The following is a 433,315-nucleotide window of genomic DNA, read 5'->3' on the forward strand; positions in this document are numbered from 1 at the left end:
AAATTAAACTTCTGCAAAGTTTCAATTCAAAATGTTATTTGGTTTTTGACCTATGTTAAATACGCGAAATTTATAAAATCGCGCGTAAGTCACGTTGCGCAACTCTGACGTCATTCAAAAATAGGAGGTGCACAACTTCACATAAATGCCCACATGTTGTCAAAGTTATGAAATGTTACGTTTACACATGTTAGAGAAACGCTCTACACAAAAATGGAAGGAAAGAAATAAGAACTAGACATGAAACTCGTCACTTTGACGAGTTAGTTATCCGCACGACAAACGCCACGTGCACGTCATACGTTGGAATATTGCACACCGAAAAAGATTATGTCATTATGACCTGAACTGAAGAATATGATGTGTTGTTAGTACTGAATGCTGTATATTTTCTGTCATATAGTATACACAGTATAATCTGTATACATGTCACAAACAGTGTAAAATAGGTGAAATTTTGGGACCCGTATTTTATTTTAATTTTCAAAAGGAAACGCGAAGGTACTGTAGTAATTTCGGAAGAAAATTATGTCAGCAACAACATATTAACGTTTAGAAGAAATTTGAATACGTGAAATATTAATGCGCGCTTTTTTAAATGTAATGAACTATGACGCAAAAGATGAAAATATGACTTTGTTTATTTAACTGGCCATATGATGACGTCACAACATCTGATTGGCGAAAAGTTTACATGATTTCGTATCTACAATCCCATAGCTTCCTGAAAACGTTTTAATCGTGATTATCACATTTTATTCTTACGAGCTATAACAGATTAAAATTTACTGTAAAGATGAAATTAATGACGCTGTTAATTAAAATTTTTAGGCATGGTGACGTCATAAAAATTAAAATATTTTTAACTCATGCGTAAGATAGTTGATTGACCTAGACAATATTAAAATCTCAGAGAAAAAGGAATACAGATAGGCGTGATGCGCTCCATTTAATATGATGAGCAATAACGAAAGAGACAAAAATCCTATATTTTACATTCGTGTGGCCATACGATGACGTCACAATGTCCGGTTAGCCATATTGATTCATGATCCGATTTCTACAACTCATCAACTTCCAAAATATGTAATTAAAAAAAAGTTCACCTCGTTGTTTAGAATCTATGACTGTTTAAAAAAAGGCATACTTTTGACAAATTTTTGAACTTTTTCATCAAAAACGCACGTAAAGTATCCAATTCAACGTGCCCGTATGACGTAATTGTAAGTCGAAATTGTTTTAAAATTGGTAAAATTACTATAAAAGGCTGGAAAAACATAATTCAATAAAAAAAAAATACTTTTAGCGCTACGTGCGCACCACGAGCATAAAATTGTTCGCGCGCGTGAGAAATTTTGACATGATCAAAATGTCATGATCAGCGTAGAAAGTTGATTAAAAATTAATTTTGCGCATTTTGAATTTTAAATGCGCGTGCGCGCGTAACTTTGTGTAAAACACGCAATTTTTTTTCCACAGAAAGTTAGCGCATGATATAAATTAAACTTTTGCTAAGTTTCAATTTAAATTGTTATATGGTTTTAAATCTATGTTAAATACGCGAAATTCATAAAATCGTGCGTAAGTCACGTTGCGCATTTCTGACGTCATTCACAATAGGAGGTGCACAACTTCACGTGAATGCCCATATGTTGACAAAGTTATGAAATGTTATGTTTACACGTTTTTGAGATACGCGAGATACAAAAATAGAGGAGAAATGCGCGTGCGCGCGTAACGTCTTGTAAAACATGGCATTTTTAATCCACAAAAAGTTTGCCCTTGATATGACTTAAATTTTCACAAAGTGTCAAAACAAATTTATGCTTGGTTTTTAGTCTATGATCAATCATAAAAAATCATAAAATCGCACGTAAGTCACGTTGCGCAACTCTGACGTCATTCAAAAATAGGAGGTGCACAACTTCACGTAAATGCCCATATGTTGACAAAGTTATGAAATGTTATGTTTACAAGTTTTTGAGATACGTGAGGCACAAAAATGGAGGAGAAAGAAATAAGAAAAAAAAAAAAAAAAAAAAGTAACAGGACGATTACAAGAAGTTATCCGCTACTAAGCGGATAACTAATAATACAGAAAAAAAAAAAAAAAATGATGATCCCATACAATCACAAGGAGTTATCCGCCAAGTGCGGATAACTAATTATAAAAATATAGTAATACAATTATCTATATAAAAATATTTATTGCATACTATATACAAATATTAAGCATACTATTATACAAATAATGAATGTTTATGAGTGCAATGGTACAAATAATGGCACGAGGTGAATGATGAAAGGTTATATCAACGAGGCAAAGCCGAGTTGATATAACCTTTCATCATTCACCAAGTGCCATTATTTGTACCATTACACGAATACAAAACATTCATTATTTGTTTTATATAACATCTAAATAAAAAAAAAAAATAAAAAAAAAAGTACTATTTAACGATCGTTAAATAGTGCGTACTATTGCACGCCATGTGACCCACATTCGTCCAATCAAATGACAGGAATTTATTTAGGTGTTATATAAATACAAATATTTAAGCATACTTGTGTGCTATTGTGTATGTATAGAGAATGTTACTGTTCCATTGTACAATATTATGGATGAATGAAAGTAGATACTTGAACATACCATAATAACCCCAAATTTTGAAAACCTCAAATAGTCTTTAGCTGTAAAGCATTTGCAAGTCCAAGTTGGAGTTTCGGTTGTTGCAACATTACACTTTTTAAAGATCTTTACCATCTACTTTCACCATATTGTTTGGCATTTGCCTTTAAAATATTCTCATATACATATATAATTTTCAGTAAAAGCGGAACTAACATTAGCATAATCATTTTGATATAGTTTGCAATTAATATTGCTTTGACTAATATAAATGGAATGATTCTGGCTTATTTTTATGTTCCACATCAAAGCTTATAGTTCATTAAAAAGCTAATTATGAAATGACAAAATATCTCATTAGAAGCAACATAGGAATTAAACAACTGTCAATGTTTAATAGCTGTTTGTTGCTATGAACATTGTATATTGTTGGTATTGACCTGGGTTTTTATTGCTATGGAAATTTATACTGTTGCTAAGGAAAGTAGTTGAACTGCATTTATCGCTATGGAGATTTAAAGTTGCTAAGTAGATGACCTGGGTTTATAGCTTTGGACCCGAATTGATAGTTTTGGTGTTTTGACCTGGGTTATTGCTATGGAGATGAATAATTTTGACCTCAATTTTTAAATTGAGATTGTTGCCAAGTAGTTGACCTGGGTTTATTGCTAAGAAATTGACCTGCTATGGAGACCTATGTGGTTGCTAAGTAATAACAATTCAAATTGTGGGACAATTTCCATATACAGTCAATTTTTTGGATTAGAAAATGAACTCTAAAAAAAGCTCATACTGTACATGTTTTGACAACTATTATTTTTGTTTCATATTTTTTAAAGACATTACAACACATTATTTGTGAGTCATACAAATGAATTATTGCATTACGTAAAGTAATATGTCTATCAAATGCTCATTAAACGAGAACTTGGAGCTTTCCCATAAAACCCTGAGGGAATAGATTACTGTGACTGGGATATAATCTCTTCATTCTAGGCCCTGAACTGTTCCCAACTAACCTTGTTGTAATTTTAAATGTCATTTGTGAATTAAGATTTGAGAAATCCAATTAAATAATTTGATAAAACCCCTGATAAGCAAACCAGGATAACCCATCACACAGCTGTATATGGTGTAGAACTGTATTTGGTCCCAACTACCTCACTTGATTTTAGTAGTTTATTTTTACTTCACTTATTAAAATATAGTAGTTAGTACAGTTAATAAAGAGGTATAATACTGTACATTGGATATAATTAATATTATTTTATGAAACTGAATTAAATGTTTTCAATTGTTGTATTTATATTCAGATGGACCTTTAAATCTTTCTGATAAGTAACATATTTTGTATTTTGTATTCATAGAAAAATAAGAAAAAAGATAGTAAATACCCAAAGAAAATAAATTAGAAATATCAAATTTACAAAATAAAAATCTCTACAAAGCATTAATTGTTGACTATAACACATCAACAAAGCTCTTTGTTGTACAATTTAATTAGATTAGTTTTCTTAATTTTATTCACTACTAGCTTTTAACTCAATTAATATAAATTGACCTAATTTCATTGAAAGTGACCCCATTCAATTTGTATAGCCTGGGAATAGGTTTCATTAAGTAAATGATTAATACTATAACTACTTTTGTTATGATCAAAATAATCTAACTAAATAATTCCTTTAAAACTGCATACATACATTCTCAACATAAAACATGGTAAATTAAAAACGTTAAAAAGGATTTAAGAAGAGGGCATGTCAATTGAATCCACATGCATGGGGTTTAGTGCTTTTTCACTTGTTGGGTGTGAAAAAAGTTGATATCCAATCAAATTTTAACATAACATGAAATCACAGTGGTCTAATGGCTAATGTCAGCATATCAAGCAGAAAGGTTCAAGTTCGAGACTTTTGACATATTTTCTTATATGCTTTCCTGTTCACACATTTAATATTTATATGGTAAGTGGTTTAAAATTATTTCTGTTTAAAAGTTACATACAAATATAATAATAAACCATTATTTAATATCCAATAGGAACACTTCGTTATAAGGTCATAACAAAGTTTGGCTGGAAACTGGATACTCTATATAATATTTGTCTTCCTCTGTTGCTTCCTATTAGTTTTACTGATTACAAATGAAGAACAGGTTTTATTGTTTAAGATTGGCAATGAAGAACATCTTTTTTACAATGCCAAGTTCATCAATAGTGTACTTCATATGTTACAAATACCCAAGAGGTTTCTTTTCTGTTCCTAATTCAAGAAGTTAAACTCTTTACCCCCTAAGATAGTGGATTGTTATGAATAAGTACCTGGCAAAAACGACCACCTAAGTTGTTGGAAATGTATTAATAGTACCCTGGATTTTCTGGAACTTTGCTAAGGAACACAAACTTTACTGCTGTTTTTTTACAACCATTCAGGAAGTTATTTTAAACAAACTATGAAACTCAATTTAATTACACTTTATTTTACACAATATACTATAATATTATGGTGATATCCCAGTTGTGAAAGAAAGTATTTTCTTTAAAAAATATTTTGTAGTAAAAACCTAAAAAAAGTACCATAACATTTTGGTTCACTCAAAATATTTTCAATCAATATCAAATTGGAACCATAACATGAAAGCCCAGTGGTCTAATGATAGGATATCTGCATACCAAGCAGAAGATTCTGGGGTCGAATCTTAGTTTGGGACGGTTTTTTCTCAGTCTTACATATTTTCTTCCTAATCATTGTTTTTTAACTGATTTGAATCACTTTTCAGTATATCACTAGGAGTCTATGTCTATGTGCTTGAAAAATTTATATTAAAAATATTTGAATTTGTTGGTTATTTTAACTGTACTTTATGTTTCAATACACTAATTTGTTAGCATTACAAAATATACAATTTGTGGAAAAACTACCCTGGAAATAAAAAGAAACATGATGATGAATGTACACAAAGATCTAAAAATAGAACAAGTTGAAATCACATGCGTGATCATCATTCTTCAATCCCATAATGCCTTTGGGATGTCTTTGAAGTGAAAGTAATGATTACTTTACAATGGCCTTACAAATTAGTCTATGTCATTTACCCATAATGCCTTTAATCACAAGATAACACTGATAATGTTATAGTCAGGTTCATAGCAATAATAGCAGTAACTGTCATTCGAGGCCGTGGCAGGTAAAAACCATGTGCATCAAACATTTTTTTTGCGGTATTTCTTTATACTATACATCTGCTTATCTATGTTCACAGAGTGTCGGCAAAGATCTTAACAAGATTTTGATTGGATAAATCAATTGATCACTTTGTTTCAATCATTCATTTAATCGCAATCTAATCAAAATTTTTCTCAATACCGTAATTTGATAATGCTGTCATTCAAATTGTGTAGTCCTGGGTTTGAATCTTGCTTCATGCAATGATCATAATTATGGGACTTAGTTTATAGGTAGCTAAAGTTGTATAATCAATTGTGGGAAATGAATTATGAATATAAATGTTATAAGATTTGATTTCTAAAGTTTATAAAAAAAAAGTGTATGAAATAATGTTGTGGGTTCTGCGATTGTTTTCATTTTGATGAGTTAGGCCAGGTGTGCACCATTCATGCATCATGTCCCATCATCCACCTGTTGTAAGCCGGGGACAATATAAGTCATTAATCAGCAGTGCAATAAACAGGGTACTTGGGGAAAGCCTAAAAATAGTCATTTCTAGTTTTATAATGCCAATATTTCTCCCTTTTTGGGTAGATTCATCGGTTAAATTTAAGCAGAATTTGAATATATTAATATGAATAATAAACTCAATGAAAATTATAAAATATGCAATCAATACTATGGGCATTCAACCTGATTGAGCCATTCTAATAAACAATAAAAATACTATATATTTATGAATCTTATTGAGATTAATAAATAAGAATATAACAAATTTCTTATTAAATTTCTTAAACGGAAATCATAATAGGACTACAATTTAAGAATTGATTATATAAATATTCCAATATTATTTGTATTGTAGCTGGATGAAATTTTTCTTCTTATCATTCTTTAATATTGTTAGGCCTACAAGGTACTAAAATATCTAACTACAGACCTGGATGGTTCCCTATAATTATTACCTCAAATAAAGCAATAAAGAATTAACTTACAACCTTGAGTATGATTATGCCAACAGCTTGGACTGATTATTAAAAAAATAAAATCATAGACAAAATAAATTTAGATTAACAAAAAAAAACTGTTGAATAGAATACAGTAGTTTTATTGACTTTAGTTAAGATTTCAGTTTTTATGTATAAAAAATCAATAACCTTGAAACGATAAGGATGAGACAACAAAAATTAACCAAGACAAACTTAGGTTCAGTTTGATATAGGGAGCATAAAATTAAAACGACCTACGACCTGGAACTAGTTACATCATGTTAATTGATGCATGCAGGTACATTGGGATGTGCTTCCTCAATCAATTTTTAATTAACAGGTTTGTTGGTCTTTAGGTCCAGTGGGCGACAAACCACACAATATGAATACGTTCTAGGTAATAAATTTACGAAAAAAATTCCTATATTCAGAAACCCCTGAGTCTAAATGGATATAAACTCTTTTCAGCCTTCAACATTGTATTTTGAAACAACAAATCTACAACTAATTTTTGGCATATTAATGTTCATATATCCACCTGTCTAAAGTTATGTTTAAAAGTATTTAGAAGTCTTGGAGTTTTAAATGTTCTTTTGTCGTTTTTTTTTTGGTGAGTATGTCCCGAGTTTGTCGTATCAGGTAATACCTTTTGATCAATCAACTGGATTGATTGGACTTCAGTTGCTCCAGCAGTCACTCATCTGCGCTTTAACTTCATCGGCAATCATTTCTAATCATCAAGCGAGCTATCTGGCAGTGAATCACCAATAAGGCTACGCAGATGACAGCTGTTACTATGGCAACAATCAACACATGTGTTGACATACATTATAAGACTTAAACTTCAATGTCATTTAAAGAAAGTTATGATGATAACTAAAATACTTTTTTTTTTGCATTTTTAATCTTATTATTTTACTCAAAAGCATGATGTAGTATGAGAAAACATGCTGTGATTGAGTTGATACAAAAGGTTACTGATGGAATATAGCCAAACGAACATGTTTAAAAAACATTTAACAGCAAGCTTTCATTTGGGACGGTAGACAGAGTTTATAAAAAAAGACTACTCTACGAATTTGTATAAGCCCACCGTTCAGTTCATTGTCAGGTCTGTAGGCCTGTGACTAGCATACCCCCAACACATAATCTTGCTATTATTATAATGGAATTTGCAGCTTTTTTGTTACCCTGCATTGCTTGCCTATCTATCCCAAGGGTCTATGTTCATATCCTAACTCTGGGTCATGGGTTTTGTCCTTGCTAGAAACAAGACAATACCAAAGTTTGATTATGACACATTACATCTGTATGTACTACCATTGTGGTTAACATGCTTGCTTACTAATCTCAGGATCTTGGGTACAAATCTTCACTCTAGCATACACTCATGTGAATAACAAACAGTGCCACTACCAAACTTCATTTCAAGCCTAAGCACACAAGTATCTCATCTTATAATTAGCAATTAACTTACTTACAGTTGGAAATGTACTGAAGTTAAAAAAAGTTGTGTCACTGATATAATATGAACATTTTGGTAGGTAAATAAACCCCATGGGGAGTTATACATCCAAAATCTAGGCAGATATTTCACCATATTTATTTAAAGAGTTTTCCTTGACCTGAGTATGAATAATAAAAGAAAAAAAAACACTGATTGCAATGCAACATAATTGTCTAAAGGATAAGATTAAATATTGTTGAGTGATGCTTGACAAATCTTAGCAAAAATATAGTTTGCAATTGTGTGTTTTAGATTATGGCATGTGATGATAAATGTGAGAAATAATAGAGAAATTGTCATTTATTTCATTTCTTGAATGTAACTATGATGAGATAATATGTCTGTCAGTCACCTTTGATTAAATGAAAAAAAAACTTAGTTGGACAAGGTTCAAAGCAATTGTCTTTCAGCTAAAGTTAAATAATAGTGACTTTGCAAGACCGTTTTACTAAAGTGGCCCTTTCAACATGAGCACTAGAGACTAGCAATGGAAGAGGAAGTGCGGCACAGTGTACTAAACATTGGACTACTGATTGTGGGTTCGAATCCAGGTTCAGGTTTTTTGGATAGGTTGTCCCAGGGCCTAACAACTGTAAAATGAAGTGTTGAACTTGACCGAATATCCTATTCTTTGCATTGTAATTCTCTAAATCGAGAGAGGGGAGGTCAGAGGGAGGGGGGGGGGGGATATTGGCTGGGTATATAAATCCACCTATGTTATTTTAGATCTCGGGGTTATTTTTTATGCTCATACAGTATAACATTTTTTTTTCGTTTAAAATATTATGTAAGTCAACATTTCTTTACTCCCTATAAATTATTTAAGTAGGCCTCCGGTCTGTATCACTGTTCGTGATAATACTAAACAAATACAAAGCCTTCTTTTCCCGACTGTATCTGTAAAGATACAAAACAGTTGAAGTACCTTTGCGACCTAGGCTTGACGAGGCAGGAAATAAAACTAAGCAAATGATTACGTGATTTTCAGTAACTTATATTTGAAGTTAAACAAGAAGACTACGATCGTTTAAGTTAGTATTTTTCTCAACATGTAGCTATTTTTAGTGCGTCTGTGTGTTTGGCAATTCATTGTGGAAAACTTATAAAATAATAAAATTGAGTTAAGTTCTTAAGTTGTGAGTCTGCAAATGATAGGCTCTCATGTCAAGTGATTGGCTATTGAAAATATATTGAAGAAAATATTAAGTATATTTATTTCCTCTATTAGATATTATATAACACCTATATAAATTCCTGTCATTTGATTGGACGAATGTGGGTCACATGGCGTGCAATAGTACGCACTATTCAACGATCGTTAAATAGTACTTTTATTCAAATAACTAGAATTTATTTAGATGTTATATAAAACAAATAATGAATGTTTTGTATTCGTGTAATGGTACAAATAATGGCACTTGGTGAATGATGAAAGGTTATATCAACTCGGCTTTGCCTCGTTGATATAACCTTTCATCATTCACCTCGTGCCATTATTTGTACCATTGCACTCATAAACATTCATTATTTGTATAATATTGTTCATATTGTAAAGTTGCCACAATGGGCCACAACATGAACATTTCTCTTGCCTAAGTTTAAGCTCTCCAAATGAGAACCATGTTGTTTTTATTATGTCTTTGATCTAATGTTTTTTATCAAACTATTAAACCCTGCCAAGAAGGGGGAGCGGTTGGTTTGAATACCAAATGTATTTTTCCTGTGGGTTAAAACAAATCTATGGTATGATACTCCACCTGTAAGAGAGTTGTCATATGTGTATTTATATATTGTCATATTAGTTGTTTAAAAAGGCAAGTAGAATCATAATTATAATTTTTATCTCCCTTACAAATGACATCAATTCAAAGCTACAGATTTATTTCAACAGACCCTTATTATTAAAGTTATGAAAATTCAAGTAATAATTATTATATTGCAAAATGTGAATTTCAATCACTTGATAATATCTGAAATAATAATGGGTCATATTTAATTACAATGCTTTTAATATCAGAATATTATGAAATATTAATATGAAAAGTGCATTTGATGGCGATTTATAATTCAACATTTACTTTGATATGGAAATGTCTAATTTAATCAAGTAGATAGAAATAAAATATAAATAATTATTATTGATTTTGAATATATTAATTGAATGGTTTTTGCAGGAGCAGTCAGTAGTGCCACAGGAGGTACTATTGTCAACTTAACCGGATACCTTTGGGCTACCTTAATATGTCTGGTTTTCTGGTAAGTATGATATTTGCTGAATATGCATTTAATGGTAATAAAAGATGTTGGGACTTCTTGGACATCCAGAAAAGTCTTGTTTTGGGAGAATTTTTCATTTTTAGATTAACTGTATATTAACCCAAATTTTTGGATGGATGATAAATGTGTTTGATTGAAGTTTCCTAATTTTTTTACCAAGCTTTAACTTTAGGTTGAACTTTCTTAATTTCTTTAAATTATAGCATTGAAATAAGTTCTTAAATGATGAAAAATTATTAGAAAATATTTTCATTAATACAGTAATTAAAATGACTAAGAGTTGCTACCCAATGAAGCATACGATGGAAGCTGTAGCGGTCCAATGGTAGAGTAACAGTAACTTTAATTAGACTGTACCATATTTGTTTTTCAAATATTAAATTATTAATTCATTATGGTATTAAAAACACGTCTACGGTTTTATTACCGTAATTAAGTAAGATTAGACGTGTACGAATTAGCAATTAATTGAGCCAGAAACTATAATTTTATCATTTTTTGTAATTATTTTTTCATTAACAACTAATTCTATCATTATCCACAATATTTTCTAGAATTTACAAAAACAAATAATGAAAAGTTATTAAAGTTAAAACTAAAGCTGCTCTGTCTACACTATCAAACTTTATGTGACAAAAAATGTAACATGGACGCGATGATATCATATCACTACCATATTTGGGCACAACACACCTTTTTTGTCAAAGTAGTTTGATAGTGCAGACAGAACTTTAGACTTGAGTTGAGTTTACCATTAAAACATGTTCTGAATACCGTAATTTCTGGATAATCAGACATATTACTAGACCAGCAGGAGGATGTCTCATTTTGGGATAGTTTGTAGATCTAAAGCTAGTGACATCATACTGTCATTCAAAATCATAGTATATAGAAAACAATAAGTACAGCATCATCAGAAAAATCATCATATGGTAAATACCCACGATATTGGAAACAGTTAACAGATATCTAATATTTCTATTATAAGATAATTAAAAATATTAACATTTTAATGAATTCATTTGGAGGAATTAAAAAATAATCAATAGTATAATTTAACTATTTCTATTAGGATTAATTGAAAAGATAAACTTATGGACAATAGAAACTTAAATTATTATGAATATATAACATATAAAAATACCTCATATTTATTCATAACTACATGTTATTTCTCACAAATAAAATATAATTTCAAGATAATAATATTTATATACAGTAGGAACAATAGTTCTATGGTAAGAGATACTACAATAACATAGGCCTAATCAATGTTGGAAAATTGTATTTCCTTTTTAGAACATATGGTATATATATAACAAACCTGACTTTAAGTTTGTTACCATAAAAAAAACCATTTATATAAAAATAAAAATATGGATATTACTCATTCAGAATGCATCTACAGTACACCCTAAACCCCTTCCCTTCTCCCATAGTTTTTTGTTGTTATTGAAAAATTAAAATTTCAAATAGAGTTAAAATATCAAAATTAATATAATCTTCATTACCCATAAAAGGTTAAAAATATAATTCAATTTTTATAAAAATATTGTGAGATGTATATTTAAACATCATTTTTATAGTTGGGTTTATATAACCTACAAATAATATTCATTTTCTTGCTATCTTAATATTTTAAGAAATTATGTATTTTTTTAATATTGTTACAAACTGGTTTATTAACCCTAATGATACTATACAGAAGGAGTTAAGTTTCGTTATCGGAATTTTAACCTAGAGAAAAAAAACATGCTATACATGTGGTTAATTAAAAGATGTTTGTTTTCATAACAACAACTAACTTGAACAAACAAGGATGATCTGAGCGAAGATGCTTTATTATTTTTGCTAATAATCAAGCAATTTCTTTTAATATGTGTAATACGATCATTGTAGCGCAAATTATCTATTTTGGATTCAAAATTGTGGACAAATTGAAAAATTGAAATGGAAATGATGTTGAAAAATGTGATATCAACCAAGTTTTTATTTCTGCTAAGTCAATGTAAAAAGTAATGTAAGATGCTACAAAGAAAATCCAATTAAAAGAAACAGTAGTTGTAAAGATGATGAAAGAAAATAATGAAGGTAAAAATGGAATAGAGAATAATAAGAAGGCAATACAAAGAAAAAGGCAAGGCAGAAGGAGAGTAAGAAGGCAAGGCAGAAGGAGAGTAAGAAGAAGGAAGCAAAAGCAGAAGGAGAGTAAGAAGGCAAGGCAGAAGAAGAGTAAGAAGAAGGCAAGGCAGAAGAAGAATAAGAAGAAGGCAAGGCAGAAGAAGAATAAGAAGAATGCAATGCAGAAGGAGAATAAGAAGAAGAAGAAGGCAAGGCAGAAGAAGAGTAAGAAGAAGGAAGCAAAAGCAGAAGGAGAGTAAGAAGGCAAGACAGAAGAAGAGTAAGAAGAAGGCAAGGCAGAAGAAGAATAAGAAGAAGGCAAGGCAGAAGAAGAATAAGAAGAATGCAATGCAGAAGGAGAATAAGAAGAAGAAGAAGGCAAGGCAGAAGGAGAATAAGAAGAAAAGGGCAAGGCAGAAGAAGAGTAAAAAGAAGGAAGCAAAAGCAGAAGGAGTAAGAAGAAGGCAAGACAGAAGGAGAGTAAGAAGAAGGAAGCAAAAACAGAAGAAGAGTAAGAAGGCAAGGCAGAAGAAGAGTAAGAAGAAGGAAGCAGGCAGAAGGAGAGTAAGAGGGCAAGGCAGAAGGAGAGTAAAGCCTGGTTTCCATAAAATCACTACACGACATTGGTAGCGATTCTATGGAAACGCTAGAATTTATCGGGGATCCAGTACGCGAGCGCTAAATATTCTTTGGTACGCATATACGATTCATCGCCGTCACAATCGGCAAAGTCGAACATGGTTGAACTTTGCCGATTTGACTGCGATGAATCGGGGAGCCTTCCCGATTGCGTCAGCGACATCTGCGCATGTAGCGATTTTAATGGAAACGCTGTAGCGATTTTAATGGAAACCAGGCTTAAGAAGAAGGAAGCAAGGCAGAAGGAGAGTAAGAAGGCAAGGCAAAAGCAGAGTAAGAAGAAGGAAGCAAGGCAGAAGGAGAGTAAGAAGAAGGAAGCAAGGCAGAAGGAGAGTGAGAAGAAGGCAAGGCAGAAGGAGAGTAAGAAGAGGAAGCAAGGCAGAAGGAGAATAAGAAGAAGGCATGGCAGAATGAGAGTAAGAAGAAGGCAAGGCAGAAAGAGAATAAGAAGAAGGCAAGGCAGAAGGAGAGTAAGAAGAAGGCAAGGCAGAAGTAGAGTAAGAAGAGGGCAAGGCAGAAGGAGAGTACGAAGAAGGCAATTCAGAAGGAGAGTAAGAAGAAGAAGGAAAGGCAGAAGGAGAATAAGAGAGCAAGGCAGAAGGAGAATAAGAGAGCAAGGCAAAAGGAGAATAAGAAGAAGGAAAGGGAAAAGAAGAATAAGAAGGCAAGGCAGAATGAGAGTAAGAAGAAGAAGGAAGCAAGGCAGAGGGAGAGTAAGAAGAAGAAGGCAAGGCAGAAAGAGAATAAGAAGGCAAGGCAGGACAATAAGAAGAAACAAATGGAAAATGCAGGACAATAAGAAAGGGAAAAGAAAAAGAAAGAGGACTGGGAATAAATGAGAAGGGGAAGTAAAAAGAATAAGAGAAAGGCAAGGAGGAAACCTAAAAGGAAGGAAATAAGAAGAATAAAGGAAAAATAGAAATGAGAATTCAAAAGGAGGAAAGACAAAGAGAATGAAAAAAGGAAAGAAGTAGACTGATGGATCTCAAACACAAGCTGCATTCGACCTATTAGAAAACTGTAGTTAGTTTTGCTTCTAAAGATCTTTCTATAACTGTGTAACTATTAGCTTACTTTGCTCTTTTAAAATCTTTTTTGATCAAATTATTTTTAATAACTTTGTTCATTTTCACTAGACGGCACTTTAAGAAGAAACACAATTAGAATCACAAGATAGGGATGTAATGATTTCAACAGCCTGGAGGAGGAAATTACCTACATTCAAAATAACTAAACTTAGATACTAAGATGTTACAGCAAATGAGGATATTATTGAACAAGTTGATAGAGACTTCTTGTTGGATTAATTCTAATCAAACGTATTAAATGCCGCTGGTGTCGCATCGGCAAATAAGGATAAAAAGCTAACTTCTACTGTCTAATACAATATGTAAATTGAGGACAAAATTGCATAATTTGGAAATCCATTGCAATAGATATTTTTTCCGCTTGTCTTACCTGTTCTTGTTTTGTTTAATCCAGCGAGTTTTTTTGATCTAAAAGTAACATAATGTAATTAATCGAGACAGGAAAAAGATTTACAACAGATTTTTGCATAAGACTGCAGGGGTAGAGAATTATACTGCTTAAAATTAAACATTTCGAAGCATCCGTATTAAGCTGTAAATTATTTCCATTTTATAGGGAAAAAATTATAGTTAAGAAGAATTTATATCTGCAGGACTTAAATTACAAAATATCCATAAAATTCAAGTTAATAAAAAATATATACTTTAATTATATATCATATAGTTTATCATCTATAAGACATACGTACATTTGAAAGTCATATATTGTAATTAGAAATTTAACTACAACATATTTTGTTCAACAAATCCTACAAAATGTATGTTTGGTTCAATTGTCAACCAGGCAAAATGTAATCACTCAGCTACCTAGGTAGTATAAAACACATGACCAGAATAAACAAAATTTTAAATTGGTATAGAGGAACTAAGATAAAAGATAATGTATAAACTGCCATTTTAAACCAATGCCAATAAATATAATATATATATATAATATAAATTTAAATATGCACACATATTTTAACAGAGCATTATAGTATGACAATGATATAACCAACCAATTAACTAGGAGGCAATGAGTTTGTAGATTATTTCATTTCTCATTAAGGACAAGGCCTTTAGGGTGTGGGGTAATCACCATCAATGGGTTAATAATTATGACATTAATGTTATGATTTTGATGTGGCTTTATGATTTACTTGTATTAAGGTTTATGATTAAAAGTAAATCAACTTGATCAATCAATACTTCATATCAATAAATCAATCACAATGACAACAAGTTGAAAAATTTAGGTAAATCAATTGAGGGGGCCAACTTATCTAAATATTTTCAAGTAAAGTAACTTAAATAAACTTTGATTTTAAATAACTAGTAGAATATTACTTTTAAATATACAGTCTAACCCCACTTTAGACACCCTCATTCAGGGGACACCCCTATCAAGGGGACACTATTCCATGAAACAATTAAGGAGAAATATGTTTTACTACTTTGTTTGGTCCTGAAGGCCTTAATCAGGGTTCTAATTTATATGTTTTTTATTGTTTTTTCAATTGATTGCTAATGTTTGGAAAATCTTTTATTTTTCAGAAGAAATCAGATAATACAGGTTCTAGCAGAAAAACCAGGAGAGAACTCCCAATAAAACTCCTTTATTGTGGGAAATCCAGAAGCCCTGTTTCAGTTTCTTACAAGAACAACATAGGGCAGGTATCAAGTATTAAGCCTGCTTTAATCTTACATACAACTAGTTGAATCATTAACAACATCAACAATTAAAAGCAATCAATGTCGAATTACCACCAGGGCAGTGTCTCATAGTCTCCAGGGTAGTCAAAGTGGATGTCCACAGCAGATTTCCCATTGGCTGATCTGGATTCTTGTCCAGACAAAAATGTAATTAGTTCATAAGGAAATAGAAAAGGAAATCAGATGATAAGTTATCTAAAAGTTGTATAATGTTCTGCCACGTGAACTTAGACAGCTATAATTAACAGTCTGCTATGATAGTCTAAAAAATATGATAAGTGAAACATAGAAACCAGCAAGATTTCTACTCTAGGGCCTGTTTCTATAATAATACAAACAAATTTATACACACAAATAAACACAAATAAGAATATGTCAGCATTGCAAGTATAATATAAATAATCGGTTATTCGGAAATGACATTTTATGTTATTTAGGTGTTTGCAACAAGTACGGCTACATAAATCACTGTTGTCTGCCCCAGACATAACAGCAGTCTGACCCACACATCACAGCCGTCTGCTTCACACATCACAGTTGTCTGACCTACACATCACAGTCGTCTGACCTACACATCACAGTCGTCTGACCTACACATCACAGTTGTCTGATCTACACAACATCAAGTTCACACACATTTCCATAATATATGCCTCACAATCACTGTCGTCTGCTCCACACATCAGTCGTCTGCCCTACACATCACAGTTGTTTGACCTACACATCACAATTGTCTGACCTACACATCAGTCGTCTGACCTACACATCACAGTCGTCTGACCTACACATCACAGTCGTCTGACCTACACATCACAGTCGTCTGACCTACACATCACAGCTGCCTGACCTACACATCACAGCTTTCTGACCCACACATCACAGCCATCTTACCCACACATCACCATGTTCACACACTTTCCTAATATATGCCTCATAATCACATCATCAGCTACACACATCCCTGTCGTCTGCTCCACACATCACAGTCGTCTGATTTACACATCTTATAGAAAATAACATTTCTAAGACAAGTATGACTACTGTACTATAGAAACTACACACACATAACAGTCAAGTATAATCACATGCTGACACTTTAATGCTTTTAAGTTAATCAGACTGGGCAAAGTGCATCGGAAAGTTAAAAAGAACCATGACAAATATAGAACTATCTTCTCAACTCAAATATCTCTCCCCTTGAGCATTTCACTACAGTCAAATATAAAGTGCACATTTATTAATGTACAAACTTCTTCTTCTAATGACTAAATTTCTTTAAAAAACATTCGCTAATTGTTCGTTTACCAAACAATTCATACAGGGAAAAAATAAGAGGAAGTTTTTGAAACGATTAACAATATCAAATTAGGTAATGTAGACCAATGATGATGGTTCAATATTTTAGAGGAGGTGTTTTCGTAAACCGTATACACCTACGCTAATATTTGGATAGAAGAATCACTAATACTAGCAAACTGGTAATTAGAATTCTCTACAAACGACTTGAAAGTGATATGTTGAACTTCAGTGGTGTTACCAAAGGCCAATCTATTACGTAAATATATTCAAGTTTGTAAGATTCAGTAGATAATTTATAGTCCAAACAAAATAAATTACCAAGAATAAATGTAATAGAGTGATATAATATAACATTAGCATTAGCCGAGTAGCTCAGTATATAAAGATGTAAACCAAAATCTTAAATTATTAAAGTAAATGAAATCTATTTCGTCGTGAGGTGGTTTCCAGATTAATCGTACGATCAAAACGGTACAAGATCGCCTAAACATTTTTAAGTTTTTAACTTTACAATACTTAGTGTTGCATATTCTGGTACAGCCGCTCCATAATCTCTTTGCTTTTCTTCCTTATATCTTTACTCTTATTAAAAGTTTTACTAACGAATTTTATTTATATTTTTGCTTTATGTACACGTTAACTTACAATCAAATAACAGTTTTCTCATCGCAACTTGTACAATGTAATTTAGAAAACTACAACCTTTTTTCAATAAACATAGGCCTACACATCATACAACGTACATTTCTAGCCTAACAATCTATTATTTAAAAGTCGAAGATAGCCAGGTCTCGGGTTCATTCTATTGTTGCCACAGATTGATATCTTCATCAGTACTTCTATGAATGGATGATTAGGTGGGAACACGAACGCTAGTTGATCATACCCAGTACCGTTTGATCATACGATTAAACGGGAAACTACCTCACGGTCTATAGTTATTAAATAAATGTACTGCGACTATAGTCCAAGTAAATATATTGTCTTGATAAAAAAGGTATAATCACACCTCTTCTTGTCTATAAAAAAAAACCAATTTTCTTAAAATCAGTCTACACTATCATTGTATCAAACTAGTTTGACGACAAAAAAAGTGTGATGTGCCCAAATAAGGTAGTAATATGCCCAACTATGGTAGTGATATGACATCATCATGTCCATATATGGGCACATAAAATGTTGTTGTCACATAAACTTTGATAGTGTAGACAGAACTTTAAAATAAGTGCTAAAGGGACAAACAATTAAGATTAAAAAGAAAATGTAAATTGAAAGCAAACAAACAACATTCTTATTATGCTAATAATACAGGAAAATGGGGGGGGGGGGGGTTCAGGTTATGGCAGGGGATAGAATTAGTAGTCAAAGTCAAACAGGATTGTTTTAATTGTTATATATTCAACATTAGTCATACAACACAAAATAAGGTCATTGCATAAAACACTAACGAAGCAGGTATGATGTTAATTAATACCTTGATTGGTCTGACCTACCTTTCACTAACGACTCGCAAAACAATTATGCTAATTAGAAAATGTCTATGACAGACTTATTAATTTATAATTCATGAATTATCACATTACAGAAAGAATATTTTGAAAATTTTAATGAGTGTATATTTTTAGTATTATATATGTCACATTAGGAAAATATGTATTTTGAAGTCTTACAAATGTACTCAATGTCTCTCATCTGTAAAACAAAATATGAACTAATAATATTGTAATTATAGATAATATTTGTTTTAATCTAATTTGCTGAATGAGCTGCAAAAAGACAACATATATTCTAAACATTTTTTTAAATGGTATTGGTAAAGGTATATTAAGAGATTGGTCGTAATATTAAAACATTGCCCCTCATTCTTGTTTTCAGAAATGTGTTTCTAATTAATAGGGGGTGTTCCCTAAATCAGGGTGTTCTACTGTATGCTTAGTTAAAATGTATGTAAACAATCAAAAGATTGTTTAAAAGTACAAAAACAAGCAAGTAATAAGGTTTATATCAACACTTTTTTCTTACGGACTAAATCAACAAAAACAGTTAGAAAACTGTATGCCTAATGTGCATATATCCAGGTCAATACATGACCTATATTTATCCTTGTATTACTAGTTCAGTCTGATAGCACCCATCTTTATGGCATTAATTTAAAACACATTGTAGAAGGAAATCAATATTATCTCAATATTCAATCAGATATATGTGATATTTCTCGATAAATTATCATCGTATTTGTGACTACTTCTTCCTGCGTTATAACTTTACCAACTTCAAAATAATCTCATGGATTTTACAAAATCTTTCGGAGAAATACTCTTTATATCTGTGGCTAAAAGTTAAATGTTCATTTATAGTTTATAAGCAAGATATAGTAAGTAGTGAAGTAATTTGAAACAGGCCTATATTGCCGTAGTAGTTATTTTTCTTTGATACTGTTTTGAACTTGGAGGATACATGTGTAATTAGGAGTGTAATTAATATTAATGAGTTATGAAGGCTATTTGTATGTTTTATATTATATCATAATTTCAGATTCTCAAAATCTTTGTTTATCAAGTTGTTTCTATGCCTTAACATCAAAGCCTCTAAACCATTAGAAGTATTAAAATGAAGGATTAAAACAAACTTTTCTTTAAAAATACAGAACCTGTAAAGAAACCGGTTATCGGTAAAACTGTATTAACCTCTAGAAATTCCTGTTGATGAGCTATGTTTTCTTATTATCTTCTTGGAGACTAATAATACAATTTTCACAAAAATCCATTTGTGAATATGCACAATATATTATACTATAGGCCTACTTTTTATTGACTAAATACCATCTCAATGAAAGAGCAGGTGCTACAGAGTTTTTATCCTAATAACTTATGAACAATTTACATACAAAGCAAATTACTTGAACACATACCTCACCTCATCAAGTACCATAAAATAATCTATACATCTACTACTGCTTTTGCAGTAAGCTAATCCTATAGCCCAATTGGCTTAAAGTTGTGACATGTGATATACAGGTCAACAGCTGATTGGCTAATTCTAACTGATGATAATTCCTTGCTGAATCTACTAGCTGTAACCTGAGAAATAAAATACAACATATACGGTTCCTACTTAAAGCATCTATATGGCTTCATTTGTATTTTGAAATTATGTTTCTTAATATCTAGAATTATCTAAAATTATTGTTTGTTTTAAAATACCCAGGGAATAAAAACTAAATCAAAAAAATATAAATATAAAGTACTACAGTTTAAATATGCTAACTGTATACAATTGTTTTCAATGTATAATTCATTTCATTACTACTATATTAGTGACATGAATTTCTAAAAATATGAAAAATGCACATTATTTAAAACACTTTTTCTACCATAGTATGAGTAGATTAATTAAATTGTAAAATATATTTAATAAGTAGGCCCCTATAAGATAAACAAACATCTTGGTTTCCGGTATATAAGTTTACTACATAACAAAGCCTTTTTTACATGTTGTTATTAAAGGGAGGTGACAAGACTTTATTTAATATCTTTACAATGAAATTTGTTTACTAATTAATACTAAATTAATTAAATCAATTTGGACTAAAATGACATACATTTATATAAAAATTCATGTGTTTTAGAAGAATTTGTTTTTAAAGGAACAAGACAAGTTTATTTCTAGGTTGGTCCTCATGTTATGCTTTGTATTATTTATATGGCATTTGATGAAATAACTGTTTGTTGTAGTGAATGTCATTGAATTGAAATTAATCACAAAACAAGTTTGTAAAATGAAGAGGTATGTTAAACATGAATGATAGTTATTGCACCTTTGATGAAAGAAGGAAACATTAAAGTTGGTATCCTATTGGCCGGCCATACATTCAAGTCACTTAACAAAAATATTGTATGCCTTGAGCGCATCATTTGACCGATTCGTGGCAAGAGGCATCCTCATCATCATTCTCACCCCTTCACTTTTCATTATCTCATCTCTAAATTATAAAGCAATAAACGTACTTATTTCTACCGTTCATTTCCTGTTAATCCTAAACCACGGCTTAAAATTTCTTAATTGATCGTGGAGAATGATGACGTGGTCAAGTACAAGAACTCTGCATGACTTACGCGAAGAACATTAATTTCTACATCTTGAATTACGAATGCCGAAGAACTAAAAGAATATTATTTCCTTTAATTTTGAATCTGCGTAAACAGACTCGAGAATAATTTCAATTAAGGCATAATGGATTTAATAGATTTTGTTACCAGATTCAAATCCTAAATACAGACGGCCGAGAAGCCAAAAACGTACAAGAAGAGAGGAGAATCAATAATTTATGATTAAGAACATTCAAATAGTCATTTTCGCCTTAATTAATTATTATTCAAAACAACCTGACTGCCTTGCGCTTGCTAGATTAACGTATCATATCACTGTATTATGTTGTATTATTTAAGAGCTAACGTGCGTCTACAATTAGAATTTAAAGATTTTCTCTTGGAATTTGATGCTTTGAGATTGTTTTCTTTCGTTATTCGGTTGTTGTTCTGATGCCTACTCATCAATAATTTTCTATGATATCTACAGTAGTTCTCATTTTGATTAAAAAGGATAAATCTTTTTTATAAATATCTTTTAAATGCACAGAGAGATACTTTATTAACAGCCTAGCAATAATACTGACCAAAAAAAAGAAGCTTAGAAGACATGCGAATGGAAAAAGTTCTGCTTGTTGTGTTGTGCCCTATCACTAGACCAATGGGAATTTCATTGTATGTTTAAGTATAACTTTAGATAGCAATCTCAATATGGCACAGTGGAAAAGTGCTCATTCTTGAATTATACACACTAACTTAAGATGAGTACGAATCTATCGTGGATGTTTAAACCTTTGGCAGACTTTCTCGCCTATTTCAATTCAGTTTTTAAAAAAGATAAAAATTTACATTATATGCATCTAGTGACGTCTAACAAAGAAAAATATATCTCCACTCCAATGCAATAACCAAATCAGAACTCATTTAATATGCAATTATAAACAAATTTAATTAACTCTTCTAAAACATTAAAAAGACTTTCTTTTGTCCTTTGTACCTCAAATAAGTGTCATTTCTTTTATAATCTCCACAGACCAATAAATAATAAATGTTAAAGTAAAAGAATGAACAAAAATCATGCCACAGAGTGGGAGTATGTGTAGAAATTAAATTTGAAATCACACATTAACCTATTCCATATTCAGCTTCATTTAAGCCTCATCAAATGTGTGATAACAATGCCTTGTATAATTTCCATCTACCGGTCTACGATAATGAACACTTGCCCTACATTATTGATCGTGTGTATTATACTTTCGCTAATGCTTTCTAGGCGTTCAGCTTTTTTTTTTCTTCAAGGTTTTTCTCAATAATGTCTGTTCTACGCTAACATTTCACTCAAGAAAAATTGATAATAATGTAATTATAGATAAGTAATTAAATTTGAATAAAAAAAAACATTTAAAAAAAAAGGAAAAATTGCGTAATAAAATAAAATTGAAAACATGATCCATTTTTATCATTATATCATTATAGTATTACTATGCATATGGATTCTTAAATTGCCTATAAAAATGTAACTTTCTTTATAATTATATTATTATTTTTGTTTTGAATTTCTGCTGTTTAAATATAAACAATTCAATTACTGTATTATTTATCAAATTGGTATATATTTTATTTTACTTGATTTATTTTTATACAATACAAGAAGATGCAATAATTTGCATGGAACCAGCGATAGCCTTCCGTCTACCAGCAGAGCATACATCCCAAAGTGTCCCTTATACATAAAAAAGACAGGACATATTGAAGATTCAAACCAGAGATGTTAGGTTGGTAGGCAGCATCATAACCACCAAGTCACAGCTGCATTCCAAATTAAATTTGTTTTAATTTAAAATAATTGTTAAAACTACAATATTACTAAGTTTAGATTATTAATTTCTATTATCAATTAAATGACATTATATTTATAAAATGAATACATAATTAACGACAATCAGAAAAAAAAACCAAGCCAATTATAAGACATATTGAATATGAAAAAAGCGTATACATCATACGTAACATATGGCCAAAATTAGAATTCTGATAATATCCTAATAAATGAAATATCGCTGGATTAAAAAGCTCTTGGAATGATGCAAGTGTAATGTTGAAGCTGAAAGACCATTAAGGTAATAGCTTGCCTTCGCAAAAACTCATTAAGTCACATGCACTACAGTAGGATAACGACCAAATTTCGTCAGCCACTTAAAGTAGCCACAGAGCAACTTAAGATAAATTTTTGCTTAGGAAGTAGAATCGCACAGTTGTACATCTAATGTTGAAATTTAACTCATTAATCAACTATAACTATGTCATTTTTTTAATCACAATTTTCTATATTTGTAAAAATGTTTGTATAATAATTAACAATTTATATTATATAAATTATTAGATTTGGAGGAAAATGTGAATTACGTGTCAGGTTGCTTGCTGCTAAACATGAGCAAATATTAATTCTGTTTGTCAAATTATAAAATATGACAGTCCAGTAATAATAATAATAATAATCTTTTACTTTTTGATTTATTTAAATTTATTAATTTTTAATTTATTATTTTTTAATTCTGAAGCATATGCTTATTTGATTTTGTATACAAATCATTGAATAACTTTTTAGTTTAATAATGTAATATGTGCATTTTTACTTGTGACATCATCATCTATCATCTATTTTTGCTATCATGATCATGATCATCATCATTTCTCTATATATAATAATCATAAATCTCTCTAATCTAAGCACCATAACCATAATCATCTTTCTAAAATATCATAATCATTATATCAAATTAATCTTAATACTACATAAGGCAATCTGATATTGATTTTAAAATAGTCACTTATTATGTGGCTAAATTTCCTGCAATTTTTTAAGTCAAGTGTGTTACTGTTAACATTGTTTCCAACACATTGTACTGATTTAAGTTCACAAGTTCAAGTTCCTACATAAAAACCAATATAGATAACCATGTAGTGGACGATCCAAAAAATATAGGGAGGGTGAAGGGGGTGGGGGTCAATTTAGTCCTACTGTAATCCATATTATATAACACCTATATAAATTCCTGTCATTTGATTGGACGAATGTGGGTCACATGGCGTGCAATAGTACGCACTATTCAACGATCGTTAAATAGTACTTTTTGAAACATTTTTGTGTACGAAAAAAAAACGTCTAGATGTTATATAAAAAAAATAATGAATGTTTTGTATTCGTGTAATGGTACAAATAATGGCACTTGGTGAATGATGAAAGGTTATATCAACTCGGCTTTGCCTCGTTGATATAACCTTTCATCATTCACCTCGTGCCATTATTTGTACCATTGCACTCATAAACATTCATTATTTGTATAATATATTACAAATCTTGGATATTCAGTAAGTTCTGAAATAAGGTAATCTCATTTCATTTCATAATAATATATTAAAGATGTGAAAATCTGAAATATTAAAAACAAAATTCTTTCGAATGAAATTTAACTGTAGATTTAAATTTAGTAACACATAACCTTTTAGATCGACTGAAAAAATAAAGAATTTCTATAAACTGAAATGATTACTTAATAGGTCATCATCATCAATAAAATAATAATAATAATAATAATAATAGTGTCTCTTGATGTTAAAACAATACATCTCTAACTTGAATAGCATGATTTCTGAACATTTTTTTTTATTTAAAGCCATATAAGAACATAACAAAATTGTCAATCAACAATACTAATTAAGACATCATCACGTTTGAGTACATTCACAAGAATCTAGTTTAGGCCATGTTTAATAAACAGCAACCAATTTTAATATACTACTACTACTCGGATACGAAAGATGAAGAAATTTTAGCATAAAGCGATCCAATTAAACGAAATGAAAAGAGCGGGTAATTAGTGTTTCGTACGATACATTTAGATTGAGTAAGTTCAGACAATGACGATAACAAGTATCAGAATAAGCAGCTGTTTAATAATACAATGCTATGAAGTCATTGTTGAAATAATAGTAAATATAAGAAGGATGTTTTGTTTTCATCTTTTGTTTACAATGTATAGTAGCAAGTTATCACTTTTATTATACAATAAATTCATCTATAGTTTGTTAATATGCACACACTTAGGTAATAGTGCTTGGTTCAAATCAAACCAGTATCAGAAATCAGAATTAAGAAATGTGTCTCTCACCTGTTCTATTTTTATAATCATGTTTTGACGAAGTAGAAGTTATTATAGAGTAATTAACTCTAATAATTCGGAACCTATGTTTTCCATACTTCCTCCTTTTTTTTTATAAACTTATTTAGCCATTTTTACTTATTTATTTAATTATTTATATTTATTTATTTATTATTTTTCTTATTTATTTATTAAATTATTTAATTAATTTATTTATTATTTTTTTAATTTATTTAATTATTTTTATTTATTTATTTATTATTTTTCTTATTTATTTATTAAATTATTTTATTTATTTATTTATTATTTTTTTAATTTATTTAATTATTTTTATTTATTTATTATTTTTCTTATTTATTTATTAAATTATTTTATTTATTTATTTATTATTTTTTTAATTTATTTAATTATTTTTATTTATTTATTTATTATTTTTCTTATTTATTTTTTAAATTATTTAATTATTTTTATTGATTTATTAATTATTTTTCTTATTTATTTATTAAGGCTCGCCCACTTCATGATGTTTATCTTCATCTTTCTAGGCATCTGCCTTCATTCTCTGACCTATTATTATATTATTTGCATTGTATTTTTCCTTACCTTTTTTGTCAGAGTTTGTAAATAAATGTTATGAATGAATGTTATGAATGATTTAAAATTAAGAAATACTCTTTATATACATTATACATATATGAAAAAATGGTTCTTTAAAACCAGTATTAAAGGTAGAGCATTACAAAATATTTATATAAAAAGTACAACTAATAAGTTAATACAGTAAACGTTTCTTAAACTTAATTATTTGGAAAAAAAAGTGTACCTTTTTCTGTTAAGGAAAACTGACCAATCTTACCTTGTTAAAGTTACTGAACTTTACATTCCATAATGCTACTGGCAGAGCTAACCAATCAGAAGGCTCACAGTTCACAAACTATCAACCAATCAGTATTTAGGACTGAGACTTGCTTTTAAAGTAAACAAAGTAGTGGCAATACTCAAGGTGAGAGTTATTGATGACTCTGAAAAAATGTAAATAGGTGTTCTAAATTGTAATTTTTATTTTAATTACATATCTTAGTTTTAATCTGTATCAATATGGATGAATCTAACAAATATATCTGATGAAAAAACCTAACATGATAAAAACGAACATTAGTATATTGAAAAAGAGATATTTTTTCATAGCATAAATAACAATATTTAATATGCATGTAAACATTATTATAAAAGGTATATTATTATATATAAAGGAATATTTTTCAAAATTCAAAAAATTTCTTAAAAATATTATATACAATAATTAAACATGTTAAGATTTGTACAAACCAAAAGCATCGAGACAAAGTCTAGTTGGAATAGTTTGCATTGTATTAATGGCCTATAGAAGATATATAATTTTATTAGCAACGAAAGACATATGGCTTTTATTGTTTATATTACCATCATATATTTGTAAGATTACTACAGTCGTTGAATCACATGAGCGTGTTATTAATTAAACATCCAAGGATAGATTGAAATTTCAACAAAGATTAAAACTGACAACGGTTGACATTCAGATTGTTATATTATTATGCATGGTTCTCAAAAACCGCATTATGGATTAAAATGATACTTTACACAGGTGTAGAGATTCTGTAGAGGAATTATAATATGATTATTAAATTTTATTCAAAATCTTAAATATATGCTTTGCTCCCCATGTCATGTTGACCATTCTAAACATGGGAAATCAACACAAAATAGATGAATATAGGTTTAGGTTTATGACAGATAAAAGAATAAACATAGACAGTTAACAACATCTAGGATTTGATTGCGCTTCCTGTTATTTGAATGTTTTGTTTGATTTCATTCCGCACTAATGATTTTAAAAAAAGTATTTTATAATTAAAATCTTAATATGATTTTGTTGTATTAACTACTACAAGGCTGTGTATTCATAACATGCAATCTTGCATATTCTTTTAATCTGTATATAAACTTAAAATATTTCAATGGAAGAACAGACAATGGATTCCACGTTGCAGTTAATGCAGTTGGCGTGGTTCACAATACGCCCTCGTGTGTGTCAATTGATCAATTGTCTAATCTCAGAACACGTTAATTAGTATGACCTGGAGAGGGCATGACTCTAATTAGCGAGTGTATTTTGAGACAATACACGGTACTTCATTAGTAACTCGGTTTAAAAGGTCATATACTCGAGGAAAGCTTTTGATTATCTTACAACATTGACTCAAATCACACAACAGCATTTTATAATTAAAGTGTACTACAGAATTTGTAATTTGTAGCACTGTTTGTTGTGGTAGCAGCTAAACTATTAATATTTCAGTAGTGTAGTACTAGTAGTTACAAAAGATCAATATCATTCCACCACCACCACCACCACCAAGGAGATTCGAAAAGGTAAACAAAAAAATGGTAAAACAATGTTTCTAGAGTTTTTCACAGTGTAAAGTTGTAATTTTATGGATTTGCGGAGAAAAGTGGGGACCATCCTCCTTAAAAAAATGCCCTCCATCCTCTAAAAATCTGCTCCAGTGTTTAAATTGTATGCTAACCTTCTTGAATTAACATCATGTAGACGGTCAAAGCATAGGCCTATTGGTAGAATACATTATGGTGTAATACTGGGTTTACATTATCCTGCCTTTAATACTCTTTGTCCAGCTTAAGCTTGGTTCCCACTAGAACATGGACGTAAGCCGCAACACAAGCGAATTGACCAATCCTAACCGGCAGTTCGAATAATCCATTGCTTTTGATTGGTCAATTTTCTTGCGTTGTGGCTTACATCTTTGCATTTTGCATCAGTCCTAGTGGGAACCAAGCTTTAGTGTGTGAATAGCTTCATAACATTACCAATAAAGAAATACATTATTTCTTTATAGTTTATCATAGAATATGTCAGGCCAACAGACAGAATATCTCACAATCGCCCCTAGGCAAGGTCAACTCAATCTTGTTTGCTCTTAATAAATAATATTATATTACAATATTCCAAGTTTGAGAAAACAATATTAACTGATTGACAGATCACTGGATGGATGAACTAACAACGATTGGTTGATTGACACTTAAAAGAAGAATTGTATGAATTGAATAAATGTACCAAGAAAAATGATGTGGAAAATGAGGATCCAAACCTGGCTGGAGTAATATTTATGCATCGTTTAGTGTGCAGGGGTGGATCCTGGGATAGCATGTGCTTCCTCCATTGACATCTAAAATAAAGTTATGAACTACTTTTTGATGTATATTTTTTGACAGACTATTTAATAATGTGAGCAGTCTTCCAGGGTTGGGTAGGGGGACTGCATTCGAGCCAGTATAGTAATTATAGGAGTATTGTATACTCTTAGATCCAGCCAGTCTTTTGTATCATTGTTTTTTTTTCCAGATTTATTTTCAGAATATTCCTTTGAATTTCAATCAAGTAACCAATTAGGTTAAAATAGAAACATTATATTAAAATAAATTAAAGGAAATATTAATAGTTATAAATCAAAATTAAAGAAAATATACTGTTTTTGTTTGAATATATCTTGACTGACTGCTTTTCAAAATTTAATTGCTGAAATTTTAATAATTAAATTAATTTTCTTCTGCAAGTCATAAATCAAATGAACGTCATAAAACAGCAACTGCCACGATCAACAAAATATACTCCTTTACAAATTAAATATAAATGCGAATTAAAAAAAAATAATGAAAGAAATCAATCAATCGCTGCTAATTAAAATGCATACATTTTGTCTTATTACAATGAAAGAATAATGAATGCCTGGGTGGATAAAATGTATTGTATCACATCATCTGCTGTTTTAATTTCATACATGTCCCCAACAGGTTCAAGGTTATTTGTGATTGACTTTTCAGATGTTTACAATAATACTCATAAACACATTTCAAATAATGAAGAGAAGAACATGATTTTACGAGTTATATAAGGTATTTAATATATATTCATGTACAGGTACTAATCACCATTCATTGGTGTCCCATCACTGGTCATCCATCCGTAATAAATTATCCCGTACATCGTAAATTGCTACAAGGTTCTTTCAGTCTTAGGTAGAATTTCTAAAACAGGTAATCAAACTTTATTGAAGTTTTTGTATAACAAAATATGAGGGGTGAGGCAAACTTTTCATATAGTTCTGCGGTGAACTTCTCTTAGTCTTAATTAACACTGGGTATCTAGTAGTTTCCCTGTGCATGCAAAGCTCATTCCATGGAAATGTGAACTATATGAACACATAAAATATAAGAGACTCTATTTATTTTTGATTGAGCAACATTCCACAATAACTTCAACCACTAGGGATGCCACAGAATCAAAAGAATAATTTTTTTTTAAGAAAAAAAAGAATATGATAGTTTGTATACAGAAGGTCTTATGGCATCAATGCCGTCAGAGAAGTTTATCAGGCACTGAAAAGTTGATAATTAAAGTTGAAGCAAAGAAGAATCATCGGCATGGTTTGGGAGTCTTTACCAATACCACACACTTGATAAAAACATGTGGTTGGAAAAATAAGTGAAGCCCAAACTTGAAATTAAACATTTAAGCCATACGTAGCTTATTATTACCCTCATTTCCTATAATCATTGAAAGTTACCCTAATTGGAGAAAATCAATAAACATACATACCCATGTATCCGATTGAGAATAAAAATAATGTAAAATTGTAAACAAAGGGTATAGTACCTATTATTTCCCTGGGGTTCCGCTTGAAAAATATTGAAATCTTTATACAAACTGTTAATTTTGTGTGGAGGAGACTCATTGAAATATAGCATCATCTGTTAAAGGCATATAATTACCTGAAAGAGAGCAATAAATATCATAGAATAATATAATATGGTTTTCAAAAATGTATTTACTTTTCAATAAACATGACGATGTGAAAACCAAATCACTTCAACAGCTTTGATAATAAGTAGCGGATCCAGAATGACAGCCTAAAAAAGATGAAATTATGTTTTGAACCTAACTAGTGACCTATCTTTTGCATTATAATTTGCAAATTTAGGAAAGATAGGGCTAGGGACAAAGGTGAAGGGAGTAAGCCGAGGCCGGCTATGTAGCTTTGCTTTCCCCTTGCAGTGGGCTGGGATGATGAATTTTTAAATTATTGTTTTGAATGTGACATTGTGAGATGTTTTATGTAGCATTTTTAGTTGGGATCCTATTTCTTCAAATTCTCCTTCAAACTGTTTCCTCAACTTCTCTCATCCATTGATATTACTATCAGCTTAGTATTAACTATGACATTGACATTAATTTTATTGAGTATAAAATTGCATAATATTCTTTAGGGTTTTATTGTTGTCTTTTACCTTTTATAATGGCGTAAAAGGAAATTGGAGATGCATGTCCTTGTAGACACGTACTTGCTTAAGGCCTACAAAATAAGAAATCACAACTAATGTATCTGTCACTTTGATTTAGTATTTATTCTTTGTAAAATTAACAAGATTAACTTTACCCCCTTATGAGTTCCGTTTCTCCCTCCTTACAAAATGCTTTACAGACTTAATGTAGGTTGTGAAAAGAAAAATCTTATTTCGTTAAAAAAAAATCATTATATAATGCGAGAATCTGCTAAAGCTCAATTTAGTATTTGAAAATTATTAAAGGTTTTCTACACATAATTAGATTATTAGATGATACCCCTAAACAAACGATGAAGAAAACTAAAAGTATTGTAAATGAAGAAGAGAGGAAGACCAACAAATAACTTTTAAGAAGAATTTATTTGGAAATCATCTTTACTAAAATAAAAGTATGTGAAAGTTAAAACCACAGCAGTAAAAAAATGATGCACTGAAAATAATGTCTCACAAACTTTGTCAGTTTACTATTGTATATTATTTACTGTTTTTATTTACTCATTACCCCTTCTATGAGTTTTTTACATGCTTTTTTACCTATTTTTAGAATAAATAGCTCTGGGATTACAAATATGTTTACAGCATTACACTCTATTCCCTAATGGTCATCCAGGTAAATGAGTAATAGACTAACTGCTATTTGTTTTTAGTTGTTTATTTCACATCAAACATTAAAATTACTTCAAAATGGAGAGATAACAGTATGTAAGCCGCAACAAGCCGCTTATAAGGACGATCGGGGCAATGGCCTAATGATTACGGTAGGACCTAATCCATCGGCTGTGTTTCAAATCATGAAAATAGGAATCTTTGCATTAAATATTTAAAGCGGCTTTCGTTGACATAATTCCTTGCATGGTGCATACCAATATGATCGAATGTGATAGATCTCTACCAATGTGTTATATCTTAACCATAGGATCAGGAATTGAAATTGATGGTGGGTTAAGGGTTATTTATGGCTGCAAGATCACTAGAGAGAGCATCATTTATCCTACAGGATTCAACTCAGGTGTGAAATTGACACCTCAGTCATGTTAGCTGTGTATATATAAAATAAATAATAGTAAGTCCCTAATATAAGATTTCCTTCAAATCAGAAAAATAATTCTAGGAATTATAGTCAATCTTGGGACTTGGGGAATGAAACATTTTGAAGGTGTTATTGCGTTTGAGTACATTATTAGAAAACACGGTCTTTGGGTGAATTATGATGAATAAACTGGCAAGGAAATATTAGAATGGCAACATATGGATAGAGGGAGGAAGGTAACAAAAAGATGGAGATAAGATCTGAACGAAACTATGTTTCTTACAATACTTAGTGGTAATTTTATATGATGTACTGTGCAACAAGTATACACGTTTTTAAAGGAAAATATTAGTAATATTACATAATATTTTATTATGGTATGTGTTCCTGAACATCAGCCTGACCCTCTTTTTCCACTCCTTCATCCACACTCTACAAAGTCTCAAAATCTGGGATGCTCCACTGATGGCAAGCAATCAATCACCATATTCATATTGTTATAAGGTATTATTGAGACAAGCAGATAACACACAAAACATTTATAGGTTAGTACATTTGATAAAAAAATACATTTTAACTGAAAGAGTATAGCTTTAAGAAACATCCTAAAACCAGTACGATAATAAGTATGCAATGCTTTAGTAAGCTGGTTTAATACAATCCTAATTACAAAAGTACATTAAAAATGACAGACAGAAGTTAATACGTGGTCATAATTGTAATGGAGAAAATTTGATATTCAATAAGTGATATCACATTTTTTTTAAATAATAAAAATGTGATATGATTCCGTGCGTCGCTATAATGTTACCATACTATGCTGGATAAATTAATCATATATATAAAAAGTCCTACTGATTCAAATTATCAAAGTTATGATTAATGATTTCATTTGAGATTAAAATTGTTTGATATAATTCACGGAGGCATAGAGGTATTGGACAGTTGGATTAACTGCCTAATAACGAAAACATTTTCTAGCTCTTCCATCATTATGAGTTATAGTTTTTTAACGAAATGGAAAATGCAGATGTGCTCGGGAGAAATTAACAAATTAGAAATATAATGCCACATTTGAGTATACTTATTGTCTCAACATAATGTTGGATTTTTACCATTAGCTAATGATTATTATAATAATAATACCTAGAGTATATAGGCCTAATAATGTTAATGATGAACATGGATACATATATAATGTGTATTCCCTGTTTTTAATAAGTTTGATCACTCAAGTTATTGACGCACATTTATGAACACTTGCTAGTATATTTCAAAACTCATTTACCTGTGTGTATTTAGTGCTACCAGTGCTCGCAAGTACAATTTTTGTTATGGGAGTGGATGACATACAGTGACTCATACCAAATGGTCTGCTGGTGATTTTTATGTTTTTAATACAACTTTTTAAATATTTTATCAATTATACATCAATAATAATAATAATAATAATAAACAGTATTTATATAGCGCCTAATGGATCACTGACCCCTCTAGGTGCTTTACATAGGACCTTAACTAATGGTAATAAACTATCCCCCGCCGGACACCATTCCGGTATTTCTTAGTCGAGGTTTCGGGGATGGAGACAATCAATAATGTGAAAAAAAAAAATGTAACAAAGCTTAACTATGCTTAACTAAGGTAAAACTATCCCCCGCCGGACACCATCCCAGTTTTACTACTGCCAGTTGTGATTATTTTTTTAAAAATAAACTTGGAATAAATTTGGAATAGAGTGACTTTTACTAATTTAATTCTACCAATACAGTTTCCCATGACTATGAACACCTAGGAGAAGAGAGGAGAGAGCAATTCAACCTAACAACTACTTCAATCAACCAATTAAAAGACTGCATAAATGTGGATCCAAGAAGAGGGTTAGAGAAATTCAATGGAAAAAATAGAACTTAAGTTTGGCACTAAATTTTTAAATTTTTAGCCTCTCACACCTCCTAATTCAAAATACTTGAACTGTAAATTACATACCAAAACATATCAACAGTATGTTTGTCCACCTTTTTGTCCATCTTAACCATTCCATAATGTATTTATTCATCTCTCAACTATCGCAATAATTTCATAAATAAAATGAATTGAATGAATTCTTCATCATCACTCATCTATGCCAACAAGATTCATTTATTTACTACTATCGATAAACCTTTCATCCATTGTCTACAATATACAACTTAAGACAATACAACATAACCATCGTTAAAAACTTTAACACCATGCGAATCTCCTCATTTACACATGCACTCATTTACACGTCTATTAATTAGATCAGTCACACATTTTTTTCTTTAATGTTCTCCATTAACTTTCATTTGATTGGAAATTTCTCACTTGGATGTACCAAGTTAACCATGCATACATCAACACGTTCGTTTATGTTTTTAATGAATGCCTTTATTACAGAATCCACTATATTGCAAATTGGTTGTAAATGAGTTCAGACGAGCCTACATTTTAAAAATTTACTCAGCCATGTTTCCATGCAATAATTATTATGTATTCATAATATCATACATTAATTTTCCATATTTTTAAGATACATTATTTTTATTAATTTGTTTATCTTTTAAAAGATCACTTTCCAATCAGAGTTTACTGGCTTTCTTATCAAATTTGATCTGTTTTAGAAAACTGTAGTATTACTAGTTTTAGCAGGATGGCCAAGCCACCTACACAGCAGTTGTCAAGCAAAAAATCATTCTACAAAGTTGATTGGCACATCATGAAAATAAAAGCTCCCTAATGTCCAAACTTAATGCAAAATTTTGAAGATTTCTGACCAAGCTTATTGGACCTAAGACTCAACATCTTTCCCTCCCCCTCCGCCCCCCCCCCCCCCCTGAAGAAAAGTATGAACCTTAAAATAAATATAGGTCAACAACCTATTTGCGCATGGTTATATAAAGCGTAGGTTGTCTTTCATTATCAATACGGTACTATCTAATATATTGTTGGTATTAAAAAGTTATTAACAAAGGATTTAATCCAATTAGTGTTAATACGATTGCTTTATCATTAACTTTTAATGGGTGATGGAGAACTGCCAAAGGGGTTAAAGCTTGTTAGTATGGTGATGTTGATAATGTACAAACGTTGGTCAATTAGACAGTTGGATTACAGGGGACAAAATAAATTTTGTAATGATGGTAATTTAAAGATGATAACAATGATAAAAACTATAATACTGATGACACTGATGACATTGATAGATATTATGATGATGATGATGACGATGTTGATGATGTTGATGATGATAATGATGGTGATGATGATGATGATGATAATGATAATAATGACGATGTTGATGATGATTTAGTTTTGTAATTTAGATTTCATACCAGTCAGACATAAATAAAAACATGACAATGATGGCTAATCATGGTCAACATTAATGATTATTGGTTTGGGTTTTATATTGATAAGATAATTAAAAATTAAAAAAATGATAATTGTCAATGATAGTAATAATAACCCACAGTAATAATAATGATTGCTAAAAGTGATGATGATGATGATGATGATGATTAATAATGAAGATTCAATGATAACTGACAATGATATTTAGTGATGATGATGATGAGAGAGGCATGCATTTTGGCAATCGAGGTTAAGAGATTTTGCCTCTCTAATCGTCAGTGTTCATGTTTTATATCTCATGGAAATAAATAAAATTAATATTCAGAAAGCATGACAACTTTAATGATGATAATAATAATGATCATTGGAATGATATCAAACCACGAAAATAGTTTTCACTAAGGAATTAAATAACTATTATGATGAAAATATTTACACGGTTACAATGAAAATATTATGAAAATATTAAACTTAAAGTTTTGAAGGATTTCTTGAGATGATTGATGCTAATGATGATAAAGATGTAGGTTGCTGTAGTACTGATGTTAACGATGACAAATGTACTAAAGATGATGCCAGATTTCTTTCAAGTATCTAATATTTCTTTCAACACTTTCAATATCCCAAAGTCAATAAGCTTCTCAAAAACTGACATTCAATACGGATCTAATAATGTGGATATTACATATAGATTCAAAATTCATTTTGCTATCCCGCTGCCAGCGTATCATAATCATCGTATCTACTAGACCACGTAACAGGGTTCCCAGAGGAAATGCAATCCGCAACGAGAGATGTCATGCTTTCAAGGGCACGGGATAATACTTTTTGTAAACTTCCTTACCGATTCACCTGGAAATAAGAAATACAACTTAGCAGGAAGTTGTGTATTGCCTTAATGTTGTTTGTGGTTGATATCAGTTCCAAGTCTATCTATTTCTTAATTTATATATGCAATTATTTCAGGGTTATCCATAATTTTACATACGTTCCAGCTACTAATAGACCCAAAATTTGAGCATATTAAAAAAAAAAATAAATAATGTTTCTGCATTATATATGAATACTGATCTTCCTATTAAGGACCGACTTTTGGGACCAAGTTTTGTAGGTCTCTAGAATCTCTCCTCAAAGATGTACTGTATTGTTCCCCATTTAACATTAAAAATGAAAATTAATCAAATCAGACTTTGAATAGATCATTTTGTAGTTTTAATCAAGTTTTCGTCAGAGTGAATAACTATTGTGACATTCAAATGGCATATTCAACAAAGAAACAAAAAATGTTAAAAAATATTTAAAAAAATCAGTAAGACTATAACTATTTTTTTATGGGAAAGTGGTCTCTAATTGAAAGAAATAGTTTAGTAATGAATATAAATAATCAATTTAGTAATGATTAAATCCTTCTCATAGTCCTATAAGCAAGAATTAACAAGTTTAACAACACCGATGCTAAAAGATGATAAGATTTGAACCCAAGACTCAAAAGCTCTGTCTACACTAAACTAGTTTGACGACAAAAAAGTGTAATGTGCCAAAATATGGTAATGATGATATGGTAGTGATATGACATCATCATGTCCATATGGGCACACTATATCACTATAAAGTTTGATAGTGTAGTCAGAGCCTATCAAGAGCATTGTGTGTGTGTGTGTGTGTATGTTTATGAATGGACCACATACTAGAGCGACAATGAATAAATAAACAAAAAATAGTGTTGGTAGTCTATGAGTGCTGCTTAGCTGGAAAATCCCACTATTGCCATATAAATTAATAAATTTATGATTAATTAAATGATATAACACAAAAAAATATTAAAACATACTTTAGAACAATACAAGGTTTAAAGACAGTAGCTTCTCTTCTCAATTATTAACATTTACCATTTATCTCATCGTTCATTAATAATTCGGTATAATATGCTTTTTTTGCAAAATTTAAGGAATTACAAATATTAAAACATTAGACATTAGAACAATACAAAGTAGTTTAGAGACAGTAGCAATACTTCCTAGCTATAAAGATTGTAGTACATTAAGATAACTATATTTTATCCAGAGTAACTTTAATGACAATAATCCTATGAGGTTCTGGATTAAATCAAATCCCTTTCATTGGTGGCAATGACTCGTTAAATGAAAGCTAAATTATTTCAAAGAGGTCAGAACGGAGTGTATTATCAATAAAAACCTTTTGAATGAACTTGCAGTTAAAAGTTCAAAGAAATAGTTGGAATGTTATATTATTAGGATTTTATTTTTTCTATTGAATAGACAAGACTACACATTTTTGTGAAGGCAAGGTACCAATATGTTTAGCAAATGTTCAATAGATTGTGGGTGTCAATATTATTGGAAAAAAAGAAAGACACTTGCTTATTCCTCTTCTCTTCTCAATTTAAACATTCATCATTTATCTCATCATTCATTCATTTTGCAAAATTCAAAGATGTATTGTCCCCCCAAAAACAAGATTAATAAAATCTTTAAATTTTGCAGTTTTAATAAAGTTATTCACTTCTGTAAAAAAAAACAATAAGAAAAAATTATTTCACTTACCGTATAAAAAGAAACGTTTAATATTAACCAAGTACCATTGTCTGACAGACAATTTAAATATTTTTAGCTTTAAATTTTCAGGTAAATAATTTTTTTTTTAATTCAGTTTTTGGTCAAACTGAATAACGATTATGTGACATTAAAATGGCATATTAAAAAAAAAATGAAAAAAAAATGACAATATATCTTTAAGGAATTATAAAAATTAAATTATTTAACATCTTTTAATAGACTGATCAAGTCAAGTATCTTTTGGCATATAAAATATGTTTTTCAGAATGCAGAAGTTAAAAATCATTGGTCAGAAAGAGCAAAAAGAGAAGTCCATCTCCGGTTTGATGCAGGGAATGCCATGTCTGCTATGTTTATTCAGAAATATTAATAATTTCTTAAATTACTGCATTCAGTTACAACACTATCAGCTTCCAAGGTTGAGGTAGTGTTTCCTATTTTAATAATACATTTTTATAAGAATGTTTACAATATCAGATGCCATTTATATTAATAATTGTATTGGAAATTTAGATCTGTTAGTTTGGGAGGAAAAAAGTATCAAGTCCATTTTCTCATGTGGCAAGGTAAACTTTGTAGTCAAAGTCTCTAACTTATGGCTCTGATTCAAGAACTTTCTCTGGCTAAAGACAATGCCATGATGGAAGCTTAAAGACACTAGGGAGCTTTTGATTTGCGAACAACCAACGACCAAACTATGTCATGTTAATTCATTATGAGCATGAAGGAATATTAGGTCATCACCTCGATGCAGGTTTGATGGTCGCTATTGGCATAAAGCACAAAAGGTTCCGAGTTCGAATCTCGGAGCGACTTTTTCGCATTCCGGGTGGTTTCAAGTTTCTATATACCTTCAAATTTGAACATACATGAAATTCCACTCAGATAAAATGTTTGATTCAAAAGGTAATTATCAAGTTTAGTGTTGAGTACTGCTACACTTGTCAAAATGTATGTTTCTTATAAATCAAATGAAGGTACCATATGATTTGGGATTAACAACAAAGTATGCAAGGTTCATAAAACTAACAAGATACAATAAAATATACATCAATATAATCTGCCAACTGTTTCTTTAAACATGGATAAAGCAAACAAAAAAGAATGATGTTTTATGTTAAATTGTATTACAGTTACAGTATATAATTGGATTTCTTGTGTTCAGCCATTAGAAATATACCATACTAATAACTCATGGGTTGTTAGTATAGAAGCAAGAAAATTATAGACGTATTGACAGTTAAATTAACTTTCCATTTAACAAGTTTTAATTTCTTCTTTTAATTTCAAACTATTATAGTAGTAATAAATTTATACTGAACTATAAATTGTTTAAAGAACCTAAAATAGGCTTTCTATGTTTAATACTTATTCTGCATAGAATCTCTGTTTAAGATACTTATAGTGGACGATATAGATATATAAAATAACAGAATAAAATGATTGAAGTCTTAGGCTAAGGAATTAACATTGTTTTTATACAATATGATATATCCTCCAATTTTTAAATTATGCAACTCAAAACTTAAGTATAGCAAAGTTAAAAAAGAAAAAAGAAAATCATCCACGTAAGAAATCATATTCCACTGTGATTAAAATCTTTATGTTCATTTTATGCATTATTTTTTTAATAATGATTAGTATGTTTAATAGTATACAAATAATGAATGTTTATGAGTGCAATGGTACAAATAATGGCACGAGGTGAATGATGAAAGGTTATATCAACGAGGCAAAGCCGAGTTGATATAACCTTTCATCATTCACCAAGTGCCATTATTTGTACCATTACACGAATACAAAACATTCATTATTTGTTTTATATAACATCTAGACGTTTTTTTTTCGTACACAAAAATGTTTCAAAAAGTACTATTTAACGATCGTTGAATAGTGCATACTATTGCACGCCATGTGACCCACATTCGTCCAATCAAATGACAGGAATTTATATAGGTGTTATATAATAGAAGATATTCTGTATAGTAGAATGATTAAAGTAACGAATGAAACATACAATCTCAAATACGAATACCATAATATTGTCAGATTTTTTAATATATACATTTGTTAAAGACTTCTCTATTTTTCAAACTTAAACAGATAATGATCAATAAATAAAAACTGTGAAAACGCTACCATCAATTTAAAAAAAATATTAACTGGTACATATAGTATAAAGAGGTAACCAGTGAAAAAAAAGAAAAAAATAAGAAAGCAAATTGATACCAACAACAAATAAAAAACATAAGCAGCTTGTTAAGTCTAGACCTACTAAAGGCCAATCAAGTAGACAGACTAAAGTTGTCATTCATATGTGTGTAAAACACAATTTTATTGACTTTCAATTCCAAAGGGACAGGTTATAATTGGACATGGTCAATGGCCATTAGGTTGTTGACCTTTACATGCACTTGGTCATTAGTTGTATAGTCTGGACTAAAAGCTTTGGTCCATGTAGCATATTATAATAGTTAGTGTAGTACTAGAGAAACTTGAACATGTGTAGAAAAGGTAGCTGCCTAGTCTACTGCTGATAACAAACACTTTAATTCAATCCAATTCAATTCAATTCAAATAAACATCCATGCATGTCTTTCCAAATCCATGTGTATAAATGGGTACTACCAGTTTAACGAGGGAAGAACAAGATTACCCAAAACTAAGAGTAATTTTACTCTTCCTTGGTTTAACCCTTTAAGTGCAAGGAACTTTTATATTTTTATTAGCAAAACTACTTTCCAAAGAATATTATAAAAAATTACAATAGAAGATATAAATCTTCTGTCAATAAAATGTAGTATAATAATAAACTATAATGACAATGATTTTCTATATCATAAAGATTTTGTTATTGTTTACCAAAAATAGGGCTCCAGTTTGTGAGTTCTCCTTTTATTTGTTTTGGTTGAAAATTTTGATTTAAGTATGTGCAATGAACCATGAAGACCAAGATTATGGTCCCTGGATATCTAGGCCCTGTTTATTTTCTTTTTTTAGGAGAAAAGTTAAAAGTTGTGTAATTTAAAAGTTGTTTAAGTTGTTTAAAGTTTTCAACCAAAACAAATAAAGGAGAACACACAAACTGGGGCCCTAAAAATGAATAAAATAATTATTTAATTAAGGACACAGTTGGTAACAACCAAAGCAAATTAATATTGTATTGGAATAACATAAATATGAGTGTATGCTGATACATATTTTAACAACAAAAATGCCCTGAATAAATAAATATCTAAATTTTGAGTATGTCTGTTAAATTGCTTTCATTAAGAATACCCGGGGGTTTGTTTGCAACCCTTCTAGCTATTGTATTTCATCATTTTTTTTCAAAATATAATTAGATAGAGTAATTATTGGTAGCCAATAACTTAATTAAGAAAAAAACTTAATCCAATACACCCCAAGAAAAAATAGACTTAATTAAGAAGAAAAATAATAAGAAAAATATCGTAATATAATTTTGTAATATTATTATTAAAGATACAAATGGAACTGTAAGGTAATTGTGAGAAAAAAAGTCATCAGCCTAGAAAATACATTTAAATTTTGTTTTACTTTTAGATACAAATGAATTAAAACAGCATGTAATTAAGGAAAATAGTCTCAACTCAATAAAGCCTTTACTTTTTTTATACAATTAAAACTGTATACTAACGACGACAAAAGTAATACTAATTAAGACTACAGAAGACTAAAAGCTCTGGCCAAAAAGAGCAAATTACGTTTCTCTTAAGGTAAATAACCTATCTCCCCCTCTTCAATTCCATTACTCTATCACACAACTCATTTCCTTTTATCAAAAAGACAATGCACATGTTTTCTTTCAAAATGAGATTAATTCCGACATTTAATTTAACTTTTGTATCTTCATGAAGAAGAGAAAAATGTTTTGTTATGCAAATTCGGCTAATGTCCAAAGCATCGAACAGGCAATATATAATTGACTGTGGATTTGCCCTGAGGCCGTATCACAACTATCAGCATGCGATCAAACAATTGATTCACGTTTTCTCTGGGGTAAATGTATTTTTATTGATCCTTTTTATAGATAATGAGTATTAAGTAATTCACGATAAAAACCAATTATAACAGCCTTCTTAAAACACAATAAGATGTGCGTAATTATACAGAAACAAACACGTACACAAAAGAAAGACATTTTAGTGCCAAAAACTGAACTGTTGTTCGTTAGTTATCATGCAATTTAATTTTTCAGCAGAACTTTAGTTGGTAATGGAACCTATTTATTATAATGAATGAATATTGAAAACTTAAATAGAATGTTCACAACAAAAATTGGCATACTGGTAGTTGCATACAGAAATTCATGTAGATTAAAAACCACAACATTCCTTGTGAACAATAGTGTACAAGATTATTTTTAAATCTGTGTCACACCTATATTATTTTGAGATAGAAATAGATTCTGAATGGTATATAATAATAATATCCTGGATTTATAGAGCGCCTAATGTTGTGAAGCCAAGCGCTGAACATTATTACCCCAGACATTTTTTCCTGATCAAACACATATGGAAACATACTCCCACAATGCAGCTACTAATCAGCGCAAAGTTGTGTCTTGATCTAACCTGGGTTCCCATTTATACACCTGGGTGGAGAGAGGCAAATGTATATAATTATTATTTAATAGAGATCATGATATTGAAGGAAGTCTCAGGTAATGGAGAGAGCTTTTGCTTTGCGACGAAAATTGGGAACCAGTTATTACATGTTATTTCATAAATTGGAACGTGCTTCCTCACTAGATTGCTCAGATACACAATTTGGGCAAATTCCAAGTCCAAGCGATGACCAACCACAATATATGCATAGGTCATCACTAATTACAAGCTCACTTAGGCAATATGTGAGTAGCCATTTGGAACTAAAAATCAATCTATATAACTTTTATCTTATAATTTGATGATTATGATTACAAAATTATCTTTATATTTTATTCATGACAACTGTATCAGTATATATAAATCCAAAGGCAAATTACTGAAAAAATGTATATTGTATTAACAGCTTTTATCAAGGAAAATAAGGTGTAATATCTGCTAATTATAATAATGTTTTAATTATTATTATTATAACCATTATAGTACATTCAGACTAATCAAAATGCCTTGATATATACAACATCTGTAGAAAGACTGCTCACTGACTATGAATCAGCTAGTCCAAAATGACAGAGGGCGCTTGTTAAATTTACTCTTTACACATTTTATAAACATAATACATTTATTATATTAAATGGTATAGGCCTATCTTTGTATATCCAATTTTCTTTTCGTTTTATCATTAAATATCATTTATAAAATTATTGTATTTAATTGATTAGTTATATCAATTGAAAATAGCATAAATCTACTAATTGGTGCATTTACAACCATTCAATAAAATATTATATAAACAAAAAGTAATAAAAAAAAAACAATAACAACCGAAGAATCAATTTACCAAACTACCAAGTAATTAAGGACAATATATAATCAACCAACAACCGCAACCAACAAAACCAATCAAAGAACCAACTTACCATGCATAAACAACCAATGAATCTCCAACTGATCAATCTACTCAACACCACAACTTTAGCAAGAACCAATGAATCTACAATTAAACCAATCTAACAAACACTAACTTTACAAAACCAAAGAACCAACCAAGAAAGCAAACCAAACAACATACCAAAGTACCAACAACCAACAGACACATTCATAAATAAAAAATCATTTTTATTCCCTTTCTATACATGGTTATGACAAGAACGAAAGGGACACATGTTCAATGTTGGTATCAACTCTCATGGGTAAATACATTACTGTCTTTAATCCACGTTTTATAGGATACAACATTATGGGAAATTATATTTTTCGAGCCAAAATTACAAGCTGTGTTATTATACGTATCGAGTAATTACAGTCTTCTTTCTCACGTAGCGTTTCTACTTTACTCGTATTATCATCTCTTCTTAACGTATTTCCCGGTTGCAATCAAAATGGGATGTGCGGTATTTTATTTTTTTTTAATGATTGTTCTATGATTTGAATTAATCAACATCAAATTGAAGAATACAAAATAAGGGATCATTTCAAAATTATTTTACTGCAGTTACTGCTGTAGGTACATATCTTTTCGCCACACTATGATTTTAGTTTCTTTCAATGTCGAAGTTTACAAAGCAATCACTGCAATAAACAGTGGGTATAGTTATCCCTTGTAAAGAGTGAGCAAAATGTAGTTACTGTAGTAATTGCAGTAGATAATGGTAACATGGTCCCTAAACAATATTGATGAAGATTCAAAAAGAATTTTAAAAATGCTATTTCGAAATAAATGACAACGAACAGATTCAATAGAACATACCAATATACTGGCATATATGGCATAATGGCATATTTAAAAAAATTATACAAAAATATTTTTTCAGGGGGACAATATATCTTTTACGGTTGAATGTAACATCTAATACATCTAATATTCTTCATAATGAATACAACAAATAACTTTATATAGTGACTAATTAAAAATATTTTAAATATTTTAAGATGGTTGAATAGAACAGGAATATATTTTGTTCATTATGCATAAACATATTACTTTATTAGCTGATTTAATAAGCTAAAAGTATGTCTGCTGGAAAGCACACAGTACGTAGGTATTAAATTTTATTATCAAGAACAATGGGAGATACAACGCTAGAAAGCAGTCGTGAATCTTAGTTTGTTGTTTGAGATGAATTAATAAAATCTTTATTATTCATCAGATGAATTATATTGCTTTTCATGGTCTGGGTTAATTTATATATTGTATACTACATTTTTATTTTATGTGCGGCAATATTTTACTTGCAATAGACTTACATAATATGTAATATTGGTGTGGATTAATTCAATTTATTTTATTTTCATATATTGTAATGTTATCATTTTATAGATGCAAATAGTAAAAAAATGTAAAAAGAAAAAATATCTGCAGTTAGAAGAATCAAAGAGATGAATAGAATTACTGTAGTAGACAAATAGTGACTCAATTAATTTTGTAAAGAAATACTGCAGTAGAGGGGTTTTTGATGGAAATACTGCAGTAGAGGGGTTTTTGATGGAAATACTGCAGAAGAGTCAACTAAGATATTGTAATACACAACATTTAGATAGAATTTCTGATGATTAAATAAGTTTTGCAAGAATTAATGTAATTAGAAAACTGTTGGAATTAGAATAGATGAATACAATTATTACTGAAGTAGACTGAATTAATTTTGACAGAATACTGCAAAAGAGTGAGGGCTTATATTACTACAATGAAACTTATAAACTTTTGAAACAAAATTATTGATGAATAGATAAGTTTTTTAAGAATTACTGCAGTAAACAATTCTAGTTGTAGGTTAGTAATATCAAGGATAAATAATGATTAATATATGGAAATAGTTGTCCTTGTAAAGGTGCTATAGCCTGCTGTAGTGGTCTATTCTCACCTCAAGTGAAAATACTAATACAGTTTTCCATTATGGGTATCAGATAATTTACATATAACACCTAAGAAACGTGTTTAAGAGGTACAATTAATAAAAACGTACGTAATGAATCTTTGAAATACAATTCCCTGGTTAATACACTCACAGTAAATCAGTAAATACAATCAAATTATATTATATTATATAAGAAAATGACTTCTCCATGCGATCATATCAATAAACTTAACAGTTAAATATATACGAAATTAATTGAATAAAAATTTGGATTATTTGCATAGAAATTAAGTGTCTATAAAATTGTCAGAATACAGATTGATTATTCGCGCAGCGACGGCTAAATCTGATTAAACATCCATCATCAACGTAAAAATTTAAATCGTTAAGAACTCTCTTAATTCGTCTCAGTTTTCGATTTAAAGAACTTAAGTACAGAATGTATACTCACTAGAAAAGTCTACAATTTTAACCCAATCTAGGTTGTAAAGAAAATCTCTTGTAACTAGTAGAGTTTGATGACAGCTTTATGAGATGTTCCGGTTTTAATTTGAATTGTCCAACATATCATAGAATTTCCTTAGTATATAGAGATGTCAATGCATTATATTACAGAGATACACTAATCTTCTTCTTCTTCTTAACGTTTTTCGTCTTCCGAAATTACGCTTTCCACAATTTGTTTCCATTTTTGTCTGTTTATGGCAGGATATATGTTTATATGGATACACTAATAAGCATTGATAAAAGTATCAGGAATAGAATAGAATCAAAAATATTATTTGTTTATATAGAATATTTGTAAATATAGAATAATACTGTTTAAAGATTTTCTTTTCAGACAAAAGGAGAAACTTTGCTGAAGAAACATTGGTAAACTTGAAAAGAAGTCAGGAAGGATAAAACTTAGAGAATAGATGTTGGAGAAGGAAAAGAAAGGGTAAAGTGAAGAGATGTTAAAGAAAAGAAACAAAGGGAGAACATAATTGAAAAGAAAACAGAGCAATGGAGCATGTGAAGAAAAAAATTAAAACATGATTAGTCAAAAAGAGAGATATAAAAGGGGAAAAAGAACAAATCAAGATAAGAAACATACTTGACAAAATGCAAGTTTTAGGTAACAAGTTAAAAAAGTTAACAAATAGTTATAACCTCAAGGTTTGAAAGGAAATTTGACATTTCTTCAGTTAGTTGAAAAGAACGTTAAAAAAAGCAATTAATTGAAAGAAAATGGTGTGAAATTGCATTTAAATCAGACAGCCAAGTAAAAGAAGATGAATTTCTGTTAAAATAACAATGGAAAGTTTAGATTGTGATGGATGTAATCAGTAATTAATAGAAAATAGCCGGACAGACAAAGCAAAAACAGATCAATGGGTGAAATTAATAGAAATATAAATGGAAGAATGAATGAATGTTGGAATGATGATGAGTTGAGGTCTATTAGACTGATGAGTGATTCAAATTAAATGATGCAACATCAAATGAGTATCATTTCTAGCGGGATGTTAAAAGCCCGAGGAAACAGAAACCCAGAGGATGAGTCAAGGTTAGGGCACCATCATTATCTCCTCTTCTTTCCATCATCATCAACATCATCATCAATATTATACACACATTAGTTTGCTAATCCTAAAGCATCATCTTGTTAATCTATACATCTGACCTTCTTCATTGATGAAGTTCTAAAAGGAAGATGACCATTACAAATTGACCAACATGTCGTCACGATTTACGCACGACTGATCATGTCATCACGACCAATAGTGTGTTCCCGGTCGTTCGACATCAGTGAAACAACTTGTGACATTAAGAAATTTTAAAGGACAAATAAGATTTTTATTTTACTTATATTTGAATTATTGTTAATTAATAATAATGCTAAAACTCTTCCTTTAAAGGCAGTTAGATCATTTAGATTAATGGAAAATATTTTGATTCCCACAGTGACTATAAAGCTGAAACAACAAATAATATCAATTTCGCACAAAATCATATCTATTATACAGATAGCTGTGTCATTTTCAATTAAAGAGAATAGTTGATCTCGGAGGAAAAAGAATTCTCTAAAGAAATATCATTTTCTTCCAATTCTTTTTAAAAAATGTAATTCTTAATTTTTCCAAAAAATCATTCATTTTTTTGCCATTGCAGATAATTTGTTTGGCTGTAACTCATTATAACACTCATCACCGTAATTTTAAATTAACGACATGATGATGCGACGAAAGCATAATCAGTTGAATAACGATAAAACCGTAACATCATTAGACTATGGCAATATTGCGCTACGCAATCCAACGCACAGTTTTGATTAGAGATTAAAACTTGATAACTTTCAACAACAATATAACAGGGAAAAAAAAGAGGAGGATATGTACCACTCTGGATCATTTGAAGGAATAATTTCAAACTTTTACAAAAATAACATTCTCAAACCAACAGGTAAAAAAATCTTGTATAATAATATCAGAAATGTATCACCACAAAGATAAAAATTCATCATGTCCATAAAGATTGCTAATGTAAGAATAATCTTTCTGACCAGATTTGACAAAATTTTAAATATATATAAAAAAGAAAATTATATAACAAATTGTGACTCATGTTGATGAATGTATATTACAGTTTTTTTTTATGAAAATGAGTCACTTTCACAAATGAAATTGTCTTGTTATGATTAATAGTATTTTCGGTCATAGAAATCTGCATTTTTGATTGTAAAGATAGTAAAGAGATTACTATAACCAATTTGAAAAGAGAAAAATATAGCATAAGGAGTAGTGTAACATTTTTGCTAGTTTAGATAAATTACCAAAACTGGCAACTTAACATTTTCATGTGAATCACCACAGGTTGCTAATAGCCAACTTAATTACCAACTAAACTTTTTTTAAATATTGTTTATCCTTCTTTTGAAAACCCCCTTTCCTCCCTGTGCCATTATCTACAAAACAGCTTTGTCAAAATTAAACTTTATTACATTTCTTGTGTAATACTGGTTAAGATTAAATGACTGACTATTAATAATCATACAGAGGTAGAAGTGCTGCATTTTTTCTACACAACTAAAGAATGTCTGTTGTATTAAATCATGTAACAGTAATCATGCATGTATCAAATAATGACATTATTTCTGCAAAGTTCGTAACAAAATTCCCCAAGGCAGGAACTGTTTAAATGTACATACCATTATTATTATTATACTGTTACTAAACAGCAAATTGACCTATTCCCAATGTTAACGGGCCGAAACGGTAAGGGTAACCGTACCTACCATTAGCGGCCTTTTATTTTCATGATGCGCCACTAGATTACGCGCATTGAGTCATTCTATGTACGTCCAGAAACATATGCATTATTATACACAGAATTACTTTTCGGCTTCATAACCAAGTACGGTAGTAGTCGCATAGTCTTGCATGACCATGGTTTGCAACGGAAAGGAACATAAATATACATATGTAAGCCTACAACACAATTTGCATGTTTATTTTTAAAAATACAGTACATCTTAAAGGGTTTAATGTTGATTATAAATAAAATGTGCTATAAACTGGACAAGAACACCATGTTTCTATTTCTTGTGAATACATTCTCCATTTTCAAATGTTATAAATAGAATGTTGCATTTGCGATGACTAAATATTGACTTTTAATTGGTTTAAATTAATCAGATGATTTTATTGATTCTTGGCACGTTCGAGGTGCCTACACAGTTTAGGAGCTGACAGTTTTTTTGGATTAATCAATTCATGAATAATTAATTTTTCTCTCTTTCCATTGATTTTTGACATGGTAACTAAATGAAGTTTATGAGAGAAATTGTGTCAAACATATACGGGCAATTCAGAAAATGCTAATTATTATGAAAATGACTGCTTCAATTCATTCTTATTCAACAACTACTTTAAGTGACTTTTTATGCAAAAAATTCATCGATCACGCTGAAAAATTCAATGTGTTTAAATAAGATTAGAATGGTGTAGAAGATGATGATATTTATGTATTAGGCCTATAACATAATAATAATTATTAAAATAATGATGATTATGAGTATGATGATTATGATAAAACCATAAAGATGATGATGATATGATGAATGAAGATGAAGGTGGAGATGATTATGATAATGATAATGATGATAATGATGAACATGATGGTGATGATGATTATGTCGTTGATTAATATCACAATTATGATAAAAGATTTTTATGATGATTATGATTATGGTAATTATAGAACCATAAAGATGATATGATTAATAAAGAAGAAGATGAAGGTGGAGATGATTATGATAATGATAATGATAATGATAATGATAATGATGAACATGATGGTGATGATGATTATGTTGATGATTATGTTGTTGATTAATATCACAATTATGATAAAAGATTTTTATGATGATTATGATTATGGTAATCATAGAACCATAAAGATGATGATATGATTAATAAAGAAGAAGATGAAGGTGAAGATGATGATGATAATGATGATGATGATAATGATAATGATGAACATGATGGTGATGATTATGATGATGATAATGATGAACATGATGGTGATGATTATGATGATGATAATGATGAACATGATGGTGATGATTATGATGATGATAATGATGAACATGAAGGTGATGAGTATAATGATGATGATGATGATAAGAATTATAATGATGATGATTATGTCGATGATTAAGATCTATTAATTATCTATCAATATCTGTCCTAGGAGAATACATTTTAATAAAATTAATGCCAAACAATTCACAAAACATCCTTAAATCTTATATAAAATAACAAACTTTAAGAACCTGAAGAGTGTTCTCTTTATTGTTAAATATGTTTTTCATTTTTCATTTCTTGTACTTTTCACAATTTATTATTTGTTTATTTTTGTATTATAAGTATTAGTTTATTTGTTCAATAATCAATTGACATTATTTTGACAATAAAACACTAAAGGAATGTTAAAATACGCCGATATAATATAGTATACACATCGCCGCTGATTACCCAGTCAGCATAGTCCGCGTCGTAATAATCACTATAACTCCATCTTGTCAATAAGTGCTTCACCCAGAGGGCGACAGGAAGAGGTTTTTACGATGGAAACAATAATCGCAAGCTGAAGATTTTAAATCTAGGTTAGATAGAAGAGAATTCAAGGAAGATATAGCCAGAAGCGTAAAAGCAAAACTGATTAAAATCAGCAATGATAAATGAAGTGGGTACGCGAAAGAAAAAAAAATCTCAGAATTACCTTGCAAATAGGGGAAAAATATGCATGTAATGGATATGTGACTGCTGACAATAAAGTAAGCTAAAAAAATATTACATCATTAAGAAAAGTATTAATGCACAGATTACAATTTGTTAGAAGAATGTTTTTACAACTGTAAGGAAATATAATTGACAAAATGTTTATCTAAAAAAATTAAAATTGGTAGAAAAATACTTTATGTATAAAATTATTGATTTGTTTTAATAATAATACATTGGTTTTCATAAAATTAGGAATCTGTTTACATTCAATTAAAACAAAAACATTTCTTTTATTGATCTTGTATTAGATTACTAGTGTACTAATGCAGATTAAATTTCTTTTTATATTTAGACATTATATTTTAGAAAACTAATTATTTGGCAACTATCGTATAAAATACATCTTTCAAAACAATTTTGTTAAAAAAATAATCGTAAACAAATTGACAATTAAAAAAAATTTATTAAAAATGAAATATTAATAACAATTGGACAGACAAGAGAACTGTCATGCCTGACAACAATATTAATGTTGACAATAATGATAATGGCATCTCTCAAAACGATCACAACACAGACACAAGAGAATGTCAGTCATAAGTTAACAATGATGCCCACAGAACTGGCAGATGAATTCTCTGCTACATCACGTAAAATATTATAGTACTTTATCGTTTAATATTCCTGACCGTATTAAACACACAAAAAAATATCAGTGTTATTTGAGAAAATCCTTATTATCCTAGGATACAATATTTATTACAAATGTTGGGCTTTGGTTACAATGCAATTAAATCTAGACTTAACATATGCTGTGTAAATTTTCTTGTAATTTAACTGGGTTTTATGTACCCTCGTTTTTATAAGAAATCTGAAAAGGAAAATACTAGACAGTGAAAATTGGTTTTACACAGCCTTGTTTTAAAGAAATATGAAATAGAAAATACTACAATATACTATTTCGTTGTGTGTAAATGTCCCAATTGTTATGTTCAAATTGAAAAGTTGACTGCAGTGAGCAAACAAATGTTTTGTAATAAACAATAACAGACTTAATTTGGAAAGGTTACAAAAAGTAAACCATAGCCACAACCCCCAGCCGAAATATGTCATCAGTGGCATACACATTAAACTAAACAATTTATTACATGCATCTATATGCCTCTTCAAAAATGGCATATCTGGGGCATACAGAACATGTGTTCATCTTTCTTTTCTCACCCCTCTTAAATAAAAGGTGAAAAGTTTTCCCAGTATAATCACAAAATATCTTGACAGAAACCTTGTTTTTAATTGGAGATATTGGAGATCTAGTACCATTTGATATCAGCAGCAGCCTATTTTATAGCTGTAATAATTTAAATACTTTTATTTCTAGGATGAGTATTCATTGGGGGCCCGTAGCATTCTGTAATCGCTCCCATTAAAAATTAGCTTAATTATTCGTAGATGCGTAAACAACAGCCTTGCATCACAGGAGGGTTATAACGGGTTTCTGTTGAACATCTAACAGATAAAGTTTTATTTTATAAGAAGAGGGGAACTTACTCAACGTGCATGTTATCCCTCAGAGATTTATTGCAGACTTCACAATGATGCAAAAACCTTGCCTAATTGCTTTAAATTAGGGAAAGTGTTTTCTTTTTGCGACCTATAATTAAATTGTATCTCTACACCCGTCCTAGAAAAAAAACATGCAAAACATGTTGTTTTTTAAAAAGTTTAAAAATTAAACTATAACAGGTGTGTTGTTTGTTTACATTGTTGTCGGTAAACTTTTATAATTTTTAGCCTTCTTCTTTTTTACTTTAGCCAGGCCTGCTTTATCTATGTTAAATAATGGGAGAATTAATTAAATTTTGATGACAAAAAAAAAAAGGGCCAATAAAAAACAACAGTTGAGTATAGTAATATGTTCTGCTAAAATAAAATGTTTGTTGGCGTTATTTAATCAATAGAATTGCACTATGGGGGTCAAGCAAGTTTAACTACTGTACCAACTATGTTTATGCCATTGAACCTATAAGCAATCTAAAACATGCAATAATAAACAAGTGTATTTGTTTTCGGTTAAAAAAGCACCGATTAATAAGTCTCGTAATGATAGCAGAGGAATGACAGATTATAAGTTGATAACTCGCATGGAGCACGCATGAGACTATGTTGCTGCAAGGTCATAAATTTTCCACAAAGTCCGACTGTTCAGTTTCAAAATCTTTAAAATGTCAGCGTCTTCATAATTACACATCAGCCAGTCATGTTGCATCTATCTACTCTGTAGCTAAGCCCGTTAATTAATTAACAAGACCCTAAAATTTGCGTGAATGGGCCATTTCCATTAACTACATATCGTCGGAGTTCTACAAGTTACCATTAAACAAAGCAATAGATGATAAAAAACAGAGTGCCTCCCATGACTTATATTCGCTTAGTCAAACAACGTATTATATGTATGGCTAATGAAAATTGTCCTCGTATTATAAGCATATGACATTAGCACAAAAAATTCGGAAGTTAAGTAATTGACGGTCATCTTGAAGACCAACGGTTGCATAATGCGCGCACAATTAGTGGTAATACTTAAGTCTAGTTGCCGGCTTAAACTTAAGCTTGAAATTATTCTCATAACCGTACTAAAGATTTAGTATTCAGCTTACAGTTGCAATGTGGTATCTAAGATGACAAATTGTCTTGTTTTGCATAGAAACAAAATTAAATAATTTGCAGTCCTTTTTAATTTAAAAAAATGTCATTGGTTGAAAGTGCTGCTTTTTTATTGTTAAAAAACTTTACAATTTATCACATTGTATCATTTTTTCTCTGTTTAAAATTGGTTTATGTCTTTATAATACATAATTTCTATTGGTTAAAAGTTCTATGCTACAATTATAAATATTAACAATAAGTACAGAAAATCAAAAACTGTAACTTGCAATGATTTTCAAACTTGTACTTCGAGTCTAGGTAGCAGCATTGTTTTCGACGATCAGAAAATTCTGGACAAGAGTTAGGAATTGAACCCTGTACTCTTGTGATTAGTAGTAAGTAGTCTTACAGAACCACCAAGCTATAGGGCAAATACTTGTACTGTATGTATGGCCTTCACAGCTACAAAGAAAAAAAAACCATCGCAGGAGACAAGTATTTATTAAGTATAAATAAAGTGCATTATTATTAGCTGAAATTGTCTAAAAATGATACGTAATATTTTGTTTACGATGAGTAATTTGAAACTTTCAAGGCTATTCATTTATGAATTCATCAAAATTGAAAATGAAATAAAAACTGATTAATACAGAAGGTATTAGCTGAGTATAAAAGAAGTTGAAAGAAAAAAAACCCTGAAGAAAGTAGAACTTTAAGATGTGGAAAAAGGAGTTTATAGATTGCTTTGTGAGATGTTCTCTAAAGCTCTCTCTACACTATCAAACTAGTGTGCTGTACCCAAATATAATAGTGATATGACATCATCATGTCCATATATGGGCACATCACATTTGTCACATAAAGTTTGATAGTGTAGACAGGGCTTAAGGATCCTAGGTTCCTGAATGAGGAGATCTAATGAGTGCTATTATCTTTGACGGATCCAAGAGGAGGGAGGAGTAGCCAGCCAATGCACAACCCACCCACCTATTTAAAAATCATGGATCTGCCACCGAAAATGTTCTTCAGTCTGATAATAATTATGAACAAGTTTAAGTAAATGCAAGGATATGCAAACCTAAACAATTAAAGATGTATTGTACTTATTTTAAGATACTTTTTTTGTTTCAGTGAACTAATTTAATATTAAGATATATTAGTGCACAGTTTGGAGTTTAAAATTAAAAACTAAAAATAGATTCAAATAAAGGTACATGAAAACAATATAATTCAAAAGTAAATGGGTTTCATTACTGTTTAAGAACTGAATGTCAATTAGACCATATTTCAATAAGAGCTTTATCTAGGATACTAACAAAAATATCAAGAAAAATGGAGCATTCTTCATACTAAGAGGAGAAAAAATTCTGTTAATGCTAAAAGGTAAATAAAATCGGAGAATATAATGGTGCTCAGATTCCAATCCAAGGGCTCTGGGTTCAAATCCTATTACCAGAGAATACACATCCATTCACAATTATCTAATTAAAAATAATTTTAAATAAAGTTTAAAATTGGATCAAATACAAATTACATACAATTAAAGTAAAAAATATCAAAAAAAGAAAAAATACAAGATATTTGATGTATTATTATTTGTAGGTTTGGAGGGTGAAAAATGTGTGTTAACATTTTATGATAACAACATGTATGTTAGTATAATCAAAGCACATGAGAAAATCTTGATTGAAACACATCAACCTTCTTCTAGACAGAAAGATAATGTTTCATATTAATTAGTGTTTTAAGGATTGTAGGGCGATTGGACAAAGTATAGCCATTAAGGATAAGAGAAGAATAACCACTGTACATAACAGAACCAATGAAGTTGATTAATTGCCAGAAACATAGCTCACATTATGGCTATAACATTAATTAACATTTACTTAATGGGTGCTTAAAAAATCTGGTGAACCTGGCCAGCTTGGAAGGTCAATGTTAACACTGCTGTAATGAAACAGTTCTTAGATAATAATACAGAAAATGGTTATTAACGTTAGAGACCTCACGGCCGATCCAACCCATACTCGCATATGTAAGCAAAACGTTAATAAATCGCAAACAGATAGATTAACAAGCTCTCAATAACGCGAATTACGGCTCAATTTTTTTCAAGCACATGTTCTCGTAATTAATTTGTTAAATAATTTTCGCTACAACAAACTTGAAAGTTAATTCCCAAGACGAATAATAAATGGCAGAAAAACAAACACATTTAAAATACAACTGTATTCTGTTTTAAATGTTTGCATGAAATGGAATATTTAAAATAAATTTATTACATAATTTAAGAATGATTTAGAAAACAGAGTTGATTTTAAACAGAGTTGGAATTTAAATTTGTTAAGTGGCCACAGAGCCAAATAGAACTCAATAAAATAAATTGTACGGTTAATCAAATGGGTTTACGCTTTATACGCCATTTACTAACTTTTTTACATTCAACAAATGAAATTAAGTTTAGATTTATACATCTCCAGAATGTATGGACATTTTGGCTCCTAAATTAACAAAACCTGTAGAGGATTGTTAGCATTAAGTCTAACTTATGAGAATACGTCAAGTCAAAAACTATTCTTCTAATATGACGTTTTATGATGCATTACTTGGGATGCCCAGCTACATTGTGGAAACATCGTAATTCCTGTTGATAACGTCAATCACAGACGCGGACAAGACAGCGTTTCTTCGTATTGGCATTCCGAAATCACACTCATTATAAGATCAGCAAAAGTTTAAACAAAATCCGTATCAAAAATGAGAAAAATACTAAAAAAAGCTAAATTCATCTAAATGTTAAAATCTTTAGCCAGAATCACTATTATAATCCATGTAGAACTTATTCCTTTCATTTGTAATAATCATAATTAATCACAAACTAAGACAAGCAAGTTTAAGTGGGCACAATAAAACTACTAATGGGAACTTGGCTGGCTCTAGAGAATTCAGATATAACTTGTAATGCGTTCAGAATCTTTGCTTACACAAGTCTGGTAATTAACGGCTTATAGGAAGCATCCAGAAATCTTGTTGCTAGAGAAGAAAAAAAAAATATCGAAGCGCAAACTAAATGATGCCACAAAGTTGAACGGAAGAGATAACGAGACTTCGCCAATTCTGGCAAACAACACCTCTTTGTCTTAAGTCTTAATCAATTTACGGCAAAAAAAATTCCCGACCTAGTTTTCAACCGAAGAGCTTTATATCTGTCAGAATGGCAATTTTAATGTTTATTTATCTTCCAAACTGTTGATAATTGTACATTTTGAAGAAATATTAAATGTTTTTAGATCGCTCTGCATCTTTGGGATTTTAATTCATAAATAGAGCAGTAAAATCAGTCATTAAATAGTATTTTATTGATATAGAAATTGAAAAGCAAAGCTAGAAAATGATAAATGTTTAATAAACACTAAGAAAATCGTGAAAAAAACTGTTAAAATTAAATAAATATTTATCGATTTAATTTAAATGAAAGATGTTTTATTTCTTTGGCTACTAAAAGTACAAAACTTTTAAAGGAAATTTATCAAAATGGAAATAAATACAACCGGAATACAATTAATATAATATTTTAAAAAACTATAATTAAAAATATGGATATCAAATTCTACAGCTGTAAAATATTAAACTATTATATTGTGAAATGAGAATCGGAAATTATTTTATTGATTGTAAAGATTTCAAGCATTTATATTGTTTTAAGAAAATTTGTTTACTCCAGTGGCACTGCGTCTTGGTTGTTGACATGCTTTACCAATCCCATGGTCCTGGGTTCAAATCCTGTCCCAATTTTTCTAACAGCCAATACAGTGCCACAACTAAGACAGTTTAAGCATAGGTTCTAAGGTATCAATAGGTGAAAGGCAGCAAAGATTGCGTTGCAGCTCAATTTTTACTCCAATAAAACCAGTTCCGTCCATGACGTCATTATATACCACAATGCAGTTCGTTAGGCGGAAGCACGATTGGATCAAGGTCATGTTTACTTTTTTTCGCATAGCCCAATCCCCAAGATCCGTATTTTCTGCTCAATAGAAACAGGCCCTACGGTTGACCTACCAAAGATAGATATGATAAAAAGTTTATAAAAAAAAAACTTGGCATTGGTTACATATCACATAAAATTAATTCAATTTGTCAAAAATAACATGATACCTATTTTCAATATTAGAAGTCTTGCTTTACTTAATCAAAACAATGTTCTTAAATGGCATTTAACATTTGTTTTTAGGGCAATTGTCTACTGTATGTACAAAATTACCATTACATGAAAATTAAAAAGCTTACCCTTATTAGTTTTTGTTGAACTTAACTTGGTAAATTGTTATGTGAATATGGGCTTAGGTCATATCAGTTCATAAAACAAACTTAGCACGAACTAAGGGATCAATTATGGATTATCGTGGGATGTGTAGATTAGGATAATCCTGTTTATATATTAAGGCTGTTTACTAATAGTTAATTTTTTTCTTTATGATTTTGTGGCAACAATTTAATTTCAATTTCTTTTCCCTTCTTTTATTATTACAATCAATATATGATGTATTTTTCATACTTTTTTAGTTTAAGTTGATATTTGTGTTGGAAAGTCTGTTACTAATCCAGTAAATCGCAGTGTAGATTAACAGATTAGGACAATCCTGGGGGGATATTTAGATTAATGATATGAAAATTATGGCTGTTTATTAAATGTTTGAATTTTTAGTAATGTTATAATTTTCCATAACTAGCTTTAGATTCACATGAAAGTCACAGTAGTATAATGCCAATGTCTGAATATCAAGCAGAAGATTCTGGGTTTGAATCTCAGTTGGCTGCAGCTTTTTCTCATTCTCATAGATTTCCTCTTCACAACCACTTAAAAATTAATTAATTATAAAATGTTCAGTAATCATGGGTGGTTTAGCATTTCATTAAGCCTATAAATTTGCTTAACTAATTGTTATATAAACAAATTGCTACATCACTACCAAAAGAATTAAACATAATTTACAGATTATGGTCTCAAGTTCATCGAGAAAGGACATCAATAATCAAGTTATACTTAACAAAGATTAAGAGATAATACGGATTATCCTAGGATGTGCAGATTACAATAATCATGTCATTTAGTCTTTTTTAAAAACATAACTACTTATTTATTTAAATTTACTAAGACTACTACACTGAACAAAGCCTATTGATCAAAAACCAATGGAAACATACTCCCATCATGCAGCCTTATAGCTCAATTTTGTTTTGACCTTACCAGGTACCCATTTGTACACCTGGGGGAGAGAGGCAAATTTAAGTGTCTTAACTAAGCGTTTGGACTTGAACTTACGATCATTAGTCCAACGTCCAACACACTGTGCCACACGCATAGCATTATTACAATTTAGTATAGGGCCATTATGTAAAACTCTGTCTACACCATCAAACTTTATGTGACAAAAAAATATGATTTTTTTGTCATATCACCATCATAATTGGGCATATCACTACCATATTTAGGCACATCACACTTTTGTTGTCAAACTAGTTTGATAGTATAGGACAGAGCTTGAGAAAGGCAATATTTCAAACTTTGAGAGTTTATAGAATTTTCTTGCCAACTGCTCTGAACTATTTTACAACTTGATTTAATTGTGTTTTTATTTTATGTGTACATTTTAATGGTCAAGTAAATATAAATACTATACTGAAAGTTATATTATCAAAACATCTGTTCAAACAGTAAATTCAAAAAGAAATGATCGCAATACAAGTTTAGTTCTAATCTTGCAATTGGCCAAACTGGCAATTGGCGGATTCAAAATAATTGTCTTCCAAATCTGTTTATAACTCCCCAAATTGTAGAAAATCATAGAAATCTGCATTTGCTTTAAACCATCGGTCAGTAGTCACTTAAACCCTGGTCACTTACAGTAATTAAATTCATTATGTAGTAAAAAAAATATTCATTAGCTTCTCATCAATTTCCATGATAATCTACATTGTAAAATTCCAGGTACATCAACAAGTAATTAAGTTGATTAAAAAATATGGAAAAAAAATATTGAAAAACTAATTACATTAAAGAAAACAACATATTTTTTGATTATTGGTTATTAGAAAATTGATAGACCAATTAATAACAACTGATTAAAATTGTGTGACTGTAATTGATTGAGTAACATTGCAGCATTTTAATGTTGCAGAGTGTCAACTTTTTAATTTATTTTCGTATCAGAATTAATGTTAGTAACTTTAGGTTGTAAGTTGAGTATAATGCTATTTTCAATCTATCTAAAACTCTTAAATATTTCCATACGGGGAGGTGGCGCATTTTTGGGTATATTTTCGAGGGCCTGGTAGCACAAGTGTGGGAAAATATGGAGAGTTGGTAGCACAAGTGTGGGAAATGACAGGGTGAAATTAGTAGTTTAAGTCCCTGGCCCGCCCACCCGTGTCAAAATGTCACGATTTATCGCCAAATTTTGCAGGTATTTTAGCATACTGGATGCTATAAGCCCGGCTATATAAGCCCATCGCGGGGCCCATCGCTAAATACTTTTGAATAGGACTAGAGTTTTTGCATCAGCAGAAGAACACGAAAAACATAGCCGGCCGGCGCCACCAGCCTAGGACAAAATCATTCAACTGTGACTCGTTCGTGATTTTGCCATGAACAGTCTCTTTGGCCATGCGCAGATCATGCCGGGAACCAGTACAAATATTGCGCCCTCTCTGGCGTCTTTTTAGAGAACACTGGATTTTGGTAAATGGTAGTTCAAGTCCGTGGAGATTAGAGGGGATATTATACTCATCATATACAGTTTTTTATTACAAGATTGTTTAAGATTTAATAATATGCATTGTTAGACATTTAATCGATTGTTAAAAATCAGTAATGTGGGATTGGTCTACGTTCTTGCAGACAAACAGAAAACTTTTAACAGGTAGATCACATTATAAATCATTAATGTCTGTGTTCTATTTTCTGCATTGAAAAAACTTGTAAGAAAATGTGGGAAAGAATGAGAAAAGAAAAAGAACATTAACCTTACATTTATTAACACTAAATTATATTAGATAATTATCAGTTACAGTATTAACAAATTCAGTACTGGGTTTTTGCTCACAAAGTATAGAAAACTCAACAGGTATTGAATTTTGTATCATTTATTAATATCAATGATCTATTTTCTGTATCACAAAAAAAAAAACAACTTGGGACAGACTGAGCAAAAGGAAAAGAACATCCCTTACATTCATTAACGATGGCTATGGCTACAATTAGCAAATGAAGCACTTTGACATAGTCACATATCACCACAGGCCATAGTCACAAAGCATACAATCAGCTTTAAAATGGCGGGAATTTACATAATCTACTGAAATACGTGTGAAATAATTAATTTGCGGTGCATCAAAAATAAATTTGTACTCTTATGAAACATTTTTTTAGTGAATTGTACTTTTATATTGAATTTATAAATTGTACTTTTCTTTAAGTTGATAAACTGAAAATTAATTTCATATCTTTGAGTTAAGTTATTGAATTTAATCCATTAAATAAATTTAAGGGTTAGATAATCAAAAATAGGTTTTCAATTAGATCAAAAATGCAAAGCAAATGCTGATGTTGTTCTTGCCGTCTATTCAAAGTGGTGAAGTACACGCAGAAAATACCGCTAGATGGCGCTATTCGTTTATACAAAAGAGGAATTTTGGCACCATCTCATTACCGAACAATATATTTTTTAAACTTCTGTATTTTTTATCCATATACTGTAATCCAATGAGATTATTTTTCTAATGTAATTTATTTATATTGTATAAAAAAAATTATTTAGATGAAAAAAACGGTAGCAGTGAAGTTTTTTAAGCATAAACAATAAATATATAAATTCAAAGGCAAATTATTACTGAAAAAATGACAATGTTGTGGGTATCAGTGGCTGGATCTCAATGGAGATAACAAAAATAAGCACTGAAAAAATGACAATGCTGTGGGTATCAGTTGTTGGATCTCAATGGAGATTTTAAAAAAAGCACTGAAAAAATGACAATGCTGTGTGTATCAGTGGCTGGATTTCAATGGAGATAACAAAAAAAAAGCACTGAAAAAATGACAATGCTGTGGGTGGATCTCAAGGGAGATTGATTGATTGATTGTTTTTTAAATGGACAATAAAGTATATATGACTATGACTATAAGACTATGAAGATAAGGCCCACATAAAAGTTTTGTGTTCCAACTTATTAAAAGATAATTCATAAAATGTTTGTGTTCCAACTTATACAAGATAGTCATAGGTCTGTTCAAATGCATTACAAGATAGTCATAAGGTTAGTGTTTGAACTTAATATTACAAATTAAGTGTCCAAATATACAAATACATTAGCAAATAAAAAGATTACATAATATATTGTCGAAAAAAAAAAGAACTGAAAAAAATGAAAATGTTTTGTGTATCACTATCAGTGACTGAATCTCAATGGAAAAACAACTAACTTTTTAATTTAAAAGAAAACAATTTTGTAGGCGTAAACAATACAACTCATTTTCAATTGTAAATACTGCTATGAATTAGTGACATGCATAGTGTATTCTTGCACAAACGGAAAGCATTATTAACACTGACATGTGTCTGATCACATTACTGTGTGCATGTGTATGTTACAATCATGAGGAAAGTGATGTTGCGTGTTGTAGACACATGTGGATGGTTCTGTCTACTACATATGTACGCACATTACCAACAATATGTCAAGTAACATTAAGAGCAAATATATTGTTGTGCTCACATGTGTTCTATGTTCATAGCACACATGTTCTTTTTCCCCCATTGTCTATCGATAAGATTGGTGAGTGAAAACTCTGTGTGTATTAGTGGAACATAAAATAATATTTGCACACTTACCTTATGTGCACACAATATGTTTTAGATAAGGAACAGTAATAGTTCTAGATAGATACAGAGGAGTTACATTTTTTTGAAGTCATGATATTCAGTAGGAGTGGGGAAGTTTACTATTCTCTTGAAGTTACCTTCTTCACTGGTTTAAACTAAAAGAAAAACATTAATGAAGTTGTTCATTTGGTTCCCTTATGAACATTTATTTAACTTTACAGATAGAAAATCAGAATATGTTTTTACATTCAGTATGTTCTTAAATCTCATAAAAAATACCTTTTTCTTAATTTACTATTTTTTAAAACCAGTTGGCACAGTGTATGTTCTCTTGAATACAGCAATATAAACAAAATGAAAATAATAATTAATTTTAATTATTACTATAATATTATATATTGATTATTAATATTATTGATCAAATATTGATCTTTGAAATGGAAATAATATTTTCATCTTTTGAGCTATCCTATAATTTAATTCTATAGCTTTTGTAATTTCTAATATTTTGATACTAAAAATTGGTCAAAGATTTGATATGAGATTGGAGATGAAAAGCTTAACTGTCCCCTTTGATTCTCAACTGGTAATTTCAGTACATTTTCTATATTTATTTGTGCTAACTGTCCATTACAACACCAGTCGGCTATCGTTACCTGAACGTGAAGTTCATGCTATTTATAACTTCAAAGTCTCATTATCGTCTAAAGATTGCCGGCATTATGTGTCAGAATTATCATTATGTAAGTATCTAAAGATTCCGATAATTTTCTTTCTATACATACCAATCAAAAGATAAAATACAAGGACTTTAACATAATATTTCGGGACCCAATGCTAAAACAAGGAGGGGATCATGCAAAAAAGGAATGACAGTTAAATTAATTCAAGTAATTTAATGGAATAATTGGTATGTTAAACTTTCTTAAAGATAATTTTTCTAGTTTTGTTATTTTCTTGTTTCATTATATAATTAGCCGATGCTTGGTACTTTATCTCTATTATTTAAACGTTAAGGTTTAAACCTATTTTACAGGCATCACATGTGATACATATGCAACACTGTAACATATAATTTTTCTATGACACTGGCCAAATTATAATACGGAGATACAGTACATAGAATTACAGAATTTTTTACTATGAATATAATATGGACCAAAGCATTTATGTGTCAAAATTCTTTTTATCAAACCAATTTGATAAATTATGAGATTAGATTCATTCGTACCATTGGTTTGATAAATAGAATTGTTTACACATTGTTAATTACAAACCAGATGAACATTTACAATAAAAAACATTTTTTTTATATTTTTTTTAAAAAGATGTATAATACATGTTGGTTACAAGCTTTTATTTAAATTGGGATGATGATGATGAAGGAATCACTAGCATGATTCGTGAGAAAATTGATTGTTTTATTCAGTACATGTTGTAAAGGTTATTATTGTTTGTTTGTATGAGCATTCCTTACTCCAGACAAGTTGTAATTATCGTTTATCTCTGTCAGGCTACCATTCCACGTGGCCTTGGAATAATTAGTAATTACTTCACGACAGTTGATGATAAGTAAGGTTTTAAAAAAAAATGTTTATAAAAAATAAAATAAAATAAATTTGCTTTGTTTTCTTTATTATTTAGGCAAATTGCCAAGGATAACCATTATAATTATTCACGATTTTTCTTAAAAGTGGCAATCCTGTCACAGGACAAACATATTTATAAGATGCTTAAGCTATATCTACACTATCAAACTAGTTTGACAAAAGTGTAATATGCCCAAATATGATAGTGATATGCCCAATTGTGGTAGTGATATGGTGTCATCTTGTTCATGGGCACATCAGAATTTGTTGTCACATAAAGTTTGATAGTGTAGACAGAGCTTAAGTAGAGTTAGCTTTTTTTTGTAATGAGAAAAATCTTTAACATCTGACAGGATTTGAACCCAAGGCACCGTGATTGGTAGGTGAGCATCTCAACCACCAAAAGTAATCTAAACCTTAAATCAGGCTACAATATTTTTATACTTTTCAACACATTGGTAATAATCTCTGGCTATGACATGAATAAATATATGTATATATTTTCTATAAAAAGAATAAAAGTTTTACCTACACTCCGGTCATTATGATCAGCCTAGTTTGCAAGCCTTAATCATAAGCATACTCAATGTATTATCTATATTAAGCTGAGAAAATATATATGACAATTGAAGATCGAGAGAAAAAATTCAAGACGAATCGGAATTAATCCAAGTATTTTTATCGTACATTTTATGCTATCGCTTCTGTCTGTATAATTTGAATCTTAAGATTGATAACAAAATAAAATCCTAATTCAGTAATAGAAAGTAGTAACTGATTCCAACTCACTATTAATATATTTCTATATAGTTTTTTTTAATATATATATATATTTTTTATTGTAATCTCAATACTTAGAATTGGCAGGTTTCTTGCTGTATGTCATTCAGTTGTAAATAAATATAAATTGGAAATATTAAAATATCAAAATTAGTGAAATATATTTTTTTTCTAAAGTCAAATAAATTTTCTATATTAAACTACTTTTTTCTTTTTGAATAAACTTAATGAACTGCTTAGAAATATGTTTAAATTCTAAGAATCATTATAGTTACTATAGGTTAAGTGTAAACAGTGTTGAAAAATAATGTGAAGATAATATTTATAATAGAAATAATATTTTGAAAATGTAATTTAAAAAATTTGGATTTAGATGAGCAAAAGGATTACTTTAGGATGTTTAACAGGTAATTCACCCATAAGGTAATATGTATAATTTCTAGTTTTGTTTTCTACGAACGATTAAATACACGGTTTAAGATGGCGTCTGTTCTTAATTGATTAAAAATGTTGATTCATAATTTAAGTGATTTTGACCTTGACGGAATCCATGTCGCATCCCAGAACAAATGAAAACATTTGCTAAAGATAATTCTTTTCATGATGCTACTATCATTTAACTCGTTGCTATGACTACGGCCGCTCATAATGAGAAGAAGAAGTTGAATTGGAGCGCACTGAATGTGAATTTGTTAATTTGTTTTCATTACCAAAGGATCAAATTGAGATTAAAGTAGCAGATTTTAGCTTTAAATAAGTTGCCTAATGGACAGTAAAAGAAAAACCCATCTCCTTATCAACAAATGTACTTAATTGAAAGAAAAAGAAAATATACATTTTAAATCAATTATAAAAATAATTATCTTCAACAAAAACAATTTAAAAAGATGCTTTTGTTTCTAATTCAATTTCAAATTATTTGCACAAACATACATCTAGTAACATATGTGAAATATAATAAAACAAAGTATCCGGATGTATACACAGACTAAAAGTTTTTTGTCTTTTTATTGCATGGGAGGGACGAAGGGGGGAAGAGGACCGGGTTTCTGTGTGTGCTTTTTAAAGTCATAAAGTCAGAAGACTTTAGGAAATAGTTATACATTGTCATTATTCGTTAAATATTTTATATGAAAAAACAAATAAAAAATGCATGGCAATAATAATATAGATATACTATTGTACGTGATTCAATGAACTTGGACTGTAGAGGGCGCACATTTATTTTTGAACTGAGACAGGTTTATTTCTTTCTAAAACAAATAAAATGATTATATAATATTTAAATCTAAATACATATATTTTCAAATATAATATAGTGATGAAATTTGATATAAATTTTACTAATACCAGAAGTTAATGAATAAAAGAGTTTTGAAAAATGATAAATAGTACAATATAATAGAAAATGTAATTAAATATACAATTAGAAACTGAAATCACTAAACCCAAAATGTGGTTCGGTCTGTTTTACATTAGAAATCAGTGCACAGTTTAGTTTGGATTTAATAATTATATATATAGGGCCAATGTGTAACTCTACCCAAGTAAACGATACAAACTGAACATACCAAATATCATGTCAGTTACCTACACAGTGTAAGCTGTAATATTATTATAATCACAAAACGAGATTAGAAACGGTCTCTAGCGAACGAAATTGAACCAGTGATTGCTCATTTGGCCCGCATTCCGCACTGTTTTCCTTTCATCAAACTAATGAAGTGTCCATATAAATAAGCACGGTGAGCCGATTGACGAGCAACTTGCTAATTGTTATGTTGTTATTCCAGAGTAGAGGATCTCGGTTGGATACCAGACGGTGAATCGGTTGATGATCTATAAACAAAGTTTGGAATGTTTGGGACATGGTAACGGTAGTGATTAAAACCAAAGCTTAGTTCACCCCTGTTTTCAAAGCTGTCAGTTGGAATTCATCAGTGTAGATTAACGCAAACAAACCTACCTGGGGTAACTTTTAAATGATGTATCGCGCTTCATTTCACGATGAATTAATCCTGTATCATTTCAATTTCACACCTGTATGGAGTCAGGTGACAAGATCAGATACCAAGCATTTAACACCTATATGCAAATGAGGGGTGTTCTAACAACTACAGGTCTAAGAACATGAACAAATGAAGAAGGTGTCTGGATTAACTGAAAGGAGTAATAATAAAATTAACTGTATTATCATCAGGAAGCTTTTGACCTAGGAGTCGGGACCCACTCATATTGTTCTTGGACCTAGAACCCGCAAAAAACTATATTGACGTACACTGAATAAACATGACGTAACTAGTTCCCTGGTCCTAAGTCATCACAAATGGAAAGCTCCTTATTAAGAATTTGAAAAAAAAAAAGTAAAGTAAAATTATGCATGATTGGGTTTGGTTAAGAAACTTTATGGGCGTTAAAATGATTCTGCTATGTCTCTGCTGTAATTCTGGTTCAGTTACTGCAGTAGAAACATTTTAACAAAGTCCATAAAGTTTAATTACAGACGCAAGATCATAAGAACCGCGGATTTATATGAATCTGATATGACGAGATGTTAAAGCCAGTGGTAGTTAAAATGCAACGAGAGATATAGACTACTGCCTGTTGTGCCGAGACCGTAACAACCGGCGTAATCCGTGTTCTAATGTGCGTATCATGTGGGATAACACTGTAATGATTATACGAAAGTAATATCATGTTGTAGGGGTCACACTGAGAGCATGTCATTGACCTTATCATAGTTTACATTATGTTAAAAAAACAAATTTAATTTTCTGTTTACTTTAAAACTTTAAATCTTTTAAGAAGTATTGCTTAATAAAAATAAATCTAAATTTAAAAAAAATAATAATTAAGTTTAAATAACTACTTTCCTATAATAATAGATTTAATTAAATATATTGATCAATTGATCAACAAATCTTATATGTCACATCACATAAGAAACTATAAATAAATATAAATGATACGTAAATATTATGATAAAATCATAATAATGGCGATTATTTTGATAATAATGATGACGATAATGCTTATGATAACTATATTGATAACAAAAATGAGAAATCAATTCTTATCACAATGAAGATCATGATAACTATATGTTGATATTATGATAATGAAAAATGAAATTGATCAATTGATTAATGTACAATAAGGATAATGATAAAAATGATTATTATTATTATTGGATAACTATGATAACAATAATTATAATGATATAATACGATAAAATCTTGATACTGTAAGATTCTCCATTAAAAATAATTAATTATTAGAAAATCCTCATAAGACAAAAAAAAAGACATAATGATTTCAACCTTCGATAAAATAAATAAATTTATCATTAATTATTTAATATACTTTACTACTTACCCCTCCAAGGCCGAATGATAATTAATTGTTGTCGGTAGAACACTAGAGGGAGTATACACAATGAACAGTTTCAAGGTCAACTCCCACAATAGTAATCTTCTATATTATTATATATAACATTTTATAAATTGATAATTTTTTTTTCATGACAAGGAGAACATCTCCAAGGATAATGATATCACTTTAAAAATAAGAAAATGTATTCACAAAAAATTATTAATGACCTTGAAGAGAAGCAACGGAATTAGAACAACACATAATAACGATGATTATTTAACGCGCTCTGCGAGTCGTGTGTCGACATGTGCTGAAGTATGCCAGTGTTATACCTATATCATTTTTTTACGACGATAAACATCAAAGAGGAGCGACAGAGTTTGCAATCAAAGTAAGGGCAATATGTTGTTAAATGTTCGCATAAGGATTGCCAAGGGAGCCAACGACATGGTGCTGGAGTCTTGTTTTTCTTTTGTGTACAAATTAGTTTTGATTTCAATGTGTTAAATAAATGATTATAAAGTTTCTTATTAGCAATACTCTTAGTTATTAAGGAAATCATATAAAATGATATAAAATTTCCTTTCCCTAAATGTTTCATTGAAAATAACATTCATCTTATTCTTACTACAGTAAGAGGATTAGAAGTATATTTTTTTTAATGCAGATAATAATGCTTAGGTTGGAATAAGGATAGTAATATAAGGCTAATGGCAAGAATAATGTAATAATAATTATGAAAGTGATGATAATGATTATGAAGATGGTAAATGATCACATGATAATGATGACAATGATATAATAATGATTAAAAAGTGTGCAAGTATAGATGATTAAGACGATGATGTAATAATCAATTATATAAATGTGATAATGATTAGTGAAGGTGATGATTTTAAGTAATGATAATACAATGATTATGATAAAGATGAAAATGATTATAAAAGTAATGATAAGCATGACTATGAGGTTAAAACCTAGCCTAGGCGTTAATTACGAGAATAGAAGAATAATTTTGTTACACTTCTATTTGATAAATTTACAATACAATACTGCACAATTTCCCTCAATAGCACATTATTATAAAACCACTATTTCAGCTAATTATCCACACAATTATGTATACATTAATATTCATTATCCTCTGTAAAGGTGTTGTGTATTAGAGGTAGGGCATTATATGGATATCACAGTATCGTTAGAGCAATTAACCTATTTTTTATTTTTTTGTTATCATGGCAAGTTTGCCCTAGGCTATGCTAACACCTGTTTGCATTATCAAATCAGGGCTGACAACATTTATTATTACCTTCATGAACATAACTTAAAATTCCGCATTCTTCATAATGAGAGCTTTAGAGAAGAATAGTTTGGTCAGAGATGAATTTTAAATAAAATGGGAAGGTAATGAGTGGCAATGATAATGCTTTTGAGCTTATTACCAGTATTCTTTGATTACAATAAAACATACATCTACTAGGAGTTTGGTTTAAGTAGATCTCAAGAGTGCAGGTCTCAGATTTGGTAGAAACTTGTTGGTATTTGTTTTATCATAATATTTATCCTCAACTGAGGACAAATCGAATTAGGTCCTTCATGAACACATGGCAGCGCCTGTGAACAACAGTACACTGGGGTAGCCTGTGAACAACAGTACACTGGGGTAACCCCCACCCTGTTTTCCTGTAAAATCATTGAACATTGTTAACTCAATACAACTTGCCGCAACTTAACGTCGTCTGGAAAATCTGGGGAGCATGAAATACAATAATATCTCTATGGTATAATAAAGAATTTACAAGCTATTTTTTTTATTCCATTTATTGAACCCCCTCCCCCATGTATGTAAAACTATGGGAACATTTATATCTCTCCTACTCCCTTTCTTTTCCCTTTACTTATCCCTGGCAATGAATCAATGAGCACATCATGTTTACATTTGTTTATGAGTTAAAAACATAATCCATGTAGTTATACCTCATACATCAATACATGTTTGTTTTGGAGTTTAGTTAAATCCATCTGTTTACGTCACATACATTATTAATCATTCGTTAAGAAAACGAATCACTTGAAGAATAAGCACCCCTACTTATGACATCACAGCCCTCTCAAAGATGTGGAATTAAGTCCTTCAGTGTACCTCTCTGCTCTTGGCATTTTTAATTTGTTTTTCTTTTGTGTATGATGACATGGTCGTCATAGTTTATGATTAACTGAGTTGCATATGGAATGGAGCTATGTTCAAGTAATTAAGTGAGATGTTTCAACTCTCTAGGCACCAAGAGTTCTGGGCGATGCACATAAATCTGACAAAAATGAGGAAAAACCGAATGAATAGTGTAGTAGCCAACGAAACTGTCAAAACCTAGCCAGACCGTTGCTGATGGCCTGGGAATTTCTGTTAGGAACAATTCACGATTAAACCCTTAGCTTATAATTTGCATTTTTATAACAGTTGAGGAATTTTGTAGGTACAATAATAATAATTAAATAATGTCCTGAAAGAATGCTGCATCATCAATCATAATAATAGTCACAAGTTTGTTTGCAAAATAATAATTAGAAGCTGTTCAGCCATTATATCAAATTTTAGCTCCCAGACATAAAGCCTAGTAATTCCGGTAAACTATTCATTCACTATTAGTATAGTGTGAATAATAAATGTGTTTATACAGATATTAATATTTCTTAATTAAATCATTAAATGTATTTTCTGAATTTACAGGTCACTAGCCAATTGTGGAAATAGATTGTAGAATATCAAAAGTGGTACTTCTTCAAAAGCGATACTTATTTGACAGATACATTCACCAGTTACCTATATGACAGAGATACTTCTTTTAGCATTGTTACTTATTTGAGAGGGGTTACTTAAATTCAGTAGTGTTACTTATTTGACAAGTGTTACTAGTAGCTTTGTTACTTATTTGACACAAGTAGATTATACCAGTATTACTTATTCAACAACGATACTTATTCAACAGCAGTACTTATTCACAGTGATACAGTACTTATTAAGCAGTGTTAGTTATTCAATAGTGTTTATACTTATTCAACAGTGTAACTTATTCAACTATATTTATACTTAATATTTAGCAGTGTTACTTATTTAACAGTGGTACTAATTCAGCAAAGTTACTTATTCAACAGTGTTATCTATTTAACAGTGTTATGTACGTATTAAACCATGTTTATACTTAATATTTAACAGTGATACTTATTTAACAGTGGTACTTATTCAGCAATGTTACTTTATTTAACAGTGTTTATAGTTATTCAACAATGGTACGTATTCAACAGTGTTTATACTTAATATTCAACAGTGGTACTTATTTAACAGTGGTACTTATTCAGCAATGTTACTTCTTTGATAATCCATAGAGATATTACTATAATATCTCTATGGATAATCATACTTATTTTTCTAAAAATGCAATGCCATGGCTCAAGACATGTCAGAACCCAAAGATTACAACATAATCCTTTGACTGCACTTTCAGTGGAATAAATTGTTTATTTCAAATCAAGACTTAATTGATTTATTGTGCTGAATCCAACCAGGATGATGTACGATAAGATTTATGTAATTAATGGAAACATTGGAATGTGATAAAATGATTAAGATATGGGTAATAGGCAGTGATATGGTATTTGTTTTCAACTGATATATGGAAGCAAGTCACTGATGGCTGACAGGAGGTTAGAAATAATATTTACTGCTGAAAGACAAATATTAAGACAAGTGAAAATTAAAGCAGGAAAAATTACCTATCAATTTACTACAGATTATGATTGGAGGAAGATGATGCAAACAAAGGTAGCATCACAATGTCTTGGTGATGATGCCTAGATGGTGAGTGGGAATGACAGTGGTGGAAAAGGGTGTTAATGTTTATAAACTTACACCCCTCCCCAAAATAATGTTCTAGTGACTTTTTTAAGCTGGTGGTCAACATTTTTATCAATATTAAGATGATTAGGAGTAGTAGTTTTCATCTTGTAAACAATTGTACAACATCCTAGTTTGACAAAGAGGGAGCACTTGATAAAAGAAATAACATCACAAACACTTTGAAATACATTGGTTCCCACCTGACCATGTTTTAGCATGCTGGTGCTACTCCTTGCCACCACTGAGGCTGAGTATATATGGGCCTGATCCTGCATAAGTAAGAACCTGATCTCGTATTTGTAGAGGCCTGATCCTGTGTATGAAAGAGCTTGATCTTGGGTAAAAGGGCCTGATCCCACATCTTTAGGGGCTGTAGGTCTATATGGGCCTGATTCCGCATCTGAATGCAAGGGCTTGATTCTGAGCATTTAATTAATATGCCATCTAATTGTTAAGGGTAGAATTATAAATATGCATATATCAACTAAACCTATTCAAGAGGTTATGTCCAGTTAAACCAATTTAATATTTCTATATTTTTATCTACAAATTTTTGAAATGTTGAACAATCTGTAGATTGGCATATACCAGTAAATATTATAGGAGTCAGTACACTTTTTTCCCAGCTTATCTTAACAAACATAATAGTGAATACGCCAATGAAAGAGTCTGTATTTTTGTAAAATTTTAATTTAGTTATCAATATATGGATCAGCATTATCTTGAAATACATTAAAATTCTACTGGGATACATACGCGAATGTCACATATATTTTTCATTCAAAATGATTATCTTTGACGGTTAAAATTATGTCCTCATAATCATTGTCAATGTTATAATCAAATAAAGTACATTGCCAATATTCCAGTGGGAATGATTAAGCCTGGGAAAGTACGACAAATGGAAAAACACAAGATCCAATCACCTGTTGTATAAATTCTGCAAAAGAAACTAAATTTAGTTTCACAGTGAGCAATCCCAGAAGTCATTGTGACTCACACTTAATTAACATAACTCACCTGTATGATAATTTAATTTTAGAAAGTTACTTGGCTGGTTAGGTGGGTTGAATTGTAAAGCAAAGTGTGTTGTAAATTAATATGACAGTCCTCATTTGTCGACAAATGTTGAAAATTAGATTTTTGGTAGAACTGAATCCAGGTATCAGAAAAAACAACATGAACTTGCATGCAAAATACACAATCCAGGTCCCAGCCTATTGTCTTTTAACTCCCCTTTACTTGTAGGCCTACACAATGCTGGATCTGCCTTTGGTTAGTTCCCCCAAATTTAGACAGCCTTGTTATGTAAAGCTCTGTAGGCACTTATACTCATTTATTTTTTATATATTATATAATATGTATGTAGGTTCTCAGAATACTATACAGCACATCCAGAAAACTTTTTTTTTCTGAAAATAAATGTTGTGGGCTTCCTTTATACAAATATTATTTTAATTAATATCAAACAACGATTCAAAATATTAGTATGAAATTTAAGAATAACAATAGAGTAACAATGATAATAAAGTAACAACAACAATTTACTTGGTAAAACTTTATTTTATCAACATTTTATGTAAACTAAAAAACAGCACAGCAAGTATATAACATTGAATATGTCACAGTGTTTTGTATGAGTTTAAATTAAAAAAATATATATTTATGATTTGAAAACACTTTATGTTGAATACAAACTAAATGGAAGATGGAATGATTATTAGCAATTTAATTAATCATAATATTTAACACCCGATTCACAAATGCAACAAATTACAGGTAAATTTCCTGAGATAATCTTACTGACATACAATGCTTTCACATGCTAGTATGATCATGGTGTAATACGTAATATAATCGTTAAAGCTTCAACACACAATTTTTCCCCGAGTTTGGGGCACTTTTGTGATTTTTTATATATTTTTATCATTACATTTTGGCATGTGTGAATCGAGTAATAGTCTAATTTGACAGAATTTTGAATTTTTGGCTAGTTTTCCCAATATTTAGGTTTAATAGCAATCTGTTTCTTTTCAAGTAAAAAATTTAATTTCCTAAATTGCATTTAAAATCGAGAAGACTTTAAGCACTAAATGTATATAACAAAAACTTTTTTTAAAGACAATATTTGGAAAAACCCGGAAAAATGTACTCTTTACATATAATAATAACAATAAGTTTATATAAATAATTAAAAGAAAAATAATGCTGTCTTTCCTCCTTGTTAGCATTATTTTTCTTATAATTATTTAAGTACACCAAAATAATTAGTAATAATTTTAACAAGTGAAACAGTATATTAAATTAATAATTGTCAACAAATATTTTATGTAAATAATTAAATACAATTCTTTAGGATAAACATCTATAAAACATGTATGAATAGGAAATAAACAAAAACACAGTGCAAAAACAAATTATTAGTATTTTTATAACAATGATTTTAGTAAAAATACTGCAACATTTTGCTATTTCAGTGTTTTTTTTATGCACTGCTAAAACTAAACAGTTTAAACACTGACATAGGCCTACAGTGAAAGAACTGGTAATCAGATAAACAGACAAATTTAGTTGAACTTGATTAACATTCATTGAAAGTTTGAAAAAATAATCAGCTAACTTTAGTCAGCAATTGTTATCAACAAAAGAAATCAAAATAAATTATAATAGTAGTAAACAAAAAGTGTGTGAGATTATCAAAATAATTTAATTATTATTTAATGATGCACTTGATAGATTCTTAACCTTTTTTTTTATCTTTACTAAAAATAAATCATGCTTAGTTTTAAAATCTTTGAAATCACATGAAATGTTATTCCCATTCTGTTTGTGTGAAATCAACAGAGAGAAAAAATAAAACCTTGCGTTTTCGACACGACATTAGACAACATTAAAGAAATTAAGTATTTCCAAAAATGGTAGAATTTTTAGTTTCAGTATTAATAATTGCAGCTGTTTCTATCAATTATTTAATTTGACATCATTTAGGCAGGTTGAACTTCAAACTGTCATCTCCAATTGCTTAAAATTTACAAAAGATTTGAACGTGTTGCCATGGATACATCACTTTTAAAACATTTCATGTTGTATCTAGGTGATACAGGACAGTGTAAACTAACACATTTGCCTGAGGCGGTTATGAAACTACATACATGCATATTCAATTTACAGGAAAAGTTCACTTTGATCTTTGCCAATCGTCATAGGGTCATTAATTAACAAATAAACTTCCCCAAAGGATAACTGGTTAAGAAAGTTTTATAGAAAACTAATTGAAATTTCATTTAAAAAAAAGTTCATTCATGTTTTCTAGGCATACAGGTTCGTTTGTTTTGGAGGTGTTTCAAGTTCACTTGTAACGGGTACAGATAGTCTGGAAAACAAACAGCTGTAGCACTCCATAGGGGCTTAGCATAAGGGTTTCCCATAACATAGGCTCGTTATGAAATTATGCATACAAATCACCACCTTCGGATAATTAATTATCTGAAAGTATTTAAAAGGGCAAAGTACACAAAGAGCGTGAGAAAGGTCAAATTGGTTTATCTATGTTAAAAAATGCTAACTATATATTTAAACGCATAAAAAAAACAAATTATTAATTATTAATTCCCATAAGAGTGGGAGTGGCCATGGTTAAGTGGGAAGACTACAGGGTACAGCAGCACTAAGACTTGCTGCATATATGTACACTCTTCTGTGACAATTGTTAAAACTATTCAAAAATCCCTTATGCCATAAATGGAAGCACCTTATTAGGTCGTGGATTACTAGTAGTATTGAAAAAAAGAAAACATCAAATCATCTATTTATTTATTGTTCCACTCATTTCTATTATATGTATTGGCTTTGGCTCACTGTTTTATAAAATGAGTGAGGGCGCTAGAGTAAAATAATGAAAACAGAACTGGATAACCAATCAAAGAAAACATGGTCCGAAATTGTCAGTATATTGCGAATATTTTAGAATAAAACTTCAATCGAAATATATTTAATTTAAGTTATATTTATTATTTCACTACAAAAAGTGGGAATTATAAATATTACATTTTCAATTACAAAAATTATGGGAACCAAAAAATAAATTGAAAATTATAAAAACATCACAATATTTCTAGAATACAAATGTAATTAGCATTTAGGAAATCAAAGATGGTTATTGTATTTTATACATGTGAAATCTAGTAGTGTCAATTTGTGAAAGAGTGTTAAATTGTAGATAATTTAGGATAGATACAAATCTCATTAAAGTAATATATGTAAAATCAACCAACGTTTCTTAGAAATTAACATTTGTTGTTGATAATCACAGTTATATTGTGATTCTGAGTTTTCAGTTTTAAACATTTAAAGTATTTTTAAAAAATAGGTAATTTTGCAATTATGCAAAAACTTTGGTAATAACTACTGTACCTTCAAAAGTGGACTCTAAAAACAAGAAATTATCTCAAAACTTGAATTATATTATGTTCCAAGAGGTCACAAATTCTTTCTAACTATTGTTTTTCTAAGCCTTAGTGTTAATAAAATGTTAACGGCATTCAGTTTCTGTTTCATAGAAAATGTTTTTAACTTAAAATTTATGCAGGTATATAAAATATAAAATAAACTGATGATTGTAATGTTGTGGGTAACTTTGGTTTAATGTGAAAACATGGATCTTTTGGCTAATAAAAAGTTACAAAATTATATAAACAAAGACAACTATTTATATCTTATAAACCACTTTATATAACAATACCATAATCTTCTGTTGAGTGACATACCAGATGGATGAATATAAATATATGGTGTCAGTCACCACATAAAAATTAATTTCATAAAAGTCTTACAAGCATATGTACATACGGGCAGAAATATTTAGTGGGCATCATACTAAATATGAACTTTGTTCGTTCGCTTCAGGGTATGTTAGTTACATAAGTTTTGGTTGTGGACAGACAAATGAGCACAGTTTGGAGATGAACATTTTTGTCTGTGATTATTGAGGACTTTTGAAAAAAAAAAGGTTTATTATCATTACCGTAAATGTATTTATATAGTGTCAGAAATAACAATAAATTTAACTAATTTTTTTGGTATTTAAGTAAATTAAGAGAATATTTATAATTACAGCCTGTCCAAAATCTTGTAATAATAATAATCAACACAGAACAGATCATAGAGGATAATACTGTCAAGCTATCATAGACATTCTAGTACTGTATCATCAAGACAGTATAAAAATAGTTCCAAAAAAAGGCACCCCCACAATAAGCACACTTTAATTGCGGGGTCCTACACCAGTTAATTTGGCCAGTTGACCACCACATGCCTGTAGGTGTTTATTGCACAATTTACAGTCAAATTTAGTAAAGATCACTGTGTATTATTAGTAGGAAGTTGAAAGCTTAAAATAACCCTGGGAATCCAGGCCAGCTCTAATGAAATGGGTCAAGAAAAAAAATTAATTACATCTGCTAACAAGGACCAACCAATCAACAAAGTTCATAAAGTGTTAATTTAAATACTTCTTCCATTAAACGACTCTTTTTTATGTTCATTTTGGGACTGTAATTGATAGGCATAGCCAACGGGAAATTACTGCTGGTATTAACCTTGTTAGATTGGTTGATATATTTTAATAGAGCTTTGTGTGTGGGAGAAGGGGAGGGATGTGGGTACTGTAATTAAAAGAAAAATAATTCTATGCCAGAAAACAAAATAATGCCTCTTAGTCGTGTTCTTAGTACTATCTTGTTTACGAGAAGTTATATAGAACTATATAATAATTTAAAACCTTAAGTTGAAAAGTGACAGAAAATCAGCTGAATACAAAAAAGACAATTTATGTAAAGCTTGGTTCCCACTAGAAATGCAGGAACCAATGACAAGTGATGGTTTAAATAATTTATTGCTTGTGATAGGTCAAATCTTACGCTACGTCCTTGCTTTGCATCTCTATTGGGAACTAAGCATAAGAGATACTGACATTCTGCCAGAGAGATGGACACTGGTGTGCCAAAGGAACATCTTCCCAATATACAGTCCGAGTAAGATATCTCTAACTATTGTACTGCCAATTACCTAAAGCTCTGTCTGCACTATCTAACTTTGTGACAAAAAATGTGATGTTTCCATATATGGACATCATCATCATCACTACCATATCTGGGCACATCAAACTAGTTTGATAGTGTAGACAGTAAAGACAATCCATAGTGAAACCTTAAAATTTAATTTTTTCAACAACAGAAACTGAATGTCAGAGAAGTTAGACGTTGAGTTGCAACTATGTAGATGAGAGGAACAACTTGTTAACGCTTCATACAAACAATTGAAAGAATCCGCAGACTTAAGACAAAGAACGATAAAAACAATGTAAGTACAAACTGTAAATCCCTTAAAGGTAATTAATATAACGATTTAAATTTATTCGTTACTTAAAAAGTTTCTCTTTGCGACAAAGATGATTTTTGAATTGATTCAATATCAAACACAATGATACAATACGAAGTAGGTGAACTAGAGTTTAATCGTAAATCACTTAGTCTTAGTTAGATGTAAATGAGCGGTTAAGTTGTCTTTTATCAAAGTGAGATGCCGGGGTTGGATTAAGGAACATTTAATTCCAGCAATGAATGTTCCATTCAAGCTAAAAATAAGAAGCGTTATTTACTTTTATTGCTTTTACTATTTGAATAATTAATTTTTGGAGCTTACATGTATAATGTCATGTTGTTGGCTTTATACCTCAAGACTAGATGGAGGACATTCTGGATATTAACCAGAAGTATAGGGAAAGATAATGAAGATGATACATAGCTTTAATAAAGATTGCGATAAATCTTAATACCAGATATACCTATAACAAACTATAGTAGTGTACTATAAACATGAAACAAGTAGGCTACATCTGCAAGATGGAAAATAATTACACAACCCCAAATTCTTCTGTTTTGTACAGAACAGGTTGGATAAATTTTAATAACAGGAGAATATGAACTTATCATTACCACCAAGAAGGAAAATTTTGTTTCATCTCTGTTTGTTTTTCTGTCCATATGCAAGATATCCTAAAAGTGTCAATCACTAATTAGTTATTAATTTTGGATGATTAATACAGTAAAGACAACTAACATGTGTAGTCCTATTGGATTAAGTCTTTCATTGGTGAAGGTCTTTAAAGAGGGAGACCTTTGAAATAAACAAACCTAACTTTACGTAGAAGAATTAATAACAGATAAGCATGGGAAAAGCTCTCTGAAAACAATACCACCATGCCAATATGAATCTTATGAGTTTATTGTCAAAATCTATTAATATTCATCATAATTTATACATAGTGTTTAGAATCAACAGGTTGGAAGTTCACAAAGGTTATGACAGAAATGTGGTTATCATGGTGAAGTAAAAATAAACACAATTTTATTGATTGTAAACATGTTTTGTTTATACCTATAGCAAAGGAGAGAACATCTAAAAGTAACCTTTTTGTATCTGTATTATGTAACTATTTAGTAAAAATGTTGTTGTAAATTTATTTTTGGTAAAGCTCTTTGTCTGGTAAACTTTTTGTTGCTAAACTTATTGTTTGATAAATTTGTTGTTTGGTAAACTAATTTTTGGTAAATTATTTTTGGTAAACTTTTGGTTTGGTAAACTTTTGGTTTGGTTACCGTACCTGTTTTAGAGGAGAAAAATGGTTATTATAGACACTTATATTAATACAGCTGGAAAGACTTTGGTTTATATTACAAGGCATGATTGGTAAAAACAGAAAACAAATTGCAAAAATAATATAAAAATGTACATTAAAAATACACATGCCAACATTCCACAAACAATACATTAATGTATATATCTGATATAGCCATACTAACAATATACATGGATATTTTTAAATTTATACAAGGGGAATGGGGTTGAAGTAGACAAAGGGGACAAATAGACAGATATGGTAACGCAAAAAACCCCTGGGCTATATTTCAATTTTTGGTATAGACTTGACAAATAATTCCACTAATGAACATTAAAACAAAATTACGTTTTTTTACTAGGGGTGAATATTTCTAGGTCATAGTTTTATTAGACAGGTATGTTGAAGTCATCAGAGAAAATTACTTTCAAGGTCATTTACTGGGGACATTATTTTAATTTGTTATAAAATGTCACATGATGGTAAAATTATATCATGTATACTGTACAGGCCTTTGTTGTTGAAACGCCAGACGATGGGCTTTATACTGGTTTCGTCGGTAACGTCAAAGTAATAGTGAGGTAATTTTCACCTGGTATTAACCACACTTGATTGATGTCACCCTACTTCTCGGCAATCAGTCAGTTTTCCGAGCCAATAAGAACAGCTGAAATATACTTGAAAAAGCACCACCATGACAAAAATATACTTCACATAGAATGAAACAATAAATGAGTAGAAAAAAGGTGAAATAGCACATGAAAAAATATCAGCTTTTGGGATAATTAAAAAACAGGATGCTGAATAGATTAAGAGGAAATGAATGATGCGCACACCAATTATGCCGTGGATACTAAATTTCCAAATGAACGCGATCTCATTTATCTTTCATCAATCATGGAGAAAAACGTAAATGGATAAGATTAGATTAATGCCACGTTGAAAGGTATTAGCAGCTGTCTGTATGTGGCTTATTGATCAGCGTATGTTCAACATTCGGCAGGGTACACAGCGCAACAAATGAACATGATCGTAGAAAATATCTACATCAAATCCTAGACCTGGTCAATATTAAAGAAATGTCTGGCTTGTAAGTCGCGTCTTTAAAGTAAGATATAAAATGTACTATTTTCTTTTAAAGTACGCACACACACAGAGATTATCCTGGCAGAATGAGATTAAGAAAAATCCATTTTAAATCAGCGAGTTGGTCAATGTTTCTTTAAATAATGCTGAGTGGATTTAGGTTTATATGCTTCGTTCGCTGAGCTTGCGTCACCTCTGCTACCATGCGACCAGATGCTGGTCGTAGACCCAGTTGAACCTTTAAGACTTGGCAGAGATTTTGTACCTTTTCTGCCTTGTTTTAACTTTAAATTTTCTTCTTTAATTAAACTTAATTCACGTTTTAGTAGTACAAATTCTTTAAAGGTAACTTCCTCTTTTGAGGCAGAGTTTGATGATTGAATTTTTAATTTCTTTTTCAATTTTTCTAATTCATCTTCAACTTCGCGAAGTAAAACAGACAAGTTTGCATTAGCATTTCGTAAATCAAGCAGTGTGTTTGTTTTATCTAAAAGTTGCTCCTTGTATGAAACAGCATTCTCTCTGTGAACTAACATTTCGTTTTCAGCACCCTCAACCTGTTTCGTCAACCTAACAACCTCTTTCTTCAACTTAACTAACTCTGCATGGTCTTCGTAATTATAAGGCTCTGGAGGACAAGACAGTATACTTTCTTTATTTTTTAGTTGTAGGCTCAATTCACGTACCTTCTGCTTGGCTTCCTGTAGGTCCAGTGAGAGTTCTGAAGCCTGCTTCTCCAGTGGTCTAAGATTTTCAAGGTCAGCCTCCAGGATTTGACATTTGTTAGTATTTGCTGTATTATTTTCTTGCAATCGGATATTATCTTTTTTAAACTTCACAACTTCTTCAATTGCTTTTTCCATCTGCTGATTAAGTACCTATGGAGATATAAATTACACATTCAAATTATAACTGCTGTTTATAGGCTTGAACAAACTTTCTAATCGGCTAAAATTAAAATATTTTATTTATACTGGGCGAACTCTCTAGTTATGATCAGTGGCTGTGATGTACTAGTACACCTGGGTAACCTCCTACTCGTCTTGAAAGTTGTACTAGGTTCTTTAAAGTGCACATGAGCTAGATGTGTACACTGGACCTATAGTCCTTATCCGAGGAGACTTGTTCTACTACCAGAACCATGGAGTGAGTGAGGCTCAAACCCTTGCCGATGTTAATTTTGGAAATGTATTACGGTTTCACTGTCTTAACTGCTCGGCCACTTACAAGCTATAATAAGTGGCCTAGGGTATGATTTCTGAATTGTGATTTGAAGATCCTTGGTTTGAGTCCAACCTGTAAACTTATACGGAATCATAGCAAGTATTCAATATACAGTATCTACATCATATCAGAATCGGTTAGTTATGGTGTCCCCTGAATGGGGGTTGGGATGTTCCCCTTCTGTTTTCTTTCACATTAACATTTAAAACTGTTAAAACAATTTAAAAGTTTAATTCAAAGAAAGTTAATTCTACTGCATTTTAGTCATGCATAGTGACACGAAATTGTCTACTTACTTGAGTCTGAGTACAATTTATCTAAGTTCTATATCTAGAATCATGAGAATGCCAAGCGGCTAAATCAAAGAGTCACAAACAACAATAAATTAACTAACAAATATTATATAAATTTTAATAAGTTCACATACCGAAAGTACTAATCACGTACATACGTGACTTTGTTGTCACATGACCTTCCTTTTTATTCAGCACTTTGGGAATTCAGTTATTTCCAGCATTTATGTAATTTTAATTTTCAAACAAAAATGTACAGTATTAATCATTTTCTTTAACTAAACAGCTTAGATTATGGGATAATATTCACAATCTCACACAAAATAACAAATAAATAAAAAGCAAAAAGTATAAAAAATAAACAAAATTCTAAAACATATCTGTTGACATGCCAAATAATAAAAAAATAATAAAATATAAATACAAACATTTTATTTAGAATACTTATTAGGACAAAAACTATCTTAATATTACAAAAAATGTTGTCGATGGTTTAAATGAGAAAAATTTTGAAATATTTTAAAATGAAATAATTCTTTACAAAATATAATTTGTTGTGATGCCATAAACTATAACCGTATTACATTCTTGTTATGTAATCATAGAAAGTGATAATATGAAAAGAAAAAAAAAACTGAAAGCATTAAAAAATTAACACTACTACATTTTGCAAACACATCATTTCAGAAGTTGTAATCTGTCGCCTGTCAGGAAAACAGCCACATAGAGTTCATGTTAGTCCTTGGAGTTTAGAAATACTGAGTGTCACATTTGACAACAAAACCGAGGCTTATTACTTAATGTTACATCTACCACCTCAACACATTAAACACGCATCAAGACAAGATTCACGACAGACGACACAGCCGGAACAGGTAAAATGATATGCATATTAGCTTCCTCAATAATTACTATTTTACAGAATGTTCTGTATGTACGAATCGCTAGATGCTTATATTACAAATTATATTTTCTTTAATAAATGAAAATATTATATTTCACATTTATTTCACAGTTGTCATAATTATTTAGATATATATTTGTTAAAATGTTTACATTTGTATATCTCTTATAAATTATTGACAATTAACTTTAGACCTTAAAGTTTCAAGATATTGTAATAAAATACTTTATTACATACAAATGAATACTCTAAAGTCATATAATATTCATTTATACTTTACATTAACAATAGAAGAAACCCTTCTTTCAAACATCCTTATTAAGGGGATACTTCCCTGTGTGTGAGACAAACAAGAAGAACTATGTTATAACACTTTGGCCAACCCTTAAGGAGACACTTTCTTAGGTCCCAAAGAAGAACTCCAAAATTGAAACGGCCACATGATTGGAACTATTGAATTAGGTTTGCTGATGGTAAAGTTGCTCGATAAAATTCACAATCAACCATTTTAATTATTTATTGCTCGTTTCATATAATTTGACATATAAAACCTATTAATGAATTTACCATACCAGGAAACAAAAAAAACCCATTTTAATGTCATTAACATTGTGGTCTGCAAAATTCACTATGTTCCAGTCCTACTGTAGTTTATTTACTGTTTTCAAACCTGACTTGGCAAACAATTAACAAAAAATTACAATGTAATCTTATTCTAAATAAAATTATGTCCCCGTTTCTAGGAAAGTCTTGATACTATAAAACTACGATAATTGCTTAATAATGTTCAAACAAACAAAACTTGAACACTTTCCAAAAAGAAATTTTAAGAAAAAATGTTCTTAGAATCTAGAGAGATTTTGTCAAGTGTAAGACATGTATAAGCAATTAGAAATGGTCCCGTAGGCCCATCCAAATCAAAGACACGCTTCTCAACCACAGAACCGAGATTTTCTCATGAACTTATATGAAAATAACAGCCTGAAAGTTGTTATTATCTATTATGAATATGACTCATATTGATTATGAACCTATAAAAAAATAATTCAATAAAGAACACTAAAGTAAGAAGGTAACATTATTTCAAACAAAAGTACTAATATGAATTATTACTGTTGAGTTGATTTCTTAGGACGAAAGGTAACTATGCAAAGGTAACTATGCCTTTATGGTTTCCAAGAGATTTTTTTTTCCTGGAGTGACACAAAAATGCGCTTACTCAAGAAGCTTATGACAATTGGAAAATAAAGTTTTTTTGATATAAAAAAATACATAAAATTACATTATAAAAAAAAGAATTTTTCATTCTATTTTTGTTATTGTACAGTTTATTTTGTACCTACTTCTAAAAAACTATGTTATAATGATAAACAAAACAACTGTTAAGAAAGACCTTGGTATAATCCAGACCTTGATTTAAAAGGAGCGCCATGGCGCTGACGCTCCTTGGCGCTCCTGAAAACGATCAAAGGAGCGCCTAAAATAGCGCTCCCCAACCTGTTACAGTGCGTCATAAAAATATATAAGAATATTAACCCCGAATACAACACACAGTCTATATATAGTCGCGCAAACGATCTTTGTTATGGCTACCCCCGATAGGCTAGGCGCGCCTACGATCTTTGATGTTGCGAGAAAAATATCGTAAACAATTCATTCTAAATATAGTATCAGAACGTTTAATCGGTCGCTCAAAAAGACTGCCGACAGAAGACCGTAATTATACAGACCTAGTTTTTTTGGTCACATGGCATGAAACGCGATACTTTCTGCTTTTAACCGCAACATCTCACATGTTTTTTTTTTTTAACTCAGTACGAGAGGGTGGCTGGCCGACGATAAACAGTAATTAAGATCGTGTACCTGGATTTTGTGTCACATGACATGAAACATAATACTCTCTGATCTGATCTTAACTGCTCACATGTTTTCCCCTCCAAATTCTGGTCGGGCCTTTTCTTAAGCCTTAATTAATATGGAATATATATTTATTTTGCATATATTTTGTTGGTGTCCTAGCCTACATAGGCTAGGTGTGATTGTTTTTATAATTCGCTAACCCAAGGTAGGATTAAATAATTTATAGTGTAGGCCGCCGAAACTAGACTAGGCCTAGATAGCCTCGACTCTCTCTCTGCGTGAGCTGAGGTCCACGGACCCGATGTCGTCTCGTCGGCGGATTTCCAAATTAGGATAACCTATGCGTAGGCCTAGCTAGGGTGGCTACAAAAATTGTCAACTATCTTTAGATAGGATTTTAATTAGCAAACAATACATTGTTTGTTTTCATTGTCCATGCTTCTAAAGGCGATGACAATACAATGGTGTTTACTAACCCTACGAACCACCCTACGATCGACGCGTATTTAGATAATTATCATAACAATACATCGTAGACTAAGTTCAGAGAACAATGACCTACGATGAATTTTACGTGCGAGAGTACCATTTCCGGCCATCTAGAGGTGTCATTTATCAAAATTCGGCTCGCCGCAGGCCCAACCATGGTGGGCCTGTGCCTCGGATACTTAATCAAAATAATGGCTCTCCTCAACATATTGAGGAGAGCCATTAGGAGCTCTCCTCTTATATTTATAAATCAAGGTCTGATAATCATTAAAAAACATAATCCACAAATAGATGCGTGGTCGGTGTTAATGTTAAATAAACTAATACCGTAGTAATTTGCTATTTATATACTTATATCCATAAAAGATATTAAACAACATTAAATCGCAATGTAATGGCAATTTAAGGCCAATTAGGATCATCCTACGAGTAGCACGTAAGCCTTGACTCTAGTCACCTGAATTTAAATTTTCAAATGCAGCATTCAGGTGTTAATTGTGTTTTTGTCCAGTTTATTGCTAAGTACCTCATTATCTGTATTTGTTTACCTTTCCATTTAGTGACACTATGAATATTATGACATTATGACAATATGAATAGCTAAAAACAACATGAAGCAGACGACAGAAGAAAATGAAGCAGACGGAAGAAGAAGAATGAAGCAGATGACAGAGAACAAAATGAAGCAGACGAATGAGAACAAAATGAAGCAGACGACAGAGAACAAAATGAAGCAGACGACTGAGAACAAAATGAAGCAGACGACAGAGAACAAAATGAAGCAGACAAAATGAATCAGATGACAGAGAACAAAATGAAGCAGACGACAGAGAACAAATGAAGCAGACGATCGAGAACAAAATGAAGCAGACGGCAGAAGAAAAATGAATTAGACAACAGAGAAAAAATTTAGCAGAAGCAGACGAAAGAGAAAAAAATGTAGCAGACGTCAGTGAACAAAATGAATTTAACAACACAGAACAAAATGAAGCAGAAAACACAAATAAATTGAAGATGAGAGAGAAAAAATGAAGCAGATGACAGAGAAAAAATGTAGCAGACGCCGGAGAAAAAAATGCTGATGGAGGAGAAGAGAAAAAATGCATGATGAAGAATAAGATGAAGCAAACTACAGTAATTTATAACTGTTACGTTTATACATTGTCACTTTTCAGACAATAATGATGTTTAATGTCACATTAAGTTTTGTCTAGTCACCTTTCAATAGTTGTTAATGCAATAGTCTAGGTTGTTTTAAACCTAATTTGTCAATTCATAAGCAAAACTAACATATTCAACTTGAGAAATAACTATTGAAGTGACTAATTTGATTTTAATCTTTTTTTCACCTTTTGAAAATAGGTTTGAGGCCCAGTGTCAGAAGGTTGTAAACAGTGTTGCACCAAACTTCAACAAATATCAAGCAATGGTAATGTTTTAAAAAACATTAAGTGTACCCTTGATTATCCGATTGGTTTATTTTGTAATGCCATTCGATATTAGTTCTACTGCAAAGTAAAAGGTCAATTTATCGGTTCTATTACATGGTTCTATTGCATTTTCAATCAAAATTTGTGCCATGTTGTACTCTGTGACCAGCTAAATTGTGAGGGCTGCCATTTTTGGCTTGTCTCATCTATGTAAACTCCAACATTCATTTAAGATGGAAGCAATGGCTTTTTAATTGAATAAAAGTTTACTTTAGAACAGAAGATGTCTTACAAAAGGTCTATAAGAGTTAAAAAAATTTTTCTCACTATTCAACTTATAAAAATGTATTATTATTTGTATGAATGGTCCACAGATTACTTAATGGAAGCTGACAACAAATAACCTACGTAATATGAAGTTTTTTTTATCAGAAAATGTAACTTTTATGTAATTATTATTAAGCTGTCAAAAATGTAAGGGGTAAAAACAGTCAAGATCAGGGGACACAAATCAAATTCTCTTCATCATAATACTTGTCATTATAAAGATTTGACAACTTGGTAGTGCTATTGGGGACATGTCACCCTTTACAACCCCTTGCGTTATCAACAACCCACGAAAACATACCATACACAGATATTGTGGATTTCTTTCTAATCAAAATTACCTTCCATCGAATATCAGATTGATCTCCGACATATTATGATTGTAAATGTGAATGTTAAAATTAGCGTTGATACCTGTTTGAAGACAGTTGTGTACTCATTAAGATTCCCAGGGGCCTCTTATATAGCACTCCACTTTCCTTCAAACCAATATCAACGTATAATTTTGAATTGGACTGTGGCATTAACTAATAAAGCTATTATTATAGATACAGTCCAACTAAATTAAAGTTTTAAGAAAAAAAAAAACCAAAATAAATCAAACATGACATATGTTTTGATTTTTGACCCATTTATTTTGTATTTAAGTATGGGTGTGTCTCCAATAAAAGACCGCTTTTGAAACAAATGTTCTATTATAGTGGTCTTAATGGTTTTTATCAAACTTACCTCAAATCTGGTATCATTTTGGTCAAGTAATTTTAATTTTTCAATCAATTTTGCATTTACTGTTTCCAATTGGCAGATACGATTTTCAAACTGTAAAAAAAAAAGGAAATACATTTTTTGTTTATTAAAAAAGACTTTTTGTTATATTTTATTTCATTTTATTGCTGCAAGTTCTATACTTCAAAAAGTAACTTAATATCAAACATGGTTATATATGTTGTTTTAGGGGAAGCCACTTTTATCGATATTGCATTTCCCCACGGAAAATAAATAGTGTGTACATAGATCCACACAGACTAAAGTAGTCCCCACGGATTTGAGGTGGTCGTGCATGATTGAACACAGTCAAATGACCAGGAAATCACAGTAAATAAAATGATGAAAAGTGCCGCTTTGTGCGACCGATACTGTCGTAATAAAATACACAAAAAAAACACGTTTTGTTATAGTTAATAAGGGGAAATGAGACACGAAAACAACAGAGGGTGCTATACAAGCATTCTTATCAGTAAAAAACATTTGTTTGAAATTTAAATTCATAAATTTTTATATATATTATTAATGTATTTAAGTTTAAGTTTATAATGATTAAAAATATACATTTAAAATCATGATAATCTATTAAAATAACTTAATTTTAACATTAAAAAACCAAGGATACTACACATGTAGTTTCTAAAAATCATAAATTCATGTCAGAGATTTACTATCAATTTCTGGTTGCCAACTATAAATATGAAAGAATTTTTAATGGGGGCATATGTTGTTGACAGTTATATGATATCATTATGATGGAAATTCAATCAGAATCAATTAGAAGGTATTTGTGTGAAATGACATAACATCATCTGGGGGTAAAAATGTTTTTTTATACGTTTGTCGTGGTTCATTTGGATGACATCGTATTAAGATCTTTGATGCATTTTGACAAGATCTGGGTAAAATCACTTTACAAAATCGTTAAAACACATCAATCAAAAAAGCAATCAATCACGTTGTATTGTGTGCCACATATTCATAAAGTTCTCAACATCATAATTGTACGAAAAATGACTTTATATACTGTTTATATCAATGGTTTATCAATGGATTTAAAACGAAATTTAACCAGACAAAAACAGAATGAAAAGTAGCCAATGCTTTCTAAAGCTAGTTCCGACAAAAAAAGTGTGATAATATGCCCATGGTAGTAAAATGACATCATCATGTCCATATATGGACACATCACATTTTTTTGTCACATAAGGTTTGATAGTGTAGACAGAACTTTAACAAAAGTTCATTATGAGGTTGTGGTACTGTTTTTGACAAGAGTTTAGATTATTTTCTAGTTGGAAAAGAATCAAGTTTGTCTGATATTACTTTTCAATTACTAATTTTGCATTTAAATATAGATAAACAGAATGTGACTCATAAGCCATTAGATAGAATGTTGATAATAATCACTTATTTCAACACAATTACTCATTATAGCACAAAAGAATATAAGAACAATCAACTACAGTCCGCCTTTATGCATTAATATACTTCACACATAAATACAAACTTTGTCTCACTACCTGATATATCAAGCAAAAAGATTAATGAAAAGGATTTAAATTTACGAGGCAACAACCAATGACCGACTAAATTACAAATTGTTAATTAATTGTGTGCGACTATGTGCACTCCAACAACACAGTGGGTCGTGTTAAATCTTTCATTGAATTTACGGTAAAAAAGAAAATTAAGTTGGTTAATAGAATTACCGTTAACAACTTAAATGCTCAGTTGTACATGGAAAATTAATATAAAGAATAATTTAATTTAAAATTTTATTATGATAGGCAAAAGTAATTAAATTTAAAATAGTAAAGATGTACAAGGAGATGAAATTGGTTCAAACAAACACCAGTCCCTCTTAAGGACTTGAAGTGACACAGACCATATTTGTACCTCTGTAACATCTCAAAACCACCAATAAGAAGCAGAACACTAGACTAACCCGATCAATTATCAGTTTAAAAATTGATTCACAATTGAAAAGATCGCTTTATAAATTAATACGCAAACTATGGAAGTTTAATGTATTGTACTGCGCTATTAAATTTCCTAACTTGGTCAACGAAGCTTATGAATAGCGGCTTAATATGATTGGATTTCAATCGAGCTAAGGGTGAGTCTGCCGGTATTATCGCTTATAAACAACTTCCTCCCGGGTAAGTAGACCAGAAGGTCATGTGACAGTCAGGTGACGGCTTTATCATGATAGATTCATTTAGACTCAGTGTGTTTTTTTTTTTCGTTTTTTTTCCTTCAGTTGTTCCTGTATATCAATCAACGGGCAGGTAAGGACGTGAGTAATTGTGGGATACAACTGTTTATTAAAGGTAAAAATGTCTCTTGATGGTATATTTAACGCGACTTCCCTAGTGGCTATTGTTAATAGTCTATTATGGTCAGTCTCATAGGGTATTGTTCCGGTCTGGCAGAAGTGTTACATTGGTGGACAAATGTTTCAGTTTTATATTAGGACAATTTTGTTGGACTGTCTCTAGGTGTCCAAGTATCTTTTAAACAAATGTCAGATGGCTGTTTTAAGGAAGTCTACCGTAATATGGGTATTTTCATTAATCTTTAGTCTTCTCCAAAATGTTCTGATATTGTTGAAGTCTACTGCAACATGGTGATTGAGACAAATGACCACTGCTTTACCCACTTTTATTGGTTGCATTGAATTCAAAGTTAGCCAATGGTAGTTACTCTAATAACTCCAATGCAATATTTTCCACCACCACCTTTCGAAAATCTTTAAAATTCTGTTTTCATCATTGTAACAAAATTATGTCTAACTAATTTCTGATATGGGTTATGTCTTGTCCCGATATCCAGGTGTTTAAAGACCTTCGATGACATCAGATGTCTATCCTTAATTAGCATAATTCGTTGTTATTCATCAGTAGACAAAAACCCACCTGCGAGGGATAAAATTAATAAGTATGGGGTCAAATTTGCTGGTTCTGGTCCAGTACTCAAAGTTAAATGAGATGAGAGACAAGGTCATGCATGCCAGTGATATACCTAGTCATTAAAAAAAAACAGTAGTGATTTTTAACTTGCGCTTTTCATTTAGTGGGTCACAAATGACTACGAACAGTCTTACTCTATCTCAAGCACTGTCTACAATAGATATCCATATTTGGGCATATCAGTACCATATTTGGGCATATCACATTTTTGTTCACATAAAGTTTGATAGTGTAGACAGAGCTTTAGGTCTGTCTTGCCTAATAAATGTAACTTATTATTATAAATAGGAATACTTTCTGATAAATTTAAATGGCTGACAAAATGACCAACAATCAAATCTACTAACTACTTTTTATCTCGTACACTAGTATGGGAAAACATACAGACCGGCTGTCACATACAACACATATGACTTTTTAGGAACCAACACATTCATTCAACAAATATATTTCTCTATGTTAATTTATTCTGTCTAATTCTCCCACCGGAAGATGACAAAACATAAGCCAAATTGAATAGTGAATACTTCTTTATCTTAAATCTCATCTGGTTAGGATTTTCTCTCGAAAGCCCGTCACAATTTGTATAAAAAAACAGGAAGCGTACGCGAACAAGCATAGATCAAAGAGACAGATAACAAACAACCACCTGTCCGAGAACATCAAGAAATTAAACCAATTGGGATGATTAAGATTCTACTACTTCATAAAAAAATTAAAGCTTTAAACTTCAACACGGTTAATAATAATATAAGGTATTTATGTAACACACATTGATGAGGCCATACTGTATAGCGAACGCACGTGTATGCGAGGAGATAAATGTCCATGTGTGATTTAGTGACTACGTGAGATTAAATCAAATTAAAAAAGTGGAAATTTTGTGTCACGTTCAAATAAAAATTTATTGGGAAATGTGTAAAGGGCGCATTGTAAAATAAAATCCCATCAAATTATCGTGACAAACGACGATGCCAAAACAATGGCTGCAAAAACCATACAAGATAGAAAAAAAATAGATATTATTGTAATTAAACAAACTGCCAATTTATTGAATATTTATGGTTTAAAAATCGCATTGCAATGCATATGAATACGTTGGTATATTTTTAATCTACGACATGGGAGTAAAGAGTAAACCAAGCAAAGCAAGCTTTTGTTTTTGATGTTAGACGAAGAAGGACAATAGTTTAATGGACCGTGCTGTTTGGAACATGAATTCCGTCATTGTTGAACAACCATCACGGCCTGTTAAAACCTCCGCCTTCATCTAACATCCCAAAACGAAAACTCGCTATTAGCTAACATCAGTACAGTATGTATTGTAGATTATTTAAGAATATATAACATAACAGTTGTATAGTAAAATACGAGAAGACAAATGTAGGACCGATAAATCGTACGTGTGCGATTTAATTACTCTACTGGAGATGGGCCAGAGTGGGCTTAAAAATCACCATGGGCTTAGACCATGTCATAGTTGAAGGGGCCTGTTTAAGTGTGTCTCAAGCCATCTCCTTTTATTGGTGAAATCATGAATGACTAAACAGTGTCATATGTTTGATGAACATTAACAAATGTTAATCATACATTTCAACATAATGTATTTTGTGAAGACAACTAAATCAAAACATATTTAATCATTAAAACCTTATCAAATATTTTGACATTCTCAACAGAAAAATGTCATCTCTCAATTCTATAAAAAAAATTACATGACTTGGTTTATACAATTAAAATTAAACCCATACTGACATTGAACGTATTTTTTATTGTACTTTAACGAATTAGCAGACATATATATTTATCTCTGTTTAATTTATTATTCTAAAGATACATTTAAAATTAGGGCGCACGTTCCTGCCTCACGTTTCTACTTGCTTCGCTATATTAAGTTTCCTTATACTTCTCAACCCAAGAGATTGTCCTATTTTTCTGCAAGCGTCTTAAAACACCTAATGTGAACCGTACTTGTAGGCTGCTGCGACTTAATTATCTTCGTGATTCATGCTTTTAGAAAAGCATGTGTCCATCAAACATGGATGGATTGATTGAGCAGGCATTAACTAGAATCTCAGTTTTAACCGAGAACTTGACATTTAAAGATGTGTTTTTTTTGTTTTCTTTAATCAATTTTGGATTTTTAAAAAGCATTTAGAACGATGAAAATGTTAGAAATGTTTATGGAGAAAGGAACAGGCTTTAGTGGTTTAGTATAACAGGCAACTGAAACAGGTTTAAATATGCCAATGTACAATTGGGTATCTTTAATTTACATTATATTATTACAGTATACACTATTGTATAGTAAAGATCTTGAATCAAAGATAAATAAACTCAAACTTTGAATTGACGAAAGTTATTCATGTTTGCAAAAAACAATTCACAAAAAAATAGGTACAGTTGTGTATTTTGTATTATGGTTTTATCAGGCATATATACTTTTGTCTAATTTTTGGTAGAAAATAATGATAAATTAAACATTAAAATGGCTTAAATCAACAAAATTTTATTTTTCCAGGGGACCTACAGTAGGACATGTGACATGACGCACCTAATAAGGAATCAGTCGATAACAGATGACTATGTGACAATAAACTCAATCACCATTGGATAATTAGGACAAGTCAGCTGGTCCGAAATTTTGGACAGGTTCTGTAATGTTACACAGGAACAGAGTTTAAAAATTGCAAAATCATCTTCATATTAAGTTTTTAGATTTAAATTTCATAATAGTTTAGAATTAATGGGCTGCCTAGGGATAAATATGTTGAATGAGGGGACGTCAAAATGCAGTCAGTTATTATTGAATGTAATCATTCTTGATAAGAAAAAGTATGATTAGTGTAACATTTTAATACTATTATAAAAATTATAACTGAAGAGGAATCTATAAAAATAGATATTTTTGGTATGTCCTATTAGATACAATAGTAAAACAATTCACATGGTCTGTTTTTTTATTTTTTATTTTGTGACTCATTCTGATAACGGCATAATTTTATAATTTTACCAAAGGTTTTGGTATAATGAAAAAATGTAGTTTTAAAAAGGCTATTCACAGTGTACAGTAGTTGGTTGGTGGTTGTTCCTGAAATTACTTGTTCATTAATAATTCTGCACGATGCAAACCTTCAAACAATATTCAATTAGAGGAATTTGACAGAATTTTAAATTGTATTATAATTGTACATCATTTTCATTTAACGTACGCAAGAGACTGCTGTAAAATAATTCACTGTTTATCGGGGATGCGAGAAGTGGAAAACATGTCTAATTCAATCGCATATATACCCAAGATATGTGCACAGAAAATGGTACACTGATGTCATCCAAGTAAAGTAATTAAACAATTAGTGACATGGCTGACAGGAAAATGGCAGAAATACGTGTCTTTGCTCACCTCCGCGACAGCTGTTCGTAGGCACCTGTGGAAGATTGGGTATAGTCCAAATCATAACATGAAAAACAATTTGTAATGTTTGTCGTTAAATGTTATGTGATGGCAGATGAATGTAAACTTGACTTGTCACCGCTTATTCGTAGATACCAGAGTCAATTTCAAGAGAGAGGGGAGAGTGGGTATTGCTGATAAGAATAAAAACTTCTCTGTAACCCTCAAACTATTCCTAAACGGGACAAATTTAGACAATTTGGACCAAGGTATTTGATTCCTATGATACCATAATTAATCTTAAACTGAAAATCTACAGTATGATTTATCAGAACTTGAGAGGATTTAGAAATTCAATTCTTCATTTATGGAGTAAACTACACTATATAAAACTATACATCTTTTTCAATCTCATTACTAAAACTCTAAGAAGTTACAACAAGCTTTATTTGGTAAAAGAATGCAAAAACAAAATTTTGTCCAAACAGCGAAGAGAGTAGTGACAATGTCCACACAACGAAAGTGTCTGGGATGTGCTTTAACGAACATCTGTACTTAAATTCACATGGGACAAATACCACCTTTAAAATTAAAAAATACGATAAACCTATTCATCGCTCAGTGAGGATATCCATGTGACCGAAGGGCTTACAAGGGTAGTCTGGGACATTTACGTATGAACACCTGTACTTTACTTGACGTGGGATTTGTATTCAACCAGATCGTACATGACAAACTTGTGGAAATTGGCACATTTGGTTTGTTCTCATACCTAGTCTTCTTCCTTCTCACTCTTCACCAATAATAAACTCATGACCTGAAATTAACGACATCCTCATGTTGCGACATTACTATTTTAGGGGTACGTTGTTTTCATAGTCTAAATTTATGTACACGGCTGTGAGATGTATTTCCATAACAAACATGAAAGCAAACCATTAGTAGTAAATGGTTGGGTAACAAAATGTTAAAAAGTCTGTTCCATAAAGTTTTTTTTTTTTGTTCCTTCAATTTGTTTTTCAGTTGTAAATGTAAATTTAAAATCAGTATTGAAAGACCAGGCAAAATAAGCAGAAAATTAGTAGACGGAAAATAAAGAGGATAAAATAATAGTAGATCTCTGGCAACATTATTTTAAGATTTGTTTGTTTTGTTATTGAGTGCGAATGTATACTAGGGATGATTAACACTCAAGCAAAGGAATAGCATGAAAAAAAAGCAGTAATCAACGGCAGTAATTAGTAAGTGATTGAATAAATCAAGGTAGAAATTTATCAGAAACAGAACAATTACTGAGATTATGTTTACAAAAGATTCACAACCTTCAGAAGACTAATAACGATTTTAACACTACACTAGCCTAGAGAATTAAGTTTTAAAATCCCTGACGTAGAAAAACAATAGAGGAAAAACAATAGACAGTGGAGTGAAGGAGATATTTTAGTAAAATGCATCTACTTTAACAGCGTAAATTAAAACTCAATAAGAAAAACAAAGCGGGATTACAGCATGAAGGACAATAATAACATGAGATCTTTAATAGTGAATTAATCCTTAAATCGTATGGTTAGAAAAACAAAGCATGGAATATAATAGCTGGTAGAGAGGGAAGCTCCACTAATGCATAGATTAATCAACAATTAACAAAATAATAGTAAACACAACGAGTAGTGTTGATTGTCTTGGTAAAGCTTGGTTCCCACTTAAGACATACCACAAAATTTGACCAATCACAACGCAATGGATCATCCTAACTGTCGTTTGTGATTGGTCAACTCACTTGCGTTGTGCATACAAAGGAGTGTCTTTAAAATTTCCAGAAGTATTTTGTAATAAGAATGAAGAACTTGGTCCATAAAAACAGGTCCAATCAGTCAAAAGGGTGGCTGAAAAAGGTGGGACCCAAAACACAAGTTACTAGGCAGTGGCTTTTAAAATGTTAGGATCATTGGCTTAATGTCCTTTCTGAAGGACATAGCAATGACCGTATGTTACCGTGTAGAACTATGGGCGCGTTTATACAACACGCTATTACACGCATATTCTACACGCCTACGAGAAGTGTGTTGTATAACAACAAAGAGATTCCGTGTAATGAGATTTTAATTGCAAAAAAGGCTACTTGGCTGAATCCTAAAATTTGGTGGATTCCGTTACCGTGTTGGAAGTGTCCTCAGGGTATATTTTGACCTCTCGTTAAAACAGGTCGTAATATCAATCTTGTCATGCGACGTTGCTAACAAGATTGGGCCCATTTATTGCTGCTTCGCTGCCAGCAATCCTCCTACCACGTCTTAAGCGTGGTTCCCACTAGCGACGCAACACAAGTACGTAACGCAAACGCAAGTGAATTGACCAATCACAATCGATGGCTTATTTGCTTGTGATTGTCTATAACTTCGCTTGTCATTGGTTAAAACGCTTGCGTTGCGTTTACGTCCTTGTGTTACGTTCTATTGGGAACCAAGCTTTATGCCTAGCCTAGTGGGGCCAACTCGTAGTGGTAGTAGGCCTCTATCGTTTCCCACTCCAAACAGAATAAAAAATAACATCGCAAAAATGGCATCTTCTTCCATAGTGTATAGATGAAACAATGAAACCCTTAAAATAACTTTTATTAATTTAAATGAACCGAGAACAAAATAAACAACAATGCAAACGTGAACGAATACAATAATGAAAATGGTAAAAACCGCGCGAATACATCGGACAGCGAGGAGGCGACGATGATTGTTGACAACCCAGCCAATTCAAGCGATCAACGATTTGACCTTTTATCCTAGCATGCACTGCGTGCTGATGAAACTTCCGATACAACACAGTATCATGATTTCTAGTATAACAGCAAACGTTAATGTGGGTTGACCTCGGTCCGAACAACACGCTAAAAATTAAAGCCGTGTTCAAATTTAGGGTGTTGTATAAACACGACTTAAGACAGCACTGTTTGCTGTATTACATGTACTATACAATATAAGTTATGTACATTCAAATTAACTATATTCAATTACCTGATGTTTTTCCTCTAGCCATGTATTCTCACCTTCTAGTTTCTCAGAAACAACTCTCATAATCTGAAAAATTAATTAAAGGAACTGATTGTGAATTCAAAGCAATCATTCAGATGAACTGGAATTCAATTGAAGTAAAGTTATTTTTTTCGGTACAATGATTTAGGATCCAGAGATGTAGCAAGCATCGGTGCCACAAGGTACAGGAGGAGATATAGTTGTTTCATTGCGTTTGTATACAAACTTATGATGGTTATCTATAAGGCAAAAGTTAACTTTGCCGATAACTGAAATAAATATGAAACACGTATCAATCAATCAATATCAATAACATGTTATTGTTTAGGTACTGTAGGTGTTTATTTGTGGGGAGGAAGAATGGGGGGAGAGATTGGGAGGGGGGGGGGGGCTGAGAGATTGGGGGGGGGGAGAGATTGGGGGGAGAGGAAATACAACTACAGTGGTAATAAATTCAAACTCTGGTCAACTTGCATGACAAATTTTTAACTCAGTGGTATATACCAGAAAATAAACACCCAAAATACGCTTTAATTTTAATATTGTTCATCAAATATTGGTAGATTCTTTGTCCGTAGTATAAACTGTATAATGTACTGATAGCATATCCAGTATTTAAACAAACAAAACTTAACAAGGAATTATTTCCTAAAAACGATAAGGATGTTTCCCCTATTGCAATGTAAGAAGTTTGCATTCATATCAAATCACCTACAGTATTAAAGTCAGAAACTTACAAAGGGATCATCTAAAAAACTCATCAGTGCACTTAAAACAGCCAGGGATTACTCATATCTTGAAATCAAATGAAAAACTGATTTAAGACTTTTAAATTGTTTTGATATCAGTATCGAATACTAAATTTTCTTTTACATTTTCTAAATTAAATATTTTGAAACATTATTGGTTGAAAAATATTGCTATTAAAAAAAAAATTAAACTCAACCTTAAGTAAATTAACATATTTCTAAATTTTTGAGTTATATGTATAGTTAAAGGTAAAGGTATTATATATTTGTCCTCAAGCTTAACTGGAAACTGAGGAAATTCGGATTAGGCCCTCCACGGACCCACGGCATCCAGCAGTGCAGCGCCTACCAGATCAGCACACCGGGATACGATCCCCTACTCTTTTCGAATAGTGTACCGAAGTTCTTTAACATGCACTGTTAAGGCTTTACATCCCATCTCGAGGCAATGAGAGTAAAGCATCTTGCCAAAGGATGCAATTAGTATGGTACAGATAACCTCGAACCCATGCCTATCACATGCTAGTCCAATATTACCATTACACCATCACTCTCCAGTATATACAGCACCCGCCGCAATTTCTAGACGGTCTCCCATCCAGAACGCAACCGGGCCAAACGTTGCTTAACTTCGGTGATCTGATGAGAACTGGTGTTTCAACGCAGTATGGCGGTATTGTACTACTATTTACCTCCGCCAAGGAGGTATATGTAATCGGTAGCGTGTGTTTGTTACTTGGCAAAAAAGAATTTTGCCAAGTATAGTATTCACTTTGTTTCTATGTATGTTTGTATGTTTGTTTGTTTGTTTGTTTGTTTGTTAGCACGATAGCGCCTACCGTTTTCAAGTTATCGTTCTGAATTTTTGGGTGTAGATAGGTATATATTGTCAGACCATGCCTATTGAAAATCAACAAAATTGGTTTATTAATAACTTCACAAATAACAAAAATGATATTATTTTCAGACCGGCTAGTGTTAAAAGATAGGAGACAATTTTCAAAAGCCGGCGAGCAGTCTTAAAGTAACAAGTGTACTGAAATTGCATTTTCTCGAGAACTACTTGTCCAAAAAACATCATTTTTGTACAAGAGGCAAGAGTTATAAATTGTGATTTTTAATTTTAAAACAAAAGTTGATTCAGTGTACCAGCTTTTTTATACGAGTAGTTTTAAAAAACCTATTTCTTTTCAAATTCACCCGTTTGTTTTTGGCGTTGCTGTTCTATTGTTATTCAAATTAAACTATTGTAAGTTGATAATTAGTTTTGTTAGCACCAGCGTGTGTCCTTCCTTATTTCATCAGGTATATACTTACAGAACATGCCTATTGATTTTCAGGTAAATTGATATATTACTACATGGGTTAAGGCAGAGGCGCCGCAAATCGGTACAGCTTCAAGACACTCCTCGATCATTATTCTGGTCAATCTTGATTTTAGAAAGGTCATTGTTGCAATGCCGGAGATGTTTGTATCAAAAAATTATTTAAACAAATTATTAACCCCAGCAGGATTTTAACAATGTAAAGCTAATACCTAAAGCAAAAAAAATGTATCTTTCAACATGCTCCGAGTCAGTGGATATATTTTGCCAAGTATTTCACTCAGTTTCTGAGTGCTTTCATTTGTTTGTTTGTTTGTTAGCAGGATTACTCAAAAAGTAATTACAAGATCTTTACCAAAATGAATATACAGATAGATATGTGGTCAAGGACCATTCCATTAAATTTTGGAACCATTGTCCCAATTCTGGACCACTTTTTAGTATACTTTTCAGACCTGCTAGTGTTAAAAGATAGGACAGAATTTTTCAAAAGCCGGCGAGCAGTCTTAAAGTAACAAGTATACTGAAATTGCATTTTCTCGAGAACTACTTGTCCAAAAAACTTCATTTATGTACAAGAGTTATAATTTGTGATTTAAAAAAATAATTTGATTTAATGTGCACGTATTTTGATGCCAGTAGTTTAAAAAACCTATTTTCTTTTCAAATTCACTCGTTTGATTTTCGCGTTGCTGTTCTATTGTTAGTCAACTGAAGCTATTGTTAATTGAAAGGCTTGTTGCATAACCATTACACCAAACTCGCATACACATGCTTGTAGTGAAATTAGCCAATTCACAAACAGCATTAAGACACACACAAATATATATATATATTTTTTTTTTACCGGAGAAATAGAATTTTACAGTAGGCGGAGGTATGCACTCTCGGAGTGGCTTTCTAGTATTTAATATATTATTTATATTATATACTAATCTGTCATTGTTAATTATAGTAAGTTATATAAAATAATGTTTTTGTAAAACTTTCTGTGTTATGCTTATTCAACAAGCAAGCAATCTTTAAAATAATATGATGAAACCAAAAAGATAACAGCTATCTAATTTAAATACTATTACAATTTAGAAGAAAAAAGGAAAGGTGGGCGAGGGGGGCATAAAGGAGGGGAAAACAAAATCTAGATATAGAAAGGATATCCCAGAATCCCTCGGGATATGTCATTGGTAAATACATGACATCCTTAATTTCCACTTCAGGTTCCCGAGTGTTTCTATGGAAGGAAGTTACCGGTGAATTACAAGGTGCGCTTTCGTGAATAGTGCCATCTGTAATTCATAACAATCAGAAAAACAAACGCATCAATCCAAGTACTTTCCAAATCAGACTTCAGACAGAATAAAATCAAGTTAAGTAAAAAGGAAACAGACAGATTTGGATGACATATTTTTTTAAAAGGATGAGCATTTCTTTTATAAAAAAACAAATTAAAAATGTTTAAAAGCTTCCAAAAATACATTTAACCAAACAAGTATTTTTTTTTTTTAAAGAAAATTATGAAAATATGGTCAACAAAATTAAATTTAAATTCTTTCAACTGTACTTTTTAATAAAATTGGTTTTCCATAAAAATCAATCTCAATTGTTGAACTTCAACTGAAAAATATTATATTTTTTGTTTTAAACAAACATGAAAAATCAATATCATCAATATAGATAGATACATAGTAAAGCATACGTTATATAAGGTTGTCATTAACATTAGGTTGAGACTTGAATATTTAAGACTGAACTTATTTCATCAAACATGTGTAGGATGATAGACCTACACTATTACCCTGTCGTAATCCCAAAATGGAATAAACGAACATAGGATTAAGCCCATCTATGGTACAAACCCATGCTAAAATTTGGAGTAATTTCATGAAAATGGCATGTAATTGTGGGTACAAGAGTATAACCCCTTCTTCCTCTTAAACTTGACACAATGGGGTAGGTGGGGAGGGACGAAGGTCATTTGTTATAATTATATACAAGTAAGCAATGGTATTTCTTAATACTAAAGCAAAGAAACTAAATTTGAAACAACTCGTCCTTTAATTAGTTAATGTAATGTTATCACTTAAGGAAGAGCCTGGTTTATCAAAAGTCAGAAGTTGTAAAGTGAATATGATTGAGGTTGTTCAAGACCCTTTAACCCTTGACCTCAACATTACCACAATACATCAACTTGTAAATTAGATTAGTTACCCACAGCCGGAAAAGGCTAGGAAAAGAGCCGCTAGCTATCTTAGAAGATGATATTTACGTACATTATTTCTGTCAAAGTGACTAGCTGTCATATGATGAAAGTTGGTTAATAAGGTGAACTAATTAAAATCAAAGTGAACATTAATTTATAGGGCATCAAATTAAAGTACATTAACATCTCCTAATTATCAACTTCCTAATTACAAATTTTATTTTACAAACCTAATTTACGGTGATGATTTCATTACTAAAAAAAGCTTGTTTTAAATGTATTTGTAACTTTCGAGCCAATTCAAAACTTAAGAATACAGTTTTGTATACAAATTGAAATAAGTTTTTTGTGACTGTTATAATAGTATTGTATCTTTTGAGCTAATTTATTAAACTACTTACATACCATTAGAATAGAGTTTTGTAAGAATCTTAACTTATATTATATTTATCTAAATGACTTTTGTAACAAATTCAACAATAGATCTGGAAAATATTTGACCTGATGATGATAATATTTTACCATTACTAAAGACAAAGTAATTTTGTTTTGAGTGATGTCTGCAAAAAAAGTCTACACATTCTAATATTTTATAACTAAAATAAAGAACAATTATCTATTTAGACCTTTCTCTTAAATGTTTACCACTTTTCATGCATTCATATGACGAAGATTGATGGTACCATCAAACAAAAAATGAGGTACAGTAAGGCACGTGGTATACATAAAATACTATATAATTTAACTATTTAATAATATTGTTTAAATATTTACTTTATTTATCATTGAATAGTATATTTAACAACCCATAGCTGTAGTAGATTGACAGTTTTTACATTACATAATATTGTAATTACCCGTTATATAAGCATAACCACTTTCTTTAAAAAAAAATATACTGATGTAATCTGTATTGTTTCATTGGTGGGGACAGGTTGGGATATGTACAACACAACTGGGATTAAAGATTGGTTCCCACTAAGACGCAACACAAGGATGTAAGCAATGCAAGTGATCTGACCAATCACAAGCAATGGATTATTCAAACTGGCGTGTGTCATTGGTCAACTCGATTAATATGTATAACCTCATATTTAGTATTAAAAGTTTGTGTTAGTGTTACTAATTATTTAATAAAAAAGAAATAGTGACATTTTCTCCAATTATATTTTGAGTAGTTTGATAGTTTTTGTACAATTAAAATTTTTGGAATTGGGTGGTAATAAGTGACCTACACTATTTTTATTACTTGATTGATTCACTTTTTTTTCAACAATTTTTTTTAACGAGATGATAAAAAAAAATATTGGGCTAACAAAAATTGTAGATATAAATCAGTCAATATTGACAAATTAAAAATCTATGATCACAGAAATTCTGTATCCGAACTTGAAAGGCAGGGCAGGGCATGTCTATTATCTTAAAAGTATTTTCCTCCAGCAGGTTGGGAGTTTCAGAATCAATTTAAAAAATAGGAATTAGGGTCTAAACTGTACAGTAATGATAATAATCATAATCATTATTCATAATCAGAAAATTTCATTGGATAGTTTCCGTAAGTCCTTTTAGATTTGTATTTATATATAACCACTTGCTTAATGTCTAAATCTAGAGGACGAGTTATTCACAAATACTGACCTATCTTTGAAAGAAAGGTTCATTAGAGAAACAGGAAGGCAAACACGTGAAAAACAAAGAATACTTCACGAACAGTGCCTGCCTGCCAGTATAATTACAGAATTTAACAATCAACATGAAAATAAAGCCAAAACTAATATAACTGATGCCTGATTATAAAAGACATCGTTACCTAAATTTTAATTACTCCTTTAATGTTAGTCTGCTGAGATGTTTATGAGAATTACTATTCAAAGTAAATAAAAATGTGATAAAAAATGCTGTTTATTAGGTTAGTTTGTTTGTAAGCTTAGCATTGGTTTACTATTTTATCTAACTTAACCTGAACACCCCTGCCTCCTATAACACACAACCAGACAGTATAAAATACAAACATATGTTGCTCGTAAATTGTTCCGTACATTATATTTGATTGCACTCTAGTATAGGGTTCATAGAAAAGTAATGCAACTCTTATCATAAGTACTTTAAACTTTCGTAAATAATATTTCAAAATTTGATACATACTCTATTGAATTTTTAATTGCTGTCAAACCGAAATTCTTGTTAGTTTTAATAATTCAGAAAGTTACAAGTAAGCTCTGTCTACACTATCAAACTATTTTGACAAATGTGATGAGCTCAAATATGATAGTGATATGCACAAATATAGTACCATAGTGACATCATCAAGTCCATATATGGGCACATTACATTTGTTTAATAGTGTAGACAGAGCTTTACAAGTAAATAAAGTTGTACAGGATAAAAAAAAAGAAAAATATTGAATGTATTTGTTATCTCTATATTCTTCTATACAGTTTTCAGTATTCTGCGATATAAGCCTATTCCCAAACTTAAAATCCATGAGGGAGTAAATGCGTACAAATGAAACGCAAATTACTTATTTGGGGAAAAAATATTGTGAAAAATATAAGCAAATGATTTTAAGAAGGTTTGGCAGTGTTTCATAATAGTTCAATTTAATTCTTTTTAAATAATTTATTATAAACTGCAATTTGTTGTGAGCCATACTTTGCTTAATAACGATTTCATAAATGATTTTTTTTTATTGTTATGACAAGCCTGTTTTTACTTTCTAATGGCCTGTTTTTCCTCTGAGAAATGAAAAATTATGTTATTTTTACAATAGATGACAGCAAGCATTGTCATCTTTAACTAATTAAACACAACTTTTTTGTCAGTGTTACATTACTATGACAACCAGTTTAATTGTTAGTCAAGTGTATTGACAGCGGAGTGAGGCATGATGGGATGTTCACCTAGGGATGTTATAACTATCATGTTTAGTTAAAGGCATTTCAGATATATTTACAATTTTACATCATAATAGTGGTGGGAACTAGACACAGTTACGGGGAAAATGGCTGTGGTCATGTTACAAAGTGAGTTGTCAAACTTAACCATGTACACCTACCAGAAAGTAGGAAGATTTTGCCATTTTTTTTCCTGATTAAAAAGTAAAAATTAAAAAGTTTCCCACACAATTATTGAACCACCATTTAAAATGTAAATTTAGTCCAAAAAAAGTGTAGCAGCTTTATAGTTTTATATCTTGTCTTTTTAAAAAGGGTCCCAGGATATCAGATGGCCTGCCTCGGTCTAAGTTTTTTTTTTTTTTACAAATTTAAATATGCTGTACCTACCTAGCTGAGCTTCTTCATAACCCTATTGGATCTCACTTTTTGGCCTATATTTTTGATAGCATTTTTGACAAATAATGTCTCTCCCCTTTATAAAACAAATTGTATTTATATGTTGTATATCATTGAGTAACAAAAATAATAATTTAGAGCAGCTCTAACATTGTTTAGAACTTATTAACCAGAGAGGGCAGCAAACACGATATTTTAATATTCTAAAACCGTGGCTCAGAACATTGGCTGCACTTTTGCAGGAAAATCTATCCAATATTTTGTAGTTTTAGTTTCCATTCAATTTCAAGACAAAATTTATGAATAAAATTGGATAATTATGGGATTAATACAATCATATTAAATGATTTATATGTGTTGATTGTGTGCGTATATCAACATCTTGGTTATGTGAACAAAATAAATTATGCTCCAACATACATACTGTAGCTGCAAAAAGATTATGTACCTCGTGTTGATGTTTTTCTGTTAAAGTTTTGTTGTTGTGATCCAAACGCCTGTTACAGTCTTCTTGAACTCTTTTTATTCTGGCTTTTGCGTCATTTGCTATTGTATGCAATTCACCACATTTCAATAACTCCTCCTAATTTAGGAAAACAAAAACAGACAATTATAACCTTCTTTTTCACGTGGTTTCCAATGAAACTTGACATATTTGTGAGTGAGTTTTAAAGTAGGTAACAATTTAACTTTCCTAATAAAATTTCAAAGAATAAGAAAACCAATTAAATTTTCTGATTTGGGAGAGTTGATTGGACCGCAATCGAAGTGAAATCTCCTTTTGAGTGTCATGAAAAAACTTCTGCAACGTAAAGGTTTTTCATTTGTTCATAATTCAGTTATTCACCTTAAGTTCTTTAACCTCTGTAACCAATTTATCTTTTTCTTTAGACATATCGGACAGAACCTTTAGTGTCTCAATGTGTTTGGTGCTCAGTCGTTGATGTTGTTCTTTTATCTCCTCCACATTTCCCCGGCGATTATAACAGTTTGCCGACATGATTTCACATCTAGGTTACAACTTTGAGAATTATTATATACTTTACTGCAAATTCCCTCTTCACTGAAAACAAAAAAGAGGTATTGATCTGGTTAGGAGTAAAAGTTGGAGGTTAAAACTATGAAAAATGTGTAAATTCTGATATGTCAATGAATTTTATTTTTATTTGGAAAACTTAGCATGTTTATTCTTAATTAAAAAAATTGTTCTCTCTGCGAGAGAATGGGGACCTCCCTTCCTTCCTACCTATCTCTTACTATATCTAGTCCTCTAGCCCTAGTGTAGTGAAAATCCCCTTATATAATAATGGGACGACCCAAGGTGTGACCTGAGGTCACGTGCGTTAAGCCAGTGAATTCCAGGACCCAGGTGACTCTTCAGGCTGAACAGTCTAATATGAGGGGTACTGCCAGCACCTCGTAGGCGTATACTTGTCTGTACACCCCCGTCACTCACAAGCCCCAGTACCATAACAGAGGGGGAGTTCTTACAGGCATCGCAGCCAATTACTTCTTTAACCTCACTCATATGAACCGAGATTTATCTTTCGCACATTATAGGAGCTTTGAACGAGCACTTCAAGGCTGAGGAATTACCTAAAGTCTTGCAACTGAAGTTGGAGGCGGCCATTCAACAGGAAGGTGAAGCCATCACCTAGAGCACCACCATCGCCGGGTAGACAGTATTCAACCTCACCCCGAGAGTGTGTTATGAATGTCGAGAACCAGGTCATTTCAGGAAGGACTGTCCAAAATTAGACCCACAAGGTCGACAAATTAAGTCGGAAGGTGAGCAGTCGTCAAACTAGACCAGGTTGGAAGCACAGCTCAGCTTCCCAACCTCTCACCCTGTCCGGCCTTAGAGTCAGGTAGTGTGAAGGGTAACAATAGTAATGACAATAACAGTGCTGCGGGGTAGACTCGGTGGACGAAACTGAAAAAAACAATCGTTATCAACAGAGTACGATCCAACCGAGCCTTAAACACTAGGTCTATGTAAACCAGACTGAAGTGACAGCTGCTGTGGACATGGCTGCGGACGAATAACGTATATTCCGTCTAGTTCCTAAACCACATTATTGTGGCCAAGCTCAACTTTACCCTTGCAGGTAGAGGTACATTGATGCCTGGTTACAAGGTGGGACCTATTCATTTTAGGCTAGGATCAGATTACTACACTTTCTGGTAAAAATTGGGCCATGGTAGACTTCGGAAAACTGTAGGCACAAGCACAGTCTCTGTGCGGAGAAATCGATAACCGGAACCGCCGAGAACTACTCGTTTTCTTGTCACCAAGCGTAGAGTGACCTCTCACTCACTCTGTAGTGCAAGGCCAATGTCAACTTTCACCTAACCATTTATCTTTACCAGACTCTTTTATAGATCCAGAGATCAATGCTTTTGTGGTGATTCCACACATCGGAGATTGCGCACTCCGCACCGGTATGTGGTCAACACCTCTGACATGTACGTCACCTTGAAGCAGGGAAGGGACATTGGTACAGCCACAGAAGTCGACCAGGTGGAGGAGAGTGAAGTCAACGCCGCAGAGATATTAAACAAGCGTGCAATGTATTAGCACAAATACATCACATTTTGGTGATGAGGATAAAGAAGTCAACTGTGAAGTGTGTAACTGCAATAAGAAAACCGGTCATAAAGCCAGTACCCTAAATCAACTTTTATGCAGGTCCCATGGAACAGGTACATATCGATTTCATTGGAAACCAACATGGGCAATGTATACATTCTCATGATGGTAGATCAATTCACCAAATGGGTTGAAGCCAGCCCACTCCCTTGTCAGACAGCGAAGGTAACGGCTCGAGTCGTGGTAGGGAATTTCTTCTCCTGGTTCGGTATGCATTTGCAACTCCACTCTGATCAGGGGAGTTATTTCGAAAGTTAATTATTTAGTTCTTTATGTAAAGTTTGGACGAGAGATCAATCTCCCAGCCGATCTCATGTTTACAGCTGCACGAACACCCAACAGCTACGTGGCCGCTCACACGCTACTCTGGGAGAGACGCAGCGATGAATAAAGAGAGACTACAACCTCTGTGTCCTCGCCTGCCCCTACAACCAGGGGATAAGGTATATGTGATAGATAATAGCCAGCCAAAGTGTAAATGCAAAAAGCTGTGTCCTCCCTAGAAAGAAGGGACGTTTGGTACCACGGTGCCTGTGTGAATGTCACCTTTAGACACCCTAAATATCGATCGCTACAAATGCGCTAACTGTAGCGACTGAGAGATCCAAGCTGAATCGCTGCCTAACTATATTTATGTACTTGGGTCTCTATAAGCTGATTTTACCGCAAACGATATCTGGTTGACGTAGCAACAGGTAGATGGAAGGTAGTGCCCCTTGTCCGTAGAGGAGCAGGAGGAAACCCAGGGGTGATTGCTCAACACTTCACCTACTCCACCACCAACAGCGGAGGTCAGTGAAACGTTACCGGAGTGGAGACTGCCCTTGCATTGGTGCCAGAACCACCATCAATCACGCCAACAGAAGATGCATGACCCCGGCGGAAAAACCTGTGTGTTCCCGGGACGCTTGTACATGCGGTATACAACACGAGGAGGCATGTGTAGTCTCACCATCTTCCCGCATGCTTCAAGCTGCCGGCCACCCCACAGAAGACGCGAACCAAGCTGTGCCTGCGGTGGAAGTACGGCGCTGAGATTATGGGGAGACCGGAGTCCACCTTAGACGACCTGGTCACCCAACTAAACAATGAAAAGGCCATCGGTCCACATGTAGGCGGCATCAACCAGAAGACCCGGGACCTGATTTTCGACCTACAAGTGGCAATAGGAGGTGAGCCGCCGGAGGGTTTACCCTCGTGCCACTCAATCACCTGGTGGCCCTAATCCACTGGCGCTACTGTATATGGGCGCGAAGCCCAGCAAATGGATCTTGCAAGGATAATCCAGCCACCCGGCCTAAGAATGGCGCACAAACCTCGCCCACCAAAGGAGGCACAGATCACCACCTCCAGGCGGAAGACGAAGAAGGCAGTACACACTACACCAGGAGAGTTCAATTCCCCTTTCCATCCTATTTGAGACTGTCTTCTCAAGCGACGCTGACGGAGACTTTACTAGCTGAGCCAGCTGGATCTCAGACTAAGCCGGTACGACCTGTCGGGGGTGTAGCTATTTTTTGCGACTCTCCCTTCTACCTGTCAGCGGAGGAGATCCATCGCCTTCAGCAAGATGGGTATGAGGTCGGGGTCGGGGTGGACCCGAAGGATATATCTCCCAATCAACTCTCCCAGCAATACCTGGGTTGGTGCTCGGGGAGGTTGGCCTGAACCACTGTTCCAGTAGCCAATTGGTTCCGACAGGAGATGTTGTGCTGCCTTCTCGCACAGGGTTTTTTCACCACGACATCACCTAGCAATCAGCCTGCACCTAAGAGACAGTCACAACGATCCAACGGCAGAGACGTGCTACCAGAACGACTTGAACATCTTGCAGCTAGCACGGATTCCAAAAAGTGTTCGCATCCTGCTCCACAACTTCTCCTCGACAGTGTTGATGGTCGATAGGTTAAGGAGTGTTTCCCCACTAACCTAACGGTAGGTGGAGCATTTCAACGCCGAACAGAGGGACACGTGGAGAAATATCTTCCACACTGATGACCGCCGCCTGTTATTGGAGTCTGGAGTGGGTGCACCACATCTGCTATACCCAACTGCAGAGGTAGTTGGAAGAATCTTAATTAAGGAGGCAAGCCCAGTTCAAAAGGCAAGCACAGTTCAAAAGGCAAGCCCAGTTTTGAGTCTTGTTTGTACTCTCGGCCGTTTTACAAAATAAAAGATAGCCCTGGCCTAGCTAGCCCCTTATAAATATAAGGCTATAAATATGGCATGTAGGCCTACCTAGTTTAGATGACAGATGTACTGTATGTACTGTAGCCTACTGACTAGGTAGGCTCTAGGCCTAAAAGTAGGCCTAGGTCTAGTAGTAGGGAAAATTTAGTTAGGGCCTAGGCCTAGGCCTGGCCTAGCTAGATCAAATTACATTCAAATAGTAGACCTAGATGACAAAAATATGAGCGACAATTCCATTATAATAAGCGAATAATTAATAGTTAATACAATTTATTAGGCCTAGGCCTATGCCCTAGCTTTACATTTTCCTCTGAGCTGCCGGTTTGTTATGTTATGTTTGTTTATCGTTGTCGTCTGCTGCTGCTGCATGCTGCTCCTGCTGCTGCGAGGTAGGTAGATTCAGCAGAGCGTACTCACTGGAGTATTCTCTACTTCTCTACGGAGCGCCATTTATGCCTTTATTAACTTCAATAATAGAAATAGTACTACGGTAACTAAACTGCTCAAGTGGACCCAATTTAGCACCAGGGTAGCGCAGTGATATAAATAGAAATAAAAGTCACTACTTTTAATATCGTTTCGTTTATACAAATATCACAAACTGACAAACAGAAACATCTTGGCATTCACATTGATTCAAATTTATCTTTTTCTTTTCATTTAAATAAACTCCGTTCCAAACTGGGCTTGTCCATCTCCATCTTATCGCGTGCTCGGTCATTTCATTAATAAACACACATCCATACTCATCTACAACACTATAATCCCACACATGATGTAGTGTTTGGGAATCAGATCGAATATTGACCGAATACAGACCATTCAAAGTAGAACTTCGCATTATCCTTAAAGCTCATCCTCTCACACCACGAACTAACATTTACAACACCTTAAATCTTCATACAGTCCAAGATCGCATGCATCTACAACTGGGCTGCCTTGCCTACTGGTCTGCAAATGGTTTTGCTCCGGAATACCTTGCCCTGCGTCTTGCCCTGCGTCTTGCCCATCCCAAAAGAAAAAACTCAACGTTTTGTATATTAGTATTGTAGGCTATATTTTTGTATTTAAGTACATATATATTATATATTTTTATATTTTTTAACATAGTTCATCCGTTTTTTCATATATGTTTTTGAATGTCTGCATATGCTGTTTAGGGTCACCCTCACAAAATAAGGTTTAATAAAAAAATAAAATAGAAATAAAGTCACTAAATTTTAATATCTTTTCGTATGTTAATACAATGTGCTCAAGTGGACCCAATTTGGCCCCAGTGGAGCACAGTGATATAAAATAGAAATAAAGTCACTAAATTTTAATATCTTTTCGTATAAAACACTGTGCTCAAGTGGACATAATTTGGTACCAGGGGAGCAGTGATATAAAATAGAAATAAAGTCACTCAAGTTTCAATCTTTTCGTATGTTAATACACTGTGCTCAAGTGGAACCAATTTGGCGCCTGTGGATTTTTTTTTAATGGAAAATAATGAATATTGTTTTTCTTTTATTTTGAAAGAGAGATATTTTGAGGATTGTAATTGTCAAGTGGAACTTTTTTTAAATCAGAAACAAAGTTGCATGGCATTATTTTCCATTAAATAATCTGCCATAAAACCTCGAAAAGAAGCCCATGTGCTCCTTCATTTTTAGTACTCTTGGGTGGGCTTCTTTTCCACATGGAGTTCTTTTCGAGATTACTTTTGCAAACTAAACCAGGGGAACTGCTAACTTCCCGCCCGGAAAATATTGTATTTACATGATTTGAAAAGTATTCTAATGTCAATAATTAACAGCATCAAAATTTAACAGTGTGACGTGTTGACCGCGAATGACTAACATACCATCTTTACCATAATACACCTGTACAGACTCATTTGCATAACAATGCATACACATACCAAACTGTTTAAAACAGAGCTACAAGGTACCCGAAAATGACATCTATTATGTTTTCAAACGATGCATAAGAATCTTCAGTACCCCACCATGCTTGGGGCTGAGCAAAGACAATTTTGAAAAAAAGAGCTGTATACAGTAGGTTCCCGCCCGAAAAAAATGGCGTTACATGATTTGAATGAAACAAACTATATAAGACTCACCAGGAAAGTGCACCTAAAATATTATATTAGGTCTCCAGTACTAGCCCATCCATGGTTGAGGCAGAGCAATGAAAATAGAGCCCAGAAATGCACTTACTTATACTTATTACTATACATAGTCACCTATGATATTTATGATAATGTTAAAATTTCAACTATCCAGATGCGACTTCAACATTTTAGGTGGGGTTTTCTACTTTAAAAACTCGACTTCGTATATGCCTATGGCCTAGCCCGGCGCCGGAATTAGTCTAAGCTTCGAAATTGGTCTGGAAATCGGCTTCTTTGCAAATGTTCTATATTTGATCTTATTTCACTCTCCATTAACCCCATACAAAAACCATCGGAGACTATCTGTTTAAAACATGTTTATTCTGGGATGGTGCGGCCATACACACTAACTACTATGCAGAATCGGACATTTCGCTACCAATGTTGCAACATTGATTATCAAAATTAAAAATTTAACAGTGGGGCGCGTTGAACGCGAATGACTAACAATACCAACTTTCCCACTACACCTGCACAAACACATTTGTATAACAACGAACGGCATACCAAACTATGATGACAGATACATTCTCTTCTCAACACGTAACGCGTAACGAAGATAATTAATTCCCTTTTTACATTAAAATTGAGGCCGCTAAACATAAAATTTACTAGATCAAATACATGTAGCGAAAGCCAACAAAAAAAGAGAGTAAAAATTGTGCTCTCTTTGCCTCAGCACTAAGGCCATGCAGCAGCCTTGGGTTCGTTTCCAACACATCATTACCAGATGCATTGCTAGTGCTTTCTCAAGATGTGTGGTGGAAAGGGGGACGTACAATTCTATGAACCCCAAACACAGTGGTCGCATACCTTTAACTCTATTCCACCGACCAGCGTGGGATTCGAAACCACGACATACGTGTTGTCAACACGGCGCTCAGGCGACTGAGCTAACTGATCATTTTGGTTTTATCAAGGTGAATAGGATATTTATGATGTAATGATGAATTACGTAATACACGTATAAATAGACAATTATCAGCTGTTCAGTCATGTTTCAGTTTGTGGTGTAACGGGTAATGCTCAGTTTTGAATGGTATCAGCTGGGGTTCGAACCTCTACGGATATTTTTTTTTATGAATATTGTTTTTTTTTTAAAGAGAGATATTTGGAGGGTTGAAAATGTCAGGCCTAGGCGCGGCAAGTGGACCTTAAATCATAAACAAAAGTGTATGCCATTCATTTTTCCATTAAATAGACACCATAACACCCCGAATGTTCCTCATTTTTACTCGGGGTACCCGAGTCTAGTACTTACTCATTTTCTCCTCCACCATCTGGACACTATTGAGTAAAAAGTGCAATTTTTAAAGTACTACTCCTCCCTTATTAGTTGTAGTATTGAGCTGGGATTTAGCATGAATATACTACAGGGACATTTCCTCAAATCTATAGAGCCGGATTTTTAGATTTCAAACCGGATGCAGCCATATAACGTCTCGAAAATGGTACCATATAGCCGTATTTGGTAGGTTATTGATGTGTATGTGACGTCACATCCCGTCTTATGACGTCATTACAGCTTCATTTGCTGTACCCCGAGTATCGCACATTCGTGCTTTTTACTCGGGGTACCCGAGTCTAGTTTGTTAATTAATTTGTTTAATTAAGAAGCCACAATGTGTGACACACCACACAGCGTAAGGTAGTTATATACGGCTTCTTGGCGTAGTGGTTATCACGTTTGCTTAACACGCAGAAGGTACCTGGTTCGAACCCGGGCGAAACCTTTTTTGTTTTATTTTATGGTGAAAAGTACTGTATACGCAATATGATAATTATACACAGTATATCTTATTTTCATTATTTTTTTAAATAACTATTTTGTGTAATCGGTAATTATCACTTTTATACATGTTTATTTTGCTTTGTGCTTATTACCATATTTATTTGTAATTTAAATGGATTAAAAAACTTTGTGTAACCCACATTTTTAGTGTAAGAGGTTTTGTAGTGTAGTGGTTGTCAAGTCTGCTTAACAACACGCAGAAGGTCCCGGTTGTTCGAGCCCTGGCGAAACCTATTTTTCTTTAACTTTATGGTGAAATATACTGTATACGTAATATGATATAGAGTATATCTCGTTTTATTACTCGGGGTACCTGAGTCTAGGACTCTCATCTTTTCCTCTTCTTCTCTACCATCCAGACACTATTGAGCAAAAAGTGCGATTTATAAAGTACTACTCCCCCCTTATTCGTTGTAGTATTGAGCTCGGATTTAGCATGAATATACTACAGGGACATGTCCTCAAAGCTATAGAGCCGGATTTTTTAATTTCAAACCGGATGCAGCCATATCACGTCTCGAAGATGGTACCGTATAGCCGTATTCGGTAGCGCGGTTAGTGATGTGTATGTGACGTTACATCCGGTCTTATGACGTCATTACAGCTTCTTTCGCTGTACCCCGAGTATTGCACATTCGTGCTTGTTTTTAGTACTCTTGGGTACTGTGGTTTATTTTCAACGGATAAGCTTCTTTTCCACATGGGGTTCTTTTCAAGATTACTTTTGTAAACTAAAGGAGGGGAGTTTCTAGATTCCCGCCCGGAAAATTGTATCTTTACATGATTTGAATTTCTAATAAAGATTAACAAAATCAAAATTTAACTTTTAAATTTAATTTTGTGGCGTGTTCACCGCGTATGACTAACAATACCATCTTCCCCATTACACCTGCACACACTCATTTGCATAACAACGCAGGGCTTGCCAAACTGTTTAAAATAGCTACAAGGTACCCAGAAATGACACCTATAGTATTTTGAAACATGATATATAAGAGTCTTCACTTCCCCACCATGATTGGGGCTAGCAAAGACAATTTTGAACAAAAATATTAATTGAAACAAGAAATAAATATCAAGTCTTCAGTTAAGCTCACCATGGTTGGGGCAGAGCTAAGAATGAAAGCTAAATCCCCGGAAATTATGAAACGAAATATAAAAGCCTTCAGGAGGACCAGCCATACAATGGTGATTGTTCCAGTGTGAGACATGCAATGCACGCGGCCGACGGTAATTCAACAAAACAAAATTATGAAATACAAACAGAGCTAGCACACAAAAGCCTACTTACTAATTCTAATATTTCTATAATTTAGAAAACAATTAGATTTATCATATCACCTTTGATAATTATAATGTTAAATTTCTATCCAGATACGAATTTTAGGTTGGGTTTTAAAAAACTCGACTTCATAATTATGCTTCAATTTCGAAGATCTGCTTAAAACATATTTATTTATTTATTCTACCATAAACTTTTATTCACAACATATTAGTAGACCTACAATACAATATCTTGCATGAAACGGATATTTAAAAGTACACTATAATGTGTAACGGTAGAATTACAATTCTAATGTAAAAGATTAACAAAATTAAAATTGAACAGTGTTGTGTGTTGATCACGAATGACTAACAATACCATCTTTCCCACAGCACATGTGCACACTCATTTGCATAACAAACGCACGGCATACCAAACTACACGATGAGATAAAATTAATTCTCTTCTAAACACGTAACGAAGAGAATTAATTTCTCTTTTTTTTCATTAAATGAATTGAGGGCGCTAAACATAAAATTTAAACCACCAAAGCAGTTTGCCAGAGCCAAAAAAAAAAGATGGTAAATGTGCTCTCCCTGCCTCAGCACTAAGGCCCTGCCACAGCCTTTTGGGGTCGTTTCCACCACATCACCAGATGCATTGATGTTGTCGCCTCATGATGTGTGGTGGAAAGGGGGACGTATGATCTGTGAACCCCAAACACAGTGGCTCGCATAGCCTTAACTCTATTCCACCGACCAGCGTGGGAATCGAACCCACGACATACGTGTTGTTAACACGACGCTCAGACGACTGAGCTAACTGATCATTTTGGTGTTAGCAAGGTTAATAAGATATTTATGACGTAATGATGAATTACGTAATACACGTATAAATAGACTATTATCGGCTGTTCATTCATGTTTCAGTTTGTGGTGCAACGGGCAATCCTCAGTTTTGAGTGCTATCAGCTGGGGTTCGAACCTCGACGGATATTTTTTTTCTGAATAATTATTGTTTTTTTTGGGGTTTTTTTTGTATGGCATTCACTTTTCCATTAAAAAGACACCATAAAACCTCCAAAAGATCCCATGTGTTCCTCATTTTGTAGTACTTTTGGGTACGGTGGCTTATTTTCAACGGATAAGCTTCTTTTCCAAGTGGAGTTCTTTTCAAGATTACTTTTGTAAACTAAAGGAGGGGAGTTTCTAGATTCCCGCCCGGAAAATTGTATCTTTACATGATTTGAATTTCTAATAAAGATTAACAAAATCAAAATTTAACTTTTAAATTTAATTTTGTTGGCGTGTTCACCGCGTAGGACTAACAATACCATCTTCCCCATTACACCTGCACACACTCATTTGCATAACAACGCAGGGCTTGCCAAACTGTTTAAAATAGCTACAAGGTCCCCAGAAATGACACCTGTAGTATTTTGAAACATTAAGAGTCTTCACTTCCCCACCATGATTGGGGCTGAGCAAAGACACTTTTGAACAAAAATATTAATTGAAACATGAAATTACATATCAAGTCTTCAGTTAAGCTCACCATGGTTGGGGCAGAGCTAAGAATGAAATGGTGCAACGTGTAATGCTCAGTTTTGACTGCTATCGGCTGGGGTTCGAACCTTGACGAATATTTTTTTTTTTAATATTGTTTTTTTTAAAATAGAGATATGTGACACAGTATTGTCGAACATGTATGGTACCATACCGGTAGGTATTCAATGCTTAATACGAAAAGATATTAAAATTCAGTGACTTATTTCTATTTTATATCACTGTGCTCCACTGGCTCCAAGTTGGGTCCACTTGAGCACAGTGTATTAACATACGAAAAGATATTAAAATTCTGTAAATTATTTCTATTTTATATCACTGTGGTCGCCTGTTGCCAAATTGAGTACACTTGAGTACATTGTATTAAAATACGAAAAGATATTAACATTCAGTGACTTATTTCTATATTTTATATCATTTATGTGACTATATAAATAAATGCAATTACTTTTAAAATTGAGGGCGGCAAACTTATTTACGAGATCGAATACATGTTGAAAAAAAAATGAAATAAAAAAAAAAAGATGTTAAATGTGCTTTCCCTCCCCCTAAGGCCCTGCCACAGCCTTTTGGGGTCATTTCCAGCACATCACCAGATGCATTGATGTTGTCGCCTCATGATGTGTGGTGGAAAGGGGGAAGTATCATTCTGTGAACCCCAAACACCGTTGGTCGCATACCTTTAACTCTATTTCACCGACCAGCGTGGGAATCGAACCCACGGCATACGTGTTGTCAACACGACCTTCAGGGGACTGAGCTAACTGGTCTCGGTTTTAACAAGGTTTATATGATATTTATAATATAATGATGAATTACGTAATACACGTATAAATAGACTATTATCAGCTGTTCAGTCATGTACTACTGGCGTAACGGGTAATGCTCAGATTTGAGTGCTCTCAGCTCTAGAGTAGATTGGGTTCAAACCTCTACGGATATTTTTGTTATGGAAAATAACGAATATTGTTTTTTATTTTATTTTGAAAGAGAGATATTTTGAGGGTGTAAATGTCAGACCTAAAGTGGACCTTTTTTTTGAAATTAGAAACAAAATTGCATGGCATTATTTTCCATCAAATAGACAGCCATAAAACCAAAAGAGGCCCAGGTGTTCCTTCATTTTTAGTACTCATGGGTGGGCTTCTTTTCCACATGGAATTCTTTTCGAGATTACTTTTTCAAACTAAAAGAGGGGGCTGCTAGGTTCCCGTCCGGAAAATGTTTTATTTACATAATTTGAACAATCTTCTTCTTCTTAATGTAAAGATTAACAACATCAAAATGTTAAACATTGCTCCCCTGGTGGCAAATTGGGTTCAATTGAGCACAGTGTATTAACATACAAAATATATGAAAATTCAAAGACTTATTTCTATTTCATATCACTGTGCTCCACTGGTGCCAAATTAGGTCTACTCGAGCACAATGTATTAACATATGGAAAAATATTAAAATGCAGTGACTTATTTTTATATTATATCCTTGTGCTCTACTAGCACCAAATTGGGTTCACTTAAGCACAGTGTATTAACATAGAAAAAAATATTAAAATGCAGTATATATCACTGTGCTCCACCGGTGCCAAATTTGATCCACTGGACCAGTTACCGTAGTACTATTTCTATTTCTGAAGTAAATAAAGACATAAATGGCGCTCCATAGAGAAGTAGAGAATGCTCTACCGCCCTCTCTCCCCTGATAAGGTTGATCGACTGTTTTAACTATGTAAAACGTTTCCAAAAGCTAACATATTTTATTTATTAATTTTTAAAATACTCATCTAAAAATTCAGAAAATTAAAAAATATTTTAAAGTAGATATTATTAGATAATACCAATAGTAATGTTTTATATTTGATGTATTTTAACATTTTTATTTGATTTCACTTGAATCACTTTTCATACAATTTACTAGCGACTGGGCTATTTTTGTACAAAAAACATGAGTTTGCGAGATTGGTGGACCGTGGTGTGGAATTGGACTGGCTTTAATACACGTTCGTTTTACTTTTTGTATGTAAAATTAAGGTTGTTGTGAAAGTTTTAGGAACATGGCGACCCCAAAGACAGAAGAAGTAATAATTAAACAAAACAAAATTAGCAAGGTTATTGTTCATCCATTAGTTCTCTTGAGTGTGGTGGATCATTTTAACCGAATGGGGAAAGTGGGAAATCAGAGGAGGGTTGTTGGTGCATTGCTGGGGTCGAATAGAGGTGGTGTCCTGAACGTTGCAAATAGTTTTGCAGGTAAGCAAGGAAGGAGAGGGGCCTAGCTTTTGGACATTTATGTTAAATACCTATACTAAATATGTTAATCGTTTTTAATCTGTTTATTTTGCATTACCTTATAAAGTTATATCTGCTTTTATAAATAAAGAATGATTCCCTTATTTTATGCATATTAATTATGTTTAATGTTGTATTTTTAATTAAGAAAATTATGTTTTAAATTAACAAATAATAAATGTTCTCTTCTATGTTTAGTGCCATTTGATGAGGATGACAAAGAATCGTCAGTTTGGTTTATTGATCATGACTATCTAGAATCTATGTATGGAATGTTTAAGAAGGTTAATGGTTAGTATTATTGGCAATGCTTTCACCTTAAATAAATGTTCTATTGAATTTCAAGCAACCCTGCACACACATAAAATACTATAACTTTATATGTAAAGAAAATTTTTGATATTAATAATCTTTTTTTTTTTTTCAGCTCGTGAAAAGATTGTTGGTTGGTACCATACAGGACCAAAGCTGCATCAAAATGATATTGCAATCAACGAAGTAATACGTAAATACTGTCCTAACTCAGTTCTTGTAATCATTGATGCACGACCGAAGGACATTGGTCTTCCAACAGAAGCATATTTCTCAGTTGAAGAAGTGCATGATGTGAGTTAAAGCTGTTAAGTTCTGTCTACACTATCAAAAACGTGTGATGTGCCCAAATATGGTAGTGATATGACATCATCATGTCTACATAGGCACATCACATTTTGTTGTCAAATAAAGTTTGATAGTGTAGACAGAGCTTAAGCGCCAACATTGGTAATAATACATCATATTTTTGTATACCCTTGGTTAAGAATGACCTTCTTAAATAAAACATGCTTTTTTTTTTTAGGATGGTACACCAACTAACAAAACGTTTGAGCATCTACCCAGCGAGATAGGAGCGGAGGAAGCAGAGGAGGTTGGTGTAGAACATTTGCTAAGGTACTATCTTTGGGTCATATCTGTCTTTTTAAGTATCCAACTCAATTTATCATTAAAAACACTAATACCCCTTTCACATAACATATTCAAATAACCACCATACTGTACAAAATTCCGGAGTTTATGCCCCAGTGTGTGTTAGCTCCACCTTTTTTTTTTCAATGTGAAAGAGGTATAACACTAAATAATACAATTAAATTGATGAAATTAATTGTTTTTGTATCATTGATAGTAACCCCATCTTTATTGTTTGATTGTTTTACAGAGATATTAAATATACAAGAGTTGGAACATTATCCCAGAGGATTACTGGACAAATGTTGGGATTAAAGGGATTAAATTCGCAAATCCAGGGTATTGAGTCATACCTAGATAAAGTTACAACTGGCAAGTTGCCAATAAATCATCAGATAATCTACCAATTGCAGGATATTTTTAATCTTCTACCGGACACTAATTTGGCGGAGTTTGTTAAATCTTTTCTCGTTAAAACAAATGACCAAATGCTTGTTGTTTACTTAGCGTCGCTAATCCGATGCGTAATTGCATTGCATAATCTTATAAACAACAAAGTTCAGAATCGAGATGCTGAAAAACAGGAAGGCAAGAAGGATAAAAAGAAAGATGGTGAGAAAAAAGATGGGGAGAAAGATAAAGGAAAGGATGGAGATAAAAAGAAGGAAGGAGACAGTAAAACCACAGAGAGCAGCAAATCATCAAAAGACAAAAAAGAGTCAAAGAAGTGAAGAATTTATAATAATAATTATTAAGGTTATATGCATTATGCATATAAACAATTACAACACAATATGTTATTTAACAAGTGTAGAGGACTTAATGTATAACAAAAAACAACCTAACTTTGTAAAGAAGCCCTCAACTCCACTCAATGTGATATTAGGGTCCTATGCCAATTTGTATATATAGTACTTAAATAAGTGCTATTGCAGTTAAATTAAGAAAAGTTGTATTTTGCATTCTTAGGCACTATTTAAGTTGTCATTAGTGGATAGGGTACAATAACTAAATACAGTGCACTAACTTCTAAAGTAAAACTGTGAATAAAAAGATGAGAAACAGATAATTTACAATCAATGTTGTTGAATGGAGTTAAATGGACCTGTATTAATTTAAATTTTCTGATTACTTAAATGCCTGTACTAATATAATTTTAATGATTACATCTGTACTAATATAATTTGAATGATTACATAAAGCTGCGAGGCTTAGCAACAACAAAATAAACAACTTTGTACCCTATTTAGTTACATCCACTAAAAAATACACTGTATACTGGATTTTGTTGCATTTGAAATGTATTGAGAATAAAAACAAATTAAGCGAGCAACATTTTGATATCGGTGTTTAAATTATTTTTATTAATTTATATTTTTCTTGGAATAAAGTACTGTACCACCTACAGGATAGGGAATTTCCCTTTTGACGATCTAGCGCAGCGCCACCAAGTTACTTTGATTTTTTAAAAGGCTTATGCAAAAAGTAAACAAAGTCGCAAATGAATCCGTAAAAATTACAAAATAAAATTACACCAACATTGTGTATTGTAAATCGCTTTAATTGTTACTGTGAGTAATTTCAGATGCAGCAGTGCATCAACAATGATCTCCTTGTAACTTAATATAAAACTATTCTATGCTGGGCTAGCCCACATATTTAAAAGTTGTCGTTCACAAATGTTGAGGTTTCCCCGGTGGAAATGTATTCTGAAGGCCAGTTTTATTTTGGTAGGACTCTGCCTAGCCTTTCTAGTTTACACTGGACGGCTAACGCAATTTACACTGACATGTACGCACGAAAAATCAAGAGAAACTATAAAGAAATTGGTAAGATTACCATACAATTTGTTATTTCGGTTTATTGATTTTAGAACAGTGATTTAATTAGCTAATTATTGAAGTCAGCACAGTGACTGATTGAAAAAAAGTGCCACTCCTCTCTGAGTTTACTTACTCCATGGAGGTAGAGGTATTGTGTACAGTATTTAAATTTTTAATAATGTTTACCACAATCATTTCCTATTTTTTCTACTAACAGAATGTCGTCATTTTAATTTGAATGATTTTTTTTTCAGTGTGATCTATACAAATCAAAAATTATAAATGGCAGTTTGTGCAATGAATTATGTTCAGGAAAAATTGAATACATCAATTGTCTTCACCAATCTCGAGGGAAAGTAGTATTCTTAGCCAAATGGAATAACCAGAAAATTATATTAAAAACAAAGTATGCCTCGATAGATTCGTATGCTGCTGTGTATACGGTGATGGAAAATCTTGAAGGCGTTTCCGATAAATTATACCCAGAAGATGCAATTTTTAAGTCGATGATTGAGAGCCAGGCTCAGGCGGTTCTTGGGACGGTGATAAAAGATGGAGAGGATGTAGTAAATAAGTTCTGGTTTGGGAATTGGCCTAAAGACCGTTTGAACATGAATTCATTTCACACGGCAATGAACAGTCTTTGGACGCTCATTCTACAAGATGAATACGTCTTTCTTAAATATCATAACACCCACCCTAATCTACCACAAGTGTATGGTTCATGCGGATACTTCTACGCTGTTGAGTATACCCCACCAGGAATAGTGTTTGATCCAGGTTTATTAAATATTGAACAGCAGTTGCAGGCAGCGCCGTGGCCCGGTAGAGCTTATATCGCCCTCGGCCTTTTAAATCTAATAAAATCTTTTGATACATCTTTCTCGGAAAAGCTATACCATTGCGACATTAAGGAAGGAAACTTTGGGATGGATCCTGTGAGTAAACTTATGAAAGAAGTTGTAATAAAAGCAATAGATGTTGATATGGTATTTTATGATAACAAAGTCGCTGAGATAATGGGCCAAGGTGATTGTGTTAAAGACTCGGACTGTAATTTCATTCATTGCAGGGGGCGGTGCAATCAAGTCACTAAAATATGCAGGCCTGAAGTAATTAGTTCAAATTTACAGGTACAAATAGTAATAATAATGTATTATTTGTTAATTTACAAATTAATTCGAATTGAGGCATCCTAAAAGGGTCTACTGTGTTTTTAGTAAAATTAATAAATATATACTTTCCATTTCTTAATCTACAGGTGTTTTGCGATAACGTATTTCTACCTCGGAATGGTAAACCTGGGCTGCTACGATTTCCACCATCAGTGATTTCTAAGGAGTTAGCAAATGTGTTAGATGAGTGTTCAAACGTGGGAACATCAACTAAACAAGATGAAATTCACGAAAAGCTTAGAAAACTACTAGTTCAGAGCCTAAGGTAGACTAACAAGGTTGCCTAGTAACCATAAACAACGTGAAAGGGGTTTTTTGATATCCAATGTGTTCTACTTTCTTAAAGGTACATTCACATGACATAATTTTTTTCAATTTTTTTCCAACATTCCAAAAATTATGAGTAAGGAATCGCAAAAGTTTATTATGATGAAATAATATGCTGAAGTTGGTCTTTCAAAGATTAATTTACTAATGAGTAGAAAACGAAATTTAGTAATAAGAATAAAACGAATATTTAATTAAAAAACATGGTCTTTCTTCATAAGCAATAATTTACAGTTTAGCTAAGCGAGTAACAGAGTATTAAGATATTATGATTCACTTGCTCTTTATTTTAATTTGTATTGTTTTAATAATAGTAGATTATATGAAATGTAAAGATTGTGATTATAAAGAGTTATATAATAATATTACATATTTAATTAGCTCTATATTGTTATAATGTTAAAAATTGTATACACATTACACAAAAAAACTGCATTCAGTACATATTATACAAATAATGAATGTTTATGAGTGCAATGGTACAAATAATGGCACGAGGTGAATGATGAAAGGTTATATCAACGAGGCAAAGCCGAGTTGATATAACCTTTCATCATTCACCAAGTGCCATTATTTGTACCATTACACGAATACAAAACATTCATTATTTGTTTTATATAACATCTAGACGTTTTTTTTTCGTACACAAAAATGTTTCAAAAAGTACTATTTAACGATCGTTGAATAGTGCGTACTATTGCACGCCATGTGACCCACATTCGTCCAATCAAATGACAGGAATTTATATAGGTGTTATATAAAGTACAATAATTCACAGTTAAGTAGTGTCGTAAAATGAAATGTAATTAGGTTAGAGACAATATTTTAAAGTTTTAAACTATTAAATGAACTTACAGTAGATTGTTATTGGTGCTACATTTTTAAACAAATAATGTAAATTCAGTACAATTTTAATTATTATCATCCCAGTTATTGGTGCTACATTTTTAACCAAAATAATGTAAATTCAGTACAATTTTAACTATTATTTTTGGATATTTGTAATGTTTTTAATTCATTGTATTTCAGTGCTATCCAGAAACTTTTCATTTAAAGATTTTAGACTGTTGTTACTTTATTCAGAGGCGGATCCAGCATTATAGATTAGTGGGAGCTAAATATATCATAAATTATAAAAACGATCCGTCGGGTTGCAGAAAAGCCTGTTTAACCCCCACCTCGCCTGTTATTGAAGCCATTTACTTATTGAATACTGTTTTTTCAACAATTTCAATCAATGATGTTTAAATAGTTGAAGTATGAATAGTGTATTTTATATTGAATAGAGTTAGTATTATATTGTTACAGTATATACTAAATGCTAAATACATGTTTAGTGTATTTATGGTGAACATTTTAATTGTTTTATTTACTTAAATGTTTATAAATATGTGATTAAATTATTGATGAAATCAAATGTATTGTTGATCTAGTTGTGTATTCCTAAATAATTATGAATAAATAAAATACCAATGATCCTATGTATGTTGTATCTTATTGTGGTTAACTCTCACAAAATATGTACACACCCTTTTTCCCGGCAAAGTTTGAGTTTAGCAAAGTTTAGGAGAGTCTCCATTATACTACTCTAGTTAATTAAGCCTACATTATGGTACACCTACTCTTGCTACACATGGACAAAAGAAGTTAAATCATCTCAAAACTTGATGTCAATACACAAACCAGTTTATGCAAGACATGTCTTAAGCTCTGTCTACACTATCAAACTTTATGTGACAAAAAATGTGATGTGCCCATATACGGACACGATGTTGTCATATCACTACCATATTTGGACACTTTTTTGTCAAACTAGTTTGATTGTGTAGACAGAGCTTTACTTTACAGAGTATTACCACGTGCAGTAGTACAAAGAAAGGACTCCATCCCACTCTAGGCCATGTACAGTACAAGAAGGACATAACATAACAGGCCACCCAGCTTACATTCATTGAATTATAGAAAAAACAGTATAAATAGAAGCCCTTACTTACATATATCCTTTACAGAAAACCTGACCCAGAGAGGTATAAAACTCCCTGCTGATCCTATCTTCTTAGACTAGTATGTAAGCACATGTTCAGGCAAAGATCTACCTAAATACATAAAGCTACCTCTGAGCTATAAAATGAACTGTAAACTCATTATCATACCAAGCAAATAAAGGTAATTTACATAAAAATCTACACACAGCACCACAGGTGTTATTTGATACTTAACCATGTACACATCAAGCCATACTTAGTTACAATGTACTAAAACTTATTTATTATATTACTTACCAGGCAACGTCTAATTTACATTAAAAAAATCTACACACAGTATTACAGGTGTACACAAGCTAAAATGAACTCATTAGCATACTATGCATAAATCAAGGTAATTTACATATAATCTACATGTAAGTGCAGGTGCTAGTTTCTGCTTGATAAACAACTGATTAAATACAACAAAACACTTTGAATTTATTGCACATCATTAGTTTTATTTCAAACACTCATTTTATCACAAAATAGTACTTTAGTAATCAAAATATTTATAAAAATTAATTTGTTCATTTAAGATCATAACATTGATTGGAATGAGTTGTTACAGTAAATTGTATGCAATATCTACAACAATTAATTTAATATAATATAACACAATGATGCATTGTGGGAAGGGATATTCTTACCCACAATGGTAGCAGCATGAAGGCAAACACACCACAAAAGCAGCAAATCAAACTTGACACTTAATAACCAAAATTATAATATTACAAATAATACTTATTACATAGTAACCTAATAATAAACTTAATGATAACTGTACAGTGTAGATGGGCCATGATATGGACAAATCTATATACAGTATAAGATATATCATCCCTCTGAAAAAAACAATTTTTCAAAATGTTTTTGTTGAATATGCCATTTTAATATCACATAATAGTAAATTCACTTTGACCAAAAATTAGATTAAAAAAAACTTATTAAAAAATGTAATTTTACACAAAAATAGTCAAATTTACTGGAAGTCAATGGGTTTTTGGTTGAATTTAACCATTTATTAGTGAAAAAATCATTTGTATAAGGATTTTGTTTTTTCTATGGAAGTGATTAACTTTAAAAAAAATGTGAAATGGCCTATTCAAATTCCTTTTTTTTGTTTATTAATCTTCATTCTTCATGTTGTTTGGGGACAATACCATCTTTAACTACTGTCAACAAATAATATATACATAGAGTTTTTAACATCTCTTTCCCAAGTTTATGATAATCTAAATCAATCTATGCCCCTCTTATATTTCTACCCAACCGCTCCCCATAAAACATAAATGATCATAAAACTGAAAAATAATTATATAATCTTATCACACTTTTCTGATAAGAACTAAACATTTCTTTTTCTTGTAAATTCAGTTCTTTTCTTTCTGATTTAAATCGTCCAAATAAATTCAACCTAACCTTTTTGGACTATCAGGTATGAGAGAAGGAGGTGGGGGTTGGGAGTGAAAGCAGCAACAGAGTACAAAACACGGTACATACAGTATATGAAATATCACCTATACTTTTTTTGCACCATATCAAATCCCAACATAATTTATTTGCAGCTAAACATTGCATCAAAACATGACAGATTGCAGAACAGAGGTACACAATATAATACAGTACAACCATTTTCTATATATGTACAACTTTTTGATAACTTGTTGAATTTACAAACCAATCACTATTATGTCTAATAAAGCACCATATTCCCAGCACAACTTTGGCAAACTGTCCATGCCTTTAATCATCATTCACAAAAAAGGCAAGATATAATTTTTATATTAATTAATCATCACATACTAAATTACCAGTCATTATTACAAAGGCACTACTCTGAATCAGTAATTCTTATATACACATTCAACATTCTTAAACTAAACTGTTAACATGAGAGATATTTACATTATGGTGGATTGTTTCTACAATATTTGATTGTATTAAAAATAATTTATTAAAATTTTATAACATTCGTTATAAACATATTATTGTTTTTCAAAGTGGTTTTCTATACCATTTATAAATCACCATAAAAAGACCTAATACAGTAATTGAAATAAAAATAATTAATAAATTAATATTTAATTAATATATAATATTATTGATAACAATTATTAATAATTGATAACCTTAATATGCTATTAATTATTATTTTTATTAGTTGAATAAAGAACTATAATAATATAAATATAATAATAATTAATAATTTAATAAAAGTTTTATTAAAAATGTTTTATTAAAATAATAATTTTTATAATTAATAATAATAAATGAATAAAAGCATTATAATATTACTATCATAACTATTTTTACAGAAATCAAGATATAAGTTTATTTTCCACGAATCTCCTGAGAATTATATCCTACTAATGTCTATACTAAAAGTTCCATATGAACATTAACAAGAAAATTTCACTTTCTTTCGCGTGACAATTACAACAACAGCAGTTGATTACAATTGCGTGAAAGTCAAATACAAGTAAAATTCTTTTGTTTCACATGTTACTAACTACGGAATGAAATATTTATTTGATAGTACTATATGCTATGGAATCAATCAACAAGTAGGCGTTCTTTGGTTTAACTATAAAATATAATTAGGTACACATTTTATTTTTGAATAAGTTCAGACCAGATTGAGTAAATTGCACACACTCTGTGTCAACGTATTACTATACAATATTATACATCAATTACAGATTCTCAATTCATTAATCATGATAAAAAAAAAATCTATGAATATGCACTAAAGGAAAAATTCTTCAAACCGTATACTGTATACGCTTAGTAGAAAAGTACTCCAAATTCGAGGACGGCCTCATACACAGAGTGTGTCATATATCCAAGGTTGGGTTTTACCCCAGGGTGGGCTTATACCCGAATCAGTACGTGACTTAAACACTAACAAATATAAATCTCACACAATCTCTTGTTTAGGTAGATGTATAGGTACAGGCACTTGCGTGGCGTGTTGATGTACTTTGTAGCCATCTGGTGGTTGAGAGTGGATGGAGGTTGGTGGGGCTGGACTGATTGTTGGTGGTGTCCCTGGATGACTTGTGTGACCATTGGTGATGGTTTCTAGATGCTCGTGTCCTTGACTGGCCGCATTTGCTGTTGGTGTCTGTTGTTGTGGGTCTGTGTGGGCCCCTGAGACAAAAATAAATTTGGTCATTATATTTTTTTTCAACAGAAAAAAAAATCCATTTATTCCTCAATGTTCACATTACAATACATTGTTATTTTGAGTATTGTACAATATAATCTTGGACCTATAATTTAATTCATTGGTTGTTATTTTAATTTATTAACTTAAAAACAAAATATGTAATTGATTACATTATTATTATAATTATTTGGATTTGTTAAAAACTACATACAAAAATTGTTTATATAATTCTAACCTCCAAGCAGCATCTCTTGCAATAAATTATCAATCTTGGCAACCCCAAACAACTTCACAAACTGGATCTGTTCTATCATTTGCCACGTTATGCTTTGAAGAGTCGGCAGTAAGAGGAGTATCTCACCAAAGCGCCCTCTAGAGTCATACTGTCTGTCGTTGATGTAATCTTCCAGGTTTATCTGTACTTGGTAGCGCATGGCCTTAATTTTCATTTGTTCGCTGAGACCCTTTGCGTCTATTAAAATGAAACAATTTATAATGATTTCGGCACATATCAAGTACCGTGCTAAATGTGATTAACTGATAAAGAACTTAAGTAGTAGGTATAATCAATTTTTGTAATTGCTATTCCTATGTCAATGGCTAAAATTGAAAAGGAAAGCCCCTTCACAGGAAATAAGTGCAATAAAAACTATCTTAAAATCAACATTAGTGTAAAGTAATATACTTTCTATAATAGCACTAGTAAAAAAAAATTGTGAAATGAAACCAGACTATTAACTTAATTGTTTAACATGATCCCTTACAATTGTTTCTTTTTAAAGTGAATTTTTTGATATAAAAATAAATTTAGACTTACTACCTGGGTCAAAGAATACTATTGCCTTGAGACATGCAAATTCCTGATCGTCTATAAGAACATCTCTCATTGGTCGAACAAGCTCATCCAGAATTCTTCCAGCCACTCGGCTAACTTCTAACTCGGGACAGTGTCTTGGTATTATTAAATCGTTTCCAAGCAGTAGATAGTCTTTGAGGTTTGTTGATCGTCTAGCAACACCCATCAGTAGGTGTTCCCCGGCATGTGCCCTCAATAGAGCAACCTAAATTGAAACACATAAATATATTTGCATACACTTTGATATTCCTTTCAATATATCATTTTCATCATATCCCTTTTGCTAGAACATGCCTGCTGGCGCAAATCTCCTGCCACATGTCCCTGCCCCCACCCCCCCATTTCGTTTTGCAGGGGATGCACCTCCCCACCTTTCATAGGCAAATCCATTTTTCATGTGAAAACCAACAAAAATGTGATATGCTCAAATATAGTAATGATGATGTCACCACTACTATATTATAAACATATCACTACTATATTTGGACACATCACACTTTTTGTCTCACAAAGTTTGATAGTGTAGATAGCTTTAATTTTTTTTGCTTCCTGAATCTCCTGAGGGAGCAGCACCCTTAGACATAATTTTTTGTCTTAGAGATAGCATGTTTTTCTCATACTCATGTACATATTTGGCCTACATCTCCAAGGTATTGTAGTTTAATCATGCTCTTTTACTGCTCATTCTCCCCTCCCTCCTCTTTCTTCTCCATTCTGAGATAACTAACCTGATCATCTAATGGCAAGTCTCCAAAACAAGGTATATATTTGGCCCATTCCACTAAGATAAGTAGCTGCTGTTTCATACTCTCACAGATGTCATTCAACGTCGCTATCTTCTTTGACGCCACCACATTCTCTGGCAGAGGTCCTGGTGCTGATGCTTGCTATAATAATAATAATAAATTTTAAATCAAACTTATTTGGATTTAGGCCCTACAAAAGAATATTTTTGTGAGAAAGAAACAACTCAGTGATATAATAATTATGTAAAGATGACCAAATATTTGAGAGTGAAAACATTTGGCCCAACAAAGATTTAAACTCGGACTTTTCTGCTCAATTGGCAAGTTGCCCTACAATTACTATGACTACTAAAATCATTCACGGTATGTTGAAATCTGAATATCAAACAACAATATTTATTTTATTATGATTAATAATAGAATAAAAATTTAGATACAAATACATATCAATTATTAATAAAAGTAAACAAACTAATTATCATATGAGTATAATAAGCTAATGATAAAGTTTATTTCCTTTAAAATTCCAAATTAAGGTAATAATGAATTTCATATTGGTTTACGGTAAACATGTTTGTTATAATCTGTCTACACTATCAAACTTTATGTCTACACTATCAAACAAAATGTGATGTGCTGATATATGGACATGATGATGTCATATCACTACCATATTTAGGCATGTTACCACCATATTTGGGCACATCACACTTATTTTGTAAAATTAGTTTGATAGTGTAAACAAATATTTACAGTATATTGTTTTAAATATTCATACTGCACGCAAAGTGGCGTGTGCAAGGGGCGTGTGCAAGTGGTGTGTGCAAGTGGCGTGTGCAAGGGGGAAACGCCCAATTGTTGGCTGAGTCTATCAATGCTTAGAAAACCTCATTAAGTATGTAATAGTTAAAGATTTTTTAAAGCTTAAACATTACACAATCTGTCTGTACATAAGCATCCTGTTAAAGTATTTACACTATGAAAGTAGGCAAACATCTTGGCCACATCCTGTGTGTGTATACTGCTTCAGCCATGCTCTAACATAGCATGTAAATTTTACAAGTACAGTTCTATACTTGCCAACATATATGCGTGAGTCTCACACTAGAGAGCCGATTTTTATGCCTCACGCTTACGTAGCTATTTCTCATGCATCCATAAAAAATATTTATATATTATTTACTCAACATAGTTTGAAAGCTCCATAATATGGTACTGATCCACCAAACTCAGGTGAAAGGGATAACGTAATAACACATTCTTATTGGTTAGTGAATGCAGTATTTGATATTATGCAGAAATAAGATGTAGGCTACCTGTCGTGACAGCATCTCAGCGTTTAGTAACGTGTTTACACCCATCAGACCACCACCTTGTATGCTTTCTTCATAACTTGTTCTCCGTGTACTGATTCTATCCCGCTCATTCTGTACAGCTAAATGGAAGAAAATTTTAAAATTTTGACAAGGAAGATTTAAGCTCCAAAGAAACAAATTTTTGTTGTTAAAATACTTATCTTGTTGTTAAAAGACTCTGTAGCTCACTATGTTGGTCGGTCGGTAAACACTAACTCTAATTTGAGCACGCGACTGCAGCCATGCATATGGCCTTGTTTCATTGGACCATTGTTTGTTGGTTCCACTTGTAGAAGACAGAATTAAATGTTTACTGTATACTAACATTCTATGTCCATTATCAATCACAGTACGTTAATAAATATTTCAAGTTATAAACCAGTTCAAATACCTTCTTTCTTCATTCCAGCTCTGAAACATTTCTTTAACCTACAATATCGGCATTGATTTCGTTTATCTTTATCAACCACGCACATTCTACAGAACCGACACGTATACTGGTGGTTCTTGCGTACACTACGTCTGAAGAATCCTTTACACCCATCGCAGCTTGCCGCGCCGTAATGCTTCCCCGTTGCTCTGTCACCGCAAATAGCGCACTGACTGACTGATTGATTACAGTGGGCATCTTCCACTGTAAGAAAAATATTAGAGTTACGGGTAATTTATTTTTACATTTTAGATAAGACTAATAAACCAACAGCCTTGTTTTTTTTTCCATTTTCAAATAGTCCAATTTACAAGATGCAATGTAAAGCTCTGTCTACCCTATCAAACTAGTTAGACAAAAAAAAGTGTAATAAATATGTTAGTGATATATGCCCAATATGGTAGTGATATGAAATCATGTCCATATATAAGCACATCAAATATTGTTTGTCAGATCAAGTTTGATAGTGTTGACAGAGCTTAATACATTTTATCATCTAATAATAACACATTATATTATATTTATAAAAAAAACCATTATATTATCTGATGCAAATATGTTGGTTTGTTTTATAAAGATCCACAAAATAGTCAGTAAACGATATCAAAGTGTTCGCAGATAGGTACAAGTATTATCATGTGTATTGTATATACATGATTTTTAAAACCGTTCAACTTCAAGACTTTTAATGTATAAACTTAAACTTCCTATAACCAAAGAACTTATAACACAAGAATCTCCTGTTCTTCAATTTGCATTCAAAACACAGTATCGGAAGTACAGGGTTAAAAGGTCAAACTGGGCGACGCTATTTCACAGCATGGAGCAGCGCCCCCTCCAAACTAGGAAGTCAATTACTCTACCCCCTAGAGTAAATAGCAGAACCCCTCTATGATTTTGACTTTCTAATTTGATGCGGGCGCCCTACTCCTCAGTCAATTACTCTATCCCCCCTAGAGCATTAGCAGATCCCCTCTATGATTTTGACTTTCTAATTTGATGCGGGCGCCCTACTCCATGGCTCACAATGGCTCCACCCATAGCTTTATTCTATATCCCACAATGCCTTTCGAAATTGTTACGCGCTTCGGATGAACAGGAGATTCTTGTGTTATAAGTTCTTTGCTATAACCTATTACCAAATCTGAGGTGACATATACATTTGTCGTTGGTAGATAAACAAGGGTGTAACATGTATTGTACATTAATAACATCCGACGTGAGGAATGTATCACTTGTAAATATGAAGTGCAAATGAATTCAACTAGTGGGATAACAGGCTAGAGATATGGTTAGAATTATCCTACAGAATTTTCCTGTAATATTTTAAGTTTGATCTTTTACCTAGAAATATTGCAACAAAGACATTTTAATGGGATACTTGAACTCTTTAACTCTAATTAATTAAAACTTATATGACAGTCATTCAACTGTGTATTTTGTATAGGAAAACCACAATAAAAATAGTTTGGTTTTTAAACAAGAAAACAGTGATGTAATTTATAATTAACTTAATCTATTTTAAATTTCGTAGGCCAATAAACTTAAAAACGACAATTGTGTTAAACAATAAAAACTACTTCAGGAAGCAATTTTTAAGCAAGGGTAAGGTAAAAAGTAAAGCTGTGTTTTCTTTGTTAAAGAAATGGGAAATACATACTTAAACAATACAGTACAGTATACTGTATATGCCCCTGTTTCTCAGGGGCCAGGCTAAAAAATTTGGCAAAAATCTTAGGGTGAGATTTTACTCAGATTTTTATATCTTTATAGCAGTTTTTTATAATTGAATTTTTATGATATGTATTCTGTACTGTTTGTATTTTATTGCTGAGGGACCTAATGGTCAGCTTTGCATGGTTCAATAAAAAAATAAAAATTCTGTCCTTTTCAAATTAAGAGAAGGGTGGGATCATCCACCAAACTAGGAGCAACATATGTTTCAACACTACAGCTATCCCCTATTCAAGGAACATCTTATTAAGGGGATACTTTTTAGGGTCCTAAATATGTCACCTCCTTTCATGACTTATGGTTAGATATTTTTAGAGGGCAACCAGAATTGATAAGAACATTTACTATACAACCTTAATCTATTTCACAAGTAAACAAACTTACTGATTACATATAATCAATAGAAAATATATTTACTTACTAGGTCATTTATAAATTCATAATCAGCTTCATCAGGAATATAATATACAGCATGACATGCACTATTGTGTGGGCCTAATGGACTGATTGTTGGGCCTACACAATTATGGCTATACTTTGAGTACTGGTGTTTCTAAATGTGGGGAAGGGGGATACATTTTGAAAATTACATTGATAGGACATTTTATTTTATAGAGCATCAGGTTTAAGTTCAGCACAGAGACCAGGCCGGTTATACAGAATGCAAAATAATTACAAACTTTACTAACAACTGATTAATATTAATAATCAGGCAACAGAAAAACCAACTACTGTATGTGTCTTTTATTCAGGAGGGATGTTCCATTATCTTAATTGATTTATTTAACTAACTAACAATGGCATACATTTGTTTATCCATGGAGGTATTTTTTATACCTCCATGGTTTATCCAGGTAAAGGATTTGAAATAGACTGGTTGTGTTGTGTGCAATAAGAAAGAAAAACTAAATCAGACAATACATTGTAAAATAAAAGGTGACTTTTACAATGTTTACAATCGACCTCATAAAATAAAATAAATTCAAAATAGTAACATAATACTTCAGATTTTTTTTTTCTTATTTATATACAGGTATACGTTTTACAATTGCCAAGTGAGTATGTTTTCCATCTTGTTGGTCAAACATGATAGAAGTACACAAACCTTTTGAAAGTGTCAAAAAAATTGAAATAAAGATTGGACTTGATTAATTATAATGTTGAAAATACAACATTTATCAATATTTCACATCATATTATATATTGTTAACGTTGATTTAAAATCTAAAAATAATTGTTTAAAGCGGTCATTGCTACTTTGGTGTCATTTTGGCAATGTATGTACTTGATTACCTCTATGGTAGGCCAACAACACCCTAAACCTTATTTACAAGTTGATAGCAAAACCATTGTTTGTAACCTAAAGGAAAAGATGGGGAAATCTTGGTGATAGCCTAAAAACCTCTTTGGTATAAGTAGCTGATAAAAGTTGCAGCAATGATAACAACCACCAATCGGATGGTTTATGGCCGAGCATTTTGTTTGCCAACATTTTCTAGTTGTTGACTTGGTCGTGTTTGCATAAGCTGTGTGAGAGAGAGAGCTTGATCGGCTAAAATCATTCATATATCTCTAGTGTTGATATATTAAGGGTTCCTTTTAGTATTGCAACACTTTCTTCATACATATTAATAATGAAACAATTTTGATATTCATTACTAAGTACTACTTAACTCTTAAAATAGATATATCTTTTGATTATAAAATATATGGACATAGAATATGGATATCAATTAATCAATTATTTTTCAAAATGTCACTGATTGATTTAGTTAGATTTTAGTTAATCTTATTTTTCCTATTGAAACATAAGGTCACTGTTGTGGTGATTGAACTGGTCAGTTGTTAGCATGACGCAGTGATTAATAACAGCAACTGAAATGGACCAGAATACGAGGCAACCGGCCTACAAGTTTTGACTGGGTTAATCTAGCACCAAAACAATGACCAAGTAGTGCCTTGTGGTGATATTGTGGCTGTGCTGTGGCACTTTGTCTTAATCACTCGGCCATTTTGACTCCAAATTTTACTTATAAATTTTGAGTAAATGTTGCCTGTAAACAGAGCAACATACTGTACCATACAGAGACTGAGTCCTTGGTGGTGGGTAGGAATAATTAAGATTATAAAATGTTTAAAAAAAATACATACATCATAATTTTTGTATTATACAATTTTATTTTAAGCCTATAGTACATTTGTTAACTACGTAATTCCTTAATAGTAGAAATCTAAGTAAAAAAATATCAGTGCCTACATACCTTATAGTGACACCAAAGTTTGATTAATATGATCAGTATTAAAAGATATAATACTATACTATTTCAAGATATCAATATCCTTTCGAAAACCTCGAGAAAATGCAAAACTCAACATAATACAAACAGAAACCTTTGCTATAGCAGACTTTACACATACTAAACACCAAACTGACAAAGTATCATAAATAAAACATACTCCAAGCACGATCCTTGTACCGTGGACAAAGGTCCAACTGGTCAACCAAGCCGCTAGACTTTATCCTCATAGTTTTTGGACTTTTTGAAAGTCCAAAGTAGAAGTGTTGGATTATAGTCATGTAATTAGAACAACAATAAATAATTATCTTGATTATATTGTTTTGATATGTAGGTCATAGTCTATATTTCAGTCAGTAATTATTAGGACTTTGTACAACTTTTGACAGTAAATAGTTAATAGTACAGAAACTTGAATAGTTATATAATTTATTGACTAAATTGAGTGTATATTTTGTACAGCATAGAGTCTTCAGGAAGTATTTAGAACATTGGTAGAGGACAAAAATCTGTACCCAAAAAAGACTGTATCTAAATTTAAATGGATGAGAACAAAATGCGGTACTGTATTTATTTTGAGGGGATGCTTTATTTAATTAGAATTTAGAAAAATAGGAGATATGATTAATAGTTGTTTTAATTAATAATTAAATGAATGAATGGCTAATCAAAATTTTTTTTAAATAATTGTGTTAAAATGTTCAAAATTGACATTTTAAATTGGACCTAGATTAGGTATCCATCAACAGTTACCTATTAAGGGAGCCACAACAAATTGTTCCATTAAGGGGGTGTCCTCTGATAGGGATGTACAATATAAAGCTTGGTTCCCACTAGAACGTAACGCAAGGACGTAAACGCAATGCAAGCGTTTTAACCAATGACAAGCGAAGTTATAGACAGTTAGTAATCACAAGCGAATAAGCCATCGCTTGTGATTGGTCAATTCACTTGCGTTGCGTTACGTCCTTGTGTTGCGTCGCTAGTGGGAACCACACTTAAGCAGGTTCTACTAATTAATTCTTGTATTCTATATACAATCTGTTTTAATACATTTTCTGATATGGATTGAAATGCCCAACAATATTAATAAAAGAACGAATGAATATATTTAGATTATTGTGTAAACTCTTTTCTCTAATCTTCCTCAATGAAGATACTTTTGAATTGCTTGAACTACAGTAAAATGCTTAATCAACAAACGATATTATTAAATTGCATCCCAAATATTAATTTCATTTCTAAAATCTTTCATTATCTATATCTTCAAACTCTTTGAACAACAATTTGTAATTATTTTAATATTGGTTAAGCTTTTTTGGTCTGTTATATCAACGTTACTTATTAACCATAGAATCAACTAAGATGAAACACACTTCAGGTTTGAAAACGCGAGGATCAGGTTATCAGATGGTCAGTAAAGGACTGTCTACACAAGTTTCCCAAAAAAAAGTGTGATATGGCCAAATATGGTAGTGATATGCCTAAATATGGTAGTGATGTGCCTAAATATGGTAGTGATATGACATTATCATATATGGGCACATCACAATTTGTTGTCACATATAGTTTGATAGTATAGAAAAAGCTTAAGCTCATCAGAAAAAATTGCACAACGGTATTCTCAATCAAGTATCAATTTCATTTTTGTGTGTTGTGTTCTTTTTGTTTCTTTTAATACAAATTTCTTGGTTAGATCTTTGCAAATGTTGTGTTTTTACTGAATTAAATGTTGAACTGAATTTAAATCCTAATATACTAACTAACTTGAAATATAAAGCCAGCAACAACGCTATTAGCAAATAGTAATGGCCGATTTTGCATGATCAAACTGCACGTTCGCCCTGTGCAAGTCGGCAGCTTCACAATTATTAATAAAGTTAACAGCTAACTAGTAAATATATCAGGCAAACATAGCGATATTACTGATGACACAATTTGATAAATTTCAGTTTGTAACATCATTTAGCATTTTATCATCATGCTACATAGATTATTTGTATGAAAAATCATATAATTATAATGAACATTTTTTGTGAAGTTGTGAAAATAAGAAAGTCTGCATGCGTGAAAAAAAGATGCCCAATCAATGGTTTGAACTATGGTTTTCTGTTTTATACACAGGCACCTTTCTATTAGACCATAATACTTTAGGAATGAAATAACTACTCAATTTTTGCTTTTCTTCATGGAAAATATATTCCCTATTCCGTTTATTATTATTGTCCAATAAATAAAATAAAATTAATATACTTAATCAATATCTATATTCAATAAATACCTATAATTATTCAACACCTGTAATAGTCAATACCTATTATCAATAAATTCCTTCAGGCCTAATCAATACCTAGGCCTATATCTCCTTGATCTTCTTCCCTCCTACACCCCTCTTGCAATTGTCTTCGTTCGGCTGATCAAAACCTACTACTTGTTCCTAGAATTAACACCAAATCTTATGGACAAAGGTCTTTTATGTTCTCTGCTGCTTCTCTTTGGAATTCTCTCCCTTGTCATTTTACTAAATCAACTTCTATTGCTATTTTTAAAAAAGAACTTAAAACGCATCTTTTTAACATCCAATATAAGCGCCTTTGATTTTTACTTCGGTTTAGTTGATTCTGGCGCTATTACAAATTATTATACAGGTATAACCAATCAATATAATTATTCAATACTTGTAACTAATCAATAAATAGGCCTAATCAATACCTATAATTATTCAACACTTGTAACTTATCAATACATATAATCAATCAATCAATCAATTATTGTAATACAAATTGCTTACCTGGACTTGGAGCATTATTGTTGCTTCCACCAATAAACTTTCCATTCCATCCGATCACTGGTTTCTGATCCATCTCTTGGGAAACGCCAATATACGTGAACGTCTCATTCATTTCTGTAGGGAATGGTTGCATATGGTTTAAAACGTTCTTTGTTGGATACTCAGAAACAAACGACATCTCATAAAAACGTCACTTGAAAATGAGTAAACACCGCCCAATATGTAGCTGGACTTACTAATAAAAATACAATCGTTATCGAGGTAAACTACCATCAAGAAGTACTACATAATATATATACTCAAGTTAATATAATAATTTTCTTATGATGATCTGCTATAGTATCTATTTTTTTTCAGATAGCCCACTCTTTACTCTAGCCAAGCCGGAAATAGCGTAGTGTCAGAACGATTGTGTAACTTTAAATGGTACCTCCTCACTCATGACTAATTGAGATCAAATAGATAAGCAAAAATATGTCTATTTACAAAAAGTTTGTCAGTTTTGTTAGTGGTTTCCTTGTAATCAAAATTAAATTTGTCTTTCTTTGTTACTGGACAAAATGAAACTAAATGGTAAAACTCTTTTTGTTTTGTAACACACACTAATTCCTTAAACAAAGTTTTTTTATGTATTTTTAGGTGATTACTTAGCTGGATTTCAACTATTAATCCTAGATTGTTTGCTTTAAGTATATTTTGATACATTATTTTGTTTTTTTTAACAACACTAGTGATTTTAGAAAAGTGAATTCTTTGATTGGGGAGGAGCCAAGTGTGTATTTAAGTTCTAGATTATCTTACTACAAATTTACAATAAAACTGTGTCTACTGTTTTTTCTACCATCAATAGGGAAATCCTTACAGGTCAAAGTTGACAACATATTAACTTTACAAGTAATATTTGTATCTATATATTTTTGTATTTAATTCTTCTTTATACTGGGTTCAGATAAGAAACTCTCCCATGGCCTGCATGGGACAGCAATAAAATACTGGAAAAAAACATACTTCACAAGTAATATTTTTTAAATATATATATTTTTTTTTATACTGGAGATTGCGTCTTTAGTACAGAGAATTTCCAGGAGGTCATTAAATAAACCCCAAAAACTATAAAAACACATAACTCCATCAAACCTATATATTGTAAGTAGGCCTATTCTTTGCATTTTACTTATATACATTTAAATATTTTGATTTGTTTTACATTAAAAAACTTCACAAAAAAAAAATCACCACATTATAGGAAGAGAATTAAATAATAACTAAAATATTAATTTAAGCTTTCTTTTACAGGAAGTTAATTATTTTTTATTGAATTGTTAATTAGCTATATAAATTACAGTATGAATAATTAACATTTTATTAGTGTAGCTTGGGTGGGAGTGTCCTATCCATCTTTCAACTAAAATTACAATATAATATTATTTTCTAAATGTTATCAAGTCAGAGGACATTTAAACCACTGTGTGGTGAAACAAAAAACCATATTACAACCAACAAACTGTTTAGTAAACAAACAAAATCTAAAGACATCGTGGCCTAGCACTCAGTATCTACTCATCTCGGCATATTTTATGTGGTTATATGCTAAGAAACACCAAATCATGTTAATGAATAGGGATTATGGAAATCACACAATGCACGCCACCCTAAGTTGTTTACTCAACTTTCTTTTTAAAGTGGTCTGACAAATTGTGTACAAAAGTTCAAGATGAATAAGTACACTTGAAAAACACCCAATGTCGGTGACTTAAAAAGATTCAATTTCTTAAAGTTGCCTTTATTCCAAATAAATATATTTCTATGTCAAGGGTCAAAATGGAGAGAGTAAAGAGAACACAACATTTTAGAAAGAAATTAGGAAACTCTGGTGTATAAATGTGACTAACACAATGTGTGACTTAGGCCTATATTCAAATGAGGTTATGCACAGTATAAGCAGCTGATGATAATGATGATGATAATGAAGATGTTAATGATGATGATAATGATAATGATGATAATAATAATAATGATGATGTATGATTTAATATAACAATAATAGAAAATACAATGAAAATATATCAGCCAATAAAAGTATATAGACAAAATACAAGAGCAATGAATATTTTATCTCCTAAATTCTGTTACACGCCAGACAGATGATATTAATAAAACACAAGGACACACAAAATCGATAAAAAGATGATAACAAATTGACAAAGAAAATTACAGTACAAACAGTTTATATCAGAGGGTAGATAGGAAATCTAACAGACCCCTATAGAGTAAACACATTTGTTTGTTTTAAATAAGTGTATAGAGTATTTTTTTTATAAATGCAAAGCGTTGTTAGATGTAATGCTGATTAGTTACACGAACAGAGATTTCTGGGATATAGGAACTGATTGTGCTTATCTTTAGCTACCAAAAGAAAAACTACTAATTAGACAAAATAATATTATTTATTTATTCGAATAATTTTTCTTTTGAATACTATACACAGATCCAGATGAACCTTTTTACTAATTATTTATTTATATGAATTTTATTTTCTTTTATTAGGATACTTACTACTATTATATTTAACAAAAAAGCTATTTCACTTATGCTTATGGGATTTTCCACATTTTATTTGCATATTTGTGGGTGAGATTTGGAGGCATATGATAGCATCTGCAATCTGTATGATGTTCCATATTTTTCATAAGGATGATTTAAATACTAAAGCTGCTAACAAGGTAGGCTGCAAAAACATTACAAGGCTGTAGCGAGAGGTTAAAAACAGAAGATGCAAAGATGCTTTAAATATATTTATTAATACAAAATATGACCATCTCTGGGAATTGGGGTGGGTAGTAAAAATTAAAAATTTCAGACGAGGTGGGTGCCTAATTTGCCTCATGTTGGCTACCTACGGCCCTCCATTATTTAGTTTAAACAAACCCAACAACAAGTTAGGCCTATATCTTCATGAATAGATTTATGTATTAGGCCTATTTAGGCCTCCTGCTACCATAGTAGGCTGTTAAGCAGACCTACGGATAGGTTAGGCCTGCAATTCTGAGATAGTCTCATCACGGTCCTTCTCAACAACCAAAAGTTCCACCACTGAGTCTCTGAAGTGACAAATTCTCGTCTGCTTTGCTGGAAATTACAACAATCAAAAGGACTCACCTCCCAGCCTTGGCTTCTGTTCTGTTGTATCCGTCATTGTTGTCTGTTATTACAGGGAAACCCCAAATAACTCATAGGTCATTCCCAAGATCTTTGGACTTTTAATTTCTACCGCTAAAATTAAACTGTAACCTGAGAAGTACTAAGTGTTAAATGGTACGGTGGGCGTGCAGCCAGCAAGCACGAAAAGTAAATAAGTTTGCACTTACTTGCACAATCACATGATCATAGAGGGCGCAATTCATTTTAACAATTTCTCCAAAGTTTTGAATAATTTCCATATTTACAAAAATTGACCACGTGTTCGAAAAGATAAATCTGGACGGTGACACAGAGACATATTAACCTGTTTATTTATTTTTTTGATTGAGAAGAACACAATACAATAATGACCATCATGTTTACAATGAAAAAACAACTGACGACCCACGTAGGCCATGTGTAGGGCCTATTTTGTTTTCACTGTTTATAGCCCTGTTTAGCCTAACAATAGGCTATTGAGCCTAACTCGCCAGGCGGATGTCTGGTAATTTTCGTTTTGCGCTCTTGTAATACAACTGTTTGTTTTTGACTCAAGCTATATGACATTATGATAATATAGACCTATCATATGGCTACTTAAATTTTTTTCTGAGTTTTTTAATTTATGGGCCTGTTATCTTATTTCTTCCACGAATGAAATTAAACGCACTGGTGGAAAAACTTAAACCTTGTATTCTACAAGTTTATTAAAGTATAATCGTTGAGATGATTACGCAACAAGGCCAACAGCAATAAGTCGCGTGCTCTCAGAAAAAAAATGAACTTTCAAAAAGTAATGTAGGCCTACTTTAAAACTTTTCTGTACATCAAAACAGTTCAAAAAGTACAGAAAAGCGATAAAACGCATAGTGATACCGGACCGACAGACAGACCGACAGACCGACAGACCGACAGACCGACAGACCGACATAGTGAACTACTATAGAGTCGCGTCCACGCGACTAAAAATATACTATAAAAATGTATTTCTTATTTTATTTAAAAAATCATGAGTCTCCTCTCCTTAATTGCAAACACAAAAAACGATCTGAGCATGTGCAAATGTATATAAAAGCACTCAGATAATGTACAGAGGGCAGTATAATGATATAAGCAGTGAGTTAGGCAGATCATAAGTCAGCTCTCCTTAATTGCCTAAGTCACACAGCTGACTTAGGCAGAAACACAAACAATATAGTGTATTGATATAAGCAGTGAGTTAGGCAGAAAAACAAAACAAAAATTATGACTTAGACACTTTTGTTATGAGGCTGTCGATATTATCTATATACAAAAAATTCTACCTTTAAGTAACAAAATTTAATAGCATCAGCTCTTCAGATTAAAATTAACACTGATGATTTTAGAAAAGGAAAGTAGGAATAATAGAGAAAGAATTTGCAACAAATGAGTTAAAAAATATACTATAAAAATGTATTTCTTATTTTATTTAAAAAATCATGAGTCTCCTCTCCTTAATTACCTAAGTCACACAGCTGACTTAGGCAGAAAAAAAAACCGATCTGAGCATGTGCAAATGTATATAAAAGCACTCAGATAATGTACAGAGGGCAGTATAAAGATATAAGCAGTGAGTTAGGAAGATCATAAGTCATTTCTCCTTAATTGCCTAAGTCACACAGCTGACTAAGGCAGAAACACAAAAAATATAGTATATTGATATAAGCAGTGAGTTAGGCAGAAAAACAAAACAAAAAATTATGCCTTAGACACTTTTGTTATGAGGCTGTCGATATCATCTATATACAAAACAATGCTACCTTTAAATAGCATCAGCTCTTCAGATTAAAATTAACACTGATGGTTTTAGAAAAGGAAAGTAGCAATAAAAGAGAAAGAATTTGTAAAAAATGGGTTAAAAAATATACTATAAAAATGTATTTCTTATTTTATTTTAAAAATCATCAGTCTCCTCTCCTTAATTGACTAAGTCACACAGCTGACTTAGGCAAAAACACAAAAAACGATCTGAGCATGTGCAAATGTATATAAAAGCACTCAGATATTATACAGAGGGCAGTATAATGATATAAGCAGTGAGTTAGGCAGATCATAAGTCAGCTCTCCTTAATTGCCTAAGTCACACAGCTGACTTAGGCAGAAACACAAGAAATATAGTATATTGATATAAGCAGTGAGTTAGGCAGAAAAACAAAAAACTAATTATGACTTAGACATTTTTGTTATGTGGCTGTCGAAATCATCTATATACAAAAAATGCTACCTTTAAGTAACAAAATTTAATAGCATTAGCTCTTCAGATTAAAATTAACACTGATGATTTCAGAAAAGGAAAGTAGCAATAAAAGAGAAAGAATTTTTAACAAATGGGTTAAAAAATATACTATAAAATTTATGACTTAGACACTTTTGTTATGAGGCTGTCGATATCATCTATATACAAAAAATGCTACCTTTAAGTAACAAAATGTAATAGCATCAGCTCTTCAGATTAAAATTAACACTGATGATTTCAGAAAAGGAAAGTAGCAATAAAAAAGAAAGAATTTGTAACAAATTGGTAAAAAAATATGCTATAAAAATGTATTTCTTATTTTATTTAAAAAATCATGAGTCTCCTCTCCTTAATTGCCTAAGTCACACAGCTGACTTAGGCAGAAACACCAAAAAAACGATCTGAGCATGTGCAAATGTATATAAAAGAACTCAGATAATGTACAGAGGGCAGTATAAAGATATAAGCGGTGAGTTAGGCAGATCATAAGTCAGCTCTCCTTAATTGCCTAAGTCACACAGCTGACTAATGGGCAGAAACACAAAAAATATAGTATATTAATATAAGCAGTGAGTTAGGCAGATCATAAGTCAGCTCTCCTTAATTGCCTAAGTCACACAGCTGACTTGGGCAGAAACACAACAAATATAGTATATTGATATAAGCAGTGAGTTAGGCAGAAAAACAAAACAAAAATTATGACTTAGACACTTTTGTTATGAGGCTGTCGATATCATCTATATACAAAAAATGCTACCTTTAAGTAATAAAATTTAATAGCATTAGCTCTTCAGATTAAAATTAACACTGATGATTTTAGAAAAGGAAAGTAGCAATAAAAGAGAAAGAATTTGTAAAAAATGGGTTAAAAAATATACTATAAAAATGTATTTCTTATTTTATTTAAAAAATCATGAGTCTCCTCTCCTTAATTGCCTAAGTCAAACAGCTGACTTGGGCAGAAACACAAAAAATATAGTATATTGATATAAGCAGTGAGTTAGGCAGATCATAAGTCAGCTCTCCTTAATTGCCTAAGTCAAACAGCTGACTTGGGCAGAAACACAAAAAATGTAGTATATTGATATAAGCAGTGAGTTAGGAAGAAAAACAAAACAAAAATTATGACTTAGACACTTTTGTTATGAGGCTGTCAATATCATCTATATACCAAAAATGCTACCTTTAAGTAACAAAATTTAATAGCATTAGCTCTTCAGATTAAAATTAACACTGATGATTTCAGAAAAGGAAAGTAGCAATAAAAGAGAGAGAATTTGTAACAAATGGGTTAAAAAAAATACTATAAAAATGTATTTCTTATTTTATTTAAAAAATCATAAGTCTCCTCTCCTTAATTGCCTAAGTCACACAGCTGACTTGGGCAGAAACAAAAAAAAAACGATCTGAGCATGTGCAAATGTATATAAAAGAACTCAGATAATGTACAGAGGGCAGTATAAAGATATAAGCGGTGAGTTAGGCAGATCATAAGTCAGCTCTCCTTAATTGCCTAAGTCACACAGCTGACTTAGGCAGAAACACAAAAAATGTAGTATATTGATATAAGCAGTGAGTTAGGCAGAAAAACAAAACACAAATTATGACTTAAACACTTTTGTTATGAGGCTGTCGATATCATCTATATACAAAAAATGCTACCTGTAAGTAACAAAATTTAATAGCATCAGCTCTTCAGATAAAAAATTAACACTGATGAATTTAGAAAAAGAAAGTAGCAATAAAAGAGAAAGAATTTGGAACAAATGGGTTAAAAAATATACTTTAAAAATGTATTTCTTATTTTATTAAAAAAATCATGAGTCTCCTTTCCTTAATTGCCTAAGTCACACAGCTGACTTTGGCAGAAACACAAAAAACGATCTGAGCATGTGCAAATGTATATAAAAGAACTCAGATAATGTACAGAGGGCAGTATAATTATATAAGCAGTGAGTTAGGCAGATCATAAGTCAGCTCTCCTTAATTGCCTAAGTCACACAGCTGACTTAGGCAGAAACACAAAAAATATAGTATATTGATATAAGCAGTGAGTTAGGCAGATCATAAGTCAGCTCTTCCTAATTGCCTAAGTCACACAGCTGACTTGGGCAGAAACACAACAAATATAGTATATTGATATAAGCAGTGAGTTAGGCAGAAAAAAAAAATTATGTCTTATACACTTTTGTTATGAGGCTGTCGATATCATCTATATACAAAAAAAAATGCTACCTTTAAGTAACAAAATTTAATAGCATCAGCTCTACAGATTAAAATTAACACTGATGAATTTAGAAAAGGAAAGTAGCAATAAAAGAGAAAGAATTTGTAACAAATGGGTTAAAAAATATACTTTAGAAATATATTTCTTATTTTATTAAAAAAATCATGAGTCTCCTCTCCTTAATTGCCTAAGTCACACAGCTGACTTAGGCAGAAACACAAAAAAACGATCTGAGCATGTGCAAATGTATATAAAAGAACTCCGATAATGTACAGAGGGCAGTATAAAGATATAAGCGGTGAGTTAGGCAGATCATAAGTCAGCTCTCCTTAATTGCCTAAGTCACACAGCTGACACTTGGGCAGAAACACAAAAAATATAGTATATTGATATAAGCAGTGAGTTAGGCAGATCATAAGTCAGCTCTCCTTAATTGCCTAAGTCACACAGCTGACTTGGGCAGAAACACAACAAATATAGTATATTGATATAAGCAGTGAGTTAGGCAGAAAAACAAAACAAAAATTATGACTTAGACACTTTTGTTATGAGGCTGTCGATATCATCTATATACAAAAAATGCTACCTTTAAGTAACACAATTTAATAGCATTAGCTCTTCAGATTAAAATTAACACTGATGATTTCAGAAAAGGAAAGTAGCAATAAAAGAGAAAGAATTTGTAACAAATGGGTTAAAAAATATACTATAAAAATGTATTTCTTATTTTATTTAAAAAATCATGAGTCTCCTCTCCTTAATTGCCTAAGTCAAACAGCTGACTTGGGCAGAAACACAAAAAATGTAGTATATTGATATAAGCAGTGAGTTAGGCAGAAAAACAAAACAAAAATTATGACTTAAACACTTTTGTTATGAGGCTGTCGATATCATCTATATACAAAAAATGCTACCTTTAAGTAACAAAATTTAAAAGCATCAGCTCTTCAGATTAAAATTAACACTGATGTTTTTAGAAAAGGAAAGTAGCAATAAAAGAGAAAGAATTTGTAACAAATGGGTTAAAAAATATACTATAAAAATGTATTTCTTTTTTTATTTCAAAAATCATGAGTCTCCTCTCCTTAATTGCCTAAGTCACACAGCTGACTTAGGCAGAAACACAAAAAACAATCTGAGCATGTGCAAATGTATATAAAAGCACTCAGATAATGTACAGAGAGCAGTATAATGATATAAGCAGTGAGTTAGGCAGATCATAAGTCAGCTCTCCTTAATTGCCTAAGTCACACAGCTGACTTAGGCAGAAACACAAAAAATATAGTATGTTGATATAAGCAGTGAGTTAGGCAGATCATAAGTCAGCTCTCCTTAATTGCCTAAGTCACACAGCTGACTTGGGCAGAAACACATCAAATATAGTATATTGATATAAATAGTGAGTTAGGCAGAAAAAAAAAATTATGTCTTAGACACTTTTGTTATGAGGCTGTCGATATCATCTATATACAAAAAAATGCTACCTTTAAGTAAAAAAATTTAATAGCATCAGCTCTTCAGATTAAAATTAACACTGATGAATTTAGAAAAGGAAAGTAGCAATAAAAGAGAAAGAATTTGGAACAAATGGGTTAAAAAATATACTTTAAAAATGTATTTCTTATTTTATTAAAAAAATCATGAGTCTCCTCTCCTTAATTGCCTAAGTCACACAGCTGACTTAGGCAGAAACACAAAAAACGATCTGAGCATGTGCAAATGTATATAAAAGAACTCAGATAATGTACAGAGGGCAGTATAATTATATAAGCAGTGAGTTAGGCAGATCATAAGTCAGCTCTCCTTAATTGCCTAAGTCACACAGCTGACTTAGGCAGAAACACAAAAAATGTAGTATATTGATATAAGCAGTGAGTTAGGCAGAAAAACAAAACAAAAATTATGACTTAAACACTTTTGTTATGAGGTTGTCGATATCATCTATATACAAAAAATGTTACCTTTAAATAACAAAATTTAATAGCATTAGCTCTTCAGATTAAAATTTACACTCATGATTTTAGAAAAGGAAAGTAGCAATAAAAGAGAAAGAATTTGTAACAAATGGGTTAAAAAATATACTATAAAAATGTATTTCTTTTTTTATTTAAAAAATCATGAGTCTCCTTTCCTTTATTGCCTAAGTCACACAGCTGACTTAGGCAGAAACACAAAAAACGATCTGAGCATGTGCAAATGTATATAAAAGCACTCAGATAATGTACAGAGGGCAGTATAATTATATAAGCAGTGAGTTAGGCAGATCATAAGTCAGCTCTCCTTAATTGCCAAGTCACACAGCTGACTTAGGCAGAAACACAAAAAATGTAGTATATTGATATAAGCAGTGAGTTAGGCAGAAAAACAAAACAAAAATTATGACTTAAACACTTTTGTTATGAGGCTGTCGATATCATCTATATACAAAAAATGCTACCTTTAAGTAACAAAATTTAATAGCATTAGCTCTTCAGATTAAAATTAACACTGATGATTTTAGAAAAGGAAAGTAGCAATAAAAGAGAAAGAATTTGTAACAAATGGGTTAAAAAATATACTATAAAAATGTATTTCTTTTTTTATTTAAAAAATCATGAGTCTCCTCTTCTTAATTGCCTAAGTCAAACAGCTGACTTAGGCAGAAACACAAAAAATATAGTATATTGATATAAGCAGTGAGTTAGGCAGATCATAAGTCAGCTCTCCTTAATTGCCTAAGTCACACAGCTGACTTGGGCAGAAACACAACAAATATAGTATATTGATATAAGCAGTGAGTTAGGCAGAAAAACAAAACAAACATTATGACTTAGACACTTTTGTTATGAGGCTGTCGATATCATCTATATACAAAAAATGCTACCTTTAAGTAACAAAATTTAATAGCATTAGCTCTTCAGATTAAAATTAACACTGATGATTTCAGAAAAGGAAAGTAGCAATAAAAGAGAAAGAATTTGTAACAAATGGGTTAAAAAATATACTATAAAAATGTATTTCTTATTTTATTAAAAAAATCATGAGTCTCCTCTCCTTAATTGCCTAAGTCACACAGCTGACTTAGGCAGAAACACAAAAAACGATCTGAGCATGTGCAAATGTATATAAAAGAACTCAGATAATGTACAGAGGGCAGTATAATTATTTAAGCAGTGAGTTAGGCAGATCATAAGTCAGATCTCCTTAATTGCCTAAGTCACACAGCTGACTTAGGCAGAAACACAAAAAATGTAGTATATTGATATAAGCAGTGAGTTAAGCAGAAAAACAAAACAAAAATTATGACTTAAACACTTTTGTTATGAGGCTGTCGATATCATCTATATACAAAAAATGCTACCTTTAAGTAACAAAATTTAATAGCATTAGCTCTTCAGATTAAAATTAACACTGATGTTTTTAGAAAAGGAAAGTACCAATAAAAGAGAAAGAATTTGTAACAAATGGGTTAAAAAATATACTATAAAAATGTATTTCTTTTTTTATTTAAAAAATCATGAGTCTCCTCTCCTTAATTGCCTAAGTCACACAGCTGACTTAGGCAGAAACACAAAAAAATATCTGAGCATGTGCAAATGTATATAAAAGCACTCAGTTAATGTACAGAGAGCAGTATAATGATATAAGCAGTGACTTAGGCAGATCATAAGTCAGCTCTCCTTAATTGCCTAAGTCACACAGCTGACTTAGGCAGAAACACAAAAAATATAGTATATTGATATAAGCAGTGAGTTAGGCAGATCATAAGTCAGCTCTCCTTAATTGCCTAAGTCACACAGCTGCTTCTCCTTAATTGCCTAAGTCACACAGCTGACTTAGGCAGAAACACAAAAAATATAGTCTATTGATATAAGCAGTGAGTTAGGCAGATCATAAGTCAGCTCTCTTTAATTGCCTAAGTCACACTGCTGACTTAGGCAGAAACACAAAAAAAATGTAGTATATTGATATAAGCAGTGAGTTAGGCAGAAAAACAAAACAAAAATTATGACTTAAACACAAAATAATAGCAACAAAATAATAGTAACAAAATTTAATAGCATTAGCTCTTCAGATTAAAATTAACAGCTGACTTAGGCAGAAACACAAAAAACGATCTGAGCATGTGCAAATGTATATAAAAGAACTCAGATAATGTACAGAGGGCAGTATAATTATATAAGCAATGAGTTAGGCAGATCATAAGTCAGCTCTCCTTAATTGCCTAAGTCACACAGCTGACTTAGGCAGAAACACAAAAAACAATCTGAGCATGTGCAAATGTATATAAAAGCACTCAGATAATGTACAGAGAGCAGTATAATGATATAAGCAGTGAGTTAGGCAGATCATAAGTCAGCTCTCCTTAATTGCCTAAGTCACACAGCTGACTTAGGCAGAAACACAAAAAATATAGTATATTGATATAAGCAGTGAGTTAGGCAGATCATAAGTCAGCTCTCCTTAATTGCCTAAGTCACACAGCTGACTTGGGCAGAAACACAACAAATATAGTATATTGATATAAATAGTGAGTTAGGCAGAAAAAAAAAATTATGTCTTAGACACTTTTGTTATGAGGCTGTCGATATCATCTATATACAAAAAAATGCTACCTTTAAGTAACAAAATTTAATAGCATCAGCTCTTCAGATTAAAATTAACACTGATGAATTGAGAAAAGGAAAGTAGCAATAAAAGAGAAAGAATTTGGAACAAATGGGTTAAAAAATTTACTTTAAAAATGTATTTCTTATTTTATTAAAAAAATCATGAGTCTCCTCTCCTTAATTGCCTAAGTCACACAGCTGACTTAGGCAGAAACACAAAAAACGATCTGAGCATGTGCAAATGTATATAAAAGAACTCAGATAATGTACAGAGGGCAGTATAATTATATAAGCAGTGAGTTAGGCAGATCATAAGTCAGCTCTCCTTAATTGCCTAAGTCACACAGCTGACTTAGGCAGAAACACAAAAAATATAGTATATTGATATAAGCAGTGAGTTAGGCAGATCATAAGTCAGCTCTTCCTAATTGCCTAAGTCACACAGCTGACTTGGGCAGAAACACAACAAATATAGTATATTGATATAAGCAGTGAGTTAGGCAGAAAAAAAAAATTATGTCTTATACACTTTTGTTATGAGGCTGTCGATATCATCTATATACAAAAAAAAATGCTACCTTTAAGTAACAAAATTTAATAGCATCAGCTCTACAGATTAAAATTAACACTGATGAATTTAGAAAAGGAAAGTAGCAATAAAAGAGAAAGAATTTGTAACAAATGGGTTAAAAAATATACTTTAGAAATATATTTCTTATTTTATTAAAAAAATCATGAGTCTCCTCTCCTTAATTGCCTAAGTCACACAGCTGACTTAGGCAGAAACACAAAAAAACGATCTGAGCATGTGCAAATGTATATAAAAGAACTCCGATAATGTACGGAGGGCAGTATAAAGATATAAGCGGTGAGTTAGGCAGATCATAAGTCAGCTCTCCTTAATTGCCTAAGTCACACAGCTGACACTTGGGCAGAAACACAAAAAATATAGTATATTGATATAAGCAGTGAGTTACGCAGATCATAAGTCAGCTCTCCTTAATTGCCTAAGTCACACAGCTGACTTGGGCAGAAACACAACAAATATAGTATATTGATATAAGCAGTGAGTTAGGCAGAAAAACAAAACAAAAATTATGACTTAGACACTTTTGTTATGAGGCTGTCGATATCATCTATATACAAAAAATGCTACCTTTAAGTAACACAATTTAATAGCATTAGCTCTTCAGATTAAAATTAACACTGATGATTTCAGAAAAGGAAAGTAGCAATAAAAGAGAAAGAATTTGTAACAAATGGGTTAAAAAATATACTATAAAAATGTATTTCTTATTTTATTTAAAAAATCATGAGTCTCCTCTCCTTAATTGCCTAAGTCAAACAGCTGACTTGGGCAGAAACACAAAAAATGTAGTATATTGATATAAGCAGTGAGTTAGGCAGAAAAACAAAACAAAAATTATGACTTAAACACTTTTGTTATGAGGCTGTCGATATCATCTATATACAAAAAATGCTACCTTTAAGTAACAAAATTTAAAAGCATCAGCTCTTCAGATTAAAATTAACACTGATGTTTTTAGAAAAGGAAAGTAGCAATAAAAGAGAAAGAATTTGTAACAAATGGGTTAAAAAATATACTATAAAAATGTATTTCTTTTTTTATTTCAAAAATCATGAGTCTCCTCTCCTTAATTGCCTAAGTCACACAGCTGACTTAGGCAGAAACACAAAAAACAATCTGAGCATGTGCAAATGTATATAAAAGCACTCAGATAATGTACAGAGAGCAGTATAATGATATAAGCAGTGAGTTAGGCAGATCATAAGTCAGCTCTCCTTAATTGCCTAAGTCACACAGCTGACTTAGGCAGAAACACAAAAAATATAGTATGTTGATATAAGCAGTGAGTTAGGCAGATCATAAGTCAGCTCTCCTTAATTGCCTAAGTCACACAGCTGACTTGGGCAGAAACACATCAAATATAGTATATTGATATAAATAGTGAGTTAGGCAGAAAAAAAAAATTATGTCTTAGACACTTTTGTTATGAGGCTGTCGATATCATCTATATACAAAAAAATGCTACCTTTAAGTAAAAAAATTTAATAGCATCAGCTCTTCAGATTAAAATTAACACTGATGAATTTAGAAAAGGAAAGTAGCAATAAAAGAGAAAGAATTTGGAACAAATGGGTTAAAAAATATACTTTAAAAATGTATTTCTTATTTTATTAAAAAAATCATGAGTCTCCTCTCCTTAATTGCCTAAGTCACACAGCTGACTTAGGCAGAAACACAAAAAACGATCTGAGCATGTGCAAATGTATATAAAAGAACTCAGATAATGTACAGAGGGCAGTATAATTATATAAGCAGTGAGTTAGGCAGATCATAAGTCAGCTCTCCTTAATTGCCTAAGTCACACAGCTGACTTAGGCAGAAACACAAAAAATGTAGTATATTGATATAAGCAGTGAGTTAGGCAGAAAAACAAAACAAAAATTATGACTTAAACACTTTTGTTATGAGGTTGTCGATATCATCTATATACAAAAAATGTTACCTTTAAATAACAAAATTTAATAGCATTAGCTCTTCAGATTAAAATTTACACTCATGATTTTAGAAAAGGAAAGTAGCAATAAAAGAGAAAGAATTTGTAACAAATGGGTTAAAAAATATACTATAAAAATGTATTTCTTTTTTTATTTAAAAAATCATGAGTCTCCTTTCCTTTATTGCCTAAGTCACACAGCTGACTTAGGCAGAAACACAAAAAACGATCTGAGCATGTGCAAATGTATATAAAAGCACTCAGATAATGTACAGAGGGCAGTATAATTATATAAGCAGTGAGTTAGGCAGATCATAAGTCAGCTCTCCTTAATTGCCAAGTCACACAGCTGACTTAGGCAGAAACACAAAAAATGTAGTATATTGATATAAGCAGTGAGTTAGGCAGAAAAACAAAACAAAAATTATGACTTAAACACTTTTGTTATGAGGCTGTCGATATCATCTATATACAAAAAATGCTACCTTTAAGTAACAAAATTTAATAGCATTAGCTCTTCAGATTAAAATTAACACTGATGATTTTAGAAAAGGAAAGTAGCAATAAAAGAGAAAGAATTTGTAACAAATGGGTTAAAAAATATACTATAAAAATGTATTTCTTTTTTTATTTAAAAAATCATGAGTCTCCTCTTCTTAATTGCCTAAGTCAAACAGCTGACTTAGGCAGAAACACAAAAAATATAGTATATTGATATAAGCAGTGAGTTAGGCAGATCATAAGTCAGCTCTCCTTAATTGCCTAAGTCACACAGCTGACTTGGGCAGAAACACAACAAATATAGTATATTGATATAAGCAGTGAGTTAGGCAGAAAAACAAAACAAACATTATGACTTAGACACTTTTGTTATGAGGCTGTCGATATCATCTATATACAAAAAATGCTACCTTTAAGTAACAAAATTTAATAGCATTAGCTCTTCAGATTAAAATTAACACTGATGATTTCAGAAAAGGAAAGTAGCAATAAAAGAGAAAGAATTTGTAACAAATGGGTTAAAAAATATACTATAAAAATGTATTTCTTATTTTATTAAAAAAATCATGAGTCTCCTCTCCTTAATTGCCTAAGTCACACAGCTGACTTAGGCAGAAACACAAAAAACGATCTGAGCATGTGCAAATGTATATAAAAGAACTCAGATAATGTACAGAGGGCAGTATAATTATTTAAGCAGTGAGTTAGGCAGATCATAAGTCAGATCTCCTTAATTGCCTAAGTCACACAGCTGACTTAGGCAGAAACACAAAAAATGTAGTATATTGATATAAGCAGTGAGTTAGGCAGAAAAACAAAACAAAAATTATGACTTAAACACTTTTGTTATGAGGTTGTCGATATCATCTATATACAAAAAATGCTACCTTTAAGTAACACAATTTAATAGCATTAGCTCTTCAGATTAAAATTAACACTGATGATTTCAGAAAAGGAAAGTAGCAATAAAAGAGAAAGAATTTGTAACAAATGGGTTAAAAAATATACTATAAAAATGTATTTCTTATTTTATTTAAAAAATCATGAGTCTCCTCTCCTTAATTGCCTAAGTCAAACAGCTGACTTGGGCAGAAACACAAAAAATGTAGTATATTGATATAAGCAGTGAGTTAGGCAGAAAAACAAAACAAAAATTATGACTTAAACACTTTTGTTATGAGGCTGTCGATATCATCTATATACAAAAAATGCTACCTTTAAGTAACAAAATTTAAAAGCATCAGCTCTTCAGATTAAAATTAACACTGATGTTTTTAGAAAAGGAAAGTAGCAATAAAAGAGAAAGAATTTGTAACAAATGGGTTAAAAAATATACTATAAAAATGTATTTCTTTTTTTATTTCAAAAATCATGAGTCTCCTCTCCTTAATTGCCTAAGTCACACAGCTGACTTAGGCAGAAACACAAAAAACAATCTGAGCATGTGCAAATGTATATAAAAGCACTCAGATAATGTACAGAGAGCAGTATAATGATATAAGCAGTGAGTTAGGCAGATCATAAGTCAGCTCTCCTTAATTGCCTAAGTCACACAGCTGACTTAGGCAGAAACACAAAAAATATAGTATGTTGATATAAGCAGTGAGTTAGGCAGATCATAAGTCAGCTCTCCTTAATTGCCTAAGTCACACAGCTGACTTGGGCAGAAACACATCAAATATAGTATATTGATATAAATAGTGAGTTAGGCAGAAAAAAAAAATTATGTCTTAGACACTTTTGTTATGAGGCTGTCGATATCATCTATATACAAAAAAATGCTACCTTTAAGTAAAAAAATTTAATAGCATCAGCTCTTCAGATTAAAATTAACACTGATGAATTTAGAAAAGGAAAGTAGCAATAAAAGAGAAAGAATTTGGAACAAATGGGTTAAAAAATATACTTTAAAAATGTATTTCTTATTTTATTAAAAAAATCATGAGTCTCCTCTCCTTAATTGCCTAAGTCACACAGCTGACTTAGGCAGAAACACAAAAAACGATCTGAGCATGTGCAAATGTATATAAAAGAACTCAGATAATGTACAGAGGGCAGTATAATTATATAAGCAGTGAGTTAGGCAGATCATAAGTCAGCTCTCCTTAATTGCCTAAGTCACACAGCTGACTTAGGCAGAAACACAAAAAATGTAGTATATTGATATAAGCAGTGAGTTAGGCAGAAAAACAAAACAAAAATTATGACTTAAACACTTTTGTTATGAGGTTGTCGATATCATCTATATACAAAAAATGTTACCTTTAAATAACAAAATTTAATAGCATTAGCTCTTCAGATTAAAATTTACACTCATGATTTTAGAAAAGGAAAGTAGCAATAAAAGAGAAAGAATTTGTAACAAATGGGTTAAAAAATATACTATAAAAATGTATTTCTTTTTTTATTTAAAAAATCATGAGTCTCCTTTCCTTTATTGCCTAAGTCACACAGCTGACTTAGGCAGAAACACAAAAAACGATCTGAGCATGTGCAAATGTATATAAAAGCACTCAGATAATGTACAGAGGGCAGTATAATTATATAAGCAGTGAGTTAGGCAGATCATAAGTCAGCTCTCCTTAATTGCCAAGTCACACAGCTGACTTAGGCAGAAACACAAAAAATGTAGTATATTGATATAAGCAGTGAGTTAGGCAGAAAAACAAAACAAAAATTATGACTTAAACACTTTTGTTATGAGGCTGTCGATATCATCTATATACAAAAAATGCTACCTTTAAGTAACAAAATTTAATAGCATTAGCTCTTCAGATTAAAATTAACACTGATGATTTTAGAAAAGGAAAGTAGCAATAAAAGAGAAAGAATTTGTAACAAATGGGTTAAAAAATATACTATAAAAATGTATTTCTTTTTTTATTTAAAAAATCATGAGTCTCCTCTTCTTAATTGCCTAAGTCAAACAGCTGACTTAGGCAGAAACACAAAAAATATAGTATATTGATATAAGCAGTGAGTTAGGCAGATCATAAGTCAGCTCTCCTTAATTGCCTAAGTCACACAGCTGACTTGGGCAGAAACACAACAAATATAGTATATTGATATAAGCAGTGAGTTAGGCAGAAAAACAAAACAAACATTATGACTTAGACACTTTTGTTATGAGGCTGTCGATATCATCTATATACAAAAAATGCTACCTTTAAGTAACAAAATTTAATAGCATTAGCTCTTCAGATTAAAATTAACACTGATGATTTCAGAAAAGGAAAGTAGCAATAAAAGAGAAAGAATTTGTAACAAATGGGTTAAAAAATATACTATAAAAATGTATTTCTTATTTTATTAAAAAAATCATGAGTCTCCTCTCCTTAATTGCCTAAGTCACACAGCTGACTTAGGCAGAAACACAAAAAACGATCTGAGCATGTGCAAATGTATATAAAAGAACTCAGATAATGTACAGAGGGCAGTATAATTATTTAAGCAGTGAGTTAGGCAGATCATAAGTCAGATCTCCTTAATTGCCTAAGTCACACAGCTGACTTAGGCAGAAACACAAAAAATGTAGTATATTGATATAAGCAGTGAGTTAAGCAGAAAAACAAAACAAAAATTATGACTTAAACACTTTTGTTATGAGGCTGTCGATATCATCTATATACAAAAAATGCTACCTTTAAGTAACAAAATTTAATAGCATTAGCTCTTCAGATTAAAATTAACACTGATGTTTTTAGAAAAGGAAAGTACCAATAAAAGAGAAAGAATTTGTAACAAATGGGTTAAAAAATATACTATAAAAATGTATTTCTTTTTTTATTTAAAAAATCATGAGTCTCCTCTCCTTAATTGCCTAAGTCACACAGCTGACTTAGGCAGAAACACAAAAAAATATCTGAGCATGTGCAAATGTATATAAAAGCACTCAGTTAATGTACAGAGAGCAGTATAATGATATAAGCAGTGACTTAGGCAGATCATAAGTCAGCTCTCCTTAATTGCCTAAGTCACACAGCTGACTTAGGCAGAAACACAAAAAATATAGTATATTGATATAAGCAGTGAGTTAGGCAGATCATAAGTCAGCTCTCCTTAATTGCCTAAGTCACACAGCTGCTTCTCCTTAATTGCCTAAGTCACACAGCTGACTTAGGCAGAAACACAAAAAATATAGTCTATTGATATAAGCAGTGAGTTAGGCAGATCATAAGTCAGCTCTCTTTAATTGCCTAAGTCACACTGCTGACTTAGGCAGAAACACAAAAAAAATGTAGTATATTGATATAAGCAGTGAGTTAGGCAGAAAAACAAAACAAAAATTATGACTTAAACACAAAATAATAGCAACAAAATAATAGTAACAAAATTTAATAGCATTAGCTCTTCAGATTAAAATTAACAGCTGACTTAGGCAGAAACACAAAAAACGATCTGAGCATGTGCAAATGTATATAAAAGAACTCAGATAATATACAGAGGGCAGTATAATTATATAAGCAGTGAGTTAGGCAGATCATAAGTCAGCTCTCCTTAATTGCCTAAGTCACACAGCTGACTTAGGCAGAAACACAAAAAACAATCTGAGCATGTGCAAATGTATATAAAAGCACTCAGATAATGTACAGAGAGCAGTATAATGATATAAGCAGTGAGTTAGGCAGATCATAAGTCAGCTCTCCTTAATTGCCTAAGTCACACAGCTGACTTAGGCAGAAACACAAAAAATATAGTATATTGATATAAGCAGTGAGTTAGGCAGATCATAAGTCAGCTCTCCTTAATTGCCTAAGTCACACAGCTGACTTGGGCAGAAACACAACAAATATAGTATATTGATATAAATAGTGAGTTAGGCAGAAAAAAAAAATTATGTCTTAGACACTTTTGTTATGAGGCTGTCGATATCATCTATATACAAAAAAATGCTACCTTTAAGTAACAAAATTTAATAGCATCAGCTCTTCAGATTAAAATTAACACTGATGAATTGAGAAAAGGAAAGTAGCAATAAAAGAGAAAGAATTTGGAACCAATGGGTTAAAAAATTTACTTTAAAAATGTATTTCTTATTTTATTAAAAAAATCATGAGTCTCCTCTCCTTAATTGCCTAAGTCACACAGCTGACTTAGGCAGAAACACAAAAAACGATCTGAGCATGTGCAAATGTATATAAAAGAACTCAGATAATGTACAGAGGGCAGTATAATTATATAAGCAGTGAGTTAGGCAGATCATAAGTCAGCTCTCCTTAATTGCCTAAGTCACACAGCTGACTTAGGCAGAAACACAAAAAACAATCAGAGCATGTGCAAATGTATATAAAAGCACTCAGATAATGTACAGAGAGCAGTATAATGATATAAGCAGTGAGTTAGGCAGATCATAAGTCAGCTCTCCTTAATTGCCTAAGTCACACAGCTGACTTAGACAGAAACACAAAAAATATAGTATATTGATATAAGCAGTGAGTTAGGCAGAAAAACAAAACAAAAATTATGACTTAAACACTTTTGTTATGAGGCTGTCGATATCATCTATATACCAAAAATGCTACCTTTAAGTAACAAAATTTAATAGCATTAGCTCTTCAGATTAAAATTAACACTGATGATTTTAGAAAAGGAAAGTAGCAATAAAAGAGAAAGAATTTGTAACAAATGGGTTAAAAAATATACTATAAAAATGTATTTCTTTTTTTATTTAAAAAATCATGAGTCTCCTCTCCTTAATTGCCTAAGTCACACAGCTGACTTAGGCAGAAACACAAAAAACGATCTGAGCATGTGCAAATGTATATAAAAGCACTCAGATAATGTACAGAGAGCAGTATAATGATATAAGCAGTGAGTTAGGCAGATCATAAGTCAGCTCTCCTTAATTGCCTAAGTCACACAGCTGACTTAGGCAGAAACACAAAAAATATAGTATATTGATTTAAGCAGTGAGTTAGGCAGATCATAAGTCAGCTCTCCTTAATTGCCTAAGTCACACAGCTGCTTCTCCTTAATTGCCTAAGTCACACAGCTGACTTAGGCAGAAACACAAAAAACGATCTGAGCATGTGCAAATGTATATAAAAGAACTCAGATAATGTACAGAGGGCAGTATAATTATATTTTATTTTTTTTTAATTTTATTTATTCATTTCCCAACCAACAGTGAGCTCATGGTTCACCACTTACAGGAGGGAACACAGACAAACACGAACATATACAATAACAAACATTAAACTAAACTACTAACAATGTTACGAAACTTACGGAAATTATTACTAAAGATATCTAACTCAGGGTTTCTTAAAGTAAAAGAATTATAAGTTTGACTTAATCTACTAATAAAACCATTTTTTAAAACATTTACTCTACTAAAAGGAATATGAAAAGTAGTATTTCTTCTAAGACGACGACTAGGGACTCTAAGATAAAAATTACTAACTAAATTACAGTCAAATAAAGAATTAATACATTTATACAAAAAAACAAGATAAAAAAAGGTTCTACGAGACTCAGGAGATCGGACATGGAAATGAAAGTCAGGATTCTGGTTGTGGCTGATGTAGCGTAAAAAACGGTTATGCAGACGCTGAATGCGCGTAGACTGAGTTTTCAAAATAGAATTAAAAATAACAGAACTGAAGTTGAGAATGGGATGGATAATTGAATAATAAAGGTGGATTTTGGTTTGCCTGTCAAAATGTTTACAATTACGCCACATCAGCCCAAGCAGTCTATTGCACTTGCCAACAAGATAATCAAAATGAAAAGAAAAACAAAGGGAACTATCAATAAAAACACCAAGATCTTTTTGCGATTGCACCCTATTAATGGGATTGTCATTAATTAAATAATTATAAAATAAAATTTTCTTTTTCAAAGTAATAGTTAAAATATTGCACTTTACTGGATTGAGGGACATACCCCATAAAGCTGCCCAAGAACATAGCTTGTCCAAGTCCACCTGAAGCCTGTCAGCATCCTCAACACTACCAATAATTTTGTATAGCTTAACATCATCAGCAAACATAAGACATCTGGAGTGGGTGAAGAGTTTTGGGATATCATTGACAAAAAGATTGAAAAGCAGTGAGTTAGCCAGATCATAAGTCAGCTCTCCTTAATTGCCTAAGTCACACAGCTGACTTAGGCAGAAACACAAAAAATGTAGTATATTGATATAAGCAGTGAGTTAGGCAGAAAAACAAAACAAAAATTATGACTTAAACACTTTTGTTATGAGGCTGTCGATATCATCTATATACAAAAAATGCTACCTTTAAGTAACAAAATTTAATAGCATTAGCTCTTCAGATTAAAATTTACACTCATGATTTTAGAAAAGGAAAGTAGCAATAAAAGAGAAAGAATTTGTAACAAATGGGTTAAAAAATATACTATAAAAATGTATTTCTTTTTTTATTTAAAAAATCATGAGTCTCCTTTCCTTTATTGCCTAAGTCACACAGCTGACTTAGGCAGAAACACAAAAAACAATCTGAGCATGTGCAAATGTATATAAAAGCACTCAGATAATGTACAGAGAGCAGTATAATGATATAAGCAGTGATTTAGGCAGATCATAAGTCAGCTCTCCTTAGTTGCCTAAGTCACACAGCTGACTTAGGCAGAAACACAAAAAATATAGTATATTGATAAAAGCAGTGAGTTAGGCAGAAAAATAAAACAAAAATTATGACTTAGACACTTTTGTTATGAGGCTGTCGATATCATCTATATACCAAAAATGCTACCTTTAAGTAACAAAATTTAATAGCATTAGCTCTTCAGATTAAAATTAACACTGATGATTTTAGAAAAAAAAAGTAGCAATAAAAGAGAAAGAATTTGTAACAAATGGGTTAAAAAATATACTATAAAAATGTATTTCTTTTTTTTATTTAAAAAATCATGAGTCTCCTCTCCTTAATTGCCTAAGTCACACAGCTGACTTAGGCAGAAACACAAAAAACGATCTGAGCATGTGCAAATGTATATAAAGCACTCAGATAATGTACAGAGAGCAGTATAATGATATAAGCAGTGAGTTAGGCAGATCATAAGTCAGCTTTCCTTAATTGCCTAAGTCACACAGCTGACTTAGGCAGAAACACAAAAAATGTAGTATATTGATATAAGCAGTGGGTTAGGCAGAAAAACAAAACAAAAATTATGACTTAAACAATTTTGTTATGAGGCTGTCAATATCATCTATATACAAACAAGGCCAACAGCCATTAAGTCGCGTGCTACAATGCATAGTGATACCGGACCGACAGACAAAGAGACCGACAGACAGACAGACCGACAGACAGACGGTCCGACCGACATAGTGAACTATACTGACCGAAATTACTGAACATGTTTAAAAATGTTGAAATGTTTAAAAACATTTATATTTTTTTAATTTACACGTGCGTAGCCTGTCACTTTTGACGTGCTCGTATAACGTAATTTCGAGTTGAAAAGTAAGTCAAGAAAACAGAAATCGGGCAAAAAGAGTGCGCAATAACATTTAACGCGCAGTGCGCGCGCAAAAATCTGCGCACTCATGGCAATTTTGTAAACGCTTAAAATTGCCTGAAACGTACTCTTATTTCATCGAAAATAAAATTTTAAAATTTTAAGCGCGCGTACGCATGCGTTACATGCGCTACGCACGTAATTGTATTGCCATATGATGATTTATGCCCTGAAATTTATGAGTACCAAATTTTATTTAATTGTGATTCATGGTTGTTAAGATAATGATTACAAACGTGATTTCGTTAAATCGTGCGTAGACCGCGTAATTTTTTATTGCGCACCGTGAAAACATAACCACATCGATTCCTGGCCATAAGGAATATTCTGTGAAAAATTGACTTAGCTAGAGTAAACTGATATCAAGATAAGGTCATAAAGTGATAAAACGCATAGTGATACCGGACTGACAGACAGACAGACCGACAGACAGACCGACAGACAGACCGACAGACAGACCGACCGACCGACATAGTGAACTATAGAGTCGCTTCCACGCGACTAAAAATGCTACCTTTAAGTAACAAAATTTAATAGCATTAGCTCTTCAGATTAAAATTAACACTGATGATTTTAGAAAAGGAAAGTAGCAATAAAAGAGAAAGAATTTGTAACAAATGGGTTAAAAAATATACTATAAAAATGTATTTCTTTTTTTATTTAAAAAATCATGAGTCTCCTCTCCTTAATTGCCTAAGTCACACAGCTGACTTAGGCAGAAACACAAAAAACGATCTGAGCATGTGCAAATGTATATAAAAGCACTCAGATAATGTACAGAGAGCAGTATAATGATATAAGCAGTGAGTTAGGCAGATCATAAGTCAGCTCTCCTTAATTGCCTTAGTCACACAGCTGACTTAGGCAGAAACACAAAAAAATATAGTATATTGATATAAGCAGTGAGTTAGGCAGATCATAAGTCAGCTCTCCTTAATTGCCTAAGTCACACAGCTGCTTCTCCTTAATTGCCTAAGTCACACAGCTGACTTAGGCGGAAACACAAAAAACAATCTGAGCATGTCCAAATGTATATAAAAGAACTCAGATAATGTACAGAGGGCAGTATAATTATATAAGCAGTGAGTTAGGCAGATCATAAGTCAGCTCTCCTTAATTGCCTAAGTCACACAGCTGACTTAGGCAGAAACACAAAAAATGTAGTATATTGATATAAGCAGTGAGTTAGGCAGAAAAACAAAACAAAAATTATGACTTAAACACTTTTGTTATGAGGCTGTCGATATCATCTATATACAAAAAAATGCTACCTTTAAGTAACAAAATTTAATAGCATTAGCTCTTCAGATTAAAATTAACACTGATTATTTTAGAAAAGGAAAGTAGCAATAAAAGAGAAAGAATTTGTAACAAATGGGTTAAAAAATATACTATAAAAATGTATTTCTTTTTTTATTTAAAAAATCATGAGTCTCCTTTCCTTTATTGCCTAAGTCACACAGCTGACTTAGGCAGAAACACAAAAAACGATCTGAGCATGTGCAAATGTATATAAAAGCGCTCAGATAATGTACAGAGAGCAGTATAATGATATAAGCAGTGAGTTAGGCAGATCATAAGTCAGCTTTCCTTAATTGCCTAAGTCACACAGCTGACTTAGGCAGAAACACAAAAAATATATTATATTGATATAAGCAGTGAGTTAGGCAGATCATAAGTCAGCTCTCCTTAATTGCCTAAGTCACACAGCTGACTTGGGGAGAAACACAACAAATATAGTATATTGATATAAATAGTGAGTTAGGTAGAAAAAAAATTATGTCTTAGACACTTTTGTTATGAGGCTGTCGATATCATCTATATACAAAAAAATGCTACCTTTAAGTAACATAATTTAATAGCACCAGCTCTTCAGATTAAAATTAACACTGATGAATTTAGAAAAGGAAAGTAGCAATAAAAGAGAAAGAATTTGGAACAAATGGGTTAAAAAATATACTTTAAAAATGTATTTCTTATTTTATTTAAAAAATCATGAGTCTCCTCTCCTTAATTGCCTAAGTCACACAGCTGACTTAGGCAGAAACACAAAAAACGATCTGAGCATGTGCAAATGTATATAAAAGAACTCAGATAATGTACAGAGGGCAGTATAATTATATAAGCAGTGAGTTAGGCAGATCATAAGTCAGCTCTCCTTAATTGCCTAAGTCACACAGCTGACTTAGGCAGAAACACAAAAAATGTAGTATATTGATATAAGCTTTGAGTTAGGCAGAAAAACAAAACAAAAATTATGACTTAAACACTTTTGTTATGAGGCTGTCGATAACATCTATATACAAAAAAATGCTGCCTTTAAGTAACAAAATTTAATAGCATTAGCTCTTCAGATTAAAATTAACAGTGATGATTTTAGAAAAGGAAAGTAGCAATAAAAGAGAAAGAATTTGTAACAAATGGGTTAAAAAATATACTATAAAAATGTATTTCTTTTTTTATTTAAAAAATCATGAGTCTCCTCTCCTTAATTGCCTAAGTCACACAGCTGACTTAGGCAGAAACACTAAAAAATATAGTATATTGGTATAAGCAGTGAGTTAGGCAGATCATAAGTCAGCTCTCTTAATTGCCTAAGTCACACAGCTGCTTCTCCTTAATTGCCTAAGTCACACAGCTGACTTAGGCAGAAACACAAAAAACGATCTGAGCATGTGCAAATGTATATAAAAGAACTCAGATAATGTACAGAGGGCAGTATAATTATATAAGCAGTGAGTTAGGCAGATCATAACTCAGCTCTCCTTAATTGCCTAAGTCACACAGCTGACTTAGGCAGAAACACAAAAAACAATCTGAGCATGTGCAAATGTTTATAAAAGCACTCAGATAATGTACAGAGAGCAGTATAATGATATAAGCAGTGAGTTAGGCAGATCATAAGTCAGCTCTCCTAATTGCCTAAGTCACACAGCTGACTTAGGCAGAAACACAAAAAATATAGTATATTGATAAAAGCAGTGAGTTAGGCAGATCATAAGTCAGCTCTCCTTAATTGCCTAAGTCACACAGCTGACTTGGGCAGAAACACAACAAATATAGTATATTGATATAAATAGTGAGTTAGGCAGAAGAAAAAAATTATGTCTTAGAAACTTTTGTTATGAGGCTGTCGATATCATCTATATACAAAAAAATGCTACCTTTAAGTAACATAATTTAATAGCACCAGCTCTTCAGATTAAAATTAACACTGATGAATTTAGAAAAGGAAAGTAGCAATAAAAGAGAAAGAATTTGGAACAAATGGGTTAAAAAATATACTTTAAAAATGTATTTCTTATTTTATTAAAAAAATCATGAGTCTCCTCTCCTTAATTGCCTAAGTCACACAGCTGACTTAGGCAGAAACACAAAAAACGATCTGAGCATGTGCAAATGTATATAAAAGAACTCAGATAATGTACAGAGGGCAGTATAATTATATAAGCAGTGAGTTAGGCAGATCATAAGTCAGCTCTCCTTAATTGCCTAAGTCACACAGCTGACTTAGGCAGAAACACAAAAAATGTAGTATATTGATATAAGCAGTGAGTTAGGCAGAAAAACAAAATAAAAATTATTACTTAAACTCTTTTGTTATGAGGCTGTCGATATCATCTATATACAAAAAAATGCTACCTTTAAGTAACAAAATTTAATAGCATTAGCTCTTCAGATTAAAATTAACAGTGATGATTTTAGAAAAGGAAAGTAGCAATAAAAGAGAAAGAATTTGTAACAAATGGGTTAAGAAATATACTATAAAAATGTATTTCTTTTTTTATTTAAAAAATCATGAGTCTCCTCTCCTTAATTGCCTAAGTCACACAGCTGACTTAGGCAGAAACACAAAAAACGACCTGAGCATGTGCAAATGTATATAAAAGCACTCAGATAATGTACAGAGAGCAGTATAATGATATAAGCAGTGAGTTAGGCAGATCATAAGTCAGCTCTCCTTAATTGCCTAAGTCACACAGGTGTCTTAGGCAGAAACACAAAAAATATAGTATATTGATATAAGCAGTGAGTTAGGCAGATCATAAGTCAGCTCTCCTTAATTGCCTAAGTTACACAGCTGACTTGGGCAGAAACACAACAAATATAGTATATTGATATAAATAGTGAGTCAGGCAGAAAAACAAAACAAAAATTATGACTTAAACACTTTTGTTATGAGGCTGTCGATATCATCTATATACAAAAAATGCTACCTTTAAGTAACAAAATTTAATAGCATTAGCTCTTCAGATTAAAATTAACACTGATGATTTTAGAAAAGGAAAGTAGCAATAAAAGAGAAAGAATTTGTAACAAATGGGTTAAAAAATATACTATAAAAATGTATTTCTTTTTTTATTTAAAAAATCATGAGTCTCCTCTCCTTAATTGCCTAAGTCACACAGCTGACTTAGGCAGAAACACAAAAAACGATCTGAGCATGTGCAAATGTATATAAAAGCACTCAGACAATGTGCAGAGAGCAGTATAATGATATAAGCAGTGAGTTAGGCAGATCATCAATCAGCTCTCCTTAATTGCCTAAGTCACACAGCTGACTTAGGCAGAAACACAAAAAATATAGTATATTGATATAAGCAGTGAGTTAGGCAGATCATAAGTCAGCTCTCCTTAATTGCCTAAGTCACACTGCTGACTTGGGCAGAAACACAACAAATATAGTATATTGATATAAATAGTGAGTCAGGCAGAAAAACAAAACAAAAATTATGACTTAAACACTTTTGTTATGAGGCTGTCGATATCATCTATATACAAAAAATGCTACCTTTAAGTAACAAAATTTAATAGCATTAGCTCTTCAGATTAAAATTAACACTGATGATTTTAGAAAAGGAAAGTAGCAATAAAAGAGAAAGAATTTGTAACAAATGGGTTAAAAAATATACTATAAAAATGTATTTCTTTTTTTATTTAAAAAATCATGAGTCTCCTCTCCTTAATTGCCTAAGTCACACAGCTGACTTAGGCAGAAAAACAAAACAAAAATTATGACTTAGACACTTTTGTTATGAGGCTGTCGATATCATCTATATACAAAAAAATGCTACCTTTAAGTAACATCATTTAATAGCACCAGCTCTTCAGATTAAAATTAACACTGATGAATTTAGAAAAGGAAAGTAGCAATAAAAGAGAAAGAATTTGGAGCAAATGGGTTAAAAAATATACTTTAAAAATGTATTTCTTATTTTATTAAAAAAATCATGAGTCTCCTCTCCTTAATTGCCTAAGTCACACAGCTGACTTAGGCAGAAACACAAAAAACGATCTGAGCATGTGCAAATGTATATAAAAGAACTCAGATAATGTACAGAGGGCAGTATAATTATAAAAGCAGTGAGTTAGGCAGATCATAAGTCAGCTCTCTTTAATTGCCTAAGTCACACAGCTGACTTAGGCAGAAACACAAAAAATGTAGTATATTGATATAAGCAGTGAGTTAGGCAGAAAAACAAAACAAAAATTATGACTTAAACACTTTTGTTATGAGACTGTCGATATCATCTATATACAAAAAAATGCTACCTTTAAGTAACAAAATTTAATAGCATTAGCTCTTCAGATTAAAATTAACAGTGATGATTTTAGAAAAGGAAAGTAGCAATAAAAGAGAAAGAATTTGTAACAAATGGGTTAAAAAATATACTATAAAAATGTATTTCTTTTTTTATTTAAAAAATCATGAGTCTCCTCTCCTTCATTGCCTAAGTCACACAGCTGACTTAGGCAGAAACACAAAAAACGACCTGAGCATGTGCAAATGTATATAAAAGCACTCAGATAATGTACAGAGAGCAGTATAATGATATAAGCAGTGAGTTAGGCAGATCATAAATCAGCTCTCCTTAATTGCCTAAGTCACACAGCTGACTTAGGCAGAAACACAAAAAATATAGTATACTGATATAAGCAGTGAGTTAGGCAGATCATAAGTCAGCTCACCTTAATTGCCTAAGTCACACTGCTGACTTAGGCAGAAACACAAAAAAAATGTAGTTTATTGATATAAGCAGTGAGTTAGGCAGAAAAACAAAACAAAAATTATGACTTAAACACAAAATAATAGCAACAAAATAATAGTAACAAAATTTAATAGCATTAGCTCTTCAGATTAAATTAACAGCTGACTTAGGCAGAAACACAAAAAACGATCTGAGCATGAGCAAATGTATATAAAAGAACTCAGATAATGTACAGAGGGCAGTATAATTATATAAGCAGTGAGTTAGGCAGATCATAAGTCAGCTCTCCTTAATTGCCTAAGTCACACAGCTGACTTAGGCAGAAACACAAAAAACAATCTGAGCATGTGCAAATGTATATAAAAGCACTCAGATAATGTACAGAGAGCAGTATAATGATATAAGCAGTGAGTTAGGCAGATCATAAGTCAGCTCTCCTTAATTGCCTAAGTCACACAGCTGACTTAGGCAGAAACACAACAAATATAGTATATTGATATAAGCAGTGAGTTAGGCAGATCATAAGTCAGCTCTCCTTAATTGCCTAAATCACATAGCTGACTTGGGCAGAAACACAACAAATATAGTATATTGATATAAATAGTGAGTTAGGCAGAAAAAAAAAAAAAATTATGTCTTAGACACTTTTGTTATGAGGCTGTCGATATCATCTATATACAAAAAAATGCTAACTTTAAGTAACAAAATTTAATAGCATCAGCTCTTCAGATTAAAATTAACACTGATGAATTTAGAAAAGGAAAGTAGCAATAAAAGAGAAAGAATTTGGAACAAATGGGTTAAAAAATATACTTTAAAAATGTATTTCTTATTTTATTAAAAAAATCATGAGTCTCCTCTCCTTAATTGCCTAAGTCACACAGCTGACTTAGGCAGAAACACAAAAAACGATCTGAGCATGTGCAAATGTATATAAAAGAACTCAGATAATGTACAGAGGGCAGTATAATTATATAAGCAGTGAGTTAGGCAGATCATAAGTCAGCTCTCCTTAATTGCCTAAGTCACATTGCTGACTTAGGCAGAAAAACAAAAAATGTAGTATATTGATATAAGCAGTGAGTTAGGCAGAAAAACAAAACAAAAATTATGACTTAAACACAAAATAATAGCAACAAAATAATAGTAACACAATTTAATAGCATTAGCTCTTCAGATTAAAATTAACAGCTGACTTAGGCAGAAACACAAAAAACGATCTGAGCATGTGCAAATGTATATAAAAGAACTCAGATAATGTACAGAGGGCAGTATAATTATTTAAGCAGTGAGTTAGGCAGATCATAAGTCAGCTCTCCTTAATTGCCTAAGTCACACAGCTGACTTAGGCAGAAACACAAAAAATGTAGTATATTGATATAAGCAGTGAGTTAGGCAGAAAAACAAAACAAAAATTATGACTTAAACACTTTTGTTATGAGGCTGTCGATATCATCTATATACAAAAAATGCTACCTTTAAGTAACAAAATTTAAAAGCATCAGCTCTTCAGATTAAAATTAACACTGATGTTTTTAGAAAAGGAAAGTAGCAATAAAAGAGAAAGAATTTGTAACAAATGGGTTAAAAAATATACTATAAAAATGTATTTCTTTTTTTATTTCAAAAATCATGAGTCTCCTCTCCTTAATTGCCTAAGTCACACAGCTGACTTAGGCAGAAACACAAAAAACAATCTGAGCATGTGCAAATGTATATAAAAGCACTCAGATAATGTACAGAGAGCAGTATAATGATATAAGCAGTGAGTTAGGCAGATCATAAGTCAGCTCTCTTTAATTGCCTAAGTCACACAGCTGACTTAGGCAGAAACACAAAAAATATAGTATGTTGATATAAGCAGTGAGTTAGGCAGATCATAAGTCAGCTCTCCTTAATTGCCTAAGTCACACAGCTGACTTGGGCAGAAACACATCAAATATAGTATATTGATATAAATAGTGAGTTAGGCAGAAAAAAAAAATTATGTCTTAGACACTTTTGTTATGAGGCTGTCGATATCATCTATATACAAAAAAATTTTAAGTAAAAAAATTTAATAGCATCAGCTCTTCAGATTAAAATTAACACTGATGAATTTAGAAAAGGAAAGTAGCAATAAAAGAGAAAGAATTTGGAACAAATGGGTTAAAAAATATACTTTAAAAATGTATTTCTTATTTTATTAAAAAAATCATGAGTCTCCTCTCCTTAATTGCCTAAGTCACACAGCTGACTTAGGCAGAAACACAAAAAACGATCTGAGCATGTGCAAATGTATATAAAAGAACTCAGATAATGTACAGAGGGCAGTATAATTATATAAGCAGTGAGTTAGGCAGATCATAAGTCAGCTCTCTTTAATTGCCTAAGTCACACAGCTGACTTAGGCAGAAACACAAAAAATGTAGTATATTGATATAAGCAGTGAGTTAGGCAGAAAAACAAAACAAAAATTATGACTTAAACACTTTTGTTATGAGGTTGTCGATATCATCTATATACAAAAAATGTTACCTTTAAATAACAAAATTTAATAGCATTAGCTCTTCAGATTAAAATTTACACTCATGATTTTAGAAAAGGAAAGTAGCAATAAAAGAGAAAGAATTTGTAACAAATGGGTTAAAAAATATACTATAAAAATGTATTTCTTTTTTTATTTAAAAAATCATGAGTCTCCTTTCCTTTATTGCCTAAGTCACACAGCTGACTTAGGCAGAAACACAAAAAACGATCTGAGCATGTGCAAATGTATATAAAAGCACTCAGATAATGTACAGAGGGCAGTATAATTATATAAGCAGTGAGTTAGGCAGATCATAAGTCAGCTCTCCTTAATTGCCAAGTCACACAGCTGACTTAGGCAGAAACACAAAAAATGTAGTATATTGATATAAGCAGTGAGTTAGGCAGAAAAACAAAACAAAAATTATGACTTAAACACTTTTGTTATGAGGCTGTCGATATCATCTATATACAAAAAATGTTACCTTTAAATAACAAAATTTAATAGCATTAGCTCTTCAGATTAAAATTAACACTGATGTTTTTAGAAAAGGAAAGTACCAATAAAAGAGAAAGAATTTGTAACAAATGGGTTAAAAAATATACTATAAAAATGTATTTCTTTTTTTATTTAAAAAATCATGAGTCTCCTCTCCTTAATTGCCTAAGTCACACAGCTGACTTAGGCAGAAACACAAAAAAATATCTGAGCATGTGCAAATGTATATAAAAGCACTCAGTTAATGTACAGAGAGCAGTATAATGATATAAGCAGTGACTTAGGCAGATCATAAGTCAGCTCTCCTTAATTGCCTAAGTCACACAGCTGACTTAGGCAGAAACACAAAAAATATAGTATATTGATATAAGCAGTGAGTTAGGCAGATCATAAGTCAGCTCTCCTTAATTGCCTAAGTCACACAGCTGCTTCTCCTTAATTGCCTAAGTCACACAGCTGACTTAGGCAGAAACACAAAAAATATAGTCTATTGATATAAGCAGTGAGTTAGGCAGATCATAAGTCAGCTCTCTTTAATTGCCTAAGTCACACTGCTGACTTAGGCAGAAACACAAAAAAAATGTAGTATATTGATATAAGCAGTGAGTTAGGCAGAAAAACAAAACAAAAATTATGACTTAAACACAAAATAATAGCAACAAAATAATAGTAACAAAATTTAATAGCATTAGCTCTTCAGATTAAAATTAACAGCTGACTTAGGCAGAAACACAAAAAACGATCTGAGCATGTGCAAATGTATATAAAAGAACTCAGATAATGTACAGAGGGCAGTATAATTATATAAGCAGTGAGTTAGGCAGATCATAAGTCAGCTCTCCTTAATTGCCTAAGTCACACAGCTGACTTAGGCAGAAACACAAAAAACAATCTGAGCATGTGCAAATGTATATAAAAGCACTCAGATAATGTACAGAGAGCAGTATAATGATATAAGCAGTGAGTTAGGCAGATCATAAGTCAGCTCTCCTTAATTGCCTAAGTCACACAGCTGACTTAGGCAGAAACACAAAAAATATAGTATATTGATATAAGCAGTGAGTTAGGCAGATCATAAGTCAGCTCTCCTTAATTGCCTAAGTCAAACAGCTGACTTGGGCAGAAACACAACAAATATAGTATATTGATATAAATAGTGAGTTAGGCAGAAAAAAAAAATTATGTCTTAGACACTTTTGTTATGAGGCTGTCGATATCATCTATATACAAAAAAATGCTACCTTTAAGTAACAAAATTTAATAGCATCAGCTCTTCAGATTAAAATTAACACTGATGAATTGAGAAAAGGAAAGTAGCAATAAAAGAGAAAGAATTTGGAACAAATGGGTTAAAAAATTTACTTTAAAAATGTATTTCTTATTTTATTAAAAAAATCATGAGTCTCCTCTCCTTAATTGCCTAAGTCACACAGCTGACTTAGGCAGAAACACAAAAAACGATCTGAGCATGTGCAAATGTATATAAAAGAACTCAGATAATGTACAGAGGGCAGTATAATTATATAAGCAGTGAGTTAGGCAGATCATAAGTCAGCTCTCCTTAATTGCCTAAGTCACACAGCTGACTTAGGCAGAAACACAAAAAACAATCAGAGCATGTGCAAATGTATATAAAAGCACTCAGATAATGTACAGAGAGCAGTATAATGATATAAGCAGTGAGTTAGGCAGATCATAAGTCAGCTCTCCTTAATTGCCTAAGTCACACAGCTGACTTAGACAGAAACACAAAAAATATAGTATATTGATATAAGCAGTGAGTTAGGCAGAAAAACAAAACAAAAATTATGACTTAAACACTTTTGTTATGAGGCTGTCGATATCATCTATATACCAAAAATGCTACCTTTAAGTAACAAAATTTAATAGCATTAGCTCTTCAGATTAAAATTAACACTGATGATTTTAGAAAAGGAAAGTAGCAATAAAAGAGAAAGAATTTGTAACAAATGGGTTAAAAAATATACTATAAAAATGTATTTCTTTTTTTATTTAAAAAATCATGAGTCTCCTCTCCTTAATTGCCTAAGTCACACAGCTGACTTAGGCAGAAACACAAAAAACGATCTGAGCATGTGCAAATGTATATAAAAGCACTCAGATAATGTACAGAGAGCAGTATAATGATATAAGCAGTGAGTTAGGCAGATCATAAGTCAGCTCTCCTTAATTGCCTAAGTCACACAGCTGACTTAGGCAGAAACACAAAAAATATAGTATATTGATTTAAGCAGTGAGTTAGGCAGATCATAAGTCAGCTCTCCTTAATTGCCTAAGTCACACAGCTGCTTCTCCTTAATTGCCTAAGTCACACAGCTGACTTAGGCAGAAACACAAAAAACGATCTGAGCATGTGCAAATGTATATAAAAGAACTCAGATAATGTACAGAGGGCAGTATAATTATATTTTATTTTTTTTTATTTTATTTATTCATTTCCCAACCAACAGTGAGCTCATGGTTCACCACTTACAGGAGGGAACACAGACAAACACGAACATATACAATAACAAACATTAAACTAAACTACTAACAATGTTACGAAACTTACGGAAATTATTACTAAAGATATCTAACTCAGGGTTTCTTAAAGTAAAAGAATTATAAGTTTGACTTAATCTACTAATAAAACCATTTTTTAAAACATTTACTCTACTAAAAGGAATATGAAAAGTAGTATTTCTTCTAAGACGACGACTAGGGACTCTAAGATAAAAATTACTAACTAAATTACAGTCAAATAAAGAATTAATACATTTATACAAAAAAACAAGATAAAAAAAGGTTCTACGAGACTCAGGAGATCGGACATGGAAATGAAAGTCAGGATTCTGGTTGTGGCTGATGTAGCGTAAAAAACGGTTATGCAGACGCTGAATGCGCGTAGACTGAGTTTTCAAAATAGAATTAAAAATAACAGAACTGAAGTTGAGAATGGGATGGATAATTGAATAATAAAGGTGGATTTTGGTTTGCCTGTCAAAATGTTTACAATTACGCCACATCAGCCCAAGCAGTCTATTGCACTTGCCAACAAGATAATCAAAATGAAAAGAAAAACAAAGGGAACTATCAATAAAAACAACAAGATCTTTTTGCGATTGCACCCTATTAATGGGATTGTCATTAATTAAATAATTATAAAATAAAATGTTCTTTTTCAAAGTAATAGTTAAAATATTGCACTTTACTGGATTGAGGGACATACCCCATAAAGCTGCCCAAGAACATAGCTTGTCCAAGTCCACCTGAAGCCTGTCAGCATCCTCAACACTACCAATAATTTTGTATAGCTTAACATCATCAGCAAACATAAGACATCTGGAGTGGGTGAAGAGTTTTGGGATATCATTGACAAAAAGATTGAAAAGCAGTGAGTTAGCCAGATCATAAGTCAGCTCTCCTTAATTGCCTAAGTCACACAGCTGACTTAGGCAGAAACACAAAAAATGTAGTATATTGATATAAGCAGTGAGTTAGGCAGAAAAACAAAACAAAAATTATGACTTAAACACTTTTGTTATGAGGCTGTCGATATCATCTATATACAAAAAATGCTACCTTTAAGTAACAAAATTTAATAGCATTAGCTCTTCAGATTAAAATTTACACTCATGATTTTAGAAAAGGAAAGTAGCAATAAAAGAGAAAGAATTTGTAACAAATGGGTTAAAAAATATACTATAAAAATGTATTTCTTTTTTTATTTAAAAAATCATGAGTCTCCTTTCCTTTATTGCCTAAGTCACACAGCTGACTTAGGCAGAAACACAAAAAACGATCTGAGCATGTGCAAATGTATATAAAAGCACTCAGATAATGTACAGAGAGCAGTATAATGATATAAGCAGTGATTTAGGCAGATCATAAGTCAGCTCTCCTTAGTTGCCTAAGTCACACAGCTGACTTAGGCAGAAACACAAAAAATATAGTATATTGATAAAAGCAGTGAGTTAGGCAGAAAAATAAAACAAAAATTATGACTTAGACACTTTTGTTATGAGGCTGTCGATATCATCTATATACCAAAAATGCTACCTTTAAGTAACAAAATTTAATAGCATTAGCTCTTCAGATTAAAATTAACACTGATGATTTTAGAAAAAAAAAGTAGCAATAAAAGAGAAAGAATTTGTAACAAATGGGTTAAAAAATATACTATAAAAATGTATTTCTTTTTTTTATTTAAAAAATCATGAGTCTCCTCTCCTTAATTGCCTAAGTCACACAGCTGACTTAGGCAGAAACACAAAAAACGATCTGAGCATGTGCAAATGTATATAAAGCACTCAGATAATGTACAGAGAGCAGTATAATGATATAAGCAGTGAGTTAGGCAGATCATAAGTCAGCTTTCCTTAATTGCCTAAGTCACACAGCTGACTTAGGCAGAAACACAAAAAATGTAGTATATTGATATAAGCAGTGGGTTAGGCAGAAAAACAAAACAAAAATTATGACTTAAACACTTTTGTTATGAGGCTGTCAATATCATCTATATACAAACAAGGCCAACAGCCATTAAGTCGCGTGCTACAATGCATAGTGATACCGGACCGACAGACAAAGAGACCGACAGACAGACAGACCGACAGACAGACGGACCGACCGACATAGTGAACTATACTGACCGAAATTACTGAACATGTTTAAAAATGTTGAAATGTTTAAAAACATTTATATTTTTTTAATTTACACGTGCGTAGCCTGTCACTTTTGACGTGCTCGTATAACGTAATTTCGAGTTGAAAAGTAAGTCAAGAAAACAGAAATCGGGCAAAAAGAGTGCGCAATAACATTTAACGCGCAGTGCGCGCGCAAAAATCTGCGCACTCATGGCAATTTTGTAAACGCTTAAAATTGCCTTAAACGTACTCTTATTTCATCGAAAATAAAATTTTAAAATTTTAAGCGCGCGTACGCATGCGTTACATGCGCTACGCACGTAATTGTATTGCCATATGATGATTTATGCCCTGAAATTTATGAGTACCAAATTTTATTTAATTGTGATTCATGGTTGTTAAGATAATGATTACAAACGTGATTTCGTTAAATCGTGCGTAGACCGCGTAATTTTTTATTGCGCACCGTGAAAACATAACCACATCGATTCCTGGCCATAAGGAATATTCTGTGAAAAATTGACTTAGCTAGAGTAAACTGATATCAAGATAAGGTCATAAAGTGATAAAACGCATAGTGATACCGGACTGACAGACAGACAGACCGACAGACAGACCGACAGACAGACCGACAGACAGACCGACCGACCGACATAGTGAACTATAGAGTCGCTTCCACGCGACTAAAAATGCTACCTTTAAGTAACAAAATTTAATAGCATTAGCTCTTCAGATTAAAATTAACACTGATGATTTTAGAAAAGGAAAGTAGCAATAAAAGAGAAAGAATTTGTAACAAATGGGTTAAAAAATATACTATAAAAATGTATTTCTTTTTTTATTTAAAAAATCATGAGTCTCCTCTCCTTAATTGCCTAAGTCACACAGCTGACTTAGGCAGAAACACAAAAAACGATCTGAGCATGTGCAAATGTATATAAAAGCACTCAGATAATGTACAGAGAGCAGTATAATGATATAAGCAGTGAGTTAGGCAGATCATAAGTCAGCTCTCCTTAATTGCCTTAGTCACACAGCTGACTTAGGCAGAAACACAAAAAAATATAGTTTATTGATATAAGCAGTGAGTTAGGCAGATCATAAGTCAGCTCTCCTTAATTGCCTAAGTCACACAGCTGCTTCTCCTTAATTGCCTAAGTCACACAGCTGACTTAGGCGGAAACACAAAAAACAATCTGAGCATGTCCAAATGTATATAAAAGAACTCAGATAATGTACAGAGGGCAGTATAATTATATAAGCAGTGAGTTAGGCAGATCATAAGTCAGCTCTCCTTAATTACCTAAGTCACACAGCTGACTTAGGCAGAAACACAAAAAATGTAGTATATTGATATAAGCAGTGAGTTAGGCAGAAAAACAAAACAAAAATTATGACTTAAACACTTTTGTTATGAGGCTGTCGATATCATCTATATACAAAAAAATGCTACTTTTAAGTAACAAAATTTAATAGCATTAGCTCTTCAGATTAAAATTAACACTGATTATTTTAGAAAAGGAAAGTAGCAATAAAAGAGAAAGAATTTGTAACAAATGGGTTAAAAAATATACTATAAAAATGTATTTCTTTTTTTATTTAAAAAATCATGAGTCTCCTCTCCTTAATTGCCTAAGTCACACAGCTGACTTAGGCAGAAACACAAAAAAATATAGTATATTGGTATAAGCAGTGAGTTAGGCAGATCATAAGTCAGCTCTCCTTAATTGCCTAAGTCACACAGCTGCTTCTCCTTAATTGCCTAAGTCACACAGCTGACTTAGGCAGAAACACAAAAAACGATCTGAGCATGTGCAAATGTATATAAAAGAACTCAGATAATGTACAGAGGGCAGTATAATTATATAAGCAGTGAGTTAGGCAGATCATAAGTCAGCTCTCCTTAATTGCCTAAGTCACACAGCTGACTTAGGCAGAAACACAAAAAACAATCTGAGCATGTGCAAATGTTTATAAAAGCACTCAGATAATGTACAGAGAGCAGTATAATGATATAAGCAGTGAGTTAGGCAGATCATAAGTCAGCTCTCCTAATTGCCTAAGTCACACAGCTGACTTAGGCAGAAACACAAAAAATATAGTATATTGATATAAGCAGTGAGTTAGGCAGATCATAAGTCAGCTCTCCTTAATTGCCTAAGTCACACAGCTGACTTGGGCAGAAACACAACAAATATAGTATATTGATATAAATAGTGAGTTAGGCAGAAGAAAAAAATTATGTCTTAGAAACTTTTGTTATGAGGCTGTCGATATCATCTATATACAAAAAAATGCTACCTTTAAGTAACATAATTTAATAGCACCAGCTCTTCAGATTAAAATTAACACTGATGAATTTAGAAAAGGAAAGTAGCAATAAAAGAGAAAGAATTTGGAACAAATGGGTTAAAAAATATACTTTAAAAATGTATTTCTTATTTTATTAAAAAAATCATGAGTCTCCTCTCCTTAATTGCCTAAGTCACACAGCTGACTTAGGCAGAAACACAAAAAACGATCTGAGCATGTGCAAATGTATATAAAAGAACTCAGATAATGTACAGAGGGCAGTATAATTATATAAGCAGTGAGTTAGGCAGATCATAAGTCAGCTCTCCTTAATTGCCTAAGTCACACAGCTGACTTAGGCAGAAACACAAAAAATGTAGTATATTGATATAAGCAGTGAGTTAGGCAGAAAAACAAAACAAAAATTATTACTTAAACTCTTTTGTTATGAGGCTGTCGATATCATCTATATACAAAAAAATGCTACCTTTAAGTAACAAAATTTAATAGCATTAGCTCTTCAGATTAAAATTAACAGTGATGATTTTAGAAAAGGAAAGTAGCAATAAAAGAGAACGAATTTGTAACAAATGGGTTAAAAAATATACTATAAAAATGTATTTCTTTTTTTATTTAAAAAATCATGAGTCTCCTCTCCTTAATTGCCTAAGTCACACAGCTGACTTAGGCAGAAACACAAAAAACGACCTGAGCATGTGCAAATGTATATAAAAGCACTCAGATAATGTACAGAGAGCAGTATAATGATATAAGCAGTGAGTTAGGCAGATCATAAGTCAGCTCTCCTTAATTGCCTAAGTCACACAGGTGTCTTAGGCAGAAACACAAAAAATATAGTATATTGATATAAGCAGTGAGTTAGGCAGATCATAAGTCAGCTCTCCTTAATTGCCTAAGTTACACAGCTGACTTGGGCAGAAACACAACAAATATAGTATATTGATATAAATAGTGAGTCAGGCAGAAAAACAAAACAAAAATTATGACTTAAACACTTTTGTTATGAGGCTGTCGATATCATCTATATACAAAAAATGCTACCTTTAAGTAACAAAATTTAATAGCATTAGCTCTTCAGATTAAAATTAACACTGATGATTTTAGAAAAGGAAAGTAGCAATAAAAGAGAAAGAATTTGTAACAAATGGGTTAAAAAATATACTATAAAAATGTATTTCTTTTTTTATTTAAAAAATCATGAGTCTCCTCTCCTTAATTGCCTAAGTCACACAGCTGACTTAGGCAGAAAAACAAAACAAAAATTATGACTTAGACACTTTTGTTATGAGGCTGTCGATATCATCTATATACAAAAAAATGCTACCTTTAAGTAACATAATTTAATAGCACCAGCTCTTCAGATTAAAATTAACACTGATGAATTTAGAAAAGGAAAGTAGCAATAAAAGAGAAAGAATTTGGAACAAATGGGTTAAAAAATATACTTTAAAAATGTATTTCTTATTTTATTAAAAAAATCATGAGTCTCCTCTCCTTAATTGCCTAAGTCACACAGCTGACTTAGGCAGAAACACAAAAAACGATCTGAGCATGTGCAAATGTATATAAAAGAACTCAGATAATGTACAGAGGGCAGTATAATTATATAAGCAGTGAGTTAGGCAGATCATAAGTCAGCTCTCTTTAATTGCCTAAGTCACACAGCTGACTTAGGCAGAAACACAAAAAATGTAGTATATTGATATAAGCAGTGAGTTAGGCAGAAAAACAAAACAAAAATTATGACTTAAACACTTTTGTTATGAGACTGTCGATATCATCTATATACAAAAAAATGCTACCTTTAAGTAACAAAATTTAATAGCATTAGCTCTTCAGATTAAAATTAACAGTGATGATTTTAGAAAAGGAAAGTAGCAATAAAAGAGAAAGAATTTGTAACAAATGGGTTAAAAAATATACTATAAAAATGTATTTCTTTTTTTATTTAAAAAATCATGAGTCTCCTCTCCTTCATTGCCTAAGTCACACAGCTGACTTAGGCAGAAACACAAAAAACGACCTGAGCATGTGCAAATGTATATAAAAGCACTCAGATAATGTACAGAGAGCAGTATAATGATATAAGCAGTGAGTTAGGCAGATCATAAGTCAGCTCTCCTTAATTGCCTAAGTCACACAGGTGTCTTAGGCAGAAACACAAAAAATATAGTATATTGATATAAGCAGTGAGTTAGGCAGATCATAAGTCAGCTCTCCTTAATTGCCTAAGTTACACAGCTGACTTGGGCAGAAACACAACAAATATAGTATATTGATATAAATAGTGAGTCAGGCAGAAAAACAAAACAAAAATTATGACTTAAACACTTTTGTTATGAGGCTGTCGATATCATCTATATACAAAAAATGCTACCTTTAAGTAACAAAATTTAATAGCATTAGCTCTTCAGATTAAAATTAACACTGATGATTTTAGAAAAGGAAAGTAGCAATAAAAGAGAAAGAATTTGTAACAAATGGGTTAAAAAATATACTATAAAAATGTATTTCTTTTTTTATTTAAAAAATCATGAGTCTCCTCTCCTTAATTGCCTAAGTCACACAGCTGACTTAGGCAGAAACACAAAAAACGATCTGAGCATGTGCAAATGTATATAAAAGCACTCAGACAATGTGCAGAGAGCAGTATAATGATATAAGCAGTGAGTTAGGCAGATCATCAATCAGCTCTCCTTAATTGCCTAAGTCACACAGCTGACTTAGGCAGAAACACAAAAAATATAGTATATTGATATAAGCAGTGAGTTAGGCAGATCATAAGTCAGCTCTCCTTAATTGCCTAAGTCACACTGCTGACTTGGGCAGAAACACAACAAATATAGTATATTGATATAAATAGTGAGTCAGGCAGAAAAACAAAACAAAAATTATGACTTAAACACTTTTGTTATGAGGCTGTCGATATCATCTATATACAAAAAATGCTACCTTTAAGTAACAAAATTTAATAGCATTAGCTCTTCAGATTAAAATTAACACTGATGATTTTAGAAAAGGAAAGTAGCAATAAAAGAGAAAGAATTTGTAACAAATGGGTTAAAAAATATACTATAAAAATGTATTTCTTTTTTTATTTAAAAAATCATGAGTCTCCTCTCCTTAATTGCCTAAGTCACACAGCTGACTTAGGCAGAAAAACAAAACAAAAATTATGACTTAGACACTTTTTTTATGAGGCTGTCGATATCATCTATATACAAAAAAATGCTACCTTTAAGTAACATAATTTAATAGCACCAGCTCTTCAGATTAAAATTAACACTGATGAATTTAGAAAAGGAAAGTAGCAATAAAAGAGAAAGAATTTGGAGCAAATGGGTTAAAAAATATACTTTAAAAATGTATTTCTTATTTTATTAAAAAAATCATGAGTCTCCTCTCCTTAATTGCCTAAGTCACACAGCTGACTTAGGCAGAAACACAAAAAACGATCTGAGCATGTGCAAATGTATATAAAAGAACTCAGATAATGTACAGAGGGCAGTATAATTATAAAAGCAGTGAGTTAGGCAGATCATAAGTCAGCTCTCTTTAATTGCCTAAGTCACACAGCTGACTTAGGCAGAAACACAAAAAATGTAGTATATTGATATAAGCAGTGAGTTAGGCAGAAAAACAAAACAAAAATTATGACTTAAACACTTTTGTTATGAGACTGTCGATATCATCTATATACAAAAAAATGCTACCTTTAAGTAACAAAATTTAATAGCATTAGCTCTTCAGATTAAAATTAACAGTGATGATTTTAGAAAAGGAAAGTAGCAATAAAAGAGAAAGAATTTGTAACAAATGGGTTAAAAAATATACTATAAAAATGTATTTCTTTTTTTATTTAAAAAATCATGAGTCTCCTCTCCTTAATTGTCTAAGTCACACAGCTGACTTAGGCAGAAACACAAAAAACGATCTGAGCATGTGCAAATGTATATAAAAGAACTCAGATAATGTACAGAGGGCAGTATAATTATATAAGCAGTGAGTTAGGCAGATCATAAGTCAGCTTTCATTAATTGCCTAAGTCACACAGCTGACTTAGGCAGAAACACAAAAAATATAGTATATTGATATAAGCAGTGAGTTAGGCAGATCATAAGTCAGCTCCCCTTAATTGCCTAAGTTACACAGCTGACTTAGGCAGAAACACAAAAAATATAGTATATTGATATAAGCAGTGAGTTAGGCAGATCATAAGTCAGCTCTCCTTAATTGCCTAAGTCACACAGCTGACTTCGGCAGAAACACAACAAATATAGTTTATTGATAGAAGCAGTGAGTTAAGCAGAAAAAAAAAATGTCTTAGACACTTTTGTTATGAGGCTGTTGATATCATCTATATACAAAAAAATGCTACCTTTAAGTTACAAAATTTAATAGCATCATCTCTTCAGATTAAAATTAACACTGATGATTTTAGAAAAGGAAAGTAGCAATAAAAGAGAAAGAATTTGTTACAAATGGGTTAAAAAATATACTTTAAAAATGTATTTCTTATTTTATTTTTAAAAAATCATGAGTCTCCTCTCCTTAATTGCCTAAGTCACACAGCTGACTTAGGCAGAAACACAAAAAACGATCTGAGCATGTGCAAATGTTTATAAAAGCACTCAGATAATGTACAGAGGGCAGTATAATTATATAAGCAGTGAGTTAAGCAGAAAAAAAAATGTCTTAGACACTTTTGTTATGAGGCTGTCGATATCATCTATATACAAAAAATGCTACCTTTAAGTAACAAAATTTAATAGCATCAGCTCTTCAGATTAAAATTAACACTGATGGTTTTAGATAACAAATGGGTTAAAAAATATACTATAAAAATGTATTTCTTATTTTATTTTAAAAATCATCAGTCTCCTCTCCTTAATAGCCTAAGTCACACGGCTGACTTAGGCAGAAACACAGAAAACGATCTGAGCATGTGCAAATGTATATAAAAGCACTCAGATAATGTACAGAGGGCAGTATAATGATATAAGCAGTGAGTTAGGCAGATCATAAGTCAGCTCTTCTTAATTGCCTAAGTCACACAGCTGACTTAGGCAGAAACACAACAAATATAGTATATTGATATAAGCAGTGAGTTAGGCAGAAAAACAAAAAACAAATTATGACTTAGACACTTTTGTTATGAGGCTGTCGATATCATCTATATACAAAAAATGCTCCCTTTAAGTAACAAAATTACTTACAACTACTTAGGATAAATTACCATTCCCTAACATAATACAGTAACATCTACATGAACATTCTAGAATGAAAATGATAGGATGATATCTTGTTTACAAGGGGAAGAGTATGTTCTCTCTCGGTTTAGGTGAACTAAATGCTTAAAAACATTGACGCGCGCTGTCAATAGGCGTCCAAGTAATGATTATTGTTTAAACGTTTGTATTATAGCATGCCTAACAATGATTCGCGCTGTTATATCCTTGGATTGAATGAATATGGTATTTGAAAATAAATAATATGTGCAGTTTAAATATGTATTTTTTTTATTTCTCTGTCTTGCATTTTGTATGATCCCGGTATTTTGAACACGCATTGTGATTGTAAGACGACGCTGTTCTCTCTTTGGTTGTAAACTGAAAACATTGAGGCACGCTGTCATTAGGCGTCGAAGTAAAGATTTTGGGTTTATTTTCTAAAGAATCATCGAACGAATGCTAGATGACCATGTTGAATGATTTTACAATAAGACACGCACTGTCCTTGGTGCGGGGGTCTTGAAGAATAGTTTTGTCATAAAAAGTTTACGGTCATTTCATACATCGAACGAATGCAATTGTCTTAAACGGCAAGTTAGGTATTATACCGCGCCTATATGCGCGCCTTTGCCAGCTGTATCGGTATTGAAGATGTTTGACATCGTCAACGTTTGCCATCGTATGGACCTTGGTATCAAGTCTAAATCAATACGAATGCTATTGTGCAAGTTAGATATTATACCGCGCCTATATGCGCGCCTTTGCCACTCGGTATTGAAGATGTTTGACATCGTCATAAATTACCATTTCCTAACATAATATACAGTAACATCTACATGAACATTCTAGAATGTGTTTAGATTTTAAGAAACCATGTATAATTATTATAAGAACAATCAGAAACATTCCAAAAGTATGCTTAGAAATTGTAATACCAATAGTCTGAGTAAGAAGTATCATCTAGAAGATTACGAACATATCGTATACAAGAAGAGGGAACGAGTAGTGTTCTCTCTCGGTTTAGGTGAACTGAATGCTTAAAAACATTGACGCGCGCTGCCATTAGGCGTCGAAGTAATGAAATGGTTTAAACGTTTTGTATTATAGCATGCCTAACAATGATTCGCGCTGGATTCAACGATTAGTACAGGGATTTTGTCGAAAAATGGCCAATTTTCGACCTTTTTATTTTTCGACATAATTGGGTTCTGTGGTACTATAAGATGATCATAAAGCAATTATGATCACATACAGCAATAAAAACGCATAATAATTGAATTTTAAAAACTTGCAATTTTTGCCTTTTTCTAAAAAATCCCTGTACTATAGTACAGAGATTTTTTTGAAAAATGACCAATTTTCGACATAACTGGGTTCTATGGTACTATAAGATGATAATAAAGCAATATATGATCATATACAGCAATAAAAACGCATAATAATTGAATTTTAAAAACTTGAAATTTTGGCCATATTTTGAAAAAATCCCTGTAGGCTACAGGGATTTTGACGAAAAATGGCCAATTTTCGACCTTTTTATTTTTCGACATAATTGGGTTCTATGGTACTATAGGATGATCATAAAGCAATATATGATCATATACAGCAATAAAAACGCATAATAATTGAATTTTAAAAACTTGAAATTTTGGCCATTTTTTGAAAAAAATCCCTGTACATATAGTACAGGGAGTTTTTCGACGTACGCACGTAATTGTATTGCCATATGATGATTTATGCCCTGAAATTTATGAGTACCAAATTTTATTTAATTGTGATTCATGGTTGTGAAGATATGATTACAAACGTGATTTCGTTAAATCGTGCGTAGACCGCGTAATTTTTTATTGCGCACCGTGAAAACATAACCACATCGATTCCTGGCCATAAGGAATATACTGTGAAAAATTGACTTAGCTAGATTAAACTGATATCAAGATAAGGTCAGAAAGCGATAAATCGCATAGTGATACCGGACCGACAGACAGACCGACAGACGGACCGACAGACAGACCAACCGACCGACATAGTGAACTATAGAGTAGCGTCCACGCGACTAAAAACACGAGATTGTTTATAATAGAAACGATGATCAAGGCAAGGGAATAATCCCACCTACTTATAGGCCTAGCTTACCAACAAAAAAGACAAAGATAGAAAAACGGTTTTATGAACAGAAAAAACAGGCAAAAAAAAACACAATCACCATTGATTTGTAAATAAGGCAAGTTGGCCACCAAGAACCATATTTTAATATCCATAATAATATTTAGGTTTATAATAGACACACTGGTTATCATTACGATAAGTACATTTACATTATGTATATTCCAAATCTGACCATACGAATTCATAAATAATAAGACTCATGTATCTCTCCAAATCGTCTGCGTCAAAACACCCGATTTTGCAGTTGTAACTAGGTACATCTTAACCGACTATCGCAGGTCAGTTAGATACAACTGTAGAACACTGTTTTAACTTATTCGGCGCACGCAATACAGACGTATATTTAAGAATAATATGCTTGTGTTTTACTAGAATAATTACATCTCAAATTTATGATAGAAGGCAAACACGCCGAAAGAAACATTGCTATTACAAACATGGAATGTAAACACATGGAATCAACAAAAAAACAATGTAAAATTGATGAACAATCTAAATCGTCGGCAAGAAACATGCGTCCAAAAGCTGATAACGGCTTTTGCACACGCGCGTCATATTTGCACACACGCGTCATATTTGCATTTTATATGGATCACATTGTTGAAATAATACATAACACATCCATTAACAAAAATATATACACACATGCAGATGAATAGAAATAAATATAAAGTCTCACAAAATAGATGAATATTAAAATCGAATGACATAATGAAGAACAAAATTATATTTCTTTAAACTTTGTTGTACTGGTCACAACAATGTCTTGCAAGAAGCAGACGAATATTACAGTAAACAAAATAATTACACATAACAAGAATTTTGATTTCCAATAGAACAAAACAAACAAATAATAAATCTATCTAACTTAATCTTAGATTTGTTTTTTAGTACTTAGCATTGGCTATTAATCTGCTTAAGGTTACAAGTCATTCGAATTGAAAGAAATATCAATAATGAAACATGAAAGAGATAAACTATGAAAAAATTAAATAATGTACACCTTTAGTATTAAAGAAACATAAATAATTCCCCTCCAATTAGTGACTGCATATTCTGTTATGAAAACAACATACAACCAGTCCTGTAGTAAATGTTATTTCCCTTACAAAACTATACCACAGCAAAAGAATTACTGCAGTAGCTAAAATTACTGCACTAACCAAAATAGAATTTTGATACGTAACATCTTGAAAGACAACATACATACTGATGAGACTTTTTTTGTGGGACCTTTTTGGTAAAGAGTGCCTCATTAATATTCACATTATTATAATTAGTTTAATGCATTTAAACAATCATCTTCCTAATCAGAACCGTTAATTATATTCATGGAAATATTAATATTGGTTAATTAAGCGTGGTTCCCACTAGCGACGCAACGCAAGGTCGTAACGCAACGCAAGTGAAGTGACCAATCACAAGCGATGGCTTATTCGCTTGTGATTGCTAACTGTCTATAACTTCGCTTGTCATTGGTTAAAACGCTTGCGTTGGCTTTACGTCCTTGCGTTGCGTCGCTAGTGGGAACCACGCTTAAATGGTTATATTGCTTATTATAGGAAAGTATATTCATCAAAAATGTAGTAGAACCAGAAAAAAAAACAGCTAAATTTGTTTATTATGTAATAAAAAGAATAAATTGCACTTAATAAAAGTCTAATGTATGGCTATAAAAAATGTTTTTCAAATTCATATAAATCATATCCAACAATTTAAAAACATATTTAAAATTTTTTAACTACGAAAATTTAACATTTATAAATAGGTGGGCAATGATTTTATAAAAACTTTTGTGCAACAAACTTATTTTTAATATTACAGTAAATAATTTTACTGTAAACTTTTGCATATAAATAATGATAAAGAATTTAATAACAGTAGACCCATGAACCATGAACCTTGATTGATATGTCCATGGTAGAACACTTTTAAGGAGACACCTCACGGACTTATATAGTGTGTCCCCTTAATAGAGGTTTCTCCTTAATAGGAGTGTCCCCTGAATAGAAGTCCTACACAAATGAACAGTTTTACTAGAAGGTTTAAATGTATATCATGCTAAAATCAATTTTACAATTTGTTAATTGATATTCAGAATTTTTATTAAGAATTAAGGACACTGAAGGAGGGAGGTATAAAACAATTATTTTTATACCACTCTGACTAAAGCATGTGTGCAATTTAGGCAACTTAACAAATTCATAGAATATTTGTAAACATGTACAAATAATGCTTTTCTTTGTACCTCTAAAAAGTTGTAACCGTGATTTAATATGTACAAATTCAAGATTTAACCTAAATAATAACAGCTACATATTGGAAGCCAACCATATGGAAAACATGATATGAGATTAGCATGTACTTATAGATACCACTTACATAAAAACAGTTTGACAAACTTTTCATAATTATCATCTAACTTGCCATATTATTGGTCTGCAACCTGTATATAATAGTGTTTAATACAAATTATTAACTTGATTTTGTCCAAACATAGTGTAGAATATAGATATATATTTTTGTAAGGTTTTGTCTACAATATTTATATGTTTTTTAAACTCTGTCCACATGAAAATTTCATTTAAAATCTATTAACATGGAATGTTTCTTAAGCTCTGTCCTCATCGGATATTTCCTTTAAACTCTGTAAACTCTCTCTGTCTGATTTTATTTAAAATGTATTCATGGAACCTTTCTGTTTTTTTTATCATCATATATTTTCTAAACTCTGTTCACATGGAATATCTTCAATAAGTTGTGTCCAATTGAAATTTCATTTAAAATCTGTCCACATGAAATACTTAGGCTTTGTCCACACATGTTCTTCAATATTTAGCGCCGCAAATAGCTGGGCCAATTACTTGTTTTATTCACACACCCTGTAATAAATACTATCTAATAATTGTCATATAAATATAAATTCAGCTACCATAAAGCTTGTGGTTTGTCGCCAAGAACCGTTGCGTCAACTGATTTTCCTTTTTTCCCGCTTTTCTTATCCTTCTCTTTCTTTTTTCCCGTTCCGGTTTTACTTATAACTGGTGGCGGAACTTTCGGAGCTTTCTTATTCTTTCTGTCGAGTGTCGATTCTGGAATGCTTCCGTTCTTCGATTGTAAGAATCCTTTTTTATTTTTCCTATCAATTGTTGTTGAGTTCTCGTTTGTTGTTTCTCCATTTACGGGAGATGTTCCGTTAAGACGGCGTTGGTCTTGCGGATGAATAAACGAGTCTTCTAATGCTGTGACGATACTCATTGTTAGTTTTCCTGGGCTACTTAATATATGTTTCACAACTTGGTCATGTTTTGCCCATTTTACATCATTATCTTCAACACGAACTATAAAATCTCCTTCATTTACTCCAGCCCTCTGGAATGTAAAATTAATGATTTGTTGAAATAATTGTACATTAAGTTTACTTTGCTGTCATATCAACATTGGTTATAGCTCTATGTACCTATTTATAACTATTGGGGGAATCAAAAGGGTTAAATTCAAGACAAAATCAACATTACAGAGTATTTTGCAAAAAAAATATCTTCCTATAGCTAGAAAAGGTGTCATCCCTTACAAAAAGTTAATCTATAATCTTATTATCTTCCTAATATTTTGGTCTACCAATCATACCGAGTTTGCTTGTAACAGACAAATTGTGCTCAAACAAATCATAATAATTATTATAATAATGACAATATTAACTATAGTTATGACAACAACAATTTTAAATGTAAATATGTATATGTTTTTATGATGTAATGTTTAAGCGGATATTAGCCCTTGATGGCATTTGCAGAAATAAAGAAATTGAATTGAATTGACAAAAGTCATGGCTAACAGCCATTGACACATACCAATGCTGGTCCATTGGCATCAACACTTGCAATGATAACTGGAGAGTCTCCTCTCACAGTAAATCCAAAGCCTTCAGATCCTCTTGTAATGACAACCTCTCTAGGAGCTGACCAGCTATTTCTAGCATTAAAAATTGCCAATGGTCCCTGTAGGAAATAAACATTATATGACTTCTGATTTCTTGACTGTAAGTTTAGCATTAAAATTGTGTATGAAGCAAGCAGATGTCAACTAGTTAAAGTAATAGTTTTTTGTCTTCAGAAGACTGTGTCCTGAAACCTCATCTGGAAAAACGTTTCAATATCATCACTGTAAAATTTTACCTACACTATCAAACTAGTTTGACAAATAAAGTGTGATGTGCCCACATAAGGTAGTAATATACTCAAATATGGTAGTGATATGACATAATCATGTCCACATGTGGGCACATCACATTTTGTTGTGACATAAAGTTTGATAGTGTAGACAGAGCTTTATATTAACAACAAGAGGGACTTTGGTGGGAGAGGGGTTGTTTCAATAAATTTTAAGGTTAATCTTACCAATGAATGGAATATATCCTTCACTTTAACTTTGGCAAAGTCTGGCAGTATCATGGAAGGCTGGTAACACGTTTTACCTTTGAAAATAAAATTCAATAACATAATTATTGGTAATTACTAGTACATCAAATACACACACATGTTGTATGTGCTTTAAAGCCTCAAGCTCCTGTGACTACTGTTCCGACGAACTCTCATATGGGAGCTTCAAAGTGCTGGAGTGAAAAAGTTTCCTCTGCTTATCTTAGGATATTTTATGGATCATCTTTGTGTGTATACATTGTATATCCCTTTGCAAAAAAGCCGTATACGATCCGTATACGCTGAAAACGTATACGACGTATACGGATCGTATACGATTTCACTGTTTACATTATTTCCACTCTGTTGCTCCACAAAGAGTTGGCGTCGTATACGTTTAGCATACGTAACGTATACGTTGTTTATTCATGATAAGAATATCGTATACGGGACGTATACGAATCATATACGAACAAACTAGGCCATTTTATAAATTATAATAGCAGTAATGAGTAGAATAGAGCTAAATAAAACATTTAAATTGTCATTACAACAAATACGTACGTAGGCTCTGGCCTAGGGCTAGGCCTCTAGCTAGCACCAGCCATTAGATAGGCCTAGTCTAGTAGTATTAATTATTAATAAGTAGTAGGAGCTAGAACATAAGATCATATTTATTTCTATATTTATTAGATAGCCTAGGCTACCGATAAAATTCAAACAACGTTTTTCGCAAGTAAATAAAGTACGCTAAACAGGTATACTACTAGGCCTAGGTAGGCCTAGAAAAAACAAGGGGCCATTTTCACAAATCGACGTTGTTGTTTGCAGTTTTCCTTTATAAAATATGACAGAGGTCAGTAAGTGCAGCCGCCGACGACGACCGAGCGTCGCTCGGTTGCCTACAGTTCCAACTCGTGGTCGACTCGGCTCCCTGGTGGCCAATCATGCATATCATCGGGTGAATCATCGGGTTCGTCGTTCTCAATTCGTCACGCCACGTGCGAGCTTTGGGTGGTCAAATTACATCGTTAAGTTAAGCGATATTATTCCGCGACGTGTGTTGTAGCAATGGAGATGGAGTAACAATAATTCGGCAATGCCGAAGAGGAAAACCATGACCCAAAACAGAAGTAAGGTCATTATAATAATTATTATTTAACGATGAATACATTCGGATTTTGAATATATATAAATTGTATGAATTATGAATTATATATGAATAAAAAAAAACCACAATTAGTGGTGATAGTAAATACAATTATATCGAATCTCAATTTATTCCCGGTAGCGAACAGATTGAATTGCTTTCATTATTTCTGCTTGGTGATTAAGAAATCATAAAACATATCTTTCTTTATTTTCATGGTATTCCAATAATTGTTTAAAAAATAACTACCCTCAACTTTAAATAACAAATTAAATAAGTCTACTAAACATTGTTGATTTCCCATGGACCCAACAATACCCCAACTATTTCATTAATAATTGTTTATTTGTAACAGTTTATTTGAAATCCTTGTCCTTTGTTAATTCAATTGTGTGACAATTAAATTAGATTGTACATGCTTATGCTGTATATTATGTAAAAAGATGATTCATGGTATATATCAGATTCTTAAAAAAGATCAACATTTTGAATTCTTAAAATGTGTTCTATATCTTTATTTGGAGTTAGACTCGTACTACATTCATTAAAATGATAAACAAATAGCCGGCAGGCGTGTGTACAGAGGGGGGATTATCAATGATGGAGGCATAAAAATGGGGGCGTAGGGTACCATTTTACCAGAGAGATGTAAAATAATTATTTAACAAACATTTAACTGGTTGGTTTTACTGCGTTCGCGTACAATTTATCATTTGGATTTTTTAAGTTATATGTAGGTTATGTTAAATTGTATTTATCAGTGACAACTCTAGGAAATTTACAGCAATTAGTTCTGTATGCCTAAAATAGTAAAATGCTCTAAATAAAAACGTCGGAGCTTCTTTTTTGTATTTCTGGCTGTTGAATGTTTTGTTGGCACCCCCTAACTCTGCAACGATGATATCCATAATGCATCGTATTTCCATTTCACCGTTGTTGATATACTACTAGCTAGAGTAGGTTATTAAAATAATACAATATAACCAAATCTAATATATGGGGGAAAGCTAGCTAGCTTATTTTCACAATGAGTGTACCACAGACTCTTTTCCTTGGCGTATTTTCCCCAGGCCTAGTTAACTCTTAGTTTACTAGAGCTGCTGCAGTAGCTATATACTGCATATTCGATATATACAATTACAATATGCCTATAGCTAGAAGTCATCGAATTTACTATCTACCTGGGCCTACTGTAACTAGGCCTACATCCCATTTTTTATTTTTTTTTTATGGTGAGTCAACAAAACCCGTAGCCAAAAAAATCAACAATGATGATTGAAAATGAATGAAATCTGATCCATCCATGTGATGCATGCATGCAGCGCACATAACACAGGCACGTTTTGGGCGAATTTATTTGGATCATTCCATATATATAATAGGGAGCCACATGTATTCTACATTTTTATTAAATCGTAATTTATGGATTTTACTTACTCGTTTTAAATTTAATATACTGCGGGCCCAATTTAATATTTACTTATTTATTTCCAAGTACATTAATATTATTTAAAGCACTTTCAAATTAATAACAGCACATTTTGTGTGATTCACTTATTAATGGAACATACAAAAGGTAAAGAAATAGCAGAGGGGATAAACAAGGCAGAACAGCCTGGGTGGGTTTTTAAATTTTATGCTTGCTAGAAAAACAACGTCTAGTAAAATACAGCACCAAATTTTCATTCGCGAAAACTATGAACTAAATCATCATAGGGAATTTAATGTACATATATACCGACTGAAAAAAAACCAAATTGTACACTAATTATTGAAGTCAATATGCTCCTGCGATCGTAAACGTATGCTATCGTCGTCTTGTAAAAAGAGGGACAGTCCCTTTTCGCTTGGTAATACGATGTAGTTTGTATACACGCGTCGTCGTATACGGATCATATACGGATCGTATACGGAGCGTATAATTAGGAAATTGTTTATAAATGATCGTATACGGTTCGTATATGTTTATTATGCGGGCAGGAACTTCCGAATTGACGTATACGTTTCGTATACGAAGTGGACTTCCTATACGAAACATATACGAAACGTATGTAAATCGTATACGTTCGTATACGGGTTTTTTGCAAAGGGATAAGACTCCCATTATTATTATTATACGATGGCTTTAACAAAGTAATTTACGATCACAAACCTTTAATCGCCGGCACTTCCATGATGTCAAAGAAGTCATCTTCCTCATCTAGCTTTGAAAAAAACTCTATTGAGCGTGTGTGGGCGTGTTTTAGAACCTCTTGTAACGTGTCGATTTTGCGTAATGTCTTTGACAGATTGTGTACTCGTAAAGCCTCTTCGTGTAACATAACAGCTTGTTTCACATGTGCTTTACCTACATGAGATTAAGAAATATAATAATACCAAGACTAATATTAAAGCTTCATTTTAACTTTGTATGTTATGTTGTCTATAGATATTAAGTCCGAAGAAAAGTGACATGAAAAAACAGACCTATGGACAATATAATTGTTGATAACATTTATAACCTCCTGTGCTTGGTTTATCTGTTTTGTGTTGTGCACACAATGTGAACTTGTATTTTATTTTGAATGTAACATGATGATAACATGAAGTGAATCTATCATACCTAATCTTTTTCTTGATTCGTGATCTTCTGGTAATTTCTCTTTCTCAGCATCTAAATGAATTTCTGAGAATAGTTCCCTTAACTTCTCTATATCATAGTCAGTACCAGCTAAAAAAATACATAGAAACATATAATCGTAAGAATTTGGATTTTATAATGAATAGTTGAGTACATTTTCATAAAATTATAATCAACATGCTCATAATGTTTCTTTAACATGTTTACTTTACTCAAAGTAAATAGAGAACTTGTTTATTCATTTCTGTTTACGTGTAAACTCTTTGTTTACAAGGTAAACAAATAGAATCATATAGTTCCAGAAGTCAAGGAACCGTAACATTGGGAATTTAACACATTATATAATACCGCTGCGTTCTTTTCCATCTAAGCAAGATGGAGGGGTATTTGTTTAGATTTGGTAGAAAAAGATAATATAGATAGATATAGATATAACTTTACTGGCTGTTTTATTTTATCGATTTGATTAAGTTTTTCGCTTTTTTTTGTATCTCCAATGAGATCTAGCCATTGATACCCACAGCACGGTCAATTTTTCAGTAATTTTCCTGTGGATTCATATACATATACACCAAAAACAATAATTTGTTGCTTTCAATTAAACTCATCAATAAAAAAATATAGATATATAGTGAAGACAAAATATTAATTCTACCACCTAAGTTTCTCCAGATTTCGTATTAAGGCCCCCAGGTACTATACCCCCTCATATACAGTAATACAACTAAAGTACAACATCAAACAAATAGATATCTTCATGTTTACATTTCTTACCTTTTTGTCCAATCAGTGCTACAGCAATGTAATAATGTGAGAGAGCCTTGAAGTGTTGTGACTTCACCAGCACCATTGAGATCCATGCATATGGTATATAATCTTTAACTTGTGTATGCATCATAGCCTTGTGAACATTACTGTATGATGTTGAAACCTGTAAAAGGCAATGTGCAAGATTTTGAATGATACAAACGTTATAGTTGAAAGGTTTTTCCTGAATTTGTTTTTGCTTTTCATGTTGTTATTTATGTATAACAATCTTTCTAATTCCATTCAAGATTCACCTTTTATCAAGGTTTTCAAAACCCTTTCAAAAACACATCTTTTTAGTTCTTTGTAATTAAGCGCTTTGGGACAATCTGTTGATTGTTATAAGCGCTGTATAAATTTTACAACATTAACATTATAAAGGTTGCTATTAATAATATGTAAAGCTCTGTCTACACTATCAAACTTCATGTGACAAAAAATGTGACGTCAAACTAGTCTGATAGTTGTAGACAGAGCTTAAGTATTTGAATATGAATCTTGTCAATGATATGACCTGTGAAAATAAACCCTGTTTAATCGTACCTTAGCTGCCTCTTTTGCAACTTCTATACAAGTCTGGACCTCACAGTCAACTCCACCAAGCACTCTTCTCTCAAATACAGCTTCCTGAACTTGACCCTATCAATAAAAGAACACAGATGTCACATTTCAAAAATAATAATAAAAATATATGTATGTCTTTATTTTGCTTGCCAGCTTAACAAACATGAAGTATTGTACTGAAACTCTCACTCATTCTAAATTATTGTCAGATTTCTAGAAGAGGTCAGAGGGCAGAAGGACAGTGGCGTAACGGCTATAAGCACTCACTAGCTAAACCCAGGGCCACAAAGCTTAAAATTCCCAAGCATGAGAAGTCCCATTGAAACTACCTAGCATGGGAGTGCCCTTTAGAAGTACTAAACCAGGGGCGTTTGCCCCTTCCGTTATGCGACTACAGAAGGAAGAAAGAAAAGGCCACTATGAAGAGCTTGCAGTTTACGCCTAACTGACGTTTTCCGGTCGTCCTTTGGATGTAGAAGCCACCAAGACTTTGTCAGGGAATACAGTGAGAAAGCACTTCCCAATTGAATTTACAAAACATAACTTGTTCCTAGTTCGTCGCAAATAAAAAGCTCCCTATTTTTTTCTAACAAGCAATGCGTTTGACTTACCAGCATAAGATTAACAAACATGTCGAGTACAGGAGCGCTCATGTCCATACTGGGCGCATGACTGAAGTTCTCTGACAGGTATCGAAAGGCTCCTGCTGCCTTCTCAAAGTACACTACCACTTTATTAATACCTTCAATTTGACTTCGATCCTGAATTCAAGAAAAAACAAAACATAATATTAAAATGCTAAATAGATTTATTTGGTTACAGATGTTTTTTTGATTGTTTTTTACTTTGATCTCGAACTCAAGAAAAAGTTAATATTAAAATGCTAAATAAAATTATTTGGTTACAGACGTTATTTTTTTTTTTGCTTTGATCTCAAACTAAAAAAAAATTAACATAATATTAAAATACTAAATTATACTGTAAAACATTTTTGTTTGCAACATGTGTATTTTTTTTGTTTTGTTTATACAGATGAGTAAACAAATCTAATAATAATATATACCATGAATATTATTTTCTAAGAAACACTGGTATAAAATTAAACTCTTTCGAATTTAGAAATTTACAATTATTGACACAAAACACAACAAAATAACAAGTCAATATTAGTATGAATATTGTTACCATATGGTTATTATTCTATAAATAAAGTTATTAATATTCTAAAAATTTCATTGTACTTTGCAATCATATAAATATAGTATCAAGTACTTAACGTTTCAAAGTAGAAATTTACGTTGTTTACACAAAGGCGATTTTGATTTCATTTCAACTCTTATCAATAATTGTATGTTTATTAATAACAGCATTGAAAGAAACCATTTGGGAAATCACAAATTGTCAACACTAAATGAAACGTTGAGCCTTGCCGATTAGTTTTAAACAGCATAGTCAACGGAAATTAGTTCAATGTAATAAAAACATCAACACATCAATGTGTTACATAAATCACTTAAATACCTATTATTATTATTCACTATAAACAAAAATGTTGTTTTCATTGAAAGGTGCTAACATTGAGAATTTACTGATGTGTATTGCATCATTCAAAGTTATTTAGCAGATGTCAAACAAATGTTTGAAATTTAGAGGCACGCAGTAATTGGTTCAAATCGTAAATATGTCAGTATATATACATTCTATTATCAAATGGCTCAAAATGGGAACATTCAAATGTATGATAGTGCACACAATTTAAATCATTCAATAGATTTCAAGTTAGAGAAAGAATTAGAGTAGAACTTCTATTTACATTATATATTTTTGCTTAATTTAACATCAGTTATTTTCTATATTCCAAATTTCTTATTTAGATTTTTATTCTCATGTAATTTATTTTATTTGGTGGTTTTTGTTTTTCTTTAACTTTTCTGTTTTCGTTTTATTTTGTGTATTGTATCTGTTCTGAGGGTCCCAAATGATCAGCAACTGCTGGATGGATCACGCTCATTAAATATCGTTGAAATAAAAAAAAAAATAGTATGGGGACATCCCAAGTATCCAATAAACTGTTTCCCCACCCTTCACTTTTCCTGTCAGGATGTCTGGTTTGAAAATAAATTATTGGAAAGCTTTTGAGTGACGATAGAATCATCTATATAAATGTTACAACATACAGTAGTCTTTCTTATACCTGTTTTGAGCCTAGTTGTGTGTACAGAGCACCAACGTTGAATAAAACACTTCCTTTCTCAAATGCTACTGATCGCTGTACAGAAGGTACGCCAGTCAAGGCATCATACCTGTAACAAACAAATATTATTATTCAATTATACTTTATAGTTTTGAATAATGGATGAGATATAATACAAGATAATATAGGAGATGAATACAAATTCAATTAAAATATAATCAATATTTGTAATAAAAATATAAAATTAATATCAACAAGGTTTAGGAATCTTATAATTACTAACAGTAATATTATAACAATAAATAGTAGCCATTCAGTCATAGAGATATTACAGTGAACTAATACTATAATGGTCAGGTTGATTACCTGTATTGAAGCTTTTATAAATAATATTAAATACTCTATAGAAAATAGAGATAGATATGTACAGATATAGATTTTATTCATTTAAATCAATGTACAGGTATGAAAGGCAGAATATTTTATAGTGGTATAACCATAGAAACTATACTGTTCAGTAATTTACTGAAAATTACAGATTAATTGGAGAATCGCAGAAGCCATGTTCTTTACGACTAATGGCTCCTAATTTGATATTAATTACTATAAAATAGTTGAATTGACTGGTAAAACTGTATGACATTGAAATATACCAATCAATGTTCGTTCTCAACAATTACAGTATAACTGTCCACTTTTGTGTACATATTATTACTGTAGTAAGACAAGTATTTTTATTTCTTCGAATATCAAACATTTTGATTTTACAGAGAGGTTGCAAAAAAATATGAGTTTAGTACTGAACATAGGTCATAGTTCAAGTCTAACAGGTGTAATTGAAATGATAAACCAACCACGTGGCACCAACATGTTGTCATCCCCAAAGGAATGAAAAGGTGACTTGTGTTACATTGGCTGTAAATATATTGTTTTTATCTGTTTTTAAATGAATGTGACAAAAGTAGACAGTAGAGATGGTAGGATCTACTGTATAGAATACTGTATTGACAAAGCCTACATTTAAATATTGTCACTTGTACAGTACAACATGATATACTGTACATCCGTACCGCTAGTATCATGTTTCAGTCCGTCGTAAAGCTTAAAAGCCTTGGTAAACAAACTTTCTGAGAACTATACATTATCTATAGCAATTAATAGTAATTAATAAACAAAGAAGATTTAATAAAAATTTATGAGCTATACCAGGATATTTTTTGTTTTGTACTACAAAATAAAATTAGGTCAGTAAAATATACACATTATCAAAAGATTTGAATTTTCTCAACAGTAATTGTTTTATATAAATAGATTTGTTTTGTTTTGCATAGCAATGATTGTCGAAAACAGTTGCCATGGCGATGTAAACGCTTCACCAGTATTGGAGTGTCGCTCTAACCTTGGCCACACCGAGCAGATGTTTTTAGAATTTAATTCAGTTGACTTAAAGGATATATATATACATGTAACTGAATATTTTAAGACCTTACATTTATAGCTGATAATGTATGATAAAAAACTAGTTCAGGTTTTATAGCTTTATGCGATAAAATAGAACGTTTGTCATCCGTAGAATTATTCTATAGAATCGTTTGAGGAAGAAGTTCTACAATTCTATTCTTTAGAATTTTCAGTAGCATACATAAGATCAGAGATAATTTTTTATACTTGTACCAAGGGTCTGGTTCTGCTGCATAACGCAAAATTAACAGTTAATTTTTTAATACTGTACTGCAGATTAAAAATAACAAGACCACATTTCTACTCAATTTGTGCTCCGAAATAACCAGTTAAATCAGTGGGTCGTCGACAAAAGTCGTTAAAATTATCCAAAATGCAATTGTCCCTGGTGGTTAATTCAAACGTTCCTGTAGTGTAGTTTACTCTGGGTCAGCGGCTGTCAATCAAATAACCGTTATTTTGTGTTGCAGCTAAAAGTTGCCCAGCGATAACGGGTTAAATGGCGTTCTAACATTGAATTGAATGTGTGTTTTTAACCGGTTACTACAGTTTTTCCTGTTTCTGCTCCCAATAAAAAATGGAGTTTATTCACACCGATTTTAATCAGTTATTTTTATGCAGCAGAAACAGGCCCCATAACATTTTTTTTTCTTGTTTTGTCCTGTACAGTAATTCTGTAATTTGGTTCTGATTCAAAGATTACATGTAAATGTACCTCTCTACTTAGTAGTACTGAGTAGGCTATACTGTACATGCAACTGGAAATTCTTTTAAATATCCAATGATCTTTCAAAAATGAAACAAGCCTCAAGCAAAATATTATCTCACAACAGAGATAAGCGTACAATTACACAATTCTTTCTCTCTTATGTTTTCATTGCGTCCACACATCAACCCTGACTTGGAAGCTTTTTAATTGAAAACACAATGCTTGAATACATCCATCCACACACGCATTCCATTCTTATTGTATGAAAAGAAAGAAGAACTGTATCTTCAACTATTTGAATTATTGTTTGATTTTAATAACCTGGATCAGATACAATCGTTTATGCCAGACCTACCGTGTACTGTACTCTATTGTATTATGTTAAACTGGTTAGAGACACCGAAACGAAAAGATTATTGTTAATAACCAACAGCTTCACGGTTTGGTTATTTAGGACGTCTCCATGTTTACAATACAATGTAATAAAAATAACTATTTTATATTCCTCTTTCAAATATAAGTAATTGTTAGGGTTTTTATGTTGGATATTACTGCAAGATGATGGCCTTTTATACACAAAAGTTATTTTTAAAGATGTATATTGTCCTTAACAAACATGAAAAATGAAGATAATAAAATCAGTCTACAGTTGAAAATACTGTAAATGGTAAAATTGGCTGGCAGTCAATTTGACTATTTTTTGCTTAAAATTAAATTTTTTCAGGTAAATAATTTGTTTTTCCATCCAATTTTTGGTCAAAGTGGATAACTATTTATGTGACATCAAAATGGCTAATTTAATACAAAGAATTATTTTTTCATGGAAATAATTCTTTTTATTGAATATGCTAAACTGTATAGTTTGATTATATCCACATCAAACTGGAGAATCCAATGAGAGGCTGTGCTGTATTGCTATAAAAAACACTTTAATCTCTAGATAGATAATTTATTCAATAAAACGGAAATTTTAAATCAATAATCTCACAAAAATTAAATTATTAAATTCTATATCTGAGTCATGGCAAAGTACAGTACAACCACACCTACTGTACGGTTTTACATGGAATTGATTAACAGTACTGTAGCAACTGATAAATGGTATTAATTAAAAGTACTTTATTATTTGATTAACTGGTAGGTTTTCAATTTCGATTTAAAAAAATATTTGTCAAAAAAAAACTGGTATGAATTTGACTAAGATTTTTTTACTCTATCTTTATTTTGATTATTAATATAGCTGGCACTGTTTTTATTGGATAATATCCTTTTATTGATCAAGGCTAATTAGCATATGAACACCTGGATATATGCCAATGGATACTATAAATGAACCGCACACAGGATATTGTCAATAGTTATGTTTTTTGCCATATCGAGTGTTTATCTTTGCAATCATTTTAATATTTCTATTTTTAAGATTAAATATTGAGAAAACTAATTAGCATAAATTGCTGCTGCCAACTGAATGCCTCAGGTTGGGTGTGGCCAAGTAAACTCAATTAAGCGAGCCTGTATAATTATATTCCATACGGATAAATCTTATAACTGGTGACTAATTCATACTGAAAACAATTAATTATCAGTTTGTAATGAACTAGTAGCAATGTATTAAAGGCGTTTACTGTTTAGAGAAAGTTAGTCACTATCTGTGGTAACCTTGATTGCAAGGAATTCACCTACAACAATATTCCATGTCTAATTAATTCCTAAATATAATTATGCAAGAGTCATGTCAGGATCGTTATGTGATTGAGATCTTAAGTCCTGTAGATGTACAGTATGATGGAAATAAAAAAACAAATCACTCCTCAGCAGGATCTGAATCTATTTTTAAAATTGATATTATTGTTAATAGGCTCCCAGTCCATTATTCAATGTACAATAACCTATTATTCATTTGGTCATCAATTAACTCTTTTTTTCTAATTAGTGATTTATGGAATTTGACCTACTGCAGTCCCATAGGCCCTGCTACTGTACGCTGCAAATTGGCGGAGTGGGATTATACTTGAATTGAATTGCATTGAATTGAATTGAATTGAATAGAATTATACTTGAATTGCATTAACACTAGATATATTACTGTAGTATACTCTATGAAATCTTTTCTAAAATTATGATCTAACTTCAGTCAAAATTTGGAAAAAATAAATGAATGATTGAAAATAAAAGTTTGAATTGGGAGCGTCGCTTGATAACCTACTAATGAGATATTAGTGATGCCTAAACAATGCAAGTAGTGACAATGATTGATAATGTGATGATGATACAGGTGTGGCAACAATGACATACAAATGATGAATAAGAAAGGTAGCAATGGCCACATCTAATGATCGATGACAACGGTGTCAATATGATTCACAGTAAATAGTAGCAAACATTTGTAACATTTTAAAGGTGAAAACTAAATGTTTAAACTCAATAAATTAGGACAATATCAAGTGACGATGTTACAAAGAAAAAGAATGTTCAGTTTTTATTCCAAAAACATAGATCATTGTATTGTTCATTATAAGTTGATTCTGAAATTTGCATTTTGAGAGCAAAAAAACTGATAAAAGATTATTTTAAAAACAAGCCAACTCACCAATGAAAGTATATTCCTAAGTGCCTATTTGGTGGGAAAAATCGATGTTCAATGAAATAGAGTTGATTATAATATTCCAATAAAAGTTCAACGCCAGCATCATTACGAGACGGCGTCTTGATGGCCTGTACATTAAGAAGAAGTTTAATTGGGTGTCACAAATGTTGCATGAACTCAGATACACAATGTACTTTTATTTTATTCATATATAACATTTAGGATGAACTGTTTGTGGACGGTGCTATTATCCGATAGGTGTGCCCAAAGGTTTTTCTTATTTTCGTAATTGTATCCTCTCTTTTGGGAGAGAGGGCTATTGTCGGTTTATCGAGTTAAGCAGGTACAACATGGGGCCTGTTTCTGCTGCAACTGCTCAAAATACGGTATAAAAATACGGTATAAAATACGGTATTTTTTATACCGTATTTTTTAGTACCCCGTTTCTGCTAACAATACTTCTTGGGTGGTCGTGTTAAATTTCATCTTTTTTACCCAAATTGCCATTCATTTATTTGGTCGATAATTAAAAGTCGCAATAAAGGAAGTTTTACGTCTCACTTTCAACAGCCTAGCCCTAGTGATAGAGATGTTGTGAGAGCACAGAAAACATCGTAATGGGGACAATTAATTCGTTCCCTCCCCGAGTTATTGTATTTTGCAATGTTGTATTGCTTTCGCAGGCTCTTCAGCTTTGAGTTTACTTGCTTTGGAGACAAGTCTATTCCATACTCCTGCTTTATTTTTTTAGAAATGTCTTTATAAATGTGGTTGTCCCTTTTATTAGTTGGCCAGACATTTTAGCTTCCCCACACACATTTATTTAGTAAAACTGTGACGTCTTCGCTCCACATTTTCGCCGAATATATCTATACACGTGTGTAAAGCATCTGACAGCGACAGAAAATAAAAATACGAATGTTGACCTTTTGTCATGTAAAAAAAAAATACGGTATTTTTTATTGGCAGCAGAAACGGGTACAAAAAATACGGTATAAATTTGTAAATACCGTATTTTATCCACAAATTTTGTGGGGAAAATACGGTATACAAAATACGGTATATTTTTTATGAGCGCAGTTTCTGCTGCCAAAAATATACCGTATATATACGGTATTCAAAAAATACCGTATAATATACGGTATTTAGTTGGCAGCAGAAACAGGGCCATAGACTGTTCAACAAAACATGAGTTCATAAAAGGTCAAGAATATAATGCTAAACTACAGTAATTAGATACAAAATTACATATTGCATTTTGGAAAAATTAAGAGTAAATGCTAATTTGCTTTATAATACAATTTTAAATTTGAGTTTAATATCTTAAGTTCATTTTGAGGAAATGTGTAAATTATGTGTTATACAAATTATACACTAAAGATGATTTGTCATCTGGCAGATTTATACCCGACAACTGTTACAGTAAAAGCTAGAAGATGAAAGCTCGCGTGCATTGTTAATCCAAATAGGTCTATTATCTTTTATGCCATGCATTTTCAAATGAATAAAATAAGACCAATTAGTCATTTGTAGCTATAAAATGGTTTGCTACTTGCATCATATGTTTTATGCAGTAACCACTTTTATACCGATCTATCAAGAGATGTAATAAATGATGTGAATAGGGTAATGTCTTGAAAAAGACATTGATACAGTATAACCTCTATGAAGGGGACACCTTTGGGAACTAACTTAGTAAAGGTGTCTCTGAATACTATTCAATAGGGGTTGGTGATAATGTTATTAAACATACAGTATTTCCCCTTTTTTGTTTTACAGGAAATTGTCCCCTTGGAGATGGTTTATATTATTAAAACGTTTATTGTCCTTCGTTTGTTTCACATACATACCTGACGTAGCTGTAAAAAATCACTAATTTCTTTTGAAAATCTCTCATCCTCTTCACTATAATGTTCTAATATGTAATCCTACAAATAATAAATGCATGGATTAAATTAACATTTCCGAGTTAAAAATTTGGTATAAAAGTTCTTGTTAAATCCCAGATATCGATCGAAATGATCTTTACAATATATTCTGAATCTATTATGTTGTAAGATATGAGCTTATTCCACGGTGAGGGTGATATTTAAATGGACTACAACCAATTTAATCATTCTATACATTTCACCATTGCTATTTTTAATGAGTACTATTACAGTATCATTGCACTTTTGATTAAATAACATGTACTGTATGTTCACACCTTCAATATAAAATACGACATAAGAACAGGAGTAATATATTATCATTGAACAATTTGATTACCTTAAAAGCCTGTTTTACATCAACGTCGTTTGTCTCCTTGAACCCCAAAGGAATCATGGGTACACTTTGCATAAAGCTATCAGTCTGATATGGTATAACATCGCTGTTGATTTCAGCAAGTTCTTCTTTCAGAAGTTGTAGGTTCGAGTTGACAAAACTCAATTCTAAGGCTACTTGTTCTTTTAACTTCTTGTTAGATGCAGCTCTGATAAAAGAAACGAAAACGGATATATTCATAATTATTTATTTTCACTTTAAAAAAAGGGAATGCATTTACCGGTAATTGATTGTACTGCATACAGCATGTAGTATGTGAAATATTATTACTATATTATAAATCATATTGTATATATTACATAGCCTATGTAAATACGCGAACGTGATTGGTTGAAACTGCATCACATGACTACCGCTGCGAGGATCGTAAATCGTATATATCCTCGAGAACGATGATATTGACTGAGTAATTTTCGCGTAATTATCGTGTCCCCTGTCATTAAACATATACATTCTCGAGTTCGATGATATTGACTGTGTAATTTTCGTGTGGCAACACTCGCGTTTGCCAATAAATAAACAAAAGTCATCTACTCGATCTTGAACTCGGGTGGAATTGTCACTCCATCGCAAGACAACGCTTCAACCGCTGCGCCACGGAAGTTGCTTGAAGAAATTAATCATCTAAACTATTTAAACTATGCATACATAGCGCCCTCATTTGTTATTAGTCCTCCCTAAATGTGATGAAACACCGTTTGTGATTGGTCAATACTCACGGTAGTAACCTAGTAACTAGTACGCGCTGAACATCCGGTGATTCGGCTCCTCGAAGAGAAGAAGACGAATTGTTTATTCGGCCTACCTGATTATAATATTATTATTAATAGGCTTATTGATGGAAATTCTCCTGTTAATTTAAACGACCTAGGCCTAAGTGAATATTTTATTGCCAAGGAATCATTAATTAGTAATTATCTGTATATTATTCTTCGCAAGGTAAGGTGTCTAGGCAGGCTTGTTTAAATACAATACAAATACTATAATAGCCTAGAGGCCTAGCCTAGCTTCACCCAACCCAGCAGACTTGTTCTTGGCTATATAATATAACAGATATTGCCTTTTATATCGGTTAAATATAAGATTTGACATCCCCGAGGGAATGATATTAAGTTCGAGGGAATGTATATATTTCCCGAAGCGCCAAACCTCTAAGCAGTCAATATCTGTATAATATTGTATTGTGTATTGTATTATATTATAATTATATTATAAATACATTTATAAATATTGATTCAATTGCTGACTACATAAAATTAAATGTAAAATTTGAATTGCATATTGCAAAAACTGAACAGTTATTTACAACATATACAATTTTGTAAAAGAAATTTTAATTGCGTAATTGCAAAAAACAAAACAGATATTAAACATATATACAATTGTTTAAATGTTTACATTCAATAATAAATTGGGTTAGAGAAAAAGGACGGGGAGAATAGATTTCCACAAATATTTTGGGAAGTATCCAAAAAACATACCAAAAAGCTTACTGTAATTTAGTCATGTATAAAATATTATATTGTGGCACTCCCATTAGTCATGCAGCAATGTAAACACAACGCTGCCCACAACAATGCAAAATCCACTAATTGTACACAATACAATAAATCTATAGCTAGTCTACAGTAATATGTGGAAACGCAACAATACACACAGTATAGAGAATATAATACTGTAGAATATATAATTTTGTATTCACTCTGAAATAGGGGAACGTATCATTTGATACTAAGTCTCGGCATTATGTGGTAGAGTGGACAGTTCCTTTAATGCCGCTTTTTCTCCCTAGTATTTTCAACCAGGTAGGCCTACTCATTTACAGAATGGACTGGGAATAAGGAATTGATCAGAGTATTTCTACAGTTTACAGTTTTAATGATAGTAAAATGTCGTAAACACTTGTTTGTCATTGAAATTTATAGCCAAGATGTATACTGTAAAAGAGAACAGAGGGTTCATAACAAGCTAATTAACTTTAAGATACTGTATTAATATAGAATGCTTAACGATGCTGATAACTTTCATATTTATTGCAAATGTCAAATTGTTCCTGATAACATTTGAGAAAAACATCAACTAATTAGCTTTTCAAATAATAACCTATTAAAACTCTTTGGAGAGTAGAAATTGACATTTTAAAAATGTCATTTTTATGGTTCATAATGTTAAATATGAATTCCACAGTGTATAGTACTTATATTGATTACAAAAACAGCATATTTTCAAAATGCATGATTGAGCCAAAACTGGCATTTCAACAGAAATAAAGTAAATGTCAAGAAAAAAGTTTTTTTTTAATGTTTTAATGCAGCACTTTAAAAAAAATTGAAAAAATTCAACAATCAAACAATGTGCAGCGCTTATATTGTATCCAAGTTCAGGTAAAAATGTACAGTAGCTAGTATAATAATAATAATAATAACTGAAGCTTATATTGCTCATTATGCCAAGCCACAATTTGCTTAACAAAAGAAAAAATAGCGGAAAGAGAAAAAATAGTTAAAAAGGCGAGTTTTCAGAGCATAATTAAAATAAGTTGTTGAAGTACTGTAGCCTGACAGATAGGGATAGGTAAACGGTTCCAAGGGCCGACAGAGGCCCAAGAAAAGAAACCCCTAATACTTTGTTGATGGATGGACGGTAGTAAATTTGTTTTGTGTTAAAAATAAACATTTTTCATTATTTGTTTCACAGGAAAATATCCCAAAAGAAGGATTAATTCTACTATATTTAACATAAAAATACTAAATACAGTAGTATTATAGGCTGCAGTATTCCTTCGGGTTTTACACCTTAATTATTAATCTTCTAGTTCGATAGGTGATAAAAAACAACTAAAATGTGTGTTTTCAAGTGTTATAATTCACTGTTTACCTATAAAATACAATTTCACATGGGAATCGAGGCTTTTTAATTGTAGTTGATTACACATGGATTATTTTCATTAGCATGGTCAAAGATTTGGAAAATGTCAAAAAAATAATCGTCATTGATACTACAGTATAACATTATGCCTACAGTATACAAGTTTATATTCTTTCACATAATACTATGACTGTAGAATTATTTTATTTAATACTGTTCTGTTATGAATTATTAGTTAATATAATAGTTGGGGCTAAAATGTTGTCTTATTTTATTGATTTGATTCAGCACAAATTTTCAATTGTAATTTATCCAAGATTCGTAGAAGATGGTTTTCTAAAAAACTTTATATTCTTTCACACAATAGGACTGTAATATTTTATGTAATATTGTTCAGTTATGAAATATTAATATTAGTTGGGGCTAAATAAAATATTGTTTTATATTTGATTCAGCACAAGTTTTCAATTGTAATTTTTCTTTAATTTATCCATGGAGGAACTACGGTAGTATATAAATTTCCTCCATGATTCGTAGAAGATGGTTTTCTAAACAACAAAATAAATTGTGCAACAACACCAGGTAAGTAATCAGCAAAGCACCTGGGAGGTGATTAACTCAGGTGTTTGATCACCTCTGTCAGAAGGTGTCACTACCCAGGTCTGTTGGAATGTGCTAAGTATTTTCAAATGGTCAGCAAGTAAGGCCCTGTTCAGACCCATGGCGTTAGACCGTTTTAGCGTACAACGTTACTATCAAGGTCACGTTACAAACCGCAGAGAAAAAAACGAGGTGTTCAGACCCATAGCGTACGATTATCGTTACAACGGAAGTACGTCATCCAGGTTGTTTCTAGTTGCATATTCATGTGCTCTTACCCACGTGTTTTCATCATTATTTCCACTGTATATAGGCCTAGATCTCAGCCCTACAATTATGACAAAATGTGCCGTAAATAAAACATACCTCAGCATTTATTTAAGAAAAATATAGTAAAGCCAAATTTCTGTTTCTATTGTTTTTATTTTGTTTGTAGTAAAAAACATTTTCCCCAGGCTCTTGTGTTACGAAAATAAAGCAGGCCTCGTAATGCTAATGATGAAGAAAAAAATGATTGTGATTAGTCTATCCAGTCCAGTCAAAGATATATATTCTTTGGTCCAGTCGGTTGAAAATAACCCTTAACTTGCTAATAAAAGGGACACAGCTCCTCTTGTTTGTTTACTGATTTTTTTAGGAGTTAGGGGGTTTTCAGCATTAAACTTGTCCAGTCTAGTCTGCCTTGTATGAATGAGTGACTTGATGTCCCACGCTAGTTTTTAGCTTGAATGAAATGCGTGAATGGCTCTAGGCCTAGCTAGGCCTAAAAGCGGATGGGATCGTAGTCCCTATGTTTAAATACAAGGTGCATGTATTTATGTCATTTGTTAGAAAATATAATGGTAATCAGTTGATAGTAGTTTGTAGCCTTTGTAACAGTTGTATTTGTAGTGTAGTTAGGCCTTATTTATTCTGGCCTTTTTGTTATTGAAATCATGATCCATCTCACACATTGACGATACAAGATGTCAGCCTAGGTCAAACCTTGTTTCGCGTCATAACAGGAAACGTTCTGATTGGATACAACGTTGACTTACAGTAGCGTCGTACGCTAAAACGGTACTATCAACCGTTTTCCACTACAACGCTACAACCGTTGTACGACGCGTTGTACGCTAATCCCCAACTGTTCAGACACACATTCTTTTAGCGTCGTACGCTAAAACGGTCTAACGCCATGGGTCTGAACAGGGCCTAATACTGTACCTGTATCATGGTATGTTTTGTATGATTAAAAGATAGGAGAGTAAGAAATAGTACAGTAGGCCTACAATACAATATTGTACTAACTGTATACAAAATATTGAATACGTTTGATATTTAATTATATGGATATCAACACACATATGCACTATACAACAATACAGAGCTTCTTTCTACTGAACCAATCTTGCGGATACCTGGTAAGCCTTGCCTCTGGCACTTAGCCTAATAAATTGTTCAACTTCAAAATTTATAGTCAAACAATCAGTATTATGTAAACATTGTAAAATACTGCAAAGTACTAAATTTTAGTTTGCAACCAAATAACTGTGTGACCTGGCCCTGTTTCTGGTGTGAGGAACTGATATTGATAAAAATAGTGTCTATACAAATTACACACCTCCTGTACTATACTTCTGTTTTCCAATTATACATATTGTTTTTAAGAAAAATTGCTTTCTTTAACACGTCTCACTCAATTGCATGTTGGAACATGTGTTGGAAGACTTTTAGCTGCAGTGAAAATAATGGTTACTTGTACCAGGGAGTTGTACAATAAAATATATTACAACTCCCTGCTTGTACAACTGAAGAAATAGGTTTTGGATTCACTTCTGAACAATATCTGCATTACCAACCTGTATGCAATAATGTATACAGTAGTATGCTAATAATAAGTTCAAGCTTCTTTTCTCACCAGGAATGGGACAAATTTTAACAATTTAAACATTGCAATGCATACATTTATTTGTACAGGTGATATATCTTTATTTATCATACGCTCAGCTATGATATCTTCTATAAGCTTAATCCACTTGACCAATCTTTTAGCTCTTTCATTAAGTGAAAAATATATACGTAATATACAGTTTGAGGTCATACACCGCATCACAATTCTATCAAGTATATACTTAAGCAAGCGCCGGAGTATGCACACTCTACGCATGATTTACTAAGCTTTTATACCGTATCCTACTTTTAAAAACTTCTTGAATAAAGTACCTACCACTAATCTTCTAAAAGGACAGTATTGAAAACAAATTCATGCATGACTTAAGGAAATAATAAATTTATTGAAAAGAAAAAACAGAACACTTAACTTGTGAATAGATTCGAGTGTTATGGACTGAAAATAATGTATAATGTTGACGACAGGTATGCTGTGATCAATTAGATTACTAGACTTACATTGCAGGTTTTAACCATCAAGGAGTTTTAACTTATTACTTATGTTATTAAGTTTTTATTATACAACAATTCCACAATTATAATTGCATACTGTACTCTACCTGTATGTACTGAAAAAGGTACTCTCAGGATGTTTATAAGTTTTTATGTACACACCAAGAAATACCATGTACTTGTACACTTCTGAATTTTTCTTGGTGTGAGCAGAGTTTTTCTTGGTGTGTGCAGAGTTTTTCTTAGTGTGTACAGTGTTTTTCTTAGTGTGTGCAGTGTTTTTCTTAGTGTGTGCATAGTTTTTCTTAGTGTGTGCGGTGTTTTTCTTAGTGTGTGCAGTGTTTTTCTTAGTGTGTGCGGTGTTTTTCTTAGTGTGTGCAGTGTTTTTCTTAGTGTGTGCAGTGTTTTTCTTAGTGTGTGCAATGTTTTTCTTAGTGTGTGCAGTGTTTTTCTTAGTGTGTGCAGTGTTTTTCTTAATGTGTGCAGTGTTTTTCTTAGGGTTTGCAGTGTTTTTCTTAGTGTGTTCAGTGTTTTTCTTAGTGTTTTTCTTGGTGTGTGCAGAGTTTTTCTTAGTGTATGCAGAGTTTTTCTTGGTGTGTGCAGAGTTTTTCTTGGTGTGTGCAGAGGTTTTTCTTGGTGTGTGCAGTGTTTTTCTTAGTGTGTGCAGTGTTTTTCTTGGTGTGTGAATTATTTTTCTTGGTGTTTGATAGGCATTTGTAGTGTATAAAATGGGCTTTGGTTGATACTGTACCTCATAAAGTACTAACATAGTATCTGTAGTATGTTGACGTTTTTTTATTTTGAATTAATAATTAATCCTATACAAACTAGTTCACAATGACTTTGTTGATTTCTTATCTTTGATAAACATTAGTTGTGTTGTTTGTGTTTTTGTTGATAAGCTTTCCTATCTGTATTAGTTGGTATGTGTATGATTGGGTGTTTCCTTTTAATGATAAACTTTGCTCAAATTAAAAACATATTTTTAAAATTATGAATAATAAAAATATCAGTGGATTTGTGGGGGTTTCCCTGTCAGTTAATGCTTGTTTCTTGGTACAGAGTGTAAAAGACAATTTTTAGATGTTCTCTACAATTTATAAGTACATGTACATGAGACTACAGTACTATATGTAACTATCAGACTAATGAATTTTAAAATAAGAACTAACTTGTACAGATTCTCAGCTCCTGCTCTCATGCGCATCTCTTTATTAATTTTCTGGTTGAGTTTTTGTCGTCGGTTTTGCATTCGCCCTCGTACAGATTGTAGCGTTGGGTCAGTACCCTGTAAAACAAAGTTCACTCTATTGAATATCCTCTAAGAGAACAAATATTTTCTCTTCAAATTTTAGTCATTATTTGGTTTGTTTAACTTGATTCACATAATCATTAAATACTGTAACAAAACTATAATCATCTTTAATTAATTTCATTTCTGATATAAATTAATAGACATTTTTCCAATAACAATATGAGCTTTACTTCATTTGCCTAATAGGCCATATTAATTACATCATAAAAATGTATTAATTCTATGGAACTGGAAGAAGATTCGGAATGCTTTAATTAATAGAAAAAATCGGTAATTGTAATTAAATTGGTTTTGAATAAATTGGATGCTCTGTTATCCAAAATTGACATTGGTAAATGTATTAGTACTAATAGTACTGTATAGTACTACACAGTGCAACAGGCACACACTAATTTGTTAATCAATCATTCAAGCCATTAATTATTTCTGATCAGTCAAGTTAGTTTAGAAAACACTAGAAAAATATATAAATTAGAATAAAAAACAGTGTATAAAATAGCGTAGTAGGCTACATTTACCATTTATAGGCCTACACAATATCGATCATCAACAACAACAAAACAGTCTAAATATCAACTCCACGGGGACTGAGCAACAGACGACAGGTGAGCAGCTACCGTACAACGGAAACAATTCGGCCGAGGGTAGCTTAGTAGGCCTGACACTTGTCAATGTCAAAAGTGTTTATAAAAATGATCTCTAATAAACTTACCTTGCGAAGTGTATCTTGTCCTTCCCCGTGCATGTTTATCTTCTTTTAAATAATTCAAATAATATAAAACCAAGTGAAAGTAGATGCTTACTTACAGCATCACTTCGCGGTTACGTTTTCCCACAACGAATGATAAGTACAGTATGTTTTTGAATGCGATCGCGACAACACACACGACATACGTCTCTGACCTTATCGTTGACACATGCGCAGTAGTTTACTGTGCTCAGTTATGACGTATAGCCCACTTAGTACGTTTCACATTGGTATTACTATTAGTAGTTTCTTTATTTTTATATAATAATAATGTATAAATATTACATTTCAAACAATTAATTGTGAGTTTTTTTAATGTTTTTACATTTATTTTACGCACAACTATAGGCCTAGTATATCATGGGTGTTTCAAAAGGCATTCCATAAAGACTTAGTCACGTAAGAGAGCCGTATTGATAGTAAGGGAGTTTCTATTGTCATTTTAATGACTCACAATTCAAGCAGATAATAGGTTCTTAAAATGATTAAAATTGTATTATTTTGAATATGGCACATTTGTTTTGTTATTCACTTCCGGCGATATTGTAATAATCTAACCCCGGGTTCGATTATAAAATTGGTAAAAACAACGGGGAAAACCACAACAAAAAATTCTTAAATAACTAGATATCAGAGTCATAAATATTAAAGATATATTGTCCCCCTGAAAAAAAAAATTCTTTAAACAATTTTTGTTGAATATGCCATTTTAATGTTACTTTGACCAAAAATTAGAATAAAAAAAAATTATGTATTTACCTGAAAAAAAAATAATTAAAGCAGAAAATAGTCACATTGGCTGCCAGCCAATGGGTTTTTGGTTAATTAATTACATTTTCGGTTTTTTCTACGGAAGTGATTTACTGTACCTTTATATAACTACAAAATAACCTTATTCAAAGTCTGATTTAATTAATTTTCATTTTTCATGTTTTTGGGGAACAATACATCTTTAAATATCGGATGTGTTTAGAATTTTAAAATTAAGTTGTCAAACAAAGCGAAGGACTAATTGGCACCGCGGGAAGGAGATTTTCCGTTTCGTTGCGTTGTTTCTTTACGATGGGATGTTACGTCCACGCTGTTTGTTATGACTACTTTTCACCAGGGAAATCCCCTCCCGCCCAAACAGAATGGATAGACGAAATTTGGTCAGCAAGGTACAGACAAGGCTATCGCCTTCTGACAATTGTTGTCTTTTATTAATTTATTAGGATATAATTGAATATCCTCGATGAATCATGGATGAATCCTCCATCCTCAAGGTATTTCACAGAGGCGGGTTAATGCAATTAGTAGGCCTACTGTACTTGAATCCGCTGTCGCATTGGTGGTGTACACTATTTATACTTTTATTGAAATTTCTCAAAAAAAAAAAAGTGGTATCCTGTTTACAAAAGAGATATGTCTATAATACTACAAACTAGTTACCTGTGTATTATTATTGGTATTACGTCATAGTGTAAAGTACAAATCTTAGTATTCACGGTGTATGTTATCAAAGAATATGTTATAAGGCCGATAGAGGGGGTAATTACAAAACTTTTAAGTTAAGACACTCGACGAAAACACCCGTCATTATCGTCGCTTATCGCCTCTTCTTCGATATTGACTGTTTTAAAGTACAGTATTAATAATTAGAATGTCAATATGAACGTTGAAGATAAAGTAGCATTAATTACGGGTGCAGCTGAAGGGCTAGGTAAAGCTTTCGCCGAGGAACTTTTAAAGAAAAATGCTAGGGTAAGTATGCACTAACTTAAGGCCAGGGTGGGAGCGTTTGTGCACGGTCTTGTAGGCTTGTGCCAAAAACAAAGTGTAATGTGTTTGTTCCTAGTAAGAGAGACTGTAATATACAGTATTAACATGCCAATTGGCAATGGTACATTTTTTCATCCACAATATAATTCAAATTGTTAGCTTTACATTTCACCGTAATTTGCTATATTTGTCATTGTGGATTAGTTTATAATATAAAAGATATAAAAATATAATGCCTAATTTTCATAAACGAACCATTCCGGGGAACCATTAAATGATATGATGTATTTATTTATTTCATAAACTCTTACTGATATGACCTGGTTGTTTGGCCATGAAGATGATAACAATTCCAAGGGTCAAATTGGGTGTGTGTGATTTAAATTACAATATTATTTTACCCATCTCCTGGATCTCTAGAATATTAAAATGTATTTTATCTAATATAATAATGATTATTAGGTTTTACCAACAGCAAGGATATATCTGTTTTAAAAATGTGTCTTTTACATTTACTGTTCTCGCCTACAGTATCTTGATATAAATTATATAATGTGGAATACTCAAGGTCCCCACTTTTTTAGGGCATTGCAATTGTTGACGTGCAGCGCAGCAAAGGGGAGGCGACAGCCAAGAAATTTCAAGAGACATACGGAAAAGACAAGGCTGTGTATATATACTGTGATGTTACAGATGCAGAAAAATTAAAAAGTAGAGAGTTACTTTAAGTAATTTGTATAACTTTGCCAGGGTGGATTTAGGCTCCTAAATTGTAACTACCGGTATTTAAAAAATAGATAAAATACTGACTACGCATTGAATGCCAATCACAATAAAACTATCACCGTCTGTGTGAAAAATGATCGATGGTTCCCATACAAAGAACATACATATATATATATATATATATATGCAGACAAATGTTATGTCACTGTGTTTACCGGCCAGATAAAGTATGATAGTTTTGCTAATTGCTGCATGCGAGACATGTGTCATTTCCGGGCCAACTAGACTAGTGAGAGGTACCATTTTATCGAACCGACCTGTGGTTCAAATACTTAGTGTCTGAGGCCCCACCCCCCTATATTAAAATCCTGGATCCTCCCCTTCTAATGAATGGTTTATCATCAATTCAAAACAAGACCATATACCAATGTGCAGGTGATGCTGACTCACTTTTTCTATGTATAGTTCAACCTTGAATTATAAACCAGTTTTGCATCATGTAAACATCAATATTAAACATTTGTAGGTGCTTTTATATTAACTAAGTTGACGTATGACCGCATTGATATTGTTGTCAACAATGCCGGTGTTGGGGACGAGAAGAAGTGGGAGATGATGCTAAAAATTAATTTGGTAACTGGTTTCCTTATCTATTTATTTCAATACTAATATGCTTCATCTGGATTAACAAAAAAAGAGAAATAATTTGAGGTCTTTTTTCATGGCATCAAATTTACACTGCTGGCAGAGCAAAATGATCAGATAGTGATGTAGCACCAATTTCTGCAAGAAAAGAGAAAAATCTCTGTTCAAGCGACTGGACTGTCAAAGGCCTCTGTGAGAAAGTGGTCAGGTTGAAACCTTACCAACCATACTGGTGGCTACGACCCTTCTTATCTAGGGAAGGGAGGAGATGTAGTTCTTGAGTGCACTTCTGAATTTGAGAAGGTTGATTCAACCAAGTTTCACAAACCATTAGATATAATATTTGTATACAAATAAATTAAAGCAGGAGTGACTCCATATAAAGTGACACTGAACACAGTTAATTAAAATGATTCTTCTTATAATTAGACTGCTGTCATCCAGGGTACATTTCTTGCCCAAGAACACATGTCACACGTCAATGGAGGTCAAGGAGGGGTCATTATTAATGTAGCATCTATGGCAGGTAAATTAGAGACTAGATTTATAAATCTAAAGCTCTTTCTACACTATGATGTGCCAAATATGGTAGTGACATAACATTATTGTGTCCAATATATGGACACATCACATTTTGTCACATACAGATTTATATTGAATGAGCTTATCAGTTTGGCATAAACACATTATTAATACAATTATTAATAGGCTCTCTAGAAATATATATATGGTCTATTACGTGCTTTACTTACCTAATACTGGACAATATCCCCCCCATCCTGCTGAGAAGAGACTAGAAATGTTTTATGTAGATGATATTTTTTATAGGGTTATTACATGCACCATATGCTCCAGTGTATACTGCAACCAAATACGGAGTGGTTGGCCTTACCAGATGCCTGGGGGTAAATATAATTTTAATTTGTGATAGATGATAAAAGGAATATTTTATTTTGTTTTAAAAGATACCCATTGTAACTAATGCTGATGCTTGGTATTTGTATTTTTTAAATAGCGCCCTCTTTCTGACCTTTTTATAGCACCCTCTATATTTTTATTTTTTTTAATAGTATGTACTATCTGACATATTAATAGCACCCTCTTGTTTGTCCATGTTTTCTTAAAAACTTATTTTATTTTTTCCAATCTTGTCTAGTTGTATGATGATGAATTGGTAAGTAATAGAATCAGAATAAATGCACTGTGTCCAGCATTCACAGACACAGCTATAATCAACAAATCAACAATGAATGCATCTAAGGCTAGAGTTCAAGAAATACGGAATCATCTTGATTTATTACCGTAAGTTAAAAATTAAAGCATTTTTCAAACTTTCGACCCTTTTTCGTTTTTGTTTCTACTCACTGACTTTTAAAATCTCCATATTCACTTTAAGTTCTTCAGATTTCACTTAAGTGGTATTAAAACTAGGATATGCTTAAATTTTAAATACCTGTCCCTTAGCCTTAGTATGATTGGTGAATATGGCCACAGGACATTCTCTGTATTTTCAATCTATTTTCAATCTATTTTTAAATATATATAACTGGTACAACTGTAGTTCAATTCAATCTAATTATAAATTAATTTGTAGAGTTGCACTTGTGGCGAAGGCATTTATGAGACTGGTTGAAGAGAACTTACATGGACAAATAATGCGTGTAACATTAGAGAAGGGCATAGATTTCCAATACTACAAACCCATACCCAAGCTCTAAAACAAATATGATGATGTTGTAATTTTAATTATAATTAATGATTTACAAGTATCTGTTTTGTTGAATAAAATGCTCTTTGTAATTAAGGATAATCAGGACACAATTAACCAAAGAATGTTTTCCTAATGGTAATAACCATTACAGTCATTCAATCCATCTCAACTTACCTTCCATGCCCATTTTTAGGGATGGACCCAGGCTGTTAGCATGCATTGCCAGGGGACATCCTATTGTTAAAATCACTTACAGTACAGCATTTTCTAAATATGTGTTACTCTACCCGTTAATTATTATTATTATTAGGTGATACACAATGACGAGATCATCTATTGTGATTGTAAGTGATCTTTAATGTTTAAAGTATGAGATTTTACTATGTGTAATATATATATATCTCAGGAATAGATTTTTGTAGGTAAATTTTATATACCTAAAAAATATACCATGACTAAGAGTACAATATCTCTTTTTGGAGGTTAGATTAATTCTGAAGATGAGGGTAAAATGATTTGAACCCTGGTATTTGTATGTTCTGTTGTAGTGCTGTTCTATTGAACCATGTGCAAAGTTAAATAACAGCAGAAAAATACTATAATTTAATTGTTTCTATACAGTACTATGCACGTAACTTTAGTAATGTAATAAAATGACGTAAAATCTCTGTCCATGTCACTTTTCACTGAACCGAAGAATGTTAATTAATGGGTGTGGTATATTGAATTGAAAATAGTAGTAGGCTATTTCAGTTGCAGGTTCTACCACAGGACCCAATACGTTCTTGTAGTTTTTCACATACAGTACTGTACAATACTGGTATGGTTTGTTTCACAACTTGTTTCATATGCTTCAGACATCGTAAGAAAGACACAGGCAAGAACAACTTATTATCTACCTCCCTCTTTAAATCTGAAACCCACAGCTTTGCCACTCCGGAGCTGGTTCCTGTTATGTTACAGTGTGGTAGATAATGAAATCTGCGTGAGTATTGATATAGCTCTACCTCATAGAATATCAATAGAGACCAGTTGGTTTACATTCTTCTACATTTGGCATCAACGTAGGCCATCATTAAATCGTTCAACATAGGCCTAATGTTGGCTTGTGGTCATTGGTACCACTTAAAAGGAAAACGTAAATAAATCGGTAACTAAAGAATACAAAATATTATAAATATACTAAAATGTATGCAGTACTATATGGCTCTTTGGCCATACCAAAAAAACAGAAACAATAAGAAGAAGACTGGCATTTGCTGGACACTGTCTTCGCAGTGAAGAGGAAATGATTTCAGATGTTCTGCTGTTGCAGCCAAAACATGGATTTGCAAAACAAGGAAAGCCAGCTCTCGTACATTGATGTACTGGAGACGGACACTGGTATACAGAGAGAGGAACAGGCTGTCACAATGGCAGATAGGAAATTATGGAGGAATCTAGTCATTCGGGTATGTCCCGGACTAAGTAAGTAAGTAAGTAAATTATATGCAATTGAGAAATATTGGAAGTTACCTTGTGTAGTTCTTGATCCACTACTTTTAGAGTGACCCTACAAATGAAAAAATATATTTTTGATAATTTGTTTTTATTTTAATCTTGATTTTAATTTTAATACTTTGTGTTACAATGTTATAGTGGCCTCGTGTAAGAACACCTTTCTGGTGAATGATTTTTTCCATTGAAAAATAAAGATTTTATTATTATAAGCACATTTAAGGTAATTTTTACAACAAACTATTTGATGTTAAAATGACGTCAATGCAATTCTATGAATTTATATAAGGTTCTCTTTAGATCTGACTGTATTACAGTGTTATTAAAACACATGAAATAAAATGTGATAGGTCTACATTATATTATATAATCAGTACTTTTTGAAGATCTCTGGATTTCGCTCCAAATTTAAATAAAATCAAACCTTACTAGAAAAGTATTGTCGACCTTCTTGCAACGACTACAAAAAATGTTTTTAATTTCGCCGTTGAAACAGCAATGAAATAAGAAGATGAAGAATCCCTAGAATGATAGTATAATAAAATGACAAAACTTAAAAAAATAGAGTTGTATTATAATGGTCGTAATACAATAAGGCGCTATTAGTATTACCGTATACTTTAACTGAAATGATACAATTTTGAAATGTGTTACATTATTACTAAAAACGAGAAATTCAATTTAGATTTATTCAAAATAGGGCTATAAATTGCATTCATCACAGTCAACATATTGTACTATATTATAGTACGTAATATAACATAACGGTACGCGTTACATAACTATATACGGAGCGAATTTGGACGTTGTTTTAGGAGACCAGTGGCCGTATTCACCAATCACACTAAAGTGAGATATTTTCCTTAAAGATTAAGTATTTCACTTACCTCAATATATTTTTCCCTTAAATTGTATCCAGTAGTTACATAGGAGATTTGTTTTTAATTTTAAGGGTAGGCCTAAGTCTGGTGAATTAATACGGCCACAGGTTCTCATATCATATTATACTACTGAAGTTTTTAAACATAAAACTCAGATATACGAGGCTTACCTGAAGTGAATTGAATATAGCAAATAAGTATTGAAAGAACAACGTGTCTTTGTTAAACGTGATCAAACCGAATACCCATGTTAGTCCGAATATAGGCAGTAAAACTACGGCTGCGCGTAACGTACGTCTGTGTAGATACAAATACATGGAAAACGGTAAACATTTACAAAGGTAGATAAAATGCTCATTTTATCTGAAAAAAAGTATTCTCATAAACATTTTGACTTTTGTCTCCACTTTACCAGTGGACAGAGTGTGAATTGGTCAGTCTTGACGTAAAAGTCCGTCCAGATTTCGTATGATATAAACGCGAAGTAACGAACCAAATGTTTGTCTGGTCCAAAGTAAAAGGTTTTAAACACGCCCCCATATCTTGCTCTCTCTACTTTATTTCAAATAAATCAAACTTTTACCGTATTTGTTCTCTTTTTGGCTTCGACTTGATTGACTTCACATTAGTGAATGTCTTTAGGACAATTGCAATAAACATTGTATTTAACTGAAAGAAAAACACAATGTAACTGTCATGTTAACAGGTTATTATAACATGCAATAAAACGCTCAAAATATAATAAGTATAGTACATTCTTGTAGGCGTATAAAAACATTTTACGGTTAATTATTTAAATGTTCGAAAGTTAAAGAAAATTGTCCCGGAATTCTGTTGGCAATTTATCCTACTCATAGTCAATGTGTATATTTAATGCGAAGCATTAGTTACAACGTCACTCAACTATTGACCAATCAGAGGTCAAATCCATACATACCGATATAATGGCTATAACTGGGGCAATAAAGGCCCAGACTGTGCCCTTATCAATGGCCAGCCAACATGCAGTATCCGTACCGTAGCCCTCAAGTCTTACAGCCATGGTTATAATCACTATGATTGCAGGAACTCCTATCAAATAGATACTGGATATCAGAAAATAAAATATATGTACACAAAATGTCCTATTACTTAGTACCTATTATAAAAGGACACATTTGAGACCCAGCAAATTTTCGATTAAATAGGAGTTTCCCTTGAATTGGAATGTCCCAGAGGAGAGGTTCTACTTCTAGATAAAAACATAAAGCGGCTAAAACAACCGTTTAAATGCAATGTTATCGCTATACTTTTGCAAGATAAAAAAATGCTTACCCCATCCTATTGGGTAGTAAACATTGAAATGTCTCTTCGATCGTTGATTCAAATTGCGTACTTTACTGTACATATGCATCGCTTCCACCGCCATCCACATGAACACCACAAGGAAGAAATAATGCATGAAAATGGCGATACCAGTGCACACATTCTGAACGGGAAAAAGTGTAAAGGAAATTTTAATTACTTTAATATACATTTGCGGAACTATGGTATCATCCCAAAAATATGTTATATACTGGGATTATTTTAATTAACTTAATTGTCATCTATTATACATATTTATTTGATATGCGCTTACTTTATCATCGGTTTGCTCGATTCCAAATAGAAACAATGAATCTGCTATTATCAAGGCGATCACGAGGTTGATGTGAATCGACGTGCATTCATAATTCAATCGTCTGAAACGACAATATCATTATCAGCAATAATAATATTGATGATGATAAATGATGACGATGATGTTGATACCATGGAGGAAAGTTATACCTGATTGTGGTATTATCAAGTTACATGTTCCTTAATTAAAGTTACAATTTCAATAGACAATTTCCAAGGACATTATGGAAATTACTAAATTTAGACAATATTTACCTAATACTTGGGGAAAACGATCAAATTTATATCACACGTTACCTACACATTATCTAAATTGGATTGTTGTCTTTAGGTCCACCATGTAATTAAGCTAATAGATTTTAAGTGTCTTCAATATTAGTATCTATAGCAACTTAATAGTTTGAACATTGGAAGTATCATTTTACAATTTTATTTTTCAATGAGCTAATTCATCGGGGTTTAGTAAAAGAGTTCATTTTCTTTATTATTTGCATTAGTTCTGCTAAAGCTTGGTTTCCACTAGGACGCAATGCAAGGACGTAAGCGTAAAGTAGAAGAATTGTCGCTTGTGATTGGTCAACTCACTTTCGTTGCTATTCATACTAATATCAATATGCCACTTACTTGAAGTAAACTATCATTATAATAAGAGTTATAATTAAAGCGAATAAAGACAGTGAAAGTCCAACGTATGTTATTATACTCAATGCGGCCTCATTCACATCACCAATCTAAAATAAATGAAATCACATATATATCTTAATATACAACTATTTTGTACATGATTTATGGCGTGTCTCGGACTGGTTTGCGTATCTACGCAAACGATAGGCGTTTTTTGCATAATACGCAATATAATCACCAATTGATTCGAACTAGGTCCTATAGGAAAATAGGCCTAAGCGCTTTACCGGATAGGAATACCACTATTATTAAATACAAATATATATTATAACTTAAAATAAAAGATTAAAAAAAATATGACAGGTAAGTTAGGCCTACTCTACCTGTACATCAGTGGCTTGTAGAAGAATAGAAAAGCTGGTTAAGTGGTAACAGTGACACGTGGTATGGGTTCGATTCACTTTACTGACATTGCATCCATCTGATGACCACACCCCTTCTGCTGAGTACCTGAATGTTATTGATAATATTGGGTACGCTTGTTAAATCAATACAAAAGTTCATAATGAGACAATATGATTCTGTTCTCTTATATCCTGCAACCATCTTTTAGTTTAGATTAACAAGAAATGTCAATTCATAAAGAGATCTTGTCATTTTCTTTTATATTTAAAAGGTGAAAACACAACTTTGTACAAAAGCAAAATATCAAGATTAAACACGAACGAAAATAGCAAGATACTTCTATAACGTGTTACAAAATAAATAAACACATACAGTTAAAATACATGTTTATGAGTTATCTTACGTTTCGTTGTATTTCCAATAAACACAATGAGTTCCTGATTCTGTTGCATCCTACGTAAAAATGATTTTAAAAATCTCGATTAAACTTGTTATTAATATAAGAAATGAATACAATGTTGTATTAAATCAGCCAACAACAATCTTCTTGATACAAAGCAACAAAAAGACGACGCGCGCGTACAAATCGCATTGTTATCCGTATTTGTACACGCTGGTATTGTCTCTGATGATAGTATGGTAAATGTATAATATTGTATTTAATATCCGGGCCAATATGGAAATAAAAGATGATTGTAATTTAATATTATACTTAATGATAATCATAATAGTATTTTTTGTTAGTAGGTTTGAAAGAATATTGCATCGAATATAAATTATTCTTTACCTGATCCAAGTTTTCGAACACAATTTCTATAGGTTCGTCAAAAATCAATGGTTCTTCATTATCCAACTGAACAGTGATAGATATCATCCGTCCGTTTACAGTGTACGTTTCATTCCTACAAATTGTACAATTTTAATAAAGGTTTGAATGGGTAAATATCATCATTAATCATCTTGTTTGTCTACTGTGCATAAATATAGCAAATGGTAGAGCATAGGTTATTAAACTCTGTTCATTCTATTCATTTTCACCAATATTGAGATGGATTTCTGTTTTATTTGATAACTGCTATTATCATCATTTTATAATTTGGCATAGTTCATCCTATCTATCCTAACTGTATGATCAGAGAGATGTGCTGGTATGATAAAACTAAATGGTAACGTAATGTAAGAATGTTTTTGTTTAACATAGCTAATCAGTATGCCATCAAAAATATAAAGTGTATGGTATGACTCACTCTTCTCCTGTTTCCAGTAACGCATTAAGATTATGACCAAACTCTGAATATATGACGTGAGATATCGCAATATCATCTTTAAAACAAGTGAAAATTAAAAATAAAATTCATAAAAAAATATCAACGTAATAAAACCAGAACAAGATTATTTGAACGTAAAACTTAAATTCTTTAAACGATGCCTAGATGGAAACCATGTATATAACAGTAACCTGTAAAGTTGTCTGCAACAGCCGTTTTGGGAATGTCAACGCGCACTTGATTTGCTTGATGAACCGAGCCTTCGTACACCAACCCATTATCTACCGATATTATCACATCTAAAAGTTGAAAAATTTGATATAATTAAAACAACGATTTTGTAAAGATACTTAACAAATGAAACATTCAGTGCAGTGAGTGTGTTCGTCTAAAACTGAAAGAACAACAATTCAGCATCAACAATAATATTCAGCAACAACAAGTTAGCAACAATACTATTCAGCAACAACAGCAATTCAGCAACAACAAGTTAGCAACAATAATACTCAGCAATAACAACAATTCACCAACAACAGCAATTCACCAACAACAGCAATTCACCAACAACAGCAATTCACCAACTAAACAACAAATTAGCAACAATAATACTCAACAATAACAACAATTCACCAACAATAATTCACCAACAACAGCAATTCACCAGCAACAATTCAACAACAAAAAGAATTCAGCAACAACAATTTTCAGTAAACAAAAACAATTCAGCAACAACTCGAGATGTGGACATACTTACCAAATCCAACACACGACGCAGTGATTGTGATGGTCTCATTCGAAGCGTCTTTGATACTATTTGCCAAAAGTGATACCGTATCCTCAATTTCGTATATCAAAGTACTTAAATCATCAGAGGAACTCTTAGAGAAAACAAACAATACTTCTCTTTATATTTATATACTTTTTTTGACTGTCTGCCAAATATCTGTTTTATTGTTTCTCTGTTCATTTCCGTTTAATCGTAATGGCAATTCGATTTTTACTTGTCGTTAACTTACTCGTTACTTATTTGAATTTCGTTTTTTTCCATTCTAGATGATAATTTAAAACACGATTTTATATAATAATAAGAAAATAAGAAATATAAAGAAAGAAACATTACCGTATCTGTTTCATTTACTATTGAATCGAAGTCATCAACAACATCCTGGAAAGCCAAAAAATGCCTTTTATTGTATCGTATTCTTTTAGAAAGACTAACTTGATATTAACAAAATAATGTCGCCACTTACTTCAAGCATAAATTGTGTTCATTCTTTATATTACACAGTTTTCAATGTTTATTGATTGATAACAGAAAGACCAGACAATATCTAAAGTGTAGTTTGAAGTCAATGATTTTTTTCAAATAAAGTTTTCATGAACATCAATGCAGTAAGAATTAATGCAGTAAGAGATAAAAAAAAGAAATATTGAAATATCGAATACGAAACCACTTCTAATACCAACTTCTTCCCAATTAAGTGTAATATTAACTTCCAATTTTTTTCAACTATTATAAAAGAAATATATCACAACTGAACCTCAACAAACTCAGTCTTCTCATGTTTGCTTCTAAGCTCAGAAGGTGGTTTATCCGCAATCTTGTTCTTCACCTCCATAGTTGATTCTTTTATCTTTTCATGCTCGTTCATTTTACTATCATCTGGTCTGGTGCCATTATTACCAGGAGGGGCTGAAAAAATTAATATGACCACGACAGTCACATTATTTTAATGATTTCATGCACAGCCTCATACCTGCTATGCATTATACAACAACAACATACGGTACCCCGCACAAAACAAACTTACGTGTTACACTTCCACTAATATTATCAGTATGCAACGGTGGGTCTCGTGAGCTTGGTGGTGGTGGTGGTGGTGGGGATTGGTAATTGGTCGGTGGTTGGTGGCTGGCATGTGGTTGGTGGTAGTTTGTGATGGCTGTTAATCTTTTCTCTGTAGTAGTTTCGTCTTCTTGATCACCCGCAATAATTGTACCAAACGTCATGCCAACAGACGAGTATACGCCAACGTTCTTGTACGATCCTGCAATAAATTTGTCAATGATATTCGCAAATTCGAGAAGAACTTGCGTGGAACTAAAAGAATATTAGAAGGATGCAAGAAATATGGATTACTCTATAGTCTAAATAATAATAGACCGCTTCCGGTGTCATTCAGCCGATTTTCAGTACTTGATCTATAATTTGAACAATTATCATGGGCAAATGCTGTGATACAGTGTCACATATGACGCCTACCATCGGCAATAAGCCCTAACGATAACATACCATAATACAGCCCCGCATGTGATATTTTCATATGGACATAATATAATACAGATAATGGATTGATTGTCATTTAATTAATTAAATTTGTTTATTATACTAGTAGTGTGTTAGGTAAAAATGTCATTCATTTTCATCAAAATTAAAGAATATAATTAATCATTCATGTATTAAGTGACTAACCTGTAAAATTGGTATGAATAATACCATCTTCACCCGTATCATTCCCTATGCCGCCCGATACATCAGTTTGCAGATGAAGATCGTCCACTTGTAAATCCAAATAAAACAATCTAATAACACCACCTGCACCGCCTCCACCACAGTAAAAACTTTTATTTTGATGTTCGTAAGAACTAGAACCACCAGATGCATTTAGATATCCACTCTTTCCAAGTATAATCTAAACAAAATCAATAATGAATGAAATTAATAAATTATGAACTCATAGATACCGCATTTTAAAAATGTATGTAAGATTTTAAAATGTTAACAGTAATTGGTTTGTATTTGAACTTTTGGTACATGTTACTTTGCAATATTTTGTTCCTATTTTCAGAATGTTTACTAAGAGACCAGGCCTAAATAGCCTATACAGTAACCGATGGCACGGAACTATATTTTTTATGTCCAATATATAGGAAAATTCTGTGACGTGACACAGGAACATTTATTTACAATAGCTTTTGGCAGGAAACAAATTATTTAAATATAAAAGATTTTATTTTTACAGAAAAGACACACACACACACACATCGATCTTACTGTGTCTGCTATTAGTTGTATCATACCGCCGCTACCGCCACCTTTACAATTAACATAATCTTCAATTTGGCCATTCTCGCCGTTAGCACTCAATGAAGAATCTTTATTAAATATAAATAAACAAAATATAATTGTTTAGGCCTATTCATAATATAAAGTAATTTATTAACTAATTTATCTTTAATCAATCCGTTACTTGAATTCCACTAAAAAGAGAGGAAAAGGAGAGTGAAATAGAAACAGGCTAAGAGAGTGGGAAGAGAGATAGAAAGAAAAGGGAAGGAAAGACAAACATATTACATTTACAAACTTACCGATGAAAATGGAATTGCTGGCTGTTATTTGCATAGCTCCGCCACCACGTAATCTATTATGTGTATATAGACCTTCGCTTGAACCTTCGCCTGCTGTTGATGTACCTTGCTCGGACCATTCTCCTCCTTTAAAACAAAGTTTGCATAATTTGTTGTACTTTTTAGCTTTCATTGCAGTAGTTAATCCATTAATAGTTGATTTTAACTATACATATACTATAAACTCACCAGCGCTTCCTCCAATTAACGTTTGAGTATAAGCGTATTCAGCACCATATACGTACGATACACTACCGTCAATATACGAGAAACTGGCGCCACCGGTTCCACCAAAGCCTCCCCCAGACGGAATGTTAGCCAGAAACAACGGGTCACCGGAAGCACCGCCTTCACCTGGACCACCATATTCACCTTTTAAGCGATAAAATATTATATGATAAATTGTTAAACTTATTTTTTGTTTTGGACCAACAAAAAAATGGTGCTGGTAGGCTCGGCTGAACTACAGTTTGCGTCGTTTTCCATACAGCTGTATTAAAATAAAAGTTCATTTTATATTTTGCTTTCTTTTGTTCTATAAATCACATTTTAATCACAGTGATGAAAGTTAATTTAAATACATTCTACCAGACTGAGTGAACAGCAATACTTGGTATTAACACGATAAAACATTATTATTTCACAATGTCTTTAACAATTACTAGTTTAATAGCAAATCAAGGTGTATTTTGTCGACTTGGAATAAAGATATTTTTGGAAAAAAGATAATTTCTAATCATACCTCCATAACCGCCAGCATAGTTATCGTCATTGTCGCCATTTTCTCCATTTATATTTATAGTAACACTGATAGAAATGTTACCATTCACGTCAAACATGAACGCGTTAGGTCCTATAACTTGTATGTCCAAATCGTCACTAAACTTTACTGATTCTGTCATGTAAAAAACCGCAATCAGGTTTTGCCATTCGCGAGAATATTCGTCAACGAAAACAGTGTTTTCGAAAAACCCATTACATTTTGAGATGATTCGTACAGCATAGCCACCTTCAACGTACATTTCTTCAATGTATGTTTGGTTTAGAATACATCCGGTGGTGACATTAACAGCACATGGTAAAAATGATGAATTGTTGGTATCATATATTAGTGATTCATTTGATAGTGATGATTCATTTGATATGTCCAAATACCAAATGACGGGGCAATCTGTGTCCACAACAAGAACACCATTCGTTATTTCATGGAAATCTAAAAATAAAATAAGACCAATGTTGTATTGAGAAACGGCAAAATAGAATTCAATGAAGATGAAAAGACATTCAATAAGAGTAAAAGTTTATATCACGAGCAACGTTTCTTAAAACAGGGCATAAACAAACATTTATTTTATTTCAATTGCATCCAATAGCGTGGAGCCAATTATAAATAATAATATATAAAAAACAAATATAACAAGATTAAAATGGAAACATTCACATTATTTTAACATTGGCCTATAGCGTTTGTGCAATTTGATGTATTTTTCTTGTTGTTTTCTTTTATTGGCTGAATTATTTCAATTTTAAGTGGACCAATACACTTTTTGGAATCTTGAATCTTGGATTAAACATTGGAGCAAAATACACAGACTAAATGACCGACCGAAATATTTGCTTATTAAATTATCGTAGGCCTATTTTAATAACGATGATTAATTCGTTGTTATTCTGAATACGCCTGTTCTTGTTTAAACACGGTAATTTGGTTATTTTATATTATATTATACTGAATGCTTGCCTTAATTGCGGTTAATAGCTTACAAATCATATTTTTAAATTAAACATTTTTTATTACGTCGTAATATCAAATTTTAACTACAAGGAAAAATATAACTTCCTTAATTAATTTACCCTATATTGTACGTATTTTGCATTCGATTTTTATTAACAACATTCCTGGAGTGGATTGCCTAGATACAATGAATTAATTCGCGATGATTGGTTTGATGAATTAAATAGCTTAATATTTTCCGATTCTGTAATAACATAAAAAGACCATATTAGTTAAAAGTCATCATCGAATAGAAATTTACCGCCTTTCATAGAACGTTTTCTAAAATTGAACCTAATTACTTGTATTAAGACAATCACTCAAATTTGATGTGGAATTTAAAGGCGCGTTCACACCGAATCTAAAATATTTCAAGCCACATCGGTTGCGGCGTATGTCACCGTTGAGGCAAATATGAGACAATGTATTTGTAGGCAAAAGTAAGCAAAACGCCTGCGAAGCACAAAAAAACCCCACTTGTTTGAAGCTTTGCTCTTTAGTCTGAACGATAAAAACACATGTAAATCACATTGTAATAATTAATTTACATATTATAAATTTAGGTGTCTGAACGTAGCTTATATGAACACATGAAAACTGAATATAGCTGCGAAAAAACGCACTCCATTATAGAAGAAGTAAACTAAAAAAAGTAACATAGTATGCGCCATTTAAGCCGGTTTTCGACTAGACAAATTTATTCGCGCGCAAATAAAAAATGTTCATTAATGCGCATGCGTATTAATATTTTTGTGACGTTGAAAAATGAGCGACCAATCATAACTAATGTTAATAGAATAGAAAATAGAATTCAATGAAGATGAAAAGACATTCAATAAGAGTAAAAGTTTATATCACGAGCAACGTTTCTTAAAACAGGGCATAAACAAACATTTATTTTATTTCAATTGCATCCAATAGCGTGGAGCCAATTATAAATAATAATATATAAAAAACAAATATAACAAGATTAAAATGGAAACATTCACATTATTTTAACATTGGCCTATAGCGTTTGTGCAATTTGATGTATTTTTCTTGTTGTTTTCTTTTATTGGCTGAATTATTTCAATTTTAAGTGGAGCAATACACTTTTTGGAATCTTGAATCTTGGATTAAACATTGGAGCAAAATACACAGACTAAATGACCGACCGAAATATTTGCTTATTAAATTATCGTAGGCCTATTTTAATAACGATGATTAATTCGTTGTTATTCTGAATACGCCTGTTCTTGTTTAAACACGGTAATTTGGTTATTTTATATTATATTATACTGAATGCTTGGCTTAATTGCGGTTAATAATTTACAAATCATATTTTTAAATTAAACATTTTTTATTACGTCGTAATATCAAATTTTAACTACAAGGAAAAATATAACTTCCTTAATTAATTTACCCTATATTGTACGTATTTTGCATTCGATTTTTATTAACAACATTCCTGGAGTGGATTGCCTAGATACAATGAATTAATTCGCGATGATTGGTTTGATGAAATAAATAGCTTAATATTTTCCGATTCTGTAATAACATAAAAAGACCATATTAGTTAAAAGTCATCATCGAATAGAAATTTACCGCCTTTCATAGAACGTTTTCTAAAATTGAACCTAATTACTTGTATTAAGACAATCACTCAAATTTGATGTGGAATTTAAAGGCGCGTTCACACCGAATCTAAAATATTTCAAGCCACATCGGTTGCGGCGTATGTCACCGTTGAGGCAAATATGAGACAATGTATTTGTAGGCAAAAGTAAGCAAAACGCCTGCGAAGCACAAAAAAAACCCCACTTGTTTGAAGCTTTGCTCTTTAGTCTGAACGATAAAAACACATGTAAATCACATTGTAATAATTAATTTACATATTATAAATTTAGGTGTCTGAACGTAGCTTATATGAACACATGAAAACTGAATATAGCTGCGAAAAAACGCACTCCATTATAGAAGAAGTAAACTAAAAAAAGTAACATAGTATGCGCCATTTAAGCCGGTTTTCGACTAGACAAATTTATTCGCGCGCAAATAAAAAATGTTCATTAATGCGCATGCGTATTAATATTTTTGTGACGTTGAAAAATGAGCGACCAATCATAACTAATGTTCAATTCGCGCGAATAAATTCGGTAACGGAAAACAGGCTTTACGTGTATCTGACGCACGCACCCATACACAAAAGTCATTTATCAAAAGTCTGGACTTGGCATTGGATTAGATGAATTAAGTGAATCGATCTTATTCAGATTAGACATTATCGTTGAAATAATTCGCCCTTGAATAGCAGGAATATTACAATAGAAAGAAATTATAAATTAGAAACTAATGTGTTCTTTAATAGTCATAAACCGGAGTGCTTTCATGTGTTCAATACATAATTTTGATCAAGTAATTAACCTTTTTTAAGTTAATATCACCAAGTAATTAGGCATATCTGTTCGATATGATCAACTCTATCCAAGAGCGCGAAAAACATTTGGGTTGCCAAGATAGTAGTAATAATGATACAACTTAATCAATGTTAATAATAATAATAATGCCGCAATTGCAGAAACGTTTCAAACTATTAGGCCTAAAGACATTAATTTCTTATTTCAAGATATTACAACTTTTCTTTGTTGCGTTTGTGCTGATAACCAAACTCGTCTTATTGGAGACGAGTTAAGATCTAGTTTTGTTGATAATTGTTAAAACGAATTTATGATAGCAAATACTAACAGAGGTAGATAATAATGATAATTCATTTTTATCATTGTAGGCAAGTTATTGTTTAATTGAGCACGTGTGTAAAGAGTGAAGTAAAAAAAAAGATATACATGTATTTGTGAGAGAACGAAAACGATTTTTTACGCTTATCGATTTTAGAATCTACTTTTTAGCTTAAGTTTTTATTATTATTGCAGGTAAATGAATTGTATAATAAAGTGGAACATAATGTTTCTTAGAGCTCTTTCTTACACTATCAAACTTTATGTAAAAACAAATGTGATGTGCCCATATATGGACATGATGATGCCATATCACTACCATATTTGGGCACATCAGTAAAGATATAATGGTTTACTCACCATCTGACGGTTCATCAAAATAACTTCGGACGATTAAAATCTAGAAATATAGGAATAAAGAATAAACTTAAAACTTGATGTTGAACTCTTAAAAAATATTGTTATGATCATGTTGAATTTTAATATCTTTTCATTTTGTGTTTGATCAAATAAAAATGAATTGAAACTTACTAAAAACCTTAAAAATAAAAGAAATTAATTTCAGGTTATATAGTTTTTATGTGTATTTTTGCACCGTGCCTTTTAGGCGAGGTGGAAGTAGTCTGCCTGGTGGTTATAAAGATATTAGTTTAAACTTACATTTGAAACAAGGCACATGCCTACTACCATATGAAATATTGTTGCAATCCTCATCATAATACTGTATCTAAAATAAAAGTTTCAAATAATTAAACCTAGACTTGTAAACGTTTGATTGCTTTTATTACTTAGCCCGTAACAAAATGATATAAATATATACGTGTACTTAAAATTCACGTATAAAGACAAAATGTACAATACCTTATGCTACAATCGATATCATACGAACCATGGTATTTTAATTTAGATTTGTTCGTTAAATTACCTTATTGATTGAACTGTAACGATAATAAGCTCATACATAATCGAATATTAAAGAATATTATTGTATACAAACTCTTACAGTATTATCATACCTCATAGAATTACATTCGTATGCATGCATTAAGTATAAAACTATTTTCATTTCATTTCATTTATTTATTTCACTTTACAAATATAAATATAAAGTGGAGGAGCCTAAAAGAAAGCAAAGCTTGTGGTGAATAGGCTCCTCAAAACAAAAACAAAAAATAAGATATAAATAAAATAACACAATTAGAAACTCCAAAAAAAACAAAAAACAATTTAACTAATATCTTTTCTATAACACATAAGTTTAACATGTTTAAAACTAAAATAACAAGAAAAAAAAAAGATTATATAAATTATTTAAGAAATATCCAAATATATCAATAATAAAAGAATCAATAATAAAAGAATTTACCAAGAACCTTCAACCAATAATAGTTAATTGACGTTTAAATAAAGCACAGTTATGAGATTTTTTAAGAAATAAAGGAAGAGAATTCCAGAGTTTAGGTCCAGTGTATACAAGGGTATTCATTTTTTCTATAATAGTCCATGCGTTAAGTATACAGATATTGCTACATATAAACGGAGATGCATAACATATTACTGTTACATATCGATCTTAAATATCGATAAATATCGATTTGTTGATTTATATACAGATGTTTTATACGATTATTATATATAACTATTATTATACTTCAAATCTCGAAAACAAATTTTTACTTACTTTATCAACAAATATACATCCACATGAACATATTTCTAGTTGTACTTTGCCTTTTGATGGAAAATTAAATGCGTTATTGATATAATGCAATAATCAAAATTAAAAGAGTCAAAAGAGGGAGATTATTATGTTATTGATTGATAAAAATGATCAAATTACTGTAGAAGAAGAATAAGATGTGATATCATTCGATATTGTAAAATATTTGAAAATGATTTTATTTTAAATAAAAAACTTACCGTACTGATAATTATGCGTCTTATTATTCAAATAATTGCAAATATCTGTCGCCAGAATTAAATAATGTCCATAAAAGAAAATCCTTGATTCGCAAAAGCAAACGTAAAATGTCCGTGAACAGATTCAGACGTTATAAGCACAGGTACGTATGCCAGTTTTATCGATAACAGATTTGATACATACATATATATTCAACCAACCAGAAACCAGAACCACTATTAACGCGCGCGTGCGCACTTTGATATAACCAAACGCGCATGTCATCAAGTTAATGGTTTTATTGAAATGTGGATGTCACTGTTAATTGGCTCATGCATGGAGCTAATAGCTCCATGTCTCATGTAAGCAACAAAACGTAAATGAAGTCTCACTTCCGATAGCTTTGGCTGAATATTACCTCGTTGAATATTTTAGCTCGTAAACTGATCGATATTAGTAAATTAAATGTTATTATATTCATTCAGGTTATGTCCAGATATAAAAAAAATACGTATGCGCTTGTATAATTAAAATTGAAATTAGATACAGGATTGATATATTATCACTGACAAATCAAATAAGATTTAATTTAGTTTCAAATAAACCTGATATCTCGTATCACATGTTTTCAATCTATTCTATAGTTTTGGTTAAATGTATGTGGAAAACACATCAAAACACACTTCAGATACACTATTTCATTTTTCATACAATACATATGGATCATCGTTGATGATGTCATAACTTTAATGACATTATGGTTCCAAATTAAGCACTGTACATTATACAATTGTGCTATTATACACACAGTGCTAAAGCAATAATCTATAATTGAATAGAATACATTAACGTCATGTCTACAGTATGAAGGTGCCACTGTTTATCTCCATAACTCAATAATGTTAATAATGACTGTTTAAACATTACTTTGTACAGTTATTAGGAATACCAGTCTATTTGAATGGCTACGTCACAACACCGAGTGTGCTATTATTATATCTAAAAATTGCTATAGATGATTCCAGAATGACGTGACGGTTGTACACTACTGTATATGTTCGGTCCTTCCCCCCCCCCCCTCCTCCTCCTCCAGAATGACGTCACGGTTGTACACTACTGTATTATGTTCGGTCCTCTTCCCCCTCCTCCAGAATGACGTCACAGTTGTACACTATGTTCGGTTCTCTTCCTCAAGAATGATGTCATAGTTGTACACTATGTTCGGTCTTCTACCTCCCCCTCTTTTGCCATCAATACAACGGTGCATAATATAAAGAAGAAGCCTATAGACCACCTTCAAATTGATTTTCAGTACACATACTACTGTTCGGTAGTCGCAGGAGCAACTTTAAAATATATAAGATATTAAATGTTAATAAATAATGGATAATAAATATAAATTACAATTATGGAAAATTAAATTTACTATAAAAATGTTACTCCGAATAAAGTGGGGCAAGCCATTGTCATTCACTATGACTTGTCTTACTTTATTCGGAGGGCTTTTTTTTTATTATCATATTAAAATAATAATTGTTATACATGTAAATACAAAATACATTGTGATGCAAATTAGGTCGAGGCTACCTTTTGTGCTTCTTGTAGTATCAGTCGGTTCGCTCTACAAATAAAATCAAGAGAAGGTAAGTAAGTTTATATGAGATTCAATACTACTTAAGCTGCTCAGTTTCACTTTGACGTGTCGCGACGCACGGACGTACTTAAAACTGTATTTGGTTCCCACAGAGACGCAACGCAAGGACGTAAACGCAACACAAGCGAATTGACCAATCACATGCGACTGTTCGATTAATCCATCGCTTGTGATTGAGCCAATCACTGTACGTTGCGTTGCGTCGTAGTAGTAGGAACAAAGCTTGAGTGCAACTCAAGTAATTTGACAAATCACGACGCGATGGGTTGCCGAACTATCAGTTGTGATTAGTCAACTCGCCTGCGAGCCTTGCGCCTACGTCGTTGCGTCGCGTCCAAGTGGACACCAACGTGCATGTCTCATTATGAATTCTTTGTGTTACACAATTTTATATCTTAACTCTATAAACCGCACATGATGATTTTTAGATTTAATATTTAAGCAACCTGCTCTCCTACGACCTGTGAATGTGATCACATCAATTAGGTTTCTTAAACCGCATTAGTTTTTGTTTCCATATTGCACACTTGCACAGACATTAAATAATTAGTTGTCGCTTCCATTGTAATTACATATAATCTTACCGATGAAGTATTGTCGACCTTCATGCAACGACGAAAAAGAATGTTCTTAATTTGGCCATTAAGACAGCAATGAAATAAGAAGATAAAGAAACCCTAGAATGAAAGAATAATTAAATTCTCGAGTAAAGATAGATATATATATATATATATATATATATATATATATATAGTAAGCTTCTTCTTCTACCAGAAAGTCTATATAGGGCCTTGGCCTATCAGGTAAATCAGGTACCTCCCGGCTATATTAACAAACATCGTATCCAACATTAAAAAAGGATCTAATGATATTGACAAAGAAACATTATAAGTAAGTCTGATTTATGTGTACATTGTGCGCATGCAAGATGCGATTATTTTACTAAATATGTTAAATAAGTTACTTAGCCTATGCCATACACGAACAAAATTTCATTTTATAATTAGACGGATTTTTAAAAAGGCATTAGGCATAATTAAGTATATGACTACAATGTTTTATAGGCACGTGTTACATTATATCACTGTTAGAATTTTCACAACGTTTTACGTTAAAAACAAATAAATATTAAATTTGAATTAACAATACATGACACACTAGGTAATACAAGAGGCTCACCTGCAGTGAATTACATATAGCAAACAGGTACTGAAGGAATAACGTCTGTTGGCTAAGAGCAAGTAAACCGAACACCCAAGTTAATCCGAATACAGGCAGTAAAACTGCGGCTGCGCGTAAAGTACGGCTGTATGGATATATAGAAAAAAAAGTTAAATTACGACGGCGGGTCAAAAATTATGATCCTGATCCTCACTCGATTATCGGTACTGTATCTCTCCTAGTATCATCGATAATTCTACAATATAGCATCACATGTGTTCCACATGTATCGCCTATCATTGTGATACTAGAAAAATATTGTCGTACGTGGAGATACAGCAATGAAAATCGAGTAATGAAGTCGCATTAAAGTTGTCCTATTCTTATGTTGTTTTAATATCATGATTACCGTGTTTGTTCTCTTAGTGGTTTCGACTTGACTGACTTCACACTGGTAAATGTCTTTAGGACAATTACCATAATTGTTGTATTTAGCTGCAAAATAAATATACTGTCATTGAAAAATAAATCGTTTCAATGCGCACTAAAAATGGAAAAGTTTATATATTCATAACATAACATAACTATTGACCAATCAAAGGCCAACTACTTTGCAGTTTAAACGGGACAATACCGCCCTCAATAATACTACTGAGATACAAGCGATATATTGTACATAGGTAGGCCTGTACATACCATAATAATTGTTATCACTGGGCCAATAAACGCCCAAATAGTGCCTTTGTCGGCGGCCAGCCAGCATGCAGTATCCGTACCATAGCCTTCGAGTCTTACAGCCATGGTTACAATCACTATGATGGCAGGAATTCCTGTAAAATAGGTACAGTACTAAATTATGAAAAAATATTATTTGCAAATGTCATTATTTTATGTTATTTCAGTAAGATGGATTTTAGAAAAAACGGAAGGCTAATTCTAGGAGCTGAGGCACATTGTAATGTATTTAAAAAGTCATACAATCACCCCGCTATGTCAGCAGAGTAAACTGTTTTGTTATTATTTTCACAAGCTACTCTACACAGGTAAGGTAAATTTCGATAGACAGCTTACCCCATCCTATCGGGTAGTAAACATGGAACTTTCTCCTAGATCGGCCATGAGTCAAGTTGCGTACTTTACTGTACATATGCATCGCTTCCACCGCCATCCACATGAACACCACAAGGAAGAAATAATGCATGAAAATGGCGATACCAGTGCACACATTCTGAACGGGAAAAAGTATATATCTAAATGTAAACATCCCCATAACAGGTGGTGGTAACAATCTAGGCCTACACAGGGACATTCCTTATTTCATAATTCATTCAATAAAAATACTATATAAGCTTACTTTATTTTTAGTTAGCTCGATTCCAAATAGAAACAATGAATCTGCTATTATCAAGGCGATCACGAGGTTGATGTGAATCGACGTGCATTCATAATTCAATCGTCTGAAACGACAATAATAATATTGATGATAATGATGATGATGATGATACTGATGGTACTGATGATAATGATAATAAGGAGGAGGAAAAATTATACGAATGTGTTGTGGTTAATCTTCATATCAATTTACATAGACATTAGTTGAAGTTAAAATTTCAATAGACAATAATTAATGACAATTACAAAATTTAGACAATATTTACCTAATACTTAAGAAATAGATTAGTCTTTCATTACACAATAATTAACACGTTACCCTATATCGAAATTAAATTATTGCCCTTAGGTCAACAATGCACTAAAAGCCTACAGCCTATTAGATGCAAAGTGATCATTTTACCATTAAACCCGTTTTCCACTTGTCAAATCTATCCGAAAGCGTTGACCAATGAAAATGCGTATTTATATACTTTTTGTGACGCGATAAATTGCGCAACCAATCAGAACTCATGAATGCTCGATTCGCACGAATATAATTATATACGTAGTCGAGCCCTATTAAACAAACTTACTTGAAGTAAACTATCATTACAATAAGAGTTGTAATCAAGGAGAATAAAGACAGTGAAAGTCCAACGTATGTTATTATACTCAATGCGGCCTCATTCACATCACCAATCTAAAAAACAATACATACAAAATATACTTTCAATTTAAAAACTTAAAGATGTATTGTCCCTTTAAACACAAAAAAATGAAGGTCAAAATATTCTAAATATAAATTGGCCATATCAAAGTAATATTAAAGTTATTCAGTTTAAGTTGAAAGTTCGAGCCAAAAGCAAGAAATCATCGCGAGCGAAAGTAAACAAAGATTTCAAACCACGAGTATGCATTATGCATATGCTAATTAAGATTGTTTACAACTCGTCATGGTTGAGGTGTTTTCACACAGATCGCGAGGAAGTTTTAGGATTATGCATACAGAGTAGCCAAACAAGCGCGTTGCATTATAAGATATGTTTTGATCGAAAACTTTGACTGGAAGTCAAAATTATTTTTTAAACAAAAAAACGTCTGTATTTCAATTAAATGATTTTTTTTTCGACAAATTTTTGGTGAAAGTTAATAACTATTATGATACTTCAAAATGACCCACTTTTTGTCGAAATATTTTATTTTTCATTTTTTTGGAATTCGACAAAGGGACAATACATCTTTATAATTATGTAGGCCTAACTTCTGTTGGTGTTATTTTTAGCCTATCTGTGCATGTAACGCTAGTTTGTGGCGTGATGTAGGCTTAATTGCTAATGAGTCGAAATAGGCGGCCTATAAAATACCGACAAAAAAAGACAGAATATACCTCTACATCATCAGCGGCTTGTAGAAGAATAGAGAAGCTGGTTAGGTGGTAACAGTGACACGTGGTATAGGTTCGATTCACTTCACTGACATTGCATCCGTCTGATGACCACACCCCTCCTGCTGAGTACCTAACAATTGTATTAATAGTACGCTTATAAGTCAATAATTGCAGGTGATGATTGTACATTGCATAGTCCGTTCCATAGTTCTTATCCAATGAGAAGCATTCTAATATAGACACCGGTTTGTGTCTTTAGGAGGGCCCGCGTCACTATAGTAAACGTTATGCTAAGCATTTAGATCTGCTGTGCACTTTCTAATTATATAATAGACCTAAGTCAGAAATGTAGTTAAACTACTTGACGTGTTTATGGATTTTCTTACGTTTCGTTGAATTTCCAGTAGACACAGTGCGTCCTTGATGTAGTTGCATTCTACGTAAAAAATATTTTAAATAGTTTTCAAACCATTGTGTATAAAAGAGCATAAGACTAGAGTTTGTATATTTTTGGCTAAAAAAATATGAGTACCCATCAAAACGATCGCAGTTAAACTGGGAAAGTTTGACTTAACCAATTTAAATTAATGATAATTTAAATAGTAATATATAAAAAAACATTATTCTTTACCTGATTAAGGTTTTCAAACACAATTTCTATAGGTTCGTCAAAAATCAGTGGTTGATCCTTATACACCTTAACAGTGATAGATATTATCCGTCCGTTTACACTATAAATCTCATCCCTAAAATATATATACAGAAGCAAATTCTGAGAAATGGAGATTACAAATCTAGACTTTTATGTTATTTGGTTTTAACAACTGAAGCCTGTTTTCCACTTGACGAAGTCATTCACGCGAATGTAAACTTTTGGCAAATACGCATGCGTATTTATACTACAGCCAATCACAGATCAGGAAACTTTCGACTACCGTGAATAGTATTCGCCAGTGAAAAACAGGCTTAAATCTTTAACTTTTATCCTTCTTTTAAAGCTATAGCTACTTACATTTTTCTCAGGATTTAAGTTATTGTTATTAAGTTATTGTTATTCTCTAAGAAGTAATATTGAAATAACTGTCTTGACTTACTCTTTTCCTGTTTCCAGGGATGCGTTTAGAATAGCATCAAATTCAGAATATATGACATAAGAAATCGCAATATGACCTTTCGTAGGAAAATGAAGTAGAATTGTTAACGTTTTCAATTTTTTATTTTTTAAAATTTTTGTGGTTAACTAACCACCTTTATTTATTCAATGTTACATAAACAACAATTACAGAATCTCACATATATTTACATTATTTTCTGCATATTTTTTGTTATGTTATCTATTACAAAATATATTGCATGTTTAATAAAAAAGTTGTTTAGTTATGAAACGTTTGTTAACTTATTTATCATCATCGTTTTCAATTTTCAATTAATTTAATTCAAAATAACATTTATTTACTTCCTTTTAAGATTTAAACAATAGGCCCTATTGGAATAAATAGAAATTAACATGGACAAATAACAAAAAACCTAAGGAAAAGGGGGATCCTAGAAAGATAGCGGATCTTAAGTTGGGTCTGCCTCGGACACAAAACCAATGGACAAACAAGGGGAACAAATCAAACAGAAAACAACCAGGACATCAAACACTATGGATTCCGACTAAGTAACCAATAAGAAAGAAGGGATGGGAAATGCAAAAGTGAATTAATATTAATAGCAAAGTGTTTTTTAGCTTATTAGAAAACGAATATTTGTTGACAGCGCTAATTATATTTGGAGGTACAAAATTACCAAAATTGGACCAGTAAATCTCTTATGTTGAAAATAGTTAGTTTTATGAGGGGGTATAAAATTATCAAATCTATTTCGTGTGCGGTGATTCTTTAACAATATATAGTGCGTGACGAAACGAAATAGCATATATAAGCTCGCGTCACTAAGGGCACAACCTCTGATCCATGACATAAATCTTACTAATAAATGAAAAATAAAGCTTATACTTTACAAAAGTATTCATAACATACGAAATCTATTTGCTATAATCGCCTTGGGAACGTTGACTGCAACTTGGTTGGAATTAACAGTTGAGCCATCATACGTATATCTACTATCTATCTGTATTATCACATCTGAAATTAAGGTAAAAAGTAATATTCTTTCTCTTCCCAAAAACAACGGAAATATCACACGCAGGTTAGGCCTATACTAATACAGAACAGAAATACGGTAGTAAAGTACAGGTAAGTCAGACCTACAACGTGTACGTATCATTGGAATTGAGCAGAGCTCTATTAAATCTGTTTTTGAAAAGCGATTGATTATAAGAAAACACATTCTATATTTCAAGATTCTAATCATCCCATGCATAATGTATTTGAGGTGTTACGTAGCGGTAAACGTTACCGGCCCATCATTTTTCGTACAAATAGGTTTCGTGACAGCTTTTATCCAGTTGCCGTTCTAGCAGTGATGTTACACTTTGAATTGTAATTGTTTTTTTATTTTTTTATTTGTATATTTTTTTCAGAGCAAACATAATTTCTATGTATAATTTATATGCAAATGACCAATAAATGGAACTACTTTTACACTGATGAACTGTCATTCCCAGTCTAAGGCTTCTCTGATGTATTTTGCCAAGTAGGCCTAAGTATAATAATAAGTGATACGAAGGCAAGGAACTTACCAAATAAAACACTTGATGCATTGAGTAAGATCCTATCGTTATCATATTTAGAAAAAGCTTTCCGCACCCTTACTGCTAAAAGTGATGAAATGTTATCAACATCGTTAATCAAAGTACTCAATTCCCAAGAACTCTAAAAGAAATAGTGAACAAAAACAATTAGGTTTCATTGTAACAAATAATGTTTGTATTTATTGTATCAAAAAGATTGAAGACTGTAGACGTCGTTGATATAATAAAACCTCTATTAAGGCTGGGGCACCTTCATGGCCCATCAATATCCCCCCTAAATGAAGGATGTCCCATAAATACCGGATTGGCGTATTAATATTCCGCTCATCGTTTCATAAAAAATTGTCCTCGATAATAGGGATGTCCCAAAAGGAGGTGTTTAACTGAATGCAAGAATGACGAACCCGTAAAATTAATTAAATGTTAACCTCAACAAGAAAATATGAAGAAAGAAAATATTACCATATCTGTCTGATTTATTATAATTGGATTGAAGTCATCAACAACGTCCTAAAAAAAAAAAATTTACAATGATTTATATATATAATGATTTATATTATCACATTAGGCAATTGAACATTAATTCGAAACCGCCCGGTGATATACTGAAATTTAATTAATTAATTTGAAATGATTTATATTATTATATATATAATTGTAAAAGCGTTGTTTCCGTTACAATTTAAAAGAAAGTACAAATAATAAACACTTTTCGATTAGAGGACACAACAACGACTGAAATTATTCATTATGTAGGCCTTGTGAACTAAAAACATAATTATGAAATAAAGTTAAAACTTTTTAACGAACCGTAACAAATATTTCTATCTCATTATCTTCTTTAAGTTGAGAAAGCAGTTTCGTTGAAATCTTTTCCTTTATTTCTTCTATACTTGTCAGTTCATCTGAAATAAACATTATACTGTCATGCGTAAAGCCTGTTTTCCGCTACGTGAATATATTCGCGTGTGTGCGAATAAATCGTTGACTAATGCAAATGGATGCGTATTCACATTTTCATCTACTTTTTGTGACGTGAATAAACAATACGCAACCGGCCAATCAGAACACAAGAATGTTTGAGAACATATTTCCTAATGGAAAATAGGATTTAAGTCACTTAAAACAGTCTCTAATGCTACTCTTTCTTTAACCTACTACCTTTGTGAAGTCTAACTAGAGCTCACCTTCGGTTATATTTTGGCTGGTAAATTCACCACTCCGACCAAAAGAACCCCCTGCGCCGCCTCTGACGTCAGCGTGTAAATTGATATCTTTAACTTGTAAATCCCAGGAAAGCAATCTGATAACTCCACCTGCCCCGCCCCCACCACAGTAGCTAGTCAGATTTGGCACGAACGAGCTAACACCACCAACTGCGGTTAGATAAGCACTCCTTCCTAATATAATCTAAATTTAAGAAATACATTATGCAATCTGTTAAATAGGAACAAATGATGATTGATTTTTTCACAAATTGATAATTTTTATTAGCAAAATCATATGCCCGTTTTTCTACTGAGCAAGATGTTTTTATTAATTAATTTTAAATTAAAGAGAACAGTATTTTCTTGCCAACAGAAACAGGTCTACATGAACAAAATTATATTTTGATTCCAGTGTTGATCGTCTAATAAACGGAATCTGGGAAGCAATTTTTAGCTAACAAAAACGCGATATTTTTTTTTATGAAACAGTTCTTCAGAAATAGAAACTGTTCCTTACTGTATTTGCGATAACTTGTATCATTCCGCCACTACCACCACCCATAGTGTCCGCTCTTGATTCTATAATGAGTCCGCCCTGACCATCAGCAGTCATTGAAGAATCTTTAAATAAAGCATGCTAATAGCTATAGAGTACTAAGGATCTGATTAACGTTATACACATTAGGCCTACAGCATGGAAAATAAAAATGACCTGATTTTTTTTTTTTTATTTCATATTTATATTAATACAAACAAACACAAATTTAAAAGAAAAGACCTTAAAAAATAACCTATATGAATCAAAAAGACGCTATGACAACACAAACAATCAAAAAGAGCTTAATAAAATAAAAAAATGACCAGAATGGTCTGGGGAGAATTCAAACTACATTTGAAAAATATCCGTGTTCCATCCTGAGGGGAGTACCATTGGCAGTCATTTATAAACGCAGCGCAAGCGATGGATGAACTGTCATTGGTCAACTTCATCTCTTTTACAAAATTTGTATTTTTAGGCCCAACATATAACACGAATTTGTTCACAGATAACATTATGAAAGGAGCAAAGATACAACATAGGCCTACTTACTGATAAAAATAAAATTACTACTGGATCTGAATTCCATAGCCCCGCCTCCACGTCCTTTATATATGCGCGGGTTATCGCTCCATTCTCCACCTAAAAACAATAACACAAACATGTGTACATCATGGCACATGTGTACATCATGGCACATGTGTACATGGCACATCATGACACTGGCACGTCATGTAGGTCTACTTTATGGCACGTCATGTGTACATCATCATGTGTACATAATGGCACAACATGCATCATGGCACGACATGTGTACATCATCATGGCACATCAAATCACGCGTGTACATCCTGGCACAACATGTGTACATCATTGCACGTAATGAACTTCATGGTACGACATGTGCACATCATGGTACAACATGTGTACATCATGGCACAACATATGACATGTACATCATGGCACGTAATGTACTTCATGGCACGTCATGTGTACATCATGGCACGTTATGTGTACATCATGTGACATCATGTGTACATCATGGAACAACATGTGTACATAATGGCACAACATGTGTACATCATGGCACAACATGTGTACAGCATAGCACAACATGTATACATCATGGCACATCATGTACTTCATGGCACCTTATGTGTACATCATGTGACATCATGTGTACATCATGGCACAACATGTGTACATAATGGCACGTCATGTGTACATCATGGCACAACATGTATACATCATTGCACAACATGTGTTCATCATGGCACATCAATATATATTATATTTCTGTTTATTCTTTTTTTTTAAAATTGTGATGATGCAGCAGATATTTCGTGTTGTTATTGTTGGCTAATACTTGCTGTTTTGATGTATGCTATATAAAAGTGTTTTTGTTCTGTTTAAAAATAATTAATACGCAGTGATTCGTGTATTTGTTTCACCTTCCTCCGTCACATTACTTAATAATTAAATAATTCGAGCTTGCTTCTTAGTTTTATGTAAATTATCATGTAAAAGCATTGTTAATTAATACTGATACACAATAAATGAGGGCTTATTATTTTGTTGTGTTTGTGTATACAACCGTGTATCGATAGTTATAGTGCCGTTCCACCCAACTGTTTGCCTGCTGAACATGTCTTTGTCATGTCATGTCATTAATTATTATGGTAACTCACCAGCGCTTCCACCAATTAAGGTTTTAGTGTAAGAGTATATTCCGCCATACATAACACCTGTACTGAAACTCCTGAAATTCCTTCCTCCAAACGAACCAAACCCCCCACCACCTGGATCGAGACGGGTGTTCCTTCTATAATGACCACCTGCTCCGGGACCACCAAATTTAGCTTTAATAAGAGACCAATAAAAGATTGATTTAAAATCAAGTAGATTTAGCTTGTATTTATCGGTGCTGTATCTCCACGTATGACAATGTTTGTCCAGTATCATAGGAACATTTCGTAATACAGCAACTCATGTGAATCACATAAAGGTTTTGATCTATATGACATTAGCGATATTTGTGAAGAAACATATAGGCCTATATATAATATAATAACAATAAATATATAATGCTATATCAGGATATTTTCCTATATTTTTGTGGAGGATTTGTTTTTTTAAAATATAATAAAAATAAATATAGATAATACTGACTCTTTTGTCGATTAAGATTTTTTAAAGATAGCTTCTAAAATACCTCCATAACCGCCAGCATAGTTCTTGTCGTTTCTGCCGCCATTTTCTCCATTTATATTTATAGGAACACTGATTGAAATGTTACCACTCACGTCAAACCTGAACGAGTTTTGTCCTATAACGTGTATTTCCAAATCTCCATATAATTTCACGGATACATTAAAGAAAAACACAGCAACAGAGTTTTCCCATTCCCTATCATATTCATCGAGGAAAACTGTGTATTCGAAGGAACCATTGCATTTTGAGATCATCCGTCCATCTGATATATTTCCAATATATGTTTGGTTAAATGATGGTGAATATGTGGTGTTTTCAGTGACCATCTCAACGCATGAACATGGCAAACAGGTTGAGGCATTAATGTGGCTCGATGCGTTTGAGTTTTGCAAATACCAAATAGCAGGGTAATCTGTATCCACTATAAGAATACCACTCGCTGTCTCGTAAAAATCTGAAAAAGTACACGTGAAAGAATGTAATATAATAATAAAAACCCCAATTTAGAAGATACCATCGGGACCCAGCAAAGTGTTCCCTAATGGGCATGTCTCCTGAATAGAGTGTTTCAAAGGAAGTGGGTTGATAACCATAAGTAAATTAGAAACACGAAGCGAACTATGTACTTGAAACCCCCCCCCCCCCCAAAAAAAAACAAACAATGGAGGTGAAAGGAAACATCATCAGGAAATATGATTGTATAATAGAGAAATTACGCAATTCGGTTTCTTAAATGAGATTTGATGAAAAAGCAAAATGGGTTACTCACCATCTGGTGGTTCATCAAAATAACTTTGAACGATTACAATCTAGAAATCGAAATAAAGTATAAAATTAGTTATTGGGACAAAATAAATTGGCGAAGTGATGACAGAAACAAGATAAAAAGTGTTGAACAATTACCTGTTTTAGGCGAATTTGTTCGTGCGAAACGCAATCGTTGACTATTTACTATTTATATTTTCATCTATTTTCGTGACGTAAACAAAATGCGCAACCAATCATAACTCAGGAATGTTCGATTCGCGCCAATATATTCGCTATAGCAAACAGGCGTTGTATTGCTTCGTAGAAATTGAATGTTGAAAATACATTAGTATGCTAATTAGCAAACAGGTGTAAGGATACGTAATCATGTAAATAATTAGTCGACTAATTTAAATTGCATTTTCACCTAATGATTTCCTGTTTTGTAACATTATGACTATAATATGACGAATGTGAAATAAACTTACGTTAGAAATCATACAAAGGCCTACTATTATAAGATAAAATACGGTAATCTTCATCATATTAATGTCTGAAAGAAGAAGTACGTTCTATTGTTATTTCCGACAGTAATATTATTACTGTTATATTGACTGTTCAATTTTTAAAACGACAATACAAAATCAATAGCGATGGGTACTAATAAAATGATTAGGATAATGATGATGAAAGCCTTCAAAGTAACGTCAGCATGCCAACAAAGTGCAGTGATAATGTCAGATGATTATTAATTAATAACGATAAATTGTTGGCGGTGGTAATAATACGAAAAGAGAAATTTTGTATCAAATGTTGTATAAGCCTAATTATTGATGGTAATTTTTAATAATGACAATTTCACTTAATTAATTAATGGATGGCGGTAAAATGAATAAGATGAAAATGAGGGTTGATGATAATGATGTTGATAATTACGATGTCATGAGAAGGAAGGTTTTTTTGGTTATCGATTAATTAGTATTAATTTACGCCTCTAAAGCAAGACACATGGATTATCCAGGATAACTAACCTCCGTAGGTAATATTTTTTTAACGGGGTCCAACAGATCTCTGAGGTCCCTTAAAAGTTAAGGAGAAAATAGAAAAAGTTAAGGATTTCATTTAACCTTAAAACCTTTGTTAAAACCCTAAATATTTTCTTAGGATTTCAGGAAAATATCTCTAAAGTGAATACGCCCACTGGTAGACAAAGATTATCAATGTTAAAACGATTTAGAGTACAGTTATAATAAATTAAACAAGAAATATTTCTTACAAAAAACGCTGCTCGCTTATTGAAAAATATTTTTTATTTCAAATATTTTTGAATGTGTCATTTTATTGTCACATAATAGTTATTTTACCTGAAAAAATGTAATTTAAAGCAAGAAATACTTAAATTGTCTGTCAGACAATGGTTTTTGGGTTTCTTTTCTTTTTTTATATGTGAATAAATATTATGTTTTTGTTAAAGAAGTGAATACTCAATTTCTGTCAATTTAGTTAATTTTATTGCTAAGGTCAAGTCTGGGGGTCACTTCATCACCCTAGATATTTCAAGTGTGAAGTATCCTATTACAAACACAAACTTTAATGGACTGTTTCGATAATAATTCAATGAATATCTGACAGTGAATATACCAGAAATGCTTTGGGATCTGTAATTTTAGCATGACATGTCCTAATAGACTCTTTTCCCAGACGTTTTTTGGGTCTACTGTTCCAGCTGGAATCAATAAATTATAGTGGAGTTTCTATTTTCGCAAAACTGTCGTCCTTAGAACTATAACTGCTGCTTGCTTTAGCTTCTGATTGAGTAGTCCTAATGGGACGTAGCGGGCTAGAGCAGCAGCGTGAAAAAATAACTATAAATATTATTATTATTTTAACTACATCTGTACATAATAATAATAATGGTGATAATATGTGTTTAAACAAATTGGAATCTTGTGTGTACATGAAAATTTACAACAATTCTTGAAACACTGCGATAACAGCTCTGGGCGACTCAATTATCAACAAAAAAAGAAAATAAAGAATTAGTTACGATAATGTGGCGATGATGAAAACTATATAATATTTAAACTGGAATGTTGACTATTGAAAGTTATGGTAATAATATTGATGACTTGACGATGAAAATGATGATGACAATGTTTTACAATGACAATGATTTATATATTTCTTTATCGACCCTTTTCAGGGTATGAAAGAACTTTCTGTCAACCTTATACAAAGAAATTACTAAAAATGTGATGTCATTGATAACTATGATAATAGCGTGTGTGATATTGATGATAATGACAATGATTTTGATGATATAGATGATTATGTTACAACAAAATTAAAATAATTCAACTCTAATAATATACATATAAATAAGTCTTTACAATAAGTAATTAACCCTGAATAAAGGCGTCCCTTGGATATATAGGGACTGACCTTAGTGTTTATAACAATACATAGTTTGTATACAGACTATATCTTATTATTTATGGATCATACTCCACTTGTATTAAGGTGACTAAACTTAATAATTATGATACGATTTAAGAAAATTATAATATAGATATATAATACCATTATAATAATATAAAAAAAACATGGCAACTTAAGTATTCCAAAATATAAACAAATGGAACGAAATATAAAATAAACTTACGGATACTTAATCTTCGTGCGTCTTACTTTATGCTGAACATTACAAGTAACATTATGCCTAACGTTCTTGACTGCTTTTCGTCAGCAAAATTCCACTTTATGTAAAGAGAGGAGTTTCATCAATAACCGATTAGCTACCATTTCCTTTAGCCGGCCACTCAGAAAGGTCGGAATTGGGCGCGTGCGTACTTGAAATGAAAATACGCGCATGATATTAATTATACTTTCGATGTTGATCGATGACGTTACTGAAATGAAATCTCCGATGCTATAGCAATTAAAATGTATTGTAGGCCTACCTATTCGCGTTTGCAATGTAACATTTACCACCGGTGAGCGGAAGCGGCTGCTGGGAGTGCCTGTAAATAAAATTAATTATTTACCTTCTTTTAGGCCTTGCCTTGGGCTTGGCCTAAGTCTAGTCTCTGTATTAGTCCTAGTATTCATTGGGCATTATCCTAAACAATCTAGTACTTAGTGGAATCATCGATCATCAAAGGCCATTTTGTTTAATCAGTGCTAAGCAATTTAGGTATAAAACCTATAGACCTAAGCCTAGGTAGGCCTACAACGTGACTTTCGGTCTCTCATCACTGGGTATAAGCCTGCCGTCGAGCGCGTACAGTCAGTGAGTGCCGTACTTAGTGGGCCTGGGATCATCAGGACACCGATACTGAATCCAATATCACTTCATTTGGAATCTACTAATGCCAAGTTAGCACTAGAATAAAATAACACCGTGTCCTGCTTGTCTCTACCTGCATGTTTTATTCAAAATCACATTTTTATCCTTCTTTCAAAAACGAATTTAAACCGACTTAAATGAAATTTTGAAAGTGTCGGTTAGAATTTAAACGGGCTTCTGATTGGTTAAAAGTGATCGTCTTACTTAAGCAGTACGCATGCGTAATGATAATTCAGTGTAGTCGTTAGAGGGGGCTAAACAGAAATCTAATAATGATTAGATATTAAATGACTTGATTTTTTATCCATTCTTGTATTACAATTAAAATATTACATCGGTGACTGAATCGATGTAAATTGTCATGCAATCTGTAAAACGTTATATTTAAAAAAAAAAAAAAATCCTTATTTGTGATATCTAAAAAACGACACACTAAATTGATTGCTTAATTTTTGTGCTGATTTTATTTAATACATTTAAAAAAAACCGGTTTTAAACAAATGATTACATTTAATAAAATACAAAACTAAAACTACTTAATGCTGAACATATTTGCACCTATAAAAATATTTTCAAAGTAAAATAATTATTTCAATATTTGGTGTTAATAATGGGATACATATGCAATTTGAGTATACTTTAGTTTGTGGCTGTTGTGGCTGTTGATTGTTTGGTGTAAACTCCGAAGTTTTGCTAGCCAATGCAAAATGGGTACTATTGAGATAATGAGATTAGGCTATATACAGCATTAACAACAATGTTACAATATATATGTACAATTTACAAGTACTGACTCCAGACATTTGATAATTATTGTACTGTGATTCTGTTTAAAAGAGAAACAAAAAATAAAGATTTAACAAGAAATTATTACATGTGATAATGAACAAGATTATTAAATGATATTATTTGGGCATTACTTTGATTTTAAGAAAGGCCCATTTCAAACAGCATTTATCATTATACCATGATTATACTCTTATACATTTTACGTAATATTTCTAAAACCAAATCAAGGTGTTTTTCTTTACATTATCAAACAAAACATTTACATTTTTTTAAAGCTTATATAACTATGATACTACAGATGCCATCTGTATTCTTTTACCATACTGCCTCATGTATAGTCCCACCTCAAACTATACTACAATTACAAAATACCACACAGGCTCAGTTACAACCTTACCCTAAAACTCAATATGTGGGGTTATACCGGAGTTATGTGGAGTTATACCAGCGATGTGTGGGGTTATACCAGAGATGTGTGGAGTTACACCAGAGATGTGTGGGGTTATACCAGAGATGTGTGGGGTTATACCAGAGATATGTGGAGTTATACCAGAGATAAGTGGAGTTATACCAGAGATGTGGGGTTACACCAGAGATATGTGGGGTTATACCAGAGATGTGTGGGGTTATACCAGAGATGTGTGGAGTTACACCAGAGATGTGTGGGGTTATACCAGAGATGTGTGGGGTTACACCAGAGATGTGTGGGGTTATACCAGAGATGTGTGGAGTTACACCAGAGATGTGTGGGGTTATACCAGAGATGTGTGGGGTTACACCAGAGATGTCTGGGGTTATACCAGAGATGTGGGGTTACACCAGAGATGTGTGGGGTTATACCAGAGATGTGTGGGGTTACACCAGAGATGTGTGGGGTTATACCAGAGATGTGGGGTTACACCAGAGATGTGTGGGGTTATACCAGAGATGTGTGGGGTAATATTAGAGCCAGTACAGTTTAATTATAATTTAACTCTTTGCTTAAAAATTCATTCATTAACAATAATTATATTAAAAATAATATAATTATATTTATAATACAATATAATGAAAAATATATCATAATACCATTAATATAGTAATTCATAGAATAAAAACAAATTATATATATTATTAAATTATGTAATATTCATATATATATATCTATATATTAAATTTGTAAAAACCATTTATAAAACACTTGGGTGATAAAATTGAGTTTAAAATTGATTCTATGGTGATTGCACATACTCAGTTTTTCAATGTTATAATAAAAACAATTAATTTTAATATAAATTCATTATTTCAACAAACAGGTAATTAATGATACATTTCCGACTCATTCAAGCATATCGATGAATGCATTTTTTTTAAGGTGATGGTGAGAGCTTGGGAATTAATACGATATCGAGATAAGTTTTATCTTACCCATCATTAATCACCAAGCATTAAATAAAAAGTTTATCAAGATTTTTTAATATAAGTTCATTTAAATGTAAAAGGCCTAACAAAATTTATTAGGCATTTTACATTTAAATGAATTTAATATAAATTTAATATTAATAAAATATCACAAACTAAGATGTAATTAGTATACCTGTTTGGATGAAAAAAGATTGAGATAGGTAGGCGATTGGGCTGGTTAATTATTGGTACTAGATCAAACAATTTAAAAAATGCTATACTTATATGAATTTTTGCCTAAATTTTGGTAGATAATTTTGTCACAAAACAATTGGAAAAAAAACCACAACATATACCTATTCTAATAATTGTGTTTTTAAAGTACAAAATGGGTCATTTTCACTTTTCACTTTGGTGGTGCCTACAAATGACCAACTTTTTTAAAGCACCAGGTATTCACAACTTTGAAACAGCTGTATTTAAACATTCATAATTCCATTTTTTTTTCACCCTTCACACCTGTGTTGAACTATCTTGTTTTTTCTTTACACTGAGGAATTACTTACAAATAATGTTCAAAGAGGATAATATTAATATATGTAAAAATGGAAAGAGAAAGTGTAGTTGAGATTAATTAGTATAATTAAGAATCAAAACACAGGATGCAATGCTACATCCCAGCTGATATCTAGCCAATATTTTCACATACTTCTAAACCACATCCTCAAAATATATCTGCCAACTAAAAAGTTACATATGTAATGAATTTTTAATTGAAATATTAAATATTGTACTTTTGATTATCATAATAATGAATCATTAAAAACTGAACATAAAAATGTATGTTTTACATGTCACATACTACAAAAAAGCTTATGGTGGGTAAATAACATGATATAAGCAAATCTCTGTAATGTATCTCCACATATGTCAAGTATCGTATGCCCATTCTGTAATACAGTGTCACACATGGATCACATGTAGCAACTATATTACAGGTTAGCCTATGATACAGGTATCGAAGTCAGTGTACTGTCAGAAGAAATTGGTTGTTTTACGAGCAAGATGATATGCGACATCCTTTGAATGAAAATCTTTCATTTGAACTTCAATTGCACTTTCACATTACGAATACAACCTTTCTTAAATATACAACCTACAATCTGTCCACACTATACAATTACACCCACAACTTCACCGTACCCTTTATTGTGAACTTACCAATATGAATTTTACATTGAATTTTAAATTGAGATTGGAGGCTTATATGTCAACCAATAATTTCTGGTTCAAAAAATGATCTCTTTCAGTTGAAGCAAATCATTAATGTTCATGGTTAATTTCAAATCTAAAAACCTTCCTTTTTGTTGTTGTTTATTATTTGTGAATGATACCCCTTTTACACCAAAATTCCGGAGTAATCTCCAGAGACACCCCAGGGTTTACGACCATTCAAAATATCGAGAAACTCCGGAGATACCCCTTTTCCATTTCCTTATGCAGAACATCATTTGAATAAGTCACACATCTACACATAACCAAACATCGTATACTCTATCTCTAACAATTTTTTTCAATCTTCTATCGACTAAAGCCGAAGTATAGTTGTTATCTCGGGACCGTTCTATGGCCACCACCAGGTAGGCTTACTTCATTAATCGGGAAATTACCTCACTGAGTTTTGCTTTTGGTGTGAAAGGGGTATTAGGCAAGATGGGGTTTTAAATGCTGATAGCTAACAGCAGGTAATGGGACGGCTTTCATGTTACCAAGCACAGAACATTTTTATCAACAGTGGCATAGGTAAAAGGTTTGAAAGCTGCAAACTGCCATGCCAAATTTAGCCAACGATTATATATAAAAATACACTGTTTCTTAATATGAGATGTTGCATTCTGGGAGATGATAACTCAGTCAAGAATGGGCGACATCATCAGCACCAAATTTCTAGTGGCCCTAATTAGAGGCTAAACCACCCTGTTTTCTGTAATGAACTACAGTGTATAGTAAAATGGCCAAACCATCAGGTTTCATTTCGATATATAAAATTTGTGCTCCAATTATTTTGTTATTACTATTTATACACTATAGTATTCATTCTATATGCTTAATACTACTACAAAACATGAGGAACATAAACACGGTATATGGTATAAAAATCTGTTGATATCTACAGCACTAAATGTGGGATAAACTTTGTACAACTAAGTCTTCAAGTGTGGGCATTTTTACAGGACCAATTTCATCATCTATATATTTTGATAACGTGTCTTCAAGATTGCGCTTTTCTGCACCTCTGCGCCACCTCATACCAATAACAGTTTGTAGTAACGATATAAAAAATGGGTTTGATTCGTCTTCTCCTATACACTGGAGGGCACACTCGGCAAATGCGGAGGCATGCGAATCCCCGTCTTCTAAAGAGGAATACGCAACAACCAATGCACATAATGTTCTAATAGTGTCCTGATGCTTTTCTCCAAGCATTTTTTCTTGCAGATGTAAAGCGTTTTGTAAAAATGGTATTGCTTCTTGGAAGTCGTTCGCGCTTATGTACTTAAAAGCCGTTTTGAGGTCTTTGTTGTAGAAGAAATCTTGAAATTCTGGACAATTTCTAATCTCTTCGAAAGTGTAGATGTGGGTTAAGAACTGTTCGAACGCCCGACTTCGCTCTGCAATGAAGTGGTGACGGTAATTGCCAGTGATGGCTTTCTTTGGGAAGGCAACATGTTCCATAATATGAGGGTACTTGCGTTTTAATACTTTATTAAGAAGGTAAAATTCAGTATATCTTCTGTCAATCAGCGCTTGAGATGTGTCCTTTCCAATTGAACGTTTAACAGCTATTGTATACAACTAAAAATAAAAATACATAAAATTAATTGAAAAAAACATGATTTTTTTTTTATAAACAGTGGTGTTCATAGTCTCTGACTGTAGCTTACCTAAATAAAGTAAACATTTTTAGCTTATTATCCATGTCTCAAAATAGCGTGGTATTTGATGGCATGAATCATGGACTACACCATTTGGAGAAGTGTGAATTTTGTACTTTTAGAGTCCTCTTTAAGGAGAATAGGCATTATAGGTTTATCCAGCTAAGCTATGCAAGAAATATGCGTTTCAATTAATGTTTTAAACAAACACAATATAACACAGCTCCTGTACATTTAAAACTACCTTGTTCATTTTGCAAGCCTCATTTTAAATATTTAAAACCTAAAATGTCAAAAACTGCAGACTAATTAATCTAAACCACTCGATCTTGAGAAAATTAAAAAACGGAGAACTAATTGAAATGATTTTATAATCAAAAGGACATATAGTTTTTAAAAAGTTAAAAATAAAGCAATGTGATTTGCAAAATCTGTTTCCTCGTTGGAAATCTGTGAATTTGTTTCGGAAATCATGTAGCGAAGGTCCTTCTGATTAATTAATAGCTTTACAGATCTTTATACTTATATACATTTAATAACAAAATGGTTTATATTGGTCGGAATTAATTGAACAGGAAAACCATCATGAAATAGACAATAAAACCAGCTGAGAATGAATTAATTTACAGATTTAGGGAAAAAAAAGTGATATTTTATATAAAAACAATAGGTATAGAACAATTTTTAACATAACCCTTGTTTCATAGCACTCAACAAGATTCAGTTATCAACACATTTTCAATGTCATTTTTTTTAAAGTAGAAGATAATGTCATTTGTATTAAACAGATTAAAAAATAGACATTGCCTATACCACTGTTTTGGAGGGGCATTTTTAGCTCAAGTTTTTAAAAAAATTGTGTTCTTAGTTTATCCAGGTAAACTAGGCATCTATCAATATTGTATCAATCACTGCTAGAATGTTAAGAATAAAAAGTAAAGATATATAAACTACACGATTTGTTCGTTTGATAGTTCATCGTGTCCATCATAAAGACTTCCTTCTAATTGATATTATCTAGACAGTAGGAAATGCAGACTTTGCCACTCAAGGCGCTTAGTTTATTGTCTTCCGTTGTTGAGATGGTTTTAGAACAGATAGTTTCTAATTTTGGTCGATATAAACAGTTGCATCCTCTTTAATTAAAACAAGGCTTCGATAAGCTTCAGTTAAATTCAGATTTATTATGCATACAGTACATGCATATATATTAGTATTAGAAATACAGCAGAACTAGCTGCCAGGTAGAACCCCTTTTAAGGGGCCACCTTCACATAAACCCAACAGAGTGTCGCCTCAAGAGGGGTTACCCCTGAATAGGGTTGGCTGTATGTTTACTATTGATCCTCATTGGTTTCACAAAAGAGTCCTCTTAATTACACAAACCAAAAGTGGTGTTGTTGTCTATGAGTGCTAGCTTAACTGGATAAACCGACATTGGCCTATTTTCTCCCGAGAAGAGAGCTACGGATTCTGATTAAGAGTGTCCCATAAGAGGGTTTTTTCCTCTGATTAAACTTAGAGTTTAGGAGATGGGCTTATCACACAATTGGTGGGCTTAAACCGAAGAACTAAAATACTGGGGTTTGACCTTTATATCCACACAAAGGAAACACATGAAAATCACTCGTACTAAAGTCACTATGGTAATAAAATGAATTTATCTGATTTTTAATAGCCCTACAGTAATATATGCGACTTACATCACAAGTATACACTAATCCAAATTGCTTAGTTTACAATGTGCTTATCAGATGTAAATAAGATAATGATTTTTTTTTTCAAGCTTTGATTGGCTTCTGACAATCGGTCATTTCAATTAACAAATAGGCCTTCAGATTATTGTGATTATCCCATATGGATTTGTTAATTAGTATGCGGAAAAGCTAATGTGAATGATTTGCAGAAATATCTGGTACGGTTGATATCTTATATCTATCTTATCTTTGATGTTAATATATTAAATCTAAGGGCCTGTTTCTGCTGCATAAAAATAACCGATTAAAAAACGGTGTGAATAAATTAACTCAATTTTCTTGGGAGCAAAAACAGGACAATTTTGTGGTAACCGGTTCCAAGCAAAAATAACCGGTTAAAAACACCCATTCAATTCACCATTTAACCGGTTATCGCTGAGCCATTTTAGCCGCAACAAGATATAACGGTTATTTGATTGATAGCTGCTGACCTTGAGTGAACTACACTACAGTAACGTTTGAATTAACCGCCAGGACCAATTGTATTTTGGTTAATTTTAACGATTTTTGTCAACGACCACCCACTGATTTAAACGGTTATTATTATTTTGGGGTAAAAATTTTGCAGAAATGAAGTCAATATAAAAATTACATGTTTTAAATAATCGGTTTATTCGGCGCTATGCAGCAGAAACAGAGCCTAAAGAAACGATTGGAGTAAAATTAATGTTTAAAATTAATTGATAAACTAATAATAGTAAATAAATGAAAGAACGAATAAATATATAATAGATGGAAATTAAAATATATAGATGAATGAATGAAAGGATGCATAAATGAACGTGTAAGTTAATAAAAATAAGTATTATAAATGAGAATAAAAGATATGCAAAAATAAAGAATGAAAAAATAAACATATGTTGTAATATACAGTATTATTATTATTAAAATAAATAATATAAATTCATACTATCAATTAAAATAATGCATATCTAAAAACATACACTATTCATTATTAAAGAAGAAAAAAAAAAAGAAAAAAAAAACTACAATACAATTGCGTTTTGATTGTGGTATTATTTAATCATGCAGTTTAAAGCCATGTGCTCTGTTAGATCAATTCGATATGAGTACCGAAAGGTCAATTTGGTGCTGCGAAGGGGTGCAGTTTGAAACTTAGCAGTGTTCCGTTGAAAGTCAGAGGTGTAAGAAATGACAAGTGATACGAGAGGGTTCATGTTGTACCGGCTTCCTGGTAGATACCAGATTGCCCCGTTGCACCAATTTCACTTTGTAACATATGCAGTGTGCCTTTTTAGTTGGAATTTTTTGACCTGGTTTAAAACAAGGTTGTGATCTCTAACCATGTTATACTAATCCAGTCAGGAAACTGTTTAGTAGCCGATAACTATACCAAAGTGCTACTGTTTTTTAGGTTAAAACTGTGAACTTTTATTTTATTTATTGGTAAATATTCAGCAGAATGACCAACATGAGTGTCATATTGGCTTCATAAATATAAATGAGTACACATTGTCTAACTTTCTATTTATCTCATAGATTTTTTCTACATATTTACAGTTTTGATTCTTTATTAAGTTTAATAATGATAATTAAAATATCTATTGAAAAAAAAACATACCACAAAGCGTTTATGGCCATCTCGCATAGTCTTGGCTGATGCAACTTCAAAACTTGTTCGTCCTTGCTGAAATTTTGCAATTTTACCAAGATCATATTCTTTTGGCGGATGGTTTCGTATTCCACCTAAGCAATCAACTTCTGCAAAACATTAAAAGAAAACAAAATATAGAAGATTTATTGAATCAATTTGTTGCAAACAGACTTTGAAAAAAAATGATGTCAAACCTATTAAAATATAAAAATAGTTTTCTACGTTACCAAAAGTAAGGCTATGAAGTCATTCAACCTAATGGGGATGCCTTCCACAACAACCTCAAATTCAAATCCAAACACAGACAAGGTTGTGTAATATTAGCAATAATAATATATGCATAGGTGACATTTCTGTCATTTTTTTATTTGATCGCGTCGATCTTCATCATCATGACACATAAAGAAATTGCAAAGTCTCTATTGGTGATGGAACCAAAAGAGCAACATGCAACATTGGTATGGTTAAACATGTTTCTCCCCGTCTATTATCTTTGGTTCAAGTGCTGATCTAGGCTTACAAAGAGAAAACTTAGACAAGACATCATATTTTCATAAGACATTATTTTTGAAGGCTAGAAATGTGGTTTTTAGGGCATGAGTCAAAAAGAAAATTATGAACATATCTTGATGTCTTCAAGAAATCAGATAATTCAATATTACTTCTTAGATCCTAAAGATAAGAAGCTAAGGTCTGACAAGTCCTTCCTGTGTCACTTGACAATTATGCAAATGATGTGCCTATTTTAAGAAAGATTCATACTTATCATGCAAGCTGTGGTTTGTAACACAGTTTGAAAATGCAAAAATCGTGAGTCAATGAGAATGATGGTAACTAAAACTCGCGCTCGCAACAGAACATGTCTACGGCACCTGTTAATTGTGAACCACACTATATTTCGGCTAATGAGGTTGTTATGTATATATGTCAGGCTAGACTGTCAACTGTATAAGTAATTCCGGCTTGTCCTCGCATGACCCGGTTTGATTTCTCAAGAGGGAAGTTCGGGTCACGGAGTAAAGCTGGGGGTGCGCCTCTTGGGAGTTTCTTATACCCTTCCAGAAGACCAGTTGCTGCGATACGGTTCTCCACGCATTACTAATGACAGATTTACATGGGTACATGACAGCACTCGTCAAGTCTGCATCAATGGCTAATATCAATTTAATGATCTATAGTCGTAATAAATATATGATGGAGCGAGAAATCGGCAAAGAAAGCTGGGAAATATCACGATAACATTCTCCAGTATATCATGTACTTTATGACTTAATTCTAAATATCTTGTACATCTATGATTATTGTCAATTCAATTACATTAAGTTTTATGAATGTGGTAGAGTAACACATTACAATGATTATCATCATTACTCACACATAGGAGGGGTACTTTATTAATCCTTGGAGTTTCTATGCGTATCTTAAAAAAAGTAGCAATATAAATTTTTTTTTATTATTGTTGTAATTAGAATGATGAAGTAAAATTATATATATAGTATTTTTCATAAACAAATCCGATCAGTTTATTAATTCCAAAAAAATTAAAATCATCTGTATTTATGTACAGACATTGAAAATCTATGATATTGACATAGATTAAAATCATAAGATAAGATTTATCTATAAAAAGTGATATTAGAAAAGGACATGCAAAATTTGTTTTTACTTGGTTACATTTATTCCTCATAAAACTCTTAAGAAATTCTTAAAATGAGAATTTAATGATGAAACTATGTAATGATTGAAACAATTAAATACACCCACTATTATATGATAAAACATGAATCACTAGGAAAACCCCTTTTACGTAAAAAAAAAAAAAATTTAAACTGGACAATGACTGTTGGGTCAAAAACCTTATGACCGCCGCCCTTTAAATCCCTGGCGACCATTACACACATACTGACCATAGTGCGTGAACGAATCTTTACACTTGTATACCCTAATTGAACGACACATAATATTTCTTAATTAACAAGTGTTACTAATCAGTTAAACATGTGTATGACACGATGTTAATTAGTCAACGACATAAAATCAGGTACGATCTCACTGTGCATTGATTATCATTAGATCAATCTTGTGGCATATAATTTTAAATATTGAACACTACAAATGTATTAAAACATTTGAAAGCAAGGAATTAGAAAGTTATAGACTGTCCGAAATTTTATATTTACAATACACTAATAAAATTCAATATCTTATATATCTTTAATTATTCATTAAAACTCATTTAATTGAATATGCCTAAAAAAGTGAACTTTGTACCTAACTCCTCCATACTCTATTAATTACAATGTCTGAATCCCTTTCTAGATATGTTAATAATTAAACATTTCTGTTTGACCTGCAATCAGTAATAAGTTTCCATCCTCCGGAAATAATGTTGATAGTATTTCATTCAAATTGGGAAAATTTTTGTTAATTTTTAATATCCTATCATTAACACTAAAAGATATAGTTGTAGGGGTCATAAGATAAGCAGGCAAATTAGGGCAGAGTGGGATTTTTGGATTTGTTTAACTGGTACTTGCTGTTTCGTGTTTCATTAGTAAAATATCAAGATTTTTCAACATCTGCTTATCAACAATGGTGAATAGGTTTTCTTTAAAAAGGAAAATGTAACTGGGTTGCAGATTTTAGTTATGATGCTTCTCTTCCAAACCTAGTGGGTACGGTTTAAATCCTGTTTGAATCAAATAGAATATTTCAAGAACATTTCATAAATCACATGTTAAAAGTATTCATGCTTATTTTTTTTTTTATCCCATTTCCATTTTTGTATTGTATTATTATTTTGTTGTTTTTTTGTTGATCTGTCATGTCAATAAATGGAAATCTGTTGGTAAGATGTTTTCTCTAAATCATAGAAATAATTTTTCAAATTCAATATTTTCACTACAGATATGCAATTAAACACGTCTTAGGTGTTTTTTAGATAAAAATATTTTTCTTCAAGAAGTTAGCACAAGATTTAAAAGCGCTACTTGAATTAAACGAAAAATTATGCTTATTAACTTCACCTCTAATCAAATCGAACAGACCTACAAAACAACAATTAAAAATTATACCTAATTACTGTAACAATGTCAGGTAACCACTTTTAAATAAAAGCACCAAATTGGCGTGATCGTAGCGGAAAATCAAATTGATTAGTTACAAGATGTTCCAATTGTTTTGATCCTATAGGAAGACAAAGCTGTTTTCTTTTGGCACTTTTGGTCGAATGTAATCAGTTATATTTCCTGTTGTACCTATGTCTAAATGTAGTCTAATCAAGCGCTAATGTTTCTCTAACTAGCTTTAATGCATTATCTTTTTCTGGAAACCAAACCCAAAAACGAAAATAATAAATTATGAAATTATCGTTTATCATTAAGGTAATTTACAAGTGTGGTTTTTAAAATTGTTAATTTAAACATCTGAATGAATTGCTCTTTTTTTTTTAAAGACAAAGACATGAGTCCATCTGTCAAAAACAGAAAACTCAACAAACTTTTAGCAGAATCTAACTCAGCATAAAGTTTAATTTCAAATGAAATTGTGGAAACATTCAAAACATGCACTGATTTCTTAATGTCTTTTAATCCTTTGAAATGAGAAATTAAATGTTTAAAAACTGATAATTTCTTATCGTACAGTGCAATTTAAAGTTGTGAAATATTGTATTAAAAATTAATAATTCATGGTCAATTCAATAAAAATATAAAATCATTGCAAATGTTATTTCAGATTTCATGGCTATTTAGAATGTTTCATTATGTGCCTCCAGCATTTTTTATTTTTAGTTCTAAATTTAGTTCGGTTCATCTATTAAACAAAAAATTAATTAGTCAAAAGATATTTGACATTAAGAGTTTTAATATAACTTATGAAAAATAAAAATATTTTAAATGTATATATTTATGTCATAAAATTTCATATTGTAATAACAATAAAACTCTTTTTAATAGCAAAATATAAATCTAACAGTTTACATAGTTATGATACATCGTTATGTCTGTTAATTACTAATTTTAAATACATTATTGAAAGCAACGTCTAAGGCCCTACTATATAAGACCCACTATCATCAAGAACATGTGAGTGTACTAAGGGGGACAAATTGGGCAGCTTCCAAAAGTTTTCGATGTTTGCCAAGTTGTGGTTATAAATAATTATGAAACTTAAATTTACACCGCACCCACACATCAAACCACATGTTGGACTTGTACAGCAAAAAAGCCAGATGCATGTTTTTCTTGTGTTAGGAAGATACAGTCTATGTGTATGTTGAGCTACAAGTCTATAAAAGTTTAATACCAATCTTTGTTTTTGGTTAACTGCTAATATATCTTTGCTGCAATGCTATTTCTTAAACTAAAGCCATGAACCTATAGTTAACATAGGAGTACAAAGATACTCAATCCCAAGAAGATACCCCCACCCACGTCTCAATCACCTTCCACTCTGGGACGGTTTGTAAATGTAGTTTAAACAACCTTCCCAGTACAATTCGATCATTTTGATATACATGTCTATGGATGAAAATAAGTAACAAGTAAACAACGATGCATAGCGATTACTTTCACTTTTAATATTATAAAGATACTACTTACTTGAGAAGCCGCAGAGAAAAAGATTCTTAAAGAACAACCGGATACGATACATTGCTGTTGATGATGTAGCGCACCAAGACTAACCAAAATATAACGCTCCTCGCTTCCACGTTAAAAAGCTGCCAGAGACACCGATAAATTGTCAACCACTTGATAAATGATAAAACTACCTTTTGTCTTTGAATTTTCTAACTTTTTTAAATTTATGTTTTCCAACTGCTGCAATTTCTCCCAAAATTATCTTCTTCTGCTAAAGTTCTCTTACAGTTTCTTCACATTCAATATTCCATAGAACTAACAGCCATCTAAGCTTGACAGTAAGGATTCTTTAGTAAACTTCTTATTACTGGTAATGCCCGCTTTGAAGATTTATACTGGTTTTCAAGACTAGCACTTCCTATCGTAGTATGGGAACAAGATACTACACCAAGTATTTATCTCATTAGTATACACAACAGAGATTTTCACCCTGGCTGTCCTGTTCCCACGATTAAATTCATGTCGTACTGTATCAAAAAACGTTTATATACACTCGCTGCCAAGTTCTTGACTCGAGTTTGTTGATCAGGGGAGTTTCCTCTCATTTGGTGATGTCATCAGACATGCAAATTAGCTGGCAGGAAGGACTCGATCAGAAGTCACTGGAACATTTGCAATATTGGTTAGCAACAGAAATGATGTGAGTAACGAATAGAATAACATGCCCACACAACAGACTTTGATTAGATATTATATGGTGAAAATTCTATGGGTTATGTGTTCAAATCCTATGATTACTGTATGTGTTCAAATCATATGGTTGTAGTAAATTATGTTTGTGTTCAAATCATATGCTTATGTGTTCAAATCCTATGGATAGGTGTTCAAATAATATGGATATGTGTTTAAATCCTATGGCTGTGTCCAAATCCTATATCTGTGTTCAAATCCTATGGATATGTTTTTAAATCCTATGGCTGTGTCCAAATCCTATATCTACTGTATGTGTTCAAATCCTATATCTATGTGTTCAAATCCTATATCTATGTGTTCAAATCCTATATCTATGTGTCCAAATCCTATATCTATGTGTCCAAATCTTATATCTATGTGTTCAAATCCTATATCTATGTGTCCAAATCCTATATCTATGTATTCAAATCCTATATCGATGTGTTCAAATCCTATATCTATGTGTTCAAATCCTATATCTATGTGTTCAAATCCTATATCTATGTGTTCAAATCCTATATCTATGTGTCCAAATCCTATATCTATGTGTTCAAATCCGGTGGCTTTGTGTTTAAATCCTATGGCTGTGTGTTCAAATCCGATATCTATGTGTCCAAATCCTATATCCATGTGTTCAAATCCTATATCTATGTGTTCAAATCCTATATCTATGTGTTCAAATCCTATATATATGTGTTCAAATCCTATATCTATGTGTTCAAATTCTATTGTTCTGTTTAACTATGTTTATGTGGTTACATTCTATGTTTATGTGTTCAAATGTCTCTTTCTGATCAAGTATTATCAAGTTGTTGTCATTGCCAACACAATGGTATTACCTAAACAATGATTATACCTAAATCTGACAAAGAGTTTTTATTTCTATTCCTTAATGTTTAGTTTGACAAAGAAAAGTGTGATGTACCCAAATAATGGTATGGATATTTCCAAATATAGTAGTGATATGACATATTATATTTTGTCACATAAAGTTTGATAGTGCAAACAGAGCTTAAATATTACTATAATTAGATATTGACAGTTTGGACAGGAAAGGGGTTTGGGGGTGTAAAGGTAAAGGTAATTATCTTAGTCCTCAAGCTTAACTGGAAACTGAGGAGATTCGGATTAGGCCCTCTACGGACCCACGGCAGCCAGCCTACCAGATCAGCACACCGGGAGACGATCCCCATCTCTTTTCGAATATTGTACCAAGTTCTTTAACGTGCACTGTTAAGTACACAGGACCAATGGCTTTACATCCCATCCGAAGGACGAGGCAATGAGAGTAAATGTTTAGTATGCATTTCTTATGATAACATTGTTTAATAAATTAATTTTGATATACTAACTGTAGTATTAAAGCACAAAATAAATACAAACATTCATGTAAATGTTGTCTAGTTGTTTTCATTATAATTAACGGTCTGTAATATACAGAAAGGCATTCTTGAATAAAAATTGGTATTAATGTAAACATTTTGATAGTAAAAAAAAATGTTTATGTTTCAACGTAAAAGACCTTGTAATGAGCTAATTTTGACCTAAAAATACATCGCCTTGAATTATGTCAACAACCTTGAGATAACTTTACAGTTTTAATACAGATATTGTGATTTTAATATCTGATTTGAAATGTAATATTTGAGATACACTATCAGTCATATAATCTATAGTTTCATCACAATATATCAGATATAATAATCTTTTAAATTAAAGTATTAATTTATTATTTTATAATCAGATTTCATACAATAGGCCCTTGACAAATTAGTTGTGTATCCTTTAGTTAACATCCTCCATATCAGCTTCAAGGCATTAAATAATGTATAAAAAATCTCATTTTGTATACACTTCCTTTTACACTAATAATAGACAATAATACTGTTACTATATAAAATTTTACAAAAAAACAATATTTTTGTGTGGGCAGAATATTGTTTATTGTTTCATTATATTTTCTTCCCTTTTTAATATTACAACAATGGTACATTATTTATAAATCATTTCTAATTTGAATTAAAACATTTTTAACTATTTAAAAGCCTATTTACATTTACCTTGGAAACAGTAGGGCAAGGGTATTCACATTTATAAAATTATTCTATTTAATTTCTAAATTAAAATATTTCGCAAAATGACTAAAAGTAGGAAACAATTTTACATGCTTTGTTTAAAATCATTAATTAAAAATAATCAAATTAATAAAAATGTTTTCTGTCATAAAAATTAAAAGTAATGGAGGTGGGGAGTCTTTGAAAAATAAGAAAAAAGGTATACAACCCATGGAGGAAGGAATGGTCTATAACAATACCCGTGGCAGTATTCACCAATCAAACTTAAGTGAGATATTTCCTTTAAATATTAAGTATTTCACTTAACTTAATAATATATAATATTACTTAAATTGTATTCACTTAGATAGGAGACTTTTTTTAATTTTAAGGGTGTTTCCTTTAGCCTAATGGTGAATACAGCCACTGGTCCTTTTGGATACAGTTTTAAAACACTCATTTGGGACACCTCTTTTCAAAGGAAACTCTTAACAAATGGACACTTTCTCATAAACAAACAGGCAATATGTGTCTCAACATTACATTGAAACAACCCCTACCCAATTTTGTTGTGTCTCTAATAAGCGATTTCCTTAATAATAGGGGTTCTGATATACTTGAAATGTACAGCGAAACATATACTGTATGCAAAAGTGCTAAATATAACTACCAATATATTTAATATGATCAGATTAAGAGGGGTTGATATCTATCATTATCACTATCAGATTGTTAATTATTTCTATTGTCGAGTCGTCCTTTTGGCATTCTAAAACCCGTTGGCGCGTGTCACTTTACATTGCCTATGGGCAAATCTAAATATAGTTCACATTTTCTCAGTTATCATAGTGTACTGTATTTGTCGTTCATGCTTATAATATGCAATAACTTGACGCCTACACACAGGTATGGTACCTTGAAATAAGACAGGGTTTATCTTTAACGCAACACCACAGCTGTGAAAATCGCATGAAAACAACTTGGCTTATCAAATAATCAAATTATTTCGATTAGATTTAAATACTAGGTGTGGTCTTACTGGCGTTTCCTACCGCACATCCGTAGACATGCGCTTGTTAGAATGATCAGTTTCATTGTAACATACAATTTAATGAGGCCTGACCCACCCACTTGCTGTACATGTGATGCATAGATAGTTTGTCCTTATAGTGAACTTTTGGCTATTACGGCAAATAGGTTAATTATTGGTAACATTACAATCAGCATGTTCACAAAGTCACCTGTTTAGAATTAGATAATTATAGTGTCATTGGTTAATTGGTAGGATTCGTCATTGTTTTCACTAGCCTGTTGGGCAAGTTACCTGTAGATTTTACTAGCCCTAATGGCATGTGAACTTCTTGCAGTACATCAAAAGTTCAGAATGTCTACATATTTAACTAAGTGTCAATTAATGGTAAATTGTAAAGGGTGGGTGGGCATGTTTAAATCATTTATGTTAAAAACAACAAAAATGTATTGGTTGTCTAAATGTCTCACTTGAGGGCGTCCTGGTGCCGGACTGATCCATTATCCGACGGGGGTGCGGAAAAATTAATGTTATGAATGTTCTTCTTTTCGTAATGTTTACCTCTCGTCGGAGAGAGAGGCTTATGTTGGTTTATCCAGGTAAGCAAGGCACGATATAGACTGTACATTTCTAACATTTTTAAAATAACTACTATCACTATTTCTATAATTGTTCTATTTTCCAAATAATTTTTAATTATATATATAAAAAAAAAGAAAGTTAATTACACAATAAAATTTATGGACATTTTCTGTTTAGTCACTCAATATAATCAGCAACGATTCATTTGCCATACGTTGACTGGGGGAAAGACTAATTATACACACGCAAACGGGATACTGATTGTTGTACATCAATGCGTTACATTACACACCTTCATTCACCTTTGTCATATTCTCTAAGGTATTTTAATTAGTATTTTATGTCATATTGTCATTCCATTTAATTGTGATACGTCATGGAACAAGGTGTCAGCCCCTTTAGGGTGATGTATAGGTTGATAATTCTTGTAATTGTATAATCACAAAATTGGAGAAATAACAGCAAAAAGGGTTTGGACGCTATAATAACACCTAAAGCTCTGTCTACCACTAAATTTATGTGAAAAATGTGATGCGCCCATGGACATGATGATGTCATATCACTACCGTATTTGGGAATATCACTACCATATTTGGGTACATCACACTTTATTTTGTCATACTAGTTTGATAGTGTAGATAGAGCTTTATATTACTAATAACTGAATGAACTTTAAAATTATTATTATTATGATTTTAGAATAAAGTACAGTATCACTTTATGATAATATATTTCTATTATATTTAATTCTATGAATGTATACCAACAACACAATAATAAATACAAATAATAAATTATTTTGGAATTAAAAATGAAAATATTGGTTTAACAGTTCTCTTTTAAAATTATTTAAATATATATTTATATATTAATAATTTTATTTCTTTCATCTTTATCCAATATTGTTTTATCTTATGAAAAATATTTTATGAAGAATAAATTATATTTGAATTGAATAACATAATTTACCAGGTTAAATTTCAAATAATGTGTGTAATTTCTTTTTGTAAATCAATATATATCAAATTGTAATCTTTACCCTGTGAAAATTGTATTCATAAATCAATAGAAGGTAACAGTGCACGAATTAATAACATGATTTAGTTCCGTTTCGATCAAAGATCTGCAACAGAAATACCGTAAATCTTCTAAGTTTAACCCTGGGTTATTATTCTTTGATTTTTTTTAGGGTGTGTTACTATTAGAAGGTGGGTTACTATTATTAATCTTAAATTAGGCACCTGAAAATAGTAACCCACCCCAACTTTTCCAGTCAGCAAATCACAGCAAAACAGTTTGAATAAATAATTTGTTTGAACTCTAACTTTATTTTATAAACTTAAAAACACTCCCCTCCCCACTCCCGAGATCAACATGCATTATCTCCTTGTTTTCAAAATACGGCTGCATCATAAATGACCAGTCTTCCTCAATGTCATTTTGTCAACAGTTTTTGTGACTCTAATATTAACCCCCATGGGTTACTATTAGAAGGGGGTTACTATTAGAGTGTGGGTTACTAATATTAGAAGATTTACGGTACATAAGTTATCTAAAGCTTCACACACAAAAAAATGTAATGTGCCCATATATGAAGTTGATAATGTCATATACTAATACCATATTTGGGCACATCACATTTTTTTTTGTCAAACTAGTTTGATAGTGTAGACAGAGCTTAAGGATGGAGAGTTTGCTAACAAAAGTTAAAAACTATTTGATTGGGCACTTTTCTTTGTCTTGCGTTTGTGATTTCTTTCACTGGAATATCATTTAAATCAGCAGAATGAAATTTTTAGGTTATCAATTACAGCCAGAGTTGTTTTAATACAACCAACAATAAAGTAACCTGGGATTTTTATGTAAAGTCATGTTATTGATGTTGCTTCTGGCGCCAGGTGTGTAGCAAATTGATTGGTGGATAAACATTTATCTCAACCCACCAGTCAGCCAAATAAAGTATGATGTCATACAAGAATGGCAATGTGAAGTCTCCTGCAAGAATTTTTGAACGGTGTGGTGGTATACAGAGTAAAATAAAAATTGACATTGCACATATTGTTTGTACCAGGGGTATTTCACAGTGTATATCAGCAGTCATTCATTTTTAGCATTTTAGGCATTCATAAATGAGACACTGCTAAGTATGCTTACTTAATTGCAAAATAAAATATGAACAGGTCTATAAACAAATTGGATGTTTTATCACTCATATCAGCATAAAGCCACCACACCGTCTTTTGTAATGTGTAGATGATCATAAAACCCTGTTGCTTCCCACCCACCTAATACTAATAGAATTTTAGGTTGAAACAAAATAAATGAGTGGTATAAAATAATTATATAGAGACATATTTTATTTTCATTTAATAATAATAAATCAGTTTTTGCACATTGGATATTATTTAATATTTTTTACCTTTTTTATTAGACTGCTGAGTAGCACCTAGGGCTGTTTGAAACCCCAAAACGGCTGTTTCACTGTTCGATCGTTCTCTTCCTTGTATAGAATCCTTTGATTTGTTTCTAGCCCAAAAAATGTCATCGTCCGCACTAGCAACCGACGGCGAAAACGACGAAGAGAATGAGGGTTCATGCTCCCCGTGATGTAACGTCAGGCGTCCAGTGAACTCTAACAGGAAATCTTCATCTTCAAGTTCACTCTCAGATGCTGAGCTAACGGGATCATCAATTTTGATATCGCATGCAACTTTCTTTCTGGATGCCATAGTCAAGATGTGATTAAGAATATAGGCATTTTTTTAAATCATACACTAACGTAAATTTAGTTTAAACATTTTGAAACCACCCAAAAAAAGCTAGTTAATTTAAGCACGGCAGCTTAGACGACGATCCCATTTATTATTTTGGTAGCATATATCGCATCCTGTCTAAGTCTATTATATTAAAAATGAATTGAGTGTGACAAACGGATCCGATAATTTATCGAGGGCGGTATTTTCATTAAGTTGTTTACAGTTGCCTGGTCACAGTTTTTGACAGTTTCTTCCTTTATTATTATACAATTTCTAGGGGCCTAGCAATTATGATACAGGTTGAAATTGACCCATTAGCCTTAGAAGTTACAAATGAGTTAAATGAAGAGCAACGATGTAAAACTGGTACCTGGGAGCATGAAGATTTAGCTCAGGTGTGTGCAGCCTGAATGTCATACAATCACACACTTAATATTCTACACAGACAGTGCACTGACTGTGTCTTGATGACCAACAAAGAAGGCCTACTAGCACGAGCCTATTTTCTATAGTATTATGTAGATAACCAGACCTAGCCTATTACTATCTATATTCTAGGATGAGGCACTGTAAACCGTGCTATCTGCATGGTAGGCCTATTGGAGGGTATTGCCCAAATTGACAATGAATAAAATAAATTTATTGTTTTCTATTGGCACAGGGAGCCGTCTGGAAAAATTAAATTCCCTACCACTATCTACTACTAACTAGCTCTAAAAGTATATCTATTATACTATTGAGAAATGAATTTATATTTATTTAGAATATAGTTTGGTCATCTTGCTTTTACTCTTAACTTAGAGAAACAAACATTTTTTCAAAGAAAATTATAATTTTTTATTTTGTTTTGTTTCAGTTGCGCTACAAAGTCTTACGTGGACACCGAGAGGGAATCAATTCCGCAAATTTTTGCAAGAATGATGCCTGTCTAGTGACGGCATCAAATGACAAAACATGTGCATTATGGGTAACTTCATGGCTGTGTACCGTATATTTCGGTGTATAAGTCGCACTTTTGACACGCAAATTTGACCTCTAAATTAAGGGTGCGTCTTATACACCGAACATAAATGCCTCACCACACAGAGTGTACATATCGTCACCTCGTTGGCTAGGCTAGGCCTAGCTACAGTGTACTAATGTAACGGCAACCTGCTTCTGCCTAGTTTTCAAGGCATTTTAGCGTGATGTTATACTAAATATGATGAAAAGATTTGTTTATTATGGAGCTGTTTTAGGCGCTCCGATAAAATTTCATTTGTAAACGTTTACGATTGGAATAGTATTTATTTATAGTTATACGCACGATCGCCGACCGCCGTACCCCCAGCGCAAGCCCTTCTTGGCGGCCACATGTTGTACAGTATTCGACTAGTATATTCTCCAGGTGATTATAGCATGGACCTAGCGTACACACTTCTCGGATACATAGATACTAATCGAATACGATTGTCCGTGAAAACGTGCGCCCTCTTGAAATGATCGAGCAAGGCTAGCCCACACACGTGCGTGTTACACACACGGTCATGCACTCGATGTTGCGGGTGCGAAACTCATGAATAACAAGTTAGAAACAACTTGTTGAGGCTGGCCGCGGCCGAGCCTAGGTAAGAAAAAACCTAAATAAAGGACGCCGTTGTAGATATAACAAAATATATTATTACAATAAGATTGATTACAATATATAAAAAAACATTGTTTTGATGAAATATAAGGTGCGTCTTATACATCGACGATATAAAAAATACCGATATTTTACTCTCAGTTAGGGGGTGCGTCTTATACACAGGTGCGACTTATACACCGAAATATACGGTATTTTCCTTCCCCAATTCAAAAATAATGAAAAGATATATAAAATATTTGGCAAAACAATTTTAATCCTTGAATCAATAAAAAATCTATTATACAGTTTAATATTAATATTATTTCACTTTCATTGTTTTTTTGTCAGAAAACTTCAACAGGTGATAAACTACACGCCTATACAGGTGCAAGTATGCAAATTACCCAATGTCACATGTCTCCAGATGATCGACTATTAGCAGGTGCATGCTGGGATAAGAATTTGTATGTTTGGGATTCAGAAACTGGCCAAATATTGGTAAGGTAACAATGATCTGTTTGAATTTCAACTTTATATAAATTTAAGAAGTATATATGTATCAAGGAACACCAACCTAACCATAATCTGGTATAAACCTATCCTGAAAAATCATGGTCCCAGTCCCAAATTGGCCTATCCCCTTCCCACTTTTAAATTTAGAAAAAATACAGTGCAAAAGATAGAAGATCACTTCTATTTCAGAATAATAAAAAATGGCCAAACTAATACAGTATAGTATTTTTTTTATACAGTTTTGCATTACTTTTTAGAATTCCACTCTAATTCAATGACAACGCTAATTTCCTTTTGTTTCCCAGTGGAAAGGCTCACATGCAGGCATCGTGATTTGTTGCAATTTCTCGCATAACAGCAACTTAATCGCCTCAGCGTCAGATTTAGATTTTCAACTTCACATTTGGGACATCAGAGAAAAATCTTCAGTTCAAAATGTTAAAGGTACATTTTTTTTATTTACAATTTTAAATCTAATCTGATCTGATCAACCATCATAAAAAATATCTATATCATAATAACATTCAAAGTGCAGTACATGAGGACACCTTCGAGACCCAACAAAGTGTCCTCTGAATAGAGGTTGGCCTTAGTGTTAAAACATTACTGGCCGTTTATTTCATAGGAAAGTGTCCCTATAATAAAAGTGTCCCCTGAATAGAGGTTGGCCTTAGTGTTAAAACATTACTGGCCTTTTATTTCATAGGAAAGTAACCCTATAATAAAAGTGTCCCCTGAATAGAGGTTGGCCTTAGTGTTAAAACATTACTGGCCTTTTATTTCATAGGAAAGTAACCCTATAATAAAAGTGTCCCCTGAATAGAGGTTGGCCTTAGTGTTAAAACATTACTGGCCTTTTATTTCATAGGAAAGTAACCCTATAATAAAAGTGTCCCCTGAATAGAGGTTGGCCTTAGTGTTAAAACATTACTGGCCTTTTATTTCATAGGAAAGTAACCCTATAATAAAAGTGTCCCCTGAATAGAGGTTGGCCTTAGTGTTAAAACATTACTGGCCTTTTATTTCATAGGAAAGTAACCCTATAATAAAAGTGTCCCCTGAATAGAGGTTGGCCTTAGTGTTAAAACATTACTGGCCTTTTATTTCATAGGAAAGTAACCCTATAATAAAAGTGTCCCCTGAATAGAGGTTGGCCTTAGTGTTAAAACATTACTGGCCTTTTATTTCATAGGAAAGTAACCCTATAATAAAAGTGTCCCCTGAATAGAGGTTGGCCTTAGTGTTAAAACATTACTGGCCGTTTATTTCATAGGAAAGTGTCCCTATAATAAAAGTGTCCCCTGTACTCAAATTAACACCTAGTCTATCTTAACATAAGGTTTACTAGTCTAAAAGGTACATGAGCGAGTACAGCCAGGAATGTTAAATTGCATGTTTAGTTGTGGTGCAGTATCACATCTCAATTTGAAGGCTAACATTTTTTTAATGTTTTTGTCATACATTTATTTTGATTACACATTACACGCCATGTTGTTTGTTCTGATTATTATTTTTGAGAACATGTTATACTAACCTGCTATCCCTGTGAATTATGACCAATTAGAATCTTCTTCCTGTCTCTAATCGTATGCAGCAGGCCTCAATCTTAATTAACCCTAGCTCAGCACCTTTTAGATTAGGAACTCTTTCCTTTCAGGTAGTAACATTATTGGTGATAAATTTCTGCAATGATTTCTTCAGGTTTTGTAATGGGTCAAAGTGCCAGCAGGAGTTTCTTATTTAATTTTCAAATTGATGGCCCAAAATTATATTTTACTTTCTTAAGTTTATATCGTGCCTATAGCTTACCTGTATAAACCGACAATAGCCCATGCTCTCCAGATGACGGTGACGGTACGTTCCCACATGAGGGCGTGGTTGCGGACGGGTCCATTATAATGCAGGGGTGTTCTAGGAACTTTTCACTTTCGTATCTAAGCCCTCCCTCTGGAGAGCACAGGCTATTGTCGGTTTATACAGGTAAGCTAGCACTCATAGACTACTAACACCACTACTGGTTTGTGTAATTGTAGACAGATAAATTTATAGCCCCTTTAATTCTGATACCATTTTACTTTCTTTCCAAAGGCCAAGATTTTCAGGGCCTCTTGCCTTACCCTTAACTAACACCTACATCCCCCGTTCATTTTTGGTTGAAGTTAAGTTTTTTATCTACCCTTCAACCTCTCTTTAAAAGTACATTTGGCTTTTCTTTATCTATGAAAATATATATTGTATTATTTTATATAGTGAAAACAATTTCTTCTGGTTTCGATTAGTGAGAGATATAGTTCTTTCATTATTATATATTATATTATCTATGTCTTTGGCATTAAGAAGAAAGTACAATGATACATCAATTTGTTGTATTGTCCATGACCGCTTGTTGCCCGGTTCTCATTAATATATTCCCTGGTCAACTAGTTACTAGGTCAGAGTTCTTCGTAATGAATAATTGTAATATTTTTATTATCATAATTATATTAGTTTGTTAATTAAATAGTAGGTTAAATGAAGTTCAGGGTGCATTTGAGGATAAAGCCTGTGTACAGTAGTTTATATCCAACGTAATCTGTCTTTTGTGAAGATCAGGGTGTAATAACATAAGTGGTCTTTAACCTATGATTATCCTCTATCAATCCTCATGATAAAACTTGTTATAAAAGTCTATCTAGAGCATCATGAATTAATTGTTTGTTTTTTTTTGGTTTTTTTTTTTTTTTTAAATTTTATTCGGTATATAAAAATATATTACAAAACGACAGTCAAGGACTGAAATGAATTGTATTAAAAATTAGTTAAAATTGCTATAAAAATAGAAACACCATATTAAAATTAGATATCGTACCATAAAATTAAGAAACAAACATGAATAAAAAACCTTAAAACATTCACTTATTACATATCTAAAAAAGAGCTAGTGGTGCCTATTAATTATATCCACCATGGTGGGAACTGGAGACGACCTAAGTCTGCTGGTTTTACAATGAGGTACTTCAAGAAAGCGGTTGAATCTGAGAGACCGAGCTGGCTTATGAAGAGGGGGAAGTATTTCTCTAAACAGCTCGGATTTTAATAAGCCTTCCCCGAAAGACAACACCAGTTTGTTTCTTCTCTCAACAAGAGTAGGTAAACCAGTAACAGACAATGCATGATCATAGAACAAATAGTTGTTACCTAGCATGATTCGCAATGCTCTCTTTTGTACCTTTTTAATAGACTTGGACATATCCTTAGTGATAGCGCCATGCCAAACAGGGGCAGCATATTCTAAAATAGGTCTTATATACGCCATATAAACAGTCAACAGATCATTAATTAAGATTCCAGCTTTCTTCAAAATGCACAAGGAAAATAAACGTCTAGAAGCTCTAGAATATGTTGATATTTTTTTTGACACTTTGTCCAAATTTAAGTCTAAAGTTCTTTAATCGATTTAATTAAGCCATTTTGTATGTTTATGTGCTTTTTATTCTATATTTATATCTTACGAGTTTTAAGGAATCCTGTAATTGGCGATTTTTCGCTGTTGGATGTGGTTGAAATAAAAATTAAAAAATAAAAATAAAAATATCATTCATTGTCATATTCTCGATTTAATTTACATTAAATTTTATTAAATTGGATAAACAGTTTTTGCACTTTTTTCACAGAAAATGTAGGTTCAGGTCATTCGTTCTTTTTTGTTTTCCAGTTAGTGAATTTTAATTTTACTGCGAAATATTAACTAATTGATGAAATAGGAAACATAAAATTGAAACATTAAGGCTAAAAAGTACAAAGTCTGAGAAGAAAGAATATCTTTAGGCTAAAGACAAATTAACATGGAGACAACAGAAAATTAAGAATATAAATTTAATGTTAGTAGAAAAGTACTTAAGTTAATAATGAGCATGATAGGAAAAGAATGTTTGGTTGGAAAATTAGTCGGAACTAAAAGACAGCCCAGTACTTTCTGGTTTAGACACTGTATCCTATAATTCTGGCCCAAATCCAATATTTTGTTCCCGTGTCTAAAGCGCTTTAATATCTTATCTTATCTTGTATTCCTTACTCAAAATGTAGGCATAGCAGTGATGTAACCACAAGAAATAGAGTGGTGAAGTTTTTGCAAGAAAAGGGAACAATCTCTATTCAAGCCACAGGGTTCAATTCAATTCAATTCAATTTTATTCGAGCACATAATTAACAATACAATAATGGACGGTTGTAATATAAACTTAAAAGTAAAAAAACAAAAAGCTCAGGATGACCCAATAAAACCTTACGGTTTATTTCCGTTGGGGTCCTATAACAAAAAATTACCGGTACACTCCATAACATTTAAAATACATTAAGACATGATGTATTAAAATAAACTACCTTAAATAAATACATGAATACTTTTAAAATTTAGTTAAATACACTATTACTATAAAGCTAGAAATAGGCCTTAGGTGTATATCAAAGGCCTCAGTAAAAAAGTCAGAAACCTTACCAACGGACTGGTGGCTACGGCCATGCAGAGAAGTGTTATGTTTGTTAGCAATGTGGCAGTCCTTCATCACTTTATCAATATATTAGACGGACTTGGTAGTTGGAGGGTTGGGAGGTGTGTGTGTGTGTGTTCTTACCACAATTGATGTATTTATTATCCTCGAAAAATTTCATCTGGCTTTAAATGAATATTTTATAAATAAATTTTAACTTTTTGGTAAACCAATTATTATAAAAAAAAAAATTATTTATAAAAAAAAGTCTTTATTATAAACATTTTTGAAGTTGAGTATCTTGTGTATATTATGATGTATTCGTATATTTGAATGAACTCACTTATTATAGATATCATTGGCAATTTGCCTGAAATGAGCATAAGAAATTAATATAATATTTGTTGAAATAGTTTTGTTTTATACAGAAGTTTGTTTTTCATACACCTATTTTGCTGCTCAATTGTTGACCTTTTGTCACCTATTTCTTATGTATTAATCTTTTACATTTTTTTAACGAACATCAATCAGCTGTATGACATGATATGAAAAAGATTATTCATGATTTCAACAGTTTTATGAATCAAATTAGGAAGGATACTTCAGAGGACCTTGCCAATTTTTTGTATCCATCATTAAACATACTTTTAGCTTCAATAGGTTCATATTAATACCATGATAAAGGAAGTCAACTACAAATTGTATCCAACTTATTGGCTTCTTGTCGGTATGTCTTTTTTGATTGATTGATTATTTCATAGATTCCTTAATTTTGGTGGTTAGTTGATTGATGGATTTGTTTTTGGTTAGTTGGTCAGTTTGTCCCGTTAGTTGATATGTGAGTTATCAGTTAGGTGGGGTGGGGGGACTGATAAAATCAGCTCTGTGGTCATGCTACGTTGTTGTTGTCAAAACAGTATAGACTACCTGATAACCACATAAAACTCCTAGAAAGTAGGAAGCCTTTTGCCATTCTTCCCCTGACTGTTATTAGGTTGATAGTGGTGTAGGATTGAGCTTGTGGGTTGGTAGTTTGATAATATCAATACATTTAGTAATACCACTTTCACACTGATTAGCAATAGGAAACCTCCAAAGAGTTAACATACTCAGGCATCAACACCAGCATTTTGTATGGTGTGCACCCCTTGTGTGTGTACAGTAAACTCCTGAGTTTTGGTAGGCGGTGTATAAGCTCTGTATACGCTATCAAACTAGTTTTAAAAAAAGGGTGATGTGCCCAAATATGGTAGTGATATGCCCAAATATGGTAGCGATATGACATTATCATGTCCATATATGGGCACATCACATCTTGTTGTCACATAAAGTTTGATTGTGTAGACAGAGCTTTAAGCTGGTATCATTTTGTTTTTGATATTCCACCTTTTTTTAATTTAATAATGAGCCCTAAAGCTTGGTTCCCACTAGCACACATTGCAACTAAAGGGCGTAGCAAAATGCCAGTAATTTAACCAATCATGACGTAATGGATGATCATAAATAAATCTTTTCATTGTATGTAGTGATCAGATCTTGCCATTTCAAAATGGTTCATCAATAATGTTCTGAGTGTTACACTCTGGCGTTCTTAATGACCCACTTGTCAGTGAGTTGATCTAAGCCATGCGTACTCTGTTTGCGGAGGAGGACCTGCCAATTAGTTGCTGAATTACCTAGAAATTAATAAGAAAAATGGCAACTCATTCTAATTAGGAATGATGAAGATCGGCAGATTGGGGGAAGTGCCTTAGGCTAAAGCCCACTGTTTCACAGGTCCTAAAGTTCTGTGTACACTATCTAGTTTGACAAAAAAAAATATGATGTGCCCAAAAATGGTAGTGATGTGCCCAAATATGGTAGTGATGTGGCCAAATATGGTAGTGATATGACATCATCGTGTTTATATATGGTCACATCACATTTTTTTTAAACATAAAGTTTGATACTAGTCCAGACAGCTTAAAAGCTAAATTGCATCCAACTGCACTTCCATACACAAATAATTGCTACGGTGATGGATCCTACATCATGTATTGAAAGTACAGTGATCCGATAAAACAAAACAAAAACACATAAATAACCCCAAAAAACAGTTAATTACAGTAGTCTATGTGACTATAACTGATTTTTAGAGACAATTTATAGCAATATACGCCCATGGAAAAGGAGGTTGATTCAACAAGTAGGGGATGATTTTTTGTGGTGTTGAACGAGGGTTGTTCATTTCTAAGCCGGTTTTTAAGACGTATTTACTACCACTCTCGTTGATTGATGATGTACAGTGTTGGCTAGGTAGGAACTCACACTTAGGCCAATAACCCTTTTTAATGACTGTAGTGATTATCTTAGTTGGTTCCGAGCTTTCTCAGGCGTATATATATATATAACTCCACGCGACGTACACTGTCACTGAATGATAACTCATACAAAAAGTATATTTAACTCAACTAGAACTTTTATTCCTTGTAATTCGATTAATACATCTTTCTACCACTACCAGTCAAGCCTTAATATTTTCTTTATCATCTTTCCGTTTATCTACTCTGATCTTATTCTCTCTTCTTCTTAATATCTATTACATTCCACTTTTATACTGGACATGCAAATTTTAGGCTTCAGAGGAGAATAACATTTTCCCTCCTAAAATTATACGATTTTGATTGGCTAATAATATAAGGCGGACCTGGTCTAAAGCATCCTTATCTAAACACAGAGAATCACAACATAAATAATATGACAATGACGATATCTTCCTTACAATTATAAATTGAAGTGATAACAATAACATACAACTTTGTTTATTAATAATATAATTCTCTTATTATGCTATTATATTAAATAGTATTTGTGTTTAAAAAAATGATGTTCTTTATATTTAAAGAAAGGAATAATTATTAAATGGATGAATAACTAATGTATGGATTGATATAATCAGTTAATAAATACATTAATGAACGAATAAACAAGAAAATGACCTTTGGAAGGAAAGGGAGAGATGAATGAAACAATGAATAGATAGGAATAATGGATAGATGATTGAATAACAAATTATAGAATTAGTAACAGGCCAAATCGTGAAATGTTGGTGAAGTGTAGAGGCCAAAAACGAAAAGACAAAAATTACTAAGAAAAAAAAGAGAAAGTTAATTTTTATTATAGGCAAACAGATAACATATTTGACTTATAAACCATGGTGTTAACTTTTATAGTTGTACCAACCTATTTGGTGGCAGTTTAAAATGTTTTGTCCCCACTTTCTCATTGTTTGCTTTATTTGTAAAATGTATCTGAATAAATGGTAATAATAAATATGAATAATATGATATAACTGATAAATACTTTGATGAATGGTCGGTTACAAAATTGAAGCATAAAAAGAAACAGACAAAAGGAAATAAACAGTTCATGATAAAAAGAGGTCTCCATATTTAGGTATCACAGTGTGGGCTTTATACAAGGATAAATTAGATTCAAATTTCATGACTATAATGAACATTACGCTCTGTTGCATGTAGTGAAACATTTACTCCCACTCCAATCACGTTCACCAATTTATGATTGACTGTTTGCCCGGCTTAATAATATCAAGTGAGAGGTGTGAAGGGCGTTTAATACATGGGAAGGCTGAGACCAATACATTTTTAAATTCATCGTTTGTTATTTTTCCTAGATTACGAGCAACTTCCCAATAAAATTAAACAATGTGCTACAATTTCAGACTTTAAAGCCTAACTCATCAAGCATTTGATCTTAAAATATTAAGTTGTAATTGTTTATATTATTTATATTGTTTATTAAATGCAGCTTATTCTTAATTGGTGTATTTCATTATAACTTTGTTTTGTTTTTAATTATTTTGTACTACTTAGTTTTGTTTTTTTGTATTGTATAATAATGATGGAGTAAGAGCAGTTTTCTGTTTGGGCTCATGCCTACTACTTGCTCCTGGCAAGATGAAATGTAAAATATAGTTTTAAGAACTTTTGCCGAATAAATATTATTATTAATATTATTCTCCGTTACAACAGTTGATCTTAGTGTATGTGAGAACAATATCTTTATTCACTATATCTAAACACTATTTATATCATCAAAGACCATGAGGCATAATAATATAGTTTGTAAAGGATGTCGGCTAACAGCAGCACGCCATTGGTTAACTGGAGACACCAGCGTAAAGATGGTACGGTAGCCCACTACCCTAATTATACGCAGGAAATATCTCATTAAAGGATTTATATTGCATCCAAGTTGGTACCGTCAAAGCAAGGTTATATGCCTTACTGTGCATCAACGAACCAATTAGAAACATTTTTTTTATATAATATAGATACATGTCAATAGTATTACGGTAGTATAGAAGGATTAAACAATTTTTTTAATAACTCATCAGTCAACGAATGATTTATTTTTGTGGTTAGGAAAATACGTTTCGTGAGAACCAAAAAAGTCAAGGGAATTTTATTGGATTATTATTCAAAATATACCAATTATGTATGTAGTAAAAATAATACACACTTTGTGCTAAGTATATTAATATTAAATCATAAATAATATTTTAATTATTATATATTTATGATCATGATGAGTTTAAAAAAATATCAGAATCACAAAATACAGAGAACTTACTATAGGAATCGCACAGGCGCTTGAGTAAACCTCTGTAAGTTCAGTAATACAACCAAAAAGAGGATTAAAAGTCTTGCTTATAAGGCCTCAAATCTGTGTAGTAAAAGACCTAATCATAATGACATTGTTATTTTTCTTTGCTTATTCTTTTAATCATACTCATTGCATCATTCAATAACATTATTTTATTTGTGAACCATCTATCAAAAAATAAATTTAAGGAAGGAAGATGTCGTCTTATAAAAACGCAACTTAATTATTTCCTTCTAGGTCATCATGCAAGTACGATAACCAGCTGTAAGTTCTCTCCAAACGATGACAGAGTAGCAACAACGTCCATGGACAAATCAACTAAAATATGGGACAGAATCAACAACCAAACAACTATAACAATAGGGTTAGTGGTAGTTCTGTTTCAAACCAAATGGTGTAAGGGTCACACCTACAACAATTGTTTACACCCTGCCCACCCTATTTAATCTATCCACTAATTTTTCACTTGCGTGATGCACCACAAACTGAAAGTATTTGATAATTGGCAACTTTCGGACTTGTGTCCCCTTAATAGAGGTGTCCCAAAGGAGGGATACGCTGTACATTAGAACCCTATTAAAGAGACACCTTCGGGACTTACTAGTCTGTCTGTGTCTCCTAAGTAAGGGCGTCCCAAAGGAGGAGGTTCTACTGTATGTGAAAGTGATCATACGTTTTGCTATATCATTGCTAGGTTCCGATAGGTTAAGCATTGCTATCAAGGCTTTTACAGTTTCTGGCCGTTGAAAACCTCCATTCCAATATCACCTTCAACATAACCGTTATGTTATCTGCTTTCATTCTTTCTATTAGGAATCATACAAACATTGTATCTTGTTGTTGCTTTACAAACAATGAACGACGGATATGCACTGGATCGTGGGATAAACAGCTCCATGTGTGGGATATATCAACCGGAATATTCCGTAGCAAAGGACCAACAACTTTCACCAATGGACATGAGGGATCCATTAGCTCTTGCTGTTTCAGTAAAGATGGTTAGTTTCATATCATTTTAAAATACATGCAATTTTGTAGTACAACAATTTTTTGTTGTTTTTTATTTGGAGGTTTGTATTTTTCATGGTTTTCACAAGCGCCTTGTGCAGTTTGTGGAAATGCGTGCTTCCTTAATCATTATTATCTTTATCTTATCATTATATAATCAGTGTATTTTACAATAATAGTGTTAAATGTTGTGCTGAAAATTTTGGTGAGTTGGAGGCCTAGCACTATTGAATACAGTTACAATTGTTGAGCGTGTATACCTGTAGGTGTTTAATTCCTAGTATCAGTGAGGACATTGTTTTCATATTTCAGGTACAATACTCGTTTCTGGTTCCTACGATCAGACTGTAGTGGTTTGGGATGCTGATAACTGTGGACAAAAAATAACCCTAAAAGTAAGAGTTGAATTGAATTGAAAAACGTTATACTGGGCGACCTCTTCAGTCAAAGACTGGTCTCACAGAGGGCCCAGCTATTATCAGTGGCTGTGATGTACTAGTACATTGGGGTAACCCCCTACTCGTCTCGAAAGATGTACTAGGTTCTTTAAAGTGCACATGAGCTAGATGTGTACACTGGACCTATGGTTTATAGTCCTTATCCAAGAACACTTGTTCTACCACCAGAACCATAGAGCAAGTGAGTGATCCACAAACCCTTGCCGATATTATGCCTAATTAATTGCTGTCTTAACCGCTAGGCCACTCACTCACCAAGTGAATGTTTCTTTATGAGAACTGAGTGGTTAAGGCATGAAAAAATGTAAAATTACAAATATACAATAGTAATGTGACTTAAAAGATACTAAGTTGCTAGTGTTCGATAGGGACTATGAAGAATATTTCATTGGGCACAGTTAAAAAAATGTAGAACAGCTTTCAAAGAATAATTTCTCTTTCTATTCCCTGTTATATTGACTTAATCTGATTTCAAGAGAAAGAAAGTTATAAACATGTTATATGCTATAATGATTATTTACCATTATATTTATCTAAAAACCAAACTCTTTATGAGATCATTTTTGATATAATTTATGAATATGATAATAGGGTTATTTATTTATCACCCAGGTTTTAATAACATATAAAAGTAGAGGAATTTTAGGAACAAGTTTGTAGACAATTTTGAGCTTATGTTGTTTGGTGCCTCCTATTGTCAACACTTATTTCAATAAAAGTTTTTTATCAATAGAGGGCAGAAGTCAAAAATCATTTCTATGTAATTACTGTACTTGTTACCATATATAATTTTTAAATTTTTATTCTGATACCAGGTATATATAGTCACAATTTTGAGTAATTTTTTTTCAATTTAGGGTCATACAGATTGGGTAACTGATGTTGATTTTAGTCAAGACCAGAACTGGATTCTGTCTTGTTCCAGAGACAAGACAATCAGACTGTGGAATATCTCCAATAGTGATAACATTCCTGTGGTGCTGGAAAAAAAACGAAGTATGGGATTGCAAATAATAAAGGTAGATACAATAAATTTGCCTCTGTAATACTTTACTCATAAATAAAAAAAAAACCACACACATACAGTAATGCTGTTTTGTTTTGTTCATGAAAGCCCCAGTAGTCCAAAGCTCTATCTACACTATCAAAGTTTGTGTGACAAAAAAAATGTGATGTGCCCGTTATATGGGCACACTGTTTTGTGTATTTTAAGGGGGGATGTGGATAGAGATGCTTGTCACCTGTTCATCCCGTTCTCTTTGCTGCCTTTTTGTTATAATGTTATGTGCAGTTTAATAAATAAAATGATGATGTCATGTCACTACCATATTTGGGCATATCACTACCATTATTTGGGTACATAACACTTTTTTGTCAACGTAGTTTGACAGTGTAGACAGGGCTTACCGGAAGGATTGTCTGCATTTTGGTTGAACCTTCTTTTTCTCATCAAATAAAAAATGTATTTACAGCTTATTTTGTCATTAACAAATGACATTTTTTGTATGACAAAAATGCATGTTACATGATTTGAACCATGTGACTTTCCACTGTCATCACTCACCATGTTATTCATTTCAGTGCCAGCTTTGTGGAAAGCCTTTCTCCATTTCACAACTTGATACCGTCGGCCAAGTCGACACGTGTGTGTTCTGTCGCATGCAAGCTGGGCGTAAAATAATCGCAATAGAAAATGAAATGTGGACTGAACCTGAAGGTGAATAAAGCAAAAGACACAGAGGGGGAAATATAGAAAAACAGATTAAGTGGAGAAAATAAACAGGATCTTCCGTATATTCTAATTCTGTCATTGTTACTGTGATCATCCGTCAATGAATGAAATATTAAATGTAACTGTATCTTTTTTTATATTGTAAATAATAAAATTGTAAATTATAAAAGTTTTAGTAATCTTCTTGAAACATTTGGTAGTCAATGACTTGCTTTTGACTTGAATTTTTTCTCTTTGATGGGTTTGTCCCACTTTTATTTTTATGCATATTTTATTTTTATGCATAAAATGTATCAATAAAATAGGGTTAGTACTCTACCAGTGTCTACTAATATTGTTATATTCTCAGTATCTTCATTTTCTCATTTAGAATTTTTAATTCTTGCAAACCTACTTAAAAATTGATGTTGATTTCAGTTTTATTCTTTGTTTTAAAAATCTTTCTATACACTTTCGTGCTGTTGACATTAGTAAAAGAAAAGTTTTTGAAAAATCTGTAAAATACTAAGAAAATTGTTATTTATTTGAGCACATTTTTCATCAGTTTCAGTTGTGGTGATGACAATAAAGACATGTCATTTATGGCGATAGTATTTATGATCTGATAATGATGTCATGATTATATTGAATATTACTACCAACATATAAAACATAAATTCTGTTTTCAGGATAATAATAATAATAATAATAATTTATTTGGAGATTACACTTTTACAACAGTGGCACTCGACCAAATGAAGGTGCATCCAAGAGAAATATACAATAAAAAAAAAACATGATATAGAAAATAACAATTACAATAAAAAGTCGACGTATATGTTTTATAAAAGGAAGAAGGTTAGGAGTGATTTTGGGACCTAATAATAAGAGCATTTATAATGCGCCATATATCCAATCAATGATTGCTGATATAGGCGCAGTACATACATGTATAAAAACATTATAAGAATTTAAACAACTTCAGAAAGAAAGTAAAAATACCATAAAGGTCTACGACAATTATCTAATGATACTAAATTAATTAAAACTGTTAAAAAAATAATGATTGTACTGTAATATGTAGTGCAGTCTTAATTCACCAGGAAAAATGCTTATTCATTTCTGAAGAGGAGTTTTGATAAAACGAATTGCCAACAAATGTTAAGCTCTGTCTACACTATCAAACTAGTTAGATGTGATGTGCCCAGATATGGTAGTGATATGGTCAAATATGATATGACATCATCATGTCCATATATGGGAACATCACATTTTCACATAAGGTTTTTTTAGTGTAGACAAGGCTTTATAAATTATATATCCTAGAAATCTACTATAACTTTCTTTACATATATTTGTTGGTTAGTTATATATTAATTATTAATTCTATTTTATTTCCACAATATAATAACATACATACAGGATAAAAAATACAATGAAGTAATCATGTGGGGGAGGGTCATAAAAGTCAGAAAGACTTTAAATTTGACCCACCCCAAGATAGAACATTAAATACGAATTCGAAAAAGAAAAATATATACATAAACTAATAATAAATAAAAGGAAACAAAGCTACAATTTCTTTTTAAACCATATTATATATATGGCACACATCATTTTCGAAATGTGATTGACAGTTTCTCGATTGGTATTATATTAAATAATCTTTGGTGACCAAGGCAGTAGTATGATTTATGAATGAATAGACTTACATAACAATTACACGTTGTGATAAATTGTTGTATTGTTCAAATAGCCCTTGTTTTATTCAATCTTTTTATTAACACTAGTAGCTTGCTACAAACTATATTCTAAGGGCCCGTCTCCCGTTGAGCCGGATGAATTCTATTATTCGATGTGATACATACTCGCCATGACATTTTGATTGAAAGGTGGGTTTAGTTATCCGTGCTTACTCCCTCCTTAAAAAATATTCCTTTAAAACAATACTGGAATTATTTATTAACAGTTATAACATTTCCATAAAAGTAGTAGGTTTGGAGTAGGCTTATAATAATTATTAAATATATATTATTTAAGTATGCAGTAATAATGATTATTATACAGTAATATACCTTATCGTGTATTCAGAAGAGTGAGTTAATCCCAGTAGCAGAGGGGTGGTGATAATTACATGTAACAGCCGTCATGTCCAATTATCCATTCTTTATTATGGTAAATGAAGCGCTAAATGACCAGGCAATCAGACTATTATCATCAGTGGTCACATTACATTGATCAAACAGGTTGTATACGAACACTCACAAACATCATGGAATTTTATATATTATTTTATATCTCTGTATGTTTTCTTTACGAAGTTTATGGATACAATATAAGTAAGTATATTCAATATTTTCTGTTTTATATCATAATGTGCTTTATTGTGTGTTAATAGTATTCATGATGTATTAATACGCTTAATAGTTTTAACGTTACGAACGCAAAATGCGAAGAATGAGGATTTTAAGTTTTAGAAATATTGGAATTGCTACAGAGTGTATACCATAGATAAATACCCGTACTCTTTCTTGAAAATCTATATTGTTCACAGTTTTAAATTTGTGACTTGAATGTGTGTTTTTATCATCAATCTTACATATTATAAGTACTGTAATTTTTGTAAATCGGATGTGCATACCTCTTAACTCCTGAACTGAGCAAAAATTAGCAACATTTTTACAAACTTTCAATAAGATCACCACAGTAAAAACTTATTCCTGATCGTCGTAAGTGCCTACAGTATAACGACTGTTTGGTTGCCTGTGCATTTAATGAGTTTGATAACTGTAACGATATTTAAAAAAAACACATATTATAGGTTGTTATTGTAGAGAATTCAAAGTTTTATTAGAAAAAGTCAAATAACTAAACACCGGTTGAATCTCAAGACAATTAACCAAATGCGTAGAAAAAAAGTAAATACGCAAAAGAGATATGAAGTGAACTTGGAGGGGAAGACTACATTAGTTTCCGGTATCCACCTAGGCATTTGTCATGTTAATTTCTTTTTGAAGATGACCAAATCAGTCAATCGGAAGAGTCAGTTCACACCTTGTTGTATGAGATTGATTGACATTGTCAGATCACTTGTTCGTTATAATAGACGCCTGTCAATCACAAAGGGCTTTAAGTGTGGACAGTCATTGTTGCAACTGACATTTAAGCATTTTCACGGGGTTCCATACTGATCAACCATTGTTCCACCATGGCTCAACAAGATAAACAGAACACACTTATATTGTAAACCTATCTATTATGCTCACTACCTTTCTTAAACACAAGGTTTGTAAATTAATATAAAAGTCAAGCACGTCTGGTGTTGAGAAGACATATCAATGGAGGCCATACTATAACAAAACCTACTTACTGGCATATACTAATTGCTAGGAATCGGCCTATAATTGGAATTGGAAACAAAAATTTGGTAATTATCATCTCCACCAGTCACCGTGGATACCATTATTTACCAAAATAAATAAAAATTTAAATTGAATTGAATAATATGACATTGATTATATAAAACGAGCAATAATATTGAAAATAAATATATAAAAGTAGTCTTCAAACCTTTTATTTAAAAATTCAAAAGGTGCAGTTACAGATAAAATGCATAGTATAATATTTAGTATGAATAAGAAAATGTCTCTATTTTAAGTGAGTAGGCCTATTTAATTACTAATATCAATATTTAAACCATGGGTAAATTAGTACAGTTAATTAAACTAAAGATAGATAAGTGAAGAACACGAATATGAGGTTACTATTACATAAGATGACAATTAGGCCTACGTAAGATTATAATTACATACGATTTCAATTACATAATAAGCCATTAATTAATCCCAATAGACTAGATGAGCAAAATGTTTCTGATACGGCTTTAATAATGGCAATATATGCCTAGGTTATAACCATGGACCTTTAATTTATTATCAATATTATATAACTAATAATGACTGAATTAATACAGTGTTTAGGGCACATACTTATTATTGTTTTGAATTCACTTGATCTTGAAAATGGTTCTATGATGGTACCGAAACGTCGATCTCTCTTTTTGTCATTAAATTTATATTGAAAGCTTAATTTAATGTCGATTAATATCATTGCAATTGTATTTTGGTATGTACCATTTCAAATAATTATAAATGTAAAATTTATAAGAGTTTTATATCATAGTTGATTTTTGTGGGTGATGATTTTGTAAATTGTAAGCTGTATAGGCCTAATAATAAACTGCAAAAAGACAATAGGTGTGACAAGACCGTATCATACAATGGGTCTGGAATTCAATCATTATCTATAAAATTATAAACTGTCTTTTTAATTCCATTCATTTGAATAATGACGTACATTTGAATAGGTGTTTCTTAATGTTTTATTGTTCTGCACTCTGTCGTTACGTTGTAGTAGCCTGATTCGTTCTTGTCCATTATTTGTTTTCATAATGGAATGGTTCGAATCTCTATTGTTCGTTATATAAATATTGAAACAGTAACCTGTATATGTGTGGTTGTGTGATTATACAATGATTTTAGTATACGGAATAACGTAATACAGTAGTTACGGATATGGATTTTGTCATTCATCCAGGCAGTAGGTCTATTCAGTTTAACAAAGAGATAAATCTAATCAACTCATGATTAGATTTATCGCTTTCTTTCTAAACGTAATAATACAGTAGTTATAACAGTCGTGAATGATAAGAATGCACTGTATATAATTTCACTAAATTAGGTCGAATGAAAAACAACATTACAGATTGATATGGGGCAATGTGCAGAAAAACATCAATTATGCATATTTGTTTTAATGATTTATTTTTGCCTAACTAAACATACATTTTATTACAGCATATGTTCAACAAGACACGGATAGCGAATGCTGGCAAAGAGTTTCACACAATGGCGGTATCATCTTCTCACACCCAGGCCACCATAGTTACGCAGAAAACACCGATTGTAAGGTAACATTAGTGGCAAAGCCAGGCCTGAAAATAGCAATACGGTTCGACAGTTTTGACATCACTGACTCTCACAATTGTTACCAGGACGAACTCTTAGTTTATGATGGCCCAGCTCTTTCAAGTTTGAGGTTAACAGGCACTATGAAAGGTCTTTGTGGACGCACCATGCCAGAGGCGTTTAAGTACCTCGTCAGTACGGGAAATGAGATGACAATACGTTTTATTACTGGTGATGTTTTGTCGAAGAGTATTGGTTTTACTGTTATTTACTCTACTGTGTATCCAGATGACCAATCTGAAGGTAAATTTTCATAATAAAATATAATAATACCAAAATGAGCTTTTCTAATTTTGAAAATCTTCTCTTTTGAGAATTAGACCATCATCCAAGGTTTACTCCTCTTCTCCATTTTAACCTTAAGCACTGTTTAAACTATCAAACTTTATGTGACAACAAAATGTGATGTGCCCATATATGGACATGATGAAGAAATATCACTACCATATTTGGGCATATCAATACCGTATCATATTTGGGCACACCACGCTTTTTTGTCAAACTAGACAGAGCTTAAAGCATTATTTTCTCTGCAAAACTTCGTTTGCGCGCCAATAATATCGTTCGATGCCATTGGTAATTCGCCTGTGCTAGCCGCTGTAGGCCTATTAAACGATTTATATTTATGATATGACATTTCGTAAATTTTAAAATTATTTTATTTCTTTAGATTGTTTCCCGTGCAGTGAAGGTGATATGTGCATTCATAAGGACCTGAAATGCGACGGTCTTCCTAATTGTAAAGATGGAAGTGATGAATTAAGACAGTCATGCTATCGTAAGTTACATATTAATACGTTTATTATTACGTAAAAATAATTTTAATACGTTTATTGATTAGAATTAGAATTCTCACCTACAATATGTAACCCTACCAGTAATACTACTAAAACTATATACTGTAGGGCTACACTTTATTTATTTATAATATCATTACTACTAATGCGTGTGTGCGTTCACAACAGATTTACAACCATTCAAATATTGCAACTTGATTTCCCGTAAACAGTTTGTCTTTTATTTTATTTATGTTTAGCCCCTACAACTAAAGAAACTACAATAATTGACAATGGTTGGAATTCGTGGATGGGCACAGCATTCGGTGTTGCAGTAGCATTCGGCATATTCTTCGTCGTCATCATCATTTTAATCGTCTGTATTTCTTGCGGCTGTAGCGAACCTGAAAATCGTGCAGAAGTTAGCGACACACACAGCTACGAGTCTGCCATCGAACCGATGATCATATCGGCCAAACCTCGTAATTTATCTCCTGGGTGTAGGCTTAGTGCCTACAGTATGCACCAACCATTAACTTCACAGTTGCCTACGTTAGGTCTAGCAGACAGACATGTTGAATTATCAAATGTATTATTACCACCAATTCGGCAACAAATGCTTTATTTACCAGAAAGCACAATAGGATTACTTCATCAACATTGTGTTGCGCTTCCACCAGAACACGCATAAACTTCTTATTATAATAAATGATATAAGATTAAGAACTATTTATATTATAATATATGTTATTAAGGTCAAGACTTGATCACTAATATATTAAATATATAGTTATATAAAATATATTTTAATAAAAATAATACAATATCCACTTTGCAATATACGGTATTATATTATGTAGTGTAGCGTAGAGTCACAGTTTTATTGTAAATGTATAATTATTTTTGATTTACTGTAAAGATAAAATAGTAATATGAGGGTGATAATATGGCTATGGAAACGATAACCAAAATAACGATACAGAGTGTCCGTTAAGCTTGGTTCCCACTAGCGACGCAAGGACGTAACGCAACGTAAGTGATTTGACCAATAATGGATTATTTGAACAGTGGCTTGTCATTGGTCAACCCGCTTGCGTTTCGCGTACGTTCTTGCGTTGTGTCTCTTAAGCTTGGTTCCCACTAGAACGTAACGCAAGGACGTAAACGCAACGCAAGCGTGTTAACCAATGAAAAGCGAAGTTATAGACAGTTAGCAATCACAAGCGAATAAGCCATCGCTTGTGATTGGTCAATTCACTTGCGTTGCGTTACGTCCTTGCGTTGCGTCGCTAGTGGGAACCACGCTTAATGGGAACCACGCTTAATTACTGCCGTCATTGATTTCATAATTGTTTGAATCGTAATTAGGCCTAATAAATGAAATCACTGCAATAATGTTCCTAGTGATACATAATGATACAACAATTACCAGACAATTAATGATTTGCTTAATTAGTTATTGCCTACTTGATGGTTAGGCCTAGGAAACGAAATTAATGTTTGGATACGGTGATTACGCAAGTATGCGTCCTTCAAATAATTATTCAAGTTTACGTAAAGAGTACCGCATATTAGGTAAAGAGAAAAACAACTGTAAATATATTATTAATGGAAAGTATGTTTCTTTTATTCACACAATAAAGAAGGTGAAATACGAAACTGGTTGTTCAGTTAGTTTTATTCTATTTAAAATGTTAAAACATCAATACCACATTCATACGTCTATGAATTAAATAAAAACCGATTACTGGTCTGGGATAACATTGATTATAATGACAAGGACACATGTCCAATATAGAAAACATTAAACCAGGGAGATGTAAAATAATTTATTTTACATCTCCCTGATTAAACGCTGTCTGATTTCTACCATCTTTAAAGCTCTGTCTACACTATCAAACTTTATGTGACAAAAAAATATGATGTGCCCATATGGATATGACATCATATCACTACCATATTTGGATATATTACTACCATATTTGGGCACACTTTTTTTTGTCAAACCAGATTGATAGCGTAGAAAGAGCTTTACATAACAAAAGGTACATTTAAATATCGGATTCAAACTCCGTCACCGTGTTTTTAATCTAGGATGCGCCGACTGGATTCTGACTCTACGACGCATTGGTAAATTGTCGTTTGAAAATCCACTGGCCGCAGAGTGTGGCCGCCGCGCTTTTAATCTTTCTAGTTCCAATTCCTGTTTTTTCTTCAACCAATGCTGAAAAACCTCTGTTCTATTTACATCATGTGTTGTAGGCATATTTGCCTCTTGTTTTCGAATGGTTGATTTTAGTTTAGTGTTTTTTTCTTTAACCCAGTCTTCAAACGTTTTTCCCTGTCTGTTAATTTGACAATGTTTGTACTCCTTTGCTCGTTGGTTTTCTTGTTGACGTTTCATTATTTCAGCCTTTTTCTTTTTCTTCAACCAACTCTCGAACGCCTTTTCATTTACTGACAGACATGATTCTTCTTTTGGTGATTCCTTCGTTTCTTCAACTTTGACCTCGGTAACTTGATTTAACATTTTTCTAACTTTTCTTATTAATTGTTCATCTTTCGCATCTTGTTGCTTCAGAGATAACCACTGTTGGAATGCTTGCTCATTCTCTTCGTCCGTCGCTCGTTTCTTTCCATATTTCATTTGAAATAGATCTTTTTCAGAAATAAACTTCGGTTGTACGGCTTTACGTATTCGACTTTGCTCTTTTTCTTGCTCTACCAAACTTAGATCACCCGTAATTCGATAGGTGGTCTTTGACAATTCACTGTCACTAAGGTCCGTTGTACTAAGTTCAGTTGAAGTCTCTTTAGCACAACTCCAGGCTTGAAAAGTTACCACTCCGCAGTCAATCCTTAAACAGGAGAAAAAAAACATACATTTTTAATAATAATCATTTTGTTTGGGTTAGAAACAAGCATAAAGAGTGGATGATGACGTTGATGATACTGACATGGTGACGTCGACTATAATGACGATATTATGAAGAAAGTAATTACAGTATATATGTATTATCTACATCTTACTATCTTACTTTTCTAAACCAGTAAGGTTTTCAGATGGTGCCTTTTCAGTCAAACTTTGTATTTCTGTGGGTGCCGATTTAGGTATGTGCTTTACTTTAGTAATTGAATTATGTCTGACAGTATCTCCATTACCGTGCTTTATAAGGTTTCTTCCGTGTAGGCCTATGCCTACGTTTACTGTAGGGCTACATCGAGGATTGAGAAGTACCTTTGGAGACGCCTTCACAAACGCCGAACGCGGCCGTTGTCCGGGCAGTGGGTACATGGAAATCTCTTCAGGGCCTGGACTAATACATAATCTCTGAAGCTCTATCACAGGGGTAACACTCTGTGCTAGTTTAGATCTTGGAAAATTCTTAGCAAGCGGCCAAGGTAATTGTCTCGTCACCGTTTTACTGTCCCATTTATTCTTAATATGACGAAATTGGATTAGTTTGGCTTCTACCTCCGTCTGTCCAGATCTGTCGGCTAATTCTTGGGGTGTGAATCCGTATAAATCGCGGATATCGACCGAAGCATGGTGTTGTAGAAGTAGGCGGACGCAATTCATCATACCCGTGACACTGGCGATGTGCAAAGCCGTACGTCCAGTTTTAGTCTGCGTATTAGGGTTTACGCCGTCTGATAACATTCTACAACAATAGGAAAAATATACCTTACAATAAAATATAGTTTCAGTTAAAAACCAACAAATCATTGCACCAATAAAACTAGACTATAACAACAATTATTTTATAACACATCGGAGTGTATTGCCATGATTGGTATCAGGTGCCGTTCTGCATTGATTCTATTGCACGGTTCTATTGAATGGTTATATTACACGGTAAATATTCCATAAAAAATGATACTATTGAAGAAATACAAACCTCTCAACTAAAAAGCCAAATCCTTTTTGCGAACTAATAAACAAAGCAATGAATCTTCTACGTGCGATGATCGATTTATCGAAGTGGTGGTAGATATCATTGATTACCGATTTCGTATCCCCGGACAATGACGCTTCTATCAACTCTTCCCAGCCGTACGGATAGGCAACTGTAATATTCATACCAGGAATGATAATACACATACGTAGTGTCTCATCGTCGTTGCACAGTAGATGTTGTCTATACCATAATTTCTGCATTTCTAAAGGAACTCCGAACGTGAACTCTATCATTGACTTTAATTCGAAGATCGTCATGTCGTATCGGACAGTCACAGGGGACGTCATTCCAGTCGGTAGACGGACAAACACGTCGAATTGTTTCTGAGGACGTCCTAGCTTTTCAGTCGCCATATCAGTTGATACCATGATGTTATAGGCTTACTTCCTCATTAATATAGCGTCATATACGTCATATAATAGCGTTATTTTGCATTAGTAACCAAGAGAAGCTTTTCAAATCCAGTCATTTGATATCACCAGTCGTCTGAAATCTATAATAAATATATAATTGAAGACGTTCTGTAAATTTACTTAGTTATCTCTGAATAAACACTCATCGATAGTTAAACAAATATATCGTGTCGTTTGGATATAGGCCTATAAAAGAAGGTCGTAAAATTAGCAGTGAGGAGGATATACATAGACAAATTAATGTATGAATGTGATCTTTTAGGTTGATAGCAATAATACTTTTGTTGCCTTGATGCAATATGATTACAATCATAATTATTAAATCTCTGATCTAAATTCTCATGATGTCCTAATGTTACTTTCGACAAATATTGTTTTTATCGTATGCTAAATGCTGGTTTAATTATGAAAATAAAGAAAATTGAAAGTAAGTTTCACCGTATTGAATTTAAATTAAAAAAATAAGAAAATTAGTATAGGCCTAATGCATTGTTATAGCCTATAACCATGGAGTAACTCCATGCTATAATTTATAGCTAAATTGTCATGATTAACTAGGCATGTCACTTAATTATGTAATACCAATTGTAAAAGAAACATTTAATGGTACCAATGAGTACATATACATACTTACAGTAGTGTAAGTCTGTAATGCAGTATTTTATACCAATGATATACCAATGTAAGCCACTGATATGCATACATGCACCAGGACAGGACGCTGTCTTGTCCCGTATTAAGTAAGCACATAGCCTACATTCGGTACTTAGTATGTGCCTAGCAGCAATGACAAAATGTGGCCTATCTACAGGACATATACAAACGTATGTAGGTAGGCCGAAAACAAAACAAACTTACAGTGTGAGCGTCACATTGCCATGGTGATAACACGTAGTTGTTATAACGAAAACCTTCCATATTTCTACTGTATATTCAACTTAAACATGTTCGTGTCAATTTATGGGTATACTGTAATTTGAATGGGTTCCCACGTAACGACCTTCTATTGTTCCGAGAAGCCTACTTTATCGATCTTATTGTGTCAGTATTGCATGTTCTTTCAATGATATTACACTGTAGTCCTATTATTATCATAAGAGACTACAGGTGTAGTGAATATTGAATAATAGAACTGCTGATTAAATGAAATTCGTTCTATAAAACGATGTAGTAATGTTCTGATTGACGATGATACCGATTTGTGACGTCATAATATTAAAAGATGACGATATTAGGATGATATAGACGATGAAGATAAAAAATTAGAAAGAAATGTGATATTGATGACAATAGAGAAATTAATATCTGTATGTGATGACAGATAATGAATGACTTATTTTACATAAAGAATAACAAATATTTTCTATAATTCAAGTTGTTTTAATTTGTGAAATTTCATCATCACATCAAAAGCAAATTGCACTTTTTCCCAAGAAAAGTAACATAAACTTCTAACTAAAATGTTGACACACGCAAATTCTAACCAGTGAACATATGAGTCGGTCTGCAGTCTCAATTTGTGAGCCGGACATATGTACTGGGAACTAACATGATGTTATACACATTATGTGGTAAGACGAAGTCTCACAGAACTCATAGCATACGTAAACTGGTAAATGTCACATTGTTTATGCTGCATTAAAGACCCCTTCCCTGCAATTTTGGACGTTTTTTGGAAAATAATACATATATATTACTTTAAAAACATTAAACCATGTCATTCCTTGTCTTAAATGTACGTTTTATGGTAAATTATGATAAAAAGTGAGAAACAATGCACTACCTAAGTAGCTCGCGGCGATCGACCTCTCGTGGACGGTCTCAGGCCTAGCCTAGCTAGGCTTAGTTTTGTAGGCCTAGCTGGTAAACATCGGTAACGTACGAACATCGTACGCTAGCTATATACCTAGCCTGACGTTGTATAGTTGCTGCATTAATTGTCTTTCTATTTTTGCCAGACTCCGTTGATACAAATTGGGGGAAAACCCGGTATTTTCGCTGAAAAGTTAGGAGTCTTCCATTTGTTTTGGCTTCACGATCGATCGAAAAGTGGGCGAATTACAGGTGAAAAACAACAATATCAATCCGCGCGCAATGCATTTTGGGATTTATAGCGGGCCGCTATAATTATTAAAATCGATTTATTTTTCACATTTTTAACCGTTTAAAGACGAAATAAGTTATCGCAATAGGACCATATAGTATTATTTTTACATTAAATATAGTTTGTGATCTTAAATTAGATCTAAAAAACGTAGGGAATGGGGCTTTAACATTCTTACTAATTTCTCATAACTCATCATAACCGATTTCAACCAACACTGATCTACTCGCGGAACATGAGTAAACCCGAATGAAATATAATGTTTACTGAATACATTTCATTCATGGGATAAATACACAAAACACTCCCTTTTGTAAACACATTTAAATAATGGGTTAATTTTACCCAGATTCGTTAGAAAATCATTAGAAAAACAATTGGATACAAAGAGTGGAGCAAGTTTGACCATAAATGTTTGTCTACAAAATTTGGTGAACCATAATTAACATTGGTTTTGTAGCCATAATTAATCCCTCCTAAAGCTTTGTCTACACTATTAAACTAGACAAAAAAAAGTTTGATGTGCCCAAATATGGTAGTGATATGACATCATCATGTCCATATATGGGCACATCACATTTTCTTGCTTGTTTGATAGTGTAGACAGAGCTTAAAATAAAATCAACAACCCCTACATGTATCACTTTAATAATGTTAATATTAATGTTACATTAGTATTGTAAAAAACCTGTTTTTAATTTATCAACCTACCATTTGATCACCCAATACTGTTTATAAGATCAACAAAACATTCTCCTACCTTGCAATACATTCTCATTTATAAATTCAAAATAAAGTTGCTTTGGAAACTTTCTTTAAACATGTTATTTATAGTATATACGACAGATACGATATTTGCATATATAACAGGTGTCAATACACACTATTGAAACGGAAAGAGGCTTATTAAACTAAAAAAACAACTAATTGTTAACTTCTGGTGTTAAATTTAAAAAAAAAAAAATAATTTTTAAAATGAAATTTTACAATGAATGCAATAATAAGCATACTCTAATTCAATAAGTATAATTCTAAATAATATATAAAATAAAAATAGGTATATAAAAATAATTATAGTTTAAGAGTTAAAATAACACTAGATATTCAGACAAGCACCTGTAATTAATAAGCAGTTTTTAGACAATACTAGGGAGCTTTTGGCTTGCGATAACCGAGGCCAATCTAGATCAGGTCAAGTGATGCATCATTGGTCATCTGGACATAGAAACCACCAAACCTATGTCGTGGTGGTGAGCGAGGACACATGTCTCAATATTTCCAAATGCGCTCAATTAATTAACATGACTTAATTTGTCTAGTAACTAGATTCATAATAACCATTTTGTCTGTCAAATAATAACCACATTGATAATAGCGCCATTGTTTGGCAATGATTGTTAAATATTAAATGTATTCTTCTTTTCTGCTACATGTACAGTGCTGTTTGCTACATTTAAAGCGTCGTCTGCTCCAATGAATCGCCATATGCTACATTTAAAGCATCGTCTGCTACTACCAATATACAGTTAACAATGTAATCATTTCGGCATGGCCACTCTTTTTCATATAATGACATCATTGCGTTTGTTGAGTGAATGTTTGTGTAGCACTTTCTCTCATCAGCTTATGTTCATAGTTTACTAGTTGTTGTCCTACTAAATACCTAGAAATAAAAACAGATAATTAATTCTAGATTTGAAAAATTGTTTTTTTTTATTATTTATTTATATAGTCAAAGACTGGTCTCTCAGAGGGCCCAGTTATGATCTGTGGCTGTGATGTACTAGTACACCAGGGTAACCCCCAACTCGTCTTGAAAGTACTAGGTTCTTTAATGTGCACATGAGCTAGATGTATTCACTGGACCTACGGTTTATAGAGCTTCTCCAAAAAGACTTGTTCTACCACCAGAACCATGGAGTGAGTGAGCCTCAAACCGGTGCAAATGTTATGACTACGTAATTACGATTCCACTGTGTTAAACACTCAGCAAAATTCAAGTTAAAATTGCTCAAAAATAATTAAAAGTGAAAGATAAGTTACAGAGAAAATGATAATAATAATTTCACACTTACTTGTCATTTTTAATATGTTCATATAATTTTTTAAATTGCCTTAGCTGGAAAAAGAGTACAGAGAGGAGCACAATAACTGCTAACATGGTTGGGTATATCTTACGAACTATTGTGTGTAGTGAATCTTCACTAAAACCTAGTGGTTATAAAAACAGATTTTAAAACACTAATTTCAGAATATAATATATTGACAAGAAAAATAGATAAAAAAAATTTATTTATTATTTGTTTTTTTTCTGTATAAAACATATATTGTTCATATAAGTTTGCGGTACACCACGTATGTTAGTTCTGAAAAGAACTGTTGAGTTTCTCGACAATTCGATCAATATGCTTTGATCGTCTTTAGGAGTGAGAATACAGAAGGTCCAGGAAACTTGGAATATAAGTGGAAAAGGGTGGGATTGGTGTGAAAGCCAGAAACAATGGCAAGTTTACACAATGGGAGGGATTGAAATTAGCTGTAGAAGAGCATTGTTTCTTTGATTTCACCATGAAAACCTTGAAAAGATATAAAACATGTAATTGTAATGCATTGTTTAAAATCACGTGTATATATGTATTTTTGTGTGCTACAAATTGTAGTAATTAGACTACAATTTCTATAAATTAAGTATTCCTATTATTCTATACATTTCAACACATCATTCAGTTTAATGGTGGCAATTTATATGTAAAGTATCTCTACCTGAAGTAATGAAAAAAAAAAGAAATAATAAGGACAAAAAAGTAGGGTTGATTTTTTAAGATTGATGTTTTAAATCTTTTCTACAACTAACAATCATAGAATGTTGTTTGCTGGTAAAATTACTTACTCTATAAAAATATTAAGGGATTAAATTATTCTACTGCAGTTACTACTGTAATAATGGGGGATTTAGTTTGTTTCAATATTTATTAGTTATTAAAGGTTTGGTAAATAATTTTCAACGTTATTTACTGCAGTAACTGCAGTAGGATAACTTTGATATGATTCCTAAAGATAAATGACATTTTAACGTTTATCACTATAAAGAATACTTACCCAATAATGGTAGGATTCCCACAGCTATTACATATGGTAGTGTTAAAGACAGCAACAATGTTGCTACTACTGGCAATAACATATTCTTTACAATATATGATAAATTTAAATTACGGAAACCATCTTGGTATATCTACAAAACAAATTAGAAGAAAAAAGATTTTAGATTTTTCTAATATTATTTATAACAGTATAAAGCCCAATCTACACTATCACACTTTATGCGACAAATAAATATCATGTGCCCATATATGGACATGGTGACATCATATCACTACCATATTTGGGCACATCAAACTTTTTTTGTCAAACTAGTTTGATAGTGTAGGCAGAGCGTTAGATTTCAATTACCATTAATGTTGAAATATGATATCGTAAATAATTTAGCAATACATATGAAATATAATATATATATTTTCTGTTACTTACTTGCTCTAGAGCTGTCTTGAGCCACCAGTTGGGACCCATCATGGTTACAGCGCCTAATATCTTAGTATGTAACACACCAAGAGCCCAGTCCTAAAAAAAAACCAACCATCTTTAATATGAAATCTTATATCTTTTTATATACTGATTGCAATAAAATGTATGTGATTAGTTGAAAAATATCAATAAATAACAAATTTTTAAACCGTAGGTCCAGTGTACACATCTGGCTCATGTGCACTTTAAAGAATCTAGTAAATCTTTCGAGAGACAAGTAGTGGGTTACCCTGGTGTACTAGTACACACACAGCCACTGATCTGGAGACCAGTCTTTGACTGAAAATGTCATCAGTATAAACAAACAATGCCAGACACATTGGACATTTAGAGTGAAGTATTATGATCAACGCTTGACCTTTACTAGAGATGTGTAAAGCCTGTTTTCCTGTCAACGTTATTTGACGCGATCGTCGGTGTTCGTTAACAGTTCAACATTGATTGTTTGAAAACGATCAAGTTGAAATGATAACGAGTAGCTTCTCCTGTAAATCGTTAACATTTCTATGTTTACGTAAAAGATCGCTGATTATTGTTAACGATAGCGACGAATAACGTCGACAGGAAAACAGGCTTTAAGGTACTGAAAAGACGGTGAGACATACCTGCCATAGAAAAAAGACAGGAGTCTGATCCATAGGAACTCTAAGGGGAACGACTACAACCAATTCAAATAAAAGACCAATGAGAAAAGGCACGACTCCAAGAAGTACTACAGCAACCACTAACGACTTCAGTGCCTATGAAAGAAAATACAGCATACCGTAAATAAAAAATATAGAACTGAAACCATGTTTGTATACGAAAGCTTGAACTAGAAATAGAAAATAGATAGAACTGTAATTGTTATTGAATTTGGAATAACAGCATTGTTGTAATGTAATTGCTTGAACATGGCCCATACATGAGTAATATTAGAATATCTTTTGTACCTAACTGTATACACTGGACTAATATATACTTTTATGATGTTTATGAGTAGTTTGTACTTAAAATAAAGTTTAGATAAATTACAGTAATACCTACCAGAATTGCATAGCTCTGTAGCCTGGTAAAGATGGCACCAAATCCTTCTGGCACCCAAGAGGCTACCAGGCTCATAAACCTACAAATAAGCCAACATGTGTACACCCCACATGCAGCTGTGTACAGCTCATGGATGGTGATGTTATCTGCATACAGGGACATGACACGACGACCTATTGCAACTGGGATGGTTAAACACATGAAGCTGGACAGGAATAGGGTGATGCACATAAAAATGACGAGTAACACCAACTGTAATAAATGATAAAGTTAGACAAGTTTTATTTTTTATGTATCTAGTGATATTAAAAATAAATAAATTTTATTATTAAGAATATGAATAACTTACTTTGAAAGTAAAATATGAAGTTTTATTATAAGGTTGAAAGTCAGTCTGGCCTTGGTTCAGCAAGGCCTGATGCACAGGATGCAGTCCATTCACGGCGTGGAGAGGGTGGTTTACAACTGGAACAGCTTCTGGCACCTCTTCCTCAACCTCATCTTCTTCCTCGGCTTCATCATCATCCTCTAAATCTTCTGCCATCTCTACATCAGAATCTTCATCTGGTGCATAGTCATCCTGGAGTAATGGTTGATCTTCTTCCTCATCCTCTTCCTGGTGGATGTTGACATCTTCATCAACCTCTGCTTCTTCTTGATCATCATTTTCTTGTGCAGCATTGTGGTCTTCGTTCAGATTGTCATCGTTCACAGCAACATCACCAATTAAATATGATCGTAAATCACTGTAAATTATAAATGGAACTCCTTCAAGGTAGTTATTTATACATAGGGCAAGCTAGGCTTAGTTATTTACCCCGATAATTTGAATTTATGGGTAGTAATTGTTAACTTTGGTGGGTAGGAACTAGCTTACCAGGGCAAATAACTAAGCCTGAATGGGCCCATAAAGTCAAGACAAACTGGTATCCACAGGCTTAGCTCTCATTATTAAACCAGGAATTATACAACTTGGTATTACTTACAGACAATAAGCAACAGCTAGGCACCAGCCTTTGATAGAGTTTTTAAGCCAGAGTCTTGTATGTCCTTGTTCCAGGAGTGCAGGTAACACAACTTGTAATAGCAACAGTTCTAAAGATAGCTCACTTACAGGTGCGTCACTGATGAGAAAATATACACACAGCTTAAATTTAGACAGCTTTTCAATACTTATTTTGTAATTGTTTATATATTTATTGTTTGGAACAGAGAGTATAGTGGTAATTTGATTGGTTTGATCACATCATGTTATATGTACAGTAGGACTGAAAGTTGTATGTAAAACATGGGATCCATACAATTGGCCCCTAACATGTAAATCCTATAGTTAAGGCTGCAGTAATATTTTTTTTACCTTTACAGATAGGCCTATAAAAGTTTATAATACGTACGTAAAATCAAGGTCATACTGTACTTCTTTAATATACTTGTCTATGTTTATAGTTACCTTGACAACTGCACATGGTACGGTAAGAACAGTGGAAACAGGTACTTAATAAGTGATACCGGTAACCAAAGCATTAGGAGCACCACGCTACCGAAGACGACAACAGACAGGAGGAAACGACGAACATGGTTGTAGATTGGTAGATGGATCATCTCTTGAATCGGATTGAAGTCCGGGTCGTTTAAATTCCGCAGAAACCACAAAACACCAGGGCGTAAAATCTAAGTAAATGAAGGACATTTTTAAAGAATACTGTGCATGTTTGCAAAATATCAACAAGATTTTAATATTCTACATAAAGCTCTGTCTACACTATGAGACTAGTTTGACAAAAAAATTGTGATGCCCAAATATGGTATGCTTACATGTGGTAGTGATATGACATCGTCATGTTCAATCATGGGCACAACACATTTTTTGTCACATAAAGTTTAATAGTGTAGACAGAGCTGTAGAAGGTACTAGTTTGTTAAGACAGAGCTTTAAGAAAGTATATCTTTTCTAAAGGTTTACTTGTTATAAAATCAACTATAATTACCTCTCTCAATAGTAGGACGAATGATGCGAAATAAAAAACATACACCATGCCAACTAACCAATGAAGGAACATGTACGTGCCAGGGGCAGATGTAAACCCCTCCTCACGCTCATGGAGGGTACTGTTAAACAAAGACTGCAATGGAAGCAAAGAATAAACATTTTGGAGTTCTTGTCAAAATTATTCTACTGCAGTTACTGCAGTAATTACAGGAACAGCTTTATGAAGCAGTCAATACAAACAGTACAGTATGTGCATATTTACCTAAAATCTTGATAAAAATACTTTAATTGCATAAACAAGTAAAATAGTATACAAAATTTAGTTACTGCTCAATGTTGTTTCTGAATTTAAATGTATGAAGGCGAGTCTGACATGGGACACTTTTTCAGAAAATTTCACTGAAATTCCTATTATTGATTTAGAAGGTCTCTATGTAAATTTTCATACCTAAAAATAAAAAAATATTTAGAAAATGTAATGATTTGACACTCACCAGGGAGCAAATATCTAGCCACCAACCACAGACCAATGGAAAGACTCCGATCTCTAAGATGACCAGTAAAAACACCTTTAACATTATATAACACATACCAACAAAGCGACGACAGCGCTCAAATGTTAAAGCCCGACCAACAGACTATAAAAGAGTCAGTTAAGGTAAAAAAATGATTTTTACTTTATTCAATTGGTATCAGGATTTTTAAAAAGAAAGAATCAATAATTGTGCATATACCAGAACACTGATTTATTGGGAGAGCAACGGCAGATAGTTGTTATGGCAGGAACAGATCCAGGAGCACTAACATAATATTAAATTAATAAATTATTAAATTTCAAAAGATACATGAAGAATAAGCAGAGTTGTTGTGAGTCCAAGATAACCTAATATGGTCGTAAAGACACTGTCAAATCGTGATGTACCAATCAGCTTGTTCCATTGTAACATTGACATCAATATTTGACCAAGTTGATACGGAAAGAAAGCTGAAATATCAAATACATTTTGATAAAAATAATAATAATTTCTTTTTAAAAAATACTATGATAGTCTTGAGTGCTGATTACACATCTTATAAAATAAATGATGCTGGGGATCCTGGTTTATGGACTGCACCATTTGTGAAGAGGTTGTTCTCCTTTTAAGTTATATCACTCTTCAAAGAGAGTAGGATGTTGTTATTTATCCTGTAAGCTAGGCACAAAATAGATGGTAATTATAATGTTATAGCAATATATAACTGTATTATAAATTCAACAGTTTTTTAGATACAATTAATTCTATACATACCAAACATAAAAACAAACAAAGCATTTAAAGAGATGACCCAAAATACATGCTCTAAAAATATCAATGATCCATCCAATCCCAGCATCCTTTCCCAAGTCAATTCTTCAGCAGCACGATCCCATTCCAATGCGTTCCAATTTAGATCGTCTGCAATAATGGAACAAAATGAATCATAAATCTTTCCATCCATCATACTAATCCCAGAATACTCAACAAACTTTGGGAAGTTTATTATACCTGTGTATAGTAAATAAACTATTTTGTATCAGCATTCTATTCGTCATTTAGGTGATTTCAGATGATACTTACCCGCGCCACCATTTTCTGCTGCTTCACCTTCTGCTGCTACCCCCTCTGCTGCATTATCATCATTGTTAGCCTTTAATAAAAAAGACACGTTAAAAATAGGCTTAATCAAGTTGTCTATATTTTGTATATATATATATTAAAGCCATTATGGTGCAGTTTGCATTAAAAGATCACTTACTGCCTGCTGCGGCTGTTGCTGGTTTGCCTGGTTCTGACCCCCTATGTCAGGTTGCTGTTCGAGCCATTGAGGGCCTCCCCCATTAACCACTTGTTCTCTTAGCCACACCAAACTGATGAAGGCACACAAAGTGCATCCAACAATAAAACAACCCTGGACTATATCACTAGCTATGGCTTCACTAGAAAAAAAGAATAAAATGAATATTATAATAGCATATAATAATCGGTAAAGTGTGATAGGAATGTGCTGTGATTTGTTGCAATTTTATCTCATATTTGATTTTAAAGAAAAAAGTGAACTTACATTGAAAATATATCAGATGGTAAATTTAATATTGGTTGGATAGATCCTTGGAATAGACATTTATAGGTACAGGCTGGAAAAAAAGAGATTAAATTAAAATCATAAGTATAATTTCATGCTCGAATGTAATCTCACCCATTAATTTAGGATAAATTTACATACAAGACGTAACATAAATCCATTGTTAATTTAATTCAAGTATAATCCCATCTTTACCAAAATTCTTAACCAGGGACCAAACTTGGTCAATACTTCTGGATCGACAAATATGATGACATAAAAATGTGACTACCTATGGTTTCATGCAACGTATGTTGAATAGTGGTAACATTCTTGTTGCTTGTGTTTGCAAACATATGCTCCATAACTCCAAAATGTATTGTAGACGGAGAAGCATTCTATATACTTAAGTTTAGATATTTCCGAAATAAAAAGAAATTGAATGAATGTGACATCATCAATTATCACTTACAGGCAGATACTGGGACTACTCCTAACCATGCGAATGTAACAAGAGTATAATGAAGCCAGCATTTGACTGCAGTTGCTATATTCTTCAACAAGCCTTTCGCAATGTCTTGAACCGGTAAACGAGCCGGCATGTCAGGTGCATAAACTGAAGTTTAAATAGAAAAGATAAATTACTATTAGGATTATCGTTAATATTGGAAGTTTAATTTTGTTGTCTGTTAAAAACATAGCCATTTTCTAGGCTCTAAACTTAGTGCTTTTTTTAGTTTGTAAAGTACTGGGGCCGGATTTATCAAACTTGCTTAGCAAAAAATTTTCTTAACTTTCCCTTAAATCCTTTAGTTTGCTTAAATCAGATTTATTAATATATTCTAAGCAAAAATAGTTGCTTAATTTTATCTTAAATCTAAGATGAAAAATTTTGTCTTAACTCATTTCTGCAACAGAAAAATTCTTTTTTGACAATGTCCGATAGAGTTTAGTTTTGCTAAGACAATTTGATAATATGCTTAGATTATCTGCTTAAGTACTTCTTAAATATTTCAGCTTCAGCAAAAATATAAGCAAATATTGATAAATGCCAACCTTGGTGTAGTGGAGTACTGCATGTGGAGCTTGGTTTATGTATGTTGTATTTTGTATAGAATTAATAATAAGTTAAGGTCTAGGGTAGTATGTGGTTGGTCTATGTATGCTACAGCTTATTATATTCTGAAGCCAAATAATATTTCTATATCCTTTAGTCCTCATTGTAATGATGTAAAACAGAGATATATAATACTAGTGTTGGAAGTTGGATAAAAAAAACAAAATTTGATAATTAATATCACTTACTCGGTGTGAAAATAAAGCGATGCTTGCACAACTCGCAATATTCTTTCTTGCTGTGTTTCAGCCATTGTACCAAACTTATAAAAATAAAAGTAAGTCATAGGTTATTGGGTGTATCTGGTGTAAACTATCATATTGAATGAAATTTCACACTCTATTAATTTTAATGATTCAATACTTAGAGAATCCAAGGTTTTACTGAAAACAAAAATACCATTGTTATTTTTATCTTACCAGTCTTGGTGAATATACTTGATGCTGCCAGTACAAATACACGGATGAAATAGAGGGCGCTCATTGCTGTCGCCTGCACGGCACACCCTGCATATATCCTCTACAAAAGATACATTAATTTTTTAGTAAATCATTTTTTTTTCAAAATCAAAATGCAGTTATAACAATCAATAATTGGCAGATCATAATTTGTTTACTATAGTAATTGAAGTCAGTAATGGAACGGTAAAAAATTGTGCATGTTATTGTTAATCAATAATTATTCTGGTTGACCGTGTGTCTAATGTAACGTTTCCTATTCTATTGGCACAGTCTTTGCTGATCAACAACAGAAGAAATGAATGGGTACTTTTAACAAAAAAATTGTAATCATCTACGTATTATATGAGACATCAGAATACAACGACAGGGATTATATTAGGCCGCTATCTTCCTTGTAATGTTTAGTTATATTATTTCGCAATTTAAAATTGTGCAAAATTGTACCAAAAAAATCCTTTCACTATTTAAAATTGTTTAAATCACATACATACGACATACAATGTTTATTCATAGTTTTGGAAGAATAGCTACGTGGAAAAAATAATCTAGGCTGAAAATGACCACATGCATTCAGGGCAGGGTTAATAATAATGACGGTGGCAGGGCAAGTAGGCTAGCACGCCGTACAAATTAATAACAAAGTCAGAGGAACAGTGAGTGAGGCCTAGCCTAGATCAAGCTATATGACTGTAAATATTAATATATTACTGAAATAACAACACCTGTACATAACTAAATACAATTAAACATGCTATAGAAATAATTACAAATAAAAGTACATCTGAAGGTATTTAAAACCAACATTATATTATATTAATATTACCTTCTTGTTGCGAAGTCGGTTCGTCCATGTTTTACATCGCTCTTAATTTGCTTCAGAAATAGGTGGCGCTATTCAAATTGTCATGCGTTGGGGAAGGGGGACGGGGAAGTCGAGGTTTCTTTTCATCAACATCACGATTGAAAATGAATAAAAAAAAAGAGAACCAAAAATAGTAGTAGTATAGTAATAGTATGCCTATTATCCGCGTTAGAAAATCTTGTTTTTTTGGTAAAAAATGTTTATATTTTACCGCGATTACATAACGTTTATTTTATTGTAATAAAATTATGTGTTAAACAATTTATTTCCAGTTAATATTGTTCGTACTATGTATATATATATATATATATTTTTTTTTATCTGTCAACGATTTTAACTTTTATATGAATTTTATATAATCATTGTAAATTTTTAAGCCTTTAATATATTTTATGTCATTTGAATATTTAATATTTTATGTGTTGTACTGTATGTTTGTTTTATCGAGGGCCCTGAATGATCAGTTCTATTAGGAACTGGATAGGCTACCCTCAGTAAATATGGTAATAAAATAAAAAAAATAAAAAATAAAATAAATAAATATGATCTAATTTTAATTCAACCATTGTTAAGTTTTTATTATTATTATTACTAGGTAATGATTACACCACATCATTTCCTAACTCTTTGAAAACAAAGCAGCTTATTGTATTAACCTAGATTGGGGAGACTTTAGTTCAAATATCTGTTTTCTTTCCGTTTAAGAATAGTTATACTTCCTTCCTTTTATTATTTTTATTCAGCTACTTCATCCAGGAAAAGTGACTTGACTCCATGACTAGTGAAACAACCACGAATTAACGACACAACTTATCGAAAAACGTTTCAACCCCACACGGTGGCAGATCATATACGTTTAATAAACATTTTGAAACAGACAGTGAAAATTGGTTTATAAAGTATTAACTAATAGAAACCACTTCCAAAATATTTGATAATTTAAGTTCCTAACACATTTGAAACAGCCTGAAAATTGGTTTATAGAAGTAATATATTATTGGAAATCGCTACCATTGGTGGGGGTCTATTTTATCTCAACTATCTATAATTTCAACCCACCGTAACACATTTTAAAACATCAGACAACTAATATTTGTTGTCATTTTTCATAAATCACAATTTAGTTGTTTTTGACAAACCAATTAGAGAAGTAGACAATTGAGATTTGTTTTGATAACGCATCCTGAAAAAAAGTTCCGGACTTTAACTTCTCTGTTGTTGGTGGTCCTGGATTGTTCCACTACGTAACGGCGGATTTCACCAATACACACATAAAATTTCAATTTAAATATTGTTGTATTTAAAAATGTATTATTACCAGCATTTTTAATAGAAAATTTCCTGTTACTAATAAATTAGAGATTTTATCGATAGTACACCGGTAATTGATGAGCAATTCATTTTCATCTTAGAATGATTTCATACATGAAATGGTAGAGTCTGAATTTAAGTTTATTTACTCCTTTCACGGTTGAGAGGTGGTCGTCTGCCCTGGATCCGACTTCCGTCATTTCATGGAAGTAAAAGGAAGGGACGAACACGTATAAAGTGTTGAATCAAAATGCCTTCCAAAGTACGGCTTTCAAATGATGAGCAGTTCTGGGTTATGTGCCAAGTTAAGCATGGACTTCGGACGGTGGACGAGGCATTGGAATTTATAAGACAAGAACATTCAAGAGATGGAGTTGAAGTAACTGATGTTGAATTGGATTATGACGCACAATACCCTACCTGTAAAGATCCACAGTACTTTGAAGAGGAGGTGAGTGCCCATTCATAGTCATTTACATTTCCTGGGGTATGGGGCCTAGCTCTTCATTCAAATACCATAAAATATCATGATATACAGTATAGTAATTTTCTTCAGATTATATGTTTATATTTTTGTTTAAAAAAATAAAATTACTTGTTGGTTTATTAAATTAAAATATTATTACTGTTGTGTATTAGCCACCTGTGTGGGGGAAATATGTTAATTATTGCAGATTGAAAAATGAACAATTCTTATTGGTATGTAAAGTAGGTATGGAAGGCAAGTAAAAACAAAGAAGAAAGTGTACACAGGGACTGAAAATAGAATAGAAGCATCATTCAGTCAATTCAGGATTGAAAGCTAAATAAACGAAAGTAACAATTGGTACTGTCAACAGCACCAATGACATCATGTAGTGTGTGTTATTTTTATTTGCATCATTGACTGTGGGCTTAGTTCCTGCACCGATGATAACCGTAAGCCGCACTACTGTATGGCAATAGCCTCAACATCAACATTGTCTATTGGCACGGTCCACCATGCTGATAGCAAATACTCTAATGCAATAGAAAACAGTGGTTGACTGCAAACAAGGAATAGTATAATTTCTCTCTTCCCCGGCACGACGATAGCTTTTAATATCTCCAACGAAATTTGTTTCTAACCAGTTTTTGTATCATCATAACCCTTAATTTGTGTGTTTCTTCTTCCTTGATTGCAAAAGAAAAGTGGATGTATGAGATGCTGTATTATATATCAGATGATTTCAGGGAATTTGTTGCACCCTGGGTCTGCTAACCTCCTTAGAAACTAATATACTCAGTTTACCATTAATTTCCTGCCGATATTGGAGTGTTTTACAAAGCTCTTCCTCATTCGGGTGTATTTTTTATAACTATATAACCTGATACCTGTTATTGAAAGATGCTCAATAACGAGTTTTAAATGGGTTGAATGGGCAAACACTTTAAGCTATGTAACGTCACACAACATAAAGGAAATATGAATTAATTCATCTGAGATTGTTTCTCTCTATTGTAACCAGTAACCAGTAGTGTGAACTCACAGTACAATTGGCAGAAACCACTGTAGCTATAGATTGTAATATTTTCTATACATAGTTCTTTACTTAGAAAGGTGTAGAATAATCATATCTTGCAAAACTTTAACTTTGATCTATAACTAATTTTTATGGAATCATAACTTTACCGTAATTGATTAGTGTCAATGATTAATTTATTTAATTTAAAAATATCATTAATTTCATTTAATTTCTGCCATGTCATATCCAAATTCAAATTAACCTAAAAGATTAGTTATTATGACAATCAAATAGACATTTTAATGTCACTCAAAGAATGAAATGGAATTAAACCTTATTAGAATAAATACATTTACAGCAAAGATAACGTGAACATACTGACATGACTTAGGAATGTTAGAATACTCCGGTACTGACTCAGGTATAAGCCTGCCCTGGAGAGTAAGCCCGACCTGTGGAGTACTGTACATTTCTGCTAATCTAAGATAAAGTTAGCAAATGGGTACTAAAAATGTTTCATAACAATATTTTAATACTCCACCAAATGTGAAGTAGTAATTTTCAAGCATGCTGCCATTTTGGACCATCTCCTAAATTTTTGACCTCTTCCCTTCCCTTAATTTTGACCTACAGTAAAACCCCTCCTTTGGGACATCTCTATCTTTCGTTCCTGTGAAACGGACATGTTTTAACACTATGGTCAAAACCCCTATTTGGACACAACTAAATGTCCCTTTAAATATAATTCTACTGTACATTCAATACTAAAAACAATTTTTAAAATGTTTTTAAAAGTTTTATTATATTCACAATTTAGTGAATTATTAGTGAGCCCTCAAAAATCCAACAAAGTGATAACATCAAGTACATAATTATAAAACATTTGTCATCAATAACATTATTCATCATCACAGTACTAGTTACATGTTAACTAATAACCGAGGCTTATCTGCATATAATCTGCATATACTGTATGTAGGAAGTTTCCATTTTATCATCATATACCTTTGATAATAGAGTAATCTTCAATCTAAATTATATAAAAGGAAAAGAAAAAAATGTTATCAAGATTTTGATTTAAATAAAAGACTAATGGAAGGTATGACAACTGGAAGGAAACATCAAGATAAAGTAAGCACTTAAAGCAGTAGTAGTTCATAAGTTCATTTTTATGCTTTTTTGAAAATAAATATTAAATTAAATTATTCAAATTTTAGAAAAAAGAAATGTCAAACAGCCAGCCGAGGGTTGAAATAGATAGTGTGTAACCATATCATTAAGACTTATATAGCACACATTATGTATACATGTCATATAAGAGTGATTGTACAATGCTACTATATGTGACCCATATAGAACAGGGAATTTCCCTAATTTTACCTTTGCAAAATATAGGTGTTATGTTACTTATAGTCCAGGAGTATTAGACAAAAAAAGGGCCAAAGGTAGAAATAAATATGCTAAAGCTGAATTTTTCAGGATAGGTCCCCAATGTTGTCTGGAACAACATACTAAAAGTCCCCGGGTTTCCCCGTTGTGCTTCAACCTGATTGGGCCATTTTTCAAAATGGCGGCCATCTTAACATTATTGATAATAATAATAATAACAATTATAATTCTATATCAATTATAATAAATAACAATATATATATATAATGACAATATTAACTATAGTAATGATTACTACAATTTTAAATGTAAATATGTATATGTTTGTATGATGTAATGTTTAAGCGGATATTAGCCCATGATGGCATTTGCAGCTATAAAGAAATTGAAGTGAATTGAATAATCTGTAATAATATTTGATCTTTATTGCAATAATCATAATATAATGTAAGATGTAGGCTGACGGATAAAACCACAATATTTACATACAGTAATACAGTAAGATATCATACAAATATAGAACATTGAAAATAGATTGTAATCATAAACAATAGTGTAGGAAAATAATACTAATATTAGCATGTGTTAAATGGATAAAGAGGACTGTATACTGTAATTGCTTTTGATAGAATACTATATCATAGGTAAAACAGGGAAATCCCCTAATTCTCCCTATAGGTATGTATGTAGATCACCAAGCCACTTCAGGTTCTAGTTAAATGTTATTGGGGATGTTTCATAAAATTCACATTTGCTAATTTAAGTTACTGGCACCAACCATTTTTTTTACTAGTACCAGAAACCATGATATTTAGATACTGACATTTTATGAAAAAAAAACCAAACAGTATAGCACTCAGACTAAAGCTCTGTCTACACTATCAAACTAGTTTGACAAAAAAAAGTGTGCCCAAATATATAGTGTTATACTTTAAATATGGTAGTGATATGACATCTTCATGTCCATATATGTGCACATTTTTTGTCAAATTAGTTTGATAGTGCTGACAGAGCTTTAAACTAAGCACTTAAACTAAAACAAGCCATAACATAACATTGTAAACAGAAGACCAACATTTTAGTAATTTTTCCCAAGAAAATTGCTTCAAATTTTGCTATAGCTATGTCAGTCATAATACTATGCAGATCACTATACATTTCAGAACTATGCACCATTAACGATAAATGTGATGTCATCATTTACTACTCAAATTAACACTAACAAAGATTGCTATTGTCATATTTAGTTGTATCAAGTTGTCAAATTATTTAATTAAACAATTTATAGTTTATGACAGGAAATGTGATGTTTTATTAACAGGAAGTGGGATTGATTATGCATAAAATTAACATTTGAAATTGAATAAAGTGGCACTTTAAATCAAGTAATAGACATCCTAATGTCACCTTTTTAGTTTAATGTGTACAGGAAAGTAATTCATTACTTACTTCATTATTTAATTTGCTACATATATCTAGGCCTATATTTTTTTTACTACCAAATTTGCGGTACTTATTAATCAAACCATTGGACAAAACTACTTAAATTGAACTTTAAATTTAATCATAGAGCTAAAGTTTAAAGTATATTAAAGCATATTGACCAAAAGCTTAAACTCATTTTAATACTTAATTTTATTTGTTTTAAACATCCTCTGTCTTTTACAGGAAAAATTAATTATAGCCATTATTTAGCTCTACTCAACTGTTGGCTGTACCTTTTACCATTTAGATACTTTATTAAATAATTATGCTAAACTAATATTTTTACAGGAAAATTTTAGTAAATATATTAAATACAGATTGACAATACATATTTTACCATCTTGGTGACTTTTATAATAATTATGTAATAGTTATTTTATATACTTTACCTGTTTTGATGTCACTTTTATGTATTTTAAGGAAAAATTCAGTTCATACTGGTTGTAGTCGAGAGGTTTTAACGTCTGCAGTTCAAAACTATGACTCAGTTTTGCTTGTACCTTCACAGGACAAACCCTTGTCAGCTAGCACTCTCGTAATAACAAATTTGAGTGTTGTAAAATGCTTTAGTAAGGATTTTTAACTGTGAAATTTAAAACGGTTTTGATTTGTTATAATACTATGGATTTTTAGTCTTTTCTTTGGAACATCATTTTTGGCAAAAAATGGTAAGTATCAAATATTTGATTTTTGTGTACTCATCCTAAATAGTTGTTTTCTTAAAAAAAAAAACAACTTAAAAGTACCTATAGCATGAAATTAATTAGATATTTTTTCTTTGGTTTGTTTCCACTAGGCTTATATCTAGATATATTTAAAAAAATAGGATTCTAGATATAGGGACAATGAAAACTAAACTTAACTGCTGGTCGTATACACGGCTAAGGAAAACACCTTTCCTTAAAATTAAATTCTCCTATCTAACTGATTGCCATTGAAAGTGAAATCCTGAAGTATTTACCGACTTAAGAATGTTGTGAGCCTTAGCTTACCTGGATAAACCGACAATAGCCTTTTTCCCTCTTAGGGAATACAAAAAACAAACAAAAACACCTTTTTAAGATAATGGTATCATCTGTGATACTTAATTTATATCATTTATTAGACAATCCACCATCACTTGTATAGATGTCTATAAACTTATCTGTTCTCATAGCCACAAATACTTTATATTGCATTATATAGTATTTGTCTATATTTTCTTAACAATAACAAGTTCATGAAGATTTATCTACTAATAAAAGCTGAGGCAGCTGCTTAATGAATGTTTTCCTTTGTTTCAAAAGTATTTGGTCAAAATATGAACTAAACATTATTCATACTCATATTAAATGAGTCAGTCCATTTACTTTGTCTCATTTTGTAAGTACTGTAGTTAAAGTAACATTACTTTATGAACTTAACCCTATGTTCTTATAACTTACTCTTAATTTTATGTATTTAATCTGCCTATTGAAACATGCTATCATTAGTGTCAATTATTTCAATTGATAATATAACATTAACAATAGGAGCTTTCTTTTTGACAACCTAAAATTGGACCTACAAAATAAATATAATATTATTTTACTATTCAGTATTTCTAAATGAAAATTTTAATAATGTTAATTTAATAACAATTTCTTATTATTAAATAATTAATTTGTTATTTTACATCCACAAAATATAAGGCCAAACTAAATTGATCAATATTTGTATATATAGTTTATTCATTGGCATTAGATATCTTTTACAAAGGATAACCATATGTTTTCTGAGAATTCTTCTGATTGATTCATATGATTAAACTGTTAATTTACACTTGGTATTTATGATTCAATCTTACTAAAGTGTCCAATAGATTAACACAAGTCTTTAAATTTAGTTACTTGGATTACATTACAGTACTGTACTGCAGTACACAACGCATATATAGTTCTGAAAAGAACTGTTGAGTTTCTCGACATTTCAATCAATATACTTTGATCCTCCTCAGGAGTGCTAAACGTTGAGAAACTTCAACAGTTTTTTTTTCAGAACTATTGATTTCGCCATTCAAACAATATAGTACTGTACTGTATATATCTATTGAAAGTTTGTGGAATCTTCTTGGGGAAGGATATAGTTAAGTTACTAGTTTTATTCTTAATGATTGATTTATGAGCATGTTGTTATTTTGCAACTTACATCTCTACTCGTCATTATTGGCATTGTGGGTTTTCCAGTCATTATTATACAAACATTGAGTTGTTAATCACTTACATTAAATACACTAGAAATCTTTAATGAAATAATAAAACCATATGAAACTAGAATTGATAAAATTATCTGCACGTTTAAAACATTCTTTTAACTGAAGTATAGCTATAAAACTACGTAACTTCCTTTTTGTGTCCTTCAGATATGACATTAAGCTGTTGGACCTACTGTTTTCATTATACCTTGCCGACAGATGATTTCATTTCATAACTATAACTTGATGTTGTTAAATATTAGTGCTGCAGAGTTACTGATAAAATATTTTAAAAATTTATTTATTTAAAGAAAATATCAAAACAATTATTGTAGTGTTAAATATTTATAATACATCAAGATTTGCTGTTATTAAGGGACAATGTTAAAATAATTCTACTGAAGTTACTGCAATTTACATTTTGTTTAATACTCTTTAACCTATGCATTTGTTTAGCAATCTTTTTTGTTGTAATCATACAAGCTGTTTGTTGTATTGACTGCCTCATAGTCTTCGAAACAAAAAAAAATCGTTATTACAGTAAAAAATGTAGTTACGTCTGCAGTAAACTGCAGTAGAGTAATTTTGATATGGTATTAAAAATTGCCTGTAATAGTACTCATCATTGGCTCATCTGCAAAGCATGTGATGAATGTATTTACAGCGATGTTACTAAGGCAACACTTTTTGATACTCGTTGTTTCCTTGTTCTACCTGTAAAGTTGAGTGATTTTGAAGAATTACCTTTGACCGAACTTTGACTTTTAAATGAACCACGAAAACCAAGAATATTTGCTATTTATATATTGATCATGACTTTGTAACTTGGATCTTATATTTTCTAATTCAATTTTTCAAACAATTAAAACTTTGTACAGGTATTTGATATCTGTTCTATATCACAGCACGTATGTTTTGAATAAATATAATTGGGTACTGTACAAATGAGTAAATTGTTTTCTAGTGTAGAAGGGGGAGACATTTCTCTCCTCCAGGTGTGGTACACGCCCAAACTTTTCATCGCCAAACCCATTGTTTTCAAAGCAGCAACTTTGCTTTGCTATGAATTTCTCTAGCAAGATAGTTTTTCATTTCTTTTTTGCACAAACAATGTGTAAAAATTGTTGGTTATAACAAAAATTGTGTGTGCGTTGTAATATTATTATTGATAATGACCTCTACTATTTTGGTGTATTTTCGCTACCAATTAAAATCTACTTTCTAAACTCAGAAAAGGTCTTACTTCTAATTAAATAAGCCTGACCTTACCTATTAACTTAATAAACACATGAACTTTATCGAGTATCAAGAAGCTTTAAATCTGCGTTTTTATTTACAGTGGGTAAGATTTTCTAAACATGGATGCAGTATAACAATGAAAGTGCATTGGTCGTTATTTTTTAAACTGATAATATACATTTTATGTTTGTTTTTTCAAATAAAATTTTTTTTTTGTGATTGTATAATTTGGCATTTATGATACGTACTGTACAGAAACATAAATTATATATTTATTGAACTTTCAAATTTACATGGATTCAATTCATTTTTAGACTTCCTGTCGTACCGACCTAATAGTTTAATCAGCCTTTCCCATTCTTTCCTGTCTATCTGTCTTTCTTAATTTCTCCTTCTTAATTATTACATCATAGAACACCAAAATTCACATACTGTAGCATTATACAATGATTACAATTATAAAATGACAAAATAAATGTTTAAATTCAACCAAAAAAACCTGGCAGCCAATTTGACTATTTTTTTGCTTTAAATTACAGTTTTTTCAGGTAAATAAATTTTGTTCCTATCCAATTTTTGGTCAAAATTGATAACTTTTATGCGACATTAAAATGGCATATTCAACAAAAATTTTAATAAATTATTTTGTCAAAGGGACAATACATCTTGAAGGTAATATGCATACTATGAAACAAGTTTATGAACATCATGCACTGTGATTTTATTTCTTCGTCAATTGGGACTTTCAGATTTTCACGTTGACCATGTCGACTGCTACCCTATTACGTAAATTTATGATATGCGCATGCGCTAGGCGACTGGTACCTCAACTGGCAAATTTGAGCACTTGTTCAGTGGCATTTTGACGTTCGCTCTCTGACATGAGTACATGTACGTACGTATGACGTCATAACACAGTAAATGTGTTGTGATGATTTTCTGAGAATGTAAAGAGAATTTCAATCAAATTATATTTGCAAACTGATTTGATTTGTATTGGTTATTTTAAATAAAGCTTGTAATAATACAGGTTATGGCCTGGACACAAGCCTTCATTCATAAAATTAAGGATCTCGGCTAGGCCTACGCTACACACTTAACCTGACCTAAGCTTGTGTACTTCCACCGGCCCAGCACGGTGGAATAGCACCACGGACGAGCATTACAAAGAGATTACAATGTCACATCCCAAGGTCATCACCTCATACTGTACATTCACTGGAACATCAATGTAAATGTCCAGTTAATCTAAATGTTCATATATCTGTCAACAGGAATAGTTGACTACGACCCATGTGGCCGTGACCACTGTGTGCAGCTACACTCAATCTAAAAGTTCCTATCTACTTGCTATTGACATTCTATTCATGTATTTAATAGCAAGTTTGTAAGATCTCCCTAATTTATTATTTTTTTTGTTTTCATTATATATTTGTATATTGTATGTATATCAAATGTAAATCAACCAACCAAATTTCATACTTTTATGTACCTAGTTGTAAAAATGACAATAAATACTATCGTATCGTACCAATGATATACTGCTTTTTTTAATTTTCATTGAGAGATCACCATCAAAATGTAACGATAATCAGACGTACTGCCACGAGCAATGACTGCTGGAATGGCGCTATATAAATCAAACGATTGATTGATATATATATTATATAATTAATTTGATTGTTTTGTTTTGATGATCGTTTGCACATCAGTGAAAAATTTGATCTGGATCTTAACAACCTTTGGATGTTTCATGCATATATTTTTTTGGTACTATACTAAAAACAGATTGATATTTGAGTTGACAGGTACGTGTCAGCTTTTGAAGGGTTCGCTAGCATTGTTTTTGTCAGGGTGACATGAATCAGGCTTGTCATTGTAGATACCAGTTCAAGGCCTTACTGAATGTAGTAAAGATGGCATGTTGGATTTTAATGTACATGACACAAGATAAAGAAGTTTATTTATAAAAATTGTTAATATTTAAAATATATGTAAATTATAAGGAAGAGATACCAGTTTACTGATTGACCATATTGGATTTGTCATCACTGATTACTAACACATGAACAATTAAATTTAATTAAAATTCGTTTGGTGATTCACGTTTCAGATGTGATTCAGACATGGATTGATTGAAGGACATGATAATAGGACAACTGACAGTACAATAGATAATAGTTAGTGCCATCTGATAACCAATAGCATTTATAAAGAGTTTTATTTTTAATATTTTCATCTTGTAAACCATCTTACAAATACTTCCTTAAATTCACAAAACAAATCAGAAGTCAAAAATGTAGTGCAATCTACAACCACCTTGAAACATCATCTGTATACACTTTCAAACTTTATATGAAAACAATGTGATGTGCCCATATATGGACATGAAGATGTCATATCAATACCATATTTGGGCATATCACTACCATATTTGGGCACATCACACTTTTTTGTCAAACTTGTTTGATAGAGCTTAAAGCTCTGTCAACACTATTAAACTTAATGTGACGTGCCAATATATGGACATATGTCATATTATCATATTTGGACACATCATCATCATCACCACAAGCTTTAATGAAAGACCTTTTGTTGACTATTGTTTATATTAATTTTTCTTGTATTTTGTCAATTCAACAACTTGATATACTGCCCTCTATTTGATAAGTGATTCTTATGTAAAACTGTATATATGGAATTAATCTGTAAAACATCAACAAAACTTAATGAATATTGAAATTTGGAGTGTCCAAAAAAATAATAATAATTTACTGATATCAGAGTATAATTTCATATGTGGAATAATCCAATCTCCAAATTTAGGCTAAATTCCTATACAAGACTTCTAGGAAACCTATAATCCTAACCCTAACCCCCTAATTTTACCAATTTTACTAAATTATATACCCAAGCCTCATGGGACTATATTCAGCCAAAATACAGTACGATTGAAATTTAAATGGGCCTATTTTAAACATGATGTAATTGACATATCATTTTTTTTTCAAACAAATGCTATTATTTGTTAGCCCTTAGATATCAAACTGTACGTGTTATATGACTTCCTTATATTTCAAGTACCCTTTTATCTGTGCCTAAGGATTTCCTCTTTCATTTGTGCGTTTAAAAGCAAGACTAGTAGTCGCCCTCGTTAGAACGAAATGACCCATAAACCTTGTGTACATTAATAAAACCAGGTGATAGATAATGATCCTGTCGCTGTGAAAATGAAACAATTTTTGAGATGATTTCTTTTGTCTTTATTATTTGACTACTGTACTATTATTGTTTACCGATAAAAAGCAGTTTATTTGTGAAACAATCATAATATTTAAAAAGTTCCATGTACTGTAGCAAGCAACTGCTACTGTACAAAGTATGTTTCATCAAATAACTTTGATCTGACTTTCTATTTACAAAACAAGTGTGATCTGCCCAAATATGGTAGTGATACAGTATGACATCATCATGTCCATATATGGGCACATCACATTTGTTTGTCACATAAATTTTGTAGACAGAGATTAATAATACACAGTTATCAGTGGCGTAACGGCTATACGTGCTCACTGGAGTTTATGGAGCATCAGAGCATGCTGTGCAGTCCAATGCAACTACCCAGCATTGGAGGGCCCATTAGAAATGCTAAACCAAAGCCCCTTTCCCCTGCGTTTATGCCACTGACAGTTATAGCTATAGATAGCAGATTACAGTTATATTCATAATTTAAAAAGAATATTTAATTTTAATATAATATATCATTTAAAAGATTCTAAAATAAAAACTTCTATTTCTAGTGAGGTTTTTTTTTACCCATTTTGAAATTAATTTGATATAGTTTAAATTTATTAAACAACCTAGAACAAGTTCACTTTTATTTATTGATAAAAGATTCTGAAATGCTTACAGGATTCAGTTATCAAAACAGTTTTAAGTAGTAGTAAGTCTTACTAGGCTAGGATTAGTAATCCATGGTCTATGATAATTATGATATGCACCCTCTATAGTTTCTAGTTTCATAAACTTTATACTGCCAACTAAAAGTGTTGTAACCTGTTCATGCATACAAACTAACTTTGACATTCATGATACAAATCATTATCTTTCTAGCAGCTGATTATTATTATGATTCTCTAAAGCAATACCAATTTTTTATGAAAGTTTTTAAGAATATAGTTGTCTCCCAAAATTTAGTTGTGGTGCCAGGATACGGCCACAATTGCAAGATGTGAAAAAAAAACATTGGACAACAATTATGCTGCTTCAATACATAACAGTACAATTTTACTACACTATGAATGCACCAATAAATGATGTTAGTTGTACTACATGCAAGTACTATAGACTGTTATCCTTTACAGCATTTGCAATAATAGTATAAGTGTGAAAGAAATATCCTAAAAGGATTTTATAGCTTTATAGTGAAATCATGAAATTGTTGACATTTTCAACAAGATTTAAACCTTGAGATTGTAGCCAGACACTTATACATAAGTTTCAACCAATCAGCAACTATCTTCCATTTTATATTGCGTTTTAATAAAAATTTGTTTTGCAATTTAAAATATTTCTAATTTAAATGAATTAAAATATAACTATGAAAACCTTGAGATGTATTAAGACTACCTTATCAGTTTCAACCAATCAGCAACAAGCAGATGATCATGGCCTTGTTCTTTTCATTAATTTATTCATGGATTATGACTATAACATTTATATGTTCAGTTTGTATACTAGTCATAGTATAGTCACCAAGTTAATTTCAAGGTATTTGATTTAGTCAGTAACTTTCTACTTAGCGTGATATAGTCCTAATTAAAGATTCATGCGTGCCCCAATTAGTTCACACCCTACCCCTTGAACTTAAAATTGAGTCCTAAGTTTATAGCACAGGCTTATATACCAAAAGAAACCAAATTTGAGTCAGTCAGTCTGTGAGTCCATTGGCTATTACTGTTGCGTTAGTTGGATGAGTTGAACAATTTATTATTATTTTACTCCTTTACATTTGTAATTTTTCTTCTTAAGCATTGTCTACACTTCATGTGACAAAATATGTGATGTGCCCATATATGGACATGATGATGTCATATCACTACCATATTTGGACATACTGCTACCATATTTGGGCACATCACACATTTTTTTGTCAAACTAGTTTGATAGTGATAGAGCTTAAGCCTTGCGATTAATTTGATTCTATTCTTATCCTAAATGACTCATTTTCTGGCATAAACTAAGTTTATAAACCTATCATTAAAATGGGTCTGGTGATTATTTTTTAGTCACCAAGATTAATTTAAAACTGTTAAATCTATCAAAGATTATTAAACCATTTATCTCTCTTGTGTTCACATTCCTTGGTATTTTTGTAGACTTAACAACTGTACAATAAACAGTAAGGAAGTCTATACCATGTAAAAGAAGGACTATCTATATCAACAAGGCATACTCCTCCCACGCAACTAGTGCATGATGTAGTTACAACCGCATGCTTTTGGAAGGAAGCGGGTTATGCGTGTTGAGGTTATGTATGTGTGTGAGACACTCGTTCTTATGATGTATTCTGAATCATACCTAGAGGTGATAAGAATAGAACGTTTAATGGTACTTGCTTAATTTTTATTTCAACTTGCATTTAAACATCGCCTAAATGCTAAAGAAATATTAAGGCACAAAATGTGCAAACTTCAGGCAAGTGTCCATCCATCAAGTCCATCTGCAGCCACAAAGTCAACTCATTTTAAAAATATATATTCAGATAAATATCAACCTATTATCATACATCTGTTTTTATTTAATTATTTCTTATTTCATACACCGTAAACTAACTTTGCCAATTACAGGAGGGATAAACTAGTTTATATTAAATCAAGTCTCATTTGAAACTTATGAAGTGTGTATCAAAGTATTAGATACTCTAGTGCACAACTTTGGAATGTTTTGCCTCTTTCTTCCAAAACATACAAAATGTAAATAGTTTCAAAAAGATTGAAAAATATTATTTATTATCAAACAATACTTAGCGGCCATGTTTATGTTAATATATTTACAAACCTCTAACAATTCAAAATGTATTAATATGTTTTGTACTGAAATTGAAATGTACCGCTTTACGTCTTATTGTTATTTTCATTTCTTTGTCTTGTATATGTTTTGTTTGCTTTTGAATGTTTTGTTTTGGCGTCCCTGACACAAGCTTTTTTTTTTTTGTGACGCCACCATTTTGGAAATAAATGTTGATTTTGATTGATTTGAAGATTAGTATATAAAAACTTTTTAAATTTTCTGAGAATATTTGTCACGAATATATTTAGAAAACAACAATACCCATAAGCTGCATTTAATTAAAACTGGATTTCACCTTGACATTATGGATACTAAAGTATTAATCATAGAATTTATGATAGATGAAATATAGAATCATTTTTCAACTTCCCGTTTTGTAGAGGCCCGGTTATAGTAGTGTAGTTTTGTTATTATTATGGCCTATTTGATTTTGATGTTGCATTTATCATGTCATTCCTGTCAGGCATGTCATTGTCTTTTAATAATTTACTGACAAAACAAATTATAGACTTTTTTTCTGAATAATGAATGGTCCCACTGTATGGTAGAATATTAACCTACTAGGATTTAACTTTAGTGCACAATATTTTGAAAATTGTGCATTCAGGTACAATATCTATATTATATTCTTTGTAAGCACAACTGTAAAGTCTGGTGTTAAACGAAAGAAATGAGACAGAGAGACAACCATGTAAGTTACGATAAGTACAAGTGTTTAATGGCAAAACAACACGTCCTTTATATACAGTAATACCTAGCACGCCACCACTCAGGTGTGTATGCAAATTGGGGTCTAGCGCCACCATATTACATCCCCCTTATCGACAAAAATAGAAAGTTTTTTTTTAGATTTTTTAGAATATAAACATTTAGAATATATAACAACATCCCCTTCACAGCAAACTTGAAACAACATACTAGCAAAATATCATACAGTCAAAAAAAAAAAAAAATTAAGTTATAAATGTTCGCAATATCGTTACAATTTTGAGGTATTCGTAGTTCGTATCATGGTTTATATCGATCAGGGATTTTCACTTCCCGTCCGGACCTTGTACGAATTATAGGTTGTTCTGGTTCGATCTCAGTTCTGCTCACATCTGGTTTATCCTGTGGGTCTGGGTTGAGAGGTTTGTTAGGTACGGTTGTTTCTTGTAGTACAGGCGTACTGACTGGTATTTCTCGGATGTGTTGTCGATTTCGTCTGGTGATTTTACCATTCGTTATTACGGATCATAAGCCATTGATAATGATAACAAATAAACCACTAACATCTGCACCTCCTAGATTACAACGGATGCTGATCAAATTACAAGGATAATGGCCATTGGGCTAAGTTTTGTCTAACCAGTAAATTTAAAGATCATCGTAGTCGACCAAAATATAGAACTAATTATGCTCAAAACCACCAACGTTACCGACGGGGTCAATCCCCAAGACAACGGGGTAGATACCAACGCAACCGCCCTTATGGATATGATAGAAATGTACATTATTTGGAACAGTCTGAACAGACGCATACTGATGATAACGATACTGATTGCATGAATACGCAATTTGAATCATTTTCTTTCTCCTCTATACAAGTATCCAGTTTCTGTTTCCAAGACGGACCGAAACCCCGAGACGAAGCTTTCGCAAATCTCAAAGTAAAACTTGACGGCAGACCAGGCACGCATAACTTACAATTAAAAGTTGATACTGGCGCACAAGCAAACACGCTCCCACTTAGAACATACCGTCACATGTTCCCGTACAATTTGAATACAAAAGGCTACCCACAACCAAATGCATTGGAAGCCACGCAGAACGTTTTGACGGCTTACAACGATACAAAAATAAAATGTTTTGGTACAACAAGAATACATTGCTGTTACGAGAACTCTACATGGTTGAGTACCACATTTTTTGTTGTTGATGTTCCAGGCCCAGCTGTAATCGGTCTTCCAACATGCGAACAACTCCGCATTGTAACACTGCACTGTAATATCAACAACACACCAACCAAATACAATCCCGTAGTTAATAACATCGAAGAACTTATTAAACTTTACCCTGACCAGTTTGATCGTATTGGTGAATTCAAAACGATACACAAGCTTGTTGTTGATCCTAACGTTCCCAGTCGAATGAATGCACCGAGACGTACACCTATTGCTTTAAAGGAAATGATAAAGGCTGAACTTTCAAAGATGGAGCAGTTAAATATCATAAAGCCAATTGAAGAGCCAACAGAGTGGGTAAGCTCACTAACGTATGTGACAAAAACAGATGGTAGCATTCGTGTTTGTTTGGACCCTAAATATTTAAACATGGCACTTGTCCGTCCGCAACACAGAATTCCGACACTTGAAGAAATAAATCATAGATTCGCCAACGCAAAGTTTTTTTCCAAACTCGATGCCAAAGCTGGTTATTGGTCAGTAAAGTTAGATCACGACAGCCAGAAACTTACCACTTTCCAAACACCCTTTGGACGCTATTGCTTCCAGCGTTTGCCTTTCGGATTGTCTGTGAGCCAGGATATATTTCAGCTTGAGATGGATCGAATCATCACCATATTGCATTCAGGTACAATATCTATATTATATTCTTTGTAAGCACAACAATGTAAAATTGGTTTCATTTCGTTTATTTATAGTAAGTTTTCTTTTCAAAGATGATAGCTGCTTAGTATCTGACATTTATGATATCAAGGTTATTAATTTACATCGGAGAACTAGCTTTCTCAGAAGATAAGACACATTTGTAATGTAATTAATGCATTTGGGAATTAGCAATAAATGTTTTAATAGTCTTGGCAAAAAGTTCATTAAACGTATTCAATATTCTAGGAAGGAGGATAGGTAAATGGGAATGTCTACATGAAGATTTTAAAATGTTTAGTCTTTTCGTGCCTATAGCTTACCTAGATAAACTGAAAACAGCCATTATCCTCAAAAAGCGAGGTACTGTATAACTCGAAAAGTAGAGATTTAAAATGTTAATATTATCATGTAATTGGTTACCTTGCTGTTGGATGTTTATCTTAGAATAAAATCAAAACAATTTGTTGACATAGATTATCATTTGGCAATGAAATAATTATGGAATTTCAGGATATAGGTATTAAAATGTTATTCCTCTGCATCTATCCTATCAAATGGTACATATTTAATTCTTCAAGTTTGTTTTAAATAGCTTAGTTTGGTTTTGGTTTTGAATTGCATGGACTTCTTCGTGTTCCAATGGTTTTTTATTAAGGATATAATAAGTCATGGATAAAATATGGAAGTAAGTACAGTATGTTGTATTGTTTTACTAGTTATCAGCTATAGCAGCTATTGCCTAAAAAAACCAAATTGTTTCATTGATTAATTCATGTTTGATGTTTAACTACATTTGATGTTGTAATCATTTGAGCAAACTTCCTTAATTTTGTAAAATAATTTGCCATATGTTTTAACCAAACCAATAATCTGATTAAAGTACATTACATTTTGCATTAGCAGTAAAATGTATTTTTATGTAATTGCTATAAACAGCTGAAATGCTATAATAATTATGCATGCTAATTCTTTCAACATTATTTAATGTAAATCTTAAAACAGTTGGCTTTTTAATTTATTGTATATCATAGTTATGTTCAATTTTACATAGCAGACTTTAGATTCCAGTTCTTGTTAGAAGCCTACAGTAATTATCAAAGTTAAAGTAGTTTTTAAAATTATACCTCCCATTGAACACCACAACCCTACTCCCTAACGTGTACCCCTCCCCAACCTGTACCTCCTATAGCCTACGTCTAGCATGGTATGTCAATGAGGACAGGGTGATACCGCCTAATCCATTATTCGGATAGAGGTTTTTATTTTATAAACTACCAATATATTGGTTGATTTGGGTCTTTTCAATACTGGAAATTATTTAATTAATAAGATCTTTTTAATCTAGATATAAGTAGTAATCAGAAATAATAATAAAACATAGTGACAGATAGTGATAGTGACCTAACATTTGAGGTCAACCCTGAGGCAAATGTGAAGCTAGATTTGATGACGTTTGATGACTGGAACAAACCAAGTAGAATAATTTATAATATAATTGCTTTTGTAAATGGGTCATATTTAAATATTAGCATACTTTGTTAATTGTTAAATAAAACAGTTACAGTACCAAGGTTCCTTAAGCTTTTGCTTTTAAATTGATATTTAATACAGTTTGACATACTTTAGTATAGAATAATTAATTAAATTTAGACAGCTTAATTATTGTTAATAACCAGTTTTAAAAAAGGGGGTTCATGTGCCCCTTATGGTTGCCTCCTTTTTTCACTGCCCTGGATAAAAACAAGACGAGTAAATAATTATACCTGTACTAGGCCATTTTGTCGTTCAATATTGTTAATTCATGTTTCTGCTGCATAGTGCCGAATAAACCGATTAGTTCAAAAATGTAATTTCTGTTCAATTTTTGTTCCAAAATAACCGTTTAAATCAGTTGGTGGTCGTTGGCAAAAATTGTTAGAATTACCCAAAATGCAATTAATCCTGCCGGTTAATTCAAACATTACTACAGTGTAGTTGACCTGAGGTCAGCAGCTGTCAATCAAATAACCGTTATTTTGTGTTGCAGCTAAAAGTTGTCCAACCATAACCGGTTAAATTTTTATTTATTTATTCTTTCTTTTGTTGTTCTTTTTGGTGTTCTAACACCGAATTGAGTGGGTGTTTTTAACTGGTTATTGGGGGAAAAATATATCTTTAATGTATTATTGATAAATGTATGCTTAGGGCCTATAGACTAATACATTACTCATAGAATGTTTAAATATTCATTAAACTTGTAAATATTCATGATGCATCATGTAGACCTACAATGTTCTTGCACCGATGTAGTATCATAAAAATAAGGTCACCTTTAAATTCTGTGAAGTAATGAATCATCATTAGCCAAGGCATCTGTATTTAGGGCTTTCTGCTATAAAACTAATTTATTCATAACTAATTTACATATTCATACCCTTTTATTCATGTAATGCTACATAATGTATTAAAATGTCCTTGTACTATTTTCTTTGCTATCAATTGATGCGAGGATTGCACTTTTCAATTAGACTGATTAATCAAAGGATTTTTTTTGAAGATATTCAAACATTTTTATGATTCAAACTTTAGATAATTCAACAAATTTAAAGGTCACTCCCATTATTGACACGTCCCTTAAATTATACTGACGCTGCATTGAAATAATAGAAAAAATATATATTACGTTTTGCCAAGTTGTGCTGCACTGTAGCTATGTCATATTACACTTGATTACGTTACCTCTTTGAAAGTGTGTTAAACCCATGACTAGTATTTTTTGCTAGCCCCTTCGTTAATCTACCCCAAACACATAGCAGCAGCAGAACCATTTCTTAACTGTTCAACCACAGAGAGTATACTTCTCTCTTTGGTATTATCTTAAGTCAAACACTGGTTAACTGAGATCAAGTTGTATTACTCAGTGGGGAAGCTAAACTTGCATGTTCACTTTGTAGCCTAAAGTCGTTGACGCTGATTTCCTTGCTGAGTGCCAACACTCGTTGTGAGCGTGTGGAACTATAGTTATGATTTTTTTATAGCACACTGGGCCTGTTTGTTCCCAGTTTTAGGGAAAGGAAAGTTGCGTTTTAGGAATACAAAATGGAAATAATACGTCCTAGGTTAAGGAGTGGAAAAGAGGTACGTAAAAGGAAAATAACTAACGTTTATAAATTGATAATTTAATATGATTTTAAACATTAAAAGAGTTTTTATTTATTAAAGTTTGGTTGAATTATTTAGCATTATCAGCATATTATTATAATCATAACTTGTCAAGCTTTAGTTATAAATACACAGGAGGTACTGATACTAAAATGTGTAATAACATGTTTAATAATAGTAATCGTATATGTTTTTATTATTACATGTAACATGTTGGAAAGAAATACCTAAAACCTATTCTTTTTATAATTAATTAGGATTGTGACATCATGCTAATTAACAACAAAGTTAATATGAACAAGTATTTTAGTTATTTGTAGGCTTATATTTATTTTTCATATAGCACAGAGAATACTACTATTTAGTTACTTTAAGACATGGGTATTGGTTGATGGTTGTTTGGTAGGGTTGGGGGAGGGGGTTGGGAGTTGTGAGGTGGGGTAGGAAGGAGGGCTGTGATAGAGCTCACTTTACCACCTTTAATTTAAAACCACTATGAATTTACAACTTTATTGCTATCAGGATAAGATATAGTCATGTGATTAAGCTCTATAGAAGCAAAACATTCAATTCCCATGGTAACAGCATGATTTGAATATCAACGATTAGTAACATGATATTATTTACTCATATTTTTTATTCTATCAAATCAATTTATAATCAAGTTTGCACGATATTTTAAGTATGAAGTACTTATTTATTTTAGTATATACTTATTTTTCAACCAATGGGTATAAGTACTAACTTTTGTTGGTAGTAAGATCAACTAGTTTTTGCCACAATAGTGTAAGAAATGTATATACCTCTTATACTATAGTTAAACTATGGTGAGTTTGATTTTGATGATTTTGTTCGCATTACATTTTTACCAACTAAATCATTTGTTAAATTTCTGAATTTCTAACATCATTTTTGTGGGTGAAATTTTTGAGGTTTTCAAATCTCTTTTAAAAACTAGCAAATGTGGTAAATTTAACAATTTATATATATATATATATATATTTTTGTGTTAAAATATTGTTTATACTATTTAATTGTGTCAGTTAATTTGTTGTTTTTCTAAAACTGTGAATTTTGTTATGATATCTAGTCAGACCGACATTGGCATTAATTTTTTGGCTGGGACTGGCTTTATGGACATAGAGTTTTCTATTTTTATTCAACCTGTTGACAACCTATTCTCTGTCCTCAAGTAGGCAGTAGCAATAATTTCCGATTCCGTTTTAAAATATGTTTCAATAATGTTCTTTTTTAGGGTGATCCAAAATGATACAAATATTCTTTAACTCATAGATTTGATAGAGGAAATTCTAAAACTGAAATTTAACCTAACTGATAAAACACATGGATCAAAATGAATATATATTAACTAATATAAAAATAGTAATAAGATTTTAATGATTTGGTTCAAATTTTATATAAAATCAACTTATTTTTCTGTGGTTAAACTAGTATATACTAGTGTATCTAGGGTTTATAAATTTAAATTTACTTGATAAAATTTGATAAATTGTTTTGGCGTCTGTAAACCCAATGGTATTACTTATACAGATCCTGTTATAGACTTGTTTCTGACGAACTAATAAATGACAAATTCAGTTTGTTTTTTTAAATTATTTTTTTATTATAGTTAGGCACTTAGGAACTTTAACCTTATTGAATATTGAATTTAATGTCCAAAATAGTTCTACAGAATTAGCAGCTTAAAAGGAGACATAGAGTGAGAGTGAAGTTTTATCTGAGGATAAATAAGTAAACATCTAACCCACGAAGATACAAGTCTACTCCAATCTTCCTACCCAGTATTAATAGTTGTTATCACATGGGCAATGCCGGGCCCCATCTTTAAAGAGAAGATGCAAAAACAAGTGTAAATCTGTAGTACATTGTCCTAAAACAAAGTGGAAACTTTCTGGAAACCAACACATCCAGAACTGACAAACTTCCTATTGTTTTGAAATACTATAACTTAATGTCATTTTAATTAACCAATCAAATTGGTATAAAGTTCCTTTTCTACATTTTTTTATTTCATCTTAATTCTCAAATATTCAATAAGGATGTTTGCCAAATGTAATACAGTGTGTGATACTTTAAAAACAACCTTGATTAATTGGTTCATCCATTGATGAGTGGGTTGATTGCATTCCTAGATGTAGAAAGGGTTGCTAATCTAAACTTTAGTCATTCTGCCTGTCTGTCTGTCCGTCCTTTATTTGTGTCAGTTGGATATTTAAAAAAGGGAGCCTTACTTACAGCATATAGGAAAAGTTTGTTCAAACCTGATTTCATGCTCATTTAAAAAAGAACTGACTTAAATTATCACTTTGTATCTCAGGGTGGGATTATACTTCAGTCAATATACAGTATTCATTATAGAATATAAATTCGTATTCATGAAAATGTGGATTATTTGCATTCTTTTGTATTTATTTTATGAAATTTTGAACAACCATATCAGGAAACTTAGTGATTCATGCAACGATCACAGGAAATATGAAAGCAAAGATAAAAAAAAGAATAGAGGAAGGCTTTATTAACTTTACTGAAACCTTAAGTTTGGACATTCTTCATTTAATATGCTAATTAGTATGCTAATTATGTATTGTGTTTTTTTTAGCTGACAAAAAAATCAGGAATAATTAATATTGAAAAGCTTACATAAAACGATATTAATCAATTAAAAAGGCTTCACACATTTTGTTAGTACTTTTACATACATTTCACAGTATCATAGACAAACGCATAATACAGTTCTCACATACATCATATGCCTATTTTGGCCTATGAAACAGTGAATGACATGTTATTCCGTATCACAGAATTTGCCTATGATTCTCTACAAATTATAGATAGGTCCGAAAATTGACTACTGTTTTCTAACAATTCATTCGGGAAATTCCAATTTCGTCATATTCCAAATTTAAAACTATAATCTCAATCTTTCGTCGGACAGGGCACAAATTGTTAAAACTGTGCATTATAGTGATGTTTGGACATGTCCATCTACATTTTAGGTATAAGTGATAATGATAATATGCAAAACTTGTTTTTACTTGTAAAAAAGCACTTCCTTGATATGTGGAGTGAAAAGAGGGACGTAGCTATATCAGCTAGGTTTCAAAGGGTGCAAGAATCTGGTTAGGGTGTTTCTTGTGGAAATGACTCATGACTAATATTTCCGCATCTTCAAGCGTATGTAGGTACATCACGTGTTAGACACAATTGATAAAACTGAAGAAGACTGCTTCAATATATACATATTTGCATGGCATCACTTTATCTCACAATGTAACACAGATTTTGCATTATTACAATGTTTGCTGTAAACAAAATTAATTTTCATTTACATAAGTTAAATTTGTATCAATCATGTGTCTAGACACTTGATATTTTAGTATTAAATATCCAAACAAAATTTCGAAAGCTTTCGTTCTTGTTAATTGAGTATGCTTTACCTTGTCAAGTTAATCAATATATTCCAACTTTTCTTCATCATCATGATATTGCGTTGCCTCAGCGATTCCCAACAGAAACAATGTGGTTATGAGAAATACATTCCCTGATATATGAACAATTAAAATTACATTAAAATGTGTCTTAATTATCAATATTGTATACAACTGAATAAAAATAAATCCTTTAAAGCACTACAAGAAAAGGAAATGATTTCACTTTTTCAACCCATAGGGAGAATTTTATTTCTTGAAAAAATTGCCTTCACATTAGTTTCATGGGAACACTTTCCTTTTGTCCTCAATCTAACCCTTTGTCTATGATTCTCTCTGTTAAAAGGAGAAATGTGTTATTAATAATGGACCTTATGCAATATGAGGCTCCACCTTCTAAATGTGAATATTATTTTTATATATTATATCTTGGAGATAGTATACTTTAGAGAGAATATACTTCCAATGAGATTAGAGAGAGCATGCCTTCTTGAGGGCATACCTTAGAGAGAGTATACAGTACCTTCGAAAGAGCATACCTCAATAAGAGCATACCTTAGAGAGAGTATACCTTTGACAGAGCATACTTCCAAGAGGGCATACCTTAGGGGGAGTATACCTTTGAAAAAGCATACCTCCATGAGGACATGCTTTCACAACAAGAGCATACTTTAGAGAGAGCATACCTCCACAAGATTATACCTCCACCTTCCTGCCTTTAGCTGAGACCCATTGGAAGGAAATGAACTTGAATGAACCCACGCACAGGACAACGAAAAGTGCCATCAAAACAACAATACCAACAACCCTAGCTATCAGTCCGCTTTTTCATTCATTATTTAAATCATCACTCTGGATTCAAACAACTGTTGGTTGTCATACGTTGGACACCCCTACTTCCCTTCCTACTGTGGGATGCCATATTCATGTGTATACTTTCACCTGTTAAAACAAGTTAAAATGACGTTTAAAAACAGGTTTCTATGATGTAAGCACATGACCTTTCCTGTTTTATAACATTGCAAGCTACTTTCAATTCGCTTGTTTTTCATGGCACGATGGTATTGTCCAGTACCATACTGACTCAGAAGTCTATACCTTGTGTAGAAGTTCATACTTTTAATTGGTATAAGTTTTGTGCAAATTGATGATACTAACTATTAGTGTGTATTATTTGAGCTTAATTTTGTTTAAAGTAAAAGCACCAATTTTCCTTTTGTTTGTAAGTGTAGCACCGTCATTTGTCAAAATTATCGTGGAATTATTTGCAAAAGAAACTGTAAAATGCGAAATTATACTAATAAATAAAAAGAAATAAAGTCAAGTATTAAGTTATAAATAAAATAAATTAGTTGATTCTAACTTGTAATTAATATTGCGCTGCTCAAATAAACACTGACAACATAATTATTTAAGACACTTTTATTTCTAGCTTCAGGTATAAAAACTAAAAAAAAGTTAATTGTTGTACATTAAAGATCAACTCCCATTCAAACTGAACTATATATATTAAACAATTAATTAAATAATATTAATAATCAATAAAATAATTAAATAAGGATCTGTATTGATGTAATTGTTTTTTTAATTAGTTATTGTTATTAATATTAATACAAATTTTTAAAGACAAATAGTCTTCTTACTTTTCCGTAGCTTATTATTGTAGTTAGAAATATAATTATATTCAAGGAAATGATTCAGATTGAAATTGGCCAATAACTACAGGCTAGCTTGTCTGATTTTAAAGTCACAAATTGAATACAAGTTTATATTTTCCACAAACAGTTACCAGTATTTTGTAAATCAATCAGGTTTTCCCTCAACTAAATTTGATAAAATCTGTCAATTTCTGTGTACTCCATATAATATATTGTGAGACAGAGTTGAAAGATTTTGGTAAAGCTATCATTTCTATTACATTTATATTAATATTGAATAATATCTTTATTGGAAAAACGGATACACTTAATATAGTGTTTTTAACAAGGCCATTACAAAACTATTTACAAAAATCAACAAACAATTAAAAGTAAAAGAAGTAAAAAGACTGTAATAAAAACAATACAAAAGTATTGGAAATATCCACAACATTATTTATTGTGCTTGGCAGAATTATTTAGATCTGTATAGCAACTTAAGTGTACACCTTTGGGACCCAACAAAGTTCCCCCTGTAAAGCAACTTACATTAGAGCCCCTTAAGTGTACACCTTTGGGATCCAACAAAGTTCCCCTGTAAAGCAACTTACATTAGAGCCCCTTAAGTGTACACATTTGGAACCCAACAAAGTTCCCCCTGTAAAGCAACTTACATTAGAGCCCCTTAAGTGTACACCTTTGGAACCCAACAAAGTTCCCCTGTAAAGCAACTTACATTAGAGCCCCTTAAGTGTACACCTTTGGAACCCAACAAAGTTCCCCCTGTAAAGCAACTTACATTAGAGCCCCTTAAGTGTACACCTTTGGAACCCAACAAAGTTCCCCCTGTAAAGCAACTTACATTAGAGCCCCTTAAGTGTACACCTTTGGGACCCAACAAAGTTCCCCCTGTAAAGCAACTTACATTAGAGCCCCTTAAGTGTACACCTTTGGAACCCAACAAAGTTCCCCCTGTAAAGCAACTTACATTAGAGCCCCTTAAGTGTACACCTTTGGAACCCAAAAAAGTTCCCCCTGTAAAGCAACTTACATTAGAGCCCCTTAAGTGTACACATTTGGAACCCAACAAAGTTCCCCCTGTAAAGCAACTTACATTAGAGCCCCTTAAGTGGACACCTTTGGAACCCAACAAAGTTCCCCCTGTAAAGCAACTTACATTAGAGCCCCTTAAGTGTACACCTTTGGGACCCAACAAAGTTCCCCCTGTAAAGCAACTTACATTAGAGCCCCTTAAGTGTACACCTTTGGAACCCAACAAAGTTCCCCCTGTAAAGCAACTTACATTAGAGCCCCTTAAGTGTACACCTTTGGAACCCAACAAAGTTCCCCCTGTAAAGCAACTTACATTAGAGCCCCTTAAGTGTACACCTTTGGAACCCAACAAAGTTCCCCCTGTAAAGCAACTTACATTAGAGCCCCTTAAGTGTACACCTTTGGAACCCAACAAAGTTCCCCCTGTAAAGCAACTTACATTAGAGCCCCTTAAGTGTACACCTTTGGAACCCAACAAAGTTCCCCCTGTAAAGCAACTTACATTAGAGCCCCTTAAGTGTACACATTTGGAACCCAACAAAGTTCCCCCTGTAAAGCAACTTACATTAGAGCCCCTTAAGTGGACACCTTTGGAACCCAACAAAGTTCCCCCTGTAAAGCAACTTACATTAGAGCCCCTTAAGTGTACACCTTTGGGACCCAACAAAGTTCCCCCTGTAAAGCAACTTACATTAGAGCCCCTTAAGTGTACACCTTTGGAACCCAACAAAGTTCCCCCTGTAAAGCAACTTACATTAGAGCCCCTTAAGTGTACACCTTTGGGACCCAACAAAGTTCCCCCTGTAAAGCAACTTACATTAGAGCCCCTTAAGTGTACACCTTTGGAACCCAACAAAGTTCCCCCTGTAAAGCAACTTACATTAGAGCCCCTTAAGTGTACACCTTTGGAACCCAAAAAAGTTCCCCCTGTAAAGCAACTTACATTAGAGCCCCTTAAGTGTACACATTTGGAACCCAACAAAGTTCCCCCTGTAAAGCAACTTACATTAGAGCCCCTTAAGTGTACACCTTTGGGACCCAACAAAGTTCCCCCTGTAAAGCAACTTACATTAGAGCCCCTTAAGTGTACACCTTTGGAACCCAACAAAGTTCCCCCTGTAAAGCAACTTACATTAGAGCCCCTTAAGTGTACACCTTTGGAACCCAACAAAGTTCCCCCTGTAAAGCAACTTACATTAGAGCCCCTTAAGTGTACACATTTGGAACCCAACAAAGTTCCCCCTGTAAAGCAACTTACATTAGAGCCCCTTAAGTGTACACCTTTGGAACCCAACAAAGTTCCCCCTGTAAAGCAACTTACATTAGAGCCCCTTAAGTGTACACATTTGGAACCCAACAAAGTTCCCCCTGTAAAGCAACTTACATTAGAGCCCCTTAAGTGTACACCTTTGGGACCCAACAAAGTTCCCCCTGTAAAGCAACTTACATTAGAGCCCCTTAAGTGTACACCTTTGGAACCCAACAAAGTTCCCCCTGTAAAGCAACTTACATTAGAGCCCCTTAAGTGTACACATTTGGAACCCAACAAAGTTCCCCCTGTAAAGCAACTTACATTAGAGCCCCTTAAGTGTACACCTTTGGAACCCAACAAAGTTCCCCCTGTAAAGCAACTTACATTAGAGCCCCTTAAGTGTACACATTTGGAACCCAACAAAGTTCCCCTGTAAAGCAACTTACATTAGAGCCCCTTAAGTGTACACCTTTGGGACCCAACAAAGTTCCCCTGTAAAGCAACTTACATTAGAGCCCCTTAAGTGTACACCTTTGGAACCCAACAAAGTTCCCCCTGTAAAGCAACTTACATTAGAGCCCCTTAAGTGTACACCTTTGGAACCCAACAAAGTTCCCCCTGTAAAGCAACTTACATTAGAGCCCCTTAAGTGTACACCTTTGGAACCCAACAAAGTTCCCCTGTAAAGCAACTTACATTAGAGCCCCTTAAGTGTACACCTTTGGAACCCAACAAAGTTCCCCCTGTAAAGCAACTTACATTAGAGCCCCTTAAGTGTACACCTTTGGAACCCAACAAAGTTCCCCCTGTAAAGCAACTTACATTAGAGCCCCTTAAGTGTACACCTTTGGAACCCAACAAAGTTCCCCCTGTAAAGCAACTTACATTAGAGCCCCTTAAGTGTACACCTTTGGAACCCAACAAAGTTCCCCCTGTAAAGCAACTTACATTAGAGCCCCTTAAGTGTACACCTTTGGAACCCAACAAAGTTCCCCCTGTAAAGCAACTTACATTAGAGCCCCTTAAGTGTACACCTTTGGAACCCAACAAAGTTCCCCCTGTAAAGCAACTTACATTAGAGCCCCTTAAGTGTACACCTTTGGAACCCAACAAAGTTCCCCCTGTAAAGCAACTTACATTAGAGCCCCTTAAGTGTACACCTTTGGGACCCAACAAAGTTCCCCCTGTAAAGCAACTTACATTAGAGCCCCTTAAGTGTACACCTTTGGAACCCAACAAAGTTCCCCCTGTAAAGCAACTTACATTAGAGCCCCTTAAGTGTACACCTTTGGAACCCAACAAAGTTCCCCCTGTAAAGCAACTTACATTAGAGCCCCTTAAGTGTACACCTTTGGAACCCAACAAAGTTCCCCCTGTAAAGCAACTTACATTAGAGCCCCTTAAGTGTACACCTTTGGAACCCAACAAAGTTCCCCCTGTAAAGCAACTTACATTAGAGCCCCTTAAGTGTACACCTTTGGAACCCAACAAAGTTCCCCCTGTAAAGCAACTTACATTAGAGCCCCTTAAGTGTACACCTTTGGGACCCAACAAAGTTCCCCCTGTAAAGCAACTTACATTAGAGCCCCTTAAGTGTACACCTTTGGAACCCAACAAAGTTCCCCCTGTAAAGCAACTTACATTAGAGCCCCTTAAGTGTACACCTTTGGAACCCAACAAAGTTCCCCCTGTAAAGCAACTTACATTAGAGCCCCTTAAGTGTACACCTTTGGAACCCAACAAAGTTCCCCCTGTAAAGCAACTTACATTAGAGCCCCTTAAGTGTACACCTTTGGAACCCAACAAAGTTCCCCCTGTAAAGCAACTTACATTAGAGCCCCTTAAGTGTACACCTTTGGAACCCAAAAAAGTTCCCCCTGTAAAGCAACTTACATTAGAGCCCCTTAAGTGTACACATTTGGAACCCAACAAAGTTCCCCCTGTAAAGCAACTTACATTAGAGCCCCTTAAGTGTACACCTTTGGGATCCAACAAAGTTCCCCTGTAAAGCAACTTACATTAGAGCCCCTTAAGTGTACACCTTTGGAACCCAACAAAGTTCCCCCTGTAAAGCAACTTACATTAGAGCCCCTTAAGTGTACACCTTTGGAACCCAACAAAGTTCCCCCTGTAAAGCAACTTACATTAGAGCCCCTTAAGTGTACACCTTTGGAACCCAACAAAGTTCCCCCTGTAAAGCAACTTACATTAGAGCCCCTTAAGTGTACACCTTTGGAACCCAAAAAAGTTCCCCCTGTAAAGCAACTTACATTAGAGCCCCTTAAGTGTACACATTTGGAACCCAACAAAGTTCCCCCTGTAAAGCAACTTACATTAGAGCCCCTTAAGTGTACACCTTTGGGACCCAACAAAGTTCCCCTGTAAAGCAACTTACATTAGAGCCCCTTAAGTGTACACCTTTGGAACCCAACAAAGTTCCCCCTGTAAAGCAACTTACATTAGAGCCCCTTAAGTGGACACATTTGGAACCCAACAAAGTTCCCCCTGTAAAGCAACTTACATTAGAGCCCCTTAAGTGTACACCTTTGGGACCCAACAAAGTTCCCCCTGTAAAGCAACTTACATTAGAGCCCCTTAAGTGTACACATTTGGAACCCAACAAAGTTCCCCCTGTAAAGCAACTTACATTAGAGCCCCTTAAGTGTACACCTTTGGAACCCAACAAAGTTCCCCCTGTAAAGCAACTTACATTAGAGCCCCTTAAGTGTACACCTTTGGGACCCAACAAAGTTCCCCCTGTAAAGCAACTTACATTAGAGCCCCTTAAGTGTACACCTTTGGAACCCAACAAAGTTGTCGCATAAATAGGGGTTGGCCGTAGTGTTAAAAACATATTGCCTAAGTGCATTGATATCTACAGATTATTTTATTGTCTAAAGAATGTATTGCTATTTAATGAATAAGAATGTGTGCATCACAAGACCTTTAAAAAGTATGGAGGTGATATATGTAACTGTATGCATCAATCCATTGTGAATAAGAATGTTTAAAAACCATAAATCTCAATGGATCACATAACATTAAATTTTATCACGATGGTAGTATATATCACTAACTGGAGTATAATATACTTTCATAGCGCCATCTATGATGTTATACTTTCGTTAATAGATGTACAAAACCAAGTGACTTTATCAACATAAAAATAAAAGTTTCTTGACAAAGTATACCCACTTCAAGTGAAGGTCAAAGTGAGCTTCCTTTAGCGTCAGCTAGATAATTAAATTCCATTTTAATTGCTATTGCTATAGTAAGCTAGACATTGGTTACGTGTGTACAAAGGCTTATTTTGAAGGGGTCAGTACTAATCTGCATGAGAAGTCAGGAAGAAACCCAATCAAAGTATTTTCCTTTAACTAGTCACTCATTTCTAACCCTTTCTATTTGTTAACGCTTTAACTAGCACCATATCAGATTCTGGCGGTTGATTATGTTCGTTAAGCCAACGTTTTTATTTTAATGATCCTCTTGCGTGTGATTTTATTTGTTTTTGTCCAAAAAAAATATGCGATTGCATTAAAATTACCCTGTTATCGCTTTAAAAGTTTATCCGCAAGTTTCAGTAATATTGTTTGATAAGTACTTTGATGATGGTACATCTAATTCCTCTACGTGAATCGTTGCCTTATTTGTTGACACCGTGGCACCCGTCCACTCGGATGTCGCCATGCCCAGCGCTTTGTCACATGTTTTCGATTGCTTCATAATTTGAAGTTGTTCACCATTTTTGTTCCGTCTCAGTTCCTGCCAACTCGTTGAGTGCTAAGTGACGTCATAGTGTTTGACTCATATTCCAAAACCAAAGCGTGAATGGAGGATTGGATTCACTTAGCCCTGTTGTAAATACTCTGAAGTTTTCTGCATACCGCTTTTCCTACTGAACTTAACTGGTGCTGGAAGCTACTGGAAAATAGCCTCGGAGAATGTTTAGTTGCGTAATGATCACCATCTAAGGACGAGTATATGAGAGAGCGTTACCGAAGGAGAGAATCTGAAGGCCGGTAGAAAGTTTAGAATGCCCGGAAGCTGGCCTAGTGCATCACCATGATTTAGGATGTTTTAATCTATTTTGTCTAACGACCATACAAAATGTTTGTAAGTTCAGCCACATCCTTCCTTGTTTTGACAGGGTCTTTCTTGTGTTTGTCTAAGTGTATTAATTAGTCTAAAAATAAGTTGAGTTGCCAACTTGAAAATGTAAATTCAATGTATTTATTTACTAATTTATGGTAAATATCACCATGAAATGTTTCAGCATATGTATTTTGTTATTTGTCTTACTTGGCAACATATACTAAGTGAATTATTTTGAGAATTTTAATCAAATTGTTATTAATTCAAGTTATTGTCCTTGTTGTAAATTATCTTTGAGTCCAATGTTGCTTTTTTCATATTTCAGTTTTAGCAATGTATTATTATTATTATTACTAATAGTGTTATAAATAATTCTCATACTTTGTAGTCAATAATTGTTTTAATTGTATTGTTCTATTTATGAAATTAATAAATTAATAAATTCAGCAGTTTGAAATGCTGTTATAAATGTATTTTAATCAAAATGATTTAAAATCCAATAATCCATTCAGGCAATTTCAATATATTAAATATAGCATTTAGCAATGAATTTACAAGAACATTTTATGTAATTTTGAAATTGTAATGATCTATAAATAGATGCATGGAGGTTGAAACAGGGAAAATGTTTGATAACATGCGGTTATTATTTGTCTATCTGACTCATATGTTAAGCACATTGCTCTAATTTTAAAATTAAAGACCCCTTCCCTGCAATTTTGGACGTTTTTTGGAAAATAATACATATATATCACTTTAAAAACATTAAACCATGTCATTCCTTGTCTTAAATGTACGTTTTATGGTAAATTATGATAAAAAGTGAGAAACAATGCACTACCTAAGTAGCTCACGGCGATCGACCTCTCGTGGACGGTCTTAGGCCTAGCCTAGCTAGGCTTAGTTTTGTAGGCCTAGCTGGTAAACATTGGTAACGTACGAACATCGTAAGCGAGCTATATACCTAGCCTGACGTTGTATAGTTGCTGCATTAATTGTCTTTCTATTTTTGCCAGACTCCGTTGATACAAATTGGGGAAAACCCGGTATTTTCGCTGAAAAGTTAGGAGTCTTCCATTTGTTTTGGCCTCACGATCGATCGAAAAGTGGGCGAATTACAGGTGAAAAACAAAAATATCAATCCGCGCGCAATGCATTTTGGGATTTATAGCGGGCCGCTATAATGATTAGAATCGACTTATTTTTCACATTTTTAACCGTTTAAAGACGAAAAAAGTTATCGCAATAGGACCATATAGTATTATTTTTACATTAAATATAGTTTTTGATCTTAAATTAGATCTAAAAAATGTAGGGAATGGGGCTTTAATGAATCCTCATTAATAATTTCTGAAGATAAAGAACACAGATATAGAATGTAGTAGTCCTAAGGTCTTTCCACACTATCAAACTAGTTTGACAAAAAATGTGTGATGTGCCTAAATATGGTAGTGATATGATGTCATTGGGCACATCACAAAGAATTTGGCATTGTATAATCATTACCCTCCGCCAAGGAGGTATATGTAATCGATCGCATGTGTTTGTTTGTTAGCAGGATTACGTAAAAAGTAATTACAAGATCTTTACCAAAATGAATACAGATATATATATATTCCATTAAATTTTGGGACCACGGTTCCAATTCTGGACCACTTTTTTGTATACTTTTGAGACCTAATAGTGTTTTAAAGATAGGACAGATTTTTTCAAAAGCCGGCGAGCAGTCTTAAAGTAACAAGTAAACTGAAATTTTCTCTAGAACTACTTGTCCGAAAAACTTCATTTTCTAGTTCTAGTTGTAATGATTTGTAAAATGAAGGAGATGGAAGGATCTACTTTTTCCCTTCATGTCCATGCACAGTAACTAACATTTCTAATATCAATATTGATCAAATTTTCATACTGTATCTGTTGGACATTTGCTGTTTCCACAAAACGACAAAAGGAATAATCCATTTGACAGCAAAGTTTCAAGGGATTTTACCAACTGGGCGCAGTTTCAGCTGAACACTATTACTGAGAGATTGGGTTCAAATCACTAAGGGGTTATACTTATAAAATTTGTTTATAAATAATGATTGTAATTTAATTGTTTTAAAATGTTACAAGAAAACTATGTTGCATGAATAATTTGACCTAGTTTTTTACAAGCCACTGTTTTTAAAAAATGAATAAAAATAACTAAAACTAATACTGTGAAGACTTTTTACACTCAGTTTCGAGAGAAACTTTATAGCCTATTTTTACTTACTGATGAAATTATTTCATTTAAGTAATTGGGAGCAGCTGTTTAGTGTCTATTCACCTGCCTTTCTTTTCTTTCTGTTGTGTGAAGCTCAATAAATAAATAAATAAAACTTTTTCACAAAGATTATTATACAGTTTGCAAATTTGATGTTAGTTAGGAACACTAGTATAATTTAACATAACAGATATTCTGAACTTTTATATATTTGAATGTGTTTTGAGATTCAGTTCAATTGGGCATCATCAGTATAATGAAGTCCTCTGGGATCACTGTGCCAGGCTGTGATCGCCGATGTATAGCGATTTAATCTAATAACTACTATCATTCTAGGTAAAGCTATGGTCCCTGTAAAAAAATAACAATTTTGGGACTAATGCCAGATAAGTCAATTGACTATATTCATATTTTTAGGATGACTGTGATTGGGATTCCCCACCCTTTGGGATTCCGCGCCCTTTGGGATTCTGATCCCTGCTGGGATTTTTCCCCCTTTCAAGGTGACTGTACGCTATCTGGTTTATTTAAATGGTCACATTTCTTACTTATGTTTATTTTTCAAGCTAAAACTTTCTTTCAATTGAAATCAAACCCGACAATTGATATTCTATTGACATATAGTATGCTATGTCAAATGTTAACAGCATATAAGAGCTCCTTTCAGAAGAAAAAAAGGACTGGAGAGACTCCCACCCCTAGGCTTAGTATCATGTTGATGTGACATGTAGTGCTTTGGAAAAAGAGTTGACAATCATTGTGATAAACAATATGACTCTGGAATTGGGAAATGCAATCATTTGAAGTCCAAAGTTAATTAGCAGTACTAATTAAAACTTTACTAACTACATCATTAGTAACACTCTGTTAATTAGGATGAACACTATTTTAAGTTGTTGGTACCGTTTAATATTTTGGCCTGTTAGTAGCTGACTAAATAACATTAAAAACTATATATACTGTATTATTTGAAATTATAAGCAAAAATTATAAATATTTTCTGAAAAAGTTAACCTGCATTTGAGAGTAATACATTTCTCCTTATTTTACAGGAAAGAGTAAAATCACGAACAAGGAATTTCTTCCGTCACTTTTCCCGTCAGTTTACTGTCCGCCATTCCAATGCAACATACGTTGAGCAGCAGCAGCAGCAGCAGCCGCCTTCATTGCAAAAGACACCTAGGAGACGACCACAGTCGCTCTTTTTTGTGGCTTCACCGAGCATCGAGGAAGAATGGGAGAAAGGCGATGAATTGTTGGATTTGCTCATCACCGAAGGAAAGTTGACAAAGGAAGATAAGAGAGAACTGCAGCAGAAGTTCTCGGATAATTATAAAACAGGAGATGCACAGCGTATGATTTTAGGAAACCTAGTAAAGGTGAGAAAAGTCTAGATTGAGAGAGTTTCTTGGCTGAGATAAAACCCTGCTCATATAAATGATTTGTGCATTAAATTCATATTCTCTTCCCTTTCCCCGATCCCCTTCTTTCATTTCTCTGATCCCCTCCCCCCCCCCCTCCTTCATCCTCCTTCTCCCCTTTCTTGGTCCCCTTATTCCCTTCCCCAATCTCGTTCCCTTAACCCGATCCCCTTCTCCCTTCTTCCCTTTCCCCTTTTCCAGATCCCCCTTCTTCCCTTTCACCAATCATCCTTCTTTCCTTTCCCCGATCTTCCCTATCTGTTTCCTTATTTGTTTTTAGTTCATTTCCAGCAAAAAGCATGTGCTCCAAGCTATTTCCCATTCTTTTCCTTCTCTAGTCCATTCCTCTTCTCCCCTTTCCTCATTTGTCTTTAGTTCATTCGCATACACTAATAGTAGAAACTATAATAAAGGACAGGTTAAAAGCATGTTCTCCAAGCACTATCTCCCTCCCCCTTCTCCCCATCTTTTTTTCCTCATTTATCTTTTGTCCATCCACTTAGACAAATAGCAGAAACTGTCAATGATAGGTTAATATACTTTAAAAAGTGAAAGAATTTCATAGGATTAACACCAAAAGCCTATAAGATAGTCCAATTCTAGTCTAATTTAATTATTTTTTTACATAGAGTTAAGGACTCATACCGATTGTAATTAAAAGTCTGATGAGATTGAAAAAAAAGAATCATGATTTTACTGATTTTTATTGACGCCATGTGCTTTGATAATTTTTGATTATTATATTTTTGCTGTCATCATAGTCGTGAAATTTTATATGATAAAAATGAATAAATCGAAAGATTTTGAAAATATCTTGGGCCAGGTGCCAATACTGAAAATTTGCTTTTCGCATCAAATTTAGATTGTGTGGAAAGTGAATTGTTTTACAATAAATTTAATGGCATTTAATGGCATTTAAAGGTAGTATTTAGAGTCAACTCTCTACAAATTTGGGAAAATCAAAAAAAAAAAGACAAATTTATGTAAAACAAGGCATTGTTCAACAGATAAAAGTATTTTTGTGCCTAGCTTTAATACCTGGATAGCCCATGCTCTCCAAAGAGGGAGTCATGGTATAAACAGATATATTCACTAACTGGAAATTCTGGGCCATCTTCATGGTGTCTGGACAGTGGAACCAGAATTATGATCTAAATATTTTATTAGATAATTAGATATTTAAATATTAGTACTGTATATGAGTGCCTGAGTACCCACTGATATGTATTTACGGAAGGTCTGGGACTGGGCTAAAGCTCTTGTTCAGCCAATGCATCAGCTCTGCTTTCCTGAAGCCTGTCTGACTTTTTAGTCTCTATTATTTCCTGTAGTACTTGGTCCTTTTTCATTTTCAACTAATTTATTAATAAAATAATAGGTAAAAAAACTAAATTCAATACAAATTGCTATATTTTAGTTCACTATTCATTATTAATCCTCAAATAATGTGTTATTGCCCAAGTCCAGCTGACTCAAAATTGGATCATATCTTGGGTTGACAATTTAAAACAAATTAAGCATTGAAATGTTTTGAAATTGTATGTATGAGTAAATTTTCTATAGTACCCTCTATTAAAAACACCAACAAATCTGACTGATTGATCCCGTTTTTTAATTGACACTGCATAACAATATATTTTGGATCTAAGGGGGACTAGACGTTAGACTAGCTGCCACTTTATAGTTCAAAATAGATTTAATGCATTCAAATTTTATAAAGAAAGTATCACTTGATGAAAGTGAAAGGACAGAAGATATAATCACACTTTAATTTCATGCATAAATTAAATCTAGAGTTAGAGACTTAAATGATTTTTGTTCTTTTGGGATTAACAAAGAAATTGTTTCTTTCTGTTCCCTCGTAAAGACATAATATTTTTCAATGTAAATCACTCAATGGAACAAAGTATCGTTATAAAAACATTGGGAAATGATGGATTTTTAGAAAGATTTATATTTTGATAGCAGTTTAAGCACCCCCTGTACTGTAGGCTACGGATATCCTGAAAAGTAAAATGTTTGCAAAGAGCTTAAATCTAAAATCTAATCACTACATTTAGTATTTTCATAGCCACTGGGATTGCGCTTAAATAACTTTTACTCAAAATATCTACAGATTACTACTCATTTTTATTAAAATTCTTGTAGTTTTCTTTAAAAATAGTTATTTAAAAACTAACAAAATAATTTATAAGTGGAAGTGACAGAAACTGGAGAATTTCTTTCATTTATCTGTTATATTTTGGGATCAGTTTGTTGACCTTTGACAAATTTCAATTGCGAACGGAACAAAGAAATAGCAAATAGTTTTAGTTTGTAACTATTAATATTGTGGAAAGCATCAAAAGAAATTAGATTCTCACAGGATCATATGAGACGTAAACTATTTAAATTCAGAATGTGCTTATTTTACTGAATGGATTATTTAAATACTTAATTTGCATATTTCACTGATGGATTATTTAAATGCTCAATTTGCATATTTTACTAATGGACCATTTAAAGTTAAGTATATCTGAGACTTTTCCATTTTTTCACGATTGACATTTTGTTGCAAAATTTATTGGTGCACAAAAATATGTTGTCACACTAAATGTTTAGAATGGTTTTGTGTTTTTTTCGTATCAATGTCAAAGGTTATACTATTTTATGTGCTGTTCATTCCATATTTTTTGCCTAGACTATGTAATTTGTATTATTAATTTATTGTATGAATATTTTCTTCTAAAAAGTAACATTAGGAAAAACAGGGATTTTTAAAGAAAAACTGTAAATATATGATTGAAGTTTAAATAGATATTAATATTAATGCATTCAAACTTCAAAACGGTCATTTTAGTAATTAATTTGATTAAATTTCCTGAAACGATTGACTTAATATTTTGTGGTAACTAGAATGTTTCTTAATTTCACTTTGTTTATTAAGAAAATCACATTATTATGAATCACTTTAGATAATATTGAATATAATATTTGAGTACATAGTTTCTACAGGCATTATTGCAGCTGTAACGTAGGTTTATTTAAGAAGTTATTTTGGTTAATTTTTAAATCATCGCAAGTTTCTAATTATTTTTAATAAACATTGGTTGTAAATTTCAAATTGATTAACGGATGTGACCTTCTGAATGGCATAAAAAATGTATGAGTTGTTATCTTATAATTACTTTGTCAATCTGATTTCTATTATTGTAGGAAATCGGTTGCATATTGAGAAAGTACGAGAGATGATAGTTGTAAAAGTTAAATATGGCTGACATTCTATGCATGAATGCTTTGGGAAGAGTCTTTCCATTTATGCCCTGAGTTCAGTAAAGACTTCATCTTTGTTGAGAGTTCCCATCTGCAAAAGCTAAATTTTTTTTCTCCATTTTTTTTTCAAATTCAGAGTGGACGTATTACGATTGATGATGCGATGCATTATTCACGAATACTAGGCATCATAGCAACAGCTGAGAAGGAAGCTCATGATATTGCCGAAGCAAACAGCGCGTTCGCAACGAAGAAAGTCTACAATTTTGGAATCTATAAATACTACCGCCACAGGCCGTGTCAACGAAGAATCCTACAGGTTGGTAAAAAATTTATTATTCATGTATTTCACTAACACTACTCCCTGATAGACAAGTTTCCTCTGAAACTAATGATGTATGAAACTGAATCCATACATTTGGATTTCAGCCTATCTGATTACCTTAATAGAAGGGTTGGCTCGTTATTTCCTATTTTGATTATTACTGATTAAATTACTAGAAAATATCTGTTAAATGTAAAGAAAGTTATCATTATTGATACTAAAGATAAGAGAACATGTCTAAATATATTTATTATAAAATTTATATACTGTACTCTTTTGATATGCTTATATAATAATACTAATTATATTTTAAATGAAGTATGCATCTATTCATTTCATCTTGATATACTTCAAGTTCATCATCATAAGCATCACCTTACTGTATATGGTGTTGATATCAACATTTTCTGGTCTAGTGCTTACTGTGCTTACCCTGTAAACCAGAGGTTGCAGAGTTATCCAACTTTTTATTGGAGATCAATGTTTATGAGTGATTTAAGAAATTACAATAATATAAGCCTAATAAAGAGTTATAATAATTATGCACTTTTGACCAATATGAAGAATTGCTTTTGTTGTGAACTTCTTGTTTTCGATTATATTCTTGTACCTAACTCTTGTGTATCAGTCCTCCCATGCAAGAAATTAGGCACATAAGTTTTAGTATTACTAATAAAATTACGATAATAATAGTATATATAATATTTCTAAAAAAGGAAAATAAAATCTGTGATTGTCCTATACGTCTAATTACTGTACTGACCTTAAGTTTCCATACTTCCTAGATAGAGAAAAGCCTGTACATGGAGATGAGTTTCTTGTATCCTTCATATACAAGCTCTGCTTGACACTAGTATCATTCTTCCTTGAAGTTATTATAATTATTAGTGATTAATTATGAGAAATATGAAGGTTATGATATTAATAATTGCTAATTTATAGACATTTAGAAAAAGACTTAAGTTTTAAGTTCACTGATAAAGGAGCATCTGATATTGAAGAATAATATTTTCTGGCGTTTTGTTTGTACATGTGCCTTAACGTATCAACAAGTTAAAGTCTTATCTAAAGGTGCTGATGACGATGATGTCATATCAAACTCTTTCACCACCATTTTATACTGCAAAAGAAAATTATATTTACAGCAAAAATGCTGATAACGAAAAATGTCAAACTTGCATTTTCTTCTTTAACAAAGTTAATATCTTCTATCAAATTGAGTTATTGACCATTTTCTTTAGATCAGGGGAATTCCTTCATTCTATTCACATAGGAATTAATCTGGCCATCAGACTTCCATCCTTAAACTAACCCCTAGTATCTAATTTGTTGAACAAACTGGTTTATTCAAAACAGATTGCAAAATCCAACCAAACTGTAAGTTTCCATGTCCCTATAGATGAATTGGTGTCAGCACTGTTTTACATAGTCTTTATCGTAGACAGGTGAATTGATTCGATCAAGATACAAAGACTAAAGAATCGATTAGCACTCGACTATGTTTTCCTGTTATTGTAAGGATCTAATGAAAAACAAATCTTTGTAAGCCTTGGAATGGAATTTGTTGATGGTTTAATGCCTCTTGGAGACTAAAGTAATTCATTTATGATATTTTATTATGTGTCTTTCGTCTTTCTTACCAAACACATTTCTATGGAAACATTTTAATGAAAAACAAATCTTTGAGGAGTGAGAATTGATAGGTTTTGTTGGCTACCACTTGACCTTTCAGTAATTCAGTTATAGTGTGGGGTATTCCATAAACACCTGTGTTTGACCAGGAATAGTGGAAAAATCTGTAAAACATACCTTGCTGAAAAAACTACCATCTAATAAAGAAATCAAGTGCTTATTTCATTTTTATGTTTGTGGTCAACTTGTTAACATGCTCACAATGTAGTTGGAGGTCATTGGTTCAAATCCAGAGAGAACATTATTGGAAAGAGATTGTAAAATGGCACAAAATGAGAATATATATTGGTCCAAAAGTTGTACAATGCTAATGATATTTTACATTTATAATATTATTTTTCTATTCTATTTCGCTTTCTAGATTGACTTCCAAGCTTGTTTTATTTGTAACATTCAGAAGGGAAATTTAAATCGCAAGTTCAACTTTTCAGAAGTCGTTGACTATGAGAGTGAGGTAAGTTCTCAACATTAATACATACTACTGATTCATTGTATTGATTGATTCAGATTGTATTGTATTTATATGACCAACATTTCTTTGTAGTTTTTTTCTGAATTTAATTTAACTTTACTAAAAAATAATCCAGGTCCAGTTATTATTAAATATTATGTATATTCTGCAAATATTAGCACTGTGAACAAAACATTTTTTTTCCTAATAGTTTCTATTCAAGAAATGTTTTTCACATTCAAAGACCTTTTTTTTATATTTTACATTTGAAAGTTGGTCAAACACAGTTTTAAAACAATAGTGAAGTGTTAACATAATCTACATTGTATCCGATGATACTATTTATTGATCTATTAAGTCTTATCAGTCTATCAAACTACCCATTTATTGCCAAGTTATTGTTAAGGTTGTTACAAAAAGTTTGATGGTTTCCGCACCTAAATTGATTAATTTGAGCCATAAATTATATTATTTTACAATTCGGTCAACTACTCAATTTGTTGAGCAGATATGATTTAGTTGTCTTTTCACTATCCAGAAATGTCTTATTTAAAATCGAATAAATGTTGTATTTGTAAATAATAAACAAAGTTAATAATGTCAGAAAGGTCTCAGGAAAAAGTTGGGACATCAGGTTATGAAATAAATTAAAAAAAATATTATAAATTAACATTGATGTAAGCAATTAATTATGGAAGTAAAATAAATTAAATTTTGTGATAATTAATCTATTAGTACAATACCGCCGCCGCTCATAATATAAAATGTGACAACTGTATATTACATGGTAGTTTTTATTATTGTTTTGAATATCAAATTTAATCAAAATGACCCCTCACGTACGTATACAACCACGATTGGGTTAATAAGACCTTGGAATAGATCCGTTAATTATATCATGTAAACTTCACCTGTTTAGAGTATCTGAACATAAGTCAGGCTTTTTATATAAACTATTCACTGTTTTCAGTTCTTCAATTGCATAGTGGGTGAAAGAGTCAGATCAATAAAGTCCTACAGGCAAAGTTTCACAACATTTTTGTGTCTAGTTATTCTTTTTTTCGTAACTAAATAATGTTATGATAAGATATCTATTTTACAAGACCAAGCATCTGTACGTTTGCTTGTAACATAATTTGTTGCTGTTGCACGTACACTATCCAAAAACATGCAAAATGACCAGAATTGTACTAGGAAGGTTTTAAACTAAACTGTGTCTTGGTTGGGTATCCGACCTACGGGGTGAGATGAAACCTACTGTATGGGGCTTGTATCTTTACTAGTTTATAAAGTCAAAATATAGATTTTATCTACAGTTTAGTAAATTTACAAAACCGTGCCATATCAAACAATCTGTGAAACGCAATAGTAGTAGTTTCCAAATTTCCTTTTCAGGTCATATTTTTATTGTACTAGGTGTATTATCGCCACTTTTCTTGTTGAAAAGTTCTGTACTAACATGCAAGAATAAACTCAATTAATTCTGTAACAGGGTAATTTATTATTTGACAGTTTAAAAACTGAAACCAATAATGATTTTGCACATTGTTTTGTGAGTTTGTCGGACTGAAACTTAAACTTTACTCCGGTATTAACATGTTGTTGTAATTGTCATTGTAATTGATTGGGAAAAAAAAAATTAATTGACATTTGGCTTACACTCTACAAGTGACTAATACTATAAGGTCATTTAACAGAAAAAAATAGGAATATTATTAGATGGGTAATACTTGCATTACATACAATTTATGGTTTGGTGTGGAACAAATTCAGAAAAATATAATTATATATTATGCATTTTACAAATAATCATATCTTTCTATAATAATAAACCATAGTTATTTGAAATTATATACATTTATAATTACAAGGCTTATTTTTTTGGTAGCCCACTGGTCAAGTAAACCTATAATAACATTGTACGTCATTTGCTTGTTCAATTTATATTTTGCTAGCCTGAACATTGCAAAATACACGTTACTTTCTACAATAGTTGCAGTGTTGTTTTGTTAGTTGTTGATAGTTGATTCTTGATTAATTTACTTGCCTCAGTAAATTTATTAAAGGTTTGCATGGCAAATAAACACTTAAACTAGCAAAGTTAGGTGAATAAAAAGAGTATATCAAGAGTATATATATAATAACAAGAGTTGTCAATGTCTGTATTAACCCTGCTCTTAACCTGATGATTTTTTTTACCAAAAATGAAAGAAAACAAAATCAAGTTTAGCCTGAAAGTCATGTTTGTAGATAGTGATGACCTGGCCTTACTTCCTTTTATGACCAAAAGAGATAAAAAGATTATTAAGAAATAAGTTGATAATAATCTTGATTTATACTAAAGATGTATGTAGTCATGTATTGCAACTCCCTAACAAACATGAACTATACTGTTTTCTTAAAAGGTCAACTTACTCAAAACCGGCCCAAAATAACTGATTTTCCAGAAACCATTGGTTTGAGAATGTATTTTACGTAGTTGGTAAAAGAATTTGGGACAAATTACTGAACCAAAACGTCGATAAAGTAAAACAGCCAGAAAGAAAGTGCCAATCTTTTAGAAAACGCTATACAGTACTTACAAATCAGAGTGTTCTAGACTTACATTTCAGTTTGTTCATATTGTAGGTGAAACTTGAAATGTCAACATCTTCTATCTTAATTACTGATCACTAACAGAACTTTATATTTTAAATTGGGTTAATGCTGTAAATCTCGCTCGACTAAAGACAGCTTTCAGTTTCTACAGCAAGAGGGAATTACTTTACTAGTCTGTTAACAGAATGTATCCTGTGAAATCTGTTTGTTTTCGAATGAAATAAACTTTCGGATAATAGAATCAGAATACATTTTGAGTGTGTGCTTTGTTTTTATTGACATTTCCTTTTTGCAGCTGTCCAAAATGTAGTTCTGCATGTTAATAACAATGTTTGTTGTAGACGATAAATATTGAATCATACATTACATTGTTATTGTCAAAAGTTCATTGCATTCAAAATTATGTTGATCTTTGTATATAAATGATAGATATAAAACCAAAGGAAAATTTCTGAAAAAAATATATGACAATGATGTGGGTCTCAGAGTAGGTCTTAGTGGAGATACAAATAAAAAAATTAAAAAATTGAAATGATACAGTAAAACCACTAGAAATTAAGACCAACGGAGCTGCCTAAAAAGTATTATATATAAAAACTCTGTAAACATGTAGTATTGTAATTTTTGATCCAAGATACAATAATTAAATACATTTAATTTCTCTTTTTGATTTTTCTGTAATTTTTCAAGATTGAATTATACAATAATCCTTGTTGAAAAATATTATTCTAAATGAATGAGTACACTTTTACCCATTTACACTTACGTTTGGGTCCTAGGCCGCTCAAGGATCGGGTTCAAATTTAATTGTTTTTTTTTGGGCCTGTTTACACATTCGAAACGATGACCCAAAGATTCACTTTACTTCATTTTCTCAAGCCATTGGTCTACTGTTATAGAGTATTTACTTACGGATTGAAGACCTAGTGCCAACCCTGTACTAGCCTTAATAAAAATTTCGTCTTTGTAAATAAACTAATAATTATGTTATTGGTGGTTGTTACAGGAGGGATTACGCTTCTTCATCAACTTCACAGATCATCATGAATATGAAATGGAGGCAGACAGTCCAGAAGATAAGGAGAAGGTGAGACAGGGCGTGCAAGGATAGATAAAAAGATAACATCAATCTATCGATACTAATTCGCCATCACATAATATAGAATTATCTGCGTTAACTGAGCTTAAATTAAATGGCTCACATCCAATTATTTTATAAGAAGAGATTAACACTCATGAAGAATGACTTTCCCCTATCGCCAATGCCAAGATTTAAAGGGCGAAACATTCTAAATTTAATAATGTTAAGTAGAGTGACACATCGCATACATTGTGATAATTCTTAACGGTAACATAAAAGTAGAATTTTTGTATACTATGTAGCTAAAGTAAAGAAAACTTGTGTACTTAAAATTTAAAGGAGGGTGGGGATTCCAAAAGAAGATTCATAGGGAAGGGCTAGCTGGGTGGAAAGTATATTACATTTTAGACTTAAAATGAGCTTTAGGCTGGTCATAACAATATCTGTATATGTATATGATCCACATATAACTCCAAATTCATACAAAAGACTTTGGTAAGCCATTGTTAGTGTATTTCCTAGTATAATCCACCTCATAATTTTCACCCAAGCTCCTTGGTTCTATAATCTAAATATGTTATTATATTCGACATATTCCAAGACAATAAATAAACCCATAATTTATTAATTTGAATTTGTAGATATGTCGACTACTGCAGATGATAGTTGAGCAGAATAGGTCCCATGAAAAAGGAAGAGCACTTACCATCCAAGACAGAGCAACAACACTTCCGAGGGTGCAAGCAGTATTAAAAGAGGGTCTACTAGAAAAAAAGAACCATAATCTCTACACAACATGGACAAAGTAAGTCAACTAAATAAAATATCAAATGATGTATTGATTTTTGGTTTTATTGATTTCCACACATAATAAGATAATTAGATTACAATAAACATATATAACAGAGATATGTCACGGCTGGGAGCCAAATAACAATGTTTGTTTTTGTTGGTATAGAAACTTTATTTAAAGATGTCACCTAAAGTTTCTTGGCAGATGTCTGAGCTTAAAATCAACTCTGTTTCTTGTTGTTCCGATATATAAAAAACTTGTTGGCAACATTGATTTGTTGGTATAGAAGCTTTATTTAAAGATGTCACCTAAAGTTTCTTGGCAGATGTCTGAGATTAAAATCAACTCTGTTTCTTGTTGTTCCGATATATAAAAAACTTGTTGGCAACATTGATTTGTTGGTATAGAAGCTTTATTTAAAGATGTCACCTAAAGTTTCTTGGCAGATGTCTTGTTGTTCCGATATATAAAAAACTTGGTACAAATAATGTTGGCAACATTGATTTGTTGGTATAGAAACTTTATTTAAAGATGTCACCTAAAGTTTCTTGGCAGATGTCTGAGCTTAAAATCACCTCTGTTTCTTGTTGTTCTGATATATAAAAAACTTGGTACATTAATGTTGGCAACATGTGTGGGAACCATGTTATGAGATTTAAAAAGGATATAGAACTGAATCTCCCTTGAGATGTTTCAAATTGGTAGATGATCTTCAATTGTGTGTATGATTCTGATAGTGGTATTTTGTGCAAACCCCTGACTCTCAAAAAGTTGCATGGAAGTCTGTTGTATGACTACAAATTTTACAATCACTTTAGATTTAATATGTAAGCACAAAGAAAATTTCATGGGAATTTGATCAAATACAGGAAATTTCCTGCCAACTTCCATTACCAGTGAGCCAGGATTTTAAAGTCATTGACCATCGTTGTCTGCTTTTCATAAAATCAAAGTGGAAATTTGTGATGATTTGTAACAATGATGGCTGTACCAGAGGTTATTTTATAGATCTCAATGCTTCTGTCATTTTGAAGTAGCATTTATTGATTTTAATCTAATTCTAAAACAAAGTAAAATTTCTGTACAGAGACAGAAAACTTTAGAACTACAGTATCTGATGAGTTGGTATTATTTACTTTGAAGAAGCAACCTATGGTGTAACTCTTAATTCATTACTTTAAAAAAAATGATGATATATGATCTGCATCCAGTAAACCATAAACTTTCTTTTCAAATCTCAACATTAAATATTACATGCTTTAATAATATAGTAGTTAATAATATCAGCATGATGTCGTAGAAAAATTAGCTTTGCTAGAGGAAACCAATAATTTTGTTGTCGTCTCTCAGACTGGATGTTTATTCAGTTGAGAACAAAACATTAGCATTCATTATCATAGAATGGACAAATTGAATGATCTATATAAAAAAAGAATTATTATTATTGATGACAAATGTCTGTTGTGTGATTAGATATAATGTTGTTGAGCAGGTGTAAGAGAATGAAGTGTAATTGCGCATTTTATTGTTGTACAGCAGTGAGCGTTGATTTGTAATTCTCTCTAAAGATTTCTGTTAGTGTGTCATAAGGTACTTTGTGAACGTGCTCTATAGTATGGTATCTTCACTGTCCACAAAGAGGTGGAAACTCTATGTCGACATACACAAACCTTGAGCATAAAATTATTTAGAGATAGATAGAGGAAGAGGACAATGTGTGAAAGGAGATCAAAGTAATTTATAATGATCACCCGAAGGCAGTTGTCGACAAGTCAAGAAAACTAAACTATAAAATGTTGAAAAAAAAAATAAAAAAAAATAATAACATTGAATAAAATATACATATATATATATATATATATATATATATATATATATATTAAACCGTAATAGTAATAGTAAATAATGATTATTTTATTTACCTGACGTTTCGCCAACTATCAGTTGGCTTTCTATTATATTTTATTTGTAATACCAACCGAATGAATCTTTTTAATGAATAACATTGAATGTGATCAAATAATTATCCATAAAAGTTAAAACTAATACAATCTATCATAGGACACAATTCATGCTATTGGGACAGTGTTTAAATTTCAAATTTTGTTTTATTCTTACAAAAAATTCTCAATATCTTATTGTGAAAAGAATATAAATACTCATACAGGCATATAGAAATTCTAAAACCACCCAGTGATATACTGAAAATTTGTAATCAATGAAGATGAAATAGAGTATATAATAATATTAGCTCTATTTTGTGCCTAGTTTATCTGGATAAAGCGACAATAGCCTATTCTCTTCAAAGAGGAGTTGGTTTGTGTCATTTACTTTTAGGAAAAAAAATTTAAGCTGTATTAATTTCTTTTCAGACGATGGGTGAGAATACGACAAGGAGAACTTTCCTACTACAAACCGGATGAAGACAAACACACCGCCCTTAACATATTACAACTAACACATGATGTGACGGTAGTAAAGAAAGTTGGAGATAATGCTGTCAGTATAGCAACAAGAAAAAAGATTTACCAGTAAGTAGTATAATAGTCATGCAAGTATAACTGTATACAGTTAAGCTCTGTCTACACTATCAAACTTTATGTGACAAAAAAATGTGATGTTCCCATATATGGACATGATGATGCATATCACTACCATATTTTGGCACATACTTTTTTTTGTCGTCAAACTAGTTTGATAGTGTAGACAGAGCTTTATACCAATACTGGCCTGTTTGCTGTGTGGAGGTTCAAGAGTCCAGTGTAGCCACTAAGCCTAAGCATATATTTTAACACCATTGCTTTAAAACAGCACCCACTCAAGACAACACTGGAATGTATTGTTCTATATGTTCTCACCCAATCATAGCATTCTAGACTTCTCTAGCTACAGTACATCTATAGGTTTGCTGATTTTTTTCAATTCAATTCAATCTTTTATTCTAGTCCATAGAAAATAACATAATTACATATATGACTTGCATAAACCAATATTAAATTGTTGTAATGCACCTTTGACATTATTTGCATTTCCTTTTCTCTTTGTTTGACCTTTTTAGGTGTACCCTTGCTTTAGTTGATTAAAACTTGTAATGCTGTAGTTCTCATACTCCAATCGTGTCAAATCCTCCCTAAATTTTAAAAGTTATACCTTTTTGTGCCCCCATCAGTGTTTACAGAATAAAAATGTCATGCATCTGATTCACTCAAAATTGAAATCGTCAATCAGCGTGAAAGGATAATCAAATCAGAGGGTATAAGTTGGCTGTTACAACAGCTCTACCTCCATCAGAGCGGAAGTATGCGACATGATTTTAATAAAGGTTAAAATCTGAATGATTAAGTGTATGGGACTATGTAGATGCTGGAAAATTTTAAACGACAAACCAACTTGATAAAATATGTATTCATATAAAAGAACAGAAACCGTTTTTATTCGTGATAACTTTCCTTACAGTTTCCGTATACCCAGTAACAGTCAACTTACTCCTAAAGAAGTAACTAAAGCCAGGGATGAATGGATACGAGTGAGTATTAATTTGTAATTTAATAATAACAAATTGTTTAGTGTAAAACCTCTGTTTACACTATCAAACTAGTTTAACAAAAAATGTGTGACTTGCCCAAATATGGTAATGATATGACGTCATCATGTCCATATGGGCACATCGTATTTTTTCGTCACATAAAGTTTGATAGAAAGGTGTAGAGCTTTACTTATTGTTTTTCATAAAAATGAAAAGTCATGAAAATTAAAAATAAAAAAATCATTAATTGTATTATAAAAGATATTAGATTTGAGTATAGGTCACTGATCATAATAGAAATTAATAATTTAATAAATAAAACTTTTGCTTTCAAAGGCTCTGAAGTATGCATGTGGAGATCGACGATTAGATACGGAACCGTTCAACGATGCTTATAACCGTGCAGTCAATGCAGCGAGGGACCAAGTGCAGGGTGTAGGCAGAAACAAGGAGAATATAAGAACAACGGTCAAAGATTTCCAAAAGGTACTAAATACTTTCAAAGAAGCAATTATGTAAATATGTTGTACATGTGAAATATATGATAAGTTGATACATACATGCATTTACTATTATGTTAATTACGTTGGCTCGTAATTGTTTAATAGAGTGTGCCATATGCATACATAACTTGTAAATAAAAAAAAAAATACTCTAAAAAAACAATTGCAATACATTTAAAATACATTCGTAAATACAGTTATGCATAATTGTGGGTCTATTTGAATACTAAAGATTCATTTAAAGGTTCCTGGATGTTCTCTAGTGAAATGGGCACAGGCCCCTGGATGTGCTCAAGTGAATCAGTACAGGCCCCTGGATGTACTAAAATGAAATGGGTACAGGCTCCTGGTTGTGCCCAAGTGAAATGGGTACAGGCCCCTGGATGTGCTCAAGTGAAATGAGTATAGGCCCCTGGATGTGCTCAAGAGAAATGGGTACAGGCCCCTGGATGTGCCCAAGAGAAATGGGTACAGGCCCCTGAATGTGCTCAAGTGAAATTGGTATAGACCCCTGGATGTGCTCAAGTGAAATGGGTACAGGCCTCTGGATGTGCTGAAATGAAAGGGGCAGGCCCTTGGATGTGCTCTTTTCCACCTGTTTCTTTTTGATACATTTTAGCCAATGTTTATGTTAATTTTCAAAAATTTTCTTTAACAAATTGACATTTTTCAGGAATTAGAAACATTGAACTCAGTATTAGCAATGATGAATGTTAAAGGAGATGCAAAGGCTGCGATGGACAAACTGCAGAGTATGGCAATGAGCATTGAAACAATGATAAAAGCAAAAGAAAATGTTATAACAAGGTAAAAACATTTCTCATTGATTTTTTTGATTTTGAGGATTAACACAAATATAGAAAATAAGCAGCAATAAACGAAAAATCTACACAGGAAAGAGACCTTTACACCCCCAATTCTGAAAGGCTACCCATGATGAGGAAATACTTCATTTATTTCTCTATGGTCCGCCTAAGCAAGGTTGACAAATAGACATCGATATTCGGTTTTTCCCCTCTCCCATTACCTTCTCCACAATCCAGCATATTCTGTAGGTGATGTGTGCAGTCAAAGAAGCCATAAACTGCTTTCTTTTATAACACTGTTATTTTAAATTTCTAGTGATGCAGTAACAAATAAAAAGGATATTGAAAAGACAGAAGAGGAAATCTACGACACAAACAGCGTGACAGAGAGCAGCTATACAACAGTTGACGATGAGTTCCGACATAACCAAGCCAACAGTCAATCAATGAACAGGGAAAAGATTCCAACCAGTGCTGCTGCCATGGTACAATTCGAGAACAATAATGAGGCAGATGACAACAGAGCAAGTATGAAATCAGCACCAGAAGCAGAGAGGGGTCTCGCGGAACTTGCAGGACCGAGCACATCGACCTCGCCAGAGAAGTTATACGAACGTGGCGGTTCTGTAAGGAACTCTATCATGAGTTCTGAACCAGAGTATGCTGATGATGTGTATCTTCACACAAGAAATGATGATAGTGCAACAGAGTCTGCTAGACCAAGCACGCCGTCATCACCAATAGAGCTGGACTCCGAACGGTCTAACACAAATTATGTTCCGCTTCCTCCTCCTCTTCCTCCTCCTGATTTATTGGGTAAGTTTTGTTGTGAGTTGATTGGGCCTAAGAAGTATAAATGTTTGTTTTAACTTTTTATGATACAATTAATTATTGTTTTTTGGATATATGCAAAGCATGATTTAAGGAATGTGTAAATCAAGTTGAGAAAACAGAATTGAATCTTAATACAGCATGTAAAACTCGCATAAAAAAAAATAGATACAGCATGGCAAAAACTTTTTGAAAAAAAAAAATCAAGAAGACATGTCCTTTTGGATTTATGGTTATTATGGTAGAATTAGAACCATCCTTTCTGAAATGGCATGGAATCAGAGCATGGAAACATGACAGCTGTTAAGCATTCTTAAACATGGACTCTTTCTAGGGATTGAACTATTTTAAGCATGGAATCTTTCTAGGAATGGAACTACTTTAAGCATGGATACTTTCTCGGAATGGAACTATTTTAAGTATGGAATCTTTCTAGGCATGGATTATTCTGCATCATGGAATTTACATCTACGACTCATCAATGTTTATTCTTGTAAATGGCAGAACATGAAAACCCAAACCCAGGCAATTCAAAAGTAATACGTGAGGGATCAGTGCAAGAAAGAGTATGTGCATTGGAGGAGAAGGATGGAATGCCAGTGCCTAGAAGAGGTCTGGCACGGCAGCCTGCAAGAAGGTGCAAATCTCCTGGAGGGACAACAGTCGGAAAGCAGATTATCAAAGCAACCGTTAGCAGTGAATCTACAAATTCTTTCTCACCAAGACCTTTTAACAGTATGAGTAACAAATCGGTGCATCACGTACAAGCACCATCAAATTCAAGATCTCTTTCAAACCTTTCAGGTCAAAGGTTATCATCAGCGATAAACTCTGGGGGAAATAAATCAAATAAGGGTCAACCCCCAAAACGATCACTTCCTCCCATTCCATTATCAGACAAAGCGCTGCAATCTAAAACATCACCAAAAGGAGACAATAATAAACTGGAGAATAAATCTGATTCAAAATCCTTGGGTCAACAACTCCGTTCTGTGTATTTGAATAAATTTCGCGGAAAAAACCGAACAGCTACAAAAAAGACGCAGGCTTTAAATATGCCTGAAAATGAATATGAGGATGCACCACCTCCCCTGCCGCCACGTAGTTCAAGGTTGTTTGAGGCCCCGCAAATGCGAAGGCCCAACTCAAGGTGCTCATCAGGATCAAGATACTCTGGTGGCGGAGGAGTTTCCACTGGTCATCTATCTGGTGCATCTGTAGTAGGAACACCACCACCTCCTCTGCCAAGTCATGGTAATAACCTGTTCATTAAAGCACTCCTACTCTTGGTTCAATCTGTCACCTATTCATCTTCAAGCTACCTTTGAGCATGATTACTTCTTGAAAAGGGTGATATATAAATCTAGTTTAATAAAGTAATAATAGAAATTTATAATATGTCATTATCATTTGTGCCATTTAATGTTGGTAATAATAATAGTGTTAGTAATGATAATAATGATCACTTTCCATCTTTTTCTATTTGACTGTTTTCAAATACACTCCACCATCACACGCTTATTAGGTAAGAAAATATTAAATGAAATTCAGAGACATTCTACCAATCAATATATAATTGATATAAATATATTGTTTATATTTCATCAAGGTACAACAAAAGGATATACGGTATAGAAAAAGTAGCTTGTCTTAACAGCTAGGATAATTATTTCCAATAATGACATTGTATTGAATGTATTGTTTTTAATTTATAGGCGCAGTTCCCCCTCCACCACCACCACCTCCCCCTGCAGTTGCTTTAGCGCTTCAGCAAAAGTTCACAGTGAAATCAAATGTCAAGATGAGACCATTCCATTGGAACAAGACACCGGTACCAATGGTAAGATTTTTATAAAAAAATGGTAGTATCATTTTACATTTTATGTTATTAATTTATTAAGATTAATTGTAGTTTCCTTTTATTAAAAAAATGCTTTCTCCAGACTCTTTGTGTAATTCGATTTAAAAAAAGTTATTGTGAGAGGTAGATTTGCTCTAGGAGATCTGGGCTTGGTCACATGCTTACAGAAGACTCTGTTGTTTTTCTTAAAAGCGAGACTTAATATGTCTAAGAAAGTCTTTTGGGTCATATAGAAGTTACAAAACTAGTAGGAAATACTAATTTAAATCTAGAATGTTAGCTTCAACAGATTTGGTTAAAAAACAAGAGTTTACACCATGTGACTTCCTTCTATCAGGGCCACTCTCTTAGTCATCATGTCACAGTTTAGTTGCTAAGGCAGAAATTTATATATACAACAGTTTCTATGTTGAAAGTACTTTTTTGGAAATATTATTGAACATAATCCCAAGCCCATATTTAGGGGACAGTAATAGGTGACAGCATTCTGTGAAACAAGGAGAAATATTTGTTTAAAAAATATTGCCAACCTCCATTAAGATGAAAGCCCTATTAAAAATATGGCCAACCTCCATTAAGATGAAAGCCCTATTAAAGGTGACAGCATTCTGTGAAACAAGGGACAATATATTATGTTTCAACAATATGGTCAACCTCTATTGAAGGGAAATCCCTATTAAGGTTACAGCATCATGTGAAACAAGGGGAAATATTTGCCACCCTTATTAAGAGAATGAAGTTGGCTCTTTACAAGATGTTAAAATGTATTTTTAGTAAATATTCCATGAAAATCCAGGGACTTCATCAGCAACCGAATGTTAGGCCTAGATACAGGCTATTAAAAAAAGTTTCCAAACATTTTTTTTTTTGGCTACAATTGAACCATGTACTTCTCATTAAATCCTGACTGGCTTACATCAAACTGTGCCGCAAACATCAAAGTAAAACTTTTCAACAATTGAAAGAATTATCTCTTTCATCTTTTTCTTTGTTTCTTTTCAAAAAACATGTTGATATTATTTCATTCAGGAAACATCAATATTGAATTGAGTTATTTACACACCTGGCAAAAATTAAGTGGTCCAAAAATGGATTTGAAGTTAACGTTCGTTCCAAAAACTTATTCAAGTAACTGTCCTTTTCAGTCAAGTCATGTTGTTTATCTTCTATAAAACCAAAACAATTCAATGCCGGAGACATTTCCCATCTCTCGCAGCATCTCTCGCAACTTTTTTTCTCAACAAAATTAGTTCAAAACATCTGTTTAAATCTGTTCTGAAATTTAGGATATTCAGTAGGATGCTAAAGAACTGTCTACACTATCTAGTCTAGTCCAAGTATGGTTGTGATATGACATTATCATGTCCTTATATGGGCACATCACATTTTTTTTTTAAAGTAAAGTTTGATAGTGTAGACAGAGCTTTAGTTCCAACCATTCAAATCAAACCATTTTATCAATGCTAAAGTCAAGACATGTGTTGTACAGATTAAGTACTAAACATGGATAACTTTTACAGTCAAGGAAAAGAACATGAATGACAAGTTTTGATTAATGCAAACTAGGGATTTAGTTCAGCCTACAGAGAGAAACAGTCAGAAGTTAAGTCATACAGAAAATCAGTGCAACATGCAATGCAAAAAAGGCGAAAACATGACTTTATTTTATTTATAATACCATGCAGTCTATATAGTTTAAATATAATTTGAAAATATTGAAAATATGTGCCATATGCCCCCTGAAAATAAAAAAGTTAAATTGATAAAAGTTTAATGTTTACTCAATTGTTTTTACTTGATGAAACAAATGGTTACATAAAAGCTCAAACTGATAAAGGCTTTTATAAGCAAATAATACATTTACAAAATTTTCTTTCTTTAGGTATGTAACAGTGTATGGAAAGACACTAGAGATGTTACATGTAAATTGGATTTGGTAAAATTAGAAGCAATATTCGGTTCACAAGACGGAAAAACTCCAGTTGGTAAGAATTAAATTATATTATAAATATACTTATAACTACTTTTAGAAACTTGTGCATGGCCAAAAAATAAATAAATTGATAACTGTGTAAGTTCTGAAAAGATCCAGAGGTCTAAATCTTCTTGCAGTTTTTTTGTTTTTAATAATAGAATAACTTTAACAAAAATGAAAAATAAACAATACATGACTTGAAAAAAAACACCAATACATGACTTGGAAAAAAAAAATACATCATGGAATGAATGTAATGAATCATTGTGAATTGAATAAATTGTTTTTTTTTGGTAAAGTTTTGCAGAATCCAATAAAGAAGAAAATCAAAACACTGCTTGATCCTAAGCTAGCTCAAAATCTTGGTATTTTCTTGAGTGGATTTAAGATTGACATAAACGACATTAGGAATAGACTGGTGATTCTATATGAATGTGATGGTGGCCTGTCACCAGAACACATCTCAGCTCTGAGAAGGTAATACATAATGAATACTTTCTTACCTAGCTTTAAAAGCGCTAAATTCATACCTAATAACATCATGTATGTACTAGGATTCATTGATATCGTGGATCCAGGATTTTGGGAAAAGGAGGGGCCATACAGGGAGTCCTACTTTGAAAACATTTCCTGGACCCTTTTTTTAATGTTTTTTTTCTAAAAGGTTGGTCCCATCAAAATCCCCCAGATTATCCCCAAGTACAATATATACTGGGCCGGAAGAAACCCAGGTTCAGGAAAAAAATGATTGGTAAGCATTTCTTTGTAAAATAATTTGAACTGGTTAGCGAGAGGCTTCCAGACCAAAAGTCAATACTGGGACTATACCCGGGGATATGCCTGTTTGTGAAATCTGACATAAATTAGGGGGTGGAATTAGACCCGACAATGGATTATACCCGAGGATATACAGTAGACACAGAATATAAATGCTGTAGCCAAGTTTGGATTTTCTTTCTTTCCAGATTCCAACCGACAACAGAAGACAAAGAGATGTATAAGGCATATGATGGAATTCCAACAGAATTAGAAGCAACAGATCGTTTTATGATGCTTATGTGTGAAATTCCAAATATACGTATTCGTCTTGACCTTTTAAGCACTGTCAATGAGTTTCCTGTACAGTATGAGGATCTCGCACCAGTAAGTTATAAATAAACTTTTATAGTCGACTTCCTTTAATTTGATAAATTGCCCCAAAACATACAGTGAATTGATCTTGGTTTGTACTATTATTATTATGGGATACTACTCTACTTTTTGTTTATCCCTCTATGATACATACATACATATACCTGCATTTATATTGCACCTGAACATTACAGATTTGCGATGAATGGAACATTCCAATCTCTCAGTCTACTATTAAAATTATTTGATTTGACACAAGTAGGTAAATTTATGGGCCCTTGGGGGATAAACTTAAAACCTTTAGATATAGTATTGCAATACCTTGAAATATTGTAACCCTTAATTGTAAACCACTTTTGGACACCATTTGAATTGACAATTTCTTACTGTAAATGTGGGTACTGTTAGATATATAAACATATATACAAATAAACTTTATAATTGGTTATCCGCAACGAAGTTGCAGGATAACCTCTTGTGATTGTACGAAATCATCATCATCATCATCATCATCATCAACTTTTTATTCTTCTTCTTTCTTTCTGTATGATTTTTGTGTAACGCTTTTCTCTAAAACTCGCAAACATAACATTTCGGTAACTATCTTAACATATTGACATTTACGTAACGTCGTCAAGCGAAGCTTTTCATGACGTTTACAATTGCGCAACGTGACTTACGCGCGATTTAACGATTTTGTCGTATTTAACATAGCTCGACAACCAAATAACATTTCAACTTGAAAATTAGCAAAAGTTTAATTTATATCATGCGCTAACTTTCTGTTGAAAAAAAATTGCGTGTTTTACACAAAGTTTTAAAATGCGCAAAATTAATTTATAATCAACTTTCTACGCGTTTCATGTCGTGTTAAGCATGTCAAAAATTCCCACGCGTGCGCAAATTTTTACGTGTGCGGTGCGCACGTAGCATTGAAAACGTATTTTTTTCGCGTGATATATGTTTTTCCAGCCTTTTCTAGTAATTTTACCAAATTTTAAACAATTTCGACTTAAAGATACGTCATACGAGCACGTCGAATTGGACAATTTGCGCGCGTTTTTTATGAAAAGGTTAAAAAATTCGTTTAAAATATGCCTTTTTTTAAACAGTCGTAATTTCTAAACTAGACGGTCAAATTTTTGTGGATGACATATTCTAGAAGTAGATGAGTTGTAGATATCGGATCAGGTATTAATATGGCTAACCGGACATTGTGACGTCATCGTATGGTCACGCGAATATAAAATTTAGGATTTTTGTATCTTTCGTCATAGCTCATCACATTGAATAGAGCGCATCTCCACTTATCCGTTTTCCATTTTCACCCCGATTTTGATATTGTGTAGGTCAATCAACTATCTTTCGCATGAGTTAAAAATATTTTAATTTTTTTGACGTCATCATGCCTAAAAATTTATATCATGTGTGGCATCAATTTCATCTTTACAGTAAATTTTAATCTGTTATAGCTCGTAAGAATAAAATGTGATAATCACGATTAAAACTTTTTCTGGAAGCTATTGGATTGTAGATACGAAATTATGTAAAAATGTTGCCAATCGGATGTTGTGACGTCATCATATGGCCAGTTAAATAAAAAAGGTCGTATTTTCATCTTTTGCGTCATAATTCATTACATTTAAAAGAGCGCGCATCAATATTTCACATATTCAAATTTCTTCTACACGCTAATACGTTGTTGCTGAGATAATTTCCTTTCGGAATAGCTAACTTCGCGTTTCATTTTAAAACCGTCAACATGTTAAAAATTGCAATAAATAGCGGGTCCCGTAATTTCACCTATTCTACACTGTATGTGATATGGATACAGATTATACTGTGTATACTATATATGAATTTAAATAATAAAATTCAGCAATAACAACATATCATATTCTTCAGTTCAGGTCATAATGCCAACGTGAACACTTCCTTTTGTCCTCAACCTATCCCCTTAATGTTAATGTTGCACCACTTGCGCGGCGGATAACCAAACTCGTCAAAGTGACGAGTTACATGTCTAGTTACATGTACTTTCTATTCCAATCGACTATGACAGTGACAGTTTTAACAAAGTACTAAATGGCAAATGTTTTACTGTATTTAGTGGTATATTATTTTTAGATCAAAAATTGGGACTCATTTTTTGCCAAGTTTCTGTTTTGGAAGTAATTCCTGGGATGATAATTTTTGATTACACAATCATTGTGTCTATTCGTTTCTGTAAACGACAAGGTATTATAGTAGTCTTGGGTACGGTATGTTCATTTGAATCGCAAGTTTTTATGCTGAAATTACTGTGTATTCGAGAACCATATGTGGGCACGACCTAAAAAACAAATGATTCCTTCAATTCTGCCGTCAGTTACAAAATAAAGTGTGATACGTAGTGATTTATCAATTGAATCTAACCTATACTCTACATACTTAATTTAAATTAATGTATTAAATTATTTGGCATTGCATACTAATTAATTTATCAAGGTTTGTACAAGCAATTTAAAGTTTAAATAAGTTAATTCAAATTTAAAATTTAATTTGTAAAAAAAAGTGCAGTTATATAAATTTTAATTAATAAGTAATCTCGGGTCCAAGGAAAAAGATGATGTCTATAGATATATAATTTTATCTGACATTTAGCCATAATTTGCAATCTTTGAGTAAAAAATAGATCATCAAATCATATCTATCACATTGTATTAAGAAAATAATATTTTAAAGGTCTAATTTTCATTTTTATTTGAATTTCCTATTTCTAAAAGTTAAATTTCTAAAATGTAAACTGTATGTGTAATTGAACCCATATTAAGGACTATATAAACTTTATTTAGACACGAGACTGATGTGCAGTACAACTCGTTCAATCAATATTGATTGTTTTTACACAAGTTCGTGATACTGTATTACAAAAAAAAAAATCAACACCATATAAATACGACAGAAACGAAAAAATTGAAATTGAAAAGAAACAAAACTAAACAGTTCCCGTCCAAAGTGTTGCCTTAATAGGGGTGTCCCTTTAAATAGGGGTGTCCCCTTAATAGAGATGTCCTCTGAATACGAGTGTCCCTTTATTAGGATTTTCCCTTTAATAGAGGTATCCCTTAAATAGGAGTGTCCCTTTAAAATAGAGGTGTCCTCTTAATAGAGGTGTCCCTTTAATAAGGTGTCCCTTTAATAGGAGTGTCCCTTTAATAGAGGTGTCCTCTTAATAGGGTGTCCCTTTAATAGAGGTGTCCATTTAATAGAGGTGTCCTCTTAATAGAGGTGTCCGTTTAATAGGGATGTCCCTTTAAATTCAATATTTATTAACATTCACCTTAACATTAAAGTATGGTTAATCAACAACATATACAAAAATGAACATAGACATAAAAGGAAAAGCAATAATAAAAGCATTCAATGAGCATGTATGTTGCATAAAGGTCGCTTAGTATTAGGTGGAGGCCTGAATAGTCGAGTGTCTTTAAAACGCCGAACATACATACTTCATAACTGGCTTGATGATATCGGGATGATTTGCACCCATAATAAATAAAAAGTTTAGATTAAAATCTAGATCCGAGAATAATGCCGTTCTGATGTCATCATAAATGGGGTGTCCATTTATTAAGGTGTCCATTTATTAAGGTGTTTTACTGCATTTTTATTTAAGTTTTGTCTTTACCTTTAGCAGAGGGTTTCTTAATCTGATCTAAAATATTCTTTTACCTTGGTTAGATTCCAATAAATAATTGAAATAAATTCTAAATTGAAAGCATAAACTGCGTTAGACTTGAGACACGCCGCAACTAATTTGCATACTTAGTTCAATGCTATATATACTTGACACAAATGCGTTATCTACATTTTGCAGTTTTGTCTACAAATTGGCTGCATTGCAAGTTCCCTGAATAGAAATGACATAGCGTTTATTGCTTTTCAGCTGTGTATATAGATACAGATTTCTGTGTTTTTTTTATATACAAATCAATTTTTGCTTTTTGATAAATATTTTATATTTAAATGTATTCAAAAAAAAAAAGACAAGAAGGCATAAAATATGTACTAACACAATATTAAATCTGTTTTCACTATTCAATTGTTGACCTTTGATAAAATGAATGTACACATACAAAATTAATTATAACTAAATAAAGAAACATTTTATTTTAAAGTTGTGCAAAAAGTAAGTTCCATTTTCAATGCAGAGTGACCTTAATATGGAAGTTAAATATTACTTATGCACTTTTTAACTATTTTGATTGAAGCACAAAGATTGATAAATATTTTATATTTAAATGTATTCAAACAATATTTTATATATGAACATGCATTTTTCAGACTATTGAAAATGTGATAGAAGCATGCAAAGAGCTTTACAGCAATCAGAGGTTCATTGCAGTTCTGGAGTACATCCTGGCAACTGGTAACTTTGTGAACAGTACAACAGGCAAAGGACAGGCTCTTGGTTTTAGGCTGTCAGCACTAACAAAGGTAAGAAAGAGATCGAAACAGATTGAATGACTCTGTCTACACTATCAAACTACTTTGATAAAAAATGTGTGATGTGCCCAAATATGATAGTAATTCATTCATTCATTTTTTTAATTTTGGAATACCAGGATGACATAATATATCCATAGTAAACATCTTAATCTAAGAACTCATACAGTAGTACAAAAAAAAAAATAAAGGCATTCCACTGTATGTGCATTCTTGACACATTAAGAACGTGGAGATTAATGGTCAAAGTAATATGACATTATCACATTTGTTTTGTCACATAAAGTTTATAGTGTAGACAGAGCTTTAAAGTTGGTGTGCCATATACCAGTACAGCAAGTGCCAAACACCATAGCAGGTACCATATACCACAGCAGGTACCATATACCACAGCAGGTGCCATATTCCATAGCAGGTGCCATATACCACAGCAGGTGCCATATACTATACCACAGCAGGTGCCATATACTGTACTACAGCAGATGCCATATACCACAGCTGGTGCCATATTCCATAGCAGGTGCCATATACCACAGCAGGTGCCATATACTGTACTACAGCAGATGCCATATACCACAGCAGGTATCATACACCATAGAAGGCATCATATACCACAGCAGGTATCATACACCATAGAAGGCATCATTTTTATTTTTTATTTTTATTTTATTCAATCAAAACCAACAGCGATAAATACCGCCACTAACAGGTTTGAAACTGTATACCATTGGCAGAGATAGGCTTGTGTACGGATGATAGATTATATCAGCGATGTTAATACTTGGGATGGAATTGCAAAACTAAAGAACAATTACTGTAATGTATTTATTTTTGTATCATTTATTTTGTAACAGTTGACAGAATGCAGATCAAAAGATAAAAACTACACGCTTCTCAAGTTCATTGTTGAACAGATGTATCAACAGGAACCGGACCTCCTGAATATTATGGATGATCTTCAACCTGTTACTAAAGTAGCTGATGGTAAGATGCTAATCCAACGTCACCTTCTATTTTCCTCTACATGAACACATCATAATTTCCTGAGCTCTGATTATTCGCTTAGCCAAAATTGGAAACTGTTTGAACTAATTTTTTTGGCTGACGCAAAAAAGCTCTTAAAAAGTCGTCGCAGAAAGAGATTTGGAAAATGGAAATATGGATATGCATGCGTATAAGCTGATGCCTTTGATTGGTGCGAATAAATTCACCTAGTGCAAACTGGGCCGTAGGTTCGGTTGACTTGGAGATAAATTCACAGCTAATTTATAGAGGGCTCACTATAATAATATTCTTGATGATCAATAAATATAATAAAATGTTTTCTTTTTTTAGCATCTATTAAGGCTTTACAAGCAGAAGCAGAGATTATGAAGAAAGACCTATGTAAAATACGTAAAAATTCTTCTATCCTTCTTAACGATGAGGGCGCTTCAGAGGAAGATGCAAATTTCTGCGCACAAATTGATGTAAGTAATCTACTGTAATTGATCATTGAGTTGACACAATATAAGTTACAAAAAAAGTGGAGTCTTTATTTAGATTATGAATGGATCATCACCTGTATAATTTAATCAGAAGTGGAAAGAAAGTATCTATTTTGATAGTCCCTTGCAATTGTCCCTAAAAAATGAAATAAAATGAACACGAGTGAATATATTTATTTATCATTATTTAAACATATTTAGAAACTATTTTATTTTGTTACAGCTGTTTGTTGAGCACTATGATGTAAAGATGAAAACATTGTCAAGCAAGAGTGAAGAGATGGGTACAGCATATACTTTAGTTTTGGTACGTACATTATTTTCAAACCATATAATTCCTTATAAACCATTCTGACATCAGTCGGTTATCTTTCTTTTGTATCATCATCATTGTTTTGTATATTTGCAGACCCGGTTTGGAGAGCCCTTAAGTACAGACTCTGAGGAACTCTTCTCTGGTGTCAATTCATTTATAAAAGATTTCCAAAAGGAAGTTGATCTGCTTGTGGCAGCTGATGCAGCAGCTCTTCACAGGTTTGTCTCTTAGAAACAACATGAATATTTTGACAAAACAAATGTGATGTGCCCAAATATGGTAGCCACCTACAACCACCTTTTTTTTGTTTTTTCAGTGCTACAAAATTCCAGTTGTCACAATCTACAAAAACGGAGGCATTAGTATCTGAATCAGAGTGTAGTACCCTGGAGAGGTCAAGCTCCATCAGTAGTGCAGAGAGTCAAACAATATTCCGTTCACCTTCTGGTACGCCAACGCATGTCCAAGAATTACGAAAAGCATTCGGCGAGAAAGCCAGAAAAGAGGCGGGCATGTCCACATTTGAAAAAGAACTTAGGAGAGTAAATAAAAAGGAGAAATCAGCAAAAGGCAAAGGTGATCCATCATCAACCAAGAATGGAAAGGTACGAACTCTTGGAATTTGCATTTCATTTTTCTTCCTGCAGATCTTCAAACTTGGCATATGCAAAAAATTCAGGGGATTTTGTCAGGACATTTTTTTTACAAAAGTAGATAAATAAAATGACACAATATTACTTTTAAAATTAAAAAAATATTTTGTTTTTGTTTTCAAACTTCATTTATATTATTACATTTTTCAGAAATCAAACAAAAAACCGACCAAAGAAGGATATATGGAGAAGTTAAGCTCTGGCCGCAACCAAACATGGAACAAACGATTCTTTGAGTTGGCTCAGACTGGGCATTTACACTATTCCAAGAAAAAGAACGATCGTAGCGTAGAGTCTATATACCTACGTGATTGCCCATGCTCAGTGGATGGTGAAGATGAACGCATCATCGTTCTAGAAACCGAAGAACGTGTGTACAAGTTTCGTGCAACGACAAAAACAGATGCTGCCAATTGGTTGAATGGAATTTTAGCATACACTGGCAGGAAATAAAAAATTCTGTATAAATATTTGAGTTTATAAACAAATGATTTTAATTAAATCCTGGAATTCTTTTTATTAATTGATCTAAAACTTAAATTTATACAATTGACATGTTGTTTAGAATACAGAAACCCAGGATGAGTTTTGAGTGTGCTTCTGAAGTCGGAAACTTTTGTTATGTCATGAAAGACTGTCTTGAAAATCAGATACTGTACTTATGCATATGGTTGTCCAGTTCATCTACACTATATGCCGAGTGTACTGCATTTATTATTGAGTTGTGCTATCTTTACAAGCTTCAAGAGTTAAATTAGTAGTTTAGTTGCTATTTTAGAATTGACATGCATTTGTACATTTGTATGATATTTGAAAATTTAGGTACAACATATTTATTATATTATTTTCAAATGGCAAGTAAAAATTATAACAAATAAAGGAGAATCAATTACCAACTACTTTATATAGAAAGGATGATTTGGGATTTGAATATTTAAAAAAAAATTATTTTTTAATTTGTTTTTAAAATAGATTATATAAGCATCAGATTATCCATTAGGTTTGTAGAATAATGTTATTAGAGTCTACAATATTTTAAAGCAAAAGTATGTTTTTTTTTCAATTTTAAATTATCAACACATTTTTCAAAGCAATATTATTTCTAAGCTTATTTTTATACGTAATATACTTGATATTATATTTTATTGATAAAAAAATAGAGTTAGAGCAACGGTATTTATGTTAACTGTATATATAAACAAAACAGCATTTGTTATTATTTGTATTGAGCATAAGGGAAATAGAAACTATTCAATATTGTTAAAGGAAATCCTCATCTGACCAATGTAACATAAGCTATTGCATGTTTTTCTGCAATATAAAGCAGGTGGGAGTTTAATAGCTTCCTCCTTTGTTAAAGATATCGTCCAGTTTCTGCAATGTAAAATTTAATGCGAGAAATATCATGTGTATGGGAATGTATTCTGAAAGTTATCTAGTTGATAGTAACATCCAGTTACTGCAAAGTGAAGTTTGGTTTTGAGATATCGTCCAGTTTCTGCAATGCGAAATATACTGTAAGCATAGCTTTCTCCTAGAAGAGAATATATCATCAGTTTATGTGTATTCTGAAAGTTACCTTGTTGATGGTAACATCCAGTTACTGCAAAGTGAAGTTTGGTATCGAGATATTGTCCAGTTTCTGCAATGTGAAATACACTGTAAGCTTTCTCCTAGAAGAGAAGATATCATCAGTTTATGTGTATTCAGAAAGTTACCTTGTTGATGGTAACACCCAGTTACTGCAAAGTAAAGGTTGGTTTTGAGATATCGTCCAGTTTCTGCAATGTGAAATACAAGCATAGGTTTCTCCTAGAAGAGAATATATCATCAGTTTATGTGTATTCTGAAAGTTACCTTGTTGATGGTAACATCCAGTTACTGCAAGGTAAAGGTTGGTTTTGAGATATCGTCCAGTTTCTGCAATGTGAAATATACTGTAAGCATAGCTTTCTCCTAGAAGAGAATATATCATCAGTTTATGTGTATTCTGAAAGTTACCTTGTTTCCTTGTTGATGGTAACGTCCGGTTACTGCAAAGTGAAGTGTAGAGTTATCATTATACAATGGAAATACTGGATCACCTTGTTTCAGCATGCAACACTCCCATGGGAGGCTGCCGAATTGCTTGCACTGAAGATAGTATACCAGGAGGATAAATATTGGACAACAAACAATGGAAGACAATGGCATTCTTTTGTCCATTTATAGGCCGACAACCGCTCGTGAAGATGTTTTAAGTAGTAAAAACAATAACAGTAAATAAATAAACTATCATGTTTTAAAAGAGATATTAAAATGAATTTATAAAATGATGATAATAATAATGTATTCAGTCAATGAGAATGTAATCAAGTTTAAAATGCTGAATATTCAGATGAATTTGTACAGTGTTATTTCTACTGGTTAGTAGTACAAATAGTTTTACTTGTAAAAAGTTTAATCTTTGTTATATAATATACAAGTATGGAATTGAAAATAAACTATTTTTACAGAGAATGTTATTGTTGTCTTTTTGATAGGTATGGTGGCATCTTTAAAACAGTAGAAGATATTAAGAACCTGGGTTGAAGAATAGTAGGCTAGGTGACTCCAACCAGTAGGAATAGATGAGCATGTGTGGGTTAAGGCTTATCTCTCAGATTCAGATAAAGCAGACAAGACCAGTGTCTGTTATGATATAAAGTAAAGGAGAGTGCAAAAAGATTAGCCATGGATTCAAACCATACACCATGAGGACCTGTGACCTGTGACTTGAAACATTTAACAGGAATGTAGGTAGAAAAGTCTAGGAGTGGGTGATTTAAAACCTAAAGTGTTATGGGGGGAAAAACAGTACTTTCAGGTACCCATAGGTTTCATGGGTGGGGTTGAAATTAGGCCTTAAAATAAGGTTTAGGCTGGGCGGAAGTCTACAATGGTTCCTGCCTAGCATCCATGTTTGAATTATTAGGGAAGAGTGAAATTACTCTTCCCTGGAATTATTAACAAATTATCAGTCAGACAGTGTTTGGTTAAAGCAGTGTGCCAGTTTAATATACAGAATCGGAAAAATTAAAGAATATTTTTCTACTAATAATGAAGTTGTTTAAACATACATACACAAATCTAGATAGTGAAAATTGCTCTACTGCAGTTTTTATAATCACTAATGCATTGCAGTAGCTCACCATATTCTATGTACCGTACTGTATCTCCACATATGGCATTATATTTTACAGTATTGTAGGCAATTTCTGTAACACAGTGTCACATATGTATCATATGTGATACCTGTATTCTTTTAAAGATAACTACAGTAGAATAATTTGAACCAGTATTCTAAGAAAAAAACAAGACAACAACAACAAAAAATGTACATTTAGGAGTTTTATAAAAAATGTTTATGTCATGACGGCAGAATTTATAAAGCTGTGCATGCTCTCAGGTCAATCTGAATCGACAGAAGATGACTGGTGTAGTCACAAAAGCTATCACAACTATCAATGGTTTGGAAGCATGTTCTATTGCTTCGTAATACCACTCTGCCAACCCGACGTCAACATCTAATAATTTCTATTATAATACAAGTCTTGCTTTACGAATATTTAGCTGAATTGCTGACTGAACCACATTGATAGTAACATCAATTTTCTGAATGCATTAAATCTAATATAAAATTAATTTAAATAGTGCATGCTATGACTTTTAGAAATGTATAAACAAAAATTGTATACTGTATATATTCCTATTAAAAGATATAATTTTCCCCCTTACAAAAACTGTTTTTTTGTTTGATAACATTTTAATATAGTTATTCACTTTGTCTAAAAACTGGATCGGTAAACTAATTTAAAGCAAAAAATTGGTTTTTGGTTAAAATTAACCGTTTCTTTTGTCTTTTTATAAGTGAAATAACTATTTTTGTTGATTTTTTTTCTACAGTAGGTAAACAACTTTATTAAACTGCAAAATGGCCTGTTCAAAGTCTGATTTTAATAATCTTTATTTTTCAGGTTTTTGGGGGACAATACATCTTTAAATTTGTGTTTGTGTTTTTCTTTATAAATTAAATTTAGTTAGCAATTCATTATATTAGACATTTTAAACCTGGTGTTATCAACAGAGAACGATTTAAACTTGACAATATCTAATAATATATTAAAGCTATAAATTCACTTTTTCTATCAAAATCAAACAAAAACTTAAATTTTGTACCAAATAAATAATTGGTTAATTAATATTTGGTATGTACCACAATAATTTTCTATGTTGATAAATTTGTTTCAAAGAACAACAAAGCCAATTTTAAAAGTGATTTTTAAAGTTTTATTTACTTATCTCTGACAAACACGGTTAACAATTTGATATAATAGCATGTTATTTTTTATACAAGTGTCTTTCTTATCATCATCTTCAAAATGGAATAACTTTGTTTTGTACAGTACATTTCAGTATACAGCGTATATTGCTTCCTGACTATTTGGAATTAGTTTTTTTGGGAAAAAAAATGTTAATAATAATGCATTCCTATCGAATATTATTGCGAGTAATGCAAAACAATGTTATTTAGTAAAATGTATTGGTTTAATTTAATGAATATTCATATGTTGAAGATTGTCTTAATATCCTTAGTCATACTCAGAAAATGGATATTTTAAATATTAATGATCATGTCACAAAATTCTAAACATTATTTAACACCATATTTATCAATACTTTTGAATATTCATGAGGAAATCTAAAACTGTTGAATATTCATTGAATAATAATGACAGGTGAATTGTCCTGTAAAAACTACTGTCATTTTATGACTATGGAATCATTATGAATTGTTTCTTATTACTGGACAAACGTTTTCTACTAGTTTACACAACATTGTTATAAACCCACCTCAACTCCGTTTTCATAAACAGGTCAAGTCATGACCTGACTTTTTCACATAATAGAATAAGCATAAGTATCAAAACAAGACCTATATTCAATCACACATTTCAATGCAAATTTGTTTTTTTAAACAGGTCTTTGCTTATATTTTTGATAGGATAATTAAGCAGGTACTAACAAACTAATCAGTAAGTTGAGCCTTCTGGTGGTTGAGCTAGTTTCACATTCTCTTTCAATAACATTGATCTCCTTAATTCACTTAAAACCGTCTTTAGTGTGTAATTACGTTGCCATTTTTCAAGTACACTGAATTTCTTGGTTTCGACCTGTAACAATATATTATATAATAATTAAATCCAAAGGCAAAATACTGAAAAAATGACAATGCTGTGTGTATCAGTGGCTGGATCTCAATGGAGATACAAACAAATAAAGCGAAAAGCTAAATCAAAACGATAAAGTAAAACAGCCAGGAAAGTTAGTATTATATATATATAATATTGAATATTACAGTACTACTATTAAAGGGACACATTTGAGAACAAAAGAGTGCTCTTAAAATGGGTGGGTCTCCTAAATAGTGGATGTAGTGTTAAAACATAAATATCACACCTTATTCATTTCGTCCCCTGAATAGGAGGGTAATAATGTATATATAAATGTGGTATTTATTTATTATGATTTTTAATCCATGGTTAAGATTGGCATGTAGAAAGTATTTACAATAACTGGTCTTATAGCATTTTATGTAATATAGAAAAACCCTTTCTTTGAGAAACCCCTGTTTAGTTGATAACATATGTATTAAGTATACAGCTAACCCCTATTTCAGTGGACACCTTGTTTGGTCTACTGTATTGTGTCACATGCAGCGAAGGATGTATTTTCATCTACTTACTAATCCAGTGCTATTTACACAGTTAAGATTTATCCTGGTCAAAAATCGTACAATTGGAGGTTTATCTGGGTATTCCATGCCACAGTCCATACTCAAGCTGTAGATTCTTCCATCAAACACTGACTGGAAATATATAAAGCAGGAAAAAGTAAGATTAGTACATTCCAGTATATTAAAATAGTTGTTCATGAAGAATAGTATTTTTATCATACTCCATTTCGGTCTAATTTTCTTCTATACAATTTTCCCATCAGCACTTTAAACGAAACCTTGACAGCTGTTTCCAAAGCCCTGTCTACACTAACAAACTTCATGTGAAAAATAGTGTGATGTGCCCATATATGGACATGTCACATCACTACAGTGCCATATTTGGGCATATCACTATCATATTTGGGCACATCACACTTTTTTTGTCAAACTAAAGTTTAAAGTGCTATGCTATTGATACTTGGGCTAGTAGCGTATAATATCAAATCACTAGATATTTGATCACAATCATAATAAAATAAGTGATGACACTTTATTTCTGCCTGCCTTGAGGTAAACAAACTCACTCTTGGTGGGCCAATAATCATGCCATTCCATCCGTGTAGGTGCAAGTCATCGTCGGATTGCAACCCCCAACTTATAGTGCCATCTCCTCCGCCTTTTTGACCTTCTTCTAATTCTTCCAAAAGTCTAAAATTACGAGGAACAACTAAAAAAAAAACCATAAAAAAAATTGTAATAAAAAAATTATGACTTTCTCAGAGTTGTATGTACTGTTATGCAAACTGTCATCGTGTCTGCCACCAACATAATTTTAAAATTTCTAATAATTTATGAGTACTGAGGCAGAATAGGCTAGATTAATTCGAACAGAGAGGTCTCTAGTCTAGATTAGCCTACTACTACTCTATCGTCATTTATATGTGTTGTATATGATGAATGTCAGTACAGTGTCACTCAGTCATGCTCATTAGCCTAGTAGAGAGGCTAATCAAGAAGTGATTGTTTTTTTGTCATACCTATTGAATTTTATTTAATATAGCTAGCCTACGCCTAACCTACTACTATACTATAGAAAAAAGAAGGGCTTATGTCAATAATGGTCATGTGCATAATATAACAATCGGCGTTTATCATGTAGATTATATGAAATATAGAACATTCTATTCTAGCCCAGCCAGATGATCGTAGGTAGGTCGTGAAAAACGTCGTGAATACTGAATAGACACCGCCCGTGCCGTGTGAATATTAAAACACGGAACACTCTACAGTACAACACAGTACAACACAGTACCACACCACTCTCTCTGAACTGCCGCGCCGGTAAATTTGTGGTTAAACAAACGTTTAATTATCATAAAAACAAGAACTTTTTCAAAATTACACAGAACTGTGATTGTAGGAAAATATCTGATAAAGGGCATAACATCACGAAATGTGTTTTCATTTTGAAGTTTATAGATAAAATATAGATATTTAACAAACCTGTGGTCGCGGATCCCGCCATGATGATGGATTATGTCGTTTCTCCGTATAAACTTTGACCTTTCAAAATAATAATTTCAAATAAATAATATTAATAGTATTTTAACACATTTTTCAATAATTAAGTCATACAAATAACAACATTACCGAAAAGGTCTATATTTCTATAGATTACAATATTGTATACTATTTTAGTTATATTCCTTCGAGAAATAATATTTAAAATTAAGTTCGGGAACTCTTTATACTACGCCCTCTATTGTGTTAGTAATATTTCTTGTACCAAAGATTGCTTAAAAGTGTACTATCTTTGCTTATACCAGATACTTTATTCAGCCAAAGCTGATCATTAGAGATCCTCACAATTTGACGATAACATACAACAATTAAAATTAAAATTAAAATAAAAAATTCATAAAAGAAAAATGGAATCAATTAAAATAATTAGGGCCTTCATATTAATTGTTTGTGGAAATTTATATAGTATCAATTAGGGTACCGAAATCTTGTAACAAAAACAAAAAATTGTTTTTGGGTTACTATTAGAGTAGTGGGTTACTATTCCTAATCTTAAATTAGGCACCTGATAATAGTAACCCACCCCACCTTTTCCGGTCAACACCAACGCATAGCAAAATAATACAACAGTATAATAGGCCTACTGTACGAATAAACAAATTTGTTTGAACTCTAAGCCTAACTTTATTTTATAAAAAATCCCCCTCCCCCCTGAACTTCTAAGATCAATTACCATACTATTAGAAGTATTTTGTATATGGTTAAATAGGCCTTTATTGAATCATTTAGAAAGGATATTGAATTGAAAAAAAGAAGAATTTTAAGTGAATTTTACGATCGGAAATTTTAAAGGAATATATTGTTTTTATTTGTTACATAGTATACTTTGGTATATCATCCATTGTCTTTATTTTTTTTTTCTCGAATTTTAATGTTTTAAAATTGGAATATCTTTTTTTTTCAATTTTCTTTAGTCGCCAGAGTGAAACAAAGGAGACTGGAGGAAGAGGAGATATTTAATATGTCACCAGCCTTGTGTGAAAAATGCTTATAACTGAACACCTATTCTGAAACAGATAACGGCAAATGTTTATTTACCTAGGTATTCGACAAAAAGAAAAACAGAGATTGAAAGCGTAATAAATTTGTGCTAAGTTGTAATACTAGACTGCGATATAATGCCTTTCGGGCACAAATTTTTATAAAACCGTCAAAGATCTAGGCCTACTTCATAAGATCTTTGAAAACCGTGCATAATAATAAAAGAGGGCGCTGTTTGAATCTAAGGAAGAAAACTAAGGACGCTTTTGATCATGATGTTTTTTAAACTGTCAAACTGGTGTTAGAAAAGTGTCCTAGTATCGAATCAAATCTGAAAAGATAAACACATTGTTGTTGTTTATTATTTTAAAATCTAAATTTTTGGTAGATTAAGGTAGACTATATTCCATTAGTGACGGTTGAAAGGTAGTTAAAGGTTAGGATACCTAGGCTAGGCCTACTAGGCCTAGCCTAGTAGGCCTCTACTCTAGCTAGGCTATAAACGGTGGAGAGAAGGTTTAAAGTCGTATTCCCCCACCTGCGATGTGTATATCAACCTTGCTTATTATTATTAGACTAGGCCTAGCATGTATTTATTAATATAGGTCATCTGTTCGTTACTTATTTTCCTGTCTTTGCTTATGTTTACTTCATCACCCTTTTTGTCTCTTTCATGTCCCTTAACCAGACAAAAAAATAATATTTTATGCTTTTCTTTTATTTGTGCATGCTCATATAATACAGGAACAGAAATGAAAAATCAAGAATTATTTGAAATTTTAAAGGATGTAAAAAATCCTGATGAAGAGGTTCAAGCGCTTGGTACTATCATCAACCACTTGTCTAGCAATGCAGAAAAATGTGACATCACAATTGAGGACCTAGAGTTGCAGTGGTTACGACATGCTGGAGAGGATGCAGAAGACAACCCCTTTCCTGCCGTTACTCCAGAGACCTTTTTGCCGGAACAGCAGGATCTTAACCAATTCACGAGTTACGTATTTGAACGTCGATTTGGATGGTCCGAGTCAAGGAAGGAGGATGCATGTCTTGATTTGCCGCCAAGCCCTAGGCCAACCACCGTAGCAAAAAACATTACAGAACGGATTGCTAAAGGAAAACTGAATGAATTTCTAGATGACATGATTAGGTGGTAAGTTAAGTACAAGTTTAAATCAAGGAATCTTTGGTTAGTAACAAACTAAGTATGTTTATTATTCTGATACTGTTAGTGAAAAGACTAAATCTTAGTGATCTTACAATTAACAGTACTGTACTTAAGCATATGAACAGCAAATTCATTCGAATCAGTGTCATTATTAACACTCAGCTTATTTACATATTCATTCTATAAATCTTTCTCGTTTAAGATTAGACTACTTTGTTTAATAATAATAGCTACAGTACAGTACTTTTGTTCTAACAGGTATATGTCACAGCAGTTGTCTGCGAACCTTCTTGAAAGTTTCATCTATGCCATATCACAATGTAAGTATTCAAACAGTAAGAAATAATCAGTAAATAAGAAGCTTATATAAAGGAACACCTTCAGGACCCCAAAAAAGGGTCCTTTTACTAAATAGGGGTTAGCCATAGTGTCAAAACATATTTCCCCACTCTTTTTCATTTCAAAGGATGGTGTCCCTTTAATAGGGTTGGCCCTTGAATGAGTAGTTCTAATGTATGTTTCATATTTATTAAGTCATTTTTTTTCACAATCACCTTTTTATAGCTACCACAAAACCGGTGGTGCGTAACCAAACTGTCATGCACGTGATGGAGTGGTTCAAGTTGCGTGCAGACACACCGGAGCTTCATGCAAACTTTGACCTCATCCGTCACCTCATCTTACTTGGTATCAAGGATATCTGGTCAGCGATTAGAAATGTTTGCGTTGCACGAATATCAGCTGTTGTTGAGAAGTTTCAGATTTCAGAGTTGGAAGTGTTCTTTGGTGATTTAACTCGGGTAAGTTAAACACTCAGGTGGTGGCTGTTACCAGAAATAAACAACTCTTTACACATAATAAATTGATAATGGATACATATTTATAATGTGCTTTCTACATTAACAACTATCTTGGACTGTTGCACATACTGTAAACAAACTTTTTTGGCACTCATCTGTCTGTCCACAGCGACTGAATGCTAAGATTGACCAGTACACCAGGGAACCAATGGGTATTTTAGATTGACCAGTACACCAGGGAACCAATGGGTATTTTAGATTGACCAGTACCAGGGGTTTCATTAGTAGCCGGCAACCGGCGCATTCGACCGTCTACTTTGACATTTTCGCCGGCTACTTTCTGTCTACTTAGGCCTACACGGCCTAGCCTAGGCTAGCTCCCGGCGCGAGTACTTTTATTAATCAAGAACAATACGTACGTGTTTGTTGTATTTATTACGTTCTCGCGACGACACGATGATTAAAATAGGATTGTAATTAAATATTTAATCAATTATTTTACCATGTAATATCTGTACACGAAAGGGACCTAAAACTCCCTGACCTATCTATGGAATTTTCATTTGAAACTTTTCGCACTGTGTGTGTGTAGCATGCGTTTCCGAGGCATTGTTAGAATCCTTCAACCGTGACGACCATACACCAACGCGATTCGCTTAAAATGACATCATATGATGTACTGATATTAATTTTCTGTGGTTGAGCCTCTCAGAATTTCACGAAAATTCTTTTAAACATGTAAAATTAGATATTTTTTATGATATACGATTTATCTATAAACAACTCGAATTATAAACTACCTAATATTTCGAGAAATAATATATTATCTTGGCGTAGGAAAACAAATTTTAATTTGTGAGAGGCTCAACCACGCTGTAGGTATAGTGGCGGAAGTCCCCTCCTGGACCGCATGTAGCCGTTTTGCGTTAAAAATTGTCGTACGGGCTTGTGTGGTTCGTGTCGTTAACTGTATCATATAGTTAATATGATGCATTAGAAATCAAACTTTTATGATCTTTTAGATTAATAATTAGACACCAAAGTCATTTTTTCATAGTATATTTATTCTCAGAGTAATTGATAATCAAAAATTGTTTACTAGATTAGGCCTAGTGAAGAAAAATAGCACGTCAAAGAAATCGCGCGCATAGTAACGTATCGTAGTTGAATCTTGGAAAGCAAAATACTGCTCTGGGACGCGTGCCTCTCCGATTCCCTAATAATACTAGACCTAGCCTAGGCCCTATATTATTATTATTAATAATATATAATATTATTATTGAACCTCCTAACGTCATAAAATAAGGAACCACGCATTTTAAATTAATAAAGTACATAACAAATGGGAGTAAAATAATTGCTAAATACGACGGGCCAAAAAAGTTTTGTGCGTTTATATGTTGTTATATGCTATTTTTTTGTAATTAGTATTTTTTTTTAAACACAAATATGCAGGGTTTTTTTTTCTCAAATATTTAATATACATAAATGCAATAAAAATAAATATATTTATTTCAAATTAAGCATATATTTATGTGTCTGTAAACTAGTTTAAATGACCTATATAGCTCTAGAAAGCCAGAGCTGGACCCCGACCGGGGGCCCTTGGCGGCCCCCTGGCCCCCAGCCAATGGTTGTTCGCTTCGCTCACAAAGTTATTTATTTAGGACTTCAAAATTCTCCTGTTACTTTTTTTTTTCTCCTCTTACTTAAAACCTTAATGCAACCCTTGAGTACACCAGGGAACCAATGGGTATTTTAAAAATGCACACAAGCCAAATGTGAACACTTGAGTTCTAGTTTTAAATCCTTATCCAAGAAGAATTGTTCTATCATCAAAACTATGATCAAGGAGAGTTGTGAAAGTGAGTGGCTGAGCTTTTAAGGCAGTGGAACTGTAATTACGTAGCCATAACATCGACAAGGGTTCGAGGCTCACTTACTCTATGGTTCCATCTAGCTCATGGCATCATGCCATCTAGTACATTATTTGAAACGTGTAGGCGGTTCCCCCGGTGTACCAGTACACTGTCACATACAGCCACTGTTTATAACTGTTCTCATTGGGCAATTGAGACTGTTTTAAAGGTGTTTACCACCTGTTGGTCCCATCCTTTACTAATGAAGATCTTAGTGAGAAGTTGAATAATAATTATTTAAAAAAATCAATTTCGTTTAAACAGATTTGTGAAGCACCAGAAAGCACATGGCAAAATATAGAAGGCGCATTAATGGCTATAAACTCGACATTAAAACGCTTTCAGTGGATTGATACCCGACTATTGGAACAATCATCACCCTCAACAAAATACATAAAGGTATGTTATTCGAAATGTCGAAAAAATCCTGATCATTTATTTGATAAAAGTTGGATAAGAATGTCTGTCCAATCTGTTGTTCCACACAATATATTACACTATATATACATTTGTACTTATGAATAATAATAATGATACATGTGGCGATTACAATAATCCAAAATGGATGAACCTCTGTTTTTATTTTTTAAGTCCAAATCTACTATACAGTATTATATGGAACCATAAAGAGTTACTGATTTTTTATGAAGTATGTACGACGCTCTGGTCTATTTTCGAAGGGTGCCTTATAAATACCATATATTATTATATGAATTTGAAAGGTAAATATAGGATCCTGGAACCACCTCTGTCAACTGAGCAACATTTGTTGCTGGTGTTTTTATGAGAGAGCATCTGTATTCTTTAGTGTGAATTCACAATATTTTGTTCTTCATTTTTAGTTTGGGCGTTCTCAGTTAAAACAACTGCCTGATTTCATCACATGTAAGATGCATTCTATTATTTATTCAATGTTAGCACATCCTCAACTCACTGTACGAGAGCAAGCTACCAAAGCTTTTGCTACTTATTTATATAGATGTGAATTCAAGGTAAGGCAATTATTTTATAGTTTTTATTATGTACAGTAGTGGTAAGAAACACCTTTTTACTATTTAACTTACCGGTTGACAAATTTTAATGTTTTAATTTTTTTTTAAACAAACTAGTTTTACTGTTTATAAATTATACATATTTATATAATCTTTTTATCAAATACTTTTCAGCCTTTTGGCTGCCGTTGTATTATCGATTTCTTTTTTATGAATAAATATACTTGAATATCATGTGATTAGGTACCATTGATTGTACTAAATATAGTAGTCATATTAAGTGGACACCATCAGGATCCACCAAGGTGTCTTCTTAATAAGGGTGTGACCGGGATATATGTTCACCATAGTGTAACAACATACAGTATTTCTCCTACTTTATTTTATCTAAAAGTTTCTCCTTAAAACCCAATTTACACAGATGAGCAGTAACGGTAAGCAGAAAGCCGCATAGCTTGTCCCTTGTAGAATCTGTATCTATCGTCAGCGGAAAACGCCCGTTAGCTCCACGCTTTGTGTATATGGTCATAAGGAAAAACATAGATTCTATATTTTTATTATCGTCTGTGTAAATTGGCCTTTATACGGGTGTCCCCTAAATAGAGGTTAGCCATCACAGTATTAAAACACATTATATCCCTTTGTTTGTTTTATAAGTGTCTTTTCTGATTTAATAGAGGTTTCCCAAAGGAGGTGTTTTACTGTATACAGAAATACTGTTGTTAGCTGCAGCATATGCCCTTTTTTCAGTGGCGTAATGGCAATTAGCGCTCACTGGCTACAGTAAACCCAGGGCCTCAGAGATTAACGAACCCCAGAGTATAAGAAGTCCAATGCAACTATCAGAATTGAAGGGCCCCTGTAATTGTACTAAACCAGGGGCCTTTGCCCTGTGCTTTACACCACACCACTGCTTTTTTATGTTGATTTTAGGAAGCACTGCAGTCTTTTAAAGAAGCTCTGTCCCACCTGTGTGATGGGACCGGTATAACAATGTCACTTGATATAGATGATGGTCATGTTCTCAGTCAGGGCCTGCCTCACCATGCTGTGCTGTGTAAGCATTACAAGTTCCTGGATGCCTACAGTGCAGAAGGACTTCTAGGAGTCTGCATCAACCTTATAAAGGTAACAACACCACCTACATGTACCTAGTACTATGATGTCATATGGTGGTATTATTGGCATAAGGTTGAGTTGGTTTACAAATTTGATCAATTCTAGGCCTAGGTGATGAATTCTGAACCATCATGAAAGAATAAAAAACAGCAACTTAGAAAAATAACAAGAATGCATAATGTTGACTTCATTTGAGTAATTGATCACTGTGCACATTGTGCACGGTTCGTATGTCTGTTTTTTTTCTTTATATGTCGGGGACTCCTATGGAAACAAGCTCTAGAGCTTACTGTATATGGTTATCCTGTCCTGTATTTTGTATTTGATGAATATTATTATTAGCAACAAATAAAAAACAAACAAAATAATAATTGCTTTGTAGCACATGCCACCAGGCCATCTTCTACCCAGCTGGCCTCTGTATTTCTCCACATTTAACTTGTATCTAATGCATCCAGCATCAACAGTGAGGCAGGCAACAAGTGCAGTATTCAAATATCTAGGTAAGCACAGTAAAACGCCTTTTTCTTTCTCACTATTAAAAGACTTTCCTGTAAAACAAATGTGGGGAAGTATGTTTTTTAACACTACAGCCAACCCATATACTTTTTTTAAGTTATCACCTTAATTCTGAAGGTCTCCAGTTTGATAGTAGCACTTATTAATAAACTCCCACAATGCAACAATGATTTGTAACCGTAAATTTACGGAGAGTGTTGTAAATGACATAGTTTTCTCCTTATAGTTGCCAAAGACAGCAATAATCCGAGCCTTCTAAAACTGGTTCTTCAAGGCCTGTGCACCGGTTGGTCAATAGATGTACATCAGTTGACGGACACTGTACACTCGGGTGTACACGTCATCAACGTGCCATCCAAAGGGGCGGCAGAAAACGGCTCAGGGGATGTGAGTGTCAATGAAGTTTGTAAAAAAATGCCACTAAGTAGGCAGAGTAGCTCGCCTTCTAAATCAAAAACTATTAACATCAATGCTGTCTGTAATATGGATTTAGGTAAGTGAAGGTGGTTATGATAATTCTTGGTGGTTATCATGTCTATCCATAGCAGTGTCTTGCACTCACTCCACAAAACAACTCCCAAAATAAGTTACTACATTATATGCTATTGATAATAGCAATATTCTGGAATTATAAAGCACCTAATGTTGTTACTTCCTCTAAGCGCTGTACATATTATTACCATTTAAAAAAATCAAGTACTCCCATAATGCAGCTTGTAATCAACGCAAAGTTGTGTCTTGACCTTACCAGGTAAACATTTGTACACCTGGATGGAGAGAGACAAACATAAGTAATGGGCCGAGCAATAGATTTGAACTCACGATCCTCGCCACATGCCCTTACAAATTGGTTAAGAAGAGTAAATAAATCTGCTATTGACAATCCTTAGCGATATACCTAAAGAAATAATAATACATTGAAAATAGTTTAATCTGTGATTACTCAAGCATAACTAAATAGATATGTGTTTTAATATGATGTTGTAGAACCCGGACAGACTCCTGATTCACTGCTGTCGAGGTCGTGGGAGTGGCGAGAAGGAAGATTGTTCGCTTACGAGCTAATTATAAAGTTTCTCATCGTTAATCACATTCACTATCTGTTCCCGTCGTATGCTCTACCGCCGTCAAAGTTTGATGGGACAGCATCTACTGATGATGCAATGACACCAAGGTTAGTAGATTTAGAAATCTTTCATTAAGCTATAAATTATTTTTTAAATATACATTTTTTTAATGGTTATAATTTATTATAGTTTATTTACAATCACACATTTTTAATTGCTAATAGACAATTTATTTTCAAAGAATGAAATTATATGTTTAAATATATTCAATGAATGTAGTAGTTAGAAACTTTTTAATATTTTAAGCATCTTAATATGATTTGTTCTAGTCATCAGTCCTCATTTGGCCAAGGCTTTAAAGTGAAAAAAAGTCTTAGTCATGGCGGTACCTCTTTGCAGCAGGCTTGGAAAGAACATGGAATCAACAGAACAAGGAATACTATGGTAGGTATTCTATCTCTTATCAGAACTAAAGCTCTGTCTACACAACATTAAACTAGTTTGACAAAAAAGGTGTGATGTGCCCTAATATGGCAGTGATGACATCATTGTGTCCATACAGTATTGGCACAACACATCCTTTTGTAACATAAAATTTGATAGTGTAGACAGAGCTTAACTTTGTTAAAGGTTACTCAATGTGAACACAAATATAGATAACTATGAACAACACGTTTTTTCGTCACATAAAATTTGATAGTGTAGACAGAGCTTAACTCTATTAAAGGTTATTCAATGTGAACACAAATATATATAACTATGAACAACACATTTTTTTCATCACATAAAGTTTGATAGTGTAGACAGAGCTTAACTCTATTTAAGGTTATTCAATGTGAACACAAATATATATTACAGTTACACATACAATTATGGCACAAATTTAATGTTGCTCAATGTATATTTAAATCCAATCATAATGCATTTCTACAGAGTTAAATACTCTGGTGTATAAAAGTGCAAACCAACCTCACTCATCTAGTCATTGTATTGTGTTCCTTTTCTTTTATTCTATCAGAGTCAAGACCAAGGGTCTGAAACAATAGTTCCAGTGGAAGGAGTAGCTACAATGATGTTAAAGTCAACCGATGAAAAGAAGAAAGCTCTTACTGATCTGGTAAGTTGATGCCTCCTCTGCCAATATACAGTCAAAACACTTGTCTTATCAAAAGGATTGATATGCAGTGTCTATGAAATAGTGGGAACATGTCTTTGCATGTACAGTATGTTATTTTCTTTTCACTGTGTTTGTTGGAATTCTTACAGGTTTTTACACAAACTGATACTGATCCTAAAAAGAAGACAATTTTTGAAAAAAGGTATTTATTGATTATCCTATGCGTTCTATTAATGTAATTATAGAAGATAGATAGAGAGTAATATTGTTACTTATGTAACACTTTGCATCTCACAGGCCTTTAAATTCACATGTGGGTACGAAGTAATTGAATTTATACTGACATCATCATCTAAACTGCCTCGAAATTCCCAATGTACCTACAGTATTATATTTACAATTAGAGAGCTTTCAATTTGACTGACGAACCCCAGCTAGGTCAGGTCAATTGAAGTGTCATAAGACGTTATTTGGACCTAAAAAACAATCACAACTGAGGTGGGGAGTAAGGAATCACGTCCCATTATCCCTGCATGCACACAATGAAATAAAAATGACATAGTTTGGTCGTCACAAATTGAAAACTCCCTATCTCCTTTCCCCCAGCTTTAGTGTTGTTTTTATGTGCTGTTTTTTCCATGATACTTGCAACCCTACCGTCAGGTTTACTGTGGCTATGATACAGACTACTGCATAGCTTAGTTTTAATGTTATGTTCCTGCAGTGTTTGTTTTCCTGGCATGTTAATTTTCCTCCAGTTTTGTGAGAGTTTTTAGTAAATCTTTCTTAAATACCACTTGGGAGTGGCCAAGTGAGTATGTCCTAAAATAACATGTCCATTAATGGGGTACAACCAAAAAAATTAACACTTCTAAACCAACATTGCCTTATGTAACCAATGCTACCTCCCCTAACCAATGCTATAGTACCTCCCATAACCAACGCTATAGTACCGCTCATAACCAACATTCCCTTACGTAACCAATGCTTCCTCATCATCTCTTTAACCCTCTCCTCAACTACCCACTCCTAAAATCTCTCCCCCTCCCCATTTACCACCCCATATCAACATAAAACTGCTTACCATTGTTAATCTTATGCTACAGCTTCAGACACAAACCAAGACTGTTAATATCCTTTCCCCGTGTTTTTGACATGCATGCATATAGGAAGATGTTGAAGAGGTACAGTGTATTAACCCCTTCTCTCAACAGATCAGTGTGGTCATTGTAATGATATACATTAGTAAAGTGATGTTGTTGGCTCATATATCTTCTCATTGTACTATGGATGTTGGCTCATTAATCATTAAGCTCTGTCTACACTATCAACCTAGTTTGACCAAAAAGTGTTATGTGCTCATATGGTATTGAAATGCCAAAATATGGTAGTGATATGACATCATCATGTCCATATATGGACACATCAAATGTTTTTGTCACATAAAGTCTGATAGTGTAGACAGAGATTTGGCCTGTATTCAGACACACAGTAGCATACAGTTGAACCACCTTTGGGACTCTTTATACAATTTTAACTGGTTTCCTAAAACCCTGTGGATATTGTTTTAACCAACCTTTAAAACATTAATTGGTTGATTGCTAACTAACACTGAAGCTAATAACACAAATATACCATACTGTGTGTCTGAACAAAATATACATACAATCTCTCTTTCTCCTATTCAATCAATTTGTTGGAATCTAACCATTTGTCATTTTATGGATCATTCTATACATAGTCATGAAAGAGTATCATTACATATAATAATTCAATGCTTTATTATTACATCAAAAGAAATAGATCTAGAAAATGAAGCTCTTACTGCACTTTATATAGTTTTTGTAATTTAGATATGAATATCATTTTTATTACTGTAGTTTGCCATTGTTTTATTGTGACATTTTCATTAGTAGTGCATAGTAACAAATACATTTCTATAGTTTAATCCTTATAGTAGAACCTCCTCTATAAAGGGAAACTGAAGTATTGAAATAATGTGTGACCTCGTTAATGATAGAATATCTGTGTTTAATTAACTTATAATTCTAATAATTGTAATTCTTTTTGTGATCTGTTGTATAACTACATGTATTGTTTGATATTTTATTTATAGTGTTTTGATCATTCTAAGTTAGATATAGTTGTATTTTTGTGTATTATTCATCAAATAAATAATAGTATGTAGTATAGTTGTAGAAAGTTGTTTCTAACATTAACAATGAGATATTGAGGTTTTTTACTCAGGAGGTAATTATAGAAAGTTTTTTTAAGCAGGGCACTTACTCAATGAGACATATACATCAGGATTGTGGGACTTACTTAAAAGAGTTCTGTAATTATTTGAGTGCAATGAACTTATTTTATCAGTGAAACTTATTTGGGCAGTGAAACTTATTTGAGCAGTGAAACTTTTTTGAGCAGGGAGCTTATTTGAGCAGGGAGCTTATTTGAGCAGTGAAACTTATTTGAGCAGTGAAACTTATTAGAGCAGTGAGCTTAATTGAGCAGTGAAACTTATTAGAGCAGTGAACTTATTTAAGGAGTGAAACTTTATTTGAGCAGTGAGCTTATTTGAGCAGTGAGCTTAGTTGAGCAGTGAAACTTATTTAAGCAGTGAAACTTATTTGAGCAGTGAAACTTATTTGAGCAGTGAAACTTGATTTGAGCAGTGAGCTTATTTGAGCAGTGAGCTTATTTGAGCAGTGAAACTTATTTAAGCAGTGAAACTTATTTGAGCAGTGAAACTTATTTGAGCAGTGAAGCTTATTTGAGCAGTGAAACTTATTTGAGCAGTGAGCTTATTTGAGCAGTGAAACTTATTAGAGCAATGAACTTATTTAAGCAGTGAAACTTATTTGAGCAGTGGAACTTATTTGAGCAGTGAAACTTATTTGAGCAGTGAAACTTGATTTGAGCAGTGAGCTTATTTGAGCAGTGAGCTTATTTGAGCAGTGAAACGTATTTGAGCAGTGAGCTTATTTGAGCAGTGAGCTTATTTGAGCAGTGAGCTTATTTGAGCAGTGAAACTTATTAGAGCAATGAACTTATTTAAGCAGTGAAACTTATTTGAGCAGTGAAACTTATTTGAGCAGTGAAACTTATTTGAGCAGTGAAACTTATTTGAGCAGTGAGCTTATTTGAGCAGTAAAACTTATTTGGGCAGTGAAACTTATTTGAGCAGTGAAACTTATTTGAGCAGGGAGCTTATTTGAGCTGGGAGCTTATTGAGCAGTGAAACTTATTTGAGCAGTGAGCTTAATTGAGCAGTGAAACTTATTAGAGAAGTGAACTTATTTAAGCAGTGAGCTTATTTGAGCAGTGAGCTTAATTGAGCAGTGAAACTTATTAGAGCAGTGAACTTTTTTAAGCAGTGAAACTTATTTAAGCTGTGAAACTTGGTTTGAGCAGTGAGCTTATTTGAGCAGTGAGCTTATTTGAGCAGTGAAACTTATTTGAGCAGTGAAACTTATTTGAGTAGTGAAACTTATTTGAGCAGTGAGCTTATTTGAGCAGTGAGCTTATTTGAGCAGTGAAACTAGAGCAGTGAACTTATTTAAGCAGTGAAACTTATTTGAGCAGTGAAACTTATTTGAGCAGTGAAACTTATTTGAGCAGTGAAACTTATTTGAGCAGTAAAACTTATTTGAGCAGTGAGCTTATTTGAGCAGTGAGCTTATTTGAGCAGTGAGCTTATTTGAGCAGTGAAACTTATTTGAGCATTAAGCTCATTTGAGCAGTGAAACTTATTTGAGCAGTAAGCTTATTTGAGCAGTGAAACTTATTTGAGCAGTGAAACTTATTTGAGCAGTGAGCATATTTGAGCAGTAAAACTTATTTGGGCAGTGAAACTTATTTGAGCAGTGAAACTTATTTGAGCAGTGAAACTTATTTGAGCAGGGAGCTTATTTGAGCCGGAAGCTTATTTGAGCAGTGAAACTTATTTGAGCAGGGAGCTTAATTTTGCAGTGAAACTTATTAGAGAAGTGAACTTATTTAAGCAGTGAGCTTATTTGAGCAGTGAGCTTAATTGAGCAGTGAAACTTATTAAAGCAGTGAACTTATTTTAGCAGTGAAACACATTTAAGCTGTGAAACTTGATTTGAGCAGTGAGCTTATTTGAGCAGTGAGCTTATTTGAGCAGTGAAACTTATTTGAGCAGTAAAACTTATTTGAGTAGTGAAACTTATTTGAGCAGTGAGCTTATTTGAGCAGGGAGCTTATTTGAGCAGTGAAACTTATTTGAGCAGTGAGCTTATTTAAGCTGTGAAACTTGATTTGAGCAGTGAGCTTATTTGAGCAGTAAGCTTATTTGAGCAGTGAAACTTATTTGAGCAGTGAAACTTATTTAAGCAGTGAAACTTATTTTAGCAGTGAAACTGGATTTGAGCAGTGAGCTTATTTGAGCAGTGAGCTTATTTGAGCAGTGAAACTTATTTAAGCAGTGAAACTTATTTGAGCAGTGAAACTTATTTGAGCAGTGAAACTTATTTGAGCAGTGAAACTTATTTGAGCAGTGAAACTTATTTGAGCAGTGAAACTTATTTGAGCAGTGAGCTTATTTGAGCAGTGAAACTTATTAGAGCAATGAACTTATTTAAGCAGTGAAACTTATTTGAGCAGTGAAACTTATTTGAGCAGTGAAACTTATTTGAGCAGTGAGCTTATTTGAGCAGTAAAACTTATTTGGGCAGTGAAACTTATTTGAGCAGTGGAACTTATTTGAGCAGGGAGCTTATTTGAGCAGGGAGCTTATTTGAGCAGTGAAACTTATTTGAGCAGTGAACCTTAATTGAGCAGTGAAACTTATTAGAGAAGTGAACTTATTAAGCAGTGAGCTTATTTGAGCAGTGAAACTTATTAGAGCAGTGAGCTTAATTGAGCAATGAAACTTATTAGAGCAGTGAACTTATTTAAGCAGTGAAACTTATTTAAGCAGTGAAACTTGATTTGAGCTGTGAAACTTGATTTGAGCAGTGAGCTTATTTGAGCAGTGAAACTTATTTGAGCAGTGAAACTTATTTGAGCAGTGAAACTTATTTGAGCAGTGAAACTTATTTGAGCAGTGAAACTTATTTGAGCAGTGAGCTTATTTGAGCAGTGAGCTTATTTAAGCAGTGAAACTTATTTGAGCAGTGAAACTTATTTGAGCAGTGAGCTTATTTGAGCAGTGAGCTTATTTGAGCAGTGAGCTTATTTGAGCAGTGAAACTTATTTAAGCAGTGAAACTTATTTGAGCAGTGAAACTTATTTGAGCAGTGAAACTTATTTGAGCAGTGAAACTTATTAGAGCAATGAACTTATTTAAGCAGTGAAACTTATTTGAGCAGTGAAACTTATTTGAGCATTGAAACTTATTTGAGCAGTGAAACTTATTTGAGCAGTGAGCTTATTTGAGCAGTAAAACTTATTTCGGCAGTGAAACTTATTTGGGCAGTGAAACTTATTTGAGCAGTGAAACTTATTTGAGCAGGGAGCTTATTTGAGCTGGGAGCTTATTGAGCAGTGAAGCTTATTTGAGCAGTGAAGCTTAATTGAGCAGTGAAACTTATTAGAGAAGTGAACTTATTTAAACAGTGAGCTTATTTGAGCAGTGAGCTTTATTGAGCAGTGAAACTTATTAGAGCAGTGAACTTATTTAAGCAGTGAAACTTATTTAAGCTGTGAAACTTGATTTGAGCAGTGAGCTTATTTGAGCAGTGAGCTTATTTGAGCAGTGAAACTTATTTGAGCAGTGAAACTTATTTGAGTAGTGAAACTTATTTGAGCAGTGAGCTTATTTGAGCAGTGAAACTTATTAGAGCAATGAACTTATTTAAGCAGTGAAACTTATTTGAGCAGTGAAACCTATTTGAGCAGTGAAACTTATTTGAGCAGTGAAACTTATTTGAGCAGTGAGCTTATTTGAGCAGTGAAACTTATTTGAGCAGTGAAACTTATTTGAGCAGTGAAACTTATTTGAGCAGTGAAACTTACTTGAGCAGTGAAACTTATTTGAGCAGGGAGCTTATTTGAGCTGGGAGCTTATTGAGCAGTGAAACTTATTTGAGCAGTGAGCTTAATTGAGCAGTGAAACTTATTAGAGAAGTGAACTTATTTAAGCAGTGAGCTTATTTGAACAGTGAGCTTAATTAAGCAGTGAAACTTATAAGAGCAGTGAACTTATTTAAGCAGTGAAACTTATTTAAGCTGTGAAACTTGATTTGAGCAGTGAGCTTATTTGAGCAGTGAGCTTATTTGAGCAGTGAAACTTATTTGAGCAGTGAAACTTATTTGAGTAGTGAAACTTATTTGAGCAGTGAGCTTATTTGAGCAGTGAAACTAGAGCAGTGAACTTATTTAAGCAGTGAAACTTATTTGAGCAGTGAAACTTATTTGAGCAGTGAAACTTATTTGAGCAGTGAAACTTATTTGAGCAGTAAAACTTATTTGAGCAGTAAAACTTATTTGAGCAGTGAGCTTATTTGAGCAGTGAGCTTATTTGAGCAGTGAGCTTATTTGAGCAGTGAGCTTATTTGAGCAGTGAAACTTATTTGAGCAGTAAGCTTATTTGAGCAGTGAAACTTATTTGAGCAGTGAGCTTATTTGAGCAGTGAAACTTATTTAAGCAGTGAAACTTATTTGAGCAGTGAAACTTATTTGAGCAGTGAAACTTATTTGAGCAGTGAAACTTATTTGAGCAGTGAAACTTATTAGAGCAATGAACTTATTTAAGCAGTGAAACTTATTTGAGCAGTGAAACTTATTTGAGCATTGAAACTTATTTGAGCAGTGAAACTTATTTGAGCAGTGAGCTTATTTGAGCAGTAAAACTTATTTCGGCAGTGAAACTTATTTGGGCAGTGAAACTTATTTGAGCAGTGAAACTTATTTGAGCAGGGAGCTTATTTGAGCTGGGAGCTTATTGAGCAGTGAAGCTTATTTGAGCAGTGAAGCTTAATTGAGCAGTGAAACTTATTAGAGAAGTGAACTTATTTAAACAGTGAGCTTATTTGAGCAGTGAGCTTTATTGAGCAGTGAAACTTATTAGAGCAGTGAACTTATTTAAGCAGTGAAACTTATTTAAGCTGTGAAACTTGATTTGAGCAGTGAGCTTATTTGAGCAGTGAGCTTATTTGAGCAGTGAAACTTATTTGAGCAGTGAAACTTATTTGAGTAGTGAAACTTATTTGAGCAGTGAGCTTATTTGAGCAGTGAAACTTATTAGAGCAATGAACTTATTTAAGCAGTGAAACTTATTTGAGCAGTGAAACCTATTTGAGCAGTGAAACTTATTTGAGCAGTGAAACTTATTTGAGCAGTGAGCTTATTTGAGCAGTGAAACTTATTTGAGCAGTGAAACTTATTTGAGCAGTGAAACTTATTTGAGCAGTGAAACTTACTTGAGCAGTGAAACTTATTTGAGCAGGGAGCTTATTTGAGCTGGGAGCTTATTGAGCAGTGAAACTTATTTGAGCAGTGAGCTTAATTGAGCAGTGAAACTTATTAGAGAAGTGAACTTATTTAAGCAGTGAGCTTATTTGAACAGTGAGCTTAATTAAGCAGTGAAACTTATAAGAGCAGTGAACTTATTTAAGCAGTGAAACTTATTTAAGCTGTGAAACTTGATTTGAGCAGTGAGCTTATTTGAGCAGTGAGCTTATTTGAGCAGTGAAACTTATTTGAGCAGTGAAACTTATTTGAGTAGTGAAACTTATTTGAGCAGTGAGCTTATTTGAGCAGTGAAACTAGAGCAGTGAACTTATTTAAGCAGTGAAACTTATTTGAGCAGTGAAACTTATTTGAGCAGTGAAACTTATTTGAGCAGTAAAACTTATTTGAGCAGTGAGCTTATTTGAGCAGTGAGCTTATTTGAGCAGTGAGCTTATTTGAGCAGTGAGCTTATTTGAGCAGTGAAACTTATTTGAGCAGTAAGCTTATTTGAGCAGTGAAACTTATTTGAGCAGTACAGTAAGCTTATTTGAGCATTGAAACTTATTTGAGCAGTGAACTTATTCAAGTCCATGGATTAGGGTCTTATACTGTGTTCTAATAAAGAAAAAATATATTCATTTTCTTCAAAGCAGCCTTATCCAAGATTATCTGGATTTTCTTTTTAATCATTTAACTAACTCATTAAAAATTAGTTTTTGATTGATTCTTTTTTACCAGAGCGCAGACGTTAGCTGAAGGGAGCGCATTTAATTCTGCAGACTTTGAGAAATTCTCAAGTTGGTCGACTCCGTCTTCGTTGCTTTCACAGACACTTTCTATGGACACCGATTCTTCTACCAAGGCAAGTACCAACAGTTAATAATTTTCAGTCATACTTAAAGATCTATACATCTATTTTCCTGGTGTAGATATACTAATTTATTAATATTCATTTTAATTTAATTTATTTTTTAACTTTACTAGTCTGATGACGCAAAGCCCTCAACTGACGTGTGGTCTGTGAAGGATCCGATTGGAAACTTGACGGATCTAGTTGCCAATGTTGACATCCCTGATGATGTCATCTTGCTCAAATCCTGCTTCACTGCAGCGTAAGTGTCAGGCCACCATATATATATGAACTTATGGGACATAGGTCAAAGAACAGGAATCACATGTTAAACAATCTTTTAATACAAAATCATGCAGAGTATGTCAGTAGTGGTCAAATGTTTGTATATCTTATTTATGAATGAAATGTATTTTGACAAATTGAGTTATTTATATTATTCTATAGTGATCCTGATGTTGGCCAACCCGAGTGGTTAAAGCATGTACACCTGGAGGAGTTCTCTGCCATCTTGAAACAGATGTTAATGCAGACCATTCACTGCTTAGCAAACACCAGATGGGAGTTAAGACGTATGGGGGAACAGGTTAGTGATGCCAACACTGAAAGATCTGTCTACACTATCAAACCTTAAAGCTCTGTCTACACTATCAAACCTTAAAGCTCTGTCTACACTATCAAACCTTAAAGCTCTGTCTACACTATCAAACCTTAAAGCTCTGTCTACACTATCAAACCTTAAAGCTCTGTCTACACTATCAAACCTTAAAGCTCTGTCTACACTATCAAACCTTAAAGCTCTGTCTACACTATCAAACCTTAAAGCTCTGTCTACACTATCAAACTGGTTTGACAAAAAATGTGCCCAAATATGATAGTGATATGTTGTCATCGTTTCGATATATGGGCACATCACATTTTTTTTTGTCACATAAAATTTTAGACAGAGCTTTAGATAAATTTCAGAATGATCGTAAATTTCAGAATAGTTTTTTTTTTTTTTTGCCAATCTTTTTTACTTATTGCCATGTTCATGTCAAAAACCTTTGATTTGAATTCACAGACGCTACCTTTGATAACCGAGTGCATCAGATGGTATGACATGAATATTTTAAAACAGCTATGGGATATGTGGTTTACATGCAAGGCTACCTTGATAGGCTATGGCATGGGCCTAGCTTTGAAGTACTCCATTCATCATGCCGTTAGGTTGATATTCTTCCTTGAGCAACCACCAGCTTCATGGAAGGTAAGTTTTTTTATTTTCTTACCCTGATTTGTATTGTCTTTGCAATCTGCATTTTTAATAACAGAATTGTAACAGTATTTAGGCCTATAAATAGTATTTTAACATAGCCGTTTGCAATTTGATGTATTTTTCTTTGTTGTTTTATTGTCTTAATTATGCCAAGCAAAATGAATTTCCTTTCTAAAGTGGACCAATCAAATTTCTTGAAACTACTGTACAATGTAGCAAAACTTTGAATTAAGTATGAATTAAAATGTAGAATATTACATCATCAAATCACAAAATGAATTCGTCAATGATAATAATAATAATGCCATATTATGTGCCTATAAAAGCTTAATTTAATTAAGCTTTTAAAGGCACATTAATATTTATACCTCTTTCACAATACCTAGTAAAAGCTGAAGTTGTTCGAGTCTGCTCAGCTCTCGATGTGTTTTATATTTCACAGAATCCTGAGATGTGTCGATACATCGCATCATCCATTGTTGACGTGACACAGCAGGGCTTGTCCATGTGGAGTGAGAGTGCACTGCAGCTTCTGTCCCGTCCAATCACAGACAAGCTATCAGTAATCGCCATGGAGATACTTATTCTGAAACAGAGTTACTTCCCGCACATTCCTACTAAGGTGGGTATCTGTCTTGGCAAAGCTAAAAGCATGCAGTAAGCTAGTATTAGATTTATAAGTATCCTTGTCGTTTGATTTGTTGATTAGGTATCACATGATGTTAACTATTCCTCACAATTAAGTACATTGCACGATCAGGTGGTCGTACATTTCACATTTTAAATGTGTGCCGTTTTAATGAATAGTTAACGTTTATTTAATAAACCATGAGTCAATCTTTCAACTCTAGAATATTCTCACCATTCAATTCATAAACATTCATTATTTGTACAATATTCTTAATATAATGAGTCAAACTGCAACTCTAGTTGACCAGTATTATATGTGAAACAATTTTTGATAAACCATTTCATTTAGTTAGGGCCTAATGGTTTTAAATGTTTACTAAATGTTTGCTAATTTTTCTCAATAGAAATCCGAGGAGGAGATGTGCATTGTAAGAAAACTACAGCATCTCTTTGTATGGGCTCATCCTGATCATAGTTTAACAAAAACGTTTAATACATTAAGTCCAAAGAAATCATTTCAAACAGTAACAGATGGCTTTCTCTGGTAAGATGTTGAGAGTGATGTTAGAGATATCAAATCCTTTTTCACATTAAATTAAAACCATTGTGTTCAGAATTGTTCAGGCTTCTGTTTGTATGATTTTATATGAATAAATAAATATACCTGAAAAAAAAGCAAAAAAAAAAAAAAAACTCTAGAAAAACACTGGACTGCTTTCTGGAGTGCTAGTACTATTCACATCTATTAAAAACTTCAGAGACCCAATTCACAAAAGTGTTTAAAAAAAGTATTCAATAATTGTATTAATCTGTTGAAGATGAAATGAATAAATAGTGGTTAACGCCACAAAATAGAGAAATAAAAAAAGTATTTAAAATAAAATAAATTTTCAGCAGAGGGTCCCCTCACATCTTCAAACAGTGAGTGAGTGGCCGAGCGGTTAAGACAGTGGAACCGTAATCACGTAGCCATAACATCGGCAGCGGTTCGAGGCTCACTCACTCCATGGTTCTGGTGGTAGAACGAGTCTTCTCGGATAAGGACTATAAACCGTAGGTCCAGTGTACACAACTTGCTCGTGTGCACTTTAAAGAACCTAGTACATCTTTCGAGACGAGTAGGGTGTTACCCCGGTGTATTAGTACATCACAGCCACTGATAACCAACTGGGCCCTCTGGGAGATCAGTCTTTGACTGAAGAGGTCACCCAGTATAAAGATAAAACAAACAAACAAACAGGGATTTCTTTCTGGTTGAAACGTGGAGTAGGATCTCGCTTTTATTATATAATCAATTTTGTTGTTGTTTGATTACAGTTGTTGTATCAAAGATTCCTCATCTGAATCCTACCCTCTGCAAATGGAGAAGTATCTTTTCACTGAGATACATTGTCTGCTTCCCCTGTATATGAGGACTTGCAGCCTTCCTCTTGCCAGCCAGATACTGCCACTGTTGCTTGGGCTAGCAGGCTACTATAGTGAAGATATGAGCATGTGTAAGGCTCTCCTAGACAGGTTCGTCTCAGAGCTATGGCACAATTTGCATATATTGTACTATAGCGTTTTTAAAATTGTTTGTATTCGTCTTCATTAAAGATGGTAACCCAGATCAGTGATATCACTGCTTTCCACTGGGTCCCTGGCCAATCTATGCATTTTTTAAAGTAATTTAAATTCTGAAAATACAGAATTTAGCTTCTGTTAAGAACTTGCAATTATATACTAACAGACAATGGCCATTTGTATTTTAAGAAATGGATTTTAATCTATTTTTTTGTGATATTTATTACAGCGTATTTCGCATATTGTTGCTCAATTTTCTCCCAAATTGAAATATGTTGGTGCTGTAACAATACCATATACAACTTATTTTGTTATTGATTTTCAGAAAATTCTCTTCTTAACAAAGACAAAAACCTAGTTATATATTTAATGTTGATTATATATTATTTATATTATTATTTCTCCCATCAGTTGTTTGTCCGTTGTAATAATTATGGAAGATTGGCTTCATAGACAATGTTTGACAGACACCCCACCAGAGCTAGCTTCTTGGTTCCATATGGCTCTTAGCGAAATCATAGACATTGTTCAGTTAAAGGTTAGTACAACACAAGACATTTATTTACAATATGACATTTTATCTATTTTATTTATGTCTTTGGGCACATGTGGCCAAGGATTACCAATAGTAAATTAATCACTGTCCTATCATCAGACCAGATAGGTGATAATCCCCCTGATACAGGGGCTAACCAGTTCACCAGAGTAACCCTCTACTCCTCTAGAATGATGAATGCCCACAATTAAATGGGTTTCAGATAGAAAACGGTGACATGAGCGATTGATATGATGACATGAATGATTGAAGATGAAGAGTCTGCAAAAAATACACTACATCAGACAAATTTGACATGCATTTTACAAGACTGAACGAGCAAGTTTATATAATCTGTATAATTTGGATCTAATGCTAATATGATTGTTTTATCTTTCGTTGTAGACATTGGAATTGTCACTTTTAAGACAAGTTTTGGATTTTTACATTAAAATCTGCAGCTTTGTTGACGGTAATGATAATATCAATAAACTCTTCTCAGTTATCACAGCTAGGTTGGAAGTGGTAAGTATTTAGTGTTGTATATCATAAGAGAGAGAGTGTTTAGTAAGTTTGTTTGCTTCCCCAGTGTGCTGGTACAAACACTCCACTCAGCACAACAGGGGATCCTCTGCTCTCCTGAGAGACGATCCCCAACTCTGCGGGGAAAACAATCCTCTACTCTCCAGAAAACAATCCTCTAATCTCTGGTGGAGACAATCCCCTAATCTCTGGTGGAGACAATCTCCTACTCTCTGGTGGAGACAATCCCCTACTCTGTGGTGGAGGCAATCTCCTACTCTCTGGTGGTGGCAATCCTCTACTTGCTGGTGGAGGCAATCCCCTACTCTCTGGTGGAGACAATCTCCTACTCTCTGGTGGAGACGATCCCCTACTCTCTGGTGGAAGCAATCTCCTACTCTCCAGGGAAAACAATCTCTTTCTATCTGGTGGGGACAATCCTCTTTTTAAATGGTGTACTGTATCAAGTTTTTAAATGTGCACCGTATAGTATTTACACAGGACCATTAGCTTCAAGTCAATCTGAAGAAATGTTTAATAGTCACTGTCAAAAGTTCAGCAAATGACCCTTGCTGACTGCTAATTGTTCTTTCAGTTGATATCTTTAGGAGGAACATTGACTGAAGAAGATGAGTCAACATTTGATGACTTTGCGTTCATGTCTAATGACATCCCAATAAGTCCAGTTGTAGAAGATCATAGCTCAGATGGAGATGAAAGTGATTCAGGTAAAACTTCTTTTTTCTCCTTTTGTTTTAATCAATCAAACATTTATATCGCGCCAATTCCAAAAAGATGACCAAAGACCAAAATCCTAAACAGAAATTGAAAATGAGTTTTTGAATTAATCAATCAAAAGTGGGTGAAAGTTGAAGAAGGTCGTTCCAAAGAGAATATGCAAAAAAAGAAAAAGTGCATCCTCTGTAGGTCTAAAGCTCTGTCTACACTATCAAACTTAATGTGACAACAAAATGTGATGTGCCCATATATGAACATGATGATGTCATATCACTACCATATTTTGGAAGATCACTACCATATTTGGGCACATTAAACTTTTTGTCAAAGTTCGATAGTGTAGACAGAGCTACAGTGTGGAAATAGTGAATGTTGTTTGTACGGTGCCTATTTGTATTGGCACAAAATAGCTAGTTTTCAGAATTCCAAAGTATTAAATTTCCAGATTTGAGAGATAGTATATTGATATTTCTTTTATCTTTGTAGTGGATGACATGGTTCCCGAGTCTCTAGCCCTCAATTCTAACACCAGTGGCACACATACACCCCATCTGTCCACCAGTGACCATGAGATGCGAGCCTTGACTCCAACAGCTGTGGGTGATGAGGAGGATTCAGGCTCAGAATGGGACAGTTGGGAGGAAGAAGAGGAGGTAATACTATTTTTTATTTAATAATTTGTCTATAATGCAGTATGCTACTATGTATTTTGCTACTGTGTTATATAACACCCAACTTGACAAATGTTAAATCCAAAAATAACCTGGAATATTTTGTGAGATATTTTCTTTAATATTACATACAGCATGTTAAGGCAAACTCAGACAGCTTCGTGTTCAAAGTTCTAACCTAAAAACTATGCTCTCTAAGTTGGCCTTAGTGCATTAGTAATTTACTGATGTTTTTAACCAACTATTTTGTGACTGCCTTTTAAAAATCTTAAAGTTAATATTATGGAATGCTTCTTTTTAAAGGACCAGTCAGCCCTATCATCGGTTTTCACAGAATTCTTGCACAAATTGAAGTCAAATTTTGATAATCCAATCTGTAAGTAGCTGAAAAGTTATATATGCGAGGGTTTTTGCTGTATAAAAAAACATTGTGTGTTAAAAATCTGTGAACATCTATTAGGAGTTAGAACATCTAATAAGGACACCTTTGGGACAAAACAAGGTGTCCCTGAATAGGGATGGTTCGTAGTCTATTACCCCTTGTTTGTTCCATAAGAATGTGCCCCTTAATATAATGATTATGTCCCTTTTAATAGGTGTCTCCCAAACATACTGTACTTGTTTTATGCTGTACCAGTATGGGTACTTCCCTGGCAATTAGATGTGTTTTAATCCTGCCAGAGACGGTATATATTAGTAACACAAAAAGAACCACAAGCAATAGGCAATTATAAACAGTAAACAATCCGACATCCTGCCCATACTATGGGATGTGACCCCTTAGAGCTGTGTCATGTTTGTACTTTTCTCTTGATGAGTGTGTTAGCTCTGCTAGCATACAAAACAAATTTGCTGTGTAATAAAGTACTATCAAGTAACCCATGTTTTATTTTTGATATAGATTATTGTTGAGATGATATTTTTAATATTAGTTCTTTGTATAATATTTCAGCAAATGAAGATCACAGTGTTTTTCATGACAAACTTTTAAAAGCAACAGAAAAAGAAAAACAACTGATAAACAGTCTTCTAGACCAATGAAGAAAATTGGAAAATATTATTTTATTTGTCATTTTGTAAATTAAAGAAATAGTTTGTAAACTGATGTGTGCTATTGCCTGTCGAAGACAGGCATTTGTGGTTTTTAAAATAGTAATTATATATATACAGTACGTTTATTCAAAATGACAAAGTTTAAACAATATAATTTAAATTATATTTTTGAGTTTACTTTAAAAGGGACTTATTTTATAAACAAGTGAATTTTAATTGATTAGCAACTGTACACTATCTAAAATATTAAAATTTTTGAAACATTATTGATAAATAAAAACCATACATCCAGATAGCTAGGCGTAAGGCTACAAGAAAACAGATTTGACTGGCAGAGCCAATGGGTTTCTGGACATCAGTGGGTAGCCTGCAATTTGTGATGATCTGAAACCTCTGTATGTTGGTAGTTTGTTGTCACTAGGATAAGCCAATTAAGGTGTATCAAGAAATTGAGCCAAGAATCACATTTGCACAATGACATTAACTAGGTCATGGGTCATCACAAATTGAAGACTCTTTATTTCTTCCAAGCCTGCTGGGCTGAATTTGTTACAGGTGTGAATCTCTTTGTTAAATTACAGTAGGTCGTCTGTAACAATAAGAATGAGAAAATACCTCGCAATTCAAACTCATAATGACTAACAGTACATTTCAATGGAGTACGTGATTGGCCGATTGTACAGTAATAGTATTACAGTAGTTTGAATCCAATCACATTCAATGTGTTGACATTAATCATAGTTTTCATTCTATTAGGTCTCCAGTACTTCAGTAGTTTTTTTATTAGTTTTAATATGATTGTACAGCAGTACTGCAATCTCTATTTTTGTGAGATAGGCTTCTTTTTTTCAAATGTTTTCATTTGTGCAATATTATAGTAATAAATGCATTTTTGTACTGTACTGAAAAAAGATTTAATTTAAGAGATCAAAAAGTATAGTACTACTGTATAGACTAGAAACTGATACCAACTTTATAAATAATTTGTTGTTTATATACTGATAAAATTCTCACAACTTGAATTTTTATGATTATTTGTAGATGTAACTACAGTGTGTTTGTGTGTATATTGGTGTGTATTACTTGCATTATGAACTGTAACTATGATGGTTATGTTGATAACTATAGTTTGTATATTGTTATTTATTTTAAAAGTTATATTAAGGAATACAGTATTTAAAACCCGATTACAATTGTCTTTATCAATTTATTATGTGAACAAAATAGGTTCTTTTCTTTTTTTGGTCGACCGCCCTCTATCTAAGATCTTTTTGCATGCATCCATCCATCCATGCAGAATGCATTAACAAAATGGCTTCCATTGCAGCTCGAGTTGGGAGCTCCATAAAATATTTATGCAGGCTTCCAAAAGTTAGATATGGTAAGTTTTTCTTATTTATACTGTTTTTGATGCCCGTGGATGTAGATATAAGTCAAATCTTGCTGTCGAGGCCTAGATGGTTTTACCCTAACGCATCTAGGCCTAAACTAGGCCTACTACCCTAGCCTAGTAGCGAGGCCTTTTGGGCTGCCTCTAGGGCATTGGCCTAGTTAGGTAGTCCTCAGTCAATTATTGCCAAGTCAGTTCGCCCCACCAATGTAAATCATTATTTTTATGCATGTCATTAACTGGTTTAAATGAAACTACATTATAATATCATGAATGTGATCACTATCTACAATTGCTACAAACAATGTTTTGTTAAATTTAAATTTTAATTACAAAAATGTATAATATTTTATACAATACATCCATACATAGCCTATGCATGATAATTGTTATTGGCATATATTATAGCCTAGTATAGAGTATATGATAATAAATATACTACTACTGTTACTAAGCTAGGGGTAATAGGCTAGGCTACATACCATAGACAGTACAACAAGACTAGCTTAATCAATAACTTTTGATTATTTTTTTATACTAATAGCATATCCCGTCACTCGTCAAAAAAGATGGGAATCAACCGATGTAAAACGTAAGTAAATAATTTAGCTAGGCCTATGAAACAATATAATTACAATGAATTTATTAATTTACATAATATAAATAAATAGGCCATAGATAGTATATAGTATATTATTTGTATTTCAATCCATTTCAGCTACACTTAAACCATTTGATCAACTTAAGAGAGACACCTTAGAAGAGTATGGACGCTATGTGGCAGATTGCATACCCAAATACGTCCAGAAAGTCCAAGTAACTCACCAGAACGAACTTGAGGTTATGATACACCCTGAGGGCGTTCTACCCGTTCTGACATTTTTACGAGATCACAGCAATGCACAGTTTAAATCACTTGTTGATGAAACAGCCATAGATGTTCCAAAAAGAATTAATAGGTTTGAGGTTTGTAATAAAAGATTTTAAAAATATTTCCATCAACTAAATTTATTTGATCACCTTGCTAAATTTAACATGCAATAGAATCTTTAAATATCACCTTTCCTTCCAGTACTACTGATTGACACATTATACAAAATGAATCAATCAAATTGCAAGGGTACAGTGGTCTTCTAAACTGTAATTGAATAATTGTGAATTTAAATTGCTTATTTTTACAGGTGATATACAATTTACTTTCACTTCGATATAATTCAAGAATTAGAGTAAAGACATATACAGATGAGCTAACACCATTGGATTCTATATACTGTATATTCAAAGCAGCCGATTGGTATGAACGAGAGGTAAGAACAAAATTTACAAGTTGCAGCCAGCTGTTGCCAATGCAGTTGCTGCCCAAGCTGTTGCCAATGCAGTTGCAGTCGAATCTGTTGCCAATGCAGTTGCAGCCGAAGCTGTTGCCAATGCAGTTGCAGCCGAAGCTGTTGCCAATGTAGTTGCGGCCAGTTGTTGCCAATGTAGTTGCAGCCCAAGCTGTTGCTAATGCAGTTGCAGTCAGCTGTTGCCAATGCAGTTGCAGCCCAAGCTGTTGCTAATGCAGTTTGCAGCCAAGCTGTTGCTAATGCAGTTGCAGCCAAAGCTGTTGTCGATGCAGTTGCAGCCCAAGCTGTTGCTAATGTAGTTGTAGCCCAAGCTGTTGCCAATGCAGTTGCAGGTCAAGCTTTGCCAATGCAGCTCCAGGCTAAGCTGGAATTAGAATTTACACACTTGAGACAGCCTGAAACCATACCCTTTTCTTTGTAGATATGGGACATGTATGGAGTATTCTTCTCAGATCATCCTGACTTGAGACGTATTTTGACAGACTATGGATTTGAGGGACATCCACTTAGAAAAGATTTCCCTCTAAGTGGTTATGTAGAGGTATGTGTACAAACATCAAGAATATTGTCTGTACTGTATCATAGGCAAAATCTGTAACACAGTGTCACTTATGTATCACTTATAGGGCTAAGTCTAAAATAATAATTGCTTACTTGATTATACATGTACAAGTCATAGTTCAACAATTTGTTCCCGTTTATTTTTTAGGTAAGGTACGATGATGAACAGAAGCGAATTATTTGCGAACCACTAGAGATGACGCAAGAATTCCGTAAATTTGATTTGAATACGCCATGGGAAACATTCCCAGCATACCGGGAAGGAGAAACGGAACAAATCGAATCCGGAAAAACAGAAAAAAAAGAGTAAACATTTCTGAATTTATAATAGACAATATAATTTTATTGACGAATTTTGGATGTTTCAGTTAGAAAAATATATACTATGGAATTACATTTCAATGTTGAATGCACTTCTACGGAATGTCAGAGTTTGGTATGTTTTAATTTATGAACAAAAATATGGAAATAATCAATAACTGTTTTTGCTTCAATGGTGAAAATGGTGGTGTGTCAATCTAAAACACATGATCAAGAAGGTTACATGAACATGTTACTATACTGTGTACAAAATGTTTCCTGGTTTAACTGACCGGAAACAACCAACAGTAAAGTAAAGTGGTTTTGGATATCTTGTACGCTTTTCAAACAGAATCGTGCATAGGTACATTTTGTACAGGTGGTGGCCAGTGGCTAACCAATTAATGAGACTAAAGTGCCTCACAGTTGGAATAGCCAGGCTGGTTTTGAAAGCATGCATGTCTGTATTTTGCTCCATATCTCATGACTAAAAGAATACTGTGTACTTAAAAATTTGTGCAACAACTAGAATTGGAAAAATGAGTGCGAGATTCACCCCACTGTATAACCCTAAAGATAAGACAGTGTTGCTTTTTCTAGTACCATCACATCCTATAAAATGTTTAGGTTATAAAATTGTATAACTGTTTGCGGTTGGTGTTTATTTCATTAGTCGCGTCAATTGCACTTAAATTTTATGATGCAGTTACTATTTTTCTGCTCAAATTTTTGGAATAAATTCTCTGATTGGTCAGCCTCTGTACTACACAATACTGTGCCAGTAGTAACCATCACATCGTATGTCTTAATATAACACTTAATCTTGGTATCAGTTTCCAATTGATTGATTGATAATAACAACAACCTGCAGAAATATGTAATTCTATTCACTATAAATAAAGACATTAAAAAGATTGATCTCATTAACCTTGTATTTGATTGCGGTATAAAATATCAAATCCACATATAATTATATTCTATACACAAAGAAACTGAAAACGTGTTCTTGTTGTTTACTGTATTCTTTAAGAAAATGCTTTCTGAAAGCTAGGAATTATAGTTAATAATTAGTTCAAAAACGTACATAACTTAGCACGAGCAAGTAATAGCAAACAAACTGCTCTTAAGCCATCAATAACATCAACCTGACAACATTAAAAAATACATACAAAGTAGTACAACATTATTACAGCTTATCGCCAGGAAATTTTCCATGTAGTTGATGACAACATTTAGGAGGAGATAGAGGGTGAAGAAATACTTAAGTCTTAGGACCCATCTTAGTTTTAGGCCATATAGAGTTTACCATGGGACTGAATCTCTTTGGATATCCCATGGCTATGATATAATAGTTGACTGTGGGACTGAATCTCATTGGATATCCCATGGCTATAATATAATAGTTGACAGTGAGACTGAATCTCATTGGATATCCCATGGCTATAATATAATAGTTGACTGTGGGACTGAATCTCATTGGATATCCCATGGCTATAATATAATAGTTGACTGTGAGACTGAATCTCATTGGATATCCCATGGCTATAATAATAGTTGACTGTGAGACTGAATCTCATTGGATATCCCATGGCTATAATATAATAGTTGACTGTGAGACTGAATCTCATTGGATATCCCATGGCTATAATATAATAGTTGACTGTGGGACTGAATCTCATTGGATATCCCATGGCTATAATATAATAGTTGACTGTGAGACTGAATCTCATTGGATATCCCATGGCTATAATATAATAGTTGACTGTGAGACTGAATCTCATTGGATATCCCATGGCTATAATATAATAGTTGACTGTGAGACTGAATCTCATTGGATATCCCATGGCTATAATATAATAGTTGACTGTGAGACTGAATCTAATTGGATATCCCATGGCTATGATATAATAGTTGACTGTGGGACTGAATCTCATTGGACATCCCATGGCTGTAATAGAAGAGTTGATCGTGGGACTGAATCTCATCATTGCATATCCCATGGCTATTAGTTGACCGTCGGCCAGACTGAATCTCATCATTGGATATCCCATGGTTATAATATAATAGTTGACCGTGGCACAGAATCTCGTCATTGGATATCCTATGGCTATAGTATAGTTGACCACCATGAGACTGAATCTCATCATTGAATATCGCATGGCTGTAATAGAAGAGTTGACCCCATATAATAATAGCACTTTAATACATGCATACTTCAAGCATAGATCATTCGTTAATATAATAGCTTTCATGGAAGTAGTAAAAGGTCAAGTGTATTCAGTATTTTATCAAGTGGTATTTAATCGGCCTCAGCAAATTATACTAAAAGCTTTGCACATTTTCATCATAAAAACAGTACTGTAACATATAAAATAGTAATTGTAATGTGAAGGTTATTACTGTACATTATTATTTTAATATATATTATGTATGTTAAGTTTTATCATCATTTATTTTGCCTTCACCATCATAAACGGGACAAAAGTGTATATTAACAGACAAGAGCCTCTTCACATTGATATGTACATCTGAACATGATCTAAACAATACAAAATTTATGTTAAAATAGTATATTAAAAAAAATAACAATAAATTTTTTATTTTTTACTGGACTCTTCATACAATCATTAAACTTTTAAAAGCTCACTGCTTTTATAAAATAATGTATTATTCTATTTTGGATACGACTCATATCACATAATACTAAATATTTTAACAGTATACTGTATGTGTATGTAATTGCAACCCCATCAATTTCAGTTAGATGTCAACAACATTTAAAGGAATGTATCATAAATAATAATAATAATAAATTATAATATTGTAATTGTACATAATGGTCTGTAAAACATAAATACAGTACGAGAATGTTTTATTATGGAACAAAATTAAATTAATTATTAATAAACGATTGAGGAATTTAATTCGTCCATAATGGAAAAAAATGGAAATATTTTCATTTTTGTAGAAATAGCAGTCACATTGATTTATGAATCTATAAAATGATATAATTTATTATTTTTTTAAAATTAAAAATATAATACAGTAACCTACTGTAATTAAAGTACTATGTATATGCATGTACTACACAGTGTATTAACACTACAAACATTTTGTCAGTTAAAACAATGGCACTTAAAAATACAAACTATACTATACACTATCACTTCAGCATACTGCTAGTGGATGTGCGCTGTATAAATCTTATTATTATTTATTATGTAAATTTATAGTACTTTCAAATGCTATACAATACAACAGAATATTTGCATTTACACTCAAAATAAAAACTTAATAAAAATATTTGACATATTATTATATAAGGTAAACAATTATTATACTAAGAAGATGGTTTGGTGTTCCCCAAACACATGAAAAATGACTCAGACAAACTATTATGTGACAGTAAAATGGCATATTGGAAAAACAATTTTTTTTTAGGGGACAACATATCTTTAAATAAAGAATCCTCATTGAACTTGATGGTAATGTATTCTGGATGGGAGGCCTTATTACTTCCAATACTATTTATATACCCTGTATAATTAATGCGTTTTATTGCCAAATTATTTTATGGGACCGTACGTATAACCACTGTTATACTTATACGTACCGCGACAGGCAACCAATTTTAAAGCATTTAGATGTCACGTGTTAATCCACATGGAAAGGGTTTTTCGTAAGCCAGCTGTGTCGCGTGGTGGGTTTGTAACGAAGCTGTGGCCTAGAGGTTGTAGGATCCATTCTCTGACGACGTCTTTTTTTTTTTTTGTAATTTAAGAGAAATTATTTAGAGGGTTTAGGTTTTTAATATTTAGGATGAGTTTTAATATTTAGGACGAGTTTTACTATTTAGGACGAGTTTTACTGTTTAGGACGAGTTTTATTATTTAGGATGAGTTTTATTATTTAGAACGAGTTTTAATATTTAGGAAGAGTTTCATTATTTAGGACGAGTTTTACTATTTAGGCCAAGTTTTAATATTTAAGACGAGTTTTATTATTTAGGACGAGTTACGGCTGTATGTATAACTATTTTTTGTTATACGTCCATTGGCGGTACATATATTTTTGTCCCTTAGTTATTTATACCTAATTATTTTCACCGATCACAACAATTTATATCTGTTTTTGTTTTAATTATACCCTTTGTTTCCATACAAAGTATGTCCACATCACTGTGTCTTGATTTTCTATAGTGAAGTCGAATTACATTTCCCGATTTGTCGTGTACATCTGTACATTTACATTTTTGTAAATCATAAAATAAATATTCGGCGACTTTGTGAAACATAGACTCTACAGATATATCTTCTTTTGCGGATACTTCGTAAACTTTCGCTATCCCTTCTAAATTTTTCCCAAGTATATCGCGAGCATGTACAATAGTTGATTCCCCGTTGGAATACTCTTCAGGCTCTAGATCTAATTTATTTCCTATAAGAAAAATCGGAGCATTTTCAATTCGACAATTAAACGTTCGTATCCATTCAGGAATACGTCTGAGAGTAACAGCCCTTGAAATGTCATAGACGAGAAGACCGGCTGTGGATCCACGGAAGTAAGTCTCTGTCAGCGATCGTGCTCGCTCCATATCTGCTGTGTCCCATAATTCAACCTAAAAAAGAATGAAAACTAAATTGTACAATTTAATCCTTATATCAATTATCGCATGAGGCTATTTGTTGACATGGTCAACTGAGCATGTAATTTAAGTTTTCTTGGTGTTAAATTGAATTTTCTACCAACAAGGTATTCCATTGGCATATTAGACCGTGCCCAATAGCCACTTCCACTTGTTATACTCACGGTTGTAGACTATTTTAAATATTAAAGCCAAGAGATATAATAATTACCTCAACCGGTGTACTGTCCTCGCCCACTGCAAGATGCCTGGTGAATTGCGACCGGTCGATTATTAGGGAGGCCTGACGAGAGTCTGGAATTTCTTTATTTCTAAATCGCTCAAAAAGAGAGGTTTTCCCAACATCGCATTCGCCCAGTAGAATCAACTTATAACGAGGCTTCCATACGTTACTTACTTGCATGTTGACATTAACAGTACGGTAAATAAACAATAAATAAACTTCACGGAAACATATTCGCTCAAGACTACCGATTTTTACTACTGTATATTTCTATTATTACTACGTGTTGATGTTTACAATTTGTTAAATAGCGCCCTCTACAATAACACAGTTGACGTGTTTTGAATTATTTTCATTGACGGACGGAAGGAGGAACGTAGGCCTCTGGGCTGGGCCTAGGCTAAATTTAGCTCTATTAACTAATTTATTATTTAGAAAAATGATATAATGGCTTAAACGAACTGTCTATATCATTGATGTAAATTAAATGGTATGTAGTATTTTCTTGCATTGCGTTGATTGATTCAATATGCCAGTCAGTGTCGTCAGTGCTGCTAGCTAGATGATAGAGGCTAGTAGGCCTAGGCCTAGTAGGACTAATAAATAACTAGGCTAGGCGCGCCTCTATATCGAGGCCTAGCTAGCCGGTTATCAGACGATCGGGACCACGGACGATTGGGCCCACTTCAAGTCGATCGGGCCCATCAAGGGTGTAAGACGATCGGGACCACAGACGATCTATCTATCTATGAATAAGACGATCAGGCCCAAAACATTCTTGGAAAATTTTAAAAAATAACCATCTATTAATTAGGCTTAGGGCCTACTTATAAGTTAGGCCTAGGCCTAGGCCTATAGCTCTTTAAGTTTTGGCGCTCCATAAAACAAATATATTGAACTTCGAGTATGCTAAATTCGCAAACTGTATGCAAGAAACATGTCTGTAAAATCATCAATTTAAAGGATTTATTTGTTACTTTTTATGTGATTCTTCTTCCTAAAAGTACTTATGATGAGGCCCAATTTTAAGGTGTGGTATTCACAATATGTTACTTAACAAGTTTGGAGTCAAAAAGAAGAATACAAAATGCTTCCTTCATCATGATTTGATAGGCGAGTGGTTAGGACACTTGACTGTCATACAGATAGACCCGGGTTCAATTCCCGACAACTTCCAGTCCACTCAGCTATAAATGAGTACCTGGTTGAAAATACTAGGTAGAAAAAAAGGCGGCGTGGGAAGGAACTGGCCACCCTACCACATAATGCCGAGGCTTAGTACAATGAGCTCCTAACAGCTCATTCCCCTACATTCAGAATGAATATGGGACTCGCCTCACCATATAGGCCCTAGGCCAGGCCTAATTATTATATAATTATGTATACAACATTTTTTTATGTAATTCCTGTTTTTTTGTTGCTAATTTTAGATAAAAAAAGAAATGGGAATGCTAGTCAAGTCGTCCTATCGCAAAATCGACCCATCGCAAATAAAAAAACTACTTATTGCATGTAACTTAATTTATTAATAAAACGTTTAAATATTTACAAAATAAATAAAAAATCTCCAATTAAAAAAAATGTAGATAAAACATTGTAAGATAGAAACATTGTGTGTTAAATCGAAATTTAGAAACATAAGATTTCATTGAATACTTACATTCAACATTCACATTTTTTACACAACAGTATTTACAATAAAGAGGACAGTTTTCAACAATGAAAACAATTACTGGCTAAAAGGAGCATGCCCATATACTTTGCTGCACCCTCTTAGCAGCTGATTGGCGTCAATTAATTCCCCCCACAGCTTGAAACCCTAACCCTTGCCTGCTTACATGACTGTCTTTTCTGCCTTTTTTTAGAGACTTGTACATATTCATACCGTGTTTGGCTTTGTGATTTAGTCTATTATGCCAATCTGAAAAACATGAGAAAATAAACATTGGTTTACTTTGAAAGAATTGTAAATGTAGTTGTTGCCAGGTGTGTACATAAATAGGTTGCATTAAACTCAAGATTCATACTACTATAGGCAATGATATCACAAATACGAAGATGAGATTGTCAATATTACAAGAATGATCTATGAAATGTTATACAGACCTTCAGCATCATTGTGCATAATGCTTCAATCATTTGGATTCCATGATGCTCCACGAAGCCATGTTTCTTCAATGTACTGAAAACAAAAATATCACTGTATTGCAATTTAGAAATGACAAAGAGATGAGGATATCTGTGAGAATGAAAATGGGTCACAGAACCACCTGCTTGATAGGCCGGTGTGCAATAGACCGCTGGGTCAAAATTGACTGTAATCATAATGTTTTATAACAAAAATTAAACTATGGTTATTCTACAAATCGGCACGTTTATAGGCTTTTATAGCAGTATTAAGAGGTAATCTATATTAGAAAAGTCACATTATTAGACATCGAATTTGAAAAAAAAAATGCATTGCCATTGAACAGTCTAAAGTTGCTGTTAATTTCTTTGAAAATTCCAACGTAACTAAGTAGCTACGATTACACAGATACTCCAGATCACCGCCTTTGAAAAAGGAAAGAAAATAAAAGTAAAGAGATTAAAGATCAATACAAATTCAAAGAAAGCTTACATTTGGAAATTCTGCCTCAATTGCCTTCCACATCCCTGCCTCAAAATCCATCATCACTTCTTCAACTACTCGGGGATCCTGCCACTATCGCTTTCAATACCGTCTTGTAGTCGCTGCTGCTCTTGCCTGACATCAATGCATACGCAAGCGGTACCTGTTTTTGTCGACCCATTCTTTTTGACAAAACAATGTATGGAGAACAGTTGGTAGAATGGCCGTCTTACCACCTTGAACGTTCCATCTATGTAAAGTTTCTTTGCCTTCGCCAGTAGAGTAAGCTGATCAGGACGTGCAAAAACGAGATGTCTTCTGCCGTTGCGACGTAAAATGTCTTTCAGCAAAAATCCTATAACAAATAAAAATGTCGTTGAGTACATTTTTGAACTTAAAAAAACAAGTATTCAACAATGTTACATTGGGAATAAAGCAATTGACCAATAACATAGTTTTAAAGGAATAAATTAACTGTCATTGGATTTTTTTATACAAAGATACATAAAACATCGTCTAATATTAAGGTCAGTTGCGGGCGATGGTACATGGTTGCATAAATAGTTGTTCCATCGTGTTTGTAATATACTTCTGATGGTTGTCTACAGGCAAAAGTTAACTTTGCAGATAACTGAAATAATTGATCTATCAATAAATCAATGTCAGTTAAAAATACCTTCTGGAATGTTTTCATGTGCCAATGCAAATTCAAGGTTCATCAGATGGTTTGGTCGCTGGCTTTCTCGGATCCTGTTGGCCGTCCTGACCAGGCTGTCGACTATGGGTAGTTACGGCATCGGTGCATCTGTGACAGTTTCGACGAGGACATCCTCCACAATTGTTGCAGCAGATCTGAAGACATTTAAAGCAGCTTGAAACTTTATACTTTTCGCGACCTCCGTCACCACATCTTCACCAGGTTTCCCTGGATTATTATGAAGTCATCCCTTTGTTTCACCGTCGCTCCGCATATTAACTTGCGGTTCCTTATCGAACATCTTGAAGAAAACAATGTAAAAAATGTTAATTTAGGTCTTAATTCATCGATGTTTGAGAGTGGTACTAACTGTAGGGCTTGTGATTATCTGCTAAAGATTAACTGACATGAAAATTTTCACATTTTTAGCAAAATCTTCCAATTTAAGTTATTTAAAAAAACACGTTTGTGACATATTATGGATCGTACAAAAAAAAATCGAAATAGTATTTTGCCTTCTACAAGTTTCGGCATACTGTACATGCACATGAAATGGAAGAAGTGTATTATAAGCAGCGTACATATACGAATTGATGTTTAAAGTGAATAGCAGTCAAATCAATCGCTATTTTATGATTATCTAAAAAAAATATACAATTATGAATGAACCTTAACTCCAATGTGTCGATACAGAATCTGTTGCTATCTATAAATTTTGGGCGGCCTCGCTGGGATGAGGACTGTATTACTTTGAACATTATGTTGTTGTCTGGCATGTTTTCTGATTCGCAACTGGATTCTTCGTGTATGAGTCGCTGTCATGGGCCTCATCAGCACGTTGTTGTTGGTCTACAGTACAAGGGAAGCATGTACGGTTTCCGTTCCTTTGTTGTGTCTGCACGGATTAATCTGTCCTTCAGGTACTGAGTGATACCTAGCTTTAATAGCTAGTAGTAGCAGTATTAGCGGTGATCAAAACACACTTGTACGTCTAGTAATCGAATCAAAAGAGACCGCTCCTCTCTTCGTGGACAGCTCACATGACCTTATGTTACGCTGACACCCCCGCTCAACTCTAACTCTTTGGTCCTTGGACCGACTGGCTTGGCTTGTAGCACGTCTCTGAGTGATAAGAGAACTTCAAATGGGAACGCAGCCGATTAAGATGAAAATGAGAGTCAAAGGCTTGTCGTATGTCGTCTTCTTGACTCCCTGCTGTGAAGATGGAGACTGGTGTCTCCTCTTGGAAGGAGAGCGTGACGATGGCCAGGTGGCTGTTCCGGGTAGGGTGGCAGCTGGCTTGGTGTATTCTCGGCCTCAGCCTCTGTGACCAGTTGACTCATTTTAGTGAGGTCCATACATTTGGCCATTGACACCAGACAGCGCCAGTTGCCGGGTGGTTGATTGGCACAATACAAAACCCCTCCGGCGGTTCACCCTCTATTGCTGACTGTAGTTCGTTCATCATCTCCACATTACTTACGTCGATGTTCTCTTTGTGAGGTCCAACGGCCTTCTCCTTGCTTAGGCGAGATACCAGATTGTCCAGGGTGGCGTCGGGCTGGCCCAGAATCTCCTTGGTCCATTTCTGGAGTTTGGTCCTCGTTTTTCCGTTTGGTCGACGGGTACTGGAAACATGGTGGAGTGTTGACCCCACACATGCCTCCTGATGGTATGCATGAATTCAGGTGAGATGATCGGCTCTTGCTCTCGGGCTCGGTCGGGGGCCACCTCCATCTGGGCAGCGGCTTCAGTAGCTGCTGTGGGAGTCGGTGTTGTGGTGCACGGGGTCTCAAGGAGTAACCACCGTGCATTCTCTTGCTTCCTGCTGGACAGGGGCCGGCATTCTCCATCCACCTTTTGTTTGTGGCGCCACAATCAACCAAAAGCAATAAAAACAAGCCAATGATAAATGACTGTCAGTTGGCTGGCTATTGTCTAGCACATACCTTATCCCCACGAGCATATGGGCGGGTGAGAACACGGAGGTTGTCCCTTTTCTGTGTCCAAGCATTAGAATGTTGGGGGTGTGCCCAGTTGAGCGGTTGACCGTTGCCCGAAGGGCTCCGTTTAGCTGTGGTAAGAACACATCCCAGTGTCTTTATTGCTTGCCTACGAAACATCTTACGGCATCCATCAACGTCAGGTTGTACCGTTCCACAAGGCCATTGGCTGCTGGTCGATAGCTGGTAGTCCGGGTCCGGGATCTACTAAACTTTACATAAAGCATTAAACAATTCACTGTCGAAATTACTCCCTTCATCAGAGTGGAGCTGCAAAGGCATGCCGAAGCTAGAGAAATAGTCCCCTACCACTGCTCGTGCCATTACCGCCACTGCCTGACAAGGGAGTGGGCTGGCTTCAACCCATTTGGTAAATCGGTCCACCATCATTAAAACATAAGCATTGCCCCGGCGGCTTCTAGGTAACGGCTCAAGGAAATCGATATGTACTCACTCCATGAGTGCTCCCACATGAAATTAGGGTTGCACAGTTCACAGGTTGATACATACCTTTCGATGTCACTGGACATACCGTACCAGAAGAACTTTTCCTTCAGCCGAAGGGAGGTTGTGGTATAGTTGCAAAGCGGAAAAAAAATTCATCACAGGTGTACGGCTGCGTCAAAACAGGAAGTTGGACCAAGGCATTTTTGAAAGATTCAAAAGCTGGTCCTCCCTCACATGTACAACAGCACTGCAAGGTCGAAGCATTGGTCAATAAACTCCCTGTGGTAGTTCGCCAAGCCGAGAAACAAGCCTCTTGACATCAGTGTCGGACACTGCCAGAGTGTTGTCACCAACGATGCATCCAAGGAATTCTACTTGTTTCTGAAAGAAAGCATGCTTTTTGGGTTTTAATTTAAGGTTGGCATTCTTAAATCCCAGGACTGTGGCTAAATTGTTTAGATGGTCCTCAAAGGGGTGTTACGAAACCTAAGACCACGAAAGCTAAGACCCCCTAAGACCTAAGATCACGAAAGCTAAGACCCAAGACCTAAGATTACAAATATTTATCTTTCGCACCTGCCTTGTATTTTCACTCCCAACATTTATTCTGAATACCACACCTTAGAACTGGCACTTTCATGAAAAAGAATCACATAAAAAGTAACAAATACATTTTTAAATTGATGATTTTACAGACGTTTTTCTCGCACACAAAATGACTAGCCTACAGTACAGTAGGCCTACCCCATGTTCAATGTTTTTGTTTCTATGGAACGTCAAAAGAGCAAAAATTATATAGAGGGCTGAAAACTCTGTGGAGTCCATCTACAGTGTGGATGGAAAAATGTAAAATTAAAATTGTAATGATAATAGTATAATCATGCAAGTACGAAGAAATAAATACTGGCAAATAAATTTTAATTTAAAAATCATGATAAGCTTTTTTGTTTCTTTTTCTTATTATTGTTGCTCTTTTGGCGCTCCATAGAAACAAAAACATTGAGCATGGGGAGCTCGAGGAGTTACAGTATACAAAGAAACACGTCTGTTAAATCATCAATTTAAAGAATTTATTTATTTGTTTTTATGTGTTTCTCCTTCTGAAAGTACTTATAAGTCCTAATTTTAAAGTGTGGTATTTAGGATAAAGTTAGTCAACAAATTTGGAGTCAAAATACAAGAAAGGCAGGTGCGTAAGAAAAACATCCTCTGAACCAACACAATGGAGTAAATATATACCAACAAACAACCCGTCAAGTTTGTTTGTTGTAAAGAAAAAATATACATTTACTCAACGGGCGAAAATAATGTGAGTTTAATCTATGTTTTGCGGTAGTATTAAATTATATTTATGGTAATAAATGAAACCTACTGTGTTTAAAATTATGTATGGATAAACAAGTATTGTTTTTAAGCTGTAGTATATCTTAGAATTTGTAATCTTAGGTCTTGGGTCATAGCTTTCGTGATCTTAGGTCTTAGGGGGTCTTAGCTTTCGTGGTCTTAGGTTTCGTGACACCCGGTCCTCAAAGGTCTTGCCTAGCACGACGATATCGTCAAAGGAAGGCTAGAACCGTGTCCCACACTAACCCTCTTATAGGATTAATCCCATGGCACGGGAGAAAGTGACAGTGGTTTTCCTCCACTGATTGGGTCCACTCCGCAGCACCTTGGCCCGGTTCCTGACATTCATAGCACACTCTCAGGGTGAGGCTGTATACTGTCTACCCGGCGATGGTGGTGCTGTAGGTGGTACTTGCAATGTAGTTAATAGGCTGTCGAATCTGGTCGCCAGCAGGCTGACATTGGCCTTCAACTGGTCATTAGCTGGTCGACTTTGTTTGAGTTTGATGTCCAGTTGACCCACTTGACGTTCGACCGCCTCCGTTCGCCCTTCCAGGTGATCAGGGTGGCTTGGGGTCGGCCACGATCTTTTTGATCCGTCCTATCAATCCCTAGGAACGGCAGGCTTCCGAGCAAACCCTTCCCGTACCTACCTACCTGCCTGCCGAACCTCTATCCTCCCCCAAGGTGGTTTGGTTTTGATGAAGGATGTATTGTCCAGCTTCGGCATCCAGACAGCCTACACGACAGCTCTCTGGTGTATCCAATCCCTGGGTAATTCTCGGAAAGCTTTCCTCGTCGCCCCACTCCTCCATGGACTCTCATGCCACCGCCGTATCCAACTTCACTTGCAAGACCTCAGGTAGTTCCTCAGCCTTGAAGTGGTCGTCGAAATCCAGACGCATATCCGGAGAGAGAGTGGGAGGAGTATCTCAATATCCCAGTACATCCTTGTCCCCCCCCCCCCTTCCTTGGCTCTCTCAATTAGCTTCGTTATCATCTACCTAACCCAACATCATACGAAAAGTAATGTTGGTCAAATCTATGCCCTCCGGCAGAGTCCCCATTTGTGGGAGTTAAGCTGACCTCCCTTGCTAGGTTTCAAGAATACACAGGTATGTCACAGCATTACGTGTAGCAACAAACCCTTAGCCTCGGATTCCGTGTAAAATCAATCCATTTTGTGAACTTTATTTTTCCTACCCCCTTTATATCCCCTATATTGTGTAGGGAGATATTCCAGTGCCGCTCTCCAGTTTATTAGTTTCTGGGTGCACGGAATTGTGAAAGCGCAGCGGGATATTTGATCCATTGTCGTGCCTTGACGAACTCTATGCTAACAATTAAGTAACTTGGCATCTAGAATTTACGTTTTTGCACGCAGCGCAAATCTTGTAAATCGCTGAGTGATTAATATGATTAATACAAGGAGTGGCTTACCTGCTTTGAGGGGCTGCTCTCCTTGCTCGTCATATAGGTCACACGTTGGCACAATAATGAGATAATAATAAGATCCGGCAGCACACTATACAAGAGAACGCAACGTAGCTCAAAGCATGTAAGGGATTCCGTTCCTTTGTTGTGTCTGCACGGATTAATCCGGGTTACAGGGACTGATACCTAGCTTTAATAGGTAGTAGTTGCAGTATTATCGGTGATCAAAACACATGTGTACATCAATCAGTAATCAAATCCAAAGAGACTGCTCCGCTCTTAGTGGACAGCTCACATGACCTTGTGTCACGCTGGGAGGCTCAACCATTATTCAGTTTAGGTTAGGCCTAAAGACAGGCCTATTTTATAGGCTATATATTAGGCCTATGCAGTAGTATAAGCTATATATAGACTTGTGTAGTATTGTCTATTTTTCTAATTTAACAACTCCCTTTTTGCAATTATTAGGACCAAAATACAAATTCAACATACTTTTTTTAATTGTACAATTTTTTTTTAGTACTGTGCAACTTTTTCCACCTTTTACTGGTCACACATGATGCGATGCTAGAGAAAAAAAGACTGTGTCGGTGTGCTGTACTAATAGGTTTTGTATGCCTTGGTATCGTCGTGGTTACAAACATCTTCTTTATTCACCCTGAAGTTGGTATTAATTCTTTACCAAAAAGTGAAGAACATGGTAGGTTTAAATTGAAGGTAGTTAGCTAAAAGTGGGTAGAAAAATTGATATTGTTAAGCTCTGATTCTGAGTGTCTACACTATGAAACTTTATGTAACAAAAAAAATATGATGTGCCCAAATATGGACATGCTGATGTCATATCACTACCATATTTGGGCACATCACACTTTTTTGCCCACATAGTTTGATAGTGTAGACAGAGCTTTACACAATTTGATGCTTCTTTTGGTGGTTCTAGAAATAAATGGAAATATAAACTAAACTTCTAGGTGGAACAAAAATATAATGCTTTAAACCCAGAAGGCAACCACACCTGGATATGGACAGATATTTAATTGGCTAGGACTTCAGTCTCATGAATTTTAAATGAACCTTAGCAACATAACAATTTTTTTTTCTCTTGATCTATTTCAGGAGAGCGAATATGGGAACAACGACTAATTGAAAAAGAATCAGAAGTGAACCACCAAGATTTAATCAGGTACGAAAAACTTACAACCTCTGCCCCCAAAATATTAAATATTAAATTACCCAAGGACTACAGGTACAAGCATGCTGCCCAACTGCTTGCACCCTAAAAACATTAATTAATAAATTATCAAACGTCTAAAAAATCCACATAAATATGTACTTGTTCTAAGCCTATTTAACTAATTTGATTGATGTACAGTACCTTTATAAAATGTTAAATGTATTAATTACTGGTCCTCAAGTTTAACTTAAAACTGAGAAAATTCGGATTAGACCCTCTACTGACCCACGGCAGCCAGCAGTGCAGCGCCTACCAGATCAGCACACCGGGAGACGATCCCCTACTCTTTTCGAATAGTGTACTAAGTTCTTTAACATGCATCATAACAGATATTTCTATATAATTCTCTATATAGTTCTCCTTTCAGTAAAGCTCTGTTTACACTATCAAAATATATGACAACAAAATGTGATGCAGTATGGACATGATGAATAATCATATCACTACCATTGGGCATATTATTACCATATTTGGGCACATCACACTTTTTAAACTAGTTTGATAGTGTAGACAGAGCTTAAATTTTTAAATGCAAAGTCGAGTCCATTGTTGCCTTGTGGGATATATTGTGCAGCCTGTTTACATTTTTTTCTCTATAATTTGTCAAATATTTCAGGCAGGAATTGTTAGAACAAAGCTCAACATGTTCACCAAATAAAGCAAGAAATAGATTATTTAATCTTTTTGGAGATACAAAGTAAGCAACTTATTATTAATTACTTGGCAATATTTTATTTTGCCAAGCATAGTACTTTGTGTGTTTATCAGCACGATAGCGCCTACAATTTTAAAGTAATCATTCTGAATTTTTCCGTGTAAATAGGTATCTTACAGAACATTGATTTTCAGGAAAATTGATATATTCGTCACGGCACAAAAGCTTATTATAAATTATAATAAAATCTGACTTACCTGTATCTTATACAAGATATTAAATTTCACACCCTTTGCATTGTTTATCATGGACCGAAATATCAATTAGTGAGCCCTCTCTCGCCGAATACAATTTTTTCTGATATATTTTGCCAAGTACTTCACTTAGTTTCTGAGTGCTTTCATTTCATTTATTATTTTCATGTATAGAGTATCACGGTGCTGACGTCACGACGGTAGGTGGCGCTGCGTGATTGCTAGCGCAACCAAAAATGCGTTTAGCCTGCCTGAGTGACTCCAAGGTCACCAATGGTTTGGAATAGGCTTATTCAAGTAGTCATTTTAAAACTTTTTTTTTTTGTATAATCTATTTATTCTTCAACTACAGTTTCAGTTTAAAAAAATCAAGCTAAGATACATAATTTGATAGAAATACAATTATTTACTGTTTATCAACATAGTAGCGCTGAACGCATTTTTTGGTTGGCTAGCAACCATTCAGCGCCCTCTATCATTTCGACGTTACACCGTGATACTCTATACTGTATATGTAACTGAAGCCTGGATACACAATTTGATGAGAATTAGGTAGTGGGATACAGTACTGTACTTTGATTGTATTAATAATGATGGACATTTTTCCACTAAATATAGTGGGTGGGATTATTTACTCAGACATGGGATTATACTCGGTCATACAGTATACACGTGTTATTATTGTATGTATTGCATTTTATACAATTGCTTGTACATTTTTATTTTTAATCATACAGTATAATTTAAAGGATTGAACATTATTTCTATAATATATTCAATATATTTTATTGTATTTAGAATATAATACTCTTATTTTACTAATTACAGGTTTGATCTTTCAATGAAAATATTTTTAGATGAAAAATATAACGACACAGAAGAAAATGTAAGGTACCCACCACCTTTTGGTATGAAAGGAGCAGGTAAAGGCATTAATACGTTCAATCCATTTTGCACTGCATTCTATTATCTTCACTATTTCATCCCTTTCCATCCAGTTCTCCATACTGTATATTATACCTCTTTCACACCAAAACTCCGGGAGTGATCTCCAGGACACTCCTGGATTTATGACCATTCAAAACATCGAGAAACTCTTGAGATCCCCTTTCACACCAACCTAGCAACACCAGGGCTTATAAAATAAATTGTAAATGTCGCCCTTTATGTTGTTTGTTTACATAGCGATGATCATTAGAATATTATTTTAATTGAAAATATATTTAATTTGATAATTATTTGCAAAAGTCTCAGAGGTCATATAATGTTTTATTGATACTACTTAATATTTTCTAGACCCGCTATATATTTTTTACAAATATTTAAAGTATTTTGAAATAATACTAAAGCAATGAGTGATCGTCATAAAAAGTCCAGGGTTCAATCCTGATAGTGTACCATGATTGTAAATGAGACATTATTTAGAAGTATGCTACCATTAAATAAACGAATTGTTTTTTATGCATGAAATAAAAAAAAATGACTAAACATTTAAACAAATTTGTTTTTCATTTTAGAAGCAAATTTGGATAAAGTATTCAAAATTATAACAGAGAGAGGCGTTCCATACAATATAGCAAAGTAAGTGGAACCCAGAATAATAAATACATTTATTTTGTTAACATACATTGTTTATTGCAGTTATTGCCTTTATGTCTACATTGAAATAAACTATAGTTATAAATTGCTGCAGTAAAACTAATGTAGTTACTGCAGTAACTGCTGTATGACATGATCCTAAATAAAATCCTTTTTTTTTGTATATATATTGTGTTTGATTATTTTTTTAAATATTACGAACTTGTATAAAACCAATCACTGTTGATTGAATGAGTTGTACTTTGCATCAGTCTTGTGTCTAAATGAAGTTTATATATATCATGTACGCCCATAACATGATCTATAAAAAGAAAAAATAATATTTTATTATAATTCAACAAATTCAAATGTTGCATTAAAAGTGTTTTAATTATTTATTATTATTATTATTTGAGTGTACACATACTGAATGTAAATAAAATAAATTATGTAGATAAAAATAGAATTTAATATTAAAAAAAATTTTCTTGCAGAAAAGCTTGCCGACGTTGTATAGTTGTAGGCAATGGAGGCATTCTTTCAAAAAGAAAATTAGGTCAAGTTATTGATAATTATGATGTTGTAATTAGGTAAGTGCAATTAATTAGATGTTTTACACAACTATTCAACGAAAAATATATAAATTTCTCCTAATTTTTTAGATAAATCATGAATGATTCCACCGAACTTCCGAGTTAAAATAACTATAGTAAGACATTTAATGAATAGGCAAACTGCCTTAAAATGTGACATGTTTCGAGAAGCTATTCTCATCATCAGAACAGAAAACAACACCTAGAGTACTTATATACCAATAGGACAGGTTATATGTAAATGAGTAAGTAATTAGTATGATAAAACAACAAGGAACATACAATCATATGGCAAGCGTGCCGCCAAATTATAGATTTGTTTGTTCAAGGAAGGTTTACTCCACGGGATGTGATCATAAGTTTGAAAGCAGAATCCGCAAAATCCAGAACAGTGAAGCATTCCGCATTAGCGAGGGCCTTACACCGTTCTCCAATTTTTTTCTAATCAAAGAAACTGAACATTTTTTTATTTATTTAAAAACATATTTATACACTAGGATAAAAAAACATATCAGGTACAGATATTGTACCTCTTACATATGGTCTAGTTTTTTTTAGAGCGATACGACAACCTGAGCTTGTCAGATAAAAAAAAGTCGGTAAAAAAAAATGCCCTCTACCCAGTTGCATAAGTGAATAGAGGTTACATACCTGTTATCCACTGCGACTTCTACAATGACTCAACCACCTGACCATGGCTGAGTTTGATATTTTAATTTTATAACAATTGCTTGCCATCAGGGAACTATATTTCAATAGTGTGACAAAATACTAAAGCTCTGTCTACACTCTTAATCTTTATGTGATGTGCCCATATATGGACATGATGATGTCATATTACTACCATATTTAAGCATATCACTACCATATTTGGGCATATAACATTTTTTAACAAGTTTTATAGTGTAGACACCTTAATTTTTTATTTTTTTGCTAGAATGAATGATGCTCCTCTTGATAAATATAAAGTAGATGTAGGAGGTAAAACAACGTTTCGTTTTATGTATCCAGAGGGCGCTTATGTAGCACCAGGAAGTTATCACAAGAACTCAACTATAGTGTTTATGACTTTTAAGCCCTTAGATTTACAATGGCTTGAAACAATGCTAAACAAAGAAAAATTAGTGAGTAATAACTCTTTTATATCTTTTTATTTTCTTTATATTTTTATTTATTTTAAGACAAAATAAATAATAATAAAAACAAAAATAATATTGGGGTTAACTTATAACCTATATCATTAAATGATTCCACATCTTAGAGTCAGTTGTTCCCATTAATTTATCAAAATCATATAGACGATCTAAAGCTAATTGAAATGCTTTTTTGGCCTAAATAAGAATGTACATCTCTCTGAAATTTCAGTCAGGAAATCAGAGTTCATGTTTGATATTGTTAAAAAAAAATAGGTGGCGCTAGTGAATTTTACGTTCAGAATTACAGTAATGTTCTTAGGTTTTTTTTTGTACATGAAAAATAGAGAAATAAAGTGCTATTTAACGATTGCATACTATTGCACACCATGTGACCCACAATCGTCCAGTGAAATGACAGGAATTTATTTATCTGTTATATAATAACAAATATTTGATAATTTGTTATATTTTTCAGAAATCAACTAAAGGATTTTGGAAGAAAATACCGATGTTGCTTCCGAAAACTGCAAGTCAAGTTAGAATTTTTAACCCATCCATTATTCAAGAATTAGCATTTGATATTCTAAAGCTTCCAATTAACAAAGGAATTATGAAAAAGGTATTATACTCTATTTGCTATTTTAAATTGTATTATAATTCTTCCAAACCTGATTAGAAACTAACACTATAATGAGAGATGTTTCAAAATGGGCAATGGGTTTGGTAATGGGCAACTAACTAAAGGCAGGCGCTTATTACATAAAAAGGAGGCCTAGCTACCCGACCCAGTAGATATTCTACTTGTTGTTGGCTATGGAATATAACAGATATCGCCTATTATATCGGTAAAACATAAGATTTTACATTTCCTCGGGAATGATAATTTTTTTTTAATATCATTCCCACAGGGATTTCAAATCTTATATTTAGCCTCTATCTCTAAGCAGGCAATATCTGTATAATATCTTATCTTTTTTTTTCTGTTAGAATGTGCCAACAACTGGAGCTCTTGCCATAATGTTTTCACTTCGTTTCTGCGATGAGATCGCCCTCGCCGGTTTTGGTTACAATCTTAAAGATCCTAATTCTAAACTGCATTATTATGATAATAACAAAGTGAAGATAATCGCAAAGTCCTGGACTCATAACATAAGTGACGAACAAAAATTTCTTAGAGCATTGGCACAGTTTGGAGTTATACATGATATTACCGGCGGCTTGTTACAGAAGAAGTGATGATTGTACTTAATAATTTTACCTATCTTATTTGCACATGAGGCTGTGTTTTTTTTTTCTTTTAGAAAGCACAAAAATATTTTTTTAATTATACAGTAGTATTTAATACATATTTAAAGACCCATTCTCTACAATGTTTTACATTTTGTAAAAATAATGCATATATATTTAAAAACATAAAACAAGGTCATTCCTTAACGTACGTTTTATGGTAAATTATGATAAAAGAAAGAGACAATGCATTACTAATGTCCTCTCTCGTGGACGGTCTTTAGGACTAGCCAGCTAGCTGGTAAACAGCAGTAACTTACGAACATCGTACGCTAGCTATAGGCCTAGCCTGAAGTTGCTAGTCCCGTTAATTTCACCTATTCTGCACTGTGTATGTAGTAACAGTGTGTATACTGTATATACTTAGACACAAAATTTTATTTGCTTCAGGTCACAATGGCATAATAGTTTTTCTGTGCGCAATATTCTAACATATGACGTGCATGTGGTGTTTGCGCTGCGGATAACCTAACTCGTCCATAGTGACGAGTTCAAATCTAGTTCTTTCTGTTTTTGCCAGATTCTGTTAATGGTAAAACTAACATTGGTTATTATTAATAATATTAAGCTATTTATCTACTGTTTAGTAACCCAGAATCTTATAAGATATATCGTCTCTGAAAATTATCCCAATTAATACAGATTTATTACAGGTTATGAAATGTCAACAAACTTACAAACAAATTTGCATCAACTGTTATTGACAGTATTGAACATTTATTTGTACTCCATGTCATTTTATTCAGTTTTTATTAACTCTAATTAAACAAAGTAGAATATTGTATTTTATTAACATTATATAAATGATGACATAAATATATATGTTTTTTTTTTGTAAATATTTTTGAAATGCACTTTTTTTAAATAAAAATTTGTGTAATTCCATCTGTGTGCTAATATTGCATTTTACTTCAGCACTAGTACATGAATATAAAAAAGAAAATTACAAAAGTCTAGACTTATTATGCAATAATATTGCTTTATATCTGCAGTGTACGTTTTATCATTACTATAGTACAGGTATTGAATAATGGCCAATTATCGATTGTTGAGGGCTAGTGTTGCCCGAAAGCTCTGCTAAGTTGTCTGGCTGTTTTTAGTTTTGAGTTAGCTTTTCGCTTTTTTTTGTATCTCCATTGAGATCCAGTAACAGTTTAATCGAAAAATAAAAAGGTCGAAAATTGGTTCTTTTTTTAAAATATCCCTGTAATAGTACAGGGAAATTTTCGAAAAATGGCAAATTTGTGACCTTTTTATTTTTACATAAATGGTTACTATGCGCAGAGTCAAATAATGCATCATGCGCATGCCAATTGTGCTTTAGTAACCACTTTTGACATAAATGGTTACTATAGCATAATAAACATGCGCAGAGTCGAATAATGGGTTCTGCACATGCCAATTGTACTATAGTAACAAGTTTTATCGAAAAGTAAAAAGGTCGAAAATTAGTCATTTTTTGACAAAATCCGTGTACTATATAGTACAGGGAAATTTTCGAAAAAATGGCCAATTTTCGACCCTTTTATTTGTTGACATAAATGGTTACTATAGCATTATAAACATGCGCAGAGTCGAATAATGCATTCAGCGCATATCAATTGGCTATAGTAACCACTTTTGACATAAATGGTTACTATAACATAATAAACATGCGGAGAGTCGAATAATGGGTTATGCGCGTGCCAATTGTACTATAGTAACAAGTTTTATCGAAAAGTAAAAAGGTCGAAAATTAGTCATATTTTGAAAAAATCCCTGTACTATACAGGGAAATTTTCGAAAAATGGTCAATTTTCGACCCTTTTATTTGTTGACATAAAAATTGTTACTATAGCATTATAAACATGCGCAGAGTCGAAAAATGGGTTCTGCGCATGTCAATTGGCTATAGTAACCACTTTTGACATAAATGGTTACTATAACATAATAAACATGTGCAGAGTCGAATAATGGGTTATGCGCATGCTAATTGTACTATAGTAACAAGTTTTATCGAAAAATAAAAAGGTCGAAAATTAGTCATACTAGATGGCACGCCCGCTTCGCTCGCGTACCATCTAGGGGTGCTCACAGATGGTTCTCGAATACAGTAGAATCCACGGACGGGGACTTTTTTGGGACACTAAACAAAAACGGAAGTGTCCCCCTAATTGGGGTATTCAGAAATAGAGACAACAAAACCAATACTGGATTCCATAAAGGACAATTAATTTATGTGGATTAAAGAAATTAGGGAGAAATGGAAATGTATGTACGGGAATTTGGCGACACGTGGTGGTGGTGATGGAACCGCAGTAATAAAGTTGATTGTATTTATATATTATAAGAACCAAACTAAATAAATAGACCTAGACATTCTGCGAAATGAAAATCGGAAATGCAAGCTCCTATTCAGTGAAAAATTAAACTGTAGTCTACCTAAATATTTAGGGCAAATCATCGGTTGTGGTGTTGAAATTCCTGTAAACATTTGTGTGAACCAAACTGGGTCGAATTTCTGTCATGAGTACTGATTTGTTGGCCTGTGATTTATGACGCCTAAGGGATCTATCTAGACTTATTTTTTAGAATAATGTACGTACCTGTCAGATACAATTTTCTTGTGTCGTATAATAAATAAGTACTGTAATAGTTACTGAAGTTACTATTACAATCTCGTCAATGAAAACACGAAAATGTATATGCACTTACTTATGAAAACGTATACAGTATTATACTCAGTTATTGAAACAGTAGGTTTAAAAGTTTCGTTTGTCTGTAAAATGATGTAATCAAGCTGTTTACATGAGTCTTAATTTATAAGCACATCAATAATAAAATAGTTTATCTATCCTGTAATTGGCGAGATTATGGTCGCTGTTGAATGAAATAAAGCCAATCGGTATCATATTTGTACAGAAACGTTTTCGCGGCCGAAGGGTGTAACCTAAATTCGTTGTATTATCGTCAAGAACTAACTGTAACTAAACTTACATAGAAAGTAGGGTATCATAAATTTGGCCTTAGCACTCGGGGGAGTGGCTGAGATGAAGTCCGTGGGACTACTAAATATAAATTGTAATGAACCTCGAGGGACATAAATAGGAATATTTCATGTTTCATTATCAATGTATAATAAATGGAAACTGTTTACCGATTCAAATAATAGAAATTGGTTTTTAACATTTTCCGAACCTATTGCAAGTTTATTCTCAAAGGGCCCATATATTTACCTACCGTATGTGTTAAACCAAGGGCTCATAAATTTACCTACAGTACTTGTGTTAAACCAAACTCTGGCAGACTGAGAGATTGGGATGTTCCATTCATCGCAAATCAATACATTTGTATAATCGTATATTAAATCTATCAAAATAGTATTTTTTAAAGAAAATCGGCCTGTCTTCAACATTATGATGGTGTACTCTAGCAATCTATCAAAATAGTATTTTTTAAAGAAAATCGGCCTGTCTTCAACATTATGATGGTGTACTCTAGCTGTTCAACCGGTTTTCAGCTATTAAAAACAATTATCGTAGGAGGAGATAGGAAAATGCGAAGCCTCCTCGCTATGTAACATTAGGGTTGAGGGATGGGAAAGCGGATAGGTACAAAGAGGAACAATTTTTAAATATATTCTTTATCCACTGAGTAACGAAATATTTTGTTCATGTTTTATAGGCCTATAAATAATATACCTCTAAATACAGTAGGCCTAAAACATTTGCGATTTAATACTTTGTTAAAACTGTCACTGTCATAATCAATTGAAATATTAAAGTACATGTCACGATACACCACTACGACGTTTATATTTTTGGTAATTATTAATTAATACAAACGTTGAGAAGGAACTGTCAGTATAAAGTTTATTTGTATATCTAACAGTAGAGCCTATCCACAGTCTCAGTAATAAAGTTTATTTGTATATATTTTTATATTACATCTAACAGTACGAACATTCACAGTAAGAAATGTTCGATTCAAATGAAAAATAGTTAATAGGTATTTACAGTATTGTCAAAGTATTGCAAGTTTATTCTCAAAGGGCCCATATATTTACCTACCGTATGTGTTCAAGGGCTCATAAATTTACCTACAGTACTTGTGTTAAACCAAACTCTGGCAGACTGAGAGATTGGGATGTTCCATTCATCGCAAATCAATACATTTGTATAATCGTATATTAAATCTATCAAAATAGTATTTTTTAAAGAAAATCGGCCTGTCTTCAACATTATGATGGTGTACTCTAGCTGTTCAACCGGTTTTCAGCTATTAAAAACAATTATCGTAGGAGGAGATAGAAAAATGCGAAGCCTCCTCGCATTTTTTTGGCGGGTATTTTTCAAGACGGACATCCATTAGACAGTGTATACCACGATCGGAAAACACCCCTATTTGGGGCAAATCGTTTAACCTAAATTCGTTTTAATCGTCAATAACTAATTATTTAACTCAATTTAATTAGTAAACAGGGTTACATCAGGCGGTTAAAATCAGTACCGAAAGTACGAACCAACTTTACATACCATCGAGTGAAAATTCTAGAAGTAAGGCGCGATTTACCGAATTTTGCCCTTACGTAAATTTATATATAGATTTTGAAAAAATCCCTGTACTAAAGTATAGGGAAATTTTCGAAAAATTGCCAATTTTCGACCCTTTTATTTGTTGACATAAATGGTTACTATAGCACAATAAACATGCGCAGAGTCGAATAATGCGTTCTGCACATGTAAATAGTGTTACTATACTAACCACTTTTGACATAAATGGTTACTATAGCATAATAAACATGCGCAGAGTCGAATAATGGGTTCTGCACATGCCAATTGTACTATAATAACAAGTTTTATTGAAAAATAAAAAGATCGAAAATTAGTCATTTTTTGAAAAAAATTCCTGTACAGGGAAATTTTCGAAAAATGGCAAATTTTTGACCCTTTTATTTGTTGACATAAATGGTTACTATAGCATTATAAACATGCGCAGAGTCGAATAATGCGTTCTGCGCATGTCAATTGGCTATAGTAACCACTTTTGACATAAATGGTTACTATAGCATAATAAACATGCGCAGAGTCGAATAATGGGTTCTGCACATGCCAATTGTACTATAGTAACAAGTTTTATTGAAAAATAAAAAGGTCGAAAATTAGTAATTTGTACTATAGTATTGGGAATTTTTCGAAAAATGGTCAATTTTCGACCCTTTTATTTGTTGACATAAAAATTGTTACTATAGCATTATAAACATGCGCAGAGTCGAATAATGGGTTCTGCGCATGTCAATTGGCTATAGTAACTACTTTTGACATAAATGGTTACTATAACATAATAAACATGTGCAGAGTCGAATAATGGGTTATGCGCGTGCTAATTGTACTATAGTAACAAGTTTGATCGAAAAATAAAAGGTCGAAAATTTGTCATTTTTTGAAAAAATCCCTGTACTATAGTACAGGAAAATTTTCGAAAAATGGCCAATTTTCGACCCTTTTATTTGTTGACATAAATGGTTACTATAGCATTATAAACATGCGCAGAGTCGAATAATGCGTTCTGCGCATGTCAATTGGCTATAGTAACCACTTTTGACATAAATGGTTACTATAGCATAATAAACATGCGCAGAGTCGAATAATGGGTTCTGCGCATGCCAATTGTACTATAGTAACAAGTTTTATCGAAAAGTAAAAAGGTCGAAAATTAGTCATTTTTTGAAAAAATCCCTGTACTATAGT

General features: G+C 32.4%; 19 protein-coding genes and 2 long non-coding RNA genes across 25 annotated transcripts; 10 read left to right on the forward strand and 11 right to left on the reverse strand.

Moving 5' to 3' along the window:
• Positions 1-80,754: 80,754 nt before the first annotated feature.
• Positions 80,755-110,003, reverse strand: LOC140056902 (uncharacterized). The gene is made up of 6 exons (XM_072102424.1): positions 109,873-110,003; positions 105,832-106,047; positions 105,433-105,567; positions 97,400-97,462; positions 87,987-88,076; positions 80,755-81,608 (listed from the first exon to the last, which is right to left on the reverse strand). Exons 2-6 carry the CDS (start codon positions 105,982-105,984, stop codon positions 80,856-80,858), a joined length of 1,194 nt encoding a protein of 397 aa, XP_071958525.1. The 5' UTR covers positions 105,985-106,047; positions 109,873-110,003; the 3' UTR covers positions 80,755-80,855.
• Positions 84,694-87,269, forward strand: LOC140056903 (uncharacterized). The gene is made up of 3 exons (XR_011846839.1): positions 84,694-85,216; positions 86,061-86,634; positions 86,863-87,269. It is a non-coding gene; the product is annotated as an uncharacterized lncRNA (long non-coding RNA).
• Positions 110,004-118,549: 8,546 nt separating the features above from the next.
• Positions 118,550-120,773, forward strand: LOC140056131 (26S proteasome non-ATPase regulatory subunit 7-like). Its single transcript, XM_072101392.1, has 5 exons — positions 118,550-118,849; positions 119,087-119,179; positions 119,316-119,494; positions 119,727-119,818; positions 120,084-120,773. Exons 1-5 carry the CDS (start codon positions 118,654-118,656, stop codon positions 120,562-120,564), a joined length of 1,041 nt encoding a protein of 346 aa, XP_071957493.1. The 5' UTR covers positions 118,550-118,653; the 3' UTR covers positions 120,565-120,773.
• Positions 120,774-121,327: 554 nt separating this feature from the next.
• On the forward strand, positions 121,328-123,570 carry LOC140056577 (divergent protein kinase domain 1C-like). Its single transcript, XM_072101999.1, has 3 exons — positions 121,328-121,662; positions 121,911-122,789; positions 122,918-123,570. The coding sequence occupies exons 1-3, from the start codon at positions 121,513-121,515 to the stop codon at positions 123,098-123,100; spliced, it is 1,212 nt and encodes a 403-aa protein (XP_071958100.1). The 5' UTR covers positions 121,328-121,512; the 3' UTR covers positions 123,101-123,570.
• Positions 123,571-128,102: 4,532 nt separating this feature from the next.
• Positions 128,103-138,741, reverse strand: LOC140057626 (hepatocyte nuclear factor 4-gamma-like). Its single transcript, XM_072103342.1, has 7 exons — positions 138,564-138,741; positions 131,703-131,975; positions 131,273-131,391; positions 129,939-130,097; positions 129,175-129,415; positions 128,590-128,826; positions 128,103-128,335 (listed from the first exon to the last, which is right to left on the reverse strand). The coding sequence occupies exons 1-7, from the start codon at positions 138,739-138,741 to the stop codon at positions 128,103-128,105; spliced, it is 1,440 nt and encodes a 479-aa protein (XP_071959443.1).
• A 46,981-nt stretch (positions 138,742-185,722) lies between these two features.
• Positions 185,723-212,589, reverse strand: LOC140057427 (rhophilin-2-like). Its single transcript, XM_072103081.1, has 14 exons — positions 212,398-212,589; positions 211,543-211,658; positions 204,461-204,665; positions 204,043-204,120; positions 202,196-202,320; positions 197,436-197,544; positions 195,853-196,002; positions 195,221-195,316; positions 194,645-194,801; positions 193,853-193,960; positions 193,403-193,597; positions 190,080-190,156; positions 189,534-189,680; positions 185,723-189,051 (listed from the first exon to the last, which is right to left on the reverse strand). Exons 1-14 carry the CDS (start codon positions 212,428-212,430, stop codon positions 188,608-188,610), a joined length of 2,040 nt encoding a protein of 679 aa, XP_071959182.1. The 5' UTR covers positions 212,431-212,589; the 3' UTR covers positions 185,723-188,607.
• A 1,408-nt stretch (positions 212,590-213,997) lies between these two features.
• LOC140057428 (15-hydroxyprostaglandin dehydrogenase [NAD(+)]-like) lies at positions 213,998-219,057 on the forward strand. Its single transcript, XM_072103082.1, has 7 exons — positions 213,998-214,176; positions 214,779-214,905; positions 215,447-215,553; positions 215,995-216,091; positions 216,394-216,470; positions 216,722-216,867; positions 217,160-219,057. Exons 1-7 carry the CDS (start codon positions 214,084-214,086, stop codon positions 217,281-217,283), a joined length of 771 nt encoding a protein of 256 aa, XP_071959183.1. The 5' UTR covers positions 213,998-214,083; the 3' UTR covers positions 217,284-219,057.
• LOC140057627 (adhesion G protein-coupled receptor E3-like) lies at positions 218,315-227,651 on the reverse strand. Its single transcript, XM_072103343.1, has 23 exons — positions 227,600-227,651; positions 227,208-227,390; positions 226,980-227,105; positions 226,666-226,766; positions 226,084-226,303; positions 225,422-225,658; positions 225,152-225,303; positions 224,731-224,775; positions 224,365-224,488; positions 223,802-223,909; positions 223,590-223,665; positions 223,130-223,244; positions 222,746-222,795; positions 222,321-222,447; positions 221,938-222,044; positions 221,273-221,375; positions 220,969-221,122; positions 220,592-220,725; positions 220,238-220,323; positions 219,825-219,951; positions 219,203-219,295; positions 218,792-218,828; positions 218,315-218,400 (listed from the first exon to the last, which is right to left on the reverse strand). The coding sequence occupies exons 1-23, from the start codon at positions 227,649-227,651 to the stop codon at positions 218,372-218,374; spliced, it is 2,586 nt and encodes an 861-aa protein (XP_071959444.1). The 3' UTR covers positions 218,315-218,371.
• Positions 227,652-234,550: 6,899 nt separating this feature from the next.
• Positions 234,551-242,598, reverse strand: LOC140057628 (adhesion G-protein coupled receptor D1-like). Its single transcript, XM_072103344.1, has 17 exons — positions 242,491-242,598; positions 242,143-242,190; positions 241,669-241,801; positions 241,007-241,111; positions 240,077-240,152; positions 239,614-239,728; positions 239,369-239,418; positions 238,983-239,112; positions 238,189-238,295; positions 237,576-237,678; positions 237,293-237,449; positions 236,918-237,051; positions 236,631-236,716; positions 236,240-236,366; positions 235,645-235,737; positions 234,994-235,027; positions 234,551-234,752 (listed from the first exon to the last, which is right to left on the reverse strand). Exons 1-17 carry the CDS (start codon positions 242,596-242,598, stop codon positions 234,727-234,729), a joined length of 1,632 nt encoding a protein of 543 aa, XP_071959445.1. The 3' UTR covers positions 234,551-234,726.
• A 478-nt stretch (positions 242,599-243,076) lies between these two features.
• Positions 243,077-244,010, reverse strand: LOC140056295 (uncharacterized). Its single transcript, XR_011846746.1, has 3 exons — positions 243,979-244,010; positions 243,406-243,509; positions 243,077-243,090 (listed from the first exon to the last, which is right to left on the reverse strand). It is a non-coding gene; the product is annotated as an uncharacterized lncRNA (long non-coding RNA).
• An 8,121-nt stretch (positions 244,011-252,131) lies between these two features.
• LOC140056754 (sorting nexin-21-like) lies at positions 252,132-270,039 on the reverse strand. Its single transcript, XM_072102227.1, has 3 exons — positions 269,608-270,039; positions 258,178-258,317; positions 252,132-254,758 (listed from the first exon to the last, which is right to left on the reverse strand). The coding sequence occupies exons 1-3, from the start codon at positions 269,915-269,917 to the stop codon at positions 254,081-254,083; spliced, it is 1,128 nt and encodes a 375-aa protein (XP_071958328.1). The 5' UTR covers positions 269,918-270,039; the 3' UTR covers positions 252,132-254,080.
• Positions 270,040-270,156: 117 nt separating this feature from the next.
• Positions 270,157-284,716, forward strand: LOC140056668 (WD repeat-containing protein 88-like). Its single transcript, XM_072102116.1, has 9 exons — positions 270,157-270,339; positions 270,801-270,911; positions 271,899-272,048; positions 272,369-272,507; positions 281,435-281,561; positions 282,011-282,195; positions 282,518-282,600; positions 283,521-283,682; positions 284,245-284,716. The coding sequence occupies exons 1-9, from the start codon at positions 270,235-270,237 to the stop codon at positions 284,386-284,388; spliced, it is 1,206 nt and encodes a 401-aa protein (XP_071958217.1). The 5' UTR covers positions 270,157-270,234; the 3' UTR covers positions 284,389-284,716.
• A 1,849-nt stretch (positions 284,717-286,565) lies between these two features.
• LOC140057629 (uncharacterized) lies at positions 286,566-290,868 on the forward strand. Its single transcript, XM_072103345.1, has 4 exons — positions 286,566-286,713; positions 289,231-289,644; positions 290,072-290,179; positions 290,438-290,868. Exons 1-4 carry the CDS (start codon positions 286,566-286,568, stop codon positions 290,866-290,868), a joined length of 1,101 nt encoding a protein of 366 aa, XP_071959446.1.
• A 711-nt stretch (positions 290,869-291,579) lies between these two features.
• On the reverse strand, positions 291,580-295,532 carry LOC140056987 (uncharacterized). Its single transcript, XM_072102517.1, has 4 exons — positions 295,408-295,532; positions 294,077-294,629; positions 293,216-293,839; positions 291,580-293,035 (listed from the first exon to the last, which is right to left on the reverse strand). Exons 2-4 carry the CDS (start codon positions 294,502-294,504, stop codon positions 292,252-292,254), a joined length of 1,836 nt encoding a protein of 611 aa, XP_071958618.1. The 5' UTR covers positions 294,505-294,629; positions 295,408-295,532; the 3' UTR covers positions 291,580-292,251.
• Positions 295,533-295,918: 386 nt separating this feature from the next.
• On the reverse strand, positions 295,919-306,927 carry LOC140056706 (E3 ubiquitin-protein ligase MARCHF6-like). Its single transcript, XM_072102170.1, has 19 exons — positions 306,870-306,927; positions 306,639-306,712; positions 305,806-305,949; positions 305,334-305,406; positions 305,028-305,208; positions 304,850-304,919; positions 304,541-304,687; positions 304,097-304,236; positions 303,746-303,889; positions 303,250-303,384; positions 302,712-302,932; positions 302,248-302,385; positions 301,611-302,007; positions 301,262-301,513; positions 300,841-300,975; positions 300,182-300,271; positions 299,753-299,885; positions 298,729-298,864; positions 295,919-298,316 (listed from the first exon to the last, which is right to left on the reverse strand). The coding sequence occupies exons 3-19, from the start codon at positions 305,933-305,935 to the stop codon at positions 298,229-298,231; spliced, it is 2,610 nt and encodes an 869-aa protein (XP_071958271.1). The 5' UTR covers positions 305,936-305,949; positions 306,639-306,712; positions 306,870-306,927; the 3' UTR covers positions 295,919-298,228.
• Positions 306,928-309,299: 2,372 nt separating this feature from the next.
• LOC140057253 (uncharacterized) lies at positions 309,300-374,733 on the forward strand. 3 transcript variants are annotated; one of them, XM_072102823.1, is made up of 23 exons: positions 309,300-309,535; positions 343,478-343,804; positions 347,235-347,417; positions 349,477-349,569; positions 353,171-353,251; positions 353,887-354,050; positions 356,411-356,569; positions 357,495-357,564; positions 357,901-358,050; positions 358,741-358,874; positions 359,190-359,689; positions 360,209-360,958; positions 361,420-361,544; positions 363,448-363,550; positions 363,840-364,017; positions 364,506-364,683; positions 368,998-369,150; positions 370,014-370,143; positions 370,495-370,628; positions 370,870-370,953; positions 371,056-371,180; positions 371,279-371,567; positions 371,766-374,733. In XM_072102823.1, the coding sequence occupies exons 1-23, from the start codon at positions 309,335-309,337 to the stop codon at positions 372,066-372,068; spliced, it is 4,614 nt and encodes a 1,537-aa protein (XP_071958924.1). In that variant the 5' UTR covers positions 309,300-309,334; the 3' UTR covers positions 372,069-374,733. The 3 variants fall into 3 exon arrangements, with proteins under 3 accessions (XP_071958924.1, XP_071958926.1, XP_071958925.1); XM_072102824.1 differs by lacking the exon at positions 309,300-309,535 and adding an exon at positions 328,357-328,670; XM_072102825.1 differs by lacking the exon at positions 360,209-360,958.
• A 1,167-nt stretch (positions 374,734-375,900) lies between these two features.
• Positions 375,901-378,909, reverse strand: LOC140057254 (ubiquitin-conjugating enzyme E2 variant 2-like). Its single transcript, XM_072102826.1, has 4 exons — positions 378,856-378,909; positions 377,937-378,079; positions 377,380-377,502; positions 375,901-376,807 (listed from the first exon to the last, which is right to left on the reverse strand). Exons 1-4 carry the CDS (start codon positions 378,875-378,877, stop codon positions 376,667-376,669), a joined length of 429 nt encoding a protein of 142 aa, XP_071958927.1. The 5' UTR covers positions 378,878-378,909; the 3' UTR covers positions 375,901-376,666.
• Positions 378,910-380,192: 1,283 nt separating this feature from the next.
• On the forward strand, positions 380,193-404,911 carry LOC140056834 (uncharacterized). 2 transcript variants are annotated; one of them, XM_072102331.1, is made up of 27 exons: positions 380,193-380,308; positions 380,659-381,067; positions 381,341-381,402; positions 381,647-381,882; positions 384,066-384,200; positions 384,644-384,793; positions 385,727-385,921; positions 386,295-386,415; positions 386,658-386,924; positions 387,419-387,605; positions 387,828-387,942; positions 388,517-388,615; positions 388,765-388,817; positions 389,722-389,799; positions 396,767-396,890; positions 397,013-397,140; positions 397,326-397,464; positions 397,942-398,127; positions 398,579-398,758; positions 399,171-399,310; positions 400,084-400,281; positions 400,741-400,867; positions 401,270-401,389; positions 401,982-402,114; positions 402,611-402,777; positions 403,099-403,171; positions 403,748-404,911. In XM_072102331.1, the coding sequence occupies exons 2-27, from the start codon at positions 380,667-380,669 to the stop codon at positions 403,834-403,836; spliced, it is 3,903 nt and encodes a 1,300-aa protein (XP_071958432.1). In that variant the 5' UTR covers positions 380,193-380,308; positions 380,659-380,666; the 3' UTR covers positions 403,837-404,911. The 2 variants fall into 2 exon arrangements, with proteins under 2 accessions (XP_071958432.1, XP_071958433.1); XM_072102332.1 differs by lacking the exon at positions 389,722-389,799.
• A 228-nt stretch (positions 404,912-405,139) lies between these two features.
• On the forward strand, positions 405,140-408,363 carry LOC140057818 (NADH dehydrogenase [ubiquinone] iron-sulfur protein 3, mitochondrial-like). The gene is made up of 6 exons (XM_072103565.1): positions 405,140-405,229; positions 405,783-405,830; positions 405,957-406,204; positions 406,420-406,545; positions 407,006-407,125; positions 407,294-408,363. The coding sequence occupies exons 1-6, from the start codon at positions 405,160-405,162 to the stop codon at positions 407,453-407,455; spliced, it is 774 nt and encodes a 257-aa protein (XP_071959666.1). The 5' UTR covers positions 405,140-405,159; the 3' UTR covers positions 407,456-408,363.
• A 3,182-nt stretch (positions 408,364-411,545) lies between these two features.
• Positions 411,546-412,592, reverse strand: LOC140057819 (uncharacterized). Its single transcript, XM_072103567.1, has 2 exons — positions 412,302-412,592; positions 411,546-412,063 (listed from the first exon to the last, which is right to left on the reverse strand). Exons 1-2 carry the CDS (start codon positions 412,491-412,493, stop codon positions 411,548-411,550), a joined length of 708 nt encoding a protein of 235 aa, XP_071959668.1. The 5' UTR covers positions 412,494-412,592; the 3' UTR covers positions 411,546-411,547.
• A 70-nt stretch (positions 412,593-412,662) lies between these two features.
• Positions 412,663-428,441, forward strand: LOC140057817 (CMP-N-acetylneuraminate-beta-1,4-galactoside alpha-2,3-sialyltransferase-like). 2 transcript variants are annotated; one of them, XM_072103563.1, is made up of 10 exons: positions 412,663-412,803; positions 421,370-421,549; positions 421,966-422,032; positions 422,700-422,780; positions 423,821-423,915; positions 424,510-424,573; positions 425,065-425,160; positions 426,101-426,287; positions 426,775-426,918; positions 427,287-428,441. In XM_072103563.1, exons 2-10 carry the CDS (start codon positions 421,414-421,416, stop codon positions 427,533-427,535), a joined length of 1,119 nt encoding a protein of 372 aa, XP_071959664.1. In that variant the 5' UTR covers positions 412,663-412,803; positions 421,370-421,413; the 3' UTR covers positions 427,536-428,441. The 2 variants fall into 2 exon arrangements, with proteins under 2 accessions (XP_071959664.1, XP_071959665.1); XM_072103564.1 differs by lacking the exon at positions 412,663-412,803 and adding an exon at positions 419,330-419,380.
• The last annotated feature ends 4,874 nt before the right edge of the window (positions 428,442-433,315 follow it).

The sequence above is a fragment of the Antedon mediterranea genome, chromosome 8 (assembly GCF_964355755.1).
Source record: "Antedon mediterranea chromosome 8, ecAntMedi1.1, whole genome shotgun sequence".
Classification (NCBI taxonomy): domain Eukaryota; kingdom Metazoa; phylum Echinodermata; class Crinoidea; order Comatulida; family Antedonidae; genus Antedon; species Antedon mediterranea.

What these genes read in the sequence shown, in the direction of transcription:
- LOC140057254 (XM_072102826.1), bottom strand. Translation starts at nt 378,877, where the DNA reads ATGGCGGGATCCGCGACCACAG. An exon ending in GGCGGGATCCGCGACCACAG is followed by an intron (nt 378,080 to 378,855) that starts GTTTGTTAAATA and finishes TTTTTTTTTTAG; the next exon opens with TTGTTCCTCGTAATTTTAGA. An exon ending in TGATTATTGGCCCACCAAGA is followed by an intron (nt 377,503 to 377,936) that starts GTGAGTTTGTTT and finishes ATATATTTCCAG; the next exon opens with TCAGTGTTTGATGGAAGAAT.
- LOC140057819 (XM_072103567.1), bottom strand. Translation starts at nt 412,493, where the DNA reads ATGCAAGTAAGTAACGTATGGAAGCCTCGTTATAAGTTGATTCTACTG. An exon ending in AGGACAGTACACCGGTTGAG is followed by an intron (nt 412,064 to 412,301) that starts GTAATTATTATA and finishes ATTCTTTTTTAG; the next exon opens with GTTGAATTATGGGACACAGC.
- LOC140057628 (XM_072103344.1), bottom strand. Translation starts at nt 242,598, where the DNA reads ATGTTTATTTCAGATGAACTGACAAGTATAGAAGAAATAAAGGAAAAG. An exon ending in TTACTACCCGATAGGATGGG is followed by an intron (nt 237,052 to 237,292) that starts GTAAGCTGTCTA and finishes CCTATTTTACAG; the next exon opens with GAATTCCTGCCATCATAGTG. An exon ending in AGGTCGACAATACTTCATCG is followed by an intron (nt 235,028 to 235,644) that starts GTAAGATTATAT and finishes TTTTATTTGTAG; the next exon opens with AGCGAACCGACTGATACTAC.
- LOC140057427 (XM_072103081.1), bottom strand. Translation starts at nt 212,430, where the DNA reads ATGCACGGGGAAGGACAAGATACACTTCGCAAG. An exon ending in CACAACTAGGCTCAAAACAG is followed by an intron (nt 196,003 to 197,435) that starts GTATAAGAAAGA and finishes TCTTGAATTCAG; the next exon opens with GATCGAAGTCAAATTGAAGG. An exon ending in ATGCCAATGGACCAGCATTG is followed by an intron (nt 189,052 to 189,533) that starts GTATGTGTCAAT and finishes TTTACATTCCAG; the next exon opens with AGGGCTGGAGTAAATGAAGG.
- LOC140057818 (XM_072103565.1), top strand. Translation starts at nt 405,160, where the DNA reads ATGGCTTCCATTGCAGCTCGAGTTGGGAGCTCCATAAAATATTTATGC. An exon ending in GGAATCAACCGATGTAAAAC is followed by an intron (nt 405,831 to 405,956) that starts GTAAGTAAATAA and finishes AATCCATTTCAG; the next exon opens with CTACACTTAAACCATTTGAT. An exon ending in CCGATTGGTATGAACGAGAG is followed by an intron (nt 406,546 to 407,005) that starts GTAAGAACAAAA and finishes TTTTCTTTGTAG; the next exon opens with ATATGGGACATGTATGGAGT.
- LOC140056706 (XM_072102170.1), bottom strand. Translation starts at nt 305,935, where the DNA reads ATGCCGGCTCGTTTACCGGTTCAAGACATTGCGAAAGGCTTGTTGAAG. An exon ending in CCATCTGATATATTTTCAAT is followed by an intron (nt 305,209 to 305,333) that starts GTAAGTTCACTT and finishes CTTTTTTTCTAG; the next exon opens with TGAAGCCATAGCTAGTGATA. An exon ending in AGCAACAGCCGCAGCAGGCA is followed by an intron (nt 304,920 to 305,027) that starts GTAAGTGATCTT and finishes TTTTTATTAAAG; the next exon opens with GCTAACAATGATGATAATGC.
- LOC140057428 (XM_072103082.1), top strand. Translation starts at nt 214,084, where the DNA reads ATGAACGTTGAAGATAAAGTAGCATTAATTACGGGTGCAGCTGAAGGG. An exon ending in TAATGTAGCATCTATGGCAG is followed by an intron (nt 216,092 to 216,393) that starts GTAAATTAGAGA and finishes TATTTTTTATAG; the next exon opens with GGTTATTACATGCACCATAT. An exon ending in AATCATCTTGATTTATTACC is followed by an intron (nt 216,868 to 217,159) that starts GTAAGTTAAAAA and finishes ATTAATTTGTAG; the next exon opens with AGTTGCACTTGTGGCGAAGG.
- LOC140056834 (XM_072102331.1), top strand. Translation starts at nt 380,667, where the DNA reads ATGAAAAATCAAGAATTATTTGAAATTTTAAAGGATGTAAAAAATCCT. An exon ending in TAAGACGTATGGGGGAACAG is followed by an intron (nt 397,465 to 397,941) that starts GTTAGTGATGCC and finishes TTGAATTCACAG; the next exon opens with ACGCTACCTTTGATAACCGA. An exon ending in TGGAGATGAAAGTGATTCAG is followed by an intron (nt 402,115 to 402,610) that starts GTAAAACTTCTT and finishes TTATCTTTGTAG; the next exon opens with TGGATGACATGGTTCCCGAG.
- LOC140056131 (XM_072101392.1), top strand. Translation starts at nt 118,654, where the DNA reads ATGGCGACCCCAAAGACAGAAGAAGTAATAATTAAACAAAACAAAATT. An exon ending in CAGTTGAAGAAGTGCATGAT is followed by an intron (nt 119,495 to 119,726) that starts GTGAGTTAAAGC and finishes TTTTTTTTTTAG; the next exon opens with GATGGTACACCAACTAACAA. An exon ending in GGTGTAGAACATTTGCTAAG is followed by an intron (nt 119,819 to 120,083) that starts GTACTATCTTTG and finishes ATTGTTTTACAG; the next exon opens with AGATATTAAATATACAAGAG.
- LOC140056902 (XM_072102424.1), bottom strand. Translation starts at nt 105,984, where the DNA reads ATGTCGGCAAACTGTTATAATCGCCGGGGAAATGTGGAGGAGATAAAA. An exon ending in CAGAGGTTAAAGAACTTAAG is followed by an intron (nt 105,568 to 105,831) that starts GTGAATAACTGA and finishes TTCCTAAATTAG; the next exon opens with GAGGAGTTATTGAAATGTGG. An exon ending in CAGAAAAACATCAACACGAG is followed by an intron (nt 97,463 to 105,432) that starts GTACATAATCTT and finishes TTAATTTTTCAG; the next exon opens with ATTATGAGAGTTGTTTCTGA.
- LOC140057627 (XM_072103343.1), bottom strand. Translation starts at nt 227,651, where the DNA reads ATGTTTTATCGTGTTAATACCAAGTATTGCTGTTCACTCAGTCTGGTA. An exon ending in TTCACTCAGTCTGGTAGAAT is followed by an intron (nt 227,391 to 227,599) that starts GTATTTAAATTA and finishes ATCGCTTAAAAG; the next exon opens with GTGAATATGGTGGTCCAGGT. An exon ending in TTACTACCCAATAGGATGGG is followed by an intron (nt 220,726 to 220,968) that starts GTAAGCATTTTT and finishes TCTATTTGATAG; the next exon opens with GAGTTCCTGCAATCATAGTG.
- LOC140057253 (XM_072102823.1), top strand. Translation starts at nt 309,335, where the DNA reads ATGCCTTCCAAAGTACGGCTTTCAAATGATGAGCAGTTCTGGGTTATG. An exon ending in CCAGGGATGAATGGATACGA is followed by an intron (nt 357,565 to 357,900) that starts GTGAGTATTAAT and finishes TTGCTTTCAAAG; the next exon opens with GCTCTGAAGTATGCATGTGG. An exon ending in GATGCAGCAGCTCTTCACAG is followed by an intron (nt 371,181 to 371,278) that starts GTTTGTCTCTTA and finishes TTGTTTTTTCAG; the next exon opens with TGCTACAAAATTCCAGTTGT.
- LOC140056577 (XM_072101999.1), top strand. Translation starts at nt 121,513, where the DNA reads ATGTTGAGGTTTCCCCGGTGGAAATGTATTCTGAAGGCCAGTTTTATT. An exon ending in GAGAAACTATAAAGAAATTG is followed by an intron (nt 121,663 to 121,910) that starts GTAAGATTACCA and finishes TTTTTTTTTCAG; the next exon opens with TGTGATCTATACAAATCAAA. An exon ending in TAATTAGTTCAAATTTACAG is followed by an intron (nt 122,790 to 122,917) that starts GTACAAATAGTA and finishes CTTAATCTACAG; the next exon opens with GTGTTTTGCGATAACGTATT.
- LOC140056754 (XM_072102227.1), bottom strand. Translation starts at nt 269,917, where the DNA reads ATGGCATCCAGAAAGAAAGTTGCATGCGATATCAAAATTGATGATCCC. An exon ending in TCAGCAGTCTAATAAAAAAG is followed by an intron (nt 258,318 to 269,607) that starts GTAAAAAATATT and finishes AATGTTTTGCAG; the next exon opens with AAGTTGATTGCTTAGGTGGA. An exon ending in ATGGCCATAAACGCTTTGTG is followed by an intron (nt 254,759 to 258,177) that starts GTATGTTTTTTT and finishes TTTTATTTTTAG; the next exon opens with TTGTATACAATAGCTGTTAA.
- LOC140057817 (XM_072103563.1), top strand. Translation starts at nt 421,414, where the DNA reads ATGCTAGAGAAAAAAAGACTGTGTCGGTGTGCTGTACTAATAGGTTTT. An exon ending in TGCTAAACAAAGAAAAATTA is followed by an intron (nt 426,288 to 426,774) that starts GTGAGTAATAAC and finishes TATATTTTTCAG; the next exon opens with AAATCAACTAAAGGATTTTG. An exon ending in ACAAAGGAATTATGAAAAAG is followed by an intron (nt 426,919 to 427,286) that starts GTATTATACTCT and finishes TTTTTCTGTTAG; the next exon opens with AATGTGCCAACAACTGGAGC.
- LOC140057626 (XM_072103342.1), bottom strand. Translation starts at nt 138,741, where the DNA reads ATGTCGTTTGTTTCTGAGTATCCAACAAAGAACGTTTTAAACCATATG. An exon ending in CAATAATGCTCCAAGTCCAG is followed by an intron (nt 131,976 to 138,563) that starts GTAAGCAATTTG and finishes TGTAAAAATAAA; the next exon opens with TTACCCGTAACTCTAATATT. An exon ending in ACTTGCCATTAGATGATCAG is followed by an intron (nt 129,416 to 129,938) that starts GTTAGTTATCTC and finishes GTTTCAATTTAG; the next exon opens with GTTGCTCTATTGAGGGCACA.
- LOC140056668 (XM_072102116.1), top strand. Translation starts at nt 270,235, where the DNA reads ATGATACAGGTTGAAATTGACCCATTAGCCTTAGAAGTTACAAATGAG. An exon ending in ACAAAACATGTGCATTATGG is followed by an intron (nt 270,912 to 271,898) that starts GTAACTTCATGG and finishes TTTTTTTGTCAG; the next exon opens with AAAACTTCAACAGGTGATAA. An exon ending in TGGGATTGCAAATAATAAAG is followed by an intron (nt 283,683 to 284,244) that starts GTAGATACAATA and finishes TATTCATTTCAG; the next exon opens with TGCCAGCTTTGTGGAAAGCC.
- LOC140057629 (XM_072103345.1), top strand. Translation starts at nt 286,566, where the DNA reads ATGACCAGGCAATCAGACTATTATCATCAGTGGTCACATTACATTGAT. An exon ending in TCCAGATGACCAATCTGAAG is followed by an intron (nt 289,645 to 290,071) that starts GTAAATTTTCAT and finishes TTATTTCTTTAG; the next exon opens with ATTGTTTCCCGTGCAGTGAA. An exon ending in ATTAAGACAGTCATGCTATC is followed by an intron (nt 290,180 to 290,437) that starts GTAAGTTACATA and finishes ATTTATGTTTAG; the next exon opens with CCCCTACAACTAAAGAAACT.
- LOC140056987 (XM_072102517.1), bottom strand. Translation starts at nt 294,504, where the DNA reads ATGGTATCAACTGATATGGCGACTGAAAAGCTAGGACGTCCTCAGAAA. An exon ending in TTTGGCTTTTTAGTTGAGAG is followed by an intron (nt 293,840 to 294,076) that starts GTTTGTATTTCT and finishes CTATTGTTGTAG; the next exon opens with AATGTTATCAGACGGCGTAA. An exon ending in AACCTTACTGGTTTAGAAAA is followed by an intron (nt 293,036 to 293,215) that starts GTAAGATAGTAA and finishes CTCCTGTTTAAG; the next exon opens with GATTGACTGCGGAGTGGTAA.